Source organism: Passer domesticus, chromosome 1 (assembly GCF_036417665.1).
Source record: "Passer domesticus isolate bPasDom1 chromosome 1, bPasDom1.hap1, whole genome shotgun sequence".
Lineage (NCBI taxonomy): Eukaryota > Metazoa > Chordata > Aves > Passeriformes > Passeridae > Passer > Passer domesticus.
The window spans coordinates 44,040,398-44,617,113 of record NC_087474.1 but is presented as its reverse complement, the minus strand read 5'-3'; the positions used below and the strand labels follow the sequence as shown (position 1 = coordinate 44,617,113).

At 39.7% G+C, this 576,716-nt stretch overlaps 4 protein-coding genes and 4 long non-coding RNA genes across 51 annotated transcripts; 6 read left to right on the top strand and 2 right to left on the bottom strand.

Moving 5' to 3' along the window:
* Window positions 1–18,805: 18,805 nt before the first annotated feature.
* Window positions 18,806–37,768, top strand: LOC135299026 (uncharacterized). 5 transcript variants are annotated; one of them, XR_010361062.1, is made up of 5 exons: window positions 18,806–19,390; window positions 26,040–26,199; window positions 30,570–30,808; window positions 35,692–35,840; window positions 37,423–37,768. It is a non-coding gene; the product is annotated as an uncharacterized LOC135299026 (long non-coding RNA). The 5 variants fall into 5 exon arrangements; XR_010361061.1 differs by lacking the exon at window positions 37,423–37,768 and adding an exon at window positions 36,725–37,389; XR_010361056.1 differs by lacking the exon at window positions 37,423–37,768 and having other exon boundaries at window positions 18,808–19,390; window positions 35,692–37,389.
* Window positions 37,769–136,666: 98,898 nt separating this feature from the next.
* On the top strand, window positions 136,667–146,283 carry LOC135287901 (uncharacterized). The gene is made up of 3 exons (XR_010351348.1): window positions 136,667–136,739; window positions 143,663–143,767; window positions 146,191–146,283. It is a non-coding gene; the product is annotated as an uncharacterized LOC135287901 (long non-coding RNA).
* A 41,832-nt stretch (window positions 146,284–188,115) lies between these two features.
* Window positions 188,116–189,482, top strand: LOC135287897 (uncharacterized). Its single transcript, XR_010351347.1, has 3 exons — window positions 188,116–188,199; window positions 188,853–188,955; window positions 189,353–189,482. It is a non-coding gene; the product is annotated as an uncharacterized LOC135287897 (long non-coding RNA).
* A 15,236-nt stretch (window positions 189,483–204,718) lies between these two features.
* CTNNB1 (catenin beta 1) lies at window positions 204,719–226,442 on the top strand. Of its 2 annotated transcripts, none has more exons than XM_064417258.1 (16): window positions 204,719–205,022; window positions 218,154–218,214; window positions 218,483–218,710; window positions 218,850–219,103; window positions 219,194–219,432; window positions 219,517–219,718; window positions 220,056–220,200; window positions 220,675–220,778; window positions 220,864–221,202; window positions 221,462–221,620; window positions 222,537–222,656; window positions 222,790–222,940; window positions 223,030–223,151; window positions 224,341–224,401; window positions 225,157–225,377; window positions 225,669–226,442. In XM_064417258.1, the coding sequence occupies exons 2-15, from the start codon at window positions 218,202–218,204 to the stop codon at window positions 225,363–225,365; spliced, it is 2,346 nt and encodes a 781-aa protein (XP_064273328.1). In that variant the 5' UTR covers window positions 204,719–205,022; window positions 218,154–218,201; the 3' UTR covers window positions 225,366–225,377; window positions 225,669–226,442. The 2 variants fall into 2 exon arrangements, with proteins under 2 accessions (XP_064273328.1, XP_064273337.1); XM_064417267.1 differs by lacking the exon at window positions 204,719–205,022 and adding an exon at window positions 213,675–213,693.
* On the bottom strand, window positions 225,833–438,546 carry ULK4 (unc-51 like kinase 4). 23 transcript variants are annotated; one of them, XR_010360958.1, is made up of 38 exons: window positions 437,305–437,468; window positions 436,484–436,684; window positions 434,173–434,272; window positions 432,406–432,545; window positions 430,911–431,070; window positions 429,300–429,401; window positions 428,394–428,477; window positions 427,663–427,738; window positions 426,941–427,036; window positions 425,072–425,196; window positions 424,883–424,952; window positions 422,457–422,556; window positions 421,903–422,007; window positions 419,787–419,847; window positions 417,751–417,932; window positions 416,225–416,271; window positions 415,318–415,396; window positions 403,373–403,480; window positions 399,052–399,135; window positions 393,306–393,467; window positions 386,369–386,551; window positions 381,269–381,396; window positions 374,090–374,223; window positions 371,171–371,292; window positions 370,801–370,857; window positions 367,762–367,813; window positions 367,577–367,671; window positions 359,230–359,281; window positions 358,986–359,130; window positions 353,542–353,634; window positions 343,718–343,766; window positions 315,820–315,925; window positions 292,919–293,085; window positions 289,582–289,680; window positions 281,434–281,619; window positions 231,261–231,349; window positions 227,749–228,333; window positions 225,833–227,326 (listed from the first exon to the last, which is right to left on the bottom strand). XR_010360958.1 is itself a non-coding variant. In XM_064417051.1 (37 exons), exons 2-37 carry the CDS (start codon window positions 436,619–436,621, stop codon window positions 228,249–228,251), a joined length of 3,861 nt encoding a protein of 1,286 aa, XP_064273121.1. In that variant the 5' UTR covers window positions 436,622–436,684; window positions 438,416–438,546; the 3' UTR covers window positions 225,833–228,248. The 23 variants fall into 23 exon arrangements, 18 of the variants coding, with proteins under 18 accessions (XP_064273121.1, XP_064273136.1, XP_064273127.1 ...); XM_064417051.1 differs by lacking the exon at window positions 437,305–437,468 and adding an exon at window positions 438,416–438,546 and having other exon boundaries at window positions 225,833–228,333; XM_064417066.1 differs by lacking the exon at window positions 437,305–437,468 and adding an exon at window positions 438,364–438,494 and having other exon boundaries at window positions 225,833–228,333.
* LOC135298998 (collagen alpha-1(III) chain-like) lies at window positions 437,821–443,395 on the top strand. Of its 11 annotated transcripts, XM_064417306.1 has the most exons (4): window positions 438,070–439,154; window positions 439,719–440,225; window positions 441,738–441,842; window positions 443,192–443,395. In XM_064417306.1, the coding sequence occupies exon 1, from the start codon at window positions 438,129–438,131 to the stop codon at window positions 439,035–439,037; it is 909 nt and encodes a 302-aa protein (XP_064273376.1). In that variant the 5' UTR covers window positions 438,070–438,128; the 3' UTR covers window positions 439,038–439,154; window positions 439,719–440,225; window positions 441,738–441,842; window positions 443,192–443,395. The 11 variants fall into 11 exon arrangements, 5 of the variants coding, with proteins under 5 accessions (XP_064273376.1, XP_064273387.1, XP_064273362.1 ...); XM_064417317.1 differs by lacking the exon at window positions 441,738–441,842; XM_064417292.1 differs by having other exon boundaries at window positions 439,719–441,842.
* Window positions 443,396–447,766: 4,371 nt separating this feature from the next.
* TRAK1 (trafficking kinesin protein 1) lies at window positions 447,767–575,087 on the top strand. Of its 7 annotated transcripts, XM_064417213.1 has the most exons (17): window positions 447,767–447,969; window positions 493,614–493,906; window positions 509,267–509,461; window positions 535,290–535,366; window positions 538,589–538,705; window positions 544,302–544,402; window positions 545,199–545,307; window positions 547,075–547,153; window positions 547,542–547,672; window positions 548,181–548,255; window positions 549,458–549,595; window positions 551,204–551,280; window positions 553,340–553,576; window positions 554,505–554,821; window positions 559,041–559,370; window positions 567,979–568,081; window positions 572,107–575,087. In XM_064417213.1, the coding sequence occupies exons 4-17, from the start codon at window positions 535,316–535,318 to the stop codon at window positions 572,903–572,905; spliced, it is 2,664 nt and encodes an 887-aa protein (XP_064273283.1). In that variant the 5' UTR covers window positions 447,767–447,969; window positions 493,614–493,906; window positions 509,267–509,461; window positions 535,290–535,315; the 3' UTR covers window positions 572,906–575,087. The 7 variants fall into 7 exon arrangements, with proteins under 7 accessions (XP_064273283.1, XP_064273264.1, XP_064273287.1 ...); XM_064417194.1 differs by lacking the exon at window positions 447,767–447,969 and having other exon boundaries at window positions 559,041–559,256; XM_064417217.1 differs by lacking the exons at window positions 447,767–447,969; window positions 493,614–493,906; window positions 509,267–509,461 and adding an exon at window positions 518,942–519,266.
* Window positions 454,476–460,013, bottom strand: LOC135299021 (uncharacterized). Its single transcript, XR_010361053.1, has 3 exons — window positions 459,868–460,013; window positions 459,594–459,769; window positions 454,476–455,939 (listed from the first exon to the last, which is right to left on the bottom strand). It is a non-coding gene; the product is annotated as an uncharacterized LOC135299021 (long non-coding RNA).
* Window positions 575,088–576,716: the final 1,629 nt, after the last annotated feature.

Here is a 576,716-nt window from a genome sequence, read left to right as displayed (position 1 = left end):
AGATGGATTTGCTGAGGAATGTAACTGCTGGAAAATGCTAGGATTTTTTTATTTAATATCAAAAAGGAGAAAGCTGCAAAATTGGGATCTGAACTTCCCTGAAGTTTAGTAGAGGAGCAGGAGGAACTTTGTATCAGAAGTTTTGGTCTATCTCCTTTTTTGATATTTAACTGTTGTCAAAAAGCATCAGTGAAAGAAAGAAAATAAATCATCTGGACACTTTATTATTAGCTACGCTTGATCTTTTCCTATCTGCTCTTCTTCTAACCCTTCTCGCCTCTATTTCCAGCCTTCATTTCACTGAGATTATTCTACATGCTAGAGCTGTTTCTCTATTAAAAAAAAAAAATCAACTACAAAATCTTTAGACATTTGCCCCTGGAAAAGAAGCACACTGTAAATAATATACAGGAGTAAGAGCCTCATGAGGATCTGAGTCCAAGCAGATGTCACTAACTTGGAATTGAGTAAAACAGCCCTACTACCTCTGAAAGCAAACCAGTCCTGCGGTCCCAGCCTCTGTCACCTCTTCAGTAATACCTGATCACTGGAGTAGGCTTGGCAATTCAAGGAAAGCTGTCCTTTGCCTCTTGTGAAACTGGCACACAGGCACACACTGCAGGCTCAGTGTCGAATTGTTACGACACCGGAGTCACTAAACATTTTACACACATTTGGAAGCAGCTTTTACATGACTTCCATCTCCTCAGGCTTTTTTCAACCTCTTTTTTCAACCTCTTTTTTCAGCCTCTCCCTTTAGCCAATGGAATGAAAATGTCAAGAGTGTTCTCAGACCCACTCTCCTGGGCACAATCACCTGAGTGAAAACGAGTTTGTGGCTGTGAGTGCAATATACATTTATTGAGCTATCTCCCGAGATACCTGTGGTCACTTTTTCAATTCAGCCCTAACTAACTCCATGTCACGGTGGAAATGAAGCAGCCGGTGTAAATAAATAGATGTTTTGTGCCTGTGGTTTAGATCACTTAAACTGTCTTTTGCAGTTGAGGTAGAGAGTTAAGAACCGACTGTGGACGAAAAATGTTAGCAGCTACTCACAACGCAGTACACCCCAACAAGGATATCCACAGAGGACAGTGCCTGAGTGCTTGCAAGTGTTTAGATTCACACTTAGATTTACAGCACTGTAGTTTTCCTGTGGAGCCAAGCTTTTAAACGTTAAATTGAATTGATTCGCAGATTTATATTGGTATTTGATATGCACACATGCACATATTTATACCCTCGTATACCCATGTACTTGATCTAACTTTTCACCTTTGATCACCTCAGTCCTTAGCCCTGGTTGCTTGGGAAGACTTTTCTTCCAGAACAACTTTTTGGTTGTGAAGTCCCCTGGGATTACATAGCTGGAAATCTCAACTCTAATTAGAACAAATTTATCTACTTGTAAATGTGAACATGTAGCTGAGATTTCATACCTCAGACAATTTCCTTTAAGCTTCTGCACATGCTCTGGCCAAGAGCAAAAATTTCTTTTTCAAATACAAAATCCTGCTTCCACTCAAAAATCAACCATCCAATCAATCAACTAGTTTGTTTGCTGGTTTTGCTGTATGCACAATATTAAATCCCCTGAAAAGTGACATTTTTAGCAAACAATTATCAATATATATCATTATGAGTGCTTGAAAAGAAGTCTTCCTGCTACTGCATGGCTGAGGATTTCCAGAGAAACACAGCAAGGGTTTCCAATTGTAGCAGGTTGGAAAAAGGAGAATTTAAAAAGTCAAAGTGACTGACAGAACTACTGTTTTAGAAAGTTACTTAGACGTTTTAAAATGCACCATTTATATTTATTTTCCCTCCCAGGTCTCTGCTAAGACAAATTAGCAGTATAGATCAAGGCATTAGAAAAGAAGACTTTAATAAAGTCTCAGATTTAGGGCTTGTGCCTGTAAATTCCTTGGCATAAACAAGAGGCAGTGGTACGACACAGTAAAAATCCAAGTGTCAGTCATGCCAGGGTGACTAATATAACTCACTTGTGGCCTCATTAATCATGAGTTGAGCAGGCATCCGAAATTCACGTCAATAACAGCTTTACGCCACCCTAGCAAATAAGAAATCCTCTGTAGATATCCTCAGATAGAGTTAGAAACCTTGGTCCTTTCTGGTGTAAACCACCTGAGCTCTGCAAAGGGCTGAAAAGCAATGATCATTTTTCTTAGCTGAGCATCTGACCTACATTTGCTATTCATTATTCCTGTATTATTTTTTGGGAGTCAGCAGAGTTCTTCTTCTGGTTCTGAACAAAGTGTTTGTCTTGTAATCTAACCAGACCAGGGATGTCTCCAAATACTCTTTGGGAATTTTATAAAAAATGCAGCCTCTGCCTTAGCTGTAGAAAATAAATTGAAGGTTTGTTTCCCCTCAGGTGAAACTGATACCATGTTAGGACACTTGATTGCTAGATAAGGGGATCACACAAGCAATCCTAAGAAACATTTACCACTTGAGTTGTTAGATTGAGAAAGGGTGGTAACTAAAAAAGGAAATATTTGGATAAGTACAGATAGATTTCTTTAAATCTCTTTGTTTCCTCCTCTTCCAAGTTGTGCATGTGGAAGATTTTTCTTGCCTCTCCCTGTCTCTATGTCTCTAGAGCAAGATTCATTTGGGATGAGGAAGATGTTGCTGTCAGGACTGACTCAGTTGAAAAGCCATCACTACTTTTTGGTAGGAGTAGTGTCCAGGCGGGTTGGGTCCTTGCTCCGTGTGAGCTCACTGCCACACACTAGCAAGAGGGAGGCAAGGGCAGGATGCTCCACCTTTTTTGGGGGCTCTCTGCATGTGGGTCAGTTTAGTCTAAGAGCCAAAAAACTTTATGAGGAGAGGGGAAGAAGATCCATTTCTCTCCTGCATCCCTCTAAGTATATCTCTATATATTTGCTTTAAAATTCAAACTTTCATCAAAAAAGCTCATCATAGAGTGGTGCTGATCAGGAGCCCTCCTGACTGCTATCCAAGACCTCCATGAGGCCCTTAAAGGCAAGACAGTCTGCCTTTCCAGCTCATCTGTGCCCAGCCCAGATGGCCCCTGGCCCCAGAGGGTGAGCTGCAGTTGGGGTCTGCCAGCCTGGAGCCTGCAGGACACCTGTGGGGCTGTGCCAGCCTCCTGGGGCTGCATCTGCCTCAGCAGCAGCAGCGGAGCATCTGGAGGAAACATGAGGTTCAGATTTCATGGAGCGCTCTCAGCCCAAAGGAAATGGCACAGCTGACTGTTCCTTTCAACACGAGCTGCCATGCAGGGTGACAAAAGTGCGCTGATGGGCCACATGCAGCTCCTGAGTGCATCTGCAGCTGCTGCTTGTGGTGCTTGGTGAAAACCCCCAGCGGGGTTGAAGCGTGGCAGCCAGATGTGTCCTCACCTCCTTGCTCCTCTCCATGTGGCATCATGGCGCAGGAGGAAGAGCCAAAAGCAGCGGAGGACACATCACCAAGCACCCTGATTTCCTCCCCACTGGAAAAACAGAGCTCCCTATGGGCAATAAATTGGTGCTGCAGTATTCCTCCCAAATCCCAGCATGTTGAATGTGCTCTCAAGATAATTGAATACCCAGTTGATGATATGCAAATGCTTGTCATCGAGAAGGTCAGATAGTTTCAGCTGAAGTTGATAGGCTGGTCATATGGATGAATGGGGACTGAAAAAGAAAGACCTGGACCAAAATAGTTTTCTAGATGTTTAGTGAGAAGGTAAAAGTCATTCCTTCTCTCTAGGGCAGAGCAGCTCACATACTGCTTATGTAACTTGCAGGGCTAAGGCTTCATTTATAATAAACTGACCACATGAAAAGCAGCATGTGGATGTGGTGGTTGTTGGTTGTTCTTTTGGCTCCAATGGTGATGATTGCTTTCCTACCAGGGAAATTTGTGGGCAGCTGCTCACACTCTTGCACACCCTGAGCTGACTCAGAGCAGACCCACTTCACACCTCTGAAGCTACAGCAGGTGCTTCTTGCCCTGGAGTTCACTCATGTGCTGAAAAAAGGCCATGCCCAGTCTCTTGACAATAGATTTTGGTGCAACTGCTGCAATCCCAGAGTATAACTCCATCTTGGTGGTTGGTGTGGTTCTCCCCCATGCCTCATTTGTGGGGAGAAATGAGATATTTAGGGTCATACCATGAACTGACATCGAGGCAGGTTCCTGGTGTTGGACCCAAAGTGGAGGGGCACTCAGGGGTTGAACTAAATGACTGCCCCTCTGCTGAACATCCTCGATTAAGGTCAGTGTGTGGTTACAAGCACTTCCAAGGCTGAGCACTGATCTGGTGGTAATTGGATCTCACTGGGCTGGTCAAAAAGGAGTTCTACTTCCCAGCAATTATTGCCTGGGGGAGGGAAGGGGAATGGAATTAAAAAACCCCAAACCTGGAGGCAGGGAATTAGGGTAAGTGCTGATGAGTTGGCAGATGATGCGGGATCAATGGCCGTATCATGGCAGGGAAAACAGTGTCAGCCCTCTCAGAGCCATCAGTCGCTGTTGTTTTGGGTAAATGCCAGCAGAGTGAGAGGAGAGAGAGGAAAGATGGGGGAGGGAGGCACCAGCCTGCTGGGCCACTTTTAATTACTTTGGGTCACATCAGACAGAGAACTGCCCACTGTGACAGATCAGTCCTGCTCAGAAGGCTCGCACGCAACCCAGGGTAGCAACCAGGACTTATGTTTGCAGATCTCCTTTTATCCAGAAAAAAACCCCTGCACAACTCAAAGCACCACCACAGCCAAGTGACAGGCAGAAGCATATTGTGCACATCCACGCATCCCCATGCCATGCAGGGCTTCCCTGGGCTGGAGCAGCAAGGGGTGTCTGTCTGACAGCGCGTGCAGCAGCACTACACAACTTTCCAGGCAAGAGGTAGGGCAGGGGAGGCTTGGTGGTACCATCCCTTCCCTGGATGGGAGCCAGAACATTAGCACATCTAAGGTAGGGCTTGTGTCTCCACATGGCTCAAGTTGTTGCCACAGCCTCCAGAAAGGGATCTTGCCATTTTTCATTCCTTTTCTCCTTCAAAGCCTTCAGTGGATCTTGTGGCAGCAGAGGTGCAAAGTCTTATTTATGAGTGTTTTTTGCACCAGCAGCAAGGTGCTGTCAATAGGAATGGTCACTGACTTTCTGTACTTGATTGCCATCACAAATTCCTCAGAAGCTTTTAAAAAAAGAAAGAAATATCACCATTCTATAAATATTTTTACGGCAGAATCCATCACTGCCACATATGAAGCTCATATATAATCCTTGTTTTCTTCACACACAACAATTTCCTGTTGACTTCACTGGGATCTGCATTTGCATTCAGGTTGCATGGTCAGGTTGTTAATTATGCAAACTCACCTGGTCCTCCTGAGCTCAGCACAAATTCAAATGGACATGCCCTCATGAAAATAAGTCCTTCATTGCCCTGCTGCAGATTTTAAAATACTAGTTTCCCCGGTGGAAACAGTATTTGGTGTTTCTAGAACACTTTGATGATGCGTGGCTCCTCCTACTTTCTTCTCAGTCCCTGTTTTAGTGATGTTTAGTTTCAGGCCTTCTGTCCCTGCATCTGTGATTCTGCTTCAACTTGATAGTTTGTGGTGCTGGGCTTTTGGCTATGCTAATGACCTAATCCAAGTTTAAATAATAAAAAAGGGCAGGTTGGTTTTACAGTGCAAACAGTTTTACCCGTAGACAACGCAGGGATGGAAAATAGCAAAAGAGAGGTAAAAATGACAAACTGAAATTTGCTGCCACAGTATTAAATTACAATACGAGCCAAAATTAAACTGTTTGTCAGCCACACCAGTGCAGATAGGAGAATTAGGCATTGTTTCTGTTTCAAATCAAATGGGTGTATGGTCCAGGGGTGCCAGTTTAGCTCATATAAAGGAGAAACCTTCATTATAAGTCTGAGAGGCCATTTTAATGAGCTGTTTTAATCTGACGTAGTTCAGCTGATTGTGGTGGCTTTGGACAGGCTCTGCTGAGCTGTGTGGGGGATGAGATCTGCTGTGTGCCCCCAGCAGAACCCATGTGCCCTGGTGCTGCGGCCATGTGTGGTTGTGTGCCCCACGGGTGTTAGCAGCACACCTGCCTGGTGGGCTCTCACTTGCCCCATTTCACTTGGTATTTTTGTCTTCTCAGTTCACTCCCCACATTTTCTTCAGCTGGCTAACAGCTTTGGCTAGGGGATCTCAGGAGCAGGCAGCTTTTGTTTTCTAAAACGTAGCAGCTCTAAATTACTGCCAGACTGGATTTTTTGTCGTGGGTTTTCCCTCCTATGGTGTTCATGGTAGTGTCTTCTTGTGCTACTCTGTCATTTAGGGGGACAGTCTTTCTGCTATAAGCACACTGCTTCCTTCTTTCCCCAAACAGCTTTAACTTCAATAAGGTTAAAGCCTGGCATTCATATTCTTAGTCTGTCAGGCTTCTGCAAGCAGAGCAATAGAAGAAGAAATTTTAGTGCCATCCTCGACTTTCTGTGTGACTTCAGAATGGTTATTGTAATGGCAGAGTTGATCAAATACAGTAGAAATGTTGTTTTTAAATATTTATTGCTATTCCAACTGATGACTACTCAACAACAACTCATACTTTATTTACTTATTTGTTTGCTATTTGAACATCTACCTAAAGAGACTTTTCTTGCACAAATACTAGGGGAATGGCTGTTCTTTGTACCAATGCCCTTGTTTAGCTTCAAGCAAAAGTATTTGAGAAAAGACAAGAAATGCATGTTTCTCATTGCTTTCCAGCTGCTCTTCTTCATCAATTATTGCTATTACTTCTATTGCTACAGAGCCAGAAGGTCTTGGATTGGGTACAATTACTGTGTGACCTGGGTGAGAGCTGTTCTGGCTTGCTGAGTTAGGTGATCTAATTCTGTAGGTCAGCAGCAGGATCTACAAGGCCTTATCCAACCCTGTGGGAACAAGGATCTGCTGTGAAGGTCTCCCAGGTGGAAACTCTCCTGCTTTTATAGTTTCCAGCACCAGACCAGGGAAAAGACTAGATATCATTTGGTGACAGGAATACTCGGTGCAGAAAGAAGAACATGTAGAAGCAATCACAGATTCAAAGGTTAAAATCAAGTTGATAAGTCTCAATGAGGAAAACAAACCAGCAATTAATGTAAGCAATGCTGGGGTAAAAGAGGCTTGGAGGAGGAGGGGAGTTGACATATGGAGACAGAAAGTTAGTGGATGGAAGTACACTTAGAAAGTGATAGGAAACTTTACAGCGGGATATAAATATTTTTCACTTGGGGGTTGAAGATTCAGATAGCTACTGAAATCTGCAGGGTGTTCACTGGTTGTTGTCCCACTTTCCGGTGGTAAATTTATGCCACAAAAAAACCCCCAAAATATTTGTCCTTCCTTTTTCTCATGGTCTCTGCCACATTCAGAGGGAGAGGGAGAATGGACTTCATAATTTTCTCCTCTGTCACCTCTCCTTTTCACTACAAATGCCTGTCCAGGTCAAAGCATCCTAAGATGCACATCTCTCTTCCTGCTGGATATGGGACAGGCATTTTGATCTTTGTGCTCTGGGCTGACAGAGAAGTAATATTTTTTCCAGGAGTGCTAAATTCTTGCCAGAACTATTTAAAACAAATAAACAAACAATTTCTTTTTGCCAAGCTTTTATTCTATTACACAGGCCCAGTGACAACTTTTTTATGACAAATATTTCCTGAGGTTTCTGTTCATGCTTGGACACAGCAATTGCTTACAGAAGCCATATTATGTACACATTGGACTGAGCATAACAGCACCTGCTGCTGCCCCTGCTGCTACTGAAGAGAGAGCAACTAATCTCTTTAATTATTGGAAAAGAATTAAGGCTTTGATTTTTCTTATTGAAGAAACACAGACATTTTTCCCCCCTGCAGGCTGGGAAGAAGATGTTCTTTGCCTTCCTGTTCTGCTGCCTGAGTGAGGGGCTTAAACCATTGGGTGGGTGCCTTCCACTGGCAGCACCCAAAGGAAGGGTAGGATTGTATGGACACCCACCACCCATTATCTATGTAAGGACTGGCACCCATGGGTTTTATCCCACCATGTGCCCTACATGCAAGACAGAAGGGCCAGTTTGCTCCCTGGAACTGTGGTAGAGGGATTCCTTTGGGTCCCATGGGCAGCGAAGGAGACAGGCTGAGGGCAGGGTTAGGCTCTCTCTAGGAGCAAGGCGAATGCAAATGGCAGCAGGATTGTCTGGGCACCGCTGGAGCCCGCTTGTCTGCAGGCGTGCTGCGTGTTCTGGACGTGCCAGGGAGCCACAGGACCACCGGCACATCAGCTGTCTCCAGCAGAGAGATGGGCTTGTCATGCCGGTAGCACACCTGGGAGGGAGAGGTGGGGAATCCAAAGCAGAAAATAATCACGGGGAAACTGTTTTCTTGATAAGAATTTTGTAGCTCATTTTAGGAAGACCTTCCTGCCTACATGCTGCAAAGTCACACTCTAAGGGGCACTAGGAGTTAGAGGAGCTCTTGAAGGACTAATGAGGGTCTGTTATCAGTCGTTCCCCACACTCAAAGCGGGACCAGAGTAGTCTGTAGTGGTCTTCTCTCAAACACTACCAACATTTTGTTAGTCTCCTTGTCTCACCTCCCCTCCCAGTCCATTTTTCTCTGCTTCCAAACCCTTATCTCCTTGTCAAAGTTAAAGGAAGAGGAGTGGAAAAGAGCATGGAAAAGAGCAAAAAAGATCCTTTCCATCTTTTCGGCTCCCTGCTGCCCTCCCTCCCCCCCACCCCTTCCCACAAAGGAGCTGCAAGTATTCCTCTGCACCACAAAAAGGACCTGCCAATGGGTCTAGGACAGAAAGAGTTAAACTCAGACGAGCACTAGCTCCAACACAGTTAATCCATATAAAGCTCATGGATTTCTCTGCAGTGATCTTTGTGGTTGTCATTTGCATTTTTTTCCTTTTGTGAAATCTTTTCTTCTTTCCTTTTACACTCGTATGCATGCAGAAATTAGCATATTGTACCGAGAGTGGGAGATGTAAGAAGCCGACCCCCTGCTGTTCAGCGGATTGTGCAATCTGCAGGCGGCATCAATTTTTCAGCAGTTTTCTCATTTCTCATTACAGTCAGGGCACCGCACAGCTCCCGATTCAACACAATCCCTAGTGGTCCTACAGACAAGCATATGGGCTGTCGAATAGCCGTACTGCTACTTTCATAGCATTAATATCCTTGTTTATGCTTCCACCGTAATTAATCCTGGTATTAATATAGTTTGGGCTTAGCTTTACTAATTATGTATGGGCTAGCAGGATAATTATGTCAGCAGACTCCGGCGCTGATACTTGACAGCAGTTTGCTAACCTTAGGAGCTGCACATAAACACTTTGGCTGATCCTGCCTGGGAAACAAGGAAGGCAAAGAGATGAGGAGGAGGCTGTACATGGCGACTCGATGTCTGATACCTATAAATACTGTTTTTAAAATAAGGAAATTTCGCAAGCACAATAAAGTTGTCCTCAGGTATCAAACTCTGTGGTTGTCATAGTGATGTGTGCATTATTAAGAGGGTGTTGTTCACTCTGGCATCTAAGCTTATAATGAGGACAGCTCATTATCAGCCCAACGAGAGTTCCTTTCCCCACTGACCACATTGCAGCTTGACAGTGCATGGGGCTGAGGGGGAACTTTTTTCCCTGTGTTCCTTCCCTGCCCTCCATCCCACTCCACCCTGAATAATCTCAGCAAGCTATTGGTACAGCATACTGCTGTGCGGAGCTAATGAATGGCTAGTGCTAGGAAAGCCATTTCCCAGTTTCCCTCTGGTTTGGAGCATGCCTGTGTTTTTAATGGGTATGAAAAATCACGCTTTGGCCACTTTAGACTCTTTGGATGTCCCTGGCCTGCGCGTTCATTAACATTGCAGATTGGGAAGTTTAAAACAAGCCATTAGTTTGCTTTTATTTCTGCACCTGTTTCTGCTGCCTGACTGTTCCCAGCAAATATCCTTTGCGGGGTCAATGATGCCCCTTTGCGCCAGGCACATGGCTTAATGGAACTTCCTTTGCTTATCATTAGCCACTTTGCATTTTTATAGAGCACTATTAACTGGGATGCAGACTTGCTTTTAATTCCCTTCTGAGGTTTGTACACAGCGGTCACATCCCTCCCCCGCTCCTCAAACAATCCAATTATCACAGTTTGTCACACAGACGTGGATGACCCACACACCACCTGCTCCGCTGGCGAGCCCGATCCTCCGGGATGGCAGCCCAGCATAGCAGTTCGAGTTTTGCCTCAGAAGGGCCCTTTAAATGGCTTTAAATATCATATATCTGCTTTTGTTGGCAAAACCAAACCCAGATCCCAAAATCAGCTGTGAAATTACATTATTTGAAGGTATGAAAGGGATGTGAAAATTACTCTAAAAATTTCATTTTTCCCTCTCTTCCCCTCTTTTTCCCCCCTCTTTTTTTTCTCTTTCCCCATGGAATAGATTTATGTCTAGACAGGCAACCTGTGTATTCTTCAGCCCCGTTAGGCAATCCTGGCGATGTAAGGATCTGATCATCTGGAAAGTTTGAAAAGTGAAAGTTAGTGAGAATGCTGCTGTTGGCCTCCTATACAAGTATGTCTGTAAGCATGAGGTCAGAATTAAGGATGTGATTAAATGTCATCAACATCTATTGGATTATGTACTGATGCATTTTTCTGAAATGTCTCCCAAATCTTAACCCAAAAACATGGGTGGAAATGTTCCCCATGTCTTCAGTTCATTTTGGAGCAGACCCTTTCAACTTTGCCATTAAATTCCCCAGGTCAGACTTTCCTCTGCCCAGCCCTCCCTGTGTGATTTCAGTGCCTTTCTAGCAGCATCTGGCTTTTGGCCTGTGACAGCCCAGGGACATCTGTCTCTTGTTCAAAAATGGCTGTACCATTGTAGAGCACAGTACTTTGGGTGCTGCTTCAGTACCTATTCTTTTAAATTAAAGGGCCACTTGCTAAAACACAGAATCAGTTCCAACACCATAAACTTTATCTCATCAAATGCAGAGATTGTAACTGGAGAGGCCAGAGGTGTGTGCTCTCTTTGGCCCTGAACTCTGAAATTTTCTTTGCCCAGCAGCAGTTTCAGAACCTGGTCTGAGTGGCCAGTGTGTGACTTCATGAGCAGAGGTCCTGAATCCATGGCCTGGGAGGTCCTCCTATAGCTAGCCAAGGGTTAGCTGTGAGTTTCCCAAAGAAGAGGCAATCCCTCTAAATTCTCCATAAAGCATTTCAGAGATCTCTTCTAACAGAGACTTTTGCATGTTTACCATTGCACTAGGGATTTTCCACAGCTTCCTTCCAGTTTTTATTTTATTTTTTTCTTTTGGCCATTGTATTTCAATGGTCAAAAGTAATGAGGTCTCTCCAGTAAGGGTTTCATGCTGCATGTTCTCTTTGTCACACAAAAATCAAAGGGAATTTCACATGTGAATAAAATAAGAGGCCCTCAAGCTATAGCTAGAAGGTCCTGGATTACTCCATCAGTCTACAGGAGAAATCCTCCTGCCCTGAAGCAGTCATCTCCAAGGAAAAACTCTCTGTTTGTGCTTTTAGACTCTGGAGGGAATTTGGATACACTGTGGAACTGCATTTGTAAGTGTTTACTTTTCCACCAAATCCCAGATTTCCCGATCTTGAGATGCAGATCATCTGAAAGTTATGTATTGTTTGAATGCTGGACATTCCTCTTAGTTCTGTATCATTTGAAGGCTGTGAGTCGGTAGCAGGGAGCAAAATAAGCCAAATGTTTCAAGTATGTGTGACTAGTAAATGGATTGGCATTTTGTCTTGCATTTCAAAAGGCTTTTTCTACTGGGAAATTAGTCTCTACTCATAGCGTTGGGATAATCTGCTTATAGTCCAGTTCATCAATATCTTAAGTACCCACATGCTTTTCCTGTACAACAAAGTAACTGATATTTAGATGCTGGTTGTTAACCATCTCAAGTAAATTTCCTAGCAGAATATGGGTGAGTTTTAGACAGCTCTGTGCACACTTTATTAACACACACTAAAGATGCCCATCAGTAGTTAACATTTTCCAGATATCAGAAGCTTGTTAGGCTCTCGGACTATGGCTACATTTCTCTCTATGCTCAGGACCTTGCAGGCTGACACGAGATGCTGTAGGGGAAGAGAAAGGCCTGGAGGAACACGGACATCAGCATGAGACTGTGGGTGCTCAGCAAAGGTCCACTGGCAGAATGGAGAGGTAACAAATTGGCAGGATAAGTAGCAAGTACCTTTTGTTTGGCTCATTCTTGATCAGCTACTTCAGCCTGTAAACTTGGTCTTTTTGGATTCCCTGAAATGGTGGAACATAATCCTCAGTTCACCTTCCAGTACTCAGTAACAACAGAAATGGCACATGGAGCTACAGTCAGCGATTGCTGTGGCAGCAATGGTGTATATAACCATAGTTTTAGCAAAATTCAGCATAGAAGTGGGGATGAGGGATCTACTGGTGCCTAAAATATAACCTGAGACCCACAGAGTGCCTAAACTTTTTACAAGCAGAAACTGTGAGGGCAAGATCCTTGTACACAAAACGTGCTTCAGTTCTTTCTAAATATCCACTTGACCACTGTCAGAGAAAGGCTACTGGGCTAAACAAACTCTTTTTTTTCATGCAATATGGCCTCTCAATCTTTTTGAGGGTGTACTGTTGCATACCCAGAGCTTCTCGCTCAGTGGCATTCCCTCTATTGCAGGTAACACTGCAGACACCTGGGCAGAGATCAAGGCCCTTGCTCTCCATCTCCATGAGTCAAAACAATGAAAAGTCACTTTCATCCCGCATGGGGACAGAAATACTAATGCAGAAGGCAGCCAAGAAGTGCCCTGTTGCTCTGGGGTCTTGAAAAGGCAATCTTAGCAGACTGGGGCAGGTATTAGTTTGTTTGTCATCTCTGCCCTGAGTTACTGCAAGGGAGATATATTGGACCAGAAACATAAATGAAGCACAGGATTTTTTATTAGTGCGTGAACCCTGCAACTGCTACTCATGGCGTAGAGTTTGCAGTTTTAGGTTATTTGCTGCATGCATATTCACCAGAACATAAATAGCTGACAGCAATTGTACTCAGTGATACTGTTGGAAATCAGAGTCATATCTCCTTCATGAGTTCATGAAAGGACCCTTTCAACTTTAAGATGCCAAGGTAGCAAGCCAGTTATACAGATGTGTTATTTTAAGCATGTGCTTTCATCCAGGGCCAGTCCTAGGTGTATTTTCCAATCACTCTTAGAATTAAAAAAATTTTCTTAATATTTCTTTGTTAGGAAGCCATACTCTGATAAGGCATTTGTTCATTTAAGCCAGTTGGAGAGGAAAATGACAGTTTTGGAGCAGCTTCTGTGTTTTGCCATTTGTTTTTATTCTTCCCATCCAACATGGTGATGGTGGTGGATGAGGATGGGGCCAAGTAAAGTACAAAAGGACAGCTGGGTTATTGGGTTATTGTCTTCTGTCCAGAACTATGTGGGTAACCCTGGCTTTTCCTTCCCAAGGGCATAGCTGAAGGTAAGCAGTGCTGTTCCAAACATGATTTAGACAATATTGAATGTGCTCTCTTTTGAGAGACACTGAACAGGTGAGCTCACCCACTTGTTTTTATTCACCACTACATGCAATCTTTGGTGCACACAAGAAGTTAATCTAGTCTGTGATTCCTCTAAAGTATTTTCTCTCTCATTTAACTATTCTCATTTGTCTTAAAGCATGTGGGCTTCCCCAAAGGAGAGAAATCAACAAAAATGTCCCGATGGCAGTTTCTTCTCTTAGGATCTGCCCCCTTTCCTGGTGGTGTCTGTAAGGGCAGCAAGGTCCAGGTATGACTTTATTCTTTGGTCCATATAACACTGAAGGCTCTTGGTGATGGTGTCCTGCTCATGCACAAGCCCCAGGTATGCCAGTGGTGAGCTGAGAGATCTGTTCTTTGCTGTAAGTAAAAGAGGTCAGGACAGAAGGAGCAAGTCTCTGATGAGTTGCATGCTAAAGCACCTCCACGTTCTGCCAGTTGCGTGATTATACACTGGGACATGATTTTTTAATGGAGATGGAAAACAGACATTTTGACAAGACTGAATTTTGCTCAGGGCTATCTGTGTGCTACTCACAGAGAAGAGCCTTGGCCGAATTTGTTCCTGGACAGAGAAGACACAATTCTGCTGAGGCATGATAGAGCTGAGTTTGACACTGAAGTGCAGCTGTAGACAAATATTCCATGCTGTCTCCTGTCAGGGCAGAGAGAGGAGCCCTGTGAGATGCTAGTTATGAAGTCCTACTGGTGCCCTGTGCCTGTTTGTCTAGAAAGCATGCAGATTTAAAGAAAAATGTTTTGGTTATCTAATTGATCTTTAATTTCAACTCTTTTAAGCTTCTCTTATTGAATATGCTCCCGGTGAATAAACTGTTGTTGGGGCTTAACCTGTTCTGAGATTTCAGAAAATCTTGAAGAATTTCAAAGTTTCATGGGCGTAGAATTGGATTGAAATATAAATAAATGAACAGAGAGAGAAAGAAAAAAATTGCTGAAAGGAGTAATCCGTAGTCCCATTTAAACTCCTGCAACACAAGAGGAGGAAAACTTTTATAAGTCCTTGGATGTGCATCTTTCCAGAAGGGATCATGTCAGAGCAAAGTGACATTTTTTTCCCTTTGGTGATGCCCTAGCAGGGTTTTGAAAAGCACTGGTGCTGTAAGTATGGCAACATTATCATGATATAGTTATGGATGTAATTTCTTTCCCCTTTTAAAATGGTACTTTTTTTGAGATGCCTACACTGGTACTGAGCCACCTGTCTGGAAGATTTCGGGGCAAGTCTGAGACTGTGTTGGAAGGGGAGCTGTAGTCAGATAGAGGTAAGCTTGGCTGAACTGCAGAAGGGTAAATGTACCAAGTGTATTATTCCTTGGGCCGTATCAGACAGGAAGTTAAATTAGGTGATTTGATAATCAAGCCTAAACCAGCCACTGCTGAACTAATAGGAGACAGCAAACATCTAAGTTAATGAGAAGATATCAACAATGATGGGTCCTTGAATTTCCAGTATTCAAGAAATACTGGAAAGGGGTTTTAGTCCAGCAAACTAGATTTCCCATACTCTGTGCATGTTTGGCAATCCCACTGAAGGTGTAGCGTTTATTCTTCTCTCCTGCCTGAGACATGTTTATCTGTCCTGGTGGACTATCAGCTTAACATTATCCTGCAAGCAAGAAAATAGGCCAAGTCCCTTGTGGCCTCAGGGATGGAAAAGGGAATGGTTTGGCAGTATGATTTGGCACTTCCCCATACAAGGAGTGCTGTATAATGGTGCTAGAGATGGATCTCACCACCTCCTGTTGGCAGTCCTGGTACAGATAGTCCCATCTAACTGACCTGATGTAAAAGATCCTGCCAATAATGGTACTGGAGAACAGCACCCTTCATTTATCCATTGAACCCACTGGAAGCTGCTTGCTTCACCTTGCCCAGCATAGCTATGGTACCCTGTAGAACTGTGTGGGAAACTTGTATTTCCTTGATTTCCTTTGTATTTCCTTGATTTCCTATGTATTTCCTATGATAGCTCATAGGAGCTCCTATGTAGTCCGTTTGAGTTACTTCCTGAGAGGTTCAAAAGGTCACTTCTGAGTGGTGGCCAATGGTTGTCTGCTAGCTGTGATAGCTGGACCTAGCTGACTCTACCTCTTGCACCAAAAGTGACTTTACCACCTAATCCCCTCCATCGCTGAGCAGCCAACCACTGAAAATTAATTTAAGTCTTTTCTGTCTCTGCAGGGCCCAAAATGAATGTGCTGAAGGCAAAGGTCTCTCCTGCTACTATTGTATGTAGCAGCCTGTTTATTCCTTATTTGTGAAAGAATGTTCCTTTGGAGACTTTTTAGGAAAAGTCAAATATGATGAAAGGGTGTGGAAAAAAAAGGATGGAATCAAGGTGCTTGCAAAGAAAGAGGAAATAATTCTGAGAAACACAGCAGTTTAGACATTAAGGTCTTCTTTCTCCATGACAAAAGACCCCATCCATTAAAACAGTCATAAAACCCTTTAAATCAGGCTGCGGTACCTTTTAGGAAGATGATTGCCAGTTCAGGATCTGTTCAATGTGGAGAAGTACAAATGTACCAGTTTTAATCATGATAAATAACTTGTCTTTTATCAAATCATCTCTGCTGGAAATAGTTTCGCTCTGTGCAGTAATGATAATTTGCGCACTTATCGCTCGGTACCTTCCCAAGACAAGCAGCCAGCCATGGGATGTAATTTAACGACTTATCAACCACAGTTTCATCCAGCCCTTTCCAGCCAGAAGGGCATTTCACACTATTTAAGTGACTTCACCATATATTGCCATCAATTTAAGATTTTACCAGCCCCTAGTCATTAAAATTTTCCACTCAGCACTTTACTTTATAACCTGGGGACGTAGCTGCTGAACGGCACCAGCAGGTCCACGGAATTATCTGCACTGTGCAGGTGATGGGATAATTACCAAAAGAATGCAAATCACTGATTGGCTCTCAAAGGATGCAATCATGATTAGCTGTATGTGTCATGTACAGAGGCACGGGGGGAAAGAAAAAAGGAATATCTGTGTCATGTGTCTACCCTTCCTTGTGTGTTTTCCAATGGAGGTGTCTCTCCAGGGTTGTGTCTGTTAAGCTCGCAGAGAGTGGGATCTGGCACCAAACTCGATGGGTTGCACATCATCTCCAGTGCAGCAGAGAGGCAAGGAATGTGAGAGAGGTCCCACAGTTCACTGCCCTGCAATCCTTTGTGGTAGGTCCAGGTCTGGAATACATCCTGTGTATTGGTGCAGAGGCATTATTGAAGTCTTGTTAAAGTCAGGCATGCAGGAGTTGTGTTCAGCAGTGGTTACTCATTTTGGTCCTAATGAGGAACTGGCTGGTGGTGGACACAGGAGAGCACTTCTCTGTGTTTAAGGTGCCGTGCTTTGAGAGAGTTTGGGATCCCACCCCTCTCTACTGAAAACACCTGCTTGGGTGTTTCCAACACCCAAATTTCTACAGCAGTGACCCTAGTCTTCCATTATAGTCCGGATACACAAAACTAACATAGTCTTGGGTCTTCCCTGCCTTGTCCTAAACCCTAAAATGTGTTGTTCTTCCCCTTTTTATAAATAGAGATGGGAAGAGCAGTTTAGCAACAGACTTTTGCATTGCCATGTGAATAGTGAGAGAATCCTATTTGCTCCCATTGGGATAGATTTTATGAGTGGGGGCCATCCCTGGCCTTTGTAGCAGCCTTCCTCTGACTGTCCTACCAGCACTTACTGGTGCTGCTATTCCTATCTGAAAAAGAAGAACAAGTACAGTGCTTTCTGGCCTCCTGACAGACAGAATTGGACCCTGTGCTCTCCAACTGGATATTGGAGCTGTAGCAAATTTCCCCAAAGCCTGCTAAAGCCTCACTACAGAATCTTTAAATTCCTAACTGCACTCCTTACTCCTCCTGGGAACCACACTGCTCATGGCTGCTTCTTTGCTCTTCCTTCCCACTCACGTCTCTGTTTGGATGAGGAGACTGGAGAAATACTGACAGCCTTCATAATTATCAGCACAGTGGATGACCTAACATGAGCCTTTTCTCCTCTTATGGCTGCCTCAAAGCTTGCAAGAATAAGAGGTGTCTGCCCATTTGGCAAACCTGGCTGAGCCTGACCAGCCAATCCAGAAGTTGTTTGGGGAATTGGTCTGCAAATCAGAAAATTTTGTTTCCTCAGGAAACCATCCTTTATTTAAAACTTTGCTTCATTTGAACAGAAATTGTTCCTCTCCTTTGGCTACTTCTTGCTTTTAAAAGGTCCCTAAAACCTTGGAAGAAAAATCATATAATACCATCCATAAGGGGCTCAACATCTGTTTAAAACCCCCACAAAACTTGAAAAAGTAATCTGCTGCTATCCCTCTTGCTGCTCTCACCTGGGGATGTCAACATAAGACACACACCACAAGAACCAGAAGTCAAATACTCAGATGAGCCTTTTACAGTCTGTGTTGGCATAAAAGGAGAGAGAAGGGATGGAAATAGGTGAAGGGGATAGAATAGGATGGAGAGTAAAAATACTCACATTAAGATGAATTCTAGATGTATTTTTCCAGTTGTTTTTCATGCTGAGGTGGCTTCTGAACAGATTGTTGTGCATGGTAAGTCAGCCAGACCTGTTACAGCAAAAGTTCACTGTGCAGCACGATTTAATTACAGGAAAACATTGTAGGATTCCCAAGTCTCCTACCACCTCTGCAGTGTGGGAAGTTGTGCAAAACTGGGGGCTGAACTGCACCCACATCCCTGGAGTCCACAGTGTCTCTTTTAGTCATCACGTAATTTTTCTCCACTGGACACCTCACCTCTCTGAAGGCTTTGTTGCCTCATGCATAGGCAGTGCCTGGTGTTTTTATGGCTGGGTACAAGCTGTAGGAATAAGGGAGGGGATGAATGAGAGGTCTGGGCACGCTCCAGCTGTTTCCCCCTGGAACCACACTAATGTGCTGACCATCTGGCCTTGTGCCGCTGTTTCCTTCTGCAGTGGCATTTAGTGCTGGAAGATGTGTGGGCCAAAGCACAATCTCACATTGTTCTGAGAGAACTTTTTCTTTTTTTGCCAGCTATCAAAGTGACCCTGCCATCAAGTTGGTAAAATGCCACACCACTGTTTGAGAAAGGAGGAAAATTCCCATTACCAACTGTGATAAATTTATTCCTGGGTTTACACCTGTGTAAACATGAGGACAGAGAGGCTGGTGAGAGGAGAAGATTTATAGCTGAGAGACTTTAAAAAGATGGTGGCAGGAATAGTAGTCTGCCTCTGCCACCAGGATCATTATCTCTTATTGCCATAATTTTGGGGTAGGCTGCTTGTGTCTGTGTAGCTCTTTACCTTCCAGATGGCCTACAGGTGCTATACAGAATCAGCATTAAAGTCTGCTTGCATAAGGTTTTAGGGAGGGAACATTCGCTTGAAAAAAACTCAGCTTCTCAAAATGCATAAATATTCTGTCAGTGGATTTTTTGACCCAGAATCCAGATTTTCAAATGTTTTTTTTTTGCTTAAGAAGGGGGATAGGCTTTAAGAAGATGCCCCTTCTTGCCTCGTTGGTAACATCAGGGCAGGGTCTACACCAACACCAGGTGTTTGGCATCATTCAGGGATCTGCTCAAGGCTAGAGTTTCTGTTTTGCAGAAGCCAGTGGAGGTTTTTGAAGTCTGATGCCTTCTGAAAACACATCTGGGTTGTTCTTCAGTTAGGTACAAATGCCTGGGGGAAGGCCCTTTCCTCAGCCCAGCTTCCCCTCTCTGGGCTGCAATTTTGGAGGCTCTCCCCATGCTTTTTCTCCACCCAGGTAAGTGAGGATATTTTTGTCATACTCTCAGTCCTGGGCTGTATTTTGGATTTCTGGAGTGGATTTCTGCTGATGACACTGCAGTATTTATCTTCATTGTTTAAGACCTTGCTGGGGGTGCATACTTTTTTCCAGAAGTCCTGGTGAAACCATTTTCTTGTATCTGTTTTTACCTCTTGGGAGTGTGGTTAGGATGCATGTACCTGCTCTGTTTCTGAGTGAACACAGAACAGAATGTGTCCTTCCACCTCCTCTGGCTTTGGTGTCCACAGAGCACCTTTGAACACACAAGGGATGAGAGACCCTGCCCTGGCCGCCAGCAGCACTCATCCACACAGGCTGGGATAACACAGAAGAGCATTTCACTTCCAGACAAAGCCACTTGGCTTCACCTTGTTTCTTCAAAGGGGGCTCTGATTGTTGTTGCAGCACCATAAATCATCATGGCCAGGAAATATCCTTTTGAATCCCACAGGATCATTTTAAAGCTCTGGACTGTATGTGGTCTTTTGGCAAATACTAAATGTACACTTAAAAATTGAAGGGCAGTTTTCCCCCTGGAAGTGGTCTGGAAAGGAGCAGATTGTCCTTTGACTGTTTGCAAGAGCTGGAGTTCATTTGTTTGGCTTCTCCCAGCCTCCAGGACTGATGATATCCTGGAAGGCAGGAGGGGCATGTGGTTTGGAGGGGCTGGGGCAGGTAGAACAAGGTTTTGAAATTGCTAGCAGTTTAATACTTTCACATCCAAAAGATATCTTGTCTCTTGAATGTATTGTGCTCAGTTATTATTTTCTTTGACCAGAGGCCAACAAATAGCAAGCACACATATATATTTTGTAGAACAAAATTAAGAAGTGGTTTCTGGTAATAAGCCTTGAAGAATTATTAAGGTGTCTGTGTTCACTCTGCATGATAGAAGGGGAGGAATCAATGCTGAAATTGATACTCATAAACAACACAAAAAAACCAGAAAACTTCCATCCTTTATAAAGAATGGTGAGAAGGATTCTGAGCAATTTTAAGTTTAGTAAACATTTCTGAAGCTTTGAAACAAATTACTTCAGGGAGCTCAGAATGGAGCACACTGTGGTTCACTATCCAGAGATTTTTGTAAAAGACTGAAATTCAATGAACTTTGTGCTCCTGAATGTGTTAAAAGATTAAGAACCCTTATCATATGCTACTTGAAGACAACTGAGCTTTTGCCTTGGTCAAACAAAGGTCAGACCTAAATGAAGGACTGAGGTTTTCAGCAAAGCAGATGTAATGTCCTGCGAGTTGTAGGTAGAACACCTCTGTCTAATCAAGCAGATCCTGTTGTCCTGGCAAAAAGCCAAAGCTCATGTCTTCAGGGAATGCCTTTTTCTTGCCTTGGGAGAGCAGTCTCCAACTGCAGCTGCCCAGGATAATATCTGATTGCAGAAGGCATAAAAGTCAGTATCTACTGCAACCATCCCACCACAGTGAATCCACGTTTTATTTCTACCTAATTCATCTGCTGCACACCCTTTTAAACCAATGAAGGGGGCTACAAAATTTGCCCTTGCACAGATAGAGTACAGCACCATGAGAAGCTCAGAGAAGCTGGGCAGGGAATACACTAGCTGCCTGCCTTTTCCAAAAAGGAGCAAATTCCTTTTCTCTGATATTCCATGCTGGGCCCTGATGGCAGTGGGCTATTAATAGTAGCAGGTTACTCTAGAAGAATGCATGAGGAGGGTGATAGGTGTAGCCCACAGGTTTTCATCCCTGTTGAGGGATGCAGCAGTTAGTTCACTTCATCTGGGTCACTCTGCTCTCAGAAGATTTGTCCTCATGAATCTATAGACTTGGAACAGGCTGTACCAGTCACTTTGGGGCTTCAGCCTCAAGTTGTGCAAAACTGCAGACTGAACAGTGCAAAACTGTCATTAGCTATTTGTTAAACTAGGAAAAGAAAAAGCACAGTATTTCACCATCCTGACACCTCGTCTACTACATGAGTTTGTCCAGAAGGCAGCCATATATATGTTTGTCTCTGTATCAGAGAATCTGAGTTAATTTAGTTGTTGGGGTATTTTTATGCCAAGGATAATAAGCCGAAGGGCTCCACACCCAGCAGTGATTTTGTAGAGGGGTGTCATGAATGTGGATCAAGTTTACAAAAACATATTTTTATTGTGCTTATCCCTTTTCTGAAAATATCTAGATTAATGGTAGAGGTGACAGGCCATATAATCCATAAAAGGCAAATTCTACATCACCAAATAGTCTCACCAAAATTAAACTCCCCTGTATAATGGTAGAGTAGTGTATGTATTAAAAGTGAATATATCTTTCTGACAGCTAAAAAACAAAGCCCTCCCTCACCTCTCTTTTAATAGCAGTGGTTCTGAAAAAGGCATTAGTTTTACTGCTGTCCTTAAGGCTAAAAGGAGAGCACATGTGACTCTTTGGTCTTTCAAATAAAATGAACTTTATTGCAAAATGTTTGTTCTTTCGTTGTTTTGCCAGTTGGGTGGCTTCAAGAGTTTGCGTAATACGTGGACAACATTGTACAGTAATTGTTCCCCATCCTCAAAAATTCACAGATTATGAATTCATAGCATTTTTAATGCAGTTGACTGTGGCTGTGAGCTTCTCTGTAGCTAGAAAAGACAGTACAGACTGCACGTATACAGCTTCATCAAATCCATATTTATCCTTAGCCTAAATTAGTGAAAAATACATCAACCTCAAGTCTAGTGCAAGGGGTACCCTCAGGGTGGCAGGGTGTGAAGCCCAGATTTATTTTGGGTACCCTTAAATAATGGGAAGTCTAATTGAGGTGCCTGGTTCAGGAATATCACCAGAGCCACAATACCTACAGCCAGTGTAAGTAAGACCACTCCAGAGGGCAATGAGATTGGGATGCATCACCCTACAGTACCTCTTTATCTATCTAGGCAGAAGTAAAATAGAGCTCTTAGGTGACCAGTCAGTAAAACAGGGTACAGGTAATGTGTGGAGTTGACATGTACCGAGGCCTGTGTGTCTGAAAGGTTCAGGTCCTGCCAGAGAGGACTGTGGAGGTAGTGAAGTGTCAGAATAGCTGCTGTTGTATTCCTAGCACTGCTGAGACCTAGGCAGAAGAATGACCTCACAGCTGGAGGTGGGAAGGAAAAAGGGAAAACAGTGAGATAAAGACAGAGGAGCAATTAGGAATAAGGCATGTGAGTAAAGGAAGGAGAAAATGCAAGGAAAGCTAGAACAAAGAAGCTGAAAAGGACTCAACGCTGTAGTAGGTGCGCTTTATAGTGGTGTATATATCTACAAACCTGCTCTGAGCAGTGTGTTTGTTCCTCTCTCAGCAGAATGCACGGGTGCTTCAGTTCCTCACCACTGAGCATCTCTAATGAATGCTCTTTTGTAGCCTCCTGAACACCTCCCATGGCTAATGCAGGGTACGCTAACATATTTGTGAAGGTTTGCTTAGCAATGAATAGATCTGCTCTAACTTCAAAATACATCAGTGGCATGTAGCCTCAGGACCCGCCGTATCTTAAACACATCCCTGGTGGCAAGGCAGATTTAACTGCACACAAAGCCATGCTGCTTTCCTTCTTTAGGGCACCGCCTCCACATTCAGCTAGAGGAGCTGCAGCCATGCAGAGCACATCACCCTGATGTGAGCCACAGGGAACAGAGGTGTTCTCCCCACAGGTGAATTTGTCCCTGCCCATCGTATCATGGGCCCAAGCATCAGCTTCAGCACTGGAAAGATTTATATCTGATTGCTGTTCTTTTAAAAGAATGCCATTCTCTGAGAGAATTTCAGCGCCTGGGGGCAAAAGGAAAGGATTGTTTTGGTTGTTTTGAATTGAGTGTTGGCTCTTTGCATGTCAGGGTACTCTGCTTAGGTTTCCCACTTGTGGGTTCTCTGCGTGCGTGCTGGAGTCTTCCAGCAGACCTCCCTGGTAGCACTGCAATAGTGAAGTGGGTTAGACACAACTTTGAGAGGGCTTGAAACTTGACAGAGTTTTTCTGTCTCTGAAACAATGAAGTTATGCCCACAGGGAGGTCCTGAAGACCTGGCAGGTATTCTTGGTACAAAAATTGGACAGAAGTCTCAATCCTACATCTCATCCCACCATATGAACACAAGTGCTCCATGGAGGATTCCTTTAGGACGGATGTAGTGCATGAAGAACTAATTTTGCAGGGTGAGATTGATCTCTGCTGCCTCTGAGCACTGTGCATAAGTGAAGTGGGAGGGGGAATGGTACTGGGGAAGCTGCAGCCTGTCTGTTCTGTGCTTGACAAACATCAAGGGTCACTGCCTGTGGAGTATAGTTTGGAGCAACCCTATGTAACATCTTGAGCAAGAGGATATGGGAATCTTCTCTTCAGTTCCTTCATTTCTCTGGTGCTGAGATCTGAATCCCAGAGGTCTGAGCATTTGAAGAAATCATCGCCCATTCCCAGCTTCATAAATCCACAAGGTTATTGAACTTAGAAAAACTGTTGATGAGTTTCTGTAAAAGGAGGTGGTGGCTTCAGAGTGAAGATTTGCTTATCCAGAGTGACTGAGAAAAACTTACTCTGAATTAACAAAATATGTGAATTGAAAGTGGATTATCAATGCCATATAAATGGATGAATTCCTTAAATTCTTCTCTTCAGAATTAAAATTATCCTAATTTGTTTCAGTATAATTATGAAAGGGAATGTTATACAGGTCTTTAATGAGATATAGCTTACTGACCGTAAAACTTAGCCTGTGTTAATTTTTTTGTCTCTCCCAGTAGGGGTGAGATTGGGATACAGTTTTGGATTTTTTTGTTAGTAGGAAGCTTGTATTGTCTTCACTGGGGATTTCAGTAACTGATTCTGGTAATGTAGGAATCGGTTTTTATTATGATTGTACTATTTATAACATTAGGAAATGAAATCTCTGAATAAGTGATTAATTAATCCTCACCATGTCCCTGTGAGTATTTGTAGCAACTTCTCTGTTCATTGCTGTGCTATGTCTGCTTTTAGCATGGAATACAGCAACCAGTTATGGCAGAGAAGATGAGAATCAAATCTTATTGGACACATGGGACGAATTAAGCAAGTAAAAAATGTTACTGCCCAGCTTAGAATTTGGTCAAGGCACTGTGAGAAAATGTCTGGGGAGTTTTAGCAATCAGGGTGCCTGCTTTATGTCTAACCAAATCCACACATGAGGGTGCAACACACAGAGTGCACTGTGGTGAGGACCAGCTTAATAGCAGGATGTAAATTTTGTACAAATAATTGTAAAGATGTAAAAATAATTTATCTAATTTCCTTCAGTTCAAAAGGAGAATTTATCTGTTTAAATTAAATTCCTTAAAAAATATTAAAGAGGGGAGAAAACCCTCTGAAAAGATGATTGCCTTCGGAGGAAAGTTTATACACCTTCAGAGGAAGGCTTATTCTCCATTGTCATAGCTTGCTCCATCAGTGTTGCAGTGCAAAGTGGTACTCCTCACAGTCCCTTGTCTGCACAGGCAGCTTCTTCTTTTCCTCAGAATACAGTTTATTTTCTACCCAGTGCTAAATCTTATGTTTGTCTTACTACTTTGAATGAGCACAAGCACTGTGCTTTTGTTCTTCTCATTTTCCAGTGTCTTTTTGCTGATCTTCTCTGCATGTATCTGAAAGGTCAGGAAAACACATCAATATGGAAAAGGACCTCCTGCCCCTTTTAACCTAACCTGTGGGAGGGAGAGAAGGGAGATTGCCACTTATGAAAGGGAGATTTAAATATACTTGAAAAAGCACTGTGGGAGTGAGGGTTTGGAAGGACAGGTGTTGACAAGACCATTCTCTGCAGTTCACAGGATGCCTTTGTGAACTCGCAGTCTCCTCCTCCACAGCAGTGTGTACAGACAGATCCATAGAGCTGAAGCATGTCCCAAGAAAGAGGCACTCTAACAGGGAATGGCCCTCTCATTTCAGCATCACTGACCATGAAGGTCAGGCACAGGGAGTTTGACTGAGACTCACCGTGTAGTTTGAGGGCTACCAAATGTTGATCTCTGTCTTCTGCTGCCTGGGTTTTCATCAGTACTTTCTGGTTATTGCTGTCTTATTTCCCTTCCTCAAGGCGACTGGCTCCTTCTTCTGCACATAACTCCCCATGCACATTCCAGAGCATCAGAGAGAGCCTCCACATCTGCAGAGCAGCTAGGTTCCTGCTGTACCATCACTGTTGCTGTGAGGCCTATAATTGAGTTCTTGTCTAATCTCTAGCCTGAATACAACAGACAAGTTTACTAATCATGTCCTCTGTAGCCAACTTGCAGCCTCAAATATTCTGCTCAGAGTGCTCCATTAACAGAGCACTCCTGGAATCTCCTTGGCAGTCAGTGGAGAAGAGGGAGCTCTCCCTTTATTTTCCAATGATGAACACTTCTTGATTGCTCACATATGATCTTCATACAAATGTCTTATAATAAGTGCTAACAATTCAGGCCTTAATTTCCGAAATTACTTTAGTCTTTAAATACCTGTCTTTGAATTTAGCCTTAATTGATCCATCAGATGCAAGACTCTTGAACACCCTGCTAAGGTACCTTCTTTTCTCCCCAGCCCAATCCCGGGTGCTTTTTTAAAGAACAGATGTTCACTTGCTGCTTATTTGGCTTGCATATTTTGGCAGGTACTGGTGTGGAAAAGTGGCTAATTGCTCTGCCCTCCTTCCAGCATCAAGGTCAGAAAACAGAAATGCAGAGAGCAAAGTGAGCCCCCCTTTTAAAGCATGGAATTTGAGTTTCAAAGTGCAGCCATCCATCCTGGATTAACAGCAGCATTTTGCACAGGTATCAGTGGAGTTCTGCAACCCACACTACCTGTCTGCTTTGTTTGTGGTTTCTCTGTTGTGTTGCATTTGTCTTACCAAATCAGCAGTAGCAAACAAACCTTTCCTTTTTGCATATATCCACAGATATAACCCTTTTTCTGGGGAAAACAACAGTGCCCATGTGTCTCAGAAAGCTCAGCATTTGTGCTGCTGAGTGCAGGATGGTGCTGCTCTTTCTGCACACTGGTTGTGTCAGTCACCAGAGCAGAGACAGACGCAGAGGACAGAAACAGTGATGTAAATGTGTTTTACCTCTTCCTGGTGTCATCTGTTGGACTACTGAAACTGCTTCGTTAAAAGCTTTTAAAGAGTACCTTTGGAGCAAAAGCCTTTTGCAAAAAAACCAGCTGTTAGAACATACTTTTGCAGATGATAAAAGCAGAAGCCCACGTGGTAGATATTTTTCAGTCTTCCCTTTCCTTCCTTGTTTGTGTCCTGCACCAAGCCAAGCCACTTTGGGCCCATTCTGGCTCTCAACTGACTGCACAATTCCAAAGACAGATGAGGAAGAGTCAGGCTGAAGACAGATGAAGAAGAGTCAGGCTGAAGACAGATGAGGTGTGTGGCACATTCCATTTTGAATTGTCTCATGTGGGTAAGCTGCTGACATCTGCTCTAAGTTAGCTGTGCCTCTTGAGACACTGCTTTCACACTAAAATCAAAGTCTACGACTCCAAAAGGAGAGACAAAGCGAGGAAACCTTTCAGGGTCTTGAGCTTGTTGGGTGAAATTTCTTACACTGAAATGCCCAGTGTTGTCAGGAAAGGGAGCCTAAGATTTATGCACTCAGAAATGAAAACTGAAATTGGTCCATTAGACTGGGCAGAGAGCAATTTACCTGCAGATGCCTTTACTCTAAAGGAGAATGCAGACACTTCACTAGGCAGAAGCAATAGACATTGAGATAAGATGGGACCGTGAATTTGGCTTCCTTTGCAGCTCCAGGCATCTCTGGTCTTCTTTCAGGTCTCTGGAATGCTTCAAAAAGCTGATACTGAAGAATTATTAACAGAAGAAGGCCCCTTACATTGTAATTGTCATCACAGATGCCTTAATGAGCCCTCCCTGTGGAGGGGGGCCAGATTTTGATCCCAGTGGTGTAAATGTGGAGTAGTGGATTTTAGTGAATTTCAGCGAGATTCCTCTAGAAAAATCCATGTGTAATGAAACTGAAACACTTTTGAAGGAATACATTTTTATACTTAGCTGCCCAATCCTTCAGCCTTAAAAAGTTTTTTGAGATTCTCATGTTGGTTTGATGTGGCAGGGCAAGAAGATATCTAATTAATAATTATTCACACTCTTACAGGAATTTCCTTCTTGCAGTCTAACATACCTCAGAAAAGGACTCTGAACAGCTCAGAACCTCTCTGAGGTGATGGCATGGTCACCCATCTGTATCTTGCCTGGAAGTGTTTTGCACACCTTTTGAGGCTTAGTTGCTCAAAAGATCATAAAATGATATTTTGCCTGAACTTCTGTTCATCTCTATCTCTCAGTGGAGAGAGCACTAGCAAAGCAGTAATCTCCCCTGGGACTCCTTACCTAATGCACGCTCTAAGTGATCAAGACATGCTGCTTACTTTCTCATCCACAAAAAGAGAAGTGTGTGGCTTACTAAGACTTGAGCGATGAAAGAGCAAAAAAGCTGTAATGAAGTGGATTGATGACAGTAAAACCAGGTAATGAACATGTAAAAGTTAATTGCTGAAGGCATTGCACGTGGACAGAGCTGTTTTATGCAGACACAAGCTTGGCTGTTTGCTGGGATATAGCAGGGTACACTGAGCACCCGTGGCCTTACACAGGGTCTTCACACCAGGGCTACGCGTTTATTCTGACAATCAGATAACTCTGCTGGCAGCTGCTGCCGTCACTCCACAAAGTTTAACTTGTACCATGGGCTGAAGTGCTTGTGCTACAGCAGAACCCCGAGGCCAACACCTCAAATATGGTGTTCAATTTTGGACCCCTCACTACGAGAAAGACACTGAAGTTCTGGAGCATGTCCAGAGATGGGCAATGAAGCTGGGGGAGGGTCTGGAGCACAAGTCTGATGAGAAGTGGCTGAGGGAACTGGGATTGTTTAGCCTGGAGAAAAGGAAGCTCAGGGGAGGGCTTGTCACTCTCAACAACTTCCTGGAAGGAGGCCGTAGTCAAGAGGCAGTTGGCCTCTTCTCCCAGGTACCAAGCAATAGGAAAAGAGGAAATAGCATCAGGTAGCACCAGGCGAGGTTTTAATTGGATATCTGGAAAAATTTATTCATTGAAAGGGTTGTAAAGCATTGGAACAGGCTGCCCAGGGAAGTGGATGAGTCATCATCCCAGCAGGTATTTAAAAGATGCATAGATAGGGACATGATGGACCTGATAGTGTTAGGTTAATGGCTGGACTCAATCCTAGAGGTCTCTTCCAAATAAAATGATTCTATGATTCATCTTTCCTCTCCTGCTATTTTAACTCTGATTCTGCTGAAAATTTGGCACCATGTTCCAGAAGTTAATCAAACCCTTGTCTACTCTACTTTGCTCAAAATTTTCATTTAGAAAAATTATATTAAGAGCAACCCATCAGGGAAAATGTCGTAAAATTATGCTGAAATCCTATGCAATGTGAGTCTGCAGGATTGAGATCTTAATATCTCTGATGGTTTTGATTTAAGGCTTTAGATTAAACCACCAACAGTATAATCTGTGTCTGTGTGTATGCATAACACAATAATGTTTTTACTGCACACAGATTCATACATACAATGAGACAGAGCAAGCTGTCTGTAAATTTGGATTCAGGAAACAGATGTGCCTGTGTCTTGCAATGTCCTCAGGTCTCTAAAGGAGACAAACTGCAAAGATCAAGAATATAAATTACTTTAAAAGTGGATCTCCATTATTCCTGAAGAAGGCAGGAACAAATAGCAGACATTTACTCTGAAATTCAACATGGTGGTTTCCAATCTGCAATGTAATTGCACTTGCTCATGTCATGACAGAGAACCCTGAAAATTTTACAGGTGGCCAATAGACCTAATAAGTGAGCCTCAGCCATCTTCTGTGAAATCCTTGAAATGGTGAGACCCAAGCAGCACCACCATGCCTTGGGGTCAGACTCCTCCTTCATGGAACAGAGCTGACAAAGCTCTGGGTAGCTTCTTGGAGGGCATGGAAAAGCCTTTCATGATTGACCAAACTTTTAAGTTCTTAAAACCTCCAAAGGTTTCTGAAAGAAATCTAGTCATTGTTGATACACTTGTCCATATATTTTCTTAAATTGAAGAGGTAAACTAGGACCTTTTTGAGAAGTAAACTAAAACCTCTTTTTGGAGTCTTCTTTCCCTGGCAGACTGTTGGGATACAGATATGATCAGATCTGGATGTGAGTTATCCATGGTTTGTGGTTTAATTTTGCAAAACATGAATCTCCCACTCGAACTTTCCCAAGAGCATCTTCCAACGTTATCACATGTCTGATTGCCTCTTGTGCTGGCCAGGGCTGTGAGGATCCACTGTGAGCAAACTGAACATCTATAACTGTGTGACTTCTATCATGCTGGGTGGTCTTGTGGTTCAGTCCTTCATCCAGAAGTAGGGATAGATAGCAGGGGAAGGGTGCAGACTAGACCAACCATAGATCCATTGACTCTGATGCTGAATTTTCATTTTGGCTAAGCTAGTGCCCTTGGAAAACACTAAAATCTCAAAAAGAAATGCAGAACAGCACTCAGCTTCTTTAATATGTGAGCAATGTTGGATACCACCTTCATTCTTACTCTTCATTAATAGTAGCAGTAGTAGTAGTAGTAATAAGAACAACAACAACAGTAACAACAACAACAATAACAACAATAGTAATAACAATAATATTGCCTTGAAAACCTAGTTGGTGTCCTTCTTTGTGAGTTAGATCTACAATAAGTGACACCTGGTTTTTGTGTTTTTCCTGTTCTGAGTTTCCAAAAGCTGTTTGTAAGTCTTACTAGGGCAATAGCCTGAATCTTTGAGAGGAGAAATTGTCTTTCCTTGTTCTGAAGCAACCTCTCTGACTAATCCAAGGTCTCACATAAAGTAGCCCTTGTCATGTCTTCTGGATAGTTGAGAGTTGGTAAAAGGTAGCGAGAAATGGAGGAACCTCTGAAAAAGTAACATGCTTCAGATCCAACACTGTGAGTCACTTCATGTGGTCTAGGGGTTTATCCCTTAGTAAGGTGCAGAGCCTGACAGTGCTGTGTCAGTACAAATTACACCATGGATGCCTCTGCTATCATTACTGCCTGTTATTTGTGTCACAGCACAGCCTTATTGCTAATTTTTCCTCCTCCTTTTCTTATATAGGCCCCTTTCTGTCTGCAGGCAAGTCAGGCAGTGAGCTTTTCAGTGATGACAGCAGGCCACAGTATTTACTGAAGGCAGCAGAGTTGTTGGTTTGGGGACACATGGGAAGACTGAAGGAAAAAGGAGGCCAGTCCCAGTCTCTGCCTCAGCTTCACTCAGGCTGGAGTCTTGGAGGTTGAAGTGAATCCCAAGGACTCTGAAGAAAGCAGGCATGAAGAAATCTGGAAGGGATTAAAAAAGTAAGTCTGTGTATGGTCACTCAGCAGTATTAGGGTCTGTCTCACTCCAGACACTGAGGCCAAATTCATGGGAATGAAGTGCTAGTGTGATTGAGTTTGGGCTGGCAAAAGCTAGCCAGCCTTGACGGGAGCAGCCACAGAAACAACCAGCAGGGTCCTGCTGCACAGGATGCCCGTGGCAGGGCAGCCTGGCACTCCTGCCAGCAAGAGGTGAAGGAGCCAGAGTGTGTCACCTCCAGAGCTGTTGACCCAGCACAGCCTGGTCCCTAGGGGCGAGTCCACTCCCACTGACCCAGGAGTGCTCAGTCACTGTCTGTCAGGAGCTGGGAAGGATCGGGAGCTGGATACACGTGGAGTGATTTGAAGCATCTGGAATGCTGCTCTGGGTTCTTCAGAAGAGAAAACATCACTGCTAAAGTCAGTGTTGGGTCCATACATAACCTAGCTTTGGAAGAAATCCCAGCAGTTTTGCTGGTCAATCATTTCTTCAGGGCTTAGAGCTTTCATTTTCTTACTATAACTTTGATTTGCTCTGACTTCATATGGACAACAAAATCTGTTAAGTGTCACATCTTGCAACCTATTTACTTGGTGGAGAGTCAGAAAAACACTGCCATACAAACTTTGAGGATAGAATAGGTTGATTTTTAAATGAAACTGCTTTGATGGCCTGATTATTATAAACATTATTTGATTTTGGTGTTACCCTCCTTGAAACCTGAACACATGCTTTGAAATAATGGTGGAGATTCAGTCTCTTAAAATACCTGCTCTGAACTTTATTGACAACACAAATTCTCCATTCTCAGTTGAGTTCCAACTTTTGCAGTTGCTTTTCAATCACACTGGCAACTGCAGGAGCAGAATGGCATCCTGAAAATTAAAATCTCTGTTAGGCATCCCTTATCCTCCATAACTTAAGAGAAAAGGCTATAAACACTGCATCCTAAACTCGTTGTTGTGCTGGCTCAGAAAGTGTGAGCTGTGAAACCATTAATTTTCTTCTGTGGCACCGAGGACTAAATTTTACTCTGACACTGGAAAAATGGTGCAACTCTGGATTTACATGAGTGAGGTTATGTTCTGTCTGAAACCTTTGTAGTTGAATGAATTTGGGGAAGTTGTGGGAAGAATTACTTTTGAGTGGAAGGGGATCAGCTTACCTTAATTCTGAAATGTGGGCAGAGACTAAAAGGTACACTGACCAATTCCTAATACTGCAGAATAATCTAAGAAGAGATGTCCTCCTCATTTCTTTACTACAGAGAAAAGAAACAAATAAAGGCAGCTTCCAAGAACACTACTTTTCGCCTGAACTTTACCAATTGCTTAAAAAAAGAACAAAACAAAAGAGTATGGTGAGTTGATAAATACAAAGCAAAATTCTTTGGGAAAGAGGAAAGAACCGGAGTTATTGACACTGTTTTCTAGCTTCTGGATGTACTCAGATTGAGGTTCCTGGAATGCTTATATTATGGTATTTCAGCAATTGAGTAATATCATCATAGTGATGTGGCATGGCAGGCCTCTTATCACACACAAGCTATGTGTGTTGTCTGCAGAACATGCTTATCATGTATCTCACAATAGGTGCTGGCAGAGGGGTGCCAGGTTCTCTGTCCTTAGGAGTAAAGCAATATTAATCCCACAGAAGGCCTTACATGAACCCTCCGAGTCAGTCAAGACTGGTTTTGCATGGAGTAGCTGCTGCTTGTTTTGACTTGCTTGGATTTTGTTTTTATTTTATATTCCTGTTCCAACGTGACTTGCAGAAGTTGCCTAGAAACCATCTCGCGTCAGCTCACTCATCCAGGACACACAGCTGCCCATATGCAGGCAAAGAGATAAGCTTAACTTCCTTAATTTTTAAAGAAATGCAATTAACTCCTCTCTTCCTCCTGCCATGGATGTGATATCTGAGAAGTTGCTTAAAAAACCCCCCAACCTCACTGAGGTAGAAAAGTCTGGCACATGTTACATGGGGAAGTGTGAATGGAGGAGGTTGTCTTCAGGTGGTGGCAGAGTCAGGGCCACGTCTGTCCCCACTAGAAGGTGCAGCAGGCTTGTAGGGGACCCTTTGCTGCTTCTGGTGCCACAAAACAGCCACAGACTTTGACACTTTTGCCTCCTGGCATGTAAAAATGCCATTTATTCCCACTGCTCTATATTCTGTCCAAAACATCCTCTTGGCTCTCCCTACATCCTATAGTACTTGTGACCCACTGCTCTTGTGAAGCCAGTATGTGTTAGGAGGCCTGCAGTTTGATGGAGTTTCTTGTGTTCTTCCAGGATAAAATACTTTACATGTGATAAATCCAGAGGGGCTGATAGCACTAAGCACAAATCTGGTGGTGAAAACATCCTGTGCAAATAGAGCTTGGAAAATAAAGGGCTTGTCTGGGCACCAGCTGGCCTAAAAGAATTTGGATCTTGAATCAGATTCCAAAGGTTTTATTAAGCTCTCTGGGAAAATACAAAACCAGAAAAATAATTTTGGGTTGACCTGTAGCACTTTATTTGGAAAATATTTATTTTGGGGTGCCTAGCCTTTTCGCTTGTAAGTTGGGATGCTTTTCAAATGAAAAAATGCCACCTCAGAAAGATGTGTTGAAAGGAATTAAATACTTCTTAAGATGAAAATTAACGTTTCAACACTGGGAAAAAAAAGAAAAAAAAGCAGCTCCCTTTGTGGGACTTGAAACAATTACATTTGGATTGAATTTCCCAGTGCTTCTTGTCTTCTCAAAACTGCACTTTCTGGCAACATTTTCTGTGACTTGGCTGTGTTTAATGTGTATGCAGGTAGAAGTAGAGGTTTCAAGGACAAGTGTGAACACCTGCAAAATAGGAGGACCTGTATTGCAACTTCCAAATGCAATTCACTGCCAATTTTAACCTGTACCCCCTCACTCCTTCCTCTCTCTCTTACTATCTCTCTCCTGCTGCTCTTGCTTTTTTGATGGCATATTTTAACCTGTTCCCCATGCAATGAGCTTTCCCACCAGCACCTCCTGGGGCTGAGAGGTGTGCCTTGTGCTCCCACACCATCCAGCTCCAGGGGCCACACCAGGATGTGGTTTGTATACAGGAGGCTAGTACAGAAAAACCTAAAATTGTGCTGCACTTGTGGTGCAGTGGAGATGAGCAGGGATGGAGGCTTGAACTCCCCAGGGTCAGAGCTTGCCAAACCTGGGGAAAAGAAGGGGAGAGCCTCTCACTCACCACTTGGGCAGTGGAGGCAGAACGCTCCAAGCTGACAGAGGCTGAACAGCATGTTCAAAATATCAAGTGGTTAAAAAAATGTAAATGGCTATTGACCAGCTGACTGGCCTTCAGGTTTTAAGCCAGCTTCTGTGCTTGCCAGGCTGTAGTCTGGATCTATGAGCACCAGGATGGCATGCAAAGCTTTCATTTAGAAATGCTGGCTGCGATGGCATGGCTGAGGATTTCTGAAAGCCTTGGCAGCCTGAGTGGTCTGGAGCAGTAAGGGTGAGTAGAAAGGGCAAGAGCTTGGTTGTGCTGCAGATTGTTTATCTGAGTTCTGATCCTATTTCCCAGAGCATTTTCTTAGGTGTCAGGGTCAGGAGGAATGGGGACTAAGATAGCTTTAATTGTTAGATCTTAATTTTTATCTGTGACTCAGAAACCGTGGGTAGATTTTGATCACTGCAGGGTAATAGTGTTCACTTGGTTCTCCAGGTGCACCCAAAATGCAAAAGACTGGCTCTCACCAGTTCCAGTGCTCGTGGGCAGCCCTTCGTGAGGATGGCAGAGAAAGTCTTTCTCCATGAATGCTTTAGGGAACACGTTGTACTGGACTCTGAAATGTAAGGGGTCATTTGTTCATACCTTCCTCTCCTCTGAGATTGATAATGAGATATATGAGTACATGACAGAGGCCCTTGAGTTTTCATTTGTGGCTACTGACTGTTCCCACCTTTCAGAAGGTAACGTGAGCTCTGGAGAGACACATGGAATTTGCAAGCATGGTAGAGGTCAGGCAGCAAGACATTGCTGTTTGGAAGGGGGATGCTATATCTCCTTACAGATTTAAATGCACATTGCTCCTGGAAAGCCATTCTGTAAGTCTTGAATACTGAAATAAGGAAATAATTACAATAAAGCAAATAATTTCCTGGAAATAAGGGTGCATTGTGGACGTTTATCTGAAATTGTGCAGAATATCATTGTTCTGGCGATCTAACAGACTAAGGACAGCTTCTAATTGCAGTGCCAATGGCACTGCTACCACTGAATAAAATGTCAGCTCTTCTGAGCTCAAGGAATCCAGAGTTCTCTAAGATGGAGTGTTTATTTCAGCAATTCAAGGATGAAAAACATTCTAGGGAACATTTGAAAGAAATCTTTGTGTGTTGCTACAAAAATGATACAGACTAAACCTATTGAAAAAATCCTAACTTTGCCCTGCAAAAGAAATTTAAATTTTTGAGTAAAAAAACTGATCAGGAGCAGTAGGTGATCAAGTCCCCGCTTGTATGGAGTTGTGTGGCTCCAACATAAACACATGGTGTCATGTTCTCCCTCTATTGCTGCTGGAGAAAACTTTGGAAGCTCATTTAGACTAGATGCAAGTGGAGCTATAATCCACGAGGGAGTCAGAGTGCTCTTGGGTTGTCACAGTGCTCTGGTCGCAGGCCATGGCACGTTACCATCCAGTGTTGCCAAGGCAGCATTGCTGCTGGTAGCTGGGCACAAACTCTCAGGCAGCTGTGGAAATGACTGCTCAGATGGGTGGGCCCTGCCAGTAATCTATAACCTTGTATAGATTTATATACACCTTTATAAATCTTTACCAGCTTATCTTAGTTACAAGCTGATGCCTTCAGTCTGGGAACACAAGGGTTTCCTTTTTAACTGTACAGGAATGTTGAGCAGAAGACTGGCAGAAGGTTAAGCATCACAGAGACCACGACTTTATTTTTAACACAAAGCGTTGTTGTAAATCTCCTAGAAATTCACTTGACACTCAACGTGCCACAGGTTTTCAGAAGTGTGAATGCATTAATCACAGGTAAGGAGATGGAGTTGCAGCTTACAGCAGAAGGAGGGAACTGGTATCTGAAGATCAAAGCATGGCTCGTGCTTCCTCAGTACAAGCAGCAGTCCCTGATGGCTGTTTTCTCTGTGGCTTCAGTTCCCTCCCAGTTATGTCCCCCTATCTGTCCTTGGTTATACAGGCTATATGAAGAGTCTCTTGTAGAAATTAATCAAGTTTACGAGGCAGAGCTGAATTGTGGTTGAACAAGTTTTCCTTGACAAGAGCAAATAAATGGAAGAGCCACAAAACTAAGATGGGAAGCTAATTGCAGACCCTGGAATGTGTTGCTCTGCTTTTTTAGAAGGAAAATGCATTATATTTCAGAAATGTAACAAAACAAGTGCTGTTTTGGTTTTATAGTGATGTGGTATATTTGTATATCCAAACCAGGCCTTTGCTACTGAATCTCTGAATGCTGGGGCTATTAGGTCATCCTGTTATAGTTTCTAAATAAGCAATCAGCTAATTAAGTTATTTGGTAAAAATTCACATGTCTTTGCTGTGTCTCACAGCTTCCCCTACAGCAGTAGTTAAAAGCTGTTGTTGCTTTATTCTCCTGTTTTGTTTGCATGGAGCACTCTAGTTACTATCAAAGGAGCAAAGTTCAGAGAGATCACAGTGCAAAACTCAAGAGCTAAAAATAAAGAACAGGTTAAATTCTCAACACAAAATTGGGCACAATAACCACTGAAGTCAAATGCAGCTCAGCTCCAGTTCTTGCCCGTGTCTGCCTGCAGGAACTCTTGTATCAGGCTTAGTGGCCATAAATTGTACAGTCAAATTTGAATTTAATAAATCTTCAGGAACATGTTTCTCAAAACTCTGACTAAACACATCCTCCCATGCTGTTTCGGCAGCTGTTTCCTGTGTCTCCCAACCCTACAAAAGCAACCTGAGTAAGGTGTCTGGCTGCTTGGACTCAGCAACTTAGCCATAAATCCCTAGCTGTCATTCCTGTGCTGAAAGCTGTCATGGGGCTGCTGGAGGAAAAATTATCCCCAGCTTCAGCCTTGCCTTCAGTCTAGACATATTCTCCTTACCTGGCATGCCGTGGAAGTGAGAAGGTGTTCTGGAGCGTTCACTGATGCTCCGTCTGGGAATCATGATAAACAGAAAATATTTGACAACTGAAACTCAGCTTACAGCCCCTAAGTGCACCAGAGCAGCTCAGCACCTGCAGCCTCAGAAGCTGGGCTGGAAGAGAAGTCAATTTTTTCATACACTATGTAAGGTTGTTAGCAGCCTCCTCATTACGGGAGATAGTTTAGGTAGTGAAATAAAATGCAGGAATCCAGGCTCTAACGAACAGTGTGACAGATCCGTGGATGGGATAAACTGGGGTGGATAAATTGTAGCTACAGCGTGTGGGAGCAGAGGAGGAAATAACAAATGTACAGCCGTGGACTGAAGTGAGGTCTGTACTTAGATGAAACATATTCCTTAGCAATATCAGGGCTGCTGTTGTGGACTCTAAATGGGTTCCTGTGATGAGCCCGATCTTTGATGGTATTGGATTAATATCACTGCTCATTCCAGCTTATTATGTGTCCTGCAGTACCTGTCATGTCTCTCTGCCATCTACTGCAAGTAATGACTCCAGCAATTATGAAGGCTTTGTACGCCTGCAGATCAGAAATACTATCTCACAAAGGGCAGACTTTCCTCGTCTCAGCACTGCAGATTCTTCCTCCACATAGTGATTTGGCCCTTTTCGTCTCCCTTTTCCTCTGCACCCGCTAGTTTGCGAAACAGCAGAAGCTTTACAGAAAAAGAAAAAAAAAAGAGACAGCTTCATCTCCTATACTTCCCATTTTTCTACCCAACCCTCCTCTTTCTCTCTGGAGACAGAAGAGTTTGGTATCAAACATGCAAGTTCTGCTTCACCCAGGGTCTGATCAAAAATGCACTAAAATCAATGGAAAAATTCCTGTGGATTTTGCTGCTCTCTAGATTATTTCCAGCCCCCCTCTGGCTACGGCCCTTTGACTGTACGGGCATGCAGGGTGGCTGTGGGAGCTCAGAGGGGAGGATTTTCAGCAAAGCAGCCCACAAAAGGGAGTCTTGTATCCCTTTGCAAAGCATGAGGCTCTTGAGGTTTCCACTTGGTCCAAATCTGCAATTCATCTGCTTTCCCATGCTCTACTCGCACTGTAACCCACCACCAGCCAGGCACTGTGCTGAGTGCAAGGCAGTGGAGAAGAAGCTTTTCCTTGCTGCTGCTTTTTTCTCTCATCTTTGGTTGTTGCTCCCTGGTCCCCCTCAACTCTCCTTGCCTCGAGCCTGCCCATCCCAGAGCACCAGTGATCCACTGCCTCACTTCCAGCACATTCTTCGTCTCTGCTGACACCTGAGATGGCTGTTTGGTTACTGCTCCCTAATGTGATTGTGAAATCCAAATCACAGCCTGCTTTGCCATCCTGCCCAGCTGCACCTCCCATTGTCCCTGAAGAAGTGCCCCTTTGTTGACTGCATCTTCACAAAATGATGTTGAAACCAGACATGGAAAAAGCACAACCAGGGCACATGGGAATGGTCTGCTCAGAAAGAAAGTATTGGAGGTAATGCTTTGCATTTGACACAGATGGCTTCAGCATGGGAGCTTTGGTTTGGCAAAAATATGGAAATAATAATAGCATTTTTGATCTTCAAAGGGCTCTTCATTCACTAACTAAGGAGTGTAATGTTCAGCTTTACAAATTGGTCATACTCTGAAAATACATTTGGTAGCAAAGACAAAGGGTCAAGCTTTCTGCTACTGTAATGCCTTTGAAATGTCGGTGCCAATTTTGTGGTGTGAAAATTAAGGACCAAAGTCCATTGTAAGGGTACAACGTCCTGTTTAGTCAATGAGAATTTCATGCCTGTTAATGAGAGCAGAATCAGATCCTAATTAATTTCAGGCTTGATGCATATATTCTTCCATTTTAATACACGATTACTGGCAACATCTGCCCTTACATGTGAACAGACTTGAGCTTTGAAATGTATGAATTGGATATTGGTCCTAATATGAGACTTAATATTTCTCACGGTTTCTGTGGGATCCTTTGCCTAGAGAGAGAGAATGAGCCAGAAGTAACCAGCTAGTGTCAGCTGTACAATGCACAAGTGTGTGTTTATGTGCACACCCCCCAAACCACACAGGCTCAGCTGTAGCTTTGCAGATGCCCTAGGATACCCAGGAATTAACCTGGGATGTCAAGTCCTTGGTTTGTCCATGGAGTCAGGAGTCTAAAAAGCAAGCTGCACCAGCTCTGCTGCTGATGTGTAGATGATGTGGCCATGTCTCCACTCATCCCAGCCAGGATTACAAGTGTCCCACCCCAAACACAGTGGGGAAAGGGCAGGGGCTTTCTCCAGGAGCAAGACCTGAGTCCCAGCCTTGCAATGTAAATATGAATCAAAGTAGTTTTAAAGTAAAAAAAAAAAATACTCAGGATTGAATAATTCATCTCTGCAAAGCACAGGGTCCCTGCTTGGAATCATCAGAGCAAGGTAAAGGCTGGATTGTGGCAAGCAGGTCCTAGATCAGCTGCATTTAAAAGCTGCAGACACTGATTCCCAGTTCTCTTGGGTGAGAGACAGATCAACTTTGTGTTTGTGTTTTCAAGATTAAGTATCTCAAATCATAAATGTCAATACAATTATGAAGTACATTGAAAGCTTCCAAGTTCTTTAAAATTAAATAACAAACCTGTAATGCAGCCAAGCCGAGTATTGCTCAGATCCATTCGACCCTTACAGGAGGCAAAGGAGGCTTTCAATTTCTTTGTTCAATCACTTCATTAAATTCCAATTCCTCTTAAAAGCTTGGCAGTCCTAATTTTCTCCTCCTTACTTCTGATACAAGTCCTCTTTTTCTGTGCTCAGATTTCTTATGCTTTCTATGCTTATTCACCTTCCTATATGCCCAAGCCTCACCAAGCCTCAAGGCAGTGCTCTAGTAAGGACAGTTAAAGGCATTTTTGCTAGAAATTTACTTGTCCTCTGTAGCCACTGTGTTAGGCTGTGATGTGTCTGAGTGCAAGCAAGAGAAATGCTGCTCCAGCTTTTTGTGGGGTTTGTGATGGGAAGTGTGCTGCATGCTGTTAGCCAGCAATGCCTTTGGGGGAAATGAAAGTGTATTGGCCAGCCCTCGTCCTCAGCCATATCCCCCCCTTAATGTGGAAACATCCCGGACTGAGAGTCAGGGCAGTCATGTCAGTGGAGTTACATGATAAAGACAAAAGTTCTGACCTCAAGAACATCATTATTGCACAAGAGACAGAGCAGGGCTGAGCCAAGAAATGGGCTGTAAAATCCCAGCACTGCCACCTGGCAAATGTTCCTGACACCCTGGTCAGGTACCTGTAATGTGGTTTTAGCCTGTGAGAAACACCACTGCGAGGGTCTGTGGGCTCTCCAGTACCTGGATGTAGCTCTAGCCCATGGCAGGTACATTTTTTCCTATATGTTTCCCTCTGAGGACAGGATTCGTACCACCATAATCAGTAGTATCAGGGAAATACAACCAACAGGATGCAGCTCAGTCTGAGCTTGCACTTTCATGCTTGGGGTTCATTAGCTTTGCTCTCTCAGGTACTCAGGGACAGGCAACAGCAGAAGATGCTGTAGGAGCCACAAGAAATACACCAATAAGTCCCAAAGGATGCCATTTTTCTCTTTCTAAAAAGAAGTTCTATTCACTGCTGAAGTTGCTTTATACTTTGACTTGCACTTACAGCAGCCTACAGAAGAAGTAGTAGGCTTTACAACCTCTGATGTTTTCTCATTTCTGCTGGGCCATCCCACCATCACAACTGTGGTGCCTGGGCTTATTTTCTTTTATAATCTCTTTCTCGGCTTTTGCTCAGATTTCCTGTCTTGGGGGATCTTGCTTAGGCTGGATGGATTACTCAAATGTTCTTGGTCCAGCTCCAATTCTGGCTTTAATTTATCTCTAGCTGTTAGGGTTTCTGACTGGAAAAGGCTACCCTCTAGATTAGTGAATTCTTAGTGAATGAGGCCCAGGAGCTGACATGCAGCAAACGAGTTGGGATCCCTGAGGGTAAGGCTCGCCATTAATACTGTTGCAGAAGGAGCTTGCCCACAGCACCTGCCTGAAGGACTCCTGCCACCAGCAGGGATGGTCCTCTCAGGAGCAGGGACCCATTCAGCCCATTCCCTGGATCAAGCAAGAAGGTCTAAGTTGTACAGCCCTGTCCCCATGGGCTTCCACACCACTATACCCCATCTCCTTGGGGGAGAAAGGGTCAGTGCTGCACCTTGCTTTGGGCACAGTTATTGAAGGAAAATCAGATGTGGAGAAAGGAAGTTTTCAAATCCTCAGCATGCAAGGTAAGGGAAGATCTCATGTCTGCAGCACAAGGGAGTTTTCGGGCCTGGTGCTGGGTGCACACATCCTTTGCTATGCCAACCCTTGTTGATTCAGCTCTGGGTACAATTCTTAGGCAAAGACACACATGGTCTGTAGAAATTGACATGGGGGGATATGTACTACTCTCCTAGAGAAATCACAACAGAAATTGTCATTTTGTGATTTGTGCTGAGCTTACAGGTCTCTCAGTTAAGACAGACATTACTAATGGCTTAGGACAGCAGTTTTGCAATGGCCAGTGAACTCAGATACCTTGGAAAGGCTGGACATGAGGCTGACTTGGCAAACTGCTGCCAGGACCAGTGCTTGAGGCATGGGCTTTGTTCTGTTTATGTCTTGGCATGGTACCTGGCTTTCAGTAGCTCAGTGCAAAACGCAGACCACTCAAAGTTTGTCTGTGCAAATCCCAAATGTTTTTCAAAAACGAAGCTCCATGACTTGGACACATCCCGAGATGAACCTGTGGTTCCCACCAAACCTTTCACCTCTCCTCATCTGCCCTCACATCTGTGATAATTTAATTGTTTGCCAGTGCCACACAGAAATGAAATAGGACATCAAGGGCTCAACATACTCCTGAAACTCTTAAAACTCTATTCCACCATGCCACAGGAAAACAGATTTTGCTTATTACGTGTGGCCAACAACATACATTCCAGTAGCCTAAATTTACCCAGCAGAGGCCAATAGTATGTAAATCTACCTGAGTCATCGCAGGATTTCTGAGAGGTGATGCTTTAGTTCTCTTAGCACGTCTAGAAAAAGACCTTGTGATTCCCCTACAGGGAGATTGTGTACAAGCCGTGCTAACTGCTGAAAGAAGTGGTCCCAGGACTGTTCCAACTGGCTGATCTAGTGACATGAAAGTGTTGTCGTTTACACACTCTGGAGAGCTTCAGGATGCAGGGAAGATGGATGGTTATTCTTCTTGTGCCTGCCTAAACAGTATATTTGATCCTGTCACTTGCCCTGTGTGAACTGCCTTCTTTAGAAGTCAGTATTAATGATGCAGATCAAATCTAGATGCTGTCACTTATCCCACTTGCTCCAACAGCCTTTGTTAAAAGAAAAAACTAGTCTTTTTGACCTTAAAAAGTGGAGGCGATGTTACTTTTGTAAAACTGTTAGGAGAGGTTCTAAGGACTAGAAAAGTGCTTCTTTGGAAGCATGTATTAGCAAATGCTACTTGATCACAGGGACACTTGTATCCTTGGAAGGAGATGTAGAAAACAGACTTGTCACCAGCTTATATTCCTCACATATTGGCATTGCTTGTTCTCACAGTAAACCTGGCTCTATGGTCTTTAAAGACCCTTTAAAAAAGCACTGCTTGACTATGCAATGAGTGTATATGTAACAGGTAGTGCTCAAGGTCCATTACCACCTTCCCCTTCCTCATCCCACAGTCTAGCCCTACATCATTGCTACCCCCATGAATCGTCTCTTCATCAGACTCTCTCAGCTGGAGCTGACACAGAGATTTGAATTAAGCATCCAGCTCCTCAGGTGTGTAGGCTGCCCACCACATCTGTTTAGCCAGGTGTCAAGTATCTCTCTAGTGCCAGACCAAGCATCTGCTTAGTGCTGCGTCCTGCTTCCAGCAGTGGCCAGATGTGGCTGCCTGAGGAAGCCTTTGAGCATGTCAAACATGCATTTCCTGAGAGTGCTCCTTGCCTTCAACTATCTTCAGGGATTTCCTCAATCAAACGTGCTTTCTATGTATTAGTAACACCCAGGGTATTTATCTTCCATGAAATTGCCTGCTCTCTTCTTAAATCCCGGTTTCAGCTGTTGGTCCAAACTCCTCCTCTCCTCTCCTCTCCTCTCCTCTCCTCTCCTCTCCTCTCCTCTCCTCTCCTCTCCTCTCCTCTCCTCTCCTCTCCTCTCCTCTCCTCTCCTCTCCTCTCCTCTCCTCTCCTCTCCTCTCCTCTCCTCTCCTCTCCTCTCCTCTCCTCTCCTCTCCTCTCCTCTCCTCTCCTCTCCTCTCCTCTCCTCTCCTCTCCTCTCCTCTCCTCTCCTCTCCTCTCCTCTCCTCTCCTCTCCTCTCCTCTCCTCTCCTCTCCTCTCCTTTTCCCCCACATCCTTGCCATCAGTTGTTATTGCTGTGTAACTTTACAATAGCTGTGTAACTTTGAATTGTGCAGTGATTAAAGATCCAGCAAATTTTTAAGAAATCTTTTTAATAGTAGTATATTCCCAGTTTTTTTTAAAAATTATTAAGTTGGAGAGTTTACAGGTTTCAGTTTGGAAGTAATCAAACACTCTGTTTAAAGTGGATAAAAAAGGTCAATGTGATAACTTCCCTTAGGGTGGGGAAATGCTGGGACAGTGAATTGTGCTTGGGAGTGTTAACCTTTTCATCTCAGCAGCAACTGGAACAGTTTGCTCTCAGTCTTCTTGGCTTGCTAAATGTCCAAATACTCCATGAAGAGTGGAGTTGCCTAAATTTACAAACAACTTTGGCTACCCTGAAACAGCAGTTTTTATTTATTTATTTTTAGTTTCCAGCACATAAATTATTCATCTGACAAAAGTACCATAAGCATCTATCACAACACAACCAGTGTCTCCTGGGTGTCTTGGAGTTTACAGCAGACCTGGTAGTCTTACATTGGAGGACTTGGTGGATAAATACATTTGTCCAGGCGTGGTGTGCTTCCTACCAGGACATTGCTGATTGAGGCTGGGCTGCCTCCTTCTGCTTAGACCACAGGGAATTAACTCTTCCTTTTCATGCAGGAACCTGGAGTCCACCTCTCTCCATAGAGCTAATAATAGCAAGTGGACACAGTGTGCAAACAACTGAGAGGCTGAAATTTGTTTGCCTGGAGTACTTGCAGGGAGAGGTTAGCTATGAATAGAGGTCTGTGTAAAAACGAGCCTTGCTTGCAAACAAACTGTCAATGCTGAAGGCTGAAATCTCTAAAATGATTTGTAACAAATAGCTTTGTCAGTTCTATGAGCTTCTGTCTAACTCTTGCACAGAGGGGAGTCACTCCTTTCCAGAGTAAACAGAGCAGCCCAGTGCACTCAGGGGTTACCAGGCTGGAAGAATGCAGTATATTTTCTGTGAGTATTTGCTCTGACTTAAAAGCATGCTTGTCTTATCTGTGTTGACACCTCTCCTGCGTTCATGAGCTGTGAAGACTCAAAACAGTCAAGATCTACTCCTCCGAGTATCTATCAAAAGCAAAATTAAACCTCATTATTTGCAAATGGAATAATAGGTTTTAACATGGGATCCTGTTTTTAGGAAGCCCTACCAGGTCTCTGGAACAAAGGCTATGAAGTGAGCCAGACATGGGCGTGCCAGTCTTTTGTAAATAAAAACATGCATGTACATAAGTGCGTCTAACAAGTACTCAGACAGAATTAACTGTAAGATCCATATCTTGCCAACAAATCTGTCAGGCAGATTAAGTTTGGCGCTTTTTTTTTTTTTTTTTAAGTAGCAATGCCTCAGGCAAAAGTCTGCGTGGCTTGTAGTCAGGCTTATCTGCCCCTTGTTCCTAAGCACCGAAAGCCACCAAAGGGTCTTTTGCAAAACCTTCTCCTGATTGTTAAATTTTTGCTCATCCAGACAGGAAACTAACTCTGCCAGGGCACTTGGGTGGCCAGATGCTACTACAGAGGACATTTGCAAAAGAAACTGTTGGCAGTCCTTCCCTAAAAGCAGAAAAAATACCTGTATCTTCATACAAATCTGTGAGGGTGCAATCTGCCAGAGGCTGAGGCATGATGAGTGCCTAGTCTGGTCAGGTAACATGTTTCTGGGCAATGTTACCCTCTCTTTAAGCATGCAGAGCTGGGGGGAAGCTCATTCCTTCATTGCCTGCTAACCCAGTAAATTGATTTGAGAGGACATGTCTAATGGTTGGTCCATTTGGAAAGGTTTAGGAAGACAACAGCAGTAACTGCTGCTGTGTATTTTTGTCTAGTGTAACTCTGCTGCCTCTTCCCAAACCTCCCAGAAGCCTCACCAGAGCAAAACCATTGATATGATTGCTTGGGTACCCTACCTCCATGACTCAGATGATGGGTGTAGTGCTGTTCTGCCTGGGAGATGTCTTATCTCTCTGCTCTGTAGTTTGCTGTCTGGCTTGCACAACCTTCGTGGCTTCCCTGCTCCCAGCAGTGCTCTACATGCTGGTGGTGGCTGAAAACCTACCTTGTGTGTGTCCATGTACATGTGTGAATCAACATCCTGACACATACAAACTGGAAAAGAGGGCTCTGCAGTTATGGAGTCCATGGATCAGAAGTTAGGAAATGCTGTTAAGTGGCTGTTCACATGCAGGTTCTGCTCCCATTTGCCTCCATCATGGGCTAAAAATCAGGGAGGGCTTCTGCAGAAAAATACAGCATTTCATTCCATGTATGTATGTGGAAGAAAAAGTGTTGTGGAAAAGTTTATGTTTGTCAAGTCCCAAGCGTTCATAACCTTCTTGACATTCCCGCAGGGGAAGTTTTTTTGTGTGCAGTTTCCCAATGGCAAACAACATCCCTCAAGCCTAGCCCAAGAATAGCTGCCATGACAAATTCCTTGTTTCTCAGCTTCTGTCCTTTGTTTTTGTGTTCCTCCCCCTTGCTTTCCCCTCCCCTCAGTCCCCAGCATCTGCAGTACAGTATGTGGCACTGGTGTTCAAGCAGTGTGGGATGCCAGCATCTCTAAAAGAGAGCACTGATTTGCTGTGGGGTGTTTTGGCTCAGTGCTAGAAGGTTTCTGTGGCAAACTCAAGTGAGCAGGGGGAAAAGAAGTAAGGAAAGGAATGAGGGGGAGCAAAAGTTATTCATTTTTAGTGCTTAATCTACAGACAAAATTGGGATATCAGTTCGTAAGTCTAAGAAAAGGCATGGCTTTAGCCTGAGGGCTCTTACCTGCTGCACTTGAGATCTGCTGCAAATAATAGTCATCTCCAAGCATTTCAGGAAACCTTCAGCATTTGTTTAGCATGCAAAATGTTAGGCAGGCAAAACACAGAGTAACAGCCTGAATGATCATGCCTCAAACTGCTTTTTATGCCTGTTTCTGAACCAGTGTTTATGTGCTCCAAGCAAGTGCTGTCCTCCCCCCCGTTACTTTGGCTGGCTTATCAGCTTCTGGGGATCCTACCTGCTACTTGCAGGCCATAGATTTCTAATTTGGTGGTCCCAATGATATGTGTCCATATTTCCTGTTCCATGGAATGGCACGGTAAGATTGCTATCAGGGCAGGAAGTTTTTTTGGAAGTCAGTGCTGATTTGGCATGATTTAGCACCAGGGTAGTAATGGAAACCTGCTGACTAAAAAGGGCCTCAGGTCACTGCCTGTCTCCAGCTGGGGTAAGGTGCGTAGGAAAGGTCAGCACTGGTGGTGACTGGTGAACCACCTCAAGGAGATGGGAGGATGCATAAAATAGGGTGGTGGGCCTGATGCAGGAGGGAAGCTGTTCTGGAGGAGCTTGGGAGCAGGACAAATTTGGTTTTGTTCAGTGGCAGATGGTATCAGGAAAAGGCTTTTGCAGAACCTAAAATGGAGCCTGGGGACACAGAGAGATGAAGTAAACAAAGCACATGGGTGGCTGTTGTTCTGAGCCAGAACAGCATCTGGACCTCCTCCTTTCCTCACTCTCATCTCACAGCTTCCACAGCTCCTTGTCCGTAAATTGTTTCTTTTTCCACCGGGTGGTCCACAGCAGGCTCCATTAGCACCCAAATGCATCCTTTTGATTGCAGTTCTTCTTTTAAAGGCTGTATCCAGGAAAGCCTGTGAAAATGCCTTATCACAAGGATGCAGGTAGCACATATCTGTGCAGAAAGGGGATATGGGTGAGAAGAAACTCCACCGTGAGACATCAGAAGATCAAGGCTGTCAGAAAAAATAGTAGCATGGAAATTACTGTATTAGGGAAGTCTGGTGTCCTCTCCAGTCCAGTGTTTTATCTGATGTGAAATGCTCATGGAAACAAGTGAAAAGCCATTGCAAAAGGTAAATAGAGATGCTTTTACATGTCCATTATTTACATCAGTCTAATCATGGGACATGGGGCTTTTATTGCACCTGAAACGCTCTTGGTCTTTAGTTGTGCATATGAAGATTTTGTGATATGAGCCATGGGAGATATTTCCCCCCTAGAGTTTCTTTAGAAAAAAAGCCCCAAGCACATTCAGCATTTCCCAGTATTTCATAGAATCAAGGATTTTCAGAATCATTTAGGTAGGAAAAACCTCCAAGATCATTGAGTCTGTCCCTTTCTGAGGGGTTTTGTATAGATGGCACAGGCAGGTAGATTGCCACTCTGTCCTAATGCCCTGTGCCATCCTTTTCATGATCCCTAGGAGGAGTTGGCCCTCAAAACTAAGCACTCTGTAAGGTGAACACACTGGATCCCTTCACCTGAATACTTTCCATCTACACTGCTGACTCTTAGCTAAACCATGGATTGGACTCAAAGTTTCCAACTTCCAAAAGCTGGATTTGGGATTACTACAGGCAAATGAGTCTGTAGCACAATCGCACCAGCTCCTCCAGATCCTAGGAGCAAGAATGTGGGCCTGGGCAAGGGCAGTGAGTGCTTAAACATGGCTCAGAGCTTGACCTGTGTGCATATGGGGCTGCAGGCATCAAGTGGAAATAGTGAGCCTAGAGCTGAAAATATGTACAGGGTGGGTCCAGGTGTATGCTGTGCACAGAGGCATGCAACACACAGGACCTGAGGCAGAGCAACAAACCTTTATTTCCACACTGATTCTGTCTGTCAAGACCCCCTAGAAGCACACCTTAACTCTTGTCTTACTGCCCCATAGCCTATGAACCACAGTAAACCCCTCCTTGCTCTTCTCAGGACATAGTTCATGTCCATTTTGAGCCATGTGGGATTCCAGCTTCTTTCTAGACACACGATCTCATCCTATTATATCAATTTTTCCCCATCCTTTCACTGACAGACAGTCCCCACTTTTACATCTTGAATTCCAGCTGCCTGGAAAACAATCAGCAAATAAACCTTGGAGGAAACATTAAGGAAAAAAACCCCAACCTGTGTCTAACAATTGGGCTTGCTGCCTACAGACAGGTGCAGGCTGCATGTGAACAGCAACAATTCACTCAGCAGTGCTTTTGAAAGCAAGGAGCTGATGGCACTGGGAAGGCTGAGTGATGTGATGGGTCTGGGGCCAGGGAAGCATTGTGTGTGTATGCCAAGTAGATGGCTGAATTTTAGATGCTGCTGCTAATTTTAGTTCAGTGTGATTTGCTTCACTGAGCTCTCCTGGCATTTTGAATGCTGTCATTCAGGCTAATCATAATTCTTCAAAAGGCTCAGAACTCCTTAGAATACCCAAAAATTTGATCTGAGCTTTTCTTTTTCCTTAAGATGCTGTTTTCCTGTGTGTTTTGAGTTTATCGGGAATGCGTGTTAGACCAATACCAGTAATCATGAACATGCTGTTCCATATTCTCTCCTCCTCGTGATATTCCTTAACCTATTTTACATGTAAAACAGTTCATAGTATGCAGCCAAGTGTTTAAGCATTCAGTTCCCTTCCTTCACCAGCCCCTCCTGTTCCTGCAGTGGGTTGCAGATCACTGCCTGGAAGTGAGCAGAGAGAGCAGGCAGCAAGGTGAGTTTTGTTCCTGTGAGAATAACCTCTTTCAAGTAATTTTTTTTCCAAGGTGACCAGCGTGCACTGATACCGTATTTCAGCAGAAAGTATGGCAATTTCTTACAGTGCAGTCATCTGACCCTACCCTCAAACAAAGCTGGGCTCTGGTCCCCAGGCAGGATTTCTGCAGAGAGAGAGGGACAGGCACAAATCCTCTTTAAATCTTGTAACTTTCTCCTGTGTTAGTTTGCTGGGCTCAGCTTCCCATGTGTTTGCAGAAGGGAGATGGTCTGCATGAAAATTGCTCAGGTGTAAAAATGAGAAGGTGGTTAAAATGCGATTCAAAAATAGACCCAGGCTAATAGAGTTTCATTTAATCACCCAGTTGCCATTCAAGATCAAGTTTGTGTAGGTTATGATGAAATGTGGTTTCCAACAGACAAGTTTTCAGTGCTTTGCATAATGAAAATTGGCACTTTGCAGCAATTTCTGAACAGGTGCAACTGCAGCTGCCATGGGAAGGCTGAGACCATCTGTTCCTCCCAGAAGATGCTGGCCTCTTCCCATGGCCCTCCTCATCCCCAGCCCCACTGTGTGCATCTGGAAGCATCCGTGGGCATGGGGCAGGCACTGAGGATCACACCACGGTGGTCAGAGGCAGAAATGGTGCCAGGAACCTGGGGCTGTGGTTGCATGATTCCCATGTATTCCTGGGATCTCTTACTTTAAAATCATGTGTTTTAAGTAGGAGTCCATGTACAACAGTGGCAGGAAATCTGTGCTGGCAGTCTTCTCTGCTTGCCCTGAATGAACACAGGTTCATTCAAAGCTGACTACTTTGTTTTGTGTTTCTGGATTAAGACTATCAGGCTCCACAAGCTTTCCTCAATTCAGATTTACATCAGAGCCATACCTAGAGAAGGCCATGCCATAGTAATTTTTTTGCTTTCTTCTAGCAATACCTGCTCAGCATAGTGTAACCAGGGGGTCAGCAGTGCTGGACTCCTCAGGACAGGAAAGACTTGGACCTGTTGGAACGAATCCAGAAGAGGGACACGGGAATGATCAGAGGGCTGGAGCACATCTCCTATAAGGACAGGCTGACAGAGTTGGGATTGCTCTGTCTGCACAAGAGAAGGACCTGGGGAGACCTTATAGCAGCCCTCCAGTACCTGAGGGGATGATTTCTGATAAGAAAGATGGGGATAAACTTTTTCACTTGGACCAGCAGCAATAGAACAAGGTGTAATGGTTTTAATCTAAAGGAAGGTAGATTCAGACTAGATATAAGGAAGAGTTTTTTACAATGAGGGTGGTAAAACTGTGGCACAGATTCCCCAGAAAAGTGGTGGATGCCCTACCCCTGGAAACATCCAAGGTCAGGTTGAACAGGATTTGCTTTTCCTCATAGATGTATTCCTAGCTTGTATTAACATCCAAGTTTTAAGTAAAATTGACTGAAGATCAGGTGCACAAAGCTGGTACAATTTTCATGCAAATATGAGCCCTAGCCATCAAACTTTAACAACCACAAATTTCAAGACTGGCTCATTTATCAAAAAATAGCCCTGTGGTAGAGCTCTCCCTTTACTTGTGAGTCTCCACATGATGCAAATTTGTCTTTCAACCTGGACAGAATCACTGCTGGTGTCAGCTGGGCTCCTGCCCATGTGGGCGTAGAGGGAGAGGAAGGTGAGGAACCAGCATGCAGCGCAGCAGGTGGAGGTTTTGTGCAATTCCTTTGTTATTGGTGTTTCTGGGAGCTGGTCCAGGGCTGTTTCATAGCATCAGTATAATTTAAGTGTTTTTTTCTTAGGTTGAATTTTGATCCATGGGGCTTTATCTTTAGAAACAACAATTTCCCAGAGCAGTGTCCCCATCCTCATGATGAAAGGCTCTGCAGCACATCCTTTGGTTCTCTAAAACATGGCACTCTTCACACCTAAAGCATTTCCTAGCTGATTGATGGCAACTCATTTAATGCAGTGTGTAGGTGTAAAACGATGAATATATCAAGCTGTGGAACAATATCTTTTTTCTCCTCGGGTGTGCTTATTGTGCGTCGTTTTTACCTAAAATGGAGGTTGCAAACTCGTTTTATCGCCAGTTTGCAAAAACTCATTACTACAGGCTAAAAAATTTACAGGCAGAACACCCTAAATCTGATGTCTTGACACACAGTATTTTTATTGTTTGTTTTACAGCCCTGACAGAGGCACAGGGAAAGCAGAGTCCTCTCTGGCCAGGCACAGGCACACTGTCAAGGTATGGATAGAAAATAAATCAGTGTGAGCTGCGGGTAGGTTGGCAGCTCCAGAGGACCTGCCTGCCTGCATCCTGCCACTAATGCTGCATGGGAGGCTGATGATCATTTTTAAATCAAAAGCTGGTAGAAGAAGATGGTCAGAGACAGGCTGCATGATCCAAAGATGACTGTGGCAGACAGCAGAAGGGAAAAGATACCAGAGGAGATGCAGGCGTGGTATGGCTTTAGTGCTGACCATGGCTCTGTCCAAGGATAGATTGTCTTGCAAGCTAAGAATATAACTTCTTATTTGCTTTTCAGCAGTTTATGGGCCAAATCTGGTATAATCAGCTTTGGCTTCTTGGGCATAAATTTGAAAGAGGTTTCAAGCAGTTTTTCTCTTCTGTCATACTGCTTGTAAGAACAACCACAGATTTGGATCCTTATGATTGTGGAGTCTGAAGGAATGAAGTTAGTGTTGTCTGGCTAATCCAGGGCTCCTTTTAAACACCGTACATCTCAGAGATTGAATTTGATTTATGTTTGCATGGCCTGGGCTGGGCTCAGCTTACAACCTTCTGGGGTAAGTGTCAGTATTTTTGATAGAAACTTGACGGAGTAGCTGAGAGCTTTCTAATTTGTCAGGGTTTGCAACAAATAGATTACTAACACACCCATATGTAACAGGGGATGAATCCTTCAAATTGCAATGTGCACACATAGCTAACAGCTTAATTTATATTAAACATGTATTGCATTGTTAGCAAATAGCAATGATCTACATAGTCACTGATGGGTTCTGTGCATCTGAGGACGCTGCACATTCTTACCAGGGTTTAGGAAATTGAAATAAGCAAACAGAACAATGTGTAGTTTTTAAGCAGCCATCCCCAGAAATTCCTCTCCCAACAGATTAGGCTTCAACGCTGTGCTGGGATTATATTTTGAAGGAGATCCCTGAGCCTATGGCTGCCTGTGTTAAACACACCCCACTCTTAAGCACAGAGGCTCAGTTCCAGCTCCTGTGGCCACTTTGCTGAACGTCTGCATTTCCTCTGCTCTCTGTGACCGTAACCATAGAACTACTACAACACTTGGAAAAATATAATCTTTGGCATTTTGTACAATTTCTCCACCCATATACATGTGCACTTTTGAAGAAGCAAACAGAAAATCCACGTAACTCTGGTGTCCATGGCCAGGAAAAGTTATGACTGGGAAAAAAATTTTTAAAAAATCAATATTTATTGAGGGGAAAGGCATTCATTTGGGGAACTACAGCCCCGCCTCCAGTGCTGTGCTCTGCCAAGTTGTGTTGTGCCATTCTGGCAGCACAGAAAGGCTGCTAAGGCAGAAATGGTTTAGGGGGTTGTGCCCAGCATCAAGGTGCTCAAAACAGCAGCCAGGTGGGGTTTTGACACTGCACAGGGCTTGTACTGGCCATTATGGAAGAGATGAGTTTTAATGGAAAGGAACACAAATAGCTACTATGAATGGCCCCAGGCTAAATGGCTCACCCAGGTTATTTTGGCAAATACTTAGGAATGAAAAATATATTCGCCCATCAGGGCTGGCTCAGCAAATAGGCTGGATTAATGATAATGATTTCAGTGAATAATTCAGCTAGATCTACTGGACTAAGAATGAATTCCAGGAACAGAGAAAATAAGGAAAATCAGATGGATTTCTTGGGTGCTGCATGGCAGGGAAAGAAAAAGAAGGAGGCAAGAAACGCAGAAAAAGTATTGAAGAGCTGAGGCACTCAGCTGGGATGCAAGACACAGATCTACCACATTCCTGCTTGGAGCTGGGCAGAGCAGTGTTCAAACTGTGAAGCTGCTCTGATGTCTTTCCTGGCAAAACAATGCAGAGGAGAACAAGAAAGACAAGTCAGTCAAGACCAGGTCCAGATAAGGAGCTCAGGGAATTTTTCTAGACATGGATGCATTTCCAAGGAGATTCCCAGTTTCTTTGAGTCAGTTTTCAAAAGTGAGGCCATTTTGTCCAAAGACACTTGCACAGCAGTTCAACTCCATCACTTCTGCATTTCATTAAGTCCCTGTATCTGGTGCAGTTATGCCATCTGAATGGGCACGGTCTCAGCTGTACTTTGCCCAAATGTTTCCACACCTATTTCCCTTTCCTTTCCCTTCCCAGCCTCTCTATCTCTTCTGACCATGACCTGTCCCCTGACCAGCCCCAGGAGGGCCACTGAGATCAAATGTTTTGCCTGGGAGTGGTGATCTGCTCACACAGAGAATGTTGAAGGATTTAGGGCTGAACTTGTTAACACAGTCCCGGGAGTGAGAATAAGGGGTCAAAGCTGCCACTGTGTTCCTAAAACTGTTCCTTGCAACAGATTTAGCATTGGCAGTAGATCCCTTTTCACTCCATCCCTCTCTCCAGGCTGTAGAGCTAATTCATGCACTAGTCTGGAAAAAGTCCTCTTTTCAGCCTCATCTTTTACTGTGGCACAAGGAGCTTTTATATTCATTTTGGTTAATCAGGCCCTGGTGCTGCTGCTTCTAGAGGACTAAAATGTAAAGATCTCACAAAAAGACATGTAGGTCATCACCCATGGTTTCTGCTCTTTCTTCTGGCATCACATTTTGGGGATCCCCACGTTGTGTGGCTGTGTAGGGCCTCTTTTAAATGTTTTCTGCCTGGAAAGGAATGGCTCTCTTTTGCTTACGGACACCTTCCTGGTGGGAGCTGCCAGCTAATTGGGACAGATAATGAGGCTGGCACAATGGGGTTATAAATGGCCAGGTTACTGGTAAGGTTACTTTAACCACAGATCCTAGCCTTGTGTGGAGGATGGGAGCTTGGCTCTTCCATATGGGCTGCTGCAGGCTCTAAAGATGAAGAGGGCAAGCCTTTGTCATTCCCACAAGAGAAACAGGAATAGGAATGGGTTGGGGCAGCAAGCTGCTCTTCTCCATGCACTGCTGCAGGTCCTGTATCTTCTGATGCTCTCCACCAGGATGCTGGTTCTGGATGAGAGTTTGGGGCGCTCTGACTCTTTCCCTGAAACATGAGGGAAGGAATCAATGCTGCTCCGACCAGCTTTTGAAGGATCATGCCCCAAACTCCTGGACCAGGACGTTGCCCAGGATGCTTCAATTTTTCTCCAGTGGCACCCAGAGAGGCAGTTCAGAGATCCTTGAGAGCCTATGGGTCCCAGTTTCTCTCTATCCCTTCTTGCTGGGGATGCAGCTTGGTGGGGACAGGGACAGGGTGAGATGGAGTCCAGCTCTAGGACGTGGTGTGAGTGCTGGAAGGGCAGAGCAGTCCTGGCACAGGGACAGCCAGTGCACAGAGCAATGCCTGTGTGCAGCTTAGGGGAACTGCGAATGAACTCTTGCACTAATAATAATAATAAAAATAAAAATAAAATAGCTGGGCCTGTATTTCACATTTCTCTCTGCCCTTCCAGCAACCCTTCCTTGAAAAGTTTATGTCTATATTACAAGAAGCAGTTGCACTTTGAGGCAGCCAAGTCCTCTCCCCGATGTTTTCCATAGCTGAGCTGGCCTTTGCACAGCCTCAGCAGTCGGGTGCCTCTCATGGACAGAGCTGTGCTTGTCTCGGAGGCATGTTGAACTTGGCAGGTGCTGTAAGTCTAACTCCAATTTAAACTACCGAGTCTAACTCCAATTTAAACTACTGTCTTTCTGAAGAAAAAGGCTCTGCAGTATGTGATGGCAGCCGCCACAAGGAAAATCGGCTGGCCCGGCTGGAAAACCCAAGCAGGGTCATAAACAGCAGTTTCTCTATCTTTTCAAATTTACTCCACAATCTCATAGACACTGAGCTGGCTGACTTTTGCTTCCAGGTGAAAGAGGCTAAACCAGGGCAGCCTGATTGCCATCGACATAAATAGACTAATATTTGCTAAACCAGGCAAAATTACAACCCTCAAAAACACAGACCAGGCTGGCCCCTCTCCTCCCCCTGGAAAAGTCTGTGGTGCATGCAGGTCTAAGATCAAGCCTGCTGTGCTCCTTAGCTGCCTAATCCATTCCTGTGGCTTCATCACTTCCCCTGAGGCACAGCAGAGTCAATGGTGTGCCTCTTTGGAGCCTGGCCTAGGTGATTGCCCCCTCTTCCTCTAGGAGAAATCACAACCTTGTTGCAGGCTGGAAAAAGGATGACGGTGGGTTTCCAGAGGTGGCAGGTCCTGTCCCAGTTAGCTGGCTGGAGGAAAAGGGGAAAGCTGGTCATCCTGCACAGGAAAGAAACATTTCTCCTTGGAGGAGCAGCTTTCAGGAGGAGCAGCCCTGCTCAGAAATCTCCGTGGGACACACACCATGTCTGGGGCAGAGAGGAAGATGACTGAGTCTGAGCGCTGAAGGCTGCGTGTGCCCCTCTGAGGAGTGTGATTGTTTTCCATCGCTGTTCCCGCCCCTCATTAAGCTTGCCATCAATAATACAGCAGTTCTTATGCAGCTGGAGTGGAAAGGGCGGTCTCAGGGGAGCTGACTCGCTCTGACTCACATCTCCTGGGAGCACGGGGTCATTTGGGTTAATCTCAGCCTGCTGCACGCCTGGGAGAGCGAGGGCATCCCCTCTCTGCTCCCTGCCTGGCTGCCTTAATGTGACCTGCAAAGCCAGCGCCTCCTGGAGAAAGAGAAACTCCCTTCTGAGGATGAAGAAATGGACGAGGGAGCCTGGTCTGTGACACCAGTTCTCCCAGTCCTCCTCCATTAGGAGTGCCAGGAGCAGCACTGAGATGGGAGTGCCGTGGATACTCTGGGTCAGGCAGCCTGCTCTGGGGAGTCAGGTCTCCCTGGGTACTCTGGGGCAGAATCTAGACCAGAGAAATGCAGCTGAGCTCACTGCGCTGTTTTTTCTACTTTTTTGAACTTGCCCTTTTGGGAACAGCAGAGAGACAGGGCAGAACAAGCTCCCAGGGAACAAAGTTTAATTTCCTACACTTTATCATTTAATGGTGTGAATCCCGAGGTTGATCTTTGCTCAGGCAGAGCAGGAATTTATTATACTCAGTGTCTTAGGAAAGGAGGGTTTGGGGGAAGGGAGAGCACAGTGTGTGCTGCAGTGCTGCTGTGCGCCCAGGCTCTGGGCTCCAGGCACAGCTGGGCTGAGGGCAGCAGTCACAGAAAATCAGTGTTGATCTTCCTGTGACTCCTGAGACAGCACTTGAGGTTGCAGAGATCTTCATGATCACTTTTCTCTTTACTCTCCCAGAACCAAAGGGCGGATGGAGCAGAAATGTAACCTAACCTGGGTTACCATCTTTGTGGCAGGTGCCATGATGTACAGCCCATCAAGAAGGCAGAGGTGGGGTTCAGGAAGGATTGGAGAGAAAAAAGGAGTGCTTTCTGAAATGTTTGCTCCAGGCAGTCTAGACCAAAATCCAAATTTTATAGATAAAAAAACCCCTGTCAGTCTGCCTAAACTTTTTTTTTTTTTTTTCCGGAACTGCTAAGTTTTGGAACAGGACAGCAACTGTGATGGAGCAATAAAAAAAAAAAAGTTAAAGTAAATGAGAATGATTGAGATTGTGGTTGTACACTGGTGATGCTTTCCAGCTCCAGTTATATTTTTCTGTTAGTGGCATGATCCTCCATCACCCTCTCCCTCTCCCTTTTTTTGCCTGACCACTTCCTATTTTCTATTTGCCCTCTTTCCAGTCTATTCCTTCTGCCACTGCTTTGAACCTTCATCCATCCCAACTTTTCATGAAGCCCAAAGTTCAAACCAGTGCAAATGCTGCTTTTCTAAGCCTCTGAGAGATTTTCATGCCCTTTTCTGAGGCTGTGGGGTTTTTCCCCTCAGTTCACTCTGCAGATAGGAGACCGCCATGATCCCAAAGCACGACCAGATCCAGTAAACTAGGTCCAGTCTAGATTTAGCAGTGCCCAGGTGGCATCACTGGCAGTGTAGTCATTGTAAGTCAGAGCTCAAGGAGGGCTGCAGCCTGTTAGCAATGTGAGCTAACTCTTTGACAGGTAAGGTGATTGCAGCCTACCAGAACCCTGATGCTGTGCCTTGAATGCTGCCCAAAAAATTACCAGGCGGCACCTCTGTGTTGCTAGGGATAGATTTACCTGCTCGTTGCCTCTTTAATTAGTGAATCTTTGGTTATTACTCCCCATTGTCCCACCCCACTAAATTCAAGCAGCAATGCTGAGCCTAGGGCAAGGAGGGGCAACAAACCCACATGGCAGAGCAGAAGCTCAGCAGTGGTAACAGCTCCCCAGCAAGCGGAGTGAAGCCTCTGTCACCCTCAGCTCATCAGGAAGCCTTGCATGGCACCCAGGAGAAATATTGCTCACACCAGCCTCTGTGTGCTGTTGCCTTGATTGTGTAGCAAGACCCTGTTACAAAGGTCTCCTCTTCTAGATGGTAACGAGGGCTCTGATGCACAAAATTAAAAATCCGGTGGCTGTTGACTTCTCATTAGGGGAAAAAACTACAAAACCAACACATCCTTTGAATTAGCCTGTTGTGTTAATAATAATACGTGGCTTGTCCTCTCTCTCATCCCAGTCTCAGTCTCTCTTTGTGCTGTTTCCCTGCACTTTTGATTTCATGTGCTACAGCTGAAAATCATGTGCTACTTTTTTCCTCTCGTGCAGCCCGTGCCCAAGTGCTGTGGCAAAGCTCTGCAGGGAGGGAGGCAGGATGTGCCAGAAGCCAGGCTCTTCTGACTGCAGAGATGAGGGGGCAGCTCTGAGCTGGGCAGTGTGAGCAGTCCAGTTCTCCTGAAGTGATGAGCCTGCCATATGTAAGAGTGTTGAAAGTCATAGGGTCACACACAGCTTTGAGGATTAACACTGAGGGGTCTACCTACTATATGCCTTCAGAACCGAGGTGATTAATCATGTTTTCATTTTTTGTAGTTCTTTCAGAAAACACTCCTTTTTTTTCTTTCTAGTTCTTGAGCTTTTTGTCTCAGCACTTTTAAACCTTTCTCTGAAACTGAGAGGAAAAAACATAATTTTCTCTATAGAGAGCTGAGCTTGTTCTGTAAAGATGTGTGGAGTCAGGACTTTGAGAGAATCACAAGTGTTGTCATACTTGCAGTGTAGTTGTGGCATCTCACAACATTTGTCTCCTGGCTTTCTCAGCAGCCTCTTCCAAACTCAGGGAGACAGATGAGAGTTAGTTCAGCTTTTCAAAATATGCAGTATTTCTTTCAGCTAGAAACTGCAAAACTTAAGCTTCCAAACGACTTAGTTAATTTTCACAGCAGAAGCTGGAGTCAGTATCTCCTTAAAAGTCATGCATCTGCCATAGCATATATGTATGTTTCTGCTATCAGAGAGTAAATATTGCTCCATAGTGCTGCATTCTGTGCTCCTGGGGAGGTGGGCACTAACACAAATACACTGTGAAGCTCTGTGCTTCCTGCTCACTCTGAGCACCAAATTATTCCCACCTTGAAAAAGCTGGGTTTGCTGTTATTTACAGAGCTGGTCTGTAATCAGCAATGTGCTTCCCTGGAAACAAAGTTTCTTCCAAGAGTTAAAAATACGCAGAATCCCATAAAGGGGTTTAAATATATCCTAGTGCCATTCAGTGAAAGTGCTAATTGGTACTCCCACACAGTGCTTTGCAATTAATCGTGATGTTGCTGTTTGGAAAAAATAGGGGAGAGTCTCAAAGTCAGAATACAAAAGACAATAACATCCTGTCTGAAAAGATGGCACACAGCTACAGACACCATCAGATGTCTTTCACCACCGTGTCTCCTGATCATGACAAGGCCCACTCTTCCCCAGCATATTTTGTGGGGGGGGAGGGGGTGCCCTGTTCTACAGGGGGGTCTGGGGGCTGTACAGATGAACTGCAGCATGTGCTCCTCTTCCCTGCTCTCTTCCAGGTCTTCCTTGCTGTACCATTTCAATCCTGAATTCGCTGGGCACCTGCTCAAAGGCTCCTGAAACTGAAGATGCTGCTTTGGGCAGAGTGGGGGAGAGGACTGGCTGATGCAGAATCCCTGAGTCATGTCCCAAATTCCCCTCTGCAGCAAGGCTGCAGGCTAACCTTGAGCTGTGCTCCTCTCAGCACTGAAGGCACTGAAGCAGGATGCAGCCCTGAACTTCTGCATGGGAACACCTGCATGAGGACCTCCTCCAATGCTCCCCAGCTCAGGGCTAGTGAAAAGCCAACTTTGTAATGCATTGACAAAGAGCATCTTTCATTAAATCACAGAGGAACACTGCTGCACAGAAGGACCCATCCTGTAGGCAATGAGGGCTTCCTCCCTCCCTAGTTCTCTAGATTTCCCTGGTGTTCAGGCCTGCTTCTCCTCACTGACCTTTGTGAAGTTTGTTTGGGATACAGATGTTGAGAGTCAGTGCAAGTGAGGGGCAATAGCACCTTTATTTGTCTTCTTCACGCATAACTTGTTGATGAATGGCATGAAAAAACAAAGATCGTAGTCATGTGAAGTTATTAAAGATTATGAAGGGAGGGGACATTTGACACCAGTCATGCTATCCAGCAACTGTGTGATCTTAGGCTCTAGTGCTGCTATTTTGCAGGGCGTATGGGAGGAGAAAGCCTGGGCTTTGCCTTGTTTGCCCCAAACCTTCCCCTAGATCAGAAAAACAAAGGATCCCCAAACCCAAGGACAGAAATGTCCTTGTTGTCTAGATCAGACTGGCTGAGCACTGCCCAGGGGCTTTCAGGAGGCTAACCACAGATTTACTGTGAAGCCTTGCCTTCTGAGAGCAGCACGGGTAGAAGCTGCTCCCCTTTGATGCTGGACCTCGAATCCATTTCGTTTTCAGTTTATCCTTCCTCGTTGCCATGGTTGTGGCAGCTTGCAAAGGTGAAGTGGTGAGTTTGTGCCAAGAGAGACTGGAAGCATCCCTATTTCTTCCTCCTGCCTCCCACAGCTGCCTGTCCACACTGAGGTCTGGTGGGGAGATGCTTTTAGTTTGCACCAAAACCTCCCCACCACATGCAGCTGTGCATGGCCCCCATGGCCAGGGGACAGGGACCGCCTGTGCCCCCACCACCTGTCCCTGCAAGCCTGGTTAGAGCGTCACAAGCCAGCCAAGATCTTTGTGCAGCTGCGGCAGCTCTCAGGAAGGCACTGTGTGCAGGACTGGCGAGGATCAAAGGCTGGCTGTGAGTCATTTCAGATCCAGTGAGTGATCATTGGTTGGGGGAAGAGGCAATTAGGCTGGCTTCACTGTCTTGCTATTATGCTCAGGACAGTATCGGGGTGCTGTTGCTGCCATTGAAAAAACTTTATTTGTTAGGATGACTCATTGCATATGAGTCACAGATTATACATGGGGAAAAGTACCTGTGCTCCCTGCTGGGAGTTGAAAGTCCAGTGCAATGTGCCCGTATGATTCTGGCAGCTGGCTGATAATGATAGCATCACCTGGTGAATATTCCTTTCCTTTCATCTCACCCAGCGAGAATCTATCAAAGTCAGGTCTGCTCATGCTACCAGTAACTGCATGGGCTATGTACCTGCCCCACTGCAGAAGCTGGAGGGGAAATTGCTTTTGACAAAAACAGCAGAGAACCCGAAGAATTAGATGCAGACCCCTGGTATCCCAGGCTGCCAAGATCCCTCAAGGACTTTGCAGCCCTTGAAAAGGAATTTAACCTGCTGATCCAGGGCAAAACTTCGTGACCACTATGTTTTTGGTAATAAGATACAGTGAATTTTGACTGCAAAGCTAACACATTTACAGTATCCAAAATCTGTCCTCAGATCTGAATTTTGCAGTAGCATTGAACCATCTTTTGTTTTAAAAAAAAAACTGGGTCAATTTTTATTCTGATTTTACTGAATCTTATTGCAGGGACTTGCAATCTTCAGTTGGATTGTGTCTTCTTCATAAACTCAATAAGCTTTTTAAAGATATATTTCCTATTATTTCTGCTTCCAGAACAACCTGAGGTTTGGAAAGACAGAGGCAATCAACAATAAATGAGACAAAATAATTGCTTGGATTTTTTTTTTCACTTTAAAACCCAATTTTAGATCTCAGCTGAGGCTTAAGGTTTGTTAATTTGCCCAAACTGTTTTTCTTTCTTCCAGTAGAACAAACCTAGTCAAATTGTGTTTGCCCTTCAAAACTTAGGTCTGAGAAGTGCCCAGTGCAGAGTTACTCAGTGTAATGAATGTAAACACTGGGAAGATTACTTATTTCCTTTGTACATGTGCTTTTGAGCTGGAATTTGACTGCACCAATGAAGAATATAAAAACACAATTATGGAGATCTGATCCTCAGCCTTCCTTCAATGGATGAGCGCTGCAAAGGTGTGTAGCTGTAAAGCAAGCATGTCATGTCCTCTACGAGGATGCTGTGCTCTTTTGGGATCACCCTGTGGTGACTGCTTTGAGATGGTGAACCCTGTTCCAGATATTTCTGCTTTTTCATGAAAACAGCCCTTGCATAATCTCAGACACTCTGAGTGGCTGTTGAAGGGCTTGGCCCTGAAAAGATGTAGCTGCAGCACAGCCAGAAGGGGGATGAACGTCTCTGTGGCCCACCCTGGTGACCCCAAAGCAGAACCCCTTTTTCTGTGAAGGCGCTCATCACCTGCAGCTCTGTCTTTGTGCCCTGCCTAACCTGCAGCCACTGCTTTCCTGTGTGGGGACACCCGGAGGGGACCTGCAGGTGTCTGCACAGGCACTGAGGCAGTATCCAGCCCAGCAATGCCCAGCTGATCCCCCGCAGATGTGTTGCTGCAAGCCATTCACATCCACTGCAGCTGTCGGGAGCGCCTGGCAATTGCAGCCTCTGCCATGATTGATATGGAAATAGGAGAATTAAAGCTATCTGTTTGCTGAACACATGCAAACACGTCTCTCTCTCAGACACACTCACACACGAAAAGCTGGATAAAGAAGGGCCAGAACTCCAGAGTGTCATGTCCTGAAAATCCACTGGGGAAAGCTCAGTGTCTGATCTGCCAAAATTCTTCCATTCTCATCTCAGCATTCAAGAAAGAGACTGGTGAAACCATGTGGTCATTTGTCCAGGAAGCTTGGGTAGAAGAGAGATGATGTCTTGGTTGTAGGCTGGTAGGACACTTGGGAAAAACATGGCATGCCCTTCAGGATACATGCTATATTTTGGTAAACCCTGTTATCCAGCCTTGAAGTTTCTCTGGCTTTAAATGGAGTCTTACTGAAGCACAGACCCCACTCCCAGCTACTACAGAAGCTGCAGCCCATGCAGTGTGCCTGGCAGAGGCTGCCTTATCCAGGCTGGAATAGCTGTTTGTAAGCTCTCCAGGGCACTGACAGCCTTGCACCAGGGACTGGGCACTGCAGACACACCATGACTCTGATCTCTTCTGGTCAGAACCTCTGGGCATTTTCATAACCCAGCAGGGAATCCTGTTCTGTTTTCTATCTATCTGCAGAGTAATGGCTCGTTTTGCTTGCCCTGCCCCCAGCAGTATGGGTGGCTTTGTTTAGAAGAAATTATACAACTGAATAAGAGCCAGTATGAAAGGCCAGATCTTGAATGGATCCCTGGGCACGACTGCACTGTGATGTGAGGACAGGCATATCTCTGTGAGACTGATCTCCTGAGCATGGAAAACAATAGGAGGGCAGATGTAGCCGTGGGGCTGCAGAGTGAGCTGTCAGAGGGACACCCAGAACCAGGGATACACGCTGTGTTTTCCAGCTGGTGGGAAGCTCAGGCTGTGCTGCTGCTATCTCTGCTGATGAAACCACGTCTCGGCCAGATGTCCCTGATTTTGCTGTGAAGCTTTGTCTCTTGTGGGAGAAACTCTCTTCTCCCCTCCCGTTTCTTTCACTGCTTTCATTCCCAGTTCACTAAATTACCCCTGTATCATCTGTTGGTCACGTCGCTCCTTTCTGAATTCACACCAACAGCAAATCAGGATGGATGGAAGCTAATTCTAAGCATTCACATCAAGGCAGAGGCGTGCAGGCACATACCCAGAGCTTGCACTGATCAAGGCTCCTATGGGGCCACAGCTGCCAAGAGCAGGATGGATTGGCCTGGTCACTGTCCTGCACAGGATACAGAGCAAAGGCAGCCTCTTGGGTGGAAGGGGAGGAAAGAAGACATCAGATGCTGCTGTAAGATTTTTTGTTAACATCTTGCTGAAAGCTGCAGCAGATGTTGGAGTTTAAATTGCTTCTTCACACCCTTTCATTTTTGTGGTCAGTTTTGTAGAATTTTTGTGAAGTCACAAAAGGCAATTAAGAAAGGCAGAACCAGATCCTGAGCTGGGTATGGCTGTTACACCAGATTGCCCTCACTGATGTTCTGGCACGCAGTTTTCAGTCGTGCTAAAAGTACAGCAGACACAAAGTCTGAGTATGCAGAGGGGGACACTGTAGATTCCCACCAAAATCAGTATAAATCTTCCTGTCAGAATCAGAGACTGGATCTCACTGAACTTACTCAAAAGATGATAGGGAGAAGAGAAATTGTGTTAACCTAAATCTTCTTGCATTTTTAAGATTAAAAATTTAGTCTTCCTCTAATGCTTTCTGAAGATTTTTGATTTAGTGTTACTTTTGCCCTGTCACTAAGCTGCTGCTGCTGCTGCTGGGACTGTCAGTCTGTCCAACACATTAGCCAGGCCTTACACAGTTTCTCTGTCAGGGAGAAAGGAATGGTGTTGGAGAGCAGCCTGATAACAAGTCATCCATGATCCCTTCCTGTGGGCTGTCCAAAGCCTACTCACTGGCAGACACATACTTTGTCTTTGGGATCTCCTGAAGCCTCAGTGAGCCAGGGTTAATCATCCCCTCTCCCGCTTCTTTATTCTCCCCAGAACGGAGAAGCAAGAATGGACTGAGTCTATCCATGAGAGTCCATGAGTCCATCCATGGAGTCCCAGAATGGATAGGACTGGGGTCCAGTCTGCCTTGAAATCTTAAAAAGTTTCAGGTGGACTTTAGGAAGAGAGGGGGTCCACAGCAGAGTTTGGTCTCACAGAAATACAGGATATTTATTGTCGTCCAGTTTTCTTTTCTTGCCAACTGCAGACTTTTGCACTGATACAAAAGGGAAACAATTTTAAAAAGCCTAGTAAATTTTACACTGCTTATTATACCATTATCATGATGCTAAGTGATTCTAAAGTACATAAAGGATCTAGAAAATCAGGTTTTATTTTTTATCAACTTGGTTGTTTAAATAGAGTTTATTTGAGCCTAACGAGGCACTGCCTGACATACCACATTATTTTTAATAAGCCAAAAATCTTCTCTAGGATTGTTGTGGCTGAAGAATTAATAAGATAATGTTTCCATTTTAGGAAATCCCCTGAAAACAAAATACAAAAAAGCATAAAAGCCACTAGTCTGATTTTCAGGGATCCTTATTGCCCAGGGCTCCCATCAGTCACTGGGACTGGAGGCAGCACAGCTTCTCCCAGATGTCAAGTCTACCATGCTGAGGGGTTTTACTGGTGTGAATTGAATAAGAGACTGGCTCATAAATGAGGCAGAGTTTACCCCAAAAATTCCCATTTCTGTATTAGTTTTGGCCCAGTGAGACGTCTCTCAGGCTGCCTGGCTCCCTGGCTATGGAATGCCCATGGGGCACATAAATGAGCCTTTCCAGTTGTTTTGCCTAGCCCTGATGCCAGAAAAGCCATTTATTTGCTTCTCTGAAGAGGCAGCAGTGGAGACCTAAACCTTCAGCGAATGGGAGGGGAATTTATTAAAAACAAAGGAAGGCTGCAGGTGTAAAATATTTGTCATACTAACACCTGAACAAACATACCGCTGCGCCCTTGCTTATCTCCTTCCCACTCCCTGCCTTTATTGGGTCCTGTGTCCTGCTAACTGCAGACATATTAATCAGGTGGCTAGATTAGAGCAAAGTCACTGCCTCTGGATTGTCTTATCTGGACCATATAAATGTGTCATTATATAGATCAGGGCCAGGCCAAAGTGGTTTTTTATACCTTTGTGATGACGGAGCTGCTCACTGTTTCCTGTTTACATCAATTCCCTGTGCCTCAGAGGAAAGCCAGCCTTCTCAGGGACTGCAGCAAAGTCCTCTGTTGTCCCATCTCTACAAAAGTATATACAAATACATGGTATTTTTCTCCTATTTAACTTTTATAAAATGTCCATTTTCTTCTCCAAAAGCCAGTTTAATGAAGCAATGTCTGGTTTTGACACCATACATTTTGCAGCCCACAGTTTCATCGGTGTATTTGCAAACATCTCTCAGTGATTTCTGCTGTCCTGCACTTGCTAGACCTTGATTTGTTACTGGCTGTCCCTTTCTTTCCCACTTCCCAGCTGTGCTATGAAGAGGTTCCTGTACTGGAATGCAGCTGCCCAGGGAGTGGTTGCCCAAGGTGGCATCAGGGCAGGGTGGAGGAGAAAGGAAGGGAAGGCAGCTGGTGCAGGCAGCACCACATTGCCCTCACCATGGGACTGCATGGTGTGAATGCCTCCTTTCTGCTTGTCTTCCCTCCTCTGCCACTGCAGGCACAAGCCTGGTGGCTGTGACCTCAGTTTTGTTCTTTCTCTCAGGTCCTGGACTTACGCTCTAGGGCAAGGTTGGACGAGATGGTCTTGGAAGTCTCTTCCAATCTTAATGTTTCTATGATTCTATCCATTGGATTTTGTCTACCTAGTTCGCAGCCCTGGAAGTTGTGTCAGTTTCTCCCTTCATGAACAAAGCATAAAACTGATTTTGCACATACTGAAATCCCCAAATCTCTTCCTGTTCCTGTCCCCTTTTACATTTTTGATGACAGTAGATAAAAACGGTACACATACAAGCACTTTGAGAGTGTCACTGTCTGCCTTGTGTGCTGAAGGCACATCCAAAGTGGGTTTTTGAAACACAAGATGCTTCTGTGCTAAAATGAGTTTTCTGTGCTAAAATGAGTTGCAGGCACCATGGCAGCTGCATAACTGCTATGCTCTAGCTGGGTTTCCTAGTCCCCAGCCATCAGAGAACCTCTGGAGAAGCTGATCCGGTTTTCAATCACCCTTTGCTGTTTCTGGTTCATTAAAATTAGAGGTGGATTAAAGGTATATCCTGGGAACTGAGAGTCCTCATGCTTTGGAAATCTCTGAGTCACAGCTGAATGCAGGAGATGAGTAAAGGGGTCATGGCTGAGTGAAGGGGATGAGGTCACAAATCGATGAAGCAATTTTCTTATTTCTTGTAAACAGTCAAGAAAAACACAGTAAAATCCTCACAGCTTAATGCGTGGATTAGTACTCGTGTATAACATATGTGGTTATGATATTCATAATCAAAATAAATATGTTTACCAGTTCTGTAAATCTCCATAAATTCTTCTTCCTCTTCTGCACGTAATATAATTCTCCAAAGACTTGAAAATGTGCATGGTGAGTCTCTAATGCACATTTTATTTGCTGATTTCCCGTGGCTCCGTACAGACATTTTAACTTCAACAGAACATCTCAGCAGGAACTTTCTTATCAGGATTTCTGAGACTCACAACTGTATTCAGAACATCCAGTAAAAAGATTCCTATGTCTCTGGAGACATCCCCGCTTAAAACCATATTTGCTTTCCTGGCAGTTTCCTCTGAGAGCCTTTGAATACGGGGAACAGTGCCATGAGTGTTAAGCTTTTCTCTCCCCATTGCTACAACTCCAGCAGGCGTCGAGTCTCATGTGCTTGTACTCACCACGCTGCCGGGGAATCTGGTGTGTTGCAAAAATGACTGAGATTATCATGACAAAAGGTTCCCTCCACCTTTTGTACCAGGAACCTCTTTTGCCCTAGGAAACGTCTGTATTTCTGAAAAAGGCTTAGCAGTAATCTCGCTGCAAATTGTTCTCTTAAAGGAGCCTCTCCTGTTCACAGCACCCTGCGCTGTCAGAGGCCGTGCACAGAAACAGATGCATCATTTCTGGTGAATTTTGTGGCCCTGATTTCTACCACAACAATGGTGTTCTTTAAGGGCTTTTCTGGGATAAAATAGGATGTGAATATCCGACACAAGCTGCTAAATATAAAGGGAAGATCTGTCCTTTGTGCAAATATGATGTGATCTCCTTTCTGTCACTTCGCTCTCCATTTGTGGAAGTCTGATGGCCCCTCACTGTTGTGAGTGTCATTACAGGCAGTCCATGAAGGCTACAGGTGTACACAGCACCTTGCACTGTAGGTATTTCATAAAGCTCCCAAGTGAGTGAAGAGTCAGAATGTGCTTGGGAGCTCCTAATGGCTCCATAAACTTTGAGGACATAACTTTGAGTGGCTGTTAAGTGACAGGGAGGTCCCCAGAGTGATTTTGCTCCTGTATTCATTCCAATGCAATGTGTACATTAGCTATTTTTGGCTTGTTTGCATAATAAGTCTCTCACAGATTTTTGCCTTTTAAGTTCCCCCCTGAGTGGCATTTATGAAGAGTGAGATTGTCCCTGAGAAGCCTGCAAAAAGGTGATGCTGTCACTACTTCAATAATGGTTGAGCACTGAAAGCAGGTTTTAATGCCTTCAGAGAGTTCTTTTTGTAAGCAGGACACCACGTAGCCTCCACCACACCAAGGCAGGCAAGTCTTAGTTTTCCCTGCAGTGGAGTTGGGGGGATAGAGGGAAACCCTGCATCAGTTTCAGGAGAGAGTCAAGCACCAACACCCAGCCCTTGCAAGTATCTGTGAAGCAGAACTCGGGTTTCTGAACCCAAAACCTCCATCTCTCAGGTAGAAAAACATTCCCTTTAGATAGGTGTCACCCCGAGCTTTCAACTCTACTATTTGCATGAAAAGATCTCATCCTGCTGTCAAAACAGCCAAGTCTTCACAATTTGTACTCCATCACAAACTAGTAAATAGGAAATGTATTCAAATGCAGAAGGCATTCTGTTACTGCCTTGCAGAAACTGATCAATATCTTTTCTCTGAGCTAGTGCTGCTTCAGTTAGCAGCAGACAAGCTGTTGGATTTAGCCTTCCTGGGCTGACTTTATTTTTAGCTGGGAGTGGCATTTTTCCTCTGGAAGCTTTCCCTGCCTCACATCACGCAGTGAAAGCTGCTCGCTGGCATGACACTTTCCCCTCCTTGCTACTACATTCCCTCTGCTGACGTTGTAGCCTTCAAAACATCAGTTTCCTTATTAGATTACCATGCTGCCTGCAGTGAGGGAGAAAAAAGCCCTAATGCACAGCTTGGGCTGAGCATCGTGCTGGGCACCTGCCTGCAAAGGGGCTGACTGGCACTGAGGACATGGCAGGATGCAGCAGGCACTGGGGACAGGCAGGACAGCAGCTGCAAGGGGCTGGCATGGCACCCTGGCAATGCTCTTGACCCCACCAGAACCTGGGACCTTGCTCTATGCTGGGTCAGAAATCTTCCAGTTCAGATCTGCTATGCATGGGTGCAGACAAATTATTTTTATTGTAAATCACAGAGGGAAAATGTTTTGCTAATCATCTGAGGATTTTGAAGTGCAACACAGCCAGCTCTGATGAGAACTCAGTTGGTCCTGACAAAAGCAGCGTGAGGATGTGCTGTGAGAGACCCCCCACAGCAGCTACCCCGTGTCTGGGATTTTGGCCAAACTCCTGAGTGGGAGGAGCAGACCCCACAGCCTGAGCTGATGGAGACAGGAGAGAATAATGGCATTGTCTCGTGTGGTTTGCTCTCCATGTTGAGACCACGTGCATTCCTCAGCAGAGCTCATGCTGGTTTCTTTTACTCCTCTGACAGTTTCCACCAGCTCCACCTCTTGTGATGAGTCACAGTTCAAAAAGCACACTTCTATTAAAGAAAAAAACAAAAAACAATGGGGGAAAACAAGAAGTCATCACAGCTATAAAGAAACATTTAACTGCATTTCAACATCAAATAAATCTTTAGATAGTGCTGAAGTCACCTCCATCTCTTAAACCTAATGACAGTTTATGGTGAAAGGATTTGTGCACCGACCTCTCTGTTCCAAAATTTCTGTCCTCCAATCTCAAAACTCCTCCCTTCCCTTAAGAGCTGTGTCTCCAAATATTCCCTGCACAGCTGCTGGCATGTCCAGTGTCCACTGCTGTGATACAATTATGCACAGTAAATATTAGCACTAAGGAGTACTGAATACCCAGGTGCTGGGCAGAATTAATGCAGCCCATGCCTCCTCTGTAGTCCAGGCATGCTTCCTAGGAGAGCAATGATAACAACCTGAGCACGTGGGTAATAGCAGGCTTGGTACTGAAAAGATGCACAGATGATCCTTTGTCCCCACCTCTAAACCCCACCAAGTCAGATGCACAAAACTGGCTGCTGCTGCCTTCTGGAGGAGCATGCTGCAAGAGCGAGAGTCTTGGCAAGCAGAGTATAAATCATCTGTGATATTCGAGCCTGTTTGAACTTTGCACTTTCTTTTCCTCACTAGATAACATTGTTGAAATCCTAGTGTTAAAGACCCACAAGGTCATAATGCAAAACTGAAAGGAAATAATTCTGCACATCGCTGACAGTCTCTTCTGCCAGGAGGACCTCCAGCCTGGGTCCGTGAACACATGAGCCTGTGTGTTTTATAATCTCTGTGTTGTTGTGGCCAGAAATGCCTCTAGGTCCATATTGTTTCCTGCTCCTTTGGTGCATGCACGAAAACTGAGAGTTTTCTTTATTATTTCCTTGCATGAAATAAGCTCTCTTGAGCCTAAGCTCTCTTTCCAGCTCAGCTCTTCTGAGAGGAGTATTTACTCCTGTTATTTCACCTTAAGACTCATGCTCCTTTACTATGTGGAGGAGTGAGAACTGCCTTCTCTATCACATGGGATGAACTGATGTAATGGTTCTTCATCTCTGTGTAGGGGGGCAGGTACCCACCCACGGTGGTCAAAGGCAGCCACCACACATGTGAGACGTGATGCGTTTGGCTACGGTTGTATTTCAGCATCTGTGAAAACAAACGCTGCAGGTCAACAAACTATGTGGCTTAGACATTTGACTCAGGAAGGACCATTGGAGTGGAAAATGTATTTCTTTTTGTGGTTTTCACCAGCTCACAGTTAATTTCTCTTTGTCCCAGTGTCACTGATACTCTTGTCACTTCCCATGTCACTGATATTCCCAGAGTATTCTGAGAAACACATGATATTGTGCAAGCACATGCTCCTGCTTACTTAGAGCCAGCCATGCTGATTAGCCAGATTGTGGGCAGCACAAAATATCCAGCCTGCTGATGTTTGCTGTATTGCTCCTGAGGGGAGAAAAAAAGCCCTGCTAGACATCATCCTCCCCCCCAAAAAAACCCAACCCAAAAATTAAAGTTATAATAATTAATTCAACAGCACACTCCATTAGCAATAAATTTTTGTTCTTAGAGGGCTCCATGATGGAGTATAAATGCCTCATTAATATTGGATATATCAACCTGGGAGCAGAAGCAAAGTCAGAGAGAATAGTGACTGGCAACACAATGAGTCCACCAGACCCCACGCAGGGACGCTTCCTTTCGTTGCTCAGCTTGCATTCAGATACAGCCTGCTCTCCAAATACACCATCTGTGCGGGTTTCCAGCGCCTGGGTTGTACCTCTCAAGCACAGCCTGGCTGGATTCCTAGGGCTTTTCAGGGCTTTTTGAGTAGGGAAAGAAGCTGTGGGCAGGCTGAGTACAAGCCAGACCCCAGCTGACCTTGACGCTCTGTCCCACAAACTATAAATACTGCTTTCTTCTCGGTATGCTGTGGGAAGAGTTGTTCTGTAAGAAACAGCAATCCCTTGGTCTTCTCAGCTCTCCAGCCCTTCTGATCTCCAGAAGTAACTGCTGGGAAATCTGTAATACCATGCTCTGAGCCAAGCCTGGCAAGTGGACTGTGATGCTTCAGGTTCTTTCATCCCAGCACAGAGCTGAGGTAATTCACCCATCTTGGTGCTGCTGTTTAATGGTACATTTTCCAAAGAAAAGTAGGAGTTTCTGGAGAGACAGAGGTGAAGATCACAAACTAGGGGTGGCTCCAGTGAGCACTGAGAGGGGACAAACTCACAGAGGAAGCAGAGGGGGATAGATGTTACAAGAACCATCCTTGCTCCCTTCTGGCTCTTCCTGGATAGTAGGGAGCAGAGCATTTCTCTGCCTTCTCCAGAGGTTGTCTATTGGAGGTGACTTCACCTGGTATTTCTTTTGGAAGGACTCAGATGGTGGAAGTGGAGGAAATACCCAGATATTTGCTGCTGTTTTCAAAAGCTCTTTCCTTCCAACACCTGGAGAAAGACTTCACACAAGTAATATTTCTTTCTTGGGCTTAATCCAAACTTGTGCACTTCAGCTTCCTCTGCTCTGGGATCTCTGGGTTCCTTAGAGTGCTCTGTGCTGAATGAAGTATCTGGGACCACTTAATTCTGCTTCTCTCTACACACCTGGATCCTTCAGGAAGAAGAATTAGTAGGAATCTCCTTCAGTATGGGTAAATGATGATGCATCTTCACTGAGTTGTTCCTGCTCTCAAACAGCATAGGAGCATGGCTTGCTCAAGGGCAGCCATGTTAAGTTTGGGACATCTTGCCCACACCTGTGATGAACTCCCATAAAATATTTATATGGGTGTTCACAGAACCTGGGCATTAATGTCAGAAGGGGTTTCCCAGTGGTGTGGGTGGACCTGTTTTCTGACACAGGTGAACTCTTCCTGGGCACTTGGCCATGGATCTTCCCTGTATAAAGCCCTTGTAGCAAGGCCTCTGAGGAGGAATCTCTATTCCTTGCAAGATTAGCCCCTTATGAATATGTAACATGTTACATTACCTTCTTGAATCTGATATGCCTAGCATAACTAAACTTCTGTTGTAGATAATGGGAAAATTTCAGTGGAAAATAGCATTGCTGATGTCTAACATCCTTCTCTAATTAACAAAAATAACTTTCTGCAATGTATGTGCACCTAATTGCCATTCAGCGTGATCATTAAGATGTACATGCAGTTAGGAGGAGCCTTGCTGCTCACTCACTTGGAGAAACCTTATACCCCAGAGAGGGAAAGCACGGCACAGGAAAGTGCCTGGAAGTCCAGTACTGTGCTCTGAACATGCTCCCATCCACAAATGAGATACAGGATGATGCTTTGCCCTCCCAGGGGGAATACAGCCATGAGTGATCTTGGGGCTCACCTGATAAACTGAGATACACATCACCAAGTCAGTGATGACTGCAAGCACTCTCAGTGTTTTTTGCTGCTCTTTGTTTTCTCTGGGGTTTAGCATGATGTCCATCCTCTCCTACATTCCTCGTGAAGCTGGAAACTTCTATTATCAGGCACACAACTACTCAGGCACAGTTTGTTCCTTCCTCTGCTGAGCTGACTGCTATCTGACTGTCTTACAATCTCCCCTCTGATTAATTCAGCTCTGGCAGGCAACTGAGTGCTTCTTGCTCTGGCTGAGGTGCTAAGTCTGGGAAAGGGAATGCATGGTATTAATCATTGCCATATCTGACCCGTGTCTGGTTTCAATAAGGTGACGGGGTGCATGAGAAGGTGACTGCTATGCTCAGAAACGTGGGAAGCATTTGTGGTGAGCGGTGAAACAGTGCCAAGATAATAACTGGGAATGGCTTTATTTCCAGAAGCTTGTAGCGGGTCACAGCACAAATCTATAAGGTTAGGTTTTTCCAGGTACACTGCGTTGGAGTGTGACAGCACCTTGTAAATGCTGACTGACGTACACCACAGCCTCAGTGGGAGGAGAGGTTTTAAGGTGCCAGCCAGCACCGTGTCTGAGTGTGACTCTGAGACCACACATGGCACCTCAATCCCTGGCCCACAGGGCTGCTGGCAGCTCACTCCTGCCCCATTCACCACTTTTTAACTAGATCTCTGCCATGAGTTTGGAATGGTGAGTTGTGTGAATTAAAGTTGAAGAATACATTTATTCAGATTCCCACAAAGCAAAATTTTTCACTTTTGCAGAGGACTTACTCAAGCAACTTTTTTGCTGGGGGGAGAGAGTGAGCTAAGTCAAGGAAGGAGATGCTTGTGCCATGCTTTTTAGTTCAGAAAGTCTGGAGGACTGAGAGTAACTTCAAGAGCACATGGGAAAAGCAGATTTGCTGACAAGTAAAGATCAGATGCCATTAGTTATTTTCCAAAGCAAAAGAGACAAATGAACATTCAAGGCTTGTTCCAAATCATGGTGAAGTCCAAAAGAGTGTTTTCTCTAGCATCAGTGGGTACTGGAGCAGGTTGCCTGTAGAGTCCAAGAATGAGCTGAAATCTCAGTTCCTCTTTGTTAGCTTATTTATTTATTTATTTATTTATTTATTTATTTATTTTTGCTCAGGAGGTGCAGAAGGCTTTCTGCTGATAACGAGTGCACAGTTAACTCGTCTCACAGTGTGCTTGAGAGACACAGTGAGTGACTTGAGAGGGTTTGCAGCCACCTCCACCCTCACGAACGCGGCTGCAAAACCCCTCGGGGAGCTGCTGGAAGAGGCGCTTGTTTCACCGCTGTCTCTCCCTCCTCCTCTTCAGCAACACACAGACTGAAAATCCCACCCTCGGCGATTCAGATCAACAGACGGCCCTGTTATTTCTCAGACTGAGAACTCCTAACATTTCCTGCTGACAGCTATTTTGGGAATATTAAGCCTGAATGTTTTGGTGGAAAAGAGAATTCAAAGGGCCACAAGAGCAGGGGAATGAGTGAATGAACCCAAGAAACTCAACAACACTAAAAATTTTGTAACGCTTTTTTTTAAACACAGAGGGAGCTTTGATAGCTCACATGGCAACAAAGACTTTTGTCATGCAGGCTTCTTGGAGTTACTATGAAAGCATCTACATTGTGCCAGCATTCTGTTGCAGGAAGCAAAGCTTGTAGTGGAGTGTGAGATAAAAATATTTGTAAGGCTCATCACTTTTTGACATCTCCACTCCAACACTTCCTCCCCAAAGCGGTGTTTGCAGACAGCTCCGCTGTGCCTGCTACTTCTGATCTTCAGCCTCACCCAGCAAACATGCTTGGAGCACATGTGCTGATGCAAACCCTACGAGGAGGTGGAGGAACTTACAGTGACAGCCTGAAGCCAATGGGGATAGCTCATCTGTTCAAGGTGTGTGAGATCTGGCCTCCAGCGAGCAGTCATTATTCCTCATGCTGAAGCACAAAGGGGGTGAATCTATCTATGAAATTACATTATGCTACAGCAGTGGAAAAAAAATGGTGTCCTGTGATCACAATTACACAGGTGCTGGGCCATGCTCGAGACCACTACATGGTTTTGTTTTGATTTTTAAAAAGCAGCTGCGCTTTCAAGTAATTCAATAAAACAAATTCTCTGACTTTCAGCAGAGGTAGTACAGGCACTGGACTAGGAACTGTGTGACTAATTTCAAAAGTGTAGCTGTTTTGGAAAAAAAGTACTACGTTTTATATTTCTCTCTTTTTGCTACCTTCCGCCTCAAGAGCTCAAGGCAGAGGAACATTTGTACAATTTACAGCTAACCAAGAACATACAATATTTATCCACAATAAGAGCTTTTACTTCAAGAGTTCTTTGGAGCAAAATGGTGCATATAAATTTGCATTTTAGAAGAAGATTCAGCCTTTCTAGGTCTGTGCAGTGAAGATTCTGCCCTGCTAAATATTTCCTTGTAGATAAAAAAGCCTTAGTATTGCCCTGGTGCCCAATTGTCGTGAGCTTGGGTGGATGACATTGTTCATATGGGAATATTTGAAATGCAGTGTGCAGTACAGTTACAGGGAATATAAAGGAAGGTATCAGGACACATGGGGCTTGTGCCCCACTGTCTGAGAGTGCAGAGTACAAGTCATAACCATCCGGAAAGCCACAGGTTTCCCAAGCTCACTTTCAGCCTCCAGGCATGTTTTTGCACATACCACATGGTAGGACACATCCATCCTCACGGCAGATAGTGTGGCTTGTGTAGGTAAGCCAGTGGACAGACCACAGTTTGTTGACATGCCTGGAGAGTCTGGAATCTGGAAAAAAAAATCATTCTGAACTTGAAGTTGCTGTGTGTAGTATTTTCTTGCTACTCAGCAGAGTGGACTGAGTAGGAAAATGGAAAAAAGAAAAGTATGTAATAATTTGAATTTGAAAGTGAATTTTGATTTGATTGAGTTCAGCAGTCCTTCTGTGTTTGACTTCTGCATTTATTTGTATATTCAAGCTCTACAAGAATGGAGGTTTGCCAAGTGAATTTTAAACAGAGATGTTAATGTACTGACCGTCGGTGAATTCCGAATAGTTTATATTCTTGTAAAATTTACACTGCTCTGTTTTGTTACCTAACTCCCCTTACCAGGGAATAGAAAGGGAAATAGTTGGATATAGCAAATATTGCATATAATAATTTATAATGGACTGCTCTACAGGGAAGATACTGTTTGCTGATGTTACTATTGAACCTAAATAATGAATAAATTAGAGAATGATGCAAATTTATAGAGAGTTGTCAGACAAAGGTGAAACTCATCATAAAAAAATATTAGTTGCAAATGGCTTGCTGAGCTTTAGTTCTTACTCCTGTGTCTCTGAGGCACCTTGATACTCACAGGCCAATAACCTTCAGTTCCAGTATGGCAGACTATAAACTCCTCTACCTGACTCATAGAATCAGAAGAATTTTAATTAAAATATTTGTGAATATTCATGCCCTCCCTCAGCTCCAAAGTGACCTTAAAGCAGAAGGGGGCTCTCGTTGTGAAGGTATTTTGGTCATTCTCCTTTCACCTCTCTTGCCGCTGAATATCGCGTGAAGCTTAATTTTGCATTGTGTCAGAGTAACAGCAAGGGGCTTAGACCATTAAAGGTCCTACATTTTGGACAGTGAAGCTCTTTTGTGCCTCTTGACACTCAGTACAGCATGGGTGGGGTGAAAATAATGTGGAAATGTCATGTGTAATGTGGAGTAGAGGTCGTTGCCACCTGGAAAAGGGAGGCTTAGATCAGTGATCACTCGGCCAGGGTAGAAGGCTGCAATCTCATGTCAGTGCTGATGGGCTTGCTCGTGGTAACAGGTTGCTGTTAGCATAACATCTTTTGGGAAAGGTCTTTTGGATGTGGGACATCTGTGTCAAAGACTTACAGAAAAAAAAGCCATTTTGCCCAGACACTTTGAGTTTTAAAGCACTGATGTAGGTCCTTAATTTCCTGTCATTTTTCCTCATTATGTCTGTGACATCTAATTATCACATGGATATGAATGCTGAAGCAGCCCATGTCCTCTCCGTGCCTATTCGTATTTCAATAAAATAAAGATTATAATGTCTGCTGATCTCACAGGGGTGCTGTGAGGGACCATTTAATGGCCTTTTGTCTTAGAAGAGAAGCTATAAAAGTTCATAATGTCTTATTAGTGATGAAGATCAGTTTGGAGTGTCCATAAATGCTTTTCCAGATATTTTGTATGAAGTGTTTTGAACCAGTGAGGGCCCCCCATACTCTGTAGTGCTGCTGGTCAAGGGGGTTCAGCCTACCTCAAGCATCCTGGGATAGGATATATGTGTCTTCACAGACACACGTAGAGAAATGAGGGAAACAATCTATTGGAGGACACAAATCAGGCCACTCATTCTTCCCACTCAGTTGCTCTAAACCTGCTTGTCTCCCTGTTCTTATCAAGGCTTGGATTTGATTTGATTTGATTTTTTATTTTTAATATCCCCATCTGTGAACAGTCTCTAAGGGAGGCATTGGATTATTGTGTTTTTGGCTTTCCCATTTGCGATTGAGCTGAGATTAGCCAGGGCACAACTCCTGCCTCGGTTGCAGTGCCTTTGCTTTGATGCAATATTTCAGTTCTAAAGTCATCATCTCTCCACAGCAGCTGCCAACCACACGCCCACCCTCACAGGGTGTTGTGTCCTGAGATTCACATGGGCAGAATAAATAGACATTTGCTCAATTTTCTCACATACACGTTTGGCAAGACCCACCCCACCCTTCCATAACCTCTTTGGTCTGGTTCGCTTCCCCTCTCTGCCTGTTCTCCTGTTGTGATTTCCCCAAGTGAATCCTTTTGGGAGAGTCATTGGAGGACAGTGCCATAGCTGAAACAGCATATCAGAGCTGAGTGAACATTATAACAAGCTCATCTGTAGCCTGTGTCCTAAAAGAGACACAAAAACAAAATCTGAGGAAGAGTTGCTGTTATTATGTGATAGAGACTGTGATTTCCCCTGCTATGTTTTGCCATTTTCTTGTTTTTCGCTTTCCACCTCTGCTCTGTATGAGATTACAAGACTTCAAAAGCATTTAGCTATTATCCAGAATATAAAATCTCAGCATGACCTGCTGGTTAAATCATAATCCACTATGATACAATATGTGCCATCTCTTCTCTAGATTGAATCTAACCAGGCAAGAGGAGCCCGTAGCATTTCCTCATCCATCCTGCGAACACCAGCCTGGTGGGAACAACCAGGACCACTGCTGTGAGCATCCTACTGCCCATCTCTGAACAGGATGTGTGGGAGAGGTGGGATCGAGTACAAGCAGCTGAAGTTCTGGCGTGAAGGAGAAAGCAGTTTTCTGCAGTTCCTGCTGTTTGCTGCCTTTTTCTTGCCCTACTGCTTTGAATAACCCCATGGAAGGCTGCTGTCTAGTGGCCCATTGCAACCACTGGAAATAGAGCTGTGTGTTCTTTGTGAGAATCATCAGGGAGGTGGGGAGCAAACCTTTGTTCTCACCACAATGTAACACTGGGTTGCCTGGATCTAGCTCCTGGCCCTGCTTAACCAAGATAATACCTACCTTCTTTGAGGAGTTTTTTCCTTTCCCCAAAAGCCAGTTCTGAAAAGGAAAATTGTTCCATCTTTAGTTCTAGAAGGTGTGAAAGCTTGTTTATAAATCAGCAACCCACAGAGCATTATGAGGGATCAAACCTTATTCTTTCAAGGTCACTGAAATTGGCTTATCATAGTGCTGGGTCTTGTGGTGTGCAGTCACAGTCAATTTTTAAATATTTGGATGCTGTCTCTCAGAGCAAGTTTATGCTGGCTGTGTGAAATGCTCTGCATGAGCTTTCGGGGAGCATCCCACTGGCAGCATCTGCTACGTGTTCTCACATACAGGCCAACCACATGAGCAACCCTCCCTACCACAAACAGAAGGCTGAAATCAGGCCTTGGTTGGGTCTGCACAAAAGCTTCTGCTCCTCTCCCAGGGTTTGCCAGGGCACAGTGACAGCAAGGGTCTCACCCTTTGCAGGAGCAGCTTTACAGGTGGAGATGGAGTCGGCCCTGAGGATGTAAGTGCAGATCCTGAGGGGAGGCAGGTGAGGAAGAATTTACCTTCTGCAGTCAGCAAAGGGGCTTTTGCTTTAGAAAGGTTTACTGCTTTGGAGAGTACAGGTACTGAGAGCTGGCAAGGAGCATGGAGGTGGATTCAGTCAGCCCTAAGTAAAATACGGACTCTTGGGTCCATAGTACATATGGTTCAGCACCACTAGTCATATAACAGGTCTGTATTCTTCCCTGTCACACTTCCACATTCTAGTGCATCTAAATACCACTGAAGAAATGACATGACACAGTATCAGAACATTTTTCCCTCCTTGTAGCAAGAATATATAATAATCTCTCTGGAAAGCACATCTCAGACTATTTCCAAGAACAATAGATGCTTGTAAGGCATTCAGTGAGGTCAGAATAGCTGGAGGCTGCAAGTCACATAATAACTTTTTGTGCTTGCATAGTGTTTCATTTTCAGTGATCTGAGTAGGAGACAGGAAATAAACAGATTTTTTTTTTTTTTAAATGGCTACTTCTCAAGTCAGTGGGATCTTTTTTTTGAAAACCAGGACTTGCCATCTTAATTATCACACTGATAAAAACAGGATCATGCCACAGAAGCAGGGCTCCTCCTCTTCAGAGCAGACCTTGGGAACAGAAGGAGAGTACTGGGAGTTTGGAAGTGGTCTGAGTCGTACCCAGCTCGTGCAGGCGTGGGCTGTAAAGGTGCTTTGGTCTCTCTACTTAAATGGTGCATGATCATTTCTGGTGCTAGGGAAAAAGAAAAAAAGATAACCACAGAAAATCATGAGACCTGATTATTCTTTATCGTGACATGATTCATTGAAAGGGAAGCCCTAATATTTAAGATCCATTTTGCTACCCATGTATGACAGAAAATCCAGGTTTCACTCAGCCTGGCTTGGGAAGTGAGACGGTGTTACTAGACATCCTTCAGGCTGGGATTAGGTCCCTGGTGTACTGTGTTCTTTTCAATGGTGTAGACTAAATCACAACAGACTCTCAATCAGTGCTATTATATATTGCTGCAAATTAAGGTTGCACAGACTTGGATTTGAGGAGGATTTTGAAGAGCTTATTTGTGTTTGCTTTTCTGCTGAAAACCATTTAAAAAATTTCATTAAGCTATATAAAACCAGATCATAATGTACAAAATCATATTTGCTGGAGAGGGTTTTCAGCACTCCCTAGGAAGAAGCCATTTATGATCATCTGAATTACCACAATTTGGCAGGAGGAGAAAGAAATGGAGGAATTTGTACAATTCCAGGCCCTGTTTTCTGATGTGCCACTGTCACCCGTACTCTGGGCAGCTGCCTTGTACTATCAGGCAGAGAGAAGTGGGTGCAACAACACACTGCTTTGAACAGAGTCCAGGTAGCCAGTTATGCCACTTAAATAAAAGTTGGGGTTGTGCTTTTTTCCTCTCCATGATTTTCTGCAGAGGCTGGGTATCTATGTATGTGCTTTGGCACAGGGGCATGGTGCTGTATTCTACGTGGCTCATGCTGAATAATATTTAGTTGAAATATATAGTGCTTCTAGTCTTAGAAAATACTTCTGTCAGAAAGTCATTCATGTCAGTGTCAGGTCAGGGAAAACAATTCAGCAAATACTTTCAGGAAATACGTAAACATAAAAAGCAGACACATTTAATGGACCTCATAGCACCATTTTCAGCCCAGAGATTTTTATTTTGCAGTTTCTGTGATTTGATAGAATCTTTGACAATGGGAGTATTTATTGGTAAAGAAATCCACTTTTACCTCCTTCTTCCCTCTCTCCTCCAATACATCCTTATATATATCTTTACATTCATACTTGCCATCCAAGTATGAGGACATATATTAGGGATAGGGGAATGCTGAGCTCCAGGGCCTTCTCTGTCTGATTTATAGTTCTAAAAGGAAAATTCACTATTGAGCTTTAGGATATTTTTGGATACTGACTGTCTTTTCTGTTGAAATTCTTTCACTCAAGTTAAAAAGACTTGAATATGCAGAGCAAAATATGCTTGAATATTTGGACCAAAACCTAACACTCAGCTACCCTTGCTGGAAAAGCACCCAGTTCTTCTCACCTTGTCTGAGCTGATGAGTATTTACCATTTCAGTCTCACTCCACTTTCCCATGCTTGAAATTTCCCCTTTCCCTGTCCCTCCACCACAATCAATTTATAGCCCACTGCCAAAAACTGGGCATCTCTGCCCACTCTGTCTTGAGTGTTTCAGATAACCTTGCATCCACCCCATCCCACAGAGTAACCCCACTTTTCCCATCTACCTCTCTGGGGCCTGACCTTGTGCCAAGGTTCTTCCTCAACCCAGACCTGAACCCCTTCCCCAGGCTTTTCTTCACATGACTTTTATCCACATCCTGGACCAAAAATCAGGATGCCTGCCCTCTGGATCACTTATCCGTGGTGGTAATGACCTTGTTCCCCTGTGCATCTCCACAGAACTTACAGCTCCTGGCAGGAAGAGTGGATGGGGCCTTTCATGCATCTCCAGCTCGTGTTCCTTGCTGTGGGGTGGTTCGGTGTGCTCCATCCCTACTGCAGGGAGGACCTGAAGCACAGACCTTTGGAGGTGAAAAGGAGCAGCCTTCTGACCACCTGCATCCTCCTCAGTATGGGGAATAACCTGGAGCCCAGAGAGGAAACCGGCCCTACACTGACTTTTTATTTTTTTCTTTCCAAAAAGAGGGGGAAAGAGGTTTTGGACAGCTCAAATGGACTTTTTTGTTTTTGTTTTGTTCTGGCCATCTAACTGAAAATATCAATTATTTCTACAGTCCCAGGCACTCTTCCAAACTCCCACTCTTCATGACTAGTGCTCCAGTGGAAATTTATTGATTTATTATAGCAGAAGATTCAGCCTCAGCTCTTTGAACAACATTTTGCTCTTCTTTATGGCTACTTTCACCTTTTCAGAACTCAGTGCTAACAGCACTGCTCCATGCAGATCTGCACATGTGCTACCTGAGGTTAAAAGCTCTTGACCCAGCCGTGACCCAGCCACTCCTCTTTCTGTTGGAGCTGTGCCATTCTTGGCCTTTGTTCTTGTTCTTTGTGTAGTCCGAGGTGTAATTCAGATGTTGCCACTATTCCCCAAACACCTAAATTGCTTTTATTTCTTATAGCTGACACAAAGTACAAAATACTTCATGCTACTAACCATCTCTGTGTTCAGCCTAGTACGTTGTAGGACTACCTTGCCATTGAGGCTGCCTTTCTAGGACAGGGTACAGCTGAAGAGTACTTGGCCCTACCTCCCTGTGCATAAAACTGGGGTGGAGTAGCTGGGATTAAGTGTGGCACACCTTGTGGTAAATTCCAATGTTTTGGCAAACCCTCCTGTCCAGTTCGCTGCCAGTAGGAAAGGCACGACCAGCTTCCAAGGGAGCGGAACACAACATGGATGTGGGACACCATCCTCAAAGGCTCAAACAACAGGTGGATCTTTCAAGGCTTAAAAGATGACCTCTTTCCTTGGGAGATGAAGGTATGTATTTTAACAACGTTCCTCTAAAGTGCTATAAAGGGAAGACCAAAGCCATCAGGGAGGTCCCAGAATTTGGAGGCTCCCCAGAGCATGTGAATTTTGTGCTTACATCTGGATGAATGCAGAATTCTTTCCTTCCAGAGCAAGGGTGGCCTGACATCTTTAAACCTGGACTTGATATTTTGGTCAGTTTATGCCATTTTGATCTCTGTGTCTTCAGTTTGGACTCCAATATAAACCACCCAGGATTTGGGAGTGGCATTCCTCAAACACAACCAAGGATCTGGAGCATCATATCCTGATGAAAAAAAAATTATGTGTTCCCTGATTAGCACATGCTTATTCATGGAATTAGTTTCTTCTGTGGTTTAGAAGTCTAGTTGAAGTTTGACTGCAAACTCAGTAGTATGGTTGGTGACACATCATCCGTGCTGCAGAAGTCCATAAAAGTACCATTTCTGCCACAAAAATTCACCATGAAGTAATGCAAGTTTTTCCAGCGCTTTTGTTCATACTACACTTTAATGCATAACACAGGTTTTTTTATTCATTAGATAATAGATACTTCACGTAATGAAAATTCATTCTGTGTAGCAGAAATACCAAGAAGAAGTGGATTCTTATAGCTGTTCAAGGGCTCAAAAGTGGATACTTGTATGCTTTCATGTTTGATTCTTGTTCCACATCACTTCAGAAGCATAATTTTTGTTGACAGAAAATTGGCCAGGCTTAATAAAACAAGGTATTTCTATATCAGCTTCTGAGTTCTTTCTAATGTGTTGTCATTTTAGGAGCTAATTGACTTCATAGGCAAGTTACATTGGGACCAAATTTTCAAAGGCTTATGGCTCTGCGGAAAGATAATCCATAGGGAAAAAAATTAAATAATACTAGCAAAGATGAATCTGTTTTCTTTCCCAGGTCTGCAGGATGCAGAGCACCACTGAATGATATTTTAGGGAAAGAAAACACATAGTAAAACTCCCAGCTCGTGTGGTTCTCCCGGCTGTCACACATGGGTGGCACAGGGGCCATTTTGCCATGTCAGGAGAAGTGGAGCCTCTCAAAGCACCTTCTGGTTGGTGCAACAAGAAGCTGCAGAGCTGACCCACTAGACGTAATTCCAGATCCCTTTAGAGGTTTACTGCCTCCATCTCCCATCAGCAGCTGCGCAGTTTCTGAACCCTCTACCTCCAGAGGAACCTGAGCTCCAGGGGCTGAAGTTGCTCAGTTCAAGGGAAATAGATACACTCGTTCCCTCGGATGCTACTGTCTCCCATTTTGTTTTCCAAAGAGAAACAAATCACCCAAGAAGACTTCAGAGTCAGGTTGTCAGAAGACATTATGCAAATTACCAAATCACGGGCTCATATTTAGAGCAGGCAAGTGAAAAGAGAGAAGTGTTTAGCTGTAACATAGTCTGAATTAACTGCCTTTGAGGCATAAGATTGCCAAGTGACTTGCTCACTCAGATGACACGCAAGGTTGGAGGAAACCAATCATGTATCAGAACTGAACTTTTCAGTATAAGCAATTCTATGCTCTATACACATATGTATGTATAAAGAAATTAGAACATACACACACACACACATGTATACTATTCAATTGTGCCCTCTTGTAAAGTCATCCTCATTGAAATGATCATATATTTCACAAAGTGTCAGGGATTGTTACCATTTTAAAAACTCTCATGCAGTCCTTCCTGTCTCATGACATTCAAACCTGTGGTACTCAAGAGCAATCCAGCAAAGCTTTGGAATGGGAATTGGCTACATGTACCATTGTTTCTACTCTCGACAGGAGACCCATTAGGCCCCCTGTTTTACATATTTGGGCAGCTCATGTTTTGGATTATATTTCTTGCTAAATGTCAGAGGCAGCACGAGGATGATCATTGAAAGGGCAGTCACTGCTCACAGACCAACCCTTCCTCCTTCAAACAAGAAGATCACTGCAAACTCTCAAGGTTTGCAAGTAAAAGCAGAGGTGTGAAGTGCATAGGCTCCAATTTGAGATCCTCCATGGCTCCTCCCTAACTTGCTCAGCAGCTCTGGAAACATGTTTGGACAGAATGGGAAGTCATTTCTGCTCAAGCCCTGCTCAGCTTTGGCTACCCAGAGAGGCACATTTCCCTCTTTATCAAAAACAGAAGTCCCATCTCCCAAAAACTGCAGTGCCTGTGTGAAGTGGGGATGAACAGGACTGAAGAGAAGCAGCCTGAGCTCCAGAGAGACCAGGTGAGGCACAGGATTAAAAGTCACAGTATCAGTTGCCAGTATGGTGCAGCAGTTTGGGGTCCTGCTGAACTACTGATCAAAACCACCCCGTAAGCAGGGGCAGCATCTTCTTCTTGCAGCATAACCCTGCCCTGTGAGTATGAGAAAGCTGTCTGTTTCAGGAGGTCACCTGGGCAGCAGCTCAGGCTGGGCAGGGGTTTCTGAGCATGGTGGCCACTCATCCACAGGGCTCTCCCCTCCTGGACAGTCACACAATTACTGGCTGGTGTGGCCACAGAGCTGGGTCCTGCTTGTGGTCCTGTGTGCTTGGTCACATCTTCACATCTTGAGGTGTTGTCTTCTAATGGCTGATTCAGAAACAGAATCAAGTCCAAAAGGGAAGGTAGGTGGGCATGTTTCATTGAAGTCAAAGTTCCACAGGTTCACAGAATAGTAATGTTAATAATATTACTAATAAAAGTGTGCTGGAATTACTGACTTTTGCATAGCAGATTTTCCCAAAGATTTCCATATGTATGTTACAGTGAATAACAGCTTATTTATATATTCTGTAAGTACTAGAGTTCACGGGCAGGCTCTGACTTCCTGTGAATAATATAAAGCTGCCCACACCCCCAGTGAGACCTCTGAAACAGTTTGTCAATGTCTTTAAATGAAAATGTGGCAAATACTCCCCAAAATTTCCATCAGGGGCTGTATTCTCCCTCCTGTGCTGCAGTCAGATAGCAAAGACTCCTCAAATGGTGGAGGAAAATCTCCTTACACAAGCATTGCACATTCTGGTTTTGGTCTGTCACTTCCTCACACCATCACAACCCCACCTCCCACCCCCCACTGCTCTCTGTAACCTGGAGTTAAGAAAGCAGTTCATCTGATAACTCCAGAAAAGGTCACAGCATTTGGTTTAGCATTTTACCTGAAAGAATAAGAAGTCTGGTTCTCTGGAGTGCCAGGGACAATGATCTAGTGGCCTGTGCACAGGAACAGAAGTTATAAATTCCTAAATCTTAATCCCAGCACTGACAATTACTTCTCTGGCAACCTTGAGCAAATTACTTAACCTTTCTGCTTCTGCCTCTCTCCACAGCAAAATTGTGAATTCTGCCTCACCAGGTTTTGTTGAGAGTTAATTTTTTAATGTGTGGGTTTAATTGTCCATCTGCTGGTATTGGTTGTGTTCTGTATGTTTGTCTGTGTCTAACACAGTTGATATCTGTTCATGTGGATGTTCAGAGCCTGATGGAGAAACCTCAGCAGTTTCACCTCATAAAGAGGTCTTCCAGTAGGCTTGGGACAGGAAGAACAATGATTAGAGGAGGCTAAAGGAGATCATTGACCTGTCAGATTGCCTTTCCTTAGGAAACTTTCCTGGTTGTTTGAGAGTGGGGGGAGAGGGGCATGGGCATCCCTGTTGATGTTTCAGACGATAAGGATCTCTGCCTAATCACCTGCTGGAGAAAGTGGGGCTGTGGCTTGGAAGAGGAATGATGCTGTAGATGAGCAACATGGTGTGCGTGCTGCAGATCTGCTGTCAAATGATAACTCAAAATGTTTAACTTTGAAGATGTATAGAATCAGGCCCTTCGTGACAGTTGCACTCTGAAAAGAGGATGAGTGAGGCAGCAGTATATGCTCCAACACTTTCACTTCTCTCCACACTCACCTATCAATGTTACTTCATGTGCCATTAATTAGACTTAATAGTCTATACTTTATCTCCCTTGTCATAACAAATTAAGTGTGAAAGATTCAAAAAAAGAAAAACAACCCACTCAAGTGATCTCAACATTAACAAGCTCAGTTTTCCTGACAACCTAAATTCAGCAAAGTGCTTCAGCATCTGCTTAAAGTTCAGCATGTGTTATAGGTGTTCTGTAGCTCTGAGGTGTTCTGGGACAGTACCAAGTGAAGGGCAAACCTCCAAGGTTGAGTTGCTCAACCTTCCAAATTGATGTTAGTAGTTCTGCCCTGGGCAAGTTACTGTCTCCACTCCAGTGGCATTGTTTGCCTAAACAAATAGATGGTGGGTGCCTTTCATTTGTCTCTGATCTTCAGCTTAAGGGCAAGTCACTCATTTGGAACCCGAATTTTCCAGCTCAGTGGCTACGTTTTTGCTTCCAATCTGGCTGCTTATATATGAATTTTTAGTTAGGCAGGAGATCAGCCCTGAAAACTTTGGCTCCAGGCAGCAACTGCATTTCAAATAAGCTAGCCTGAGCATACATCACAGAAATGTGCTACACTCAGAGCTGGGGATGGGGAGAGCTCTCAGAGATGCTACCCAACTATTTTTGGTTCCAACTTGGGTCATTATATACTCGCTCTCACATTCTAAAACTTGAAGGACATGAGCCATGAAAGTTGAAAACCTAAAAGACAGAAGTGTCACCTCCATTAAAGCCAACAGTTCCCTGGATCTCACTGAAAGTTCTTAACACCTTGAGGGGTCAAAACTGTATGCTATAGAAATATTATCTGGAGCTTTTAAATATTTTGGCTTCCAAACTTGGCCCAAATATGGAAGAACAAATTAGTTCAAAACAGGAAGGAAAAAAGAAAAATATCCTAAACCAAAGTGCTCCCATTTTCACTGGATCTTGAGGGGTTTGACTTGAATTTTGTTGGATGGAGATTGTTCAGCTGTGCTTCTGTTTTTATTCCAAGTGTCTTCGTGCACTCCAAAATGAGCACTAATACAAGAAGTAGCATGGCACAAAATAATCTAAATTTATACCTTCAGAACAAAGCCCAGAAATATGTGCTGCCATAAAGATTCCTGCTGTGCTGGGGTCTGAGGTCTGCCTATATCTTTACTGGCAAACTCCTGCAGGAACAAAGAGCAGGCAAAGGCATGACTTGAACCAAGTTGCTTCTCACTTCTGCAATGAGAAATCAGTCCCTGCTGCTGCCAATTAGAGGGCTAATTGAGAAGTGGATCCTGAACCCTTGGAGAGTTGCTATCTGAAGGAAATTTCCTGCTGCTGTCAATGGTGCTGTGATACAGAGCCAGGCAAAGGCTGAGCTAACAGTTGCTGGGATAAGCATTGTGAGGGAAAGTGGTTTTTGGGAAGAAAAGTATGGTGCTTCAATATTTATGCAAAGTTTAAAGAGTATTTGAGATTTGGAAGAAGACAAGAATGCAGGCTTGCTTTCTTGAGATTTGGGGGCTTGTGTCCCAAAGACCAGCAGCAGTTTATGTCTAAAACTGCTGGGTATTAGCCATTAAAAATTTCCTGAAATGTGGCATACAGGACTTTTCCCATGGCCAGGGCTTTTCAGGCTCTTTGCTGATGAGGTCCAAGATAATGTTATTTATTTCTAAATTCTTTCAGAGTGTCTATTTTGTATTAACCAGTGACCTTGGTCACCTTCCCTCTCTATCTATGGTCTCACCCAAAAAGTCAGCTGAGCTGATTAATTGTTAAGACCTAACTCAAATTCAGGACTCTCACATGAAATCAAAAGATTAAATCTAGATTAAATCTGATTGCCCACTGATGCAACTTCATAGAAATTGTTTAAGCTTAAACTAGGGATGAATTTTTCTGAGAATCATTAATTACTTTCATTATTTGCATTTCTTTGTCTGAAAGACATTTAATACTCATTTATTTACTGCAAAACTGTTTTATATCACAGCCAGTGTCTGCCATAGAAGGAAAGGCAAGAAAACTATCCCAAATTGCCAGGAAGCTATAATCCTCAGGGAATTTTGTCCTATCTAAATTGAAACTACCTCAGTAGCAGAAGGTTACTGAGGGATACTTTAATAGGAAGGAGTGAAAGAGATCTTCCATTGTGATCAGCCACAAAAGTTCTCTCTGTTCTTGGTAGAAGTAGGGCTGAACCTCAACACAGGAATATATCTGGATCACCACCCAACCCTGTACCATAGGAATATATCTGGATCACCACCCAACCCTGTACCATCATTTTGCCTTTCAGAAGGGTTCACTTTTTCCCCAGATGCTTTTCCAAGTTCCTTTGCCAGACTCTGCACTTTTAAGCTATGACTGGCAACAGATTCACAGCAAACCAGTACGAAGAAAGAGGATTTTCTCCTAGGATTCCTGACCTGAGCAGAAATAGGCAGTACTGGAAATAGTGCAAAGCCCATCTTCCTTGAAAACTTTCCAGCCCATTTTTGCAGACTGTAGACATTTGGGCAGTGCAGATGAACTCTGGATAACCACCCAAATTTTTGGGTTTACCCATTGCTTAAAATATCACAGACTGGAGGGCACTGTCCTGAACTGAGTCTCCAGGCATTTTGAAATACACCCAGCCCTGGCTGAAGTGATCATTATAATCTGGCAAGGAAAGCAATCTGGATTCCAAACTGTAGTTATTTTTAAAATCATCTTGCCAAAGCCCTGTTGGAGATAGAAAACAAGACCATTGCAGCCTGAAAAGGATGATCAGTAATTTCTTACTCTTGATGTAACATTTGTTTGTAAGAAGCACACAAATGTAGGTAAATTGCATGCATCTTAGCAACTGTTAAGATATGTAATCTTGCTGTAGAGTCCAAAATAATGGAAATAATGTTCTAAAAAACCTTCAAACTCTGTTACAAATTTTAGTTACCACCTACTCATGGCCTCCCACACACTCTGGGAACCCAGCTAGATTTCCCAGCTGCTCTGCAGCAAGCTCTTTACAAGCAAGAGTACAATTATACTCTAAAGAAGGCTGGAGGTTCCCCTTACAGATGACTTCACTATCTTTTCTCACAATACAATAGGCCAGAGTTGTCAAGCCATATGGTGGGCACACACACCAGTGTGGTCAGGTGAAACAATGGTAAGGAAGTCTGGTTGTATTTAATGCCTGTGGGGATTCCCTTCCCAAAGAAGCTTGTTATTCCTGAAAAAAGACAAAATAAAATGTTCAAGGCCAGGTTGGATGGGGCTTTGAGAAACCTGGTCTAGTGGAAGGTGGGCCCATGGGGGGTGGGGTTGAAGCTAAATAATCTTTAAGGTCCCTCCCAACCCAAATAAATCTATGATTCTGTGAACAGCAACATTAGAGAGCAGCTTGCAAACGTGGTAGTGGGTAGGCTGCTGTCATCAACACCCATCCTGGGAAAGCCATATGTGTAAAGAGCGGGAGAAAGCAAGGGCGACAGGAGAGCATGGTCAGTGCAAAGAGGGGCCTAAACAGAAATAAGTGAGCAGGGTGTGAAATCCAGATAAAGAACAATGTGAGCCACAGTACAGTGATTGACAGTAGAAGTTGACAGCAGTATCACCTGTTTTCAAGTGTGTGAAAGGAGGGACTCAGGGGCAGTGGTGGCTTGCTAGCAAATATTTCACTGTTTTTACCTTCTATCTGCATAGGACAACAATGGATTATCTACATTTAATAGGAATTTATGACCCAATGAGTGATGTTTAAAAGACTCAATGATGCATTTAATAATCAAACATTCTTTCTGATTAGTGCTCATTTGATCTCTCGAGGACAGTGCTCCCTCTGAGATGTTTTAAAAAATGGCTTTGTGTCCCTATAGTTCATGCCAGAGTCCAGGGAAGCTACAGACCTCACAAATATCTGGGGAATTAATTTTCCTGAGAATGTATGAATTATATACCTTATACTCCTTTGATTGCTCTCTCTCTCATAGCATCCTTGTAGAAGGATGCAGAAGTTGGAAAGAAGAAATCCTGCTGATTCTTCATTAAAGTTGTTTTTTTCCTTTCTTTGTCAGTTTCATGAAGACTCTTTGAGAATTAATGCAAATTCTTAGCCATTTGCAAAGGTGAACAAAATTGATCTCCCGTAATCTGCATGAGTTTAGTAATTTAAATAAAACTGAAAAGGAATGAACTTGTGCCACTTGGCAGAGGCTGTGTTTCTCCTCTTCTCTGAGTCACATTTTTGAAAATATGTTAGCTTGGATTCTCAGCTCTCCATCTGACAGGCAGAGAATAAACAGGTGTAGAGAATGGGAAAAGAAGCACTATTTTTGACATCGAAAATTCAGTTCTAGAGAGACTACTCCTTGTCTACTACTTCTATTCCTGAAGATAATCAGGAATGTGCAGTATCCTAGGAGAATAAGATTGCTGTGTGTCTCTGGTCACATCTCTTCTTTGGTATTCCTTATGTTTTTTGGGATTCCTGCTAAGGAGGAGAAATCAGCCTTCCCCTTAATTTTGCAAAGGTTTCTCTTTTCCATTCTAAACCCCTCAAACCCATTTAAATTGTTTTCAGGGAAAGGGGAAGGAGTACACTCCAGTCATCTATCCCACTGCTGGCCTGAAATTATGGGCAAACACAAAATGTCTGCTGCAGTTCAGGCAGAGCAGCATTTTTAACCTTCTGCTGTAGGAACTCTGAAAGCAGGATTTGTATCCAGAGGCCACCAGCTGATGAATGGTGGCTGTTTCCTTCTCGTTTACTCTGTGACTACCTTCCGAAGTTAGTCACCCTCCGACAGACATGGGCAAACAAATCTTTTCCCATCTCAACAGCCTTGTGTTCCCCTTTAGCATAGGTTACTGTGACTCAGCAGGTGAGGGAAAACACTGAAGTGCTTCTTTAGGTGTTCCTACAAATCACCCCATCACAGAGAGGGGTTTGACCACCCACAGCAGAGTAGGAGCTGGTGCCCTTTGCAGAAGTCCCTTGTCTGCATGCTGGCTTTGATGCCTTTAGCTGAACTCCTCAAAGAAGAGTTTTATAGGCAAGTGCATCAGTATTGACCAGATCAGCCTTGATTTAATAACCATTCCTCCACAGCAAGGAGAAAATGCTACCTCCCTGAATTCCCCATGCCTGCTCCTGCCATCTCAGGGACCCCCTGCATCTCCAGTGAGAACCTGGTGGCTGGAGCAGCGCAGGAGCTTTCACCCATTTTATTTCGCACAGACCAACCTCCACCACCCGCCTTTGCTTTATTTCCTCATAAGAGTCACAAAACTTTTGATGACCTTCCCTTTTGCTCCTGAAGAAAGGTTAACAGCCCTTGGGGCTTTTTGTTTTTCCTTCCCCTTCAAAAGTCAGCTTAGTTTTAATGATAAAAATAAACAAGACCATTGAAATGTCCCCGTGGATCCAAGCCTGGTTTAACTCAGCAGAAGGGCACTTCCCCTCCTTTCTTTTGTCCATTAGGCCTGCCACTGAAACCTGTACTTGAATTACAATGTTATTTTTATGTGGGCATGATTTATCTCCAACTTTATCCTGCTAAGTTTCCTTCTCAAGCTCATTCTTTACTGCATCACAATAAAAGCATTATACAACTCATGGCTCCCTACAAAAAAAGTTTCTCAGGGCAGTTAACACAAGAAGTCATTAATGAATGTTGCAGAAAATACTTGTCTATTCTGTGTATATGCAGTTTGTATGCTGTGTTATTCTAATGACCTGTAAAGAAAAAGCTGTATATTTCTCCATAGCTCAATCGAGACCTATACATTATAATGCCTTTTCACAGAACCAGCCCTGTCTAGTGTGTGACAGATTGACACACAGACAAATTCATCCTTATTTGAAATACCAAAATAAAAGTGCCTTCTGTACTTTCTGCAGAATATTCTACCTTGAAATGGGTCCAGATAGTTTCACTGTAGATGCAGATGAATTTTCTGCCATTTGTATCACTGCTTAAATGTATTATTCATTCAGAATGATTGATTTGGTGTTCTGTCCACATTGCTAAAATGCTACTGTCTGTTTGTCTGTCTGTTAATCTGTTTTGGCATCTTACAAAGATAGACCTATAGAAAACACTTTTTGTTTCTGTTGAGCTAGTGACAAAAAAAAGAAATCATAAAAAGTAACTGTTTGATCTTTGAATTCATATGCATAAAAAAATCTATACCACTGAGATGACTGAATAGCCAAAAGGACAGGTTTTTATATTCTGCCAGTGGTGTGCTGGAAGCACGGTGCATTTGTTTCTGCCTGATTAGTGGGATGCTGGGGCTGGGGAGCCAGGAGGAGACATCGCAGCAGAGGAAGGAGATGCTCTCTGTAAGATCATGACCTCCATTCCAGTGTCATTTCACACCTCAGGCACTGATCTTGTTACATCTCATAAGCTAAGCAAGGTCAGCCCTGGTCAGGCTAAGCGCTTGAATAGGAAACTTCTAAGGAAAAACTCAGGCACTGTGGAAAGCAGGGCTGGTGGCTGGGTAGGTGACATTATTCCCTTGGAGTTGGTACAAAAGACGTGCTCTTTTAAGAAGCCTCTGTGCATCCGCTGTGGCTCTGCTCCAGCAGCTAAAGGCACTGCCTCTCAGGTGAGCCAGACCCAGAGGCTGCAGCAGCTGAAGTTATTAACAGCATTTCTTCCCGTTTCCCCCCAGAGCAGAGGTGCTAACCCCACTGGCTGCCCAAGCTCCACACTGGGTGATTACAAGCGTCCCCAGAGCTCCCTGCTGCAGTTCCCACACTGGAGGTGACACTTTGCTCTACTGCTTTGGCAAGCTGGCCCAGGCAGCATTGCTGGCAGACTCTATCCCCAAGCAATCTGCAGCTCAGGAGGAGGCAAACTGAACATATGTGCTGGGAAAGAAAACTTTGCTGTTTTGGAAGGGTGCTTACTCATGAAGGGGAAATAATGAAAAGCCAAGAAATGCTCACGTGAAAATCAGCTTGGTGCCACCAGCTCTCCTGATCTCTTCCCTTGTGTTCCCAGTCACAGTCTGTCTTCTCTTCTGAGGGGTCTTGACTTGTCTGAGACACAAGCCCCTGTGATCCCCACTGTCTGCTGCAAGAAAGTGTTACACCCCTCTTGTCCTGGCAGAAAGCTCCTTCTGCTGTTACAGGGTGAATGTATCCTGGTGCTGTAGTTTTTGACAGCAACACCAGGATTCTGGAAAGAGAAGAGGGCAATTGTGTTGTGCTTTGTTCATTGAATGAGATGCAGGACACACTGCTAAGGAAACCAGATGAGAAAAAAACTCACCCCAAACCCACAACTCCAATGCCAACTACACTCGGAAGTGTGCAGCTATATGGTACCATGTTTGAGAGATGACTAATTCGGGTATTTAATTAAAATATTAAATCCTCTTAGCCTTATTAGAGTAGTCTACATTTTAATGCTGCATCTCGTGCCTGAAAGTGCTCTGCTTAACATTTCAGTTGTGAATTTTCTGAAGTGGAAGCTGTTCCCTGACCCCACTTTCCATCTCTCAGTTACAAAACAAGTGGTGAGATGAACACTCCATCAAAGTCCTAAAAATAAAGAAATTCAGGCCAGCAAAACTAGAACCAGTCAAAATACTTTGCCTGGTCTTCGGATTAAAGGCTTGTTACCTGGGTTCAGTGTAAAGAAGACCTTTAGAAGACAAGGGCCCATTGCTGTCTCTCCCCTGCTGGTGTGGGCACCCTCTGCCAGTCTGCCCTGGAACTGAATGTGCTCACGTCCGAGCAGTCGGGCACAGCCGTGGGTGCCTCCGGCTGCAGGCACGGCACGATGGCAACATTGCTATTATGGACCTAAATTCTGAAATCTTTGACTTCATGAGCATTTCACACCTAGCACAGGCTCCCTGGCTAGCATCTGGAGTGGTTCTTCACAGCCCCACCGCTGTCACAACAAACAAACAGTCAAAAACAAAATTCCACTTGAGGGTCTTTAGAAATACTCTTTGTATTTGACGTCTGCTTTCCAGGTTGTCTATAACATGCCATGCCCCAAAATGGCATTGGGTGAACAATAGTCATTTTCTGTGATACTCTCTCAAATCCCCTACATTTGTGTTTGTTGCTGTTGTGATTCTTCACCTGCTGCCCTTTATCTAGCAAAGAGAGGTGAGTTCAAAGACTGCTCTAGAGGTCTGTTATCGTTTTAATGATGAGGTGAAGTTGGAAGGTCTGGTGTATTATGAACTTAATAGGGCATTCTTCTCATTTACACTGACATCCTTTACATGGAGTTGTGAAAAGGACAAGGCATGGACAACTGATCACAAGCAATTGATTTATTAAGAAATAAATGCCCCTTAGCTGTAAGTGAAGGTCCAATAAGGGAAACAAATATTTAATAAGCCCATATAATCCCACTGGAGTCACAATGGCCTTAAGTCCCCATTGTCTTCTCCCACTTGTTTTACTTCGCTACATGAAGTCATCAGACAAAAAATGATAACAACAATAAATAACAGAGCTGTGTGAATAACTGAGATTTTTATTTTTCCTGGCTATGCTGAGAAATCAGGAGAGAAATTAATTTGCAGCTGTCCTGCAATGAAATTTTTCCAACATTTTTTGGCAATCAATTTAAGTTAACTGCAGCATTTTCTTCAGTCTCAGATTAATTTTTTTTTCTCTGACTTAAGCATCTACAAGATTTTTTAATTACAAAATAAATTGAAAGAAGTATCAGAAGTGGCAGAAGTTAGTGGAACAGAAGTGGCACTAATTTTTTCTCAATACCAGAATGAAAGCTTTAGATTGTTTTTACTGAATTTTGGTTTGCAGCAGCACAAAGCCACTGAAATTTGCAAACTATTTTATTTTCACCAAATCACTTGTTTTCTCTGAGGGAAAGGTATTGTTATGAAGGGATTTGCCACTCAGTACTTGTATTCCTAGTGTTAAAGCCTGTTAATGCAGGCACTCCATGCTCCTGTAGAAAATCCAGAGTGATATGCATGAGACTGATATATACACACAGCAAGGAATTTTATTATGGAAAATTTTGGAGAGGTATGGCTCTGCCTTTTGGGGTTTTGGAGTAAATCTGTAGAGATGAAACTGATACCTGAAGGACCAAAACCACCCAATTTTTCTTTTGATGAACTTTACATGGTTTTGGGATTAAAGAACCACACAACTTCCATCACAGATATTTTCTGCAACAATGCCAAAGAACTAAACATTTTGAGACAGGGGTATAAATCCATCTGTGCCTGCTTTCACAGAGACCAGGACAGACTATTTTAAGACTGTGCTAGAAGACAGACAATGCATTGGGGTTGGTCAGGAAACAGAGTCAAACCTAGAGCTCCAGTTAGCAATGCCAGACAAAAATAAGTAGCTGAGTAGCTACAAGTTATAGAGGAAACAGTGTGTAATGCATTCATTTTGTTCCAGGAAATGATGTCCAGTTATTGTAAATGGGAAGTGGTGAAACCCAATGCGGAGTGCAACAGAGGGAAGTCTGTAAGGGTTTTTACAATTCCCCCAGTGCCTTCTCGATGATCTTGGGTGCTGCCCTCCCCTCTGCTTCCATCCTCCCCTATTTATTCCCACAATACCCTGTCGTGTGTGGACCTGAGACATTGAGAAACTAAACAACTTTTTAAAGTTGTGAAAGTCACACTGAAAATCAGGAATACAGCTGTCCCTTGGGCTTTCTCATTGTAGGCTGGCATGCAACCAGGAGACCTGTTCTTTTCAGCAAGATTTTGGGTCTGCCACACTGAATAATCAGGTTTATTTTGGACTGCCTTCTTATTTGTCCTCTTACAAACCAGTAGGGAAGGAAAAAATAAAAGCACGGCAGTTTGTCTTTTTATTTTCAGAGGTCTTTCCTGCAATAAGAGCCACCAGGTCTTTGTCTTCCCTTACATATTCCTACTTGTAGTAGGTGGGCTGCCCCACTATTTTGGGAAAGTAAATGTCAAGTTGAGGAAAGGCAGGCAGACAGGCAAGTAAATTGAAGGGTTAGTGCCTAAACAGTGGTTTGATAACATTAATGCATTATGACTGCAATAGAGTAACCTTTGAAGAGGGTCATCAGGAGCTGAGCCATGTAGGAAAAACAGCTGGACTTGGTATACTGCACCAACTAAGCTGGACATGTCTGAAACAGCAGGTACCAAATGAGAAGAGGGAGGCAGTGGGAGAATGGAGCTGCTTCTATAGTGACGATTCCAGCAGCTCTCCTGGAGTAAGAGCTGAACCAATCCAGGGCTAAGCAGCCATCCATGCAAGGAAAATGGCCATGATAAAATTATTAATTGGTGTCACAAAATAGGCAAATTTGCAAAAACCGTGTCCATTTCCTCATGGTCACCAGACTCTGAGAGAAGGGGATGTTTCTGAGCCTGAGGAAGAAGCAGAGCCTGAGACAAAGTGATGCAGAGCCATGAAGAGAGTGTTCTCTTTCCCTATGGACATTTTTTTAGATGCATTACTGTGCAAGGAATCCTGGCAGCCAGGCAGGCACTGAAATTCGCCGTAACTTTGTTCACAGTGGGACACACGCTCGCGCTGACCAGCAGCCGCTGGATCCACCTCTTGGTGTGCCTGAAACAGAGCTTTTCATGTTCAAAGGGGACACAGAAGGTTTGAAGGTTTGGAAGCTGGCGCAGGGTATGAAGGTGCCTCCCTCTGATCTTCATATGCCTCAGTTCTTCCAGGAAAACCCAAGCCAATTGCTGTTTTAAAAGGCTATTTAATTTTAAAACCTCCCCCATACCCATTATTAAACTGGCATGATTTTCAACAAAGAAAAGGTTTGTGCCATGTGAAGAGAAAGTAAAGAAACATGAGGTGAGCCTTTGCATGCACTAAAAATAGCATGGGGGGGCACCACCAAGGAAGTCACTTCACAGGAGATAGGAATTGAGTGGCTTCCACTCTGCGAGGATTTGCTGAGCCCAACTAATTAATGTTTGTAAAGCACTTTGAAGATGAAAAGCACCAATTTATCTCTAAGTTTAATTATTTGGATCAAGTTACTTTAGACTTTCTCTAGCTACCTTCAAACACCGCCGAACTCTTCCCTGTAAATTGTGAGCAAGCTCAAGGAAGAGTTTCAGAAGTCAAAACCACAGTAACATCTTGAGATGATGGCTCTTGTGGATGGAGGGTGGGCTCAACATATACACCTTGACTTTGACTTTACTGGACCTGGGGCTCTCAGACACACTTAAAGAAGGGTTCCTGTTGAGTTCCTAATGAATTCAGTTGCCTTTAAATTCACAGTGAATAATTAGGGCTTTTTAAGGCTGGCAATTAGGAGGAAACCAATTTTGGATGGAATTGCATTTACACTGCACAATCACGTTTCTAATACATGTGATTAGCACCAGTGATAGAACATGAGCTCTTGATAATAGTGTGCATGCTAGTTGGTAACAGATATTAAACACGTGAATACAAACACAGATGTAGATGTACCAACTGGAGGAAATGTAAGGAAAATAATCACTCTAACAGCATATTCCACTCTCGGGAAGAGAAAGGCTTTAAACAGACAGGAATAAAATCTTTGGTAGCTCATCAGGTGAGATAAATCAACATCATGCCTTAGACTGTAAAATTTATTTTGAAATGGACCGATATTGCTCACACTCATATGGCTAATATTCTCTCTTTCCTTTTCCAGATGAAGTAGTTAAAAGATTCCTCATCACATTACTACACCTGTCTTTGCAAGTGAGGCATTTTTCTTCTTCAAATAGCATCCCCAGGGGACATTTAATTCTGAATGATTTTCTCATTAAAAGTATGGTTCTACTCATAAGAAACAGAATGTCCTGGTAAAATAGGGCATGTCAGGGCCAGAGATTTATGGTTTCAACACCACGATTGAAATCTTGATTACTGAATAGAAGTATCTACAGCATTAATGATAATTTTGGGATCTCCACTCATCTCAGTAGGATGCTGCTCATCATTTTCTGGTGATTAAATAGGAAAGTGTTACTCATCACTTGTAAACTCTAATCACAAGCACAATATTAGCTCTAAGGATGAAAAAATATCATCAGGCATAGATAACTTAGGGGTTTGCCCAAATTGAACATGGAAATAGTGCAGGAAACACTGTTTGCTGCATCCCCTCTGTACATCCTGATTTAGCTGTAAGCTAGAAAACTGAAACATGGAGGTCTTCAAATCTACCATTTTCTCAGGAATATCCTGGGAGACTCTGCTTGGGAGATTTCTGAGCTAGCATTTAGCTCAGCAAGGTTTGCATACACACAGTACAGAAGCTGTGGAAATTTAGGGCCCCTTCTCCTGCCATTTGCAAGAGAGAGCACCCAGGGGTGTTTTCCATGAAAGGTGCTTTTAGGGTAAAAGCTGTTTGCGCCCACAGCACTCACTCACCTGGGAGCAGCTGCTCACTGGCAACTGACAGTCAGATCTGACCTGCTTTTGGGAGGAGATTCAAAGGGTCTGACAGAGAAGCCTCCCTGAAACAAAGAAGGAAATTTGGGCACAGGAGCCAGTATTAATTCTTTTCCTTCTTTAAGGAAGACCCTCTTCTGCAACACCATGGAGAGGGTTCCAGTTAGGGAACTGAGACTGGATCTTTTTTTTTTAATGCATACAGATTGTGGCTGGGGTCTGCTCCAGCAGCGATGCACTTCTGCCATGGGCAGTGGATCCACACATGTGCATTTTTTTACCTCCTTTTTATCTGCAGTGCAGGTTTCCATTACACATTCTGCACTTGTTTCATACACACACAATTCCTGTAGAAATCAATGGAAGTCCTATGTGCAGAAAAGCCATAGAAAGTGCAACAGAGATTTGCACCATGGATTAAGAGATTTTCAGCCCTGATCAAAGAAGAATTTTGTCCGAGGTTTGTAAAGCACTTTTGAATCCTTCTTGATGAAAGGCACTATAAAAATGTAAAGCTGCTGTTGTTGTTAATGTTCCCTTGGCACACAACAGGAGGAAAGATGCTGAAATTAAAGTCACATATATTAATACTGATTAAGAAATAAGCAAATTCTTCAAGAAATTTGATCTGCCTTTCATTATGTGCACTTGATCTTCCATTTTCAAACAGGGCATAGTTATGTCCTGGAAAATCACAGCCTTGAACTCCCCCAAACCAGAACTACAGATTATATATTATTATATATAATTTTGGAAATCTGTCTGGAATACACCATAAAGCAGGAATAAAAGAAAAACTGTAAGGACATTTGTATTTGTCAGTGTCTCCCCAGACAGAGCCCTGAGGATATGATATTCTTAGAATAAAGCTTTCATTTCACAGTGCATCAGTGGGAAAATTAACAAGCTCTCCTCGTGCTGTTCCATAATTCATTTTCTTTGTTTTAGATATTGAGCTGAGCTGGTACAGTAACTTAAATAGATTGGGGAGATTTTAAGCACAGATTTGGATTCTGGCTGGTTTGGGTTGCTTAGTTTTGTTTTGCTTTTTTACTCCTTTATCCTGCAACTTCCTGGTATCTAAATAAGAAGTTGCCTCAATTTATTTTAGCACTTGCCTTTTAAATGGAAAGTGCCAAATGCTGCTATAATAATTTAAAATACATCAGAGCAGGCTCCCTTCAGTTAGTGTAAGGGGTGGAAACTGCATCTCCTGCAGCACCAGAAGCAGAGTTTAATCCTCGGAGTCTGCTTGTCTCCACCAGTGGCAACAGGAGCCCAAGATACCACAAAGCTCAGAAAGAAAGTTCCTTGGGGTGAGATCAACCACCACTTTTGTTCCATGTGAATCTCAATTAACAACAGGCAATTACCTTGAAAGACAGCAATTTTTGTTGTTGTTTTCTGGAAATGCATAGTTACATTTTTGCAGAAAATCACACGAATCCTTCTGAAGAAAAAGTGACATTCCTGACTCTGTTTTCTAACAAGAAAATCCTTCTGTCCTTAGAAGTCCTGTGACTCCAGAAACCAAAAGGGGAGGCCATTGCAAAGCTAACTTTTCTCACTGAGAAAACTGCTTGAACAGCAAAAACATCAAAAAATTTGAGAAAAAGCTTATTTCTTCCTCCAGCTCTACTCATCCAGGTGTTGAGGAAAAAGAAGCTCCAGCAGAAAACTCCAGTCTGAACATTTAAATATGTGTTAATAACAACAGGAAGGGTGGAGAAGGTGCTGTGGTCCCCAAAGCTCCAACACTGCTTCAGTAACATCACTCCTTGTAGCCCCTCTGCCTGCACAGGAGCAGAGGTCAGCATGTGGCTTCTCTCAAACATCCACAGCCAAGTGCTTGCCCACTTGCCAATGAAAGCTCTTCTTTTCATTTTAGGAAAAGAGTACCTATATCCTTGTCCCTCAACAACAACAAAAAAACAAAGTAAATTCTGGGGGAAAGTGTGGTATGCCTGGTACACAGTAGCCTACTGGGGACTCACACAGCTTTGGCTTGGTTTTGACCTTGCTCCCTGGCTATGCCTGTACAGCCTTTCAGAAAATTAAATCGTCTAAAAGAACTGTTCTGTCCTGCTCAGCCACGAACAGCAACTGGAAGGACGTAGTCTGAGGTGCTATCTGTTATAAAATAGAGTCCAAAACAGAATTATTACTTCATACTTTTAAATGGTCTGGTAGCTGAAGGGAGGCATTAATCTCAATGCCTTACCACCCTTATGCAAAATTTTGTTAGTACTCAGTGAAAACTAACATTAGTGGCCAAATGCATAGAAAATATCCTTGCTATGAACAAAATGTTGAGTTGTAGTTGAGACAGCTGACAAAACTAAATGCATTCTTAAGGCATCCGTAGTAGGAAAGCCATCCCTGTTCCCCACAGATAACCTCAAAGTCTTCCTTGCTGCATCCCCTTGTCCATCTGCTTGGGGATGGTAGCACATCCCAGTGTCAGGCTGCTGGGTTTATAAGATGGCAATCTGAAACTGGATGAAGCCCATGTCACTCTGAAGTGAGAAAATTCATTCAGCTGGTAGTTTTCAATAAGAAGTGATGCTATCTGGTCCAGAGAGATCTCTTTGCCTATGCCCATCTATACAGTGGCATTATTGCAACACAAATAATAGTGGAGGCAGCGTGTGGTGAAAATGTATCTTCCCTAGAATAAGCTTCCTCCTTATCACAGCCAGTAATACAACTATATTATTCTGGCTTTTGGAAGTGATAAGCCTGTTCTTGCAAAAGAGCAACTGCCCTCAGTTTCCAATGGCTTCTGGCATCAGCTGGCATTTTTCACTGCTCCATAAGAGTGAAGCTCTGTGGGAGCTCTCCCAAGGGAGGATGAGGATGCTCTGATGATGGTAACCCCCCTGGGTATCTGGCTGCAATGCTGCTCATCCAAAGGGTCATGAGCACAGCTGTGACCCCAGTCCATGGTGCGGTTTGCTGTGTGCTGGATCTGTTTCTTCCCCATCCTGCCTACAATCAGTAAGGAGTCCTGTCTCAGTCTACAGTGCACATTTCTTACTCTGCAGCCATGTAGATGACAGACAATACCCTCCACTGTCTGATACCTGTGCTTATATAGCTGTGCATACTTTGAGTGTTTGCATAAATGTTTCAGAACCCCATTAAATTACTAAAAACAAGCAGGCTCCAAAAGTTAGAGAAGGATGAAGAAAAAATACTGTACTAAAATCTTCAAGTTCAATGAATCTCCTTTGTGCAACAATCACAACTAGCCAATCACAACCCCAGTATTCCCTTTGATGCGTATAAAATGTATTTTTAATTTCACCAGGCTGCTGTTCACTCTTATTTGAAAGGATATTTGAAAGACTCTCTGGGAATTACTAGATTCTCCAGTTTTACTACCTCTTAATTTTCTCTTGTGTAAAATGCAGTCTGAGCCTCCTGAATCCTTCCTTATAGTGACCTTTCCTTGTCTCTGAACATTATCATCACCTTCTAGGTGTCTCTCTGACAGTCTGATTCTTTTACAGTGCAGGAATAAATGTAGCCAGACCTGAACAATAGTACTGAAGCTAGCATGTCCCTACATTTACAAATAACATTAGAGTGTTTCTGATTACAAAATATTTACTGCAACCTCTACTACAAAGCCATGCCTGTACTGGCAAAGCTTCATGCCCTACCAGCAGCCTTATTTAAACAGGGGCTATTGGGACTGCCAGTTGTTTTTGAGCAGAAGAGATGACAGCACCACAAAGCATCCATGACCTGATTGCTGGAATATCTCCTGTTAGTGAACGGATCTTGTCCGGTGCTGGCTTCTCACTCAGAGCTTTGTGTTTCCCTCACCAGATGGATGTTGGCAGATGGCAACACTGTTTTGCTGTTTAATTATTTAAAATGCTGCATACAAATCTACCTTTGGCATTCAACAATAGAACAGGGTGTTTGTTGTCCATAGCCTATCTTTGATAGGCTGTTTTGTATTTCCCTCTTTATAAGACTGTGGACACGATTCTGGTTTGGGTACTTACACACAGACCCTGCCCCGTGGTGGGTCTCCCATGCAAGGGGTTTCACACTTGCTGTTCTGGACTGGGGCTACCTGAGAGACAGTACCTGGCTGTAAACCAAAAGGACAGTCCATCATCTTCATTTAGACAGCCACAGAATCCTGCAGGTTGGAAAAGACCTCTGAGATCATCGAGTCTGACCTTTGACCAAACACTGTCTTGTGAACCAGACCATGGCACTGAGTGACACGTCCAGTCTTTCCTTGAACACCTCCAGGGATGGTGACTCCACCACCTCCCTGGGCAGCCCATGCCAAAGTCTAGTCACCCTTTCTCTGAAGAAATTCTTTCTGGTGTCCAACCCGAGTCTCTCCTAGCACAGCTTGAGGATTCATCCTCTTGTTGCTGGTTGCCTGGGAGAAGATGCCGTCTCCCACCTGGCTACAATCTCCTGTCAGGCAGTTGTAGAGAGTGATAAAGTCACCCCTGACCATCCTTTTCTACAGGCTAAACACCTCCAGCTCCCTCAGCTGCTCCTCATGTAACTCTCCAGACCCTTCACCACCTTTGTTGCCCTCCCCTTAACTTGCTCCAGCACCTCAGTGTCTTTCTTGAAGTGGGGGTCCCAGAACTGGGTGACATACTGGGGGTGTGGTCTCACCAGTGCTGAGTACAGAGGGAAAATGTGTTTGTGTGTTTATCTGAAAGGTCCCTTTCTCTTCAATCACCAAGGGACAGAAATCTGTCTTTTCAAGAAAGGCAGAAAACAATTTTTACTAGTAGAGGTTATTAAAAATGGTTGATATTTGAAGCTGTTGGAAAAGTTGGAAATTATTTGTTACCAACTTGTTACAGACCTTGGAATGGGGATTGTCCATCCTGGTTCTCAGGATCACCTTCAGTAGAACTGAACAAGTCTGGACTGTAATCTCTAACAGGAGGGAAGGAGCTTGTCATCAGCTCTGGGAGTGACGTGCTCTGATTTTCTCTGAATCAAGTTACTATTTTTACAAATTTTTGAGCTTCTGTCATCTCCATCTAGTCACCAGCCACTAGCATTAAGTTTTTGCTAGTTCAAAAATTGCTAAAAGCCTCTTGTTTTCTTGTCTTGAGGGTTCTGTGAGACTGTAGAATGTCAACAGAGCCCGTAAAATTTCAGGTCCCAAATAATTCTCCCACTTACAACAGTCCCCAGCATCACCACCCATTCTGAATCCCACCTTGATTTCACATAGCCCCTAACCTGCCAGCTGCATGATCTGGATCAGGTGTGTCCCAGTGCTTTGTGCTGTTGGCTGCGTGATGAGCCACTCCCAGGATTCAGGTCTTGGCACACTGGTCTGCGCAGAGGCAGCTCTGCAGGAAAGGGCTCAGATCCTCGGGGTGAAGGACCTGTTGTACTCAGGGTGTTTTGTTTCAGGGAAGGAAGAATCACTGGGAAAATGGGAGGGGAGGAGCATTTCAAAGCACCACATCCTGCTTGGCCAATGGTCCAGTGAGGAATAAGATGGGAGGAGATTATTATGTGCCACTGTGAGGCATTAGTGCTGGGGAAAGAACCCCTTGGAACAGCTTTTATGGCAAAACCCCACAGGTTAAACAGCAGAAATCCAGTTATCCTATAGATATTTTAAAAGGAAAAGCAGCAACAACAAACACATTAATACAACTTAGTGAGATAATAGCTACCCCAAGCTGCATTTATTGGAAACAATTGGCAGAGCCTGGAATATAAGGAATCACTTCCTGCAGCAATTTCCTTTTATTAAAAAAGCATTTAGAGCATTTACAGGCTTTTCATTTCTCAAGGATCTATTTTTAACTCTGTGTTCTCCTTAAAGACACAGCACAGTCCAGCTGAATGCATGGCTGGACTTTGCCATGGAAAAGTGGAAAATTGCTCAGAACACACACATTTGCCATCCCAGCATCTTTCACCCAGAAGAGGCTACTGAAATCTTCTCAAAGCAAGAAAATTCAGGCAAGCCACCCTGCCTTCCACCCTAGCCACAGAAGCACAGAATTACAGAATGAGTAAAGGTGGAAGGAATCACAGTGGATCATTTAGTCCAAACTCTCTGCTCAAGCAGGGTCATCCTAGAGCAGTTCAGGTGGAACTCATGTGGTACAATTTCTGCCCATATCTGCACGGAAAGGTAAATTCAAACACATAGATATGAAAGTGCAGTCTTTCAAAAAGGAAGCTACTTAAATGCTGCCTCTTCATTTTCAACACAATTGGAAATAGTTAAATCTTCAAAATCCATGCAACTTGACGCATCACTGAAATAAAAATCATAACCACCTCAGCTGAAGGCCTGGTATTCATTCCCTGTTGGGGCTATCAACAGTGATGTGAGTTTGCTTATTTGTTTATTTGATAGTACCTTGGTCCAACGCAGGGATTTAAAAAAAAGTTTGTTTCTGAAATACTTGAAATGAATTTTCATTTCTGTTTTGTTTTCTCATGTGAGAAAAATTTAAAAAAATAAAGTGATTTGGGTCAAAATTTGGGTCAACTAAAAATAAAACAATTTCATTGTAGAAACAGCAGGATACATATATTTTGATTTAAGTAGCCTTCCAGCCTAAGAATGAGTTTGAAACAAAAATAAATTGAACATCCCCTTTAATACAGAGACAAGAGTATTTGTTCTGGTGTTCCCCCTTTTGTTTTGAGGAGGGACAAACTGAAACACTCTTGATATGTGACACAGTTGCACAAATGTTTCTATCCAAGCTTTGATTTTTTGTTATAAAGAGAAACATTTGCCCATCTCCAGCTCAAGACTTTAAAGAACAGAAGTCCATTCTCTGTCTTTCCTGCATTGATCATCTCCTGTGGGTTTTCTCTCTAAAAAAGCAAGCCTTTGGTTATCAACAGCAGGATGGGATGAGGTGTGCATTTCTCTGCAAAGGGACTCCTTTCTGCACCACCACCCGTGCCCAGAAGCATCCCCATGCCAGCTGGGCAGAGAAAGGGCTGCCAGGACAAGGTGGTAGTGCTCAGAGGGGACAGAGGAGTGTCCTGTGGGGCGCCTGTGTCACTCAGTGTTCCATGACCCTGCTATGGCAGCACTGCACCCTCTGCCTTGTCTGTGGTGGGGCTAAGGGGGTTCCATCAACACTGCACTGGTGAGGAGCCAGGGCCGTCAGCCAGTAGGACCTTCCCTGCCACAGCTGGGGCTCTTCTCCACCTGCATCCTGTCTTGCTCCATGGAGGTCCCAAACGTTCTCTCTTGCTCTCTCCCAGGAGGGAACAGAGGCCACAGTACAGTTTGGGCAGGAGAGGCCCAGCAACACACACTGAGTCATTTCCCAGCCATGCTATGGACTACCATAGGAGCCAGCCCTGCTGTGAGGATGGAAAGAGGAATCAGAGACCACAAGGCACACAAACACAGCACTTGGATAGTGCTGGAACAGCATTTCCAGGTCACTCTTTTAGGGTGTGTGCTACTCCAAAGAAAAGTTGGTTTGTTTTTTTTTTTTTTTTGTTTTTTTTTTTTTTTTTTTTTTTTTTCTGCTCAAAGATTACCTTTCCTTTGAGTAAACTTTTGTTGTAACTTTAAAATTGTCGATTTGGTATATTGAAAATAGTTGATCTGATATCTATTAGGACAGACAATTTTTAGCTACCCTACTTTAGCTCAGGCTGCCTCTCTTACTTCTCAAATCAGTGTCATTTAGAGAGGGAGATTATCCAAGTGGTGAAGAAGGGAATGAGAAGTCTAGTAACACGTTCATTTTATTGGCAACAGCACAACACTGTTCCCATCTTTGCAGTTATAACTGGTCAGCTTTCCAGTGTGTGTGCCCAATTATAACTTGCAAGAAGCCATGTATCTCATGAAGAATTCAGTTAATTTTCAATATTTTTGGAAGCCCTGTTAATGAACAATGCACTTTTTACAGGTCTTTCATCAAGGAGTTAATAACCAGATGAAGGTTCTCTTTTCATCAGTTTCTAAGTGATGCTCCATTCGATTGAAGAAGATCAAAAATGATGATCAGAAAATAAAAAGGAAGTTTTAAAGGCAGCCTTTGTACAACACTTTAACTGTCTCATTCCTGTTATTTCAGAAGTATTTCACTGGGTTTCTTTCAGGCTTAAAAAAATATAAAATTCTTGTGAAGTGCCAGTACTTGCCTTCTTCTTACTTTAATTTTAGAAACACTTGTGTTAATGGTGGGCAACATACCTCTGCCAGATGGTAGCCCAGGCCTAAGTGAAAGCAACAGCAAGGATAACAAAACTATTCAGATTCTGCCATTGCCTACTACACTACCTGTGGTCCTCATCTTACATCCTACCCCGTGCCAGCCTGCAGGGTCCCGTCCCACAGAGACCCTGACCCATCTCAGTGCCACTCCATCAGCTGCTGTGTCGCTGGGGACTGGGGCAGGTACCTTCTGGGGCTCTGCATGCCAGAGAGGAGGGGAGAGAGGACAGCCCTCATGCAGAAGTTGCTTTATCTTTAGTGTATGAGAAGAATATCATCCTTCTGCATTTTACCTGAAAATTTCCTCTTTTTTTCAATGGTCTCTTGAAAGTCCTCTGTATAAATTTTCTATCCCTGGCTCATTTTGCCTTTTTCCATTTGCTAAGCCCTGATTGACTGCTTTTAATTAGAAACAGGCAAATTTCCTGTGAAGATGTGAGACGCTGCTTCCCTAAATCCAGCTCAAATGTGCACCTGCTTTGCTGAGCTCTTCACAGCACAGCTTTACCCTTTTGTCCCCTCTGCCACTGTCCCCTGTCTGTCAGGGGAGCCAGGCACCTCTCCCATCCTTCCATCTCACCAGGGTTCACTCCCTTTCTGCATCCCACTCTCACTTCAGCATCCATAGCAAAACCCAGTATAATCCTCCTGTTGCCACCAGAAGAAGCTCCCTCTCTGAAATTTCCTGCAGTAGTTAAATGTTGGCCCCTTGCCCCCTGGCAGGGATTTGCTTCATAGTGGGTCATTAATGTGTGGCAGCTAATAATGAGTGTTTGATGCAAGCTGGCATAACTAATTGAGACACTGGATGTTGTCATCCAAATATCCAAATTATAATTTCTGTACAGCCAGAGATGTAGCCCTGCCTCTCCCTTGCAGAGAGGGAAAATGAGGCAGAACAGGACCAAAGACATATTGCCATCTTGAGCTATTCTGTCCCGTGGTTTCAATTGTTCCCCTGAAGTGAGTGCTGGCATTTAAGGGAGGTTTCAATCCAGGAGTAATTTGGGTTTTCAGAAGTCAGTATTTCATAGCTTGTAATCATCCTACGTGGTGAAGTCTGCAGAGAATCAGAAAATGATGCATTTAATTTAGACCACGTTTATCAAAACACTGGTCTTTAAGAGAAGCACTGTACTTTTGGGCAAACTCAGAACACTCAAAAAAGGGACATTTTATTGCAGGTGCTTTGCACACTACCTTTGTCAGGATCAAATATGATGAAAAAGGGGATAGCTAAACAGGGATTGACACTACCACACATTTTACAAGATGATTGATCCCACTGTTCTAAGGATCTATCTTAAGATCTGATTCTTAAAATCGGTTCTTTTCAGCAGGATGTATAAATAGATCAGCAGAAGAACCAGCTAATGACTCACTGTTGTGAATTAAATGGAATTTGTTATGAATATGGTTCATTGAATCTTTCCTAACAAATCAATTTGTTTCAATCACACTGTAATTCAATAATAATATTTAGCATTTGTGTGGTGCTTTCAACCGCTCATGAACTTTCCAAGCATTAATTGTCTGTGTTTCACAATGATATTGTGAGCTGCTGAGTTGGGTTGTCTCTCCTTTATAGGTGAGAACACAGACACCTAAAGAGCATAAGGAAATGTTTTAGCCTCTTCAAAGTGTTGAAATTGAAATTGCTGTTTTTCCTTTTTTGGTATCTGTCCTCAGACATGGTGCACAGTGGTGGCTCGGAGTCCTGAGCATCCATGGTGGCTTTGTTCTGTCATGGCAGAGCTGGCATTTAAAAATCACCCCCTTCTGTTGCAGAGCTTGACATCCCCTCTTTAGAAGCTTTGCTCACCACCGTGATGCTTATCTAATATGATCTTTCTTTCTGCCTTCCTCCATTTAAAGGCTGAGCTCTGGAAACCCAGCGTCACCGTGTCTGCACTCGGGGACAGTCCCCCTTGCTGCACCCCATGGACAGATCCTGCTCTGGCCCTAACCTGCCCCCTTTGTCCCCTCTTCAATGACAAGTTCACACATTCCTGTGGCAGCCCACATCTGTCCAACTGCTGTGAACTTCAGCTTGAGCTGCTCATCAAATGAATCCTACAGAAAAATGAAGCATTGCATACCACATACAAGCAGGCCAGAATAAGGGCTGAGCTTTCAGGTAGTCTCTGCCTACAAAATGGACATGGATGTCATATAGGGATTTTTAAAAGCACAGAAACAGAAAAGCTACCTGATGGTTATTCATTTCTAGTTCAGAAATCTGAAAATACCACAAGGGCTTCTCTAGGACCTATGAAACTTTGCTTTAAGCAAGATGACATAAGGTGAACTACTTCTGGATGTAAAGGCAGAATTAAGACAAACTTTGTCTCATTCCCATCTCCCGTGTTCACCTATGAGATGATGTATGAGAGATGGGTACTAGAGTGCTGGTTGGGGACCCCTGTGTCTGACAGCACCTTATGAAGAGGGAACACATGAAGCTGCTTATATACACAACTGTAGGAATCTGTCATCTAGGGTTCCATCTACTACTGTGCAACACTGTAGGCCTAGAAGGCATGCAGTGCTCCAACTACCATATCACAAATGAGCCCAATCTCATATCTTCTTTGAAATCAGGATGTGGTCTTTCACAGAGCACACTATTAAATTATGGAACTCACTATGCTGCAGAGGCCAAAAGCAAAATCAACTCCATGATCTGTTAAAAAAAAATGGAAGAAATTGTCACCAAGGGCCACAATGATGTGGATAGGTTCTGTAGCTCAGGGACTCACTAAATGACAGAGTTCCAGAAGCTGGATCTTGCTAGTGGGAAAAGGTCTTTTGTATATGCCCATATGCTTATTACACCCTTCAGGTGCTTGCTAGAGGTTGCTGTCACAGACAGAGAGCTGAGCCACACACACCTCAGGTCTGGCCCTGAACAGTTATTCTTGTGTATGTTTTCCATAAGGATTTGGGTGGGATCCTGGCTAAAATGGGGCTATGATTCTAAGAAACTGATGGTCATGATGTATGTGGAGGAGAGAAAGAAAAGCTGTCAGTGTGCAAATAGTAATTTATGAATCATCATTCACTGTGTCACATGAGAGGAAGAAAAATGGAGGTTTGTTGCCCGGTTTATTTTTTAAGAAATCCCTAGTCCCAGATCCCTAGTTTTCTGCCAATGCATACGGTCATCTTCAGTCAATAAAGGCTGGTGTTTCCATACACAAGTACCTGGAAGCACCAAAGGACTAAAACTCACATAGGAATCTTGATTACTGCATTTACCCAGTATCTACCATTTTAAATTGCAGATGCATTGCTGGCTGCCCTTGGTTTCTTGTCTTCTTGCTTGCATCCTCTGTGCTGAACACAGAATTACTTAGAGTAGAAAAACATGTTTGGCTCCCTGCTTATGGCAAAACACTGAACTGATGTCTGGTGCTTCCCACTGAGACCTTTTCACTATAAACTTCACAGTCAAATAAGTCACCTTGATGCCAATATTTGTCCCGGTTCCCTGATGCAATGCATAAATCATATTGCTGTTCCTTATCAGCTTGTAGTGCTTGCTTAATGGGTAGCTCTGCTGCTTCAGCAGGGAATTAGCTAGAACAACATTACAGTGATAAAGTAGGGAGAGCAAGCATCCATCAGTGGGTCAATTAGTAATGTTAAAAAGGAAGGTCTAAAATAACTCAAACAGTAAAACGTTGGTTCTTGTGCACAAGTTCAAAACTGTTGGTCGGTGAGTATGAAACGAGGCAAAGAACAAATAATCAGGGATATGTTCTTTTTTAGATACATGCCAAAAACCTCCCTTTAATAACAGTATCTCTCATGGCCTTAGCAGCTTTTATCTCTAAACTCTTTAGATGATATCTGCAGTCACTTTCAGTGAAGCTGGATTTGAAGCCTACTCTCAGTTCTTATCAACCGTGGACAAAGCTCGACGTGCCGACACCAAATAGGCAGACCTTTGAGTTCAAACCCCCACCTGTAAGTCACTCCTCACACACTCACCAAAGAGAAGTCAGACTCCATTGGCACTCCTTGAAGCAGCAAGAGGCTTCCCAGGCAGTGGGACTTAGCAGGGCCACGGCAGGGCAGCCAGGGACAGCTCTTTGCAGGGCTCCTGAGAGCCCATCAGGCCCTGGTGTGCTGCAAACTGGCTGGAGTTCAAAGCCCACAAATAAAAGCCAGCTCCTACTTCACACAAATCCAGCTAGAGAGCTCTAAATATACCTAAAATGGTGTTTTATAGGCACTGATGGGGATTTCTCTAATATGGAACGTTCATAATTTTGATTCAGAGTGGCAATTTTATTCCAAGGGTGCAGGTGACAGCACGCTCCGTCACTCAGCATCGTGGTGCTGGAAGGCAAGGGAATGGCCAGCCAAGAACAGCAACATCCCCTGGAAATGCCCTGCAAAAAGCCATGGGCATCGCTGGCATCAGTGAGGAGTTCAGCCCGTGTGTGTCAGCAGCTATGGGGAGGAGCAGGTCGGTGACATCGTTTTGGTTGCAATGACCTCCTGGGAAAAAAGAGGTGACTTACATAAATTTAAAACAAAGAAAATCAGCTGTTACATTGTCACCACAGAGGTACAGATAAGCAGGGGGCTCCCTAAACTTTCTCCAGCACTGAAACCATTGGAATTGCCCCCTTGCTGAACAGTTATTTTTCACAACACAGTTCATTAATGTTTTAATTCAGAAGTCTCCACACTCCCAGACCCTATAAGTATATAAATGACCTGAAATTTAATTGCTAATTTAGTAGACTATAAGAATAAAAACAGAAATTTAATTTCCAAGTTACTCCATGGTTATTAGTCATTGCCCAAAAGCATCATTAACACAGCATCAAGATGGACACAGCAATGCCATGTACATTCCCAAAACTTCAAATGCACTTATATTTAAATGGCTAGAAACCAGAAAAGAGTGAGTTATGGCAAAATCAATGCATATTCTGGAAACAAGCTAGATCCACAGCTACTGTAAATTAGCATGGCTCCAGTGACCATAACAGTTACCCCAGTGTATGCCAGCTGAGGGCCTGGTGTCTGTTTTTCCATTTCTGGGCATCTGTATAAGATGAAAAATACCTGAAACACTATAGTCTCTGAATGTCTCACAACTTTAAAATCAAATGAATCAAATTGTTGGTTATGTCATAGTGGCAATTACACTGAGTGGTTTGGGATCAGCTCTTTGTCAGCAATAGTGAAAATGAGCAAACAAAACCATTGAGTGCTCCTATAAAGAGCTTCAGAAAAAAGAATGCAGTATCCTTGTTGAAACATCAACCTTAAATACTTAAGAATTGTCAATATTGCTTCTAAAGATGCCAGATATGCTAGAGATGGAGTCAAGCATCCTAAGTTTACTAGAAAAAAGTCGAATTGGAAACTAACCTGAGAAAATGTGGACAGCGTCTCTGCAAATACAACCTGCAATATATATCACTGGTTGCTGCAGCAGAAAAATTTAAAAAGCAATTATTACTAAGAGATTCAAGTAAAAATATATTTAACCAGACATTCTGGACACAGAGGAAACAATTTTAGTCATGTCTACCCAGTGAATTCCTTGAGCAGGACTGTCAAGTTCCAGGTTATCCTCACGGACCGCCCCATGGCAGCCGGTCTATCGTGGCCACCAACCTTGCAGATACAACAGCATACCACCAGCACCAACTACCACTCCATGAGGAGATGAAAACTAGTCCTCTCAGAAGTCCAGAGAGTTCATAAAAAACCTGCAATTCCTGCGTGTTCAAAAATGCCTTAGCATTATCTGATATTTTTAATTAATTTTCTTAATAAAATGGCAGGTGGTTTGCTGCAGCACAGCACTTGAGGAATGTTCCCTAACAAAGCCATGAGGAAATGATAGGGAAACAATACTTTCTCCCTTGTTTTGAATACATGCATTCATTTTATTGCAAAACTTCCTGCTATGGTTTAAGAGCTGCCCTTTGAGCGGCAGTTTTTGGTCCTATCAGCATTTTCCTCTCTCTGTTTTACTTTTGTCTCTGCTGAGACCAGCACTTTAAAGTCAAGGACCAGGTTTGGGCAGGGGCTGTGAGGATGGACAAGAGGATGGGAGAGCCCTGGAAACCCTGAGGACCCAGGTTCATGGGCCTTTGCAAGGGCTCTTTTCACTCCTAACTTGCTCTGGGACAAGCTAGGCAGCTCCTAGTTATCAAAGATATGATGAAGAAATTGGCCTTTTTCATTCTACAGCTTCTCTTATTTTCTTTTTTCCCCCCTTTCATTTAAATTGCTGTTTTCTACAGTTTCCTTTTGGTGTGTCTTTAATCTTAATTTTAAATGCCAGCTTTTTTTTTTTTTTTCTCCTCTAACTCCTCACTTTATAGCCTTCCCAAGTCAGTAGCAGCCTAAATTTAATGAATTCCTGAAGGTCAGATGGGTGTTTGGAGACCCATAGTTTGTGATGTAAAGTGAGGACTGGGGAATAGCTTCCATGCTACCCCTGCCACTGCAGTTGGCAGTAATCAGCAAACATCTAATCAATGGGAACAGTAGCACATTCATGGGCAAAAGATATTATCTTGGCATATAAATAATGAAAGCCTCTAAAGTACTCCCAGATGTTGGAAACAAGATTCCTTCTGGGCATGTGAAGAATTTGCTTAGAGGAAAACAGAGCAGCCACACAGAAGGAGAGGGCTGTTTCAGTCTGATGAAGTTCTGTTTATGAGAAAGTACTGCTAAAAATTAAAGAAAAGAAAAGAAATACCTATATGGCTTGTATCAGCCAAAGCTGACCTCTCATCTGCCAGATACCTGTAAAGCAGACAATTGGTTTTATCTGGGGTAGATCTGCTAAATTGTCTTCCAAACAAAAGAGGCCTTGCTTTCTTACTATTGCCAAATATTCAGTTTACAATCAGGTTTTCAATATGTCCTGGAATCCAGGCTTCCCTGAGAAAAATGAGCTTTTTGATCTCTTATAATGACAACTTATTCTGCGAGATAAGGCTACAAGAAAAGGAGAAAGAACAATTAAAACTAATTATTTCTCATGAGGAAAAGCTTTAATTCACAGTTGAAGCAAGTTAAATTTTTTAAACTCTAATAACCAATGTTTTGACTTATTAAAGAAAGTCAAAATTCACAGAATATTTGCAGAGTTGTGGCAAGTTTTCCTAGCCTTTTGGCTATGAAGGTATAGCTCATTTACACAGCTCTCTTTCTTCCCTGTTAGGGACACTAGCCTTGCTGATCCAGTACAGCTGCTCACTGGAGTATATTACTCATGGCAGAATGCACCAACAGCCTCTGAATGGTCTGACCACAAGGGATCCTTGCAAACACAACCCTCATGTTGCCAACCCAGTAGTTTTAACAGATCCTATTTAATCTGCAAATGTATAAATTGTTATCAGGGCAAACTCAGCTTAAGGTATCAGTGAGAAAAAATGAACTATTGTTTAACCTCGTTGTACAACATAAAAATAAAAACCAGCCAGGGATGTCTCTCCAGGCCCTAATGGACAGAGCTTGCCTCAAAGACCTTACCAAGGCAATGATCATTTTACCAAGACCTTCTCAATATGATGTGCCAGGATGGGCACAATCCTCAAGCAATATGATTTAGCTTTAAAAGCCTCTTCATGTTTATCTCTCAACCAAACCACCATAATCTTCAGAAATACAGTGGCAGGGGTTTGTTAAAGCACAACCTCTGTTTCTCTGAACTAAAACATTGCTATGCAGCACTGAATATCTAAAGTTCTTGATTTTTGTCAGTCTCTTTCCATGCTGGAGGACAATGGAACAATGGGAGCTGCCTCTTTTTCTCCCAAAACCATAGAGGAAGGGTTCATCTGTCAGATGAAATACAGAACTGCAACTAAAACAAGATCACGGAGCAATGAGTGTGGGAAGGGGCAGACTCAAGCTGGCAAAGTGCAGTGCCTAACATGGTAGGGACAAGACCCCTGATGGATACCAGATCTCTAGGCACTGTTAACACAATGAACATGATCCTAATGCCACATTTGAGAGAGCTGACTGGAGTCTTTGCAGTTTTTGGAGGTCACTGTGGTTCTTGCACTCCCAGTAGCTGGGGCGTTACAAGGCACACCCTCGCACAGAGACTGTGATCAGACATGCAGGGATGCATGTACATCCTTTATCTCTTCTGGAAACTTCAGTGGCTCCAGCAAGGCAAACTCTGAATTTTGAAAGACTTTTCTGGATTGGGGTTTGATTTGGAATGGCAACTCCATTTTGTCACCTCCTAGTGTCAGCCTCTCATACACTTCATTGTAGCTAAGGAATCATTAGTAACTACCAAATCTTTACTTTCTGACACCTAAAGCAACAGGAAAAACACAATTCTGTAAAATATAAATAAATCCCAAAAATTCAGGCAATTGTGAACAGATGGTTCTATTCACAGGGCTAATTTCTATGGTAACCTCTGGTAGTGCCTTCCTATAGGGCTCTGGGCAAGTTACTTAAACCTCTTTGTCCTTGTTTTTTTGACTTCCACAGTCACAATACTTGTCTCATAAAAGAGGCATGTGCTCTAAACAGTATTTAGAAAGTGCCAGGAGGCTCTCTGAGGGAATGTAATTGTGAATTAATGAGTGTATTGTCAGCACCTCCTTCAAAATTCTCTGGATCTAAGTCAAGCTTTATATACCCCATCACAGGAGCCTCAATGCATGTTGCCCCGTGGAAGAAATGACTGTCATCAGTACACTGCCAATTATTTGACATGCAGAAGAATAAATACTAGGTAATGGTGTAATGCTTGGGAATGTGTCACAGGCATATTTCCTTTGCTGGAATAATCTGTAGGTGGCAAGAGGGCCTCAAAAATAGTTCAAAGGCACTCAGGAACAAGACTTGAGTTGTGGTTTGTATTTTTCCCAGCCTGAACTCCCATGACCTGGAGTGCAGAGGACAACCTCTGACAGCAACATGTGGAGTGCCCTGGCCGTGAGGTCACTCACAGCAGACGTGAGGGGATTAGATACTGCCTCTGTTTGTGCTTCAGCCTCCATTGGCACACCTGGGGCTCCTCTCTGGCTTTGGGGTGCACAGCCAAGCCCTACCCTTACCATATTTCAGTCTGAGTTTGGGGCTTGCCTTAACCGTCCTTGTTGCAGCGGAAAAGGAGGGGTGGGATTTGCGCTTCCTTTCCAAGGGGCTTTAATCCTGGCAACAGGACCCCCTGGCCAGCCTGGCAAGCTGATGAAATATTCCCCAATTCCTTGTCTAATGCTGAAACAACAGCACTTCACTGCCACACAGAAAAACAACAGAAAAACAAAACAAAACAAAACAACAACAAAACGAAGCCCAAAAAACAACCAAACAACAACAAAAAAAACCCCAAAACAACAACAACAAAAAACCCCCACCAAATTAAAAAAACTCGGAAAATTAATTTAACTGTATCAGCCAGTAATTTATTAATTAGAGAAACTGCTATAAGCTATACTGCAAATGAACTTTTGGCTTAGGTAGGAGAATTTAATTGTTCAGCTGTACTGGAAGTCCTTTTCCCACACCTGTGAATACACAGACATTTTGTGCAGCTGGGGACATGTTATGGATCTGAACTGAAAGGACACCAGAGCTGTGGTTCTGAATGTAGTTTTGACATAAAAATTGGTCATTTTGAAGGAATTTTCTCTGAAGAGTCTGTTCAGTCTATCTCTGCCCCCCACCCAGCACATTGTGCTTGTAAGGAGAAGATACAGGTGAAGCCATTTCAGAAAAAAAGCCTCGACTTTTGTGTACTTCCATTTCTTTTATATTGCTGGATAATTTGATGTGACACATGGAAAAAAAAATATAGTGTTTTATCAGCTCTGTGTTCAAGCAGGTGGTGCTGTATTTTGTATAAAGGACAGTGCTTAATTTAAGATTTCTACCATAGCAGCAATTCTAAATGACAGCATTTGTATTAAAAGAGCTGCTCTTCCCAGCAGCACTGTAATAAAAATACTGAAACAGTAGTGATATTATTATAGATCTGCTCCAGTAACAAAAGTTCTACTGTAAGAAAATCTCTGATTTAGAAAAATTCTTGCCGCCTTTTGTCAGTGATAAATGTTCCCTTGGTTTCCATACCGGCGCAATTTAATCCTCATGATTTGAAGAGCTCGCAGGAAAGCAGCTGTGTACAGTAAAAGCCCAACACGTTGTAAAAGCTTCAGTGAGAGCAAAGGTGACAAATGGGTCCAGGAGCAGTATTCAGGGTGACAGTGCAGGGAAACCAGCTGGGAGCCAGGATGTGCTTTCCAAAAGCCCTTTGTGTGGGCACACCTCTGTGTGTGTGTGTGTGTGTGTGTGTCCAGTGGCAGGAGGGACATCCTCCCACCTCTCCCCGAGCCCCCAGGCAGAGGATGCAGTGCCCCTCTGCAGGGCAGGTCCCTTTTGCCTGGGGGAAGAGTTTAATTCACTGCTTGCATGAATCAGAGGAGCACAAACATTCTATTAGTCTGCCCCTGGAGCCAGCAGCTTTCCCATCACCGGTGATTCAGCAGCAAGGACTGGTGTGGCTTCATCCCTTCTCCCCCCATCCACTCCACCCTGCCGGTGGCAGGGTCAAGGACAGGGCTGATATTGACCTCTCTCCAGTAAGATGGCTTGAGAGGTGCTCTGCCCACAGGCTGCGTGGGAATGTGTTTCAGAAAACCATCCAAGATGAGAGATGACTGACCTCTGTCCTGTTCCATCAATGGCAACATACTCAGTGCAATCACAGGCCACAGCAAAGTCATTTGTGCTCTGCTGTGTGTTGCAAGGACTTAGAGTGGTCCAACCAAAGCAGCTCTGTGAGTCCAAGCACGTTTCTGGTGGGCTGGACAAGAGGCTGGGAAAGGCATTTTGTGCCAAAGTTCATTCATCCTTTCTCCTTGTAGTGCATCTAAGTGATTTTTTAATTACACTAATGTTTTTCTCTCATGACATTGTCTCACAGGTCACCTTGCTCTCCAATTACTGCTCATGTAAGGAAGAGCTTCTTGACACTGCCCTCAATTTTTTTTTCACTTTATTTCCACTTGTACTTAGCTGTGATGGAATGAAAGTATGATCTACCGCTGAAATTAATTTAGAATTCTTTTAAGAAAACCCATTTCTCTCTATTTTTAATTTTTTTTTCATTTGGATCCCTATATTACCCTCACAAGCTTCATGTCTCAGTTTTCAAATTACCATTCCCAATTATTTCTTGAATCTGTCTGGTGCCACAGTATTTTCCCTATAATATGGTGACCGGGAATTGATGAGTAAATTGTTTCATCTTCCTCTGACGATATTTTGAGCACCAGTCTGTACAGGAAACAGTCTTTCTTTTGAATTAAATGCTGCTGGTGGCCTACCTGAGATCTTCTGTGGCTGAGAGCTAAGTTTAGACACACACTGCAGGGTTGTGAGGAGAAAATTTAAACAAAGGCTGCATGACCAGATTCAGAAGACTCAGAAGTGGGTGCAGGACACCACAGGTCACTCAGCTCTTCTCATCTGTCACCTCTCTCAGTGTTTGCCTGGTGCTTGAGAGGGACTTCATGGGGGTAAGAATCAAAATGAATTATGCAGAATTTATCCCTATGGATATTTCACACTTGGCCTATCCCAGAAATTTTGTTCTGTATTCCTTGGTCACCCTAGAGTTCATGTGGGAAGGCAGCTCTGAAGGATATGAGGGTCAGGGCAGGCTGCAGAAGTGGTTGCCATACACAGGTATGATTTTGACCCTTCCTTTCCACACCTCAGGGACAAGAGGATAGGGAGGAAGGAGCAGGACTCTCCATCTCATCTCAGGCCACCTGGGGTTCTTCTCAGAAGGGCAGTCTGGTGGTCAATTGTCATCAAATGACATCCCAAGGAGTTCTCTTATCCTCTTGCTGACTCCTGAGCTGCAGAGCAGGTTAGACTTGCTTCAGCATGGAGGAAAATTGGCCAGCACTAATTAAAAGTGAGTGTCAGCTCACACAGAAGCTCCACATTATTAGTTGAAATGAAAATACTTTCCATGGACAGCCTTGCATACCGTAGTACAAACTACTGCATGCAATTATCTTGCAGAAAAACCCGTGACATGCCAAAGGAAATATCAGGCAGGAAAACAGCAGCGTCCGTGCCCTTCCTCAGTGGGAAGAGGTGCGTCCCTTGAACCAGGCTGCCTTTCTGCTGACACAGGAATTGCATGCACAAGCTGAAAGGCTACGAGCCCAGGTCAGCCTAGATATACACAATGGATGTATGCAATGCTGGCTCACCACTCAGGATCTCTCTTCTTACTGAAAACCTGAAATCACAGCCTTCTTGTTATAAATGGCCCAGCTCCTTCCCAGCTGAATAGCCAAGTTCACTTCTAGTCAATCAGGTGTCTTCAATGTCAGGTTAGCTATGTCCGTGTCATTTCTGATGCATGTTTTTCTGAGCTGCTTGTGAGCATCTTCCACACTACAGACTGCATCCCATGCCCAGACAATCCACTCCCACACCTACAGCACCCCTGCTATAACAAACTGCTTTCTAATACCTAGATTAAGCTGTCCTTGCTGCAATTGAAAACCATTTCTTCTTGTTCTACCTGCCATAGCAGTGGAGCACAGTGGTTTTTTTCTCCACCTTTTCAGCACAAGTCATGTTTTCAAGACCATTGATTATTAAGACTGTCCTCTTTCTCCATTTTTTCACCTCTTTCTTGAAGTGCCATGCTCAAACCTAGACATAGTATTTCTTTAGTACTGAGGAGAAATTAACTTTGCATTTATTACATCTGTAATAAATAACCTAATTTATTGCCCATGTTTTGATTTTGGGGAAATGTCTCATTTGTGATTTTTTAAACCTTAGGCTGGATAACACTGGTAACACTGATAAAAAGAGTACAGGAGTCTGTGAAGAAGAGGCAAGACCTGGGAAGAACAAAACCATATCCCATCCACCCATTAACCATGCATCTTCTGCAAAGATCAGCTTCCACCCCCAGCCTACTGAGCACAAAGGTTGCTCCTTCCTGCAGGGACAACTAGTCATGCCAAGGCAATAGGAAGCAAGCCACAGTTTGAGAGAATTTATCTAAAGCAAATAGATGCTGTGAGGCCTAAATAAGTAGTATTTGACCCACACTGCTGTCTGTGCTGTACAGGGATGTACAGTGTAGCTGTTGTGGCTGTAGCCTCCCCACATGATATGTAACTACACAGAAATGGTAGCAAAAGGGAATGTAAGAACCCATGGACCTCTCATTCAGCTAAAGCCTGCCTCCAAGATCATCTCTAGGTGGAGAGAGTCCTCAAAGAGAAGGCAAATGTCAATTCCTGTTCTGTGCTAGGCTCTTATATGCATGTTCTCATCCCAACATACTGTATCCTAAATATCTTGATATCAGAAGATATTTCTCCTCCAGCTCACAGACTGTTGACTACCAGTTTATGTGTGTCTGAACAGGGATGTATCTGACTCAGTTTGTCTCCAGAAAACTTCCCTACTTTAATATCAAACTATTGCCCAGTCTCACTGTACATACAACAACACGAGTGTTAACCTCCTTAGGTGGGAACATTACAGGTGACACATACCAAATATCTAGCCAATCTTGTATCATGAAGCAGACACCCAGGATTTTCTCTTAAGTGAAACTGCATACAAATACAAATAAACCCACGACATTTTAAAAAACAAAACAAAACAAAACATTGCCCCCCCCCAAAAAAAAACCAAACAAACCAAAACAACAACAACAACAACAACAACAACAACAAAGCCAACTGAAAAACCAAAGCATCAAAAGCCAACAAGACAAAACAGTGAAGACAATAATATTCGGATCTTTATGTCCTTTTTCTCTGTTTTACATGCCAGTACAATCTGGGGACATAGTCTACAGCAATTACTAAGGGCATTAGAACAGCTGCTTTATGGCAGTGGATGGTTTATGAGTACTTGTGCAGAGCACTGCAGATAAAATGAGTATGCCACCTGACTCACAGATGATCCCCATACCTGGTTAGAGCAAGGTGACCCATGCAGGTTACCATGATCAGTATAGAAGTCTTATGGCAAAGTTATGTATGTACAGCAGCTCCCACATAAAACAAATTCTTCCCATGCTGCCCATGTAATTCAGCTGCCTTTAATTCTAAATTGCTGCTTTCGTGAACAAAATGGAGCAGCATTTCTGTGGGTAGTGAATGTTTTTTGCTTTTCATCACAAATAAAACAACAGGCCACCATTTTTGCTGAGTGAGCTGTTTCCTTGCATAGCCAAGTCTCCGTGTTTTCATTGGCAGGGCTACATTGCAGATTTTAGGAGCCACAAGGAGCAAATCATGCTTTAGACTCTGTAACATAAGCGTTAAATAGTTCTGTGCTGAAACACACTGGGTGCAATTAGATGCCTTTGCCATGCCCTAAAAAAGTAAACACAGATCTTGGCTGTTCACCTAAGCCCATGAGCAAGCCTGCACAGATTGGGGTTATTTATGTGGGGGCAGCCCTGGAGCACAAGCCAAGCCAGGAACAATTCGGGGTCTCGCACAAATTTGGCAGGGTAGAAGATGGGTCAGCCCTGCTCCACACCCTCTCAACAACGGGATCAGGAATGACTTGTGGCCTCATTTCCCAGCCTGAGGAAGGGCTCTTTTTGGCTGGACTGGTGCAAACCCTCATCCCGGTGCAGAACACAGCTCCTGGAGTAGCACGGATGACACGGAAAGTTTGCAGTGATGTGTAGCAGTGGCACCTGCAAAATCAAATATATGACACACTGTGGAAGTCCTTGCTATCACTTTAGTCAACCTGCTGTGTTTACTTGCAGGCACCTCACATGGTTTGATGAATTTGTTTCATAGCCTATTTCACAGGCAGCTCAGATGGGAATTATAAAAATTTCCTGAAATGTGCTTGTTCAGAGACAATATTTAATGAACTTTAAATTACTGCCACTGACATCAGAGTTGCTTGCAATCTCAAAATGTAAATTTATGTTTTGAGGATCCTCAGGTTCTTATGTTCCTGCAAGAGGCCTGTTTTCCAGAGGTTTGCTTCCTCCTACCCAAAAGTAGCCCTGCTGCTGCTTGGCAATCCAAAGTTTTCAGGCATCTTAAACTATTTTAGCTCCAATATTGATTTTTCTGGGAAGGCATCTATAAGGATTTCCCCTCAGCTCCCCTCCCCCATTCAGGCACTGCCTTCTCTTTTTTTGTATGCTTCGTTTTAGAAAGAAGCATTCAACAAATGTTTTAGGTGTGTTGTCATAGTTATTCTTATCTCCTTCCTCAGCAGAGGGAAATCACATATAAACATTTCCAGCCTCACTCCCCTTTGCTTAGATTAACGAAGTGACCAGTACGTCACTGCTCTCGGTGATAAGCTTTGCTGCAGTTCGGGGCACAGTAAGACCCTCCCTCCATGAGAGCATTATCAGAGCGAGACCCTGGTGGTGTATTACACAGTTTCTTTGTCTGACTGTAATGCTGTTTCGACATGAGTCAGTTTCTGGCACTGAGTCACCTATAAGCAGTGGAGACTCCTACCAAAAAACCACACATATGTTGCTTAACACTGAAGCTATGCCCTTGGCACTTGTGATTTTGTCCCCAGCCTTGCATGGCCTTGGTTAGTTTCAGATTTTTTTGAAAGAGACAGTTATCCCCATTTCTTTTCTTTGGAGCTTGTTCACCAGTTCAAATAGGCTGCCACATTCCATTGCTTCTAAGGAGGTGGAAAAGACCTTCTGCTGGAGGGCCTGCCTGCTGTGCTACTGCAGGCTGTGTACAAACAATACTGACCATGGTAGAGAAGCTGGGCATCCCCCTCCATCCCATGGACACCATGTCTCTTGCTTCCCTATCATCATCATTAGAGAGGTCTGCTTCACTTTCCTCTTCCTCTTCTCTCTTTCCTTTAATTTTGTGCCACAAATGCAGACTTTGGACTGTGAGACAAACTGTGCATTCAGAAGTGTTGGTTATTATTGTCCACAGAAGAATGTTCTGCCCAAGGAAAGTTCAGATTGAAACAGAAATGGGAACAGAAATCTCTCACCCAGGATTATCACACAGGACTCTTCTTCTGTCATTGGTGTTCAGCTCTTCAGCCCGTTATCCACCATCACCAGCCTAGAGCAACCTTCAGCTTATGTTCAGGACTTCTTTGGATGTTTCCTCCTTCATGTCATCCCCATATTTACATACTTATCTCACTGCACATTCCATGGCCATCATCTCACTGGGCCAGGCCACAGTTTGGCCCTTGGGAATACCTAGCAGTTGCTGGGCAGCCATAAGGGAAGTGGGACACGTGTGATTCTCATCGAAGCTGCTGGCTATACTCCTGGTCAGCCTGTAGAGTCAGTCATTATCCTTTTCCTCATGTTTCTAAAAAAGACATTTGAATAATGTCAGGTATTCCTCATGACTGTTCAATTTCCTGAGCATGGGTGCCCAGGTGTGTTTCCACAGGACCCACTTCCTCAAGTGGGGAGATCTCCCCATGCATTCAGTATCCCAGCCTCATTCTCACAAGACCTCTTTGAACAACTAACCTTCTCCCCACCCTCACCTGAGACTTCCAGTGCGAACCATGGGTGCTGAGCCCAGGCCTGGTCAGCCTTATCTCACAGAGCAGGGACAAAGCCCATGGCTTCCACCGTGTCCAAGTGTGAGCCACAGCCTGCAGAAGACCAGGGATCAGCATCAACATGGTGAAGATGATGTGAAAAGGTTGTCTTGCATCTTATGGCACTGCCATCTGGCATGGATGCACACGTAGGAGATTAAACATGTAAAACCTAGCAGCAGCAGCAACAACAACCATTTCCATAATAGTTCAATAGTTCTCTTTTTTTTTTTTTTTGGAAGGAAAATACATTGGCCGTCTAATTTGGATTCATAAAGGAAACCTATTAATGAAAGGCTTCAAAGAACTGTCTCAGAACTTTTAATCAGTAGTTGCGTTTTAGCATGGAAAGAAAAAGCAGAGGGGGCTGGGTGGTGGGCTGTTTTGTTGTTGTTGGTTTTGTAGTTTTTTGTTTAAAGCATCAGACTATTTGAAAGCAGGCTGGGTGAGGGAGCCCAGCGGGGAGCCTCTTCTCGCCCACCTGGAGAAGAGGCCCCCTGAATGCTTGTTTTCATTAGCATGGGCCTCTCTGGCTCTTCAAAACCCTTTCCACCCGTTGCCAAGGCAACCCGGAGCCGTATTGCGGCACATGGGTGTTGTGCATCAACTGGTGTGTTGCACTTAACTGAAATAAATAACCAAATAAACATGGAAAATGGCCACAGGCCAAATAAGGGCACTGTCTTTTATCATGGACATCTAACATTTATAGGGATTTCAAACACTCTACTAGGCGTATTGGCAGTATAAGGTAGTTGATCAAAAAAGGAAAATGCATGTGCACGCACAGACGGTTCGTTTCATCGTTTCATTTTAATGGGTCCTCTTTCTTGAATAAGGTGAAAGAAATTGGGTCTAGAGTGTGCAATCCCACTTGTGAGCTCTCAGTTACATTTTCATGCCATTTGATGGGCCTGGCCTTTCCACAGAGCTTGGTTCCTACTTCAGCATCAGCATCACCAGCAGCAGCTGCTTTCCCATCAGGCCTGGATGCACGCAGGCTACAGGAGCAGCTTCTGAGCACTGCAAAGACAACCTCCACAGCAAGGGTTGTAAGTGTGGCTTTCAGGATCCAGCTGCTCCTGAACCACCACCTGAGTCATTTATACCACAGTGTTACCCACCACAGCTGTGGGTATGTGAGTAAAAACCACGGGCTTTGCTTTCCAACCAACCTTGTGGAGAAGGAGGGTGCCTGGGGACATACCAGAGACTGCATTTGTGATTGAGAATCAGCCCCCAAAGTTGTGCTTTATGGGGCGTGAGGGGAATGGTTTCCACCACTACCTGCAAGAGGTCCCTGGCCCTGAGGGATAACAGCTGCAACGTCCCTTCAGAATATCCCAGAAGGGCCAAGGAAAAACCACATCCCAGGGAATATCTGTAGCTAGTCCTGCTGCGTATGGCTGCAAAAATAGTTTTCATTTAGACTCAGGAAGGGAGGTGCTGGCTGCAACTTCTCTCAGGGGAACAGGGAAGGGAGCGGGGTGGGAAGCTTGGCAAGGAACAGCATCCATTGCCCAGTACCATGCCATACCGTGCCATACTGTGCTGTGTCATGCTCTGCTAGCAGTTGTCACAGCAGGAACTGGCAGCAGGAGCTTTGCAGAGGCAAGACAGTGAGCTATGTGCAGATCCTACGTGCTGGCAGGTGCAAGTGTGAGTCAGGGGAAGCCAGCAGGGAGGAGGTGTGAAGCCTGCCATTCCTCAGAAGAGGCCAGAGTGGACTCCAGTAGTCTCCCACTGGAAGGAGATGGAAGCTTGTGCTTCCATCAAGATGTCTGAGAGGTGAAGAATTGCAACCTCTGTGGGCACTAATTGAATGATTTCTGAATATGATCCTGGTGACTGAATGTAGACCCAGAGCCAGATGCACATCCAGAGTCAGTGCTCAATCAAGCCCTTCTTTAGCTAACATCTTCTGCCTCACAATTTTGAAACAGAATAGAGAACATGGTGTGGTGTCACACCAGCCATTTTCCTTCTTCTTGCTTCACCTCGGAAGCCCTGCTTGCAGCTTTTCCAGGGTAAGCCCCTCTTTGCCAGCACACAGCCCCTTCAACAGGACCCAAATACCTGTGGTTGCCGTTTTTCCTGAGCACCCTCTGTCCTTTTGCTCCCTTGGAAGACTTACGGTGCCAAATGCATGTGAAAGCTGTTTGTCCCACCTGGGATCTGCATTTTAAGCACAGGCCATACTATCTAACTGAGGAAATTTTGACTCCGAGTGTGTGTGTCTGGTGTTTGCCCAACAGCTACAGTGTGTCCCAGGGTGTCAGCCCTCAGCACTTCCCGTGCATCCTGTGGTGAATGGCAATGTACATCAAAAGGCTTCCTCCAGCCCCTCGTCCCTCAGCACAGCCCATGGTTTTCCCTGCTGCTCTTGCAGCACCCCTGGCCTGCAGCAGCATGGCAGCTCTGTTATTTTAGGCTCCCAAGTATTGTTACAAACAGACCTTCCAGATGCAAGGATATGAAAGTGTTATGGTACGGAGTGTAGGGACATGGATGTACTTGGATGTCTGTGCTTGCACATGTATGTAGAGACAGGTGTGTATGCACTTTATATGTTGCACTTAATATTTTTCTGTTCAATAGATACAGATGTATTTATATCTACTTTACATACTTATGCTCAGTACACAAAATACCTTTAAAATGTATATGTACCTATCATACATATAAAACATGCCAGGTATTTGTTAAGGGCTAAGTCTTCAGATTATTTTATTCTAGTTTATATTTTCATTTAATTTTACTGCTTAAGTGAGCTGTATCCTGTTTATTTAGGACTTTCAAATATGTAACTATATATAAATATGATTGCTGAAATAAATGTAAACATCATTAAAAAATGCATCACAATGCATCACAATGCAAGCTGTGTAACTGTCACAGTCAAAAATACACAAATGGAAATGATGATCAATCATGGGTATATTGCAAGAAAAAATTTACTTATACAGCTCTGAGAAACTGTCTTGGGGTTCAGATGCACCTGAATCTGACCCAGACGAACGCATCTCATGTAAACCAAAGACTGAAAAATGCTTTTCCAATGAGGACTCTGACATTTTTACCAAACTCCCATCACATTTAAAACCTAAGCCTTCAGAAACAGAAGGAGTGCAAGGAATGTGCTGTGGGAGGAGCTACAGCATGCACCCTGTTTGGTGTCCATTTTGGGTTTGGTTTTGGTATTGGTGTTTCACCCACATCACCTGAATTAGTTCAAAATTGTGTTAGGAAAAAATAGGGAAAATCTCCCTCTGACATGTATGATAAGACCTATTTGGGATTGACAGCACAGCCTCACGTTTGTGGTACACTTCTGGTGTAGTGCCCATTGATGAGCGCAAAAGTTGGATCATAGTCTCTCGTATAGCCTGATTTTCAGGATTTGGCACTGATTTGCTGAGGGTTTCCCAGTTCATGCCTGAGGACAGGCAGCAGCCTGCAGCCAAGGTCTGCATCCTGAAAGGTAGGAATGTAGACCTGACCCCACACAGGAAGTGAAGTTTGGGTCACAGGGGTGACTCTGCAGTCCCACAGGCAGAGCAGAGAATTAAACCCTACAGATGTTGTTAAAAACAAAAGACTAAAACTTCTGAGCTGCCACAAGAAGCAGGATTGCCCAGCTCCTCAAATGGTGAAAACTGACACAAAACCCATTAACTGCACCAGAGCTTCACTGATCTGCACCAGCTGGGGACATGGTACAGTGGAAGAGAATAGACTTATTATATATGTAATGGGGTACATCTCATCCTCTTCCCCAGCTAACATCTATCAGGTTCAGTAAGGCTGTGGTGATACATATTAGAGTATGTCCAGCATGATCTATGGAGTAGCTTAAATTGCATCAGACTTAAGGTGGCCTCTCACATTGCTCTCAATGGGGAAACTCAATAATTCCGAGCTGCTGTGGCTCTGAAAAATTGTGCCCATAAATCTCTTTCTCATATGGCTCATCGTGTATCCAAGGATGATCCTGGCACAGCTGCATTGAATATGCATCCTACAAAGTGTGTGTGGTTCAAAGAAGCAGACTTTGTCTTTTACACACGGTACAGAAGCGTTTCAGTTCACCTTTAAGGAACAAGCTCCATCTCACCAATCTGTTTTTCTGGTAGTGCACCTGTTAGGAAGGAAAAGGCATATGGGTCTGCTCTGAGGAAAAGCAATCTCCTCTTGGTGAGCTCAGGTCCTGGAGCCTGAGAGCACCAATTCTTTCCCAGGTGAGACAAAGCCCAGTTCAGCAGCCAGGAAGAGCAGAAGTCCTATGTGCCACTTCAGCCCTATCTAAACTCGAGTGCAGGTACAGGCAGGGGGAAGAGGAGGAAACCATATGTCAGCTGTCTGTGAAAGTATGAAATTAAGCTGATAAGTAATCTTTGCTCCATGAGGAGTGTGCTGTTGGTCTAATTAAGCCTCATTTTGAGATTAGGCACGAGTGAAGAATTGCAGGGCTTGGCAGTTTATTTGCTGATCGCTCCCTGGTTGTGTTTTCCAGGCATTTTATAGCATAGGATGAGTATTCTCCATTTCTCATGGCTGAGGTAGTATTTCCCTGGAATGGGAAAATTAACCTCAAAATCCAGTTAATCTCAATTAGAAGGGAAAACAAATCTGTGAAAAACCCAAACCCACCAAAACAAATCCAAACCACAGGCTTTGTGGCTCTGAGGAGGGTCCAAGGGGTAAAAAATAGCTTCCTGTGATTTCAGCAAGCCATGGTTGCAGCCCTGCTTTCCTCACCCCCTGGACATCACCCTGTGATGAAATCAATGACAAGTTTAAGGATTAGGACACTCTGAGCAGCAATGTACTTAAATACTCAAACATCCAAACAATCCCTTTGAATTCAATGGCAGCACTCATGGAGTTAAAAATAAGCATGCCATCAAGTGCCTTCATCAGATCAAGGTCTAATTATTTACTCCATGTGAGTAGTTCCAGAGGAACTCCTCTCTTTGCTGTTGGGGTTACAAAACTTAAGAAAAATAATCTGCAATTCCAATTAATGTAGTGGCAAAATGAAGTTCTCTTAAAACCTTTTTGTGCAATAAAACCTATGTCAAACAGATTAAAATAAAATGGCAAAGACAAATTTCCTAAAAGAAAATAAATGTTTTATAGACAAAGAAATTTTGACAGAGAAATTATGGATGATTTCAAGTGATATTTTTAGGCAAGTCTTGTCTTTTGGGGACTTTAATTTGCAGTATATTTTTGAAAGTCTGTTGCTGCTTCTGGATGGATTTGATACGGTGTGTCAATAAGGGGGAAGCAAAAATGGACACAAAATGAAATGCGGCATCTCCACATTAGTTTCTGAATGTTGCTTCTGTCATTTCAGGACAATTTGTCCCCATGAATCAAGTTCTCCAAAGCCTTCTGCTGCATATTATGTCCTTAAATGTTTAAAGCAAGCTTTAAGGAAAATGATGCTTTTGTACCCCCTGTTGCATCTGGTCACCTCTGGCCCAAACTGGCAATCACAGTAGTAAAAAATCTCAGCTGAACAAGTGTGTTAAAGTGATTCTTTGAGTGCTGAGATCAAGATTCCTGAGTTTGGTTCTGATTGAATGTTTTCCAATATCTTTTGTAGCCTGTGAAATCTGGGGTGAAAACCTCAGAAGGAGGTTCAGAGGAACCTTCAGTGGAACCTCAGAGGAAGGATCAAGCTCCTCCAAGAACCCCAGTACTGCTTGCTTCTGGTTGGAAATGATGTAAGGACACGGTCTTACCTAAGGAACAACAACAGTAATGGCCCCAAGCATGAAAGGGAAGGGTGGAGGCAAGAGTGAAATATCCTTAAGAGTTAATGAAATCTTTTAAGTAACTGAGATGAGCATTTGACTTATGTTTGGTTCTTTCTTGGCTGGAGGCTTCCAACCAAAGCCAGTTTGTCCTATCCTCACATGTCAGGGCCAGGATTCATCTCACAGCACTGTCAGGCACTTGCTTTGCAACAGCTGGGGTGAAACCCAGGCTCCCCTGAGGGTGATTCACATCACAGGTGGGCTGAGGTGCCCTCGGGATGTGCCTAGCTTGTCTATAATGCGAGCCAAGGGCTGTCAGCACTCCAAACTTAGCCACCTCAGCTACATGCTTGCAGCACAATAGGATGAATCTGGGTTTATACATATATTTTCCTCCCTTCAGGTAAAATTTCACTTTGCATTGACCTTCTGCACTGTTCCTCTCTCAAAAGCAGTCTCCAGGGCAGCATCAGGGCTCACAGAGCAAACAGACACTGCATTGACCCTGCAGACTTTTGCCATTCATGCCCCTCCCTTGGGGGTTTCAGAGGTGTTTCAGGGTTTGCATCCTTTCCTTGAGACGCTGGCACTATTAATATTCCTGATCATAAACTCCAGAGAAACACAAACAAAGCTCCCACACTCTCAGAATAGCTCCAGTGCTAAATATAGGGGATTTTTATGAATCTATTTGCCACTTCCATTAGTCAGGGCAGAAATACATCACTGTAAGATGTCTAAGCATTTTGTCATTGCTCACTGGCTGTATCAAAACCTAGTCTAAGCAGCTATCACTGTATTTCTGATTAATATTATAACAACCACTAGCTAATCACAGAGTCAGCAGTGAAAACTGCTGTAATCGTTATCTTTCTGGCTAAGTAACTTCCCCATTATTTGTTGTATACTGCAGATTTTGGCACGTGGGGGGTTCTTTTTTCTTCTAATGTTAAATGTGAGATTTTATCCTCAAAGGAGTGATTATCTCAGAGCAAAATTGGCAAGGTTAAACACTATCTATAAAAAACATTCAGCAGTGTGCCATGAAATGAATTACACAATATATCACTCATCTACCTGGCTTTTGAAAAAGTGTGAATATTGTGTTTGTTCAGTCTGGGTGAGTATTTTATATTAGGCTTCTTTTCCATGAAGGTAAAAATGACCTTGGTCATTAGAAAGCGAAGATATATTGAACCGGATAGAATCAACACAGTTCCATTTCATTTAGTCCCCTCTAAAATTGAAAGAAGAGAAATACAGATTGAATTTATTTTACTGTATATTGCCTCATTTGAACCTTAGCAAAGCACTAGCCACTAAGGAAAGCCCTTTCCCCACCTCCCTTCCATAATCTCTTACAGATGGCATGTTAAGGAAATTGCCTTGACTTTATTGATTTTTTGCTATAAGGTTCAACTAACAGCTGGTGTGTTACTGGGGAAATATATGCTGTACTATAGTTAAAGGAAGGTAGCTCTTTGACCTGGCAGCTCTGTGTACCTTGACATTTTAAAATTCCAAATTGGTGTCTTTTTTTCCCTCTTAGATATTAGTAGATCTTATCTTTAGGCCCCTATTTTAAAAAGCAGTATTATATCAATCTGAGTATTTTACAGAACGGAGGAAAACAGTATCCTCCCAAGACAGAAGGGCACAGGCAGAAAACTAGCTGCTATATTCTGCCAGGTCACCATAATTTTCCATTTGTTTCTTTCCAGAAATATTTATTTTGCAGATATTATAAAAAGGCCAGTGTGTGGTGCTGCATGCTACTGGCCTCTCACAGCTCAATAATTCATCAGCTGAAGCTTCAGACATCTCCAAATTTAAATTTCCTGTTCAAGTGAAATGATCAATGTGCACTCTTTCTTCTCTCTATTTTGATTTTAAGATTAATTGGTGTCTTAAAAATTCTGTGGAGTAGTTTCATCTGGCATGAACCACTCTAGTTCTAGTGGAGCTCAGAGTCCACCCATTTCTACCAGCTTAGCAGCTGGCCCTCTGAATGTGAAAATCTACATTATCACCTGTTTTATAGGTGATAATTGCTGCCTAAGTACTGCAAGAGCAGGATATTAGCACTAGTTCTGAGAAACTTCACAGCAGGTCAAATTCATCCCTCCACTGAGGAGCTGGTGGCACATCTTCCAACACATATCATCTCCTCAACCCCATAACTCCCATTCTTTGTCTCCTCACCATAATGATCCTTTTCCTGCTTCCTGAGCAGGTTGCATTGCAGAAATGAAAACCTGGCTGGGAAGCTATTGATGAAGCAGAATTAAAGCATGAAGCACCCAACTTGCAACTCCCACAAGACTTCTGAAAGTCAGTGTAAATTGTGTGTCTCTTTTGGCCCAAATATTCCAGAGAAAATGTGTTTTTATTTGTTTGTTTGCTTTTTTAAGTTGTGAGAAGTGTAGAGTTGCCTACAATGTAACGTAACCTTAAAATATTTCTTGTTCTCATGATCCCACATTGTCCCCCACAATATTTGCTGGTGTTCCCCTGGAATCACTCATATCTCCACTCTCATTTTAAAAAAATACATTATTATATTTTACCACTGGAGGGTTCAAAGGTTGAAGTCTCTAAACTTTTATGCTTTTTCTGCCTGTCTGTAACACATTACAATTTAAATTAAGTTCATCTTCCTGTGGATGCTTGTTTTAGCTCATTGTTTTTTGACACTTTGGCTAAATTTTCAGAAGAGTGCTTAACAGGGATTGATGCAATGCATGGAGCTTGTAGTGAGATGGGCTGTAGGGCTGGGAAGGAACAGATAATGTGAGCCACGCTCCTGTGTGTCAGTAGCTTGGTATTTGTCACATGTTACTTTGGGGTCTGAACCCACTCCCTGGGAGGATTTCAGTGGGATGGATTACAGTTCAACATTGCATAGGTATACTGCTATTGGACAGGTCTCCACAAAAAAACCAAAAAACACAAAACCAAAAAAAAAAAAAACCAACCAAAAAAAAAAAAAAAAAAACCAAAAAAAAAAAACCACAAAAACCCCATCATATCATCATATATTAGTGGTGTAAAATCTCCTAAGGGCCTGATATGGAATTCTTCCATTCATCAGTCAAATTGTGCCGCTAGTACGGAGTGTGGCTGACCTGGCCCTCTGTCAGGGCCAGATTCAAAGGCAGTATAGACAGCAGTGTAATTCAGATGTCTTGGCCTCCTTCCTCACCTCTGCAGCAGAGCTCAGCACTGCAGAGCTCACTAGCACCAGCAGGGAGAGGCTTCCTATTTTGGATATAAAGCCTTTTTCACCCCCATTAATTCCCTCTACCATGCATTAAGGAAAAGTTTTGCAACCATTTGATCAGGTGCTCCCTTGCTGCTCCAAGGCAAATCTTGGGTAGTTCCCAAGAACAGTCTGTACTCTGTGACCTTCAGCCATACCTGAAGTTTAACTTGAGAACTTTTGTTGGCTCTGCTGATTTCTCTAGCAAAATCCAAGATGAGAAAGAAAACCTTCAAGGTCAGCATGTGTCTCTCCTCACTCAACAACTTCCTTTCCTTCTACCCAGCTTCCATCTTTGTCCTCCTCAATTGCTCTAGAGCTTGAGTGCCTCACACTGCTACAGGTTTCTTTTCATCCCTTCCCACTGAGCAAAATTTTATTGCCTTAATTCTGCTGGTTGACTAACTGATCTACAGTGAGATTAAATAACTCCTGCAAGCCCTATAATAAGTCAGTAGCAGAGCAGCTCCCAGGCTCAGCTCCCATGCTGTCCCTTCCTCCCAGCCTCCTCTACAGACCAGCTGCATACAGCCCTACCAGGCTCCACCAGCTTCATCTCACTCAAATCTGTGCATATGATTAGTTTCCAATTAGTTTCCCTTTTCTTCTGCCAGCACCAGTGGAAGTCTCTCCATACCATTATAAAAGGAAGGATTCTTTTGAAACACTTTTTAAAGCTGCCTCAGACAATATGATGCTGCCTGGATATAGGAGAAGGATTCACAATTTTGTCACCCAGGAGCCCAGACACAGAGGCCACTGTGGCACCCTCATGTCACCTTGTTGCAAGACCTCTGTGATCCCTCTCCAAGAAGAGCAAATGCCAAATAGTAGGAGCCTGGCTGGTTAAGGTTATATTACATTGTAGGCAACTCTACGTTTCTCTCAACTTTAATAAAAAAAAAACATTTTGCCTTCCACATTTACTTTATCTCTGCCTATTTGTGATGTTTAAATGACATATGACATTGCACCAAAATTCTGCCAGTATGGCTTTGTTCCCCTCCTTCCACAAACCCTGGCAGACTTTGAAGAACAAGGAACCCAACTCCAAGAGCTGGAGCTGCTGCAGGCTGTGAGATTCATGTGGCATTAGATCATGTTAACGTTAGGTATAATCCAGTACAAATCCTCTTAGTGTCACTGGCACTGTAAGGGCTGTTATAATTGCTCATAGCTTAAAACAATTTTGCAGCTTTTCTTCACCTCCGCGAGTCGGTTCCAATTAGAGGAAGGGAACTTTCTGAACCTGCGGAGTTTCTATTTAGGACACAGCCCTGTCCTGACAACACGCTGTCAGGCCTGCCGAGCAGACAGGAAAACGTCCACTGTATTACAGAGACGTGACAAAAACAGAGGGAGAAGAGGAACATGTGTGCTCCAGTTTCTTTCAGAGTCTCTCGGAAGCACCTCCTCGGGAGTTTTTATATTGCCTGACACGGCGCTGGCGGGGCTGCATGGCCTCCTTCTGCACCTCCTGTTTTTCAAATAATGTTCCTTTTTCAGAAAGTTGGAGGAAAGAGAGAGGAGAGAAAGGAGAGCAAATCAAGTGGCAGCAAGGCTGTAAAAGTGCCTTTGACTGGAGGGGAGGCAGGATTTTGAGCAGCGTGAGCAAGCCCCATGGCCCAGAAGCAAAAGGAGTGTGGCATGGAGGAGACAGTGCCACAATGGACTTCTGCTCCCCCACACAGTGGGGTGATGTGGGGTCACCCTAAGGGGAGCCCAGCACCAGGCCACAAAGGTGGTTGTGTGTGAGATGCACTCACTGGTCAGCAAACCCACTGCTACAAGGACAAACACTTGGCCCCTCTGCCCTGTAGGCAGCAACATCCCTCCCATCCACCTCTCCTGTCCCTGGTGCTCACAGCTGCATGTGTCCCATATCCACAGGTGAGCAATGGCAGGAGCAGGATGGCTCACCTGCTCCAGGCTTGCCAGGAACTGGCTGCCTGAGCATTGTAAGCAAAACAATGCTTCCTACCAGGCTGTTTAGCTGCCAGGGTCCCTGATGCCATCAGTGTTTTCCCAGGAGTGAGAAGAAGCAAGCACTGGCTTTATGTGAGGGATCAGACAGCTAAAGAGAGCACCTGCCATATCTGGGTGTGCCTCCAGGGTAAAAAGGGAAACCTTCTGTTGCCACATCCTTGTTTTCCAAGGAGCTCATCATAACAGCCTCCCATGCTCTTAAAAGAGTTGGCAGAAGGAATGACCATAAACATGACCCCATCACTGGCCAAATACACTATTTCAGAGAGCTCAATCTGAGGCCAGCTTTGCAGTAGAAGGCTTGAAGTACATGGGAGCTGAAGCTTTGTTCCAGACTGAAGGTGTGGTGTTTGAAATTGATGTGCCTCCTGAGAGCCTGGAAAACAACAATGTGCCAAGATATCAGCTGGTTAAGTTATGCACAAGAGTGGGAACCAATACAGCAAAATCAAACAGGAAAACTTTGTCCTCCAATGGTTTCTGCCACTTTTTTGCTGAGAGCATCTGCTCTCTCTCTCTCTCTCTCTCTCTCTCTCTGCTTTGTCTGAAATAGCTGAAATAGCTCTGCACCAATTTGGTTAACCCAGAGCAGGAATGCTTCTGTCAAGGTGTGCTGATTCAGTTTGGTGAAAGGTCCAGTAACAGGGGTGACAGAGGAGCTCATGCACCTGGCACCAGGGATAGACAGAGTGAGGAAGTGGAGTGGGACACAGTGGGGCAAAACTCCCCATCGAGTAGAAACAAGGGCCTAGAGTGGCTCAGCCACAACACATGCACAGGACAAGAACTGCACAAGTGAGCAGGTACAAAGTAAATAAATAAAGACTCAGGGTGTGAGATCCAAGAATAAACCAAAGATTTTTGCTTTCTTTTCTTCCTTCCTCCCTCCCTCCCTATCCACCCACCCATAGTAACAGAAACACATAAGAGGAAATGAATTTCAGGAACCAGGTCTGGAGAGGAAGACTCACTCCTTGCTGCCTCCTGTTATGCTTGGCTCGAGTTGGACGGACACACCTGGCCTTCCAAACAGGCACTATTTATACACCTCCTTCCCCACAGGGCTGTGCTCCTCTCCCCCCACCTTGTCTGCTGGCAGCCTGCCAGGGCAGGGTGGAGAAGAGACCCGGGTGCTGTGTGGAGCAGCCTTTCTGCTGCTAGCACGTGAAGCAGCCAATCCATCACCTCCCAGCACTGGCTGAGCCTTTCCTTCTCCAGTGCTCCTGATGCACAGATGTGGCTGCCGTAGCTAAGCTGCACCTTCTTTCCCTCTCTCAGCTGCCCTAGGAGCATCAGAAGGGGACCTGATCTGTAGGTGCTTCCCACTTGCAGCAGCTCTCCCAAAGCTCTGATTCCCTCATTTCCCTGGTGCTGGAGCTTGTCCCCAGCCCATGGTACCTTTCACTCTCAGGTGACTTATAGCAAAAGTAAACCTCTCTAGAGGAGACTTTGGGATTTGGATACCCCAAATTGAGGGTATCATGATGGTTTCAATGCTGTGCAGCAAAAATGGAGCAGGTAACTCAATGCAAGAAAAAAGAGAGGGATTCAGACCTGGAAATACTAAGACAAGCTAGGAAATACTAAATGTGGCCTGTGGGACAGGAGCAGAAGAGAAGCAAGTCAATAGACACAGTCAGCTTCATTTCTCCTTGCAAAAGAAACTGGCCGAGTGGAAGTACAATCTAATTTACCTGTACCACTAAATCTACTTTCCTGATGGTAACAGAAGCCAGGTTTAGAGGTTTTTCATGACCAGCAACAACTGCAGTGGAGACATTCATCAAGAAATGGAGCCACTCCTCCACACTGAGTTTGTGCCCCATGCTCAGCTTCCCTAAGACTTCAGAACAAAGTTGGCTGAAGCTGTTTCAGCCTCTGCATTGCAGCTGGTCCAGCATCAGGACCTTGCTGGTGGATCTGCAAATCCTGCTTGATACAGCAACCAGGAAAATTACCATGGGGAAAATTAGAGTGTAAACCTGCCAAGCCAGCAGCTAGTCAGCAATATGTGCCCATTCCTACCTTATAGTACCTGCAAGGTGACATCTCCATCAGTGGAGGAGAGCAGTTCAGTTTAATAAACCAAACTGGATGTTTCAATCACCTTGCCTTCCTTAGCAGTCATATCTAGCACTAAAATGAGAGCATAAAGAAATAGCAAGTAAATTAAAATGACCCAGCTCTATGACGTTGAGAAAATCTGCAGTGGAGCTCTGACTTGCTGACATGCAGAGCATCCTCAGCTCCCAGTAGCCTCTCTGGGTGTCTGAAAGCATGCCATGATAGACAACAAATTACTGGCTTCTTTCTGCACATCTCTGGAGATTTTCCAAGAATTCCTGCAAGACTTTGTTGACTTTGCAACAGAAAAGTTCACTGTTCAGGAAACCAGTGATTCGTTCCGGGAAGAGTTTCCTTCCATAAGATTTGTTAGTAAGGGGGAAGAGAGGCTGAAGATGGCCATGTAGGGAGACAGTTACTTGTATTTGAAACATGTCTGTTTACATGAGCAGGCAGAGTGCCAATCAAGGATGTCCTCATATTCTTCTGCAATTGAATCTTTTTCTTCTGAAATGCATCCTTCCCTCCCGGCTCCCAGCACATCCTCAGCCATTGGGTATGAGATGACATTAGCCCAGAGGATGCTCCCTCCCCTGGTTTCTCACAATCTCAGCTCCATCCTCAGCCCCTTTCAGCATATTTTACACAAGCGAAAGTCACACATGAAAAACAATTTTTTAAGCAGCTCTGTCATTTATACCAACACAGACATGCTGATAAATTTGGAATGATCCTTTCCCTGTGATGTTACAGCAACATGCATTCAAATTCACTTGATAGAAACAAACGTGCTCAGACTTCTGCAAATGGGAGAAAGCTGCCTCTGAAATTATTTCCATTTTCAAGGTCAGTAAGCAAAGAGTCAGTCCATGTTCCTTGGAGACAGCCTCCAATCAGAGAAAACGGTTCCCCTGTCAGCCAGCTGTTATCTGCATAGTCCTTCTCTGCTATTTGATGTGCCACGGGCTTCTTGTCACTTGACTGTGAGATATTTTCATCATTCCTCTAGATGACACCCTTCGCATTCCCTCTTCCCTGGTGCAGAAATCCCAACTTCTAATAGCAGCAGGGGATTAGGATGCACCCAAACCAGCTCAGAATCTTCCTTGTACTGTAACCACAATGCTATTTTTCCAGAACACATTTCCTGTATATCTTACAGCCTCTTCAGCACTTTTTGCTGCAAATAAATACATTGATTGTAATAGCCACTTGAATTTGACCCAGAGGGGACTGATTAGGTTTTTAATGAGCTATGCAGGGCACATTCTCTATTGGCTAAATCTTGAGGTGCTTACTCAGGCAAATCGCCACAGAGGCTGAGGCTGTGTAAAACACTTCCAGATGTGGCCCCCTCAAATTAACTAGAAGACCAAGTATCATTTCAGCACCAAGAAAGGAAAACCATCCTAGCTCACTGGCTGATTTGCAGCCTCTGATCTCTCTTTCCTGATACCTCCTGCCCTAATTGTGAAAGGAAAGTTAAGGAAGCACAGGCAGAGATTCTAACATGATGCCCCCCAGCTGCCAATGTCTCCCACAGCTTGACTCTATGCAGGCTTGAAGGTGATGTGAAGTAGTTTCAAGAATGGAAACTCCTCCCCATGCATCCTTTGGAAAATCCCAGAGTGAGCAGTGTGCCCTCACCAGCCTGTCCTGGGAAGGGTGGCAGAACACCTATTTGGCTGGGAACAAAAAGCTGCTTGAGCACCCTGGCTCTGCTGTGGAGAAGTGTGTGTACATGTGTGTGTGTAGGTTGGCATGTGGATCCCATGGGAATGAGACTGTAAATTCCTGGGTTGCCAAGCACTGGAACAGGCTGTCCAGGGAAGCAGGTGAGTCAACATCCCTGGAGAGCTTGGGTCTGTTTTCTCCACGTAAAGAGAAGGCTGGATTACAGGGTGGCTCTTATGCTTTCCAGGTTATGATTACACCACAAATTTTCAGTGCATTAGAGGCAACTCCCTGATGTGCTTGTTTGGCCCTGGGTCCCCTGCCAGTTTCCATGCAGTGAGAATCATCTCCAAACCCCCTACCACCATGAAGTGACTCACCAAAGGCATCTATCCTCCTTCAGATCAGGGAAACTGTGATATTGCAAGGGACTGTCTCCCCTGTGTATCTGACTCAAGAACCAATGGGAAAGGCAGCTTCTTATATTTACAGGCCTGGAAACATATGTAAATATGGAAACAGACTGAAATATCTCACTTCTCTTACAGAACTGTTTTAATATTGATAGATACCAGGGAGAAAATATTTCTCTTAAGTTAGATCATACAGTATTTCTATTAATATCATGACATATTTCTATATTATCCACGGCTGGATAACTATAGCTGAATAGCTTGCACATAGAGCAGAAGTAACTTCTCTATATGTCATAATTCTACACGTGATATAAACATGACAGAGGTACCATAATACAGTATAAATCTGTTTAACACCTTGTATAGCCTGTGTCTGATTGCCATATATAGCAAAGTGTCATCTTCACAGCTAACACAAGTAGAAGTGTCACGGAAAAGAGCAGTGTGAATAAAGAGGACAAATGTAATATAAGAAATATGGAATATATTAATATGGCCATGAGACACTCAATACAATTGCTGTGCTGGGTGCTCCTCACTGTGATAGCCACTGTTCATCGAGCCTCAGCATTCCTTGAAGCCAATGAAGCTGCTTAAAACAACTTTAACATTGGGACTGCCTCAGAAATGCACAGGAAACTAGAAGAGATATGAATATAGTGTAATGCAACTAGAGACGTAAGCATTACTGTAGTATCAGTGATCTTACTAATGCTAATACTGTCCTGAAGAGAAAAGGGAGAGAGAAAGCTCTCTCCTGTCTTTTTTTTTTGGTGAACAGAAAGCAACAGCTAGTCTGGAAAGTGATGATGAGACTGGTTTCTCTTACTTTTTCTTGCATGTTGCAATTTCCAAAGAGTGGCTGCTAAGTTAGCCCGTGCTTTGCAATTTGTTGTATGAAAACAGCAACTGTTTCCTCATGTACTTACTTTCCTCTGTTATTTGGCCAGTTCAACCAAATCCTGCATTACTGAAAATTCAGATGAGTTCTGGTCAAATAACAAAAACAAATAAATGGGTGTATAAATACTATTGTGAGTAAAAGAGCTAAATTTATCTTTCTTGGATTTCTAGGAAGTCACATTTATTACTGGTTTTTCATACTTAGAAACCTGTTAGCATCGATGGGAATGCTCACAAATCCTGATCATCCTGTTGATTCATGCAGGATTGCCTGTTGTGTTTGGTGAATAAACACATTCTGAAAATGCTCTGCCAACCATCCAGAAAGAGGACTCTGTGAGTGTGTGCTCACTTATGGGCTAAGAGGACCATACTTTAGCTCAGCTGTTTGGTGCAAGTTTGGTGCAGCTTGTTTGGTGCAAGTGCTCTGCTGAACAGCTTGATGCATATCCTTATGTGCAGTAATAATCTTGTTTTTCCTTGTTTTGGTACCACAATGACAATTCAAACAAGTGGAGGAATTAATACAGAATCTCCCATGACTGAAATCATGAGTGGGTCACGAATTATTTGTGTCAAAATGGAAAAATCCACTCTCAGCCTTAACTAAAAAAAACCAGCATTGCTAGAATTCAAAATGAGTTCCTTCTCTTCAGACCCCAGCAATAAATAAGCCCTCTTCTTCCACCTCAGAAAGACATATCTTTCTCCATCATTCTTGGTTTTAAAGAGTTTGACTCATGAGCTAATGTGACTTCAGCATAGATATGGAGGATATTTAGCTATTCTTGTTTTTCTCTAGAAAAATTTTCTGTGGGTCACTGCGGCTTTAATTCAGAATTGTATTGACTGATTTCTTTCTGCATCCTAAGGAGTTGCTAAGCAACATGGATTCTCTCTCGCCATGCATTTGTCAAGACAGTGAAAAGTGGGAAGAAATAGGAAAAGATACACCTCTTCTAATATATCTATCAAACCAGAGAGTATCACTTATTTCAGTATCACACAGACTTAAAATATTGATATATTATTGAATTCCTGAGTGCTGTAGTTGGTTCTAGAGCCTCAGTTCAAAACCAATGAAGGTCTGATTTTTTGTTCTCATTGATGACACACTGTTGAATGATGACTTTCACCCATTAGAGCATCTTTAGCCTATGGCTCATAAATCTGCTCATAAATTAGAAATAGGCAGTGGTCTGTCATGCCAAAATCTTAGTCTGTGCTTCTCATGGGGAGCAAAGGGTTGGGAAATGAAGGCTTGGCTGTACTCAGCCTGAAGCTCTCTGAGATCTTCAAAAAAAGCAAGTCATTACAGGCAGTCAGAACAGCCTGAATGCTACACTTTGGCCCTTACAGACTCTGATCTTATGGCTGGTGAGCCAGTGTAATAACATGATCAGTCAGAGAGGGTACAGCAATGCTGTGATGGTCACCATACACTATACCCTATAAATTCAATGTAGGCACACTGTGATTCCATACTGCTTGAAAGGCCAGTCAGAAGCCTTCATGTGGTCACCAAATATACTTGAAAAAAAACCCATATATTCAATTTTGATGTCTCCAAGACAGTGGTCACCAAATTTTATGGATTTTCTTATTTTCCTTGCTCTTTGGCAAAATGATTCTTTGTTGGGTGGATCTTCACTACACTGCATGTTTCATGTCTACCTCACCTCAGAAAGGAGACCCACTATTTGCCACCTAGTTCTCTTGCTCTTTCAGAGTTGTACTGCAAATAGATCTGTACAAGCAATAAAGATATATTTTTGTTGTGGTTGCTGAAATATTCAGACATCACTTGGAATACAGAGAAGTGAAGCCAAATTTTGCAATGAATTGCATTAAGGAAAACTAGGAAAAATATATTGACCTTTATGTCTTGATATTATGTATAGTCAATGGAACCATTCCTTATTCACTGAGAACAGAATTTGGGCCTCTTTGCTGCACTTGAAAGCCATATTTTTTTCCTCAGAAACATCTATTTGTAACTTCAGTAGACAACCCAAATCTGAGGGCTCTGAAAGCAGGCAGCAGATAAGTGTTATTGATTGACTTTACCTCTGTTGTTTGTTATATAGTAAGCTCTGCTTCTCCTAAATAGCCTTTGGAGGGGCAAGACCAGCAACTCCATTTGCTTATTCTGAAATTAAGATCACAGTAATGTTTGGAATACTTTAACCAAAAGTTGTAAAAACCTGCTTGCATTTCAGAAACTTTGTCAAATGTATGTGGCTCACTCTGTTTTGTGGGACACTATAACTGCAATATTTGGAGTATGGCTTCAGAAATGCATTTATATTATTAAATTGGTTTGTCTTGAATGTATTTATAGCTCTTAATGTCTGTCTCCTGTTGCCAGTCTCACATTTATTGTCAGACACAGGGGTAAAAAAATTTAGTTATATACTGTGGGTTTTAATTATATACTGGGAGACAATGGTGTATATAGATGTATAATTACAAATGTGTACACTGAGTCCCTAACTATAGAGATTAACCTAAAGCAAGTCAGGAAAAGGAAGAATTACATATGACCCCATGTGCAGATCCAAAAGAACTTGAAATGCATCCACTAGCCTACCCCACAGCATGATGGATGAGACAGAGATCCATGCTTCTTTGGTCAATTCAGTGAGGATTTCCAAATTGTCTGGAATTCTTCAAGGTGCAGAAAACCCCACCAAATTTGTCAATCTCAGCTGAAGGACTGTAGACATGTTGAATGGGTCTGTAGTACAAAGGCAATCACTGCACACTGGGAAATTCCCTTCAAGCAATAAATAACAAAAGTTTTCAGGTCTGAAAATATGAATACAATTTCTACAATCTCAGTTCCTATTCTTATCTTGAAAAATCAATATGATATGCAACTCCAAACCCTGCTGAATATACAATTCAATTTACAGGTCTGGTGCAAATTTCTGTGCTTACGAGCCACTCTATTCTCAGAAGGCTTGAATACTCATACAAACAAGCCCTGCAAAAGTGATTTTGGGATCAGGCTGTATTTATTAAATCTCTAAATCTCTTTTTTTCCTTATTTTTTTCAATTGTACTGTCTTGGGCTGTAGTATGCTGGTAATGTGTCTGAGTCACAGTCTCTGTGTATGTATATGTATTTATATATAGCTCACTGTATTTATAGCTGTGAATCCTGAGTCTGGTACAGCAACGCAGTGAACAAAGCAAATTGGAAAAGCACTTTTCTTAAGCAATAAGAAGACATGCTATCAGTGCCTTTCTGCACAATTACTGCCTGCCCCAGGCACTGCTCTAAGGCACAGAGTCAAAGGTTGGCTTTCTCAACCACTCAATAAATACTTTAAGTCTCATTCTTATTGCTACTTTGACATGACAAAGGGAGGAGAGGGGGTAGAATTAATAGGTATGCATTCATTAGAAGTTGTCACTGGAATTCTTTACCTGCTCAGATCATCCTGTATTTGAGAACCTCAGAGATATTTACAAATGCTACTGAATCATGTCTCACCACACCCATGAGACTTACAAGCCTGATCTTTAAGCCAACAGTTGTCTTTCCATGAATGTGCCTGGACTTCGGCTCAGTCACTCATTTTTAAAAGCATGTGCAATTTTACAGAAAAAAAAATTAGTGGGGGAACTTAATTGACTTTACCAGATTCACACAGCAAGTTGTGCCAGCTAGGAAGAGTTGTATCCTGACTTCTGGTCTGAACTTCATGGCTGGGTTGATATTTGCCACCTCTCCTAGGAAAACAGACTAGGAAAATAATCTGGTTCAAAAATCATACTAAAGTCCCTCTTCCCCAAGGTAATTCTTTAAGATCCCCTATCTGCTGATGTATTTGAAGAGAACCAATTTTCTGTACTTCAGTTTAAACACATTAGTGGAGATATCTGTCAGCCGTCCCTATTTCCTGAGAAACAAGTTATGAGGAGCTGTTGCCAGTCAGTAAGAACAATGGTCTGTTCAGTCATCCTATGTCAAATGTGAAAGCTGAAGTAATTTTACCAATATTTAAAAAGCAACAAAAGCTGCCAAACTTGGTAGACACAGGATGGAAGATTTCAACTTCAAATGATGCGAAAGAAATGGATGATACTGTTTCCTTTGACAACAAAACAGGGAAAGAGAAACTGCTTTGCAACAGTGTTGGTAATATCTTGTAGCACTTGCACACTGGGAACTGCACACCGCAATGAAAAAGAAAATTCATTAAAACATTTAATATGCCCTGTTCTTTGCACATCATGTTTACTGTCTTCTTTTTCTCTCTATTCATAAATCCCAGAATATACAATAATGCAAAGACCATATCTCATTGGCTATGGATGCAGACCTAAACCCCAACCTCATATTTCCCCCCAAGCAGAACTCTGCATAAAGCTTCCTGGAGCATGGCTGTATCCCAGCCAAGTGCTTTGAGTATGCCATGGTGTTGCATCAGCGTGAGAAAGAGTGGCTGGTATTAAATATTTGTTTCTTTTTCTGCTTCTCAGTGACAAAAAGTTGCCCTCTGATAGTTCCTTGAAAATTCAAAGAGAAGTTTCTATCCTGAAAATAAACGGATTGGTAGATTTAAAAAAGAAATATATTTCATTTTGGAGCTTCAGAATGTTAAGCCAGATTTCTCAGTATAAAACCTGCTATGGAGCTACTGCCATAATAGACTCAGAATGAACATATTTCCCAGTTCAGTTCATTATAATTCTTCCCTTCTAAACCTTTCAAAATCACAGATGTGTGTGTAGCTGATGAATGTGTACTTTTTGCTTTTTTTGCAGAGGGGCTTGCAGAATTTTTAGGATGCAATGCCCTTCGTTGTCACAGAGTAAGGAGCTTCCTGCATAGAATATAGCCTCTAAACTGAGTTAAAGCCAAATCCAGAGGTAAGAGCCTCAAAGCAGCCTCTCTGCTAGACAACAGTCTCCACCAGCAGTGTGTCCATGGCCTTCTGTGCTGCTGGCACAGGGGCAGGGGCTGCCTTTGAGTCACCAACTTGCTGTGATGTTCCTCACTGTCTCTGCACCACGTAGTCATTCCACAGCTTCTCTGAGCAATGCCACTATGAAAATGTTATTATGAAGATCCTTCACAAGGTACAACAGCTGCCTTAGACCCGCACTTTGGTAACATAAATCTCATTATTTACATAATAGACTGTTCTCAATGCACCAAGACATATATGTGTGTATATTTCTACACGCATGTGCATCTGGAGGTACAACATCTGCACCCGCGAGGGTAAGTATTTTGGGGTGCAGTCTGAGTTGAACTGCATTAGCCATGTGTGTCTACTCTCTTTTATGTGTGCCTGCAGCTGCAGCTGTGTGCAGGAGTTGCTTTGGTTGCTCCATTATGTCTAGGGTTTGACCACTGTGCGAGGCTGGGCCCAAAGTCCTTTGAAGTCAGTGGGAATATTTTCATGGAAGCTGCTGGTCTTCTGGTTTGCTTGATGTGGCTTTGCAATCAGAACTGACATGGAGAAGGGGAGGCCACTGCACAGCCACCAGGGTGGATGTCACCCCAAACCACAGCCAACAGCACAACGAGACTGAAGGAATGATTGCCGTGGAAATTTCCCAAGAGGCAGAGCGGGTTTTTTCCAAAGTTTTGGTCTCAGGGATTTACTGTAACAATAACCATGAAAAAAAAAAAAAAAAAAGACAAAATAGTTCCTGCATTTGTGAAGAAGGAAAAAGCTGCATAAAGAAATGCTGGCTCCTCTTCATATCTCTCAGTGGTGGAAATAACCTACGATTTTGCTCTGTGACCTTCCCATGAACTTCCTTTGAAATCATAATTCACCTGATATCTACAGCGACTGCTGCCTTCCACCTCTGGCCTCTCAGGAGGGGAGAGATGTCAAATTTTTCCTCTCTCTTGGTCTATAGAGATGCATCAATCTTTTTAGGGACTGTGGGTGCTCCTCACCCAACATTTCTGTGCAGCTGGAGCACGGGGTGAAAAGGGTGGGAGAAGACATCTGGTGCAAAGTCCCCCTGCAAGCTGAGCCACCTCCCCAGAGCTCCTCCTCTGTGGGGAGCACCAGGAAATTACTGGCAAAAATCAGTGCAGGTGGTCTTTGGTTCTGCCAATATACAATCTACAGCTCTTCTGTCAGCACTGGAGAACAGAGTCTGCACACTGAGAAAGTGCATCATTATTGCACATATTTTTTGTTTAAATCACTGCCTTTCTGTCTGGCCAGAGAGCTGCCAGTGCCCACTGGCATTGGAAGAGATAGAGAAGAAAACATTTCCCCTCTGACTATGGGAATTTCCCTTTGTTTTTATCCAAAAGCACTGTAATAAATTGGAATGTGGAGGGAGGTGGATTCTCATCTCATGCAAAACCCCCTCATCCTTTGGCTTCGTTGAAGTGGCAAAAGTTCACATCCACTGAGGACGCTGTTTGAGCCTGGCTGATCTCACAGCCAGAGCAGATCCCCTGGCACAGGGGATGAAAGAGCCTCCTTCAGTGGATGCTGTGGGTGAGCTGCCATGCCCTGCCTGCCATCTGGGCGCAAGCTACTGATGGGAATGTCCGTGCCCTTCCCCTCTGACATCAGGAAGCCAGACGAGGATTATGTGCAGCAAAACTTTGCTCTACAAATGCGTGTCTCTTGGCTTGTTACACTGATGAGTTACGCTTGTGATTTGGTGCAAGCCTACCCTGTTTGCTCTCGGATTGCCTTTAAATGCTTCAGGCTTCTAATTAACAGCAGCAGCAACACAATGTTGTCAATATTGGCGCCACTCAGCTGCCATTCTGATGCCAGCTGCTGTGTGTGGATCTCAGTGAGGACATGGAATTCTGGGCACCTCAGCTTCCCTGAGAAAGTGGTTGATATATCAGGATAGATGATATGTCACGATAATGTGATGGGTGACAATAGCAGCCATACTGCTCACTGTCAGTGTCAGTGCAATGGACAGCAATGATGAGGATCCTTAGCAGAAGTCTGGGCATAAGGAATGTAACCTGGGAAAGTCCTTAATTAGGTGCATAAGTTAAGGTCATAGTAGAAGTGTGGAATATTTCAGAAAATAAGAAAATAAAGCTGATGGGAAACTTCTGTCAGCTGCCTCCTTGCCAGCTTTAGGAGCTGGAGAATTTCCATCTGCCCCTGTCTTCCCTCACAGGATGCAACGGGGTCTTACAATAGAAACAAGTACAGATTGATCAACATAGTCCTCTGCATTTTCACTCTGTATAGCCTTGTTATCTTTTAACCCTGCTGTATTTCTGATTTAACAATGGATTCAGAATTACTGTCATAACTCACAGCACCTCTTGCCCTGGCTTTCAGTTTGCCCCAACAGCTCTGCCAAGCATTCTGGAGAAAAGGGGTACCTGTGCAGCCGTGAGGGTGCCAGGAGGGCACATTCCCCCTGGATCTGCAGCACCTGCTCCTGTGGTCAGCCCTCTCTGACGCTGGGAGTCTCACCAGCCCTGGTATGCTCACTCACTCACTCCCATGACTAATTGTAGTTCACTCCACAAGGATTTAGCCTTGTCACCAAATTTACTCCAATTCTGGAGGGCCGATGGCTGAGACAATTGTTTTGCTTTGTGGGTGGCTTCAATAATGCCTCATACTGGCTGCAGAGACTCAGGCTATTAGGAGCTGGCCCTACCAGGTTTGTAATAGTTGGGTGGAAGAGACAGTATGAACTAACTCACTCCCAGAGTGCATTCAGTGCATCACACCACATTATCTCCCATTTTCAGCCATTTGCTGCTGAAACCTTTTCTCAGGTAGTTCATTAAATATTAATATGAAAGGTCCCAAACATCTCTCTTATTCTCCTTTGCTGAAAGAAATAAATAAAAGAAAATTATTAAAGTGCTTCTCTTCAACCAGTGTTTTCTTTTGGAAGAGAAATATTTTATCTAGCCACTGAGACAATAATTTCTATTTTCAAAAACAGGAAGAAAAGTATAAACATTGTGCAGCCAGAACAAATAATAGAGGGGTTTTGCCAACTACATTCCAAAATGCACATACACAGTATCTGTGAACAAAACTGCTACAGCTTCTGATTCCTGACATTCAGGACTGTCACACCATTTATTTTAGGCTTGAGATTTATGGAACATTAGTGATGATAAAGACCTACTGCTAGTTCCAAGCAGACTCGGGATCTCCTGCAATTTGGAAACTGTCCCCAGTGTTTATTGCAGAACAGAAGCCGGAGTGGTGGATGCAGTACATGGGGAAGCAAAACTCTCCTTTCTATCCTTGCAGATCTTTGTCACACTTCCCACTGTTAGGAGCATAACTTTTGCACGTGCAGAGTCTGCAGTGGAAAAAGACAGGATTTTCCTGAAGAAAAGCACTTCAGGACTCTGGTGCACAGACTTTAGCATATCCTGACACAGGGGTGTGGGATGTCTCAGCCCTCGGCTGTCCCCAGCCCTCTGCAAAGAGGTCCCAGCCCCACAACAGCATCTGCACATTGCCCCTGTGCCTGCATTGCAGCTACCTGGGTTCAGCCCTAGCATGTGAGAGCAAACTCCTGGGGAGGGTGAGTTTGTGAAGCTGAGACAGTGAGCTCAGCACTGGGACTGAGGTTAACTGTGTCAGGGCAGTGACACTGGCAGAAGGGCAGGCACAAGGGCCAGGGTTGCAGACACTGCTGTCCAAACAGTCTCATCACTGCATGCCAGTCCAGACCCTCACGCACTCTTCCTTCTGCTGAATTTGGCTGTAGCACAAGTTTTTTGTTCAGATAGAGCTGCTTACATTTTCTGGGGCATGGCTCACTCTTAGATTTATAGAAAGGGCCAAATGCAGGAGCACAGGCTGATGGGAAAAGCCAGTGATGTATAAATCAGGTGCTTGCTGCCCAGTCTCACCAGTGGTGCATGTTGTAGGCTGTAAGAACCCCCCTCTCTGTTTACATCAAACTGTTTTAAGTGATGTGCCCTCTCTGTCCCATCCTTGTGCCCTATACATGAGGCACATTGTATCACATTTGTGGTTACACTGGCTTTAAGCCTACTAACCTGTAATGGGGCTTGGCATCATAAGGGCATCCCAGTAGGGCTGGCACTGGTTAGACCCAGCCATGAAAGAAAATCACAACTCCACACAAAATGGGCAAGTGCAAAACAGTGGGATGATTCGGGATAAGAACATGTTCTCATCTCTTCAGTGGATAATTTTCCTCTTTGCTTCTGTTTACCTGTCCCAGGTATGCATAGGCTGTCCCAGCAAACCCTGGTCCCACTGGGAGGGAGCAGTGTCAGTGCCCTGCAGAGCACTTCATTGCCTGCTGCCACCACACAACATGCAGCCTGTCACCCAGAGGGTATCTGCCCTGCCACTGAGTGGGGACATTGGTGCTGGTTTAGGGACATCTCTTATGGAATTTCCAGTCAGGCAGTACTCAAGGTGGCACTGTCATTAGCTCCTGGGAAGGAGATGGAAGGGTGACCATCAGAGGCACACAAGGCTATTCAGTGGTCACAGCTCAGGGGGAAAATGGAGGCAACTAATTTGAGATGAAGAGGTTTTAGTTTGTTGTAAATTACAGAGAAGGAAAGAGGATATTTGGAAGGAACTAAGAATTAAAAAAATAAAAGTGAGGAAAAAGCCCTCATCAGATTATTGTTTAAAGCTGAAGTGATCCTGGAGGCATGAAGACTATGAAAAGGTGAGCGAGCACTCCTCCCATGCTCACTGGAAAATTGATCCTTGTTCTCAGCTATCAATTATGTATCCATAAGAAGTATTGACTCACCCCCTACCACAAGACTTACATAAGTGCTCCAAACACATCTGTTTGCAGACATTATGATCTGTGTCTTTGACTCTCTGTACCAGTCTCATTATAAATGATGAGCCAATAAATACTCTCGGAAAAGTTTTTATGATGTTTCAGTTGACATTTGGGAGCTTCAAAGAATCACATAGGGCTGCCATCAATCTATATGCACTGTTCTTCATTGATTAGGTGAGCTCATTGATTTTGAGCAAGATCAAAGGTAGAAGACAACTACAGGAGAGGTTAAATATGGAGAAGACCTACTAAACCCATTTGCTGGTTACTTGCTACAGAAGTTGCTTTTCCAGTAAAGCAGACAAAAAAAAAAAAAAATAATTTCCACTTTTACGGGATTCCAGAAATGGTCTGAACATGTAATGACAGGGTATCTTCCTCCAGCCCTAGCTGCTCCTACAGCTAAAAATTTTCTTTTGCAGTTTGTTCTGTTACTGGCCACAGATTACTTCATTTATGTGATGCCACCATCTCTGGTCCTGCTTCTTTCTTGGTTTGGGCTGCCCATCTGAGCATCACATTACATCTAATCCCCTACTGAAGAGGAATCCTCAGCTTGCAGGAAACAGGGATGTTCACAGAGAAATAAAAGCAGTCCTATTGGACTAAACCAGAAGGGTCTTATGTTCCTAACAACGGCCAGCACCAGCTGAATTGAAGAATGAAGAAGCACATAGCAAGGGTAAATAAAAAATAACAGCCTTTCCTGATGGCATCTGGCAGTCTGCAGACACCTCCTGACCTCCTGACCTCCTGGTGCCCATGTCAGGAACTTTGAATATGAAAGCCTTTGATGGACCTTTATCTGTGAGTCTGTCTGCTTTTTGAAATAATTTGTAGTAATTGTACAGCCCAAACAGGTGAGATGCATTTTGCCTTTACATTGCACTCCAGGCTCCTTTCCAGTCTGTGGCCACTCAGTATCCAATATTTTTTGAGCACCATTGCTGAGTGGGTTTTTTTTAGCTAACATCTGCATTTGGGGCTATTTTCTTCAGCTCTATTAGCTAGCATTTTTTGAAATGAACATCCTTAATTGGATCAATTTGAAAGGGTATTAATCTGCTGTCCATTTATTCAATCTCCCATTCTCCCCACTGGGGTTCACAACCCCTCTGAATCTGAGTGCTGTCAATGAATACAAATAATATAGAGTACGCATATGATCTCAGATCATTAGTGAGAATGTTAAATAAGTTCAGGTCTAAAACTGATCTCTGGAGCACCTAACTTTTCAGCTATTCCCCATCTAACCATGCTGATGACTAACGATGCTTTCTACAGCTAGGCAAATGAGGATTTGGCTTACTGCCAATCCCCAAAAATCAGGAGAAGCGGGAGAGGAGTTGGTTTAAGTCATGCTGAAAAGGAAAAAAAAATAACACTTTCTGGTGAGTTAAAAAAACACCTATATTCAGCTTGGATCAGATGGGTTTTTCCTTACTTGATTGACATTGTGGTTTTACTTTTGTTTAAAACATTATCAAGTGTTTTGAAACTTGCTTAGCTGCACCTTAAGGGGAAGATTCTAAACAAAAAATAGTTTTGAATGAGAAAATAAAAAGTAGACAGATGCTGGATTTTTAAAATGTGGTTACTTTTGCAAGACCAAACAGTTTAGGACATCTCAGTCAGTAAATACAAGCTGTAACTTTGTAACTGAGAAATCAAAATTTTTCATCCTGTCTAATCATGGCCTGCTAGAAAAAGAAATTTTTTGTTTAAAAACATCATCCATTTCTGATCATCTTACTCAGGATTTTAATTTATTTTTGGTTTTAATGTTTGTGGCATGTAAATGGGACAGCTAGCTACAGTGATTTTTCTGAGTTGAGAAGCATTATTGCTTGCTGTTATAATTAATAGTACTTACTGCAGAAACATCTGAGGCCACTTATCTGTGGGCCCAGGACGCTGTGGCTCTGGGCTCAGAAGAAGCACAGGAGAGTGGGCAGATGCTTCCACCAAGAGAATGAAGCTGGACACGGGCTACAGCAGGCTGCAACACACAAAAAGCTGAGCACTGGGATGACAGCAGTTTGGTACTTTTTACTACCTTATAGTTTGTTTCCATTGGATATAGTTAGCAGGGACAAAGTAGTTGGGAAAAAGTAAAGAATGAAGGATAGTTAGAGTGCCTGTGTCAAGGCAGAGGCTGCTGAGAGATGCAGGTATAATCTGAAGATGAGCTCAAAATCCTTGAGGTACTCTGAGCCTCTGCTTATTTTTGTCTTCATGTCTAGTGATATAAAAGCATGCTATATTACTACTGGTTTTGTATGAGTATGTACTACATATTTTGTATTAATCATATAATTAAAACTTAAAAAAATATAAAGCCATTGATATTGACTCACTTTCTGCCCAATCTGTGAATTGATTTTGACTGAATCTTTAGGCTAATGTCCTCTTCTGGCCTGGTGTTAGACAGCTTTATTTTAGCTCTGAGCTTTGGCCCTTTGGTCCCTGTTCTTAGTGAGAGCCTGAGGATCAGAGCTAAATGAGCTTTCCTCAGCGTGGGAGTTGGCTGTGGGATAGAGAAATCAGCGGTGGCTGTACAGCAGCACTCTGCTCCTCATTATGCAGCACTGCCAGGCTGCTCCAGGCTGCTCTCTCCCCTCTGGGGCACAACGTGGCCCTGAGCCCCTTCAAGATGAGATGTGGCCTGAGCTGCTATCTCCTCTCACCCTCCTCGTCCTGCTGCAGTCCCCCTTTGTGCCAGCAGTGCAGGACAGCCCCCCTGCACAGGTAAGGCAGCTTACAGACTTGCAGTGTCAGAGCAAACAAAATCTAGGACACCTGTGTCTTTGTGTAAACTCATTCCTCCCCCAGCGGATGTGAGTGAACCCAGTCTTCCCAATTACTCATCCCTCCGCATTATCCCTGCCCTCTCTGTAAAGTTTCCTCCTTGTTTTTTCTCTGATGCCCCAGTTAAGAGGTAATGGGGTATAAAGCTTCAGGCAGAAAAAAAGGAGAAAGGATGCTGGAGCGCTGTCCCAAATGGCAGACCAGAGCCTGCTGATTATACCCAGCCTGAGAGTCCTCAGTGCGTGCGTGTGGAGGAAGGGGAGAGGGGGATGCTTATTAGACCGAATGGGAGTTCTGCGCGCGGAAGAGGAGCGCTCTGCGGCCCTGAGGATGTAAGGGAGATTTGCTAACTTTGCTTTATAGTATTCATGCAGATAAGGAAGACTCTCAGTCTCCAATCATAAATCGGTATTATACAGTATACTCCCAAAGGCCATAATTACTTCCAGAAGCAGAAATTTGAATGACCCAGATAATTAGTTCAGTGCAGCTGGTCCAAAAATTATTTACATAAAAGCCAGTTTTACTTGAGGGGGAAGAAAAACAACCTTGCTACCAAAAGCAAATGACCCAGTTAGCTTCATGTTATGAGTATGAGGAGACAGAGCACGAGTGGCAATTCAGTGGCCTGTGCCATCACTTCTTCCCTCTTGTTTTCAGAGGACAAACACTGACACAATGAGCCTCTCTATAGACAAACATGCAGGAAAACAGTGAAGATACAGGAAAACTGCATGAATTTGACCTTATGCTCTCTGTGAGAGTCAGTCTTGGGGAGATGTGAAAGTCCATGGCATCCAGAGGAAAACATTTCACTTGCAAGATGCAGGCACCAAGGGACAAGGAGCAGCACAGCTCTGCTCCAGGCACTGGGGCAGCTGGCATCAGTTCTTCCATGCAGGGTATTGATGCAACTGGAAACTAATCACTGTGATTATCTGGGTTAATTTTTAACCTAAACCAGTTCCTCTCTCCAGCTTAGCACGTACTTGGGCAGCAGCAGGAGTGTCTGGGAAGGGAATGCCCAGCAGCAATGTGGTTGACTTCTCCAGGGGGCCAGTACTGATATTTCAGAGGTTTCCCTCCAAACTGCTAGGTTAAAAAGCAAAGAAAGGGTATGCTTTTAGAAAGGGTTTTATTTTAAAAGCATTTGAGTGATTCAACCCTTTGCTGGTGACCGTGAGCACTTTCAGCATGCGCTAATGGGCACATAAAGCACTGCCGGGTTAACCACCGCGTTTATTTACACTTGTGTCCCTGTGGAGGATCCTGAGTCTCAGCTCTGCAGTGCCCTGACCCCATTCACAGGGCCAGATCCTCTGTCCCTGCCAGCACTTTTCCCCTGCACCAATGAGGATGGTGGCTAACCCCTCCCTTCGCAGCTGTCCTGTTGCCACACTCTGGGGGTCACCCCCAGAAGCACTTTGGACATGAGCTGGTTCTGCTCCCGTTGGCTGGGACATCCTCTCCCCTGCCCACCACTGAATCAACATGTGCTGCCCCAACCATAGCAGGACACAGAGGGGCAGGTGAGTGTGAAGAAGAAGGAAAGCTGAGCTGTAAAGCCCCATTTCTTGTGTCCTTGCATCTTTGCCATCTTTTCAATCAGGCTGTGGCCGCCACAGAATCCAAATGTTGCTCCGCAAAAAAAAATATGCCAGGAAAGGTATCTGTTGTCCTCAGTTCAACACAGGCAACAAACTGGCATCACCACTTAGCACTCTCTCAGGACCTAAGTGGTTTTGTGCTTGTGGTAAAGTTTGCTCACCCTCAGAACAGAGCCCTTGTCCCCCAAAAGGAACTAGAAGACGAGCAAAATCTGTGAGAAACAGAATGGGATGACAATGATCTTTTGTGTTCAAGAGAGAGCACAAAATGGTAACTTTAAAAAAAAGAGGCTAAATTGTTCTTCTAAAATGTAGACTGTACAAATAATAACTGTAAATTGCTGTGCATCTCACCAGCACCCCATTGCTGTTTGGTATTGCCATGGATAGCACTTGTTACTTAACAGCATAGTAAATAATCAGATAACATCCTCATAACACCACTGGAACCAATTCACCTTCCACTTACACAGCTTTTATGCTTGTATGTGCCCATTGCCTTAATGGGGTTAATCTTGATTTACAGTGTAAATTGAAAGGTGAATTAGAGACCAGAGAAGGCAAGTTGGAGAGGATATGATTTGCTGCAGGCTGCATCCTGATTGCAGTAACACTCACCTGGGGTGGCAGGATATCTCTACCAAGCTTAAGAGCTTCACCATGCCTGGGTAGAGGCAATAGAAATTCAGGCCATGCCATTCTTTGTTTACAATGAATATGCACATCTTGCACAGCACAATGTGCCAGCAGGTTCCTTCCCCCTTCCCTCATCCCACCCTGTCCCCATTTGTCTCAGGGACAGCAAGAGCATTCCTCCTATACAGCCTGGGGGTCTTTCATCCTGCCCCTTGCTTAAACGCAGGGCACACAAAGTTCTGGAGTAACACATTGCAGCACAGAATCCTATGAGGTGGACATGAGCTGACCTTTTGAAGTGGACACTCAGGAAAGAGTTTACTTGAAGGTTGATGTAAACCCTGGTGCATTCCTTTTTGCCTGTGCTGCAAAGTCTAACAGAAGTCAGCCTCACCCATCAAACTGAGGCTTGCTCTGGTTCATGGCTCCCATGCTCCTGACCCCAAAAGGCTGAGCTCAGGCCACCAGTATGGGCACCTTGCACCTTATATAAAAGCTTAGGATCAGCAGATGGCAGATTCTGGAGGAAAAAATATTCGTGAACAGAAGGTAGGGTAGCTTCTGCAGTATCAGGGAATGGATAAGGAAGGGGTCTTCAGGAGCATTTGGGTGAGCAAGCAGTGTCATTCTCCCCAAGCCATCCTGATTGGCCCCCCAAACTTGCTGTTTGGGGGTCTGTTTGTGGAGATCTGCTGGGGTGTGTGTATTTGCATCTGTTTGTCTCTTTCAACACCTGAGAACCAACCAGCTCTTCAGATGCTATCAGGCAACAGCGACTGAGCTCAGCAGAAGCACAGCAACCCCCACCAGCAGCAGAGCTGGTCCTCCAGGACATCTCTCCTGGAGAAATAGCACAGCTTGGTCTTTTGGAAGCAGCACTGTTGGTAAATATACCCTTTTTACATTTCAGACACATAAGGGGAATGTTTTCTCTGCTGGCTCCTCCTTGCCCCATGCAGCAGGGCACGCTCGCAGCAGAAGAGGGCACAGGGACAGGATGCAGGATGCGCTCCTGTACCACGGTCCCAGCCCTCCCACCACACCCTCAGCCAGTCCAGGGCTGCCGGTGGAAAACACTTCTCTCAGTGGGCTAAGCAGGTTCCCAGTCAGGGCAGCAATTCCACTGCTGTTAACAGGTATTCCCAAAATGAATTGGTCAATCTGGATCGCACGCTAACAGGTCCTGAAAGCTAGGGCAGGTTTGGAGACTGCTGTGTGCCAGGACGCACGCTGTGGTCTGGTGAGTGCAAGGAGCACCCAGATGGATGTGAGGAACGGATCTGGACCCTGCATTCATTCTGATTGTAGATGTAGAGAGCAGTGGGTGCTTCAGGGCAGCTGCTTCCCTGATAAAACTCCTCCTCTCATGCAGCAGAAATAAATTTGCCCCTCTGGGCCAGCTGCTCCCCAGCGTGGGAAGTTCAGGAACCTCCCTGAGGTACAAACAGACATTTCCAGCCGCAACAAAATATACATAAACATTTTAAAAGATCACTTTAAAATTCCAGCTCTTCCCCTCAGCTGCTTGCCACCATCCAATTTCTAAATGAGCAGGATTCCCCCTGTGTTCAGCTTCATACATATATATATATACACACATAAGCATGCCCACCTCGTACACAAAGTGCTCCTCATCTTCAAGTTAGTCTCACCTGAGTACAGAATTAGATCCTGTCTCCACTTCATAAACTTGCCCTCTCTGTTAGTTTATATAAATCCATTCAATCCTGAAGGAGCTGGCATCTCACATTCCTGCCTTCTGAACGTACAGAGCAGAGGAGTAAGGAACAAAACAGTGGGGGTGAGAGGGGATGTTCTGATTCTGCTCAGTAACATGAAACATCATGGAGTTAAATAGCAACAAAATATTCAGTGTTAATGTTTAATATTACTGGGAACTTGTCACCTCCACTTACCATCTTGGAGCTGCCATTCTCTCGCAGACTCCCACGTCTGAGCTCTTGGGCCTAACATGCTTTCACATTATGTACTAGAAGGGGAAAAAATAAAGAAAAGCCAAGAGGTAGGGAGAGTCAGCTACTCTGTTTCAGCTACAAAGCCAGGAAAGGACTTTTTCCCTTTTCTGTTTGCAAGAATAAAATGACTCCCATGGCCGAGCTCCTGAACTGCTCCTTTTCAGGGGTTACCTCTTTTATTCACCCCTTCTATAATGTCTTTGAGATCCTCTTGGATATATGCAATTTTGTTTTGCTGTGCTGGGTAACCAGTTTCATCCCCACTCTTATCCACCATTACCAGCCAGAACCTGCACAGCTGTTCTGCAGACTCAGGAGCACAAAAATTGGGTGATCTGGGGACAGAACTGTTCCTAAAATAACATGAATTAAGACTTTGCCTGCCACACTTTAAAAACGACTTGAGGCTGATTTGCCTCATGAGGGTCCTCTTGAAAAATGCATGGATGCTGTTTCACAAAGCCTGTTTCCAACTCGGGGATTATTTCTTGGTGCAGCTTGGTGCCATCCCAAATGTCTCTCTTTCACCACTGGAAACTCAGGCACCACAAAAACAAGAAGTCAAACCTCTTCATGATCAGTGGAAACACTCTGCATCGCAGTGCAAACAGAATCAGGCCATCCTGCCTGTCTCTCTGGTTTCTGTAAAATGACTTATTATCCCTCTAGGCTGAGTGGTTAATGAAAATTCAAACTCTTCTAGCTTATTCCAGTTAGGAGGAAAGATGGGTGATGCAATCAGGTATCTCTGGTGCAGTTGTGTTTATTTGGAAGGCTGTACTAAACTCTGCTTCTTTAAGCACAGGAGGAGCCAAAATAACAGCAAAAAATTGTTATTTTCTCAAGCTCTTTTTGTCACAACCTCCACCCAAAACTGATGCCAATACTCTGCGAAACCATCAGACTCTGTTCAAACTTTCTTCTGATTTTTTTTTTTTTTTTTAGCTCTGTTATTCCCTCTACACCTTTAGTTGTTTTTTTTTCCCTACAGCAACAAGCATGTTCACCACACCCCTGAAACAACACTCAACCGAGGCACTGCTGTGCAGAGCAGACAAATCCCCAAAAAACACCCGGGCTGCCTTTTGCAGGGAGCTGGGGAGGGGGAGGTGACACAGGCTTAATGCCTCTTACAGCTGTGTTAAATGAAAGATGCCTCTAGACTGTCTTTCTCACAAATGCTTAACCCAGCTGTAACATCCCCCACCTTCGTGTAATTCTTGCAGCCAAAACTTTTGGTTAAAGAGCAAACAAGCAAACAAAACCAGGTAAACTTAGATTGTTGTGGTGTTTAGTGACCAGGTCCATTAGGTTTGTACCACTCACTCGGGGATGTGCTGTCATGGCTCTGAGCCCGCAAACAAGCCGTGGCTGCGGGAGGATTGCAAACTACCTCTGCTGTTTCCATGCCTTTCGGCATCACTTTTGTTTTGAGCACAATCCAAGTGCCATTTCTCTACTGATCATTTGGATACAAACCTGCAAAACATCCAGAGGGGTCAGACCAAATCACCCAGAAAACTGTTTCTGGCAGCCAGTGAGAGCAGATGCTTCAGGAAATGTGCAAGAAAAGGGCAAATTCAGATTCATCCTTCCTCTGCCATAGGCTTCCAGCCTCTGACAAGCTGAACTGAAGGATGTCTTTGTATTGTTGTATTTAACATCCCTCAAGAGTCTTTTCTGATCTCAATCTGTCCAAGCAGTTTTTGATTGCATTTTGATTTTGGCCTTCATGGCATCCTCTAGCAATCAGCTTCATGGTTTAATTATGTGTGTTTGTTAGAAATTTGCTGCCTGGTCACCCAAAACCAAACCCACTCTGAGCTATTGGACACAGAATAAAATACTGGAAAATAGTAAATACCCATTCTTTGTTCATCTTCTCTCTGACATAAATGGTTGCATTTCTGTTTATCATGTTTAATCAATCTTACTCTCTCCAATTTATGCAATAAACTTTCACATCTGTTTAGAGCTTTGCCGTCTAAATATCCTGTGGCAATGAGCTCCCAGTGTAAGGCTCTGCTGGTGATTTCTTTCAATTTGTTTAAAATCCACTCCTTAATTCACTGGGTATCCCATTTGCACTGCCAAGAATAGTAAATAATCCTTCTGTTTATACCTTCTCCAGCCATTTGTGCCTTCATAGCAGCACGCTGCTGTAGTCCACCTTGGCCCCAGACATCTCTCTCTAGACTGAAATGTCCTGGTCTCTTTAATAATAGATTGCTGCTAAACTTAACCATTGCTGCTGGAAGAAGTGGTGAGTGTAAAGGCAGCTTCTGTGGCTGTTCTCAGGGTTTCATTTTCCTGCCTAGCTGACCTTAGACATAATGTCTTTCTGGAGAGTATTTAGGTCATGGGAATGTAAGATAGAGGGAAAAATGGGAAAGCCTGTATATTCTAAAGAAAGTATATTCTAAAACATTTTGGGAAGGGGAGGAAGTGAACTTTATTTGCAACTTTAAGAAACAAGATGTGAGAAATGTATTGTTAAATTACATTCAATAGTAGCATATACAAGGTTTTGTCAGGCACTCATCTGAAATAATCACCAATCATTTTTTTATTAATAAACTTGGATCAGAGATGGAGCTATACTAAAGGGGGCTGCTGATTGCTCTTCTGCTTGCATATCTTTAATGCAAGGGAAAAGAAAGAGTGGAAAGTATCAATATCACTGACTTGCAAAAAAAGAAATAAGGTCAAAATGAAGAAGTTTGCACAGAAACGCACAGAGAGTATACAGTATACATGCAGAAGCTGTTCATGTTTCCAGGTAGACAGAGAGACTACATATTGAACATTACACAGTGACTCAAAATATTTTTATATTTATCTGAACTAATTTGGAAGAAAAATTGCACAGGACTATGAGTTTTGATATAAAAGTACTTCCATGGAAGTGTTTATGGAAAACTACTTCTGAAAGGAGAAGCAGCACCAAGAGCATTTTGAACCGAATTCCAAAATTATTTCACTCTTTATTGCTACAAAGAGTATTTTACTGCAATTTCTTTTCAAATTTTGCCAAAATTTATGGACCTTGATATAAAATGTAGAGAAATCTTATTCTGACAATTTTTAGGAGTCATCTAGGCTAATGCATCCTAATTTATGCTAACACACTAGGGAAACTGATGGTGTTTATGGCTGTTTCTGAGTCAGTTGTGATAAAAGCATTAAGGTTTTACATAGGAGTTTGAATGAGCAAGGAAATTTCTGCCATGCTGTAGCCCTATAACTCAGTTGCAACTGATCTATGATTGACACAAGATTGCCTTGAATTCTTTGGTTTGCAGTTGCCAATTTCACAGTTTTGATGAATATCCGTGAATTCATGTTTTCTTCATGAGCTGCTCAGAGTCATATTCTCTCGAGTATTTGATCATTCAATATTTAGGGCCTGAATTCCTGTGCAGCACTGGGTATGGCTTCCTGGCTGTGTGATGCAATTTTTAGCCAAAGAAACAGAGGCTTGAAGAAGCCACCTAAGCTCCCTCAACAAAGAGAGAGAGACCTCCAGCAGCCACTTTATCCCAATTTAAACCACATACCAGTGGGAGGTGGTTTAAAGTGCTGTGAGGCTTTGCTTCTCTCAGCTCACTGCAGCTGGACACTATTTAGCTCAGGCAAAACTACCCCATCATTTCACACATGGGATGTGAAGGAGATTTCTCACTTAGATAGTCCCCAAGGGTGTGGGGTTAGGCAGATTTATTTAAAACAGTCCAAAGGGCTGAATGCTTCCCATTTACTTAGGCTTGTTAACTTAGGATGGCTGGAACTTGGCTTACAGTCATGATTCTCCTACTTCAGTTCAAGGGCAGAGAGGCATAGCTGATGGTCTCAAAACAAAGCATATTCATGGGAGAGGTTTAAGCAAGCAGATGGTTTTTGTCTGGCATTTGTATGGCCCACATTGGTTACTACAACTGGGCTGGCACAGAAAAACTTGAGCCTGATGGTTGGGTGGGTTGGGCTAAATGAAAATACACCAATCTTTAATCTGAGCAGCAGAGTTTGTCCACAGATATGTCAGCACTGATGTGAGAACAGAGGCACAGATCAGACCTTTAAACCCTAAGACCCTTAAGACCTTTAAGTTATTTATACTATGCATATATTCTTAGTTCAAACTGGGAGGCACTCACTTCATCTTGCTCTGGCCCTTACATTTTCTTTCCCCCTTGAGAAATGTTGAATATTGCTTATAAGAGGCAAACATTTTGGGGTTTTGAGACCTGCATGTACTTGATAGCCCATTTTCTGGGAAAAAAAAAAAGGGGTGGTGTTTGAACACCTCTAATTGGAAGTCTGAAGAGAAAGCTAAAAGAGATGAAAAGAAGGTCTTACTGAACATTAATGCTGTGCAGGAGGAGAGCTCTGGCACACTCATGTTGGTGGGCAGTGACTGGCCCCGTCTTTCAATGCTAATATGCCACGAGGAGAGAAATGTGTCCCTTTACAAATCCTAGTGCGTCAGTGATGCATTTCAAACATACTCATCACCAGAGGACACAAGTATGAGAAGCATTTTGTTTTGCAGCCACAAATAAGATAAAACATAGCAGAAGGTTGCCAACGAAGCAAGCTCTGTGGTGAACAATTGCTGCTTCATGGAAGATCTGGGAAAAATATGGGAACCCTTAAAATAGGAATTAAAGGGAGAAAACCTCTGCCAGAAGGAATTACCATTAATTTGGGAATTAATGGCAGCACTCTGGAGGGGAGCACCTGGAGGAGAATGAGGAAGGGTTTATTGAGGCCATTGAATGATCAGAGGGGACAGTGTAATGAGGAGAAGATGGGCTGGAGATCTATGATTTTGCCTCTACTATAGGTCACAGGATGTCCTTGGGGAGGCCAGAGGCACCTTCCCACACACCAGGAAATGTGCTGCTGCACTGTGGGAGTGGGATGGGGTAAGTGCATGCCGTGGCAGCCCTCTTCTTCCTTCTCCTCTAGGGTGTTCTACCGTTGCTCTTGCACACAGGGTTCAAGGATTATGGATCCAATTTTAGGGTGCTTTCCTTTGCACATTAGGCTCATGTAGCCTTCCTGAGTGCCCATCTGTGAGCCTTCTCTGGTAACTCTTGAAGCCTTTTGTTTTCGGGCACATTGACAGAGAGGTGAGTTTTCAGAAATATCTCATCCCTACAGGTTTTGTGAAAATAAAGGACTAAGTAGAGAAGAGAGCCCCTCTTCGCTTATCCTCTGCAGAACTGACTACAAGAGCTTGGCTGCTATTAGGCATCAGAAACCTACACGGATGAGTCCCTTCCTGGGCTTCATTGCTTCTGCTCCACAGGAACTCACTTACGTATTAAGTGAATTTTCTCGCCCTTCCCTTTATAAAGCTAGTGCTCCACTGCAACAGGGATAATGACATATTTCGCCTGAAATGCGACGCTTATGAGAGCCTAGTTTGAAATAAAGATTATAAAAATGTAATGCCTAGCAATTGTAATATCATCCGTGGAGTGGAAGAGAAAGAGACAAACAGATATATTTCTTAATTGAACTCTCTGCCTGGCTGTATTTCCTTTAGGCAAGAACCACAGGTGACTAACAATAAAGGACCATAAGGAAGAAGATGTAGGTTTTTTAACAAATTTAACTTACCACAGACAGGCTTTTACCCTTGCATCAGCCTATACTGAAAATCCCTAAATAATTCAAAGCATTCAAACGGTCTAACATTAGCAAAATAGTATTCTCCCCACAGGTGCTTGAAAGTAGAAAACAAGGTGGCAATATTTTCCTCTCTTAAAATACTAAGAATATTTCATTCCTCTGCTCCAGAGCACTTAATATCCTATATAAATCAATACCTATCTCACTATCTATCAATAAATGAATAATTACATTTCTGCCTATTCCCATATGCTCTGAAACCATTTATTCTAGTCATTTAATCACAAAGCTGTTATTGCAGGGGAAATTCATGCAGACATGAATACATAAAGCCAAAAATAGAGAGCTAAGCTGAGAACTTCACCATAATAGCAGCCTCTTCCAAGACAAGCTGCTGCTCATTTTCCCAGGAGATGTAGTAGGTATCTCTTCACTTTTCAAAACAATAACTGGCACTGTAAAGCTCAGTCAAGCAAAACAAAACTTCACTCACTTTGCTTTTCCACAGCCAACATTTGAATGCAACAGGGAGTCCCTGCTGGTCTGATCAGGAGCTCTCTCTTTCCCTGTCAAAGGACCTGGGGTCCCAAAATGTCCTCACACTGGAGCCTCCATTTGAAAGGGAATTGTGTAACAAGACCCATCTGTCCCTATAGAAAAGCCACACTCATCTCAAATCAGTGCTCTTCTTTTGTGCTTTTTTGAATGACTGTACATCTGGGAAAACTGAAAATATTCATCTTCACCTCATGGAAGTTTTGGTTTACCCACAACAACAGCATCACTCGTCCCAGTTTGTTCACTGCCCTTTTGATGCCATGTGCCTGCTGTTAGGAGACCAGAGATATGCACATTAGAGGCAGGGGGTGAGGGGGGAAGTGTACATGTACAGGCAGCACGTAAGATTCAGAGGAAGAGTCTAGATTTGACATGCCAGTGGTGGTTTCTCATTCACTGACATTAGCACGGTTTTCCTCCAATACCTTGGTGAAAGCCTTGGAGATGACTAAATTAGGCTATGTCCAAGTAAAAACACTTAACAAGTATTGGCTATATAAACCTCCCTCCCACCTCAATTAAATACGTGCCTTCTGTCTGTGAGAAGCATCAGACGACTTGCCAGAGTTCAGAAAGCACCGTATGTTCTCCCAGCTCCCCATCCTATGCAAACCTGTTCTTCCTTCCAGACAGGCTGGGTATGTTTACCGTGTCTCTACCTTTGTTTTTGCTCACCTTCCATCCCTACAGGGAGCCCTCGAGCATGTATTTATTTGCACTTTGAACCTGTGCTTGCTTGCACGGCTGTGCTTTAGCCCAAGCTGGGACCTGATTGCTTTAGGGGAGCCAGGGACGAGATTGCCTGAGCGTCAGTAAAGCTTCAGCGCCTTTGCCCACAATTCCCCCACTCACCCCAGCACACCAGGTTCTCCTGCAGTTGATAGCAGCGAGAGGAAAAGAACCCTCCAGCAGTTCAGAGCAAAGGGTGTGCAGCACAGACGCCCACGGGCAAGTGCAAAACAGTGTGATCAGACTAATGTGGATTGAACATAGCTTTCCACAGCAGAAATAGCAAATGCCTTGATTCTAATGTGTACCATGAATGTTTCTGAATGGATAGATGGTTAGTATGCTGAATTTAGCTTTGGGAGGTGTCTTGCATCCTATAAATGCCGGGTTACAAAAAACATTGACAGATGTATGTATGTATTTGTATAAATACAGATGTCTGGGTCTTTGTGAAAAATAACAGCCTAGGATGGCTGGATGGATAGCTGACTAACTAGCTAGCTATACACATGCTTGAACTGTAAAGAAAGAAAAAAAAAAAGCCTTTAAGCTACACTCATCTTTTAACACCAGCTTGACTGGTGTTAAACCAGTCAAACCCCTAAGTACGCTGGGAGGGCTGCAGCCATCTCAGGTTCCATCAGGTTTCCTCTTCACGGAGCGCATGGCCCCAGATCCTGCTCTGCAGGTCTCAACTCTCCCAGCAGAGCAGGGGGATGTGGTGGGTCAATCGGGTAGCTTGGTCCTCTGTTATTTGGCTTTAACCTGAGCAGCAACAGCGAAGATTTGGTGGGTATGCTTTGAATGGTAGCCAGGTAAAGAAGAACTAATGTTAATGCAAGAGCCAGAAATGGCTTGGCAATGTTTTTTCTAGTCTTTGTGGTATCCACATTAACACATATTTTTCAAGGGTGCACCTGAACATGTTCTATTCCTGTCAGTCAGTATCCAGTCTGTGCCCTCCACAGCTCATAGGCCAGTCAGCACCAGCCCTTGCATCCCAACAAGGTCTGTTCAGACATGATCTCACTCTGAAAATAGAACTGGACAAGAATGTCCTTTCTGACCTAATCTATTCACCAGTGCTAAGTTCAAATACATAGATATTTGTGGCACCTCTCAATCCCAACATGGAGTGTGCCCTGCTAATTTTGAGTCATGGTGGGATACCCGTGACTCAGCAGAGAATTAACATCCAATTTGCAAGGAAGGAATACTCCTGATATGAGGAGACTCCTGAACAGCTCAGGCCAGCTCTCTTTCCTGCCATCAGTGTGCACATGGATGGAAAAAGGATAAAGAAAATTTCGGGCACAAATGAAGCTTCACTATTCCTCCTTGGGAGCATGTGGCAGCTCCCATCTGTGCTGAATCCAGGCTATGAGACCAGGAGAGCCACCATGGCTTTGTGAGGCCATGGTGCTGCTCCAGCTGCAGAGGGTGGCTTGGCAGGGGAGACACACCTGGCCTGATGTCAGGAGCTGGGAGTTGATCCCAGTCCAAATCCACTGTTGAGATAGCAGATTAAGACTAACCCTACTCAGAAATCACCACACTGCACAGATCTGTCTGCTTGTGGGATTTGTGCTAGCTTGATGAAAGGGTTGGCTCCTATCCTCAGCTGAACTCTCATGGTTCAAAGTTGTGCTGGCTTTTTTCTGTATCCTTTGGGGTGAAAAATGTCTTGCAGCTGCTGCTTATAATTCTTTCCCCTATGTTTCAACATTCTCCAGATGAATGCCACCCGAAGCAGTGCTCCAAGAGACTGCAATCATGATTGCCAATAGCCAACATCCAAACTAAAAATAAAAAGCCACAGCATGGGACTGAGACACAGCAATACATCCTCTGGCAAAAATCACCAGTCGCTGGAAAGAAAAGGACTCACCCCTCCAGTCCTATCTTCTGTATGCTTAAAGAAGCTTCTACCTGTAACCATCTTCTTCTGATATTATCAAGAAATTAAGATGGCTGGTAGAAAGCATTAAGTGAGCTGACCTTTCCTCTTGCCAAGTGTTCATGTTTAAGATCCATGAAATTTTTGGCTGGTCAGTAAGTGCAGTGGAGGGAAAGACAAGATTTTCAGTGAAACACATATTTGCCCCTTAGAGGTACCTAAGCATCTATTACAAAATACTTATTTTAGAGCTTAATAATAGAGCTTTGAATACTTAGAGTTACCATACCATCCTTTTTTTTTCTCCCCCATGCTTTCAACAGCCAATTTTTCTGGTGGTTCATTACACTGAAAAGATCCCACTACAGAAAGGAAGGAAACCTAAGGAAAATATTTTCTGGGAGAGAGCCAGAGTTCCTGCCTTGCTTCCTCCCCATGGCTGCAGCCCAGAAGGGAGGAAGAACTGGATGACAATGTCTGCAGGAGCACTGGTGTGTGCATGAGGAAGGGGGCAGGAACAGAGCCCCGGGGCTGCCTTTTCCCTTTGGAGGTGCTCTGTGCAGTGGGTGCTTTGGGGGCAGAGCAGAGCCGTGCTGCAGGGGAGGGACCACAGGCTGTGCACCTCGGTACCAGGGAGCATCAGCTCCAAGCCTTCGGGTTTCTCTGCCTCATACCTCGTGTGCCACATTGCCAGCCTGGCAGAAGGAAAGTGTGACAAGCTTGCAGGGCTTTCCAATTAGCTCTCCACTGCAGCTCAGCAATTGATACCTCAGGGTTTTGCCTAGTGTATTAAATTTTGCGTATCGTGCCTGAGAGGGGCTGTAATATTTATTTCCCTTCTTTCTGATTAGTATTTAACACAAAAGGAGAATCTGTTCATTTGTCAGGCTGACCTTGCTCAGAATGGAGTCTAGAGACCAATCCTTTACATGCTGCCAGTAGCACATATTCTTTGGCTACGTGAAAGAGTTTTGTGGCAGCTAATCCACCAGTCCACTGCAGTGTTAGGGCTGATCTTAGCCCTGAATTTTGCACACAGTAACCTCAAAAGAAAAAGACACTCTAAAAAATAACGTGACACTCTTACCCTTGTGAAAATAGATAAAAGGCTACATCTTTGAACAGCAGTGGTGAGATGTTTTGTTTGCACTCATTTACCCCATGCCTGGGAGACATGAATTCTCAATCACTATTGCTACACAGTCTTAAATGTGAAATAAAGTGCTCCATGTGAATAATAGTAATAATTGTTTCAAACCAGAGACTAAACCCCCAGTCGAGAAAGGATAGAAAACTGCCTTTGAAATGAAAAAATGGCTCAAGAGGGAAGGAGAAAGACTCTAGCTTTTGTTTTCCATCTTCACAAGTCTCCTGAGCTCTCCATCCCAGTCTGGGCAGTCCTGAGCAGATCATTATCCTGACATCTTGCTCCTTGGGGGAACCACAAATCCTGGCACATTCTCATTCAATTGAAAGGATCCCCGGTTAAAACCATAACACCTGGGCTTGTTCGATGACTTGTGGCCCACTGTTTTTTAAGAGGTTGCAGAGCTAGAAATATGATGTTTCAGGGGAAGGCTTTTCTGCCAAGAGCAAGTAGCTGATACAATATTATTTGATTCAAAACTAGAAAGAATAGAGTATTATTAAAGACATTCCCTTATTAAGAAATCAGAATTTTTACTTAGCATTTCCTCTCTGAGCTGTGAAGTGATAAGTACAAGAAATAATATCTAATAGAGTCTAATATCTAATATAGTCTAATATCTCAAGACTCAGTACCACCTTCAACCTTCTGTTCCCTCAGAGGTTTATAAAGATCCTTGTATTTGAAGACATGGCTCCTGGGAAAAACTCAAGATAATATTTACAAAGTCTATAACTGCTTTACAAGGGGCTCCCTTTTCACTTGTGGTAAGACAAGGGGATTTCAGGCAGAAGCAAGAGAAGAAAAAAGTTTCAGATGTGAGTTAGGGAAGGAGCAGAAAAACTTTTATTTAGCTGATGTAGTGAAAACACCTCTTCTTGATCATTGACACACAGTACCCACAAAGAGCTTTCCTACATATACTGCTGGTGAGAAGCACTGAGACTACAAGATTTTAGGTTGGTGGGGACTATGTGAACCATAGGAAACCACAGACTCAACTTTTGGTTAAAAAAAATCATGGTCATTTTTTTGAAGGTGTGGAAATTTCCATTAACTTTGCTGACCAGATCAATACTGTTGCAAGGAGGTAAAAGGGAAATGTTGAGTCCTTTCCCACTGTTCCCATTGGAGGCAGCATCTGAAAAACCCTTCCCTCCCAAGCACAGCACACACAAGATTTGAAAAGATCCCATTTCCAAAGAAATCCTAGGAGAAAAAAATGAAAACCAATAAAAAGCAAAAGAAACAATATCCAAGATGCACATCTGACAGGTGTTGCATGCTCAGACCCAACAGAGCATTTAGACTTTTTTCTCTTATTTGTGCTCATAGGCTGATACAAGCAGAGAGAAATAGAAGCCTCTCTGAACCAAAACCACACAGAACAAACTCCCAAGAAGCAAAATGTTTTTCATTGTCTCTAGGCCTGCTTATCTAGTGACGCTGTAGGCACACACATCATTAGTTCAACCCCCATGAGCACAGCACCTGTGCCCATGGCCCTGCTAAGCCTGCCCCTACCCTCACAAAACAGCATCACACTGGTGTTCCACTGACCCAATCCATCCCTCCTGAAATTTCAGGCAAAAACCTTTGGATGAACCGTCCTGTGAGGCAGGGAAGCATGTCACACAGCTAATGTGAGTTCTGGCAGACTGCTCAGCTTGGGCTATTCTGATGGGAATCACAGGATAACACATTCCAAAAATCAGATTTGGGTGTATGCTTTTCACAACCAAGATTATGTTGCTCGACAAAAATAGCTTCCTATGAATAAATACTCCAAAATAAGGGTCTGCTCAAAATACAATTGCTGCTAATATTTTAGGCAGATTGGCTACATCCAAATTCACCCTTGCCAGACTATGTGATTATCAAATCTTAAAACAACCAGTGTTTCTAGTCACATTTTATCCTAGAACATGGTTATCAGCTCATATCTATGCCTCATTTACCCTAGAATTTGAAATCATATATGCAAACTGCCCGGCTAAAAACCAGGCGTCGGCATGCATTACAACACCTTCGTCCTGTCCGGAACATTCCGCAGCACGTCACCTGGATGACAGTGCCAGGGCAGCCTCTGACCTGAGAGAGCCGAGTGCTGAAGCAGCACAGGTGACACGTGCCTCTCACAGAGCTGCAGCAGTTTTCCTGGAGGTCACTGCAGCACCTTCCAGGCTTCCTTCTCCCATAAAGGCACAGTGGAGGGGACAGGCTGTGCTTGTGCCTGCTTTCAGCAGGCCAGCTGAACTTCTCAGAGGCATGAGGAGGAGCTGCCAGAGTAGCAGGAAATTCCACTTTTCCAAGTGACTCCTAATTAGCACCATTTCTGGAGGCACAGAACCTAATCCCAGGGTGCAGGAGTGAGCTGATTATTCAAGGGAGACATTGTCTAATCCTGGCTGGCCACTCTTTTCCCTGCTCTGGAACATACGTATCACACGCTGGCATAGCCAGGCTCCATATTTGTCATTTAGAAACAAACCAGCTGGGGCTCAGAGAAGCACTCCTGCCCAGTTTTGTTGTTTGATGGAGAGTCTGTGCACAAATATCAATGGTTTCATATAAATACAAGCACAGGTGCCACAGGGGAGCACTGCTCTGCTTAGGAAACACATCTTTAGGAGTGCCCCAAACGCCTGCTCGTGATGTGTCTGCAGCCAGCGGTTCAGCCAGGCTGAATACATCTTAATGCTGGTCAGATGGCACGATTATCACATCTCAGAGACCACGTTTTCCGCCCTAGGCCAGGGATGATCAGCCCAGTGAGCCCATCACCCCCACACTTTTAGGGGGCTATTCCCTTTTCTCAAAGCTCTCTCCCTGTCTCAGAGATCCCGTGAAGTCTGCGCCTGCAGGCGGGGCAGCGGGAGGGGTTTCCCATGCCCTACCCCGCCGCTTGGAAACACCCTTGCCTTGCCACCCCTGGGAGCTGTGAAGTGCTCCCTTACAGAGCCCTGGTCCCTCCTGTCACTGCTGCCCCGGACGCTCAGAGCCCACCGAGCATCTCCCGGCACGGCGCTTCCAGCGGCTCCAGTGCCTAAGGAAAAGCGCGGAGAGCCCTCCTGTCAGGCGGAGAAAGGCTCGGGAGGCTGCAAACGAAACCAAAGGAGGCTGTGTACATCTTATCTGGGATGCCAGAATGCCGCCTTTATGAGCGGAGCCCTGCATTATCAGGAAAGAGGCTATTTTCGGCTTCTTAGCTCAGCCTCTGGAGCACTGGGTGACCGCTGCTGCAGGAGCTCATTTAGGAGTCAGGAGAGATAGAGAGGCAGAGCAGAGCAGCCGGGGATTTCTGGGAACGCGGGGTCAGCCCGCATCCACAGCTGCCTTTCTGCACGCTTCCAGCAGCACAGCAGTGCAGGCGCCCTGGAATAAGGCAGGTGCCATTAAATCACGATCATTTAAAGCATTTTTTGCCTAACCTGCTAAGTTAGTATTTTTCTTTTCCTCCCTGCACCAGAGAAGAGAGTGAATGCAATGGGGATAAATAGACATAGAAGATATTAATACCAGGATTATTTTAACAAATTAAATTCTGATCAAAAAGTTAAATAATTTCTATTTTTTCTATGCATAGTGCATTAATAAATACACTTTTATAGAATAATTTATTTTTTGACAACAGGAAACAGCTGATAAAAGAAAACCTCTTTTGTTTTGGGTTTACAGACCATTTCCCATGTGTTATGTTTGCTTTGGCTGTCTCTCTGGCATCCGCTGGTAGAGATGAGAATGAGAGGAAAGCAAGGGTGTTGCTCAAAACACAGGACCCCCAAACTTTTTTGCTCCTATTTTTGCTGGTGTTGTCCCCTTCATAAGTGCATCAAAAATCTTTCTAAACACTTTTCCTCCTCCACAAAGTTTTTTAAGGTAACTGTGTGCCAGCTGTCCCAGCAGAGCTCCAGAAACTCTCTGGAAAATCATCACAAACTTCCCAGAAACACACAGGCTAGGAAGCCCATAGTCTGGAGACAGAGGGGCAAAAAATAGAGAATAGCCTAAATAAACCAATACGCAATTGCTCCCATGTGATACTATGCAATCCTTTTGTGCTCAGCTGGTGACTTTATTTCCTAAAGGAAGCACTCCTCCACGACTGTCACACTCGTCTCACTGCCTGTCTAACCTCCCTTTCCCCACCTGCAGAGTGAGCTCCCATGTATTGTGGGTTGTGCACGTCCCTGCTGTGCTGCATGGCTGGAGGGGCCTTGCAGATGTCCCTTCAGCACCTGCTGTGTGCTGAGCTTGTACCTCTGCCCTCTGCCCAGCACCGGGCAAACAAGGCAGCCCAGCGCCTGGGGCCTGGAGTCCACCAGACAGGGCTCAGGAAGGCAAGGCACAAGGATTTCTTGTGTTTCCTTCATTATGGGCAAAGAGGCTTTGAGAGTATTCCCCGTTTCCTACTTACCTGAGGAACAGCAGGACTGTGGTGTCGCTTTTGTTTTTCTTTTCCCTTAGAGGACCTTCCAGAGGTCTCAGAGATGGGAAAAAGCAGGATATTGAATCTTCTTTGCCCAATAATCCTTAGAGCCTGAAAGAAGGGCTCATGTACCCTAAGCTTTTTTGTGCTTCCTGGCTCTCAAACAGGTCCTGCAAAAGCTTTGACCTTCCCATGAAGGCAGGAACCACCAAAAGGTGCTGTCAAAACACTTTTGTTTTCCAGGCTTTAGAGATTTTAAATATTGTGATGCAGTGATAAAGTAACTGCACCATGTATTTAAAATTGTCTGAGATTTCCACTGTAGACCTTAAACACGGTGCTAAATAGGGCAAGCAAAAATAGCTGTTACTTTGACAAGTGCTTATTTAAAGCTTGTTTTGTCAGCATTGCTGCCCTGGTTATGACAGGGAAGTTGTCTAGAAATTGCATAATTACCAATATTAAAGGAAAAGCAAAACAGCACCACACAATTCAATAATAGAGCAGGTCACGTTTGCCATGGCTGTTGCAGTGTCTATTAAGCTGCAACAGCTCCATCTCAATCCGTGGCCTCAGGAAAATGCTCTGCCGCTGCTGCTCCTTGCCTGCTCTCAGCCCAGGAGATTGCTCTGCTCTGGGCACTCAGATGGCTGCAATGGAGAGTCAATAAGGACCTTCTTTTCTTGCTCATCCTCATGCTGCTGAGAGAGAGCAGCGTTACTGCCTTTGCTGCTCATCCTCCAGGTGTCCAGGACCTGTCACCAGAATCTCACTGGACTCCAATATAATAGGATTGGGGAGTGGAGACTGAGGGGAGAAACAGCCCGAAAACACTAGGTGCTTCTTTTTGCACATAAGAAAATTTGCAACAAGTTCAGCACCCGAGCTTCTGTGGAACAAAGAAAATATTCAGTGTTCTTTCCCTCTGTCCCCTTCCTCTTGCTTTGCCTTTCCTCATAGTGGAAAAGAGGTGAGAGAAGATGAGCAGCTCAGAGATGCTTTTTTAGAGGCTTGATTTTCAATTTTGTGTTGCTTACATAGCACTCATAGTCCTTCTGACCTCCAGAGGCATTTTCAGAGGGCTTTTCCTTTTATTTTCCATGACCTCAGCAGGTCACTCAAAGGACCTATCTGTGTGATAGGTGTATCGGTGCAACAGTCCAAGGAATCTCTGCAGCAAGCTCCACGCCACCTTTTCCCCACCTCCTTTCCTCCCAAGGTTTATTGCATGCACCAGAGCACGTTTATCCCCACCAAAGCATGTTAGACCTGTCCCACTTATCTGAACGTGAGCTTGGTATCAATGTGCTCTGCACTTTGGTCCAGCTCATTTGCTTTCAGGAAAAAACACAGGGAAACTGAGCACTGAGTTCGGGCCTGCTGGCGAGATCCTCTCTCTCAGTGCTGCTTGCCCAGTGTCTTGCCTGGGAATAGCAAAAGTAGGCACCCTGGAAGTGACATCCACCAAAAAACCTGCTTTAAGTGACTTAGTCAGTGCCACATCCAGATGCAGCAGCGAGAGCAAATGTGCCATCCCACAGCCAGACTCCTAAGACACCATGTAATTCTCTCCCTTCTTGTAACCTGCTGCCTCATGGGCGGCACGTTTTTGTTTTCCAGCTGCAGGAGCACTTGGGGTGAGGACCCTACAGCCAAGGACTTTCTTTACAATACAGTCTTCATTAATTTTAACAGCACAGACACCCTCTGCACTACATGAGCATGGGGACTTAGGGAAAAAAATTAGCATCATCATTTAATTAAAGATGGATCATAATAATAAAATCTTCTCAAAGGGACTGGTGTGGGATTTTGAAGAAAACCTTAATTGTGAAGTGCTTCCTACTTGACTTTGTGTCTCTGATTTTTCAATCTCAACAAAATAGTTTTAACAGATATGGCATGTCATTTTCTGTTTAAAAAAATTTAGGGAAGATTGAAGTGTTATCTTCAGCTTCACTGACACCTATATGTGCCATCAGAAGCTGGAATCTCTTCCATTCAAGACTGTTCTCACTTGACCGAAAGGATTAACTGGCTGCAATGACAGGTCACATTCTAGACTGCTCATTGCAGGCCAAATATCAGGGGAGTTTGGCTAAAATACTCTCCTCTGTGGTGAGCATGTGCAAACTGGCAAATGCTAGAAATAAAATTTTAGTAAATTTGTAGTAAATTTTCTTTCACGGACAATATAATGGTCAGACTTTCAGTTCCTGCTTCAAATGAGGGGAACTGCCAATGTTTTCTAAAGATAAAGTTGCTAGCTTCTTCTTTTCCCATGGGTGAAAATACTTTTCTTTCATTATGTTTGGGAGAGCTGAAATGTTTCAGCTGAAACTACCAATACAATAAAAACCCAAACAAACAAAACAAACCCCAACAGCAACAACAAAACAAATAAAAAACTAGAACCAAGCCAACCAAACAAACAAAACAGCCACATTTCAGAAGACATGCTGAACACTCAAAACTTAACTAAAGTTACACAACACTGAAAACAGGACCTTCCAATCCAAAACACTGTATGCCTTTAATAATCCATAGTGATCCCTGGTTGCTGATGGTGTACCTTGGCAGGCAGAGGACCATCATCCTCACTTCTTTCAGCAAAGCCTTTTAGACCTACTGGTGAAAATGAACAAACTGTCATCATCACCAGTACCACTGACAGTGATTATTAATACCACCTGGAAGACAAGCAGGGCTTTGTTCGCACACAGGATTTCCTAACAATGAACCTGTGTACAACATCCCGTACGTAAGAGCAGAGCTTCCCCTTTCTCCTGGGCCGGCAGCCACGCTGCAGCCCAGGCTCTGCCCCATGGGCAGCGTTTGCTGGGCAGCTGCAGGTGCTGTAAAAGGTGCTTCAGCTCTGCCGTGCCAGGCACGTAGGCAGAGCTCAGCCCTCCTGCTGCCCGGTGCCCTGAGCACCCCTTCGGTGCTGGGTGCAGGCAGGAGGAAGCCAGCTCCCTCTGCCTCTGCTGGCATCCTACAAATGGATACCAGTGAAGATGTAAAATGCTGCCACTTGCTCTTGTCTAGTAAAGAAGCATAAAAGCAGGTGCAAATAATGCTCTATTTTTCTGGCACAAAGCACCTGGGGAGCAAAGAGTCATTTGTCTGTAAATTATTAACAAACATGTTTCCAACTAAGGCGATCCAAGTATTTTTATTTTTGTGGCTACACAGATCCTTAGTTTTCTTTCTACAGTGCTTTTAAATTCAACAAAACAGAGGAAAACTGCTCAAGTTCAAAGTTATTGATGTTATTGTCCATTTATTTCCATGAAGCTGAACACTGAATATTATGAAACAGCTCAGGAATGCTGGACATAAAGGGAGATTTCCTTTTTCCCCCCTTCAGCTGAAATATCTTTTGGCAATAAATCCCCGCCGGAAATGTGCTTTCCCTGATTCCCCGGCTTAATTAGCTCAAACAATGTAAGATATGTAACACTGACCACCATGGGAAACCTGATAACAAAGAGCAGTGATACAATACAAGCCTTTCAAACAGATGCAGCCAGTACCCTGCTAAGACAAAAGTGGATTCAGTGTGGTGTCAAACCTTTTCTTCCTTCTCTGCTGCAGGAGACACCAGCACTACGGTGAGACCAGTTAATCTTTGCCATGTTTTTTCCCCAGTAATGTTCTAAAATTGCCAATTCCTCCATAATATGCAGGTCACACATTAGTATTTTCATCAAGAAACAGCAACTAATGCTGCAGTTCCTTGGCACTCAGGATGCATTTGCTGCTATTGCCATAGGGAAAACTATGAGAAAACTGACCCCAAAACTGGCTGCTCATGTGGAAACGAGCAGTGCACCTGGTTGGCGTGACTGTGTGCCCTTACATGCTCCTCTCTGAGAGAGCTGAGGCTGCAGCTTCCTCTGGATTTCTTTGCTGGGCTGTATCCTCAGCAGCCCTACCCCCCTGTCCTTGCTGAGCACTCAGTCCTACTCCCGCATCACCCTTCAGCAATGGTTTGTGCAATGGGCAGTGAGCAAGAAGGATGTGCTGACTCAGGCTGTGAAAATCCTTCTTCCTTGTGCTTTTCCTCACTGCTTTACTGTTAATGGAGTGAGTTCTCCAGGACCAACCCCTGCCCAGGGCTGAGGTACTGCAGTAGTTGCAAAGCTGAAGGAAAAGTGGAAGATCAGGAGCATGAGCAGTGGGTGAGCAAGGATGATGGAACTGCAAAGAGAAATACAGCCTCTCCTGCAGACAGGCAGAACTGGCACCCCACCTAGGCCAGAACAAAACTGATGTGCAGCTGGGGTCTGCATTGGTGCCCACAGCGTGGATGGTCCAGCACGTGGTACAGCTGTTCTCACCTGGTATTGTTAAACATGCCAGAGGAGAAAAATTGCAATAGGCTTCTGCCTATTTTTCCATTTATAGTTTATAATTTTTGTGTTCAGACATATTTATAGATTTCTTTTCTCTTACACTTGCATTAGAAGCTTACCACAGTCTTACCACTTCTGCTCCCCAAAATACTCAGTGGACACCAGAGCACTGGCAGTATTATAATGTCACAGAGTCAAATGTAGGCAGGTGCAGCAAACATAGGAACAGGGTTTTCTTAATCAGAGTGTTTATATTTGCTGCTTTTTTTGGTTTTGTCATTAGCTGTGTAACTCAAATGCCTTCCAGGAGAACGGCAAAATGATTTTGGCCAGGTCCACCCAGCAATGCTCCATTGACTCAGCCATGTCCACTGGGGACATGAAACCAGACAGAGCTGTCCTTTACTGGCCCAACTTGTTTCACTCGTGCACAGGTCCAGAACTGCACTGCTTCTGAGTGCATGTGCCCTTCCTAAACACACCTAGCTCTTCTGAGCAGCTGAGAAACTCTAAATCCACAATGATTCCTTCAGGAGGGCTTCTAGACAAAACAGATAAACAGCAAATCCAACCAGTGCAGGGCCTAATGGCTTGCACGTTCCTAGTATAATATCAAATGGAGTTAAGAAAGCCCAACAGCCACCTCTTGATCTTCTTTGTTTGTTGTGAAGAACCAAAGGTCACAGGCTCACTTTTCTTCTGTGGGCTGCCTTTGAAGTGCGGGTGTCATCAGTGCTCTGCAGGGCCCCATGCAGAAGGTCCCATTTGATCCGAGTCCGTAGGTGGCTGGTTCTTTTTGGCCTCTCTGGTTATCACCTTTGTTTCACAAGGCCAGTTGCAATCTGACTGATCTGTTAAACAAATTAGATTCATCCCTCTGGCTCTGCTAAAACTCAAGTGTAGCCCTCAGCTGGGTAAAGCACAGACACTCCAGCTTTATTTATATTAATGTAATTATAGATAGACCTATATTGTAATGGCCAACTTGCACCGTAGGCAGAAAAAACAAATGCCTCTTTGGTGATCTGTGCATCATGGAGTTTTTTAATTATAACCTGCATGCTCACTCTAGACCATACGTAGAAAATGTGGCACTCTTAATTGTCAGAGACGGTAAATGTTGCTCATTTTCCAATATATCAAAGCAAGAGAGTCCACAGAGTATGAAATTATTTTATACACCAGGCATGAAAATATTTCATGCAGCTATTATTAAATCTCAGTCCCACAAAAGTCATTGGCAAAATTGCCAGTAACCAGGAGAGACAGCACTTTGGTCTACAAGGCTATGTTTGCATATGTAGTGAGCAAATGGGAGAAGCCTAAGGCAAGGAAAAGAAATATCAGGAATGTACAGGAGATCACAAAATCTACCATGTCAATAGTGAGTGCTGGGCAGCCAGACATGGCCTGCAACTTGTACTCCAAATAAGTCGCATACATGACTGCAGCATCACTTATAAAAAGATTCCACTTCATGGAGTCTTATTAAATACTGTTTACTAGGCACAGCTGCGCTTAATTTCTGCCTACATGGCCCTTGGTTTCAGCAGAGATTTTGAAGACATTCCCATTATCACCACAACTCTGGAAACAAAACTTACATGAGAAAGCAAAGATGCAGAGCTCCTTCTTCATCAACTTTTCCAGGCAAGCAACTGACTACACTGGCAGGAGAATAACACCAAAACCCTGTTTTTATGTAGAAGAGCTGGTGTGAACATTTTCTTTGGTTTGCTTCCAGAGGGGATAACAGTCTTCCTGGGATTTGGGCCTGATTGTTCAGTGTTTTCTCAAAAAGAGCCCCCCCAGGGCTCTGGCAGAGTTTGGTTTGTAACTTCTGAGACTCTGCCCCTGGAGATCTGCCAAGCCTCTGCGTTTGAGTGATACACACTCCCATTTAATGGGAATGTACTGCCCCTGTCCCAAACACACACTCAGTTTCAGGCAGGGTGTACTACTCTTTCTTGGAAGATTTCTGCTTCACAGGCACACAGCTGTTGCCTCTGAGCACTCACAGGGCTGTGGGATGCTCTGCCGGGCATGTGGCAGATGCCTGGATGCCTCTCGCACAGCAGAACATCTGCATCCTATTGCTTGTATACGGGGTGGCTCCAAACCTCAGGGTCAGTGAGATCATCTGGGCCCAGCCTGTCTGGAGCTGGTGAAGCAGCCAAGCCTCCAAAACCCTGCACAGCACTCTGTCAGTGTCACCAGGCTTCCCCTGCGCTTGGCATGACGACTCAATTAAACCAAGATTTTCAGTCTGCTGCCTGGTGTTTCGTTGGCTCAGGTTCACTTAAACAGACATCTCCATAAGGTCAGCTCAGGAAGGGAAGGAAACACAAGCCAGAAAAAAAAAAAAAAAGTGGTTGCTTAGGGCACTTTTGCCAACCTAATAGAAACGTGCACAGGGCAACTTCACCCCCTCTTGATTCAGCTGGCTGCACAAAGTGGAGAAATGTCAAGGAAGATTTTGGATACCTATAGATATTGTGGAGAAAAAAACCCCAAACAAACAAGAAATGGGTTCCTGATCTAATAAACACATATCAGTGTTTAGCCACTAAATTACATTATGTGATTTTGTATCCAGAGGAATATCAATTGTTTTCTTCTTGAAGCTTGCAGCTGGTTAAGGGAAGACAAACACATTGACTCATTTTAACTGACTTGTGTTACTGGGGAAAATATAATATTTTAGTACTTCAGCACTTATGCACTTAAATTTACAGAGGCTAGTCAAGATGAAGATCCGTTGCAGGCTTACAAATAATCTTTCTGTAAATACACACATTTTTGCCTGGTATACTTCTGATCTTTATTTACCATGCAGCCAGGAAAAACACTTTGCTTGCTGGAAAAGTGCAGGCAGCACTCAACTTGCACAAAAACTTCACTGGTGGCACTACCATGGCACTGGTGCTGGAGGAGGCAGTGGCTGGTGTAGTTAGGAAAGAAAACCTAAAATCAAGTTGCCAATCTGAATTTTTTCTTTCTCTCATTCCTCCCAAAGGGATTCTTAAGTTTTCATGAGATATAAAATAGCTTGGCTTCTTCTCTGTGAGCAGAAAGCCTCATCCTGTCCCTGTAAGTTTATGGTACATCCCTAAGTATTCACTGGGCCTAAACTCAAGAGATGGCCAAACATGACTGACACAACATCAAGGAATATGCTCCACTAATATGCCAAGGAGTCAGTCCAAAGTCTCTGGGCTGAACATCCCAATCTTTCCAAGCATCAGGCTACAAATCATGTGGCTCATGGCTGTGCTATATATACATATAAGCATGTAAAGCTATTTTCTGTTTCTGCCGGATTCCATGTCTTTTAATAACAAAGTCTTCTACTCTGAAGGGCAATCAATTGTCACAGAAATTATTGTCAATGCTTTCAATTTGTTTGCATCTGTCTCTGGGTAACCCCAGGACTCTGTTCATACTGCTACCACTGTATTTTCAAAATTAAGTCTTTTCTCATGAATGTGGCAGAAGGACAAAATCAATCTGCCTCCCGTCACACTGTGTGAATAAAGCTGAGGCTGTAGAATGATGCCAGACTGTGTATTTACAGCAACAGTTAAACATTTTCTTAGCTCCCTTGAAATTCAAGCATGTACTTAAAACCCTTTGCACTATTGCATTTTTCAAGGTCAAAGTATTGACAGGGAAAATGGCCAGAGAGCTGTACCCATGTAACAGGTCTTATACATAACTCTAAAAATTTTGATAGACCAAAAAGCCTTTCACTAATTGGTTTAAACTGATGAACTAAATCATCATATACCTTTTTGTCAGCTGACATTTTGAGTAACTTATGACCCCAGGATAGATGGGATGATGAGAAAAATGAAGAATGCAGTTGATGAGATTCAGGGACCTCGACATGTAAGTTGCCCCATGCAAGCAAAATGTGAAACCCCAACTCCAAACCACAGTATGGACTGTGCTAGGTCCTCTTCCCCAGATCAGGTCTGAAACCATGGCAGGATTTACTGCCTTATGGCATTGTATTGATGCCAGCAGAGAGTAACCTTAAATAAAATAGGGTTCTCATTCTCATTCATTAAGTAAATGTTATTATTACCTTCCAGCTGTGTGTTACCACCCATCTGCCAGGCTGCCATCTCCTGACAACAAAGTTGACAGGAGGGAGCTGGTGTCTGAGCCTCAGCCTTTATAATTTAGCCACCGCACAGTCTGGCACCTTGGTGTGAACCCTCCCTGCTTGGTGGCTTCAGCTGAATAGACAATGAGGCACAGCCCGGTGTGGCTGAGGGGTGGGTACAGCTATCCACTATTACTTCTGTCCCAGAGGGGTAATTAATGCCTAAGTCCCCTCCTTATGTAGGGGAACAAATATGTGTAAAAGGCAAACGGAGGAGTTCAGTGCTGCCATTCCCAGCTGCTGCCACTCAGATAAATAAATGCAAGTGTGATTGTGGGCCCTACCACAGCTCCCAGTGAGTAACCTCCCACTCCTCCCACTCCTCCCTGCTGGGTACCCAGCCCAGCCACACCAGTGGAACAAGCACCTGTGGGCTCCCAGCAGAGCTCTGCTACCAGCCCCAGCACCAGCTGCTGAAGGCACAGCCAAACTTGCGCCAGCAGTGGAGTCTGCACCCAGAGGCTGCTCTCCCTGTTCTGCAAGGTCCCACCCACTGCTGCTGTTTTACCCCAAATCCCCCCATTCCAGATGTGTCTGTTCCCATCATTCCTTTCTCCCATGCTCACCCACCCACGACATCCATGGTAGCACTCAGCCATGTTCCCTGGCCCAAGGTTTGCCCTTCAAGGAGACTTCTGCCAGTTGCTTAAAAAAATACAAACTCAGACAAAGCTCTACAGAGTTTTGGATGCTGCCATACTTTCTGGAGCCATTACTAAAGAGTGGCTTAGAGGATTCTTATTACGGAACCCACATTTGGATTTTAAATGTTCTTTCCATTTTCCCAGCTCAAGTTTGGAGTTTTATTTTATTATTATAGTTTTATTATTGTAATATATTTTTAAATTATTCTTGTTCACTATTACTTAGCTGTATTGGCTACTAGGTTAATCACTGCTTGGAAACTTCTGTGTTAGATCTAGTCTAGATAAATATCAAAAGGTTTTTGGATACTTTTCCAGAAGTTTTGAATATGCAAAATTGTCTAAATTCCTGGAAAGGAATGGAAGTTAACATATGAAAGAGGAAGAATCAGACAAAGCAGGGCAAATTAAAGGACAGACTCTAGTACCTCCCGTCTCTGGGAGAATTTCCTTAAAACTGAGACACAGCATCCTAGTGATTCTGTTCCTGCATAGCTTGTGTTAATTTACAGTGTTTGTGTTGTACCATTACCCTTCATTATCAGGCTTTCTGTAATGGTCAGTGTTACATATCTCAAGCCATGTGAGCTAATTAAGTCAGGAACTGCAATTTTTGGAGCAATATAATCATCTCGGAGTGGGCTTACAGAAAAGGAAAACAAAATTCACTTTTGAAAGTGAGTCTGATTTAAGTCTTCACCCAGACATCTGTGCAAGGCCTCCTCAACAGAAAGATCTGGGCAAGGAGGAAGACCTTTGATGGGAATCTTAGAAAAAAATACCTGTTGATGGTCAATGCTTTTCAGCACATCTCAAGTAACTCCCCTGGAAGAAAGCTAAATGGCAGTGTCAAAAGTAGACAACAGCCACATGTGAGTCCTTCCATGGCCAGCGAGGTGCCTCCATCCCTACCGTGGTGGTCCCCAATGCAGTCAGGGACACCTGCCCAGGTAGCTGGGGCAAAGGAACAACTCTCCCCACTGCCACCCCACTTGGGCCTGGAATAGATTTGAGTTTGGATTTGAAAGGATTGAATTGTATTTGGTTGTGCCAAGGGCACACCAGGTCCTTTCAAACACAATATTGTCATGGTAGAGTGGACCCCAGCAGAGCACTTGGCTGAGAATACAGAGATAGCCCATGAAATGCTGAAGACTCTTAAAACAAAGAAAACCAAGTCTGAAAAAATCTTACATGTTTTGTCTTGAGCTTTTGTAAAGATGGAGGTGTAAGGTGTACTAGATGAACCCAGAAAGTAGATTTATCTGGAACAGTGAAAACTCTTACAGCCAAATCTCTCTGTCTGTCTGGGGAATACCAACTTTAGCAACAGCTGAAGAAGAAAGGGATGGGTCTTCATGTTGTGGAGAGAGAGTCACTCTCTGGAGATCTCCTGTTACAGCTGATGAAGTTACACAGAACTGTTCTGAGAAAATTTATGCCCAATTCTGTCCATTCACTATGGCTATAGAAGAACATTTGGACTTGAATCAACTTTTTGAAGAGTCATTTTTGGAATCGTTCAGATTTTGTACCAGTGTTGCCTTCTGAAGAAGAAAAAGACTCATGAAGACTGGCTGTTTAAAATAATTTCGCACAAACCCACACTTTTTGGCAAAAAAGTTTACACCACAAATTTACCAAGGTCTAGCATGATCTAAGTGCAATTGTGCAACTTCTTTGTAAATTCTGGATTATTTTAGTTATTTCTGCAGAGGAATCTCAAGCAATTAACAGCACCATCCACTAAAGTATAAATGTTTATTTCACAAAATGCTCAAGTAGAACTGACATCAATTAACCATTTAAAATATTCCATGGATTACCTAGCTTTTCTTTTTTCCTGCCACACACACATTTGATTTTTAATGCAGGGAAATGCTCCATACCAAGCTATGTGCATGCAGAGATTATAAACAGTCACGGTGTGATTTGCCTGCTGATACACAGTTAATTCTGTAGCCTCTTTCAAGTGAATTTACACCCTTCCATCTTCATGTAATGCCTTTGCATAAGAACTTGGGACAAGTATCAGTTTGATTACATTAGAAAATGCAATCCAATCTGATGAATTAATCTGAAGCAGAGGAAATTTTGATGCCAGGGACTCCTCTGCCTTCTAAACAGCTGAAATGTGGATTATTTGTGTTTCGATATATCCAGGCACAGCAACAAACTGTGTTCAACTTCATAAGGACAACTTTAATGAATTTTCCCTCTAGGTACAACTGAGTGGAGTATTTTTCCATGTGTAACAGACACTTTCTTTTTCTGCAGCACTTTTGCAACCGACAGCATCTTTGTATGTTATTTTAACTTTTTCAAGAACAGGACAGAATTGCTTCACCCATTTGAGAATGTATAGTTCAATTGGATAAATTTTTTCATTTACATCAGTGGCAAATTTACTTTAAAATAATTTACATATAGCCAAATAGAGCATTCTGAGTTGAGCATGAATTGTAATTACTGAATTAAAGTTTTCTCTCAGTCAATCTTACACCCATCTTACAGAGTACTCCCATACTTGTTTTCCTTGAGACTTAATTATTGTACACCCTAAATATGTCATCTTCTCACTCTCATTTGGCTATGAATAAAAGTTTAAAGTATTTACTTTCTGGATTACCAAGGAGAAGATTTTCAATTTCTCTGCTGTATATTTGTGAAAATATTTGATCTTAAATAACATATTATACATTAAGCTGTAATGAATAAAATTGCCATTATTTCTGCTGATGATGAGAGAGGTGGAATTTAAATTCAGACATGTTGATAATTTTAAATTCCTTCCTCCCCCTTGAAAATCAATGAAAATGAAATCCATAACTTATAGTCCACATTTAGAATTGTACTTAATAGCTGATGACATATGATATGACCTATGGGAAGAAAATAACAGAAGGACTCTCAACTTGAAGAAATTTGAGCGTAGACATCTAGGGAAAATAATCCAAAACTCAGTTATTCCTCAGAAGGGAAAATGAGGAAAGTAATGCTGAAAGAAGCCTGAGGGTGATAGTAGAGAGTGTATTAAATGTGACTGAGCAAAAAAAGAGAAAGGGAAATTTTTGGCTGCAAATTCAAAGACATCACCTCCTAGAAAAGGGAAGAAAAGATTCCACTCCATATGGCTTTGGTGTGACCACACTAGGAATACTAAATTCACTCCTGGGTACCTTATTAGCATCTAAAAGGGCAGGTTCAGTGGAGAGCAACAATAGTGTCTAAGGGATTGTCTGGGCAGACTTTATGGAAAGATTAAAATAGTTTAGGGGTGGATTGGGGCACCTTTTATTCCCATGGAGTAGCACTTTAATTTTTATTCCATCCTTTTCCCCTACATTTTAACAGGCCTACTTACAAAGCAAAATATTATGGACAAATGTGTAAAAGTCTGGCCCTAAAAGTGTAAGTATTGGCTAAGCAATGAATGGGAAGTTCCAATAAGCATCTGTGTATGTCAGAAGGGTTAGTAACACCAGTGGGCATAACTTGCAACAGGATGATATTTGTAATGACAAAAATGAAAAAAAGAATGAAAAATTATTGACAGGTCTTTTAGCATATTGATTACTGTCATAAATTAAATTATGCATCTCTTGATACATTTAAAACTATGCTTGCAGAGCAGAAGTGATTGCACTCAAGAGAGCAGTCTTGGTCTGGACAGAAGATGGACTGGATGGCTTAGTGGGTCTGTCTCTTTCTACTTGCACTGACTTAGAAATCTTAACAAGAGATAGGGTGTTACAAGACACTTAGTAATAAATATGCCCCACTGTCTAATGCAGTATTTGGCCAAAGCCCAGATAATTGCTGAAGTACACCTCAGGGCCTCATAATGACTCTAGTGCTAAATATCTTACAGTCTCACCTCTGCCTGGCTGGAGCAGTGAAACATTACACAGTGTAAACAAGAAATCAGTCAGTATTCCTAAGCTGCAGTCTCTCTGCTAGAAATGGTGCTTAGATCAGCTTTGTGCAGGGTTTAAGTCTACTCCCTGGAACTGCTGCTTTCAGAGTTTCCCTGCCATGCCCTCTTCATGGAGCATCTTCCCCGTCCCCCTTATGCAGGCCCAGGACTTCCATCAGGAGGTGGATCATCACCACTTCAACCAGGAAAAGAAGTTCAGATGCTCTGGCAGACAGAGGTGGCACCCTCTGACACTCAGACACTCAGCAGTGACTGCAGGTGTGGTCAAAGGGGGCTCCTGCACAATTCCCCGAGGTGCAGCCCCAGTGCACTCACTGCAGGACGCTCATCACCTCCCCCAGGAAGCCCTCTCTCCTCCAGCACTCAGAAGGCTTTGTTAGCACCTTCTGCTTTTTGTCAGAATGGTTTGTTTTACCTTCATAGATCATTAAATCTCTATCGATTTCAGGCAATTGGCTCTCCACGCTGTGCAGACTTTGTTATAAATTACTGATCGGGGATGCGAGTTGCTTTGGCTCCCCATCTGGTGCATTGAGCAGCGATTTTCAGTGCACACTTCTCACATTACTCTAGTCCAGCCCCCACACAACAGCAGAGCTAACTTAAGCACAAGGCAGAGGTGAGCTTCCCCTCTGCTGCGTTGGCTGGGGAAGGAGGTGCAGTTGCCGTGTTGCAGGTGGAAACAGATCTCTTGTTATCTTGGATATTAGATTCTCACAGAGGTGCTCGCCCAGTGCAATGGGCTGATCTTGAAATAGAAAGAGCATTTCCCTGGAGCTCCTCGGGCAGTTAACACCCTTTCAGAGAGGCCCACTGGGATTTTTCATCACTATTTAGAAACTAAAATTATGCAGACTGGACCTTAGTTTAATATTGTAAGTGCATTGTCATCTTCCTGTGACAAACATTACATCATCTCTTTAACTAGTAATATTTTTAATGTATATATTTTGCTAGGCAACAGACTGATAAAATTTTTGGCCTTTAAAGTCACACAAAATATTTACCAGCTTTGCTCTCTGAGCACTACAAAGGCAGTCAGCCCCATGAACATGAAATGGTTCACAATCACTTCAAGTGGCATTCTGTGTGCCCATTACACACACATACATATATATATGAGTATATACAGAAAATTACATACAAAGGCCTACTATAGAGTCGGATTGTATATGTATAAAATCATTATAACTACTTGTCTCTCACACAGTCCTCAGTGTGTGTGAGTGTCTGAAACTAGACATGACATTCCCGACTGGAATGATGCAAGGAAGAAATATATTGCATTTATGGAAATCATTCATTTTCCTTGTCTGGGAACCTCTTGAATATAAATAATATTTTCATTTATAAATTTCAAAGTGCTGTCCTAAGAATGGGTAAGAATCATTATCTTCATTTGACAGCTGGAGAAACAAAGAGCAGACTGTTTTAAGCAGCAGTCTAAGGTCACATGGAGCAAATGAAGTCAAACCTCATCTCCCGAGCCTGACTTTCCCTTGAGAGAGCACACCAGAGAGCACACCACTCACAACTTTATCAGCTGAAACTCTTCAGTGGGTATGCTAATAGTATTGGCAACCCTGAGCCTTCACAGATCATGACTGAGTTTTCAAAGGATCAGGAAATTTGCTTTAAATGCATAAGATTAAAACCCCCAAATAAAAAAAAAAAAAGTGTGTTTCTTGTACTTATCTTCTGTTATCTTGAGCCTTTGGAGTATGCTAAGGAAATAGTTTCCAGGTATTTCTACCACCAGAAGATCCAGATTTCTTTCCTTAAAAAAAGAGGTGGGGGTGGGGAGGCCGGGAGAGGGAAGGGCAGTAGTAAGCAAACAGCTCTTAACTCTGTAGATAAAATCTGGCGAGTTCTCAAAACAATGCAGAGATTATACCTATTTCTGGCACACACTGAAGGCTGCTCTCTTTATTAAGTGCTCTCCCCACCCTACTCTAACCTAAAAGCAGATCTTGCTTTCAGATCCTAGTGATGACTCCAGAGAATGATAAACGTCCATCACCACCTCAGTCTGGATCCTCCAAACCTTTCTGAAAGTACAGCAGCTTGGGGTAGAGCTCAAACTATGCCACAGGAGCTGTGGGTCTTTCTGAGTTGTTTTAACCCAAGAGCTGATGTGGCCAGAGCACAGCAACTCAGAGCAGGGCACACCCCAGCTTTCTTTTGCAATCAGAACCATTCTTCTCCCAGTATAAGACAATTCATTATGTTCAGATTGGTAATGTAGGACCAAAGCTGCCACACAGAAAGTTGGTCCAGCCTGAGCTCATTCCTCCTGCTGAAGTTTGCTGGTGGGTGAATTCCATGCTGTGAAGCTTTACATCAGATACCGTTTATCAGCATCCTTCTTAATTCATGCCAGATGAAATTCACAACTCTGAAGCAGTGATGTTCAGTTTAAGGGGTTTTTTCCCTCTTAAGACCTGTCTTTTTCAAATGTCTCCAAATTAGACAATCACTAGGGGCACTGATGGTTGTTTTCCTTTTAAGTCAGAGGCACTATTTGCTTTTTCAGTTCCTCAGTTGTTTTATCTCTTATTATGTTGAATCATTTTGAAAGCTATATCTTCCATTTAAAAGTCATATCCCATTATCTGGGAGGGAATTTGAAAAGGTCGGTGTTAAAAGAAAACACAAGCTAAAACAACCCCAACACTCAAGCCTTCAACACTAACTAACCCATATGATATTGAAGGTTAATTAGACTTTAAGAAAATGTGCAAGCAATACATGTGGCGTGCTGCTGATAAAATGACATTGCTTATAATGAATTAAATTATTGTAGAATCTCAGTGAGGCACTAGTCGTGGGCAATCCACTGGAAAAAAATGTAATGTTTCTTCAGGCTGGGATCTCTTTTAGCTAATAAACAAAACAATACAAGTATTCTTGTGTGTGGTCTTCAACAATTTCATTTTGGTTTTACTCAGTCTTAATGCACTTGCATATATGTTGAACAAAATAACAGCTGTAGTACATGACAGCCCTGGAGATACTGGGTGGTCTCTGAAGAGTGTGAATTAGCAGTGGGTTTGAATTAGTTGTGGGGTTTTTTATGGGGAGCACAGGATAAACCAATTGTTTCTCCATGTCTACCAGCATTAAGGTATTGAAACAGACACAGTAAGAACTGGGTAGAAGCACATATGGACATTTGAAAAACGGAAATCAAGTTAAACGTTATTCAGCTTTCATTTCTCTCTCAAAGTGTTAAAATTGCATGCTGGTGCACACTTGCTGGAGCATGAAAAATAAAGTATATGTTGTGACTGGATCTTGTTTTCAGCAGAAAAGATCTAAGTGTGTGCCCTGTGTATAATATGGCCATATAATGTGCTCTACTAATAAATAAATAGATCTGATCTGAGAACTCAGTTCTTGTTTTTCAGATAACTTGTTGACAGACTCTGGTAAATGCAATCGCTCAGATTTCTTCATGCTGTAACACTTGAAAATGTTACAAACGCCTTTAAACAGTAAGCCTGAACACACAGCAGCACACAGAATCCATATTGCTAACACATGATTGGCCTTTAGCATCTGCAGAGCCTTCAATCAACTCCATTATATTTCTCTCAAAGACAGACATGAAATGCATTTGACATTATCACCGTTTTGTTAGCTAAAAATTCACTATGTGATCTCTCAGACAGCCCTCATCTTCAGAGGAAAAATGCAGATCTCATCTATTTGACTTCTGTTTCTGACAATTCAGAAATACAGACAAATGAAAATCTTATATTTGAAAGAAGTGCAGGACAAGGACTCACACAAATAAAGAATAATTAGTTCTACAAACTTTGGTTTGATAGCACTTGGATACACTAAGACATATGCTTCTTGAGAACCTGCTGGGGAGCAAAAGTCACAGATACTCGCAGATGTGTAATCACAACATGAATGCAGTTCTGCAAAATGCTCAATCAAAAGGAGCAGGAAACATGGAGTCCTCACAACCTTAATTCAATGTCTTGAAGATAAGGCATTAAAATGCCTTAAACCAGATTATGTTGCCTCCCATTTCAGCTGATCATTAAACTTATTCCATCTGTTTGGGGTTGCAGCCCTGACTGACTCCCTCTGAATAGAAATTGATGCATGAAAGCATCACAGAGTCAGTTCTGTCTGTACCATGATTAAAACACACAGAGAGATATCTGTTCAGAGTGTTACACAAAATAAAAACACCTTTTCTTCCTTTTGCATACCTTCGAAACACATCCCTCTTTTAACCCAAGCCCTTAAAAGGGTGTCCTTGTCACTGCACAACTGAAGGAAACATTGGAAGTTGGAGCACATCTTTTAACAGTTTCCAGGCAGTGTGTTTCAGCCCGGAGCAAAGAAGGGTCTGGTAAGCTGCCTTCCAGCTTCTCAACCATTCTTATCTCTAGTTCTGTTTCTAAGGTCAGTAAAAAACATACAGAAGTGATTATGCAGGAACTAGCTCTGAGGGATTACACTATTTGTCAAAGTAGTAACAGTGAATTCAATATGTGTAAATCTCTTCTCCCTGTGCAGTAGAGCTGTGCTCTGGAATACCAGTGGGATACTGATAGGAGTCATTTCCTAGGCAGTTTACCTTTGGGGGAAGTTTGTGGTTGATATAATAAGAAACCCATTTTTTAAGAACCCACAAGTTGCAAGGGACAGTCCCATGGGCCCTTTCTACCAACAAAAACAGCTGATTTACTTTGCATTTTTGTCAGTGACCCGGAAAAAAAAATAAAATCCTTGCTAAGAAATTTGGCAGATGACACAAAAGACTGGGGTTAAGAAAGAAGAGAGGTCACTGATGCGGGCCGAGCTATTAGCAAGCAAAGAGCACATTTTCTAATCCACCCCAATATAAAGATGCAAAGCAGCTGTGACTGTAGTAGGTCATTATAGAATATGACTCTCTCCTGGAAAGCAAGGACAGACTGCTCGTGGAAAATACCCAATCCCTGAGGAGCTGTATTGGTCAAAAGACCAAGTCATTAACTCATGGGTGAGAGAACTTTGGGATATGGAGGTTGTCTCCTGGGATGTCCAAGGGCACTTAAGGGCTGCCAGAATGTGGGCTCCCAGTGAGGAACACCAGCCTTCCATGCTGTGGTATCTCAGAGGCTGTCATGTGGATGTGTGAGTCTGGTTAACAAGCCAAGCAGCTCTAGCCTACCACATCACCTTGTAAATGTTTCAGGCACAGTCTAGATGCAGCCAGTCTCCCCCATCCTGGTGTCTGTGGGCTAGAAGGGTGTTAATAAGCTGTAAAGCAGAGTAGGTGCAGGAAATTTTCCTCATGTAGTAGAAGACCGACACTTTATCATGGGGAAAATAAAGGATTGGATTTGATCAGCCTGTAAGAAGAGAACTCCACACTGGGCTGTGTGGTACAGAAGATGGAGGCTGACACCACCCAGAAGCTGCAATTTGAAACTGGGCAAGTTCAGACTAGACTTTGGAAGTGCTGATGTTTGACTACTAGAAGAACCTCCCAAATGTTTTGCTGGGTTCCCTGGCCCTAGCAATTTTTAAGTTTGATATTAGATTCCCTTTAGAAGAGCATCAGATATGCTAAGTACAGCAATATCTTTAGATTCCTAACTCACAACTTGATGAAGCCTTCTCTGATTTTTCCTTTCTCTTCTTCCTTTCCAGAAAATTTGTTTTAGAGGGGGCACCCCCGTAGGAGCATCAGAGATGATTTTGTTGACTTTCTTTCCAAGTGGATGCTTCAGAACACAGTCACAGGCTATGCTAGGTGAGGTGACAAAGAAATTAAACTCCCATGTGATACTATATAACTGGGCATGATAAGGATTTCAGTCAGGCCTGAATGGAGAAATCAAACCAGCTTTCTTCCTTCATACAGACCAGGATTATATCTAGTACTTCCCACTTGAACAAAGATATGTATTTTGCAAATATTTTTTGGATGAGAGCAAGAGTGCAAACATGCAACTATCTGAGGGCCCTTCTAGAATGGGAAGCATCATTTGGGGCTGGGGATCCAAAAGAGGTTCACCTAATAAAATCAGCTGGGGATGTTAGTGTATATAGGAATTTAGTTGTCTGTATATGACTATATGAGGCTATAAATAGGCTTTTGGAAAGCTTGGAAGCTTACACAGTTATTGCTTGTTATTTTAAAATGTTAGTGTGGGTTTCAAGCTCATGAAAGAAATGCAATTGCTGGTGAAGACCTGTCTAGCCGCACAAAGGAGGAGCAAGAAATTCAGGTTCTTCCATCCCACTCAGCCTTGCCATGGAGGAAAGACCAGCTCTTGGTAAGTTTTGGTTTTTATGAACAATTTAGCCCTCAGGGGCCTCTGATGGTTTGAGCCAACTTGGATGCCTCATTTATGATACAGATATATGTTACCAGCCACTCTTTTTTTTTCCCCTTATTTTCCTTCTTATTCTTAAAACAAACAAACAAACAAACAACAACAACAACAACAAATAAAAAAAAAAAAAAAACAAAAACAAAAACAACAAAAAACTGCTGTAGCACAGAATTTGTCTGAGATTGTCTAATGTTCCCAGGGACATTTACAGGACCTTCCACCACACCTGTAGTTACTGTATCTCACTGGAAAGACTTAAGGGAGATACTTTGGCAAAATACGTCTCTTCAAATGTACCTCTATGCATTGGATGGTGAGATCATCACTTTAGGGCTGGTGGTTTCTAAAGAATTTGGCTTGACTCCTAGCAGGTTCACTCACCATTCCCGTGCCCCCTCCCAGCAGCACACAACTAGAGCCCAAATGGTTCCAGCCTGGCTCCTTGCAGATTCTGTCTTATTGTGAAATGTATTCACATTAATTCCTGCTAGGAGGGAAAAATCAAGCTGTTCAGGAAAATATGCTTTATCTTTTACTTTAGCTTTTGTCATTAGAAAAGGGCATATGTTTGTTTCTGAGCTGGATGAGTCAGATGGAGCCGATGACCATTAGCACTCCATTAAAACACTGAAGTAGAAAAAAAACCCCAACTGCTTGTAAACATCTGATTTTAAAAAAGTCACACACCAGTGGTTAGAAGCTGACAGAAATTATTAGCAATAAGTTCTTTTGCATAGAAATAGGTTTATTGCCATCTTTTCCAACCTAAACAATTCTATGATTCTATGCACTTACAGCAGCTGGCGTGAGCCTGGCACAGTGTCAGCAAAGACCACCTCTCCACCTGATCCTAGGAAAAATACCAACTAGCCAGGGTGTATTCTCTTCTCAATCCCTGCATAACATACTCTCATTGACCCCTGCAGGAGTTTTGTGCTTGTGCATGTGTGAAAAGTATGGTCCAAAAAATGAAAACCAGTCAATTTTGCCTTTTCAGTTGGCAGACCTGTGAGCAAGGATGGACCTGCCTTTAAAAGACTGGGGTAGAAGGGTTGTATTTTGCTACATCCCTGGGAGCTAATAGAGGCTACCCAACAAAGAAAGAATAAATTAATCACAAGTCACATCCATATGAAGTTCTTGGGTAAAATCAGATTTGTTAGAGGGTGTAGTGGTTTCTTTGGTTTTTTTACAATCAACAGAAACTTGCTGTCTGCATGATGCACTGCCTGCTCCTGGGTCTGCCCACACTCAGATTTCAAAGCACATTTGTGGCTTGTTGAGCCCTTGTGTTGTTTGGTTGCTTTTTTTGGTCGAGGACTTTTCCGTATGATTACACTCTAAAAGTGTGCCATAGATTACATGGTCCATAACCAGGTTACAAGGAGAGAACACAGGTCTGCATTTAGGAAAACATCTTTAATCCCAATAGGAGCAGCTGCAAACATTCAGCCTACACACTTTCGCATTATTGACTCGGTTAAATGTAGGGACAATTCCTGCAAATGTCAGGGGTGTTCACAGGGGAACAAAATTGCTCATAATTAAATTTAAAAGTGAAGCAAAAGAACCTGAAACAGAACCTAAAAGTTTGCAGGATTGAACTTCAGGTATGAAAAACATAATGTTGAAAACTTAGTGCAACAAAAAAATCCAGTAATTTTTGCATTTATTCTAAAAGACCAGATTTCATCAACTATTTAGTTAAAAGAGGGTGAAAAATACTGACTATAAAGGAGGTGAATGAAATGGCCTGTGAGGCTTTATAGGTGATACAAAAATCACTATTGAAACAATGATCCCCTCACAGTTGAAAATATTGACCTTTGCTGAAGAAATTCACAAGTCCTGAACACAGTGCTTGCTGCTTAGTCCAATTTCAAGTCAATTGAAGGAAGCAAAATACAAAGGTCATATTGACTTAGTGTAACAATCTTAATGAATCTTGGCCCTCTGTTTTGCACTTCCAGTGGAAATACGAACTCAGTGGCTCATTCCCTTCCTCTCTGTGCTGATTCCAAAAACACAGGTAGAAGAATAAGCTTTTGCTCAGCTTGATCCCCCAACAGCACCATGTCTCTGTTTAAACAGAGCCTAAAAATCAGCCTCCTTATTTTTAGAAGAAACATTTACTAAAAGGAGCCGTTGTTGACAAGGAAAGTTACTCATATTTGAATATTAAACATTTCCAGCACTGTAAGTATGAGGGGAAAGGTAAGTAATTCAAGAGTCACAATCAATAACGAAGAGACTGTGAAGGATTGCTGTACCAGGAATATTCCTCTGCCTCCCAATAGCATTTGTTCTGTGCTAAACCAGAGTATTTTGGGGCCCTTCTGTTGCTTATAGGTGTACCAGTCATGGACCAGCACTCAGCTGAGTAAGGTACTGTATAAATGCAGAACAGAAAGATAAATCTAAGCCAAGAGCTCAGAGATGGATGCAGACAGACAGCTGGGGGAATAGAAGGAAACAGTGACATTATAATATTCAAGTCCTTATTTCAGATAAACAGTGACAGGAACAATGACAAAATTTTTTTGCATTTTTTGAAAGCTGCTGCTTCCTCTGTCAGCTCCAACCCTGCCATCCCCCAAGCCTAAACAAAATAAATCAGTCTGTTAGTAATGACTGAGCTGCACTCTCAGCCAAGGTCGGAAGTCTAGTGAAAGACAAATGGTTAAAGTTTACTAAGCAGTTACAAACCACCAAAAACAGGTCTTAAAATGGGAAGTGTCAGGCAAGCCCTTAATAACAGGTAATACTAGCAGCCCCACCCATAATTATGGTACTTGTCTCCCCACCCTCTGAATGTCACTCGTTTCCATCAATTGCAGGCTTCTCAGAGCACAGACAGTGCCTTGGCAATGTCTGCACACTGCCTTGCAAAAATGGGGTGATGTTTTTTTATCTGAGCTTCTCAAAAGCTGCCGCGGTACATGTATTAAACAATAACAGCACAAATAATAGCAATAATAACAAAACAGGAGTATCAGCTCTGTGCGCATCCAGCTATGCTGATGCTATCATATCCCCTGCAACCTTGAAAGACTGCGTGTGGATGTATTGAAAGGAATACATTTACGGAACATCACATAGTCCCCATTAGGAGATTTTTATGATCACATTACTCTGTGCTTTGTCTTCAAACGGAGACTTTGCTGGCTTTTCCACCCATAAGCAAGAAAAAATACTTGCCACACTCATTATCAGTCTCTTGGTTCAGATTTTCTCTCTGATGTACAGCTGCTTCATTTTGTTTCTCAGCTCCAACAAGACGTATTATTGTCACCTTTTCTGTAACAATTTCCTTATATTTCTGAAACTAGGCGACAGTCAAGGATCGTACTATGAGCCCGAACTGCTACATACTAAGAAATGCTTTAGATGTAAAGAGATGGTTAAATATTTTGTTTAGTTGTTATTTTACACATTTACTACCATTTGGGAGGGATTTTTAAATTTTTATCAGATAATTATATTATCTTACTCACGAGCCTTGTAATTTGTTTGCTCTGTTTAGGGGGACTTTGAGTGAATGCAAATCACATTGAAACTTCTATACTTGCTAATTTGATACAGGGTGTTTTTAAACATCTGACTCAATGTTCAAGAATGAAAAAAAATATATATGGGAAGAAATTTCAAATACATAGGGGTTTGTGAAGCAAATTAAGGAAGATTTTGAGAGACTTAGTGCCTCAGTGAACAAGCTCCTGTGTATTTGTAGTAATATAATTCACAAGTCACAGTAAATCAAATGTGGTGCTTTGATTTGTGAAAATATGCAAGAATATCCTTTTAACTATCTGATCAGCTCCATACTGAGCCCTCACACTTCCAAAAGGTCAGAATCCAAAAGGGTTAAGTATTGACTGACAAGAGGATGAAAGGGAAAGCAACAGAATGTAGGTGTATAAAGGTCTGGAGGGACATTCCTAAAAGTCAGTATCAGTTTTTACACTTCTTGCACAGGACCAGATATGAATTTCAAATAATGAATAGATTCAGATCATCTGTACTTTCCAAAAACGTGAAACTCATATTTATCTGTGCCCATGCAAAAAACTTCTCTTCTTTTTTCTTGCTCAAGCCCCTATTATTTTGAAAATTCATGCAAAAAAAATCATTATTTTTAGTCTTTTTCACAAGTTTTCACCTGTTTAGAACAATATACCCTTTCCTGTTTTTGACCATATAATTTCTACAGTCACTTACTGAATTATGCAACCCAAGAGTTTACAAAATAACACATGGGTGAAATTTGCTAGTCACCCGGTGTGTCAATTTGTTAGAAAGAAATGGGTTTGAAAGCAAAAAAATCCTCGGGTGTTGGCTATTTGCAGCACCACCAAAAAACACTTTGGATCCCAAATGCAACAAGCAGGTCAGTGAGTTACATAAATGGGGAACATGCCCCTGCCCCTCAGTTCAGCTACAGCAGAGCCTTAAAAGGGACTATTGCCCTGTTAAAGGACTTTCCATGGTGGCAGTGGCAGGATGAGAGGACCACAGGGTGAGGGGCTGACTACAAAAGGCCCTTGGCGACTTGTGTTCCACTTTCCTTTTCCTAGGGGCAGGATGTTTTGATAAGAGACAGTTTGCTGGCAACCTGACCCTCCCTGGAGTTATGGAGATGCTCAAAGGAGACGTGCCAGCAGACGGTGTCCCCCCCTCCCCTTGATGGGCTTTTCCAGTTCGCTGTGGATCTCTCCCACAACAGACCTCCTGATCAGCTCCTTCTTCTCTCCACAGCACAAGCTCAGCCATATTTGAGTCTCTCAGCAGCACACACCACATCAGGAAGCTTCACCATGTTTTTTATATGGCAGAATGGCTCCACTGTGCAGTGGTATCAACCAGCTTAAAAAAAATAATAATTTCAGAAGTTGTGTGGCTTCTAAACGGGAGCAAGAATCTGATGGTTGAGAAAGGCAATGGCAAATAGAGCAAGACTGGGAAGACAAAGGAAGCAGCTTATGAGGTGGAAATAACTACTAACACAGCCTTTTTACTTAGGGCTTCCCAGAAACCATAGAACCTTTGTTTCCTGTCCCACAGGATTACACATGCACCAGGGAAAAATAAAACTGTTGGCAAAGTTGGAAGAGCCCTTTCCACACTCCTGCTCTAGAGGTTTTGGTGCCCAAAGCTAAAAGCTTCATCCAAAGATACCTTCCAAGCCATCCCTCTGCATTACAGGAAATCTGATGCAAAGAAAGAGATCCTGATTTGTCCAGCTCTGCAGAATTGTGAAAGAAGAGCTCAGAAATTGTAAAGCCATGTCCCAGGTGAAAACCCTCCAGCCATAGAGCACCTGTGGCCTGAGATGTGGCACAGCCCTCTCTGGACTGGCAAGCGAGCTGGCTCAGGATGGGTTGCAGGGACCCCCGGGCACATAAAGCAGTACCTCCACATACTGCCTCCCCTCCAGCCCTCTGGATGTCGCCTGACAAATTATAGCCAGTGATGCTGCAGTAAATGGCAATATCTCTGGGAATGGCTTCATTCAAATCACACTTCTCTGGCAGTGCACAGGGAGAAAGGTGGGTGGAAGAAAAAAGGCAGAGCCGGCTCAGTAGCAAATATTGACTCAAAACAATAACAAAACATTATTGTACAAACCTAAACAGTGAACAGGTGAATCTGTGCATGAGTATAACCCAGGAAAGAGCTTCAGACTCACACATTCTTGTTCATATTTTTAGTGCTAAAGAATACGCTTGCAGAAATGGAACCTGCATAAGCACAGGTTGCAGAAACTCAGAGGAGGTAAATTTAAAAAAAGTCATTTATAATTATGCAGGAGGGCAGATATTACCAGATATAATAAAGCAGTAATGCAATTGCTTAGTTTGGGGCTTGTTTGTTTGTTAGTTTTTAATGAGGATACTCCTGCTGGCATTCCTTAACTCTCAACAAATGCTCTCTTGATTGGGTGCTCACCATCAGCAAGGATTAGGCTCACACTCAACATTCACAGTAAAGCTTAATCTTGAGTCACATTAGCTCATGAACCAAAAAATAATCTCTACTTTGTTACAGTCATATATACAGCAATACAAAGGTGACAGTCATACTACCTGCATTGTACAGGTTATCCTACAATTAACTACCTGCATTTCTCCTCTTCTTCATTTTTGTTCTTTGCTGAGGGAGGAGTGGTTTATGATGGAAAATAAACAGCTTGTTGTACCTTCTCTCCCCATCCATTTAATTAATCGGGTTGCGTGTACCTTCTTAATGAAGCCAGCCATGATTTCCACTTTGTAGTGTTTTGTTGTGTGAAGCTGCTGTTCTCCAACAGCTGCATTTCTGCTGGGTTGGCCTAGGTAAACCATAGGTTCTGAGTTTCCCTGCTGAATGCCAAGCAAGCCGTTTTACTTGGCAGACATCAAAGCTGCAAAAGCTGGATCAAGGGAGGGTACTCCACTAAATAACCCAAAAACCTGTCCCTCAGTCCTGCTTCAGATCTCCAGTTTTGATTTGTATTTTCTTACCCTGTGTTATGTGGTCCTGATAACCTCAGCCAGGCAGTGCTTGGGTACTTCCAGCAGCATGAAGCAGTTAGATGGATGCACAAGTTATGAAATATTGATCCAATTCCCCCACTGAAATCACCTACCAGCAAAATATGGATATCCTTTGAGAACATGAACAGCACTGTGACTCTTAAAAGCAAAATACCAGGAATCAGAGGGAGAGAGCCTAAAGAACCACTCATTTGTGGCACCAGCTTTACTTAGGAGAAAGGAGACGCTGACTGGGCTGTGGAAATACCTGTAAGGAAGTTTGCGAAAGCACATTTTCACCCTGTGCTTCATATGCAGAAATGCTACACTATTTACTTACTTGGATGATGACTGGGAGACACATTAGCATGAACTATTATGGAGATGAATGCCTCAATTTTAGGAATTCATATCCCAGTTGTTACTCTGAGAAAATTGCTACGGACACAGATGGAAGCAAAGCCCAACTAATAACTTAAAAATCAGATCTCTGGAGTAGACATGAAGAAGCTGCAGAAAATGAAACAGGAGTTTGATACAAAAGCACCCTTAAAACCAGAACCATTTTCACTAGCGTGGCACATACATCTTTGCTTAACTGATTATACGTTTTCTTCATTGGGCAAAAGGGATTTGAGACATGCAAATTCTAGCTTAGGGATGAGTTGTGCGACGTCACATTTGCTCATGAGTAATCCCATTGACCTCCCCGGGCCGCCTCATGCGAGCAGGCGCTCCTGGCCAGCGCTGCGGGGTTTCGGTGCATTTCTGCACCCGCAGCACCTCCCGGGCAGCACCGAGCCCGCCCGGCCCCGGCCCCGCGGTGCCCCCGCTGCCCGAGCACCGCCCGAGCGCGGGGCAGAGGCGTCCCGGGCCAGTTCTCCTAGGGTACGCACGATACTGTTTTCTCTCACGATCGTAGAAAGAACGTTTCAAGGTTACTCTGTGAGAACAATCAATCTTTTAAAACACAGAAGTTCTCTAATTACATTTGCAAAGGAAACAGGGGAAAAAGTGGCGCGTGTGCTGTGGCAATGAAAAAAGCTAGTAAAGCCAGCACAGCTGAGCCACTAATTTTGTCTTTTCACCCAGTTTCAGACAATTAGGTCTGTGAACAGTAAAAAAAAAAAAAAAAAAAAGGAAAAAATATAAAGAAGCACGTGGTTAATTTTTACAAGACGGTGCCCAAACGAAAAGAGACCACTTGGCTTCATCTAACTTCCCATCTTCGTAGTCTGAAGAATGCTGCAACACGCTACTGGTAGATGCCTGCGAGGTAACTAGTAACTGGCTTCCATAAACACTACATTTACCAGAAGAAAAAAAAAAAAAAAAACATTAAAAATCCCTGCTTAGTTCACTGCTCATTATACAAGCCAAATTGCAAAGAGATTTTTTTTTTCTCTGCAATGAAGTAAATGGAAGAGCCAACACACACAAATATGCATCTGTTACTAATGAGATGTTTACAGCCCCTGCCTTGCCAATTGCACGTATGTAATACCTCGCTGCGTCCTTACCTATAGAGCTCTGGTTAAGAGACAATAGGTGCAAATTAATGTCTAAACAGACATTATCTCTTCAAGCCTGGACATGACTTGAAGCCTTGTTAAATATTTTTAAATGCCACAGCTTTCTACTAAGGTGTTAAAACCCTTTCTTCCACTCTTTGCTGATGGTAAAAATGTTCGGGGGACAGGACAAGATATTTATAATAACAGGACATTTTGCTCCGCACTTTGTTTTAGCATGCGGGGGGAATAATAATTGTATTCAGACTTGAAATGGCTTGGGTTACGCAGTTCAGAGCACAAGCACCTGCAGCAAATTAATTTGTTGTAGCACATTTATTATCTCATAGCTTCTATTTAGGCTGCAGCTGTTGCTATTATGTTAATAATGTTTTTTTATCACCACTGTATACAACAGGTTATGGTAATAGAGAAATTTTGGGGCGTGGGGTGTTGGTTTGGTCTTTTTTAAAATTTTATTTCTCAGAAAGAAAAAAGATGGGGAGCATATAACACATAAGCATTGATCAGGCATTTAGCCTTCTGTTTATTAGCTGATTTGAAAGAGAATGGGCAAGAGAAATTAGAAAAGAGTAACAATAGACAAAGATGGCGCGTGCAGAATTTGTGAAAGCAAAAAAGAAGAAGAGATGGAAAAAAAGAAAGAAAGAAAGAAAGACCGAACACCGCAGTGCTGGGGTGGTGAGTGTTCGGGTGGGGGCGGGGAAAATGCTGCAGTTTTCGTGAAATAATAAGGTGGAAAAAAAGGCATACAAAGAGTAGGTTTTTCATTGTCTGTAAAATATAAACACAGATGAATTCTGTCTTTGGTTTGTTCATGCTTTTCACTCTGCACAGCAGGGATGTTCTTAAGAAGTTGCCCTCTGCGAAATTTCACTAAATGGAAACCGTGGACCCTGCATGATGCGATTATAATCACACCAGCCATTCTTTTTACATAATTTTTTGTTTAAAATCCAGTAATGCTTCTTGTTTTTAAAACATATATCTATATCTATACATGCATCTAAAACAGCGGTGGTTTACGTCCCCCCAGCAAAGTGCAAGCTGAAGCTATAACTGGCTGTATCCCATCCGCAAATCTCCATGGACTCAAAAACAATATGAAAATTTTTAGCTGACAAGAACATGTCTGCTGCCTGCAGTCACTGCAATAGCTCACCATGTTGCCTACTAACCAAAAGATCAAAAATTATCGATTTCATGGCGCTGCGTGCTTGGGATAGAAAAGCTACTTTAAAATTTGCATTATTTAAGAAATGAATTAAGAGAAAAGACTCATGTTTTAGAGCACTTTGGAATGCAAAAATGGCTTTATGTTTTAATCTTATCAATGATTTACTATAATTCTATTATTTTTAGCAGCTGGGGTCTGGAAATGATTTTTTTTTTGCCGATGAATTTAGGATTTTGCCGCAGTATACATCTGCAGTCCCAGAATCCTCTGGTAAGATAATCCCTCCTGCGATGGGGAAACGCCTTTAACCTTTTCGTGAATGAAAAATATGCAACCATTTTGAAATAAAAAGGGGGAAAGAATGATGATTTCTAAGAGCTGGAATGAAATTTACTGCGAATTGAAAGAGCAAGGAAAGGAAAACATACTGTAATCGCGTTGTGGCGTTGGAGTTTCTAGCTGTTGTCTCCATCGCTCCTACCCTTTCTCCAACGGTGTCCGTAAATAAGCCTGGAGTATGGTGTCACCCATATCTCACGCGGGTGAGAAATCGAGAACCAAGGTGCTCAGAAACGCAGAGCTTCCTTGCCAAAACTGCACAAGTGTTACGGCCACGACCTCCACGCTGCAGGCTTTAAGGACAATTTTGATTACCGGTCATTGAAATTCGTTTGACCAGTGGATTCGTAAGATGACCAGGCTGCGCTAGGGGAGCCAAGCCTCTAGAAAGCATGAGGTGTTTACAGCTGCTCGGGGTTTTCAGCTGGGAAGGGAGAGGGAATTTTTCTGCGGCATAAGGAAATTCTGAAGCCCTAATCCATGCACAGCCTTGTTGAAATGAAACTACTACTCTGATCATCTCATATTTTCAGACTGCATGGTAATTAAGAAAGAGTGGTCTGAAGAGAAAAATCGTGTCTTAATGATTTACTATCTTATGTTTTAAGATTATATATTAGAGCAAATTACTCGAAATGAGGAAATCTGGCCTAAAGCTATTGAAAGAAAAAGGCAAAATTATAGATCAGCTACCTTCTTAAAGACAGCTTCCTATATAAGTACAGCTATGTATTTAGAGTATTGACAATTAAAGGGTTACAACTCTCGGAAACCAGGGGTTTCATGTGGACAGAGTTTGATTAGGGAAGCAGGAGGTCGGTGTCACACCTCTGCAACTGGTATTGCTTTTTCCTGTGATTTTGGATGTCTTTTCTGCCAGGGTACCTCAACAAAACCACTGCAATTGTTTTAAATGAGGAGTGTAAGACCCATTACCACTAAGAGATGGGCAAACAGAAATTTTAAAGGAAAGCTTAGGTGCTGCCATAGATGCGATGATGACAACATTTTGATCAGTATTGTGGATTTTTTGCTCACATGATCATGCATTACATTTTGAATATAAAGCCATCTTGATATTTGTTTGTCTAGTAGTAATTAAAATATACGTACTGGGAGATGCAATGCTTCATGTTTAGTCAGTTCCATTGCTTAATATGCCAGTAATCAGATATTCTGATGAGTAATGCCTCAGCTACTAAATCAGCTGGAGACTTTAATCTTAGTTTCTGAACATACCTGATAAATAAACTGTTGTAGGAATTAATGTGTACTGAATTAAAGAAGGAAGTTTTAAGGCATATTGCATTTATCCAAAATGAACAGGAAGGGAAAGAACAACTTTTAAAAATCAATTTGGTGGCCAATGACAATTCTATTTCTGATGCTTGCAGCAATGTATACAGACTACTCCAATTTATGTCATTTGAACGAGTTAACAAGATTTTTTTATTAATATTTTCTGTACTAATTTATTACTAATTTGTACGGTCTTTCTTTCCTTCAAAATCACCGAGATACACATGCACTTTTTTTTTTGGCATAATTTTTGAGAAAAGTAAAATCTCACCATTATTTTTATTTTGAAAAATTATATTTTTCTTTGTCGATAAAGAACAATTTTTTTCCACTGAAACTGAGCGTGAATGACATAGCTATTTACTTTAGCAGAGTAAAGACCTTGATGTGCATTAATAAAACGTAGGTCTCAAGTATGAGGCAGAAGTTACACTGATTAGTCTTGTGTCTCAAAGAGTGCTTAAATATCACAAGAATCCCCCTTTCTTTTCCGCTTCGCTCCTGTATGAAAGTGAGACTATGTGACTTTTTTAATACACTACAACCTCACTTTGCTGGAAGAAGACTACTTTTATTTTTTTTCTTTCTGGTTAAGAGCATCAGAATGATGTATCTTTTTGCTGACAAGTGAATATATATCTAGTCAGTGTCTGGAAAAAAATATCTGTAGTTGATTCTTGAATATGTTCCTAGAGCATGCACAGTTAGAAGCCAATTATGCATACATTTTTTAAGATCCATATGGGAAATCAAAGATTCAGGCCCAGAGCCCTAGATATTTCTGTAATTGGTAATTTTGCTTTGTCCTCATATTAGTACCATGGCTACTCATTTGTTACCATGTTCCTTACAAACATAGTTAAACACCGGGATTTCAGAAGGAAAGGTGACCATCTAAGTTTACATTTAACTGTTTCTTATTTTTAATTAAGGAGCTTTCTACTTTTTACCGTACTAAAAGTTGACTCTCCAAAAGCAGGGCTAAGGATGAAAAAAAAAAGAGTTAACAAAAAGATTTAAATAATTATCTTTCAAAATTCAACCATGAAGCTCTCCTTTGCACTGAGGATTTCTTACTGCAAGGATACACAATGGACATGTTAGGGGACCGCTTGACCTTTTAAAAAAAAAAATATGTCTGCAGCATATTCTCCTAGTAAACTGCCACCAAAACAAACCTATTAAAGTATAAAAGAGCTCAGAGGAAACTTCTGAAGCTGCACAGACACACTCAGTGCTTCTTGGGGAGGAAAGGAAAAAAAAGTAGAAGAGGAAGAATAACTGGACTGTTCGTGAATTTACTGATGAAGCCCCACGCTGTAATAATTCCATATAACATTTACTCTTCTTGTTTTGATAGAGGAACTTGGCACACTGTATTTTAGAAAAATTAGGAATATTAAATGTATTTTAGAAACATTTTTATAATTGAGAGAACACCGACAAGTAAATCGTAATTTCAATTCGGCTATTAAGACACTTGTTTTTCTGAAGTAGGGGTTTGGGATTTTTTTTTTAAGGTACAATTTTAGAAAATGTTTAGCTACCTAATAGCTAAAAATTGCAAAGATGATAGGAACTAAATTTCTATAAGCAATGTGTCCAGATGCAAAAAGTATCCTAACCACTTTGCAGTGAAACAAATAGAGATTAAAATTACAACAACTCATGCAAAAGTAAAGCATCCAAAAATCAAGAAGAGTTAATCATTAGGTACTAAAGGCCTTACAAAATTTATATATAGATATATATATAAGTTGTATGTTTTAAACCTGTTTTTAAAAGGTCTAGTTCCAGTTGTCCTCGTCAGGTCAAAAAGAAAAGCGATCCACAGTTCAGGGGCCAGAAGCAGAGACATGGACTGTACCCCTCCTGCTCCTGCAAAATCCAGGCTCCAAAAGCCCCATCCCTGCAGACCTCGGGGGGTGGGATGGCACACAAAGAGGCTCTGAAAGGTATCTGGGACCATGCAATGCATCAAGGGCGTTTGACTGATTCTACTGTTGTTATCAAGTACCCAATGGAATTGCTTATAGTGAATTTGGCAATAATGCCCTATAGAAACAGCACTTTGAACTTATATAGTACCTTTGATCCAGGGATCTAAAAGGAGGGGTTTGTCAGTGTTACTATTCCTATTTTACAGAGGGTGAAACCGAGGCAGAGCAGATTTTCTCAAGGTTGTAGAAGGCAGCTGAGAAAGGAAGGTGGACAAAGAAATTAACTCTTCCCCCCACACCCTTTTCTCTTTTTTTATTGCTCAAGACAATCTTCAGGAATACTTTCTCTGGCTCTTATCTTAAATTGGAATCAAATTTCTGTGTCAAGAACAAGGTGCTTCTGCTCATAGCTGCACCAAATAACTCCCCAGGAAGGTGATGAACACTCACAGTCTACTGGCCTGATCTGGCAGAATTTTCTTTGCCACCTCTTGCAAGCAGCTGCCCTCATTCTTGCCCCTCTTTTGACCAGTATTGTCAAAACGGGCAACTCCTAAGAGAAAACAGGAAAGCTGCATTTCTTGACTCTCCAACTTCAGGGTTGTCCAGCTAGCATTTCTTTTCCTTACTAGTGGGCACCAGAGGCTGCCCACAGCAGAGGGAGGCTGGTGGGTGAATGACTGCTATGCCCTGCAGTGGCAGGGGTAGTGGGGAGGAAAATAGGATTTTTTATTTTTTTTTATCACCACTGCCTTTCCAATGTCATACGAGTAGTGACAGCTAACCCACCCTTGGAACCCCTCTCCTGCACTTGCCCCACTGGATTGTGGCCCCCTTGTCACCCAAACCAGTTCCACCTTGTCTGTCGTATGCAGCAAGCCTTACATTACCCTCCCAACAAACCCCCAGCCCAGGAGAAATCCCCTGTTTTAAAAAGCTCCAAATTCAAAATAAAGCAGCTTACGTGAAAACCAAGCAGCACTGTGAAAGAAGTTCCTTTAGTCTAACACTTCATCAATGGGGGAAAAACTCAAATCTTTAATTGCAACTTTCTAAGTAGAAAACTAAACTTAGAACCTGTTTGAAACAGGATTATCAGTGGAAAAAAACAGGCATGAAGGTAGCCCCTCTGTGAACCACGCATCTCCCTGCTGCAAGAGCTGCACAAACTAGAGGCTGGTGGGGGACAAGAGGCTGCAAGAAGCAAAACAAGAATTCAATCTCCCACATTAGCCCGTGCCAAAGCAAATTTATACTGCGGGGGGGGGGGGGGGGGGAGCAAAATAATATCCATCTTTCGCTCTGGCAACGGATGTTTTCCATAACCACGTTGTGTATACGGGTCCTTGTTTCATGTGGAGGGAGGTGTGAATGTATTTTTCCCTCCTGGTATGTTAAACACAGACTTTGCCATCGCAAGACGGTGCACGCAGAAAGTCTGTAAAACACTCTGCTGTTCAAGCCCGAGCACGCCGAGAAGAGGCCGCCGCGGACGTGCCTTCACACGCCGCGAAAAAACCTTGTGCAATTCCTATTTTCCTGTTTTTTACGAATCGCTAAAGAAGCGAAGGGAAGGCGGGGACGAGGAGGTGTTGGAGCCGGGCGGGGGGGGCGAGGGAAGTTCGCTTCTCCCATTTAAAAAAAAAAAATAAAAAAAATTGCATAACGAGATACTTTCTTTGGCAACTGCTTCCTGACAAATATTTACAAGGGCAGAGCGGGAGCGCGTTTCCGCCGACGTGAGCGGGGCCCGCCGCCACCTTCCCGGGCTGCCGCGGGCCGGGCTCGGCGGCGGCCCCGTCTCAGCGCCGGGCCCGCGCTCCGCGGCAGCCCGAGCGCCTGCCGGGCTTGGCGACGCGGCCGTCCGGGAAGACGGAGTTTCGCTACACTTGGTGCCGTGCATTTAAAAAAATAAAAAAATTTAAAAAAAATAATAAATAAAAGCCCCAGACAACGAAACTCCAAATTAAACGGGGAGGTGGAAGGGAGAAGGAGAGAGAGAGAGCCACACTCGCCTCTTGCCCCCCACCCCCCCGCTTCCCTTCCCCAAGCGGGACCCCGGGCTGATCCCCTCAGTCGCATCCCCTCCCCCGCCGCCTCTACACCCCTCAGGGCAGCAGCAACTTCGTTCCCAAGCCGGGAGCTCTGATCCTTCCTTTCCCACCTCCGGAACAAGGTGTCTCCGCCGCGCTCCCCCTGCCCCAGCCAGCCCAGCCCAGCCCTGCCCAGCGCCGCCTGGCCCGGCCTTCCCCCTCGCGTGCCGCTTCCCCGCTCCCTGTCTCCCTCCGCCCTGGGAGCCGGGCACTATTTCTCCTCCTCCCTCTGCCTGCCCTGAGCGCCGGGCGCCTATGGAATGCCGCGCGCGGGGCCCGGCCGCGGCGGCAGGATACACAGCCGGGCCCGGCGCTCGCTATAAGAACCTCCTTGTGAGCGACGCCATTTTAAGCCTCTCGCTCGGTTCGGCGCTGGGAGCAGCGGCGGCGGCGGCGCTCGGGGCACAGAAACACCGCCGCCCCGTACGGTCGCCACCCGGGAGCCAGCGGCGGGGGCACCGCCGTGAGCAACGAGGCGGAGGCGGGGGGACGAGGAAGGAAAGACGGACTGGACCGGGATCGCCCGGGCAGCAGCAGCAGCAGCCGCCGCCGGAGCCCGGGGGGACCCTGCGCTCTCCCTTCCTCCAACGTTAGTGCCGCTTTCTCCGGCGGGAACTTGGGGCAAACCCGGGCCGGGCACCCCCGCGGCCGTGAGGGGCTCCAGGGTGTGCCCGGCGGGAAGGACGGGGCTGGGGGAGGGGGGGAGCGGGGGTGGGAGAGAGGTGGGGGGGCAGGAAAGGAAGAGAGAGGGCTCTTGTTTTCGGGAGGTCCGGACAGCTGCGGGGCCGCGGGAGCGGCAGCTGCGGCTCCCGAGGTGTCTCTTGGGAAGCTCGTCCTGGGGCGAGGGGGTGGCTGCTCCGGGCTGCGGGAAAAGGCGAGTCCGTGCGCCCGGCTCCGCTCTCGTTTGCGGCACAGCCCGGAGTACTTTAATGACCCTTTTTTATTATTATTTTCGAGATTCTTTCCCCTCCCTTTTTAAGGGAATACTAACTCGCCGGTGGGCTGCAGATCCCCTTTGGCGATAGGAGGGGGAAGAGAGCAGGGTACGGGTTTATTTGTACGGAATATAATTAATCACGGTCACTGCAGTCAGCGGGAGATAACTAATCTGTTGCCTTGTGGGGTTTCGCTTTTAGTGGCATTGCATATTTGCTGGAGAGGCTGTGCTGCTTCTGGGTGTCATCGAAACGAAGCTTCCCCGGAGCCGGGAGCGATCAAATTTTTTTTTTAATTTAAGCAAGGTGTTGTGGGGAACGACTCGGGCTGCGGGCGGCGTGGGGAAGCGCCCGCTGCTTCCCGTGGCCGGCTGGGGGGAGCGCGGCGGCTCCCGAGGTGTGGGCATCAACTCGCGCTTCCTGCCAGAACTGTCCAGGGCGCTTACTTCTCTAGGAACAGGGTCTGCCGGTGTGGTGTTTTGTGGTTTGTTGTTTGGCTTTGGTTTAGTTTGTTTTTTGTTTATTTGGGGTTTTTTAAACAAAGCTTAGTTCGTCTCTGTTGTGCGTGATTGGTGCTCCTAGAGCAGCAAGTTTTCTTAAATTTAGCACAGCCTTGCATTTTTCCCTAGTTAAAAACTCGATGTAGGACGTTGGGCCGTTTCTTTTTGTGTTTCTTTCCAAAAACCTTCTCTGAAAATTATCCGAACTGGAAGGGAAGGACAGACTGTATGAAGGTACCAGGGGTAACTCACTTGTGACTTTAGGAATAGCAGTGTTGATCTTTGTAATCAGCTACTTCTTGATCTCTTTCTCATGGAGCAGCCATTGTTCTGACACTCTGTATATTCCAGACATCTGTGGTCCTCCCATCCCCCAAAGTATGCAAGTGGTGAATGGAAAGAGGCTGGGCTGGTATGCTGAGGTCGACGGACGGAAATCAAGGAGGGGTTTTAGTAAAACAGGATCTTTATGTGGTGAGGCTACAGTGAAGGCGAAGACCAGACGAGAAAACTAGCTCAAAGAGTGTCGGGGTTTTCTTGATCTAAGTTCATAGTAACTTCCTAGTTAGGATTTTGCTTCTGAATGACAAAATGGTACTACTGCGAGGCTCAAAAAAAAAAAAAAAGCCGAAGAGGCAAAACTTACTGGTGTGTATTGGCCCAAGTTATAATGTGAGTTTCAGTACCTAACAGTCCAGGAACCGAATGTTGATCGGGCACTTTTGATAAAAAGGTGCTGACAGCTGCAGGTATGTGACTGCTGTGTCGTTTGTCTAATGGCTGGTACTTTTGCAAATGAGGCTGCTTAGGTATTGAGGCAGGAGTTTGAGGCTCTCTAAATTCAGCTGTTCAGTTCAAAATTAACACTGAGTGTCTCATTGTTCTGGGATTGTTCTAAAGAAATGTTATGTTTGTTCATTTGTTAGTTCAGATATTTTTACTTTAGGTGTAAACTGATATTCAGGGGAATGTTCACTTTGGTGTGTATGGCTGATGATTTTACAAGGTCTAGGAGAGAAGTAAATAAACACATCATATTGGAAAGGACAGTGCCATGCATGATAGCTTCTAGGAGCAAGGATTTAATACAAAGTAAAGCTTGATTGGAAAAATCAGTTCTTCAAATGCTGTGTTACAGCCTTATCAACCCAAGCTCCCTTTTTCTTGCCTAAGCTATAAATAGAGTGGGCTCTTTGTGTGGTGTATGTCTACCCTGGACACCAGCATTTTGCTCTGACTGTGGTGTGTCAGTAAGTGGCTTACCAAACCTTGGCTGTGAAACCTTGCCCTTCAGACATAATGATTTTTTTCTGAAACATCTGTCCATTTATAGTAGCTACATCTGAATTAGCATCTTGAAATACCGTGTTCTGAAGAGTTAAACTTGAGCTTTTGGGGATGTTAAGGTGAGAGGTTAGTACTAGTGGTGTTCTGATTTTGCAGTGTTTTCAGGGGTGGGAAGTGGAAAGAATTGAGCTGGAAATATGGCTGCTGGTGGCTTCTGTCTCAGAAGCTGAAGCCTGAATGTGCTGTCTGAAACTCCTGGATAAGGATGTTTCTGCAGAGTATTGTCTCATAGGCAGACTAGTGTGCAAATACAGCAGTAATCAAAATCACTTACCTTAATTCATAGTTGAACTGGTAATGCTGGGGTTGTGGTTATCATGCAGTTGCCTGCAGCAAAACTTGTTCTGTGACTGTGGTAGCCTGCATACCATGGCAGGAAAATCAGGACTGACCTTATCTTGAACATCATACTTCACAAAGCATGATAAAACCTGTGAGAAACTCTGCAGGCAGCTGTGACTTGCTCCTGTGTCCTCAGAGTGTGCACTTGCAAACTCTGAGCCAGTGCCTTGCTGGCTGACTGGGTGGGAACCCAGAAATGGTAAACTTGGCAGTAAGTATTGTGTGTGATTCTTCTTGTCTCTTGAGATAAAATTATTTTCCTGGAAGGGCAATAATTCTGATTTTCCAGTTAAGCACCAATTGAATTGGCTAGACTTGCCAATATAAGGCAGCCTGACAGTGGTTAACTCTTACTGTCCATTTCTGGCACTTGATTCCCTGGTAAAACTTGCTGGAGTCTGTGATCAGGCTTTAGCTGGGGAGGGTACTGTGTTAAACTGTGCTGGTACTGTGTAGCCTGTGCTGCCCCTTATGAGAAGAAAGCCAGAAAAGTTGTTTCAGTTTTTGGTGTTTTGTGCTTTTCTTTTTTCACTGACGGGTAACTTCAAGTGCAAGGGAGAGAACTAATGGAAGTCTAATTCTGGCATTTCTGTCTATGTGGAACACCAGGTAGATGAGGGGAGCAGGTGAAAGATACCTGACCTCCTGAGTCTGTTTACTCTGATGTGAAAGCAAATTCATCCTGTGCTTTCGTTGCCTTGGGAAGTTTGGGTGCACACATTACTTTGTAGCAGAACTTTTTGTTCATGTTCCAGGGTGACTCTAGGAAACAGTGTACATTGGCTGGATTGGTATTGCAGAAGTGAAGTGCTTGCTCTGTTACTTAATGCTAAATTAACTCTGGAGCCTTGTTTGAGGACTGACGTAGAAGGGTGAAAGAGTTAATCTCATACTCTATGTTGCTGCATTTAAAAACCAGTATGAGGTAGCTGGATTTTGCTGGAGTTGGCAAATGCACAGTGTGCACTGTACATGTATTTGCTGGAACCAGCATTTCTGGGCTGACTTAGTGCGTTAAATAGACTTGTATAAATTGGAGAAGTTTGCCAACTCTGCAGCAACTGTAGCAAGTAGTTCTGTATTGTCCTGGCAACAATTCAGGTGCCCTCCAGTGGCCAGAAATCTTAACATCCTAAAGGTGCTGCTAAATGCAGCTCCCTTATCAGTTTGCCTTAATTAAGAGTGAGTTGAAGAGACATCTTTTAGTGTCAGATTTCATTAGCATGTTTGTTTAAACAGTCCTTTTTGGAGTGTTGGTGTGCCTTATTGTAAATATAGAGTTATTCTGACAGATGAGCAAAGACAGCTACTTTCAGATTCATAAGTACTTTGTCAGTGTGATTATGACTAATCACTCTGGTTTTTTAAACTGTAGAGATTAATGTTTAACATCCAAGTTCAGGGCTGACTGTGTGGTTGCAGTCTAAGAGGAAACTGGATTTTGGGTAGATACTTCCTCATCTGGAAGAGAGATGGTTTGGTGAGTTGTTCCCGTGTTGGTGTGGAAGTGAGTGTTTCAAGTTATGCACAAACAGGCTGGAAGGGTATTTCTGTAACAGTGTGTTGTGAGTGATGCACATGATTGCGTTAAATGCCTGCAGAACCATTGTCTTTTTGATACACACAACCATGTGGGCGGGGAAACTTGAGGGCTGGCAGTGGTTTTGTCCCTGAACTTTGAGTGTTAAATGAATGTGGTATAATACTTGTCTGAATTATCATATGTTGTCTCTAAATGATCACAATGGCAACTTTTTTTTTTGTATGTGACTAGGTAAGATTAAAGAATTAATTTTCATCCTGTCAGCTTTCTGCTAGTCACCTTACTCAGTGATAAGTACAGGTACATGGACCAAAAGCTGTAAACCACTGCATGTCTATTACTTGAGTCCTACTGGCAGACTAAACCTTGGATAGAAACACTGGCTCATCCCTAACCAAGGAAGATGGGAGTATGCATAATGTACATACCCATGTCTTGCAAATAAAAGATGGGAGCTCTCTAGGCTGTGATAATAGAACTCCTCTCAATGTTTTGACCAGCCATGATGATGCTCAAACTTAGTGAATGCTGCACAAAATCCTAGTGGGAAATGTTTGCCAGTGACCCAGAGATCTCAAATCCATTGCTGAACAGAAGTGATTAGTAACTGTTTTGAGTTATTTGTTTGTGGTGCTGGTACTTAGTTGGTCAAAATAATTAAGACATGAGAGCATTTGGGTTGATAATCTTGTTATGACTTAATGCAAGTTCATAAACTTGAAACTGTCATACCAGTCCCTAATACTGAGCTACAAACTGCTGTCAGGGGATTGATATGTACATTATGCGAGGAAGTTCATTACTTTCATTCTCAAGTTGGATGTGTAACACCAGAGTTGTATTTGAAGCAGTTTTCACATCATAACATTTAAGATTATGATCAGCTCCCATCTTGGACAGTCAGGAAGATACTTAGGTGCTTGAGGCCTATTTTGCCAACTAATAAAGTGAAAGTTTTTGCTTTCACTTTATTTTTTTTTTGCAAGTGCTCTGGTATACTTGCTGATGAAAAGCTCTCTTAAATCATTACTTTCAAACATGACCTGATGATTTGTCAGCTTGAATGCAGCTGCTGCTTATAGCTCTTAGAAGCAACTAGAAGTTTCTAGAAAGAGTGTTTTGTTTGTAGAAGCTGCTGGTATAGTTGCCCGTGATTTTGAATGTAAAAGATTGGGTTGTCAGACCTCTTGTAACTCCTGAATGTTTTCTAGGTAAAGGGCAAAATAACTGCTGTGGATCCAAACACTTAATTTCTGAAGTGACAAGATCCAGTGTTCAAATTTCCAGTTGAAATTTCAACTCCTGCAGTATGACTTTAATTAAGAGTATGTGACTATGTGAAGAGGTGCTTTCTTTACATTGCATAGAATGCCCAGCTGTGTGCCTCTGGCCACATCAGGCAAAATTATGTAGGGGAGTACTGATCAGAAATTATGGTGGTAGGTAGGTAACTTCTACCAAGTCCATTTAGACATATCCGTGTGTCCCATTAGTCTGTAATTCTACCAGAGTTTCTCTAGAATGTTTGTCCTAAAGAGGGAAGTACTGTGCATCTCCTTTCTTTCAAAAGGAAAACGCTTATATGATATTGCCAGCTTCATGTTTGGAGAGGCTTCCTAGCAGGTTCTACAGTTTCAGAGTTCATCTTCTGGAATGGTAGTGCAGATCGGTGCCAGGATGAACTTTTATTTCTTTTTTAGTAACTTTTCTGATGTGCTTGTTCTGAATTCCCTTCCAAGTTCTCATCATTTTGTACTCTAGTTATCTGAGGTATTTGTTGGCTGACAGTGGCTCTCAGACCACTGTTAGCTCTTGCTTTATTGAGAATTCTAATGGGTTGTTTTTAAAAGGGTACTTAAACCTTAGTGCCTGTGAAGACCCTGGTGAATTGCACAAGCTGTTAGTGCCTTCATGCTGTGTTAGTTGCTCAGAGCACAGCACAGACAGGGCTGCAGCTGGAAGAGACCCGTCTGCCCAGAGTGAAATCTCCGACCTCCACTTCTGGTACCTTTTGTTAACCTGAACTGTTCAGTCCGTGCCAAGTTGCTCTCCAGCTATTGATTAAAAATACCCACATTCTGGGTGGCTTTCTGTACTTCAGGTGAGCAAAACAAAATGCGGCTCTTGCTACACTTACATTATAGTCTCAAGTGCACTTGAAACTTAGGAGTTGTTGAACGCTGCAAGCTAGGTAGGAGGTATGCTTTTCCTTTTAGGAGGAAGGGAAAGGTAAAACAGGTGAGTGTCCTGTCATAGCAGAACACTCTGTAGTGCTCCAGAGGTGAAGTCTGGAGACTGGAACTTTACAGCTGTTGTAAAGCTCTTGTGACCCCTTTCCCTCCTCTATCACATTTGCTTAAGACTGTATTGGCTCCAAAACAAGCCTTGAGTTTTTTGGAACTTGTAACCTAAGTCTTTCCCTCACTAGACGTTTTTTGAGGACCATGTTCTCTTTTTAAATACAGCTAACCCAGTGTTTAAGTCTAGTCAAGGCTACCAGACTGCCTGCATTTCAGTTCCATCAAGTGGTTGTAATCAACTTGGAGAAGTCTAGCAAGAAAGTTGTTTGCTTTAGCCAGTGGGCATGTAAATAGAAACTCTGTACTCTTGGTCTTAGATTGCCGACTTAATGTGTTGCCTCTCTATTTTCAGTTATTTTGTGCATGGCATGAAGTGAATTCTTATTAAAAAACCAACCCTTACAAAAGCTAGTGTAGAGAGGTTTTTCTGCCTTTGTTAGAGAAAGGAATTTTTAGATAATTTCTAAGGCCGAAGACAAAGGCTGAGAAGCCAGGACAATTGATATAATAGCAATCTGGGATGCCTGAAGGAAAAAGGAAATAATGAATTGGAAATGAAGCAGCAAAGAAGAGTGGCTGAAATAGAGGTGACTTGCAGTGAGCATTGGCAGATCTGCACCCCTCTCCTACTTTAAATCTGTGAATTATCTGAGCTAGTTTCTTGCCTCTTCCAGCATGTCTTAAGGATGCTGAAGGCTGAGAAATTGGAACCATTTAACCATTGAGGTCACTGAAGCAGATATTCAGATTTCTTAATTTCCTGAAGTTTGTTGGGAACAACAAACCCTTAGACTTTCAGTTTTAATAATAAGAGAATTTAAATACCATTTTAACACTATTGCATGTTCTGGGTTCAGAGTCTAATTTATGACATGATCAGCTAAATCTAAGATAGAATGTGTTTCTGTTTGCAAGGTATCTTCTAACTTTCTGCAGGCATCAGTAGAATGTGTTGCCTGAAGTATTCCTGCTTGGATAAATTTGAGCTGGATGGATTACACAGGATACAGAGTTTATCACTGCAAAGAGGAGAAATACTTCACTAAGCAACAATAGCTTAGTGGTTGGAGGGAATGATGCTAACTACAAGTGTTGCTTGGAGGAACAGCCAGAGCAGTTTGCCACGAGATATAGTTAATTCAGTTTGTTCAGCTGCAGTCTGGGATCAGTAAGATGGATTTCAGTGTGGGCACATGCCATGGCATTCAGGTCAAGATTACTGGTAGCTCTTTGTTTTCAGTGGAACTTCTGATATAGTTCAAGTTGCTACATCTTGGCACAACACTTAAATGTAGTAATACTGCTTCATCTCTTGCCATGGCATTTCTTCTGAAGTAGTAGTGAAGGCTATAGATGAATGTTTCTACCGTGTAACCCAACCAAAAAAAAAAGTACAAAAGTTTTAAAGCTGTGAAAGCCTATAGTTTTTTCCCCTATTAGAGGAAAAAGACTGCATGGTTTGACTTGTTTCCTTTTGATATTACATACTGTCTAAGTTTCTTCTGCTAGAAGAAATGTCATAAGCCACCTGAAGACATTTTTACATAGTACTAAAAATCACCCTATTAAAAGCAGAAGGGATAACTTGACATTAATATAAAATACATGAAGTTTTATATTCCTGTTCCTAGTACTGATAAAAAGGTAAAACTTAATTTTTCTGTCTCTAAAAATATCCAAGTGGTGCATTGCTTTGTTTAATTTTAATGTTTAATAATTTACAGTCCATAACCATTATTCAAGAGCCACTTTGCAGTGAGTTTCACGGTAGCTTTTGTCCATCCAAACCCTTAAAGCACTGGTGTGCAAAAGTCAGTGTTGATGGGTGACCAATTTCCCAAAAGTCAAGGCCTTCTAATACTTGCATATAACCAACTTCAAAATAATCTACACTCACTGTATGTGGCTGTTTCTTTTAGAGGGGACAAAAGGTGGCTGAGGACTGCAGATGCTGCTGTTGGAGAGAATGTGGGAATGCTCTTCAGCATTTGTTTACTAGATATGGAAATACATTCCAGGAAAACTGTTGTTTGTAATCCTCTGCGGTATCTTTATACAAGAAAAATAAATCTCTTAAAAATGCAATCTTCAGAGTGAAATTTGAGCACATTCTGTACCTGTTTTCAAATAAAGTGTCTTCTGTTCTTTTTCTCTTTTTTTTATTTTTTGCAAAAAATTGTAAACCCCAGCTGTCATTCCTACCAACACAACACCAAAACAGTCCTTCCAGGAACTCTCACCAATCTTACTGAAGCATCTGGTACATGAAGGACCTCCATAATTACCTACAAAGGTACTTTTACTGGAGCTCAATACAGCCAGATAAAAATTCTCAGTTTTCTTTAGAACCTGTGGGTGGATATGGGAGGAGAGAACTTTTTCCACCTTTGGATAAGGAATAGACATTTACAACAGTTTGAATAATGTCTTCATAGGAGAAAGATCAGGAGAAGTAGGTCTGTCAGTTGCAAGAGTGTTTGTATCTGCGGTTTAGTTTAGACCAAAAATTGCTTAGAGACAGTTCAACCACTCCTGCCTAAAGTGCCTTTATACCATGAAAGCTTTTTTCCTGGTATTTCCACTGTCAGTATTGTCTTACTTGAATAATTCCTCCTCCCCCGTATTTTGTTTTCTAGAAAACAGGCTAACAGCTTCCAGGGGAAGATTAAAAAGGGTTGTTTTGTTTTGATTTGTTTTTTAATTCCTTAATTAGATGTATTTTTCAAATTCCCAACTTGAAAACTAAGGTTAATTAGGAAGCCTCTGCTACATTAAGAACTGAAATACAAGGACTTGGGTCATGGAAATGAGTGCTCTCCGGTGTTACCAGCTGTGGAACTGCTGTTCCCTGTATATTTTGGCTATGGATTTTTGTAAAGCTGATACACAGGTAACATGATTGGCAGGCAGGTGAGACCAGTTATAAAATCAGACCCAAAGGATGCCTTGGGAATGGTTGCAAGGACTTCAGAGCATTTGGAGAAAAACTGTTTTTCAGCACAGGTGCTTCTCTCCCTTTGTGTGTAGATGATACACATTTTTAACTGCTGTGGCTTCAGAAGATGATCAGCTTGTTCTGTGGAAGCAAATGTGTCATTCAGAACTGGTGGGTGGTTTAGAGGTGCTTGGCCTGGCCCAGGTGAGACAGAGACAAAGAACAGGGTAACGTGGTCAGGAGGGGTGTTTGTGTGCAACAGTTCTTGGTGTTTGGATGGATCAGTCTGGGTTTCTTGTGCAACTTTTAGTACCATACTGCTCTCAAACAAAGGGTTTATGGTAGACTTGCAGACTTTGACTCGCTTTAAAAAGAGGCAGGGGTGAGGATGGAACTGCTTATCAGATCAGTCAGGGGTAATTGGAGTCAATCTTGAAGAAGAGAATTGGTCAGATTTCAGAACTACTGTAGGCTTGTTGGCTTTCCTGGCATATGCCTAACTATTCTCCAGAATCAGGAATTAATATCTAATAAAAACACATGGTCAGAAATAATATCTAATACTTCTTTAATTCCTTTTAAAAATCAAGGAAATTGAATTGTCTTCTGTAGTAGTTTGAAATTATTAGCTCGTGTGCCTTCTGTGCTTGCAGATGCCATGTAATACAGCCTAGTGCAAGGTCTTGAATTGATCTTCACATGAGTTGTTAAATACATAGTCTGAAAAACCCCAACCTTCATTTAAACTCCAAGTTGATGATGCTTGCTATGCAAGTGGATGGTCTCATGGGGCAGGAGGACCTTTTGAGAAGAGTCCCATAAGTCCTAGCAGTACATTCATGTGAACTGTATAACATAATATTTATCAGAATTCCCACTTCTGAGTGCCTGCTAGCCTTCAAAAATGGGGAAGCTTGCAGCTGTGCTGAAGTTTGTTTCTAAAGTATACTGAGGCCTTCTGTCTCTTCCTGATGGTTGAGATGTGTTTGGCTGACCTTGTACTGATCCATTTTGTCAAGAAAATGAGCAGCACAAATGTTTGTAGGGCAAGCCTGGTGGTGTCGCTCCCTTTGCAAATGTGTTGGTTAACCTTGAGAGTGACAAACAGGAAAACAAAGTCAGCAGTTTGCCTGGACTCAGTTTACCCCTTTTTGAATCTTCAAAAGAATGTGAAGGAAAAGATGAGAGAATGTTTAAGTGCAGAAAACCTAAAACCAGACCCTGTCTACTTTTTTTTTGGCATTTAGTTTGAACTTTTAGGATTAAACCCAATTCCCTATCAAAATAATAAAAAAATCTACCAGAAATTGCTGGGGGGCTACAGGTGTGTGAAATGCAGATCAGGATGTTGGAACTTGCAGATGCAGCTGGCAGGCTGATCAAGGGTCAGCATTCCAAAGACTGGATGTCACTGGTGATGCATTTCTGAACGCTTAGTATTCTTCATTGCTATTTTGTAGATGTTCTTCAGTGTTGTTTTGGAAGAATGCTGCTGTTCAGTGGCTACTCTGGTTTGTTTGATTTTACCTAATGGTAGACCTGCTCTTCTGATCTCTTCAGGCTGCTGAAATTGAAACAGCAATTTCAGAGCGCAGGTGCTATAGGCCAGTTGCCTTCATTGATGCAGAATTCAGCAGTGGAGAAAATTATAAATATTCTTCCCTAGCCCCTTATTGTGTATGGAAATCTCAGGTGGTAGTAAATGTCTCAAAGCATAGTCACTGCTCTTAACATAGTGGTAGATGAAACAGTCAACTTCAAAACCAGTTTGGTGATCCTTTTTTTAGCATAGTCCTGATGGGAGGAGATGGGAAAGTTTATGGTAAAAATAAATCTTTTTTGTGCTATGCATATTGAAAATTTCATATAGCAGCTAGAACATGCCAAATCTTTTATTGGAAGTGTCGCATCTGACTTAGAGTGAAGACTACAGGGAGCAAAGATACAAATTGTACTGTTACTGCTACTCCCTTTCTGTTTGCAAAGTGTTAATGGAACTCACAAAGTAATGCAGAAGACCTGCAAAGAGCTATCAAGCTTTTGTATAGGCACTTGCTCAACTTAGCTACTCATTAGAATTTTTTAATCAATGGTGAACGGAACAGCGAGACTTAAGTTTTTCTTTCCCCTTGCCACTACTACTCTCAAACTCCTAACAGCATGTTGGAAGAATCCATGGGTAAGGGTCTGGAAGAAGTGTCTGTATTTTCAGCACATCCTGCATGCCCATTGTCAGGAGCAGACTCTGAGTTGGCCAGTCTCTTCCAGGCTGTGGGGAAGGACCACTTTAGAGTTTCCAGCTGCACAGCAGGATGCTTATTGTATGTTGTGTAATGTGTTATATCAGCTTAATGCTGTTTTCTGCTGCAGATGCAGATCTGCTGCCCATTTTAAAAGAGCCAGGGAAGGGTTGCTGCCAAAAGTTGTGGGAGAGCAGTCAGGACAAACAGCACTGGCATTCGTACAGCCAAGCAACAAGATTGCTCAGGAGCTGTTGGAGTATCTTGCAGCTGGCTCAGAGTCAGTGAAATAGAAGTTTGTCCCACCTATCCAGTGAGACTTTTAAAACTGCAGGCCTGCCCTCGGTTTAATTATGATTTTCAAAAAGGTGCTCCTGAAGGAAATTCTCAAACTGGGGGATCTGTCTTTACACAAATCCAGCAAACTCAGGTGGACTTTGTTCTCCTGACGCAGCACTGCAGACCTGTCCTTTCAGGGATCAGTGTACTGCCTTTACTTCATTGTGCAGGAATGTTTGGATCAGCACAGCTCTAACACCTAACAGCACAGTGAAAGCTGATTGCTGCAAGAGATGGTTTTGCTCCCTGCACAAGCTCCCACTGCAAATGTCTCTGCTTGGATGGCTCCCAGAATAGGCTGCCACCAGCTCTGTGTCTGTGCTGGAAAGAGCGTGGGACTGGGGGGGGGGAAGGGGAGCAAATTAATTAAAAGTGACCTGTTGTGGAGCTGTAGCCTCGAATTTCTCTTTCTAGGTTAGTGAAGACACAGGTACAGATTTATGGTACAAATACTTCCAGACTGCTTGGTGATATTAAATGGAGGTTCATAGTGAAAATTCATATAGGGCATTTGATAATATTTCAGCCTCCTTGCCCCCGTTTACCTTGGTTTTCTGTGCAAGCAATAAAAGTGAGTTTGGGGACTCAATGTGTGTTCAACTGAAGGACATGTTTGTTTGTTTGTTTTTTAATAACACTGGTTCAACTTAGTTAACTCCAAGGAAGAGTTTTTTTGTAGGAAGAAGCCTTTATTCTTATGGCACAGGGAGGGAATAAAGGAGGAGGTGCAGTTATAACTCTTTAGGTAGTCTTTGTGCAACTTGTCTTACATGGTCATTTAAGCTTTCCCCATGAAAATTCATGTTGTAGCCCTGTATCAGACAGTTTTTCTAGTATCTTCTAAGTAGTTCATCTTTGAGGAAAATGAGGAAGTGTGACATTTAGGCATTGTCTTTGTGGCATTTCCAACCTCTGGAATTTAATATCTGGACTTCATCTTATGCAGAGGTAGAGGAGTGAAAAATAGCTCTATCATGGTCAGTCTTCAATTCTTGTTCTCTTGCAGCTCTGAGAGAATGTCTTACACATAACCTGACAGAAGAAGTCTGGGTGGTACATTGTGTTCTTTTGCATGTCTGTCCATGGGGGTTTGCTAATTAGCATTTGAGTATACTCACTGTAGTAATGAAATGGCAAGATGTGCCAAGTCTTACTTTGCAATTCCAGTGTTCTAATGTGAAATCCTGTCTTACTAGTTCTGATTAGTGTATAATAAGTTCTAACCTTGCTCTTTTTTAGGATCTCTGAAAGAGTGAAAGAAAGAGTTCTGGGAGCATAGCAAGGAACATGGCAACTCAAGGTACATAATGCATTACTGTTTCTGTTACAGGAATCTAGAAGACTCCTTACCCCTCTGTTTTTAACTTTTCAAAATCACTTAGCTTTGCATGTCTGCATTGGTTCAACATAAAGCTTCAGTTTAAAGTTGCTGCTTACTTGCAGTGCTGGGTTGAGGAAGTTATTTATAACAGCTTATTTTAATTTAAAATCTCTGTCATCTGTTGTAAGATTAATATATGCTGGCATAATTGAACTAAACTTAATTGTTCACCAATGATTTCTTACAGCTGACTTGATGGAGCTGGATATGGCAATGGAGCCAGACAGAAAAGCAGCAGTCAGTCATTGGCAGCAGCAGTCATATCTGGACTCTGGTATCCATTCTGGTGCCACAACAACTGCTCCCTCCTTGAGTGGCAAGGGAAATCCTGAAGAAGAAGATGTGGACACAACACAAGTGCTGTATGAGTGGGAACAGGGATTCTCTCAGTCCTTCACCCAGGAGCAAGTTGCAGGTAAGGCCTTTTCTATTACACCACTTTGCTTGGACAAGCAGTTTAATAATACAGAAGCCTAACTACTCAATTACTGCCAGTCTGGATGATGAGCTTTTTATCTCTAGTTTGAGATTATTATGACTTTCCTTCTTTTCAGATATTGATGGCCAGTATGCAATGACTAGAGCTCAGAGGGTGCGTGCAGCTATGTTCCCTGAAACCCTGGATGAAGGAATGCAGATTCCATCCACACAGTTTGATGCAGCTCATCCAACTAACGTGCAGCGCCTGGCTGAGCCATCCCAGATGTTAAAACATGCTGTTGTTAATTTGATAAACTACCAAGATGATGCTGAACTTGCAACTCGTGCCATCCCAGAACTGACCAAACTGTTGAATGATGAGGACCAGGTACGTATTTTCTTTGCCTGGGTAGAGCTTGCTTTTGGGACACCTTCAATGACGTTAAAACTAACAACTTTATTCAAACACTTGTGTTAGGTGGTGGTGAACAAGGCTGCAGTTATGGTTCATCAGCTGTCCAAAAAGGAAGCGTCTCGCCACGCCATTATGAGATCTCCTCAGATGGTGTCTGCCATCGTACGTACCATGCAAAACACAAACGACGTGGAGACAGCCCGCTGCACTGCAGGGACACTACACAACCTCTCACATCACCGTGAAGGCTTGTTGGCAATCTTCAAATCAGGAGGCATCCCTGCTTTGGTTAAAATGCTGGGGTATGTGTGCCACTGAGGCAGTACTTGTGTTTTGCAGTTGGGTCTGCTAGGAGCAGGTACTCATGAGGATTTTCCCTTCTTTAGGTCCCCAGTGGACTCTGTGCTGTTCTATGCCATTACAACTCTTCACAATCTCCTGTTGCATCAGGAAGGAGCCAAGATGGCTGTCCGTCTCGCTGGTGGGCTGCAGAAAATGGTGGCCTTGCTCAACAAGACAAACGTCAAATTCTTGGCCATCACAACAGACTGCCTTCAGATTTTAGCATATGGCAATCAAGAAAGTAAGGTAGGTGCCTCTGGTGCTGAAGTAGTTAAAATGAGCAAGCTTGTGATGAATGGGCTGACAGTTCTGGTGTACTGACCTCCTGACTCTGAATCTTCAGCCACGTGCCACTGGCTTTTGCCAGTTATTCCTGACCTTGCAAGAGGGGAGGCATACGGGAACTGTCTTGCGGAATTGCTGCTGTGCTTATAGTGAGGCTGTAAAACTTACAGTCCACATAAGCAGATGGGAATGTTTTTTTTAGGGAACTGTAACCATGAAGGGTGTAAGCTAGCAACGTTTACTACCTGCTGACATGTGTAGGAAGTGGCAGACAAATATTATTTTTGCTGTCTTTCAGCTGATTATTCTGGCAAGTGGCGGACCCCAGGCTTTAGTAAACATAATGAGGACCTATACTTACGAGAAACTATTGTGGACCACAAGTAGGGTGCTGAAGGTGTTGTCAGTCTGCTCCAGCAACAAACCCGCCATTGTTGAGGCTGGTAAGTACATTGTACTCATTCTAACTTAAAAATCTACACAGTGCTTTAGGATCAGTTCATTCCATCAAGGACAGAAACTGCCAGCATCAAAAAATGAACTTGGGTTGGTCCTTAAGGCTATAACCCGTTTTGGAGGCCTTTAGTATACAGAAGTATAAAGGGGTGGCTGTTTTTAGTAACTCCACTGTGCTGTTAACTCTTAGCGGCTGAGTGTTGTCAGGATGCGTGCCTGAGAGTATGCACACATTTAAAAGGCCCAGTGTCACACAGGGAATTTCAGGGGGTTGTTATTTTTGTATGTGAAGAAGGGCTGGGACCCCAGCCATACTGTGATACTGACAAGAAGGATTCAAAAGCTTACGAGATTTTGCACTTAGATGTCAAGGAAGAGAAGGACCTGACTGCTCACAAGGTGAGCATTCAGCATATGGTGTCAAATCTGAGTAATGGTGTCAAATCTGTACCATCTTCCAGGTGGGATGCAAGCTTTGGGGCTCCACCTCACAGATCCAAGCCAGCGTCTTGTCCAGAACTGTCTCTGGACTCTGAGAAATCTGTCAGATGCTGCAACAAAGCAGGTAAAGGGCTCGTCTGAGAGATCAAGAGCAGAAGTCAATGTAGTGAAAAAGAAGACTTAACTTTTTCTTCCCTCTTTTCCTACAGGAGGGCATGGAAGGCCTTCTAGGAACTCTAGTTCAGCTTTTAGGATCAGATGACATTAATGTTGTGACTTGTGCCGCTGGCATCCTTTCTAACCTTACCTGCAACAATTACAAGAACAAGATGATGGTGTGCCAGGTTGGTGGCATCGAGGCTCTGGTGCGCACAGTCCTCCGGGCTGGAGACAGGGAAGACATCACGGAACCTGCGATTTGTGCGCTCCGTCACCTCACCAGCAGACACCAAGAGGCTGAGATGGCTCAAAATGCAGTTCGTCTCCATTACGGGCTCCCAGTGGTGGTAAAGCTGTTGCACCCGCCCTCACACTGGCCTTTGATCAAGGTAAATAATGGTTAAAAGCTGGCTGAGCTGAAACTGAAAACTGTTGCTCTTTAACATGTAACTTTAAAAGTGAAAAATTCTTTGTTTCCGTGGTGTTGGGGATACAATTTGTCTGCTGGAGAAGTTGCTCCAGTTGAGCAATTTAGTGTTTTCTCTTAAGAGATTTAAACATTTGAGATGAACTGATTAAAAAAAGAAGTCACTAAGAACAAGCACACCTCTACTGCTCTTTTATTCTTTACCTGTTCCTTACCTGCAGGCTACTGTTGGCTTGATCCGCAACCTGGCCCTGTGTCCTGCAAACCACGCCCCGCTGCGTGAACAAGGTGCTATTCCCAGGCTAGTGCAGCTGCTGGTTAGAGCACACCAGGATACCCAGCGACGCACTTCCATGGGCGGGACACAGCAGCAGTTTGTGGTGAGTGCCCTCCCTGACACTGCATCTCTCAAAGTTCTCTCCAGCTCCTCGTTTGTCAGTGCACCTCAGCCCTGCAGTGCTTGGGCTAAAGAACTGTTGCCTCATTTGCTCTAGTTCACATTATTGTCTGTGTGCTGGTAGATCTGTCTCGGCAGATCTCAGATTTTTCTTAAATCAGGATTATAAAACAAACCTTGGTTCTTATTTTAGTAACCTCTTGAGCATTTAATTCTGAATGTTAGAGCTCACAGAAATTCTAGTACTGCCTACTCTGGCAAGGCAAGTAGTTGTCTACCAAGAAACCAGAAGTCCCTCCTCCTTCTCAGAACAATGGTTTTAGGAATGCTGTCACAGCTTATTGCATATTTGCAAGGGTGCTTAGACCTGTCAAAGTACTGAGAAGTTGTGCAGGCTCCATAATTATCTCATTGGCTCCCAGGTCGGTGTGACAAGATCAGTCTCAATTGGATTTTTGTATCCTGTTAAATACATTAACAAAGGAGGGGTTTGCTTAGCACAGCGAATGGAAGCAGCATCTGCTAGTACAAGAGTGTAGTTAACTCATGCAGAGGCAAGAAGGGACCTCTTTGCTGCTGGTAACTGCTGTTCCCAGCTTAGTAACTGCCAGGCTAATCCAGGCTGTAGAAAAAGATATGGTGTTATCAGAGGGAAAGTTCATAATAAAAGCTACCGAGGCATTCCCCTGGGATGCTTCGCTGCTGAATTTGGGTGGGTACACTGGGCTGACTTGTAGCAAGGATGTTAAGTTTGAATGCCACCATTTAGGGGAAGGGGGAAAATGCAGGGCATGAGTTTAAATGATTAGCTGGAACTGCTGGTTGGCTTTTTGATAGTCACTCAAGAAGAGAGTATGCAATATCTCAAATTCAAAAATGTCTTTTCTCTCCCTAACCAGGAGGGTGTGCGCATGGAAGAAATTGTTGAGGGCTGCACTGGAGCCCTGCACATTCTTGCACGTGATGTTCATAATCGAATTGTAATCAGGGGTCTAAATACCATTCCACTATTTGTGCAGGTAAGTGAGAGCTCAAGACAGCACTATAATACATATTAGGAAAAGAAATAAAACAGCTCTTGCACTTCCTGGATAGAGCTGCTAAGTCAGAGTGTGCTGAAGAGCTGAAAGTGCCTTTGTGTTTTGGTTGCAGTTGTTGTACTCTCCCATCGAGAATATCCAGAGAGTCGCTGCTGGTGTACTTTGTGAACTGGCTCAAGACAAGGAGGCAGCTGAAGCGATTGAAGCTGAAGGTGCAACTGCTCCTTTAACAGAGCTGCTTCATTCTAGGAATGAGGGTGTTGGTAAGTGAACTTAAGGCTGGTTTCATACTTGTGTTAGAAGAGTTGATAGAAGTCTTGACCTCTGCTAAAATTGCTCTTCCTTTCGGCAGCAACCTACGCAGCTGCAGTGCTGTTCAGAATGTCTGAGGACAAACCACAGGACTACAAGAAGAGACTTTCTGTTGAGTTGACAAGCTCCCTGTTCCGGACCGAGCCAATGGCTTGGAACGAGGTGAGTTCTGTCACCTGTGTTAGCAATTCCCCAGGGAGAGCTCACTTCTGTGTTCTCCCTCCTTCCACCAGTGAAGTGTAGATGCCATCAGTGAGACTGCCCCAGCTTTGCCCAGCTGTGTGGTGGGCTGTACCTTCTTTACTCTCTGTGTTCAGGTGCAGTGAACCTGTGGTAAGCAGCCTTCAAGCTGCTTTTTCCCTGGCAGACAGGAAGAGTCTGTTCTCTACTGCTGCTGAAGTGTGTAATGCTCATTATGCTTGCTAGTTTGCAAAGCTGGCTGTATACAAGAACTTTGTACTTTTCTGTGTTGCTTGTCAAAACCTGATGAACTCTGGATGCAAAAATAGAAACATGAGTGATATGAGTGAAGCATAAATACAAAACATATCCTGTGAGGCTTCTATCAAGCCAGCAATGCAGGATTAGTAATCTTGGGCTGGGAATTCAACGTGTGCTGAGAACTGAGATTTCAGACTTGAATATGTTTGCAGGCTCATGGCATTTTTTCATTTTTAATGGACTACACAGTAAATTGGGACTGAAGTCAGTCTGTGTGCATGGGATACAGGGAAAGCTTCACTCATTCTATGTCTTCCCACAAATTCTTAAGATTCAGGAGCCTAGCTTGTCTTGTCTTGTATGTATCTACTACACAAGGGGCAGTAGCCTTTAATTCGTACTATTTCAGTGCTTATTTTTCTGTTTTCCTAAAATCTTTATCTACCACAAGAATGGATGGAGGGAAGCTAAAATGGAATATCTCTTTGAGACTGAATTAGACAATTGCTATGCATGCAGGCACTTACTTCTGTAATTGAACAAATGGGAGAGGCTCCTTCAGAACTCTTTAAAAGCTCTGTTGCTGGCTTGGAAATATCTGACTTTCAGGATCTGGACAGGTGTAGCTGAGGAGTGTTCCTAGACCTCCCCCATCTTTTTCACTCCAGACAGAACCCTCCTTCCAGTGATCTGTGGATTCCTAAATCTGGCTATTACATGTTGGATGCAGCTACTTAAGCTAAAAAGGCATCTCGTGTTGACAGCAGTGCTGCAGTGCTCACTGCAGAGGAGTTGTTCAAAGGGATTTGGGGCAAGCTTTACAGCTTTTTAAACTCAGAATAACTGGTGCTGGCCAAAAGACCCGATGTTAAAACTGTTTTGTAATTCCTTGTTCTGTAATTCCACATAGACAGCGGATCTCGGACTGGATATCGCTGCCCAGGGAGAGCCTCTTGGATACCGCCCAGATGGTACGTGTCTTCTGTTCCCCTTGACTAAACTTTCAATTGGATGAAGTCAAGTCATAGGTTTTAAAGGAGAACTGCAAATGAGTGAAGAGTGAATTTACTCTTCAGCAAGGTATTGCAAACTGACAGGCAGATGGGGAACTGCCAGTTCAAATAACCCATTTCTGCAACACCACTGGCAGCACTGAAATGGGAGCCGTACGGACATGCAAAACCAGTGTCTCTTGTCTGAGTCCTGTGGGAACACCTCCTGCTGAGCTGTTGTTTCCAGAAATCTTTTCCATTCCTTACAAATGGACTTGACAATTCCAATAGTGCAGTTTTTCTTTAAAACAACAAAGCTGGTATTGAATGCATTAGTCTGTGAGTGTCTGTAGATTTGAACACAAGCCTCTCCCTAAGGATTCTGAGCTATTTTTGACTAGTCTTTCAGAAGCGAGTCTACAGTCTCGGAGCCTGGTTTTGCTGCAGTATTCTTGAATTTTAGTACTGTTGATTGTGCAGACTAATGGCTTGGCTGGAATCTGCTCGTGCTTCTGACTGCAGTGTGCTTTGTCTGCAGAATCCTACTGGAAGGCTTTTCCGAACAATGGAATAGCTGTTAAGGGCAGGCACCAGATTGTGTTGAACGTGGCTGAACTAGAAAACAATTAGATGGCTACACGATCTCCTCACACACTGATACTTGCAGCTTCTGATGCATCTAACATCTGTTAACATTATGCTTTTTTTCCCTCTGCCACCTTTAACTTTCTTAGATCCTAGCTACCGTTCTTTCCACTCTGGCGGATACGGTCAGGATGCCTTGGGTATGGACCCTATGATGGAACATGAAATGGGTGGCCACCACCCTGGTGCTGACTACCCAGTTGATGGTCTGCCAGATCTTGGCCATGCCCAGGACCTTATGGATGGGCTGCCTCCAGGTGACAGTAATCAGTTGGCCTGGTTCGATACTGACCTGTAAATCATCCTTTAGGTAAGAAGCTCCAACCTTGAATTTAAAAACAAAACAAAAAGAGAAAAACAGCTGACTGAACTGAGGACTTGGTTGGCAGGGAGGGATTGGCTCGCCTGGGTCCTAGTGTGCCACAGTAACGAATAAATGCTCTGGAAACACACAGAGAGCACACTCCAAACTGACTTCTGCCGTGAAGTGTGGAAGTAATTAACTGTAACATCTTGTGCACCGGCTTCATGCAGTCTGGATGTGTTACAGCAGCCCTTTACAGCTCAGGAGCACTGACACCTGTGTTTTTTCTCTTTGCAGCTGTATCATCTGAGTGAACTTGCATTGATTGGCCTGTAGAGTTGCTGAGAGGGCTCGAGGGGTGGGCTAGTATCTCAGAAAGTGCCTGACACACTAACCAAGCTGAGTTTCCTATGGGAACAATTGAAGTAAACTTTTTGTTCTGGTCCTTTTTGGTCGAGGAGTAATAATACAAATGGATTTTGGGAGTGATTCAAGAAACGAAGAATGCACAAGAAGGAATTGCAAGATGGAATTTATCAAACCCTAGCCTTGCTTGTTAAAAATTTATTATTTTTTTTAAATCTCTGTAATGGTACTGACCTTGCTTGCTTTGGAAGTAGCCTTTCTTTTTGCAGTAATTGTTGTTAGTTTTTTTTAAAGTCTCTCGTAGTATTAAGTTATAGTGAATATGCTACAGCAGTTTCTAATTTTTAAGGATTGAGTAAAGGTGTAGAACACTAATTCATAATCGCTCTAACTGTATTCTGAATAAAGTGTAACATTGTGTAGCCTTTTTGTATAAAAAACTAGACAAATAGAAATGGTCCAATTAGTTTCCTTTTTAATATGCTTAAAATAAGCAGGTGGATCTATTTCATGTTTTTGATCAAAAACTTTATCTGGGATATGTCTGGGTAGGGGCCAGTAAAAACTGTTTATTTGGAACCTTGTATTGGACAGTTTACCAGTTGCCTTTTATCCCAAAGTTATTGTAGCCTGCTGTGATACAGATGCTTCATGAGAAAAATGCAGTTATAAAATGGTTCAAAATTAAAGTAAACTTTTAATTCATTCTGTGTCAAATTATTTCAGATCACAAAATATATTTGTGTCTTAAGAAATAGTCCTGGACTTGCACAACTGCTTTAGTGGAGGGAGCCAAGAATAATTTACCTCTTTGATCCCACTCTGGTGTAGTTACCCTTTATAGCCTGGAGGTTTCCTGCTGCAGTCCTCTAAGGCACCAGTCTGCCCCTGCTTTGCTTTGGCAGGGTCCTTAGCTTGGGGCAGGTCCAGAGAGATGTGAGGCAGCTCCACTTGGTGCCAGGCCTGCCAGCCCCACATCTCTCTGGGCTTCACAAAGGGTGAGCAGCCTCAGCTCCCCTCAGAGGTGCCCTCAGCACTCCAGTGACAGTGACAGCACTGTTCAGGGACAGTGAAAGATCCTTTGCCCACAAGCTCTCAGCTGGTTCCAAGCCCTTTTCAGGTGTCCTCAGTGTTCAGCTGCTGTGCAAGACGAGACCTGTGTGTGAGTGGCTTCCCTTGAGGCAGCACCTGTGTGACTGTGAGAGGACAGTGTGGCTCTGAGGCTGCCGCTCAGCCGCAGACCGCGCGTGTGCTCCGTGCAGCTGTCACCAGCTCTGGGAGCAGCACTCCAGGCACATCCACTGCAGGCAGCAGTTTGCCAGCAGGAGATCAGAGCAGGCTTTGCTGCAGAGACTCCTGGCTCAAGATGCTGAGAGCTGAAGGGAGCCACAGCAGCCTGCTTCCCCTTCTGCTGCAGAGGGAGAGGACTCGCACAAGGAACTCAGCTTTGTTCCTCTCAGCCACACTTGGTTATTCGACTTCTACTGTAAAACACTACAACAAATAATAGCCAGCACTTCACTTGTCCCTCTTTCTAGTAACTCCAGCTGAAAGATAGCGGTATTTGAAGTAATGTAAGAAAACAATTCCTGTAAGACACAAGGTGAAATCTGTTTACCTGGGCCTGTTTGCTTGCGTCCACATACTCTGGGTAACGGGGCTGTCCAAGAGCAGGGGTGTAGCAGCAGCTGCCACAGGCACCTGTGCTTGGTGGGTGCACTGACAGACTGACAGACATCAACCACAGCACATGTGGAGAAGAATTTAACTACACACACTGTGAGATCTGCAAGCTCTAGAGGACCTTTTCTAGGGTACCAGCTTTTACTGGGGGTTTGACAAACTGCCAGGGTTATCATCACACCTGTTCTCAAAGAACTGCAGCCAGGAGCCTTGGCAGCTGAGAACAACACTCCACCCATGTAGCTTAAGCTGTGCAGTGCTAGGCAAAGGAGGGGCACACAAAAGGCTGCGAGTAGAAACTCGGGTAACATCTATCATCCTTACATACCACACACAGTCTGTGTGATCACAGTGGTTGGTAGTGGTTGCTTGAGGTGAACAATATTGTCTGTCTTGATAAAAAGGTATTTTCTAGTGCCAGTCACAAGCATGAGGTCACCCCCGTAAGATGAACAGCCAAGGCAGTCACCTGGTCCCAAAGATAAATGAGCATTTCTAACTACCTTGAAATAGTGAAACACTTTATATTGTGAAGTAACTCTACTATATTTCATTTACACTTTCAAACTATCAAATACTTGAGCTACATCATGTAATGCCAGCATAGCAAAGTAGTAACCAAGAATTCATCCTTACCGGGTTTAAAAAACAAATCACCCCCTCCCCAACCCTGAACCAGCTTCCCTCCCTTCCTGAGCCAGCCCAAATTCTGCATGTGCTGCAGCTCAGATTGCTAAATGCTCAGCTCATCTGAAGATGTTCCTGCAGGACCGAGGTGCTGAGCAGGGTACACAACCTGCACATTTCAGAAGGCTGGTCAAAAATTGTTCACTTGGGAGTCTTGATATTTTCATGTCCCACTGCTCTCAGAATTTCAAATGCCAAGGAGGCAACAGCAATGTCAACGTGAGAGCTAGAAATTAAAAACAGTAACATTTATTAGATGTCCTCAGGAGAAAAAAATGTTTTCTTCAAATTCCACATTTTCCTTTATCTATGCTAGAAAATTCTGAGTATCCATTAACTGCACTGTCTACCTGCTTTTCTGTTAAGCAGTAACATTTAACCAGTGGTTCTGCCCTGTAGCAAATGTTGAGTAGAAATGAATCTCAGCTCAGATTCCCAGTAACTGCTACCTCACTGAACCTCCTGTGTAAAAAAAGGCAGATAGAATTTATCATACACCCTGTGACACCTCACATGCACACTTGCAGCTTGGCAGAAAGGTGTATTTTCACACACACAGAGCCCTCTGCCTGCAGCACTGCTCTGCACAGGCAGGCACTTCCACTCCAGGTGTTGCCCACCTCCTGCACCTCCCACTGCCCTTCCAACCACAGCGCTGCACTGGAGCCCTTTGCTTCCTCACCTAAGGTCTTATTATATAGATTTTGCCTCATTTTTTCTTCTGGAAACACATTTTTTTTCCTAGCATTGGAACAGAGGCTCTAACATATTATTCCTAGTCTACAGAACCAAGTCTTTTTAGTTTTTTATGGACTCCCATCCCTCATCTATAGCTTAGAAAGGACATCAGCAGACGAATCTGCAACTTCCTTTACTGCTGCTCATGACAATATCTACCAGTACTCCACACTTTGGGAATACAGAGCTAACCAGAAAATCCAAATGATCAGTTCACATTACATAAGCCAATGTTGTAATAAGCAGCAGTTTAAATCAGTTATCTGAAACAAATTAATCTTAGCAACTGCCTTTACTGAAAAATAAATGTACATGATCTCACATTTTAAAGCATGGATTTGATTCCAGGTTGTTACTAAGCAAAATGGGTTGGTCATGTCATTCTTAAAACTGCCTGTTCCAATGAGCTCAGGAAGCATCACTGAGAGAGAGTCTGACAATCCAAGGCTGCTACAGGGCAGCAGGGGAGCACTGAAAGCAGCTTTCAATCCAACCAGTGCCCGTCTCTTAGCACTCGACTGCTTGGCTGGACACACTTCCCTTTTGACACACAGGAAGAGGGAGAGATTAGAAACCTGTCTGTGAGAAATGAGCAAAGCAAAAACACTCCTCAAGCAATTCAAACCAGTGTATGGAAGGGCCTGGGAGTTTAGAGTACCCCGAGGATGGCTTAGATCCAGGATCTTGGCTGTAGCTGCCTCTAAAATATTTCCAGTTCTGCAGCAGATACAGAGAGGCTCCTTAACCATGTCCAAAGCACAGGTGAGGAGACAAAGATTATCAGGTCACAATGAATATTTTGGGAAAAATGCCACATAAAGAAATGTGAGGAGAAGGCAGAATATCTACATTGTCCATAAATAAATGTCCATTCAGCTAAGTCTGATAAAGGTTCCTAACTCCAGACTTCCTCTGCCTATCTGTTGCCAATTTACGCATGTCTGAGTCCATTACTGCCCCAAGAACCAGGCTCAGTCCCTCTCAGCCTCCTCTAGAGGCAAATGGATAGGGACATGTGTTCCCTAAAGAAGGGAAGGAGGGGAAATGAAAATCCATGAGCTCTCAGGGGCTCTCTTGTTGCTGTTACAGTGCAGAAGCTTGGCACAGCAGAGGGACCTGGCTCACCTTACTGCATCATAACAGTCCTCAATGGCATCAGCTGGAATTTGCTCTACTGAGCATCTTGTGTTAAATTAGGGTGAATGCTCTTGATTTGGGCTCTGTAGCATGTGTTTTTCTGCATACAGAAACATACAGACTGTAGCAGGCTACTGAGGAAGCCAGAAAAGCAGAACTCAAAGACAATGACTGGCCTGTCTGGTGCATCTAATGCTGAAATGCTACAAACAGAGTGAACAGAGTGAAAGTTCTTTCTAACAGAGGAAAACCCTGTGCTCCCCCACTCTCATTTTCAGTGGTGGTGCCTGTGTCTCCCTTGGGGAGAGCTGACATTTTATTTTAGTGAGATAATTTAATGTGTCATACAAAACCCTGTGAGTCAGCAGCTGAGTGTGCAAGCAGGATGCTGACTGCTCTCTACAGGTTTGGCTGGTCCTTGGTGTGCCTCTCTTGCACTTGCCACATCCCAGCATTTCCTCTCCATGTCTGCCCACATCCCCACTTCCTTCCAACACACAGTACACACTGCCATAATGTTGAGGAGCCAGTTTTCCCAAAAGACTGCATTTGAGAGGCAAAGAGCACAGCAAAGATTATCTTAGTGTTTCAAAAACTGACCTTGGAACTACAATTTCTCTACGAATTTCAGTTCAACCAGGAGTGAAATGAAGCCAAACACCCCACAGCAGAAACATAGAATTTTCTTTGAGAGGCAGAGAACAGCCATTCATTCATTCATATATCCAAGGGGGATTAGATAAGGAAAAGTATATGGGAGATGAGCTAAACTTTGGCCCATTTGTTGGGACTAGCACCTCTGTTCTTGCAGAGAAGGCCATGGCATTCCCCTAAGTCTCATGCCTTCTGCAGAAGCTACAGGTACTCTTAAACAAAAGCAGTTCTGTTCTTCAGCTGAACATTTGAAAGGAATCAGATTTCAAGTGCATCAACCACAGCTCCCTTAACATGGGGCACAAATGTTGCATTGTGCATGCAGCCCACTCTGCCAGGAACCCCTGACAGAGGGACCAAGGTTTGGAATAAAATAATAAATTAAGAAAAAAAAAATCCATAGAATCGACACACGCACAGAGCCGGACTGTGCAGCAGCTGGGGATCAAAGCGTGCCGCAGGCTCTGACAGAGAGGACTTTGGAGGAGAGCAGTGCAGGGAGGGGGGCCAGGGACAGAAACCTGAGAAGCTCTTACTGCACAGAATTACAGAAGACCGATGCAGACAAAAGAAGAGGCAAGTGCTATCAGCCCTGGAAATTCCTAAAAGCCTGAGGGAACTCACCTGGCAGTTTGGACCAGGCTCTCTAGAGCCTGGATAAGAGCATCGCCATCATTCTTCAGGCTCTCCAAGTGCTTCTTGTTTGAAGTTATCTGGAACAAAAAGAAAGGACCTTTACCAAAGGCTTAGCAAAACACTCTTCTCTGTCATTTTTGTGGGATAAGAGAGAAGGAAACAGGTTACAGCATTTATTACAATTGTAAATGGAATGTGACATTGAAGACACCGATGAGAAAGTCCCTTTTACTGAATTTTAGGTAGAGACCATCTAAAATATCTTGGCTTTGTTAACAATATTCACCCACACTCTGAGTCCTTGTATGTGTGCAAATTCACATATCACAGTCTGACCATCCTGATTTCATCCTTAGTATCAATGCAAATACAAGCCCCATTCAGTCTGAATCCCAGGGATATCTTGGGGAGAAAGTTATTTTCATTTCTCACTTCAGGGAAAAAGTAACCAAGCTTCTACCAGCCTCAGATCAGAACATGTGGGGTTTCCTTGAGAGAAACCAGGTTAAAATCACCGCAAAGCTGGCAACTGCATATGGAAATTTTTCTCACCCCTCATCACTCCTTAGGAGTGTTACCTGCGCAGAACTGTCACCTACAGAGCAGGGGGCGGAGTGACCAAAGCTGTTTGCCCTTTTGTGTCAAATGAATCCTGATTATAGCTGATTTTGCTGCTGGTGTGGTTTATTACATGAGTCTACAAAGACTGGTTTGTTGTTTCTCCATCCTTAAGTAGTACAACTACACAGCTCCAGAGAGACACATGTTTCCTGGTGGTTAAGCAGGTGAGCAGGAAGGTCATAAGGAACACGACATGAAGCCTCATGCACTGTAGCTTGAACAGACACTGAATACTTGGCAACTTGCTGAAAAGCTCTTGTATCTCAATAAATTACTAAAAAAAACCTGGTTTGCGTGTCAGTTCCTGCTTGCAAAGGTAAATAAATCTTGGCTGAAGAGAAAGGAAAGGGGGATGACCAGACCAGCTGATTATTTTGACACTGGAGGAGTTAACGCTAGAAACGATAACTTCTAATCCCAAAATCTGGCAAGGACTTGTAAGCTTTAGCATGCTGTGGCTGGCTCTATTTACCATTGATCCAGCATCTGGGCAACACGCCTTCACATCTCCCTCTTAAATCACAACAGAAGCTATATTTACACCTGCCATCCCACCATAATTTATCAGCAGTGATTCTGCAACAGCAGTGTCACTACATCTATAATCGTAACATCCTGTAGTTTAGCACTTACAGGGAACAGGGACCTGCCTGAAATAAACCAAAACATATCCTGTGTGCTGGAAAAAAAAAACAGTGATGCCATTACCTAAGTACAAATCACGGGTAAATCCTGATTACAGATGGTTAAACCTTTTTACTCTCTTGAGGTTTATATCTGATTCTCTCAGTTTGTATTTCAGAAATCCAGTCCTCTCTATATGTTACCTGCTAGATACAGAAAATGTTTTGTAATCTGGGTTCTGTATGTGAGAACACCACCACGTATAATAGGAGCAACACAGGGAGAAAAGTAGTTTCACCACAAAATATTGCTTTGTGTTCCTAAAGAATGGTTATGCCTCAACCAAACATTTCCCTACACCTCACCAGCTACTGCCACATTCCTTGTGCCTTCCACATTCATGCCCTTGTTTATCCTGCACACTTTAAAAAGCCAAGAGGTCACAGGGAGGGAAGGTCACTAGGACTGAATCTTGCTCCATAAAACTATCAGGTCAAATAAAGGTTACAGATATCTCTCATTCTACTACATCCTAACTTTTGGGTGCTGGCATTTGTACAACCTTCAAGGTCTCTTCAAAAAACAGCCAATGACATCATACAGAGAACATTCAAAATGTGCTCAACTATAAAAGAAGAAAGAGGTTTAATTCTAAAATTATCTATTTCAAGCAAGAACTTAGTCCAACTGAGTCACAGGGTCTGACTATAAGCCTGCCCATGCTGCAGCATGCCTTGTTGTCACTATTAAGAACACATTTCTGTGCATAGAACACATTTGAATAGAAAGGATTAAAATGGCTTTATATGCACAGAAATTGTAAAAGACTCAAACAGAAACACCCATGAGATCATCTCATCACCTCCCTGTTAGACTTCACTGTGCAGAGCAACTTTCAGCCACGAGCAATGGACTCCTGTGGTGTCCCTCCACAGGGGCTACTCCCCGAGCTAACAAAATGCTTCAGTAAGATCCTTTCAGCAGTAAAAGTGGAAGCACAAGAAGGGAAAGGATCAGCATGAGCTGCCTCCCGTCCATTTAAATTAAGCATAACTCAAATTTAGAACACATTTTCTTGAGAGTGTCAACTACCAGCTTCATCCAAGCCAAAGGGTGTTGATGAAGAACCAACCCGCCCAGTTGGCAGTGCCACCCATGCCCACAGAGAACTTGCCCAGACCAAACAGGCTGCACAGATTTACATGGGTGGCTGGGGCTTCCCCACCAGCTCTTCCTCACCAGTGCTCACAAAAATGTTTCCTATCCACCACCAGGCACCCACTCCATGGGCCTGGGAGGAGACCAACTCTGTGCTAGCAGGCAAACTGCAGGTTGAATACAGGGTGAGCTGCCAGCACTCAGGAGCCAGCTCAGCCACAGCTGCCTATGCGTTTTGTCAGCACCCCCATGCTCTGATCACTGGCTCTTATTTGCTCTTTATCTCAGTCTGAGTAGATCTGATTGCTCCCTAAGTAATTTGAAGGTCTCTTGCACAGATTACATCCTGCTTCAAACGAGCTTGTGAGAAATCACTGTTCACTTTCAAGATGAAACTTTACTCAAGTTTCTTACTTAAAAACTGTTTCAGTTTCATCTTCCTTTTGTTCCATAGGTTATAATAAATTATGATAGGACATAAAACCACCATTCACCAAAATTTGATAAATTAATGTATTTTTCCCTTGGTTATCTTTTTCTTCTACCCACCATTGCTGCACCTTTTATCCACACCAGTTCTAGTTCTCATTCATTTGGAATTTTAACAACTAGTTTAATGAACTCTTGTAATATTGCTATTTGTTAGGGCTGGCTGCAACACAGATTCAATGACATGATCAATAGCTATTCCTTTAATTAAGAATGTAATTAAATCTCAGTTTAGTTGTACACTCACTGCAATTTAACAAGAATTTCAAAATTACTTTTCTTTATTATGCCCACAGCCATTCAGCAGCTCTCCTCTCCTCAATCCTGTTAAACAAGGGTGAGCCATAAGGAATATCATGGTTGATACGTAACAATCGATATTTCAAAAATTCCACAAAACTATCCAGATATTATGGTGCTGCTAAAGATGAGTGCAGGAAAAGTTATAATATAAAGCATTTCCACTGGAATGTCTACTTCACTAATAAACGGAGGAGTTTTTCATTTTTACTCTAAGAAGGCATTTTTGCAATTCAAATTTCAAGAAAGCGTAGAAACTTAAGGGCAAATTACTTCTGTAAAGGTTGGTTTGACAATGCTGAACTGGTTTCTCTGATTAGTCATAAGTCACATTTTGTGATTTACAACAGAAAGAAATTTCCTCAGCAGTAAACTACTCTCTCACCATTTTAAAGAGAAAGAAACTCTTCTCTGTTGAGGTTTCAAGTGAACCATAAACTTGACGTCTGTGAAGTAAACTAGAAAATAATACAAAAATAAGGAGCTTTATATTGGAAACTTTTTCTTGGTTGAAGAAGGGTCTTAGAAGCATATTCAGCTTCAAGTATCATCTTCTTAAAGAAACAACTGCTGGGGATGTTCACCATTTGCTCAACAAGCTACTACCTTGCCTGTATACACAGATACAAGCAAGACACCTCAAAACATACCCCTTTCTCCCAAATTCTTTCTTTCTCTTTCCCAAACACACATATTTTAACCTTATAAAGCAATGCTTTCCTACATTTTCATCAAAATTTAATATAATTAAGCTAATTACAGGTACTCAGTTCTTGCTCAACTTTACTGGCACAGGCTGAGAGCAGCCACATGGGTAATGCAGAAGCTGCTGTGGGCTGGTTTATCAGAACTACCAGATACTCCCAGGTCCAATGTCAGCATCACCTGGATATTGACACGTGCTGTAATAAAGTATAATTTATCTCTTGATGGAAGCTTTTCTATGAATGAAACTTGTGCCTTCAGCTAATACTGCAGTAAAAACAATCAGTAATATTTTTTCTATGGACTAACTAGGACCCTATGTAGGACATGAAATATAATACTAAAAATTAAGTTTCCAGACTAAAAACATTAAAGAATCGAGAATACTCCTATTGCCCTCTAGACACTCTTTCAAATAATGTCTTCATAGTAAGTGCTGTTCCTGCAATTTTAAATATGCATCTCAGACTTCTCATTCCTACTTCCATCTCTGACTGGCTGAAGGCACTGTCAGGAGGACACAGAGCCTTTCATCCCCAACCAAAGCTACTGTTTCAAATGTCATCCAAGCTGGTGGTGACTGAAAGTTGATGGTTATTCACAGCTGCTTAGTGTGACCTTATTCCCATTTTTTAAGGAACAAATGTCAAGAAATATAGTGGTGTTAAAAACATTGCTATAGCTGATGTGACAGCTCAGCAAATAAGGCAATGGGATAGTAACTTCATAAATAAGGCACAATGCCTGGGCTTCAGGGGAGAACCTTCTAGTGTTGTGACCCATCTTCTGCCTATCCCAGGGCATTCAACAGTACTTTTCCTCCCAGGCTGTCAATGCTGAACTATTCACAAGCATGGCAGTAATTGAATAAATCGTGTCGCTTGGTTTATTATTCACAACTCATGATGATGTGGCCAGAAATATGGAGCCATTCCTTCTCAACAGAGGAGCACAATAACGCAGAAAATACTGCAACTAGGGACTCATACAGGTGAACTAAAACTAACAGATCCATTGGCTGTGGACTTATTAAATATAAGAATTTATTTCATTATAAATTGCTCTCCAAACATACACACTAAGCTGGCAGTGTTTATTTCCCATGACAGATCAGGCGGATCTCTCACTTCTGGAGGCCTGCACACTCTTACAAAGAGTTACAAAGTAACATAGCCTTACCTTTTTGTACTGAAGTGCCAGACCCGATAAAGCATTTGGAGCCTATCAAGCGGAGGCTGTGATAATGACATTTAATTATGATGCCCCAAAGAGGAATCCCAGGCAGAGATCCAGATACCTGCACAGTGCATGGGCAGTGCTGCTTCTGAAGGGCATGGAAACATGGTGTTGAGAATGAAGTTACCCAAATTCACTCTTCTCTGGAGCTCAGACTGCTAACAGAGCCAGTGAAAGCTCCCAGCCCAGACAGCACAGACTACAATACCTTTTCTCAGTGCCCCCACAGCAGGCTACGGGGTCCTGGACTCCTGCAGTCCTCTCCCCTTTTCAAAGCAAGTGTTTGCATTGTGTTGCTGCAGCAGGGTTTCCACTGGGTGGGGAGAGGCAGGGAGGCTTGGATGGCTCCCACATAGGGAGCGAATAACAAGGGACAGGGTGGCAATTGGCAACATGGCTCTCCAGGCAGAAGTTAAACACCAACTCTCATTTACAGGGAAGCACTCTAGCTATCAGGGCAATTTTACATCTGTGGCAGCAACTTTCTAAAACACAAAAGCAAAACAACTAAAACTAGCAACGAAAATCCCAGATATACATAGTGGTGTTTTGTGAGGTGTTTAATCTGGCATTAGTTACATGTGCTCCCAGCAAGTCTGTGGGATAGGACCCTCTAAAGCACTAAGGTGCAGCCAATTTACAGGTTTTTTAATGAAAATTAATGGTTACTCTAGCCAGGATGTGCTGGTGTAGCATAGGAACATCCAAAGGCAGTGTGCTTATAAGGATATCATACACTCACTAGAATGGCCACAAGTTATTTTTGGTCTCCATATTGTAGGAGAGCTCATTCTAAAAGGATAAAAACTTTCATAGCATTGCTTCCTTGCTACTCTTCTCTCTACACGTGGTTCCAGCTGGAGAGAGACACAGAATGTGTGTGTGGGAAGAACAAATCAAGTCGGACAAGTTATATTTATGTTACTAATTGCCAAGTCACTTGAACAGGCCTGAGCAATGCTGCTGGACCATAAAAACAAGAAATGAAACTTACAAAAGCATGAGTGTTCCAGGTGTGCTTTGGCAAGCATATCACAGTCAGGGATTGCAGACACACAATTACAAAGACTTTGTGGCCTTCAGATCCTGCAAATACATGTGAAAACAAGCAGGTATCTGTGACCAAAAAAAAAAAAAATCAACCCCACGCTACATCAGACAGCTAAGCTCTGATTTTAGAGCTCAAGAATGTTTTTTTTTCTCTTTATGGATAAAATTCTTGTTCCACTGAAGTCAACAAACACCTTTTGATTTTGATAAGGCCATGATTTCATTGGAGGTGTTTTGTTTTCTTCTAATTTGTATATGTGTGTGGAGGTTTATTCTAAGTTCAAAGCCATTCCTGCGGGTAACTTGGAACCGTCCCAGTTTCCCGGCAGTCTGAGTGCCACACTGGCTCGAGGACTATTCACAGACAGACAAGGAATGTCTCCCACACGATAGATGGTTGTTAATTGATTTTGGATGTTTCTTGACACCTATTCACTTTGAGGCTATTCTCTGCCCTTCAGCACATGTATTTTGCACACAGAGGCACGCTCTGTGATTGTTGTAAAATTACCAACTCTAAGGGGCATTGTTTAAACATAAGAGAAGATTCATAAAACTGCAGGGTAATTATTGAACAGAAGGCACTCTGTCTTGATTGATTTTTAAAGTTTGATTTTATTGCAAGTGCTGTTCTCAGCTCACTTTCAGAAATGTCTCTATAATCCAGAAAATACCCATTATTGCAGTTTCCACCCTCTTTAATGAGTGAGTTTAAAATATTTGACTTAACAGAACTGGATAGGCAACCTCTTTACATCCATTATACAACCAGCTGACCACAACAGCTTTATTAGCAAAAGTAAACTGCAGTTCTGTCTGGCAAACCATGGCTCAAAGGTGCCGCAGGAGACTTCCACACAGGGCTGCAGTGCTGATAAGTTATGCATGCTCAGAAGCCAGCCCAACATCTATATGGCATTAGAAATAAGCACTTGCCATTCTGTTGCTGGTGATCTCATCATCTGCAAGCACAGGTTCATCTGTCACCTGCATGTCAACAACTCCCTGAGGTCCTACTTCAGACCAGTTTCGCTCTGTCCAAACAATGATCCCAGCTGCCCCCAAATACCAGCTTTAGCCAAATTGGGCCACATACTAAGCTTACACAAAACTTGCAAGCCCTCGATCCCTTGTCCTGCAGCTTCCCAGCAGCTCCCTGTCCTCACCTTGCTGGATCAGGTGAGACCACCACCTCCCAGGTACACCTCACCCTGGTAGTCTCTTGTAACTTCCTCCTTATAAAAAAACCAGGGAAATCCACTGGAAGCATTTTTTATTACCATAGTTCAGATCCTACGTTTATGTTCTTTTAGGAGCTGTTATAGAGGCTCCTGGTTGTCATGGAGCAAAGCAAACTAAAAATAATTATGAACAAACACTAAAACAACACACAGATTGATTGCACATCTATATTTCCTCTCAAGTTAATCATTCTCTGAATCTCTCATTTTCAAATATCCTTCACAGTATTTCTCTAATCAGATTATCAGATTTTCTCCTAAAATAGCTTCTAACAAGAAATTCCAAATACTTCTTAAATGTTGATTTCCATAATTCTTTTTCCAGCAATAGTGTCTTTTATGGCCTAATGATTCAATCTGTGAATAAGATCCTTAAATTTCAACATTATTCAACCCTTATGTCTCCTTGTAAAATCATGAAATAGTCTAGCTGCAAAGGTTTTTTTGGAGTTTATCAAACTCTCATTGATGCACTCCATGGGTTAGAGGGATGACCTTCTTTACTTTCACATACGTGTTCTTTTCATGTCCATCTAGTACAGCTAAATCAAGACCTTTCACTTACACACCCATGTGCATGCAAACCTTCATTTTTGCTTCAGTGAACTGCCTTATCTCAAACTATGATTGATTTTCCATCTTATTTTCTCTCCCCTGTCCAGCTGGGAAGTGATAAAGCAGCATGGTGGGCACCTGGCATCCAATCAAGGTCAGTCCACCACACATGCTTTGATAATTCAAATAATTTCAAGCATTTACACTCTTGCAAGGATAAGAATCTTTACCACAGATAACTCATCTTCTCACTATTAGGAGAACCAGGGACATATTGGAAAGTGCTGACCTTTAAATGGAAATTACCATAGAGGAGAAGTATGCAAGCAACCAAGCAATTACCAATTTAATAAATGCTGTTATGTCTAACAGCCATGCAGCAATGCTCAGGTGAACTGGGCAAACCCCTAGGAACAGCCAAGAAGTCTCAGTTAGGAATTTGAAGTTTAATGCATACAGCCTCCAAAAAATGACACCTACATCCTGACATTGTTCCTTGTCCTGCTTTAAAATGCTCCTCATAAAGATAAAAGCCTACTATGCCTTGATGAAGGTAGAGTGATGTGAACAGAGCTGTCCAAGTTGTCTGTGCAATTCAAGTCTGATCTAGTATGTGAAATCCCTAACCACGCCTGAGCAGAGCCTCTATATAGCATTGATCAACTTCCATGAAGGATGAAACTAAATTAGATGGCTCATGATCACATTTGCCATAATCTGGACTTGAACACAAGACTCCAACAATTACACATCTCTACAACTTGGCTTGATAAATTAGATTCACTATTCCAAGAAAAGCAAGAATAGGATGAGTTAAATTAAGAATTAACATAGATTATGAAAAACTCATTTGTAAAGAATAAAAAGAGTAGCAAAATCATGTTAGAAAAATCATTCTGAAATATGATTTTGAGCTAAATATTAAAGCATCAAATATTAGTTCCTTTGTAGCCCCTACAGATTTGATTTCCAGGGACACATAAAACTCAGACACCTTGAGGCTTTCCTTAAGTACCAAACATGGACAGTCTTGTATATACAGGAGAAAAACAAAACCACCCCTCCTCCTGCCAAAATCCAAAAAAATGTTCTGAAGATTTTTATTATTGGGGGAAAAAAGGATCAGTGTATTTATGCTTCATGTAAAATGCAACTAGGAATGTAAATGACTGAACAGGGATGTAAGTCTATAAAACACCAATTTCTGAGAAAAATTATGCATTATACAATGGTTCAATTTCCATAAAATTGTAAAAACTGTCACAAAAACAAATGGACTTCTGAAATTGATAGTTGCTTATTGTCATGTGACAAATGGCTCTGGCTGCCTGGCAGAGAGCAAACAGCTACCTTGTTGGCTTGCACTGGACTCAGAGAGCACAATTTCAGTCTGTTTTTCATTTAACAAGTCCAGTTGCATTTATGTATCTTTACAGCAGCAAGGCAGTCATCCATGTGTAATTACACAGAGGAGGTCAAAAGGAAGTAATAGTGATGAGCCCAACAGATGACACAGCTTGGCAATCTCAACAGTATTGCACTATGTAAAATTACAGTGCGCCGAAACACCAAATGAGTCCAGCAATACTTTTGTGCCCACAGAAACAATGAATTAGGACTCCATAATGAAACAACAGTGATAGTCATTGGGAATTACAATGACCTCGAATTTTGAATTGAATAAACAGGTTGCAGGTTTCAGAACTGCTGGTTTCACTACACAACCCAAGGCCAAACAGCTGTCTGTGTGAAAAGATCCTATTTCTCATTGCTGACCATGGTAATATTGCTTTTCAGACAGCTCCTGTACCTATTCATAACCATACTGGGTTCCCAGTACCCAAATAAGCACAGTGATAATTGCTGTGGGGGTACCTCAGAAAGTGAACATGTTCTGAACAAATGGGTGAGTAGCTTCCTCCAGGGACTTGAGTCTGCAGTATACCAGCCACTGAAATAGAGACTTCTCATTCTTGGTGCTCTCCAAAATTAAGAACAGATCCCATTTTTGATTTTCCCATCCCGATTAGTGTCATTAAAGAGCACCTGTTGCAGATTGACTGAAAAATGTCATTTGTGAAACAACCATCAATCAAAATGTCAGTCCAAATGTGCACTTAACGCAGACACACATATACTTACAGACTTACACTACTTATTCCAAATAAACATAGTAATACTTAACACAGAATGAATGGTTCAGTAGGCCAAGTTGTGAGTAAGCATTCACAGCTACTTCAGAGGTCATCCTCCCTCACTGTGTCTCACACTGCAGATAACCACAAGTCGTCAGTACATTTGGGTTTTGGGTTTTGTCAACACTTGCCTGTTCATTAAGTTGTGTTTGGACTCCATACACTTCATCGTTTATGAGCCCTGCTGTTTTAGCAACATCAAGAAACAACTGATTTAATGAGTTCACATAAATTTTCTTTTCTGCCTCAACTCACTCTTGGCTGTCTGGACTGGCAGGAGATGGTTCCTGGGGGAGCTTTCTTAAGCTTTTCTCAATTTGTTGAGATTTAGCTCCTGTGCATAAGAGAAATTCTTGAAGATATCTCCAACAAAAAACCATCCTATTGTCCTTTATAATTATATTTCAAAACAGAGATGAATGTAAACACAGTGGAGTTTCTTTGCTGTGACTGCAAAAAACAAATGGGCTTTAAGACAAGGTTAAATGATTTCCAGCAGAAACTTGCAAAGAGAAGATAAATCACCCTTTTCTTTCAGCACAGTGCTGTGCAGTCACCTTCATCTTTTCTTATCAACTGCCATTTCCACACATACATGAAGTGCTCTCATTGTGTTAGGATCACAGTCTTTAACCTGGCAGTCTTCTATCAACAATAGAAGAAAAAGATCCAAAGGCCATGAGTCCAAAGTGATGTCTCTAACTACTGGCATGAATGGCAACATAATGCTTTACTGTTAATTGTAGAAGTCAGGGAAGACCAACACTCATTTCATTTAAGGATAAAACTCAAGTAGGTGGCAACTCATCCCTAGCAGTATAAGAAGAAGGGTGATGCTTGACAATTCTGCATAATACTTGACAGAAGATGGAATGAGGGGAATAAGACCGGCTGTCTGTGCAGGCCATGGCCATGGCAAGAACAATTTTGTTCCAATGTAAATGCCCAGCTGCGATTGCCAAAGTGGGACAAGGGAAGGAGGAACATACCACAGTGTCAAGAAATGAGTGTAGAAGTTATAAAATATCTGTTGTTTATCCTCTCCACATAGAAAGCTCTATCTGGCACTGTTACCACAGATACTCCAGCTTATCTCCTCCATTGTGTAGCTAAACAAATTTAAACTAAATTAAAATAATGCAATTAAGTAAAGAGTCAAGCAATCACAAGCACTTCAGCTAAAGCAGTTCCAGAGATTACCAACTACTTAGCTAGAATGTGAAACCTGTGTATATACGTACTCACTACATGGCAGTGTTAAGTGGGCTGGTTTGAACCACCTCTGTTGGTGATTTACAGTGATCTATTTTAGTCTGCACTGTAAAATACTCATACAGCTCTCTCTGTATGGGAGAGCCCATAGAGGTGGCTGTCTTATCTCAGCAAAGGTAGCATTAATTTCCAACTGAGCAAGCAACAGCTTCTTCAACTCCTTTGCTCTGATGGCATCATGATGGATTGTTTTTTAATGCATCCTTATTTTATAAAACATATTTTAATTGAGATTAGATATGTCAGCAGTTATGTTGTCCAAAGGAACTTTGTTTGGTTTAGTTGCTACAGTAAAAATTTTTTTAAAAAATTCTGTGTTCCAACTGTCTGCTCCATTTTTTTTTTTTTTTTGTTAGTGGTTCCTGTCCCCAAAGCAGGAAGGGGAGAATAAGATCCCAGTTTTCATCTCACTTGCTCTGGTTCTCAATTTAGCTGGAACAGCCAATGAAGGTGTGACTGCACAAATGCTGGCTTCAGACAGGTTTCCAGGTCTGTGGAGTAGGGACAGCAGAGTAGCAGGACAGTGAAACAGAGGCAGTGGTGGACCATGCAGGGCAAACTCCACTGCTGCCACCATCTCAGAGCCTTAAGCATGAGCTCACAGACGTTGTCATTAAAATGTGGAGATAAAGAGGCAGAAAGATGAAAAGAAAGCTTTCAGCAAAGTACACAGTAAAGGCAGAGTCAGTCCTATAAACACAAAATCTGCTGAATTTCCAAAGAAAACCCTTATCCTATACAAGTAATTTAATTTGGATTGGAAAGCATTCTCTGGAAGACAAACTGACGGTTTCTCTTTGTAACTCTCTAATACAGCAGAGACTGACCTTTGCATTCTCATTTGATGCTTATCTTGAACAAACAGCCTAGAAGTCAATGTCTACTGAGAAAAAATTAGGGAAGTGCCTTTTCTCTAAAAGAGCAGAGCAAGTCCTAGGGAAATAAATTAATAAATATGAGGCCAGCAGCTGTGGCTGAATGTTAACCAGCTTTGTGATGCTGTGTTTATTTTGCCATGAAATGCTTGCTGAGACAAGTTAAACTTCAATCATGAATTACATATGGATTAAGTCTTTCAGGGAGAAAACTTTTGTTATCTCAAAATATGTTCCATTTCAGTATGAGCAGAGGAACAAACATTTTGTTGTTTTAAACATTTTTGCTTTTATCTCATAGGTGAACGTAGTGTTCAAGGAATGCATAGCACTGACCAAAGGCAACCCTGTTGCATGCAAAGGTTCTGACAAACTGCCCACACAGATCGGGCTGTGAAACTCACACCTGACTTACAGCACTGTCACTTCAGCAGTCTTGGCTTCAGCTGAAAAGACAGTCCTATCAAACTGTAAAAAACGAGCTACCCACAATCCAGCTTTCAGCTATGATCTAATCAGGCTGTGAACTGGGTATTTTTCCCTCTCATTTTCACTTTGACTATGAAAAAAAAAATCAAAAAGCACTATTATCACATTAACGTATTCATAATAAATATGCACAAGTTACAAATAAAGCATTTCTAACTTAATAAAGCAATTTGGTTTTTTTTAGAGGTTTCAAGTGAAAATTCCTGACATTTTTGCTGATGTGCAGCTAATTACACCAGTGTTTTCCATTTGCCCTTGCACAATTACCACTAACAAGGTGTGCCTTAAAATTAGATGTTGCAGCCCTTACACTTAACCTGATTAGGTCAATAATTTAAATATTAACAGTTACAGAAATGCAGGCAGAGAGATTCTCGTTAAACAAGAAGTCATTACATACTCTTACACTGTATTCTTTTAAAAACACAGTGGTTCCACATGCAGAATGAGCACCTGGATGCCTGCCACAAGATCCTGCCTTTTGCTCCTATGCCCACCAATCTTACAACTTTGTCCTCCAGGACAAGGTAAATGAGTCACAGTGCAAACTTAATCACGTCACAGCACAAAGCTGATGTGATGATCTCATTACTGTTCCAGGAAAAGGAATAAACTCAATTCCTGTTGACACCAGCAAATCCAGCTTTCAGCCAAGACCCACATAACAGAGAGAACAAGTAACATGAGCGGCACTCTATTAAGGAAACTATTATCTTAAGCCAGATAGTGACAATGAGACTTTTAAAGAAAGTCTCAGTGCTTTGTCAGAGAATTTTGTCAGAATTTTAAAGAATATTTTGGAGGATAGTTGATTGAACCAAGTTTGTGATCCTTTTTTGGTAAATTTAAGGTACCTGGGGATTACCCTTATGTCAGGATAAAAATAATTTTGTACGTTAAAGAAAATATTTATTGCACTTTTCAAGCACTCAAGCCAATCTAAAGTGTCTAAGAGGTTCATTTTGAAGCTCTGTAACCCTTTTTAATACTATATTTGGATGACTGCCTACCATAGTATAAGACATGTAGAAACAAAATCTAAAATTACTAAATCTGACTTAAAAAGAATACCTGTCTGATCAAAGCCCCTAGCTCACCTGTGTTGCTTTTTTTGGTTTGGGATGTTCTGGGGGTTTTTTTTAGTAAAACTAACTAGCAGGAAGTCTTATCTTCTGAGAGTTGTACTTAAAACAGATTGCTTGTAAAGATTTGAAGAATGATTGGGATTATCATTCTAAAACAGCACCCAGGGGAACTGGGTGGATCAAGGGACTGCTAATGAGATATTGAGTCTTTCACATCTAAACTTCTAATTTAAATTCAACCCAACACAAAGTTCCCCCAACTGGTGGACATCTGATGATCTGTAAAAAATGAGGTGATGTTCTCACTCTATTCTTAGAAAATACATGTTGAACTGCCAGGAAAATCATCACTTTTGCAGTGAAACCAAGAAGGGAATTGACAATGAAACACTTTTAAAATAATTTTTATTCCTCAATATAGTAATATAAGACAAGGCTTTGGCTTTCTGGATCAGGTTTACTTTCCCCAACCTGCTCAAAATAAGTTTCAGCCTCTAAGACTACTATAGTAAAATCAAATAAAACATTTTAGTAAAGTAAAAATTATTATTTAAGTTCCAGAGTAGCTATATTGGGCTTTAATGACTTATAATTTACAGAAAGGGCAGTGGTGGATGTTAATGAGTGACTCAGATGACTTTCATTATGCTTTTCTGCAGGAGCAGTCATTATCACATGTCAGTTGCTCAGAACATAGCACTCTGTAGTCCTCCCTCTCATTTAATAAAAGCCAATTAATCATTTCCAATCATTTACGTACTCAGTGAATTTAGAATCTGGTTTCATTCACTCATAAATTACAGTAAATCTATCATTTTAATTAACTAACTAGTCATAGCTGTTCTACAGACATTTTGTTTGTGTGAACATTCTTTAGCCTATGAACTATTTGCAACTCTTATTACTGTGATTCTTGGTTTACTAATTGGATTTGTGACAGATCAGCTGTATGACATATTACCTTTTCTCTGTGCTGACTGCTGGGTCAGATTGAGTCTCTACCTCCTTGGCCTCAAGGTCTTTGCTCTTGGTACATGACAGGACTATCAATCTCAAATGGCTACCGTGCAAACCAAGCCCATAGCCTGCACATGGACTGCAGATGGACTGATCTTACCTGCATATGAATCAGTGGGTTGGGCACACATTAATTGACACAGCATGACCACAACCTCTTCCACTCATACAGCCTTCTTCTTTCTTTTCTTCCTCCCCAAAAGTGCTTTTTTCCCCCATAATCCAAGCCTCTTCTCCCTGCAAGAACTTCCCTCACCACCCACATGCACAAGGGGAACCAACCAGCTATCAGAGCAAGACCCAGCCATGTGCTGGTGGTACTACATGGAATGGGGAAGACTAGGTAAGCTCTTTGTTGTGTTTTTCAAATGATCCCTCTATAAAGTTCATGTCTTACCAGGGAAAACAGCTTTCTCCTGTGCTAAGTCCCAGGACAAATGTACAGAGATTGTCCCTCGGACCAGGAAGAAGGAATGTGGTCCTTCTAAATAATGGAAGTTGCTGATTATCCAAAGAACTTTTCCTTCACAGTACTATCAAAAAGCTCCAGTAGGTTCGAAGATGCTGCTTACAGCAGGTATGCTTACAGCTGACCAAAGCCACCAAACACAAAAAATGTTCCTTAGCAGGGATAAAGAGGGACATCTTGAGAGAAGATACCATTTCTTCTCCAGCTAATCCTTTCCTACTTTCTTCCCCTTGTGCCTTATGTATCCTGATCATTCCACACTCAGTTTTCCCAGCCATCCTTCCCACAGAAATCTATGACCTGGTGCTGGAAATTTGTTCTAGGGAACAAAATCAGCAAACATGAAGTGGCAGGTTCCTTCACATCATTACAGGAGGTCACTGATGCATTCATTGCCTATGTGTGGAGAGTCAGTGATATAAGAAGGTAACAACCACTAACATCAGTACTCTTGAGTCCTTGAGAAAGCCCTGGATATGGTCCTCTGGAATGCAGTTGGTGAGAAGGAAAAGACCATCTTAGAAGATGCCAGAAAAAAATCCATACAAGTACTAGGCTGCCACCTTTCAATAAAATCAAGGTCTTGGGTCTGATTTCTGTCATCTGAGGAAGCAAAGACAACCTGCCTTCCAACTAGGTCTTCACCTAGACTCTGAAATGACACCAGCACTCAGTGTTATCTTCCCTGCCTAAACCTCCTCTTACAGCTCCAGCTGTTCCCAGTCTCCATTTGTGGTCAATCCCACAAGGCTTGGCAAGAACCAGAATGAACTGGATCCATAGAGAAAAGGTGTACATAGACACCATAAGAAAGAACCCTTTCTTCTTGCATTGCCTGTGGAACTGTTGGAGGTGTGTAATTCTCTGCCAGGAGGCTGCTAAGAGGCTTCCTAGTACCCTTTGACTTTTTCAAGGAGTAGATGTGTGCACATGCTCCAATCTCCTCCCAAAGAAGTTGGATGTGTCATCAATGTGCCTCGGCCCAGTGGTCTTTCTGGACCAAGACTTTACACTCTTCTATCACTCAAGGATGGATAAGGCAAGTACCTTTAGGCTCCTGGACAACAATTTTAGGCACTAGATGACAACTTGCCAGAGCCCTCCACCAACTGGCCCTTTTCCTCCTGCTGCAGCACAAGGACTGACATATACCTTCTCTACATACCAGCACTTGCACTATGAAGAAAAGATATTTCCTTCCTATCAAGCCCAAACTTCCAACAAGCCGATACAAAGCGTATCTCATCTGACTGGCTATTGTAACAATGATTGAAGGCTGACCTTAGCCAAAATTAGGAGCTTGTGCCCATTACACCAGGTAGCAGTCCACAAAAGGGCCTGACCAGCCACAGGGAAGCACCTTAATAATTTCTGGCTTCATGGACATTTTTCTTAAATCAAACTTCAGCAAGCCTCAAGGCCTGTATAAGAGTTAGGAGGATTTTTCTCTAGATACATTATGCAATATATTCATTATTGAATGCTACCGCAATTCTGTCACGCATTCAATCAATATTTTGATTTGTCTGCAACTCTTCACCATCAGCCTTAGTTTTGAATAATTATGTATCATCAAAAAATCTTTGTCACATCATTCCACATCTCTTTTTCCAGCTAATTTATGAATACATTGCAAAGCAAAGATCCTGGTGAGCTTACAAAAATAGCCTACATTTATGGCACAATACTGGCCATTTATTATTTTCTGCCATTTAAGCTACTATTAATCTGTGAGAAGAGCTTCTCAGTCTCATGGCTTCTCACAGCTGCTTTTGAAAGTTCTCCTGAGAAGCCCTAAGAAATGCCTTTTCAAACTCCCAGTCCACTATAACAGGTTACAATTCTTCATACACTATTAACTCATTTGGAGGAATTGGAATTACTTCCCTCCACAGACATCATATTGACTCTTACGTAATCCACTGTATTTATCTTTCTGTTTACCCATCCTTTCCCTATTATCATGCCTAATAGTTCAGCCTTACAGAAGTCAGAGTTAATTGCCAGAATGATCCCTGGAGCCCTTTAAAAATGTTAGTCTAGATAATGGTTTACCTGATAGGCTGCATATCAGAACTACAGGCTCAACAATTTCTTGGACAATTACCATTGGGACCAGCTGACCTGTTATTACTCAATTAGTCAAATTGTTCTAAAATATCTTTTTGTAACACCTTAATTCTTTTCAGACAATTCTATATACTGAAAAACCAGATTGAGATGATCAAACTGTGTGACAGGCAAAAATCAGAAGTCTGAAAAGTGGTCTTTGTGGTATAAGCCCAAGATTTTTCCTCTTCTTCAGAAGTATACTTCTTGTGTCAGTCTAGAAAGTGAATTCATATGCAAAGTTACAGTAATTTCTCATTGTTTTTGTAAATAGTGATAAATCACTACCTCCATTGCAGATGATGTATGTTCATTTGGTGAACATTTGAGCTATTAATGAGAACTACCCCTAAACATGAAGAGTGGCATCTTTGTCTCTTATGAGACAAGTTTTTGAGAAGTACACACCTCAGAGTATAACCTGGATGACTGACTTTGCTAAATAACACATACTAATTAACTTGGTACCACAACACAGTAAATTACCACCACACATTTCCAACAAGCTTTTTTTAGCACCTCAGTATTTACGGACATAAACATTCTAAGACAAATAGAAGATTGCAGAAAATACGAAGTCCTCTGATAGACACCCCATATGAAGGAAGGCTATTTCATCAGCTTGAAATTATTTCTCATAATTTCCCTTGAAATGTTTCCTGGATAAAGCTCCTGGAGATGAAACACCTTCTAATTGTGTCCATCCTTTGGCACATTTCAAATTTCATACACCAGAGGGACTCTCCTCAGAACTGACACTCAGAGTGACATTTCTTGTATGGTGTCATGTCTGAATTTGCTCAGGTAAACAGAAATGATAAAAGTTTTTGAAGAGCATGTTCCCATGTATTTGTAGCATATCTATGACAAGGACACAAATATATCATAACAGCACATCTAGCTTTTGACTCTGAGAACAAGTTATGGGTGTACTTGCTCTTGTTTAATGTGAGCACCACTGGGAAGCACTTTTTGAAAGGATAATAAGGCAGTGGAAAGGACTAAGATACACAAAACTATGAGGAGAGGATAATTTTGTAATATACTGTATATACTGTAGGAGTCCTCTGAATTGATGCTCAGAGCCAAGAAAAGCAGAACCTTTCCTCATTTTGTAAATTAAATAAAAGCTTCTAATAAAGACAACAGATTAAAGAATATTATTGCCATAGGACATGCCAGTGCAGCAAAAGTAGAATATGATAGCTTTTCAATGAGAAACAGAAATCACAGGTTTAGAGTTGAGAGAATAATAAAATACAGGAAGTTAAAATTAGAAAATGTTGCAAACACATCTGAGAACATAACCAAAATAGTCTTGAGTACAGTGTGCTTACCAGATTAATGGAGAAAAATTTGCATAATTAAAAGGCATTGACAATTAACGTAATGCAAGTGAAGGAGCAAGAACCTCATTTCGTTATAATTAGGAGAACTATTTGCCAGTCTCACTTTAAATGTGACTCAGAAGTTTCAGACACATCAGTGGCATTTATATGAGTAAAAGTTACTGGAATGACCATCTTTAAAACACATTAGGGCCAGTAACTTGTAGTTTATCAGTTAACCAAAGACTTGTTGAGTACATCACCAACCAACATTGGGGGAAAAATGAGGGTAAGTTCTCTAGACAGGCTTAAAGGCTGTGGTACAGAAAACATTAAATTAGGGGAAATGTCAAAGAGTGGTTAGGGTATGGAAATAGATATCTGATGGGTACATAACAAAAAGTGCAAATATCAGATTGCTAACAAGGAAGTCTCCTGGGTGAGATTGCCATAAGAACAAGCTGGAAGCTGGCAACTGGGGAGGGCACAGAGAGATAAGCAAATGGAGGTTATGGCCTTTCTCTTCCTAGATCACAGGAGAGGATTTAATTAGTGGTTAGGGTTATCCACAGAGCAGCTTCTCCCATGGAGAGCAGGGGGATTTGAAAATAGGACAATGGCATTTTAGTAGGGCACAACAGCTGAGAAAGGATTCTCCAGTGAATAGGGAGCACTGGTTCACAGCTTCTCCTCTCCCTCCTTATTTTGAATGAACTCAGATCTTGGAAACTGAGCCGCTGTGTTCAAGTTGTTTACATGGCTGAGTGACAGGAGATAATATTTCTTTACATCTCTCTTTACAGAAGCCTGCAGCAACAGATGGATTTTGCAGCATAATCTAAAGGTCAACAACTTCTGACCAGCAAAGTAATGGAGAACAGACCAGACTGCAGAAAGTTCAGCACAGAGAAAACCTAATTAAAAATTATGTTCATATTTAACAGTGTTTAAGAATTGCAAAATCACAGAGGGACTACCTGAGGCACCTAGTATGTGCTCAAATCAATAAATGTTTTTCCTAGAAAGGAAAGCTATGCATAAACATAAATCACATGCCAAATTCACTAGTGGATTTTATAGTGGTGTGTCTGAAATGGCTGAAAATTATTTTCATGAGTTATAGATTTGGAAGAAAACCCCCAAACTAAATCAAAAACCCCCTCAAAAACCCCTAAACAAAGAAAACACCGTTAACATGACATTCAGAAGGCCTTACGATTAAGACTTTTATGCCATAAACTTGAAACATTCTACTACTCTTCCAATGAGAAAACTGGTTCAACCCTGCTGTACTGCTCAGCTGCCCTCATTTTCACCGAAATTTGTTCAACTACCCCAAGGTTTTACCCCTCAGCTCCTGAATATCTGTCAGACTCGGGCACTAAACAAATATGAGCTATGCTTAACAGTAATGCATACAACCACAGCATCCCATCTAGAATAACTGAAAGATCTGTCAGCTATCATTTTTATAGCTTTTCAGTAATAAATCAGTTTTTAAAACTGATTAAAACATTAAGAAAAATTTTCAGCTACAGACTTTTAAACCAAGCACAGAAAATAGACATATAAGAAATGAAATGCACATTTTAAAGAGGTGGCTAAAACACAGACTTTGCTCCAGTTGTTGCTTTGATTCCATGAGACCATGAAGAAGACCAACCAGTGGGAATTCAAACATTAGATCACAATAAATCAACAGGCATGAAAACATTAGCTCAGGCATTAAATTTACATTTTCCAGACCATTGGCTCTTGTGACCCAGAATATACTGGGAAAGCTGAAGTTCTACTGTCAGTTCTGTAGCTCTGTTTCACTTTAGCCCAAAGCAAGAATCATGAAGTGCAGGCTCTTGCTTCACTCCCTTGCCCTATACTGGAACATATTTATTTTTAGGTATGGCATACTTACAATCTTACTACACTGAGGAGTGGTGAAGATAAGGTGCAGGCTCAGGCTCAGACTGGGATGATGCACACAGCATTTAAATGGAAGTAGCAGCTGTTGGGGGACCATACAACCAGCTGCTTACTGCAATAAGCTTTAACATACTCAGGGAGAACAGAACTTCCAGATACTTGTTTCTAATATGGACGAAATCTTTAACGAGCACTTAAGAAGCTGCCACCTTTTTTTGAGGGTTTGAAGCTTTTAAAACATTTCAAATAGGAAAAGATTTCAATGGATGGCAAAGCCACAGTGTCAAAACAGAAGTCAAATTCTTGCCACAGGCAGCAAGCTCTCAGAAAAGCAGAGTTAAACAAAAGCCACTAGAATTTTTAAAACTACAATCAGATAAAATAACAACTTAATACCTCTTTGTAATCTTCCAGAAAACTGAAAATTTAATCAAGAATAGCTTATGAAAGTTTCATAAGGACAACACCTTTTATGAAAAATCACAGATGAAACATCCTGAAGTTACGGGCAACTGTTATACAATAGAAAAAGTCAGAAAATCCCAATAATAAGCAACCACCCATGCCATATTAATCCCTAAGTCACAAGACAAAAGAAAAAAATTACTATTTTGCTGTCTTTGTGGCTAACATGCTTTTAAGCACGCTCTGTCTCAATAGCATCCCCACAATGTTTCTCCTAAGCATTCTGCTGCTGTAAAGACTTCCCAGCACAGCTGTTTGTCTTCCCTGTCCCTCTATTATTTTAGAAATCAAACTAGAATAAGACTGATGACAGATGTTTAAATATGTCTCTTGCTACCACAGTTTCAATAGCAGGACACAAAGGCTATAAAGCACCTCCTGCCCACTACCATTCAGCTGCACTGAGCAGACCCAAAGGACACACCCAGAAATGTTCCCCTTTTTCTATTGCAGTTGAACAATGGTTCTCCTGGTCTTACAACTTTACTCCTCTTGTAGGAAATTCAGATAAATAAAAATCAACATAATTTGCAAGGTTGTGGTGGGAGTGTTGCCCAAGTACACTGTTTCATACTCTCAAGCAATCAGTTATGGAATACCAAGAGCAATAAATCAACACAATAAATATGCAGATTGTAAGTTTTCTCATAATAAATTCCTAACTATATGTGATATAACATCTCTAATGCAAAAAATATTTTACAGATACAGTCTCAAACCCACTTACACCTCTTCATTTCAACTTTCCGTGATGAGTCTGTGCTGAATTGTTTTGCTGATATAATGTTACTGAGAGTTAAGAGTTTCTCTATTGTAGCCTCACCTTAGCTGGGACTGAGGAGCAGAAGAGCCTGTCACTGATGGACACCATGAGGGGCTATCCCTTACCTATCTGTCCAAGCAAAACTCAGACATGTGAGGTTTAGTCTTCACAAATTTCTCAAATAAAATTATTTTCCCTTGGATCAAGTTACTCATGTTGTTGATAGCTGCCTCATCAAAGTAATTGTAAAAAAAAAGTAGTTACTACAGTTACTGGGATATTAGATAATTTCCAAGGTTGTAGAATAAACTGGAATTAATACAGAAACTTTCTGCAGGAGATTTACTTATTTTTAGAGATAAAATTAAATCAACAGGGATCTCATCAAGTCAATATAATTTTTTTTTGTGAAATCATATCTATTAATACTACTATCACATACAGGAGAACTGATTACAACATGTAATAACTTTGGTTGAGGATTCACACCTACACTGGGCAGGAAAAATATACCCATGTCAGTGGCTTGTTCTAAACTATGTAAATTACCCTAATGATAGCAAGCAATTTTTTAGTCATTCATTCATTCATTCTCCTAAACACCAACTTTCCAATTTATCAAGATAAATGAAGGAGCTGAACTACAATTCTGGGGGAAAAATTTAATAGCCTCTTTTAAGTAAATTTTGATTTTGAACCATAGTGCCATGCCACACAGATAATGGCATTCTGTACCATGTTTAAATGAGCTCCAATTAACATAGGCTGTAATTTATCTTCCACTTCTAAAGCTGCAGAGGTAGATGCTAACTACTCCTCTTCTATATCTGCTTACAATAATTTTGCCATGACTGTAGATAAATAATTAAGATAACTTTCCACCTTCTGTCACTGAAATACAGTTTTTGTGACTTTACCAAAAATGGATTGCTTCTAACACTGCTATCAAATTGCTTAGGGAAATTATTCATTCATTGGAGTTAAGTTTTTATTTTTTGGCCTGTTAAGGATTCTTAACTAAGGATGACAGATCATAAAAGACAAGATTCTGAAAGATACAATTTTCTTTAACTGTGGTTTCCAGGAAGACTTCTAAAACAACCAAACACCTTCACACACTACATCATCCTGCTGTAAGTAGTAAAGGTGGTGTTTTCTGAAGCACCACGTTCACAGTAGGAAAACAGCTTACCCATTACCATAGTTTAGGTAACTGGGAAAGAAAAAAAATTATTGTGCAACCAAACCAGCTAAATACTGCGTTAGTAGAAGCAGAAACTGGGCAGATGGTTGGGGTCATGGTTTATGGTGGACTTGGTGGTCTTGGGCTCATGGTTGGACTTGGTTATCTCAATGTTTTTTCCCAGCCTAAATGATGCTATGATTCACAGATATATATAACAGCCACTTATATTATTTATTTGAACTCTGAACAGTGGACAAAGGTCAGGCCTACAAGAACTAAGAACTAGGCCAAGGCATGCAAGGCCATGTATAAGTCTGGCAAGTTCTGTAGAACCTAGACAAGGCCTAAGGTACAGGGTGGGGGGGAAAAAAAACCTGAACCAACCAACTATGGAGAGGAGAAGCAAAATGTTGGGTTAACTATATCAAAATAGCACAGTAATTAGGCTAAGAACGTATTTGAATTGTCAGCTGCACAGGTAAACTAAAGGCAATTAAACATTGTGCTTTACCCGGTGGTGAAACTTCTTTTGTCTTTGTGCACAGGCATATCGTTACCACACAAGATACAATACCTGACTGCACCTGGGCACTTTTACTGGAAAAGTATATTCCTGACTATCCTGACATCAGCTTTGACATCAGCAGAACAATTCTGAATTTTCTGTAGTCAAACGAGGGACAAAGCCTATATAATAATATGTTTTAAAGTTTCATCAGCAATTTGTTTTAATAAAATGGTAAATAAAGTTTTGGGAGAATTCTTAGGATGATTTTAGGGGAATGGAAGGCTATTGTTTGGGTTGTTTAATTTCTAAGACAATATTAATAGTCAAATTAATATAACCAGGCATCCTTGATACATTGAGAAGTGGGTGGCTAACAGACAGCAATCATTTTAGCATCAGGTCAACAGTGGATGTCCAATAGGTGTTCTTTGAGCCAAAGAAAATTCCCCAGTTATGGAGTTGAAGGAAAGTAGGTGTTGGTATAAGATCATCAACATTAGCTTTAAGAATTAAAATCCTTAAACTGCAAAAGGACCGAAAACCCAACAAACCCAGTACTTTTAAAAATAGCCAATAACATGTTAATTCTTGCTCAGAGAAGGAAACATTGCAGAGATGGAAACTGAATTCTGTCTATAGGCATGCTGAAAAATACAGTGCAGAAACATCTGAGATAAAAGTGCAGACTCGCAAAAAGCTGAGAACACTAACCGCAACTGAATTGTGTCACTTTCTGTGTCACTCAGAGCTTATATCTCTCCTTCAATGAACTGAAAATAGCACATTATTAAGACCTCATCTAGCAAAATCTGGCAAAACCTACACATGATGCAGGTAACTACTAATTCAATTTCAAATTAATTGATCATTCTGAAATTTTAATATCCAAATATGAAGGCAAAAATTTCTTTCCTAAGATACATGGAAAAAACCTCAGAAATATGGATATCAGAATATACAGAACATTAGTTTCCATGAACCTTTTCCCCTTATATATAGGTTGCAGTTTTAAAGCTGAGACTTGGACCAGGACAACTTCACCAAGATTAATGGCAGCATCTGAGGGAGTAATGGCTCAGGAAACATGCACCAGCTGTTTCCACAGCCAAATCAACCACTACCCCTGGCTGCTACCTGTGAGGAAGACAAACAAAAAGCAAAGTTTCAAAGGGAGAAGTAGCCCTGCAGTTTCGGCTACTTCTTTGAGATGTTTTTGCTAACTTCATTTAAGCAGTGGGTTGATTCTTCATAATTCAGATACTAATTTACTTTTAAAATTTCCCCTTCAATATATTTAATAAGCACAGTAAACACTACAAAATGTGGATTAGTCAGCTAATACACCCACACCCTGGGTGTGTTATAGCCCTCAGCAACACTGCTGCCCCAGTACATCCAAGATGTATGCACACTGGCTGACTAAAACACACCTTGTTGTGTGTTAATGCTTACATAAGACAGGACTTAGCATATGTAACTGTATATTAATGACACGCCTTGATACATTGTTAAACTGGAAACTATGGCTGCGCTCCATCAGAGGCTTAGGTGTGTGCTGTATTACGCGGAGCAAAGTTAATTAAGAAACCCTGCGTTCCTGCTGGCAGTAGCTGTAGCGATATGCTGGGAACAGGAGACCGCACTCCTCGCTGACCTACATGGAGCCAGAGCCCAGCCAGCCTCCTAAGCACCGAACGCCTCCCAGGCAGAATCTCTATCCTGAAATGCGCTACAATGATATGACTCATTTAGAATAATAACAATGAAACAAATCCCCACCCCCTGCCTCAGACTGTGCGCTCTCCATCGCTGTCAAACAGCCCGAGCCAGAGCTGCAGCTGAAGGGCCTCTCTCTCCTCCGCCCCCCAGCCAACCTCCCCAGTGCCAGCGCTGGCATTTGTGCAATCAGATGGTGAGAAATCAGGGATGCGATCTGGCCAACCCCTCCCATGCTTTTTTCCCTAGGTTAGTTTTACAGTTTACCACTCACGCTCACACTGGCACCAGAGAGGCGGCAGAAACACATGGCTGGGACCTCCCTTTTTGACGCCAGCCCACACACAGGCTGGCTTAAAGCAATCGTGAAACTGTATCATTAACAATGTTGGCAAGAACTTTCCCACAGGCACAGTTGTCCCTACAAAAAGTTGCCTTGCCCCAGTGACTATGTCCTTTTGAATATGGAGTTAAGGCGGCTCTCTGCCGGGGAGCTGAGGAGGAGGCTCCCCCGAGGAGCTCTGCTGGCAAACCTCCTTCCCGCCTGCAGTGCGGCAGGACTGCCTCCAACAAACACACGCCAAGTGATAGCAGCAGTGATCCAGCCGCTGCTATTTTAATATTGATTTTTATTCATTGCCCTATTTCAATTTCTTACACTTTCTCTTTTCAGGACATTAACCAAGCTCTTTCCTTATGATTTTCCCCCTCCCCGCTTTCATGCTGCAAGCTTACTCGCCAAGAAAGTTTTGCCTCCAGCTGCTACAGCTCCATCAACTCTCCTACCAACTCATTTGAAAGAAGAGTAAGGTGTTAACTAGGGTGTTAATGGCTACAGAAACACCTTTTTTTTTTTTTTTCCTCCCATTTCAAGGAAAAAACACAGGGACGCTCAGCATTCCTTGCAAAAGTGTTAGACTGCATAAAAAATTTAACAAACAGAAATTCCTTTACTCGGCACACAGCGTAGATGGTCTGTGGCCCCCAACACCTCCAAACCCCAATTCTATTTATCTTCTTTCACCTTTGATTTGGGACCATCTAATTGTGGGGGGGAAATGCATATATTTTCTTAGTATCTTAGAATGACAGAAGATTTTTTTTTTTACTCTTCAAAATGAATTCCATACCAGAATGCATGTTCACAATGAGAAAACGGTTGTGTTACTGTGTGAAGTTACATGGTTTCACAAGCCAGCTGAGCCAACCCTGCATTCCTCTGCTGCTGAAAGAGGTTTCCCTCCTCTCCTCTTCCCCGCTGAGTCTACCCAGTGCCAGTCCACAGCCATGCTGGCTCTGGCACTTGTCTGATACCTCCCAGTTCAGCTCACTGAACTGATATAAAGCTGTTCACACTTTTGCTGGGTTCATTTTCTGCCAGTTGAGTGAGCTGAGCCAGCTGAAAAAGGGGGCAGCACCAAACACAGGGAAAGCAGTAAGAAATGTGTACCTGGGGGATTCTTCTTTTTGACAGCAGCAAGCTGCAAAAACAGCTCAGGCATCCTGTGAAACCTCACCCTAAGGGCCCAGCTTTACTAAATCACTTTATATAAATTATGACGTTGCTATTACAAAAAGAGATGGGTTCTAGCAGTCACCCAATTCCACATTAAAGCTTGCTAAAGTGGCAGGAAACTACCTGGGGTGGCAGCTGTTCTTTGCCAGGTCAGCAAGTGGAACTGGCACATCTTCTGGTCCAACAGAAGCTGTTGCAAAGCAAAGACAGAACTGCATGGCAGAGGCAGGAAGAGAAGAGCCAGAGAGAAGAGTCAGCCCACTCCCTTTCAGCTGTTGTGATAGCTGAAATCTTGTGAAATCACACTCTGGTTTATGAAAACTCCTAGCATTAAAAAACCTCTTATTTCTCCACTCCTGTTAACAGATAACTGTGAAGCAACTGCTCCCTCAATGTCTTTATATAAACTTGTTGATTTGTGTAGAAGCTAAAACTGTGTTTCTTTTGAAATAAAAATTTTAATTTCATGTCATATTCAGTCTAACAGTCACTGCAAAAATAGATTCAGTGGTTTGAGATACTGCTGTACACCAGACTGTGTGTTACCATTTTTCTAGCCTGATGATTTAATCATGACTGTTCTTCATTCACTGCAATACAAAATTGGCACAGCAAGTTCAAATTAGCCTCAAAAGCAGGTTATATTAAGCAGAGGAGGAAATTCTGGTTGTAACCTGAAAATAATTTTTGGAGATATCAGATGGAAAGGAAACCTTTACTTCCAACTGTGCAGATAGGTCCCCTCAAAGTCATGGCAGCACACCAGTATTCTGCTAGGTATACAGCACCATTTGTCTTTTTAAGCCAGCATCTTTCTAAATGCTGATTTAACTTCCAGTAGCTGCTGTTTCAAAACATTTGTCTCCCTTGGGTGGGACTTCCGGGATTTGGTTGTTTGCTTGTTTTTCAATTGAGCAGGTTATTTGGATCCTTATGCTTTATGTTACAGCTAGACTGAGATAAGAGCGCATTTGTCAGGTGGCTTATGTCACTCAGAGATTTGAGGCAGCTGCTACCTTTGCCAACAAAACCAGGTTTTTCTCTCAGCATATGCTACATCAGTACTTGGGGGGTTTGCACCACAACTCTGCCAACCCAGTTACAGTGGAACATTTGTAAGTGTGGCATGACAAGACCTCAGAGTAGTGATTTTTATACACTGCTCTGACATGAATTATGCTTGTGGGATAGAGGGATATTTTTCAATACTTCTCTTCAAACATACTCATATCTTTGGCTCTTGGTTACTCATAACTACTTTCTGATCTGTTCTGATAAAAACCTATTAGAAAAGACATTACACAGAAACTTCAGATCCAATTTGTAGAAATATCTGCAGTGATAAATAAACAATGGAGTTAAATGAAATCTGATCTGTTACAAATACAAACTTGTAACCTGTTTCTGGTTCTGGCAGATGACTTCTCCTAAAAAAAAGCTGTTGAAATTCTGAGTATTTACATCTGAATGCCACTCCAAACTTAACTTAAACTTGAGCTTTAATAAATCTGGATCATTACCTCCTCATTCCTTTTAACTACTAATAACAAGTAACTTTATGGATTGCTACACCTGACAAATTGTTAAATATTTTAGCTATTTCCCAAGTGAAATGAAACCTACAGATGTTTCTTTAGTCCCCATGTCCTTTCAGAGAAATAAATACATTTCCTTGTACTAGTCTTACTTTTGTTAAATAACCTGATAGCTCATCCTATCTTATCTCCTCAGGATACAAAATAAATCAGTATGGTCTCTAAGTCTACTGTTTCCTACGGAATACAGTTCTCATAGATGGAATTGTTTTGAATAACTAAAATCCTTGGGTCTGAATCAATCCTGGTTTTATAATGCCTCTCTATAGTAAGGTGTAGTAAAATGCAGAAAAGCCTGCAGTACTGTATTTGGACTAGGTTGTTCATAGGCATGCAAGTATTTCCCTTCTGAAGTTACAGTTTTGTCGTCTTGCATAAAAAAACATTGTTCACTGAAGCACTAAGTTATGAAAAAATACTGAAGGGAAAGGAATGAAAACAAATTATTTCTCCAAAGCAGGTAATTACATAGCTAAGTATTATCTATGGAGAGAAAGAAAATCCTAAGTACCAACAGGCCTTGTCAAAGTTACTTCCATGTGCCGGACTTCTTACAAACACTAACCTACAATTTCCTGACATCTTTAATTACATGTTTCTGAGAAGAGTACAGTTTGGCTACAGTGTGTCATACATACAAAATCCTTGCTGACTGAACAAAAGGACGTAGCGATGCTATTATGACAGGCTGGAAAAAATCCTTACAAACTAAGTCCTCTAAAAAAATACCCCAAAGTTAACTTTCTGATCTAACAAAGTACTTGGCACAATCTCAGATTCAAACTTAGTTCCCAGTCTCCATTATTAACTCCACCAGAAAGACCTAAATAATCAGTTAAAAAAAAGACAAGAGCAGGCTAAAATCAGATGCCAGATGCCGGCAAAAGACCCGACTGCAATCCTAGAAGATGGAATATAACCAAACCAAATATTTTGACCAGAATTAAAAAAAAAAAACAAACCAGAATTAAGAACAAATGCTTTGGCAGCTTACTGAAAGAACTATGACTAAATGGAGTTAAAAAACCAAATACTAAAGAAGGAAAATAGTTTTCAAGTTATTATGCAAACCAGACATTTTCTATGCAAATTCAGGCACTGAACTTGTATAATCTGAATTTTAAAACACAGGTCGATGTCTTGATTGTAAATGGTGTTTGTTTCTTCTTTCTGAATGTCATGTTAAATTACTGTGCGCATATGCAGGGTGTGTGGGTGGAAGGGACTGACACAAGGAGGAATTAATTATTGTAATAAAAAAGGTTTTGTTTTTCTAAGAACATGGTTGAGAAGAAGAATATTTCACATTCAATAAAAATGGAACTAACTACTGTTTGTAAACACATCACTGTGCAAATGAAGAAACATTGCTTCTTAAGTCTGACAATATTTGATTCAGCCCATGCATATCCCAGCCAGCTGGTCTCCCTGGCCTCAGTCCCAACCCTCTCACCTCTCCAAGTGGTTATATTCTCCCCATGGGAATAGCAGGGGGCCTCACAAGTCAATATGGGCAATCTTCAGATTGGCCTTCTGAACACATCTCTGCTAATGTAATCCATTATCAGAGTACAACATAGATATATTGACCAAAATGTTTGGCTTCTGTAATTCCCATTTGCTTTATCAACCACAATAGTGCAATGGCTGTTAAAAGCCTTTCATATTTAAAACACTGTTGTAGACCTACTGCATATTTTCAATTTACAAATCCATGATAAAGAAAAATGAGAAGTAGATGGAAAGTCACAACACACTTCTAAACACAGCCAACTCTACTGGCACCTCTATATTTCAGCCAGAGCTTTCTCTCATTATCACAAAGTAGCAGTTGTTCTGTATATCTGAAAACAGGAACACTGAACTTGTGGGCCTCATCAGGCAAGGCAAGTAAGCATGCTCAAAGACCGCTAACTTCAGCAGGATGTAGAAGTTCCCTGCTGCTGGAATTTTTTGACTAATATAGCAGAACCCTTTAGCTTGTACAGGCTGGGGCAGCTCTGCTGTGTCACTAATTGTTTATACAGGTTCAGCCTTAATCTAGTGAACATGAAAAGTAGTTAAATAAATAAGAAAGCCTATTTCATGCAGCATCTGTGCCTTGGAAGATTAAGTGGTTAATTGTAAACAAACCAAACAGAGCTGCACTAGCAAAAAAAAAGATGAACAGGTTTCTCATATTTGTGAAACAACCTCTCAAAATACAAATTAATCTCTAGTTTGCATCTCAATTGTCAGACTAAGATGAAGGTATCTCAGCATGAAATCTATTTGTAAGAGATACAATATTATTGTTCTGTAGTGCACATAATTTGATGGATGCCTTCTCTGAAATAGTTTTTAAGTCTTCATCCCACCAGAATATGCATTAAAATCTCTTCCCTATAACACTCATATCATTCTTCAAAAAGATACCAAAATGGTATAAACATAAGAGAATACGGAGGACTGTGTTAACATTTGCTGATCTTTCCAGGTTCATTGAAATCACATTATTTCAATTTTGCTTGAGATAATAGCACTTTGGATCAGTATGTATGTTTGATCTCAATGATTATTTGTAATTTCCTATTGAAAGTAAACAAAAACTTAGTTCTGCTAAGTTTCATCTTCTTGCATGCCAATTCTTCCAATAATTGAATAGACAACACTTACTGTCCAACAGCATCTGTAAAGATTAGTACTCTATATCCAAAAGTTTAACACCAATTTTATATGCCTTTCCCCCCTGACCCTTATTCTAAATTGCTCTAAATTTCTTTTTAACATAGCATTATTTTCTGTGGTCACATTACAGGACTGGGAATCAGGAATTTTATTTCTGATTCTATCAATAGTCACTTTGGCTAACGCAACCAAAAATGAAAGAGTAAAACACTTTGACACTATCAAAACAATTTACAGAAGCTTCAGTGTGAAATATTAGTTTAAATAATTTTGTTGCTTGAAATTGGTGGCGTCTTTTGAAAAACAAAAGCTCCAAAAGTAGAGATAAAGGAAAAAAAAGCTTGGAAGTGAGATAAACAGAAACCAAATTAGTTTCACTTTTCTGAATGTAAAATTGAGCAAGTTAGAGTAATCAAGAACAAAAATAACCTTTCAGATTAGTATGTTTTCACTAGACAAGACCAACTGCTTCCAGCAAAGAAGAATGGGTCCTTAGATGGGTTAGAAGTCAATGATGGTTTGGGACTTAGTCTGAAATATTACAAATTAAAATCTGAGATCTTGAATAAGACTCCAACTGTCACCCAAAAGTCATACAGGGTGAATCACAGGCAACCACTATTTTCTGTCCTCTCCATACACTAATCATGCTGCCTCATTCTGTGCCAGTGACAACCCAACACTATGGCATTGGGAACCTAAGCATCTGGATTGGAGTATTTTCTTAGGATTGTGGTCAGATTCAGAATTGTACTAGTAGTCTCTGTATTGAAAATAGGAAGCCTAAGGAAAAGCTGCACAACTAAAGGCGAGTTTTCTTGTGCGTGCATGTTGAATGAGCAATGAGATACTGATACACACAATTCAATCCCTCTGTTCTCAAAGATGTGCTGTTCTCACAGCCTGTGTTTGCAGGCAGAGGCTAAAAGTGGCTCACATAATTCTTGTTACAATTGCCTTGACCAAGTCTAGAAAAGTTCATTTTTCTTTCCTCAAGGGGGACACAATGTAGTATTTGCTATAAAGTGCAGTTTCTGCTTAGAGTGAACACAGTAGTACTCTGGCCAACTTAACTCCTCCAGAATTTTATGCAGCAAATACCCAAGTTGCAGCAGTCTGAAAAAAAAGATTTGTCGCAACTGCAGCCCAGTTTGAATGCATCACTTCACCAAAAACATCATGTGGAAGCTGATGGCCCTAGAGAGCTGAGTCCCATTCCCTGCACAATGAAAGGTGGATCGCCCTCTGTTGTTCAAATTAGTCACCTCTTATGCAGGAGCTGGAAGAGGCTTAAGGCTACAATAAATACTTCAGTACCTTATGTTAAAAGGCAAGAAGCAACCTCCTTTACTGATGTACAAAAGGGTGAAACATCTAAATGAACAGACAGGTAGTTTGAAATGGTTACCTCAGTAAAAACCAGATGTTTTATAGAGATGGTTCTCTGGTATTTTTTCAGATGAATGGTTTTCATGGGTAAACCACTGTTTGGTTCATCTTATTAGAAACCCAATGACTTCTCCAGTTTCTACTTGCAGTAATATCCACACATATACAATAATACATTTGGCTTAGAATTCACTAGTTGAAGGCCAAAAATGGTCATACAGAAACAAGTAGCCTTCATTTGACTAATGATAGAAATAGGAGTTTGAAAGTTATTGAAGATCCATCCAATTATTAACACAGATCCATAGAATTGTTAGCACAGATTAATTGCTAAAATGTGCTACCTTCTTGATATAAGAACCATAATGATAATAATGGAACAAAATCAAGCTTTGAAAGTCTCAAGATTGTTTGCACTGCAATCTTTTTTTATGAGGTGCTTAGTATACCATTTATAAAACAAATTTTTGTTTAAAGTTTGACTGAATTCCTTAAAGGACCAGTGTTTAAAATATATATAAAAATGAAGCAAAACTTTCATTTAGGATTAAGACTTTATCTTTTCTGCTAAAACTTTTTCCCTCTAATGATATTTCAATTGGCTTGATCCCCTTCCTGAGTCCTTTTCTTCAATCTACCAATACTGGTTAAACATACATAAAAATGAGGATCAGAAAGGCAGACTTACAAAATTCAAATATGTACACTAAATATTTCCTTCCCAAAAAGTTGTGTTCAGCTTTAGAGGTACATCAAGCCTAAAAACTTTAGAGGAGAAGGTATGTAAAGGAAATGTACTTTGTCTTAAATATTTTTGAAGTACCACAACTGCTATTCTGCCATTCAAAATCAAAAAGAAAATTAATTGTTAAAAACGTAAACTGTGACAAACACATTAACTTATTTTCTTGAAACTTTTCTTACTTGCATGAAAATATTCTGCCTAACAGACACCAGCTTCAGTAAAGAGAAACACTGTTTTATTAATGGCCACCACAAAAGATTAATTTGACTCACATTGTATCCTATCAATATTCACTACTGTTTTCACAAACACTGCAAGAAAATTAACATTGGCTTTGAGTTTTGTTGCCAGTTCCCAAGTTTGAACCAAATCTATTTATCTGCATCTTCAACAAGCCAAAACATCTTACTTTGATATGATTGTTCATCCAGATTGAAAAAAGTAAGAAATCAAAAGGATTAAACCTATGAGACTCCCTCCTCAGTGACACTGCAAACATGCACATAAGTGGAGGATGCATTTCTTGAGAGACATACATGAAACCTCTCATAACACCATCTCATGTTGCTCTCTTATCTGCATTTCTGGGCCATTTGAGTGGAAGCACACCAATCAATACCAGATACATTTATGAGGAGAAGTGGATTTTGAGGAGTTAAAAAAAAAATCCCTGTGATAGAATAAAAACATGAAAGAAAAAATACAAATTCAACGGAGAATTAAAAGATATTAGGTCACATTTTAATTAACACTATTTAAAATTCAGGCTTCCAAGAACTATGTCTAATTCTTCCAGGGTTCAATGACACTATAAAATTAATTTTCTATTTTGAAAACTGCAGGATATGACTGCACTTTTTGAGTATCATACCTATCTCATTTCTGTATGCAGAAGGGATAGTACAAATCCCTGCCAAGAAATTCTGCTATTCAAGGTTAAGCTCAGATGCTCTTTTACAGGGATACTTCTACCTGTCTTCTATCTTGCACCTCCTCTTCCTTCCCTCTTTGCTTTAGATCACAGTCAGTTTTAAATCTATGACTAAACTTTCACAAGTGGTGATTTCTACAATGTTAAAACTATGAGTTTTATAAACCTCAGTTTTCAAACATAAGAACATTAAAAAAAATGTGGATTTTTATTCTGGGACTTCACAGGAGTGTGCAATGATCATTATGAGCTGCTCCACATTTTAAAATTAATAATCAGATTTGAGTTAATGCCGCAATGGTAAAAATACCATCAGAGGACAAACCACTAAAGTGTCATGCAGAAGAGTCTGCCCACATATTCAGCTCAATGGCTTTGAGATAAGAATTAGGAAGTACTGTAAGGAGATTGTTATGTGGTAAGTGGTATAATTCTAGAAAATTATTGACACTTTAATTAGTTAACTACAAGCACCATAATTTTTGCATTAGAATATCAAGATATTCTTCATAAATTATTTTATGTAAGTGAAATAATAATTTATGAGAACATAATCCATTTAAACCAATGACAATGATTTTACATTTAGATAAAAAGAAATAGCAGAAATATGACATTAAAATCAGAAGTGAACCTAGACCACAGTTGTAAGTGCTGCTTGGCACTTAAACTAAATTTAAAAGTTCATACAGGGCAGTAAGACTTCATGGGACTTGGGAAAATTTTCTCCAAACAAAATCACAACAGAAATAACAGAAAGGAAAGATAAATCCCTTTCCTCAGAAACTCCCCACAAAAAATACTAGTAATTGAAGCAGTGCATCCTGAAGAAGCAGGAAACATTCAATTGCAGAACATGCTAGGCTGCCTACTATCATAACTCCAGCAGTATCTGAGTATACTTCCCAGACAAGTAAGCATTTGCTACTTTTCCACCTGAAGCAAAAGTAACAAATGAGGTGGTAGGGATGCAAAGAAACTTTTAAATGATACTATCAAGCTGAAGAGAGGAAATTTGCTTCCCATAAAAGTCAGAAGAAAATACTTAAGCACAGTTTTTTTCTGTTCACATTAATGACATTAATAACTTGAAGTATATGCTTAAAGTCTTAATTTTGTTAGCAACCAAAGTGCTTGTTCATTTATTCATCCTCCTTCTGCTCCAGAAGATTCTGGTCTAAGCCATGGACTATGACTTTGTGTCTATACACACTTCTAAGTATGAGGAATAAAACCCTCTGAACAGAAATAACATTGACAGCTATAAGAGACATGGAGCAAGCATGAAAGATGATCAAGTTGATACCTATCTTCTCAGAAAGTTCATAGAGTAGCTAGACTTGCACATAGTGACAGAAAACAAAATTGTGAAATTAACAGGAGCAATAATTTTTCTGACTGGAGAACAGTCTGAACCATTCAGCCCAAGTTAACAGTGCTGGTATGTCAGCCCCTAGATACACTGAAGATATGACAATCCCATTTTGCTCCCAAAAGCACAAAACTTTTCAGCGTAGAAAGGTTCCTAGAACTTGCTTTTAAAACTTCTTATTGGGACTTGCTACCAGCTCCTCTATACTTGATCACATTTCCTCCCAGCCGGAAAGAAAGAAGTCTTTTGCTTTGCTTTCCTTCAGCATGGTGTGTATCAACAGAGTGCTAATGGCAGACAAAACTTTTGCTTTTTATTTTGTAGACTCTGAAATACCACCCATCCAGTTACAGGAGCTGGAAAAGTGTCTTTTGCTATGACCTCCCACCATGGCTTATCTATGCCAAGGAATATAATGTTGAAATTCCTAATAATGGAACTACGAGTCCCAAAGATCCTAAAATACATAAACTCATACCAACTCTTATGCAGCAGAAATCACTTTGTATAATGACAGAATTAGGGAAAAAAAAGTCTGCTTTTTTTCTGACAGGTTTCAAGTTGTTTATTTGCAGATGCACTGAAGTTGTCCAAATAAAGCAGCAAAATAATCTACATAAATCACCCTAGGTGCTATGCATAAACAACACTTACTGCAAGGAATCAATTAAAAAAAACCAAACCCAAACAAAGACAAAACAATAAAGAGATGAAACAAGAAAGTACTTTTTTCCTGTTGGTATATAATCTTACTTCCAGATCTAATTCTTTAACAAAGATTATATCAGATATATTTTTGCTTTGTATATTGTGGAATCAAACTGGTTTAGACATCTCTAGTAATGAACATGTTGCTATTACTATAAAGTCATATAAAAGTAGGTGAGCAGCTGTAGCCTAATAAACACACAGCTGAACAAAGGAAACTGCTGACAAGCTGCAATCTTGTTTTAATGTAAATTCTCATGTGTTCACATCATATTTTAATTGTACACAACAATAAATAAGTTTCTGTCACTAGCAGTTTCTCATAAATGGGCTAATGCTAATTATCCCTCTATTTTCAACCACATTAGTTTTAGTGAAAAGATTAATGTCAGGAAAATAACACAAAAATAATGAGCTTTGCAAGCCATTTGAGTGGCAGTAAATATTATACTTTTCTTGATTTGATTTTTTCTATTTTTATATGAAAGCTGTGACAACTCTCTCATAAAGCACCTCAATATTTCAAACATTATATCTAGCAATATATTAATTATGGAAGAAACCCATAACCCATTTCCCTGGATTTTTCTTCAGGTTTGTTGCAGTGGTGAACTGAAAACAAACATGTGCAGCTCCAGCACCATTGCTGAATTTAAGGGCTGGTCTTTCTTACATCTGGACATATATAATTAAGTATGAACAAGTTTCCCTTCTCTCCTGGCCTTTTTTTCTGCACTTAGTATTAAGAAATTTTTGGTTTGGTCTGAAATAACTGCACTAGTCTGACAAATTATTTTAGTTCTGACTAATGGTAAGATACAGCATCAAAAAGGGATAGTTGTCCAGGGAACAATTAAAAATAAAGAGCACTTTGAGCCAACCAAGTGATGCAAACTTCTGTTTTTTATCAGATTAGTTAACATGTCTTAAGTTTCAGGTCTCCTAGTTACATGTCTTATGTTTCCAGATAAAACCAAGACCACAGCTTGAGCCACAAATGTGATGCTTGAATTCTGCCCTGGTCCCTTGACCAGACACACAGACTTTCTGTACTGCAAGTGTGGTCTCAGGTCTGGCTGGAGCTCAGCCCCTCCTGCACGGAGGAACCTGGATGCTGGAGCACATGGCACAGGTGAGCGCACCTGCACTGGCAGCCTTGCAGAGCAGTTGGGCTCAGGGAAGGCTGCGAGGTGCAGAGGCATCCACACCTACAGCTGCTTTATTAGTGCAGGACCAACAGTTGTCCTATAATGTACATTGGTTGGTTTTCTGTTTGAAAGAGAAACACTCCTTTTGCTTTCCTTAAAGCAAATCGATGGGCTATAGCATTTGTGTCCCACGTGACATTAGCACGATACCACTAAATATTGTATTATTGAGTCTTTGGGATCAGGGTTCAAGCAACTTGCTATTCTCACTATTAATGTGATTGTGGCTAGAAAACATCCCTAGAACACCTCATCCAGTGACGATACTATAATTCATGGTGGTTTTGATGCCCCTTCTCATTTCTTACAGTGTTTCTGAATACACACTGCTTCAGTGAAGTACATTCCCCGCTTTGGACATCATAACATAAAAGTCCAGCTCTGATCCATTTTCTTTGCAGCGGAGTGGGAGATACATCCCCATTCATCAGAGGGGGAAAAAAAAGCTACATGAGAAGTACCACAACCTCCAACCTCTTTTCTTCCTTTCTTTTAGAACAGAAAGGCTGCAAGCTAAACCCCAGTAGGTTGGGTGGGGAGCTGGATCAAAGCAGCAGGGGATGGGCTATACAGAGCAGGACATGAGATTCTTACGACACTAAAATCAATATATGCAGTACACTCAAAATCTAATGTATTCCATATTGTTTGGGAATTACATTCAGAACTGCAGTGCTGCCAAGATATTAAGAGAGTGTTCATCACTCCTTTATATTTCTCACCTCTACCCATTGCAAGACATCATTATTTTTCTTTCTCACTTACAGGTGTTAAGCACTAGACAGTGCTGCTCCTTTCACATTCCAATCCACCTCCTGCCACTGTTCTCAGCACCTGGCTTTACTCCCAGATGTTCCAGGGTCACTAAATCACTGTCAGAGTGATTACATTTGTATTCCACCATCTCATCCAAGTACCATAATTTTTTAAGTTCTTGAAGTACTCTACAAGTATTAGGCAAAAGTTGAATAAAACAATCTTGGCAGATTGATGTTCGGATACTTTCATTTTCTAGTAGGGATAGACAAATCTGGTTCACCTAATTTCAAAGCCATCTGAACTTACTGGGACAAAAGCTTGATTACATTGTTACTGGGTTCATCTGCCATTTAAAACAATTTGTTAAAAGGGAGATGAGGAAAAAGATAAAAGCTTCACAACCCAAAAGCTGACTGACTCTAGTTTTGTTTTTCCCAAGACTATCAGGCTTCCCACATAACTTAGTCTCATATCACAGCATCCTACTTCATTATATTTTGTCTTCTTGAAATGTACAACTGAAGGAACTTCAATATAATTAAAACTGTTAAACAAAATGCTTCATATCCCATAGTATTTCTGGTTCCTCATGAGTTCTTTGGTCTCTTCTTTCAATCCTAAGAGAAAATAAAGGACTAGGACTTAGAATACCTAATGATTTTGGCAGCCAAATCAGAGAAACTTTTGTAGGTCTGACATTCATAAGTAAGTAATAAGTACTTCCAGGAAATTAAATTTCCTTAGGAATCTCTGTTAATAAATTTGGAAAATTAAACTATTTTAAATCCTTGCAATTTTAAAACTTTTAGCCATTATGTAGATGGAAATATAAAAAACAGGATAAATTATAATTTAATGAGAAAATTTAAAAGGATTACAGAAAGGTATCTAAGCCTAATAGGTGCACACACACAAGCCCATAACAGTATGCTAATGCAATTATGTGCTCTTGAGATCCTAAATAGCTATGCAAAACTGAAGTATGAAGCTGCAAGAGGGAAAATGAGATTTTGCTGAAATCTGCAAAATTGGTGGTCAAAATATAAGACAAGAGAAGGCATTTTAATAATTTTGGTCCTCCAATCTCCAACATCCATTGCTTTCAGCTTCATTTAAAAAAAAAAAAAAGTTTCAAGAAAAAAACCCAGGAGCATCTGGAGCCGAGGAATGGAGTGAAAAATCAAAACCATATAACTAGAGATGGAAATGTAGAATAAGACATGTCAAGAAAAAATCCTATAAAATATAATGGTGATATAGAGACTAGAAGATTCTAAAATCAATTATGATTAAATAACATTACTTCCAAAATGTAATATATATTTCATCTTGGAACTACAATTACATTAATAAATTGTATGAGCATCTCTCTGATGCCATCAGAGCTCCTCAGTGGAGCAACAGTCCACTCCAGCAATTCTGAGGGCAGATTATTTAGGTCTTTCAATGACACCTGTAATTTCTTTTTCAGCAATAAGAATTTTCCTCACCAAAGGAAAAGAAATATTGCTACATCAGCAGAGTCAAGGTCTCACATAACTGACTGATATGTGTTGCACAAACTACTCCTAGCTATGTTAGAGTTATGGACTTTGAAAATAAATATTGTGTGCCATTTCGTGAATACGCCCCCATTTATATAGCAAATACTTAAACGTACTAATGGCTTAAAATTACAAGAGTCCTGATCTTTATAAACCACAATTCCTTTTATGCTTTATGCACACCTGCTGTTTTATCACATATGCTAAAAATTACCTTTTATAGTATATAAGTACTTGTAGTACCTTGCAGAAAAGTAGCAGTATGAGGCTGTGTTAATATACTCATTTCCATGGGAATTATTTGATTGTAAAAGATTATTATTACATTGATTTTAATTCTAACCTGCTTTGTGCAGACTGTTGCTCTAATGAAAATAAGAGACACACAGCTACTCAACAAGGACTCAAAATTTTACAGCTGACAAAATGCCGCTTTTACTAGTAAGCTCTGCAGAGCTTTTCTGCTCTAGCACTCAGGACAAGCAGCACTGTGCCCAAACTCCCTTGGGAAATTCTGCCTTTCTATCTCCCCAAGCCCACTGCAGGGAAACCTCTGCCCAGAGCACACATCGAGAGCCCTGTGCTGGCACTTCCCTGGAAGCACTAGCTCCTTGCATGAAAAGCCCTAAAAGAAGCACTCAGAGTGAGCAAAGGGTATTCTACCTTGACTCTTTTTACTATTTTTAAATGGGACAATAGTAAATTTCAGTTACAAATAATGGTTTTTTTTGTTTAAATTATTAGTCTGGTAGATTCCACTGTTCAGTATACCCCCCCCACGTTACATATATATGCATCATGTCCAGTATACATGGCAGATTTTTATATGTGCATTTTGTTTAGCACAAGCAGGGCAGGTTTTGCTTTAAATTATCTTTTTCTGAAGTGATTCTAACATGCAGTAACTATATACATTACAGTTTCCAAGGATTTACAGCACAAAAATCAGATTTTCATCCATGAGGTAAAATATGCACTACGGAACGTACCATTTTGACTTCTCAAAGTATACGGGGGTTATGCTCCACAGCAGTTCTCTTGCAATTAAGTACACCAATACAATTCACTAAAAATTATTTTAGATCATTGGAACTATTGGACGATATTAAATTACATGCACCTGTTGACTCATTACTAATGAACATTCCATTTTTCTGGAAGAAGTACTCTTTTATTGAATTAAAGAATTTAGGCAATCATAAGCTTTTGACAAGACTGGGAATTGTGTGTCAACTTCAACACTCTCAAAATGCCCCCTGAGTGGTCTAAAAAAGCAAGCTGTATAAGCACAGTACAGCTGAAATGCAAATAGTGAGATATTCTTATGCAGCATCATATGAACTTATCAAGTAGGCACTGCATCCCAGAGAAAGCATCTGCTGTGTGAAATTTAGGACAGTAATTCGCAGCCCATAGAACACTGCATCACCACAAATTACATTTGTTATAAATTTATAATGATGTTCATATAAAAACATTACATTTTAATAGATTAAAGAATGACAGCATTGGGCACTTTATAAATGTTTAACTACTAGAGTCTTCATAATTTAAAATGTTGATGTTACATCACTGAAGATGCTAGATTGAAACACTTTGAACTTGGAGAGGAGGGTCAGTTACTGTAGAAATCTACTGAAAATCTCATCTCACTGCACACATGTTATTTTTAAACACAACCTTGTTTCACTTACATGGACCACAGTCATCTGAAATTGTGCAGCACCATGTTCATAAAGTGCAGATACAATTATCATTGCCAGGAATTAGCCTATGAGCATTGCATCTCTGCTGGGGAACCTTAGAAGTAGGTACTTGCTGTTAACAAATGCCTTAACCAGACATTAGATGCATGAGATATCCAGGGAAAAAAAAAAAAAAAAGTATTTTGCTTTCTTCCATTGTACTTATGTTTTGACTGATGCTTCCAAAGTAATTTTCATCTTTGATCTTTCCAACAATCTCTAACTTCCAAAACAGTGCCTTCATTTTGCTCTAAATGGTCATATTTCCTGGTCTCATTGCCACAACCAGCATACCTTTGTTCTACTTCTATATTTTTAGTCACAATTCCATCAGACAGATAGCCTACATCTGAAATTCCCTGTCAGGCCTTTTGTCTCCTTTGTCCAATTTATGTGCCTCAGAGTCCCCTATCTTCACAGCCTGATGGCCAAAGAATGTCTCCCTCTCCAATAAAAACACTCCAACTATAATCCCTGTTTATCTGCATCCACACACTGCTTTTAAAAAATCAAGATCTGTATGAGCTGCAAATTTGGTCGTGGCAAGATTTTGGAAAGCACCAGCTTTTCAGCAATGCTCCAGCCTTAGAGGATGAGGAGAGCAAGGGTACAGACAAGTGAAACACAGGTCATGTTTGTTGGATGCCTTGTAAAAGTGCATAAGTTGAAATATATTTAAAAAATCAACAGATTTTTTCAACAGTTTTATTATTTTAATATTTTTTTCAATAGAAAGCAAGGAAAATAAGGGAGCAATGAGGATTAACAAAGAGGTTATGTCAATACCTTTTACTCTGATTGTCCAGTACTGGTGGTTTAGAAGCCAAAGGAAGGAGCACTACTTTTCAGTAGGGAATCTAATTCCAACATTAGATTTCATGCTGGTACATCATAGTCAAAATTTTCCTGACACAATGTAACAGACTATTTCACCTTCAGTAAACTTGTCAGCAAGAAAATTGAGCAAGAGACTGGATGTAATGAAAAAGGGAGGTCTTGTTGAAGGGTTTGCAATATAAGTTTTCAAAAAATAGCAGTAAACCATTTTACATGTAACTGTATCTCATCTTCAACACTGGCAACCAAAATCTTCCAAAGCTGTTTTAGTTTCTGGTAACAACACCACATGAAGACTAAGGACTTTAAAATATTCCTGTGACCATAAGAATTTAAATTTTTAATAAAATCAAGAATCTTTTATGTTAGTAATGAACTAGTCAAACAGTCATACTTACTTGCACAGAACTGATCATTGCTCAATGATCAGTTTTACCCAGAATGGTGATTTTGAGTCAAAGTATTTCCTATTAGGAAGAGTCACTTTCAGGCCATTTCTTGATCCTATTTTGAATACTGGAAACAAGCTGGATTGTTCTCTGCAGCAAGAAATTATTTTTTACTATGCTTGGATAGAGATAATCACAATGAGGTCCCAGTCTACCCACTAATGAAATTCAGTTATAATAATAATGAAAGCAGCACCTACAGTTCATATGCTCCCATTAATGCTACAGAACATGGAAATATGTGCAACTTGGTATTAAAATTCAAGCTGAGAGAAGATTTTTAATAATTCAGTCCTATTTGATTGGTGTTAATAGATTCTCTTCAGCAAAATGTTATGCGAGGACCATGATTTTAGCACAGGTTCCATGAAGCCTGGTATTTTTGATACAACAGGCTTTGGGGCTCCAATAATCAGCAGTTTAAAAAAATATCTCTCATCTCAGATACAATTAAAATAAAATTTTGATTTTCACAGTTGCTAAAAATTTCTTGACACGTAGAGTTAAGAGTATCTGAAGACACACAAAAAAGAAGATACACTGTGTTTGTAGTTAGAGATATATAGGGATATAAACCATATCACATAAAGTGAATTAGTAGCCCTACCATTCACCATCATAGCCTTCTCAGCCACAGAACTGATATTATTCTACATCTCATTTGATGCAGCAGTTGTAGTCAGAGACATACTAAATTCACTCAGCAGAACAGGATTCTGATGTAGGCAGAAATAAATGATCCCATAACCCTGGAAAATCTGATCAAGATTTAAATATTTATTTTTAGAATGAGAAGGGAAAAAAAACAGGGGGAAAAAAAAAAAAGCAGAGCTTTGGGTCAAAAAACAGCAAAGTTTTCTCCAATCTGGTAAGAGCTACAGAGGTTTTGAACAGGATCCAAAGTGACAAGACGGAAGAAGAATTCTTAACTTCTCAGGAACTGCATTCTTAACTTCTCAGGGATTGCATCATTTACTGAGACTTATGGATACTCATTCTGTTTCATTTAATAAGACAGAAAGAGAGACACTGGAATAAACCACATCAGTATTTAATTTTGCTGTGCTTAAGAATTCTGGTAAACTGAAAGAATGTTATTGTAAAAATCAAAAAGGTAAATTAAAAGGAAGGCCATTAAAAAAGGAAAAGGCCTATTAAAATTATATCAGTGCTCTAACCAAATGTGTACATCTAAATATCAAACTATTCTTCCCTCTCCTCCAGTAGAAAGCATAGAAAGCAAATGTCAAAAAAAGAGTAAGCCAAGGGCACTGCTAATATATTGTCCTAATACTCAGCATCATGAAAACACTGCATGAGTTTCTCCAAGTATAACTGAGCCTGAATTTAGCCCATCACAAACTCCATAAGCCAGGCACACAGATGAAACATGCACATGCCCCTAAGGTGAAACGGTAGCTAATAATTTCAGATTAAAAATGAAAATTCTTATGAGACCTATAGTGAAAAACTGTGTCTGGGCCTTCAGTACTCAGAATCTAGTTAGGCCAGGTAAAATTAACCACATATAGTACAATAAAGAAGACCAGGGGATCTTAAATGCAAATCAACTTCAGGATCATTTTCACATCTGGATATCCTAAGTATTATTACACACACAAATACCACTTTCATGAAGAACTTTAAAAAGTGTTTTTTGAAAAGCTGGGTTATCCTTAATACCAAGTATATAATTATAGATGAAATAATACATATCTTAGTACCTGGTATTGCTTGTAGAATGCATGACAACAAACTGGAATATTATTAAGTTTTGATTATACAAAAATCACACTGATTAATTGTTTTCCTTCCCAGCTACTGAAAATGCTTCACTAAGCTTAAAAAAAAATAAACAAACCAACCTTCTATCAAGTTTTAATGGTGGAACTACAATATTTCATTTCCATGAACATTTGGTAGAGCCCATGAGACATTAGAAACTGAACAAGAAGTTCAAAGCTTTGGTAAGATATACACAACAAAAAAATTCAAATTACTCAGATAAATTAATCAGTATTGGTTCAATTTTCATTCTGGTAAACAATGAAGTGCTACATAGGGGCTGTGCCACAAGAGAACTATGCCCATCAAACAATGATTTTTTAAAAATTACACCAGTTATAATAATTCTCTTTAAATAATTGGTTTTTTGTTGTTTAAATTGTATTACAGTAGTTGCAATTAGCTGCAATCATCTTCTGCGTAATTTAAACCAATTTTTTAAAAATCTTTGCTGTAAAATTGAATGTACTGCTTCCTGAACAATGGCAATGGCCTGGCAATTGCCAGCAATCTAACCCACAAATACCTCTGCAGACTATTCATATTCATCAGGAACACTGTAGCATTTTTTATTTAAAAAGTGTTATTAGATTGTATTTTGGTCAAACCATAGGCAAAGCTCAAAAAGCCATACTTAGAAGCTTACTTTGCAACCAGATGAAAATCCAGTGGAGGAGGAGGGGAGAACAGTCTCACTTGCCCCTGGAGACAGGGCGATTACGGAGCTTTGCCACTCAGCGGGAAGGGTGAAGGTGCATTTTCCTTCCCATGTATTTATTTCAAAGGATTTTGAGCAACACATCCTCTTATGATCTTCATAATGTACCCTAATGCCGATTAGCTTCTTCCTATCTGGGAGAATCTAAGTTGCTTGTATCTAATTAAATTCTCCCTTTTAACATATATGCAAAGGTAATGTCTTATAAACTTTACTCTTGCAGACTGAAGCCAACAAAAGATGGTCTGTAAAGAAGGGATGCAGGCTTGGTAAAAACTTGAAAATAAGACATTAACATTAATGAAGAATAGGAATTGTTTCTGTAAAAGTAATCCAAATTTAAAAAATATGCATAATTTTAGAAAAACTTGTTTGTTTATAGTGAGTATACCTATACATGTCAGCAACCCACAAGTGAGTATTGTGTTCACAGTCTAACAACCACAGCTGTCATAAAATTATTCCTTAGAGCAATGGAATATTATGGATTATCTTAGCAACTAATGAAATTAATCATGGGCCACTTAAAAGATTCAGATCAGGAGTAAGATGCATAAAAAGTTTTCTCCAGCTAATTTGAGATTATTTGAGTGCTGCATTTCCTCAGCAGGAGATATGCCAACAGGTTTCTGGAGCCTTTTAAGACCTCTGGGAATTTCTGCACAAGCACCTCCTTCTGGCACTGAGTCCTTGGAGCTGAAGCTGCAAAAGGGAAGCTGTCTGAGAAACTCTTGGGATTTTACTTCACCTTCTGAGGGAAGTTCCCTATAGATGTACTAGTGGCAATCTACTGAGGAGCAAACCTAAGTTCAACTTACTGAGGGATTGCAGAACTGCTAGGGTAAATCAAACATTTGTGTGCTTTGACTGTGTATCTCTCCAAGCTCTAAATGCCTTCATAATGCATGATCAGGGATTAATGTAACAAGGATCTGATCTGGGACCTATTGCAGTAAAAATATACACATATATTTTAATTTACAAGCACTGAGCTGTCTATTCTAGAGAAGCAAATGCAGCAGATCTTTCTATAAAACTGAGAATGATACAATCGCTAATCTACATGACAGAAACACTTAAGGACTGCATGATTTGAATGACACCTTAGACATAGTGATCAGTGGTTCCCCAGGCTTTGGTACATTTGAAACAGGGTAGTAAATTTGCCTGCAGGTAGATAGTGATGCTCTTGCTGTGACTTAAATTGGCAGGGAAATGAAATTAGAGTTCAATAGTCCTACAATGAAGTTAATGAATGTTATGGAATTTCACCATAGTTCATATATTCTCATTCTAGCCTTAATGTCTTTACTACATAGCCTAAATGATTCGACAAATCCTTATACATATCCCCATGGGGTATAGGACATGCAGATGACATCCTAAATGTCTTAGCTGCTCACAAAAAAAAAAAAAGAAGAAAAACTTCTTGACACTTATGAAACACAAATTAGTGAAAATGAGATTCTAGAAAGACAATTAGGAGAAAAAGATGTGACTGAAAAGGTAGAACTCAATATCCTTTCTGACAAGTATATAAGGGAAAAGTCAAGGAACAAAAGTTCCCTCTTCACTGTAAAAACTGAAAGCCTAATATTTACTAATTTTTCTCAGAGGAATTTTTCCTTATTACTACATGGAAGTAAAAAAGAGTGTTCTCTTGTTCTGAAGCTGAAATAATTTATTTGTGAGTACTGAGCTCTAATCCCACAGTGATTACAGGTCCAGTAGAAAGATATTGGCTAGTTCTATAAAAACTGCCTTTACATTACATACTAGATGATAAATTGGGATGGCAGGGAAATATTTTCCCTCTGGGGGAAAAAAGAAATTAAAAACTTCTCAGTAAAGCAGGCAAACTCCAACTAATTGCTTCACAAATAAAAATTTCTTCTGCTTCACACACACACAAAAAAAGTTTTTATCTAGGTAATTTACTGGACTCAAGATGCACTATCTCTTCACAGAAGAGATGGAATGATGAGATAGCGATTTCCATGACAAGTGGCAGGAGAGGTTTCCAGAATTAAAAAAGCAAGAGATCATTCTTCTGATGTCATCAATCAGTTACAAAAATGCTTCTAAAAAAGATTAAGTATATCTGAATAGCAGTATTGTCTAGCCCAAGATGAAGCAATCAGAACAAGAGAGTTAATGCAAAGGCTGAAGGGAAAAAACCTCCAAATCCTTTTCCTTGATTCAATAATTTTATGCAGCTTCTGTTCATTTTATCAGTGGCAGTGAGAGAACATTCTTGTGAAAAAATGGGTTAACCTGTGCTTGACAGAGCCCAAAGCTTTGAAAGCTAAGGGTTAATTACAAAGAAAACAGAAACAAGACAGTCAGTGCTGCCTCTTTAAAGATTTTAGATGATCTTTACTTACACAGTTACAGAAGTTAGCTCAAAGCATATTTTCTCTCCTAATGATTCCTTTTTACAGCAAAAGAAAGCTTATAAAAGGGTGTGTTCATAGCAATTTCAGTATGAAGTCTGTACAAACTCTGGCTTATATCTTTATTTCTGTTTAAGAAATGCATGCAACAAAATTGTAGGAAAACAATTAGTGAAGAAAGTGCTGCAAGAAATTTGTATTGCCCCGCAGTCAATTTGCTGGTCAAATTTGACAACGGTCATTAAAAAACCTGAACAAAACAATATAACAAAGTAAAATATCCAAAAAAAACCCCTTCCACCCACTGGAGATAAAACACAGTGGTTTAATCATTAAACTATAAAAATATATAGATATGAGATTCCATTTCATTAAGGGTAAGATGTCATCCTGTATAGCAACAAATCCTCTGATATGCCTTAAACTGAAGGATTTGAAATTCTTATATCTGCCTCCACTGGATCACTGCAGTCATGTAAAACACTTGAGTCAAGGTTAGTAGTCACACTGATATGCCCTTCCATATTTCCAGCAATACATGCTATAAAGGCATCTGTAGCATAACCACATGGAGCCCTTTTTGTGGTATAAGCAACACCTGTTCCTGTACCAGCAAAATCAATGTAACCACAAACTGAAAAGTTGCTCTGTATAAGCACTGATTTTCAACAATGAAAATTGGTGTGCATACTGATCTCTCTATTAAAATATTGCTCAGATATATAAAAAGAAAAACACTGCTCTAGGCTTCAAAATTCAGCTGATGTGGGCTGAATACTTCTTAAGTAGATATGATTATATTTCAATGTCTTTTGTGATTACGACAATTTTGACAAGATAATAATCTCCTCTGAACAGGACTTTTTAAGGTTTAGAGAAATAACATATGATTTATTAAATAATCTGTCAAATTATCTATGAACCCTGCTTTCAAAAGAAATCGCATGATCTCATTACAATAATTACTGAAAATCTATGCCTGATGTTATAAATAACAAGTACCAGGTATACAAAGGAGAGAACTGGAACCTAAAGTACAGGAACTTGCAAGGTTCAAAAGGTGACTGCAGAGCTTTGTTCTCTTAAAATAGTCAATAGAAGTTTCCGTGTTAAGTATCCTGCACACTAGGTTAACTTTTGAACTCTAGGCTTCAAAATGGAGAGAAATAAACAAGTCTGTAGCTATTCTAAAATGAAATTATCTAGACATGTATATTGCTGCCTCATTTCTCTTCCCTTCTCTAACACCTTGTTGCCTTTTTACTCATATTGCTTTTGGAGAAAAGCAAAAGCCAGTTCTACGCATCATAACAATTATTCCGAAAGAGTAGCAGAGGTACAAGCTAAAAAACAATAGAAACTAACTTTAGAATTTTAAACATCATATCAACTTCAATTTTATGTATTCATGCTTCTTTGAGGGCAAGATAGGGCTGGGCAAAACAGGGAAGAAGGGTATGGTGCTTACTTTCCTGTGATGTAAGTACAGCAGGCAGGAGAAAGAGGACAAGAGCTCTGAAATCTCTACAAGGGAGTTGCTCCCTTTTAATTCCTGCTACCATGGATTACAGTCTTACTCTAGTAGTCAGCACTGCACTTGCAAAACTGAAGGATCTCCTGCCTCTTACACTGGGGCAGTTATCCTCTTTTAACTGAAAGCTCCTGCTTTTGGAGAGTAAAGGATGAAGTACTCAAACAATGCAAGGTTGTTGACAGTGCAGGCAAAGCTTCTTATTAAGACACTTCAAGATAAAAGCCTATTGTATTATCTGAGAGAATGCTATAGATACCAAAAGATTTCCTTCCTAAGCTACCTGAAAGACATCAGCTGTTGTCATTCCATTGTGTTGGAGCAGGACAGAAGTGAACCTTCTACATGTCAACATCAGCACCAGAAGCAGCCCCTGCATGATTGCCACTGCCTGGCTCTCTACATCACAGCCACTCCAGCACAAGTGGTCCCTATAGCTCCGTGAGAATGAGGACTCAACAGCCCATGCACAAACCTATTCCAAGTATAAAATAGCCTTTTATTCACTGTGAAATAAACCACTGTGTGTCTGAACAGATATTTAATGCTACAAGGTTAGTTCTTTCAGAAGGCATTCAGAAAATGGTTTCAATAGCGTACAGAGCTGAATTACTAAACAAGTGTAAAAATAGCATGAGTTATTTAAACTGCTGAATGGCTAACTGAAATAGGAGAATTCCTGCATCATTTTCATAGGAGGTTTTAAGTGTAGAAAGCTATCTTCTCCAGAAAAGTGGAATTTAAAGACATGATATTTGACTTAGCATATTTTGGTTTAAAATTATTTTAAAATATTTTTTCCCTTGAGAGGGAAAAAAAAACCCAGCCCATAAAATGATCAAATTAAATAAAAGAAACACACAGAATTTGGAAAAGGTTAGATATTAACTCACCAGTCTCTTAACAATTTTCAACAAAAGCTTAAGTTCTCGTGGATCTTCTTTGGACTTCAGTACTTCAGCAAAGCTGTCCATGTTTTCTGGAGACATACTCTCCTGATTGCTCCCTCCATACAGCTGAACCAGCAATAATAAGCTCTGTGAGGCACTCAAAAATATTTCAGTGTCGTCACTGGGAAGCTAAAAATGAATGAAAAATGAATAAACAAAAATCAAATTCCGATTTCAGAAAAGTTGCGTTTCACTGGGGATTTGGAAGAGTATTAATATTTGCATTGTGACAGGAAAGAATATTTTCTAGTTGATTGACTCAGAATTCCACTAAAACAAGCTTAATGAAGTGATGAAAACATAATTAAAACATATCTACTCTTAAGCAGCAGTATAACAATATCTGCACTCTGATTCTGTCAAGTGGTCTATCTAGACCTACATTATAACAGCACCAGAAATGTTGCTCCCAGCTAGGTTATTTTTTCTACTTTAAATAGAAGTAGCAATTGGAAAAAGTATCATTACAGCCATGATGTCTAATCTTCTATATCATGCACACCATAAAATTTCATTTAATTATTACTAAATCCTGAGGTAGAGCACTGGCTATCTAGTTATTTAATGGATTTTAAGTAGTCACATTAGGAGATACTTTTTGAAGATTTGAAATATTTTCCTGAATTCTAAGTTTTCTACACCCCTTTGAAGATCAGATACTGCGGCAGGCTCTAGCAATAAGTTCGAAAATTATTTCCTGGGAAGCAAAATTACAAAAAAGATTCAGGGACATGACTAGAGATCATCTTTAAATGAGCTTCTGATAATATAACACCATAATCAAAATTATTTACATATTTTCTGAAAGTACAATCTGGAAATAACAAGTAGAGATATTACATTAGGCCTGTATTTGGCACTGACATTGACATTATGGAATGACAACAGGAATGCAATGCCTAGTGTCAGCACAGAGTTCACAAACACTAGTGAAAAAAAATCATAGAGGTTTCTTGGGAACAGGCAAGAGGATGACAGATTGGAAAACATAATAGCCAAGAACTGAAGGAATTTAGTGTCTATAGCATACCAGAGAGAGGGTTAAAGTGGATTTGATCATATCCTCTCAATCATATGTGGGAAAATACAGGCTGAGGATAGGTTAATTCCTTTACCTGAAAAAGGACTGATAAGAGATGATAGCTCAAAACTTTAGACAAAGCAATTCAGATTAGAAGAAAGATAATACTTTGATTTCCTTTTTTCTCTTTCTCTCTTTAATAAGAACAATTAACTGCTGAAACAACTTCCTTAGAACTGAGACAGATTCTCCATCAAAGACAATTCAAATATCACAAGAATAATTTTTTCTAAAAAAAATACCAAAACTGTTTACTCTAATGAGGAATTAATTTAGGAAAGTCCTGTCTATATATATATATCCCTCAACAAAATCATTGTAATAGTTTTTTCTCACCTTATAATCTATGACCTGAATAAAATGTCAGTGATAGTCTTAACCAAACACCTCATCATGCCCATTCATTTTTTTCATTCCAAAAGTATTATTTACACCAAATAAACCAGATAAAAGTACAGTAAAACAGACTATCTTTACAGAAAGTAAAAGGGGGAAAAAAAACCCAATTTGTCCAAACACTTATGTAATATGCCAAATAATTTCAATAATGATTACTTATTTAATCTGCAGTATGAAATTCCTAAATTTTTTCATGTTGAGGAAAACCCACACAGTTACTTTAAAGCAATCTGAACACATCATCAGACATATATCTCTCAAATATTCAAGCAGCAATTCCCAAGGGATCTCCATGCAAATACAATCCTGTTTTCTACTAACTTCATAGAATTGCTGTTTAAAACAGACTGAACTGAGATGAAATCTCTGAATATATAGCCCCAAGACATATCACATTCTATTTGACCTAATACTATGCAAGTGACAGGACCACAACAGCTTCCTCAGTTTTGCTATATGTTTTTTTTTTCATTCCAATCTAAATGCCACTTATTTGATTATTTCCTTTCCATGATCCAGACTTCTCTAATAACATCATCAGCACAATTAGCAAACCCAAAGAGCAGGAAAAGCTATAAATAGTAACAAGGTTTATAATTCCATTTATATCTTTAATCCTTAACCAACTGAAAAGAAAATCTGTTGATTTTGCATGGGGATTCAAGAAAACTTTTATTTCCTTCATTGAAATAAAATGCCATTAGACAAAGGAAGGACAACTACTGTTTTTTTAATGTATCTCTCACACCTTCTAAAAGCAGCATTACAAGTTAATTTGTTTCTAGATTAGTGTAGGCAGCTACATCAATGACCCCCCGAAGAAAATCACAGTACAAGGATTATATTCAATTTTCAAATGTTTGTTGGCTAAACAAAGGTAAAAAATGAAAAAACAGTGAAAATTTTGGTCATTGATACATCCTTGTCTGGGTACTTCAGTAGAGGCTAATTCCCTGGGCTCCACGGGCACAAAAATCCCATGTTTAGTCAGTATCACAACAGCTATACCTGGAAGTGAGACTGATTCCAAGGGTTTTTTCCAAGATATTCATTAAATATCAGAGGAGTGGAAAGCTGTCAGTCTCCATAGGGGACTGCTCCTACAACAAACATATGTGAAGAAATCCATAAAGCACTACAAACCTCAGTGGTTCTTGCCAACACCATGACTGTCAAGGAAGCAAACAAGCAAGTCCAGCTGGTTAGTGTTATTCCCAAAGGAGGCTTACTGCAGCAGGAACACCCAGTTAGTGAGGCAGTGGAACACTTTGCCCTAGGAGGAAGAGCTGTGCTTGGACCAATGGCCTTGCTTGGGCCTTGATTCTCTCCTCCTGGCATGCCCAGTCTTTCATCCTTGCTGTTATTCTTTGTCTCCCAACAAGAGAAAGGAAAACCCTTTCAACCCAATGAAAGGAAACTTTCCATCCAATCTGTCTTGGCATCATATAGTCTTGCTCTTCAGAGCTTTTCAGTGACCATGTTCCAAGTATCGCTCCACAGTTCCCAACACCTGCCAGCTATGACATCACATTACTCAATCACCAAAACAAGTCTTACACCCCCTGTTGTACTTCAGGCTCTTCTGCTCCTCTGCTTTCCCAGAGTCCCTTTGAGCTTTGGTGTTAACTAGACTTTGAGGAGCAAGTTGCTGTTACCCTGGGAAAACTCAGAGCAAAACAATAACAAGACTGGTCTTGTATGAAGAGAAAAACAACCTTGGGATAGGAAAGGCCATATTTACTCTGGAGGGAGTGAGAATCATTGGCCTACAGTCTAAGTCATCAATAATTAAGGTAGAAGAGGAGCTCTCAGCAATGTCCCTATTTAAGTATGCCCACATCAGCATTTTTCTCTGTAACTCTCACCATTTCACCATTTCACTTCTGACAAGTAGTGATTTAGATGTCAAAAGTTGTAAGCTGGTAACCTGAAATTTAGCACTGGCTGCCAGTCAGTGTTAGTACTGGTTATAAAGAGTAAGGGATCTGAAGAATATTATAAAACAAAACCAATGGCTGAAAATATAATAAATATCTATAAATACAGAAAATCAAGAATGAAAATTCAGCTTTCAAGTAAATACCTCATGTTGAATAATAACAGGAAAACCAATCATGTTGTTCAACAATGAATATAGATGGATGGTTCATCTCCTAATTAAATGGAACAGCATTCTGATTATTTTTCTAATCAGAACAATTCAATTTGGTATGAAGCACATTTGCTTGAAATTCATTAATAATTTTTGTTCTCTCAGGAGAATAGAAGCCCATGAAAAAACTAATACTTTGAAAGATATCTGCCCCTTAATATTTCATAATTACATGAAGTTTCCTTTTCCTTTCTCAGTCTTAGAGGGGATTATGGATTCAGCCCTTCAGCAAGGTAGAAAAGTTAGCAGTACTTCTCTTGCAGCTGTTAATATTCTTGGCTAGTTCATAGCTTGAAGACAATCCAGCACCTTAAAATAAATTACTGAAGAGCTAAGGTCATAAATTCTGCCATTCTCTAACTGAAAATTGTAGATCTATTTTTCACTTTTTAAAAAATAATACCTCATGACAAGACTTCTGTGCAATGAAAGCAGTGTATTACTCTTTGCTTAATTTTTATGGCCATGTTATAACTTCCTGTAAACAAGCTTATAACACAAAATTCTATTTTCTTTTCCTTTCTAGATGGAACCTGATCTGTGTATTTTAGGGTTAATGTAGTAAAGAGCAGGAAGTTTCCTCTTGTTTCACGTCTATATTTCTGCAGTCTGTTCTCAAAAAATGCATAATTTTAAACTGAGTTGCAGTGTGTTCATGAATTGCAAACCACTGCAAGAAACGTGTGATCATTTGAGCTGAAGTGGCAGTTTTCACACCGCTGGAATTGTTAGAGCATCTAATTTTAGAGCTACAATGAAATTGCCTGGATTACCCGGAGGGGACACTATTTTGGTGCATTAATGAGGTTATACACATAGAGAGTTTATTACAATAAGAGATAGATATTCATTAGATCACTAATGTGATTACAGAACATGCTGTAAAGGAGGCACTGTGGGGATCTATAGGGAAGATGATTTTGCAAACATTTTACAAAATGTAAAAGCAAAACATTATTAATCTGCTAGCTTTACTATGCTATTCTCATTAGTAAAGATGCACAGTTTTAAATTTAAAAAAATTATATTTTTATTTAGTAGCATTCTCCTGCCTAAGGGAAATATATATGTATATTCACTTCATTTTAACCTAGGCTAATTGTTGAGAAACTAAATCCCCATTCTGAAAGTCTGTGCATGTAATAAAATTTTCTTCTTTCTTCTGGTGTGTTTATTAGGAGATTTTTGGTTTTTAGGATAGCTCTGTATAAGAGAATACTTCAAATATAGGATACAAACATATGCCTCTCCACTCTGACCACAGAACAGTCTGTATTCTTAGAGAAAGACATGTGAAATAAAATTCTACAGTAATCATTATTCTGCAGTTATTTTCATTAGTCATTAGCAAATAACTCCATGCACTCTGAAAATGAAGTCTGGGCACAGCCTTCGTGTCAGCGTAATATAGAGACAAAAAATGCACAGAAAAGACCATCTCATTCATCCATGTGCACTGATGCTTCACATTTATCCTCTTCACATTTGGACATGACTAACTGGATGTTCAATGGTAACATAAGGAGCATGATAATCAAGTGCAAATTTTCCTGGTAATATTATAATGAGGAAGCCTCACACCAGAAGTCAAGAAAAGTTCTCTCCCAGCAATCTAGTAGGCTTCAGAAATGACTGGAAGATCTACACCTAGGAACTGAATCTAGGACCTACAGAAAACAAAATTCATTTTTATAGGTACTGGCATGGTTTCAGAAACTTTGTGAAAATCCACACTGAAGTGATTTCAAAAGTATTTTTTTTTCAGTATAATGGGTGCATAAAAAAATTAGAAGGTGCTTTGTATGTTCTTCAATTGCTGCAGGTTTCAGAATAATATTCAAATTAAATTTACATCAAGCAAAGAAACATTACCCAACAAAGCTAAGTGTAATTAACTTTTAAACCCAAAACTGTCAAGAAGAAGACTAAATGCTCAATTTTTCTTCCTCTTATTGATCAATTATGGTCATAATGATCTTGGGATTAAATACTGAATTAAATACTGAATTCTCCATATCTTCAGTGTTTCCTGCATGACAGAGTTTGTAATAATTTATCCTTTTGCATTGTTAAATCATTGAAGTTGCATTTAAATGCAATCTAGGTTTCCAAAACTTGCTTTGCTATGCCTTTAATGACAGACTAAATAACAAACACAGAAGGGAAAAATTGATTCAAAGATTTTGACATTTTGAAGTTTAACTCACATTGATTTTTTTGAGGGATTATTGAGAGAGAAAAACATGTAGAACTTGAGCAAAATAAAAAGACAAGTAAATGAGACATGAAATAATCTACTTGAGGGGTACACATTTTAATGAGGGAAAACAATTATTCAATGTGTGTAGGAAACTAGGAAACAATGTGACTAGGAAACTATGTAAGTGACTATAAGAAACTATAAATATGCTAAGATAGGCAGAAATAGCAAAGCAAAAAAAACCCCAAAACTCTATATTTTAAAGCAATTGTTATTTCAAAATATAAGTCCTCCATTATCTCCAGAAAATCAAGTTCACAAAGAACTGAATGCCTCAAAACAGCAATAAGGGGTTATGTACCCACACAGCTCAATGAATACAGAGAACAACCACTGGCAGCTTCACAGAATTTCAGTTTAGGTAGGCCTGAGGCATTTTGAGGAGTAGGGAGCACACACATCTTGAGACATGCTCAAGACTTCACAAATAATCTATTTCTATTTAAAGAGATTAGAGCATAAACCATTTTAAACAAGCGATTCCTAAATGCTAAAATGATTATTCCATTGCTCAAACTCTTCCAAGCTTAACAGGAAATGTTTAATAGAGCAGTGGGAAAGAAAATGTGAAAAATCAAATTTAACAAACGTAGCTGAAATACTTTCACATATCCAAACAAGAGAAAAAGCCCTCACTCACAGAATCTTCACAAAACTGAAACCAAACCAAAACAAGACAATATGTATGTATGAATGCGTGTGTGTGTGTGTCTGTCTATCTATCTAAAGAAGTGGCAGTGGTGGTGATTATCTATTACCTGTATATTAAAATCAGAAGATTTAGAACAAGCATTTGAAACAGAATCTGCAGAAGTACAGAACAAAGCAAAACCTACTGGTAATTTACAGCCACGCTTCTGAAATACAAGGACAAGTCACAATCTAATCAGTACATGCTAACTATACAATTATCCTAGCCTTTAATTAAAAAACTTATAAAAGACTTCCAGGTGGTATAGGTTGAGTTAAAGCTTGGCCTCTAATCCTCTGTTCTTTAAAAATTTAAACTTATGACTAGTTTCATTTTAAATGAACATTTGCATATCTTCATGTCATACTATTTATTATATATAGCAGTTTAAAAAAATCAATAAAAATAAATTAAAATAATTTATAAAGATGAAATATTAAATAGTTGAAATTCAGTCACTTTGTTTTAGGTCATTCAGAGAACATTTCCAAAAAGCCTTTGTCAATAGCTGGTTTAAATAAATCCAAAGGAGGATTTAACACCAAGTATAATGCCAAAAATTAATAAAAAAGGAATCACACACTTCCCTAAAATAGATGACAGTGCTAAAGATAGTAGAAGGATTGCAGTACTGATATCACAAAAAACTTGAAATCATCTATTTTAATGAAAAAAAAAAAAGGGTCTGGAAGAGAACTCAGTGAATCTGAAACACCTCAAAGTGAAATATCCTGGAAAGGATACTGTGATACACCAAAATTCTCACATACCATTTTAATGGCTTTATGTTGACTTACAGGCTGATGCAGCCTCTAAAAGCACTGTCCATCTCAAAAAGCATTCCTCTGCTACAAACCATTACACACAGAGTAAATATAGATCTCTGTATGACAGAGATTGAGCTGATGGGATACATTAGGGCCACAATGCAGCCCTCTGTGATTTTAATGCAGTGCTGTACATCTAGTAAACTGTGGAAAGGACTGCCTTTAAACAGACACACTTCAAAGATGTTTACAGAGCACAGGGACCACTCCCACTCATAAACCTTTCAGGATTATGTTGAAATAAAACCCTTGAGAAAACTCAGAAGGCTCAAATCCTAGAAAATAATATTAAAATGCATCACTCGCTACAAACCAATTTTGCATTTACTGACTTCTCTAAAGGAAGCAGTACTATTAGACTCAAATTTTGAATGCCATCCTTTCCCTATGCAGTGGTGACTAGTCATTTTGAAAGACAAATGTTGGCTATATATATGTATCCAAACTGAGAACCTGCAGTCTGCCCCTCATCCCACTTCTATGCTCTGGACAAACAGACTTTGACATCACTGCTAACCTGCAAGTCACTGTGACCTGTAACATCTTACAAAGTGCTAGAGTACTAGGTGGGACCTTGTAAACAATTAAAAACTAGTAAAGAGAGCTCTAATACGTTCAATTCAATTGCATAATTCCAACTTCAGCAACATTCCGTAAGCTTACAAACAAGCAAACTCTCACCAGTTGAATAAGCTGGCTAGTCAGGTCCGTCAGAGGTTTGTTGATAAGCAGAAGGTCTTCGGCAGCCTGTGTGTCCCCTCCTGCCCCAGATTTCTGTGCCTTAACAAGAGAGAAAAGAAATCAAAAGCAACCCTGGTGATTGTTCTGTTATGAAGAACAAATTAGGTCTATTAAGTGGTGGAAGTGTGAATGGAAATTCGAAGGAAACTTGTGCATCTTTTCTAGTTAAGTATTCCTGGGTTCCCAATGAGCAGTGATGCTCCCTCTGTGACAATAAGCACAAAGCAAAGGGACCCACGCTGTTGTGCCACTCTGTACAGGCTGAATATACTGACCTGCATGACATTTCTTCAGCAAAATGCTATAAAATGTACGTGCAAAGACACCTCAAACCAAGATAATCAAGGTGACTGAAAATTTAGGATTCTCAGCAATATTGTCCAATTTTGCCTGTCTGCTTTACTCCATATCCTGAAATATTCATAATACATTAGAATTTAAATTATTTCTGAAATTGGAATAATAAACTTTTCAAGTAAGAAGATCAGTTACTACTTGTAATTCTGACCACTGTCATCCCCACATCATCAAGATATACTACTATCCTAGGCAGTGCTATTTATGACCCTTGGGTTCCTGAAAGGTTGGCTTGCAGGACTTTTCATTTAACATCATTACCTTACACCAGCTTTGGACCATGACCCTATACAGTCAATTTGCTAGAGGAAAAATAAACATTTTGTCTAAAGAGCACATTTTAAAATAATTTGTATTGTGTTTAATTTATAGCTCAATCCTAAAAATCACTGTCCAGCTGTAATACTTGGAGATTTCCATTTGGTTAAGTGAACAGAGGAGCAAGTTCCCTGAGACAGATGCTACTACTGTTCAAACTGTTGATACTTATGAGTTGAAAGGATAATACCTTTCTTCTGGAAAGGGTTTCTAAATAAAAGAGAACTGAAAAGCTGTTTCTCCAGGCAATAAGTCACATTGGTATGTCTGTCTCTGAGACTTACCACAATGACCTGGCAAGAAGGAGAAGAAGTGCAGAGAAGACAAAAAATGGAATGTTTATATTAATGAAGAAAGGAAAGTAAGCCACCTTCATTCAGCAGAATTTTAAACATTTTTTTTCTCCTTAGTACAGGGATGAGAAGATAGACACCTTCCATCAGAAATCTTTGACTACTTTTTTAAACTTTTATATATTAGTGTCTTTGGAAAGAGAATGAACAACAGCACTAAAGAAATTACATATTTATATGAAGGATACACACTACACAATTGTTAAACCTACTTTAAGTTGTAGTATCCTATAATCACAGAATGTTAAAGGGTTCGAACAGACCTTAATGATCATCTAGTCACACCCAGACCCATTCCCAGAAAGGGACACATCCCACTAGACCAGGTTGCTCCTGGTCTTATCTAACCCAGCTTCGAACACTACCAGAGCTGGGGCATCCACAGCCTCTCTGGGCAACCTGTGCCTGAGTCACAAAACAGAGTCCATATACCAAATTAAAATTTCAAATTCTTTTCAGCTAATGTGGATCACCTCTGGGACGTATGACAAAACTTCTCCAAAACAGACGTGCAAATTAATATGAAAGTACTTGGACGACAAGGAGCGAACTCTTCTCCTGAACCTGGATACAGTTATCAGCACCATCCATCATGAAGTACTTCAGTGCAATGGAAAAGTGGTGATATGTATTGCCTGTGCAGCTGGATAAGGTTATTGCTTTACACATGAAATAGTAAAATAAAAAGGATTCAAGTGAAGGTACTATCATCTGTAAAAGACAACTTAAGTCTCAGAATGGATAATACAAGAAGATTTGATTCTGTTTTACAAGTTCTGATTTAAATGGTATCTTACTCAAAACATCTCTACAAAAACAGTCCAAGAATAATATTTGTGATGCATTTAGTGACACGTGAATAGTGGAACACTGTGTAGTCAATAACTAATGGCCACCATTCAATACGGTATGTGTACTGATGTAGATCTCTCAAGGATCTTGTGATGAGTATTGTCAAGACACATAAGCCAAGACAAGTAACACCACTGTAAAATTAATATATGGGTACAGAATAGACCCATGCTTCAAAATTCAGTTTTCCAGCTGCTCCTTGTTACTCATTAGACTTTAAGAGTAAAGCAGACTTCTGTGATGAGAGATAAAATGAGCTGGAGTTTCAGTGCATCAATCAACTGTTCTATTCAAGTAAAGCCAGAACAGAATTTGGCTTTGAATGAATAGATTTAATTTTAAATCTAAATAAAACCCATCAATTCAATACTACCAATCCACGTGCAAGATCCTCTCTCCTCATGTGTCCTCCAGAATAATTTGCCTCACCACTGCTGTATGGAGTATAAGTACTGAATTCAGCTCTCTATGATTACATGGAGCGATACCAAAAATATGACAACAAGCAACTGGCCTACAAAATTTGATTGATGAAGTGATCCTTAGATGAAAATATCATTACAGAACCTGCTAATAGAGGAATTAAAAAAGACAAGGTATTATATCATCACATATAATAAACCAAACCAAAAACCTCGCAGTGAAATGTGGTTGATAACATAGCTGCTTGTGTAAATCTATGTAGAAAAAAGAAAAAAAGCTCAATTTTCAACACCTTCTTACATTAAGCCTACTTAATAAGCCACCCCCCAAAAAACCAACTCCCTAACCACAAAACCATGCAAACCAAAAAACACAGAACCAAAACAAAACAAAAAAAAACCCAAAAAACCCAACAAAACCAAAAAAACAAGCAACCTGCAGAGAAGGGACTGGGGAAAGAAGCCATATCCCACAAGGAATTACAACCTGTCAGCAATCCTTTGAATTTCTTTCCGTTAGATATATTTCACCTGACAAATATCTGTTCTTCAGTGAATAATACCAAGAACATAAAAAGCCTAACATGAAGAGTATGTGTTGTTGTTTGCAGTGTAAATACAGAAGTCACTTCCACTTGACTAACTTAAAAATTTGGCAGATCATCTAAAAAGAAAAGCAATATTTGCTAGATTTACATAATGTCTAAAAAATTACAAATGCTTTTCATTCAGGTGTTACTAAAAGGGTTATGTGAAATTTCTTTGAATTGTATTTTGTGCTCCATTTTTAAGGAAGAGGAAGTCCCACCAATGCTATGACTTGTAGTGGTTCAAACAGTAACTTGACAAATTGACTTTTCACTACACTAAAAGTTTCATAACATCAGAATAGTGAGAGTCTCGTTATTAAGGATAATAGGAGGTTATATAAAAAATTGTTTAAGATAGTCAAGACCCCATGAGTAAATCCCATACCTGCAAAGTCTGGCGCACAATGTTTGCTGTATATGTCAGCATGTATTGCAAAATGTCAAGTAAGGACAGAAGCAGCACATTTGCTGTCTTGGTGCTCCTTTTATCATCTGCCTCCAAGTACAGGGCCACAGCTTCTGTTAGGAGATTACAGACGTGATGAGTCAGTCCTATGTAGAAAGAGCGACAAAAAAAAAAAGAGAAAAAAATAAATAGGCTATCAGGACAAGAACAGTGTGGAAGGTGAGTTAGATAAAATAGATTATGATAAAAACAAATTTTACATACTTTATGTATATTTATTACATTTCCTCTTTTTCTCAATTACTATAATTACCTCCTCTCCCATTTTGTTTGGACCAGCTCATAAAGAGAGTAAAATAGATACAATCAAATTGTTAACTGCATGGATTCATTAAATTAAAACCTACTTTGAATCCTAAACTTTTCTGTAGAATGATCACAAGTCTCTTTCACAACACCCCTAGTCACAAGAATGTAGTAATTTCTCTAGGCTGTTACAAAGTGACACTTCAAGATGGAAATTAGAGCTTCTTAACTGAGTCTAAAGTTTCTTCACTGGTCCATAAATTAGAACTGTACCCATATACTTTAATTATAGAATCAAATAGTGCTGTGCTTAACAAAGAATATATTCAGAAGAGCATTATAAATGAAATATTGCATACTACATTAAATTTTTATTAAGATTTGTTTTACTGATGGTAGTAAAAAATATCCTGAAAATATCTCCTTGTTTTGGAGGAGTTTTTTTAAGCTCCTTTAGAATTCAATAGCATCAGCCCCTCTAGCTTGCCTAACTATAAATCAATTGACATAGCAGAAAAATATAATTCAATTCAAGGCAATATCGATTCAATTCAGAATCTTTCTTACTTTCAAATACAAAGTGACTGAGTTCATTAGATGTGATCTTAGTCTATTTCTTTCAGATTTTCATAAGGGATGAAACATACTTTCTTAACAAAACCATAATATCTTTGCAAACCATCTTTTAAACTTGCAATTCACTTGGCTGCACATATGTAGTAACACTGCAGTGTATCAGTATATTAGCTTCTGGTCTCCATGGCATCAAAAAAACACTTAAGTATTTCACTGATTTCAATGAAGTAAAAAGTGTTCTTATACAAGTTCTCTTTTTAAAAGTCATTGTATATATTTCTACAAACACCAACCTATGATTTATATGAGACACTGTAGAACACATTATGTGCTTACACCATTCAGTTTTTGAGAACAGTCAAATTTTTAGGGATTTGAACTATTTTATCTTTGAAAGATACTCTGTCAATTAACTAAACTTCCTACAAAATATTTTCTTCTCCTATTCCTCACTGTTAATACTTTCCTCAGGAAAATAAATACATTTCATTTAGAATACAGTTATGGTTCTAGATCATTAAGACTCTTACTCTGCTTCTATCTCACATCTTCTGTAGTTTTATGATTACTAGCATTATTCATTCACAATAGTTTATTGATGGATGACAGCTCAGGACAAGCTTTGAATTTCCTGGAGTTTTGTCTAAATAAACCAAGATCTCAAAACAAAATAATTCTAATCTCACACATTTAATTTCCTTCTCCTTTTTTAGAGTGAAATTTCTGCTGCAGCTCTGTACACCTCATACAAAAATCAGATAGCACACATCTGACAGTGACACATTTAAGTGATGTCACCAATACCCACAAAGAAGAAAAAAGACATAACTGCATGTTTACCCAACACAAAACTAGTGGTTAGTCTACGACTATTTTCAACAGACTAAATCAGAATAAACCTAAGGAAACAGTCCAGTAAGACTGGGTCCCTATCAAAGCGAAGTCTGAAAAATTGCCTGCAGGGATATGACCAAGTACACATTGTTTCTCTCTGTCTATGGCCACAAAACCCATAGCCACATCAAAATGAATGAGTCATCCCATGCTTTCCAGATGGCTTACAAATGACCCGTAGAACAGTGACTTGGAGATGGTTGCTGAGAAGGGCACTTTCACAAGCAGGCATCGCATCGCATGGATCATCACTAAGAATTTTTTAGGCAGTAATAACTCACAACACTAATAGGGTTGACTAGGGAGTGAACAATGGGGTTGACTACTAGTGAACAAAACACCAGGATCCATGACTGCAATCCTTTTGCTTTCATCTTTTAACAGAACCACTTGCTTACTCCCTTGGCTGTACCAGCTCAAGGCTCAGAGCTGACTCATTTGTGTTGTTTGGTGAATAAGGGGGTGAAGCCAACACTCAACCTTCTCCCCATCCATTGAGCCATGAATAACATAATCACCTAGATTTCATTTTCTTGAAGTGCTTATATCCTAAGGGTATATATGTATTAGCATTCCTGCCTCCAAACACCTGATATTCATGTTTACCTAGTTAACTAAAACATCAGAACTAATGAGTTTCATTTAGGTAGATACATGCTCACACAGAACTATATGTACAAAGATATGCAAACCAAATTTGAAAATTTTGTGGGGAAAAAATTCTTGGACTTAAAATACTTTTGGAAAATTTAGCACATCCAAACTTTATTATAAAGGTGTCTAGAATTAAACACTGGTGTGCCTAATGTGCTGTGTGATTCATACAGAAACCTGATAAACACTTGGTTCCACAGACAAAAGCAACAGACTGACCTCTTGGCCAAGTAAATAAAGTTCCAGGCATACTCTTTAAAATACTTCATCATGTCACAAAATGAAAATTAGAGGCCACAGCTGTAGACATATAAATATACTCATTGCTTACAGCACAAAACAAAATACACACACTTTGTGCTTAGAAGAGAAATTTGAGATGCTGGTGTAATTCACAGTGACCATGACAAAACTCCATGGAAGTCTAATGGCCTTGACCACTGGCACTGTAACCAGTTTGCTCAAAAGACAGCTATAAAGTTCAAGACTGACATGTTTCAGCATTCAAAAAATTGAATTGCAAAACAGATAGTTTGGAAAAAATATGCAATTTTATAAAAAGGAAATTGAATTAATAATTCAGTAAATTATAATACAAAAATAACATACATATCTCAAAGTTTCAGAAGATATCTTGAAGGTTTTCCCCCAAATTTTACAACAGATTAAAGAACAACAATTTAATTTCCTTAATAAAACCTAAACCAGTATGTATCTTTAAAGATTTCAGACACTATATTTCAGAGACATATATAATAGACATAGGTTTCTTATGCATAAATTCTCAGCTCTTGATTGGAAAGTGAAATAGGCTCTGGTTGAAAAGGCACACATTCATGCACTCCTGAACTTTGCAAGTGATGGATCTGAATACAAAATCCGTATCATCGAGGAGATTTAAACCAAATCCAATTGAGGAAGGTTGTTCTACCTGGACAAGCAACCTGCAATCAAGTATTCTGGTGCTTCCAAGCATGCTGGCAATAGCTCACCCTCTCAAGAGAAAGCTGCCAGTGACAGTTTACATGGGTGAAAATAATGCACTATAATTTTTCAGCTAGCTATTTCCTAGTAAGAGAATTAAATAAAACCTTAAAACTTAACCTGTTACAGAGTCTTTTTGGTTACTCTATTCATTTGTATATTTCTGCTAACAAAATATATCATACCATACTGTTTGTAGCTTTAGTTATAATCTGAATTTAGTACAAGACTTTATAGGGCATAAGTCATGCCTTGTATTTATCTGTAAAAGGGGGACATTCAAACTATCAAGCCTCACTGCAGTTCTCTGCTATTCAAATTTTGCTAAAAAATAAGGCAAAACTTGCATTTTGTATATAGAATTATTGTGTTTATAAACTAACATAACTAGAATTAAACAAAGAACATTTTCTAACTGTGGTCCAAGATTTACCATACATATTAAAAGGATTGTATCCAAAATTTCTAGCCATGGATTTACAACACTTGACAAACCTAATGTTCACAGCAGAGTAGTTCTCCTGCCCAGAGACCCTTGCAATGAACTGAACATGTAGCTAATAGTGCTTTATGAATGTGGACTGTGATGACTATGCTTGTGTTTTACACACCTTTCAAAAGATAAAAGGAGTCTTTTGGCCCATGATACAGCTAATCACACTGAATGTGCCATGATACCTTCTTGAATGAAAGCTGAAAGGAGATTTTTTTATTCTCACCTATTAGTAAGATGGATAAAGGAAAAGAAATCTTCACTTCCAAATCATATGAAACATCAAAGGACAGCCTAGGAAGCAATCTTCTAGGCAATCCTTTCATGCCTACCAGCAATTAGAGCATTCAACAAACCTGTCTGCTTCCAGCTGAAGAAAATGTTAGAGCAGGTGCACTTCCTCGGAACAATGCTACCGTGCAGCCAAGCAGCCAGCAGCAAAACCCTCAGTCCAGCAAAAAGCTTTCTCTTTGTTCCTCCCTGCACATTGCTCTCTGGAGAGCCTCTTTTCCCATTAGTACCACACCTACACAATGGACTCCCCAGGGATATTACCAAATGTACATGCATTAGACCTTTCTTCCTTCTTTTACTTACAGAGGGGACCAACAATATTGACAGATTAAATAGAAACCGTATTTTCGAATATTTTAAATTTTAATGCTGAAACTCAAAAATATTGCTAAGTAGAAACACAGGACAGAATCTTTCACACAGGAGTGAGTAAACATAACTAAGCAGTTAAGATACTCCATAATGACATCAAGATTCTTCATAAAACCTTACTTACCTACATAAATCTGGGACTCAGTTTGCATTCTTTACATCACAGCCTTAACTAATTAAGTTTTCCTGTTTTGAAGAACTGAAAATAGCTGACATAAAGCAAATGGTATTTTTAGGGTAATGGCATTTTTAAAAAAGGTTCATTGTTTTTAATGTTATTATTTGTTACTGTTTATGTTTTAGGAACTATTTGTGTTAATACTATAATAATATTGAGGTAAGAATAAGCTAGGATAGAAAATTAGATCACCACTGTTTTCAAAATTTGGTCAGTTATGAATACTACATCAAGTGGAAAATCAATTATTTGGCTGTTGAGCAGATCACTTGCATGACTTCTGCCCTGAAAATTATTTTATATTCTGATCTTAAAAATGAATAGTATCTAAAGAAGAAAATTTTGCAAATAGACTATTTGCAAAATATTCTTAGCCCTGGTAGAATGACTGGACATTTTATGAGTGAAGAAAGAATCACTAGGTTTAAGGGACAAAAATCTCATTTGAATTTATCATATTGAAGTGGTCAAGGCTCTCCAGAGCTTCCCTTTGTGGGAAGAGTGGCTCAGCTTTTTCTACACACATGGAATATAGAGCACTCACCAGTGGTGCCCAAGCAGGCAGTCCTTCCCTCGTACACAAGAAAATAGATGTGGAAAGGATTATGACAACCAGGGAAGAAAAGACAGTTATCACCTTCACTACAGCTAGGTTGAAAGCAGATTGGGGGGTTCTATGTCATCTTGAGTGTGACTGCCTGAGAGGAATAAAGACCTGGCATTCTCAGAAGCAATATGGTTCTGCTTCAAGTCAAAGCACAACATAACTCTACTTTACTTCTTCCTGGACTGGCAGTGTTTAGCTGTTATTGTTAGAAGGCAGTTTAGAGGTTGCAACTTTCTCTTGTGAAAGAAGACTGCACAATTGGAGACTCCGCAAGGAGTAAAGCTCTTCTGAACCTAAGAGAATCCCACCAATACAGAAATCTGCTTTTTTTCTATAATTGAATCCATGGATCAAACACAGAGTTGATTAAGACCAGCAGGTGTATAGATTAGCCAACTAAAAGATAGAAAACCAGGGGGTTTCTTTCATAAGTATCTGAGTGTAATAAAGAATAGTGAAAATGCAACTTGGACAATTTAGAAATAATAAAATCACATACTGTTGAATATGCTTGACTGTTCAATATAAAAATAATAGAAGATAACAAATTAGTTAAACCAGGCTAGATTGTGGTTGTTCTCTGTGAAAAGACATGGTAAGAATGACATACACAGAGGAAGAGTATTTCTGAAAGTATAATCACTGATATCTTGAGAGTTCCTGATGAGTTGCTGCTTTTGAAAATGAAAAAAAAAAGGAAAAAGAAAAAAAGGAGTTTCCTATCTGCGACAAAATTTAAACTGAATTCAGGTTTTTGTGTCAGATTGACTCAACCATTATATAATTCATTCAGAAAAGATATCCAAGATGTTTGAAACTCAGTTCACAGCACATATAGGTATATAGAATCAAAGTTCTGAAAGTAGGGGATTTTGTTCTAGTCAAGACTTACCAAGATATTCTCAATTCCCAGGAGTACAATTCATCAAACATGAACTTGTTCAACAGGGATGGAATGAGAGATCAGAAAGTAACTTCCCTTGGAAAATAGTTATAAGAACATTCAAATGCTTTCTAGTTATATCAGACCTAATATAAATATTTTCTACATTTTTTGTGAGTGAATACTACATAACTACGGACTTTAACACTATTCAGAGGATCTATTCACAGAGTTGATAACACATTAAGAGTGTCTTATGTGAACAGCCAATTTTGATTCGTTTGGATACAATGCTGCTGGCACCCTGGTTTACCTAAAGCAGATTTACACACTCAAATGACCCTTTTAGTTGGAAAGCCTAGGGAGGAATAGAGGTGGAGGCAATACAGTGGCTTCCCAGGGTATACATTTAGAATACTTCTGTCACCAACTGTGCATGTATTAAACACCTAACTTGCATTCTTTTCATGTGGATTTAAGCATTTTTGTTTCTACAGTTTTTTCATCTGTCAGTTGTGCAGTATCTGCAAGCACAACCTTGCATCATAAAATACAAAAATTAAAGAAACCAAGACTTCAGTAAGAGAAAATCATGTTGTTTGGATTGACTATCATTGCTGTTATTAAGCAAACGTCATAGCAACTTTTCAGTTATGTATCTCCCCACATGTCAGAGATACATAAGAGATTGTAGTTCATTTTACAAATCACAATAATTCTACAGCATGATATACTTCAAGTCAAAACTCAATACACCCTATTTCATTCCTACGAAGTGTCAACTAAAATAAAGGCCCTTGGTTTTTGTCACACAGAAAGTAGATGATACCTAGAAGATTTTCCAAACAGGAGGTTTTAATGATCTGCATGAGGAGCAGGAATATCTAACAGGACAATTTACTCTTTGAGAGACAACAGCCTTTAAAACCTCTTTCAAAGCCAGTCTGAGATATTAGCAGTTGCTACTTCACACCTACATGGAAGAATTTCTGCTTGCACATTGTGAGTTTATATATAGTGTATATTTTTTAGAAAAAACAAAGCCTGCATGAGGTCCTCAAATTAATGGCAAAAGCTAAGCAAAGTTCTTCACTAAATTAAATGTGTTATTTGTGTAAAATTAGGAATGCTGTGCATTAAGCAAGATTTGAAGTCCGTAAAGATTTAGTAAAGACTTTTGACTTATTGCTCTGAAAGACCATGTCTGCAACAATTACCACATGATAAAATACAGAGGAATTTATATCCTGGGCTTAATTTAGAGCTAGAAACTCTTCTGAAGATATTTCTATTTTAATAATAGACTTCCTGTCACACAAGACTAAACCCTGTTTATCTCTTTCAAATATCTTAACACACTTCTGCTTTGGCATCAACTTTCTCTTCTACCAAAATCCTTGAGAGACCAAATTCAAATTTAGAGAGCTGCTTTTTAACAAAACCCATAGATGTGGTTTTGTTAAAAAGACCAGATGTGAAGAGCCTCAGAACACAGATACAGCTGTAAACTGTTGTCACAAACTGACAGCACTCAACAGCTTTAATTACTCTAGCTTGGCCTTCATGAGGCCCTGGGCTGGGAGTGATAAGGACCAATGAACTTTGGCTTCAGAAAATTCTCTGAAGTATTCAGTTCTAAGTAGCAGAAATAACCCATGGTTGAATACTGTTCCTAAATATACTCAGCAAAGGATTAAGGGAAAAGCTCTACACATTTCTCTATTGAAAAGTCATGTTCTGTAAGAAAAGATATTAAATATTTATTTATATTCCTATTGGTCTATTTACATCAGTCTGCCATAAGATGAAAACATAGAGTAGAAGTACTTGGATTTTTAAGTCTCTTACTGTTGTTACAACTGCACCAAAGAACAAGAGCAAAGGCTAGAGTATCCCCTAAGTGGAATTTGCTGCTGGTTATTACAACAGGATTGACTATATGCCACAGTTTCCTGTAACATCCTGTGTTATTCATCAATTACGTTTCCAACAGAAGTGAAAACGGATAACTAGTAATTGCAACTGTCCAAGGTAGCCTTTGTGTATTTGCACTTAAATGATCAAAGGGCTTAAACAGAGGTCAGGAGGTTACATGATAGCAAATCTGGTTTAGCCCTTATGACCAGACTATATTTTGTAGCCCCAAATTACATTTGCCTTAAGCCTACTTTTTTACATCAACTGTTTTCCAAATAAGTGTTGGGATAACTTTGACAAGCAGACCCCCTTATTTGCTATCATATGACCATACCAATATTGACACACCTGATTAAATCTCTAAAATCCAACCACTGACTATTCACTTTAGATTATGCTACTCTTCTCGTTAACTGGCTCAGACATATATCTTGTATTGTTTGATTGGTATGCTTTTTCTACTCTGACCTATTCATGATTTTCAGCCTTACCGCTAGGATCTTTGAGCTGGAACCCATCATACTGAGATCATGCTGTCACTGGCTACATGCTAGCTATACTAGAAGTGCCCTAGCTAATATTTGATATTGGTACAACCTAGTTCAACAGATCCTCCATTTTCTGTCAGCACAGCTACCTGATCCCAACTATCCTGACTACAAAACATTACATTGAGTTCAGTCAGTTGGTACCAGAGCTCAGTTTACTTAATCAAGAAGCTCTGAAAGAACTGTAGGAGGCAGTCTTGGCTCTGAAAGCACTGCAAGCCTACATGTGCTTGATTCCTGTGCTCTATATCTCTCTCCCCTATTTTAAGAGGATCCACACAACAGGAACATGGCTGTAATGACATTGTGTTGTGAATGACCCATGCCTTTTTTATGCAGGTAGCTGTTTCTGGGAGCAGTGAAGCCTGTGTCTGTGTGTTAACGGACTGGCTCAGGCTCCCAGCAAAACTTCCGTATAAACTCTGGAAGGAGATCACACAGAATGGTTTGGCCTATTAGGCTGTCTTGGTCCAAACCACCCAGCTGTAAAACAAAAGCAATGAACTACACTGCCCTCCCCAGCAACAAACTGAAATGAATCCTGCTGCTAATCCAATGCTTTAACTGAGAATCTGGACATGGGTTTGTTTGAGGGCAACCAATTTCTTCACAAGTGAAAAAGAGGCTAAAAGCTTTGATAAAACTACAGTGAGAGAGATGGCCACAGAAAAAGGTGATATAGACAGCCAGGATCTAAGTGTGCGCCTTGTGAAGATGTGCAACAGAGTAGCAGGAGAAACTTCGCAGGGAAGTACTGGTTTAGTACCTGCACTGGTTTTGACTTGGATAGAGTTAAATTTCTTCATATTAGCCTATGGGCTATGCTATTTCTTCATATTAGCCCCTGTGGGACTCTGGTTTGGTTTTGCGCTGAATAATGTTGATAACAAAGCAATGTTTTGGTTATCCTTGAGCAGCACGTATACAGAGTGGAAGGCTTTTCTACTCCTCACCCCACCCATTAAGAAACCAGTTGGAGGTGCACAGAAGCTGGGAGGGGACACAGCTGACCAGAGGGATATTCCACACCATATGGCACCATGCTCAGCGATAGAACTGAGGAGGAGAGATTGGCAGGGTAGATGCTGCTCCTGGATTGTCTGGGCATTGTTTAATTGGTGTTGAGCATTTGTTTTCATTTGTATCACTTGTCCTTCTTGCATTTATTTTTCTCTCTCCCTGGTTTGTTTGGTTTTTTCTCCCTTTTACTTAAAATATTAAAAATTCTTCTTAAGATATATTTTTAATTATTAAATTACTTTAATGTCAATCCACAAGTTTTTTTCTCACTTTTTTATGCCTACAATTCTCTCCCCTCACTGGGGAGAGCTGATTGAATGCCTGTGTGGTGCTCAGACACCAGCCATGGCTAAACCATGACAGAACCTTTTTCATTTTCTCTACAATGCCTGCTCTGCTGGGCACAGGTGGTTTTTAGGCATTAACATACTTACAGGATCACAGTAGGTTTACCAACTCGCTTCAACACAAGGAGCCTTCACCACCCTGCCCCGGGTTGTGCTTCATATTTCACTTCTTATGTGTCCTGGGCAGTACCACTATGCACCTACATCGCACTACACACCTATATTTCTCTTTCAGCCTGCTTATGCCCAGACCACTGATCCTAGAAAGCAAGTTCAGACAAAGAAATTCAGCTTGACAAGATAATGGAGGTGGGGAGAAAAGGGGAGCTTGCAATGAAGGACTCATGCTCCTTTGTTTCTCCCCCCCATGTTATCCCAAGTGAAGAGACAAACATTAAGCATGATAAAATTTAACTGTAGAAGTAATATCCACAGCATTTTCTAAGGCAATATACTCTGCAACAAATTCAACACAGGTCACTGCTCCCATCCAGGATTCAGGATTGTAACAGATACCCTATAGAATAGTGGTATCATGGCACATTTAGTACACTTTATATGAAGAAAGACTTCCGTTTCAGCAAGACAGTTAGCATGTCAAACAGATATAGGGATGCCCAATGTGTTTCATTACAGGAATGCACACTTTTCCAGATGGAACCAATATGCAGCTCCAACCAGTAAATAGATGAGACATGCTCAAAATTTTCACTCTCCTCTGTTCAAACTAGCTTGTCCTTTGCCTTTGTTCATCAACATTTTTAGAAATAGAGAATTGACTAGCCTTAATGCACATGCCCTCTGCTTTTAGAGAGAGGGACTTAAGTAGGCTAGAAAAAGTAAAGCCTGGACCTAGTGAATCTGGATCTGTGTCAAGTAAATGCTGCTCTGCTGGGAAAACTGGAGGACTCTCAGGAACTGGATTGTCAATAAATTATGCAAGAACTGGAGAGAAGCTGCAGCAAGTAAACACAAGAAATGAGAGGCATATGTAGTTAAATTTTCAGGACAAGCAATTTCAGAGCACATAGAGGTCAAGCATTTTGCACAATTTGGCTTGCTTGAATAGTGCACCAAACTGGGAGAGTGACTACAATTCAGCCTGGGATCCTGGATGCCTGGGATCCTGGGAGCACCCACACTGGCCAGGTCCATGGAACCAAATGAGGAAGTTACTGCCAGGAGTTGTCATTTTAGGCATTCTGGATGTGTTGCTGTGCACTGTATGCTGTGCAGGACTGCATGCACACCTTTCATGAACACAGGTTTTCTTTCAGAGTGCACAACAGCAGTGTGCAGTCAGTTCTTGCACGCAGCCAAGGCTGGGTATCTCTGCATCCAGACTGGTCCCATAATGCACAGACTTGGTCTCAGGGACTGCCTGACCCATAGCCTAGGCAAGCAAAATCCTGTAAGCAATGCTGTTCTTCCTATGTCTTCTGTCAAAACCTGTAAACCTGCCTTGAAATTCTATTCCTTTGGGTATTCTGTCTGCCTTTTAAAACATCATCTTGCTTGTGACTTTTGCTCACAGTACAGACAAAATGCTACCTCTAAATTAATCTTCTAGTGTTGCTGTTTAAACCACATGTTCTCTTAACAACATTCAAAGTAATTTCAGAAGAAAATGCATAGTAAGTAAGAGTTTGAGCTTTTTTCTTCTAGTATAATAAATAATGTCATAAAACCACAATTCATGTAGTTCTGGGTTGAATGATAGGATCAAAATACATGATATCTGTCTGTGCTCATTCACCAAAAATATGTATTGGAAAGCCTGTTCAGCCATCATGGAAAATTTTATTATTCTTTCACTCTTTACATATACATATAGTAAAATACATATAGTAGCATTAGTTCTGTTGTCATCCAGGGAAAAAAGTTGTATCTCATGGATACATCATCGGCTAAAAACTTTATGTCACAATATGGACATGTTAGCTAGGAAATATGATCTTTTAAAAGTGTGAATAAATCCATTAACAACAGTTTACTGGATTTTTTTTTTCCACTACTCAGTGGAATAGGGATTAGAGGTTTTTGACTAACCAATCTGAAATATGATAAATAAGGAAAGAATGGCCCTCAGGAAAGACAAGTTGAAACTGGATCAGTGCAGGTGAACAAGAAGTTTCTTATTTTTCAAAGGTGGGTGGTAAAGGGGAAAAAATCTTCCAGTTTTTCCATTCTCTTGAAAGACAGAAAACAGCTTCAGACTTTATATAACTATCCTATTTCTTCTCCCATTAATCTGAAAAATTTAAAGGGAAACAGTGTTTTCCTCAACCAAAACAAAGGAACAACTAGCTGATGCAGTATCTTCTAACAACACGTAGACATCTGTGGAAACATTTAAACCCTATTTATAAAACAAAACTCCTCAATGTTTATCAAGTTAGGGCCACTTTATGAGAAAAGTAAAACTGATTTGCTTAAAGCTAAGATCAGAAACCCATGACATGTCCTCAAGCCTATGCCTTTGCTGACAGATTTGTCTTCATAAACCCATCTTACATAAATACCATCTTGGTTCATTTAGGAAAAAGCTTAAGCCAACTTGAAATAATTTTTTTTAAAGCATGGATAGACAAGTTTGGATTACATTTATGCAATGTATTTTATTAAAAAAATAAATAGGATCATCAGGTAAACATCTATATTTTTGTCACCACAGTTTAAATAACCATTGCCCCTCAGCCAGAAGTTTCAACCGCACCTCAAACAGGTTCCCCCATCAGCTGACTTACAAAAACTGGCTACATGCAGATACATTGCTATAAAATGTAAATGATCATGTGTAACTACACACAAAATTAGTTAACCTATCAGATCTACAAGGCACTGATCAAATGCCACAGGAAAACCTACCAGTTGGAGAGTGGTAACTTGTCTAAATAACTTTATGAGAACACAAACACTCACCAGGATATATACTGCCTTAAGATGGTGTAAAATCCACATGTAAAGACTTAAAAAGAAATTTAACTATAGAAATGAGTTATTGAATATAAAATGCACATTAAAATGTAACTTAAAATGTTTGGAAAAACTAAGCTAAACAATATAATAAAATAAGACCCTGAAGAGCAAAAGAAAACAACATCTTAAAAAGACTGCATCTAAACGTTATTTTAGGCAAAAAAATGAAAAATATAAAAATGTTTCAGTGGAAGAGGAAGAACATCACAGGAAAAGTCTCAAGTAGTATAGGCTACTGCTTTATATTTGTGTAAAAATTGGGAACTTCAAAAGGCTTTAAAAAATATAAATAACTTCAGTTTATCCATTATGATACAACTCCCTTTCTGATTTAAAGAGGAAATTATTGTCAAGTTAATTGTCCAAAAAATGGTTTAAACATCTCTATTCAGTGAACAGTTTTCCTGAAAATAACTTAGAAGACAAAAACATCTGGCTGCATGGGAGCTATGACAACTGTTGAAGACATTTAAAACAAAACAAATAAAAACCCCAAACCATTCTTCAAAGCAGTGAAAAACCTCAGATTTCATTTATCTGTCCAATAGATAGACCTGGTTCTGTCAAAAAGAACTTCTTTCAGTAGGATCATGCAAGTGCATCTGAAGGAGCCTTTTCCCTATGACAGAATGATTGATGTAGTTTAATTTTGTGTATAGTACTTTGTAGTTTTGTGACTTTATACTTACCTCAAATTGGCAGTGGTACATTGCTTTCATACTGAGACTGTTGTAACTCCTAGAATAAAACACATGTGATAGCTCTACAACCTATGGCTGTAGTAATACAGTAACTGTATTTAAAATGTCTCTTTTCAAATATACAATTACATTTTTAATTTCATCTCCTAAAATGACCTTTCAGCTTACTAATTATATCTGACAAGATACACAGGGATATCATCATAATTAGATTTAATTTATTTTCTGTAACAAATTGTTTGTATTATCAATATTTAACCTGTAGCTAATATGATAGGTACATGCTTACCTAGCTGTTCATTTTTCCTCAAACTGACCCAATCCACTAGTGCTAATACATATTATTTGAACTACAGTTCATGGAAATACTAGCATGATGTCAAATGACAATGCTTGACTCAAACTGCAGGAAAAGCAGTACCTAGAGTAAATTCAAAGACCACAGTCTCTAGAAAGGAGGAAAAAACAAGCCATTTTCATGGCTAAGTGGGTGAGAAGGAGCATAAGGCTTTGAAGACTTTCCTGGTTTATAGCCCTATGTTTGTTATCAGGAAACCTTTGGATACCTACAACCTCAACCTGATGGGAAATCTATGCCTTTCATTTTAACAAAAAATGTTACTTCCTCCATTTAGGTTTCTGCCTCCAAGTAGTATCAATCAGAGTATTCACTCAGTCAAAACCTTAAATTTGTCTAAGTACCAGACAGGTACAGAAAATGTCTATTATGGTTGGCATCTTAGAAATTTAAAGGCAGTCTAGGCTTTGACATTTCTATATTTATTGAACTGACCTCCCATCATTAAACTAAGCTGATCAGTTGTACAATCAGACTGCATAAAGCCTCTCAGATGAGAATATAATGGAATTCCAGGACTTTGAATACTTTTTGTTATTATTCTTCTCTTTTCCATCAATTACGTGTTGAAATGAGACATCTTAGGTTGCTCAAGCAGCCAGCTATGCTGCAAAATGATCTGCATGGCTGGCCACAGGTATAGAAAGCATCAGGACACCTATCCCAGCCACAAAAATGCCAGTTCTCTTTTACAGTACAGCACTAGAGAGACAAGATGTAACAACTTGTTGAGCCCTTACTCACTTATTTTATCCTCTAAAGTTCTAGCAAGCATGCTGTGACATTTTGTGCCTTATGGGTATGACTTTCAACAACAACAGGCTTGGTTCTACTTGAATGGCATAACTGTTCCTTGCAGCAATTACCATTTCTATTTTCATCCTTTTCAGATGGCTGCATTGATGAATATCACAGGATGACACAGGCTTTTTTTCCTCAAAGATATCACTACTACCATGCTATTTTGACATGATTCCCACGTATCTTTTATGATACTAGGCTTCTTAGTTTACCCATGTGATGTTACACACTTCCATCTGAGTGATTGGCATTTTGGGTCAGAAAAATATGTCTTAATACTACTAAAAAGCATTCTGAGCTTCATAACATCACAGAATAAACTTCTTCAGGCTCAACCCCCATTGAATTCTCATATAAACTGTAACTCAAGTGAACACAAGAGACACAACACAGGACTACTATTTTTAGATATTCACAGAGACACTTCTGTGCTCAAGAGCTGAACTAACTAATACAGTACTGGCAAGGAGCTGTGAAAGGCTTATGTCCTGCATGGCAGAGGCTGCAAGGTACACTACCGGAACTACTCAGACAAGATAATATTTTTTTTTTCTATTTTAAAATTATTTCTTATTTTATATTGATTTAATTAAGAGCATTTTGTTTCTAAACATTTACTAAATACAAAACAAATGCTTTTAGGTTTTCACTCTTACTGATTTCCCTGATCTTCCCTCCGTGTCAATCTTTCTATTCCAAATCACAATAAATTGCATATGAACTGTTTTCTAGCAAGCAGATATAAAGCACTGCCACGAAACACCTTTTCTATCTTCAGTTACTAAACAAATACTTTGTTGCAGCATATGTCACAGTTGAGACACCCACAATGCAGAGCACCACCATACAATTTCGGAAAGCTTTAAGCATTTAGCCAAACAGAGTAACACCCCACCACATCAAAAGGCTGCATCCAGAAGCATCTGCTCTTCCTTGTCCTTCAGCAGAGCCTTTATACCCCTCATGCTGATGCACGGCACCTGTGTGCCCTCTGTTCCCTGTGGTTGCTCAGTGCCCCTGGGCACTCCATGGCTCGTTGCTGTCAGTGCTGCTCACCTGACCTGCACAGCTGTGCCCACGGGGGATGAGGCTCAGCCACAGCCCCACTCACAACTGCCACAAACTGTGTACCTACAGTAGTTCTATATTGTATCCTGTAAAACTTCTGCAGGAGACTCCTAAGAAAAAATAGAAGCTAGTAAGGAATGAGTAAATTACTTCAGAACCAGTCTAAATGTGTATCTGATTTCTTCACAGGCTAAGTCTGTGGGTTTTATTTGCTCTTGCTTTTTTTTTTTTTAAGGGTATATTAGTTTAAGCAATATATTCTATAACATTTTTAAGTGCTGCTATTTCCTTGCAAGCAGACTTCTTCTGTATGACTAATCCATGTTCCTCTTCTTGATCACCATCTTAAGAGATAGTCAAATTCTCCCACCTTGGAAGAAAATGCTGCAACTTTGAAAAGCTACTCCAAAAACTTTTTTTTTTTTTTACAAATTTTACCCTAAAATCCAAGTCACATGTAATGACACACCAATGCCTTCTCAGTGTTGCACTGTAGTTAAGATTACTGCATAGGTGGATATAGCAGGGAGGAAGATCTGGGTTATCAACTTACTGCAGTCTATGGTCTAATTTCATGAACACTGGTAATGTGATGAGAGCTGTCTAAGAAGCTACTAACTGTTCTTTAAAAGTGTGCTATGGGTACCATGATCAAATGTCTTTTGGAGACTGAAGCTGAAATCAAATTATCCCTGAGGAAATGAAAGGAACCTCCCTAAGGTTTAGGTAAGTTGCACAAGTTTGGGGTCTATCTAGAGAGCTCAGAATTCACAGCCATCATTATGGTAGTAATAACTATTACTTTGTAAAGATCTGTGTATTTAAAAGACATTTTTTCCTTTATTTTTCAAGAAAAAGGTTGAAATTGGATGTTAGTCTCATGAGTGTCATTTTTTTGGATATGCAGGTTTTTAACAGACTTTAACAATACAACACACAGAGATATTTGAAATCTAATTAATCCCTTGACATTTGACTAAAAGTCAAAGCAGCAGATCACAAGATGAATAAGGATACTTCAGCATGAAAGCTGATCTTTCTCTCATGAGGTGCAAATGAGTTATGATCATCTGACTACAAACTTTATTGCAGATCTGTTCTTTTTAATAACTGTCCCTGCTTTAAGCACCTAGCATGCTTTCTAAGCATGATATTGAATATTATGACTGCTGTAGCTGACATTCTACACTTCCACCAAAGGTCCTTAGGAACTTCAGGTTTTACACAAACTGCTTAAAGTACCATGTACTACTAATAGCGGTCACATTTTCACACAACTCAAAGGCTATTTTTTATTTGTCCTAAACTCCATAATATCCCTTTTACTTTAGTTTTTGAGATTCAACATCATTAAGACATATAGTTTAGGAAACTTGTTTTTAACATTCAGATAAACATCTCTGCTTATGCTCTGCTAGTGGTAGTTACTTCAGTAGGGTAGCCAAACACAGGATCACAGCAGTATAGTCTGGGAAAGGTAATTCAATTCAATATAACTGTATTGAACTTTATATATAAATCATCTCCTTACACAACCATCATTAAAAAAATGGTGACTGATTTATGGAGTATAATGGGATTCAGAAAAGTTAAAAATGTAAACTCACTCATAAGTAATACTGGGCTGAAAACAGTTTACTAAACCAGCCTTTAATAATAGTGGAAACTTGGATTTACTTTTGAAACGTGCTGAAAATAGCTTTTTAGATAAAGATAATAAATGTGATGCATTATCAGGAATAAATAGCTGCAGACAGACTATCAGAAGTTATCCACTGCAGCCTCTAAGATCTATTTTCTAACAAGATGTTTTGTTCATTTCTTCAAAATGAAGATCCCTGCAAAGCAATTAAAGCCTTTGAAAGACATTTCTCTACAATATAACATGATATACCCAAACTCTTCCAATAAACAAAATGATGCAACAGTTAGAATGAAGGCATTTCTTGCCTTTGAATACTACCCATGGACAAACCATACTCAGAGCTGGAAAGCACTGCTAACTAGACAATGGTTCAACCTTTTCTGGGTTTTCACATAGTTGTACAAACTGTGTGAAAAATAAACCAAACCCCCCCACCCCAAAAATCACAAGTAAAAAAGAAAAGCAAAGAGATGGAACTGAAAGCAAAATAAAAAGTTTATATATCTGTTAATTGTACTTGAGTACAAGAATTTCACTACATTAGGTGCTGTGGTGCACTTGGCTATTTATTAATCATCACATCCACATAACGAAGCAGCTTGCACACTCACACCACTCACTCATCAAGCAGCCAACCCTGACTTCGTGGTTTGTGTCATGTATAAATTTGTCAGTATGTCAGTGCTTGTCACTAGACACACATCTTTGAGACCATATGTCTTTTCAGTAGACTGCTCTAGTGCCTGTCTATAGACACAGATGATCAACCACTGTACTCCTACAACATCCGCTTAGGAACTCGATCTTAGCATCTAGAACAGGGTTTTCATTTTATTGTCAACAAATGTCAACCCTTTAATATGACAGACACAAAGTAATGTATGGCTGTTTTTTTCATGACCAGTAGAACTAAAAATACCTGTCTTCATACAGATCTGTACCCTGTATCCCTGCCTACCTCTATGCCAGTCACCATCTTCCTCACTGATGACTCCCTGCCCTTATTTCTGAAAGCTTGGTGCTGCTTTGTCCTATGTCACCCAACTATAAGCACACCCTCCAGTGTGAGTTGCTCCTATGCACTGACTGAGCCTATGGGATCATTTCATAGGTACCCTCCTCAGGCATTGACCAACACACCATTAAACTCAGTGGTTACAAACCCAAAACAGAGACTGCAGGCATCCTAGAAAGAAAATGGGAAGTGAATACCGAAAAGGCCACAGAGACATATTAATTAATAGATCTTTACAGTATATAATGTACAAGTACATATCTATATTTTGTACATGTCATGTATAGCACGATTCTATTTGCTGTATGCTAGTGAAGAATATTTAATTGATGAGGCCTTTGTCTTTCTCTAAATTATATCATTAAGTTGGGTCTCTGTCATCAGATACTGATTATTATATATTGAATACATATTTGGACCTCTGTGCTCTCTCAAAAGTGAAATTAAAATTGACCACTATCAAAATATGGGGAAAGGGAAGAAAGAAAGATTGGCAGCCAAAAGCCAAGACAGAGGAAGAGAGGATAAGCGTCACTCTCTCAGAAGACCTTCCTGAAAATGACCACAATTGTCTTGGCTTTTTAATATCTTTCCTTAACTATTCACAAGGGACCCTATATTAATCCTACTCTCCTTATTGAATTCCAGTCCCAGTAATTAAACTGAATCATGTTATTCCTCTCTGATTATTAAATAGAAACTGTCATTAATGTTAACAGAACAAATGTTTAATAGCTGATAAGTACAGGCCATTTTGAATTCCCTCTGTGACTTCAGTTGCATACGTTATTCTCCATTTCACCTTTAAAATTTTAAGTGGTTATCAGTACATGACTGATGTATTTTAACACAAAAGGACACAGTTCAGGGAAGAGAGAAATTAATACCAGGCAATCCACCTTCTATGAAAGTTGCTGAAATACACAACCATATAATTTTCAATAACAGGAAATCACAGAAGTAGAAATGCAGAAAGTGCTATCATGCAAGATTTTCTTGTGAAAGTGGAAAGTTCAACATGTAAATACAGCCCTTTAAAAAAAAAAATCTATCACCTCATACAACTCACTTTGAGCAAGTGAGAGTTCTGAAGGCTAACAGGCACAAAAAGAAACAGTGACGTGGATCTCTAAATGATCTGTCTGCAAAAATACAGCTTCTTGGCAGCGGAAGAAAGGCATGCACAAAATCAGAAAAATCTTCATTGCTAATGTCTTGACTTGCAGATACAAAAATCTTGACAGGACTGACCACTTAACCTGAGTTCTTTCTGATGTTCAGCAGCTATCTATGTTTTTTAATTTCTGAAGCTCCATATATACATGAATTAATTATCACACTGTAAAGGGGAAATAAGGGAAATTGATGAAATTATGAAATTGACTATAATAGCCTTCAGCCTTTTTTTAACACAGAAGAATAGCTCATGAATGTTGAATACCTTCATTAACAGCACAGACACAGTGTTAATAGGATGTATTAACATGTATGTTCAGCAAGTTTACAGGTGACATTGAAGTGAAGAAAGCAGCTGATGTGATGAAGGATTGATGGATTCAGAAAGAACTCAAGAAGCTGATGAGCTCAAAAAAAAGGCTGTCAGAAACTTTTTATAGTTTAACAAAGGCAAATACAAAGCTCTGCACTTGGGAAGGAATACATTCATATAATACTACAGGCAGAGTCTGGAAACGCACACATCATGTGGTCTTCTCTCCTAAACATGTTGGTTGCCCTTCTCTGGATTTGCTCCTGCTTGTCAATGTCTTTCTTATAGTCTGGAGCTCAAAACTAGACACTACAATGAATGGAGGAGAATAATCAATGTCCTCAACTTTTGAGGGGATTTTTCTCATCTCAGACCTCTTTCGCCTTGATGGCTGCAAATGCGCACTACTGACTCAGTTTCAACTTTTCTACTTAGACTCCAGGATATTTTTCTGCAAGAGGAAGCTCAGTTTTCATTTCACTAGATTGCATTCCTCTCCATCACACAAAAGTAATTCAAAAATGAGAAGTTAAATGCCAAATATATGGCAGCAGAAGTTTGAGGTATTTTCTTGATGTGAACACTATATATTTACAGATGGTAAAGCAAAGGATATAAAGCCCTCCAGTTTGCACAGAATAACTTCTCTCCCCTTTTAACTCAAAGAAAATCTAACAGGCTGCAATTACAAGATCAATACTCTCATAACATCCTTGGCAAACCAAATTTTAGAAGTTCTTTACTTGACAATTAGGCCCTAAATCAATAAAGCACTGGCCAAAATCCAGATTTTCAGTACTCTGAAGATTAGCCAGTGGGGAAAAGGGATGAGAGAAGATGGGGACATTTGACTTAGATAAATTATTTTTGGCTGCTGTGCTGCTTTCTCTAGTGTGGTTGCTGAAGTTCAGTGAGGCCAAGTTAGTGTTATCTAATCAGTATTAGTCTGAAATATTACTGGAGTCATTAGGACATAGAACAAGAAAAAGACTTAAACAATATTTCTATCCTGCTTCCTTAATTTGGAAACTAGCATGACTGAAGAAATGTGTTTTATTTTTGGAGTAGATGAGAAGCGAAAGAGCACAGACATAATATCAGTAGCATAAAAAGCACACAGGAGTTTGCTCTGTAGGACAATAAAGAAGAGATATTTAGGGAATGGAGGCATTTCTGCCACGCTCTTAAACAGTTTTGCACCTAATTTGCCACACAGAAAGGCAGAGTGTATTACTTTAAGTAAGGCATGCCAATTATGTGGTTACAATGCTTGTGGGACTTGAACAAACTTCTTCGCATTATGCAGTTTTAACAAGTTACCCTGCTGCAACTCAGGTCAATGCCAGCTGAGGATTTTGCCTGACAGAGAGCACATGTGCCTAAAGATAGTAAAAGTAGCACATACATCTAAAACCCTAGAAACCCCAAGCACTTCTAAGTGTGATAGGCAGTTTGGTGAGAAATAACCAAAGAATCAGAACCCTATGAACCAGCCCTTTCTAAATTAGTCATACTATTCCATTTTTCTTTTTTTTTCCTGGCCCTGTTCTCCACTAATACACCACTAACTTCAGAGTAGATCTAGTAGATCTATTTGCAACAGAGGGCAGGAACATATTATTTAGCAATGATGTCAAGCTCCAGTTTGTCTCCTCAATAATGGCATTGCCCATTCAATGCCTTAAGACTAGAAAGGTTCAGGAATTCAGCTCTCTTGTTTTCGGGGTCAGTGTTTTAACTATGCTAATTACAGAAATGAGGACGTGGTTCCTACTACCTACCTTGATGGATTCATAGGCTGGTATGTGTACCAACAAATAGTACAAATGGTAGCAGCAAAGACCTGTATTGCTAGATGTCAGTCACCCATTCATGATAAACACAAGAAATGCTATCAAAATGTATGTCTCTAAACAAGTTTGTAATTTATATAGAATTCCAATAGCAGATTCAATTAGCAAGGTTTATAAAGAATAGCAATTCTTTTCTTCAGAACCAATTTCTAAAAAAAGGAGGTTGGATATAAGCACAGTGAAACGAATCATGGAATCATAGAACAAGTATGGGTTGGAAAGGACTTTCAAATGTCATTTAGTCCAAACCTCTTGTAATGAGCAGGGACATCTTCAGCTCTATTAGGTTGCTCTGTGCTCTGTCCAACTTGACCTTAAAAACTCTCAAGGACAGGGCATCCAACCACTCTCAGGCAACTTGTGCCAGTGTTTTATTGCCCAACTTAGATGGTAAACATTTCATGAAGACATGCAATTGTTTGTAGACTAAGACTTTATAATCAGCTTGGGTTCCACCCCATTAGTCTACACCATTGGACTGGAACAGAAGCTATTTCTTAAAAGTGTGCACAAATATTGTACAACTTATCCTTTGACAAGTTTAACCAGTGAGAAAAGAAAGAATTTGCAGAAGCCTCTCTACACTCTGCACTGTTATGGTCAGTACTCTAGTCCATGACTTCCTTCCCAAGTCAATCTTCACAAGCATAATGTAATTTTCAATTAGTAATTCTTTTGTAAGCCCATTTCCTTAGAAGAACAACTTTCTAAAAGTTAAATTTGTAATCAAATTGGTAAGAAAGGAAGAGGAAGTGATGAGGAGGACATCCGCTACAATGTGATTATCTAACAACCACTACAAAATCTAAATAGATGGGAGATAGTTTCACACAGTGCCAGATGCTACACACTGGGAAACATCTGAGAAAAAAGGAGAATAAAGATAAAGATGACATACCTTCTTGAAAGAGTATCATCATGTTCATACTTTTGTTAGCAACAATATTATTCAGTAAGGCAATTACAGTTTGCATTGTATTCCCAAGTATACTGTCCTGGTATCTCTGCAAAAACAAAACAAAACAGTAAAAAAAAAAATAAATCTAGTATTCCTTTTGCAAGGTTAGAAGACTATTAGCTTTAAAAATGTGATAATACAAAAGCAATACTTTCTCAATCCCTTAAAATTCAACATTTAAAATATCATAAAACCAGCCAAATATCTTAGTAGATAACATCAGTTTCAGGGACCCTGTTCTACAAAATTAGACCAAAACTTCTCTTATGTTCTTTTAAACTAAACCAATTCTTATCTAGGTCTAAAATGTTAGGACTTTTTAAAATGGCATAGAACTTTATCAACCTCATCTCTATATATTGAGAACCAGAAATATTTCCCTTTGCATATTTTTTTATTAATGGCATTATTATTACTCTTTTCAGTCTCAGGTTGATAACCCAACCATTAGTCTATTTGTTTTCTGTGTATACATTCATAATTTCACAGACACATTAAAGACCTATGACTGTATTGAATTGCATCACTTTTTAAATATCTTTCTTATGTTTGAAGATTGCTTAAGTGATTTTTCACAACTGTTGAGACTACACTGAGAAGAGAAAGGCACCAAGGTTTATAAAGAAATTGATTTTCTTCTGTTATATTCACTACACTTGCACACCCAGGCTGAAAAGGGTGGATAAGGCAATGCAACCAATATGCATTTACATGCACATGAGGGACAGTAATAACTCAGATAACTTCCAAGAATCCAAAATAGGAAAAGCCTTGACAAATCTGAGTTTAGATGTAAATACAAGCCTGAGTACTTTTCAAATCTCCCTAGAAGGTTCAGGAAATATTTTGCCCAATTTTCAGACTCAAAGCCAAATAGATACATACATCCGAAGTGAAAATATCAACTAAGAAAAAAATTGGCATGTTTCATGCATCATAGGTTTCTCACATGCACTTAGGTAACTTCCATGCATCCCTTTCCCACCAAATCTCTCAGTATGTTGCTATTGGTCAACTACTTCACTGTCACAGGATACACCATTTATTAGGGTCCACCTCCTGTCTGACAACTGAAAAAAATTTAAAGTTGAACATGATGAAACATGTCTGAAGTTAAGCATTTCAGATGGCAAAAATCACTTCAGCTCTTCAATACAGTCAAAGGAATACTTTCTGTCTCTGTACTGAAAAAACAAATGCATTATTTCCTACAAATACCATTAAATATATGTATTAAGGTATAATACATTAACAGGAAATTAAATATATAAACATACACAGCATCCTATTCAACTTCATGTTACATGAATTTTCTATTCACAATAGTGTTCTAAAATAGATCATAAAAAGAGACAAGGAAGAGTGCCTCACAGGCTTTTGAAGGATTGTAGTTTCTTACCCAAGCCTTAAAAATATATCCAAGAGCTCTTAAATTGTATTTACTTTACATAGCATTTTGAGATGTTATTTATGATTTTTCCATAAAGAACACAAAAAATATCTGTTCCTCTGAAGGTTTGAAATACAGCCTGATAAATTCAAAAGCAAAGTTGGAAAGTATAAACACCAGATTCCTCAAAGGAAAGGTAACCAATACAGGAAACAGACAGCATAAAGCCACAGTACTAAAAGTAAATTTGAATTTATTTTCCTACAGATATCTGAAACATAAGAAAAACATTATTTTCAAAAGATAATATGTTTATCTGGTAGTCTATCATCACAATATCTTAGTCATTCTCCTAAAGAACACCTAGAAAACAATACATTAAATAGCAAGAATTACTATTTCCACACTGAAGATAGTGATACATACACTAAAAACAAAATTAACAAAAGCAAAAAAATCCCCAGATGTCAAAATGAGATCTGACTCTAATATTTTATTTGCAGATACAATATTTCCATTACTTCTTCACATATTTGAAGTAAACACCTTCTAGTAAAATTCCCCTTTCAGATATGCAGTTAGAAGAGAAGCTGTTAGTTATTTATGATAACAATCTTTCACATTGACCAGGTTAGTAACATTTCAATGAAGCCATTTTTGCTTTTAATGGACATCAATTGCACTTTGCAACCCTCTGCTAAACGACCAGCACTGATGTTTTCTACTTAGATCAAAGCATAAATAACAAAACTTATCTTACCCTAAATACATACAAATTAGAATTCAAGATGCAATATAGATATCTTGAGGAAGGAAAATGGTATCTTAACAGATTAAATAATCATACACATGGTATACTCAGCTGTACTACTAGTGATTTAAGGTATGTTCCATGATGGGTTTTGACAAGATATTAGGTTCCAAGAAGCTACAGGTATGTTTTACTTATCTAAGCCATCACTGATTGCTGTTAGACTCAATTTTAGAGTTTTATATAAAAATATTTAACTTCATAATCTATCAAGGAGTAAAGCTGATCTAATTTGTGTGCACAGCACCACCGACTGTGGACATTTAATGAACAGTGCACTTGACAGCTTTAATAAAACATAGCATTTGCCAGCAGAGATAATTAGAATTGAAGCAGTAAAATTCTAGTGTTTGGCAACATAGATGAAACAACTTCATTAAAATGTACAGCTTCAGCGAATGAAAAGCAGGAAAGCACTGGACCCTGAAGAATCAGCCTTCTCAAAAATAATTGCTTCAGTGCTTAAAAAGGACAGCTATGAAATACCAAGGGCATAACAAGGAAATACTAGCATTAAAAAAAAAGAAACCACAGAAGATAAATCAAGCTTTTCTAATAGGACTGAACTGTATTTAGGCCATTAAACTTTTCATTCTAATTTTGAAGGGTTGTACTTTCACAAAAGAAATCAGTTGAAGTATTTATTTAAACCAGTTAGGTAAACGGGTGTGAATTAGCAAAGAGGGAGTAGGAATCTTGGCAAGATACTAAAGCTGCCTTTTCTCTTCCTTTAAGGGGATTAGAACTTAGAACAGTACTAGGCAAACTACAGTATTTTAATTACATTATAGATAACAAAAGAGATTGCACTTGTGATAAGAGGTTTGCAATTTGGGAGACTCCACATACGTGTTTGCTAATTATGTATCCAAGAATCCAGAAGAGAAAGCCCTAAATGCTATGTTTACAGATGTGCTGTAATTAAATCTTACACTACATACCACAGTACTCCTGCTCATTCAATATAATCAGAGTGATTAAAGTTTACACTCTCCTTCTCAAGCTTATATATGATCTACGAACACAAGTTAGGTAAGTAAGGGGACATAAGAATATAGAGGCTTGATTTTTCTTACACTAAATTCATTGAAAGAAGAAAATTATAGAAATTAACCATATTCAAATTATAGTTATTAAAATATGCCATTCTTATCTGGTGATTCTTTGTCACAGTATAGATGAGAATAAATAAACCAAAACATTGATGCTAACAAGGAGATATTTACAGAAAGATAGTTTAAGATTGCATTCAAGCTAACTTATTTTGCTTTGCTATTACTTTATGAAACAGGGAGTCAAACTTTGGTTAATTTCATCTCTAACATTTTGTGGCTTTTGATTCATAAGACCAGTTATGCACAAACTGAAAGCATATAAATATGGATCTCTAACATTAAGGTAGTACTGTTTTCCTTATTAATTATCTAAATCAGAAGTAAGAACAGTCATATCTCTTGCTACTTTGCTTTTCAAAAATCAGACTTTTTCAAAAGTACCGTTCAACCAGAACTAATATTTGCAAATATTTCCCTCTGGGTATGGTCACACAAAAAGGAGTAACTAATCCGACAACCAGTTTCTAGAATGACCATACTTTTCAGATGTATCACAACAGTGACATAATCAGTTCACACACAAAGATTTTAAGTCTTGTAACTTTCACAGAAATTCCTGCTGGAATATTGAAAAATAAAGAGCATTTGCATTTTTAGTCAATATGTACTTAGGCAAAGTCAATTGAGCATAGGGGAAAAGTAGTGATTTTGAAGGATTAACTAAGGAGAAAGGAAACCATTAATAAAAACCTAGAATGTCAAGCATCAACCAACAGAAAGCAGTAAAATTAGTCATAGAGTTTGTTTTAATACCCACTGCAGCAGGCAATGAAAAATTTCACAATCTTACATTCATGGCTACAGATGAATTGCAAAGGAATTCAGCAGCAGCTCTTAAAATAGAGCAACAGTTCCTCTTGCTACAAAACTGCACCTAAATTTCTAGCAGCAATGAAACCTCAAAGCTTATCCTTTTGCATTTAAAAACCTTAATGAAAGAACTCCACTCCCGTGGAAAATTTTCTTTACTATCAACAGAGGGATTCGGAGTAGGTTCCTCTCCCAAACAGATTCAGGCTTCTTCACAGAGAGGACACTCAGAAGCAATTTCATATAAAAACAAACTTCCCCATTACCTAGAAAAAAGTAGCCAAGCAAATTAGCTTCCTGAGGATTAGAACTATTCATTGTGAATAACACTGAGGTTTCCTAAAAAGAAAAGTTTGCATACAGCTGAACAGACAGTATGGAAAAAATCTATACAGATATCTCATTCTGGAGAATTCCGGTATTCTGGAAGAATTCATGCTGGTATGCTCTGAAGAAATGAAACTCTACAAGTAATAGCTACCACCACAGCAGTAACTTCATATTTAGAATTATAAATCTGGAGATGCAATGGAGAGTCTCAAGTAGCAGGGAATCATTTGAACTGCAAACTCACTTGGGAGCTGCAATCAAACATTATGCCAAAAATTACCATACCAAAATATTCACTTATCAGACTTGAATTTCCAGCATTCATTAAAGCTACTTCATCAGCAACTCAGAATGACAGATAACAATGAGTGGACATCTTTTTCTACATGGATTTTGCTTTGATGCAAAAGACACTTTGCCACCACAAGGAAAGAAGTCTCCTATACTCTGTTCATTAATCCATCATCAGCTGTTATGAAATGGGTCTCTGTCTCTTCTCCTTCAGAACCTGCTTCCATATCCATAGCTAACTAGCTGCTAAAGCAGTATTTAAAAGCAAAAACTGATCCTGACTCAGTTTCTGCTGCCTTTAGAGGAGTGCAAGATCAGGAGTGAAAAGCCTTTCCTGACATTTTCCATAACTGAAAAAAAATCCTGACCAAAAAAAAAACCAAGACAGGAAAAGCTATGCTTTTAAAAGGAAGAAAAAGGGATAGAAAGAAAAAATCCATTGTCCCTCTTAATCTCAAAGTGAATGTTTTATTCTTTGTACTCACAGACTTAGTTAAAATCCAGCAGTGTTGGTGAAAAAGATGTTGAATGAAGAGCCACAGGCTGACAAAGAAGTACAGGGAAATTGAACCTATCTGAATGAGGAAAGAATGCTTTTCTCTATCACAATTTAGTTGGGTTGAGAGATATATTTAAGCTGTCAAAAGGGGCAGGAAAAGCACACTTGCATGTTTAATATTTTTGACTTTATGCCTTGCTTTATGCCTTCTACCCTCAAAATACTAATTACTTTGAAAAGCGTTATTTTTTTCCCCACACATTCACATTTACTCAATCTGTAATCGCAACAAAGAAAGTTGATAACTAGTTTATCAAGTTACATTAAACTTGAAAACAATGAAGGGCTGTTAAATCAAAAGGAAATGTCTGCTGAATCTTCTGTTGCTAGAATCATGGTATAGTCTGATTACATTTGGCACCTTCAAAACACATCATTCCTCACTTTCTATTATTACTTATTTTAGGGATTACTTAAGTAGATGATTACTAGTCTGAAAGACATTAGGAAATTCTCTTTATATTTTATATATTTTTATTTTTTACAGCGAGTCTGTACATCTCATTTGTAGACACCTGGTCATAGAGATTTTGCATATTCCCAAGAGACATGTATTTGAAAAACAAGCATACTCAACAACCAGGCTCTATCAGCTATCGATCTACTGAGCTCAAAGTACACATCCTACTGTGCATGGAGGTCCTAGGAAACTCATCTTCCAGCCTTTCCCCACTCAAGGTACTCCTAGAGTTGCTGTATCTGTTGGTTGATACCAAGGCACCAAACCACATGGCAGGAAACAGGGGAGCACTAACAATATTCCTCAGTGAACAGACTGGCAGAAATGCTAGAAAGTAACACAGACAGTATTATTATCCCATGAGAGATAGGGCATTTCTTTCATGTTTCTGTCCAATTATGCTCTAAGCAAACTATATTCCTACTAGGACACTACGCAGTCAAGGCAAGAGAAATTATGAACTGATTGCTGCAAACGAAAACATCTGCAAACATTGCAAAACACTGTGTTTATTAGGTGTAAAAAAAAATATTAAGTCTATTAATGACTACAGTGGGTTTTTTTGTGGTGCTATAAATACTATCTCTTAAACAGTAAGTTTGTTTGCTTGGAAATGAAAGTCATGTGTACTCTAAGGAAATATTATATGGAGATTTTAATTGGCATGACTTTTCTGTGATTAATATGCATGGTCAGGATGAGACAATTCATGACTGATTCAATACTTAAATTTCAGCAACTTCAAAATCACTAGTCTTGTCCTTTCCTTCTGACACTGCAGAAGATTATAGAATTGGGTATCTCCTCCATTTCAGCATTTTTGTTTCCAGATGACTAAACACTGAAAAAATTAGAATGCATAGTACACTAATGTACTGCGCTGGGTTTGTTGGATTGGAATTTTCTTGATCAGTTAATTAAGGACCATGGACATTAACAAATCTTTATCATAATGTGTTACCATAATCACATTATTAAATACTAATAACCCAGAAAAAAACCCCAGTTTTAGTATGTTACAGTATCTTTGTGAACTACAGGAATGGAGTTTACGGGCAAACTATCTCTATAAAGTCTCTTCTTCCATAAATTATTGGTATATAATTTTTATTCCCAATTCTATCTCAAGTTAATGCTCCTGATAAACAGTATGTGTATTACACAAACACACTATCATCTGAGTGTTATCTTGGTACTTATTCAAGAACTTGATGTATTTTCTTCTTATCCAGGCTGTGGAAATATAAAAGGAGCTGAGGTGGATTCAGTAGAATAAGAACACAACAGAACTGAACTATGATAGTGGAGCAAGGTTAGAATTCAGAGTAATCCTAACTGTGTGTGCACCACAGTGATTAAAACTCTTCTGAGTGGATTTGATACACATATTTAAGCTAAGTAAGACTTGAAGTATTTGCTACCTCTCAAAGTCAGTTTACAAACATCGGTATTTTTACAATCCAGGCCTTAAAAATACAGTGTTTATATGGCCATCAAAAGCTTCATCACTTTCAGAGGAAAAAGGAAATAAATCTGGTATTAAGAGCCATGTTTGGGTACATCTGGAAGGAGCAGTTTGTATTCACAGCCAGAGAACTTCTCAACTGGAACAAACAATAATAATAAAAAAGATAGCAAAAGGAAGTATTTACTATGTAAATACTAGAAATACTGTCTCTCTTGTATACACAACAGGAAGGAAATTTACTGTTATCCCAAAACCTCCCACAGACATACAAACCACTGATCAGCTTAACTTGGTGTCCAACAAATGAGCCACTAACCCTATTCTCTAATTAAATTCTGTGCAAGAGTAACATAATTTTGCTTTGTTACTGTTTACCAGAAGGAGCAGGATGTAGTGAAGATGAAAAATTTAAAAGAACAAGTAAATTCATGTAGAGACTAGAAAGAGAGAATTGCAAGGTTAAATGACAATACCTTCTCCTTGCTTAAATTTTTCCAGGATATTGCTGCAGTTTCCAGAATCTCCAGAGTCTGCTTTTATATTAGCTATGCCTGTGGCACCGGAACCAAAGAGAGAGTATGTATCTTGGTTAGGTTGGTCTGGGACAGAAATAGCATTTTTTAATTACATTGTAGTTTTTATTCTTTAATTTGTCTTCTTCCTGCTTTGCATTTAATTCTTATTTTATCTCTATCTGTGACCCTAGAAAAAGTGAACACAAAGTTCACTTTAGTAGGTTGTATTTCAGGTACATACATTTCAGAAACACACTTATGAAGTGACAGCTTCATTTTAGCTGTATAAAATACTAACAGCATAATTGCAATGTCAGTCACAGGAATTCACTGATACTGAAAGACAGCTGTTCCCTTAGCCAGCAACAGTCTGATGATGCTAGGCCACAGAACAGCATCTGAAAGAGAACTGATGAGAAAGAAGTAAAATGGAGAAAGAAATGACAGCTAACAAGAATAGCATTTATAGCAATTATTATTACTCAAAATATGCTTACAATATGAGTTCTATAATAAATTTTCATGTGCTAATAGATCATTATTCTTGTGAATTTAAGATGGGATCTGAGTAAAAGAGAATAGATATAGATTGCATATAAGGAAGAAATTATTTGCAATAAGGGTGTTGAGACAATGGCACAGGTTTCCTAGAAAAGTTATAGATGCCCTATCCCTCTAACTGTTTCAGGCCTGGCTGGATAGGACTTTGAGCAAACTGGTCCAGTGAGTGACATCCCTGCTCAGGGCAAGGGGGGTGGAACTAGAGGATAGTTAAAGATTCCTTCCAACCCAAACTATTCTATGGTTCTTTGATTTAGTTCTTACCACTCAGAATATTAAACTGAGAAGAAAAGACAAAAAATAGTAATTGCTCCACTGAGTATATAAACAAGAATATAGCAATTTTGGATTAATTTTGGACTAGCCTGAGCCTTGCTCCCATGATGGCAGTCTCAATAGCACCAGGCAGTAGACAGCTTGAAAAATTTACAGTCACTCAGCACTACAGGGTCACCTGATACCCCACTGATACTCCCTGAAGCACTCTGTGCACTTGCTTGGCACAAACCAAGCACCACTTCTGAAAACTCTTACTCTCACCTGTTCTAAAGTCAATTCTTATGTTGCAAAGAAGAGAAATGGCACAACTTACAATTAAAAAACTTAACTCGCATCTAGAAGAGCACAAGGAAAGGAAACCAATTCTGCTTCTCATAAGTACTTGTGAAACAGTATCAGATGCTATGACTTGAAAAAAGTATATCTCTTGCTGCTAAATATGATATCACATTTAATTTATTCCATTTTAGTCAGAAATTTACAGATGGTTCAAAGACAGAATCAGAAATGGCTAAGTTCAGCAAAATAGGGGGCTCTTCTAAGCAAGTCCCACATTCTCAAAGACAGAGGAAGTTATACTGCATTTTGTTACTACAATTGGTAAGAATGTATTGAACAGCATTTTTCTCTTTTCACATCTTTCCAGGGTAATCTTCAAGTAATTTATTATAGTTTTCTTCATGGTTTCACCCCATCTCTTTCCCCAAGTAATTTCTATTTAAATACCTACTTACAGATTCAAGAAATCAACTTTAAGAATACAGGTCTGAAAATTGTTATAGCTTATGAAAATAGATTCCACTTAATGACAGAGATATATTTCAGTCATATATATGTAGGACATAGAAAGATTTGAATTGAACCTGATTTTCCTCACTGTTAAGGCAATTATTGCCTGTAAAGATAGGAGATACCATTGCCTTCAGAGTGTAACTAAGTGCCTTCAACCCCCCTAAAGTGTGAGGGCTTTTTGTCCTTCATATACCTTCATTTCAGTGGTAAACAGGCACTAAATGATTATATGAGAACTCATATTTATTACTTTATAAGGAAGACAGGATCCATTAAATATGTATATACAGACACATGAACATACACACATTTTCTTATAACGTATCTCAACCATGACATACGAAATACAACTGAAACTTATTTAGCAGTGCTGAAAAATCAATGACTTGAGACTCTGTGCTGTTTCAAAATGGAGCTAGACTTTCAGTTTCCTTAAATATTTAAGGCTTCACACAAACATTCCCAGCATGCATGACACACTTGCTAGGTTATCACACCGCCTGTATCCCACAGTAGTTTGCTATCTTACAAGAAATGTAGAGGATTTCAGTTCTTTCATTTCTCCTCATTTTTAGTGAAAGTCCATCAGAAAGATCATCAGTAGGCTCTGTGACAAGGAAAATTTAATATATACAAACTGAAGAAACTTCAGTAGGAGATGGTGAAAGATGTTAGTAAAGCATCTTGCTTAGTAGTCAAAATATTTATTTTGAGCTTCAGAAACCCATAGTCAGCCGTTTCCTCTAGGATGATTTTGAACTTGGATCCGCACATGGGCCCTTCCCCTAAAGCATTCCTGATTGACATGCCACTGGCTACCCTGAGATCTGCCTTTCTCCTTTACCTCCCATGCAAGTATGGGCAGAAAATTCATCCTGAACAAAAGAAGCCTTTCCCAGTGAAATATGCATCCAACTTGGAATAACATAATGAAACCCTGAAATAACCCCTGTATTTCCTCCCCCAAAAAACAGACTGGAATCCTGAAAAGAAATGGAGCCATGATCACAGAATCACAGAATATTCTGAGGTGGAAAGGACCCGCAAGGATCACTGAGTCCAACTCTGAAGGGAATGGCCCATATAGGGTTCAGCCCCACAACCTTGGTGCTCTTTCCCACTGAGCTGATCAGCAAGGTTCTGCTGCTCTACCCAAGCTGTCTACCAGCAAAGAGCAGCTTTACTCTCATATGAATTGATAGCCTGAAAAGGAGTTGGATATTTTTAGATCAAAGTAGCATTTTGATACTAAGAGAGAGTCATAAAATACCATCAAGAACTAAATTTAATAACACTAGAGGCCAGACAGAAATTTTAGCCCATATGTGGTGGCACACAATGCGTCATTGCAGTGTAAAAGGAAAGAATAAAGCAAAATAATAAAAAATAAACCAAAATCCAAGTAAAAATCTCCCCAAAAAACAAACCAAAAAAGTCCACAAAAACCCCAAGAATTGTACCACTGGATTAAGACAGCATAGAAACATATTTTAGATGGAGAAATTAAAATTTTAACTTTGTTAGAACACAAAATCTTAGTAATAACTAAATTAACAATTTTTAATTACTCATAATAAGCCACCTCACAATTATTAGGTAGCTATATTAGTCTTTGACTTCATTCCATTCAATCTATACTCCCTGAACAGTTATTCATACTGAAAAATGTGTACAATAGATGTGAGAGAATAAAAGGATCAAAGAGGAAAACAGCTAAAATATAGCTGAAAACCTGGTAACAGAAATTTTACAAAAGCCAGGGAGAGGAGACTAGAGTATCATTAGCCATTTTCATATCCTAATGGAACATGCAAGTTTCAGTCTGTTACTAAGAGTGGGTCCATGGCAAAGAGCCCAAATGAGGTCTGAGAAAGCATAATGTACCTTTAATGATTGAAATAGCAAGAAAATTAAATCTAATCATGTTTCATTAAGCATACTTTAGCTCCCATTTTTACTAAATTATTCTATTATGATTTCCCAACTGTCTGTTGAAATAACCTTTTACAGCAATCTAATTCACCATCATAAACAAGTCTCATTTCTCACAATGAAGCCCCCTGGGATTAGTGAGAGGAGATGGAAAATCTAAACCTTGCCAATCCTGCAGCCACTAAGGTAACCACTCAGGGAGACAAAGATTTTTGTTTTCCTATTTGTGGCTGAGATCATTAAGATATAATTAGAAACGTATTCATGAGTATCAGAGTGTCTGTTATGGAGATACCATTCGCCCAACAAGCATCCTCTATACTAGTCTTTAAAAAGCACAGGAGCAGGCATAATCCCCACTTGATTCTCTGGAGAGTTCTGCATTAAATGGACTGCATTAGACATCCCTCTCACTCTCTGCTTTTTAATGGAACCTTATACATGCATGCAGTATTTTCTCAGTCTCCATTGTTACCATCAGAACTGCTGGTCTGTTTGCTTTCAGCAATATGCTCCTGCAGTGCCATCCAGATGTGAGCCCTAAAGATAGCTACGTGCAGGGAATTTAAATCCTGCTCCAGAACTTGACACAGGGCAAGCAAATGTAGAATTTGAGAATATACAATCAGAAATGGATTGTTTACAGAATAATCCCCAGCTCTCTGCAGCAGTGAAAGGAGCTATCAGCCCTCATCCTTTCTGCTTTAGTCAAACAAATTAAATATACACCAAGGAGAAATATCTCACTTTACTCCAATAGGTAACTGAAAGAAATCTGTTTTTCCTTTGTAAAGACCTTAGTTATTGCCAAACTTCATATCAAATAACTTGACAGCCACAGAAAATTAAAAGCAATGTCACCCACTAAGCAGTGCTTAAGTATCTGCCACAGGGATCAATTTGGGACCCCCAGTTAAACTGCAGTCACCATATTTAGCATTATAAGGTTTGAGCAGGTTATTATCTTATTTGGTAGTCAGGAGTTCAAAAGGAACCCAGTATATGAAACAGAAAGAAGGAGTTGTAGGGCACAACTTTGCTTCCTGTATCCATAGGATTAGTAAAGAAATATTTGATCAAAAGATCCAATGGGCAGAAATTGAACATTGTAATATAAACAGGGGACTCAAAAGAGAAATCTGAGAGGAAAGGAAAAAAAATTACCAAAATTTCAGCTGAGTCTTTGAGATTATGCTCTATTATAATTGTAATTAGAAAGTTACAGTGGGTAAACTAAGATTGTGTCATGGTAGATGTAATCTTTTTGCATACATATGGCTAATGAATCTACCTTAGCAAAGCAATGATTTTTAAGCTTGCCTATAAAATCATTATACCAAACAAAATATATTTAGAACCTAAACATCTACTACAATGAGTAAATGACTAAAAAACAAAGTAAAAAGTAGAATATTAAGATTTAAATTGTTTTGCTTTGTGGAAGATAGACATTCTAAAATCTAATTATCACCCTGCAATACAAACTCTTCAGGAAGGCATTAACCCAAGGAATGCATAAAGAATACATGGCTGAGGCCAAACCAGACAAATTTCTAGATAAACTATCAGAGTTCAGATGCATAATGTGGAAACCCCTGCCAGCCAGAAACCTTTCACGGACATTCAATATTCTTTTACAAACTCCATTGTGAAGCACACAATAGTTCAGTACCTTACTCATCAGAATCCAGCTGGTCAATAAAGGTACAGTCAGCAACTGCCACATTCCTATGCCAATATTTATTTAGATGGGATTAGGAGATGTACCTCAGCTGTTTGACAGAACAGCGATCATGTCACAGCAAAATTCTCGTCACAAAATCATTAAATCTTACCCCGAAAAACATGTATCTCAGATTTACTTCAATATACATTTTTCCTTAAATGCTTTCTCTTTGTCTTGACATTTACATTAGCAGGAACAATAAATCAGCAATTTGCTTTTAATCAGCCTGACAAACATGAAGTGTGGAAGAAGTGAGAGTTTGCATTGATATTGCTTCTACAGCAAAAATAAATTAATTTTTAAATGTAGACATTAATCACCTTGCATGAACTTTGATGGTGATTCCTTTCTGTATCATCCATTTAAAATTTTTCATAAAATTCAAAGAAACTATGGTAAGGTCATGATTTCTTCCTATAACTTGATAGTTAAAGGTCATAGAGGACACACTTTGGTACTAGACTTGTGAAGTCTCATGTTAGAAATAATCTTTGACAGCACCTGACTTTCACACGTTTGCATTGCACCACATTGTGGTGCTACAGCCTCTCCTCTTCCATAGGTCTCCACGCGCCCTTCAGCTGTGACCCACGAGTGGGGTGGGAGTGAGGGAATGCTGCAGGGCTGTGCCCCAGCCAGCAGTTACAGACAGAAGTAGCCCTGCTGGCTTCTCCAGGCTGCTCTCCCACTCCCTCCTCTGCTGCTCGCAATCAACTGCCACAGAGCTCTTGGGACCAGGAACATTTCTTCTTTCCATCGCACAATACAGTATAAAGAACACTTACAAGGTCACAAAGACTTCAAGATTTCTAACAGAAATTATTTGTTACACACACACATATATATATGGGTTTATTTATCACACCCATGCATACATATATATATATGAATATTACAAAATTACAATCTGACTATGGGAAAAGAACTAAATAAACAAAATGAAATGTGTCCAAGATGTGAGTACTGCAAGACTGAGAATAGGAAAAAAGCTTAAAGAATGGGAGGTAAGATTTATCAGTTACTGATAAAAGTAGGGTAGGATGAACAACAAAAGATAAAGAATTTAATTTGTTTAATCTTATTCACAGCAGAACCAGTCACCAATCTAGAAGATTAACCACTTTAGTTGCATTGCTTAAATTAAAATGTAGGAGAAAGGCAGTAAATGCTATGAACTTTTGGAGGAAAGGGGTGTGACAGAAGTAAGATGGATTCTGAAGATGATGATGCCATCATTAAATCTCTAATTAAAAAAGAGCACAATTATCCCTTTACCCATCCCAAACCACCTCCTAAATATTTTTTCCCTAAGTGGGAAAATAGTCTAATTATAATGACTGAGTGATGTTTTGATGTAATAAAAATTCTGCAAAAATGTGCTACATTAAACACTGACAACTCTGATCATAAACAATGGCTAAATACTAATTCTTAAAGAAAATCCAAACTTCTTTGTGAAGTCTCCAAATTAGTGTGAATTTTTAACTCCACAGCCAGCCAAATAAACAGCACAGGCCAAAAATTAACCTCATAACTCAAAGCTGTGTATTTTTAACTAGCTAATTTTTCTAAGAAACAACTTGTTTCAGAAAACAAGTCAATCTATTTAAGTCATAAAAAATTAAACTGGTTTCTCAAATAAAAATGGGAATTTTAAGACAAATTTCTGCAGCTAGTAACTAAAATCTCACAATACAGAAATGTTCCCATGCATTTATTTTTAGTATATAAAGCAGAATCTGACTCAGTTCAAATAGAAGGTCTACCTACCCTAACAACATATCTAAAACACTCAACAACAGAAGAAGCCCGACATGACAGGTATACTGAACACTTTCCTTAGCCTCCAGGAATTCACAGCCCAAGGACTTTGAGCCAGATGCAGAGTTTATACACATAACAGCTCTCAATGGATTTTTGGTCCATTAATTTGTCCGTTCTATTTTTTAATTAATGTAAACTGAGGATGCCATCCAGCAGAGCTGAAAGCTGAACATAACTCTACAGGAAAAAGAAATTAACCTTTTGTCAATTTTTCAGATCCCAACTGCAAGTTTTCTTTAGTTTTTATAATACAGATCTTGTGTGAGTGGAGACAGTGAGCAGCAATACTGTTCCCTATTCACCTGACTATGGTACATACATGTCAACCACCACCTTTCAGATTAAAGCATACAGAAGGATCATCTCTTCCACAATGGCCTTTCCAGACCTTGAAGCATCTCTAGTTTTTTTCTTTACACTATTTGCAGTTCTACTGTGAACATTTTGAGATGGGGAACCCAAAATCCACACATGGAGTAACATATACTGTGTTTCTCTGCCTACCATTGCAATACTTCATCTTACAATGAGTAACACTCAGTTTTCCAGACGAGGACAAAGGATTAAACAGATGTTTTTATTAGACTGTTTTTATCTAACCACAATATTTCATTCCTGAGTGATAATGGCGACACATCTTGCATGACTGCACATGTAGAGCTGTGACCCTAGATAGCAGTCTCACATCGTGCAATACTTCAGAACACATACAGCTTTCATATCTGCTTTGAAAAGGGGTGCAAATGAAACTGAAAGTGAGTAGTATTAGGTGTCAAAAAAACTTGAGAGGATTTTAATTACATGAATAATCACAAGATCCTGGAGGTTAGCCACAAAACTTCTATCAAAAAAGGCACAAACCAAGTGTGATGAAACAATATGTGAATGCTGAACAGGTTTATGACTACACAAAAACCTAAACCAATACCAACCAAACCAAATACTGTTTAAGAGGGAGAAAACCCTGCTTTAAAACCTCTGCACTGTGAACTCTAAGTCCTTAAAAGACTGTGTTTGCTGAAAAAGTGAGAGGGAGAGGACATAAGCACCAATTGTGTTTCTATCTAAGCCTTAGGGCTGTCCACAGTGATGGTCAGTCCAGACCTCTCGCTCATGGTGCTGTCAGTGAAATCCATCACTAAGGAACATAAGCTCAATACCCTTCTGCCTTAAGTTCCCAAGGCTGACAGACTGATCTGTCATCTAAAATGAAATTCCTGATAAAATGTTCAGTGAGCATGGAAAAACGTTATAAACTCTTCCTTCAGGCTGGACTGGGGGAACAATAACAGAATCATTCCTGATAGAAGGGCTAGATAGAACAAAGTACTATAAAATGAAGGACTGAAGAATTTTTATTAAAGTTTTCTATCAATATAAAGTGACAAAAGAAAAATTATTTCTCTATCAGTGCAAAAAGTCATGTATTTTCCATACTTTTAGAAGTTTGGGGAGTTTTTCCACACGTAATTCTTCACCTAAATACTATAAAAGTCTTCTTACTACACAGTTCAAATATTCTACAAATTTTAATTGTCCTAAAGCTCATAGAGGTAAAAAAAGGGAAAAAAAGGTCTTAGTTAACATTTAAGTAAACTTGTTTTCCAAGAAATAAAATCCCGTATCATCAGCTTTATCTGTCATGCGGAAAGCTGAAGTTAGCATGTTCCCTTAAAGGTCAGAGCAGCACTGTTTAAAAGTAAAAATAAAATCATTAGGAAAATTTCTCCACAATAACAGTCAAACTAATCAATGCCAAAATTTAAAAATCCTGTTTAAAACACTGTTAAAAAAACCCACACAACTCATTTCAGATAACCTTGCATAAATGTCCGTGTGTACTGAGAGACAAAACAAGTTGAGAGAAACACTCAGTGACTTTATACACCCATCCATTCAACCCTGACCTACAGTCTGCCTTGGATTTGGTTCATAAAACACCACCCTCATGCAGCATAAAATGTAGATGGCTCAGATAAAGAAGAAATGGGAGGACAGCCAAGCTAGCTGAATAAGCATTACCACTTCAGTTCATCCACTTTTCTTACTTAAAGGTTAAACCATACAAATTATTAGGAAGCAGGAAAAAGATGAAGAGCTCAGAAACCCAAACTCACCTGAAAGACTACTGACTTTGATCCTAGTCTAGAGAAGTTAATGTTTCTAAGTTCAATAAAGCTCACTGTATGGCAGCTACAATGCTAGGAGATAACCTGTGGTGTAATTTTTGTCCAGTTGGCTGATTTTTAGGAAGATGGACTGGGACAATCAAATCACAGAATAACATATGGTTGAAGGTGCCCCTGGAGCTCTCCAGTCTAGCTGGCTGTTTGGCTCAGGCTGCATAGATTCTCCAAGCACAGAGATGTTACAATCTCTCTCACCTCTCATTCCAGTGTTTGATCACCCTCCCCCACAGCAAAAACTTTCTATATCAAGCTTGTATTTCCTATCTTCCAGCTTGTATTCATCCTGTTGTCCCTCCCTTGTGCACTGCTGAATCAAGTCTGGCTGCATCTTCTCTGTACTGTCCCATGAGGCTGCTACAGGCAGGAAAAAGATACCCTCAAGATTTCTTTGCAAAGGTTGTATGAATCTTATTGTCTCATCCTCTCCATGGGTGCCATGTGCTCCAAACCTCCTGGTTATCAGGGTGGGCTTGCTCCAAGATGTCAAAGCTTCAGGGTAAGCACTAGTACATATTTTACAATATATTTTAATATTTTCTCTGAACAGAGTGTTTGAAAACTAGGTATTCCAAACAAGTACAGCCTTCCAAAAAACCCTAACTTTTAAAAGTTGCTCAGAATAACCACTATTACCACATTTGTAGTGGGAGGGGTTTAAGGGAAGTGCCAACTACCAGAACTCAGCATGGTCCAAAGGACAACAGGCAATCCTCTAAATACAGGACAAACCCTGTGGATTCTAAGCAACAGCCAAGGGCCAGCACACAGTAACAAGCAGAAGCTCTACCCTTCGTAGGTGCAGAGACCTCCAAAACAAAAAATTTTGCTGGATCTTAAGTCATCCCTGAAGGGATCATTCCATACCTCATACCATAACTCTGGATAAATGTTACAGTTACTCATTAATTGCTTTGAAAAGAGCTTTAACTGCATCATCACCATGCATCCCTGCAGCACCCCGTTTGTCCTAATCAAGAGAAGATGCAAAAAGACCAGAGACCCCAGCTGAGCTCCAGGTTACCTTAGAGCAACACTGTGAACTGTTCTTGGTCAGGGTAACCATGTGATAAATACATAGATCTGCCATGCAAGGAACAACAGTGATCATTACTTTGTAACAGCATTTTCTTTGAAATTGTGAATATATTTTCTTTCAAAAGACAACTTGTAAGATATTATACCATAATACACAAAATAACTATCTACTCTGGACTACTGCAGAAACATTTACGAAAAAACCCACCTTTACATGTTTGTCTGCTTATTGAAGACCAGTAATATATAACATGAAGAGAGAGATCAAAGAAATGGAAAGCAGTCACAACATCATAAAACTCAGAAATGTGTTCTAGTATCAGCAGTAATCATGGTCACTATTTTTGCAAGGTACAGATACCTATGAACTTCACTCCCTGTTTGTGATTTTCTTACCCAGTATGTTACAGCTAGCTTTAAGATCTTGCTACAGCCTTTTAGATTCCTATTTATTATCTGTAAAATTTTCAACTTTTAGGACAGGATAAATAAATAACTACTAACAAACACATAAGAATATTGTTTATACATGAGTTTTCTTATGTCCCTTAGCACTGCATATAAAATGAAAAAAAAAAAAAAAAACAACCCAGCAGGGTAGCATACACACTAAAATATTAGTGTCTAGCATTAGAAAGCAATTCCTTTAAGATGTAAGTGGCTGAATTTTCTTCCTATACAGGAACATAATGCTGTCACAAATGCTGTGGACTCAATTTTTCTCTCAGAAGTGGCACTCCAGGTGATTTAGTAAATAATTTTATTCCCTCCCCTAACAGGAGCACTGGTTCAAAGTAATTTTGCAGATAAGAAAGAGAATGATAGAAGAATATGCTTTATCAATAGTTCTCCCTTTTTTAAATTCCATTTTATTATGCAGAATACTAATTTATACTATTAAAATTATTTAAAGGATGGCTCTGCTTCCTCTCACTTTTCTCCATCAGCAACTCTACTGGGGATAGATCTACTCAGACATACAGCCATAAAATAGGCTGCCCATATTTACTTAATGCTTCTCATAAAAAAACCTGAATACTTTCTAAGTATTAATGAATTCATCTTCCCTATGTTCTTGTGATATACATTTATAGTTTAGACATCACCTTACTGTAAGAAAAAAATCATTAAAGAATTTTGTTTGAATAAGGTCCAGCTGGGATCTTAAACAAGCTTAGTTTCAGAACGCTGAGAACCAATTGCTGAGTTTTCTCAGAGTAAAGGTGTTCATTGGACACTCAAAGGACAGAAGCATAACAAGCATATGCTGAAAAAGAGGGGTTATACAATTTTCCCAGAGTCAAGGATAAATGTGGATCAGCAGCAGGAATAGGAAGCAGTTGTCTCAATTCTCTCACTATTCTATCAACAAGCCCATTTTTCATCCCAAAAATCACATACTTCAAGTTTTCAGTTTTTTCATGAACTTGTTCTAAAAATATTTGTAAAAAATACACATTTAACTACTTCAAAAAGAAGGCTGAATAAAAGACAGCCAAAATTATTTAACTCAAGCAACTCTACAAGAAAGGCTGAAAAACAGCTACTAATACTATTCAAACCCAGTATCGAGCCCCAATAACAATAATTTTCTCAATGTCATAGATGGAAAGTAAATAATTCCTGCTCTGTTTAATGCTGGCAGTTGTTAGCTCAGAGTTAGGTGGAGACATTTTCACGAATTGCTGCCACACACTGATTGCAGCACAGACAACTCTTAAGCTCTGTGGTTGTAGCAAACGCTTAAAGTCTAGCATACAATCACAATGATATTGAAAATGCAAAATGCTTCTTCCATTGTTGACAGTAAAATGCCTCTGCAAAAAGGAACTTTTGTTGACCTTATCACTGGAGAACAAAGGGCTGGAGACCAGTGCTATGGAAAGGGAGCTGGGATCCTGGCTGATGACAAGTTGACCATGAGTCAGCAGCACCTTGGCAGCCAGGAGGGCCAAGCATGTCCTGGGGGGCATCAGGGACAGCATCTCCAGCCAGGCAAGGGAGGGGATTGTCCTTCACTGCTCTGTGCTGGGGTGGCTTCACTTTGAGTGCTGGGGGCAGGTTTGGGCACTACAATGTAAGAGGACATCAAACTAATAGAGCGTGTCCAGAGAAGGGTGGATAAAACGGTGCAAGGTCTCAAGAGAAGACCTACAAGGAGCATATGAGGTCACTTAGCTTGTTAGCTTGGAGGAGAAAAGGCTGAGGGGAGACCTCATCACAGTCTATGACCTCCTCAAGTGAGGCAGCAGAGGCAAGATGCTGATCTCTCTCTGGTCACCATCAATAAGACAGGAGGAAATGGAATGGAGCTGCATTAAGGAAAAGTTCAGATTCAACATTAGGAAAAGAGTCTTCACTGAGAGGGTGGCTAGGCACTGGAAGAGGCTCCCCAAGGAAGTGGTTACAGCACAAAACCTGACATAGTACAAGGAGCATCTGGACAACACTCTTAGTTGTATGATTACTAAGGTAGTTCTGAATGTAGCAGGAGTTGGACACTATGATCCTTACTAGTCCCTTCCAACTGCAGACAATCTATGGTTCTGTGATTGCTCTATGCATAAGCAAAACCACCACACATCACATGACAACATCTGGGGAAAGAAATCAAGTGTAATGGATTCTTGTTATTAATCACAATCAGAAATTGTGTTTATACCAAGCATTTTGGCTTCTAATAATTTTGTTGTCATCTGTTAGGAACACAATAGTTACACATGAATAACTGTTAAGAATTCATTCCATGTACAGTGTTAATAATTGGAGGGATCAGTTGACCATAACAGATTAACAACCAATTCAGCACTAATCATTTATATGTATAAACACTTCCTCAGAAACTCCTGACTTCAAGATCACTAAAACAAAAGGAAAAAAAAAAATCTGTTTCTGAAAATAAAACTTTCTATCAGCAGAATTCCTCTTTCTGCTAAAAAATTCTCAGGAGAGCACCACTTAGAAATGTTTATTTCCAGGAGGACAAATTCAGATGTGCAGGCTTATCCCTTTTAAGTATACACTATTTTCAAGTCAGCAATTTAAAAGAGATATGTAGTGTCAGGAATCTCATTCTAAAACTGAAAGTGCTTAAGCAACTAAATAGGGTAATGAAAAATCCTAACATTCCTACCAGAGGAGCCATATTTTATTCCTGGAAATTTTGAAATTAACATATGGTACTTTTACAGTGCCTTTTACAGTGTATAGAAGCACTCCTATTAATTTGATTTTACATTAAAAAGAGAATAAACATAATACCTTACTGAATGTTGACACAAGACTTCAATGCATTGGTAAGAAATTTGTCAGTTTGGAAAGGATTTAAACCATTCTCATAGTAAATTTTACACTTGCATTACATTTATCTTTTTTAAATAATATCTTGTATTTTTTTCCTCATTCCAAATACATAAATTTTAAGACAGTTCAACACTTTTTCACTAGTTTCTCCTAAACCCATCTTTGGATATTAAATGCCTTTCAAAATGAACAATTATTTTGCTTTATAAACTACCCATTAAAATAGGGTTTTGGCATTTTCACTTTCAGAAATCCTCACAGATTACACACCTAATCTGTCATAGTAGTTTTAAATACACTGCCACAGCATACAATTTTACTATTAAATATAGCAGATTTGAGAAAATGTGCATACTTCAGAGAAAGAAAAAATAGAGATATCCATTATGGATACATTTAAGGTTTTTAACTAATGTCCATCCTGTAGAAGCCAGAAAAATCACTTCTAGAATCTAATTTCACCTACCTTCTAAATGCAGGTTTTCCCTAACAGCAGTAATGAACTGGTGAAATACACCAAAAAGAGCCATTGCATTGAACATGGTTGTAACAGTATCAAATATACAGACAGGAAGAGGAATACCCCACACTAAGGTATTAAAATAAATAGTATTTCCTGTTCTTTAAAACACATGTAGACTAAGCATTCCCAGATACCTTTGTGTTGATTTTTCTACTAGAGAGTTGATTCTAAATTAAGGATTGAGTATGACTACAGCCTGGAGCAAGATGTCCAGAGCCATCAATCAGCATCAATCCCCTCATGCAAGCACTGAGCTGACTTTAGGTCAAAGCTCATTTACAGCATAGAAGACCAAGGGCCCATTCACACTACATGCTAGAGCTTTTATTATTTGCCAAATTTACTATGCTAATTTTCTCCAGCAGATGAGTTCCACAGCATAAACTTGTACTCTTTACAGAATATAAGAGAAAGAGTCTCCTAGTCTTTTTTTTCAAGTACTCATCCTGGATGGCTTAGGAGTACTTGCAAGAGTTAGAAACATTCTTCCCGTTCTTTCAGACAACCAACAAGATGTGCACTACACTGGACTAGGAGGTGCTTTCCTTAACAGACACAAGTAAACGAATGCTTTAAATGCTGCAATAACCTCTGATCCATGTTCTTCTATACTTATCATCCATGTGGCTGCTAGACAGCAAAATACCTCTACCTCTTCCCTCAAATGATATATGACTGTAATCCCTCACCAGAAAGTAGAAACTAAACAAAAGAGGAATGATGAGGCTCCTCTTTTTCCTCTCCAGTGTCATTTTTCTTCATTTTTATAGTATTGTCACAGGTAAGACTTCCATAAAACAATTATTGTTTTTACAACATTTTAAGTGGATGGCTTTGTTACTTTAACTGAATCACAGGGAGTGCCATCTCTGACCATAAGTATTTCCTGTGGCCTTTTTCTCTTATTAAAATTCAAAATGAAATACAGAATCCAACCATTGCTTTCACTTGGATGCTATACAACTTATTTTTCATAACCTTTTTTTTTTTTTACTTGAAATACCTTGATTAGAATTATTTTAAATTAAAAAAAAGGTAACCTAACTATACCAAAGGAATCCAGTTATACATGGCTATGTATCCTCTACTCAGACAAAATTTCCACAGTATTGTTAGCTTTCTTGGAAAGAAGTTGCTACACAAGAAAGCTGGCATGGCTTGTTTCTTCTTTTAAAGTACATGTTTATCTATTTTTAATGTAACTATTACATTTTTTATTTTAATTATGCTTAGCTCATACTCTCTCTTACTGATAACATTGAACTCTATTTTCAACTGCAATTACAACAAGGTAAGCAAAGCACACCTTCTAAAAGGACGGGTGACTGCCACCATAACAATGATTTTGAAGCATTTTTTGAGTGCCCAAGCATAGGTTGACTGCAATCAATGAAACATGAATAGTATATGGTCCTCTAATTTAAGATGTCCAATACAACCATCCCAAGATACACGGGGACAGCATAAAACTTTCAAACCTATACACAACTAAGAAAAATAAACAAAAATACACGAAGAGGACTGCAAAGGAAAAATATATTTTGTATTTTCATACAAAGAACACTCCACTGTATTTGAAGGAAAATAATTTAAAATATGTAATTTTCAAATTAATTTTAATTATTTCACTAATGCAAATAGAAGAGGGGGACTAGCTTGTGTTAAGAATAGAATGAAAATATAAATAAAACAACCACTGTATTTGAATAGCCTGTGCAGTTTAGACATTAACACACTATCTACTATAGATCATATTTAATAATAAGATATTTTTAAATGGTAAACTTTAATCTTACTATAAAGTAATTTTTATCTAAATAATATGCCTTAAACTTTAACTGCTGCTAAGATACAGAAATTTGGAAAAAAAAATTACAGCAAAAACTGATGGCTGTGATAATATGCTGGTGTGACTAAAAGCTACATCAGAAATTTTATTAGGATAAGCATAGAATTGACTACTGGGATTTAAAAACAAAGTAGCACTGAGTTCCTAATCACAAGCATCATTAACTTTAGTTTTAAAACTTGGCAGCAGAAAAATAGAATTTCACCAACTACATGGAATTTCTTTTCTGTGCAACAGCTAACATTCAGATAACACTAAATGAAGACCAGGTAATATTTATGATGTTACCCTTTTAAAAGTAACATAACACAGAAAATAACATTTATGTCAACTTCATTGCTTGCTACTCAGCAAAATCTTGGTAGCAATCTAAAATACAAATAGCCATAATTTACAAAAAAAAGGTACTTTTTGTAAACACTTCCAAATCCTTTATCAATCTCATTCCAGCATTATAACATAATAATCAAAATCAATACTTTGTAAATTATAAACTGATATGCAGATGGCATAGGTTTGACATTGCAAAATAATTAGAAACAAAATACTAAGGATGTAGCAGTAAAAAGCAGTAAGAAAGCACAACATTAAATATATCCCACAGCAGCTTTTCCTGCTACAACCACTTCTTAATTCAACAAGAACATTTCATATTTATACCTTATATCAACCCAAGTTTTGGCATTATTTACATAACATGGAATTTAGTTTACTATATTTAATCTTGCTACCAAGGGGAGTTTGCACCTTTTAATTTTTTCACATTATGATGTCAGCTTTCTTCTGCTGTTCAATCCCTTACTGTCCTGAAAATACTCATAAATTATCAATATGTCTCCATTTTTTCCACAGATACACATCACTACATTTTCACAGACCACATTAGACATTATTGCAAGATTGATGTCTACTCATATTGCAGTCACACCTTCATATTGCTTTGTAGGACTACTTACAATCTACGTAACCTCTAGCATCAGAATCTGGGATCATGGCACTATGAAATTAATTTGCATTCAGGTAAACCATGAAATTCACCCTGAACTTCTGTAATGAAGAACTGTATTCAGGTTTTTCACATACTCACAAATCACATCATTAATGTGCATTTCCTAAATGCAACTGAGTGTTGAGAGATGAACGAGTGCAGAGGGTTTCCAGGGGAACTGGAACTCTATTTAAAGCCTCTTACTAATTAACTCAGTGACTAAACCCTAGTTCAGGTGAAGATAAATTAAGGCTATTCTCTTAGAACAACTTTTTAGGTAGACAGTAATAGATTTTTTTTTTCACTGATCCAGGTCTTTTTGCTTGGCAACTATAACATTTACAAAATTGTAGTCATAAGTGACATGAAAGGATACTTTTCCTATGCTTTGAATTCAGAGATCTAACTGGTCCAGAGAGATGACAGAGGATAAGAAAACTTGCCAAATCTCAGTGTTACTGCTTAGACCACAACATCAGGTAGTGTGCAGTATAAGAGGTAATATAACTCTACACTGATGAGCAGTGTAAAGCAGTCATATTAAAACTTATTTCTTGTGAATTGCTCAGTATCTGCAAGCCATCCTGTCCTTGCTACTGTGCCAGGTAGATTAAAGCTAGTACATTCAATCCCACTTGGATTGCAGCACAGCCTAGAAACAAAGACTGCTCCTGGAAATGCTTTTCAATTTTAAGCCCACAGTATTTCCAGGAGCAGTCTAACAGAGTCAACGTACTGTCAGTTGCATTGCAGAAAAAAACCATGAACTATATTTAATGATACACAGAAAATACATATTGGCTATTAAGTCTTGGCATAGAAATCACTAGGTACTAGTAATAAACCATGGACTAGATAGTAATAGCTCTACATTAAATTACTGTCAGAATAAAATGGAGTATTGACTCTGACACATAATTCAATAGTTTAGGGTCTGATAAGGAAGTATGTATAATAACACAGATCTCAACATTACTATTTGTCCTGATCCTTCAAACCGATAAAAGTAAAATCCTAGACAAAGACTAGTTTATGGAGAATAATGGGAATCAAACTATATGCAACTCCCTTCATCCATATGACTGAAAATTGTTTCAGAAACCTGTAATGAAGAAGTTTGTTAATCTGTCCTGTTCAATCTATTCTGTTCAAAAGAAAAGCAGCCAAATGATTAATCCTTCCAGTCTGATTTAGTCCTGGCTCCTGAGTTTTCCCAACTGCCTACCACTCTTTTCCTGAATTCAGTTTTCTGTAGGAAGAACAGAGGAAGGGGTTGCCACCCTCCTTTTCTGTTTCTGTTGTTAACATCTCTCATCCCTTGATCCAAACAAGACCACAGCTCACAGCCAGTGTACTGTTAAAGCTCAAATGCTGTATATTGCAACTGAAGCAGTTACAGGTGCCCTCTCTGAACAAAGCATGTTGAAAGGGGAATTTTTTTTCCCTAAAATCTAAATGATTTTTCCCCAACTCCAACCATAGGCTCAAAGACAGCCATAGGGGTTCAAGAGAGCTGTGAAACCTTGAGAGACAACTGCAGACAGTTGAGACCTAAACTGCTTTACTCCCTAAAAAAACACAGAACTATTTTTAGAACTTGAGAGGTCGAACTGTATGTGGGGAGGTAAGGAGGAAGCATTTATGACTGACAACAGCTTGTCATACTTACACTATATGACACACACATTTTTAATTCCATGACTACAGATATATTATACAAAAATTTTCAATACCTGGGAACATTTTGAAAGATCATAACCATGTTCAAATACTCATAGCTTAAGACTCACATATTGTCTTGGTTCAGGACATTTTTATATATATATATATTTAAATTTCAAGATTCTAGCACCTGAAGATATTTCAAACATTAACTAAATATTTAGGGATATTAATATGAAACATTTTACTTCCATATTTTACTGAGTTCTTTTATTAATACTTAAAATTAGTACTCATCCTAGGTCAAAATTATCTGTGAAGCACAGTGAAAGGTATGGTTTTATTCTCAATACTTATCACAAAAAGTGATTTGTAGATATATGTACAAAAAATATCATAAAGCCTGTGTTCTGTATGCTGCTGGAAAAAAAATCTATCATCACTAACAAGGTTACTTTAATAAAAAATGGCTTATCTAGGTATGCAGTATTAAAGAGATTCAAAATGATAGGCAGTAAAATAAATCACTGTAAAGGAAGAGTGAAGATTAAAATACTAAAATTTAAGAAAGGAATATCAAAGTTGATTCAGAATCCCATTTATGAATCTCATTTACCCTGAATAAGACAATTTCAAGAATGATACAAAAGCAAGTATGCAATCTGTCTGCATAACATAAATGTGTATTTACTCATAATGCTTATTTGGTATTCATCAGGAGTATGCTTACAAGACAGGACACTTACCTGATACAACTCCATGTGCTTAGAAATTAAAAACATTAGCAAGAGACTGGAATTTAACAATAAGAAGGCTAATGGATAGCATAGTACCCAGCTTCCAAACTAGCCTAAAGATCTCTCTTCCTCATTAACATATTTGTTTTGCAACATTTCAGAGAAACAAAACCAAAAGTTTTCATGACCTTTATAAGTGGCAGAGTCTATTTAGGGATGGAAGTTCCACATGTGACTCTTCCAAAATCACATCCTTGATACTTTATGTTGAAAACAATTCTAAAAGCAAATAGTGGGATTTGAGACTATCATGCCAACTGTATCAAATTTGTATTTGATGCACTTAAATGAAATGCAACTTCCTCAGCATTTCTTGTATGGACTCAGCAAATATATAGCTCTAATTAAGAATCAAGCTCATTAATTCTATTTTTAGGGGATTTTTTGATTCAAGAAAGAAAAAAGTACTTATCTTGAAGAAACATCTTATACAGCTGGACTAGTTGGTGAGAACCTCCCCAATGTCTGCTTAGTCAAGATTCTTTTCTTTTGTTAGACTGTTCCATTTGATTTTACAAACATCTTATTATTTTATCAACATTGCTAATGAAACTTACTTGTTAGATATGATTTGGGAGATAGGACATTTATCTATTAGAGTATATATCTATATTAAATTTTTTTCTTACCAAGATGACTTGGAAAAGAACTGGAAAAAGATGGATTTCTTCCAGGAGGCTGTAAAAACATATTTTGAGATTTATTTAATAACAGAGGAAATGAATTCTTGTTTAACACACTAAACTCACAAGAGGAACAGAACAGTAGAATAGCTGTTGCCAAGATCCATGACCCAGAACCTTAGCCTTTGACTACCTCTCAACAAAAATGACCTCTATTTCAGATATTAAATAGAAACAGCAATGTTGTACTGCTTTGGAAATTACTTCTAGGTCTGCTTCAAGTGGGTAGAACAGCAATTCATTTGGCATTTTTAAATGGCTGTAATTAATAAAAAAACACAGCTATAGTACTACACATACTATGAAACAGAGTGCAGCATTAACTGTTTGAATTAGACTCAGCACACAATGAAATTACAAATATGCTGTGTTTTTTTAAAGAATGCCATGTTAACTAACTTCTTGGGTTTAACATATTTATACATGATACTTTTGTTGGATACTTGACAATGCTGAGTAATAGTGGCTCAAAAGCAGTCACTTATATTCTTCTGCATTTCAAAATCAGACAAGACCCAGCATATATATGCTGAAAGAAAGAATAATCTCAAAAATCAGTAATACTTTACGTTAATTCAGTGTTTTCTATTGTTGGAGCACAAAACACTGCATTCGTAAAGTATGTTTGTCTCATACACTATGATGACATGAGTCACATGATTACACACTTTTTACTGTATTATATTGTCTAATTGGAAGAATGATTGTCACCTTTTCTTACACACTATACTAAATGCCTGTTCACTAAACACCACAGAGAACATCCAATTGTGTGCTTCAAAAATTTTTTGTGTCACCACAATGTCATTGAAGTGCTTCTTAAACAATTGGTAGGTTTAGCTTTGTGACACAGCAAAGATAAGACTACATTAAGAAGCCCACATGACAAATGTAGAACTCAAACACCAAGAGCATGTCTGGGATCTCAGTGTACAACTCTACAAAGTTGTCTTGCCAGTAGTATGTCAGTCAAAAATACCAAGTTATATTACACAGTTCACTGTGAATAAACAGCAGTTATATTTTACTAAAATAAGTATTTAATTTCATGTTTGAAGCTTTACTGCATAAAACTCTATATTGGCTTCTTGTAAAACAATAATCAGATTAATTCTGTTTGGTAAGCTATTTATTAAAAAGAACTCATATACACCTAGAATCACATAGTTCCATTTGAGAGCTTTTATTTGTTTCCAACAAGATAAGAGAAGGCATTATTTTTATGGATAGTATAAGCTAAAATACTAGACAGTGAACTGAAGCAGCTAAAAGGAATTTCACATTCTCCTCTACAAACTTAATGAAAAGAAATTAGAGGGGGCTAGAACAGACATCCAAAGGCTATAAAATAAATGCTTCATTTAGATTAATATTACTTGTAAGAGCCCTGGTTGTTCATATTTGCTGAAATCATGTCTTGTAAAGGAAATATAATAAGGAATGAAAGCCATGCTTAGAGAACAACAATATCTATGAATAACTCAGGATTACTTCTAAGTAACACAGATATATGCATTATGTATGAATAATGGTTTACTTTTTCATACTGTTTTTCTATTTCTCTGATCCTTCCCTTCAGCTAAACGTAATAATGATTTTATGATACAGAATCTATATGAGTTAAGGGTGGGAATAAGAAGATCTGTTGCATTGTACAGTACTGGCATGCAGACCTGGAGACAAGGTCTACAACACATCACTAAACTGTTCAAAATATAACAAAATACAAAATATAACAAAACATAAAATCCTTTTATGCACCCACATATACACCCACATTTAACAAAACTAAGTAATAGCCTTGTTCAAAGTAATGTGTTCATTTTTTATTGCATACAGAAATGTTACACTCAACAGAGGGAAAAAGAGTTTAGGTAAGGAAAGAAACTCATTATTTCTAAGTTTAGAAGCTTAAATTTAAGGACAATTTCTCTTTTTATTAAATTGAGGGAATTTTTTTTTCTATATGCAATGGAAACAAATTAGTTTAATAGGTCAGGAGAACATGAAAGCTAATCTCCTGTGGGCCATCTAATAACCCTTAAATAGACAGTTATGGCAGCTTGGACACAGCCAGGTCATAAGAGAGTCCCGGGATTATAGATAGGAGAATTTATTATATTTGAGGTTAATTTCCAGAGCCAAATCTACTAGTTAAATTAAAAGCCTAGTCTATGCCTGCAAAACAGAATTTTTGCTGATGTAGATATAACAATACTGAATGTAAAGGAAGTCATTTAAACACCACAGACTCCCAAAAAGAGCAGCTACTGTAACAGCAATCACACTGACAAAGTAAGTTTTGCCAGAACAAGCCTACTTGCTCTTAGGGCTTACTGGAATTACTTACCCCAGCAAAAGCTGCTCACATTGCTACATAAGCAGAATTTAAACTGTGGACACATTAGCAGTAAAATACAATCAAATACCAAGAATAGCTAAGCAATCCTGGTTTAGGCACCTAGAACTAGTTTAGTTTAGAACCAAGTTTGGAACCTAGAAAAATGCTTGTGTGGTAGAAGGTAAATTATGAAACAATTGTTTTCAAACAGTGGAAGTGGTCCCGGTTGTTACAGCATTACAAAGTCAGCTATACTTTCTGCTGAGATAAGCTGAAACAAAACTAGAGCCAATAGGTCTGTTCTTAAAGGTCACCTGCCAACCCTTATGACTCGAACAATAAAAAGCTGCAGGCTTGAAAGAAAATGATACACATAACTTAGTTAAAGCATAAAGTCACATCAAGCACTGCATTAAGACAAAGCTTAAAACTGATTTATCCCAACTTTGCATATATGTGCTCAAGCGAGAGAGTGACTTTATCACACTCTTCATTGCTGTATTATATAGTTTTACAAAGGAACTGTTTTAAACCTGGTGAAAGAGGAGTTTAGCTATGGGATTTATTTCATAGAATGTTATTCTAAAGCAGAATTATTTTGGTTCTTCATAGACTGTTACATAATTTATATTAAATTAGGTCCTACCCTATTTGGAAAACATACAGAATCATCATGATATACTTACGTAAATGATAATACCAGATAACCACACTATTTCAGTTTCATTTAAAACTATATACAAATAAGCAGTGCTGGCTCAAAATAACTGGTGATCTGATTTTAAGAGACTTGCTATCAGTATAATCTGAATTTTTAATATACTAACAAATTTCCGAATGAGATTGTGCCACCAATTTTGCTTTCCAACAATATGCGAGATCTGTTTTTCTAAGAAATCCTAAATTGCTTTCTTGCAAAACAAAAGCCTACTCCAGGGCACTAAACACAAAAGGAGTTTTGTTACAGGTTTGATACCTTAAAAAGACAGAAAATGTGTTATCAGAGAGAATCTTTAGAGAAAAGTTGGATGGGAGGGTGTGAAAATCTGGGTATTACAGACATTCTAAACTGAACAAATGAGTAGACATTATTCTGCAGAACAGAAGTGGTGGACACATACAAAGCAAGAAGCAAGACATTAAGGGATGAAATGTCAAATCCATGACAGATTTTTGAACCCTACTCAGGCTCTTTAAAAATAGGCGTGACTGTTCACATTACAAAGGCTGAGGGAGACAGATAAAGGAGAAAATATTCCAGAAATTTAAGAAGTAGCGTGCTTCTTCTTAACTGTAAGATGATGGCACAAAATTAAATGGCAAGTGATCAGATCACACAAAGAAATACAAAGAAAATACCTGAAGATGATAAATCTTTATATACACACAGCTATGTTATAGAATAACTATTTATGCTGAAAGTGACTTGTGAAATATCTCTTTCAGTCCACATAAATGAAATGAAGATTACTCCTCAATAGCTACCATCTACAGAACACTTCATCATCTTACATGGGTTCCAAAAAAAACCTCAGCGGTGGCTAAGAAAGCCTCCACTGTATTCTCATACACTTGACTCCTTCCTGTAGTCTTCTCTGGGCATCTACTATTGAACACAAGAGAATGGACTAGACAGTGGTTTAGATTTGTTTCACGCTGAACAGACAATTCATGGCAGAACTGAATTCACTCAAGTCTGCAGCTCCAGCTGTAGCAACCCAAACAGCTCGCTCTTCCTCATTTGGTACTCATATTTATAAAGGAAAAAAAATCACTATTGAAAGTAAAAAAACCCCAAGAATGAATGGTATGTGCTCCTTTTTAATGCTTTACATCATTTGAACCTTCCAACATGACTTTTCAAAAATTCACTTAACAGTAACATCAAATATTTCTCTCACATTTTTACAAGTTAGATGCAGTAATTGATCAGCAACACGAAAGAGGAAACAAAATTACAGGTTTAAGGTTAATAGCTTATTTCTTTACTAAAGGGGAGCTTTTATAAAATGTAACACTAAGGAGTTGTGTTTTACATTAAAAATGGTGATTAGTATTACAGTCTGTACATGACTAGACTATGAGAACTCCCTTGCAATGATGAACTCTGACCACAGCCTTTGATATGAATTACAATGATGTGCAACTTGACAACAGTGTTATTAGCTGACACAAAACTTAACATTTCAAGAGTCTGTTTCTGGGCAAGTCTTTCTGCCTAATGTTTTTCGATAAAGCAGCATATATGCAAACATTACACTAAACAATAGGAACAGCAAGATCATAAAAATTCTGTGCTGTTTTATATTAGCACTACTTCTCTAAAAGGAAAATCTGGGTTTTTACAACTCAATTTCCACAGATGCAAAACTAGCATAATCAAAATCGGGTTCTAAATCTACATAAACATTCCCTAAAGTTCTAATAAAACAGTTTAATCCTCTGGCAATCTCTCCCCATCCATCTGGATTGTGATTTTCTCACTAATGTTGTACACTTTTAACATATAGTTCTACTGCTCAGTTGAGGTGGACTAGGCCCTAAGGCTTACCTGTTATCAGAACAACTCCATTTTATTTTATTCACATTCATTATAGAAAGTAAAACATGACATAAAACCAGAGAAGTAATATAGAAGGAAACAGACCTACTTTTTAAAGTAAGCATTTCAACCCTAAACTAGGTAATTAAAATGACGAATGAGAAGAACAAAATATTTTAAAGCAATTAACATAAGCCCATATTAATCAAGGAAAGCACTAAAGCACTAGACCTCCAGTATAATGGCAAAGAAACTACATCAGGTTCAAAGACAATCTACCCACAACACCAGCAAATGGTTAAAAACATGACATTGAACTTCAAAGAGTTTGGTTTTGATTTGGGCTTTGTTTGGAGTTTTTTACTGTTTGTTTTTTGAAATCAAAGGTAAAGAATTTAGCCCATTTCAGAATATAGTGAAATGTAACTAAATACTGATATAGATCATAACAGTGTATGAAAAGGTGATCAACTTACTCCTAACACTGACCCTAAAAAGTGCCTTTAATGGTCTTTAATAGATAATGCATAGGTACAAAAAGTAGCATAAAGAAAGTTTGAAAATTGGACAATTCTTGGATGATTCCAAAGACACTATGACAGTTACTTTGAATTAGTCAGCACAATATGCTGCAACATATGAGGTTGATCCATCTATCATCTTCACAGGTACTAGATCTGGGGCATTTAGAAGGAGCAGATTTTTCTGTTGTTGCTCTTCATCACCTTCCTGTTTTTGTTTCGGATGCTTTTTCATCTTTTTTAGTGCAGCCTAATGTTTGTCTGGAAGATTTATTTTTAAGGACAGGAGGTGACAAAGGTTACTTAATTTGGTCCCCTGGTATGATTTCATCACACATCTAAGAAGGGTGCCTTACTATTAGTTTTTAGTTAGGTGTTTCTCCCTCAGGAAATGCCCTTAATAGAATACTGGAATGTGTCCCACTTCCATGATCATTATCTGATACAATATCTGACATTGCCTCCACTTCTATTCTATTACCTTTACTGTCTCTCTTCCTTGAAACCAAAATTGTCTATTTTAGCAACCCATAAAATTCAGACTCCATAGTTCAGAAGGTTTAGCTTTCAGATACATTAATGTCACCAAATGCTATGACTTTCTGACTAAAGGTAGACAAGTGGCTGCCTAAGAGAGCACACAGCTACATTTCACAATTGCCCTGTAAAGCAAAAAGGCAGCTTAAGAATCATGATCCAGTAAAAGTTTCCTGAAGTAGCACAGTATAGATTCTATTACAACATCAGTATATTGGTATATATATAATTGATATATTATATAGGTATATCATAGTTTAAAGAGTAACAAAGAAATTCACTCAAAGACTCAAAGCAGGAATGAAAAAAACCCTTACCCTTTACAGATTATGTTTGACTTCCTATCCATACATATAACCCATACATTAAATTGGTAAACATACAAAAGGACAAACTACTTATGATACTGTTCTTTCTGAATGCAGACTTTGCATAGTTAAATCACACCTCAGCCTGCTGCAGACATTTAATCCCACTGTGAGAAGTTTCACTCCCCCAAAAACTCTTTAAACAGCTACAATTCACCAAGAGAAATTAAGGCAAAGGAAAAAAAACTAATGCAAATTTGCAGTAGCCCAGAAATTAATCATTAACTGAAGCTTAACTTAATATCAGTGATTTCTTTAGAAATCAACACTCTCAATATAGCTAAATATGAACTCCGCTATTAATTCTCACACTGGTTTTAATGGTCACGATTTTTCTTGCCACAAACCACTAAAAATTCTTGAAGCAGACAAGGCAATAGGAATTTAGAAGAGCCACAACAGAATATTACTAGAAGGTTTAAAGCCGGACTGTTTGCTTTGAGCCAAGTATAAAACAGGCAACCAATGGACAAATTTGGTTCAAAGGTCACTCTTCCAATATCCACTATTTTCTTAGAAACAAACTCTAAGTGACGTTGTATCAGACAGCAATTGTTGCGTGATGCAAAAGCAGGTGAAAAAAGGTACCTGACTCAATTATACTCTAACCCATTCAGGTCAAAACAGACAGGAAAACACTCATCCTTTTCTGAAATTGGATTTTCTTCCTGTGGATGCTCACATGATCAGATGTCCAAATAATTTAAAGCGTCCACAGAAACAGATTAAAGTTGGGGTTTTTTAAAGCTACCATCTTCCACAAGAGAGAACTTATGTTGGTGAGAGATCTAATTCAGCAACACACTAATGGTATATCACTAGAGTTTTTCACTGCTAAATTGAAAAGCAATGGAGTGGAAGAGCTCCCACAACAGAGAATATTAAAAATTACCTCAACTGTGCAGCAATGGCAAAGAGTACAAAGTATTTTCTTGTATTCTTATAAAATGCTAATTAAAGGAATTCAAAACATGTATTGTAACTACAGTATTTTATCATAAGCTTAAAAAACATCAAAAATATAACTATTTGAGTATCTGTGTCTATGCCATATATAACAAACAACCTGTAATAGAAAACAGAAATGCCCAAAAATAGTAGAAGGAAGATGAAATCTCTTTCCTCTGATATCACAATTTAGCTAATTTACAGTATCAACTATGAAAAAGAGGAAACAAACAAAAAATTTGAGTGCATCTGTCTCTTTTCAAGTGCTAAAATAAGAACTGCTCAAACACAGATGCCTCTATCAGGGAGCACACAGGTAAATCCTGAGATGATGGTAAGAAGAATGAGATGCAAGAAAATTGGTAGAATTAATAAAGAGAGAGCAAGAAAGTGAGAATCTGTTAGGTGAACATGTCTGAGAACAAGCTATCATATGGAACAAACTAAACAGAAGCACACTAGCCCCTGTCCTACTCCTAATTCACTCTTTACATCAAAATAATATTATTATTAACTATTTTCAAAAGACATTGCAACAGCATGGTAAATACTAATTTAACATTTCATCATTTTTAAATCTTTTTTGTTACTTCCACTTTCATTCATTTAAAATTGCAGGAGAAAGAATCCATCCTTAAAAACCAGGCATTATGCATAAAATGAAAGCTTGAAGAAGCCACACAGACTCAATGCAGCGACTTACATCACTCTCATCAGTACTAAAATGCAGTACAATTTTTCCACCAAGAACAAATTAAATCCCACAGGATTTGTGTCCAGTCTTATTTATTTACTCCCCATCACAATTTTTGCAGATACTTTCCATCTGTCTAATGAAAGGAGCAAAAAAGAGCATATGCCTTGAGTAATTTTGAGCTTCATGAATACTGATTGAACCAAAACAGAACCAACTGTGGTATAGCGTTCACCACAGCATGTCCCTGGTTTCCATTTTGTTCACCAGCAATTTGTATGACGATGAATATATTATTCACCTCTCTCGTGCTTTGAAGCATTGGCTACTTCCTGTAAAATTTATTGGGAAGCCAAAGAATAAGGAAAAAGATAGACCAAGGGAATTGCCTAAACTGTGCTCCTTTAGAAACCTAGCCAAACACATGATTTAGTGAAAGTAAAAGAGGACCTGTAAAGTATTTGAGAAACACAACAATTACAGATGGGTTAGAATCTCGAATCCAATAGCCAGTCCTTAAGTAAGAGTGCTGGACATACTGGTATTTCAAATTATAGTATTTCATTGCATATCCACAGCTGCTCTTGAATAATATTAAGAAAAAAAATCCTGTGCAATGCCAGATGACCATGAGGATGAGTGTGCATCCACAATCTACCTACATTGGTAGATTGTGCCATACATAATGGCAAATACGTATGATTTCTCAAATAAAGTAAATTCAGTAGGAAGAGGAAATGTGCTGCTAATATAACCAGCATTCTGGTTACGCAAGTATTCTTCATAACTCTTAAAGTACTAGAATATCTGTGGGTTAAATCTAAAAATGAAAAGCTGTCCTACTTGTTTCTAGAATACATAAAATTCTACAGTAGCATAAACAGTTTCTTTACAATTAAAACTGTTTTATACAATTCAAAACATTTAAAAATCTCAAGTCTTCCTATTTCCTAGTTAATTTGTAGTCTACTAGCATATTAAAGCACCATTCCCTGTAGCATCATAAAAGATTAAAAGAGGTTGTTTCATCTTTTATAATAAAAAGTGGGAAAACAAATTAAATGTCCTTGTTTTTTTTCCTTGTGCTCATTTCAATCAATCAAAGCAAGACAGTACAATGCTTAGCAACCTCTGAGCCATAACAGTATCAGACATCACAAATAGACAATGGTCAATGACAAGAATAACCACATTTTTCGAGTATATCCAGGAAGATAGAGAGATCCTTCTTATTACTATAAACTCACACAGTTTAAGTTGTATGACACAGTTTGGGGTTTTTTTTCTGTCCATCACAGTCTAAATTTTGGAACAAGAAGGAAGAGATATTAAGATACTTCTAAACATAGTGAGTCTACCTATACCTAAAATTAAAATTAGTATTTTGGAATTTTAAGGGTAGATATATTTGTGGGTGAACTGACCAGTTTTCAAGTGCATTGACTAGTGTAAACATTTAACAAACACACCACCTTTGTCCTAGTCACAAATATGTTTAGTTGAACAACAATTTGAATAATGTTTTATGTTTGTTTTGGGGTTTTTTTACATTTTTAAAGATAATTTTAATGTTAAAATTCTTCAGATTTTGTTTCTAGTGGTTCATTGGCTAAATCCAGATGAAAAAACAGAATCATATAAAATTGACACAAAAGACACAAGATGTGTCCTATAAAAAATACTCTCCAATCATTTTTCTAAATCATAGTGCTAGTCAAAGAAGAACAACAGGGAGAGCTGTTATTGCTGATCCCTAATACGAAAGGAGAAATTGAAACAGAAGGAACTGAGAGCAACAGAGAATGTGCAGTTGTATCACCTCACAGAAGCAGGGCTGCGCTCAGTCAGGGCCACCAGCAGTTTCAGAGCATACATTGGCAATGGGTCTGGAGCCAGCAGAATGTGCTCATACCTGAAAGGCAAGGTGGGAAACAGGCAAAAAAAGTGGGGGAAAATGTCAAGAGATACACATCAAAAATTGATACAAAAAATGTATCATTTCCCATTTCCAAACTTTATAACTACAATTGAAATACAAGGCTGTTTCAAATTGTACAAAGCAAGAAACAAGACTCACTCAGAAACAGTAGTTTAAAACCAGAATCAGATTAAATTTAAAAGCAGCATTAATAAGAGAACACATTTTAAGAGAGAGAATTATAAAACATGTATACACATGCTTCTATGTATATACACGGACGTATATAGATTTGCAGGTTATATAACTATATAACCTGTAAATAACTATAAATGTATTTAGCTATATGTTTTATAACTATAAACTATGGTAAAATATATTTATAGAATATTGACCTTGTCTAGAGGTGCAAGACTTCTTTATTGATCTATATTATTTTATACATAAAAATTCTACTCTTCAAGAGACAAGTAGTAAATGACCTTCAAGATATCAGGTAGAAGATTTATGGGGTGCTTAGGAATATGATCAACCAAATTATATATTATTAAGCTCTATATTTTGTATACATAGGTGTTTTCTTTTAATTTAAACACACATTGATGTTTATATTTTATCTCAGATTCCAAACAATATTGCTTTCACTGCAGCATACTTTCATTCTCCAAGTCATATAGATCAGAAGAACATAAAATATTTCAAAACAATGTTTATTGAGTGTTGTGACAGAAAATAAACCAAGAAAAACCTCTTCAAAACATTTCTGAGTATCACCTCATGGAAATCTTTGGTAAGGGAAAACAGGCTGCTGTAAATCAAAATGGACTTTGCTGTTGCTACTAACCTTCTAGTGATGCCCACCCAACACACGAGGCTAATTTTACTGTATTACAGCACAAATGTATGTGGATGGCAGTAGGATACAATGATGGAAATGAGGAATATACAAGCATAGAAAATCACAGACTAAACTATGTCAAAACACAGTCTGATTTCAACTACTCCAAACACGTGGATGTAATAGAACAGGAAGTGTAAATCTTTTAATTTGCAAAAAAAACCCATGAAGAATTAATCAAGAACAAATGAAAGTATGAATTGTAGGAAAACATGGCAGGTTACCATGTTATGAGCAACAAAATGCTTCCACAAAAATAAACTGTACAGTTCTGGTAGAGGAAGGGGAAATCATGCAAATCACTGAAAATTTTACTCCACATCTTGAGATCCCTAGTGCTGTCTGAACTGAGCAATCTGGATCACTTCCCACCACCTTCACACTAGCATGTACCTACCATGTGTTAGCTCTTTCCCTCTGTGTAGGCACTGCACCTCAGGACTCTGACATGTGCAGGAAGGAAATCTAGAGGGAGATGCTTTGCTTGCCTATGATGAGGAGGGACAAGCACACCAGCCATGCAGTCTTGATGTAGCCAGTGGGAATTCCCTCACAAGGGCTAACAATGACACACAAGCACACAGCCTATGGGCATGCATCATGGCTATTAAATACTTCAATGTGTTACTGTAGGATTGCAAACCACATTAGAGGATATACAAAATTATCAGTTAGAAGTCAGTGTTGGCTTCAGGTCTTTAGTTATTAAACCCCCTCTTTTACAAAGAACAGATTCCAGCTCCCCAAAGAAAACCATTTCTCACTGGTCAATAAAAAGTCTCTTAATAAAAGAGGACAATACTGTAATACTCTAGTAGACACTGATTCCAAGAGCCCTACATATGAGCAATACATACTCCTACCAAACATAATGGGACTTGCAATTTTTTTTTTTTCCAGAGTCCATAACTAAATCTTCTGAGGCAAAGATGCTATCAGGTGACTCAGATGCCAGAAGTCATCTTTCACTAGATAAGACATGAATTTAAGTCTCCAAAACTAATTCCTAACAGTAGTAACAAATGAATCAGCCATACACACTTAAAAATCTGACACTTGGCAATATACTTGTTCATATACATACATCAACATAATCCCTAAACAGTCTCCACCTTCACAGTTTTAAGCTTTCTATGTATTACACTTGAGAGACACTATTATTACTTACCATTCTAGTTTCTTGAGGTTAAATAAAGTCTCACTTCACTTCCTTTTCCTTGAAACTCTCTTCTCCCCTCCCCCAAGACAATACTAGGAGAGGATATTTCTGAGGGAAGGTGCAGTGATCCATCAAACCAAATGCCATGTGAGAAAACATGGGTAACTAGAGTCAATGTCTTAGCAATTAATATAAACACATTGACTAAATAAAGTCCATTAGGAGCTATGAATATATGAATCTTCTCAGAAGGGAAAATATGCCATGCTCGAGATAATTTGATGACTCATTCATTTAAGTATTTCACTGCCACTTAACACAGAACAGTTTAGTGACGGTAGCTGTTGTTATCTTATTGCAAAAGTCCCATACTTTCTCAGCGATTTCTCATAGGCAGCCCTTCACCATACTAACTCCTTCCTCTGCACAGCAAACAAACTCCAACCCACTTCTCAGCTCGCTAACCCACTCTTTTATAGCACTGATCCTTACTGGACACAGATGTGGCCTATTAAGGGCAGGCTTAATCTTTGATAATTAGTACAGCTGTAACTCCTCAGGGGTGAGATTGCCTTCTACACTGTCTTTATTCTCCTACATTCTATTCCCCCGCAAGTAGCTGTAGAGGGCATTTTATAAGGGTTTTGTGAACTTCAGGTACTACATTGTAAGGAGTTATTTTGTCAATCTTTTCTAAACAACCTTGACAAAAGGAACTAAAGATTTAGGGATGTAGACTCTCTTAAGCTCTTAAAAAAAGAATATTATGTCAAGTATCCTGCATTTCATAATTTCAGAACTGGCTTGGTAGTCTACTGAGAACAAGCTATACAAACCTTCAAATGAAATATAACTTTATTTATACATTTTTCTCTTTCTGCTGATTCTGGCTCAATTTTTAATGCTAGATAACTAGGAATGTTGGAAATTAAAATGAAATAGAGCTGATGTTTCAATTTTTGATTAAAAAATCTAGACATAAAGCATTTGCCATCTATTCACTGTCTATAGCTGCAGGTTTCATTTTGGTTATGAAATGTTCAGGAAAATAATCTTTCAATGAACTGAAATTTAATGACACAGTTTCATTCAATTTAATCAAAATCCTATGAGGAAGCTAACTTCGTGATCTATAAATGCACAAATATTTAATGGAATTACCACTTTACTGATGATGCAGAAGATGAGAAAAAATAGTAATCACTGCACTCCTGCATTTATCTCAAAATGAAGTCTACTTATATTTTATGCATAGTGACCCACAATCTATTTCAAGGGTCAGTTTTACATTTAAACAAATTAATTTGACAAGTATATCCACAGGAATAAAATATACACACAAATGTGTTAAGATTACCATCTTCCCTAAAAAGAACATCCCATATTAAAACTGGATGTCACTCCCTTCCATATTCAACAGCTCTCAGTAGATTGAAAAAGAGTGGAAATATCTACTTCCCTCCACAGACTGCCCATGAACAAACGACCATCACATCCCCCCCCTCTTTTGACTGTCCTCCAGCTGAGTCAGATTCTTTCCCATCCCTTACCCAGCAACAGAAAGACTAAACAGTATCAGCAAAAAGCTCTTCAGCCTCCAATGTTCTATCTCAGTTTCAAGAGATTTCAAGTTTTCTCAGAAACCACAGAAATTCTGAGATTTCTTGGGATAGAGCTTTACATTATCTTCACAAGTAGATTACACTGACTCTCAGAACTCCTTCCTTCTCATCTCTACTAATGAGATGGGGAAACTGATTCAGGAATTATTTAAACCCTGCATTCAAGATCCTGAGCTGCTGTAAGACCATTTTTTATACATCTGCCACATAGCACATGCTAAGATGGTACAACTGAAGTCCCCAACATGGGATCATATTTAGTCTCAGGCCAAAAAGCCCTTCCACTCCATTGAGCTAGTAAGCTTGGAGACAAAAGTCAATGGCTGTTTTCCTTCTAGTTTGTAATTAGCATGACATATCCCTCCAAACACATCTCCCTGTTCAATGAGAAACATTGTATAAGATGGACATGTCTACAAAGGGGAAGCTTCAGAGCAAGCATAGAACTCTGTCTCCTTTGACTACAGGTCTCTTCTCCTGTCTGAAGAAAATTATCTGACAGCTTTTAATAACAAAATATACTTTATTTTAAAAATAATATTTCCAGTTGCCATTTTAATTTGTACTGATGCATCCTACATTTCCCAGAGGAAAAAATTTTGAAGGAAGGTATTGAAGTAAGTTTCTCTACAGAACTGCAAGATTTCCATCCAATTCTCTGTTAGAGAGAAAAGCCTACACACCTTCCATGGATAAAACTTTGGTCCTCAAACTGTAAGAACATTACTCAATTAGCAGAGAAAGTCTCATATTTGGAAAAGACACTGGGTTTCTGATCATAATCCAACATTCATTCCTCCAGCCTTTTTCCACTTACATAATGTAGGGGTGGTGAACAATTTTCTCACTTAGGGCAGCTAAGTATTGACCATTACTAACTTTTGAGGACCACATAGGAAAATACACTGCAGCGTTATTAGAATAATGTAAAATACAACTGATGACTCATCACTACTGTACTTGTCTCATGTTCCTTCCCTCTACTCACAGATGTTACCAGCTCACAGTCAATCTGTGCATAACACAGAGAGCTCTCTTTATGCACAACTGCAAGTTAGTATGAAAAGACAGGATTCATTTCACCCAAAACCATGTAAATGAAGTTCCAGACCGTATCTGGCCTACAGGCTGTAGTTTCATCTACTCTGCTGTACGTTTTTTCTGCTGCTTGGGGCAGCAGGAAAGGACAGCAATTTAGAGGCAATAGCCTCTGGGTGGACCATGCAGGATTAATCCATGATGTACTGTTCCTTTAAAAAAAGTTTCTATGTCATTCCATACACTTTCAGAACATCTTAAATAAAGGTACAATATCCAAAATAGACAAAAAAGATGTAGTTAGAATGTTCTGACTTTATTAGAAGAACAAAGAGAAGTATTTAAATCACAGCCCAAAAGCTAGAAGGAATCTTGTTTTGCTCCAAAAGTAGCCAGAGGCACAGTATCATAAATGAGTGTCACACAGAAGTTGTGTTTGTGTTGCATATGAACAAATCCAAAATGAACCTAGGAGGAGAGGTTGGGCAAAGAACTCTGGCAGCAGTTAATTGCTATTCCCCTTTTGACTTAGTCATTTAAACATAGAAAGGATGGCTAAAACAAATATACTGTCAAAATGGCTTGCATATTGAGTTATTCCCCATTACAGGAGCAATATTATACTTACTGAGGAAGCAGTAAATCCCTAATGAGAGACAGAAGCTTGCTGTTTGAGTTGAGGCTCTCCCCTTTCTCCTCACCCATGACTTCGTGGCTTAAAAGCACTGATGTGGTTTCTGAGAGCAACCGCAAGCTGAAGAGTCTCCATTCCACTTGAAAATAAAGGTGCCAAGAATGTAACCACACTGAAATGTAATTAAAACAAACTGTGGAATTCATGGAAACTGTAGCTTATATGTCTTTATACTTACCATTCTGACTGTGGACCAAAGAAATAAGTGGTGGGACAATAGAGTCTTCAACCTAAAACAGAGAGTTAGAAAGATGTGGCTTAGATCATTCACAGAGGGAAAAGATAGAACAGAGATAGACTATCATCTATGTTTATTTTGCTGCTAGAGCCCTTAAACAAAGAGTTGAATAATCATGGAAATTCAGCCATAATCACTCTTATAAAGCCACCAAGTTAATCGTTCTCTGGTAAACTGCCATAAAATTACAGACATTAATGTACTTTTATATAGAAAAAACAATAACTTTAATATAATTCATTGACTTTTAATTTAAAGTACAGAATTCAGTGCAGATGTAAGATATTAAGAAAAAAGAGTATTAGAGTATCTTAATCCTGATGCTTTAATCTATAAACCAATCATTGAATAGAGTTCAGATCAAAACCAGAAAGGCATAGAATTAAAATACATCAGAAAAGATGTATTACCTCTAAGGAAATGTCCCTAAGCTTAATATAGAGTATTGAAAATATTTTGACTTCTTTTCAGTAATACACAGTTCTCCACTAAAATGTAAATTTACATTACCAAAGACTTGCATGATAAAAAATACAATCCAGTCAACTTTTTATAGTCCATGAGGGTATTATTACAAATCTATCATCTGTCACAGCACTAGTCAGCTTAGCTCCATTTGAAATCAACTGATGATAAACTAGGCTACGGCTCAGTTACAAAAATAGTGTATTATTAGTCTTCTCTATAAGAGAGTTTTTAATTCTTAAATCACTGTTAAAATATAATTTATGTAGACAGGTTTGGGTTTTGGGAAGAGGATGGATGGACAGCCTTGCAATTTTTAGGCATGTATCATGGATGCACACCTTGTCCTAGGATTTACTTACACAAAGAAAATTGCTGTGTAGATTCTCACTGCACTGTGGACAGGATTTGGCGTAACAAGACTGCGCTATAATTTCCCATGTGTTTTGTTTAAGTAATTAATATGAGAAGATAAAATTTCTGTAGATACATGCAGCTACTAATACGAAACATCTATAGAAGTTGAAAGTACGTATGAAAAGGGTCAATAACTGATGTTAGCCTCTAGCCAGCAATAACTGCAGTTAGCAACTATTTCACTGCTGGTTGGTGGATTGTTAAACCAATCTCTCACATTAAGGGACTCATTTACCTTAGCTTTTTTAATTTCTGAAAAAAACTACTACAAAATGCATTTGTTACAGACTTTCAATAAAAAAAGTAAAAGGATTCTGCTTGAGGTAGGGAAGCCAAACTATTCTTGCAAGTACAAATAGCCTTTATACCTATATAGGTAATGCTATAACAGATGCAGTGACTTTTGTAACATTTCATAATTTTTAAATATTTCATTGTCTTTTTGGTTAAATAATAAAACTGCACTGCATTCCAACAACTCAATTAGTGCAGGCTTCTAAGCTGTTCTAAAAATGATAATGCATCAGCTATAACATACCAGTGAGGTAGGAAAAAAACCTGTGTATACTTGAGACCTTTCAGTCCAAGAAACCAGTTCAACTACTGCAAAGCTTCTCAAATGAAGAAGCACATGTAAGTGGCAAATTAAAGGTGTGAAACAGAAGAGAGGAAAAGAAGTAGCTCTCGATTATCTGAACCAACCTAGAGTCCCTGGATATTATGAAACACTCAGCAGCAGGAGCATTGATTCAGACTTATACAAATTAAGATGACAGTATACAACAGTATACGATGCAATTTCAATTTCTAAAACTTAAAATCTTTTATCACTTTAATCTAGCATTAACAGTAGTCTTTCCACATTAGTGAATGTAGTTAATCCAGTCATAAGTCTTTCCTAAGATAAATATATTTTCAACTGTCATTGTAAAGAAGATTCTTTAGAGAATCTTTAAAGAAGATTCTTAAATGACTGTAGCAGCTTATTCTGAGCTTTTTCTAACACAAACCTCAGTTTTAGTAAACAAACTGTTTAGAAAGGAATTCTCCATAGAAGATGTTTGCCTCATGTCGGTTCAGTGTGGTGGGGAGATCAACTAAATGAAGAACTAATCCTATGGAAAATTATTTTATTATGTAAGAGCACATCAGAAAGCACATGCTGAAGGGGGAAGCATATATTAAACATTAAATGAACCTTAAATTAGATACTTTCTAACTCCACAACCCTAATCTTCTCTGCATGCCATTTGGGTCACTGTTTTTCACTAATGTGTATATAAACTTGTAAACAATGTATGAACTTTGTACATGAGTACTGAGGTGAAATAATCTGAGGCGCAACAGTGCATAAAATATTTTTAACAAATTCACCAGTAAATTGCAAATGTGTCTGTCATTTATGTATAGAGAAAGATGGTACCAGTATTTTGGCACTGAAATAAATAGAAGAATATTCAAACAAGGACTTATTTCTTCATCTTTTGAATGGCTGCTGATATCAGAGTGGAATGAAATCTCCATATATGCATGAAGATAAATCAGATACAGGGTTTTTTGTCTCAGTCTTTATCACTAAGATTGCTTAAGAAAAAAAGGAAATTAATTTTAAGCCTAAACAGACTAAATAGGTTGAATGTGATTATAGCTCTAGATGAGTTCCCACCACCTTTTAAATAGCCTGACATTCAGTTCATTATACATCCCTAGCTGCACAAAACCACCACTGCATAATTTTGTAATGATGGCTGGCATTCCAAGGCAATGCTGCCTTCTACCATGGTGTCATCTACACAAAACAGCAATGAAATTCTAGAAACTTCCAAACACACTACATTCACATGTCCCAGCTACAATATATATGTACAGGACCAAAAAAACATAGTTCAAACCTGGTAATCCTGTTTCTGACAGCTGGAATGGAGTAGAAGAAGAGTATGAGAAATAAACCAAGCATAAAACACACATCTAGTTTCTAGAAAAGTACCTATTGAATTAAGAAACTTCCTAAGCTGATGTTGCATCTGTATTTTTGTGTTTACCCTTTTCTCCCATATCTTTGTCCCATCCTATCTTAAAGTTATTTATACTTTTATACTGTATTTATACTGTTAGCATGTGCAATACTAATAGCATTGCATTTTACACTTCAATTATGCCTTATGAAGGAATATCCTTGCTTATTTTTAGAGTAGCTAACTTGATACCCACATATTATTACTTTAAAAAAGCATGAATGATTATTTCCAATTCGTCTTTCCCATGCCATTCATGCCATATACTACAGAGTATTTTGTTTCCAATATGAAGTTCTTTTGTATTCAGACCCTTCCTGCATGATCAAGCTGTACTTTTTCTTGATATACTTCATTCCCTTTGAGAGTGAATGACCACAACTGCATTCAGTATTTGAGACCTGAGTGCACCATGGCACAACATTTTCTGGTTTTTTGTCTCATCTTTCACTAGTCATTTCTAATAATCTAGTTGTCTTCCTGTCCACTGCTTAGTATAAAGCTATCATTTCCATAGAAAAATAATGCCAAAAAGACTTCCAGAAGTTACAAGTAGTTTAGAGTTTGACAGTGCATATGTACAGTAGAAATTACTTTCCCCATGTCCATTGCTTGTCATTTATCAGTATTGAATTGCATGTCATTATTTTCCTTTCAGTCAAATCTAAAACCCTTCTGCAACTTCTCTGTCAGTTTTAATTTTCACTACTGTGAATAATTTAGTGTCATCAGTCAGTTCTGTCGCCTTCCTATTCATTTCCTTTTCGGAATTAGCAGCACATTTTCCAACAAACCTTTCTAAGACTCCACTCTTAAAATACCTAAATTTTCAAAAACGGATCTCTATTCTCCACTCAGCAAATTTTAACTAGTTAGAAGTTGATTAGCCTGTGGGTAAGAGTGTAGGGCCACTAATGAATTTTAAGTCTTTGGTGCATGACTTTTTCAAAACCTTTTTGGAAATACAAGTATTCTATCCAGAACCAGAACATCTGCCTCCATAATGTTGAGTAATTTCTGCAAAGAAAACTTGACTAGTGAGGTATGGGTATCACTGACAAGAGTCTGGCTCCATCTGCTTGACACCCCCCCCTCCCCCCTTTATATATTTTTACTCATTAATGAGGTCTCATCTCAATTGTCTTCTCCAGGCTGAACAGGTCCAACTCCCTCAGCTGTTCCTCATGAGAGATATGCTCCAACCCCAAATCATCTCTCTTCCTGCCTTCAAACTTCTCAAAGCATTTGCTCGAAGCACAGCACACTCCTCAGCGTTTTAATATCATCAGTAATCTCTCAAAATGTAACAGAAAAAATAACCTAATGCATGTTAGAATGGGTTGGGAAGAAAGATGACACTTCTGTAATTTTTATTTAAAAGTCTTCAGAATCTTCATTGAGGATTTGGTTTTTTTCTTCTGGGAAGAGACAGAACTGATTGACTGACTCAATATGTCAATTAGTAGGGAATTGGTTTCATGAAGAAGTCTCATGTCATCTGGATTAGCTTAATAGACAGAAAGCCACATGCAGTATAGTATTTTAATCTACTTAAAAAGGAATGTGATTGAAAAACTTCTGTACAATATGTCCATATAGTCACATCCTACACTGACAAAATTAAGATGTCAGTGGTTAGATTAGAATAGCCTGTGGATGAAGAACACTGATGCTGAATCAAGAAAAAAGCACTTCCAGAAGTTTCTAACCCTTGTGTTGTCATCTTTATTGAAACTAATAACTCCCATATTGTCAAACAGTAGGTTTCCCTGCCATATGACTTTTCCCTTGACTTCCCATCAAGCAACTCATCATGTTCTAGGTGCTTTCATTTTGGTCTGATTTTTAAAAGTAAGTTTTAAAACCTTGAGGAAGAGAATCACTGCTGACAACTCTAGCCTTAACCAGAGAAGAACTTTAATGTTTTGGGTAGATTATATGTGTAGTACACAGATTACTTCTGGGAGCTACTTGGAGTATAGAAAGGACTCCCACAGGAATCATCTGCCATCATGAGCTTCTTCACTCTTTTAAGTGCTCTGAATTTGCACATGTCCTTTTTTTCAGGCAAATAAATGTACTTTAAACAAAATATAAAAATGCAAATTATAGAGTCTGCACAAATCCTTCCAGTTAATTATATCTAAATCTTAACTGAAATTGGAAAATCAATATTATTATAACACTTAGTATCTGAATTTAGTAAGTATTTTCACATTTTAGGTAGGTGGAAGAAACAAGGAGTTGGACTTGTACCAGTTTGAGAAACTGAGGTTAATATTTCAGTCCAGTCTATACAGACTCTTCTTAATGATCTTCAACATCATATTTGCACACCTGAAAATCTGGTTTTGTAAAAATTTACCAAGTCACACTTACTGTTATTCTTTACTTTATATTTTGTAGAAATGCACACATCTGCATGCAAAATGAAATTACTGCTCACTGCTGGCTTTCATTTAAGCACTGTCAATTAATTTCCATTGACTTTATCACACTTTGCAATATGTAATACAGTCAGTCTCCACAGAAATTAATCTCCTCAATAATTGACTTCAGGTTGATGGTAATCAGAAATTTAACCACAAAAACCCACAATTTATTTTATTTTCTTTGTTAAAAGTATGAATACAAAAGTAAATCAAACATGAACTAAAACCCAGAACAAGTAATTCTTCTCAAAGTGGGGATGAAACTGAGGTGTTGCTCTTAAATTCCTATTAGTTTAAACAATTTTCACTTTAGTTAAACTAAAAACAGAACTCAAATGAAAAACTTTCTGGTTCTGCTTGCTCATTACAGCCCCACTTTTTATTGCATTAATTAAATTTTATTAGAAATGCATTTAATTTCTGATTAGAGACTTTAAAGCAATGTCACAGTAAGAGTAGAAAAAAATTGCATCCTCTCAAGAAAGTTTTGGCCTTCACCTAGCTTCACTCCTTAAAATCCTGCTTGTAAACAACTTGGACTAAATGGGCAATCCAGGCTCATCCTTCCTAGCTCAGCCTAGGATTTCAAATTCACTCCAGTAAAAGAGTGTCCTATTAACCACTGTAATACTTAAATATTGATCTGGAAGATTGAACATGTCTTGCTTCAACATTTTAAAAAAGCATAACATTCTGCTGTGTGCTGGAATTTATATTCATAGATTCCAGTCATGCTCAGCCAGCAGCAATTAGAAGATATCCCTCGAGCAACAGCAATTCCAAAAATAGTCTGTATGCATCATAGAAGATGAAGTACCATTTTCCTCTAAAGTAATGTATGCTGTACATTCAAGTATAATTAGCACACTAGACTTCGTAAATAGTATTAAACTAATTACTGTTTGCACCACTAGTGGCAGATGTGGTTAGAGATTATTAATTACAATGGACAATTTCTTGAATTTAACATACAAAATGCAAGGCAATTTCTCCACTTTATTTTATGTCTGAATGACTATTTGCTGAGTGTCAAGAGGGCTCTTTTAAATTAGCAAGAACTGTTATTTATGAAAGTCAATGAGTGAAGTAACAGATTTTCTTAAGAAAACAAAAACGAAGAAAAAAAAAAAGCTGTGCATTGACAAGGATACAATATTATACCTAAACCAGGGAAACTACAAAAGTGGTATGTGTCAGAATTACTGGACAATCACTGGTCAGGAAGAAAGTTGTATCTTTAACTACATAACTGATATGTTGAGGTGGATTTTAAATAAACATCTAAAGCTTCCTATACATGAACTGAAGTAAACTGCTCCTCAGAAATCTAGATACTTTAAAACTCCCCTACTGTGACCCATGGGTTACCTAACAGAGACTAGGATAGTCTCTGGCTTCAGGAAAAAGTTCTGCTAAATGTGGAAATGGGCACAGGGGAAGAAGAGTTGTAAAGAGGAATTGTCTCTTCCAGAAAAAATCCCCAGACCATTAAAGTTGAAACAGGTAGAGGAATTTCATTTCATGCGCTGACATAAGGTATCACAATTTCAGTCAGTGCTGATGGACCCTCATAAAAAATGGTACATATATCTGTCAATATAAGACACACTGGTAACTCACAAAAGTAAAGCAATTATTTTTTAAAACGGAGGTGATTCTAGAAGGATACAGATATAGTAAGAAGCAGGGTGACAGGCACGTAGGGAGATATCAGTAGGCATTCATACTTCACCTACACCTAACATTTCATTTCTAGGACATTGTTGCCATATTAAAGTAAATTGAACAGTACTATTTCCCCTCTGACTAGATTTTTTTGCATAAGGATCATTTTCTTGAATACCACTCTTGTGAGCATTCATGAAAAAAATCCTATTAAACTTTTTAAAATTCCAATTCATATTTGGGATTCATTTTACTGTTTTCACTTATTAAGACTTTATTATCTAAATCCTCAAATAACACACACACCAATTAGGATTCAACTTCTAAAACCATTTGATTTCTAAGATCACCCATTCTTACCTTACCTAGCACAATGCCTAACATCCTTCGTTCTTATTTATTTGCTGATGTCTTTCTTGAAGCAAGTGCTATATTGAGTGTGTGCCCTTAACTTAATTCCAATACAAACACATAAGATTCAATTTGAATCAAATGGTCATCTCAGCAAATATTGTGGATTGTAATTTGGTGAAAGTTCGAACACAAAAATGCATTGGAACAGGTTATGATGATTTGTCAAACCCTGATTTAACCATTCAGACCTCCTGATTTGCTGACAACCATTTTACAACTTAATTGTTCTGCTTTCAAATAGCTTAGCTCACAGTATAATGTTTTAGCCAAGAACTTCAAAGAAAACAAAACTCAGTGATGTAAGAAGCTTACAGTATGTTTGATAATTCTAATGACATTTTTAAGTAAGAAATCTGTTAGACTTAAAAAAGAAAGTAAACAAACAACAACAGAAAAACCCCAACACCATAACTGCTACTGACGACCTCATCAGTTGATATGATATAATATGATATGATATGACATGACATGATATGACATGATATGATATCTACTGGTATCTAGATAGAATAGGATCAATCCTCAGAGGTGTTGTTGTTAAAAGCATGTTTATGTAGAAAGCATAAATAGTGGTGGTAGTTTCACTAATATATAGCAACATATTTTCATTGAAGTTGAAGAAACTCAGAATCAAGAACCACTATTTCTAAACTCTTAAGTTTTTCACATTCTCCCTCTAATTTCTCAACTAAATACAGTAAATTGAATGTCTTGCTGCTTCTTTGAAAATTCTCTATAAACATTAAGCATTTTTCCTGTCAAATAGAACCACAATATATTTAAACCATATTTTAAACTGTTTCTAAATCTTCAAAATTTTTTATTTAAAATTGAATTAGGCTATCAGCCTGCAACTATTTAAATTGCTGTCAGACTTACAGTCATGCGATGGGTCATCAGCAAGCTGGGATGCTCTGTTACTGCTTCAAAGGTCAATAAAGTAGTCTTAATCAATTCTTCTGATGCAGCTTGCCCTGTTGGTAAAAGTAATCACATTCCTTCATAAAATTCAATAGTTAGAATATCTGTGTCTAAAAGTACTGCAATAACATAGGTTACCACACCTATTGCTCTATCCAGGATTGTTTCTCCTGAATCTATTGATCTGATGAACTCCTGCAAAAGAAGCAGCATTTATGTTAAAACACTTTGGGAAAAAATATTAAAAAGCATAATTACTGAATAATTACAACAAGAAATTATTTGAAAAACTGTGTAAATACAAAATATAATTGTACCTACATTTGGATAAACATTCATAATAATTAACTAAAACTGAAAGTACCAATGATCTAGATGCTATAATTTTGCAAGTCTCTAATGCTCTTGGAATCTTCAATGTGGAGTACAGTAAGGATTATTACCCTGACTAGTATCAGAAATCATAACATTTCTAGCCTAAATAGACAGTAATTAAATGTTTTCACTGTTAACACAAAACTGTAATTTCTTAGAAGACTTTGAACTACTTTGGCTGTGGCTATGTCAAAATAACTCACTAAAATGACCAAAGACCCTTCAGAAAATGCAATTTTCTGTTATTGTACCATCTTTTTGATCTTCATGCATACAATGCATGCTATGGATGCAGTTACACTCAGGAGAACATGCAAAAATGCATATATAACTTTCTATTAAAAATTACCTAAATTAGTCATCATATTAAGGAACAGGATTAAAAAATATTAATAATCTGGATTAAGTAAATATTGTACAATTAGACCCACTGTTCTTCTCTTTTCATTTTTATGCATAGCTGTTTATTTCATTGGATGCAAAAGATGTTATTAAGACTTGCTAAGGAAGGAAAATTCTAAGAATGTGTAGTATGCTCTTTTTTATTAATGTAGAATTAAGGAAAATGGCATTATTTTATATTTCACTACCAATTACATTTTCCTTATTATATATTAAAATGGAAGAAGTTTCTACATGTGTTATCTTTTTCACAATATGTAAGAAACATCTGAAGGATTCTTCTCTAAAAAAAGAGAAACCAATTATATATTTTATTATTTAAAAGCACCTCAGAAAGAGTTATAAAAAACAAGTGCTTCTATAAAAAAAGTTATCTTCTTGATCATTTGAAGAAAATTACTAGGTATTGTCTAACTAACTTGATTTGGAAGGGAGCAAATAATTTTGTTTGCTCATTTTTAGACAGTTTTATACAACCATAGTCTCAAGACTGATTTGAAAACATCAAAATAGTTGGTGCAAATATTGTTCTGGCTACTAATGCTTATTGATTGTATATTAGAAACACAGGACAAACATGTGTGATTTAAAGAAATGCAACTATCCGGGGTTTTTCAAGCAATGGAGAGAAATGGTGTATGTGCATATCGCTAGAGGTGAGTCTATGCCCTGCACACACCATCAGGAGCCTGCTATTAGCTGTGCCTTGTGGGCATGGTGTGTCCTCCGTGTACTTCTGTTCACAGCAGAAAACATGAAAGGACTGTCCTGACTCCCTCTCAATTTCTTTGCTCAACACTACTGAAAATTACAGTGATGATGGAAGTAACTTCAAAGCAGCATGAAAAAAAATTCTCAATGAACAACCACTACAGGAAAATAACTCTTCTTTTCTGTCCAGATCCCAAGCACACATCTTTCCACTCCACATAATTTCTTACTGTTAAGAACAAGACTATTGAATAAATCAGGAAAAAAAGAACAAAATAAACAAAAATACTGCCTTGCTAAAGTCTTAGGGGCCTCAGTTTTAGCACAGTATTTTGAAAAAGTACAGGGTAATGACTGAATGTCCCTTTATAGGTGTCAGTGGGAATGTTGCTAAACTCAAATTTCCAGAGTAGGTTGTTACCTGATAGAATGGATAGTTACCCTTCCAGATGTAATTATATTAGTTATATAATAACACAGTTACATACAATGGATTAAAATTTTATATTAATTTTTCAGATATACTACTTTCCCTCCATTTTTCATGTACAAATTTAAACAGTGTATGTAAGTTCCTGAATTGCCTTTTTCAATGGAGACAGGACAAGACATAGGATACATTGAGTAATGTGCTCCTCCTTGATTTCAGAGGAAAGCTGTGCTATTATAACTAGCCTGACTTCCTCAGTCAGTAGTTCAAACAACCTGGAGTAACATCAAAAGAAAACTTTCATTGTACCTATACTGTTGACAGAAGAATTTCACCTTCTAGAAGGTTGATTGAAAACTACTAATAAATCTACTGCCTAGTTAGAAATGCTTCAAAGGGAGAAAGGGCTTTGTAATTCAACATCTACAGTTTCAAATTTTTTTTCATCATTCTAATGCTAATTTTTACACAAATATTTTAGTAGAGCTAAATTAAACCCCATTTTCTTGGAATAAAGAGTCAAAGGAGAAAGAGAACTTGAATCTAATTGTTTGTAGCAAACCATTTCTTCATGCTATTTGGAGATAAATACCTAGCTGTCATTTATGAACTCATGCACTTAAAAGTATTGGCTTAACTCTGATATGCAATTTAGAATATCCCTTTTTTCTCATTTAGCATAAACAATTGTTTTTATATGAGGAAATTATGTCAGAACTGTACTACTTAATTTCTCCTGTACTATCCAATGGCACAGCTAAAAAGTTTGTTTTCTATGGGTAATGTCAGAAACAGGTTGTAAATGTCAACATAAGTTCAGTATCTTAGCTCCATAGATTTCCATAAACTAAACACAGTTTAGAAGTACTGACAAGAAATAAAAGGTGACAAGAAGAAACAATACCTTAAATACAGATTAATTACAATTTCTCTTTCATTTCTGCTCATAAAATACTAGTAGGAAATTCCAGAGAGAATATTCTACGTAATTTAGAAATAAACTTTGTGATTCAGAAATAAAGCACACAGGAAATTCTCAGTTTATCAAATATGTACAGAGTTTCCCTTTGAATAAATAGATTACTACAGAAAATATTTTCTGATTATATAGAAAGTTTTGAATACAACCAAAGCTTAAAATATACATTCAGAATAAACTTCTCTCTCCAATTTAGAAATTTAATTTTATTTCATTAAAGTAACTTTCAAAATTTTATGCATAAGTATATCTTGTAAAAATATTTATCATGTATTTTATACTCACAAGTAAGATGCCATAGTTGAAAAGAAACTCCTTTGTGACTATCTGGGGACGAAATACCTATTTGAAATTAGCCAAAGAAAAAAAATTACATTAAATACACATCTAATGACCAGAAAAAGTAAAAAGTTGTTTCACATGTTAAGAAAAACAAAAAAAGAGGACAAAATATGCATTTGTTTCTGTCATTACCATTGTTACAGAATGCACATTTATCAAATGCTGCTTCATAGCTGGAATACTCATCAACATATCTATGCATTAACAAAACCTCTATTTTACTCATTCTGATCATGACTGACAGAAATCAGATTTTGGGAAACTGTAAGAGTTTGTCCTCTGTGTAACAAATCTTGGGGGAACAAGAATCTACCTGGGATGTCACAAGATGAAGCACTACAGGCATCATAGGAAGGCACATCTTCAGCTGTTTGGCCTGAACTGTTGATGGGTGCTTACGTCCAGAGACATTAGTTAGGGCACTGAGAATATCACCTACAGAAAACAGCATTTCAGGCTGATCCAACATAAAAACATCAATAAATAGCAAATGACATATAAAAAATCTCTGTTCCAGTAGCCTCTGTTCACTCCTGTCTTCTCTGTCTGCCAGAAGTAGTGTTCGTGATGAATCCAGCACTTCTTTCCTAGCTCTGTCTTCAACCAGAACAATTCCCTACTCTGGCTACAGGGACAGGCAGAGGTCATCTCTGGCAAAACAGTGAGGATAGAAGTATCAGGTAACTGTTGAAGTAAAGATAGAACTACCCCTTCTTGGCAGAGAGGACTTATACTGGCTAAATTATGTGGATGAAGTTCTATTTTCAGTGAAGTAAAAAGTGAAATTCTCATGGCTTTCAGTTAACCAAGAACTGAACAAACTAAGATTAGTGGGTGACATAATGCTGAAGCAGCATGTTTCCCCTGCAGCACAGTTCAGCAGGAAAAAAAAAAACCCAAACATCCTTCTCCACCAAGAAAAGAGATCCTTCTACCAGCTGTGCACACACACATCCTTATGCACTGATTTAACTGTGACACAAGTGACCTAAATCTACAGGAATTCTCATAAAAGAGATAACAACAGATCAATGAGAGAACTTAGGGGCCTCCATTACAAACCTCAGACAAAATTTTAGCTAACATAAGGTAACAAAATTTTAATGGCAATAGTGAAAATTATGCTTCAGACTCAGAAGAGACATATAAAAATCAAGGAACATTATGCTAACTTTGTGGAATGCTTCCTATTGTTTACAAAAAGCAAGACCTCTTCTGCGTGGAATAAAGAACAGAAGCAGCATGAGAAAAAATAGCTCATATAAAAAGAAGGAAAATTTTGTCCCTATAACCTGAAAATACCAATGCTGTCTTGAAAGACCACCTGTTATATTTTTTTCCCCTAAAAAGATGGCTGCTCAAAACTGTAAAAGGGTATTCACATATATGTTAAACAAATAAAGAATGGTACTCCATATTTTATATGATTTTTCAGGCCAGAAAAGGCCTTTCCTTTCACAGTAACTCAGAATTTAATCATGTTGAATAATATCAATGCTTTTATTCTGTTCCCATGGAGTTCAGTTTTCAATATAAGCAGAAATGATAGAGCCTAGCACTAAAGCAGGCCTTAAAGATTTGACTCATTCACTGGTAAAGAAAAGAAAGTGTTGCTTAAAACTCTTCAAATACATAAAACACAACACTTTTTTCATTAATACCTTTTGTTTTGAATTACACACAATCTTTTTTTAGTAACTGATTTAGTGAACAATTTCTCTTTCTATATTTTAAAGAATACATAACCATCACATTTGGCAATTTTGCATTTCATAAATAGATATGGCTATCTTTAATTTTAGCATGATCTAAACAATTTATATCTACTTCCTAAAAACAGGTAAAATATTATAAATGCAGAAATAGAATTACTTTCTTACTTACGACAACCAAAAACTTTTTAAATTAACCATAAGATTAAAGATTTATTTCTTTTGTTCAAATGTATCTTTAAGGTCAGTTTCTACAACTGGTTAATCTATTTGGTTTATAGCTACATCTGGTGGAAGAAGATGGGATCAGTAAGGAGCTTACATGAATACATATTAAAAAAGCCAGGTAGGATTAATTCTAAATTAACAGCTAAACTGCTTTTCACTATCCCAATTTTCAAATCTGTTTATTAGTCTTAGGTGCCCATAGGTTTCACTACCTCGAGCAGCACATGCTCCTTCATCATACAGCAATGAAAAGAAAAAGACTACTGACAAATATGGACAAATATAGAGATAGAACTTCAGGTTACAGAAAACAATCAATACACAGATCCAGCTTGGAAAAGAAAACAAAGTGCAGAAATTATGCTTGATATCAGTTCTCAAAAATGTATTCTAACTGTAAATCAGTAGTAATTACATGTCTAAGCAATTGATGTATCATAATAGTAACTATGTATTTGAAACTTTCAGATTCTGAGGAAATATCAGTCTACTACATCAGTTGCATATAGTATATATAAACAATAAGAGGTGAATTTGTGCTTCAAACATTTATAGTCTGAGACTTCCATCCTGAAATATAGTCAATATGCAAACCTGATATTTAGTTAGAAAAAAAGGGATCAGGTGTTTGCAGCAAGGCAAAAATTTGCATTAGCAAAGGAAGTAAAGTTTCTTTTAAAATAGCAGCATGACATTTAGGTCTACTAACCTTTGCAGTGCTACCATTACATTTTCAATATGCTAGTGATAATGTAGAAAAGATGAAAAATACATCAGGTATCATCTCATCAGAAAATAATTTTATGAAAATAAACCTTGTGTGCATGAGCAAATCGGTTTCAGGCATCTAAAACAACTGAAGTACCTAAGCTGAAATTTTCCAGAAATATTGCCTGTAGCAAATACTCAATATATAAATTTCAGTGTAAGCAATTAACATATACTCAGAGATACGCCCTGTTGCATCTCTCCCACGCCTCTGCTTTATGGGTCAAATTTGCTCTTAGATTGCAAAACGTTTATAGATTTTACAATATCTTTAGAACATTGATAAGATTTCTTGTACTTCTGGGCTTCATTCCTGACTGAGCTGGTGAGGCTTACCATTCCACAAACACAAAACATTCATACAGGAAATCACGCATTCCTACAAAGTATCTGATCATGACATATCTAAAATATTTCAAGAAGCTGATATCATGCCATCTTTATGCATTCAGAAAATACAGTCTTTCTACCTCTTGACAGAGTAAGCAAAGGTAAGATCTGTTTGGTTAACCAACTGAATTTACCTAGAATTCCTGGCAGCTCCCGCACAATGTGATAGATGAGAAGATCCAGGCATTTTGACAGGTATTCACTGCCACCTTGCTGCTCTTTTCCTGGCATGGTCTTTCTGCTGTCTCTTTCAATATACATCATGAGTCTACATTTAAACAAGTGCAAAACATTAACTCTCATACTAAAGAAAATAACACTATATCTCAAAAAAACTATTGAACCAGATATTTCTGGTATCTGTGATTACAATGACGATGATACATTAGTTTTGGCTCTGCAATTTTGTTGAAATTTTAGACTTTTCTGTTAATCAACTCTAAAACCAACACAAATTACTGAGTCAAGGAAAGAAATACTTAAGCTAGTTTAAGGAAGCACAACTCAACTAGTTTAAATGACTATGTGACATTAACATAAGGAGTGAATCTTTCTGCAAACTTAGAGAGAGACTAATTTTACAATCCACTTTATTTTGAAATACGTAGTCAATATGTGCAATATAAGTGAAAGACTACAGACACTAATTTTCAACTCATAAGACTTCCAAAAGAAAGCATAATTAAAGTCAATGTAACAAGAGATCAATCTTTCAGTCCAGAAAAATCATACTACATAGATCACACTGCAGCCTATTAAAATGTAAGCACTAGTTGGAATAGCCATATTGAAAGAGATAAAGCCCAAACTAGTCTTATATCCTGTCTCTAGAAGTCTGGTGCTCATGATTTCTAAATACAAACTCAGTGCATGCATTCCAACTGGTAAGTACTCTGTGGTTGTGCCATTCTGAAGAATGACATTTCTTGCAGTGAAATGGTAACTGATTTATTAGCCACTGGCTAACTTACAAGACATTGCTTTAATAATACACCTGTAACAGAATGCTTCAGGCAAAATTTTAAAATGCTTATTTGAATAGACAGAAGGGCCAGACTTCCCTTTAGGGCCATACTATTGACATCTTTGTTTCACATTCGAACTCCCTCCGGGTCCTGTGCAAAGCACCATCAATCACTGGTGAGGGAAATCCATGATCTGGATTTTAAGTATGCACTTCAGTACTATCTTTTTAAATACCCTTCTGATAACCAATGCTCTTTTACAGAACTACAAAAATTACTTATTTACCTCAAGTATTCATAACAAGGCTACTAGGAAATACATCTTTCTATCAAAAGGATTATATAGTCAACAAAGTAAAAACTACCTAAGAATATATTTTACAGGATTATGTCTCTAAATAACACGATTATGATTGAATACTGCACTCTTATCCTTCCTAACCTATTCTACAGAGACAAAAAGAGAACTCAAAAGACCCAGTGAGTAACTACTTTTCACTTGTGCAACAGCCCAGATGCAACACATTCAGCTGCTCTTCTCAGAGACCATGAGGACATCTTTAATTCTTGTAATGTCTGGAAATTGCATTATTTTACAGGAATTTTGATTTGTCTATTAGAAAAGAACTACTTAAAAATCTGACACTGTGCTACAAATAGAATTTTACTTTTATAAGCTTTACACTTTTTAATATAAAAATTTGAATGCTTTAAATAGAATGGACTTCTAGCCTTTCCAGACAACCAAGTAATTTTTATTCTAAAAATATTTAACTTTAAAAAATGACAAAATATCAAAGCTTGAATTAATTTTTTTTAAAGAAAACACTTCCATGATTTAACAATCATCTGACTATATATGGAAATACACTTAGATCTGTTTGAGTTTTACTTAAAATGGGCCCAATAAACTTCAACATGAGTGGTTTTATTTCTTTGGGTGAAGGAGGTTCTTTTATTTTATAAAAGCATGTTCTATTACTTAATCACATTTGAGAAGGATACAAAGTAGGTTTATTTATTCTGAGAAAGATAAATGAGTTCTCTCCCTTATGTTGTTCTTCCTTTCACAAAATTGTCTTTCACATAGATTTTCTAAAAATATGCACAGCTATTTTTTCCCTGATATTTCGGTTCAACTAAACATTGTCTCAAGAAAGCCATACAGATATAAATTCTGTAGGCAGTAAAGCATTAGCATCTCTATTTTCCTTTGACAAATTCCTCAGTCATACGTAGAACAATTCATCAGTTACTTTTATTCCCTGATAAATCTCAGTGTTCTCTCTAGTGGGCAAAACCAGGCCTATAGAAATACATTTATTCAATTCATTTAGTGGCACGTTTGTCTTGCACTCAACAGTACATGATAAAATACGAAGATGTCAGTATAAATAAGCTAAATATGATGAGACCACTGTCTATGAAGCAAAGGTTTGGCTTAAAAAAAATTAAGTTCAAGTGTCTGTGTTGTAAGATATGGCCGTAAGTGAACTTTTACACTAAAAAAGCAAAACAACCCAAGTTTTCTGAAAAAAAAAAAAAAAAAAAAAAAAAGTGAAAGACTGGAGCTGAAAAGGGAAAATTCCAGAGTTAATGGTCTGGAGTAACAGGAAGGGGAATGAGGTCTATTACTTAAAAGAATAAGATCTGTTCTCTTAACAGGATTATCAATATGAAGAAAAGACACTAAGTTCACAGAGAATGACAGACCTTCATGAAACTAAAGAAGGTCATGCATACTCTGAGGACATATACAGTCCATTTACCCCAAGAAATCAAAGACTATTCGTTAGTTTTATTTTTATTTATTATTGTTATTAGTGAATCTCTGCTAACAGAAAATGAGGAAGATTTTAAAAGGATATTTAATATAGATACACTGTTTATTTTACACAGATGTAATATCAGATGGCGTATCATGCTAATAGATGGGTCAATCTCTACTTCTTGCCTTCCATCACTTTTTTCTGTTTTTTAATTTGATACCAGCTTGCCGGGGTTTTTTTTTCTTTGAAATCACTGACTTACATCATTGTTTCCCCCTGCCCTCCATTTCCATGTTTCCCCATCTGACTGAGCACCAAGCTTTTCAGTTCTTTTTGTCACTACTTTTCTAGATCAATCTTAAGACATATAAAGCAAACACGCTATGCTAGATGTGAGACTGTAGTAAGTTTCCAGGCAAAGCTTTTCCTTTCAGGGCACATATAAGATTTGAAAAGTTAATAAATATGGGATGTGGCCTCAGGAAACAGAGAAAGATTTTGCTCAGAGGTTATGCCATTATGCATGGTTATATTTCTGCAGAGTGAAATGTGTCAGGAATACTACCCTGTGGATGATGGACACTTCCACAAGGGTCCATCTCTGCACACAGTAGCAAACAAGAGGTTTGAATAAATTCTTTTGGGAGGAGAAGTTCAATCTCCAAGTCAGTCTCTGTTTACCTAAGAAATTCTCTGAAACCATCTAGATACAAAAAGAACAATTCAATTAGACTAATCAGAAATTACTGCTAGCTCTGAAAAGGGTGAAATGAACAGCCTCAATAAAACTTCAGGATACCCCTTCCCTGAAGAACAGGTAGCATGCCTCTGCAAATCAAGGAGAAATGAAGGAGACTAGAAAACTCAGTGTGATTAGCAAAATAAATTAATTTGCACAGTGTAAGTAAACAAGTGCTACTTCAGTCTAAAGGGTCTCTAGCTGTATCACATGTGGAAGAACTGTAATCGCCTACCATGGAACAGGTAGGAAAAAAAAGGTGAATTGTCTCAATGTTGTGGAACAATGAATTCACTTCAAAATTACAAAATTACATTTCTTATATCTATATATATATATAGATATATATCAATACTTTTCATCCACAGAACTAAAAACTTTTAGTTTAGAACTTTTACACAAGCAAAGCAAAACAAGGAATTCATTCACCACTTCCCATAGGCAGACAGGTATTCAGCCATCTCCAGGAACAAAGGGCTCCGTCACACATAATGGTTACTTGGGAAGACAAGTGCCATCACTTCTAACGTCTTCCCTGCCATTCCTTTCTTCTTTCCCCCATGAGGCCACGTGGTATGGATATCCCTTTGATCAGTTGGGATCAGTTGTTTCTCCACTCTTATTTGGAATTATAAAGATGCTTCCTTACTCTTTGAGTAAGTAGAGACTTTTGAAAAGAAGTAGAAAAAGAAACTTGCAACCAGATTGTGTAAACTCAGCTAATCAATAGGCATTACAGGGACATGTATGGAGGACTGTGTGTACAAATACTCCAAAAGTGAATAGCAACTGCTGGTATCATGGCCAAAGCCAATAGACTCTGTAAACAGTAAAAACAAATAGGCAGGTAGTCTTAAGATTGTATTCCAGGAATTAAGACTTGTAACACTGGATACTTCTCAAGTTCCCAGCCCTGAGGCATCATTATTGCTTGCAATAATAAGGGGTTTCAGCAAGTGCCTACTTCTACTGCCTTTTATTTCCTGGTACCTGTGCACACACTGGAAGAAAAACACAGGGAAATCTGTTTTGGTAACACCAGCTGAGCAAAATAAGCTTTCCATTACCCCTCCTTTCCACTTCCTCTTTCCCTACTCCTCCTTCCATTTTTCTTTCTCTCCCCTCTTTTCCCTGTCCCATGCCCTTTCCTCCTAATAAGATGAATGAAAACAGATTAAACTATTATTTTCCTCACATGGCACAGCATTTTCAGCTCCAAAACCACTTCCAAGGACAGATATCACAAAGGTTACCGGTGGGAACAGAATTTTATTGTCTGAATTATCAGTGAAAAAAATTTTCCTGATATCAAATCTAAATCTCCAATGGCACAACTTAAGACCATTTCCTCTTATCCTATAATTCATTACTTGGGAAAAAAAAAGACCAACCCCTGCCTAGCTACAGCCTCCTTTCAGGTGGTTACAAAGAGTGATAAGGTCACCCCTGAGCCTTCTTTCCTCCGGGCTAAACAACCTCAGTTCTCTCAGCTCCTCCTCATAAGACTTGCACTCCAAACCCTGCCCCAACTTTGCTGCCAAATAAAGGAAGAACTGCTCTCCAGAGCAAGGCCTTTGGGATGCTGGCCCTGAGGCAGTCCCCATGCTCATGAGGCCCAGGGGGCTGTTTTCAGCTGTTTTCAGCTGTTTTCAGCTGTTTTCAGCTGTTTTCACATAGCAGTTGCCATGAAGAAAATTAACACTAACTCAGCCAAAACCAGTGTAATTACCAAAGTAAACAAAAGCATTTTTCAATGCAGTGTTGCCATGAAACAGTTATTATTGTTTTATCATCTGCATCATCCTTTAAGTGATGCACTCTGAAAAATTGCCTTATATTGATTATAATTATCATAAACAGATTTTATCATCTAAAGCAATATAAATCCTATTACAGGCTTTAGCTGCAGCTGCTGAAGACAAACTCTTAACCAGGAATTATGTACATTTTACTACAGGCTCTTTATATTTCTCAAATCAAACATCTCCAGAAGGAGAAGTCATGTATATCAAATATTTTCAATAGATTTCAATAGATTTCTGCTTCCTGTGCTAGCAATATAGAATTTTTGAGTCTTAATTTTGAAGAAACTCCTCTGTCAGATAACTGATGACATCTAAATAAAATCCATACTATATGTCAATGAGTATCCAGTATCTCTGCTGTGTTCAAGATTATTCCAGAGTTATACAGTGATGTTATGAATGCAACTATCCCCAGATTTAATGGGTCACTTCTCCTCTCTGTAGCTATCTTACCTTCTGGATGTAAGAGAAAGGTTTTAAATGATCTATACTGACATGAGAAATGCTGTTCACTAAAGAAAAATAATAAAGAAAACTCAGCAAATGAAGAAAAACACTTCATCAGCTCAATAAAGCTGCTATAAGGCTTGCCTATTGTTTTACCTAATGTATTACATGTGTTGGTGTCTAATCAGCCCTGTCTGGAGTGTGACAATAAAACAGCAGGATAAAGCCAAAAGTCATAATACAAAATCATATTCCAAATTCACAACACATTCTCTTCAAAAAGATAGCTGGTTGGAAAGCATTATAAATCATGAAAATCATGCATAAAGCTATTATTATTATTCTCCTTCACATAGTATCTTAGGTATATATATAAACAAGCAGTAACTGTCTGTGCAGGATATCTGTCAGACTCCTATGTGGTATATCAGGCACATGAATAGCAGGAGTTACTAAAAATGTAGCCATTCAAAAAGTCACTTACAAATCATTAGGGGCATTTTTCACTAACCAGAACACATAATCTGATAGAACGTTTCTGGAAGTGTAAAAAGGTACACATGGAAAAGCCCTTGGATTCTGTACTTATTCTCCATGATTCTACAAATACTGGGATACCTACAGCTTTGCAAGTGGTGGAACAGATGTATAATGCTATCACCCCACAAGGTGTTCTCTCACAGAGGCTTCATGGTGTAACTCATCTGCCCCTTCCTTTAATCCTAATGTATACATCCTAATTCTTCTTAAACATGAATATAAGATATGTTATATTTGCTATAGATATAGTTAGATTTACAGCTACCCACAAGCTTCATTCTTTTTTACTTTCAGTTCCAAACCTGCTTTATTTCGATATTGTAAAAACTACATTTACACTTCATTTTACTCTTCTTCTTTACAGAACAGTAGAAGATATAAATCCCAACTAAAATTTCTTTAATCCTACTTCTCCGATCACCTTGAAACATGGTGACAATTCATATTTTAATTTGCTCCTCTTTGATACAGGAATGCTTCAGTCCCAACAGAAGACAAAAAATTTCAAATAACAGTTCCCTGGTGAGTCAGTAATTTATGGCAAAGTGTTCTAAAACATGGCAGAATTAAATACTTCATGTAAAAGTCACAGGAACTTATTGGTCATTATAAATCACTTATTGGTGGTTATAAATCACTCCCACAACACATATAGATAAAAAATATTATTTTACCTTGAAAGTCACTATCTGGAAGAAATTATGAACTATACCAAACCCCAAGATGAGGAAGGTACATCACAGAACTTTTGATTTTGCTTTCCCACCATACCAGCAACTCACTGTTGCAGTATATCTTTTGCCCCACACAAAAATGCAAAAGCGTACTGGGACCACTAGTTAGTTTAAAAGACATTCTCCTTGCAAGACAATGATTTCCCCTTGTGAATAACTGTCACCTGATGATCCCAGACAAAATAATCTCATGAATAAAAGGATTACTATTACACACAAAACAATTAAATTCTAAAACACTGGCTCAAAAATACCACACATTTTCAAGTAACTTTAAAGACTATATCTTTGATTATCTTCCATTATCACCTTACCTTGTTTGACAACTGAGGAGCAACATCTCCCTGTTATTAATTAAAACTTGTAGCAAGACCAGAAAGGCTTTTGCTCGAATAAAAGTTGAAGGACTTTCAAGTAGACGAGTAATTGTAGTCACAAAATCCTTGGTGGAAATAAACACAAAGACATTAAGGTTACTTGCACTGTATCGTAAGACTGTATACACTTAGAAGTTTGCTCATTTTCATGTCACTCATAGGAAAAAAAATCCATAAAACACTAACAAATAAATTCAAGACTGTTCAAGACTGGCCAAGTGTTAAGCTGTTTTGAACATCTTCATAAGTGATAAAGTAAAATTAAACACTATTTAATGTATTACATCCAAAATAGTGTGAAATCAATTACAAAAGATTATAAAATTTATATTTTTAAAGGGCTTACCATAAGCATAAACACAGGATATTTTAATACATTTATTTTAAAACAAAGCTGAATTATTTTCAGAATACATATGTATTTAAGCACAAATATTATTTAGATTTTCTAGCTATTCATTCCCTTACATGCAGGAATATTAAAAACTACACCTTAGTTAGATAAAATCTTATCTACATCAGATACCAAATTTTATACCAGATGCTCCAAATAGATGGTAAAATTGTTTCCACCTTCTCTGATTGTTCTTATCTAATCTAGTATTATTTTGAGTTCAGAAAGTGAACAACAACTTTTGAAGGAAGAAATAAAATTAGGACTTGAAAAGAAAGAAGGATAAACAAAATCAGAACTAAAAACTAAATTGGAATTTACAAACTGTGTCAACTGGTTCTATGCAAAAATTAGACTGAGCACAAATGGCCTCATCAATAGAACCTGCCTTCAAAGAGTTGAGCTGGATTCTCAAGGCAGTGACACTATAGGATACAGGACTACTGTATGCATGCTATATACAAAGTAAAAATCCTGCTGTGTGATGCGCGTTTAACATAGATATTACTGTCCAAATTCCTCATTTGCTGACTGAATAATTGCAAATCAACACTGACTGTAATTTATTAGAGACATCCTTGGCAACAACTAACTATACATCTTTACCAAGAATGGAAAAAGAGCAGCAGTATAAGAGTTGTCCAAGAAACCATCAGATTTTATTCTGACACAACTTTAACCCTGTCTTCAAAAGCAGTGGTCATTCAGGAACTACAGAAATCCCAGAAAAAACAAACTGCTATTAATTATTCTAGAACTGTCCTGCTGTACTTCAATAATTTATTTCATAAATAGAAGAATTTCTCAGTCTTGGAATTTAAAAGTTTACTGCTTTAAACACTTCAACAGCTCACAGACCATGCCTTGTAGCTCCTCCAGTAGGAACGTGCAGCAGTCAAGTTCTTAAATTACAATCTAATAAATGAAAAGGCTGAATTTTAATTATGGTTTGGTTTTTCAAGGTTTTTTTTAGATAGAAAAACAAAGCAACAGCAACAACAAAATTTTTATATTCAGAAATCCCATAAAACCTCAGACATAGTCAAAGAGTTTATATAATGCAACACTGACTGTGGCGAGCATAAACGGACTTGATAGACCATGCACAAGGACACCACGACAAAGACATATGCAATTACAAGCCAAAGCACATCTATTTTCAGTCCTCATACTCTGGAAAGCAAGACTATCTCAATGCTACCTGGGTTAACCCATGTTAACTGTTAACCTGTTAACTGTTGACCCATGTTACTACTGTTCTTGAAGACTGAAGAAAACAAGGGCAGTCCTAATTTTTAGAACCTAAGGGTGTTTCCAGATAACATACACGAAGCTAAATTATGGGTTAACCCATGTTAACATGGGTTAAGACAATTAAAATTAGTTACATCAGACTTATCTGGGAATGTTCTAATAATCTGGTTTAAGAAATAAATGTGACCTGTTGGAATTTTCTTTTCTGGCTGGTTTGAGGACTGAAAAACTGCAGAAGTTTATCCAAAGAAAACTTTAAGCACATCTTTGCTGACCTGCAGGACTTAGTGTATCAGAAAAGCCAAAAAACACTCAAATACTGCCAAATACATTATTTATCATTTCTCTGTTCTATATTTCCTCCTTCCCCTACAAATGTTTGATGTATCCATGGAGACTCTGCAGGATAGGACAATCTTTTCATTTCAAGTGAACACACTGCAACAAGATTATGGCTTTATATTGGATAGAGAGTAATACTGCAAAGCAAGTTTAAAACAAAAGCAATGATGTTTTTGAATTGGCTACACAACAGCAAAACAGCTAGACCACTATCTCACTATACAAGAACAGAAATTACAATAGCAAACATTTGTTAGATTGTTATGCATTTTCGAATTTCCCTTCAATGATTTGCAAATATCTGCATATTATAAGTTTAGAGTTACAATGATTTTGTTAAAGATATCTTTTCATTCATTCTTAGTGATAATTGACAAAACTATCTACAGTGGTAATTACTTGTCCACATTCAGGTAAAAGACAAAGAATTGAAAACTGTTACTGAAACGTGAGGACAATGCTTATAATGTATTTACAATGCAGTTGTGACAATATATTGCTGCAAGTATTTGAGTTATTTTATTTATGACTAGTTGAGGAAGAAAGAAACCAAACAAAAAACACCCTGCCACATTATCTGACCTTTGGAAGACCTAATTGCATTCAAAAAGCTATGACTGATTTTCACTAATCCAAAGGTGAATCTTGACAGTCAGATGAAAGTAATTGGCAGTGGGGTTTTTTTAATCTACTGCTATAATGTGTTCAATTCTTGCTTTTGAGTTCTTTTTCCATGTTTTATTTTAAAAACAAAATTTCAACTATTTTGTTTCCAAAACAGGAAACTAAAAGTCTCGGTATCAGAGAGGTACAAAACCCAGACCCTTCTGGCTATTGTAGTTCTCTGAAGTTTTGTATTAGTGTAGATGATCACAGAACTGCAATTCTGGCTTTTGTTTCGTACCTACTGTTTTTTACTAGTTTCTACTACTGTTCTTGAAGACTGAAGAAAACAAGGGCAGTCCTAATTCTTAGAACCTAAGGGTGTTTCCAGATAACATACACAAAGCTAAATTATCTCTATCTTGAATTTATATCTTTAAGTATCTTTTAATATGTTGCTTGTGCCTATATTAAACAGAGTCACTTCTTTGTCACTACCTTCTGTGTGACACTGAGGTCCTTCTGCCTCTTAAGCTGAGCTACACAAGAATTTTACAGAATGCAAAATAATCTGTAGGCCAACAGTACTCACTCTTCCCTTCTCTCATTAAGAGGGACTTGGGCACCATGAGCATGAAATATTGAAAAATGCATAGACTATTAAATTTGTTTTTTCAGAGCTAAAATAATATCACTCCATGTGATGTGATAGCACCTGGAAATTCAATACAGGAGCATGTTTGCATTTTTAGATTCTATTCAAGAAAAACAGAAATTTAGTTTCAGCTTCCAAAATCCTACAATCTAATTTCCAGATCACAGAACATTCTGAGTTGGAAGCGATCATCAAGTCCAACTCCTAAGTGAATGGCTCACACAGGGATCAAACCAACAACCTGGGTGTTATTACCACCAGGCTCTAACGAACTGAGCTAATCTCAATTAAAAAAAAAAACAACAAAAAACATTCTATGAGGTTTTAGTTTTTCTCAGCTATAATGCAGGTACAGTTACCAAATCTGGGCACATGCGATAGAACCAGACCTACTTTACAGTACAGTGGTTTTTACTTACAGCTTTGGGCACTATTCCCACTTCTATCATTAGTTTGATATATGCTATTGAAAGAGTGATTACATTTGTCTGAATTTCAATTTTCTTATCCGTAAAACTTGATTAGAATTGCCCATTAGAACTGCAGTATCAGAAAGGGAATTCTAGCCACTGTCCGTAAGAAATTCGGTATCAGTATGGGATTTCTTTTAGCTATGTAAGTCCTACATAAACAAGAAATTTTTCACAGAAAACATCATGCTGTAGCCATAGGCTAGCTGCACATTGCATTCTTTTGCTGAATGTTCAAGTGAATGATTTTTGACCATGCTCCTCTGACTATACCATCAACTCACAGTAATGTGCACTGTCAGTGCAGCATTACAGGACAATTTGCCACCTATTAGCGCTGTTGTTGTGGGATCTGGAAAGTTTAAGGCCAGCTGACATGCACTCACAAAAACACACTGGCAATTCTGACATGGTACAGAAATTAATTTTAGGAAAAGAATGAGTGATTTCAGTCCACATGGGCAGGATTATATTTTAATTTAAATATAATTGTTAAAACAATATGTAGGGAAATAAAACTATATCAACTAATGTCCAACAGATTATTATCGTCAAGATGATTGTCAGATTACAACATACATTACAACAGAGTATCTGAGGAAAACAGAACTACAGTTCCTTCTTTCTTTGTGGTTTTTATCCTTTCCAAATAGAGGGAGATTATTACTTTCATTTATGAACTATGCAGATACACTTCCAAAAAAGAAACACTCTTTCTCTAAATACAAAATAATTTGGGAATCAAAATAGAAAATTTTAACCACTTCTACCAAAAATTATATTACACATAAACCAAAACCAGTTGTTTTATTCAGTGACACTAATAAGAAAAATCTAAGGTATTAAAATGCTAATTTCTGCAAGATATTTCACTTACAAATTGACTTAAGGACCTTTAAGGAGAGCACAAAGTACAGTTTCAGATTTAATCAGGACACTCCTTATTTTCTCTTTTAAATGTCTAAGAGATCTATGTCAAATAGTTGTCTTTACTGATTCGTTACTGATTTTCCTTAGGGCCCATTATCAGTTATGGTCAGAGTAGGGTATTCTGAATTGAATCCTAGCTGCAGAAACAATTTATACACCTATTAGTATAATTTCTTGAAGATTCATGAAAGAAAGAAAAACTATACACCTTATAATTTAGAGTTTAAACAAACAGAAATATAAGAGAAACACATTCCTCATTTCCTGCTATTTAGATATGCAAATGTCACCGAGACATATTTTGAAAACCCAAAACCACTCGCAGTGTCAATTTTAACTTTTCCTTTCATTAAATTCCATGCCAATTAAATATTAATCTGAAGTCAAACCTTTTCTTGAATTAGCCTCTGCAGATGAATCCCACATGACAACATTGCTGAAAACATCGTAAGCATGTACTGCTGAATTTTACATATTCCATTTGCCAAGGAATTTAGTACAGCTGTTAATCCCACTTTTTCAATGACACTCTGGAAGGCATTAGGTGAGGAACGAGTAATTCTGCACAAAGCCTACAAAAGTGAAAAAAAAATTAATGATACTATTATTTCAAGAAAAATACTGGAAAACAAAAGCATGTGGTAAGTTTTCCAATAGTTTAGGAATATATGGAATGCATACAGATTCTTTTTTAAGACAAATATTAGGGGAAAAGATCTCTTATTTTTAGAGACCTGGAATTCTTCTAAATGCATTGATATACACTCTGTGCATCTGAAATTCAAATATTTTATACAGCAACATCCACATCAAAAAGTCACATAACTCTTTTCCTCTATAGAACAGTAATGATGGAGCACCACAGCCCATGCTTGAGTCTTTTGTCAAGCACGAAATACAAACAGCATCAGATAACATTGTACTAGAAAGGAGTGCAGGGAGAGAAAATACAGACACAGCACATGGCACAGTATTTATGGGAGCCTATAAAGGTGGGCATCTTCTCTCTCCCTCTCATAGACAATAATGAGGTTTGTAGTATTTCAGTGTCTAAAGTCTGTCTTAGCTCTAGATACTACTTCACATTTAGGTACTTATTAGGAAACAGTGATTAATATAACCAACTTGCAAACTATTCTCCAAATGGTTGATTTTCAAGTATCAGTGATTAAAATAATTTTAATAGAAAATGTAGATACTGACAGTGCTCCAGTAAAGCATAAACTGTTCAGTGTCTACTAACTTAGCTATTTCCTAGCAAACATTACCAAACAATCTTCAGGATGGCTTCATCTCCAAATCAATCTCCTTTTGATACCTGTAAAAATGCAACCTTGAAGATACTGTAACTGCATTTGTTCTCACCAGATAATGAAAATAAGACTCCTTACTTAAATATTAAAAATTTCTTTTTGTTTGGCCTGAATATAATTGTTATATTATTGTTGTAATATATAACAATGTTATATATTACATTGTTATGTAATATATAATTACATAATTATATATTATGTATATATAATTCTATATATAATTATATAGAAGAACAGCTTATGTCAAATATTGGATTCAGATAAAAATCTGAATTGGTATTCAGGAAAAACTTTGAAGGTAACTCCCTTTTGTGAAATGTAAGTAATATTTATGATATCTTTGTTCTCTTTAGACCAGCTACACTAAGAAATTGCTGTTTACTTAGTGTGCACTCAATAGTAAGGTCTCATTTAAGAGAAACTATAGTCAATTACACAGAATACAACCAGAGAAAAGCTTTCCATATAAGAACATCAGAAACTGTCCAGTTCACCAGTGCCCTTAGAAACATTACTCAAAACAAACTAAAATAGAAGGAAAAAGAAGAAAAGAGGCATAAAAGAGAGTAAATCACAAACTTGACAGACATTTTATTGTTGCTGTTCATCTACTCTGCTCCTGTTCTTTCTTGTCCTTTCTGGTCCAGGAACCACATCGATTGCAGCCTTTTTTTTTTTTTTTTTTTGCTCTCTTTTTAAACACAGACACTCCATCTCAGTTCCTTAGTACAGCATGCTCTGTTTCCCCCAGGATACAATCCAGCTCTTCACCTCTATTCAGAGTTTTCAAAATGAGTGGGCAGGAGGTATGTGTATCCACCAAAAGCATCCTTGAGGGTCATACTACCAATGAACTGCTGGGACCAAGGGACGGGCTGTGCCAAAGCAACATGGAGCTAGCTTGGTGTGTGCTGATTTTCCACTGCCTTAGATCTCTGCTACAAACCTTGCCAAACAAAGGTGGCCATCAGATTACTTCCAGGCAAACCTCATAGGAAAGACATCATAGGCTGTCTTCTAGTATAATAATGCAGCTTTGGAGGTAGCAGAAAAGCCACCAATAGCCAAGGGGAGAAGCTTTAAATGCCCATTAGTTTGTACATCACAGAATTCTCTGCTAAATGGACCTAACACTTCAGCAGAAAAGCAGAAGAATTTGAACGTGGAATAGAGTACAAAGCACTCTAAATTATTTCAGTAGATCCAATACTGGGAGAAAACAGATGGAGATAGGTCAAAAGGTGGTGGAGCAGGAAGGGGAGACAGATGATGATAGATGCAATACTAGAGCTCACACCACCATCTCCAGGCAGCAGTCTTGGAACATGAAATGTTCTTAGTGAGAGTAAGGCTTCAGCAGAACTTCTCCTGGAACTGGCTTCTCCACCCCTGCTCTCTGCTGGAGCCTTAACCAGCACCTCTTCTCTCAGCAGCTCCTACCTTTGCCTCACAATTCTTATTGGTCACTTCCAACTTGAGATACTCCAGGGTTCTATGATCATCTCTGCCATATCCTTCTAGTCTTACATGCTACATGTGACTCAGTAACATTCACCCTTTCATGATATCTTCCATGACTCTCAAGTTTGAAAATGAATGCACTAAAGTATCTGCAATACACAAGTCTCTGAAAGAAATTATTCAATAGAAATTACTTAAGAAAATAACAAAGGAACCCAATCCCCAAAAAAGACTGCATGAGCTTTCCCAAATTAGTTTCCATTTAAGTAGCTTATGTTTTGTTACTTCTCTTCCAGCAGAAAAAATTATCTCCTAGAAACAAAATTTTAAGTTATTTTTTTAAAAATTAGAAAACTTTCAGCATACTGGAAAGAAATATTCTTCCTGCTGCTGAGCTTGTCAGAATATTGCTGTGACATCTTACAGATTTTTTTTTCTGAGTCTAGCAAAATGATAAAAAGACACAGCTTTCCTACAGGCAAAATCTGTGATATTTACCTGAGGCATGTTAGACTCCAAAGTGAGAAAAAAATACTGAGACACAATCCAAATTTGCCACCTCTGATAGGCAGGACAAAGTGAAGGGTCATTTCTTGACTCCAGAGACTAAAGACAGAGAATCTCCTTGATATATTTTTATTATTGATTGAAATAATCATAAGTAGAATTCCATAGTCCTTTACTGCTGATACACTTTGCAGACAGACTGCTAACTCCAAGTAAAGATATGACAGACATATTTCTTAACAGAAATGTATTTTTACATTCTAATATAGATGTCAGTTAAGAATAAGTTCTTCAGGATACATTCAAATAAGGCAGGAATGACTGCATAATAAAATGAAATAGGACACTGATGATGTCAATTTTTGTGGTCATGCAGGATAAAAATGCCTACAAATCTGTAGCAACAATTTAATGAATGTAGAAATTATACAGTACATTATAACTGGAGAATACATTAGTATTTTATTTTTTAAGTCAGCAAAGCACTAAAACCTCCACAACTTTAGCTGGGAAAAGATCTTCCTGCACTAGATTTCAATATCAATTGATTGTTAGCAAATGAAGTTATATATCTAAATGCCACAGCAGCATTAATACACAACCATGATTTATATCAGGCATTGACTAATAAGTTTATCTACTTCTTAGTTTAGTGTTTCACTACAAAGCAGCAAAAGGATTAAAGTATCACCTTAGAGCATCCTACTTTAGAAGGTTCCTTGTTTAATTCACTTCATAAAAGTATTAAACTTCAGTCTTCTGATAAAGGAAACAATCCCCAAAACTGTGGAGGGGAAAATCCAGAAGCCCATTCAGACCCAATAACACTTGTGTAAAACGATCTGACTGAAAAAGAAGATGGCTTCAGCTACATGGACTTCAGCAATAATTTCCATGAAGACCAGAAAAACTAGAAGAAAGCAGTTTCATCAAGGGTATAAAACAATAAACGTGTCTTACTCTTGCAACTCTCCTCATAGCTGCTGTCATTCAAAGCTCTCCAATTTGTGAATTTGGAACAAGCCCTACCTCCAGCATGACTGAAATTTCAGTAAGTACACAAGGGAAAAGTATGATCTCCAGTAAGCCTATTGCCTTCACAGGAAACAAACATTAGTTGGGAACAGTTAGGGTTTTGTTTCTATTGTCCATATGTACATTTATACCACAGATATACATAAAATATTGAAGAAATTTTTACCTTAGCAGATCTCCATGTGCACACTCATTTGTCTTTTTAAAATGCTGGTATCAACACCCAAGCACACATTGCTAAGCAACTTTGAGAAAGAAAAGGTAACAGAATGATAAAAAACATCTTTCTTACTTAGATTGTCAATTGCTATTGAAAGGATGTCCCAAAAATCAGCTGAGTTTTTCTAGGAAATTTTGGTAACTGCATCTCTCATGACCTCCTAAAACAAACCGCTTCATCCTAACAGATGTCATCTGCAAGATGGCTTCTAGAGTAGCTTCTGAAGACTAATCTATTTTATAATACAAAGTTTTCAAACACAAGAAAAATAATCGGGAAGTAAGAGCTTGGCAAAACCAATTCATTCTACGTCCCAGTGTCAACCCATGACTGCCAGATGATTCAACTTTGGAGTATAAATATTGCAGTAAAACTCACTGCACTTAACAGGCCTAGCTGAACAAGAAGCCCATAAAAATCAGGCTGCTGTATCACACCTACAGGAACCAGAGGTGAAGGAACTGAGGAACTCACAATCTGTGATACTTTCAGTCTACTCATTTGGAAGAGATCATACAAACACCAGCACTGTCCAACTGCACTGAGCAAGTCATAAAGCCTCACTGGACTAGTACATAGTAGCTATCAATAGACACAAAAAGAAAAAAAAAAAAAAAGGGGGGGGAAAAAGGGGGAGCAAACTAGGCTACAAGAAGCTCTTCAGGTTTTACCTTCCTCTTACACATTTTTTGCAACTTTCCAGTTTTTCCAGCAGGAAAATTCTCTTCTCATCAGTAGTGCTTAAAAGAGGCTAGATACCCATAGCATAAACACTATGATGAAGAAAAGGCTTCTTAGTGGTTCACCTGAACCTGGGTTTTCAAAAGAAGCAAAGGATACAGAGGGACAAACAACAACCCACTCCTCTCATAGTCTCTTGATAATCATCCAAGGGCAAGGTGAGCGAACCAAGTGGTATTGATGACAGTAACCTCTGAGCCCACAGCTACAGAAAGCCATAGCGAATCTCCACTGATGACAAGTTTATTCTTGACAATCCAATATGTAACTTCTGCATATTACTGAGCAGGGAAAAAAGCTCTGCCCACCTCAAGCATACTGTATTGTCCAAGAAGAAACTGAGTTTTCAGGAGGGGAAAAGGAAAAAAAATAATAAAAAAGCCCACTGATAGTTCCTCCTGTGATTTCTTTTAGCTCAGTGTCTGAATGCCATTGAGACAGACGGGTTCTCCAGAATATGCTGTTTGCTGTGCTACACAAGCAGCCATAACTGGCCAATTGGCCCCTACAAATGGAGCAGGCCCTGGGAGGCTGCTGGGAGTCTGCTGTAGGAATCAAGGGAATGGTAAATGACAAAGCGAAGTTCTCCAAGCAGATAGCAGAGAAACAAGAGGGAATTTTCATCATGAGTTGAAAGAAATAAAAAAAAAAATAAAATGCTATGACCTAGTAGCAAACAAATAACTACCCAGTCTAATGATTGGCAAGAGTAGAAAGTACATTATACAAAACAACTCTTATAGCAAAAGTAGTGATAGGAGAGAGGATCGAGCAGGCTACTTTAAAAACTCAGTAAGTAAAGGAAGTCATAACTGTTATCTCCAGCCTTTTCCCATACAGGCAGTCGTGATCTAAGCATAAAACTCACAGATCAAATGGGTGAAGTCTCAAAAAGACACTTTCTAAAAAAGCAGCCTAATAGCCAGACTCACACATACACTTTACATATTCAGAGACAGACTATTTTGTATCTATGAAAGTTCTAAGAGTGTTTTTGCCAAGAATTTCAGATGCTACAGAGCAAAGGTTTTTATCTTACTAAAGAGGTTTCCTGTTCTAAAAAGTCAAGACATTTTCCAAATATTTGAGCAGTTTATATTGCAGGCAAGACTCTGCCACATATATACACTAAGACAAAAAATCAATAAATAAATATATTTTTTTAAATTATAAATTTATTATACCACTTACCTCTTCAGCCACGCATCAAATGAATTTTTATTTCTCTCTCTTTTATTGCCTTTATGCTAGATGTGTCTATGTGCATACTGCTGCAGGTGTGACTCTACCATTTTCCATCTGGAAAGCAAGAGCTCCATCCAACCTGGCTGTGAACAGTGCCCGGGAATGGGGCAGCCACAACTCTTCTGGAGAACACTGGCACTGTGCCAATGCCTTACTACCCTCATAATAAAGAATTTTTTCCCAATATTTAATCTAAACCTATTACTTTTAGTTTGAATCCATCCCCCATGTCCTGTCACTACATGCTCTTGGGTTAAATTCACAGTCCTGCTAAGTATTTTCTACCTTATAAATCTTTTTGTTCCAAACCTTCTCCTTGCATATCATCACTTTATTTGTCTTGCTATCATTCTATATTGCCTTAAAAATTCAGGGCAAAGACTAGGCCCTGACAATTTTATTAAAAGAAATTTGATTAATTCAACTAATACTTCTAAACTAGTCTTTGATAAAAAGAATAAACAATTCTCGTTTGAAGCATCATCGAAAAAGAGAAATTTCAATTTTGCAAGAATTTAATAGATTCTTTGAAAGGTTAAAATTTTTAAACATAACTCATTATTATCAGCATAAGGAAATATATGTTCTGGAAAATGATGAATCACCAGAACTATTCCTAAGCATTGAACTGTAATAAATGCATTTTTCAATTTCAGAAATTTTTCAAATATGTTTTAATGTAGTCTGAAATATAAAAAACACAAACCTACTGCAAACATGCTCAAATACATTTCAGTTCCAGTTCAGAAGGTTTTTCAGACTAAAGGCCAAAGCATTACACTACCAGAAAAGGAAATTCCTTACCGAAATAGGAGTTATCTTCAAAGAATCTCCTGTAGAATGTGTGAAAAGGTACCACAAGACAGGTCCAATTTCTCCTGTAATAAATCCTTGTGCATGGCATGAACGAGTAGTACAAACATTTTCAATTATCTTTGCTGCTATATGGTTCACTACCCGCTCTTCCTATAGGAAGGAGAAGGAGGATAATGCATTTGCAAATGTTTCTAATTTCTTTGTAAATTACTGCCTGTGTTCACATTTTATTCAATTATATTGTCTTGGTGTGGTTTCTTATGTCTTCCAGATACTTGCAAAAGTTTTCAAGAAACCTCACCTCATCACAAAGTTATGTTCACGGGTCATACTTCCCCCCACTTTCTCTTCTACTGCAAAAACAATTTAATACGAGCATAATTTAATACAAAACCTTTAATCTCCAAATAATCACCCCAAATTAAATGTAGTCTTTACAAATTAAAAGCTTTTGTTATATTAAAGGTGCTCCATGATCAGTGCTTTATAAATGAACAAATTTGTGTCAACACTCATTACTAGAACATGCTCTAAATAGTACAATTATGAGATATTCAGTTACATTGGAAAAAAAAATTACACTAAACCCTCTTTTTCTTTATCCCAGGATTTGTTGACTCTTTTGAATAAAGACTTCTTGTAAATTAAGTTGTTCCATAACTCCCTTCTAAGCAGACAATCCTGACCACTGCTTAAGACAAATTATTAGGTCCCATTTACTACAAGAAGTCCTAAATTTCCATATGAGATTCAGAATCCTTTATATTTTTAGTACTAACCCAAAAATTTTCACTTAAAATCAGAGCCTTTAACTGGAAGATAAATCACTGGTGTTATTTTGGCTGTGCATTGCCTCACCTCATCTCAGTCTTGAACTACGAAAAAAGTGAAGTCTCTCAACAATGTCTTTAATAGCATCTTGAATTTAGCAAGAATGAATTTTAATATAATTTTTATAATTCAATTTGTCCTTATAGTATGGCTTCTCAAATAATTCATCATAATATCTAATTGATTTCTTTCTTAAATTGATCTCTACTTTAGCCTACTAAGCTTTGGATTTCTGAGAGTTATCTTTACAATCAGAGCCACCAACAACTGTGAGCAAGATAATTAAACCTTTCAGAAAGTAGTACAAAAGGGTAGAACTTGCAGAAGGGGAGAACTTATGCTTCATTAAAATACATTCAATATCCATTTTTCCTTCCACTGACTTAGTAGCTCTAAAATATAGATTTTAGATGTAGAAATATTTGAAAACTTAGTATAATGCTGTCAAAAAAAGAGTAAGGCTGTATTCATCATTTTCATTATAATCCTTCCTGTTCTTCCAAAGAACTGCAGCTCTACTCAAAATATTTAACAGAAATACCAAAGTCAATTTCCATCTAAAGTGGTTACACTCTTATATTAAAAAATCCACTGAATTCTGTGGTCTTCCTGCTTATTTGCAGCCATAAAACCAAAGAGACTTTAGGCTTATCTCTTTTTACAGTTTTGATTACTACAAAATATTGCATTATTTTGACCTACTAAAGACCTAAATACACAGATACTCATACATGTTTACTAAAATTGAAGTTCTTAAAACATTTTATAAATAATGTCCAATTTCAATCTTTTTTTTTCTGTGAATTATGCTTCTGCATTTCAGTCCTTTTTTTTTTGGGGGGGGGGGTACAGTTAGGGGAAAAATACATGCATTTATCAAATTGACTAAATTGATGCATTTAACAATCAAATCCGTAACTGAAACATAATTGCCAAGTTACGTCTGTCTTACATATGAAGTGGTTATTAAGACTGTCAGTTGGAACTCCACTCCTAATTTAAGCGGGCATAAACACTTAATAAATGAACTATAATCCCATTAATTAATCATAATCAAAGGAATATATAGTGGATTATTAATGTTAACAAATTTCCAGATACAATTACAGCTTTTTTTTTTTTTGCAAAATTTGGTCCTGAACATGTGCTTTATTTCCTTTCAAGCCACTGATGAGATGAGTTATACCCTGTTCCAGACTGTCCTGCTACTTTGACTAGAAAATGGTCATGCATCATCACTGCGCTCTACAAACTCAATGATGCTGCCAAATTAATTCTATTTTCTGCCATCTGAGACCTTCCATTTCAGCTCCTCTGGTATCTGTTCCTGAGCACTATCTAAGCAACAAGACTTGCACCATGTTCTGCTTAATTAGCTGTCTGCAAGGGAGGCCTGATCTAAACTAATATTTGTCCTCTTAACTAAAGGAAAGGGGTCATCCAGTGATATTGCCAGCACATAAGCTATTGTAATGAACAGAAATGGATCTTCAAGATATGAGTAAAGCAGTTCCATATATCAGTAACTCTCTGTCCACATTATGAACTGCATGAAATCCAAAAGTATGAAGAGAACTGCATAAAAGAAGAAACACATACTTTATTTTCAATAGGTTTAGGTTTCAACTAGTTTTATAAAGTGCACTTAAAGCTCCTAATTTTCAGTCATGTTGAACACTTGCAGATATATCTGTTTTCAATGAAGTCAGGGATGCTTAATGGAAAAGAGCCCTGAGTGAAAATGCAAATACCAGAAGGATAAAAAGTTGCAAACTACTGAAAAGAAACTCTTTTTAATCAAGTCTTTACATTTTAATTGGGAAGCAGGGAGGGGGACTGGCTGGAAATCAACATCACAAAAAAATCTACTTCCATGTTTTTGAAATAACTGAATCTACTGGATATTTTTTCTGACTGTTATAAATTTAATAGTGCAGCAAAAATTTTGGAAGCACTGAAGTTACAGTCACTATGATAACAAACATACTACCAAAAAATAGCATAACTTCATTTTACTAGAAGTTAGGATAAAATATTTTATGATCCTTTTAAAGTAGGTTTACTGATGAAACTAAGTTGTGAGGAGCTGTTGACCCTATTGAAGACAGAGAGGCCCTGCAGAGAGACCTTGACAAATTAAGAGGTCTGGGTAATCACCAACCATATGAAGTTTGAGAAGGGCAAGTCCCAGATTCTGCACCTGGGTTGGGACAACCCTGGATGTACGGACAGGGTTTTGAATAAATGAAGCAAAATGCATAAAAGGAAAATGGTTTTCACATAGGTACCTATTAAACAGGAATATCCTTTCTGAAATAGAAAGTATCTTCCATGACTGGATAACATAGGAACTCTAACAGTTATACAATTTAGCAGAAGAAATCAGGACCTTCCTATCTTAAAGATTGCACACAAACATTTAGAAGTTGAACTTAAACAAATACAGATGCCTGGAACAGGCATTTTGTTCCACCGTTGGAAACAGCTGTTGGAAAAGATTAGCAAATAAATATTGGAACATTTACTACATCCATTCTGACAGACCACAACATCATACCAAGACTAAACATGTCAAATCAAGCTTATCATTTACTTATTTATAAGTGTACCAATTCCCTTATTTTGACACATAATTGAAATCAACCGTTCTTTGCCTGAGCTGAAAATCAGCTTCTATGTCAAGTTAACAACTCTGAAATGCAGGAAATCTGAACTTGTGCTCCCCTACACATAAAAGACTTTCCCAATCTTCTGCTTCCATCACCCTAAAACTCCTTTCACTGACCCATACACTTTTTTATCACTGTTAGATTTTCAGGCACAGAAGGTATGTGGAAATGACACTACCTGCATTTTCTGAACATTTTGTTCCTTTATACGCAAATAAAAGGGACATACACCTATTTCAAACTTCTTCCTGTTCTATTGTTCTGTTTCAGAGGGCAATTCTGCTTTGATAATGACAAATCTTATAAAACTTCAGAAGTTCAAGAACACTTCAGAGTAGTTCATAATAAAACTCAGGAACAGTGAACTTAGCTTACAAAGATCAAAACTATATAAACCATAATACTTAATGACATGAGCTGGTTTTATTTTCTTGAATTTTTATTAAATACATCAAATAAAGCTTCTTAACTGGAAATTAAAACTAGAAGTGAGTATTTGTAATGCATATGCAATGCACTGTGGTACTTCAGACCTTATTACAAAAAGTTAGTTTGCCATTTTCATAAATACTGAGACAATACGTCCATAACCACTTCAGCAAACGTCCTGATGTAAAATTTTCTTAACTAACAACTGGACTTAGAACAATTACAATTAATTCATTATGTAATTATATATAATTTTGTAAAAATTATTAATATAAGAATGAAAAACTTATGTACTTTTAATAGCAAAAAACCTTTTCAGAGCTGCATAGCCACAGGACAAGAGGCAATGGCCAGGAGTGAAAACTCCAAGCACAAACAAGTAAAAACTTTTTCCTATGAAGGATGTGCAGGCATTGCTGACGGAGATTGTGGGACCATAGTCATTAGAGACATTCAAGACATAAACAGACAAGTTCCTGAGCAACCTGATCTATTTAGACCTACTGTGAAGAGGAGGTTGGATTACACGACCTCCAGAGGTCCATTCCATCCTCAAGTCTTGCAGAGTTTTACAGCTTCAAACATGTTTTAAATATATATACATACATTAAAAATTAGCATACTCACAAACAGAAAATACAGAAGTGCACAGAAGTAGTTGGCTAGCCTAGACATAATTTTAAATTTATGCTTAATTAAATTTAATTTGAACTATTGCGTGGCAAATGTACTTCTATTTTGTGTCATTTTTTCAAGAAAAAATATATCAAGATAAATTAATAAGAAAAATTTGACATGTTTCAGGACTAAGAAGTGATTTTATTTTATAGGAATAAATTAGTGTCTTATGGATGTCTTGATTTAGTTTCTGCACAGTGTATATTCAGAAACAGCAAGTCTTCCATTACTAAATTTATAATTAAATAGCATCTCACTACTGTGCCTTAGAGTGACATCTTACTCTAATTATGAGCTGGAAATTGTACACAATACAAACCTAGTTTTGTGTTCTTGGTCACATGAAGGTTTGAAGATATTAAAATGCATCTAGGCTCTTCCTTTATTAATCACAATCTGTAGGCAATAAAGAGCTCAAAAAGGAAGGAAAAAAGGTATTTCCTCTTGCTTTCCACCTTCTAGCAACCTCTGACATGTTTTCTGCCTTGAGCTTTGCCTTGGGCAAAAATAATGTGGTCTCATACAAACAGTGAATGTAAACCCTCCACTCAGTTCTTTTTCATTTTCAAAATGGAACTACATGCATATTTTTGTTCCCTTCTTCTAGCACAGCTAAGCCATCGCCAAAACCAATGAAGAACATAGTAAAGCACACATATGAGAATAAACCTGATTACTACTTTTTTGCCTCAAAAGATTGCTGACAAGTCAGTAGGATAACAATGCAGTTTTAAAAAACTGTATATCATCCACTTCAAGAAAGAAACTTAAATCCTGCTCAAAAATTTACAAAGATGTATGAAAATCAGATTGCAAAAGGACAGCACAAACTGTCAGAACATTTCTCAAAAGATGCCTACATCATTAATAAATTTCACATTTATTAACAGTAATTTATATTTACTATCCCATTTCCCCCAACACAAGCAGCAATACATAAATGTTGAATGTACAGAGAACAACACTGCATTAATCTCCTGCTTAGGTCATGGTCTTATGATTATTTAAATTCAAGAGCAATGCTTGGTTGACAAGGTACTGCAATGCTGCAGGCTACAATCCTCACACAATGCCTAAAGGGTTATTACTGTGGAGAAATTCTACTGAGGACCATGAAAGAGCCTTACCCCTTCCCGAAGACACCTCATTAGCACAGTGTAAGCAGCTGAGGGAACAGCCCAGCATTCCCTGGGGTGCTCCCCTTTTTCCTCCTGAAATGAAGCCAACGGCACAACTGATTAAATCAAAAAATCACAACAATCTCAGTCACATAAAAAATGGGTAGGATGTTCTTAATAAGGTTCATATTATACACATTTCAAATTAACATATGCAATCAAGTATATTAAATTTCAGGACATTATTACTATTTCATGTTATTTCATGCACAGCACAGAGATTGATGTATCATTAGCTTATTTAAGTGGTCTCCAAAATCCATAACAGAGTTTGTCCTAATATTTCTGCATTTCATCAATTCATTCTAATTCATACAGACACAAAAAAGTGTCTGTTCTTTCATTCCTCTCAACCATTTTGAGTACTTCAGAGAGATAAATGACTATTAAGAGCAGAAATCTTTGCCTTTAAAACAAAATTAATTTTTTTGGTAGGTAAAAAGAAAAAAGTCAACTTTCTCTTGAAAAAAATGCTCAAAGCCATACAAAGAGATACCAAGTGTTTAAGAAAATTTACTGTAGGCTATAGCCTTCAGTACATATGAACACTGTTTCATGATCTTACTGTATATTTCCTTGAAATCACCCTGTTAGGCTAATTACTAGCTGAATTAGGGCTTAATTCTTCCATTACAAGTGAACTTCACGCCCCTCTGTCCCTGCAATAGCCTATTGCAAAATTTTAAATTTAAAAGGGGACACTTGGATATCACTGAGATTTAACTGCAATAACTTCCATATCCAGGCTAATAACAGAGCTATTAGAAAGAGGAAAAAATATAGCCTCTTTTGGGAAAGTGAGAAATAATAGGCATTAGACGATGTGAAGATGACAGGCCATGAAATCATGAGAAACTTGTTTTAGTAAGTAGACAAAGGATGACAAACAGTAATTTTCTTCAGAAATTACACAATTCTTGAACTCTATTAGTTATATTCTCAAATTATTTTTAGCATTCTAATAAACTGGTTTTAATAAAAGGGATAGGATAGGCAAAGTGGGGGCTAATGATGCAGAAATAAATTATACTTTCTAAATTTGCTGATTTCTGTGTGGCTTACAGTAATTCAACATATATACAATATGAACATCAGGCCTTTAATTAAAGCATGGCACATTAGCATGGAAGACTATTACTGAATTGTCTAGTAAAATTAATTTTTCTTCTTTATTAAAAACAAAACTTTATTTGCCACATATAGCTAGAGAGAAAATTAGTCTGTTAAATATCCCATTTGTAAGTTTTTTTTCTGCTAATTTGTATTAGGATGTATGGGACAATATAAACCGTAATAACAAGAGTGGCTTGACATCCAACAGACACATCAAATCCACTTCATTCTATCTCCTCCATCTTATGTAAGAATGTGCTGACAAGTAATCACCATTTGCCTTCCAAGGCATTGTAAGTTTAAGAAAACACAGTCCAAGTTCCAAGAAAGTAAAGGTAGATTACTTTCAAACAGTCTTGTCCTGGAAGAGGCAGGACAAGACTAAGAGTCAAAACAGAGTTCAAATGACAATCTATGGTGGAACTGGCATGGATCTACTTCTCATTGCATTCACCTAATTTAGCCAGAAATTCTTTCAAGGTCATTTGTAACCATACATATTGAATGTGATGTAAAATAAAAAGGCTTAAGAAATTGTGCAATCCTAAAACATTAATAGTTCTTCCATTCCTCAAACTGATTAAAGAGACTTTCTGCAAGGTTTAATCTCTATTTAGAAATTTAAAAATGCAAAGGGAGTATGAACCTTAGTACTGTTCTTAATTACGTAAACATAACATACAGCATTTGACACTTAATAAACTTAAATAGATCATCAAACACTGGGGAATCTTCCTACTTTTTGCTCACAGCCCATGTTGATTTTGATTAAACTTTAGGTTCTGCACCCTAATAACATAAACAACACAAAATTAATAAAAATATTGCATAGAACTTGAAAGTTTTCCCCCAAGGCAATCCACTCAAGAGTATGAGAACATGCTCCCTGGAGTCTGCTCATGCTACTTGTGAATTGCTCTTGGCTTCTGTTTGGAATAAAAATGCAGAGATGGAGTGTAAGATCTTACTTATGAGATCTCATAAGCAAGTACACATACAATATCAGACTTTAGGAATGCACAGGACTGTTAAGATTATCTGGACATTTCCCAGAATTTTCTGAGCCATAGAAATGCAAACAGTAATCTTATATTTTACCTCATTAATCATCCTGCATCTAAACAGCTGAATTTGATTTGAAATATTTGATAATTTATTATTTACCAAATGTTAACATGAAAAAGAAATAATCTTTACCATTATTTCATATAAAAATTGTGGCTGGACCTAGAAACACTTCACAAAACCCCAGAGGGAATAAATTAATAAATAAAATCAGACATGCCCTCAAAAATTTACAGCTTAAATGAAAATACTTAGCACTTTGATAAAACAATCAAACACGCCAGAGAAAGCACAAAATGCATGGAAACTAAAACAAAAAAGCATATAGTCCTTAATTAATTAGAGGCAATTATGATTTATTTTTCTTTATTAGTTAAGTCATAAGGCTTTGCTGTTTAAAGATATAAGTTTGCTGTATAAAGATATAAGCAATAAACTTTTTGTTTCCACTTATTATACTACCCCTGACTTGCTATATGATCTTGGCAAGGTCATTCAGCACTACTGTTTAACAGTTCAATGAGCTACAAAATGCCTACAATGCTACAGTATTCTGAAGTTAAATATGTATAGAAAAGTGCTTTTCTTAAAACCAATTGTATGGTTAGTATTTCCAAGCATACAAATCACACTGATATTTTTGAAATTTTACCAAGACATGGTGTCTTGAGCTCATATGTGTCCAAATATTTGTTCCTATACTCTTATTAATTTCTTAGCTATAACATAATGCAACCCATTAATATTTGTGTGTTTGTGTGTATGTATGACCAACCTTGAAACATGACAGACTTGTCACTCATATGCAAGTTGTAATGCTTCAAACATAAAATTCATACACAGACTGAAAAATTTGTCAGGTCACATTTTCAGATGGAAAAAACCTGTGCAAATCATTCTGGTGTTATACAACCAGTGTTAACAGAATTGTTCAAGCTATCAGAGTTTAATTTCAAAATAAAATCAAGCCATGCAAAACATTCCTGCCAAATGCAATTTTCAAGTTGGAATTTTAAGTTCATTTGTTTGATGATAGCAAGTAGAAATCTTTCCTCCTGAGGAAACCGAGCAAGTATTAAAACATATAAACTGTGACTGTGGATGCCTTTTTCAGAACATAATTTCACATTATAAGTTCTGTGAGAATGTATTTGACAAATACTTTGGCAATTGTCCAACAAAAATAGCACAATGCTTGTTATTCTACAAAAACCAAGGCAACTACTACATCTTGTGGAACATGCAAATGAGCTAGAGGATAAAGAAAATAAAACCTGGAAATTCAGTAGAAAGCCATAACTAAAGCCAAAGTAACAATTCATTTGCCACTTTTGCTCCATTACCAACTGCCTTGTTAAACAAACATGTCAGCATTCAGAGCTATTAGATGATGCAGATAATACAAAGGCTTCAGAGAAGCCAAGGTTATACTTTTTCTTGAAGACATTTTGTTTCTGTGAAGTAAAAGAGTATTTTATTCTTAGAATAAGGAAACACATATGCGATGGTTTAAAGGATCTGTCAACTCCCATTCTTAACATTGACAGTATTTCTTTTCTGCAAACAACCTCTGATTACATTTAATGCAAATCTACTACTTCTAGACTGAAGATTTAAATCAGTTTTAACCAGGAATAAACACAAGCCCATTTGAAATTAGTCAGGATAATTTCATTTCCTTTTCCACTGTGCTGTGAATCCAACCATGCTACAATAAGATTTATTATGAACTAGGCATATACATACAATAATATATTAATTTATTGATATTATAGACTGTCCTCATACATCCTATTTAATCATCATCTCTAGCGTAGATGTTTGAACCCTTAGATCTGCCACTTGGAGGCCAGCAATGTTTATTGCGGCTGATTAAATCCTTTTATGAAATTAAAATTCTACATTTGAAAAATGCTGATTAATTAATCTCCGAAGATTAGCATGTTTCTTACAGTAGAATAAGTGTTAGAGAAGACACGATAAGAAATTGTTGACTGTACAAATGACTAAGTAATTTGATTTTTTTGGTCTAGTTTTCCATGGGAATTTTTTTCACATTTGCCAAATTTGTAAGGATCACTTGCAGTCTTACCTTGCTGGCTATGAGGTAAAGCAGCTCCCCAAGTGCTGGTAGAAAGCATTGCTTCAATTTGCTGTTTCTGAAGTTCTCTCTGATTAGCTCGGTTAAAAGTGTAATTGCCTAAAATAAAAAAAAAAAATCAATCAATAGATCAACTCATGTATTTTGTCAAGCAAAATGTACTGCTAAAGGTAAAAAGCTTTATCTCAAATGCCATCTTACTGATGCACTCCTCACTTATGCTGAAGAGACATTTGCAAGGGATTTAGTAAGCATTGAAGGAAAGAAAAAATAATTATTCCAAAACATTATATATGCAATATGGAGAAAAATGCAATAAGGAATTAGTCAAGGTGACAAATTATCAGCTATCTCTTCTTTCATTTCCCTCAGGACTACAGAAATAGATCTGCCAGGAAAAGAAAAACCTACTTGCAGTTCCTGTGTTTCTGTCAGAAGTTCTGGGAGTTCTCACCACCAGGTTACAAAAAGAACAACAAGAAACCTGTAATGACGTCTTCTTTTGTGTAGATATCATATCAAAGGATAAGAATTATTTAAGATTTGTCTTCTGATCTCTAAGTTTACAGGTGACTTACTGTGTTAGAACTGGACATATAATTGTAGTTTTTTGTATTTCATGCACTTCTGTATGCAAAGCATTTATACATATACACATGTGTATGCATAGATAGATATGTTATTTATAAAAATGAGATGGAAGGAAATTAGAAAATTTGATTCATCTTGTGCAGGTGACCTAGTAAGAAATCACTTTTCCATGCAAAAGTATTTGGCAGCAAAGCACTTTTTCTTCTTTGGAGCACCAAGGAGTTTTTATGGAGTTTTTATCCTTAACTTCCCTTGTTTTACTTCACCTTCTGACCTTAGCAGCTTGATAACTCCAATCTCTGTACAGAAAAATCATATCAAAACTGGATATGCAGTCCTCAAATCAAAGCAAAAAATCTACTAAACAAACTTTGACCTTCTCCCCATTTTTTAAAAGTAGTGCTCTGCTCATTAACTGTTTTTTTTAAACTGTTTTCAGAGCATTTCTACAAATTTTATTCAGGAACTTTAATTAGCCTGCCATTCCAGAGAGAGATTTACTTTCATATTTAAGAAACAAATGTATCAGTAGGTTTCAAAGATGCTAATATGTCATCATGAGAAAGTAGTAGTCAAGTTGATTCAAGTGCAACTCTGCACTAAATGATGAACACATAATGACAGCATTTTCACCTTTATTATATTTTCTTTCTACAGCTATACAGAATGATTCTTGCTCTTGTGATGAAATATATTTCGAGAACTTCTTTGACTGTGGAATCAATACCATTAAAAGTACTTTGTCACTGTGGCATTAAAAGAGATTACACATACCCGTTAACATCCCTCAACTTTGCCTCTTTTGACTGAGGGTGAACCCACCATGAGATAGTATTTAACTACACAAAATTGATGAACTATATGATAACACAAGCTGCTGACAATATTTCCAGCTAGGGACTAGCTAGGCACATCAAATCATCATGACATCTAACTTACACTTGTTTGTTTGCAGTCAGAACTTGAAGAAAGTACAAATCAATTTGTACATCTGCTCTACAGGATCAGGGCAGTCTGCACAAAATTACCAGTTTTAATGACAAATCTCAACCAGCAGACAACCCTGTATCAATACTAATATTGGTTTGCACCTACAATATTTGTTTTCTCAAAGCCTGGATAATATATTGAGAAATTTTGATGACACATTATCTAAATACATTTATGTGTGCAGTCCTGCAATTCTCTAAATCCTACATTCTATTACATAGAACTATGAATTAACCTTTGTGTGTAGTAAATGATATATTTACTATATTCACTGGTACTAAGTTCTGTTTGGCTGCCTTACCGCTCAATTGAAGTTTAACAAAACAGTTATTAACATTAAATATACTGGGTAGATTATCCATCTTCTGTTTTGGGGTTTTTTTGTTTGTTTGTAATTAAAATTAAGAATTTAAGATTTAAAATGAATGAAGATTAAATCCAAGAACAATATTTCATATTGGTGAACAGATATTATTGTTTCTAACTCTCCTCCAAGATTCTACGACAAGTTATTTTTATTCTGAAGATATTCTAGTTATTATTTTTATTCTAAAGTGATAAGAAAAGGAAGTAATCATAATCCAATTCCTTCTCTTTCCTCAAAAATGAATGAAAAAAGAGGTAAAACTGAGTTAACAAAATTCAAATTAAAAAGTAATTTTCCTTGTTGTGCACCAAAAAAAAAACTTGCCAAAAATCTAGTCAACACTGCAATAAATTCAAGTTTTTATTTGAAAAAAAAAAACTTTTATTAAACAAGAGTGAAGATATGTCTGAAGAAATCTGAGCTGTTAGTCACCTACTTGTGCTAAAATTGTTACATCTTTGTAAAAGAGAAACGGAAGTAGCATGAAATTCTACAGTTCTTATCTTCATATATTACAATAAATTTCTCCATTAAGGGTTAATTTTGGTAACTGTAATAAGATCCATAAGAAGAACTAAGTACTATGGCAGAAGGCACTGAACATGAAATAGTCACCACACATTAAAGATGACACTCATAATCTCTTATATACGAGACTTTATTTACCACACTCAGATAATGGCCTCATTTTCTCTAGAGAGCACAGAGAGCACAGAGAGTACAGAATTGCCCTGTGATTTCCCTCCCTTCACTGAACACAATTAAATAATCAAATATTTTACAAGTGCAGGAAATGGGGTTCACTGACTATGTCACATACTGAACTAGCAGAGTGTCTGTGCCAATAACCTATTTAAGATCTTCTTGTGTCCTCTGCAATGGAAACTATGGAACAGGAACCTGTGATGTATGGTCTGTATTATAAGCACATTTATATGGAAATAAAAATATTTTTATAAAATAAATTTAATGTTATATAATATAAAGTGTTCATAATTTCACAAACACATTTTAAATGACCTAAAACAAGGAAGACAAAACTGTTTCCTGCTCTTGACAAGACACTTCTAATCTTGACAAGACTGATTTGCACAAGATTTAAATTATTCTTTCATCCTTTCATAATGAAAAATATAAGACTTGGAAAAAAAATCTGCTTGGACACTTGGATTCAATATTAAAGGGTGGTATAAATTTTAGGTAAAGAAAGCACCAAAGTTTATGTGGGAAAATGCACAACAGAAAAATCAGATTTAACTATGGATTGACAAAGTCTCCTTCTTACCTAGAGTACATTCTTTTTCTTTTCAACCTGCCTATATTTTCTCTTTCATAGAAATAAATAGTAATGAACTGCAAGTCCTACACTGTCTATTAAAAGCATCTTAAATTTAATAAATTACCTACACCTTTCACCCTAGCTGTCAAACTGAGCAGATATAGTATAGTCATAAAAAGAAAAGAAAGAAGAAAATGTCATATCTGGACAGTCGTTGACTTAATTTACAACAATAGTGTGCAGAATTAATCTATTACCTGTGGCAGATTCTCAATCTATTTCAAGCTGTATCCAGAAGTTTCCCTGCTGTTTCAAGCATCCAGAAGTGAAAATTACAGCATATTCAAAAAAGGTGTTTTATACCTTAAGTAGTAGAATGGCAATGCACATATTTCCAACATTACTACATCTTTGATCTATTAATATGATTGTCTGCAAGTATTAGTGGAAGTTAAAATATCTTTGTAATTCTGCAAACCCTTACAGTGATAAAAGCTATCTATGTCTCAAGCATAATGGAAATTATATTTTAGTTCATTTTCTTGTGAGTACGCATCATGTAATGTGGTCAAATAATGGCAAAGCAATCTGACTTTCCTCTGAGAAAAGCACTCTCACTAGGTTGAGAAAGCATGCCATGGTTTTAGTGCCACTAACCAGAAAAGAATCTAGGGTAATATTCAAGTACTCATCTTTAAAAGGATATATGACAAAAAAAAAACTACCAGCTTTCTCTGAACTCAAACTGGGTCATGAAGTAAGGAGGACTGAAGAGAAATCTGACTATCAGACTATGGATGTGGTATTAATGCTGTCCAGAATGTAGGGAGAAAAACAACAACAACAACAACATATTGCAACTCCTCTAGAACTCCTCTAGGAAAAAATATAACATGGAGGTGTAATGTTTTTCCAGGTGGATACAATGCAAAATTGACTCATTATGAAAACTCATAACTTTTCAATTTTTCTGCAACTGGTGGAGGAAGAGGTCTTAGTAGATGAATAGTCAAACCAGACATCATGAATTCAAAACGAGATTCAAGATGCTTTGGAACCAATTCAAGGTCCCAAAGGAATAAAATCAGAAACAAATATAAGCAATAAAATTATAACTCAGGTATGTTTACCAACAAATCAAAAGCTGATGTAAAAGTACTTTTAACAACTTTTGGAGTTTTGCTTGTGTGCTGTGGTTTATTTTTAAGGACAAAAAATGTTATTAGTTCTCCCAATCTGTCATGACAGTCATATGATCACATGAGTTCAGTAGCAGATGTTCATGAATACATCTGATTTCTACCCCAGCTCTTATGTTTGAAGCATTTTAATCACAAGAAGGACCAGGTAAAAATGCTTGCCTCTAACAGCAAAGAGACTCTGTTCTCAGTTTTGTCAAAGTCAAGCAAAGAAAAAGATTGCTTAGGAGCCTAAAAAGCAAAGATTTCTCCCTTCAAAACTCAAGTCAGTGGCAACCAGCTGAAGCTGGTTTACATCTAAAAATGCAAACTCAAACTGGAAATCAGTTGCCACAGAATAAGGGTTGGCAGGACCATCCAAGGAACTGGTATTTTCCGGGGTTTTTTTTTCCCTCCTCTTGCTCGCTTTTACTCTATTCATAAATTGATTTGAAGTTACTCTAAATCGTCTTCTTCCAAGCAGCAGGCCTTTTATCCACTTTTTAGAAACCCTGCTGATAACATTCAAAGACTAATGCCCACTAATAAAATATACACGTAGAATATTTTAGATTTATTATTTCTACATATATCTCATATGTATAATTGATTATTTCTACAATATCTCATATTTAAGAAAAAATTATAGGGGATTTTCCACAAATTTTCTTTGAAATTAGCTCCCTTTGAGTACTGCAAGTTATTTCATTCAGCTCAGTGAAGATGCAAACTGGACAAAACAACAATTCTTCCCTAAAGAACTCTTTTTAAAATGTGTTTCATACTAAAATAACTTTTTCCCCCCAGATGATAGCTAAAAGGTCTGGTACATAGAAGAAAAGCTAGGACTACAACTAATATACAAGTGATCTTGCCTACCACTGAGCCTGGTTTGAGTGTCTTTTAGTGCAGTAATCAGAAGGCAGCATGAAATTAGGCTTTTCATCTACCACCATTGTGCAATCTCTATCACAAAAACATGCTGTAGCCTAAAAGTGTCAATCAAGCAAGTGCTTTAGAGGAAAAGGCTGGATTATTTTCTTCAGTTCCTAGCCTATGATATGATCAATTCACAAGTGCAAGACAAATGGAGGTGGAAGAAGTGCTCTCTTTCAGGTTAGCTCTTTAAGGTATGCACATTGTTTTAAGAACTAAACAGTTCAGTGTGCAAATTGTACAACAACTTCCATAGACACAAAGTTGCTTGGTGTAAAAGAAAATTAAAGTACCAAAAATATACTAAAACCAAATTCTCAGCTATGTCAAAATCTAATTAAAAAAAAAGAACTTACAGCATGCCACAAAGAATTGCAATATTATATGATGTGACTTTGCAAACATAAACAATATCAGAGTAATGTCAGGAAATATTTAAGGCCTTACACAGATATGTGTCTTCTGAAGCTAATAGAAAAAATAATTTGTTTTATGTCAAGAAGCTTAGGCACAAAATTTTTTCCATGTGGTCTCTCTTGCTCATGAACAGAATGACAACTGCACATTTCTTCTTCTGTTTGTATTTGGTGCTTCTGCTGACACTGTAGCAATGTAAGGAAAGCAAATATTTCACATCTTCCACAGGAAAAAAAAAAGTTCCTGCTAAGTTATTTTAACTACAGAAACTCGATTCCATCTAGTTCACCCAGCCTTTCACACCCCAAACGCATCTCCAGTGTGTATGACAAATATGACATATATACATATCACTTCCAGACACATAAATATTTATCTGCTGAAGGAAAGGGTCCTTGAGGCACAGATCATCATCCCAAAAATAACAGAATTGTAGAAAAAATTAAAAACAACACAGCAGTTTTACTATCATAAGAACTAAATTGAAAATAACTATAAACATATCTACTGGTAAGAGCACTGATATAATTTTAATGGAAAAATATACAATTTCACCCATCAAAGAAAAGAGTGTAAATTTAATGGACTATGAAAACAGTGTCAATTAAATATCTTTAGAATGGTAGAGTCCTTGCTTCAGTCAGGCAATTAGTTTAAGAAAATTGCAAAACGGGATTTAATCCTGCAATCAGCAACGTATGTTTTCTCCTTCCTAGGAGAAAATTTCCATGTTTTCTACTACCAGCCTGCTTTGGACTTCAAACATAAAGCAAGCCAAATTAATTGGATTGATAAAAATAATTTTTTGAGAGAGGGAAAAGAAGGATCTCCAGTTATGATAAAAGGTCTTAATATTTTCTCCAATAATCCAGAATTGCCCTGCTGATATATTCTCTGTTAATTTAATTATATTCCAATTTTCTGTTTGTTAATTCAGAAGGACTTTTCTCAAACACACCATGAGGTTCTGTTAATTTACCTGAGAAATGTCAATTTTTCATTTGTTTTCCTGCCACATGCCCCAGGTAAGTATGCAAGTTATAATTCAATGAACCAGGTTGTTGAAAATAAATTGAATAAATTTATTATATAGGTTGAAACTTTACTAGAAGTCACTCAAAAAACTTAAACGGACACCCTCTCACTGTTACCAAAGTATTAAGTGACAATCCTGATTACATCAGAAAGATAACTGTAAGGTTTTAAGCGAGTTACAAAATATGTGTGTACATGAACATGTGTAAATACTCACACACACACACTCTCCTACAGATTCTATCTCCTGACTACAGATTTTTTAAATTCGGGAGGGTTTTGTTCAATGTTGTTTTTTTTTTCCATGTAAGACATATCAGATCAAAGCAAGGAAAGGGCCCTTGGAGAAAACAAGGATACAGTAAAATTATAATAATTCCTACAAAGTCATTTTACAATAAAACAACATTAAAACTAAATAGGTGTGGAATAAATGGCCAAATCAAACCATTTTTATTTGAAATCACTACAATATGAGCAGACATGACAGGCCTAGAAACAGGAGTTATCAGAGTTAGGTAAGCTAGGAAATTGACTTAAAATTGGCTTTCTGTAAGAATTTGACAACAAACTGTAGACCTTGAGCAACGTAGACACAATGACCAGGCTAGAGTATGTAAAAGAGTTACAGGTCATAAAACTACACCTGTAATACAGCTGCTTTCCAGCTATGGAAAAAAACCCACTAAATTGCACTTTAATAAAAAGGCAGAAATTAAAAGGCTCAAATTACATGGAGTTTCAGTTTGGATGAAAACAGAAATCTGGATATTTCACCACTTTGACAAAGGAATCAAAGCTCAGTATTATGGAGATATTCTGATATGCTGTCATCCTTCATGGGCTATCTAATTTATTAATTTGGCCATGGAATACATTAAGCCAAAGGCTTTGCAAAGAAGCTCGCAGTGTGAAGGCTGCACAAGGTTCTCTGAACCCTTTAAATACTCAGTAGAGCAGTGACTCGAGATCTGTTAAAAAACAGGCACAACTGCCCAGGCCATAGGGTGAGATTGATATTCCCATTTAGCAAATTTGAGAAAGGTAAGGAAAAGATTTTGCCACCAAAAAGGCCAGACAGAGAACAACTCCAGGGTGGTGTCCTTCCAGACAGGGAAGGACACTGCTCCCTGACATGGAGGCAAACTGTTAAGTTGCTGTATCATCTCTTAGTAAAATAATAGACTGAGTCCAAAATGTCACATCAGAGTGGCTGCATCCTACGTGGCAGAGAGCCCACTATATTCACAGAAAGGGAAGGACAATAGCTTCTGTTAATAAATACACCAAATTAGATACACATCAAAATAAGACTTCCTAACTGTGGAAGAATTTTTTTCCTGTAAGATGAAGAAAAGAATCCTGGAAAGAACGGGGTTTTTTTTCACTGAATTTTAATAACCAGTTTTAAAATCGAAATACAAAAATAAAACTTTAAAATTCAGGTGTTTTCCTAAGATAACTAGCAATAAATAAGAGGAAATTATGTTTCAGATTTATAAAGGGCAATTCCATGGAGGAAAAAATTGTATTAAGTCAGGGAAAAATATATGACCTATTAAAATAATTTATTGCACTTGCACAATAGAAGAAATTGCACATAAAATGTCTTCATCTGCAGTTATACAAGAGATCAATTCCCTTATTGTGTTCTAAGATCAGCGTCATTTTTTCTAATCAATGCAATATACTTCTTAAAAATACTTAACTGGAAATAGATCAATAGATATAAATATTCATTTATTCTAATTCTTTCTAGTATGACCTAGATACTCGAATACATCAGCAGAATAAAGATAGTACATAGTTCCATGCTTCCCTAGTCTGTAAAACAGTCATTTACTTGCATTTTATTTTGTGTTTTAGTGACCTCTGGTGGTTATATTCAAAGGAAACTGTTGTTGCCTATTTGGTTGAAGAAAAAGAACTTAAAAATCCCAAAACATTAATTTTTCAAACACAAATAAATTAAAGGCTTTTGGCATGCATTATGTGAAAATTTACTTTGGCCTGTAGAATGAGGTTGAGGCTTCTTTCTTTCCTAAAGTGTTTTCTGCCTCTTTAGGGATTAATGCTACTACTATTTATAAAACCATTTTAACAACAACAACAAAAATGTAATGGTACAGATTCAACCTCAAGGATAGAGGAACTATCCTTAAATAAATGTCTAAGTGGGTAGAAGGCAGTAGGGGGTATAAATAAAGAGTTATCTTTTTAATATGCAAGGGCCAGCAGTGCCAACCTGCACGAGTCTCTACCAGGTCCTGTGCTGCTTTGAAAGTACAAAAGAAATCACAAGTAAGTGATGACTGTATAATGAGGTAACAAAAAAACTGCAAAGGGGCCATGACTGTGGGATAACAACTGGAAAGAAAGCTTGATATAAACAGCATGGTACACATATGGAGCAAAAATAATTCCAGAATCGCATATTCACAAGCTCTCAATTGCCTTTTCACACCTGGGAACAAATTTAGGAGCTAAAGGAGATAATTTCTATTTAACAGGTCAAAAAATCAAGCAGTTATCAAATCAAATTAGAAGGTACTAGGAATGGAAGAGGAAAGAAAACACAAAAAGCCATACCAAGAGACAGATCTCCTATATCTTCAGACTGTAAGACCTGGATCACAGAGTGTCATTTTAGATTGTGTTGTTCAGCTCAAGACACTTGATTCTAACATTTCCCAAATCACAACAGCCACCAATAAACTTTACCTGGAGCATCAGGTGGCTCATATGAGAGGATAAATTACAGCATTGTACTTAATTCTGTATATGATGGTGATAGAAAGGTTTGCTTTGTGGTGGGGTTTTTTTAAGGATCATACCATATAAAATAGCTGACAGTTAACAGGAATGTTCAACCAACCCACAGATTCCTCTGAAGGGAGCAGAGGAGAATACATCTCTAGATGAGAAATTCCTAAATTACTCCTTCCTATTTTTCCTAGAAATGAACTATTGAATTTTGTGTACTGCCTACAGTTATTTGATTTTACATTATATATGCAAAAATAAATTTGAACACATGAAAATATTAGAATTTAATGGGGTTTTGTCCTCATTCTAATTTTGTGGAAACAATAAAACGTTTTTTTGTTCAGAGATATTACTTTGAGAGAAAAAAATTTGGAATGAATGTCATTAAATAAAGCACAGTAGATGCATTTTTAACTCAGACCTGTAAATTTTTTAAAAATTTATTATTTTCTCAATGAATGTATATAAAAACTAATTTTAATTAACATAAGAATGGAGCCAGAAAGTTAAAATGAAAGCTAATTTTCCATTCTAGTCCTTCAGTTTAAATGTCACTGGTCTTGGACTTGGTTCCTGATGTATATGTATACATCTAAAAATGCTAAATCCCATTTGTGAATACTTGTACGTTCAAATAAAAAAGCACTGGAAACATTTTGAACAAAATAATATTACAGGTCAATGTATAACTGTGAGAGCAATTCTCAGGCCACAGAGAGGAGCAGGCACAACTTTCCCAGGCATTGTCCTGGGGAAGGCTATGAGAAGATCAGAAAAAAAAATGATAAAAGAATGATTCTTATCTTCACTTGCTGCACCTGCTGTTGTGAACATGTGTAATGTGTTATGGAGATTTACCAAAGGGTGGTTTCTTAATTGGCCAATGGTGACGGTGTTTAGATGGAAGGACCAACTGGGTCCACCTGTATCACGACTGTCTGTAAGGGCGATGGGTTTCTTAATGAGTATAGAATAATAAAGTGATTGGTCACCCTTCTGAGAATCATGGAGTCAATGCTAATTACTACCCAGATGGGGGCCTGTGGGGACATATAACTACTTCAATCTATTGCTTTTAAGTACAAAAGCTGACTCAGATATGTGTTTCTGATGGAAACTGGGAAGCTATGGAAATATGTTTAGCTATTGCTATGTTTACTTATTGCTAAACATATTACTGCTAACCACCTGAATAAACACCTGAAGCTAAAAGCCATATGGACATCTCAAAATTACTTTTGAGTATTTTAACTTTAAAATGTTAAATATCACAAGAAATCTGCTACATAAAAGAGCATACTTAAATTGTGACCTGGAATTCAATTGCTGTGAAACTGTCACTATTGAAAGACTTTTACCAAACTTCAGTGACTGTAATATAGGGATTTTTGCCCCACTTTGGAACTTCACAAAACAAACAGCAAACACTAGCTAACAATAATAATATTTTGAGTTCAGCTTTCACTACAGAATGGCAACATTAATGGCAACACAGCAAGATAATCACAATCATTTGTAATATTCATCAAGAAGAATATTAATGAATTAAACCAGCGAAAACTTCCTTAGCGGCATTTCCAAAAGAGTCAGGTATTAACCACTAATTGTATTTTTCTACACCAAATCTGCACAGCATGCAGGCATATTTACAGCTTGTGTTTAGCAGTTTGGGTCTTACATTCAAACACCCACTAAACTGAAGTTGTGGCTTCCCCTCATGAAGAAATGATGTCACAGTCACACTTGAAACAGACATTAAATAGCACATTCTGTCAAGATTTTGCAATCTGTGTGCATGTGTCACATGCAAGAAAAGGACAGTAAGACATTTAATCTCACCAGTCTCCTGTTTAAGTCAACTACTGACCATGTAATATCAAACAAGAAATAAAAATGCTTTTCTTCTCCAAACAAAATTACTTCCCCTTAATTACACACATTCTTCAAGAACTGTGAGAAACCTCAAATTAGTCCCATCTCAATAAATTCTTTTTAGAAAAAAAATCTCTAAGAATCAGTTGTACTATTTTATACTAATTACAATAATTACATTTCAGGATAACCAAATGTGTCAACAGTTTCTTCTTCCACATGCACAAAAGTATGACTGTGACTACTTGATTTTATGAAAAGGAGAGAAAAATGCTAGTTTTATCACTGGGTAGTGAAGTTTTATCACAGGTTAGTAAAGATTAGAACCACAACTGCATAGAATAAGCTTGTAAATTTATACATTTAATTAATTGATTATATTACACTTTACACATATGAGTTAAAAATAAAGCAGGGGTCAACACAAAAAACACTGTGAAAGCTTCTGATGTGAATAGTAAAAGCATTAAAAAGCTCCCTGCTGGGAAAAAAAAAGGAAAGTTACCTCAGAAACAGGTACATTTTCTTCAAGTTCAGATGTGTGTAACGCCAGTAAACCAATCACTCGAGCAATGTTTGCACGTCTGTGTATCAAATAAATATTTTGTAGGTTCAGGAAATATATTTATAAAATACTACAAAAACAATCATATCTTGTTTAAAATCTACACAGGTTGCTAAGGGCAGAAAATTTTGACATCCTATTTACAGCTCAGATTTTCTTCTTATTTCTGTTTTCTTTGTATCAACAAGTTATTTCAGTGTTTCAGCCCATTTTAGCAGTAAATACATGCATAAAGACATTTCTTTCCCTGGTTCTGAAATGTGAAGGTTCTTTAGTTTGTTAGGATTACTAATAGTCATGCTCATGTTCAGTATTTATATAATACAGAAAACCTCTATATTAGAGGTAGATAATTAGACTTCTCAGGATGGCTGACAAAACAGAAATTAAACCTCTATCAGCAAATCAGTTTTCAATGTTTCATGAACATGGAAAAAATTGGAATAATAAAATCAATGTTTATGAAATAAACAGCAGAGGGCACTATCACATTGAACTATTCCTGACAGGTATGGGGGGGAAAAATAGTTACTATTATAATTCTTTTACTCTGTTGTGGTATGGAGTTATTCTATCCAGTGATTTTAAGTAACTGTATTTGATACACTAAGTTCTATGTTATCTACATAAAATTTTAGAGATTTTCTATAATCTTTGGTGCTGTAGAATTAATATACTAATTAAATGCTGAAAAGGTTCCATTTTATATCATCATACACCCAGTCAGATACCACAGCAGTCTGACAGGCTAAAAAACTCCTCAAATAACCTTTTAACAAATATCTTTAGTAAAATTCAGTGACAAGTCTGTATTTGAACATATTAATTTAAAATAGTTGTTACTTACATATCCCAGTTGGCAGCTGTACGCAACTGCTGTATCAACATAGGAAACTATAGTTTAAAGAAGACAAATAAACATCTGTGAATTTCAATGATCTGAGAGTTCCAAATGATAAACAAGAAATCAAAATATCAGTAAAAATGTATTTGGATAACATTTGCTAAGAGAATTATCACAAACAAATACTGCAGATATGGTGCAAACACTGATTAAAGAAATAAAAATAAAAAAGCCTGAATGGAAAAATATGAATATTTTTCTATATTTTTGCCTTAAACTAAACTATTAAACATATACCTGAATGTCAGATTTTTTTTTTTTAAATTCTGAATAATACTGTTTGGAGGAAAAAAGGTCTGATTCTTTCACTTACAAGCACAGAGATCATCATATAGTTATTTTAAAATAAATTATTTATTGTTATTATTTATTTTATTTTTATAATTATTTATTTTTAAACAAATTATTAATTATAAAACAAATATTAAATGATTTTGTGAGTCTGTACCAAAGTAGTTGGCAAATACCAGAATAATGAATGTTAACATATATAATCAGACATTTAAGAACCAAACTGCATAATTACTAACTAATTTCTAAAATGTTCTGTTAATTGACTATTCAGTTACTGGACAATTGCTCCCCTTGCTCCAAATGCTCCAGTGATAACAGAATACACCTTCCATGCTATAGCATAAGACCTACCACTGCTTCCAACCTAAATGCTCTTCATCCAGATTTCTGGTAGTGCAATTTTGCCTTTAGTATCTTATAACCAACAATAACACGTCTCAGTTTTTAACTTAGGTACCTTATTACAAATATAAGAGAGCAAAGTAGTTTACTTCCTATTAAAAAAAATGAAAAGTGCTCATCTTAGGGTAGCTTCTGTAATATCTTTATATAAGGATAAGGGGGAAATAAGTATGTTTCTCTTCTGCACATGCAAGACTGGAAGAAATATGTTAAATCACTATGGAGCATATTAGTAAAATTGTTTGTCTGGTAGAAAATGGTTTTTTAAACGTGAAACCCCAAAACAGATCCTTCAGAGAGCATGGTCACTCTATGATGGCCAGTTTACTTAAAATTTTACTGCCAGTTCTTTAGAAAGCTTTCTTGCTATTCTTTACAGACATATGACAAAATAAATTAATTTAATAATTCATACATGAACTCTTTACAGTATCCTCTGCCACTTAATGATTTACAAAGACTAACTTGTCATTATAAATTTTTTTACACTCTTTATAAAGGTTACTTTTTACTCCAACATTTTCTGTAATACAACAAAACTATATGTAAAAGTATGTGAAATCTAAGACAAAGAATTAGTTTTTCTCAGCTCTTTTGAAAAACCTAACATGTAATTTTTTGGGTTTTTTTAGGTTTTTTTTTACTTTAATCAACATCATATTTTTGTCAGTACACCACTGATTTTTTTTTCAAATATAACTAAAAGCAGCTAATTTTTGATACAACGGCAAATATGTAAACCATGTTGATTACTTCAAAGCTTTATTACTTACAAGCTGAGAGCTAATTAGCCTGTTTGCAATCTCCTTGTGGACAACCAAAGTGCACAGATAGTACAGTAAATTCAGTTTAGAACGTGCTGCTCCTGTATTCTTCTCGATGGATTCAAGCAGGGAACACACTCTTTTCACAAAGTTATTCCAGTCCACATCTTTCATAGAGGACAACTTCTCAACTAACCATGAGAGGAAAACAAATAGTTAAAGACAGTGGATGTTTAATAGGGCTTTAGCACACTGCTAAGTAAAATCACCATGAATAAGTAAGTTCCAAAGTTTGAATCTAATTATGATATTAGGACTTAAAATACTAAATGTTAGAATTCATGTCTGAAGATAGCAGAAATCAAAAAGGAAGCAAGAAGAGAAATAAAGGATGAAAATTCAGCAACTAAAGCCTCAAAACAGTTTTGAAAGAGTAAACCTGCTAAGTCCTTCATTTAAGGAAACATTTATTGGCATTATATTTAGGAAAGGTAGCAGTTGTCCTTCATCATTACTAATTCTTAATAAGTAAGTGCAGTCTCCTGTAAGTAAATTTGAGGCAAAACCTAGCGAAAATCAGTGAAATCTGCTCACAATAAATAAACTGAAAACACATATAATCACTCCTTCAGGTAGGTATCCACCAAGCTAAGCCTTAGCAAATGAGGACATGGATGACTTCTGAAAGAGCACAAAGAAACCAAGTCACATGAACAATGAAGATATACCCTATGGTTCAATTAATTGACCACTGCACAAGAATTGAGATTTTTTTCAGACTTCCTTATCAGTCTCAACAGTTAATTTCAATCTAGCAGTCACACATTCCCTCTGTTTTGGTAGTTATTTATTAATAACTTATCTGATATGCTCCAGTTTAGACTGTTTAAAAGCATGTTTTCCAACTTTTAGCACAATTTACACCTCAGTAACACCTTCTAATGCAGGTAAATATACATTAGCAGAGGTGAAAACAGGTTTGGTTTTCAGGTATTAATTTAAATTTTTTCATATTGTCTTTAATCCTTACTGACAAGCAGTCAAATTCAGTATCTTCAAAAACAATCAGAAAGTTGTCCAGAAGAAAGCTACAATTCTGAAAGCATTACAACCATAAAAAATGACGAGTTAAACATCAGAACATCGTGTGATAAGTACTTAAAGGTAATATGAAACATAATATTCCCCTTACACAGTGGAATCTGATCATTTTTCAATAACCAAATTAAAAGTATTTTTGGTTACAGTCTTGACTGGGAGATTGAGGGATGTTGTGTTCCTTTCCAAATATAAATTTTTTTCTACAAATTAACTCTTCAAAATACATACGCTATAGAAAGAAAAGATTAACTCTTATGCCTAGGAAGAGGTGCTATGTGAATTCTAGAAGGACTACATATCTGACTGATGTAACTCTTCAAGCACAGTTCAGTATTTTTCTTAAAAAGATTAGAGCAAATATTCCAAGAGAACAGTTGTTACAGTCATGACAATGAGCTGATTTTAGTTTTCAGAAATATTTCTAGACATTGAAAATTAACAACAGAAAGACAAACCCCAAACAACTTCACATTATCCTTTTGGACATAAGTGCCACAATATTTCATGATTAAAGGTGGGACTGGCAAGGCTGCCTAGAATTGTGGTTGATAAACACTGCACATTTTAAGACCTTGTTGTCACTTGCTCGCCTGCATTTGTCAAACTGTAATATATTTGGTTGAATATTTCAGTTTAAATCTCTCAGTTGAAGAAAAATACGCTGGTTTTCCTACATTAAACACTGATGACTGCCTCATGGCAAAAGTTTTGAGCATGGGCTTGTAACTCAAGAAAGCAGAAGAGAAAGGAATACCATTTAAGAGTTTGTACTTGCAAAGACTACTCAAAATTGGTCTAGCTAAAAACATTGTATACACAACAATACTTTCAGAATAATTAAGAGTTCTGAAACTGTGACCATGTATAATTTACATGGGCAGGCTACAGGTCTTGCAATACAGCAGCACATGCAGAGCTTGTTAGAACCTTCAGCAGATCCATACCTGAATATGCTGGTATATGTAAAGTTTTCGGGTCAAATCTAACTGGTACTTGCTTCATTATCTGGAAAAAAACCCAAACATATTACAGCTAGTTTTAATCCATTCCTAGAAAATCTCTAAGTAGTTGAACGTGAGAATACAAACATGCAAAATTTGTACAGGATGGGTGTACATGCTACTGCTCATTACTGAGGAATTTTCCATTGTTTTCTGGTATGTATTTTCTTCCAAGCAAATATCTGAGATTTAACTCTATGTTTTTTTATATAATTATATTGCTAGTATTTCCATTTAAGTGATTTTTAAATGGGATTACAAAATTATGGGATTTTTTCAGTTTACATTTTTATCTTACTTGTACGCAAGAAAAATAATTGCATTTGGGTTTCAAACGCTACCAAAAGGAACTATGCAGGTGACAGCTCATAAAATGTTTTAGCAATTCATTTCCGTACAGTAAATACATGTATACACTAAACCACTTGTGAATATAAAAAGTCCTTTATCAACAGCTAATCATTAATAAGGTATAGGGATTTTTTTGCCTGCAAAACCATAATTTTCTTGTAGATCATTAAATTGGATGACTGCTCAGTAACTGAACATTTGAGTGTGATTTTCATAAATAAAGAACTTTTAAAAAGGCAACTGTGTAATGGAATTCAACCTTTGACAGAAGAAGTCTAAGCTTAAGTAGAGAGCTATTTTCTTAAAAAGGTCTTCAATTCCACAGATCTGCAGAACACAGGGAAATTTTACAATTTAAGCTGACATTTCAGCTTTTGAAATTCTGCCAGCATCTAGCAAATCCCTTTCCAGGAGATTAAATTGCAAGCTCTTCAGATTTACCAGGTGTCAGTATCATCTTTAAGTCTGAAAAGCAGACTACAGAGTCATCACCAAGCAGGCATATCCTTGGAACTCAGTGGGCTATTTTGCATTAATTCTGAGTCTGGCATTGCATGCTAAGGAGATTAGTCTACATGTGCACATCAGTATGTGCACCTACCCCTAATCTCATCTCTTATACCAGTAGTAAGAAGAGAAGCAGTGGACCGGGGCTTTGTGTCAAAGTCCTGAGACAGACTGAGAAATTAACAGTGGTAGCATTCAAACATATAGCTACCTTTAAAAGTCTCTATTAGAAACAATGTCTCTCACCCCAAATATATTAAAAGAATATTATTTGCTAGTTACTTATGTAAGATTTTTAGTTTTTTGAAAGTGTTAAGAAATCCATTAAAACAAACCAAAAGAACTGTTAATACTAAAGCAATACAGCAACTAAAATGTGTAAGACATTCCTATGAGTTTAGATGCTCACTTCCAAAGAAAAATCTTGCATTCCCCACAACAGCAATTTACTGAGTCAAGTTGTTAAGACTGCTTCATTTTTTCTGGCACAGAAACAAAAGGAGAAAGCAACTCTTGCCTATCATTCTTTCTATTAATACATCTACCTATAAATACACATTACATTGTCATTGCAGTGCAGAGCACTGATTCTTTTTTTATTTGCTCTTTACAGTCAAACCTAAGTGTGGATTAGGTTTGACTGTAAAAAGGAGACTTGTTACAAACTGTTAGCACATTAGAATCCATACAACAGAAATAGGATGGACATTTCTTACAACCTCAGGTGTTCTTTAAGAGGGAAAATAAATTTATGTTGAATAGAAACATTATCACGCTAAAGAGTAACAAATGTTATTCTGTAATTGTCTAACTCCTAATCTAGAAGGATTCATAGATGGCTTTGTTTTAGAGTATAACAAACCAAAGTTATGTGTTCATTTAAGTAACAGATATCAAAGAGGGTTATCAGAAAACAAATATACCAAAGCACTGAACACAGCATTTAGCAGCTCCTATTTCTTGCAAGATATTATTTAATACTATTATTCAGCCCAAAATAACTCATTCTTCCAAATAAGCAACACAATAGGATTATAAAGACTGCCAAAAAATTGCATGAGATCTTGCCAGATAACTGGGTGGAACTGCTTTAAAATGAGAACTATAAAATACAGGAAAGGAGTTTCACCCTGATTAAAAATTTATCTGCAAAAAAGTCTCAACCACAAATTCCTGAATTGGATATTTTATTCTGATATACCTTTGCATTGTCAATGATTGGTGTCACGACAAGATCAGATTCAGTGTAAATGAGCTCTTTCAATTTTGACTCCATATCCTGCTGACTTGAGCACACATTTTCAGCCTAGAAAAAGAATAAAGTTTTTTAAAAAAACTGTTTTGTACCAAAAAAGAGTTAATCATGTTTATTCGCAAAATATTTAATTTCAACATTATACCAAGCCATCTGGCCATGGAAACATATTCTAACTTGCTTTTTATTTACATAATATCAAATAGGACCAACTACAAATTATGGTAAGAGAAACATATTGGAAGAAAAAGCATTAGGTCAAAATGTAGATTGAGAAGAAAGAAGACAACTTGTCTTTTATGCACTAGGGTAAAAAAAAAAAAAGGACACTAAGAATCTTTCTTAAATCCTACGTCTGAAATTCTGGAAGCATTTTTTTCAAACAACTTGCACACTTAATTATGGAAGGATGCAAAAGAAAGTTAACTTTGCCACAGACTTCAGGTTAATATTCTAACTGTAGAGATACCATCATACCTCAGTGTAAACTTTTTACTCACTTTTTTCAACCACGAATCTCCTTGTGAAGAATTTTTGACTGAGACAGTAGTAGCATCACATACTTCTACTGCAGAGTTAGTTCTAGGTGTGGGACGAGAACTTCACCAAAAGAAAGAAAAAAACTAATCAAAAACTAATAAAGACTACAGATTAAGCTTCAGTGCAAACTACTTTTTTGTTGCTCTTTTGAAACTTTCATGCCATATAGCAAATTTTCAAAGCTGACTAACACAAATTATACTATGTTCTGCCTGATCCTTTAATTAAACACCAATTTTCTGTCTTAAAATGTGTTCTGACAAGGTTAGGATTTCTTTGCTGGTTAGAAAAGGAAACATGGTATTTTGTTGTAATTATTAATGAATGTAATTTGATTATTTTCTCAGCCATAATGACTGTACAAACTGGAGCTAAACCATTATAGTCTTAACTCCTAATAAAAGAAACATACAAAGCAAATTACCTTGACAAAAATTTGCCATTTATTTTATGTTGTTCTCTTCTGACAGCCAAATTTTGGCTAAGTAATGAGAATTAAAAACTTCCTAATTTTTCCATATCATTGTGAACTGGGTTTACCTTTTGCTTTTCCTTTTTAAAATTTTGTCTGCTAATTAGAAAATTAAGAAAGGAAAGACCAGAATACTGCAAATATGCAATTGTCATAATGCTGCTAGTGAAATATGGGGTTTATAGTACACAATAATTTAAATTAAAACATTTAAAATCAACTTTAGAATTATCGTGATTGGCAAGCCAGGAAACTAGTTAAACCCACAACTTCAAAGGAACATGTTTTCTTGATTAGCAGAAAGTAATAGACACATTTAGTTGTAAATCAGATTTCTTTATTAGAAAAAACAACTGAACTAAAAATACAAATACCAAACAAAATTAAAGACCCTCAGAAAATCAGTCAAATGGTTAACATAACTGTTCTCATTTTCCATCTATTCTCAACAGAAATTTAAATTTAAAGGGCACAATGAAGGAATGCTAAAATATTACCTACATAAAAAACATATGAAATATTGGTAAACACATGAAATTTATGGTAAAAAATGTATCAGGATGTGCTTGGAATTTTAGTTCAGAAACAAAAACAATCCCATGATTTCTAGCGAGGAGGCTGGAAAAATGATTCTAAGTTGACACATGCTTCCAAACATATAGATTTGTTAAATATATTTTTTTTCAAATCAATTCAACTAATTTGCTTTCATATATGTTTAAGATACAGATAATAGTACCTATTTTTTCAGTTCACAGATGGTTTTTCAGTTTAAAACTGAAAAGAGATTGCTGAATCAAACTACTTAAAATGAATGAGATCTATTCCATTTGCACAAATAGAAAAAGCCATTGCTGTTAAAAGCTGATTAACCACTCCAGGAGCTAATTAAATTCTGATACCAAGAGCCAGGTAAGCAAGTTTCTTTCACTTCAATGTTTTAATACTTTACTAGAAATTACACCAGAAGTTCAGCTTTCAGAAGTTGTATCATTGAAGAAAAGAATTTCAGAACAAATATTTTTTAATTTGTTTGCATTACATTTCAAATTTTATATTTAATGTACTTATAAATAAATTAAATTGCTAAAAATATTATTTGGATTACATTTTAATACCATTGTAGCCTGTCTTCTGAGCAGCTTGCTAAATTAAATGCTACTTGAAATTACTAATGATATATGTTTAGCTGTGATGATAAAAGTTGTGAGATGATAATTAATACTTTATTAAAACCAACTAAAATAACTTTTGTACACAGAATGATGTACAAAAGCCCTATTTCAGGTTATGCAAGAAGCTTAAAAGAGTATTTTCAAACTGGAATATTTCTGCTTGATGTTGACAAGAAAAGTATTTCACTAGACAATCTTCTTGGCTTGAAAGCTAGTACAAAGTTTCAGAATCAGGGCTTAACTGGAACAAACCACTGTTAAATCAATCACTATTTTTTTACTTAATACACATGTGGTACTCAATAGACTCTTACCAATACCTTGCAATGAAAAGCTGCAGGAAGAATTTATTAACAGATCATACATTGAATGCTTATTCTTATGTATTTTAAGCAATTGTACTCGGAGAGAGAGAGAAAGAGAGAGAGAGGGAGAGAGAGAGAGGGAGAGAGAGAGAGGGAGAGAGAGAGATCTAACCAAATTTTAGATCAGAGCTTTCTGTTTAGACAGAGAGTTAAGTAATAAAAGTTTACTTTCAAAAATTAGGGTAATAAAGTCATATCAACTTTAAGTACGCACACTGCTTTTCACAGCTCTTCAAATGTATTTTAGTATTTATTAACTGGTAATAGAAAATTTAAAAGGCAACACAGACACTGTGTTATAGCAATAATAATAAAATATTTGAAGGGACAAAAACCAACACCAAACATACAGGATTACAAGGAGGTTTTCATACCTGAGAAGAAATATGGATTCATTTGATTCACCATCAACTACACTTTTGGGCCGCAATTCCGTCTGAGTTTCTACCGTAAAGAGAACATGAACTTGCATTCAGAGGTGAAAATCAAATAAAACATAGGGAGTAAATATATTGGTAGGATTGATAAAATAGCTTAAAAAATAACAAAATGAGCAATATTACCTATTTTGAAAGAATTGCATGGTGGTTTAAGACCTGCCCTTGAGGATGACGGGTTATCTATATTTTCATGATCATCCACTGACTCTTTGGCACTACAAAAAACTGATGACTCTGTGTCTTCTCTGCTGTTCAATAAATGATATTAATTACAGATTTTTTTAAAAGAGGATTGATTATTAAAAAAAATTATTATATCCATTATCTGTTGCAGTTGTTCACATACAGTTTAGCTGTCATTTCCTAGAACTATATACTCTTTAAATATGTGTTGCACACACTTTTTATATTGGTAATGGCAATGATGAAAAAGAAGTTTACAGCAAATAACTTGACAAATATTATTAGAACTTAAATGAAAGACATTTAAAAAGTTAAATTGTTATCCCATAATACATGAGATACTAAAGAAATACTAAAAGCATTACAGACATTTTAACCTTCACAGGAGAAAGTCACAAGATACCTATCTCCTATAATGAAGTCCGTAGCCAAGATTAAAACCACGTTTTTGTGTGAGGAATGATTTACTGTCACACTTGAATGCAATTTTATTGGTTTTGGTTGTTTGGGCATTTTTTAACATGTCCTTGTATTATTCACATGGAACTGGGTCATAAAACCTTAATGAAGTCTCTCCAGGATATCAAATATTAATCCAACCCACACTGTGAAGAGAACAGATACATAGGCCTCACAGCTGGAAGAGAGAGTATTGAGCTTCCTTGCATGTCAAGCCAATGTTTTAGATTTGTCATATTTGTCAGTGAGTGCATACATCACCAGATATTTCAGAGGCCTTAGAAAAACCTCAAGAGTATGGTCAAATAGCCCAATATTTTGTAGGAGATTAAGGTTCCTCCGGTTCTTTGAAAATTCCCCAAAATTAGCACTATCAGGATGTTGACGTAAATCTTGCTAAAATTTGAAAAAAATCTTAGTTCACAGTATAAACTTTAAATATAAAATTTTTTTGCAGGTAAAAGCAGTACTACAACTAGAAGACAAAGAGCTGTATCTCAAATTATAAGAAACATTAATAACAAAAATACTGCAGCACTGGTACCAGAAATGGGTATTAAACAACATGAGAGAAAATTGAAGTAGATATAACAAAAACCACTCAGAATTCTAAAACTATTTTGATATTAGTTCCCCAGATTGAAACCTGAAGTATTTTTCAAACATTTATAACAAAGTTAAATAAAAAACAATGCTAAATGTCCTAATTCAAAACTAAAAACACAAAAACCAGCAAGGCAACAGGAGTCTAGAAGAAAACTAACTTTTTAATACATAAAAACCACAACAGGTTTGGGCGTTTCTGCATATGTAGCAGTGTAGAGTATTAAATATATAGAAAAAAATCTCCACTATTAGCTAAATGCATCATGTCATAAGCAAAGAATATGGGTCAGCTGCATTTGCAAGATTATAAGGCTGAACCATAGCTCTAAGATGTTGCACCGATAGGCTTTGTGAGGCTCTAAGCATAATGCATAAAAGCAAACAAAAAAAATTTACTGACCCATATTTATAAGATTCTACAAAACCATTAAAAAAATTCTAAGTCAGGTTCATACAACAATATTATGTAATATATAAATAAAAATGAGAGCATTTAGCTTAGAAGTGAATTTCAACACATTCTAAGGCCAGCAGGAAAGAGTCAGTTGAAAATGGATGGACTGTGCAATAAACTAATAGGATAATACAATTCCTAAACATCCAAAACCACCTAGTGAATGGTGTAAAACTCCATTCATTATCTCATGAAAATTCTAAGAAAAGTTCAAAAATTATAAAATATACAGACAATAAAATATTTTTGCTTATATTTACTAAGAGAAATCTTCCTCAAACTTTCAGTACCTCAAGCTTGCGCCCTGTCTATCTGCAGAACCACCATCACAATGGCTAAGGGATCCTTTCCAGAATGGATGCTGCAATAGGTCTGTCCAATTCAGCCTTTGGAAAAGCAACAAACAAATTGTAAAAGCAGTGGCTAAGTACAACTCCACAGAGACATGCCAGACTAGGTTTTGAACACCGTGACACTACAGAGCAGTTAATCCCATTGTTTGCTTTTTCTTGGACAACAAGTAAGCTTTCTTACAGGACAAGTTTTTTTGCCTTCAATCCTAATAGGAAATTCACACAAGAGAGGTATGAGAATAAGAATGAAGGAAACTGCAGAGTCAATCCCACATGTAAATTATCTAACATACCCTAAGACTTATAGCCCTAAATTATTTAACAATGGAACTGTATCAGGTATAAGTTAAAGCCTAATGAAATACATGTGCCCATTGCTCTGGAAAAGCAAAGCCATCCAATTCTAAACTGGCTATCATTTTGTCACAAATTTACCTATTCAGCACCAGGTAAAGAAACAAAAAAAAAAAAGATGCATTTAATGAAAACATTAATTCTATATATCTTCATCCAAGAAAAAGCAGTTTGCTGTTTTATATAAGGGATTACATTCTTTTTGCATTCTTTGTCATCTACAAAATACTATACTTACAGTATCATAGTAATTATTTTCTGCAGAGGTGACAATACAAACAGTTGTCATGAATTAGGCAGTTTACCTTTTCTGAGGATCCTTTTGAAGTAACCCATCAAGCAAACTGATGAACTCAGCAGAAGATTTGTGAAAAGCAGAACCTGTAAAGAAAAGCACTAAAGATCAGTATCGGACAGCAAAAGCAATCATCCCCCAGTGTAAACCACACTACTATCTACAGATCATGCTAAAAAACTTTTTGATAGTAATTTAATCTGAAAACAAATCTCAATGTATAAAGAATCTCAAATATACACTCTTTGCATTTCAAAGAATCCTCAAAATAAAACCAAACCCAAAACAAACTACTAATGCTCCGTCACCAAACTAATAATTTTTTAATTATTTTTTTAATTTGTAACTTTAAAAAAAAAGTGCCCTCCAATTATCAGATAGCCACCAGGAAGAAATTAAGTAGAGCTAAAATCTGCTTGAATTGAAAAAGAGCCACTAATTTGTAAGGATCTCTGTGAATAACACTGATGCCCAGAATGACCAAGATAAAAAATTCCACCCATTCCACCCCAGAAGATAGATTCAATGTTAACAATTAAAAGTAAATTATATATGTCACCATGAAAAGGGAAACAAGCATCCATCACTAACAGCGAGTTACCACAGGAAGGCATTGCTAACATTCACTTTGGACAACTAGCTGATTCCTGCAACAAGCCTCAGAAGAAAAAGGGTAAACCAAAGCTTTAACTTTCTAAGTATTACTGTGACTTGATCCATTAAAGAATAACAGAAGCCTACTCTCTGGTCCTGGTCGCAATGGATCTTCAGATAAAATCTTTTCAATTAATTCAGAACGGCTTTCTGACAGGAATGGTGGTTTTCCTACAAGCAAACAGAAGTGTATTTCACAGGTCAGACAAACTTCAAAATGGTTGCAAGGTACAATGATCTATCATGAGCTCATTTTCCTGAGAAAGCATCCAAAGAAATAAACAACCTCAGTCTGAGTACTATTTATCAAGTTTTCTTGTCAATTTAAATTCCAAACCTTTGTTTAAATTCTTTCATCATGAGCAGCAAAAGAAACTACAGACAGAAGAAGCACCAAAGATAGCTTGATGGAGATAACCATGACTGCCCTGTATGAATCAGACATGAGACAACAGGAAAAGACAGAAATCTCTGTATCTGTGTTACTGTGTTGATCCAACAGATCAGTGTTTTGCTTGAGGTTTAAGAAGGCTGCAGTGTAATTCTCTTCTGTAATGAAGCTTCCTTCTAGCTGAAGCTAATGGGTGCTTTATGGGAAGGGGAACCAAATTTCTCTAGTTTTACAATAGTGAGGCAGTTTTCTCTTTCAAAGATTAAAATAATGCACACAGAGTTTAATACCAAGGAGGTAAAAACCACTATACCATCAGAATTTGAGGGCTACCATAATTTCAAATAATAGTATTATATCCTACATGTTGGTTAGTATTGTTGTCAATAGGACCACTTAACAGTATTGTTTTACCTGATTATTGGATAAAGACACTTTTATTTTTGTCTTTTAAGCACAGTTATTATGTTCTTCAAGAAATCTTCAAAACCTGCCTCAAGTTTTTGTCCTAACTTCCCTAGAAAGTTCAGAAGAATTTACTCTGGCACGATGAACTATGTTTCCATTATCACAGATATTAAATAGATTTACAAACTTACAACCTGAGAACATTTCATAGAGTAAACATCCCAGGGACCACAGATCACTGGCTTTGCAGAAGTTGTCTCCCTTTATTGCTTCAGGAGCTGTGTATAACGGAAAGCCTAGAAAATACAGAATGTATAATTAATACACTTTGCTTCTTCATTCAGCATTCTTCTTTTTCAACACGTCAAACTTTGTCTATACATTGTCAAACTTCACCAAGCTATAGATTATCTTCACTCAACATAAAAGAAAACTGAAATAGTAAATGTAAGTGGTTTCCAAGGAACTTCTCTGCTATACTTTCACTGGATTATGTAGGATTATATATGCTACTTTGTTGTTTATTTCACTTCAATTACCAAACTGACTTGTGCTGCACTTTTCAAACATAGTGATTAATGCAAAGAATTTTTTATTTGCTTTGAGAGCCAAGCAATTTGAGCAGAATGCTAAATCATTCTCATGTGAGTAACAGAAATAATTACACTGCATTAGATTTGGGGTTTCTTTTTTTCAAAGCTATCCCAAGAAATAAACCTTCACAAACTTAGTAAATGCTGTTACAAAAAACAAGGTAGCTAGCCAATGAAATCACTGATCTAAACAGTTATGGCTCTTTTACCACTAAAACACTATTAAAACATCACATATTAAATTATAGCAGCTTATCCACAAATCTCTTTTGTTTGATACAGGAATAAAATATACAGTTCCTATTTCTACAGTAGTTCCCATCAGTTTTCAAAAATCTTTAAAGAAATTACACTAACTCAGTAAAAGTGCCAAATCCATAGCCCCTTAAAAAGTTTATTTTGGGTTCTTTTCTTCTTGGGTTTTATTTTTTTAAGTGACAAAAGGTCATTACCATACAGATCAAAACTGTTCTGAAGAGCAACAGGAAAGAGATTAGATTTGTATTTCTTCCTGAATAATGATCTGATCTTGGTCATACTATTTCCAGTGTGGAATTTCAGAAGGAGACAGCAAGGAGAGTTCTCTTTGTTCTCATAAAAAATGACAAAGAATTCTCTTGTTTCTGATAAAAGTAACTGATATATGGGACATCATTATCTTAGAAACAGAGGTCTATTAGATGTTCCAAGGTAATGACTAATAAAAGATTCAGAAGATTAAAACCAAGTTTCTGATTTAATGAAAAAAAACCCCATAGTATTTGGGTTTTTTTTAAAAAAACCCTGCATTTGCATGGATTTGCCTGTTGAAACCGAAGGACAGTAACTTTCTCAGACTTTAAACTGAAATTATCATTTTTAAGGCAGTGAAAGAGTTGACCTCAAACTAGAAATAACCTAGACCATGTGCACCAAAAAGGACAATGAAAGTACAGCAGTGCAGTGTCCAATGAAAGAAGCAGTAGTTCTGTGTAGTACTTCCAGAATTTTCTCTCTACTTTTAACTCTAACTTACAGGAATTTAGTTGAGATCTTACAGAGAGCACCTGCAGCACAAACTTTTCAAAAGTCCATAAATAATTCCATAGTTCAATTTTTTTAGAGACAAAACAGGACTAATTATAAATAATTTCTCTTTATCATAATCACTGATACTCCAACTTTCATTCTGTCTCTGGTGTAAGTTAATTCTGGCTAGTAAAAATCTCATACCTTGATCCATATTTTTAAAGTATCTTTGCAGACTGTTTTCATTAATATCTTCACCTTCCTCAGCTCCAGCTAAAGCAAAAACTTTTTCCAAGTCTTCACCATCTGCTCTAGCCCGGCAAAAACTACTGAATTTCAAAGTGCCAGACCCTTCCAGTAGAATCTATTAAAACAAACAAAATCCAATATGCAAGTATCATATACTAAAACTGACATTTACAACATAAAATAAATTATTACAAAAATAATCAGAATCTCAAACCATTTAAGTACATAGAGCGGATCACTATAACCAAAAACACTGAAGTTTTTCTTTTAAGTCAAGTTTTTCTTTTAATGCCGATACTGTTTTTCTTCTTACAACCAAAAGTACTCCAATAGAGCCCTTAAGAGGTTCAATGTGCACTTTTGTTTACTCATTATTAAGTCTAAATAAAAAATGATGATACTAGAGAAAAGACAGTTAAAGTAGAGTAAAACTGCATAGGAAAATGTAAGTCTAGTAAAACCAAGCAGGGCTTCATTTGAGAGGAAAAAAAAGGAATTTTTCTCATTTTATTAGCAGAAACTTTCACAGATTTTGTCCGATGACAGTTTTGTCTGGCCAGTCACTGCTTAGTCTCGAAACTAACAACTTCATAATCCCAAAATCCTTGTTTAGAGAAATAGCCCATTCAGCCAGAAGCAGGGGGCAGGGCACAGAAGAAGCCTTAACTTTAGCATTTTACTTTCTGTTGAAATGAGCACTTTACAGCAGCACTTTTCTTTGGAAGACTACTGAGTCATCTACACTATGCTTAACTCACATATTTTTAGTGCTTTTGGGTCCACAAATGACAGGAACTGAGCAGAATCATGGAAGATTTTACCAAAGATTTAGAAAACTGCAACTTGATCACTTACAGATCAAGGTCAAAAACAATTACTATTAAGCAAAAAATTTTATTCTAGTCAATTTTATTCTGGTGACTACATGAATTAAAAACAAACACAGACTTTAGCAAACCTCTACATAAATTACAGACATACACAAAATGAGAAACTACATAAAGACCTGCATTTTTATACAGGAAGAAGATGATAATTTCCTTGGTATGTGCAAACAATATAGAAAATTATTAACAAAGAAACTTCAGTTAAATTTACTCCAACATTAGCATTTTCTATGACTGTAAAATATTCTGCAGCATGATAGAATAATAACAAATTTATGTCTCCAAGGATAGAAAACTAAAATCTTTCATTAAATTAAACCAGTACACCAAATCAAAAGGAATATATCACTTGTATCAGATACATACCAAGTAAAGAAATCAATTCTATAATAAAATATTCAAGCTACAGACTTGTCTCTGATTGTCTTCACATATATTACAAAACTCAACTGACCTCACAAGTGAGGTAAGCTTCTTCCAAATGGTAAAATACAAATAATAAAATAAATGTTGATGACATGAAAAGTAACATCCAGTGTCCTATAGATAATACCCCTCCTCACCTTTCCAGGCTTCAATTCACAATAGATAATTCCATGCTTATGAATATGGTATAAACCAGTAACCAGGTCAATACCAAATTCTCTCACCACATGTTCTGGTAGACATTGATCCTGAGCAATGAGAGATTCTAGAGAACCACCTGAAATACACAAAGTCAGCAAGTGCATGTAAAGAAGGGGTCACACAAGTAATGCCCAATTACATAAACTTCAAAAGATGTCAATCAAAAACCAGTATCAGCCAATATTAAAAATATTTCTTGATATCTAATAGTTACAAAAGCTAAGATGTACAAAAATTATTTTCAATACTGTGACAAAATCTTAATTTTATCTGGAATAAAACTGACTGCATGACTTCAAAACTACTTCAATATTATTCTACAAAGAAAACAGAAGGGAAAAAGGAAATCCAGAAACTGTGTCACTTCACAGTGTAATAGTACCCCATGCTTTTATTAAAATTCCTTAACCAGATTCCTGCTGCTCAGGTTAAAAGAAAAAATAATACCAACACCAGGCTATCAGCTTCTAAGAACAATTGCTAAAACTAAGGGCAGACCAGTTAAACTGTTTCCATAATATGGCACAAAAAGAAAAAACACACAAAGAAAAAAAGCAGTGAAAACAGCAACACAGAAAAATTTTGCATCTGATAACAGAAACTATCTTTGAGACAAGTGAAAGAAATCTTCTATATTTCAAAAGTATTTTTCAAGTCTCAACAATATTAAGAATAAATCCACGTTATTCTAAGTAAGTTAGCTCCAAGACACTCACCTTGCAGCAAACTATAAAACTGCAAGGTAAAACATCTGATAATTGTTCAACATTAAAAGGCTGCCTGTCTATATGTACCCAAAGTTAGACTAAGCAAGTAGACCAAAGCCTCCATATGAGCCATTACAATTACTTTTAATCACTGAAAGAATGATCTGACTTTTTTTCTCAGAACTTGTAAGTTCTCTTCTTCAGTAATTTTTCAAACAGAATTCTGGATAAATAAAAAGGCTGCGTGTAACACAGACTTTTACTATTAAACAAACTCCAGAAGTTTAACATGCATCACATACATATTGGCTCACTTTTCTTTCCTTTCCATATGGAGGAAAGCATGCTGTCAGAAGTTTAAAACATGTAGTCATCACAATTAAAGAAAGCTTTACAAGACTCCTTTAATAGATTGATAAGAACTTATCAAGACTAAGTGAACAACTTAATGCAGTTCTGGGTTCTCAGAGTTTCCAAATTATAATTTTAACATCAAAATCAAAATACTTATACTGAATAGGAAAAAAAAAATTAATCATTCACTTTAGCTGCTGAATTGCCCTTTGAATAAAAATTAATTTGAATAATATTGTTATTAGAACCGATTTGTTCCTTGATGTCTTTTAAAAGAGAATGCCAAAGCTGCCAGTCCTTAGAAAATTTCTCAAGTAATTTTTACTGAGCTACCTTCTGACTATTCACAATTTGCTTTTATGTTCCCTGATTAGCCTTCTCTCTTCAGTTCCTAAAAACCAGCATTATGTAACTAGACTAACTTTTCAAAGATGAATGCAGTGAAGCAGAGAAGCATGATTTCAATTGATTTCTAAAAATGTTTCCAAGAGCAAAACCACTTTTATATGTAAACAGGATTCTCAAGTTAATAATCAGATAATTACACTTTTTTCAAAGGTCTAAGCATTTGCTGTAGAGAAGCTGCAAGAAGTCTCTTATAAATACTCATTCTATAAACATTTGCCTTTGAGCTTATCTTACCTGTGCATAATTCCACTACAAGCCAGAGATGGTTGCTTGTTTCATACCATTCATAAAATGCCATTATATTCTTATGTGTGAGTCCCTGAGTCAGACGAACCTAGAGTGACATTTTCAACATGCTTAAGTAGGGGAAAGACATAAATGTATTTATATGGACTTGAGGAATGGGAACAAGAAACAATACAATCTACTCTAGATTAGCTACCTGTTCTCTTGCCTTTCCTAGTGCACTAACATTATTCTTCAAGTATTTTAGTGTTACATGTATGTTGAGAAAAGATAACTTTCCTCACAGATTCTGCCCAATTCACCTGTTTTTAAAATACAGGAAAAAACCTAGTAAATTCCCAACTCAAAATTATAAATATTATTTAGCCTCCTTGCACCACTAAATAATAAACTAGAAATCCAAATTTATAGTCAAAGTCACACTCCTACTGGTTTTTTTTTCAATAATAATACAAATGAGAGGTAATACAGCAAGAAGTGAAAAGAAGCTTTTCCATCATTCTTAATCTTATCAGACAAAGAAAACCATTCAAGAGACCCTGAAAATCTGTACTTCTATAATACCTACATGGCCTAATATCTACAGAAGTCTGTTTCTTGCTAGAGTAGTATGTAAGGCATCCCCAAGAGATTTGTAAGGCCAGTACACTCCTAAGAACAAAAAGGTTCCCAAAAATTATTTTTGAAACAATAAGAGAGAATATGAAACTGTATCTGTCTTGCATGGCAAGGTTTTGGTATCCAGGTGGGGAGGTCTACAGGACTGGCTTCTGTGAGAAGCTGCTGGAAGCTTCTTCTGTGTCTGACAGAGCCAATATCAGCCAGCTCCAAGACAGACCCACTGATGGCCAACCCACCAGTAACGGTGGCAGCACCTCCAGGATAACACTTAAAAAGGGGGGAAACACTCCCATGTAACAGCAGCAGGGGAGAGGAGTGAGAATGTGCAACAAAACAACCCTGCAGATGGTGCAGAATGAGGGGCAGAAGGTGCTTCAGGAGCTGGAGCAGAGATTCCCCTGCAGCCCCTAGTGTGAGGCAAAGCTGTCCCTCTGCAGCCCATGGAGGTCCATGGCAGAGCACAGATCCACCTGCAGCCTGTGGTGGTTTCCTAGAGCAGGTGGAAACCTGAGGGAGGCTGCAACTCTCTCAGAAATCTGTGCTGGATCAGGCTCCTGGCAGGACCTGCAGACCCATGGAGAGAGAAGCCCATGCCAGGTCGCTGTGTAACCCTGTGGGAACTCACACTAGAACAGCCTGTTCCTGAGGGACTGCACCCCATGGAAAGGACCTACATTGGAGCAGGGCATGAAGAACTGCAGCCTGTGGGAAGGACCAACACTGAAGAAGGTTGTGGAGGATGCTCCCATGGGAGGGACCCCACACTGGAGCAGGAGAAGAGCATGAGGAGAAAGGAGCAACAGAGACAGCATCTGATGAACTGATCCCACTTCCCATCTCCCTGCATCTCTGGCAAGGGAGGGGAGAGAGAAAATTGGGAGTAAAGCTGAGCCCAGGAAGAAGGAGGGGTGGGAGAAAGGTGTTTTAAGATTTGGTTTTATTTACCATTATCCTACTCTGGCAATAAATTAAATTACTTTCCCTAAATTGAGTCTGTTTTGCCTGGGAAGGCAAGTTGTGAGTGATCTCTCCCTACGCTTATCTTGACCCATTCATTGTATTTTCTGATTCCTGTCCAGGTGAAGAAGGGAGTGATAGAGCAGATTTGGTGGGGAACCTGACATCCAGCCAAGGTTAACTCACTACAGAAACAAAATGTACCTACTGGAAAAATAAAATATTTGAACTGTATAACTGTATCAGTTTCCTTTCCAGACAGTATGATATTTAAAGCTTTTCCAAGGTTTTACAAACCAGAATTGATTCAGCTTAAATTATATTCTTTCATCAAAAATAATTTCTTCTTGCTAAGCAAGAAATTGATTGTTTACTGGAAGTTACTGTTACCCCTGTATTTGCACAACTAATAACAAAATAAAGTAAGCCACCACTTGTAACTATTTTTACAAGTTCACTAACACATCACAGAAACAATAAGACCGTAAACATGTGTTAATGCATGCAATCTAAAAACCAATAAAATCACATGAAGAAATATATACATTAAAAGGAGACTGTATTTAAAGAATAAGAACTTAAAATCTTGAGAAGCTGGTCTAAATGTGACAAACTCCATCTAAAGCAGCACATGGCACTTTTCTGTAGCTTGTGCAACCGGAATTTTGTAGGCTGTTTTTTTTTCCCCAGATTCAGCAGGAAAAGAAACCCCATTACTTACCCAGTTTGCTACTCCAGCTCTCTTGCATTTATCACTGCAGACAATGGCAACAAAATTAATTGTCCCTTTTCGTCTTCCTTTATAAACAACTGTTGTATTTCCTCTTCCAATCTCCTCATACAAAACGAAGTTCTCCATGCTTTAGGATGTTTCACAGGCAACAGACTGGAAACATGGCATTAGTCTCATAAGCAAATAAACCTAAAGAAAGGAGGAGAAAGGGGAAGCCTTCAAATTTAATGGCCATTCACGTATAGTAGTCACCCTCCCCATTACCATGAATAGGGATTCCATACTTCCAGAAAGATTGAATATAATTGATTTGCAGAAGACCTCCTCTCAGGAAATGTGATCAAAATTTTGAAAAGGTGAATTTTACACTTCCGAAGATCTTATTCAAAAAGTAATAGACTGGCTAGTAGATACAAATTCTAAATGGTACCATCTGTAAAAATGCAAGAGGCTACAGGGAAAACAGAATAGTCTCTGATTCTCAAGAGTAATGGCTATGCCTTTATTCCAGCACACAAACCAATGGAGCCTAGAATCATAAAATCAGAGAATGGCTTGGGTTGGATTGGACCTTAAAGATCATTTTGTTCCAACGCCCCTGCTGTGGGCCACTAGAACACTGTACTCAATGTCCCGTTCAACCATGCCTTGAACACTGCCAGGAATGGGACACCCACAGCTCCTCTGACACACAAAACAGACTTTAAACAGATGGATTTTGAGATAAAGAAAAAAGAGATCAAATAAACCGATACAAAAGGTGAAAAGGTGAGTAAGAAGGCCATCATGGAAGCCTCCCGAGCCACCACCTGTCACGAAGCAGGTGTGAACCTCCACAGAAGCACCCAAAGCGGCAGTCTCCAGGCACCGAGGGAACGGATTTGCTCTGGGCTGGACACAGGACCGGCACACCAAGGAGACGCGGTTCCCTCTCTTTACGAGGGGATGGCCAAACACTCCGAACGGAGCAGCCCGTGCCCGACCCGCGATCTCCTGCGCTCCCCGCTCTGCCGTGGGCTGTCCGGCCTGAGGCGCTGCCCGGCGGGCGCGGAGCACAGCCGCCTCCCGACCCACTTGCAGCGCAGGAGAGGCGGCCGTGGGGTCCCGGGGGAGCTCCAGACGAGGGTTCCAGCCCTGCCCCGGGTCCGCTCCCGCACTCGTGCCGAGGGACGGCGGCGGAGGGAACGAGAGGGCGGTGAGGGATGGGGCGGGAGAGCGGTGAGGGATGGGGGGAGCGGTGAGGGAGCGGTGAGGGAGCGGTGAGGGAGCGGTGAGGGAGCGGTGAGGGGCCGCTGGGCGCGCGCGCTCCGCCGGGTAACGGCCGCGAACGCGCGCGGGAGAGGGGGAAAGGTACGAGAGCCGTGCCTGTGCCGGGAATGAACCCGGCGGGAAAGCAGGAAAGGTACGAGAGCCGTGCCTGTGCCGGGAATGGACCCGGCAGGAAAGCAGGAAAGGTACGAGAGCCGTGCCTGTGCCGGGAATGGACCCGGCAGGAAAGCAGGAAAGGTACGAGAGCCGTGCCTGTGCCGGGAATGGACCCGGCGGGAACGCAGGAAAGGTACGAGAGCCGTGCCTGTGCCGGGGATGGACCCGGCGGGAAAGAGTGGGAACGACAGTCGCATCTGTGCCGGGAATGGACTCGGCGAGAAAGGATGGGAAAGCCGCACCTGTGTGCGGGGGATGCATCCGCTGGGAAAGGATGGGGACGGCAGTCGCACTTGTGCCGGGGATGGAGCCGACGGGAAAGGATGGGAACGACAGCCGTACCTGTGTGCGGGGATGGAACCAGCGGGAAAGAGGAGGAACGACAGCCGCCCCTGAGTGCGGGGGATGCAACCGCTGGGAAAGGAGGGCAACGACAGTCGCACCTGTGCCGGTGATGGAGCCGGCGGGAAAGCAGGAAAGGAACGACAGCCGTACCTGTGCCGGTGATGGAGCCGGCGGGAAGGGAGGGGAACGACAGCCGCAGAGCGGCTCGGGATGGATCACGGCCACGCCGCCGCCATCAACCGAAACGGCGGAGCCCCGCCCTCGGGACGGAGTCTCCCAAGCCCCGGAGGCAGTGTCCGGACGGGACACTGGTCCCTGCGTGCCACAAAATACAGGCAAGCGGGAAAAGCACCGGCTCAGCAGGCAGGGTGACTCCGGGAACCGGAGCGTTTTGCTGTCCTTTATTCCGGCTGGAACGCACCGCCGGATCCCACCGGGCTGCGTCCCTGCACCCCCCGCGCGCTACTCGGATGGTCGCCACCCCGCGCCCGTTTCCAGGAGACGGCGCCGGACGCCGGAAGTAGAGTGGAGTCCCATTGGGCCAAGGGGCGCCAACGTCAGGGCGGGACCACCGGGCGGCGAGCGGGGAGGGGGGGAGTTCCCGGATGTGGGGAGCACGGGGCTCCGCGTCCGTCGGGAACGGTCGGGTGCCGCCGGCAGCCTGTGCTGGTGGGGCTGCTCTGGGCAACCTCCGCAGTCACACAGCACATGGCGTCCTCAGCCCTGCCGTGCCCTTCTGCAAGCGCCTAGTTGGGGGATGCTTTTCTTGTGACAAAATTTAGCCCTTGAAACAAGGGTTTTCTATGTTTAACAACAGCGTGGAGTTTTCACTCGTTTTTTCATTCTTGTTTTCAAGAACTTGTTTTCATTTTTTCATTGGGGATCTGGGGTGGGTTTTTTTTTTGTTGTTTTTTGTTTTTGTTTTTTGGTGGTTTTTTTGTTTGTTGGTTTGGTTTGGTTTTGGTTTTTTGTTGGTTTTTTGTTGTTGTTTTTTGGGGGGGTTTTGTTGGTTTGTTTGTTTTCATTTTTTTTCTTGTCTGGTTTTGTTTTTGTAAGGCCCTTGAAAAATCCCTTTTCTTTTGGGCAACATCCGGAACTGTGGTTACAGGACAAGGGCCTTCAAACTGAAAGAAAGTAGATTTGGGTTAGATATTAGGCAAAAAAAAATCTTTGCTGTGAGAGTTTTGAGGCACTGTCACAGGTTGCCCAAAGAAGCTGTGGATGTCCCATCCCTGGAATTGTTCAAGGCCAGGTTGGATGGGGCTTTGAGCAACCTGGTATAGTGAAGGGTTGGGCACAGCAGGGGTTGGAACTAGATGGTCTTTGAGGTCCCTTCCAACACAAACCATTCTGTGATTCTAACAAAAGATTTAAAAGCATTTGCTCTAAAGGAAGCTGTAAAGAATTCAGTTTTTTCTAATTTTGTCTCACCTTTATTTTGACCTCCTAACAGGTTTGAACCCATTGATGCATTTCAACCAGTACTGAAAAAAGAAATAGTACACTTAGAGGAAGGAGTCAATGTTTCTTCTAGGCAGCATGATAACAGATGGTCAGTTTTATTATTCCCACTCTCGAGGGGACTTCAGCATGATTTTAAACCCCTGTAATATCAAAAAGGAAAAAAAAAAAAAACAAACTCCAAAACCCCTCTTTATTGTTGACAAAAAACTCAACATGAGCCAGCAGTGTGGGCTGGCAGCCCAGAAAGCCAGAGGTATCCTGGACTGCATCAAAAGGAGCATGGCCAGCAGGGCAAGGGAGGTGATTCTGTCCCTGTTCTCTCTGTTCTTGTCAGACCCTGCCTGGAGTGCTGCATCCAGCTCTGGTGCCTTCAAAATAAGAAGGACATGGAAGTGTTGGAGCAAGTCCAGGGGAGGCCATGAAGGGCTAAGAGGACTGGAACACCTCTCCTGTGAAGACAGGCTGAGAAAATAGGTGCTCTGTCCCATTTTACACTGTAAGTTTTCAGTAATTGCAGAGGTGACTTGTAATTTATCAATAAAGCTACAGCTTTGAAGCTGCACAAGTAAGATAATTTTTCCATTCTGTTTTTAATGTAAATGAGTAGTTGACTAGATATAAATAAACCAAATGCGTAAGTAGACATCACTTTCTATTAATAAGCACAAGAAAAGTATGCTTTGAAGAGGAATTTATTTAGATTTTTAAAAAATGTGTATTTTATCTGTGGTTGTGATAAGAATGACTGATATAAAGAAGAAAGAATAGAGTATTAGCTCAGTTGCACACAAGCCCTGGCAGCAGTTCAATGGCACATCTTAGAATAAGTCAATTTCATTGTCCGGGTCCAAGAAGATAAAACTAAGCCACAATAACTATCAAGTTACTGTCTTTTCTTCCAGATTTCTCATTTTTCATCCTACCTACACTTTATGTTAAATTAGTCCAGGTTAAGATTGTTTTTCTGCAAAGGGGGTAAATACCCCATGCTGGGAGAGTGAGGTTGCATGAACTTTAACATAAATGAAGTCTGCTGAAATCTTCATATAATAGTGGCAATAGCACTACAAAATAGAGTGAGAGAAACATACTAAAACAAACATTTTAAAAAGTTTAGTAACACTTGAATCAGAGATTTATAGCTTTTGAAATTAAATGTCTCCATGATAAAAAAATTTCAGTATAATTAAAGGCAAACATAAGGAGATATGTTGACTTATACCACCTTTTTTTCCAACTCCTCCTTGTTGGGAACTATGGGCACTTTTTTATTGTTGATACATATTTCATTACATGTCTGCATGTTTTTTACAACCTGGGTACACAGTTTCAATATACTCCAGATGGGGAATTTTCCCTTTGATTTGGTGAAAGAATGGAGGATTCTCTCTTCAAACATGTTGCTTCAGGTATGAGAGTTATCTTGCAGAAATAAAGTATTACAAATACAGATCAGAGTGGTAATTAAAAGATTCTTATCTTTGGCCTTTTAGTTATTGTTTCAGTCTCTTACTCCTTTATCCTGTTACTTAACATGATTTCAAGCATTGTACTCAACTGCAGTGAACTTTTCTATGGAAATATTTTCAGCATTCAAGAACGGAATGCAAAATATTCTCTGTCTTGTTTGCACCATTTCAATACTCTTAGCAATTTGTGCAGCAAACTCAGCCTTGCTATTTGCCTGGCTATTAGATGGGACAGTCAGATGTAATCAAATTCTTGTTCTCAAATAAATATATGATCTAATTTAAGGCAAACTGAGATCTCGTGATTGCAAGCACATAGTTCAGGCATGCTTAAACACTTCACTGCTCTACCCTCAATGGGTACTGCGTAAGCCTCTGACATTTTGCCTGGTTCTCAAAAGTCTGACCAGTAGCCTTTAATTTTAATGTGTGTTTCCCTGTTTTGTAAGACGTGTTCTTCAGTGTGCTCTAATGCCTGTTGAAAATGCTATACAGTTGTTTTATTTTGCCATATGTACTAGCTTTTCTTTCTTTTTCAGATATCATGATTACTCATGCTCTATCCCATCTTGTTAGTACACGGTGTTTATTTCTATTCCAGACTGACCCCATTCTCAAGAGAATTTCTATTCTCGGCATCTAGGGTATGATGATTCAGTTGTTCAAATAAAATATTCTTATGTTCCATTTGCTTGACAGTGCTGTCATTCCTGGGAAGTGCACAGAGCCACTTTTCTGGTGTTTGACCTTTTTTGGCAGATTGGTGGACATGGGCACATCTTTATATTGTACTTTTTATTTTCAGATTGTTTTCTAATGTCCTCTTGAAACTGGCACATATTTTTACTGTTTGAGTGAAACTTTGTTCTTTATTTTTGTATTTCTGTGGTAACATTAATATGTGATTATGATATCATTTTGATATGATACTGTGATTTTGTCGCCTTGGTTTTCTGGTACAAGTCTGTTGTACTTACTGGTCCAGCTCAAATTCATTAAATAAATTCAAATGTTACTGTTTTAGTATCATATATTTCTGATATTTGGAAATAACAATGACTTTTCAAATTCTTAGGTGCTTTCTTGGATTCTTGTTTGAAAATTTGTTTTCTCAAACAAAGCGTTGTCCTCTACACTTTTGAAACATTATTACAAACAGTTTGTGTTTTGAAATAATGTTTCAAAATTTGTCTCACCGGTGAGGCAGTAGTTCAAAGTTTTGCCTCACTGGTGAGGCAAAAAAACTACTAGTGGCTTCTTGTAAGATAAAAAGGCTCCAAACCTCACCTCACTGGATCAACTCACAAGGTCTCCAATACTACATGTATGCCATGCTTGTGCTTCCTCTTCCTCTCTTATGGTCTCAGTGCTTTGCATATGCCTAAGGTTGGAAAGAGATGTGAGATATGCTGAAAATTTTAATACTCTCTAAATTAATACCTTTAAAGGTTGGCATATTACCAGGTATTTTTACCTTCCCAAAATAATTGGGTTTCCCTGGGAAATCAACAACTGCTCTGTATATGATACTGCAGTCAGGACCAACTTCCTTTTTGTTTGTTTGTTTGTTTGTATGTATTAACTGCTATGGAGATGGGGTTAATTGCAATGGATTACACAGTTTCTGCCAGGCATTTCTCATATCACATTCCTGAGTATAATCAGCTTTGATACTGGCTTTGTGAGCCTGGCTGGCAGAGCTGATACTCTTCTGCTGAAAGGTTCACTACTAACAGCATTCTCAACACCTAAGCCTACATGCTGGCTTCCAAAATAAGATGATGACGACTGTCTTGCTGAGACAGGGAAGCACAAGAGGACTTGTTAATATTTTGGTTTTTTCAGTGACTACCATTCTGCTTATGTAATTTTGAGATTATGTAAAATTATTTATTTTTGTGTGCATTTCAATAATCAAACCATTTCTTATTCTAAAGCAATAGATAGTGTGTAAAGCATGCTATGCTGGTTGAATTATTTTCATCTGTTCTAGGTGTAACATGGCAGGAGAACATCCCATTTTCTTCAAGTACATCCAGCAGTTTGTACTCACACAAGATTCATGCTTCTTTATCACATATACAAATTCACTGTTTCAGCAGCAAGCAGTGGCTTTTATGTTGCATATTCTGACGATTCAGACTGTATACTCAGAAAATCTTTTGCTTTCTGATTAAAATTCACAATGTCAGAAGTATTATCCTCATTCCATGGTGTAATTTTCATTTGACTTTGCTTGATTACTTACATGTGTTTTTTCCTTTTCTTGCAAAACGTGTGCCTGGCACATTTATCATTATCCCACTATCTAGCATTTCATTTCCTCTTTGTTTGTGTACTTGACTTCACTTATAATGCTAATCTGAGCTTTACAAACTATTTATTCCAGCTTGCATCTCATTAATGCAAAATATGTGCAAAACCCCATCCTCTGAGTCACTGTTTGCCTCCATTTTTTTTTTCTCTCTCAAACTGTAAGATCTGGAATAATGCTTCTTTTGCTGTAATTATTATTTATGATCCACTATGAAGAAAATTTTTATGAGTTTTCTCCTTAAAATCTTTTCATCTTCATTTTATTTCTCTCCTCAGCTTGTGTTTATGCTTTAGCTGGTCCATAAAGTTACTTTTTAATTTTATTTTTATTTAGCCTCTCATTTTCCATGTGGTTTTGCTCAAATCAGTATCAGCTCTCCTTAGGTCACAGTCACAATAATGCTTTAGGCCAATTCCATAATTCTGAAGGACGCAGCCCCTATACAGGAAAGAAATTTCCAGCAGAGATGCAGCTGTAGAAGGGGAAGGCATTGGTGCTGCCTGATGCTAGCTAAAAGAAGTACAAAGCTCTGAACAAGAAAAGCTTTTCTGCTGATTTAATTCTTCCAGCATAAGTAGCATTGAATAACGTCCTGTAAAACAAAACAAATAAACAAACAAAACCCCCAAACATCCACCAAGAAAAAATCAGTCAAAAGTACTTACATTTTTAATTTTCACGTGCTCTGTGAGACAACTGGCAAGAATCTGTGTGTTTTGATACAGATTCAGGTAAAAGCAATGACAGCCTTACAAAAAAGCACCATTTAAACAAGAAACTGTGTTGTAAAGGCAGTGTTATGTGGACACTTGATAGATATTTTTAATGAATTTGCAGCATTACTTAGTTCACACTGACATAAAAGTGTGAGAAATGGGGCCAGCAACACCAGGTACCAGCAGGAAGAACAAAAAGAGAAAGCACTGCAACTCCTTTCTTCTTAACTCCATGGCAGCTATTCAGAAACCCAGGGTATGTTTTAGAGACTTTTTTTTTCTCTCCAAACACTCGTTAATGCCCACTGGAATTAGTTGTTCTCTGAGATTAAAATCGTTTGTCCCACAGTTCCAGCTGCAATTGGAGTCTTCAGCTGGCAAACTAATCAGACATGTCTTAAACTGGTTTCAAATGCTTTTAAAGCTTTTATTGTATTCTTTGATTACTCTACAGGGCCTATAAAGGAGGTTCTACAGACAGTGAATGGTGAGGATTACATGAAAAACAACAGCATTCTTGCTGAAAAGTACGTTTGAAAGGTCCTGTATTTTAGCAGGGTGGAAATAAAGTCTCTTCTAGAGACGTAATCAAGGAAGCAAAATTGAGAATGAATATGAAAATATCATGTGATGATAATATCATATATGATAAATCAAGAAGAGAGAGAAAATGGAAAAGATAATGAAAACAGAAGGAGAGCAGAGAAATCTAGGAAACTTTTTGCAAGTATTTGGTTACTGCATCAATTGCCAGCTTTGGAATTATTAGGTGGATAAACTGAGCTGGTGATAGCAATGCAGTGGAGTATGCTTATGTGCACTATAGCACCACAAGACCAAAAAATCATCAGGAGGATTTGGCACAGCACTACCAAACAATTGTTACCATGTCATATGACCAGTGTACAGATGCACACCTAGCATGCAAGGGCTTGGCAACCCCATAGTCCCAAGTTCTCTTTTCTACATACTGTGTTGGAGTGTAAATAGTGTGTGTCATTGCCATTTCTCCCACTGTGAAGGACTTCTGCTCACTTTAACAAGTCTTTTCAGTCTCAGCAGTACATCTCAAATCCTTGTTCCTTACAGACGTGACAGGTCAATTGGTTCTTCTCAATAAGAAACCTACAACCATGCACACTTGTTTCTTGCTGTGTTTGGTGCGAATATTCACTTTTCTACTTTCTGGTTTTTCCTCTGCCTTCTCTCTTTTTTTTTTTTTTACTTTTTTTTTTTTTTTTTTCCCTCAGCATTTGATTTTCTTCCTGGGCTGGATTCCAAGGTGCTTCTGTTCTGTGTCTTCCCCTGTTTTTCTGGCACTGAAAGCTTTTTTCTTTTTTTTTTTACCACTCTGCTTCTCATTTATAGTATGTAAAGCACAGAGAAAACTTTTGTTCCGCAAAATTACTTCTCCTTCACTGTACAGACCATTAGTCCTCACTGCTTTCTTGGCCTTATGTTACACATTATAATAAGTTCACAGCTGCTGCTTTGGGGCTCCATCCATCTTTTGCAACCTTGCAGTCTTGTTTCCTCTCTTGTGCAACCTCCGTCACTCATCTGACTTCAGAGTTAGCTGTTTCACTATTAATCAGAAAACAACCCTTTTTTAAAGCCTCCTGATTTAGCGTGCTCACTGCCAAGGGTCACACGTATTCAAGGTTTAACACAAAGGAAGCAATGGGAGGACTCAGCTAAGGGTGAGAAGTGGAAGGCACCAACCTTTTTGTTAGACTTCTTAGCAGTAACGTGAACTTTCTATTTTAGGGAGGATTTAGATGAGACTACTGAGATGATTTAAGAGTGCAAGTTTACCAGAGGGGTGGGTCCCTTTCCTCCCAGACTAATGGTTTCGACTCATCTTCTGTGCTCACTCCATAATTCTATGATGTTAGGGTGAATCAGTTCAGTTCAGTAACGGGGCAGAAAACCAACAAGGAAAAAATAAAGTTAGTTCTGTGTGAGGTTAGTAAACCGAGTCACTCACTAAGCAGCAGAACCAGCCCTTGGGAAAACCAGGAGTGCCTGGGTCCTCCACTGGAGAAGTGGGGAGAGCAGCCTGCTCCTTTTGGCAGCAGCAGCAAGCTTTTAGGTTGACTCACATGCCCCATTTACATCACTAGCAGGGGATTTGCTCTGTAGACACGCCTGCTCAGAAGGCGGCTGCCTGAGAATCCTGTTGCCCTTTGCAATATTTCTCCTCTCTTTTCTGCCACTCAAAAGCATACATTCCCATCAGGGATTCTCTTTGTTTGCATCTGTGAAAGGCTGGATCATTTCTTTCTATGGGTTATTCGGGGTCAAGCTCTGAATTCATTTACACTCTCTGGAGGTTATTCCATGCTTCTGGAATCCTGTCACCACCAGCATGACTGCAACTTTTTTTTTTTTTTTTTTTTTTTTTTTTTTTTTTTGTCTTACCAGCTGTAACCTTGAACGCAGTTCTATTCCTCCCTTGCCAGTGGGCAAAAACAGTCAAACCTTCCTCCAATAAATAGTTCTGTGAGCTACAAATATATGAAGTCCTGATTTGTTCTGGGTTTCTCCCCCCCACTTTTTTCCCCCATAATTATTACATTTATCACAGGATAGGTTTGGAAGGGACCTCTGTAGATCATCTTGTCCAACCCCCTGCCAAGGCAAGGTGAGCAAGAGCAGGTTACACAGGAACACATCCAGGAGGGTTTTGAATGTCTCCAGTGAGGGAGATTCCACACCCTCCCTGGGCAGCCTGTTCAGTGCTCTGCCTCCCTCAGTGTAAAAAAGTTCCTCCTCACGTTGAGTTGAAACTTCCTGTGATTTAGTTTATGGCCTTGCTCCTTGTCCTGGCGCGGGGCACCCCCAAAAAGAGTGGAAAAGGACTTGAGACATTTCTCTGAATATGGGACATTCATAGCAAATACTTCCTTTGAGGATTTTCTGCTGTTTAACACATCCCGTAATCATTCTTGCCCTCTCCGCCTCCCGAGCCAGCCCAGGTCGGCTGTGCGTGTCCCGGGAGCTGTGGGAGCAGCGGCGGGCAGCGCTGCCCGCGGCCGCGCTCGGGCTGCTCCGCACGCCGCCAAACTCTGCCGCCACCCGCGGACATCCTCGCCCCGGCTGGCCCAGCCCGTCCCGCGGCAGGGGCCGGTTGCCGGGCGACGCTCGGCCCCTCCTCCGCGGCAGGGCTGGGCCATGAGGTAATGGCCTCCGGGGGGCGGGAAAGGGAGCGCTGCGACTACCGAGCCAGCGGCCGCCGAGGTGGCCGCCGGCGGCGTTCCCTGCCTCCCGCCCCTTCCTGCTGCCCCGCCGGCGGCGGGCGGCGCCGCAGCCCCGAGGTGTCCGCGCCGCCCCGCCTCCTGAGGAGGCTGCGCGGCCGCAGGAGCCCCGCGCCCGGCAGCGGCGGCGGAGAGCGCCCGGCGGCCGCCGCACGTGCGCTGCCGCCCGGCCGGAGGGGTTCGCAGCGGTCCCCGGGCGCCGCTGGAGAGCGGGGAGCTGGAGCGGCGGCGGCGACCTGACAGCAGAGACCCGGGAGGAGGAGGGCACATGAGGCGCCGGCAGGAGGAGGGAGAAGAAGCAGCAGCCAGCCGGCCACTGCAGCCCCTGCGCTCTGCCCGCCCCGGCCTCTCAGCGGCGCGGGCCGGGGGCGAGCCGTGAGGGGGGAAGCAGCCCGGAGGTGGCCGCCGCCGGCAGCGAGGCTCCCCCGGCCCGCGGGGGCGCCGCCGCCCGCTCCCCGCCGCCCGGGGGGCCCGGAGCGGGGTGAGTGCGGCGGGGGGCGCGGGGGGACGGTGCGGGGCGGGCGGGGATGCGCGGCGGCACCGGCGCGGCCGCCTCTGCCCCCGCCCGCCCCCAGATGAGCGCGGGGGCGCGGGGGGCGGCTGCGGTGCGCGGGCGAGGCCTGCAGCGCTCGCCGAGCTGCGGAACGGGGCTGAGCAAGGTGCAGCCGCTCTTCCTTCTCCTCGGGCCCCTCGACCTTCACAGCCGGCTGGCTCGGGGGCGGGCGCTGCGCCCGGCGCTGCTGCCTGTGCTCTTTTGTCCCTTCCGCGCCCTGAAAGGAAAGAAGCACATGAGTGGAATTGCGTACCGAAGGTCAAGAATCGCTCGCAGAATTGTGCCTCTGCATTACTTACCGCTAAACTGCTGCCGTTCTCAGATGCAGGGGCCCCTGCATGCAGAAATAGCTTTCTAGCCGTCGCAGAGGGACCTGCAAATACTGACTCGGTTTCTTCGGTGTTGGGGATTATGGATCGCTTTTGGCAGTATTCCACTGCTTAAAATGACTAAAATATTCCATTATGGTTTTTAGCAAGTTTGAGATCTTGGTGCCTCTTTTGGTTTGCATCTGACGATTCTGAAACTTCATCTGTAGGGGAGGGTTTTTTCAGGTAAAATTAGGGAAGAGTTAGGAAATTTCCAAAGAAATAGAACATCTGTTAAAAGAGTGGGAGCCAGAGTTCATGTTCTCCCTCTCTCCGACTTCAGGAGAAGTCTCTGTGCGGACACTTTTTTCTGCCTTGCAATCTGTAACCTTATTTGAACCTTTCAGTCCGCTGAGATTAAGTCGTGGGTGTAATGGTTTTTGCAATCAGGAAGGCAGCAGCAAAAAAACAAAACAAAAACAACAACAAAAAAATGTTAAACCAAAACCGAACAACAGTTATGATGACCAGTTTGCCATATGTGCCTGTTTTACTGCTGTGTGTACACAGTTGCATGTACTGTTTGTAGTGCCCTGGCTTCTACCTGCCCTGGAATTACTCCGGGTTTAAACATGTTTGTCCTGGTAGAGCTCTTTTGGAGTTACCAGAAGAAGCCTGGAGGAGGGAGTGTTGTCTCCAAGCCCAGGGACTGTATTCACAAAATTGCCTTCTCAATGGCACTGTAACCTGTTTTGACTGAGTCAGAGCAACCTGTGATGACAATAAGAAAATTTATATTAAGCCATTAAGCTTACTTCAGTGTTTTTCAATGAGCATCATTGCAAGCAAGGAAAACCAGGATGGTAAAAATCCTAGTGGAAGGCCAGAGTTTTCAGCTTTTAATGTGAACTACTGAGTGAAGACTAGACGGCTGTATGAACAGATAGAATGGATAGAATGTAAATTTCTGTTGAAGTGAAACAAAAGTTTCTGTCAGTTGCATGAATGAACTCCCACTTGCCAGCGGATTGAACTGAATGATGGATGACAGTAGTGGAAAGAAGTAGGATCTCTGGCTCTAGTGCAAAAAAATTCCCATACCAGACAAAAATAATCTGTTCATCTTTTGTTCAATTATGAATAAAAAATTCATACTGAAACTTGGTGCCTGTTCTAGGTCACTGGGCAGCACGACAATGTGCCAGGGAAGCATTAATGTGATTAGGCACATACATTTATTTATGTGGTGCCCCATGTTTGATATCTGAGTGCTTAAAATCCCAGTGAAATATCCAACTGCTGCAGCAGCCTCTGAGCATCTGACTAGTTTAATCCAGAGTCCTGACTAATGAGGCAGGACCAGGATGTGGTACACAAGTTTTGCCATGGATGTTAATGGTTGTTAACTTGGCACTCTGACAGTTTGTGGAACACAGGTGAGAGCTGGTGGGGGAGTAAGGGAACTTGCACGTACCAGAGAGCAAGATCAGATTGGAAGGATTTGCCTGGAACTGGTGGGAACCTCTGTTGTTCCTCTGTGCTGCAGTTCACGCCTGTGCTCCTTGCTGCTTCACACATTCTGTCTCCTGTAACAGATTACCAGCTGCTTTTGTAGAAGTAATTTGATCCTAATCTTTCAGTGTGCTCTGAGGATTTTATTTATACTCTAGCCAATCTGCTTTGGGATAGAATAATGAGATTAGTATTGCAGAAATTAGTGCAGGTTAAATACTTTTGTTTTAAATACGTACTTGATCAATATTATTGTTTGTTACTGTTGTTGCTATAGTACTGAAAAGGAGAAATGATAAAACTTCTCACTGTGTCTGCTGTGATAGACTATAAACTGAATGCGAGATACTTTTTTTTTTAAATAGTTCTGTAGAAAGGATTCTCAGAATGAGTGCAGTTGAGGCAGCATCTGCAGTATTGAAAGGCAAGAGGTTAAAACCAAACCTGTTGCCCTTTCTAAAAGCTCTACACATTTTTCTTCAAAGCAGTTTCCTGTGTTATTAAAAATTTTCCTTGGGAGAGGAGATAATTAAGCAAGAAGGGAATGTATGAGTTACATTTGTTTGAAATACATTTCTTCCCTAAATCTTTAAATTTTGTTGATTTCCAGGGTTGGGGTTGGTTTAGTGCTCCTTCTTCCAGGACCAGAAATAACATTTGTAGAACATAATTTGTTTTGGGTTGTCTAGGTGTTTTATGTTGTATACTTGATACTCAAGTCAAGGTTGGTAGTTTCTTGTTAATTTGCAGAGAATTGTGTATTATTTGTTTATAATTTTAAACAATATAGCTTTCCCTCTGTCTCAGTAAAAATGAGTGCCTGCTCTAATAAGTCTCCAATATTAGGCTGGGTATTTAATTGGTGTATCTTTGAATAGCCCTCTTTTAACTCCTACAAAACTTCACACACTACTCATTTGACTTCACACGCTGCTTATTTACCAATACTTCCATATTAATGCAAGAACAGCCAAACCGGTAGAGCTGGTCTGTATTATTGGGAGTCATGATAACCACAGTGTGGACATCGTAGCTGTGCTTTTTCCTGTTGGTCAGAAAAATGTCATTGATAGCTAGGCTTTTACAGCTAGTTCTGTTTTCCTTTTTGAGCTATTCTTTTTCTCCAGATGTACCTGGCAGTTCTGCCTCTGTAAGAAGCTTAGTGTTGCCACCATGATCAACATTCAAAAATAAATACTCTTAAACTGCACGTAAAATGACCAAAGGCATGCTGGCATCGTCCCCTGTGATGCTTATGTTGTTCCTTGATTCTGCTGAGACTGAGATTGTCACTTGTGTTCTTCAGAAAGGCTGTGAAATGGAACAAGTTCTGGTAGTGACTGCACACCAAGTGGCTTTCAGAGTTATCACAAAAACATAGTAAGTAAGAGAACTCCTTTCTAGTCACTAAATGACAGTGATGTAGGATGCCAGTTGTAGGCAGCTCAGTTACTGTGTGAAGCTGTGAAAGGCTGGAACTGTAAAACTGATGTGTGGTCTGCAGTGCCTGTGCTGTGAAGGTATGTTTCCGTGGTCATGTATGCATCATTAAAACTCCACAGGCAATGCCACTGACACCTTGGAATGCTGCACCTGTATGGAAGCCTCAATTTTGTGTATTCAGTTGTGGGATCAGTGCTACTTGGAGAGATAAAAATCTTGAGAATGTACTTCCTGTTAACATAGGCTTTCCAAGATACCAGTTGGTGTCTGATTCAAAGTCTTCCTGCTTGCTCTGTGGTTTGACTGAGATAGCTGTGAGTTTACAAGCACTTCTATTTTACTTTGTAGTGAATAGCATGATGTTTTCTAAATAAATTTCAGGAGTTCACTGATACTATTCTTTGTCTAAAACTGTCCTCTATTTGAACTTTGAATCATCAATACTTCTGTTTTTATTGGAGCCTATTGATTAGGGTGCAAAAAGTCATGCCATATAGTCATCCTGCTTATGGTTGACCAGCTAAGAGGCTTATTGATAGTACAAACAGATTAGCTGAGAGTTAATTCTTAGATTCAATTATGTTGGCAGATTTGCTTTAGTTAAATCAGTGAGTGGCCGTACTGAAGCTGATTCTTTACTTTACCTTGCAGCTTCTCTGGACAGGATTGTACAGCTTTGCTGTCCATGAGATGCTGAAAACCCAAATGAGACTGGTGCTCTATAACTGTCATATTTTACTGTGTGCATATTTGGGTTTTTTTGGTAATAATACGGATAGATTAATATGTTAGAGCCCTGTTGGTTTTGCTTGCGTTTATAGCAAAAGTTAGAACACTATAGCAGAGTATTAGAAAGAAGGAAGGAAATGTGGGAAGAGCTTGGTTTAAAAAGCCCTTGCAGAGTTTCACTTCGGCTTGACATTAGACCATGATGCTGCCCAGCAGAGCACATTTTCCCATGGCTGTGGATTCCCTCCTCTATCCCCTTCCATATTAAGGTGCTTGGAATAGAGTCCTTGACGCAGGCAAGAGCTGTTTTTGAGGTTAATTTTCAGAGTGACCATCCTGGGCAGCTGAGCAGCTGTTAGCAGGGAGCAAAGGAAACAACAGGAGTAAGTGGATGGGACTTTGGTGTCAGGAGAGAGTGAATAGTGAATATGAGCTGGTTTTGAAACTGCTACACTCCAAGCTCTGATATAACCAAGACTAGTTGTGTATTGGTAGATGAGATGCTGAAGCTGACAATAACTTGCTGCGTATTTTTGTGCTTATGTCATGTTCTTGGCTCCAAGAATGTGGCACCTGTGTGAATAGAAGAGAGAAATACTGAGCTCTGTAGAGAGGTTGCTTCTCTGTTGGATCATGGAGTGGTTAAGATTGGAAGGGATTTCTGGAGGTCATCAGGTTCAACCTGCCTGCTCAAGCAGGGTCATTCTAGAGCACTTGGCATAGGTCTGTGTCATGACAGCATCTGGATATCTCCAAGGCTGGAGATTCCATTGCCTCCCTGAGCAACCTCAGTCGGTGCCTGGTCACTCCCAAAGGGAAAAAAATGTTCCTGGTTGTTCAGAGGGAGTTGCTTATGTTTCAGTGCCCATCACTCTGGTCCTGTCTAGGAACCACTGAAAGAGCCTGGCTCTGTCCTCCCTCCTTGCAGGTATTTATTGATGAGATGTCCCTGAACCTTCTCATATCCAGCTGTCAGTCACAGCTCTTTCAACCTCTCCTCACAGGAGAAATGCCCTGGTCTTCTTTCTTTGTCTTAGTGGCCAGTCACTGTCCTTCCTCTCTCCACTATGTCCATCTTTTTCTTGTTCTGGAGAACCCAGAATTGGACACAGTGCCCCAGATGTGGCCTCAACAGTGCCCACTAGGGGGGAGGGATCTTCTCTCATCTGGCTTCCCAGTTAAAGGAAAAAATGTGTGAACCTCCTGCTCTGCTATTTAATAATTCCATGCTTCAAACAAAACACAGAAAAACTGCTCATCATTAGTTTTCAATGAAGTTTAATGCTGAGTTGGCTTGTTCCATCTTTTAATAGAAACCAAAGGTTAGGAAAATGTTCATACAGTGGAAACTTGTATAGCCTAGAGAGGAAGAATGAAAACTATGGATACATTGAATTAGTTACATGTGCCTCTTTGAAGAGCTTAGTTGACTACTGCAAATTGGAATCAGTAGTCAGTACATTTTTGCATTGTATATTCATGTAAATTCTAAATTTCATATTTTTAAAAGCAGCTGCTGGTCATGTCATATTGGAACCTAATTTCAAGCAAATCAGGACCCTGTATGAATTATGGTCTGACAGCAGCCACAATTTGGTGTCATAGGGGGACTGAAATGCAATTTTGTTTCAAGAGAGGGGTATTTAAAAGAAAAAGTCTCATCAATGTCAGCTATGAGAAATAAAGACTTCTACTGTCCTCTTTAATGTTTATGTAAGTGGAGCTTGTGTTACTAACAACATTGCCTGTCCCAGAAGGCCTAATTTTACTATCAGTTACTGCACAGTTGCATACTTTGCAGGGGAGCAGCAGACAATCCTCTGCTGTAAGCAGAAACCTTGCAGTTCAAATCTGTGCAAACCTATTGCCACAGTGAAACCTGTAATATTAGCAGAATTGGAAGGCATTGGAACAATGTCAAAATCCTTAGACTGTCCTTTAAACCTGTTTTAAATGGAATTTCTTTCTCTGCAGCCTTCTGCTCATAATAGCTATTACTGAGGAGGTATTAAGCACTCTTGATGTAAAGTGATGAGGTGGAAATAAGTCTTTCTTTTAACATATGTTTTTGCAGTAGATCTTCTGCTGTAGTCATAAATTGCAGTGCTATCAGAAAGAAATTGTGGGCTTCTGTTGTGTTCAGGTAACACTGCAGTAATAATCACATCCAGGTATTTATGGAGGGGGTGGAGACCAGGATTAACCAAAAATATTACCTTCTTGGAGCTTTTGGTCTTGTAATAAATTCTGCAAACCTGCACATGTGAAGGCCATATTAAGATCAGTCCTTTATGCCTGTATTTCCTGAGGGTCATGTAATGTTATGAGATGGTAGATAAGCATGTTATGGCTTGACCCACTGAGTTGTGACTGACCCGAGAGCCACATATTTCCAATATGAGGCAATCTTAACTGAAAATGCTTTTTCTGATTGTCTGAAATGTTTGTAACCTTTAATTACTCTTGTATTTGCTCACGAGAATTTTACCTTCTAGTGGCTTTCTCAAAAACTGTGATTTTGCGAAACAGCAAAAGCCATTAGAATGAAGAGGCTGACAAAAGTTAAATATTGCATTTCTCTGTCTGAGTCCTTTGTCCCAAAGTCCAGAGATGTGTGTACTGTCAAATTATTGGATGTATGTTTTGCTGTCTTTTTTTTTTCTGAAGAGAATATTGATTTCTTCATGACATTCACTTGTACTGCTTTTGTCTATTAAATGAGGTTTCATTTAGGAACTGTTGTACCTCAGGCAAATGCAACTTTCCTAAATACTTTGTCCTTTAACATTGCAAAAGCTCTAGAATATTCAGTGTGAACTTCTAATGCACCAAGTTTGTTTCAGCATTCATGAATCACAAAATCAGTCTTCTCTTACTTTGCAATGGTTGAAGGGGGGCAGCAAGATCAAAATATTTGAGGTAATTCAGGAGTTCATGCCAGTACTGGAATTAAATCCAATTCTTATGAATCTCTTTTTAAAGGCTATCAATCTCTTGGGGTCAGTGGATTGGCACATTCTGTAGCTATTTAGGGCTGGACAGGGTATGTGAAACAGGCAGCAACCTCAGTAGACGTGTGCTGCACCTGCACTTTTTTTCCCCTGCATTACTAAGGTTGATAGTGTGCATTACTAATTCTCTTACAAAATAAAAATTCCAGGTAGCCCAGAAGACTTTCCCTGAGGAATGTACGACTTGCTCAAGTAATTTGAGTGAATTTTACAGAATTCAAACACATGTCTGGCAGATGGTTTATGCAGAATAAGATGGTGCTACTTTTGCAGTAGTTATTTTAGTAAGATAGGTGGACGGTTAGGCTGACAGTGGGATATTGCTATGAAAAAGATCAATGTTCAGAATGGGAACCTGGGATTCCAGAGGCTGGGAACAGAGCACTTCCAAGACACACAGTTATCTCACTTTGCTCACTGATGAATGTTCAAGGTAAGGCTGTCTCAGTTTCTTGAGCCTGACTTCCTAACATCCGCCCTCCAAAAGTAAACACTGCACCCATTTTGTACTATTTATCAGCTTTCAGAGGACATCTGCTGTATATTGACATAAAGGAAGAAAATGGGAAGGTTTTCTCATTGATGTCCTTCTGTAGTATTATATACTGAATAGCAGGAAAGAGGAGGGAAATAAGATTTTTGTCTTGGAAAAAAGGACTATTTTTTTTGTTTTATTCATGGGGGTATTACTATCTTTAAAAAATAAATACAGATAATTTTATGGAATGAGTAATGTATTGAATCTAGAAACGTTGGTATGTAAAGGTGAAGATCATAATAATTTGAAGACAATAAACATAGAATTAACAGTTCACAGTGGTTACCTAAATAACGAAGAGCTGCTGAACCCTGGTGGAAAAGGCAGCCAGATGTCACTGCATGTTGGGTGTAGATCCTGAATATGAGAATGGATTTCTTAAATACAATGTGCATGATTTTATTATGATCTTATTTTGTGTCTTATTCTTGCTCCCAAATGGTTGTTGAGTAGACCTCATGACAGGAAATTTATCATAATGATAGGACCTTAAATGATAGACACAGATAAGCTCTGGATGCCCTGTTCCTGCGAGTGATTGAGGCCCAGTTGGACAGGGCTTTGAGCAATGTGGTCTAGTGAAAGACATCCCCATCCATTGCAGGGGTTTGGACTAGCTGACCTTTAAGATCCCTTCCAACCCAAAATATAGCTATGGCTATGAAGTGTGACTATGAATGTTTTTGGGTTTTTATCAAAAAGTACTGTGAAATTCATTATCTGATCTATGTGAATATTTACAGTAAGAAGAATTGAAATATATTTATTTTATTTGTTAAAGTTGATGCTCCCTTAAAAAAATCTCACATGACTAGTCAACTGGTCATGTGAAATTAGACAGAGGTTTCAATTTGGGTGGACAAAAGTGTACTTTTAAAAGCATGATGACAGTAGTTCCATCTAATCACTATAAACACACATACCTTTGGTTAAAACAATGCTTGCTAATTTTGAATACAAATTTTATAACAGCTTTATACCTGTTTATAGGCCTTAAAACACAATGCACAAAACTCCATTATTAAGCTTAGAACTTCCTAATATATCACTAAATATACTTCTAGCCAAGTGTTAATGCACAAACATTAACAAATTGTTCTATTTGTCCTTACTTTTCTACTTCTTGCAAAATTTTTCTACCAACCTATCTTATAGCTACTGCTTAACTCTAATCACAGTTCTGCTGTCTCTAAAGCCTACCTTTTACAGCTTTCCCAAAACCCTCTAATTTTCTGAATTCCCACAATCATAGTTAATTTTTTCCTTTAAAAAATCTTGGGATTAAAGCTGACCTTTCTTCCTTTCTACCAACTAATAATGAATTATTTCTTGGATTTGTAAATCTAGCAGAGCTGCTTTTCCAGTAGGTATGATTACAAGAAGAACAAAGATGTTTCTTGGCTCTTCTGTTGCCAGTCAGCTTGTAAGCATCAGTTTCATATGGCTATGGGATTCATCTGGGTAACCAAACCTGGTCTGTCTAACTGCACTGGAGGCCTTTGCTATTGAGTCCTGGGTTGACTGATACTTGTTAAGATCTGTAAATTCTGGCTCTGGGTGCTCACCTAGTGGTGTCATGGTTAAGCACACACACACCAGTTAGTGCACTGATGGTTTGAGTCCCACCAGGGATCGCTATTTTTGTGGCAGTGAAGCTTGGAAGAATGCATTGCAACACCAGCATTTGAAAACCCACACAGCTGAAGCCAACACAGTGCCTGGGAGTGGTTTGACTCCCCCATCCCCTTGGCTTAGCCTTTCCAGCCAGGTTGCATTTCTGATCACATTGATGTGGGGTGGTAGAAGCACCAATGTTTCTGTGAGCAAAAAGGAGCAAGAGGGATATATGGCTCCAGAGTAAGTGTGCTGCTAGTAGGGTGACAGTGTGCTTTAAGGACAGCCTACACTAATATTAGCTAGAGGTGCCTGGGGAGGCACGTGCCTGAAGGCTGTGCCTCTGTAACCAGATTAGCTGGGCTCACAGTTTGCCATCTCTGCTGGGGATAGTCCTGCCTTGTCCTACCAGATGTGTGTTGTACCCCTTTGTCCACACATCTTTCGTACTGACTGTTATTCCTGGGCAATAAGCCAGGGAGGCAAACTGAAAACCTGGCTTGAAAATTTGGTTTGATTTCCTTAGTTTTAGTTTTATTGCTAGCTTGTCTTTCTTAGGGAGTTAGGTGAATGGTGGAGATGGCACAAAGGCAACACAGGAATGGCAAAGGCAAGGCCAATTAGCATTTAGTTTGCTTTAGGTGTATAATACAACACCGTGTATTCAACCTGTAGGCATTAAATTATAGAAGTCTCTTTAAAAATGAGAATTAATTAAATTATGTAGGTCTCCTGAAGAATGTGAGTTAATGCCATCAGAATGGAATGATTTGTTAGTCAGGGAGTTTTTGTTTTGTGGTTTGTTGGGGTATTTTTGTTTGGATTTTTTGTTTGTTTGTTTTCTTTTTTTTAATAAAAGAAAGATAGCAACATCATTTTAGTACTCTTGGTTAGCAGATTTGCACGGGGAGGATTGACTACCCAGTCCTGTCTCTCTTATCTGTTAAATTAGCACTAATTAGTTTGTCAAGAAGGCTGAGAGGAAATTCCTAAATGTACCTAGGAGCAAGCCTATTGTTTTGATCCTATGACCAGCAGGAATAACTTGAAGATAAAACATGATATAATGTTGCAGCGGGAGAAGTGAGTAAGAGGAAATAGGAGGGGCTGCATAGCCAGGAAAATGATCAGTTTGTAACATGACTTGTTATAGCAGATGTAATACTGTTTTGTTTTCTTTGTTCCTCAGACCTCTCCATGGAAAAGGTAAGAAAGGAGTTGTTACACTGTGGGTAATAAAATTTTTTTGTGTTTTTTATTTTTTTTAATTTAGTGAGTCCTTAAACTGAGCCGCTCTAAAATACTTAGTTTGAACTTCAGATATTGGGAAAGTAGGAACAGGGCTTCAGGCTGCTATGGCTCTGATGTGAATCCTACAACAGATAATTAATTTCTCTTCTGAGTGGGAACTAGTGGTTCCTGATTGCTCTGATTTCTAAGTGGAAAGTGTTTGCTTTGTGACAGAAGACCTATAATTCAGCAGTATGCCAGCTTAGAACTGAGTATATGTGAAACTGAAGAATAGATTTTGGTAGGAAGTGCTTTGGATATGTAGTTGTTTTACACTGTAGTCCATTACCACCAGAGAAGTGAAAGGAGTTTGGGATTTCAGAATGTTAAGGCATTGTTTTTTCTTTAAGGACACTGAAGACATTTGCAAGTATCTTTTATGAATTCTTACATTTTGGCTGATCTACTTTTTTTTTTCCTATTTGGTTTATTTATTTATTTATTTATTTTTACCCATACTTTTTCTCTGGCTTGGTTTTGTATATCAATTACCAAATTGATATACAAATATCAATTTGATATACATTTGTATATCAAATGTTATGGAGTTTTGTATATCTCCTCATTTCTCCAACAGAGAAATTGGCAATCCATTTATTTTTTCCCCTGCTTTTTCTTCAGGATATCTATTAATGGTTTGTAAAATTCTTGGAAGAAGCAGACTTTGAGTATGAGCAAACATGGTTAAATGGAATTCATAATATGCATATAAATTATTATTTATATTTAGCTCTTAAAACCCAAACCCAAATAACTATTTTATAAATTTCTTTTCTAAATACCTTTTCACAAAAGATACCAAGAAGTTGTTGTGGTAGCCAAAAGAAATTGTGCTACCTAACTGTATTGCCTGTCTAGCAAAATCTTCATGAAGTGCCTGCTAAAACTGACCTAAACAAAAGCATTTCTGAATAAGTGGATTAAGTAATATTTTGGATAATAGATTTTAATACAAGTTGGAAACTGAGATATTTACAGATGTAAATGCCTATCAATTATGAGAAGCAGAATATGGCCCTGTAACTCAGGAGTGATTCCTTGAGTCAAGTTCAGGTCATGAAAATGTGAATTATTGCTTTTAAAGGGATTGCTTATTTCCTTGCTTACTTTTTGTGTCTTGAGGTTTTCTTTGCTCTGTGAGAAATAATTGCAGGAGACAATGGAGTGTAGATGCAGCATAGTTTGCCACTTACGCTCTGTAACGCCAAACCCAGACTTGAGTCACAAGGATGAAACAGATTGTTACTTGCTTCTTTTTTGTGTGAAGATCCCTCTTATGTTGCCTGAAAAATGTGGAGAATGGGAAAGGAATATGATGATTGGGTGGGTGGATGTGTTTTGAGGGAGGGGGAGTAGAATTTTGAAGGACATATTACAGTACAGGACATGATGTTTGGTCCAAATTGGCCAATATTTTGCTTGGAAGCCTATGTTGACCTCTGAACTTCTTGCTTTTTAATTAAAAAAACCCCAAAAAAGCCCAATCCCTGCATACAGTAGGGCAACCAGGCTGAGTATAGGTAGTATATATAGTATCTCAGCTGTGGAGGTAAGAGTGGAATCCTTGACAGAGAGTCTGGAATGCTTGATGGATTCTGGAATCTTTGACACCTCAAATGTGTCTCTGAATTACAGTCTCCTAGATCTTGCATGCTGCAGTTTAGGGACCATGTCAAAATGTCAGCAGCTGCTTCCACATTTGTAGTGTTGACAATATGACCTTCAGGTTAAGAGATCTCTGCTGACGTGAGCTGCGCCCAGTGTATGTTTGTTTTACTCTATTTGGAGCTTTTGTAGTTGCATACTTCCAAATAACCACAAAGCAAATGATAGCATGAAATAACTGTCTTTTGCACTTGCAAAAGGCTTTTCTAATACTTAAGCACTGATGCTTCCACTTTTTTATTGTGCCCTGGGGTATAATACTTTTTGGTATTATAAAGCACATGCAGCTTAAACGAGAAGAAGGTAGGAAAGGAGAAAATGTATTTCTTGGCAACACTGTCTTTGTGCTAGTCAACATTTGTACCTGGAAAGATGGGTTTGCAAATGGGGGAGTTTGATGAGGGGGTATTTTAAACAGGAAGGCAGATTTAGACTCTTAATGTGTCTCAGCTCACTGCTGGTAATTGCAGCTGAGCATAGTGATGTTGCCTTGGGTCTTTTATCCAGGTTTTGCTTCCTGTATGCAGACTACGTTCAAGTCAGTACAAAGTTGCAGTAATGTGAGTGTGCTGTCCACTTCTGTTAACTCTCATTCAAAATAGGAATAGCAACTGGCACAAGATTCAGACATAGTGATATAGGTAATTATTGCATGGTGTGTTCTTCAAGGGCTTATTATTCATTGAGCTAAGTTTAGCCAAGTCACTTTCACTAGAGCCTATAATCTCTTTATATAAAATTATAGCTGGTGTGAATCGAACTGTAATTCTCAATATTAGGGCTGTTTAAAGTAGGGGTCTGTCTCATTAACCAAGCTAAGTTGTGGCCTGAGGCTCTAGTCTACTTCATAACTACACTGAAATCTGATGTTATTTGTGAGCTTTGTGGTGAGTTTATCATGTTAGAACAGCTCCACCATCCACTCCCAATTTTGGGCAGACTGTGTGCAGCATTACTGTCAGACATACTTCTAGAGAGATGGGAATCAGGCCAGGGAGGAATTATTACAGGTCGTAGTAGCTGTGTCTACCAGTGACTGCACTTTGCAGTTACACAATATTTGCATTGTTTCTGTCTTTGTCCTATGACAGACTTATTTGTCTTGCAGCCGAGCCTGTAGCTTCCTGAATAGAAAAATGCAGGTTCTGTCAGGACAGCTGCTTAATAAAGGCACATGTTGATATACTCAGGAAGAGAAAACTGTTTTCTGGGAAAATTACAAATTGCTGAGAGGAAGGACATAGCATGCAGATGGGCTAGAAAGTGTGCAGGTTATGATTCCTGTCCTTTTCCTAATCAGTAGCCTGATCTTGTGAGTAAATCAAGGCTGAGCACCTGGAAACTTTATGCAGATATAGTTGTATTGGCTGAAATAGTGCAGATAGCCTGTGTCAGTCTCTTTGAAGTGTGGAAGTACTAACCCACTTAAAAGGACTCCTTGTCTCTACCTGCTTTCTGTCACAACGGACTTGTAGCTACAGCATGCAGCACTAGAAATAAAAATTTGGCTTGTAGCAAGTGAGGAGGTAAAATCTGGAGACAGCAGTAGGTATCTGCCTGCTCCAAGCCAGCAGTTACGGGCTGGCTTACACAGAACTTTGTTCTGCAAACTGTTTGTGCCTTGGAGAGATTATGCTTTTTTTGTGAACACTGGCCCTTTCTGCCAAGTTGAAGGACATCATGTGTCTTATATGTGGCTACTGTATCTGTTACACAAGCCACAGCACAGCAACAGTAGACTTATTTAATGTGTCTGATGTCAAATTTATTTTTAAAAAGCAGTGTAATTCATTACTGGTGCCAGCCCAGATATTTGCTAGGACCGCAGTCAACACTTGTGATACAGCTGTCGCTGCCATTGCACAGTGAGCTCCCCAGTTGGAGTACAGGGTCAAATTGAATCAGGTTTTTCTTATTTGCAGTCTGAAGTCTACAGCATAACCACATACATACAGCCTTCTGTAGGTACTTGTGTTGTATAGTTGGAATTAAGAATTTATGGTCAAATGGATGTTGTTTGAGGCTATATCTTTTCTTTCTATAAATACTCTTGTGCTGCAGGTTTTTGTTTCTCCACTGATGTAGTTTTTGCTGATGTTTAGACTTTGTTTGAAAAGGTGGGACAATTCACCTAGTTTCTTAAAATACACTTTTTGTCATAGTCAAGTCAGAAATAAGAGCATATGTGTAGTTTAATGGCTCAGTTATGGTCTTGATTTAAAAATGATACCTAGAATGTGTCTTCATCTTGCAGCTCTAAGAAGAGTTACAGATTAGATAGAGGGTAGTAGAAGGAGTAAAGCATATAACTGATGCATGACTGTAACTATGTTTGTCACAGCCAAATTCTAGCTGTACTCATCTAGTGTTTGCCCTTTCCCAGACTTTGGTGCTTTTATATAAAACTAACGAGTATCTTGCTCTGTGTTTTCTCTTTTCCTTTTTTGCTCAGTGATGTGGTACAAATTAAGAATGATTATCTGCTAAATGTCTCTTCTTTTAACAGGGCAAATATTGTTACACAGTGTGGGAATTTACAAAACGTTGCCTCTCTCTGCTTTTGGGATTTTTCTCCCCTCTTTCCCTCATGAGAAACAGGAAAGAAAACATTTTCTGGTGAGGATATATAGCACCTCTTCATGTTTTGCCAGTGACTAAATGTGCCTTTCACAAGTCCACCTGCAGGCCTTATGTTAAACTGAACTCCTGCCCATTGACTGGTGGAACCTACCTACACTTTTTTTATAGATGAAAGAGTAAAGGGTGCAGAATGTGGACTTAAGGGAATGAAAATCTCAGTATTCACTCCCACAGGAATACTGCTTTCTTTGTTCCCACCTTCACAGAGTTGCATCCTTTGGGCATGGAAAATCACAGACATTTGCCTAAAACCTCTGGGTGATAAATACCTGTTAGAGCCCAATGCTGACTCTGTGTGAGATTAAACATAGCTTCATATTCTGAGTTCTGTGCTCTTCTTTCTTCTTTTATTCCTTATTTGGAACATGGGTTTTCTTGTCGATAAACCAGCACTTTTGAACACATTTAAAAGCAAGCTGGTGAAGGCATTCATTTGTAAGTATACTAAATGGACAGGAATGAAGACAGTCCATGCGTTTAGTGGAAGAAAAAAAAGGCAAAAATCACCTCTGTAGTATAGTTAGATGCTGTTGAGCATTTTAGGTTTCTAACCCTGCATCCCTGAGATTTGCAATTATTTTATTGAGGAGTTTCTTTTTATGGAATACTGCTAAACTGGAGTTAAATGAAAGGAGTGTGGGGAAATCCTGTGGAAACAGTGACTGTTGAACTGCTCAAAATGTAAGGCTTTAAACTTGCTTTCAGTGTTGGTTCTTTAGTGAAATTCAAATTGAGTTAAGAATGAATGAATGAGTCCAACCCTTGAGGGTTTCTATGCTTTGCCTGGATTGGGGGCCAGAGTCAGGAGTGGCCACGTGAGTCTGTGCTGAGACCATTAGGCTGAGGACACCAGCTGTGCTATTATTAGGGGTTTTAAAATCCATGGCAGATGTTCTTAGGCTCTGTTCCAGCCCCCACATACAGTCCAGTAGAATACATGGAAAAAGAAATTCTGACAAATTGTTTTCCCATTCAACAAACAGATTTTTAATTTTTTTTTTCTGCCTGTGTAACTGGACAAGATATTTTTTAACTTGAATGTATTAAAAACCAGTTTAAAGTATTTGAAACAAGAACAAAAAATGTGTTAATATGAGAGCAAATACAAGTGCTTTCCTTGAAAAGGAGGACTTCAGGGTCTAGCCAGAGCTCAAGTTTGGAAGTGCATTTGTTTTGCCATTTATGTATTTGTTTTCTATTTTCCTTCCCACTGCTATTTAGAAAGGATCCTTGCTGAATTACTTTTTGTGTAGGTATATAGTGCAAATCTGTACCTGCAAAGATTTTGAATGATGGTGATGAGACACAAGAGAAGATGTAATATACACAGAGCAAAGGGGTATTAATAATGAGATTAAAGTCTTTGAACAGAAGTACTGTTTATTATGTTATGGTGATATAGCACGTAACATGAAGAAAAGCATGTTTTTTCTTTCTTTTTGTTGTCATGAGAGTATGTGTGTGTCTTGTTTTGAATGTGTGATTTATTTTATCTCTGGAAGTCACTTAACCAGTTTAAATACCCTCAAAGTATAAATCACAAGCTTGTCTGTGGAGTTCTGATATGTCTGTGCTGTACAAAATGCAAAAGGGAGGTATCTGCCAGGAAGATGCAAGTCCGACTTAATGGCAGACCAAAAGTACATAAGGAGCTGAAGAATGCAAACAATTTATAATAGGTAACAAGTCTGTCTCTATATCTCATGTGTTACAGGTTTTTTAGCCATGGAAGTCTGTTGTTGCTAAGCAGAACAACAAATGTTTAAACAATCCCCTGCACATCATCCTTTCCTTTCTGTCATCAAAGTATGTAATGTTTTTTGAGTTAAAGCAGCTGAGATGGTGCATGAGTTTCCCTGTATTGAGCACAAAGGGAAGAAAATTCAGCACTTGAGAAGTTTATTATTAATGATTTTTTATGTGTCCATCTCTCAGCTCCTGAACTGTATAAGGCAGCTCTCTCATACAGAGCTTTTGAGTATGATTAAAGAGACAAGGACCCAAATTAAGCAATCTAACATGCAGTTCCTATTGAGGCTCTTTTGCATGCATTTGTCTGTGCATGTTTCTTGCTGGATGTTAGAAGAACAGACCATTGATCAGAAGATCTGGGTACTCATTCTCTGCATTGTTTTACCTGACACCAAGGAAACAGTGTGGATTACCTGAAGTTTTTTGGTTTTTTTGTTCTTAAGTTAGTAAACTGATTTTAATCAAAATGCTCTGATGCACTTGTAGGTGTATATTGCTGATAAGGGATATATCTCTAAATCTAGTCTGAATGTGATTTCTTCTTTTGATTCTTCTATCCCCAAACTGCTAATCTTACCTTCTGGTAAGGGTGCTATTTTAAACCATTGGAGATCCAGGTAGTTCTTCAGGTTGTTTCCACAACATGGTCTAAAAGAGCTAAGTGCATCTGTGTTCTGCACTGTGGGAGCAATGAGATGTGACTCTAGAAGTCTGTGATGGTTGATGTGAGTGCTGTTCTGCAGCTCATATCTGGTCATTTGAGAGTACTGCTCTGTGGCTGTACCCCAAGTAAGCAGGACTGTGTGCTGAAACTTGTGTGTTGATAACTCAGGTTGATAGCAGTGAATAATCACTTGCTATTTGAGTAAGATTGTGACAGTTCACAGAGTCACGTAGCTCCTATGAAAAGAACAGTTTCTCCTATGTTACTGAGATTACAGTGTGGGACCCAGAGAAAATTTAAGAGGATTAGTCATGGCATTAAGCCTGACTGCTTAATCAGACAGATTTTTTCCTGAAGATTATTTTGTTGGTAAAAGTGGGAAAATTGGGATCTTGATGAGCTTCAGAGGCTTGTTTTGAGGCCTGGAGCAAGCAAGTCCTAATGTGCTAACATGACTGGTTAGAACATGTTTTTCTCAGGTAAGAGGTGAACTATCATATCTGCATGATGGGAGGAGACTGAGCTAAATGTGCTTGTGGTATTAAGCTTGCCTTCATAGGTGGCAGCTCTTGTTTGGCTGGACTTGAGTATTGGCTAGAATAGCTTCTTACTGTATCAAATACTTTCTAACTGAAAAATAATTGCTTGGATTAAAGTGGTTGAGTCTTGCACAGCCTTGCACTGAGAGTATTAAGCTTGGGTCAGCTCTCCCCTCTTCCCTCAATTCTGAACTTCAGCAATCTGTTCACTTCTCTGTGCATGTGGTGGGAGGAGAAGAGAAGGAAGATTTGTTACAAATACATTGCAGAAATGCATTTTCCTCTTCCAAGGATGTGCTTAGAGGAAGCAGTTGTGCTTAAATCTTAACTTTATGGATGCCCTGCAACTCCAGTGATGCCATTAGTGGTGCTGGTTCACATACGTTTTTGGTAGAAAATGTTTCCATGCAATGGGTTTGAGCTGAACAGTTGACAATTATATTTAAATTTCTCTGGATTACTTTAGACGTATAGGTTCTCATATGGGTGCGTATCTTTGTGGGTAGATGGAGCAAAACTCATTCTCTCACTGAGCATATGTTCTAAGTCTCCTCAGTGAGAATGTACAGGAGCCTACTAGTCAGTTTTATTCCTTCTTCAGCCTTAATCAGTATATTGTAAATAGTGTGGGAACTGCCATGTTAGGGGTATGTGTGTATTTGTTTTATGAAGGTGCATTTTGCTAATTGATGGGCTGATAGATTAATGCATACTCCTTGGATGTATTGAAAATGGATTTTGGATTTGTTTGTTTACTTAGTAATTTATTTTTTAAATAGCCCTCCCTTCTGCAAGTTTGACATTTCCTTCTTATTGCTATCTTACAGTACTGAGCATATTTCTGCTTCAAGTCAGCAGTAGGAAGAGAAATTTGTGTTCTAAAATGAGTGAAGTTCTGAAGAGGCAGATCTCCCACTCTCTCTCCCTTGTCCTAGTTTAAAATTAGATCTGCTGGCCTAACAGGAAGGGGCTTGCATTTCTTGCTCATTTTCCAACTGTCAAGCAGAGCATGTAGTCATGCTGAACAAAGCAGCAGCATTCCTGGATCCTTTTAATGATGTATTCAGAACTCCAGTGCCTCCTGATTTAATGAGTACAGTGAATGTATTCACAACTAACAAGAGCGTGCTCATTAAACAGCAGTAAGTTAACTGTCCTATTCTCTTGTAGCAATCCAGTTCATAATTAAATGGTGCCATATCTGAGTACAACACTGGGCTGCCAAATGGAGAGGTTAAATGTTCTGTGGGTATGTGTGGTTAGAAGGGGTTGTTGGAGTATAAGTAATTTATCTTAGCTTGTCTCGCTGATAAGGATACTTCTCTTGGTGGAGGCTTTGTGTTTACAGCTCCCAACCAACCAAAAAGTTTACTTAAGCAGTCATAGTGTTAATTTAAGTTGTCTTTTAGCTGGTAACTTTCAGTTCTGTATTCTACTCCACTGCACTACTACTGTTGTGTAAATCCGAAGTATCACAGCTATACTAACTGGATTTACTAGACTGTAACTGAAGGCAGAATTGGACTTTTGGTTGACTTTACTGTTGCATAAACTTAGTCTTAACAATCCTGGTGATTAAGTGGTGACATTTGAAAAATGAAGAGATCAGTTTAGTGGTTTGGATTGGCAGATGCAGGCTGAACAAAGGTTAGGCTGCATAGAGACATGCAGGAGTTTGTTGGAATTGTCTTCACTAATGTTAAGATGAAAGTTATCGCCTAAGTTATCTACCCCCTAAAGCACGCTTAATTTTTTTGTAGAATTGTGGGTGAAAATGTAAAGATGGAATTCTTATGTTTGCTTTTATTCTAAGGTCTGTTCTGAAATATTTTGGTTTTAATAGTTACAACAACTATTTAATAATGGATTTGGAGGCAGTGGGAATTTGGGCCTGAGGGAGGACAGCATATGCACAGTCTGCTTTTCTGCTGGGAACCTCCTGACACTGTCTTGGGGCCTTTTAGCATAATCGGGATGACACCAAGCCAGTTCTTGTTTCAAACCAGCTGACAATCTATTCAGTTTGTGCTGTCTGCCTTTCTTTAAACTGATTTCAGAAAAAAGCCACACAGTCTTTGGTACCTGTTTGCCATCTGGAGAACGAGGCTCCCACGTGGATATGGGCAGATGTACAGAATGTTTGATGCAGCCCTCTGCAGCTGCTGCCTCTTACCGCAGGCTGGCTGTACCTGGCTCTGATCTCTGCTTCTCAGCCAGTCCCTCCAGTTCCCTGGCATGGGCTCTTGTGAAAGTCTGTCAAATGGATGCTCAACTCTCTAATAATTCCTCATTTCCCCAAGAGCCATTTTCATGCAGATACCCTGTGTAAGCATCACTGCTTGTCTTCTCCTCTGCCCTTTCATACTAACACTGAATGGTAAGGTTCCTTTTAAACCTGAACTTCCTGCTTCATTCATGCTAGTATATGTTGTAAAACCCAGGCAAGAATTGTTTGATGTAATTCAAAGGAAGAAAATTTGCACACTCCAAACTAAGGAAGAACCTGTTCTTTCCATATTTAAGAATAATAACCCACAGTGGTTGATTCAAACTGGAAACCACTTGTTTACTTGACACAGCCCATGGAGACACACTTGCAGCTACAAGTGTCTTGTGTAGCATGGGTATGTGGAGTGAGCACACTGTGTATAGAGAAGGAGGACAGAGGCGGGGAAGAGACCTCAGCGTGTCTTTGGTTTGTTTTAATCCTCAGTAAAACTTTCTCTGCTGGTTGTCTGGAACAGGTAAATTCAGCTGGTTGACATTTTTGTGTAACTCACTGACGGAGGTGAGTTGGGTACTGCCATAGGAATAACACACAAACTGAGGCAGGGAAGAATCTTTTGCTGTCTACTTTTGCCCACAGGGTTTTTTTTTTTTTTTTTTTTTTTTTTCTCTATATGGTACAGATTGGTAAAAGGCCTCTGTGTTTTTCCTCAGTTGTCAGTTTGGTAGAGGGGAGTGAAGATGGTGGTTGCTTTGCTGTTTGTTTTTCCAGGTGCAAGACTGCCAGGACAGAAAAGGAGTATTTGGGGAAAATGCTGCTTTTTTTTAAGTCTTATTTATGAGGTTGAGTTACTTTTAACTTGCTTTGATACTAGACTACAGATGTGCATTAGATGAGGAAGAAAGTGGAGAGTTCCTGTGTTCCTCAAGCCTGTTTTTGCAAGGTCTTAAATCTGTCTAAATTAATTCTGAACTTCATCTGTATTTAGCTTAAATGTTTTTATATAAATTCTGAACTTTGTATTTGGTTTACAGCTTTCTTATAGCCATATAAATTATTTTATACTTTTAATATTAAGATAGTCTACAACTCTGGCCTTGTCCAGGGCAGAGCTCTTTACTGACTATATCTGGGTATCTGAAAAGCTGAGACACATTCCAAATGTTCTAGTTCTGAGTAATAATTTGTCCTGCCTACATACAGTGTTTTCAGAGAAGCTGCAGGGGGAGGATTTCACACTGACCACATAGCTGCTTGTGTGGGTATGAAAGGGCAGTGTAGGGGATATCCTTCACCAGAAAAATGGTCCACAGTTTTCTCTGTCAACTTTCTTTGTTTGTTGTTTCAATTTAGATCTTAACACTCACTGGGCCCAATACCAGTTACTACAAAAGATAAATTTTTATTACCTTGCATTAGTAAAATAACACGAGTTATTAGCACAGGCAAGTGACTCCTTCCTTCAGTCTCTCTTGATTATTTTCAAAGACAATGATCTTTTCATTCCTTACCGCGAAGCTAAGATGGTAGTAAAAGTTATATTGCAAACTAATGAAATAAAATAATTTGGAAACATTGAATTGAAATACTTTGTAGGTAAAGGAAATCAGGAATTTTTTGTGCTTTGCATGTAGGCTTATTATAAAGGTGGGGCATTTTTTGGTTGGGGTGTTTTTTCCTATAGCAAATGGACTATCAAAGAATAAATGTGCCAGACGATAAATTAAATTACTTGAAATAATTTTGCTGTACTGTCACAAAGCAGACAGTCTTGAGGATGTGCAGTGTGAGTACATGGATGGCATACGTCATGCAGTGCTGAACTGGTGCTACTATGTTGACACAATGTTTTATGGGTGGGCAGGAGACACCTGGTTAATGTCTTGGGGCTTTCAAGGTTCTATTGTGTCAGCAAGGTGACCTCATAAAAATCTGTGCGTAAATAGGCTTTATCTGTCTATATCTATACAAGATTTAGTTGCCAGTCAGCTAGAGTTAAATTCTAATTTATCTCCCTCGATATTTAACAGTGGCACAGTCTGGCAGAGGATAAATAATTTTACTGCCAGTTCATTCTTGCTTATAGTGTCAGCAAATGTTCCTGCTGCTGAAGATATGTGGGCAAGACAGATGGGAGATGGTAATTAAATGGACTCTGGGAAACCTAAAATAAAAGTGTTGGTTGAAAAATTCTTAGTTATCAGAAAAATTGTTTTGCAACTTAAAAATAATGAAAACAAAACATAGATTTTCACAAATACTTTATTACCTCCTGTGATTTTGGAGAAACATCTGTTGAAATGCCAACTTGTACAGAAAGGATATGAACAGGAAATCTCTCTTAGTTGTGCATGTTGCACAACTAAGAAAGAGTTTTCTCTGCAATTTCAGCCTTTAAAAGAGCAATTTATTCCCTCCTTGACCACTGAAAGTACTGTATTTGCATATTGCCGTAAATGTTTGTTCTGGGTTGTCTTCAACTGATTGCTGAAGGTCTACTGCTGTGTTTCTTTCTTTTTTTTATTTTTTGCATTCTTTGGGAAGAAAGGAGAAAATTTTTCTATTTGAAAAATTCTTATTTGTTTTTACTTTAAATCTTGTTGTTTCACTGTCAGGCTCAAATTTAATTTCTTTTACTGCAGGTGTTTCAGTTCATGTTTATGATGAAGTATAGAATTTCACATGGGAATAGAATTACATTTGCAAATGTAAATCACCTCATCAAATCAACCATTCACCATATGGTGAATTTCAGTCTGCTGTAATCATAGCCTGATGCTTGGAACACATCTGCACTTTAGTGTGTTAAAACTTGGAGTCAGGACTGTTGTGAAGCAGGAAAACAGTGCTGTACCTGCAGCTTCACTGATCAAGTAAATGATAGTTCATGTAGCCTAAAGACTGGATGTTATCCAGTCATACAGTTATGCTCAGTTTGGAACTGAGGAAGAATCGTAGAATGATTTAGGTTAGAAGAGACTTTAAAAGGATTTTTTTTTTACTAGAGCAGAGTTGCCAGGAGCCAAAAGCTTGATGCAATAGGAAGCACTGTAAGGAACCATTGATGTAAGTGTGAGTCTTTTGATTAATTACAATCGAACTTTTAAAAATCTATTTAGTTAGACATGATCAGAGACATGACTTCTAGTAAGCAAAATCAGATGAGAAATGCTTAAAGTTGTGTTATTTGTTCTTATGTATGAAGAAGCATCTGGTTTGGAATACTTTTTTCACAAAGGGCATTGCATTTCATATCTACAAAGATTCAAAAGTTTATCCTTGGTGCAGGCTTGCCCCTGGAAGACAATGTTTACACATCCTTTGTTTTGGCACTATGTTTTCAGTTGGATCAGTCCATGAAAAAAACTGGTACTTGGAGAAGAGTTGGCTGCAATGCCAAACTTTTCTTTAATGTGATGGAATAGGAGGCTGGCTGAGAAGAACTGTTGTGGCTTGTTTTGGAGGAGAAGTTAAGAAAGGAAATTGCTCACAGTTTTCTTGAGGAATGATAAAATATCTCCAAATTCTTAGAAGTCTGTTGAGGTGACAGGTCATACCCTACATAAATATGCCATTTTGAGAGGGGCAGAGTTTGTGACTGGCTTTACCTTGAAGGGTAATTTCAGGAAAAAGGAGTTTAATTTGTTGGAGTACATGTGTGACTGTCAGATGAGCTCGTAGCTCTGTTCTCTCATGTGTGTTTCAACACATGCACCAGAAAGCCTTAGTCTTTTGAGATGCATGCAGTTTTGAAATATGGCTTTATTTTGCTCTGTAGATAAATCCTACTACTTTTGTGAAGACTCTGGAAACACTCTGCAGTGTTTTCCTGATGTTTAGAAAGAAAAGATTTGTTACCATCTGTTCTGTCCAGAGGATTTTTGTGTATAGTTGTCTATACAGCTTTGTTCTCAAATTAAAACTTTTGGATATGGTTACAAATGCAGATATTGTAATATGCATTTAAAAGATCAAGGTTTTAATGCCACAGACTGAAAAGAGGAGTAGACTAACCCTGTTTGATTCAGTTTGGTAGTTTGTGTAACTGCTCTGCCAAGAGAGGGTGAGGAAACTTGTGCGTGAGCCAAAGTTACGATTGCATTCAAATGACCTTACGGCATCAAGAACTGTTCATGTGCGGGAAACACAGATAGAAGCAACACTTAAAGCAAGCCTGCTGGCCAAATGGTGAGATTCTGGTGGGGAAAAGAAGACACAAGAAAGGAAGAATGCTATGCAGATGATCAGGAGCAGAAGGAGTTGAAAACCAGGTACAGCAGGGGCTGGTTTGGAGCCGTAATCCCCCTATACTGGTTGTTGCTCTTAGAGCTGAGCTTTGACTGTCATGTGTATGTTGTGTGTATGCAGAGGCATCGCTGGTCATGCTTTAAATTAACTCAGACAAAAGAAAGAAATATGGCAAATGCTGCTTCAGTACTTTTCATTTTCCCTTACTCAGCAGTTTAGTTGAATGCTGTTTTTCGGCTATTGCACTGCATAACGCTGCCCGGCATCTTTCTCAAATACTGCTGTGCTGACTGCTCTTGTGTTCCCAGATTCTGCTTTAGACTGGTGGGGCAGGAGTACAGACTTATGCTTTGGTGTTCAAAAGTAGGTTAGTGACAGTGTACTCTGCTTCAGTGGGTCAAGGATCACTGTTTACTGTGCTTGCCTCCCTCCCTGCCTCCACATGTAACGTTAGTAAACCGGCATGTTATTTACCACCATGAGATTTTTTTGACAATAAACCAGAAGGAATCTAAGCTAATATTTTAAGGTTACAGATAAAACTGCTTTGGGTATCAGGTCTCTTAAGCTGTGGTATTATTGTTAAATATGTGCTATGTTGGAATCAGGCAGATCGGTGCAAGAGGAATTGCTTGCATGCTTTTGCAGGCTTTCTGTTGCAAAGAAATTGCAGTTGTTTGAGGTACTCGTATTGTTCTGTATCTGTAGGACAATTAATTTGTCACCAATTTCTGTTGGCACTCTTGGTGTTGATATTTATATACTATGCGTATTAATCTTTGTATATGCTGATAGGTAATTTGGTAGCTCTTAGCCCATTTGTTGAAACATGCCATTAGTGATACCTGTCTAATTGATATCCTGGACTTCATTCTGTTAAAATGAAAATTCTTACTGTATAAGGAGCTTAGACATGAGTGTTTCCTTTGAAATGTGAGGACCTGGACTAAGGTTGTTGTCATTTTATTAGGCCTATTTTCTGGATATGATTTGAGTTTGTTTCTCTTATCTGTATTTAAAGTCAAAACCAGAACTTTAAAGCAGAAAATAAAAGTAAACCAGTTCAAAATTATTCATGAATTACGGACAATATGAACTGTTTTCTTTGTAGAACTTTTTTTAAAGAACAGTTTTTCTTTCTAAATCCAGTGGCTCTGGAATATTAGATTGCTGTTGGAGAGTTACATTCTTGTATTCTGGTGGCTGGAAGTCAGGAAAGCTCTTTAGATTCCACCCCCCCCCAACTTGATCTTCAGTCCTATATTCAAACAAGGAGCAACTTTTTATAATTTGCTAGTTATTTTTGCTACTGCACAACTTGGCTGTGTCTGAACTCCATGAAAAGAATGAGTATGCTTGGTGGATTTGTAAAAAAAAACCTTGCAACTGCTTCTAATCAAGTTTAACTTCATTTTTTATGTGTTCTTTGTTACAAAACCCATTTCAACTTCCAAAGTAGTTTAAAGAGCCTTTTTATCGTTGGGAGCTTTTGAGCTTTGGAACAATGCCCATAATAGCTGTTTCTTGCTCTGTGATTGGCTGACTTGAAGGAAGCTGACATTTCTTAATGAAAAGCTTTGCATTTTAAAACTTTGTAAAAATACTTTGAATATGTACTACCTGCGATACCTAAAGTCCTTAACACACTCAAAAATCTCAGTGCTACAATTGTTTTCAGACTATTGTAGGAAAACAAAGGGAAGGATACAAGATGTTTTTGTAGAGCTTTTAGCATCTCTGACATGACGTTGCAAAGTACAGGAATGTAATTGTAGTTGGGCAGAGATGGAGCTCATATCAGGCAGAAAGAATACCCTTATTGTTGGTTCTTTAAAATCCCCCTTGTAAACCATCCCCAGTGGTTCAGGTAAGATTAAATAGCAACAGAATTGCACGTAAATTCTAGTAGAAGCCCATGTCCTTAGGGAGTAGACTAAAGAAAATCTGAAGTGTTCTTGAGTGAAATGCATCTGATGGGTTCTTCTTGTTCATTTCTGTGTGGCTCACTTCTTTTTCCCTCTTGTAAATTCACATTTCACTTCCTGATAAAGAACATACAGGTACAGTGAATACAAAGATTTTTTTTCTTATTATTTACTTAAATTACCCACATTTATTTTTTCTTTAAGATAAGTCTACTTCCAGTAAGGTGCTTGCATTTATCAGAGTGGCTCAGGATTTGTCCTCATTGTTTCTTGTTAATCTCTAAAATACAGAGGGACAGCTGTCTTGCACAGGTGTTGAGCAATTTTCAGTTTGTAGAGAGAAAATATTTTTTAAGAAACATGTTAAAAGAAATACTTTCAACAGACTTACTTCTTGTCAAACCCTAAACCCCTTCCCACACCCCACTTTGTGTATCCCAGCTGTTTCTGTTAATATATGAAATGTAATGTTCAATGTATGTGATATGAAATAGAGTGCAATTGAAAGAAATGTTTCTTTCTGGTTAACTGTGTACTAGGAAGGAAAGTTGAACGCGGATTAAATTTATATCAAAGGTGCTGTAAGGAACAGGAGGTCTTGTCCAGTGAGCAGTTTGGTTCTACGCGTGTGAAGGGAGCTTGGAGGAAAGCAAGCAGTAGGTCTATACTAGAACTTGCAGTCTGTATAGACTAACAAGGAAATCGAATAACTTAAATGTTTAAACAGAACTGAAAGTGTAGGGACTCATGTAAAATACATTTACTAGCCTTCCTAACTAGGACAATTCAAATATGAAGTCCAAGACTGAGGATGTATGGCCTTTTAGAGCAGTACAGTTTACCTTCAAGTTATCATGAGGCTATTACAGGAATTACTGGGAAAATCTGAGAATTAGAAGTGATAGGAGTGTATTTCACCTTTTGGGTTCCATGTTGTTAGATTTTTAAGTACTGAAACTATTTTCTCATCAACTGTGATAATTTTTTTGTCTTTTGTCCCACTTAATTCTGAAATCCTTTTTCTCTAAAAGAGATGAAATGTGCTTCCTGGTGTCATGTGGCTTCTCACATACAAGGTTTCGTCAGAGAACTGGAACTGAAGGTGAAAAAGGTAGCTGACAAAAAGACATTCAATAGAGGAGATGCACAAAGAATAGCTGCCTAGATGGGCTCTAAAAATCATGTGAACTTTAAGCCACTCAAGAGCTTAATTTAGTGGAAGACTGGCCTGAGAGGCTTAATATAGACAGCTCAGATATCATGTGGAAACTCTAATATAGACATGTATTGATATAAGAGACCTTGAGCTTATTTTTATTTGTTCCTGATCAGATAGTTTGTTTGCTTCCCTCCTTTAACCCCACTCTTTATTCTCAGGAAATGCAGTAAAATGGCAGCTGTTACTTCACAACTACACCTGACTGTACCAGGAAGAGTGAAGGAAAATTGGCCTTTTGGTACTGGCACGTCTTTTGATTTGCTCAGCTTTCAGTGGAGTCTTCAGTAAACTTTTTTGGTGCTCCTTCTGATAACTTTGACTGGGAATAACTAAAATAAGTAGTGACTCTGGTCAGGATGTCGTTCTGCTTGCTGAGAAGTGTTAGTTGACTTCTGAAAGATGCAAGGTCACTGGGATTTCTATTCTTTTTACTTTTTTTCTCTTTGTGTCTTAGAACTAGTTCATTTGTATGTCTCCCAGTATTGTAGCTTCAAATGACAGCTATTACATCAATAGTACATTGATTTTTAACTCTGTTCAGAAAACTCCTTGTTTATTGCCTGATCATTAACAAAACATCAGTAGGAAGGTCACAGTGTAACTGATGTGACTTGCCCTTTGATGGAAGTGTCATGGGAAAAGCAAATGGACGAGTGGATTCCCTCTGTGTTTACAGTAGCTATGAAAAGTTGTGCTTTGTTAAAATCTCCATCAGGCTGAGAAAAAAAAAGTGATCCATACTCTTAAATCTTTACTTAAAAAAAAAAAATACTCCCAGGTTTTCAAGTATCACTTCAGCTCTTACCAGAAATTTATTTGGAATAAAATAATACTGTTGGTTTGGAAGGAGCTGGGGATTTTAACTGTACAAGAAAAAATCTATCTGGTGTAGGTAGTGTTGATATCACTCTGAGTGTTCCTAAAATTACAGTCCGTAATGCAATCACCATTTATGACATGTAATTGTACTTACCGATCTGTAATTTCATAACTGGTGAATTTAGTTTGGGAAGTAATGTTATGAAAGCAAGAGTGCTGTCCTCCATGTGAACAGCTGGAATACCTCAACATCCTGACAAAACCAGAGTCAGTAGGACACCTTCATCTTCAAAAACTTTCTTAAACTGATGGTGAATGTTCCACTACTTAAGTTCTCAGTGAAAAAAGAACTGCTTTGAACCATGTAGAATAAGGGGATGAATAAGAGTCAGACCCAGGCTTTTAGCAGTTGGTTGCAGAGTTTTTGTTGCCACGACACAAGAACAATGTTGTTCATCCTTTTTTAATAAGCCACAGTATTCTTTGGTAGCACTGAGTGGTAGAAGTTGCACAAGTTTGTGATCTTCACAGGGAGGACAGTTTTGTGTATCAAGTTTCTAAGTCTTGCTTTTTCTGTGTCTTTCTGAGAGATGGCAAGTTTCTTTTGAATTAAAAAAATCACAAATACTGAGTTTGTAAGATGAACAAGTGAGTGGGTGTTTTTTGTGTTGGAGCACTCTTTCCATTTCATAAAGTGCCATTAAAATTATTCTTCTTTCTCAAGGCTTGATGGAAACATGCTTTGCATACCTTTTGGAGACTAACTGGCTTACTTTGATTCTGTAGCCGAGAGCTTTGGGTAATAAAGGATTTCATGTGCATTTTTCTGTGATGATCACAGCATACAGTGAAGCAGCAAAACCCATAATGCAGGTATCCATACAGATGTGACCTGGGCAAGTCTTTTAATCCCCTGACTGCTTTACTATTTTTTTGTAGCAGGAAAAATAACTTTGAATGTGAAGAGCCTTCCACTTGATTACAGAATGTTACATGTGTTATTACGTGTTTTCTGAAGACTTCCACAGAAACAGTCATGGAAGACTGCTGAATTGCAAAGCAATATCTATTTAAGTGCATTAAATTCAAATTATCAATATGATTCTAACATATATAGATTTTGCAGTAAATATTGCTTATAATGCAAAACCCTCAACTTTGAGGTTGCCTGTAAAAAAAATCTGTCAGCAGGGGAAAAAAAATATGTGTTCTGTCTGTGGTGGTCATGGATAGGCATGCAATTAGGGCTTCCCTACCTCAGCAACCATTCTTTAGTCTGCCTTTTCAGTCTCTCTTGTCATCAGACTGAGCTGTGGAGCTGTTACTAAGTTTGCAGAAATGTTTTCCGCTGATAATGTGCATGTCTTGTAGTTGAGAAGTTATTTTTAACACTCTGGTGAGACTCTTAGAGTCACTGAGGGACAGAGCCCTGGCGGAGATCTGGAAAAGGGAGCTGCTTGCCAATGGATTGGAATGGGAGAGGGGAAAATGGTACCTTTCATTCCCAAACAGCTTTTTCTGGTTTTGAGTACGTTGTTCTTTCTGGGTAACTTGCAAAGAAAAGACACATTTCCCAGGTTTGTGTTTGGCTGGGAATAATCTCTGTGTTACTGAGGCAAAATTGGTAGAATTTCATGAGTGGAAACTTCCATTTTCGCTATGATGATTTTCAAGTGCTGCCTGGATCTCAACAGACACCTTCTAACTAGAGTGAATCTGAGAGGTGCTGCTCTTCACTCTGCCATAGTGGAAAGGCTTTGACCTGAGACCTTTGTATGAAGTCAGAGTTATAGTAATCTGTTCCCTGCATTTGCTAATATACCAGACTTTTCCTGACTGTGTAATTAGTACCCAAGTAAAGTTAATGCAGACAACAGTGCCACTGAAAAAGCAAATTGTTTTAAATTGTGGAACCTTTAATTTGACCATAACACTCAGCTACAAGCAGCTTTTTAATGCTTAAAATTTAATAAAACTCCTGAGAGACTCAATTTGACCTATTTTATTCATATAACTATTATGTAAAAAGATTGCTGAGGTAGAAAAATAGCAGAAAGAACAAAAGGGTCCACCAGTTTACATGCTTATGTGCTGAAAGCTGCTGTTTTTTCCAGATGGCAGAGTAGCTAGTGGGACTCACCTAAGTAGATTGCTGTGCTTTGCCTCTCTTCCAGCTTTTTCTTACTTTTAATGTGTGTTTTGTTTTAGTGCCATAATCAAAGGTCACTCCCAGTCTTTCAGTCTCCACATGCATGGCTGAGTGAATGCGTTTTTCTTTCATGTTTATCTTTGCAAAGAAAATCTGTGGGTGGAGAATTTAACATGGGATTCAGAGTGCTTTGGGACTTCTCTAAATGACATACCTGGGAATGCTGCCACATAGCAGACACATTTCAGTGATGTGTATTTCATTACTGTAGGACACCAAAGATGAAGTAAGGTAGGCTGTGACAATTGCTACTGAAAGTGTTCATAAAGTAACACTCCATGCAAGAGAAGGTCTGCAGGCATGCTGAAGAGCATCCTTTCTTATTAATATTTTGAGGTAGGTTTTATATGTTCCACCATACTATTTCTTTATACTGGAGTGGTGTCATTTATCTGATATGAAAAAACTTCTCCTTTCTTACTGGAAAATAAATTTGAAATACAGATATTTGTGTTTCCTCAGACCAGTCAGGATGGGTTCGTGCTGAATGTCATCTCTCTTTGTTTTGACTGGTAGGCATTGGTCTTGCTTACAGTATTGTGTGGTGGCCAACTTCTGTGCTATATGTGCAGTTGTGTGGATTTTTTGTGGCTTCATCCAGTGGTGCACTATAGGCACTATAGTGTCTATATTATCTGTATAGGATGTTTGTGGAAAAGCTTTGCATATGGCACTTCAGTTGTGTTGAGTTGGATGTTTTCTGCCCACTGTCAGGTAGAACATGTGATGTACTCTGGATAATTTGCAGACTTGCTTAGCTGAAGTTCAGTTTTATTTTTACAGCTGTTTGTAATTTGTCTGAAGAGCACAGGCCAGAATGATTAAAACCTGGTGCCTGTGGTGGTGTCCCTTGTCTTGTAGCAAAGGGAATTGATGATGAATGCAAACTGTACCATGGTAGCTAAACGTGAAATAATTGGTTTTAAAGACTTTTTACCATGTGTGTCTCTGCTGAGGCTGGTGATTGTGCTGAATAACATAAAAATGATGTAGTCAGTCTCTTTCTAGTTGCCGTTAACTTTGTGCTGTCAATGTCCTTTCAGCACTGTGCAGCTGTGTTACCTGCACATATGTTTGGACCAAGGGTAGAGCATGCTCAAATTCCCTTCCTGCTTTCATTTGAAGGAATATACACTGTCACTGTGCACTAATGCACATTCTACATTATTTTGACCTGATTTGTAAATAAATGTATAAATTCAAAGAACTGAGCAGAATAGATTCATATCTCTTCAGTGACGTAGTTGTGACGTATGACTGCAAAATCAAGCTTCTTATTGAATGAGAATAAACTTGTACAAGGGGAAAGAGGAAGAAATCTGTCAGAATTGAGAAACCTGTACCTAAATACCCTCCAGTAAGTCACAAGTGCACTGCAGCAGTAAGAAAATAGTAGTCTTTGTTCTAGCTGTGTGTTTGAGGTTTGTGTGGTTTTTTAATTGCACTATAAATTGATATCTCTGTACAGGGCCCTTTGAAAATTAACAGCTTTGTTCCTCAGTGCATTCAGGTCGGAATACAACATAAACATTGAGGAAGAATTGAAATCTATGGCACTATTATGCAAAAGCTTTTTGAGAACTTGAGAAAAAGACAAAAGGCACCTAAAACCCCAAAGTGTACTGCCAGTTCTTAAGTGATCTGTTGTCTGTGTCTGGACTTGTTTTACATTGTTCTTTCCTACCTTACTGCAGAGTTAGCATGAATTATCAGAAATCAGTGGGAGCTCTAAACCACCCTTCTATTCCATATCACCATGATTGTATGAGCACTAATTTAGCAGTAGGATTCTGTGGGAGACCACATGGCTGTATGCTGTGGTGTTTGCTTGGAGTTTCACGGTCTGTTCTGGCAGAACCGGTCTCTTCTCTGACCCATCTGGCATACCATGCAAGTGATCTTAGCCTAGAAAGTTGTGGATCCAAGTCAGGCTGCTGACCTTTTTCTCCTGCTTATTAATAAACCTTCCTGTTTGTCCTGCAGTCAGTGTATAGAGCGAGGCTGGGGAAGAGCATTTCAGCAGTGTCTCGCCCTGCCGAGAAGGTGGCAGCGTGCCTTTCTCGGGTTGCACAGAGACACTTTGGGCTGCGGGCTGCAGCTGCTGTGGCTGTCTGTGCCTGTGGAGTCTGCACGGAGCAGCAGCTTTGAAGAAAGGACACAAGTGGTGGAACTGCAAACCTACCACGGAAATCTGTTAGAGAGAGGTCAAGGAAGGTTCTGGTGCAAGTTGTCTCTGCCAACACATTCACCCTGGAGAGGCTGTGCTAGACTGACTGCTCCTTGAAAGCTGGCTGCCTTTCTAAACTGCAGGACAGTGGCTTATTTTGGCCTTGACCTGTCAGTTGCTGGTGTTGGTGATGATGGAAGTTTACAAGGGAATTACTGCTAGGCTTGAGTCACGGGAAACTTATCTGTGCTTCCTGTTTTGGCCATAGAGATTCCAACCTAATGAAGAATATCAATAGAGTGTTTTTATTCAATAGTGTAAATGAGGTATATACATTCTATTTCTTCTTCCTTTTCTGTTTCCATGGTGAGGGACAGGTGTGTGAAAACTGAGTCATGGGACCTTACAGAGACATTAAAGTGCAGAAAAGAGAAATGTAATATTGTAAAGAGAAGGTTTTAAAGTGATGGCAGAATTTTCACTGAGAAGAAGAGAAGATGGTTCTTGGTGGAAATTGAGAGTCTTGTTGAGCCCTGTGTTTGGTACAGGTGAATAAACAGTGCATTTCTGAACATCTGGATACAGAACTGCAAGGGATGTAAGGGTGGTCTAGTGTAGCCACATCTCTACTATGCACTAGGAATAGCTACAGTATTTAATCCCATGTATCCTGGTAGAGGAAATACCACAATTTTCACTTTAGAATACAGTCTTGTGTTTTGCTTGAACTGCTGCATGAACTGTCTGGACTGCTATGTTCTTCTGACCAAAGGGATAATCAAGCTTTGTTAAACAAAAGCTGAGACTTATTTGCATGGGGCAAGTGATAGCTCAGAGATATTTGCCATTATTTGTCATACTTTTTAATGTTATTTCAGCATTTCTTACTTAAAAATGTGTTTGAGTCCAAGCCCCCTGGCAGATACACTATCATATTTCACCTTGATTATGCTTAAAGCATGACTAAATTTAAATCAAAAGTTTTTCTACATGAACTGTAAAACAGTTAAGTAGATTGATTTTGTTTCAAGGAAGTCAATGCTTACACAGAATATAAAAGTATTTTTCTAAAATTTCTCACTTTTAATTATGTGATATGCAGTCCTTTCTACACAAGTTCATTTTTTCTTTCTGCCACATTAAGTTGCAAGGAATTGGTCTCCAGACCTTCTTCAATAGCAAAGAGAGCTTCATTTTCTCTCTTGACAGTAAGAGATATGATAAAGCTTTGAGGTTTGCTGTAAGAACATACTGGACAGAGAACTGAAAATTAATGAAGGCTTAAATAATGAAATTGAGGGTGGGCTGTCTCCAAGCACTTTTTAATATTACTGGTTTCAGTTGTCAAATCTTGCTTCATTTTAACTTTTTTTAGCTCAAATAAGAGTTTATATATCAAATGAGCAATGTACACGGGGAATTTAAGAGTAGGTAGAGAAATCTGCTCCTTTCAGGAAATCATGCATTTATATTAAGAATTGTACTTGTAGGCCTTGCTTTCCATTTTACCTGTTGCTCTTGAAATTTGAATCTTCCACAACTCCCTTGACAGAAGCTCATTTCTTCATTCACAAACAAAAAATGTGAGTCTTTCAAGTAGACAGATTAATACTTTGGCTTTAGTGATACTTTCCTATGATCTCAAAATGTATCATCTTCAAATACAATTGTGGGTACTTAAAATCCAGACCATGTTCCAGTCTTATTACAGTTATTTTGAGAAAACTGAGTATTGGAAATGATAACTTTCCTTATGCTAGAGTATGTATGAGTCAAGGGAAATGAATTCTAATTGTGGTTCTGAGGCTGATAGGACCATTGCTCTGCCAAGTTAGGTCATGAAAAAACATTTTGAAGGAAGACATTTCTAAGCATCATAATATACTTGTTTTGAGAGAGGATTTCTTTTAAACTGCAGATGGGCAACATTAGTGATTTTTTTTTATATTTTTCAACTGTATAAAGAAGTGCCTCAAATGCTGAGCTTTTCAACCTTGTAAAGCTTCATGTTGTTCTCTGCACTTTTACATTCAGCATGTCTCTATAATATTTTACTGAATTGGTTCAATTTCTTTTTATTGCCCAAGCAAGGGCTGCTTTTGATACTGTAGTGAAAAGTTCCACTTTCAGAGAAATTTCAGTCTTGCACACAAATAATAAAATCCTTAACATATAGGAAAAAGGTTTGTCTAAGAACTGTTTTCCTCATGGAAAGCTGGCTGGGTTGCTTGCCTGAAGCTGTTGGTAGACTCTGAATGCTTTCTGACTGGGTGCTAAGATACAACTAAGTCACAAGGCATGTTGATAAGTGGGGAACTGAAGTGACTGATGGTAGAGCAGGTCAGCTTGTCTAGTGCACTTACAGTAGTTTTCAGTCTCTGCAGAGAATTCTAATTGAGCAGGAGCTGTCAGGGGGCAGTTTGGTCCAGTGCTTTCTTACTGCCTGTGCCATGAAATCTGTTAAGTGAGGTTCAGTGTCCAGGACTATCTGTTGTGTGTTTTGGAGAACATGTACACGCACACAGGAATTTATCTGAGGACAGCTTCAGAAAGTGCCTTGTCTAATGGTTATCACAACTATTTTCCAAAGTCAGTTTCCAAATGGTCTGGAACCATTTGATCCATCTGCACTGAGTGAATCCAAATTTCTGTTTTTGTGGTTCTTTGGGGAAAGCCACAATGCAGGATTTCAGCTTCAGTCTGTATCTAAGTAAGATAGTCTGTAAATGAAGCAAAAACTGAGCTTGTATTTAATTTGTATTTATACCCCCTAGCTTAAGCTCTTGTGTAGTTATCCCCTGTTAGGAGAGCTTATTCTCTTTTGTTTTGTTTGGGGTTGGTGTTTTTGTGGGTGTGTATAAAGACTGTATCACAGCTTTGTCCTTGCCATCTTCATGTTAATGCCCTTGAATTCTAAAAAACTCTGGTTTAAAATCTTTGCCTGTGTGACTTTGACTTTAATGGCACTAAGCCATGGATAATTGGCTCAGTTTCCTAAAATTCCACAGCCTGTTGTTAAGATAAACATTTCTAGGTTCCCAAGAACACAGACACATGTATATGGTAATATACTGATTATACAGAGCAACTTTTAAACAACAAATTCTTATTTTCCTATTTCATTCTTGGTGTTTTCACGCAAGCATCAGAAGGAGAAAAATTACTTGACAGAAGTAATTTTAAGATTTTTAAACTACATTCAAACTACAATGTTGCCTTTTGAGAAGGGCTGTGAAATGGCTTTTTTTTTGCTGTAGTCATTGGCCCCTAGGGGAGCTGGAGGGGAAGCAGTCCTGCATGGAATGGTGTGTTGAGATGCACCCTCATTAGTCAGGGACACATGTCTCTCAGTTGCTGGGAAGGCCATGTGACCAAGGCTTTGGTATAAGGCCCTGGATTGTTGGTTATTCACGAACTTGTGGTCTTGTGTCACTCCCCAACACTGGTACCTAAAGTGGCTTGTAAGGTTCAGATATCAAAAAGTGTTGGGGATGTGGCTTTCTCCAGGCTGAAAAGGGCTGTGATCTGCATTACCCCAGCCCAGAGGTTTAGGGAGGAGCTATAATTACAGAGCTCGTGACAGAGCTGTGTTCAGTTCACTCGTGTCCTCTCAAACATAACAGTGTACGGTTGAAAGCATTGCTCCCATACACACTTAATCAGAGATGGCAAAAGAAAATGGATGTGAGGCCCAGGGATATTAACAGCCAGTTAAGAAATTGTGGGATAGGCTTTGAGAAACTCTGTGCACGTTCAGGATTGTAAGGCAACCTTGAAGAATGATGGAGGCTCTCCCTGGATTGTGCCAGTTGCTCGAGCACGTGGGGAGGTTCACTGCCAGGGAGTGAGGGCCAGTGATGCTAGTGAGCCAAAGCAGATCGACTTAGCATCTTACTCAGAGCAGGAATTGGTGGTCTGACTGTCCTTGGAGGTAAGCTTCCCAGTAGTTGTCTCTGAAATTACTTCTAGCAGAAACAGGATATTTAAATTTCTTCATTTATGAAAAAAAAATGATGTTCCTATTCAACAGCTGGGGTTTTGATTTGTTTGTTGGTCTTATTTTTTAATCTTCTTTTAATATAGTTATTCAGCTTAGTCCAAATCAGTAAACTCAGTCTGAAAATAAATGGATAAGGTCACAGGAGTTATGGTGTGTGGGTTTTGAGTTTTTTGAGTTTTGTGCTTGTTTTGTTGGGGGTTTTTTTTGGGCAGTTTGCAAAGAATTTCATTCCTCTTATCCCTGCTCTCACTGACTGTATGCAATAAGAATCAGTAAAGTAGCAGTCTTGTGTTATATGAGATTTTGTGCAAACATTTTCAAAAGGTCAGCTATTGAAATTTTAAATAATAACACTGTTTTCCAATCCTGTAAATCAGTATTTTTTAAAATTTAAAGTGTACCAACTCCATGTAGACTCTTAGAAGTCATTGTGGAGGGTGAGAAATGAGAAATTCCTCCTGTAACAGGAGAAGAACAATAGTAATGAAAAACAAGATTAAAATTGCCCTGTCTCCCCCAGGTTTTAAACCATGATAAATATTTGTTTTGAGCCAGTCTGTTCTTTGTGTAGAGTTACTTGACTAAAACTCTTGGCCCTGACTTGCTGGCAATTAGGTGTATTGTATTTTTGATTAAACAGTGGTGTAGTGATGGTGGGAAACCAACATACTAGCATGGTCTTTTGGCTGTCTTCCCCTGCTCTTTAGCGTTGCCCTAAGGACCAGAGAGTATGGCTGGGCTGGCTCATCAGGGATTTAGCTTGGAATGGGAACAGATTTTAATTTGAATATCTTTACCTACTGCCTGCTGTCTTAGGCCTAGCCTTTTTTCAGCGAGTTCTTGGGGGGTTTTATTTTGTTTCCCCTGTACAAGTAGGCAGTTCATGTTTGTCTAGTGCATTTGTGACTCCCTCCTCTGCTTCTGGGTAAGTGCTCCCACTGCTCCTTCCTTTGGATGGGAAGTGAGCTCAGCACTCAAGAGCAGGGATAGTGGTGTTACTTCAGCTGCTGCAGTTCAGAGAGTTTGTGGTAATCAACAGCTCACCCCAACTAGCAGAAAAGCTGTACCCAAAACTCATTTGAAAGCTTTTGAGGTTTGTGGAGACGTAAAGAAGTGGGGAGTTCCATTCTCTTGTGGTGCATAAATAAAGAGAATTTTTCATTTTTCTGTTATCACTGTTCTCACCCATATTATTTGAGGACCTGGTTTGCTGTTGATGTAGTCATTTTCCCCATACCTGAACTCTGACAAATCTTTGATACCTGCCTTTTTGTAGTGGTACAAGGAGATATGCTGGCAGAGATGGTGTTTATGTACCAAAACTGATGCTCTTGTATTCTAGCTTTTGTGTTCACTGTTTTTGGGGCTGGAGTCCATAATAAATATAACAGCAATCTCATCCCAAATGATTAGGTGTTTTTTGTTTTGTTTTCTTTTGGGTTTTTTTTTTAAGTCATAAGATCTTCAACAAGTGTTGGTCCATACCTTTTTGACCCATCTCATAGTGATCTACCTCAGCAAGCACCTTGCACACGTATGGGTGTGAAAAGAAAGTACATGCTTGAGGTATTTATATTTGACATTGCCATACCTTTGAGCTTTGTTTTCTTTCTTCATGAATTCCTTGTTTGCTTGCACATGCAGTTCTCATACACTCTGCCTTAGTGGTGGAGGTGGTTGGACAGCTTTCCCTTTCCAAGGCAGGTACACAGCTGAAGATCTCCCAGCCAGGAGCACGAGGTGTTGCAGGAAAGGGAACACACCATTTACATTTTTGCAGTTTTGTTTGTTCACTGAGAGAGGGGTATGGTGGGGAGAGCATGGTTTTTGGCCTATATTCAATAAAAGGAGAGGGAGCTGTAAAAAGCTCCCAGTGTAATGTGAGCCTTACACAAGGAAGAGCTATTTATAGATCCCTGCAATATTTGCCTGAAGGAACTTGAGAGCAGAGTGGGGCAGTGTTACATAAAGCTGGGTGAGAGCACACTTGTGCCCTCACAGCTGTGAAGGTCAAACCCAGGGCTTGTCTTACAGTAGGCTTCCACTCTCCCCTGCCCTGAGGGGAGAAGAGACTGATAGGCTTCTTCTGAAGGCCAAATCCTAGTGGTGAGAAACTTTGGTTTGTGGAGAGCAGTGGTGTGGTTTTCTTTTAAGAGGCTTATTATTTGTGATGTTTTCATTTCCTTGTTTTTTGAGAAAACATGACTGACTTGATTGATGACTTAATTGTCAAATAAAGCTAAACAAGGTCACAGCAGCAGCTCTGTGGACCTTGAGAGTGAGATTTCAAGCTGTACATGGTTATATTATGGTTTAACCAGCTTTCTGGTTATTTCTGCTGCTATTCTGTCTGTTATTCTCATGTGGTGACTTTTTTATTTTAAATGACATTACCATGCCACTGGCAGTTAACCAGGTATTGTTCTGGTTTTGGATGCCTTCATCAGCTTAGTACTTGTTCATTAAGAGGCTTTATAAAAATTATTTTAGAAACCCTACAGCTCTTTAGCTTGAAAACATTTTTTATAGTTTCACAAGCAGAAAGGCCTTTCTTCGGAAGGCATATACCTTGAGAAGATCCTTCATAGCATGTGGCAGTAACACTGGGTGTTGATACTTTTCTGAAAGATTGCATTTGGCTAGGTCAAAGCATTCCTAACCCCACTATGAAGGAAAAAAAATCCAAAACTAATAAAAAGTGTGGAATATGATCTGAATGTACTATAAAGCTAGGAAACTTCAGCAAGAAGTTTGATTAAAAGGACCTTGACTGGCTTTAAAATTTTGGATAAGGGTGTAGTCTGGACTTGTCCAAGATGTTTGTCCCTTTAGTTTTTACTGTAAAATTACTGGAAGTCTTGTAACATGAGAAATTCAGAATTATGTAAAGTGTTTGAAGGTAAATAAGGTGCTTCTCACATTCTGTCACTCCTCTATGATGCCTGGACTCTTTATGCCCCTTGAGTTAGAGGCTTTAACTAAGCAGTCAGCATTCTGCATGTTCAAAAGTCAGCTTCCAAGCAGAAGCTAACCCCCGTGTTTTATAAGAGGGTATATACTACAGCATATAATTAAAACAACTCAGTAAATTTTTCGGTATCATATTCAGCCTTTATCTAAAAGTTAAACAGTGAATGTTTATGTGTGTGTGTTTGTATGTAAAAGCCAGACCTTCTGCAAATGGTTATTTCTTCAAGGTCTGACAACATGTATTTAAATAGAAGAAGACATTTTGACTGGCTTTTGAACCCACCCATTTAGTGAAGAAATTGTTTTTAAATTAAAAAAACCCAAAATTTACAGATTCAAAATCTGCATTATGAAAGAAATAAGAATTTGGATATTTAAAGCAATTCTAAGTTGTTTCAGTCGATTATTTTCCCAAACAACAAGGGTAGGTGAGCATATTAATCTTGTTACATATGAGACAGACATATAAAGACATACATAGCTTTGATTTGCTTCAGTGTCTATATGGAGCATTTTGCATCTGAAGAATTTTTTTTTTTTTGATGGGGGGTAGATAAGAACCTTGAGGATTCTTTTTAAGAAGTTTAGTAAAATTTACCAGACTTAGTTTAAAACAGAGGTGCTTAGTAGATTTATAACGTGATGCACAAAACAAGGAAGGATATTTCTGGTGGGACTCTTTCAAGTACATAAAAAGGTGGAATTTGCACATTCTAAAACCCTCTGATGTGTTTAAGCAGCAGTTAGTAAATGAGAATACCAGGATCAGGACTCTGAAGCTCCAGGTGGATGTTAAGAGTAGAAAGCTCTCTCAATCCCTTGATATCTTGTGATTCTGTCTAAATTAGTAAATACTTTGGTCAGTAGGGGTGGGTAACTAGATCAAAACACTGAAGCTTCATAAATCTTCATTACTGATTTGAAGGAGTTACTTTAGATTAGATTTAGCCTGTCACCTTGGGCTGAATGTCCCCTCTTACCCCTGCAGTTTGAAGCTTCTTGAAGGATAACATTTAATAAGTACATGCCAGATGACTTGTCAGTGATGTAGCCCATGGGGCTACCTGAAGTTTCATGTCTCAGTGAGACTGCAAGTAGCATTTGAAGTGCATCTTGCAGCAGAGTTTTCAGATTCTTACTCAAAAGGGAATTGATTGTTCATATGTACCAGAGCTCTTATACCAAACCAGCCAGCTCACAGTAAATGGTTTTGCTTCTTCTCTAAACCAAACAGCATAGTTGAATTACATATGACAGTATGCATAGCAAAAGGATGACCTGGAAGATTTTAGTCAGATGTTCTGGAAAGATATTTTTTCCCTCTGTTAAGGAAGTATTTCTTTAAATTGGCAGACATTCAGAGTGTCCCAGTTGCCATTTTGAGCTATTGAATAAAAATAGTATTTGAATTGCAAAATCTGAGCTGGATAATTAAACATGGTTCAAAGCTTAATAATCACCAAAGGGTGCAGCATGTGGCTCTTGGGTAGCACATTAGGAGTTCCAGATGTTTTGTGACTACAGTAAATTACTGTTGCTACAATCCAAGATGGTGGTAAGAATAATGTTGCAAAGTTATGGATAACTAACTCAGCTTTGCTGAGCTCTAGATAAGCACATGGCTGAATATCTCTGTATCTTTTTCTCCTTTTGATGGAGGAGGAAGGATTACTTAAAGTCATTTGAGTATTTAGATTCAGAGCTAAATTGCGTTTAGTGCTGAATGAAGAAAAGCTTCATCTCAAATGGCAGTGAAAAAGCAAGTGGTTTATTTTATTTGCTTGTATACGAAATTTGTAATGTATGAAACTCAACCCTTTCCCCACAAAACAAATTGCAAAGAAAAAATGAACAAATTTCTTTTCATGTCCAGAACCCAGAAATGGCTGACTGTTCTGGAGATTTTTTTTTTCCCTCTGCCTCAAAACCATAAAATGTTGGCTGTTGTCTAATGTAAATGTGTCTTTTAGCTTTGAACTGCTTTGCCTAGATAAGTGGCAAAGCTGGATTTTTTTTTTTTGGTGTATATGTAACACAGTGCTGACTAATCATAGCTCAATTCCTGACTTGCCTTTTGTAATCTGGGCTGCCACAGGTACACTGCAGTCAGTACCCAATGTACTTCTTCATCACGTCTTGGTTACGTTGCAGTCATAGTACAATCTATTGTGTGGATGTACTGTTAGATTGCAGAGGTGTTGGCTGTATGTAGAATTTAAGGTCTTCATACAGTAATCATGCTAGTACTCTGTTTTAGGCATTTATTGGGTCAGACCAAAATCTGGGCATTCTACAGAGGTGGTGTTCAGGAGCAAGTCTTTGTGCCTATTGGTAACTAACAAGGTGCAAGGTTGGAATGATTGCTTTTCAACAAACAACTGACATATCAGGTTTTTTCAGAGTAGAATGGCCTTTGTTAAAAAGATGATAACTTTAGGGAATTTTGCTCTTTCAGCAAACAGTTTTACACTGAAGGATTTTATTCAAACATTCCAAATTAAATATTTCTTTAGTTCCACGTCTGTCTATTGCCCTCAAACTTTCATTGTATTTAGAGTGGGAGAAATGGCACAATACAGCCAATGGTCCAATACAGATTTTACCATACTGAGGCAAAAGCTGGATTATGTCATATTAGGTAGGAGAGGAGTTACTTAAATCCTATATCCAGGCTGCTGTTGACATACACAGTAGAAAGAATGAAATGTGTTGAATTTTCATTAAGAAAAGTTATAATCTGATTTACAAACTCTGCGCTTGTTTGGATGTCAGATTAGGTACAAAACAATGATAATTATTTATATCCTCATTTGTATGTCCAAAAGAGTGAATACCAAGGAGTTCAATAACAATTTGCACCATCTTGTTTACAAATATTGTATGTGCAGGTGACACTGACTAAAGAATAATATTAATATTGTATTTTCTGGGGACAGTAACTACCATGTCCATTTCTCTTTATAGCTGTTTTGACAATCTGGTAAATAGTGTTCAGTTGCAGTTTGTTTTTGTTTTCTGCAATAGGAAGACTTCTATAGAAGTTTAAAGGACAAGTGTGCACTGCCTGAATTAGGTGGTAATATTTGCCTTGCAAGGGATACCATGCAAACAGTGCCTCTGTAGGTTTTAGATGAATGAACAACATTTGTCCCCTGTGTTTATGGAAACTGAGGATATTTAGTAAGTCTGAAAGGAAGCAGACACACACACATTTATGCTGGCTTTCTTTCCTCCATGATACAAGGTTTTAAGATGGAGGCAAATTATCTTGCTTAAGTGTGAACTTGACTTTCTCAAGTAGATGCTCCATGTGTTTCTGTAGTAGACCAGACTGTTGTGAATTTTGGTAGGTTTAGCTTTTGTTCCTTCTTTATACTTTCCAGCTTATTTTCCTCTAGTTTCCATAAGTGCCAACAGTGAAACAGTTTGTGTGAAGGAAGATCATTGATGACTTTTGTTTCTGAATGCGTATCTCTATTTGCTCTTAACAAAGCCAAGGGTTGGGATGAAACTTACAGGAGGGGGAGAACTGGTTCCATGGTACCTCAGTGGAGTGAATGTTAAGAGGTGAAACTCGTTCAACACAAAGTTCTGATGTAAATTGGAATGTTATGTTCTGGCCAAAAGTATTTTTGGTGGGGATTGTGTGGGTGAGAGTCAGAAATGGTGGTCAGGTATGTCAGATATTGGATGTCATTTGTTCAGAAAAGTTACAAGATCTTAAATTCCCAGAATTCACTTGAAGGCTGCAGACAAATCACACCTTGGTTATCAGTGTTATTTAATTCAGGAGTGCTGTTTTCTTACTGGCTTCCTGAGGTTGCTAAGGCAGGGCCTGGGAAGGAGGGGAGAGGAGGGCAAGAAAAGCTGAAAAGTGCTGTTGGAACTTTTAGTTATTTAATCCTAGTCAAGGCCTTGTTCATAACAACAGACTTATCTAACAGTTTCCCAAAACAAATGTAATTCACAGATGTATGGCAGCAGTTAGGACAAAACTGAGCACATCTAATCAGTGAGTCTGTGCATTTCCAGTACTTTCTCTTGTTTATAGCTTAAACTGTTTCTATCTTCAGTGCAGAGGGGAAAATTAAGATTTGCATTTTGATTCCAACTTCACTTGAGCAACTAATTTTTAATATCAGTAATCTCCCTCTAGTTATTCCTAAGGAGCCACTTGAAAGGGGACCATTTTAAAAGTAATCAGTACCAGTAACCCCATTGTTCTTTTCAGTATGTACTGTGATAGTGCAGGAATAATGGATGCTCTGCAGGGGAACCATAACACTTTCTGTTAAAGCACTCGAGTGAAACTTTCTCTTCCTGCAGCTGCCACAGGAGAGTATAATTTTTATTAGGATGTGATATAAATTTATCATTAAATTTAGTGTGCTCATTTAGCTGTTACTGTCCTTACAAAATACAGTTTTTGAGTCTGAGTGTGAGAAGTATTTCCAGGTTAAATGATACCATGCAGGAATATAAATGTATGTAATAAAGGAAAACTTAATGAAATGTTATTTTGTGTAGAAGGCTGTTTTTCCCAAGAGTTAATATTGCCCATCTGTTTTCTAGTTATGGTGTTCTGATTTCAGTGCAAATGTGTCCTTGTTTAGACCCTCTGAAAGGGGGAGAGAATTTTGCTTTTTTGTTCTTACAACTGTGCTGAAGAGGAAAATAGCTAGAGAAAAATGGTGCCAGTGCAGTGTATCAGCTTTGTTGCAAGACTTTTCTGGGGCTTACTCCCAGAAGGTCTAAAATCCTGATCTTTGTCTTGACAGTATAGAGACTGATATTTGAGTCTTGCAGTGAGTTTCTAGAAATACTGTCATGTTTTGTTGGAGCAATAATGTTGCTGGGTAGAAATGCCAGAAAACAAGATGCCAAAATACTGAGTGTAATTTTAACAGCAAAATAAGATTATCTGGACATGTTCCAGAGATTAGAGAGAGCCTTTTTCACATAGAATTCTCAAGAAAACTGCTGTTCTGGTTCTCAGTGAAGCACTGAACATAGCATGTTGCATATGGACTTGCATTCACACCTGCTGCTTGCAAAGCAGTGCAATTGTGTTTTCTTGCTGTCTTCCTGTTTTTCCCATGTTGTCTGGGTGTTCCAGTGTGGCTTGTTCTTCAGCTGCTGTTTATGCACTGTAGCTATTATATATATAAAGTCTTTCAAGTCCTTTCCCAAGTCTATCTTTCTGCAGTCCCGTGATATTTTCCCTTCCTAGCAGTAGGGAGCATTTGCATCTTTGCTTACACTGCTGATAACCAAAAGCAGTACCATACCATCATTTTTTGCAGTGCCTTTAGCTCCTTACACAAAATATTTGTTTAAGATTTGGGAGAAATGTGCTCCTCTTCATTCCTTCTCTGGCCAATTCCATCTTACTGGGGACATCAGTATGCAGCCTCGAGGGACTTCATTCCTGGCTTGAGGCTGAGGCACTGGGGAGCAGCAGTGTGGCCAGTCCTTTAACCCAGGGCACCTTGAGTTTTGTTTTCTGTGTTGTTCCCTGTAAAGGGAGCTAGAGGTGCCAGGTGCCAGTCTGTCAATGAGGGGCTGGGCTCTAGAGTGGAGAGAAAAGTCTCGTACAGTTATAGTACAAACTTCTAATTATTGCTGTTTTGTTTGCTATCAGTCGATTTCAAATTATGGTGTTACTAAAATTCCAGTACATTAACCAGGGATGTGCAGCCTGTCTGTGTGAACTGGCTGATACCAATGCTGGGTTACACAGAACTTTGACCTGGCTGACATGAGAGAAAGTTGGTGAATGAGCCAAGGTGCTCATTCATGACTGTGCTTACTGCAAGTTGGGATAGGCAAAAATAGGGATGTTTAATCAACTGTTAGTAAAAAACAGTACAAGGACTGACACTTTGCTACTGTGCAAGGTGCAGAGTGCACGCTACTGGGCAAAGTGCAGAGATAGGCAGCTGCCCTGTGAAGAGTGTAGGGGTTTCAGTATTTGCTGAATTTGTCAGGTTAAACTAATATTTAAGGAAAAGAAAACCATCTGTCCTGGTATACACTGTTTGGAATGGCTTGAATTGAACATTTGTTCCTTTTGTGTTCTGCAGACTTCTTGAAGCCAACTCCAGTGAAGACAAGGAGTTCCATCTGTGCCAGCCAGCCCCGGTCTCCAGTGCTGGTCCCCCTGATGGCACATTGTACAAGCCTGTGAAACCTGCCAAGCTGGACGCCACAGCTTTGCACGACTGCACTTTGGCCGCCACTGTGCCTCCCTCGGAGCTGTCGAACCATGCAGTCCTAGCCCGCGACACAGGCATTCACGAGGAGCACTATGTAAGCGAAGGCGTGGAAGATGATGTGCCAGACTGCAGAGAGTACAGAGATGCCTGCACCATTACTGGTAAGCAGTCAAATCCTTTACCTTGCTGAGCATGTGGTGCTGGAGAGTTAAGCTTCTGTTCTTAAGCTCCTGGTGGGGTATCTGCTTCATGGACGGTGCTACCGCTGTTCTGCACATTTTTTCTTCTTTAAGAAGTGATTTCCCAGGCACCAGGGTTTTCAATGAAAGCATTTTGTAATGTTTAAGGTCCTTGCAAATAGGCCAGATCAATGACAACTGTGAAACCAGGTTACTGTATTTATGTACTAGGGAAATTGAACCATTTGAAAGTTTGTTTGGAAAATAACCAAAGTCAGGGATGAGGAGAAGGGAACACTGCACCTTAAAGTTTATGCAACACTTGTCCTAATGTTCAGCATAATTTAGATTTCTGTCTTCATATTGGTATGAGAAACGAGAATTGCTTTCTCATATGAAGAATGTAAGAAATAGGGATGTGAAAAATAGGATCTAACATTTTTACTGTACATACTTTTGCTTTTAAAGCCATTTCTTTTTTTCATATTCATTCTGGAACAGTAAAAGTTAATGTATATAGAATAGCTTTTCTGTATGCTTTTATGAAAGGTTGAATACCCTGTTATAGATTCATGCAAATAAATGGAATATGTGTAGAAGTATGGTATTTTAAATAAAATTTGATTCTTAGTGCTGTGGTCAGCTGACACATTTTTTATGTGTTTGAATAATCACTGTAACTCCGTTTAGTCATGGTTATGGCCATGAAATGACAGGCAGCTTCCATTCCAAGTCCATGGTTTGTTGGCTGAGCTGCGAGGCTTCCTTTAGCCTAACATGACCTTGTGAGTTCTAAGTCCTTTTGGGAATGTTTGAAGAGTCAGCTGAATTTTTGGAAGGGAGAAATGGGATGTCTGAGAAAAAACAGCAATAAGACTAAGGCCATTCTAATTGGCAGCAAGATACTTTTATCCTGAGTTACTGTCAGCTCTTTCTAGAATTGTCTTTAAATCAGAGAACAAGCTAATGGTGACTGTCAGCAGCTGCTTTAGTAGCATGCCTTAGCTTAGATCAGCCCAACAGCTGTGTAGTTACTGAGGGTTGATATTCTGAAACAAAGAAAATAGAAAGCAGGGCAGAGGTGCTCTCAAGTCCACCCTGGTTTCTTTGGGAAGGCAAGCAGCAGGATTAACACTGGAGTCACTTTGTCAGGTATGCATCTATATAAAATAAATATTTTGTGTAAATAAACAAACTTACTTGCCACCCTTCCTTCCTTGTTTTCATGGATTTAGAGTTCCTTAACTGGTCAATTCAAAAATTATCATCCTTTTGACTTCCATGTAGTTAGGTAGACTAGAAACTACTCATCACATAAATGCATTCTAGGTGTGTATAATTATATATCATTTATAATATATAATTATATTATTTATTATATATAATATAATATATATAATATAAATATAATATAAATATAATATAATATAAATATAATATAAATATAATATAATATATAATATAAATCTGTTTTCTAGGCCCCTTGTAGAAGGATTTTGCAATCTATTCTGCTGGCTGTGGCCTGTCTCCCCTTCAGCCCCTCTCCTCCCTCCCCTGTTAACAGGAATTTAACTTTGTTTTTCTGTTTCTGACAACAAGCCAGGACAGCCAACTTCTTTCATGAGTCAAGATGCCTTCTTGATTATGGTTTCTTGAAAGGCAAGACAAACTCACTTTTTAACACTTAAAAAGTTTTATTAAATGGAGGCCAGCACATGTTCTTGCTACTTCACATTCTTTCAAGCCTGATGTAGTTTCTGAATCTCTTTCTTCTTGCTTAGCTGTCAGCCAAGTGTTGTTTACAGATTGATCCTAAATTGCTTTTTAAAATGGATTTGCTATTCTGCGGTGTCAGATTTGTACTGTTTGTGACCTGAGGACAACATGATGTGATTTGCAGTAGAAATAGCAGTGGTTTTGTTGATTGTTTGTTGATTGTTTGGTTATTTGGGGGCTTTTTTTGGTGTTTATGGGTTTTTGAGTTTTAGCGTTTTGTTGCGCATTTTAAAGGTGTCAGAGGGCTTAGGCTGGAAGTAAGGAACTGGTCTCATATTCCCTCTCTAAAATCTATCAGTTTTGTGTGCAGATATGTCGTGTATACCCTTGAAACAATCTGAAAGATAAATACTTCACTTAATTGTCAGGATTGTCAGAGACTTTAACATGAAGACTTTGTTTAGTTCTGATTGACAGGTTATCACTAGTTACATTTTAAAATTGTTTAGTGGGAAAAAAAATTCTCATATCAAGTCTGCATATACTATACTTTTTCTTCTGATACCAAGCCTTGACTAATCCTAGAGTTCAAATTCAGCAATCAGGGTAATCTATTTTTTTTTTTTAGTCTTAAATTAACACCTAAAGCCTATTGTACAAATTATCTGCAAAAATACTTGCGAATAAATGCTTGGGCACATTTAAGAAAAGAATGGGAAACTGAGGCACAGTGTGGTGTGGTGATGCTTTCTAGAATAGAGCAAGCTAATGGTAATTAGAGCTATCTCTGCTATAACTAATAGTAAATTGTATGATGTGCACATTTTGCTATTTAACTTTTCTAGACGACTGATGCTCAAAGAATTTTTAATGCTGCTTCCTGTTCTTTTTGTTACTGTTTTTGTTTCCTGTGGTGTTTGCTGGCAGTACAGAGGTACTTTGGGATTCTCTGTCAGCAGCAACATCTTTTCTGCCTGGGACCCAAGAGCAGTTTCAATGTAGTTGAGAGCATTGCACATTCTGATTGTGCTAAGTGTGTATTCTTGCATATAGGGTCGGTTTAAATGTTTCTTGTCTCCAAACCATCTCAGAATTGGGCTTGAACAGATTTCTGTGGGAGTGCAACTAGAGGTATTTTAGGCAACTGGTCTGGGTAGAATCCTTGCTGTGCTTTTGTGTCGGAGGGGAGATGAGAGTTACTTTTTAGTTAGGTCACACCTCTTTAATTGTCCTATTGTGTGTCCTAAGAGCAATTCGGTTGGCATAACAGAGGCAATAAGCACTGTAGGGCTGGGTCCAGGTGACAAAAGCAGTGTGCTGAAAAATTTCCTTGAGCCAATGTCTGAGAGAGGGACAGCACCCTAAAAGCACCTTTCCCACTGAATTTGGTACTAAAGCGCTATCCAAACTTCATAGATGCTGCAGGTAGCACCTATGAAGCTTTAAGCAGGTAAATGCATTTGAATCTGTGCTGACTTCAGCACAGAAGGGCAGATGAAATAGGATAATTAATCCTTGAAAAAAAAAGTGAATATTTTAAGAGTTATTATGAAAAGTAATAACACATACTTTGTGTATGTGCACATACTCTCTAAACACTAAACCTGAAAATTGACTCAATAGAGGTTTTAATAGATTTTTTTGTTTTGTAATATTTCATTCTAGGTTTTGTTAGCAAGATTTAGGAGAAAAGATCAGTGTAGTCTGACTTCAAGTTTTCTATTGATATTGATTGTGGAGCTCCTGCAGGTAAATTGACAGGAGAGTCAAGGCCTGAGGTTGGTGGACAGTGGGGCAGCACTGTATGGAAGTGGCATGGTGCTGTTACGTGTGGGAGGCACCAGTCGTGTCCTGGGTTGTTTTTTTTTTTTTCTTTGTAACTTTTCTTTTTCTTGCTGCTCTCATCTTCTGAGAGTGTAGAGATGGGAATATGGATGTAGCACCATCTAGTGTTCTTTTTGCTAGAAAGGGAGTGGAAATGCTTTTCAAGGTCTGTCTGTCTTTTCTGTAATTGCAGTGCAGATCTGAATACTTTCAGTCAGATGTTGATGAAAACAGCAACTGCAGCTGGGGGCTTTCTTTAACACCACCACCACAAGCACCACCATCCCCATACCATTTTTTGTAGAGCAGGAAGGGCTGTCATCTTGACATGAAAAAGCAGAGTATCACTAAATTGGTCAGTAGTCCCAATTTTATGAGTTACAAAAGCCTCTTAGTCTGATTGCCTTTTTCTTTTCTGTTGCCTGCTGTCTGACAAATCCTGTCCCTCTGGAAATGGGGAGTACAGTGGGGGAGGAAGTCAGATATCACTGGATATTACTCTTGTGATAGCTGTCTGACTGCCAGAATATTTTTGTGAGGCTTTTTGGTTTTTTTTCTTTTTTTTCCTCTTAAAATACGCTTAACACAGTATCCTTAGACATCTTCAGTAAGTTAAGTTTGCTTTTGCATGTCTGAATACTCACTATTTGCATTGATTTTGGTATGGTGTACTTTGTAATTCAATAGCTAACTGCTTAATATGCCGTGTAGGTTTCCTTCATCCTTCTCTGGAAAGGGAGAGAATGAATGGACTGTAATTTAAATTGCCCAGCTCCTTCATTAGTTTGCATAATTCATTTGTTCATTGTACTAATTACTCTTACTAAACACATGTAGGAATGTGTTTTCTGGCTGTTCAGGACAATTTCCTGAGGGCTGTTGAATTATTGGGAAATGCTCTGTGGTAATAACCTGTTCTGTGTCTTACTTTGTTTGCAATTAACACATGTAGGTTTTTGTGGGTTTTTTAAAATTTATTTTTAAATTTCTAAAAACAAATTTCCATTACTGGAGGGGTGAAACAAAATGTCTTTTTTTCTCAGCAGGAAGGTGTCAGTGAGAAGAGTTGGTATTGTTTGACCTTCCTTGTGGGTTGTGTAACTTGGACGTTACTGCAGTGACTGCAGTGGAAGGAGTCATAACATCCAGAGAAACCAACTTTCTCTTGCTGCCAAGTCTCATTCACACAATCTCCTAGCAATGTTTGGGTGCAGAAAGTTTTCTCTGGGTTTTTATCCTGTCTCTATCCTTATTCAGACTTTAAATATGTTCCCATATGAAAGAGATTCTGTTCTCTTACGCCGGATTACCATCTTCACGGCAACATCAGCCAATTTTGTTAACTGGCTGATCCTACAGATAACTGGTGTTGTTCTGACCATTTCTTTATGTAATCACTTTATTTTAAAAGACGTGCTTAGAGCCCACAGAATTTCCATTCCATAGTATGTGTGTCCCCCCCAAGATATGTGTTTTTGTGTTGAAAGGCTGAATTTATATTCCTTCTGTTTCAAGTGTGATAAAGCATGCTTATTCCAAATGAATCCATAGGGATTTTGGTATTACAGGTTGTTGAGAGATTGCTTTACTATTGTTATGCAGGTGATGGGGAGAATGCTGTACCTGTGGCTGTCCTGTTCTAGGTGTGTGAGCTACCACCAGACACCATGTGCTTTCTATTCTGAGACAGTTCAACAGGGTGCTCTGGTTAGTTTTGGTACCTGTTACAGGCCTGCTGGTTGACTTCTAATCTTTAAATGGTTAAAAAAGTATTGATAAAATATTAACAATTTTAAATTGCTTCCTGTTATTTGAATCTCTCTGAGTTCTGTTGGGGTTACCTTTCTATTTTACTGTTGTGGTTACATTTCTCTTTTAGTGGAGCAGAACTTGCTCTAGCATTTGCTTCTTTTTCTGCTCCTGGTTTGGGATGGGACTTCCACGTTTTTCTCAGTTTTGGCAATATGAGAGATGTTAAATACTGCTTGGTGGAGCTGGAACTCAAGCAAAGAGCATAAGAAATGCTCTCCTGTGTTGGACCAGCCAGCTCAGGACTCTGTTTCTGACTCCAGAATCTGCAGGTACTGGTATGGAGATCATGTACTCAGCCACTCTTAGTAGTTTACTCTCAGCATAAGTATCCCATCATGCAGAACTATTTAGTGGAACCTGTCCATAGCTTTTTATTATCTGGATCTGCTAGTTGTTTTACTCTGGAAATTCATGGTTGCTACTCCTGTGTGCAGTGACACCGATCTTGCAGTTTCTGTCAGTATTTGTCCTAGTTATGCAGGATTTTGGTGAATATCAGTTCTTCTTTCCCCTTATGAAGTTATTTTCATGATCTTGAAAAACCGTCATTGTTTTTACAGCCCTGTCTACTCCTCTCCCAGCTGTCTCAGTCTCTCCTTTAAATAAAGCTATGAGAATGTTGGTCCTTTCCTCAGCCCATTTACTTTATTGTAAGTTATTGTCACCATTCTCATCCTGTAAGCTTGATCTAATTTTGGTGTCTTCTCCCTCTTTCCTGACACTTCTGTAAGCAGCGATTGCTAAATTCTGAACAATCTTCCTTTCTCTAAAGCATTCCGAAAATGCCAGTCCTGTTAACATGAGATAACTCCTTCAGCATTACTAGAACAATTTTATGAGTCTGACTATTTCTGTCTAGCATACTCTGACAAAATGATCTTATTCTCTGTGCCTGCTACATCATTGCCTCTATTTTGAATTTTCTGTCTGGCTTTTGGTAGGTTCTCAGTCAACTTCATGCAGATTCTCTGTCCCCCCCCCCATATGTTCCCACAGTTGCTTTCCAGCTCTTATCCTTTTCAAGTTACCTGGTGTTTTTTTTCTGATTCCTCTCCTGTGTCAGGTTGTCACACTATCTCTTAATCTGTATCTTGGTCATATATTTTTATTTTATCAAGGATTGTAATGTTTTGGTTTGATGACATTTGGCTGGTATTCCCTTAAGCAGAATTCTGCTGTGCACCCTATATAGCTCTCTTACTTACTTATGCTTTCTAATATGATCCATGTCTTTTAGTGTCAACTGTAATTCTGAAGTCACTATGAAAGCAACTGTTGGAATTACAAATCCAGTGTGACATTTTTAAAGGCATTCTTACATTTCCCATGTTTTGAGAAGCACTTATCATTCCTAAATACGTACTTTATTCAAGGTAGGGTGTATGAAAGCAGTAAAGTGTTGATCAGTGTTCTGGGTTTGTTCTTTGGAGAAAGTACTGAAGGTATGTGCCTACTAGATTTTTTGGGGATTTTTTTGGTTTGCATTTTATGTTTTCCTGCAGCGGTGCAATGAATAGTGAGGAAGATTAAATAGCTACATTTGATTATTGGTGCATTTAAATATGTGAAAATAGATTTCATTCCATAATTTAGTTCCATAACACATGAAGTTCAGCTTTACCTTTCTCCCTCAATGTATGCGTGCATGTCCATAATGAAACAACACATTTTTCACTTAAAGTAAGCATCTGTAAAGAGCAAGCTACATAAGATTTAATCCTCATGTTTTGCTTGTGATTCTGTGAAAGCTTTGTTGACAGCCATTGTTTAGTGGCTGGCACATTTTGTAGCTGGGCTGAACAACAAGGAAAAGCAGGACAATTGCTTTTCAGGGTTTTCATACTCAGTGATTTATCAATGGGTTTTTGAGACATTTGCAGTCTCTCTTGGCAGCTGGAAGATCCTAATGGTTAATGAATGTGTTTATTCTTACTGCTGCTGAACAGTGCGTTGCCAGCATGCCTTTGGTACATGAATAGCTTTTGTTCTTAGTCTAAAAGAATAGCCATGGTGGCAAAATTTCCTTTTATTTTCTGTTTAATGTAAAAAATCATGCCTATGGGTGCATTTATCTACATGGAGAAACATTTCCATGCTTTCATTTAAAGCAAACTTCATTTAAATTTATGATATAGTGTACTGTAGAGTCCTAATAGTTTAATGGACCAAATCACCAAATCTCTCTCAGGTTTTATTCGTAGCAGGAATCTGTATGTAGGATGGAACCAAAGCAGGGAGACTTCAGCCTGGTAAACAATGGCATTCCTTACACTGGAATTGTGGGGTTTCATCTTTGTTAGCTTTGACATTCTCAGCTTTATCCTAGTCTTTAGCAGGTGTGTTTGGCCAAGCTGAAAAGAGGTTGGCATGGAATCTTTTGTTTTCCCATGGAAGCCAGGATTTTGTGCAGTTTTTTTCCACGTTCAGAGGCAGAAGAACCATTGCTTAAACAACTTTGGTTAAAGGTGTGGCAGAACTTGCAATTTCAAATCATGTCATGCCATACCAGTCAAATTACAGAAGCTGCCATGGCTATTTGAGGAGTCTGAGTTTTAGAGGTATGAGACAGCTTTCATGTTGAAGGGCTTTTCTTCCAAAAGTTTGGCTTTGCAGCCAATAGTGAGACTTCAGATGTGTAAGGATGCTAAGGCTATCTTTCCCTTTGGACAAATCAGTGAATTGGATTTTTTTTTTCCTTTGTCTGAGAAGCTAACTACTTGCTTTACATTGAAGCACATGTCCTAAGTTCAGCTGTATTATTTGAAAGACTTTGGTACAGTTTCAATACAGTTAGCCACATTCTGAGCAACCTGGAACTGACATTGAAAAGGAATATGGTAAGTTCTGGGGTTTTGTCTACTGCTCTGTATATATACATGCAATTGTTAAATAATGCTCAAGGAACACTTGTAATTAGAGACTTCAGTCAATACTTAATGACTGTGTCTATGTGGGCCTATAGAACTCAAATAATGGATGACTACAGGCCATGTTTTCCTCTTCAGTAGCTTAGGTAGCAACCTAATTGTGTGGTAGAACTTTCTTCCCTCTGCTTTTCATTTTTATGTGGATCTGTTTGTAGTGATGATGACAAGTTCATTCCATCACTGTCTAAATGGACAGAAAGCATGGGGAAGATGAGGCTATTGGGCTGTTCCAAGCAGCCAGGAAATATCTTCTGGAAACACATTTAGAGAAAGACCATCCTTCTTGCTTCCATCATTGGAATACAGTTAGGCTTGTGGGTCTTCTGAAAAAGGAGAATGCTAATGTCATGGCCTCCTGACTGCTTGTTGATCTAGATTAGGTGGCTAATCTCAGCGTCACAGGGAGCAAAATTAGCAGTCAAAATCTTCTGGTATTTGGTATGGAATAGCCTCAACTTGATGAACTTCGATTTCTTGTGTTACATGTGGCTGGACTTTAGCCTCCATGCTGTAGCCCTTGTCTGCAAAGAACCTTGCTTTTACTTAACTAGTATGGAGCCAGCACTGGAAGTGACCCTGTGCAGGTATTGTGGGCTTTTTGGCTTTTGGAATTGTTTTTTATTGACTGTCCATTCTCAAAAATTTAAAGCAGGAGAACTTAAAAATTCAGAGAGAGCTAAGTGTCAAGGGTGAGTGTAATCTGCGTGTGGGAAATAGGACAGGACTGAAAACCAAAGAGAGGAGTATGTGGTCACACGAAGTAACATAGTAGATTTCTTTATTTTCCAGCATTCTTCAGTTTCCTTGTTTCTCTTGTACTCTTTTTGTTACTGTGCTTGTATCTAGTTCTGTTTTTTCAGCTGCCTCAAAAGGTAGTGACAAGTTATGATGTTTCAGTTCTTTTGCAAGAAGTGAAAAATTTGCCTGAGAGTGCTACTGAGGCATATTTTGTTTTTTTCTTTTGTTTGTTTGCTTTGCTTGTGTTTAAGAATGAGAGGATATTTAGGCTGCCTCTTTCTAGCTGTGGGCTGAGCACCCGCTGCTGGGGTTTGGTGTGGTGGAGTTTCCTGGAAGATACTCAGGGTAGGCATGTGATACAACCTGATGACCAAAGCTTGTGTTTTGAAGGTTGCCAAGCAGCCCAGCACTTCCCTAAGGTCACACCCAGAGTGGAGTTGTTTTGCTGCCCACACTACTTTTGTTAAGGAGTTTCCTTTTGCTCAGATGAGGCATTTCTGGGTAGCACAGCCACTTTGTGTTGTTTGCAAGGTGTTGGGTTCCATCAGGACTGCAACTCAGGGGCACTGTGCTCTGGGAATGATACTGTCTCTGGGTGGTTTTCTTATGGTCTCTTCTGTCGTGACTTGTGTGTTCTGGCACACCCCTTCTTGATCAGAGCCCTGACCCTTGCATGGTTCCTGGCAGTTTGTGAGTGATTGTTTTTTCCACTTACAGGAGTGGGCTGAAAGCAGGAAACTGGCTGGCAAAATGTCCTGTGGGATTTGGGTGTTCGGGTACTAAGGCAGTTCTGCCGGCAGGTGGCAGTTTGTACTGCCGGCAGGTTCTGTGGGGACCTGGGAGTCCTTTTAACCTTGGGAGGGGAGCTCTGCTCACAAGCAAAACAGTAAAACCATGAAGATCAGGGATGGTTTGAACCAGAATGCAGACAGGCAGAAACTATATATTTTGTGTTCTTTGTGAGAACTGTACTGATAAACTGTTTGCATTGTGTTTGTAAAGGCTCCTGCAGATACCAGGCTCTGAGGTTTGTATAGTTCCTTTTCTCTGTGTGTTTTCTGTATGTTTTGGGTGTTCTTTATTGGCCACCACATTCCCCATGCCCTTGTCCCTTCTCATTGTTCTGCGTTCATTCTCTGAATTTATCATTAGTTCTAATGTGAAGTTTATTCTGAAATTGAGCAAGTGCTGCTTCTTTATCAGTCAAGCTAGGTTTTTCTTTCTACAGTAAGATACATCTATAGCCATAAACAGATGAAACCCAAAAGCCTAGTAGGGAATAGAGTTTGACAGATAAGATGCTTTTAGGTGATCATGTTAATAGGAATGAGATTTTCAAAGCTGCCTACCTGTGGTTCATGTTGAATTTAGCTGGGATTGAAGTTAGTTTGACTGAGGCTGAATTGCTTGTTTGTGAGATGCTGGCATAGTTCCACTCATCCAAGTAACACTGACAGCTAAGTATGTAACTCTTTATAGGAAGTGACCTAAAGTATGAGTGCAGGATGCAAAGGACAGTGGGTGACCACCCTACACAATGCCTTGTGATCTCTGTGTTGTTAGGTGCAGAAGGGGAAGGCATTCCTTGAGGAGTTGTGCTGTCTCCATACAGCCAACTCCCATTGTTTTAGACTTTTCGGTCCATTTTCTCTATGATCAACTCCTTGCTCACTTGTCAGCAGAGGAAAGATGGGAGTGTGCATCTGAAAATAACCAAGTGTACTCATATCCTCACATGAACATGGTTGTTCTGCTAATTCTTTCTTTCTCTGCATGTGAAAAATTAAAAAAAAAAAGTGGGGGAAGGAAGAAGCCATCCTCCCACCCTCACTTCAGTCCCCACAGTGAAGAGTTAGTTTACTATATTTAGAGCATTTTGTATGGATAGAGATGTGCTTAGAAGAAAGAGAACGGATGAAATAGTCAAAGGTACTTAGATCAGGAATCATAATAAACTTTCCTTTAAGGAAATATAGGCAAGCTGAAGTAACCAGTGAAACTTGAGTGGCTGTCTTGAGAGGCATGGGTTAAAGAGGTTTAGTATGTCCAGAATGGGAGAGACACACCAGCCCGTCAAATGTCAATTGTATGAAAAGATACGAAACATGCTAGTAGGTAATCCATTAATAACTACCCAAGGGATACTGAAGTGGGAAGAAATATGCAGAAGAGAGCTCAGCTGGAGTGTTCTGCCTGTTTTGCAACTTCTTTATGGAAAGAGAAGATTAGAAACTGTAAAAAGAAATTAACCAGGACAAAAGTATTTGAAAACATTTGTTTTAATCTCATTTAGAAAACAGAGACCATGCGGAGGAATGTTGCCAAAAATTACTGCAAAGCAGACTGAGCACCTTCTTCATTTCCTGAGGAGCAGGGCATAGAGAAATACATATTTGCAAGAAAACAAGTGAGGTGGGGTGTTCATACATTTAAGCTAAGAAACTAAAGCAGTAGAGCATGTTGCTTTCAAAACTAGTATGAAAAGAGTGAAATTTATTAATTTTTAAAATATTTAATTATTTCTATGAAGTGCTGAAAGCTATAGAGTTGCAAGACCATAAGCAGAACCTGGAATGATCGGTGCTTTACTAAGAATCATGAGTTCATAAATTATTAACTATTTGAGTTGGTTTTGATCTGCTTGTAGAAATTTGTTTGCCGAATGTGTTTTCCAGAAAACTGAAAGTTGAAAATTGCTTAGATTGCAAACCTCAGAATCCATAACAGCAACTCAAAAGGTTATATGGTTCAGCTGTATTTTGTTGTATTATTTTAAAATTAATTATCAGTTAATTGTTTACATGTAAGGTGTTACTTTTTTCTTAATAAAATGGAGGTACCACCTAGGAGAAGAGGAGGTGCTTTTAGGTCTGTTGGATATCAGTTAATTTAATCATAAATCACAGTCACAGATGACATCTTGGGTGTTCTTAGTAGAGAAGTTACTTAATTGTTTATCTTCGCAGTTCTAATCAGAAATAATTAAACAACCTCTGTGGAAACACAATCAGGGACTTATTAAAAATATACCTGGTGTTTGCGGATGGGGGATGGTGTTAATCTGCACATCTTCATAACAATTGTGTACATCTCAGAAAAGGGAGGGGAGGAAAAGTGAACAGGGAGAGATTATGTAACTGTAGCACTGAGAATATTGCTGTGATTTAAGTGGTGAACTAATGGCAAACTCATCATGAACAAGTGTAATTATGCTGTCCTGTTTTTCTAAATAGGCAGTTGCACCGGAGCCTGTTCATATTTCCTGCTGGTACACAGATTTTAAACTTGCAGTAGAAGTTAATGACAAAAGCATCAAAACAGCGTCATAAAAAGTTTCCTTGCCAATTACTCACTAACATATTTTCTGGTTATTAGGCCTTTTGAATTGCTTAGAAATGCTCAGGATTTATTATATGGTAGAGTAGAAGAATTTTCTTGGTTGACTTGTTTTCCACGATAATTCTTATTTCTTTACTGCCTGGCCTTCACATTCTAGTGGATTTCTTTTCCATAATAAAACTGTATGGGGTTTTTTTTTCTGTGTGTGCATGAATGAGGTTTTTTTTTTTTCTCCTCACATTTTATTGGTCACTTCCTTTACATTCAGTTTTCACTAGTTTTCAGGATAAAACAAGCCAGTTTACTTATCTGTACAACAGAAACTTTTCATCTCATCTATAAAGTCTGTTTCTTTTGGAATCCTAATAAAAAACAGAAAGACACTAATGGTTTGAATTTTTACAAGTTTTTATTTCTTTGTTTCCAAGACCATCATCTTGGGCTGTGTAGATTCTTGCATTTTTCTGAAGACAAAAACTAACATTTTGGGCAGAAAAGCTCCTCCAAAATTACCCCAATGGAAAAATCCACCTCTATTTTCTTGATATTGAGAGCAATTAGGTAATCCAAAGACAGATGTATAAAAGAAAATTCTTTTATGTGTACATGTACACAGAAAGGTGTTTGATTGTCCAGTGGATGTCAGCAGGTGTTTTTTAGAAGATCAGCTGTCTTCTCTGCGCTCACATGGTTGCAGGCACTGAGATGATGCTGTGAGCCATTAAAAAGATAGCCAGGGAAAAGGAAAGTTTGTGGTTGCAGGCTGGCTGTCATCTTTCAAAGCATGGAGAGCAGCTCTTGTTTCTCTGTGTAAGCCAGTAATCCCTCTGAGAAGGTTTAAGGACCTTTTAAAATGAGTGTGCAGGCTGATTCTCGCATTGCACAGAGCTCTATAAAAACAGATGCACATGTGGGCATCTGACTGCAGGGAGGATTGGAAGACACTCATATATGTACAGCTAGCAAAACAGTGTGGATGAAGGCAGAGGAGAATAGCTCCTGATAGGTAATAGCAGACTCCTTGAACCATAAAGTACAATGCAACTTTCCCAAGTGGATTTTAGTTCTAGTTATCAGGGTTTTGTAAAGTATGTAGGCAGGAGATTGACAGTATGAGCTCATCTTGGTATTCTCTGCCCTGTTGTCTGATAGAATAGTAATGTTCTTGCAATTTTTAGTGCTTGGGATGCTTTTGACATTGTAATTTCTGGCTTAGAAAGGTAAAAAACAGGTAACTAATGATGTATAGAGAAGTATGTGTAACTTCCCCATTCTCTCCTTCCTCCCCTTCTTTGACAGAGGTGAGATCCACTAAGTTACAGTGGAATTGCATGTCTACCTCAATCCAGCAAGAATAAGTTTCTGTTACAAAAATTGGTGCCCTTGTTAGGAAGCAGCAAGAGCAGGGCTGCTTTAGAGGCAGCTGACAGGATGGGAAGGGCACAATCCTTGTTGGCACGGTCCAGTCCCTTTGTTCCCAAGCAGAACAAAGGTGCTGGCAGCAATGGTTCAAACTGACTCTCCGGGGGTCGATCATCAGACAAATGCCAGCAATGCAGGAAGCCTGGACAATGAATGAGTGTCAGCAGGGAGCAGAGCTGGGCACAGGCCTGCTCACAGCACAGGGCAGGACCAGGGGCTGGGGTGTACACGGGGCTCCTGGCAGAATGTGCTGGCTGGGGACCATGATGAGCCTGGTCATGGCAGTGTAAAGGTGCATGGGAGCACTCAGGGTCTCGACAGTCTTCGCTGGTTACTCTGGAGTAAGTCTCAGCAAGAGTTGCAAGAGCTATGACACTGGTTAAAGTGGGAGCTCTGGTGTATTGCTCTTCCAAAAAAGGCTTAGATAGCTCTTCCTTCCTTTGGGTGTGGGGGTAGGGGTTGTGCTGAACGGTGGTGTTTTCTCTTCATACTGGTGTGGAAATGGAAAATGTGCAGATTGATGCACGAAGTATTTACTAAAAACATACCATGGGTTGGTCAGTTTCTTTATAAATATTTAGCATTGTATTTAATGGTCTATGATAATTAAACTTATATATTTAGAACTATTGTGACTGTTTTGGGTATTGACACACTCTCAAAATTCTTCATTATAATATAGGTTAGAAGGTGCCTCAGGAGGTAATCTATTCTGACTGCTACTAAAGGCAGGCCTTTTAGAGTAAATGCTCATGACATTGTTTGCTTGACTTCTAGTCTCCCTGTGCTCCTGTTTGACCCTCCTCAAGGAAAAAACTTTTTACAGTGAATTGGGTTTTTTTTGTGTTAAAACTTCTTAGCTACATCTTGGCCTAAATTTAAAGCTCTAATTTAATTTGTAACATTTTTGCAGTTGTTGTTGGCTGTTGATATCCATTTTTAGAACTGTGTGCAAACTTGATGTGTTTGTGAGCATGAGGGGCCGCAGCACAGAATGCAAGTCAAGATAGTGTCAAAATATGCCCTGAAAGTTCCTTTAATCATCTTTACCAGTGTATCTTAGGTGTGAACTGTGACACTGCTTGCTATTGCAGTCCTGGATTTCTGTTTCTTGAGAAAAATCTGCCAGCAGCAAAGGCAAAAAAATAAAGTGGTACTAAATTGTAATCCAAGATCAAGTGAAGGAAATATGTAAGGCTTGCCAGCTAAAAATGGTCTGTGAAGTAGAACATCAAAAATGTACATTCCTCTGTGCACTAATGCTTTCCTCATACTGCAGTTGTAACCAGCTCACTATTTCCCACCCTAGCCCACTTAGTCTTCAATAAATGTCCCTGCTTCTAGAGGTGAGGCTTTTTCTTACTAAGAGAGCATGCCCTTGTATTACTAGTAAATACAATATTTTGGGATAATTTGTGCCAGGCATATCTTCTAAACTTATTTGTATTCAGCTGTTCTTTACATGCAGCAAAATCTTGTTGCTATCAAAACAAGCTGAAGTTTTTGAAAGCTTGTATGTATAGTACTCAAGGAACTAATAGAGATTGTTCCCTTTCCCTTACAGATGTGTGCAATAGTACCAATCTTCCTGAAGTTGAAATCATCAGTCTCCTGGAAGAGCAGCTGCCTCATTATAAGTTAAGAGCAGATACAATCTACGGTTATGACCACGACGACTGGCTTCACACACCTCTCATTTCCCCTGATGCGAATATTGACTTAACAACTGAGCAAATAGAAGAGACCTTGAAATACTTCTGTAAGTCAAAAACTCAGAAATTGTACTGAGAAACAAATAAAATAGTGCTATTTTTGTTATCTTCTTTGAAGTATCGAAAACTGTGGAGAGCAAGAGAACTGTGTGTGATTTACTGCTTTGGTCTCCAAGATTGTGGTAGGCGGAAAATGAAGGGAACATTTAATCACAGCCATTGCATTTGTGATTTGTGCATACACCTTTCCACATTATCAAATACTGGAGAAACTGAAATACTTCTTTTTGCTTGTGATCTCTCTCAGAGAGACTGAAGTTTCTGTATCTACGCAGCTTAGAAAGCTTAGACCTCTTTCCATATCCACTTTCTTTGAATGTTGCACTGTTGTCTGGTGGCACTATGTGCCAGTATCACAGAATGATGTGAAATCATTTTGCTGCAGCTTAAGCTTCTAGAAAGGCGTTGTGATGAACCAAACTCTGAGCATTTGGTTGAGATGGTTTGTCCCTTCATTCTTTCTTTTGTTCATATTCATACTATCAGACAAAAAATATTTGTGCCTAGAGGGAACATGAGTACAGTTGTGACCTTTGTCATTATTCATTTCTTTGTTTGAGCCTGTAGATACTTTATCATGCTAAATGGATTCATGTCTCTGGTTTCTTCCACTGTGGATATTGACTTAGATGTGCAATTAGAGAAGACTTCTGTGATTCATCTCCATGGCTGCTATGGTAAAACAGTAGCAGTGGATTTACATGGGTTATAGTAGTAGGTAGATTTAGGTAGACTTACTGAGGAACTTTAGCGCTTCAGGAGAGATGAGTTACAGCACAAACCTGGACTTCAGTGCATTTTAAAGCAGCTGAAGAATCTCTTTATAAGGAGGACAGCTGGTAAGGAAAAGCATGAATAATATGAAGAGCTGAGTTTCTGATGTTCATGCTTCAATAAAGGGCATGAAGTATTTTAGTAAAAAACTTACATATGCTTTTCACCTACTCCCAGTCACACAAAAACAGTGGGAAGGGTGGGGAGACAAGCTGAAGCTGATCTGTGGAATCAAGTGTACTCTACTGCTGGTTTTGTAGCAGCCTATTAGTGCTGTTACAGTGATGGCAGAAGCGGGCTTAAATAAATATTTTGAAATGTAAGGTTTCCAAGGTCTTTAGTAACCTGATTAGGCCTGTCTCACAAGTTAAATTGTCTGTGTGGGTGGACTGTTGCAATAACCATGGGAAAAATGTTTTGCTAGTGGGACAAGGAACTCAAAAATCCCCCTGGCAGTGTCCTTCTAGCAACTGGGATGATGGTGGTTGTGTGACTGCTGGGGATGGATACAAAATACAACCTGTGCAGAGGATGAATTGAGAGCAGCCTGAGGAAAGGACTTGGGAACATTGGTTGACAGCTCAACCTGATCCAGAAATGTACAATTGTAGCCAAGAAAGCCAAATGTATCCTGGGCTGCATCAAAAGAAACGTAATCAGCAGGTCTAGGGAGGTCAAGGGAGGTGATTGTCCCCACCTACTCTGTCCTTGTGAGACTCCCACCTGGAGTATGTGTCCAGCTCTGGGGCCTCCAACGTAAGAAGGACATGGACCTGTTGGAGCAAGTTCAGAGAGGCACGAAGATGATCAGAGGGCTGGAGCACCTCTGCTGTGAAGACAGGCCAACAAGGTTGGAACTGTTCAGCCTGGAGAAGAGAAGGCTTTGGGGAGACTTCAGAGCACCTTTCAGTACCTGAAGAGGGATACAGGAAAGCAAGAGAGGGACTTTTAAGCAGGCCTTGTAGTGATATGACAAGGGATGATGATTTTAAACTGATAGAGTGTCAGTTTACATTAGTTATACAGAAGAAATTCTTTACTGTGAGGGTGGTGAGGCACTAGAACAGCTTGCTCAAAGAAATTGTGGATGTCCCATCCCTAGAAATTGTCAAGGTGAGGTTGAATGAGGCTTTGAGCAACCCAGTCTAGTTGAAGATTCCCTGCCTGTGGCAGGGTGTTTGGAAGTAGGTGACTTCTAAAGGTCCCTTCCAACCCAAACCCTTCTATTACTCTCTGAAAAGGAAGCTGTGAAAAACAGAGAAATTGGATAGCATAGCTGCCTGAAACTGGAAATACTTAACAATTTTATATAGCTTTTAGCTTGCAAGCATAATGACTGCAACTTCACCATGTTGCTGTGGTTGTAGATTTCTTCCAATCAACTGGCTTGAATAAAAAAAAGCCCAACTGAGTATGATTCCTGCCACAGTGTATATTTTCTGCTTTTATTAGGCAATAACTGCTTAAAAAGAGGAAGGAAGCAAAGAGATTTTCAATAAAGAAATATTTATTTCTTACTGCTTACAGACAGACACTTGTGTATAGATAGTAGTTCAGGAAGTTTAAGCAAATTTGGGTCTAGCCCTAGACTTGTACCATGGCAACTGGCATCTGACTTTACCCTTGTTCAGTTACTGTGAACAAGTCACAGGCTCCATCTATATATGAGAGTGCAAGAACATAATAAATTTGCATGTTTCAGAATTATTGCATTGATTGCAAACATTGGTTTATGGCACAATAAACTATGAAAGTAAAAAAAAAAAAAAAACTATATTAAGTAAGTTGGCAGGTTCTGTGAATTATGCCACCATCACTTTGGAGAGTTTTCCAGGGTGTGACTGCTTGCACAATTTTCAGTGCTGCAATTAAGCTACTCCTCTTTTACCTGTTTAGGTTGTTTCAAAAACCTTGATGAGGATGGGAGCAAATACTGTAGCTTGTCTCTTTGAAAGTTTGATTTTTCAATGACTTATGAAAATTTCCTTGCAGTTGTTTGTGTGTTGAGATTGATGGTGGTTTATAACCTGCTGGTGGAAATGTGATGAGTTTCACACTGTGTTGATCCATATAGCAGAAGAATCAGCAACGACCCTTAGGCATACTGTTGTGGCTTGTTAGAGAAGATTTTTCTGCCTTCCTGTGGCTATTTTGAATTCCTTGGTCCAATTTACAACCACAAAGTCTCAGAATCAGTAAGAATCTTCCGGGCCATGTAACACAAGAGGGTGGACATAAGGCTACTTAGCTCTCATTTTAAATTAATTTTTGAAGATATTGGTAGAAAAATGAACAGTCAAATATCCAAGCATTTTAATTTATTCAGTGCTTGTTGTGGGGATATAAGCTATAACATAGGATAGGTGATATAGAGAATTAGTTCTTAAAATTTAGTTTTCCATTGGGTAAGAAGGTGATTGGGAGGAACTGATCGCATTAGGCCTGGAACTGTTCTTTTATATTCTGGAACTCCAAAGCACATCTTTATTACTATTTCTTTCAGATGGAAGGCTGAGCCAGTTTTTGCCAGATGAATAAAATAAAATTGATCTTATCCTAAAGCATAATCACATTAATTCAATGTCATCTGACCAGTCTCGTTGAGGCAGAGTGTCTTTTAAGTAAACCTAAATAAAAGTATGATACAGCAAAATGCCATTCCATCTCCCTGCCCCCAGACTACAGGTAGTCAAGCTCAGTTTTAGCTGGGGGCTGTGGGGAGGTCTGTGTGAGAGCCAGGCCTAGAGCACAGCTCTCTGTGAGCACAGCTACCAGAGGCAGTGAGCAGGCACAGCAGTCTGAGTTTTTCTTTGGCAGCTTAGGGAGACTCAGGGCCCATCTGGGAACTCTGAGAAACAGGGTGCCCGCTGCTATGTGTAAGGTGAGGGTAAGGTGAGCCACAGGGATGTGAGCCTCAGGAAGTCCTAGTGGCTTCTGAGAAGCTGGCAGCTGCTCTTGACCCAAGGGTATCCCTAGTCTTCTTTGGAGCTGCTGCTCATTAGGGATGGTCAGATACAGCCAACAGATGTATGTCACTCTAGGACACGAAACAGAAAGATGCGGATACTGGATTTTCCAAGGCAAAAAGAGGGCTGTTTAATTCTGACTCCAACATTTATAGATTTCTAAAAGTGACAGTGGATTGGAGGGTGAAAGTACCACCTCTCCAATGACACTGGACAAACCAACAGTCCATTATATTTCTTTTCCTCCATAAAAGAATGCAAAGCAATAAGTTATTTACATAAAGTGTGTGAGAAAGTTCATTACAAGAACGTAAATATCAGAAAGCTTAGAAGAACTGAAAACACCAAGTCAACAGATGTAGTAGTTTCTCTGGAATGGTGCAAAGAAGGGATGTTCATCTGATTTCAGAATAACCTAAGTCTTCAGATGTGGTGGCAGTGTGCCACAGGGTGCATTCTCCAGGTTTTGGGGTACCTGTCTCTCAGAGCAGAGACTTTAGCCCAGACAGAGCTTCAGATTGGGAAGGGCAATTGGGACTGCAACAGTCAGGTTGCTGGAAGTATCCAGAGCTCCCTGGCCTGAGGTAGAGAGAGATGGCCTCCTTTCATGCAGGAGGTGTGCTGCTGTGGAAAAGCTGTCACCAGGTGGAGAAGTTGAGAGGAAATCAGCAGGCTGTGCAACATCAGGGAGGGTGAGACATAGGCAGGATCTAGGTGTGGCTGAGACACCAGTGGATTGTGCTCCCATTCAGAGGGACCTTCACAGGCTGGAGCCACGAGTCAAGAGCATGCCAAGAGCATGCTGCCAAGGACAGCCTTGTGCTGTTCAGCAGAGGGAAGTGCAAAGTCCTGCAGCTGGGAGGAACAACCCCATACGCCAGTAGATGCTGGGGTCCAGCTATTGGAATGCAGCCTTGCAGAAAAGGACCTGGGGTGTCCTGGTGGACACCAAGGTGGACATGACCCAGAAATAGGCCTCTGCTGAAAAGCTGACTGATGGCATCCTGAGCTGTATTAGGAAGAGTGGTGGTGGCAGTTTGAGGGAGTTGTACTCGATGTTGATCAGGCCATGCCTTGGGTGTTTGTTCCCGTTCTGGGCTCCCTTAGTCTATATTCCTCCAGTGTAATGCATTCCTTTCCTCTCCCAGGAAGCTGTAATCGTGTCTCTCAGTGGGTTTTTTGCCTTGTTAGAAAAATAGGTCATAACCATGCAGCTGTAATATTTTTGTCTAGCCAATTGAGCATGGTATTAAGCTCAACTTCATTTTACAAATGTTTTTGCTGTCTCCATGAAAAATATAACAAAAAAAAAAAAAGAGGAGATTGTAATGTACATTATTTCCAGCTGGCAAACAGTTTGCAAATTTTTTTTTCTTTAAAGCTTTATTCTCGATTTTCTAAATTGTTGATAGGGGTGTATTCTCTTAAATGTCTGGCTCTTGCTATTATGCTCTTATTTACAATGCTTAAGTGTGCTCAGTGATACGTTAATTGAACTACGCAGCTGGTTTTGCAGGAAGGTTGCTGAAGACATCAGTTTTGATTTTATACAAATGCAAAAATAGTGCTCTTCAGTAATTATCTGGGGGAAGGGAGAAATAATCCTTTCATGTGGAAAATAGCTTTTTGTCATTAAGTACTTTAATTTCATCTGACTGCCCCTGTCTCATGTTAAATAATTTTGTTTCAGTGGGAGAGCGGTTTGACCCTCTGCTGCTTTAGAACAGTCTTTTCCTTGTATCAGGTGAGGTCAGTGTACCCTTTGGGTGAGAAGCCACAAGCTCTGTCCCATCTGGAGGAAACACTTGCACTAATTTGAAGCCCTGCATAGTCATCCCAGTTTGATGAAAAAGAGTCAATCAAATCTGAAGTACCCATTTTTCTAAATACCAATTCTGAAAGCTGCTGGTAATAATATCCTCAGTGGACTAGATTTTACTCTGGGTTCTACTTTTTCCAGGAAAGTAGGATTTCTTGCTAAGTAAAAGACTACACTGGAAGAGATCAATATCCTAAGTTCCAGAGTTGTTTGTCCTTAAAAGATGTGTAGTCACAGGATGACTATTTGGTGTTCTTTTAGAAGGTGAAAACACCAGTGAATCTTCACTTCAGTAGATGATTCCAGTATAGAAATAAGTGTGACAGCCCCTCCTTGAAAATCAGTTGGGCTTTTAAATATGCCTGCTTTGTCAGTTTGCAAAGTATGTGTTGTGGCAAAGCTTGACTGTGATTAATATGCATTACATAGTGGTGGCCTGTACAGCTACTGCGCTGATAAAAAAGGACTCCAGACGATGTTAATGGGATGGGCAACTTTATCCTGAGTGGTGGTGACTGTACTGGTGACTGTAGAAGATGATGATGTGATAATGTGTTTAATTATCTGAACCATCCTGAGCCTGTAGACAAGAGAAGAAATGTGACCCAGAGGTAATCAAATGGGAGGTAATCCATTGCAGCTGCCTTGGAAATACTCCATCCAACTCCAGTGTTCAGTTTCAAAAAGCATCCTTCCAGAATTGTAAAAGGTTTGGAGAAAAAAGCTGAGAATGACTAAGCATGAAAACACAGGATTTATAGTGACATGCTATGTAATGACATTCTTTTAAGACTTTATTTGCCAGCAGAGATGACTTGCTGCTGCTTGGCACCCTAGCAGCGCAGGGCACTACCGTCTTGAGTGTGCTGCTGGGGTAGATGAAAGTACCTTTGTCGAAAATTCTCTTCAAAGGGAAGGGTTTGTGTGGTTTTTATTACCTGGGTAATTTAGGCACATCAGTTTAATGTTGACCTACAGCATGGATTTATTTTAGCAAAAAGGAAGGAGAGGGCTCTTGAGCTTTTCAAGCCATCTTTTCTTGCTAATGAAACCCCTTTGTAACCACAAACTTCAGGAATGCTTAGTCTAGCTGTTTGCAGTTGGCTATCAGAATTCTTTATCAATCTGTATGCTTTGCCCGTGGAGAACAAAGATAAAGGGAGGGGTTTGTTAGAAGTAAACGGTAAAAAATAGAACACAATTTAGCAGCTGAAAGGGAATATTTAACAAATAAGAATAACTGTATTTAGGTTTGGAACAGGAAAATGGAGCTTCCTGATGGTCGCAGACTTGTTAACCTAAATCTTTTTTATTCCCATTGTATATTAACTTTTAGGTAAGTAACACAGTAATACCCCAACCAAATGTAGTGTTGCAATATGGAGATTGGAATACACAGAAGTTCAAAGTTTGTAGAATCAATCCACCTGAAAAATGTACTGTTCTGATAAGTTTACTATAAAATGAATCTGATACACCCCTGTAGGGAGGAAGAGTAGGGCTGCAAAGGTTGAAAGCAGGTTCTGCAAGTGTGCTTTGTCAGCTTGGTCACAAATTCCCATTCAACTTGACAACCCTTTCAGCTTTATAGAGTACAATTCCTCGTGTAATTGAAGGGATGCTTGGGAGTGGGTATCTGGATATATAGTATTCTGTCTGCCAAGGGTTTCTGTCTTCATGCTGGGAAGATAATACACTTATTCCATATTTTGAAGTCTCTTGAGGAGTTCTAAAATCGTTTGGCCACACAAATTATTTTCTCCACAGAAAAGTAATGCCTTTCTGAATTATACCAGTATGCTTCCAATCAGATCTGTAAAAAAATGTCAATAAAACAAACAAACAAAAAAGCCCTAAGCCCCTACCTTGAACTATTTTTATCCTGTCTCATTGAAAGGGAGTGTGTGTTCTGTGTTAAGGACAGAGAAAAGAAAATTCTAGCGTGTTGAAGATTTCCTTTGTTTAAAATGTCAGCAAATAAAAAAAGGAGATTGTCCCTGCAGCAATTTAAGGCGGTAGCCAGTGTTAATTCTTTCTATTTTAAATGCTTATTTAATAACATTAACCAGACTGAAATTACCTTTTGGACAAAAATAATACAAGTGGAACAAATAGATTATATGCAGAGCAATTGAGTTGATGTTGCCATAGGAACCTTTCTTTTTCTCTGGCAGTATTTTAACAGTGTAGCCTTAATTGCATTTAATAGCATGTATAGCTTTTTCCTTGCGTGTATGCATAACTGAAACTCTGCAAGACTCAAAGCTACTGCAGTGATAATTTCTTATACCAGGAAGGTTCAATAATGATATGGTCAAGAAACCAAAGCATTTTCCTCTGCATAGTCTGACTAGGCCTTTCCTATTTCTATTACAGTAAAGCAAAGTGCTACCAGTTGGGGAGTAGAATAAGTGATAACAACCTGGAAGAGACATGAGTGAAGGTGAACTTAATAGATACTTGCAAAATCATGAGTGATTGAAAAGGAGAGCTGGATTAAGCGTTCAGATTTCCACAGCTAGAAGCATCAAATTAGGTCAGTAAATGTGAGTTACCAAGCGAAAGGTGAGGGGTTTTTATATAATGGGCACTAGATGTGTGGAACTCTTTGCAAGAGAATGTTGGAAGGTGCTAAATATGTACGTGGGCTCAAGAACAGAGAGGGTAAGTCTTTCAAGAATTGCTAAAAGTAACAGTAGCTGTATCTGTCTCAGGTTGTCTGTGAAGATGAAGAAATTAGAGGTTGGGAGAGCAGTTGTGGGAAATGTTGGACCGTTCTCTATTGCCTGCTCATGGCTATTCTTGTGGATGGAGTCCTTGGCTAGACTGATACCACAGACTTCCCTGGTCAGACCCAGTATGGCCTCCTACCTTAATCTACTGGGATGTATTAAGTTCACAATCTATCCCAGTGCTTCTACTGATGTTTGCAAAGAATTAGCATTTCCTAAAAGAAGGAGAGAAATGAGTGAAGACTATGTGCCAGTTATGAACAAAATGGATGTTCAGTCCACTTTGTGTCTGTACCTGCACATATTCAGACATGCTTTTTGAATTGCTCTGTTTGATGATTTAATGCCATCTGTTCTTCAGAGAGGTTCTCTCCTAATAGCTTAAACACAGTTTTATTGGGGGCTGCAAAAGTATTTTCTTCCATTTCCAAAACACTGAAAAACATGAAGTTATTCTAGATGATGACCTTCAGCATTTTTAGGAATTGAGTAGTGAAAATTTGGCCTAACCTCCTGTCTTCAGCTATGAAACCGAGATGCTTAGGAAAAAAAAAGGGGGGGGAAGTGGTTCATGGAGAGGGCAAAAAGTAGGGACAGATTAGCTTTTTTTTTTTTTTTGCAAGGAGAAATTTATTGCTGTCCTGATGTTTCTGATTCTTTCTTTTTTTTCGTTTGGCATTTCTCAACATCAGGATGCAGAAAGGGTTCTATTATATCAGACCAGAATACTGTAACAAAGCAGTAACATAGTTTAGTTTTCCATGGCGAAGTCAGGCTTTTATGAAACTGTGTGGAGGACAGTAGTAATGGACTAGATTTCATTATTAATGTACCACATGTCCCCAGTGAATTGCAGCAGTGTGATGCTGTTGTTCTGTGAGCAGTAGCAATGGGTTGTATCATCTTTCTTAGCAACGATTTTTGTTTCCAGTATGGAGGACTCCTTCTAGCCTGTAAAGCCAGAAGCAGCAAAATGCATTTTCTTCATCTCTGCATCGCTTTTGGAGCCAGCTCGTCTCCATGGCAACACATTAGCCTGAAAGAGATGTGGAGACTGGGGAGGAAAGGAATGAGTTGGAAGCAGCCGGGCGGTGGAGTGTGTCCCCAACGTCAGCGCATCAGCCTTTTGATAGGAGGATTTTGTTAACACCCATCCAAGGCTCCTGTGCAGAGCTTCTTTATTAGAGGAGCCACCAGGGCATCTGCTTCCTTTCTGCATCCTTTTTCTATTTTTTTTTTTCCCCTTCCAAATACAACCTCCACACCCCCCCTCTTTTATTTTAGTTGTGGCCTCAGTGAAGATGTGCAGCTCATTTTCAGCTTCCCGTGAGCTGCCTTGTGCTCTGGCATTTTGCAAAGGCAGGAAGGCATGGCTGCATTTCACTTGACCTTAGCAGCGAAGTGAAATCTTCTGTATGTCACTGAAGGATACTGACTATGCAGAAATTTATTGAAGCAGATTATTATGAACTGGACTGGTATTATGAAGAATGCACGGATGGTAAATATTTCTTTCTAGTCTCTTGCAGAATTCGGAGCTTGTAAGACCGGAGCATCATTATTTAATTATTTTAAAAAGGAAATACCCAGAAAAAGGCAACACCCAGGTGTAGCAGAGATGCCTGCATGTCTTTTGCACCTCGGCATCTCTTGTGAGTGCTGCAAGAGACTGCTGTATAGCTTTTTCCTCTCTGAAGGGAGTGGCAGAGCAGCATATGTTCTGTATGAGCTGTCTTTGGGCAGGGGAAAGAATATTCGAAAAGCTAACTGCATCTATAATAATTGGGGTAAATTTAAATATACTGATGGTAATATTGATTATTGGTTCAAGTTTGAAGTCTGTGTTTTTTCTGCGTTACCAATATCCTGTAATATGTATATATTTTATGTGTTATTAGGCAGTACATGTTTTCTCTCTGGTTATTTGTCAGTGAAAACCATTAAAAACGTAGATTTTTAAAAGTGAGCAGGTTGACTATTTGAATTGGAAGAATTACAAACTCTGGCAAGCATTATATTTTGTGCTGTTTACAATTTTTATGTAATGTTTGTTAGGGTGGTTATTTCTGTATCAGGACACCGAATGTTTTCACCAGGCTTCTGATAGAAGGCACACAAGAAAGGGTAAGGAATGGCTAAAACTGTATTCTCTGCAGCAAGAAAAAAATCAAGATCCCTTACTGATGGCACTCTGAAGCAAGATGCAGCCTTTAGGAATGCAAAGTTTTACATGAATTTTATTGTGGCTAGGGAGCTTAGCTTAAACAAGGCAAGTCCAAGATCACAGTGAAGCAAAGCACAGAAAGCAGGAAGGAGCATAGGCCCAGGGGATAATGTACATATGTAATACACAAAGATATTTCTATGGTAGTGCTCTACAATACCAGTGGGAATGTGAAGCATAAAGATAAGGGTGACAAAATTTGAATGTTTTTTTAATGGTTATTTTGAGTATCATGTGCCTCCATTTCAGAATGCAATTTCAGAAGCTTGTTACACTTGAACTTCTATTATGTTTAATTGATTACTTCTGTCCAGGTGTTCAAAGAAAGAGGTGCCTATTTATTTGAGAGATCTGACCACTTAAAGTTGGATTGAATCCATTATGTAACCTTTATCCTCTCAGTTTAACCCTAGTAAATAGTGTAGCATCTGATTAATCTGCATGATGTAACAGCCTGAGTTGGCCTGCTTTTAGAAGCTTAAGAAACAGACCAGTCTTATGGTCCATAGAAGCTGTAGCTTTCCCCAGGTTAAAACTCCCACAGGTAGCCTCTTCCCCCCCCCCCCCCCCCCCCACCCAGTTCATTTTTATGATCTTTTGTCTGTCTGGTCAAAGTGTCATATGGAAGGGTGGTGTGCCTGAATGTCTGAGCTAAGAGCTGATCTGCTTATCCATTTTGTCTTAAGCTCTGTGCTGCACTGGAGAAACTGTGGGAGTTCCATGGTAATGGAATAAGCAACAGGTGTTGGGCAAACATTTAAATACCTTGTGGGACGAGAGCCTCAGGTGCTCAGTAGTGGTTGGTCGGATTCTGGGCTTACAGGTTTTCCTGTCAGTGCTGAGCCCCTGCCCAGGATATTTCTTCCATGAGCTGAGATCTGCAGAGTCAGCTGGAGTATGTGCTGGCAGTCTGATTGAAGTATTTGGGAAGTTCCCCCCTAAGAGAAAGAAAGGTTTAATGTCTGATAGGGAAATAATCTCTCCAGCAGGTAAGGCATAGTGCTTTTTTGCATTTTTTGGGTTGCTTTTTTTTTTTTAATTAAAGTATTCGTTTCTACTTGCTGAAGGGCAGTGCTGTCAGTCCTGTCTTGGCCTCTCAGGTGGACAGTAGTCTCAGGTTCACAGAATTTTATGGGGTTTAGCTTTCTTTTGCTTCTTGGAGTTCAGGTGTGTGAGAGAGGAAGATTTGAGGGATGGAGTGGAAGACACAGTGTTTGGCCTTAGATACTGGAATGTTCATTTGGGTTTAAGACAGTGTTGGCATTTACCCTTGACAGAGATAGGTATTCTAATTGTGGTAGAAGACAAAAGGCATCATTATAGTAGAAAACAGAGCTTTTCTGAAAACCTGAAGCAGATGACATATTAAAAGAGATGCCTGTCTCTTGATTGGCTTTTTATTTTTCTGCCATGTGTTTTTTTGGTGCCAGTGTCATTTTCCTGAGATTCTTTTTACATTCAGTATAGTTTGATAGGCAGTTGCAGCTCAGCTGACCTGTTTTGAATATCTATTTTAAGACAAATTGAAGCACAGTTAGAGAACTGATTTCTCTGCTGCACATGGACTCTCCAGAGCTCAGATGTATGTGTGCATTCACTTATGAATCCCACCCAGTTAACTCTTTGTTATAAATATAACATTGGAAAATAGTGGGTGGTACATTAAAACTAATAGGAAACTTCACAGGGTAATATCCTACAGAATTATTTTTCTGATGAAATTATTCATACAGTCTTTGTCAGAGTCTCTGGGACTCTGATTTCCATGACTTTATTTGGTTTCCTTTATTTAATAATTTTTAACAGCATATGGTTTCTTGTTCTTCAAAGAAAAAAGAAGCCTAAAATTATATCAGGATGTAAAGTTTTAATGCTATTATTTAACTTAATAGGTAAAGCAGCAACTCACTGTTGCCTCAGATGTAATGAATTTCTGTACTGACTGACAGTAATGATGTCTTCAACTTGCATTTGGTAGTGGTATTTTTTTAATGTCTTGCAAAAGAAAAAATGCTCAAAATTTACAATTTATAAGTCTTGACAAAGACTTTCTAGGGTTGGAATAATCAATTAAATCTTTTATATAAGGTCCTTTACAGAGTTTATTTTTGGTGGGAGTAGGTGGAAATAGACACTAAAATGTCACACTCTCTTTGAATTACCGGTGTTAACTAACATTACGATAAATTGAAACTTCTATAAATAACTACTACACTATGCTTTTTACATACATTTTCAAGTGTAATATTTTATAATATGAGTGACACTTGTCACCTTACTTGGTGTTAACAAAGTATATTGTGTAGGTGGATTGGAGAAAGAGCTGGGCCTGTACTTGAGTGGGAAAGTAGCTATTTTCGTAGCAGACTTGGACAGAACCAGTGGTAAAGAGGAAAAGCTGAAATTTTTCTACTCTTATTACGACGAAAGATAACAGTATAAAAGTTTAGGTTAATTTAAGTGTTTTTAATAGAAAAAATACATTCTTAAAAATCTTGCATGAAACTTGGGTGAAAAAAACTTTCTACTAAACCCCCACAAGCTACCAAACAAGTAAATAAAAAGATAAGTATATATCCATAGAATTTTTTTCTGAATATGCTTGTTTCCTGCCTCTCTCTTAGTGCAATATTTTTCTAATGAACAAGGCTTTCTACAGAAATCCAGACTGACTTGAGTAAATTACTTTTCTTGCCGTTGCTTCCATTACTTGTTTATTTCTAGCTCAACAGTTTTTAACAATGCATGAGTTCAGCTGCCTACAATTCCAGATGACTTTGTAAATGTGCAATTGGATCTTTCCTCCTCCTTTCGTTGGCCCTGGGTTTTTGCAATTTCTTGTGAAGGAAATGGTGTCTTTCCCTTTTTTCCACTGGCAGACCCATGGTGTGCCTGGTTTGTTACAGATGCTGAACCTCCTAACCACTTTTATGTTTGCCTGAGCCACTCCATCTTGTTCCAGCATCCCTTCCTGTATTTTCTTCCCACTCACACTGAAATGCTTTTACCACCTGTTATGTTTGCAGTTATTGTTTAGAGCTTCTCTCCTCTATTCTGTTTTCCACTCCACTGATATAATTATCAGCAAGCTCACTAACTTTCTTTTTAACAATAGTAGGCAATGTTATCTTGTTCTGCTTGATCTCTTACGAGTGATTACTTACTGTTGCCTTGCTTATGTTAGTGTGGTGACCCATTATCTCCCTCATACACTGGCCCTTTTTATGTCATCCCTGTGGACAGAGTAACCCTGGTGTTACTCTGAATCTCAGTGGATGCTGGCATTGGGTGATGCTGCTGAAGTCTGGCAGAATCTTATTAATGCCTTTAGCATGCAGTTTCTGAAACAGCCCTTGCTCTGTAGGCATGCAGCTAAAATGCTCATTTAGGTTGATCTCATTGTGCTCCCATGTCTCTATACATGATAAATATAGTTGGACTTTGCTTATATTCATGGAATTGTTGATACCATTTTCCTGGTTTTCTGCTTTTTGCCATGCCACTTCTTTCTCTTTACTCCTTCATTGACTCCCTGTTCTTCATGAGGTCACAGAAGCCACATAAGGCAACACACATTGCAGCATAGAGATATTTTTTGGTTTTATTCTGTTCAACTGCTAAGTACCTAGATAAGTATTTTGCCATTCATTCCATTTCTTTCCCTTTTTGCAAGAGTAACATGCTGTCCTTTTGCTTGAGTCACTGAAGATATTTTGTGTGGGATTTTGAAAGAGTGGGAAACATGAAACCTGTAAAAATTTGAACAAACTAACTTTGCTTGACTGTACATATTAACAGAAAGCACACGTTCAATAACCAATTGTATCTCCCTCCCTGAAGAGCCCACCCCAAAATACCCACATTTCTTCATCAGCATATTTAAATCTAAGTGCTGCCATTTCATCTTGTGTTTTTAGATTTGTTGGCTTACTGAGAATCTCTTTGTTCTTGATACAGCATTGTTACTAAGAGTTAATTGTGCAGAAGTTAGATATTTTTATTGATAAAGGAAAGTTAAAATGATTTGAATGCATTGGAGTTCCTTGGAAATAATGAGTCAGGATATGAGTTTTTGTTTGTATTGTGTCCAACCTCGCCCTTCTTCAAAGTGGCCCCTGGTTTGTGTGTTTCCTGTTTCATGGCAGAGCTGCTGAATATACTCTGTACCTCAGTGCAGCCATTGTGCTGGGAGTGTGCTTGGAACACTGCAGCTCCCTTAACCAGCCTCCTGACAGGAGGTAAAGCCTCCTAATTCTGAGTGGGGATAGCAGCAAATACCCCAAATTTATTTCCCAGTGACGACCTGTTAAAAAGAATCTTCATTCTAGTATACTCTTAAAGTCTCTGAGTGTGTGTTTACAGGAAATATTAAAAATCTCTTTTCTCTTTTGAATCTTTCCAGTTTAGATTGTGTGTTTTCAGAATGAAATACAACATAGCTGCTTTTTTTTTTTAATCCATAGTTGCTTATTGTTTAGTGTTGGTTGGAAACCTGGCTCGTAATCTTTAGCAAGTAAATGTTCCTGCACTGCTTAAGGAGATGTAATGCAGAATACATGAAAAATGTGTTGATAGTGTGAGGGTGGGGCATACATTCCTTCTCCACCCATTATAAATTTGCTCCAGCATTTATCGTGTGCTGATATCAAAATAGGAATTACAACACTTTCTCTCAGGTTTTGAACGTCAGAGTCCTCCTGTGTGGTACGAGTTGATATTAGTCACAGTTCAGAAGCCAACTTGTGGGAATGTTCAGTTACTCTCCTGATATTGTCATGTCTTTTGAACAATGACATGCCTCCTTTCAGTGTGTCCTTCATAAACTGGATAGTTAGCTGTAGTTGACCACTTGTCAGGATTATTAAAACCACAGCATGTTTGGCAGGGGTGGACTTTTCTGTCCCTAGGCTTTAAAAGGTGCTTCCTGCATTCTTTGATATGACTTATTGTTTTGCTTACTCTCTCAATTTCAATTTTCTAGCTATTACTGAAATGTGATAAATGGTCACTGAATGGCAAGTAGGTATTTAAGACCCTTACTGTCTGATTTTAAGTATTTTTAAAGACTTGATTCACTGTTACAGGGAAGAACTGAAGACACAAAAGCTCTAAGCTTCAGAAACTAGAAGTAATCCCCATTATTACTAAAATTACATATTTTAATATAATGATGTGGGGAGAAAGAGACAATCCTGTTTTTCCCCCTGAGTTCTTGAGGTTACTGCTGCTCCTGAATATTGCAGTAAATTTTGGCAGTCAAATATCAAGTTGCTTTGAGTGGCAAAACCTTTATTCAGAAATCTGTGTTTCTTCCCTCAGCAACCACTTACATGTATTTCATATCCTTTGGCTGTTATTTATATAATCATTATTGCATTGTTTGCATGCAAATATCAAGAGTTTAAAACGTAGAATGGAATAATTCATCATTATTGTGTAAAAGTAGTTGCTTCCCATCTCATACTACCCCATTCTTCCTCACCACTAGAGAAATGGTAATAGCAAAATTGTTCCTACATGACCCAAACTCTTACATTCTGCTGGCTTGTTGTGTAATGTTTGTCTGTCTGTTCCTAGCAGTTATGTCCCCTCAGAGGATGATGAGGTGCCTTTGCTTTGCAGTGCCCCCACATTGCCTGCAAATGCTTTGCTCTGTGATGTGGATAGGAATGCTTTAGCAGCAAAGGGCGCCTGCTTGCCACTGCAACTAAGGGAGGCAACTTAGCAAACATTGAGTATCTATGGCTACAAAAAGTTAAATAAGAAAGTTAGCCTGCCCTATGTGTGTAGTCAAGATTAGCAAACACAGCTTGTTGCAAACAAAGAGATCTGAGCACAGGAGATTTGTTTCTTGTTGAACAAGGAAGGGATGCATGCACCCTGAAAATTCACTTGGGTACCATGTGTGGACTTGTGAGGTATTTCTTTTCCCACAGCAGACTGAAGAGAAAAATGAATGTGGAAAACACAGTATTTGACAGCTAATGGGATATGTCATTTAAGTTCTTTGTACCGGTGTAATCTCTCCTTTGTTGAAGCAACATAAAGCTGTTTTCCCCAGCCCAGTTATTCACTTAATGGTTGTAGTGTGTGGTGGATGCTGCAGTCAGACTGTACTGCACAATAGCCCTGGGTATGAAGATCTCTCTGCTGGTGTGCACAGGCTCAGGCTGTTCACAACTCCAGTGAGGTCTTGCTGCATTGGGCAAGGCGAGAGGTGATTTATGACTCTGTGCAGTGCACACCCTTCCCCAGGTGTGACAGACAGAGGCTGGGTCAGACTTCCGTGTTGAGACACTTGTGGGAAGCTACCACTTCACTCCTAAGAGCAGGGGCAGAGGAGAGGGAGCCTTGTTGATGTGAGCAGTATCAGGGAGGGTCTCTCAGCCCACTGACTTTGTCTGAAATATGTTAGTGGGGCTTTTGAGCAAAAACTGGCTACTGTCATAGCTGGTTTGAGGAGCAACATAAACCTTCTAGTAATTATTAGACAGATGGTCTCTTCCCTCCTCCACCCCATCTGTAGAACTCAAAGCTGTTGCGCTAAGGACAAGTACTCAGTCTCTCCGGAGTTCCCTGGCTGAGCATGTGAGTGAGGAAAGATGGTATCCTGCTTTGTGGAGACCCTGCTCTGCTCTCCCCAAAGATACAGCCTCCGAGGGAATGACTTCCCATCGCCTGTGAGACTAAGGCATCATTTCGTGTCTGTCTGGGATAACTGCAGCAATGTCAGTAAACGAAGAGGAAAGTTATGAATATGACTATGAAAAGGAAAATGAGAGGAAATGCACTTTTAACAGGCAGAGCCTTGATATCTTGGAAGAAGGTACTTTTCACCTTTTGTTTTTAATCTTTCATGGTGGTAGCACGTGGCAACCTACAAGTGATTTGAGTGATATTTGTGGATTAAATGGACAAAAATTTGTGTTTTACATGTGTAGTCAGTATGTTTGGATGTTTGTCTAATATCTATATAAGATAAATCTTAATCTATGTATACTTCTTTAAATAAGAAAGGCATGATCAATAGATGAAGGCTGTGCAATACCTATTTTATAATGAAACAGAAATTGGGAAATCTTTTCTCTCTGGAATTGTAGTGCATTTTTTATATGCACAAAATGTGTGTGTCTTATGAAACTGTATATTTTAGGTTGTCATTCCCAGCAGGTGCTTCTAGAACAGAGCTGCAATTTTGTGCTTATCCATGAATTTGAAAGCACATAGACAGAAATAATCCAAGTGTCTTATGACTTAAATTTTTAATATAAAAACTAACCCAAAAATGTTGTCATACTTCCTGGAAATAATGGGCAACTGGCCCATTTGGATGGAAATGGGAATGTACATACATTGAAAATCCTCCTGTGCACCTGCTGTATAGAGAGGGTATCTACCCTAGGGCTGCTTCCAGCCAATCTGGTAACCTTCTTCAGGGTTTCAGGTGGCAAAAGCTGAATGCCTCATTCCTGTTACTTCATGTGCTGTAAATTGTTCTCTGAAGCAGTAGTTTTATGGTAGAGAATTGTTACTTCCAAGTAAACTATTGTAAAGCTCATGCAGGGATGGTTTGAAGGAGTGTTAGGACAGAGAATGTGACGTGCTGTGAATTTACATCCTTGTTCACCTCATGGTTAACAGTTCCTGTGTCCAGAGTTCTTGGTGAATGAACCGTGCTCTTTGAATGCCATTGTATAGGATTTTCCTGTAAAAATGCCCTCACAATCAAATATCCCACCTAGTTTTCAAATTTGTGTGTCTGTAACACAAGAAAGGCGCTGAAGAAAATACTGATAAAAAGAAAATTTAAAACTGGGGATTGGGATGGAGAGGAAGCTTATCAAGAGAGGCCAGCTGACATTTTTTTATATTTTATTCCTGTAATTTTAGCAATTAAATTGTAACTGAAGCACACATGATGCTGTTCTTGTTCTTTCTGCTGACTTTACCTTTCATCGAGATCTAACAGTCTGAAGCTGCTCTTGTTGATTTTGAGGGGGGAAAAGAAAAATTTGAGTTGTATCTGGGATAAATTTAGCCCTTTCTGCAGTGCTTTCCTCTCAAAAGCTCAGTGTGTGTTTGAAATGTCTTCTAGAGATGCCTTTTCTTCTCTACCTATGCATTCATATTGCCTACACACTCAGTGTAGCAGAGATACAGATACACAAAACCTATATATGGTATTTCTATGTATCTTTGCACGGGGGAGTGCTTGCAAAGGGTAGTATTTCTCTAGGAGAATGGGTGAGTCAATCCATTCTGTAAGTAAAGCAGATGGAAACACCAGCATGTAGCCTTTTCATCCTGAACAAATGAAACACTTTAGCTGTATCTGGCTTTAAATCTGGTACCAGAAACAGGAAATCAGAGGATATGCTTCACTTCAACCATTTATAGTTATTGAAAAGAAGAGGAGAAAAACTGTGCAGTTAAGACTCCTTAACTGTTTGGCCTATTCCATATGCAGGATGTGTACTCACTTCTTGACTGTTATTTCCATAGTCATTTTGCTGTAGTGAGGTTTTTCTCTGTGCCAATGTTTAGATGCTGTAACCCCCCCTAAGTCCTGTTTCTGGAGCGTGTCACAGAACTAACCTTATGCCTGGCAGCGTTGCAGTCGGCTCTCTTGATGAGAGTGGAAGGCACCTTTGGAATTGGCATTGCTTTGGAATTGTAAAGTTGCCTGACAGTAATATGTTTACTTTTTCATTTGATAAGTTGGCCTTGGGGTGACTGCAGTGAAACTTTGCTCAGGGATATCTGTTGGTAGTGTCTTCTCAGATTTTCTTCATGAAAGAACCTGAGCTTTGAAAGGACAACCTGTCAGCTTCCTTTGGTTAGTGGTTTGTTGAGTCAGCTGTTTCTGAAAGGGAGCTATGTTTTCATTGTTGCTTTTGCAGCTGGGACAGGAAAAGACTCTTACCTACACAGGGCCTATGATGGCAGCCATTTCCATTTACTAATGTAGTAGTTTAAAAGTCCTATTTATCTAAAGTACTTAGTAAGTGCAGGCAAAGAATCTGTCTCCAGTTGAATTAAGAAGCACAAAAAAGTCTTGGGATAACTATTAAAATCTTAAATCAGACACTCCAGGGATCTGACTCCAGGGATCTGCCTTCTGGATCTGACTGAAAATGTAGAATACAATGCAATGGAGACCATTCAGAGCTCTGGAATCTGTGAATACTAAAGCAGAAAAGATAGAGAGGAGCCGTTCTTGAAAGCTTTGGCACAACCATTCCCTCCCAGATAGTTGGAATGGGAAAAGACCACATATTTCATAAAGGAGACAGCTGACAATGTGTAACTTACAGGCTTGTAACTTCATTTTAGGATTTTTAAAGATGTACAGTCCAGATCCTGATTTAAATCTTTCACACATTTATTAATTACGTTGACTGCAGTCTAGACATTTATTGACAAAAAATGAATGGAAGAGAATGTCAAGACAGTAACTCAGTGGCTAGTAGTAAAAAATCCTGCAAAAAACGTTTTAACTTTGAGGAGAAGAGCTATCCTGAGCTGTGTCTGTAAATGATATATACATTAAGGCAATTAAGAGAATTAAGGTGTTCTCTTCAGGGACTTTTTCTTATTTTCTTAGTTTCACTTTGTGTCTGTATTTTCCAAGTTACCACATTTGATCTGTTTATGCTAAATAGAAGGATAAAAAAAGTGTCTGATGCTCTTTTTGAAATTTCTTTTAACTTGATTTTTCGTTCATCACTAGAAAATCTAATGTTGTTCATGTCCTACTTAGGGCGTACTTTGAAATTATTCCCTGCCTGAAGTTTCAGGCAGAGGCTTTAGAAAAGAAGTAAAACCTGTGGTTTGTTGTTTTTTGGGTTTTTTTTTTGCAAACCTGTGTTTAAGTAAAAACAAAGGTTTGTATGTAGGGCTTTAATATTGGATTTGCTAAGCTATTTGAGTACCATATGAGAGAAATGACAGTAAACAAAAACTCCTTGAACCATAGCCTTAAACAGCAATATAAAATCTCTCTCTTCCAGAAGAATCAGTAACTGCAGCTTAATATTAAAATATCCTTTTGCAAACGGTGCCATGGAAATTACAGTAAGGCCATGCTGCAGCATTTGAAGAAGACAAAACCAGAATCTATTGGATTGTCTGTTGAACTTGCTAACAGAGTTTGCATCTCTCACAACATCATGTTCTTGGAGACTCCTGCAGAGAGCTTGCCCACAGTGTGACCAGCCAGTTGTGAAGCAGTTGGGGTGCTGTGACCGCTCCTTATCCCTCTAACAGGGTCATGCCACCGCTGACCTCCCCATCTGCCTTCTGGAGCAGCTGGCCTGCTCCCTGCTTGGGGAGTGCTGGGGGTGGCTGGGGGAACTGCTGGGCTCTTCTGTTAGGATTTGGATTTCTAGTAAGTTGTGACTCAGAAACACATTCTTCAAGCTCTGGTGACAGTAGTATATGAAAATTTTTAAGGTCTTTAGATGGGTTTGTTCTCTTAGGGCTGTCTCAGATGTGGCAGGCAACAGCAGATCTGAAGCCTCTGCCCCAGCTTAGCCAGGGCTGTCAGAAACATCTCTGCATTGGAGGAGAAGCTACAATATTTATCTTTTACTGTGTAAAATCAGTAACAGCTGACAGCATACTTCAGGTATAATTTTCCTGAGTTTATTTGAAAGCTGATATACCTAATGTGGCACAGTTTCAGAATTCCACATGTGCTTGGCTCAAGCTGATGTAGTGCTCACAGTAACCTGCGCCAGAGCATAACTATCAGTGGCTCTGGAACCGAAACTGTAATTTTTAGTGGGTGCTTTATCATTTGAGTGTAAAAATAGCCTTTGAGGAATGAATCCATCGAGAGCCGAGGAGTCGGAGGCTGCCAGGGTCTTTGGTGGCTGACGTTTGCCAAGTGGCAGCAGGGAGCGCGGCTGCTCAGTCAGATTTGCCATGTGTGTTCTGTGTGCCTCCATGTGCAACCTTCAGGATGCAATGCCCTTGCCATTGAATCTTTGATGGTTGGACTGAGCTGTGAGCAGAGAGGAGCAAGACAGAAGCTGTTTTTGAGGCAGGGCTTGTCATGACTGGGCAAGAATATAGCAGGCCTTGCCATAGTTAAAGGCTTTGGATCCAGAACTATTATGGGAAAAAAAGCACTGTCCCCTCCCACCACCTTGCCAATAAGAAGCATGGATGTTTAAATGGCAAGAGATCTCCTCTGTGAACAGTATGCATTTCCCCTGATGGAGTTTCTGATTAAGTAAATTTTGGTAGTATGGAAATCTTCATGCATTAAGGCCTTCCCTGTTAGACTCTATAAATATACAGGTCAATATTATCTGCCCCAAAAGTGAAACTTTACAGTGGCATGTTAGCCCTTTTATGTTTCCCAGTAGTTAGAAATAGATGTGAAGAGGAGTAGTGAGAGCTGGGCTTTCCTCTTCAGCAGCTGCAGCTCTCTTTTATTTCATTAGTTTATCCTTGGTTGATAGGTCTCAAAAATGAAGAGGGAGTATGTGTCGAGGGATGCAGGGAGCAGGAGCTGAGGATACCTGTGACTGCTGGCACTGGTGGTACATGTGTTTTCCTCCTTCTATTTGAATCCTTTGTTTGGCAGGTGGTGGCTCATTGCAGAAGCTGCCAATAGTGGTATTCGTGTTCCCCTTTCCTTCTATGGCTGTCTCCTGTTCCTGCAAACATCCTTTACTCTAAGTAGCATACTTGTTGAACAGGTTACTTTCAGGGAGCAATCCAGAAAAGTGCATGTGTTCCTTCATGTCCTGGTGCATCTTCATCTTGGGAATCAGTGCTTCATTAACTAGATGATAAGAAATAAATGCAAGGTACAGCCTTTCAGCTGTACTTACTTTGGGAAATATAGGAATGTAGTTACCAGTAAATTTGCAGGCTTTAGGATGGTATAAAGATGGTGCTAGGTACTTTAAGGCAAAGGAAATGTTTGATCTCTATAGTGTTTGTCCATTTGCAGGTTTGGCTTTAAAAAAACCCCAAATACTTTGAACTGCAAATGTGTCCCCAGTGCCATGTATTTAGTGCTGCCATGAAAATGATGTGAAGGGAGCTCTCTCTTTTCTTTGTTTCCTATTTTGGATCTGTGACATTAGCTTTAAAGCATTTATCAAAATTCAGTAAGTTTTTAAAAATTGTTCTTTCTTTCTTTGTTGTCTGTCAGCCTTCTCCATAAGCTGAGAAGTGCAAAGTATATTTGACTTGGCTGTTTGCATGCATCCATGCACTTAGACACAATGCTATCACCCTCAAGCAAAAAACTACTGATGTGTGAGTGAGCAAAAAGAGGTCAGTAATTTGGCACTGTAGGTTTTGCATTACAAGGCACTGTCCTTCATTTGCTCTTGTTTTATCTTTACAGCAGCATTACCAGGCTCTCATACTCATCAGAAACTCCAGCAGGCTAGAAACCTACTATGCAGGATCCATTACATATGTGACGTGGGGCGGGTATTTTTCCACTGCATACTTCACTGATAACACCTCTGAATAGTTTTTCAAAATAGTCTGGTTTTTTCACTGATAGACTTTTTTGATCACTAAAGAAATAAAAACTGCTGTAGTAGGAATTGGCCAAATGTTATCTCATAGTCTGTGGAGGCTGAATAACTGGATATTTAGACACTTTTTAAGATTATTTTTTTTTTAAATTATGCTTCTGGATTCCACTCTCCCCTTACTTTTCACCTGCTCTTTCCCACAAGCTTTGATTTCTGAGTAATTGAAAGCAACACCTTTTTACAAGTTTGCCCTCCATCCAAAAGGAAATCCTTCCTTTTAGTGAGTAGATCTGTGTTTCCACAGTATAGTATGCAGTAGTAGTAGTAGTATGGACAGTAGTTGACTGACAGATTTTATTATATGTGGTCTACTGAAATTTAGTTCTACTTGGATGTAGAGGATGCATAAAAGAACACTTCTGCTTTGAAACCCTTTTACACTGGCACAGTAGTGTACAAAGATCTCTGTTTTGACAATCACCAACAGAACTTTGATGGAAATTTCTAGATATAAAAGCTGTTGGTGACCAGATTCTACTTTGCTACTGGTAATGTCTGTTGTTATAATGCTGTGGTATTGCCTTGCCAGGTTAAAGTTTAAATGGCAAGTTCTGTAGGAATAACCAAGGGAGTATCCACACAATCAACCTTTATCACTCTCCCAGCTGAGTGACTTTATTCTGTCTGTGGGAACACCATCCTTTATCAGCCTGGCTGTTAGGAAGGTTATACATTTACTTGAATCAGGATGGTGTGAGGTTGCCACAGTCCTGCTCATTGGTAATTGTTAGTGCTAGGTACAGGATTTAAATGAGCTTGCTAATGACAATGTCAAATATTATTTTATAGTAGTGATGGAATGTTGTAACCAGGGGAACTATTTAGTGTGTGGTTGTATTGGAAACCTGCTGGCGTCTGGGTTTCTGATAGATGTTTTATGGCATGACTTATGAACTTAATATATTTAAAACAAAATTGAGTTTATGGTGATGTCAGTTTGTGTGTGTGTATGAGTAGTCTTCTGGACATTGCACCTTCTGTTTTTATGTGAAGTTTTTATGGAAAACTTCTGTTGAACCCCTTTCTGCAAGTTACTGCATTTTTTTCCTGTGGAATCCTTATTAGTGTGCTTTTGGGTAATACAGTTTATAGTTGGCAGATATACTATGTTTTTACTTCTAGTTTACTTCTGTGGTAGAGTTATTCTTTCTATTGATATGTCATGTTTGTCAGGTTATTACTTCAACACATAAACTTTTTACTGTTACCACTTTCAGACTTACTATTTGGATAAATGCAATTATATTTTGAATACTTTTGTATAGCATTCTTTGGAGTTCACTGGCATTACTCATGTCAATAAATATTGTAAATGTTTTTAGGATGTGATCTGCAAAAGTAGAATTAGAGAAATGGGAAAATAAATTAAGAAATTGAATTTCTTGCCATAATTTAAGCAATTTTCTAGGTTTAGGTATCCTCCAACATTTCAAGAGATATCTAAGTAATATTGCATTTAATGTATTATCAATGTGCCTTAGTGGTGATCGGCTGTATATTTATATATACGCAGATTGTGTATTTATTAATTAGGTAGTGTTGTTTCCTTAGTGTGACAAACTGCTAATTTTACTGTACAGTTCTGCTTTTTTTTTCTCCTCAGTATATAAATCCCATTAGGCCTGATCTGTCTCTTCCCCCGCCTTAGTGTGCACTAGGACAACATTAGCTTATCTGCCAGACGGAGCCTTAAGTGACATTGCCAAGGGTAAATCCCCTGAAGAGCAGCTCAGGCTACAGCAGCCTGATAACTCATAGTCCGTGTGATCCACTGAATTTCATTAACAGTCCTTTCTTTCCAGAATTACAGGCTTTGAGGAAAAAGTGTAGTTGGGAAAAAAAAAATAGAAGGGTAGAGCAGAAGGTGCTGCTGTTTGCTGTGACTGTTGGTGAATTTTTTTGAAAACTTGTTGACTTCTAGATAAGTCAGTGTAGCTTCTTGAAGGATCACCTATGGTGGTAGACTGAACTTGTGCACACTTTCTTCAGTCTGACAAAACTGCTGGTTCCACCTTAATGATCAACAATCTCAACCAGTCTAAGTAAATATTTGTTATGGGTGATACTATGGTCACTGTGGTGTGGCTGGGTATTACAAAAACCATTTCTTATTTTGTGTGCATACTTTGCTGTCTTGTACCATAAAACCCAGTCCTTATCAACTTAAGATGACATAGTTGCTTTCGGATGAACAGTGCCCCTTAGAGTATCAGAGTTGCTTATTCATGGAGTAATGCTACTGCATGTCATACAATGAGTAGGTGACATGATGGAATCCTAATTATGTATCTAAGAACATCTGTTTTGACTTCCAGATTATTTTTTAATAAACTCAAGATATTGTTCTTCAGAGAAAAAAGTTTTAACATTTTAAATTTGTTCTGCTGCTGACAAAAGCAAGTGCTTATTACAAGACAAGCATTTGTATTACCAGTATCACATGAATCTTGGATTTTTTTGAGGGCAGGTTTGGGGGGGCGAGCTGTTGAGTTTTATTTATTTGTTGTTTTGTTTATTTTCAATTTTTAGCTCTTGATGTGCTCATCCAAAAGTTGACATAAGCAGTGTTTTAGATGAAAACTTACGCACATCTAAACTTTAAAAGATATTTCTTGCTATGGATGGCAGTTGAACTTCAGTGATCCTTGTTTGTGTCTTCCAGCTCAGAACATTCTGTGATCCTCCCCCAATAGTACTCCCTATCTGATTAATATTTTGCTTTATTTCTTTGCAGTTTTATGTGCTGAAAGAGTGGGCCAGATGACTAAAACATACAATGACATAGATGCTGTAACACGTCTTCTTGAAGAGGCAAGTACTACATCTGTTTAAGGACCTGTACACAGTGTGACAAAGTAGTACTGAAATTATGTGGTACCACTAATTGTGCTAGATTATCCTTCAGTGTGGAAGAATAAGGGCTATAAAGTGTATGTACACTTTATCTCACTGGTAAGCTAAATATTATTTCTAAATAAAGATAATTTGTTTACCTCAGTCAAATGGATTCATTACTTCTGGTTGTTTTTCAGTTGAGGCCATGTGACTTGTTCTTGGCCAAATGTTTGCCCTAATGAAGGAGAAGGAGGAGGAGGAATCATCTTAACATGACACATATTTTACAGTACATGTAAAACTGAGAATATCATTATTTATGGAAAGATTCTCTTCAGAAAATAATAAAAAAAGCTCACAGACTTGTTTTCATAATAATTTGTTCAGATAATTTCTTTCCAAAGAAGTACATAGACACAAAATTAGAAAATACCTAGTACTCCGTTTGCCTTCTTTCCCTTATGCTTGGTTGATTTGGTTGCTGTTTGTGGGGTTTTTATACCATTATTATGAAAATTGTTCTTCTTGTAATCCTTAGCACTCAAGAAATGTCAAAAAGCAACTGTCATTGTACTATGCTTATGTTCAGTAAAAATAATGATAAATTGTTGGACTAAAATCAGCTATTTTTCTGCAGTAAACTTGAGCAGTGATTTTCTGAAGAATGCTTATGAGTAATCCTTTAGGTGAAAACTGTTACAATTGTATTGGCTCATGGCTGACTGCAATTTAGTCCTTTATACTCAATTGCTTGCTTATTTTAATAGCAATGCCAAAAATTGTGTATTTCTAGCAAATTGAATGGTCTGTTATTCCTCTAATTCTGCAAGAAAACAAGCATTGGAATGAATGCTCACGTCTCCCACCTATTCTGGATACCCCTCAATGCAGTACAGTCTTACATTTTCTGCTTTGAGCCAAACCCATTCAAACACCTCTGTACAAATTACCTGTTAAAACTGATGTGCTACCCAAAAGACGAATTCTGGAATAATTCATCCCCTTGTAGTAACAGTCTGTTAACTTGTTTGTGCTCTGTTCCCTTTGCCTTGTTTGGCTGAGATTTACTGCATTTGGTCTCCTTCTAGTAATGATGTTGTCCTCCTAGTAATAATTTTGCCAAACTGTTTCCTCCCCTGAGTCCTGTAGCCAAATGTCTATAGATCCAGGCATCACACTCACAGGAGCAATGCTTGAAGGACTTGCTAAGCCAGTGTTTTAAAGCTTCTTGTGTACTTTCCTATCTGGATGTTTGGAAAGGAAAAATAAGGGACAGTACAACATGTCAAACTTTATTAAAACAAATACTTCCAGTGAGCCTTTTTGTTTTGTTTGATCATCATTTCCAATTAAATTACTCTGTTCATGGCAATAGGTGCAGTTACAGCACCTTTCTTTGTTCTCCATATGGTGGTGATCATAAGAGATTATGGCCATTTGCAGAATTTAACTCCTCCTTTTGCTTTCACACATACAAGTGAGAGAAAAAACAAAAGATACCCCTTGGCTGTCCTTCATGTTTGCAAGCTTTAGGTGCTTGCATTGCAACATTGAAAGGTGCTTAATTTGGGAAGATAGGAAAGAGAAGATCTTGAAACAACATGTGTGCAGATATTTCAGAAATCTGTGCCTGTAGCCCTGAAACTAAGGCATGGAAGTAGCACAAGGCCTGCCTGGGTATGTGGTAAAAATTGGAGCAGATTTCTTAATGAATCTGCTTTTTCATCTTTTTCTAATAATAGTGTAAATGTGTCTTGCTTCTCAGTATTTTTTTTTTACATACTGCTGTAATAAATTGGTTCCTTGTCATTGTGTTAGTAAGAGACCTGTCCCCAAACTGAAATTTAGAGCTGAATTGCTAAAAATTGGGTAGGAAGGCTGGGAAAATTATTTGAAGAGCCTGGACATGGACTTACATTCCTCAAATTGGAAGTTAAAAAACATTGCTGCTAGATAGCTCCTCCTCTGTAGAATCAAAACTGCAGCAATATATTTTTTCCACTCAGTATTTATGAAGTGAGCCAAATTAGGGAACAGTAAGTTGGCTTAAATTATATCCAAACATATTTTGGATAACTTCATGGCATCTATTGTTCTGAAAGATTGTACAAAAGATTACATAAAGATTTTATGGCTTGATAATGGCAGTAACTTTCAATGCAAATATAAGTCTGACCTTCAGAAACCATTTGGAAAATGCTATTTGCAGATACAGCATTGATCAGTCACCTCTCTTTTTATTTACTGGTTATTATATAACTTTTTTTTTTCCATTATGAAAGCCACTTCATTCAAATTCATTGACTTCAAATCCATGTGAACAGTAGCTGTACGTTTTGTAGGCTTTGTCGTGAACGTACGCATGACATAAGGTAACATTTAGTCATAAAATCTGGGTGGTTGTCAGGGGCAGTAAGTAAGCTCCAAACAGTGTTTTCAGTGACAGGGAGAAAATTCTTCCTCAAATGGTGTTGAACTAAGGGTACATTAGGGAGTTAACCACAGCACCATTTTACCATTATTTTAAAAATCTAGTCGTTAAATAAGAAAATGATAAATAGAAATGCTTAATTAACAGCACAAAATTTTATGCAGTTTATCATCCTCTCCCAAGCAGATTACAGTCCCATGTACCAGCTTCTGCAAAGCTGAGATATCCTTATGTACATGTCATCATCAGGATAAGCTTCTAGTTTTTATTGGTACCTGTGGTGAATTGTCAAGATAGGTGATTTCCAGTACTGTGCTCATAGAGGAGGGGGAGGAAGAGGCCAAACATGACACGAGAGTAACCACTTAATGTAGTTCGGGGCATCTGCAAAAAGGAAAGAGTTAGGATTTATTTTTGTACAAAAGCAATGATGGTTGGCATGCACAAAAATAGGAGCTGAGTGTTCATTGCGGTGGAACTGGCTTCTACTCCTGCGTAGCTCATTGCCTGTTATTTGTAGGTGGAGCAAGTGGAAACTGAAGAATGCTTTGAGAGAGGGTCAGTCATTTCTGAATAATGCTGTTATAAGATATGCAAGAGTAGAAAAGGAAAATCAGCAAAAACCCCTGAACAAATAAACCCTCATGGAAGGAAAAAGTCCTTTTATTGTTATTCATCCCTTTCAAGGCAGTTTTACCCTCCCTCTGATCCTTTGGTGATTAAAAAATATAAATTGAAGTTGGCTTTCTGTTCTTAATGCTTCACAGAAAGAACGGGACTTAGAATTAGCTGCTCGGATTGGCCAGTCGCTGCTAAAGAAGAACAAATCACTGACAGAAAGAAATGATTTCCTGGAGGAGCAAGTAGAACACATCAGAGAAGAGGTAAAATTTTTATGCCTGAATGCTGTAAATGCAGATGTGCTTCACCTTGTCCATACATTTGGTTGTGGGCAACCTGTTCCCATGCCTGACCACACTCTCTGCTAAAAATGTCTTCCTTATATCTAGTCTAAATCTGCTCTCCTCTGGTTTAAAACCACTACCCTTTATCCTATCACAACAGACCCTGCTAAAAAGTCTGTTCCCATCTTCCTTATAAACCCTCTTTAAAGTACTGAAAGGCAGCAATACAGTCTCCCTAGAGCATTACCTTCTCCATGCTGAGCAATCCCAACTCAGCCTTCCCTTATAGGAGAAGGAGTATTTTTGTGATCCTCCTCTGGACCTGCTTGAACAGGTCCATGTCTGTCTTGTCCTGAGGACTCCAGAGCTGGGTGCTCTCCAGAGAACAGTTGAGGAGGAGAATCGCCTCCCTCAACTTGTTGGTCACGCTTGTTTTGATGCAGCCCAGGGTATGGTTGGCTTTCTGGGCTGGGAGTGCACACATTGGTGTGATCAACAAAACACACCAGAAAGCTTATATCATTTCAAGTAGCACCTGTGCTTTAAAAGAGGTCTTTAGCTGTAAGCACAACTGTCCCTAAACTCCAGCTTAATAAATGAGCTAGGAACCAATGTTGTTTCTCCTATTCTGAGGCAGTGGCCTTGCTTTTTGAATCTCACCCATACGTGGTTTTGAGCAAGACAGAGAGCAAGAGAACAAGGAACGACAGTGGAGTAAAAACTTTTAAAATGGTACATAAATAACTCTGCTCAGGGGTGTGAGATGTGGTATTATGAACATCTCACATAAAGGATAAAGTGCAGATGGAGTGATCGGTGATGTGTGATAAATCATGGTGGAGCACACACAGTGAAATAATATCCTTTGATGTGGCCCACACTTTTTGGCATGGAAAAATAGTTCTGTTCTCTCCCAAAGGAGTGCTGCTGCTTGCTGCCCAGGTCCCATCATGAGGCAGACCAATTTATTTGTGTATTGGTCAGTATGACATGTACTGGATATGTGCAAGGTGATTGAGCAGGACTGTGCATTCATATCATCCATCCAGAGTGGAAAATTTGGTTAAGGAGGGTGGAGGACAGGGACAGGCTGCCTCTGTCCACGTCTGTTTTTATTTAGTGGGATTGAGGAGCAGCATTAGGAAACGTGCCACCAAAAATAAGCCTCTTACCAGGTGGCTTGATATGTTGGGCCATATGTTCTGTCAACACCCCTCTTTCACACTGTTATTTTGATTCCTTCAGAAACTGATGCTTTTGAGGCAGAGCTCATCAGACTTTAAAGTCATGACACTTTTGTGTGTTGAAAATCTGCCTTTAATAGGTTGCAGATTTTCTATTAAAACTGAATTTTGAATGTTTGAACAGAACAGTAACTAAGACAACTGTCTTTAAGGGCAAAAGGTAAGAGAAACAAAATTAATTGATACTTCTAAAATTCTGTAAAAATTGCCTAAAAATGGTTTGTCTGGGAGATATATGTTTTCTGTAATACAGGGACAAATTATTTCTGATGTGTGGTGTAAAATTAAGGTTTTATTGGTATATGTATAATGGCATGAATAATTTAGCTTTATATCTCTTTGACCTTTGTCATGACAAAACCTTCTGTCTATCCCATTGAGCAGACTGAGTTTTGTGCTGGTAACATGCCACGTTGATAGATACACGTTGAAGTTATAAAGACCTGTGCAAAGTGCATCAGATTCTTGGGTTTGTCTTTTGAGTTTCTGTTGTTAGGCACTGCTAAGTTTAAGAAGGGGCTGTGATCATGTTCAGTAAAAACTATTGTAACTGAGATTTTTTGCTGTACTAGAGAACAAAAGGCTGAGTGGACTGAAGCAAGCCCTTTAGTGTGTGCACAGACACTTCAGTCTCAGCTTGCTGTTTCACTATTATGTTCTAGAGGCATAAACATTATGCTGAGGAAACATTCTTAATTGTGAAATATTTTGCTTTACAGAAATGGGTGTCTGCTTTTTCAGTAGCAGAGTGTAGTTCCCAGGTACAGTGTGTCTATCTGCTGTTCAGTAAGAATGCTGCAGCTCCATGTTCCTTTTCTCTGGGGTAGTGCTGCCTATACTTTGGTATTGTCTCCTTTGACATTAGAGCTCAATATCAAAGAAATGTTGATCTGTAATGTATCAAAGAAATGTTGAACTGTAAATCTGCACAATGTGAATTACATTCAGAATGGAATAGCTCACTAATCTTTCTAAATTTCCCAGTTTCTGCTTCTTTTTCCTCTCCATATTTTGTCCTATGTTTCTGAAGCTAAAATGGCAGAATTTCCAGTGCAGTGTCAGTCCTCAAATAAGACCACTTCTAACCTGTGTTAACTTCTGGGTAATACAGCCCTCTAGACCTGTTATTCGAGTTCCAGGTCACCTGTCATAGTTTGTGTTTTGATGATAGCAGGTTTCAAAGTCCAGGTTTGATTTTGTTCTGTGTAAAGTGAGAGGAAAGGAAAAAGTTGAATTATGATCTGTAATGGTGGCTTAAAAAAGGGAACATTGCTCTTGGTCTATTAAGAGTAGAAAGTCATGTTGGAAAGACAGAAATGCTCTTTGACTTGGTACTTGTATGCAAGCTGTTTACATATAGTGTAACAGGATGTCTTCCTTTTGAGTAATTCTAACCTGTTAAGCACTTAGCTGCTGTCAGGAAAAGCAAATCAGTTCTACTCTTCAAACATTTGTTCATGATTCAGTAAAGACTGATCCCGTGAATTAGGTCCCAAGTCTTTAAACTGTTGTCCTCTGTGTGAGGATGCTTTTATTTTCTACTGAAATTATTTTAAGATAGGTACATCTATTTCATCAGTTAGTTCTGAAGCTGAGTAAAGCTGTCAGGCCAGCAGAGGCAATTAAAAGCCCGAAGAGATGAGTTATCACCATGCTTGGTTCGTGGGATGTCAGGGGCCTTGTTCCATGCACAGTCCCTATTGCTTGGTAACAATACCAAGATTGTGCAATAGTAATGGGGCAGAATTAGCTCTGGAGGGCACATGTGGCAGTGGCTTGTGAAAATGTAGAAGAGGCTATTTCTGTTCATAAAAGAAGTCCAGTGTTTTGCAGTATGAAAATGTGTACTGGGTCTGTCTGGGATGCCAATAATATTTGTCACCAGACTGCCTGTTCCTGTGGTTTGGATTTGGGATAAATCAGTGTTGATAATTATGTTTTGGCTATTGCGGAGCAATGCTTGCACAGCACCCACCAGGCTCTTTTCTTTTTCCTTCATGCCCCTCTCAGCCTCCCCAGCCTTTTTTTTTTCTTCCCCTAATCACTCTGTCCACCATCTGCACAAGATGCTGGGAAGCTGACCCAAACTGACCAAAGGGATTGTTCTATACCATATGTTGTTATGTTCAACAATAGAAGGTCAGGGAAAGGAGAAGAATCTGGGACATTCATGGTTATGGTGTTTGTCTTCACAAGTGACAGTTCTGTGTGCCAAGGTCCCACTTTCCAGTAAGTCACTGAACATGCACCTGTTGATAGAAAACAGTGAATAAATTCCTTCTTTTACTTTGCTTGCATGGGAAGTTTTGCTTCACTTATTAAACTCTCTCAGCAAGAAGTTTTTCTTGCTCTTGAGCTTCTGAGTCTCTTCTTCATCCTATGGCGATTGTGGGGCAGACCGTGCCCAGCAGGTGGGTGCTTAGCTGCTCACCAAGTTAACACACCACAAAATGCTGCATCAAAGGGAGGTGTTGCTGGAAGTTACTGTAGTGAGTGTTTCACAGTTTCACAACCTGCTCGAGATTGGAAGTGAGCTCTGGAGCTCATCTTGTCCAAATCCGCTTCTCAAGCAGGACCCCCTACAGTCCATTGCTGAGGACCATGTCCAGATGGTGTTTGACTATCTCCAAGGATGGAGACCCCACAAGCGCTCTGGGCAACCTGTGCCAGTGCTCAGTCACCCTCACAATTAAAAAGTTGCACCTGCTGTTTAAGAGGAACCGCCCATGTTTCAGTTTAAGCCCATTGTTTCAGGTCCTGTTCCATTAAAAGATCAACCTTTCTGACTTTTCACGCTCTTTTGGAGGTTTGGAATGCTCAGAAATGGCAGTAAAAATAGTATCCTCAGTCTTTTTAATTCACAGGAAAAAAAAAAAACAGTAGCAAGAGCTGGAAATGATCTAGTGTCCACCCACAGACAGCATCTGAATTCTTGCTTCTTAAAGAGGCTGAGTTATAATGTGCTGAAGGGAAGTAAATCATTATTTTTGGTTCAGCATTTTTGCTCTTCCTGAAATGGAGAAAGCGAGCCTCCAAAAATTAATGCATAAATTTTGTTTAATAGTTTTCTAAAATATGGTTGGATGGGGATGGTTTTTTTCCTCCTTGCTATTTAGAACCCGTGTCTCAGGAGGACTTGGTGCCTTAGCACTTCTCATTATGCAGAACCGTCTTAGTTAAGTAAATGACCTTGTTTGCTTCAAATTCTGAACAATTCAAGTGCCTTTTTGGATTGCATCTGCTCTTTTGTTCGATGAAAATGGAGTTCAAATCTATGTAATTGATATTCTCTGGCTTTTTTCCTAATAATAACTACAAAGAAAAGTATGCTTACAATATGAAAAGCAGAAGTTTATTAGAAACATGCTGTGCATTTTTTACATGGTAAAGTGCAAACTTAGGGCCAAGTCTTGCAGTGCAAGTGGAAGGGAATGGATGTGTCTGATCAGTTATGCTGTCTGTAGTTGTGTAAGGCAAATAAAAGTAATCTCCTGCTGCTGGCATCTTAAACCACAGCTGTGAAGTGGTGTACATGCTACTGTCTAATTGGGCTTTTAACTCTTTTCTTGGAGAATAGCAATATAAAGTAACAAAGATTACATTTGTAGAGCTCACAATTACAAGGATTCTTAATCACCCACTTTTGATGTTTCATTAATTTTTGATGTATGCTTATACTAAGTATGGGAATCCCACAAACTACTTTACTGTATCCAAAAAAACCCGGAAACTGACTGCAACCTTCACTGTTGGAACAGCCTCAGAACAGCAGCCACCCACTGTGTGGTGGTGTTCTGCAGCTCTTGAGTCACAATTGTAACCTCGCTACACAAGCATTTCAGTAATTTTATGTAAAGCCTCTTGGAGAAGAGGAAATGTCAGCATCTGAGGCCTGCAAGGTCAGCATCCAAGGCAGAAGGAGACAGTCATCACACAAAATGGATAAATCCAATGTTTGGCTTGATTGTGCCACATTAATTTCTTGCTGTATCATTGCAATATATCCATTACCGTGCATGTGAATCTAGACTAATGCAACAGTAAGTCAGGATTACTCATCTTAAAGAAAGTAAAAAAGAAACATGTCCAATAGCAGTGAATAATTGCATATTTGGACCAGTAAAAAATAATTTAGTGGCTACTTTAAAAGGTACATTTCCCCTTCTTTCTAAGAAATAAAAGAAATTGTTATGGTCTGTTTCAGTCTTGGACTCTTGATTTAGTTCAAGATGATGTCTGGATGGTGAATAACAGGCTGATTTGTGGTGAGTTTGCTTAAAAATGTGTCTGGAAAATCAGCTTGCTGATCTGTGAGCTCTTTCTTTGTGTAGGTTTCTCAGCTGCGGCATGAGCTGTCCATGAAAGATGAACTGCTCCAGTTCTATACCAGTGCTGCTGAAGAAAGCGAACCAGAGTCCGTCTGTTCCACCCCGTAAGTCAATCGATCTGCAGCGTTGAACCATCATCTGTTGGATGATTTCATCACTTTGAAAAGTGGTAAAATTGCCCCTGTATTGGCTGGAACTATTAACGGGACTCAGAACTTGGTGCAAGGTCCAGCTGGAAGGACTTGCACTGAGCCAGCTGGCTATCCAGGTGCCTGCAGGAGCCAGGAGGGGAGAGTACATGGGGAAGCTGCTGGCACGATGCTGCAACTTTCAGAGGAACTGGGTCACTCTTGTGGTGGGGCAGCCGTGGGTGGCACTGACAGCAGCCCAGTACACCACACACATTTGCATGTGCTAGGACACGCTACATGAGTGACCTTTGTGCTTGAAGGACCTCTGAAAGCACTATGGAAAAATTCCAAGCCAAGGGAAAGAAATAAAGCATGGCTTACAGCATGGGTTCCAGGCAGCTAGCTGGCTGAACAGCATTGCAGGCTCTGAGGGGCTGTCTGCCCTTGCAGAGTTATTGCTGCATTCTGTGGATGTGCAGCATTAATCAGGAGCTATTGGATTGCTTGCTCCCTATAGTAACATGGTTTATTTTCTCATAGCCTTGGCTGAACAACTTTTCCATAGGAAATGTGCAGAATAATAAATAAAATTTTTAAATGTTCTTTTGAAATTCACTGCAAATTTATTGCTGCCCAAAAGTACTGGCATGAATAAGCTGCATTTCATGTGGCTCCATTTGCTTTTGAGACCTCTGTTCAGTCTGTGCTTCTGTAAGATTGGCCATAATATATGTAAGATTTATTTAAAATTGTTGCTGTTTCTTACAAGGCTGAAGAGGAATGAATCTTCTTCCTCCGTCCAGAACTACTTTCATTTGGACTCTCTTCAAAAGAAACTCAAGGACCTGGAAGAGGAAAATGTTGTGCTTAGATCTGAGGTGAAATTGCTCCCTTTCTTTTGCTTAATATAGTTGTTCATCTAAATGCAGGACACAGGTATTGAAAAGCTTGTATTTAAAGCTGAGAGTCTAACTAAGAGTAGAATTCCTCATATAACAGATCTCTCTGTGATTGTTTAATCACAATCCTTTATCCTTTTAAATGAAGGAAAGGCTGAAATGTGGAAGCTACATAGAATCACAGAATTGTTTAGTTTAGAAAAGAGCTCTAAGGTCATTGAGGCCAGCCTTTGACCTTATCAACTAGACCAGAGCCCTGAGTGCCATGTCCGGTCCTTTCTTGAACACCTCCTAGGGCAGTGACTCCAGCCCATTCCAATGTCCTATCACCTTTTCTGTGAAGAAATTCTTTCCAAATGAAGCTACATGCAAAGCAGTGTTTGTGCAGTAAGAATGCGCAGGAGCATGGGCAGATTTTGGAGTCCAGTATTGCCCTTTGAAACAGGTTGTAAAGTGCTGACCTGGCAGATAAGTGTGACTTGAGCTGCAGATCTCAAGTTTGTAGGCTGGCATGGTCTCTGATACCAATTCAGTGTTTGTCAGAATGCAAATTTCTAGCCTAAATTTGCATTACATTTCTTCATTTTGTGTTTCAAGTCAAGGCAGTTAAATTGAATGTGCTTTTCTTCTCTTTATTTCTTATGATATTCTGTTTGTTTCACAGATGACACAGTTTTTTAAAGTTTAATAATTGAATATGAAGTGAATAGTTTTATATTTTCAATCCAACTTGTAAACCCTGGGAGCATGTTACCACTTTGCAAACATGTAGTAGGAGAGATGCTTTTGGTCTAAGAGTGAATACATGAAAACAGAATTTTACTACTATTTTCCATTGCAAATGTAGGGTCCATTGTAAATAGGTAGTGTCTCATCTTTGCATGAGACACCACGTAATGGAGACTGCTGTGCTCTTAACTGAGAAGGTACATAAAGAAGATGAGCAATAGATGGTCTGAGAATAATGAACATTAGAACTGAGAGAGCTGGTAGAACTGCATCAGGAGCTGGTAGGAAACCCCATGCAGCACTGCCTTCCCATCCAGGGAGATGTAGTCTGTGCCAGCAAGGCACAGGATGAAGCCAAATCTGAAACCTGTGAGCTGTGCAGTTCTCTGTAGATGCAGTCTGTGGGTGTCTGTGCATGCCCCCCAGCTTTGGGAATAGAATTAGACCCACCGAGGTGGTGCCAGACAGAACCAGCTGGCTGCAGCCATGCTGCTCTTGGCACTCCCAGAGTCAGAGTGCAAAAGACAAACCAGGGAAGGAGGTTGCACTAAGGTTTTTTGTGAGTTGCAGTGCCAGAACTTTTCAAATAGGATCAAATAGCATGTTTCTTAAAATACTTGAATGTTTAATTCAGTTATTTAAACCACGCTATTTATTTAGTTTTTGGTGATACCTAGCTTTGCTCAGTGAGCAGATCAAGTTCTGCATGCTAGTGTTTTGTGTGTCCAAGCCTTTCTTTTTCTTTTTACTTTTAGTGCAAAATACACAAGTGACATCTAGTGGGGATATGGTGATAATGATGCAAGTTTCTCCATACAATAATGTCTCTGCTAAATGTTCACCTGGCCTCTTTTTCCAGAACATGTGGGAGGACAGGCAAAAAGTGTAGTTTCTCACTGTCTTCCTGAAGGAGTGATTAGAATAGCTTGTCTTTCTGAAGCAGATGGAAGTGCAACAGCAGACTGGCAAAGAACAAATGTGCTAATGTAGCATATTTGATGTGGATTTCTTGAACAGGCCTGTCAGCTGAAGACTGAGACAATTACTTATGAAGAGAAAGAACAACAACTTGTCAATGACTGTGTAAAAGAGCTAAGTATGTGCCTATTTCTTTATACTTTTTTGAGATAGGTCAGTAAAAATCCAAAACAGATCAGTCATGTTTATCTGTGGTAATTATTTTCATTTTATAAATGCTTATGAGGAGAAAACTTCTGGGCTGAAATTTCACGCCAGAAAATGTTGGCTGAAAGCTAAATCTTTCTCATTTTAAAATAGTTTTGCATTGAAAGTGTTCAGTTTCCTTTGCAGCATGAGCACTTGATGCCTTTCTGGTTTTGTGTCCTACTGTGATTTTCAAAAATACCTTACTGTGAACTGGGGGTAGGATTCTGCTGAAGCAAGTGATGTTCCAAAAGAACATCTTTATGCTTACTTTTCTGATTTTGGGTTTGTGATGTTAATTGCAATTACTTATCTTAAAGGGGATGCAAACATCCAGATTGCCAATATCTCTGAAGAGCTAGCAAAGAAAACTGAAGATGCTGCCCGGCAGCAAGAAGAAATCACTCATCTTCTCTCTCAGATAGTCGACCTGCAGAAAAAGGCAAAAGCTGTAAGCAATCCATTTGAGAGACTACTGTTGTTATTTGCTACTAATGTAACTGGAGGACAGATTAAAATCCTTTCTATTCTAGAGCCTAAAGGAAATATTCCACCTTCCTTATGTGGATGACCTTGTTTGGTGTTTAATATCTGGCATACTTGACTAGACAGCATCAATTTATTAAGAGATGCATATATGATTTCTCAAATGCAATAGTTAAAATTATTTTAAATATTAGATACAGAACTCTCCTCTGAGTTAAATCAGTGAGACAAGAATGTCAGTGCAAGTATTTCAGTGGGCACATACTTGTTTGGAGATTCATTAAGCAAGGTGCATTCTAATGCTGTGCGTTCCTGTGTAAACATTATAAAAGTTTTTTAACTAATTTGTAAATTAATACTGCTGTGGAGGAGAGGTGAGAAAAGTTACAGTGTTCCTACTTACCTGTAGTATATGGTAAAAATATCACAGGACAAAACATCACAGTAATTCTAACATTTTTGGGATATTTTAGTGTGCAGTTGAAAATGAGGAACTTGTCCAGCATCTGGGAGCAGCTAAAGATGCCCAGAGACAGCTCACAGCAGAGGTGAGTACATTACTTAGTAATACAATAATTTAGTAGCCCAGCAATGACTGTTCACTTTGCCATGAGAGTTTATCTGAGTTGGATCAGAAATATTAAATAGTTTTGCCTGTATATATGCAATGAAGGGACATTTATGTTCCTAGTAGAGTTCAAAACCTTTTCTTACCTATTCTCTGCTCCTTGAAATGACACGCATTTTGAAACACAGAGACTTATGGGCTGTACAGGAGCACCTTTAGAGGCTGACTTCTCTAGGCTGGTAGTTTCATCCTATTTTGACTAGTAAGATAACATGGAAGAGCTCACTGATGCTCTCTTTGTTCAGTGTACAAGCATAAGGCAGTCCAGCATTTTTGGTTGTCTTATGGGTGCTACATTCACATGAAAAAAAAAATGGACAAGATGGAATGAATAGAGCTTGATCCCTTTAGGATGTGTCTTGCACTTGCATTACTTGGTAATGAAGGTGGGAATGGCCAGAGGAGCTTTTCCAGCGGGTGGACCTTTTGTGTCTGTGGTGCTCAACAAAGATTGGGTCATGCCTCACCATTGCTTTCTTAGGAAAGAAAATGAACCCAATCTCTTTTTCTAAACCAAATAGCTTATTTTTATGAAAGTTGTAGGAATGTGGTGTTTCAGATTTCTGCCAAACTTAGTTGAAGTGGCTGATGAACCCAAAAGCTGTGAGGACACACAGACATCTGTAGACAGAGTGATTACATAAGATGTGTTTCCTGGAAAAGCTAAAAATAAGGCATAGTCTCAGGCTGTTGAAAGCTATACGTGTATATGTATGTAGGCATGAAAGTCCTGGTTTTAAAATTCCTAAGTCCTTTGGACCACTGTGGAATGTCTTCTCCTCAGACCATGGTGTTTGCCGCTGTGGTCATCATGACAGTGATTAAGCACTAAACCTGATCAAACTAAAGATACTTTTTTAGCTCTGTATCTTCTCCTTGACAATGGCTTCACATGGAAGGAAAGGAAGGAAATCCTTCCACATTGTTACCTTCCCTGCCTGCCTTCCCGTCACTAATCCATGTTATTAATGATCTTCCAGTGATACTCAATTGGAGATCAATTCCTTTAAAGTGGGTTATTCTTCCCTACACCATTATTGCTTACCAGTATTAAAAAATTGCAGGATTTTTATGGTAATAGTGCACTCCATAAAGTCTTGGACTGTTTTCTCTATGTTGCAGTTGCGAGAGCTGGAAGACAAGTATGCAGAGTGCATGGAAATGCTTCATGAGGCTCAAGAAGAGCTGAAAAACCTTAGGAACAAGACAATGCCAAATGCTATATCACGTCGGTACCACTCCCTTGGTCTCTTCCCTATGGTAAGCAAATTTAAGGAAAAACCTGCACACACCAAGCAAAGGAAGTGTGTTTGCATCTGACTTGCAGTTTCAGGGATAGAATCCTAGATTTGACATAAGCATGGGTGAAATGTGGATTTGCATAGCCTTAAAGGATACCTGAGTGATCAGTTTTGCAAACCTGGTTCTGAACCAGTGGTGCTGTGCAGCTCTGCTGCAGTGTTATATACAGCCTGCAGTGTCTGTGCTTATGCTATGAAACCTGGTTAACAGGTTCTTACACAATTCTATACATCTTTGTTAGGCATCTCCTGTACTGTGGGCGCTGATGTTCATTAGGAGCTTCCTGTTTATCTTCAATATCCTTGGAGATATAACTTCCTAATAACATAACTATGGTTTCCAGACATGGCATCTTTCTAGTCATTTATGATATACATTTTAGTTCTTCAGTCTAAACGTTTGAACAGGGTTAAAAGCATAACTTCTTGTTTTATAGTGACTGAGAATTCAGTGGTTCATTAAAAGAATGTTAGTTGTTAATCTGTATTATGGCAGCAAGTTACGGTGGTTTCACTGGTGTTATCAACTTTCTTTACCTGATTTCTTGTGATTATGGCATTTAAAACTCAGAAAATATGTGGTGCCCTCAATGAAATGAAAAAAAAAAGAGTGCATAACAATGTGTGTAGTGACTTGCTCTGCTTGCTTGTGTATTTCTAAGAGTAGTTAGATTACTTCTGAAGGCAATGGTATCAGCAGCTTCTTTTGAAATACATCAATGTATTCAAGCAGAAAAATCTGGCCTCCCTTGTCTTACGGCTGAAGAAAAACACATTTTATTTGTGTTCACAAGAAGTAAATTGCCAACAAAGGCTTAGCTTGCCTTTTTGTGCTCCCCTCTGAAACTGAATGCAGGCCAAATTAAAGTGCAGACATTTAATAATACAAGTTGTGCTTACAAAAATAATACAAATTGTCCTTGCACAAATACAGCTGAAAGCTATGAAAAGTATGCTTGTGCTGAGATAGTCTTATATGTTTTGTGTGAAAATGATTTTCAAATGTTGAATCATGGGACAAAAGATCATTTAGGTTTGTTAATGTTTGATACTTAGACCCTGCACCCAGCAGTAAATCTTAGTGACCAGCTACAGAAAATTGAAGGCCTGCTACCTGTAACCTTATGGAGAAAGTATGTAGTGCTTTATGCCAAGAATCATGTCATTTTTGTGGATGGGTGGATAATGCTGTGGGTTTTATGTTTATTCTAAATGACAACATAAAGAGCAAAACTTTATATGTGAAAGGTGAGTGTTCCTGAGTATGGAATTCAGTCTGGATAGCTGGATCATGTTGTTGCCTACAATGATTTTTTAAGGTTCTTTGCAAGTTATTATGTATCATCAGACAGTACATACTGGAGGAAAATGAAGCTAAGCCATATTTTGTCGGTGCTTTAAATACCTACATTAGTTTTCCAGTCATTTTTCGTATTTAAACCTTCCTTTTTTTCTTCTAGAAATACTCTTCATTATTTATTATTTTGTGTAAGTAATTTATTATTTTCTGTCATGCCAATCTATTAATGCTATGATATTTTTTCTCTTTTGTGCTTACTTTTAACAGGATTCTTTGGCAGCAGAGATAGAAGGGTCAATGAGGAAAGAACTGCATTTGGATGAACCCGACTCTCCTGACTTGGCGTACGACTGAAAAGAATTGGTTCCTAATTGATTGGCTATATCTGAATTTAATTATTTGATGAGAAAAGAAAAAACAGGAAATAGTTGAGCTAGATATTTCGAAAGACTTATTTCTAGCTGAATGTGAATTATAAGAGAGAAAGGAAAACAAATTGCCTAGTTTTTGGGGTGTTTTTATTTTCTCCTAAAGCTGCTAAAAGAAAACACCTATATACTGGCTTTGCCTTGTCTTGTAAACTTGTTTCCTCATTGGTGAGTGCTAAGAATGAGAAAAGGTTTATTTTCTTGTGTGTTACCATGCTGGATTTCTTTAGTTACCAGTAAGAGGAGGAGTTCAAGTTCTTGGTGAGTTTTATAACATAATTTACCACGATGATCTAATCCAGTTTTTACAGGAAGAACATCAGGGCAGTAAGGGATTTGCAGTGGTTGGGTACTTAGTGTGATGCCCGTTACACCTGTGCTGAAGTTCTGTTTAATTAAACAGGAGAGTAGTTTGAAACAAGTTAAGTGCTTGCGACAGCCCCAAAGCTATAGATAGATACAGCTTGGCAGAAATGGCCTCGCTGATGCCAGTTGCACGTGTACTCCAATAGGTTTATCTCACAGATTTGTACAAAGCATGGATTGTTTAATTTGAAATAAGTTAATCCAGTTTACAGGGTCTGTTACAGAAACAGAGTTTACAAAACAGGACAGTCAAGGAAGGTACAGTAGGCACTTCCCAGAAACCTTCTAATTGCATTTACAAAATGCCTGACGCATACACTGACCTTTTCTGAGCCTGAGCCAAGGACTGCAAATGAGGCTTTGACAGAGTGAAATGTTGGTTAGAAAAATGTAAGATCAGAAAGTTGTGAGCATGCTCAAACCCATAGGATCCTTTCATCCTTCCAGTATAATCTAACTTGAAGCTAGTTTAACTTCTTTAGAATGTCTTCTTTACTTTGCTTGTACCAGAGGAGGATACCTTTTTTTCTGGTTGCGTGACTTGTTTTGGTTTTATTTATTTGTGCAGTGGTAGTAACTGCAAGAGCCATGGGACTGTTTACTGATAAATACTCTTACATTCAGCCTCATAAAGATATACTGCTATAGACCTGGAGCCTCCACACACAGGGTGCAACGGTTGAGCACCCATGGACAGAAGGAAAGAAATTTAAATGACATTAAATAGCCTAAGGCATGCAGTCACTGTTACAACCTGGCAGTGTTACCTTTCAGATAGAAGGAATTTACTATCCTTGTGTTCAGCCATTGCTGAACTGTAAAATAAAGCAGTAGTGGCACTGCTGCAGCATGGTGTAGGGTAATTTTATTTTATCAAGAAATTTCTGCTGAAGTGTCATCTGATGTCAGTCTTGAACCAGGTGAACAATGTTTGTTATGGTACAAAGACAATAGTGATAAAGAATGAACTGTACAAGTAGGTCAAATATTAGGTTTCCAGTTTTAACAACCTCTCTCTCTCAAGTCCTGGTCCATTATATTTCTGGGATGTTTTTCCTTTTATTTTAAGTACTATTTAAGGGGATTAGAAATTGGTTTGGGAGAGAAAAGATACAGGACTTTCTTGCATGGAGATACTCAGGACAGTAAATTCAAACTGTCTTTTAAAATTGATTAGTCAGTTTATAGGTAAGAGTTGAATGGAGGTCAATTCTGGTTTTTAAAATCTCATTTTTACATAATGGCTTTATGGCAGTTTTAGCTGATGTACTGAAATGCTCTTTCACTTATTAATATTTGAAAGGATCCATGCACATGGTTGTCAAATGTTCTGTTAAAAATATTCTGAGGTGATGGAAGAATTATGTTGATGGATTGAATGTAATGGCCAGACTGTAGCTAATATTGTACTCTATGCATACTACTTTGCAGAACTATTTATAAAACCAAAGTGTTTGATAGACCTGTGAATTGGAAGAGCTGTTAATAAGCTCTTTCCTGTTTCTCTGTTCCTTCTCATGGTAATAAGTTATTGAGTGATTATTAACTATTAACTGAGTGATTATTAACTATTAACTAATTAGTTATTGAGTCTGTGTGTGTTTTACAGCCATCAGAAGCGGGTGTTCGAGACAGTGAGAAATGTCAATCAAGTTGTCAAGCAGAGATCCATGACTCCGTCTCCAATGAATATCCCAGGCTCTAACCAGTCCTCTGCTATGAACTCAGTCATTTCGAGCTGTGTCAGCACTCCACGTTCCAGTTTCTATGGGGGAGACATCTCGAACATTATGATAGACAACAAGACCAATAGCATCATCTTAGAGACAGAGTCCTCGGACAATGGGTCAGTAGCAGAGCACTGGAATTTGCTTTTGCTTTGTTTCTGACATAAAGGCAGTGTTCCTGTTTTTCTCCTTTTGTCTTGTGTAGTGCAGTTATCACAGTGGCACACATCTTCAAAAACTATTTTGTGCTTATAGTTTTTGGGCACTCAAGTTTAAAAAAGAAAGCTTTTAGAAAGTACTGTGTATCAATCAGTATCTGCAGCTGAGACCTGTTCTGAGATGCAACATCACCAGATGATGTAAAACCACCCTTTGTTTTTATATGTCAACACTTAAAAATAATTACATTTTCACCATGTTAAATAAATGCCAGGGAGTTCTGATTCCAGATGCAGCTACAGTTAACTGTTTTGATCCTAAAAATGAATAAAGTGTGCATCTGTAGGTTACCTAGTATGAATACTCATGAATGAAACCAATCAGAACCTTGCTTTCTTTAGCTACTTGTCTCTTCCCCCAGTGCAGCTCCACACTATAGTCTGCATATACTTTTCATTAAAATGGCTTAATACTTCAAAACAATATATGTTTGTCAGTATAATATACTCTTGTGACTCACTGTGGTGTTCTTACAGCATTGGCCCTTTAACATGGGGCCTGCTTACCTGAGTTTACATAACTGTGAGAGACACTCAATAAGTAGACAACGATCACCTCTTTGTAGGAGGAAACTCTTAAGTAAAGTGCAGGTTTCCAACCAGGAGTTTCCAGGCAGGAACTAGGACTCAAAATTTTTACTATGAAAGAGAAACAAAAGACTGGTGTTTGCCTTTGAGCTCTTCACATGAGAAGCAAGTTGTTCCCAGATACAGTAATGTGAATGCCTCAAAACTGTCATGTGGAAGCCGTAAACATTTCTAAAAATGTGGGTTTTTTCCCCCTCCCGTCTTTTTTTTTTATTTTTCTGTGTTCCCCTTTATGTTTTAGAAATGAAGACAGGATGAAGAAGCCGGGAACTCCAGGGACTCCAGGCTCCAGTGACCTAGAGACTGCCCTGCGTAGGCTCTCCCTCAGGCGGGAGAATTACCTCTCGGAGCGCAAGTTCTTTGAGGAAGAGCAGGAAAGGAAGTTGCGGGAACTGGCAGAAAAGGGAGAACTCCACAGTGGTTCCGTTACCCCCACAGAGAGCATCATGTCACTGGGAACTCACTCGAGATTTTCAGAATTCACTGGATATTCAGGAATGTCTATCAGCAGTCGCTCCTACCTGCCAGAAAAGCTTCAGATTGTGAAACCACTAGAAGGTGATAACAAAGGGCCTCGGCCTTTATCTGTTGTTATTAGTGACTCTTTGTGGTCCCTAATCCATTACCAGAAAGCAGGAAATCTTTGCAATGCATATTCTTTTTACTTTAGAGACAGTACTCCACGTTGTTGGTTTGAGATCTTCTAACTAATATATTTTTCCACAAGCCTTAAAAGTGTTAGGAAACAATCCCAGTCACAGCAGTAAAATCAATATTACAGGCCACACATGCACATCGTTAGTGCAGCTTTGCATCCAACCTAAATGTTACCATTTCATAATTGGAAAAGGAAGGTGGATAAGTCTATGAAATCTAAACAGCAAGAGTTCTGTAAATTACTATCTGGAAAGGCCATTACCTACTTCAGTAAGTCCAGTTGGTCTAATAAGACTGTTACAGTGATTAAAAACTATCTCTGGACTTAACAGGTTGTTTGAGTGGTCACACTATTCACTCTATGGCTTTGTGTTTCATGTGTGAAATAGGTGGGGTTTTTATAAGTCAAATTTGCTTCATACGTTGTCTCAGAAAAAGGCAAGAGATAGATGGTAGTCAGGGCTAGAGGTGTATTTCAAAGTTCATTTCAATAGACTGTTTAAAAAAAGCTGTCAAAGCAAATGTAGTATAGTCTGCCTGGCTTTCTTCAGTTGTTTCAGATTATAGCTGGAAGTTAGTTGAGTCAAGTCCTTCAGGTTTTAAACCAAACGAAGTTTCCCTGTAGTACTTCACAGATACACTAGGTAACATAATTTAGCTTTGACTTCTCTCTCTCTCTCGATCTCTCTCTCTCTCTTTCTTTTCCTTTAACAGAACTCTTGTATTACATTGCATTGTGTGTGTTTTAATTGCAGAAGTTCCTTTTTTCATCTGTTTAGAACAAATTTATTTCATTTATAAGGAGCATATAGCATGATGCATACTCAGAAGCAAACATAAGCGTTCTTATGTCCTGAAAAAAGTGATATACTGTATCAACCTATTCAAATGAAACTATAGCCATAGCACACAAACCCATACTGTCAAGCAGATTTTAATAGTTTGTTTTCATGGCTGCTTTTAAATGGTCATAAAATTTCTTGTACCACATGAGGGAAAGGATGATCCCACTTTGTTTCAGTTTCTGGTTGCTACCACTGTAATAGATTTCTGTCACCATCCCATTATATCTGCTTTTGTCTTCCAATAAACTCTTAAAGTCTTTATCATCTTTCTATCTGTCTGGGTTTTTTTTCCCCCCTGGTTTTGTTCAATGTTTTCACTGAGTCATTTCTCTCTTGAAATTATTGCACCTTTTAAAGTATTTCCCATGTTTGGTTTTAGATCTTATTTGTAGCATGTTTGTGCTTGCCTGTTTCATAAGTTTTGTGTTTCTTAACTTTTATTAACTAAATATCTTCATGATTTTGTTTTTCATTTCAGCTTAGTTTATTTTCTGAATATTTTTCATGAGCCTTAGTTTTTGTTTCAACTTCATGGACGCCTTCAGACTACTGGGGAAAAACAGTCTGCTGTACCTGTAGACTCTTATAAGTAGTTGTGTCTTTGGTTTTATTGCTGGTTTGGGTGCTCATGTCATAAAACAGAAAAAAAAATTAGTTCTGTAATAAATTTACTATAGGTTAATGACTTCTGCTTCTTTAAAGCAATCTTTAAATCCCCCAGGATAAAAAGTGGCAGAAGCACTAAGAAATTAATTTTTGCACCTTTAAAAATCAACACATGCTATCTTTTAGTCAAACAGGAGGATTGCTTGATGTGACTTGTTTTAATTATAGTCCAGTGGGATTTGTTTTGTTTGTTGGTTTTGTTTTTTGGTTTTTTTTTAATGATTCACCTGTGACTTCTTGTGTCATAATCAAAAAATAGCACTATCTGTAGGAAAACTAAAAACTGGGACTGGCTATGTCTTCACCCATTTCACTGCAATTGTAGAAGCAACACTGTGAATTTCTAAGCTTTCTGTGATCCTCAAAGCCTATGTGCAATCATGCAGAAATACCAGCAATAGAGGAAAAAAAGTTTACTTTGTTCATGTACTTATTTTGTTATATTCTTTCTTAACTTCAGTGGTGTGTCCCACTGTTACACAGTAATTCCCTCATGCCAGCTGTTTCTGATAATTTACAAAACCATCTGCTAGGAACCTGGGACTGAATGTAAGCCAAAGAAGCGCTGTATTTCCCTCTTCTTTTGACTTCTGCAGCTTTCTCTTTTTTCTTTTTATTGGGGATTTACAATTGTTGGATTCTCTTGTACATTTTTGTTCATCTTCTCTTGCACACATTTTATGAGATCAAGATTAGGCTCAGGTATACTCTTGTTTCTGATGGAGCTAAGGCCATTTTGATTTCTGTAGTTTCAATAGAAATGGTAAAGCTCAAAATGCAGATATTTTGGTAAATATATTTCCTGTGGAAAAATATGAGATATGTATTGGAAATGAAGTGCTTGTATTCTGCTGAGTTTATTTTAAGTATAAGTTTTGGTGTGCTTTATGGTGAAAAAGATTACATCTGCAGAAGCTAGCATGTAGAAGTTAATTAGCTTTTTTATACTTGCATGCAGTGCAAAAAGAAATTTTTATTTCCTTTGTTCTTTAATTCCTGGAGTAGACTGAAAGAAAACCTCTGCTCCTAGGTTAAGGCTTGACAATATCTGCCACTTCTTCACATTCTGGGGTATTTCTTTTATATAAAAAGAAAAAACTTGGCCTTTGTGACAATTCAGAAGTAAATACAAGTCATAAGGATGTCTCTTCTCTCATTTTGGGGTTGTAATAGTTTCTACTTGAGCCTCGAGGGTGCAAATTTTCTCTAGTCCCTCTAGACTTCTTTAAATAAAAGCAAAAAAAATAGACAGGGTCATTAGCCAAAGTAATCTAGCAGGTCCATTTATTCTGAGCTAAAAAAGTACAGATCTTAAAAAGTGAGATAGGCTTAATTAAAATGCCACCCATTGTTCCTAGTCATTCTAGAGAAAGAGTTTTTTCCTGTTCACTTCCTGTTTACTCCAAGCTTCCTCAAGTGCAATATGTGAAATGGCAATTTTTCTCATTCCATAGGATTTTTCTCACATTAAAAATGTATATGAGAGCCACCCCTTCTCTAGTCATTACAGTTGTTTAAGCTTTTACAAAAACCATGTAACAAACTGAATATTTTTGGACTTTGCATATGGGTGAGACATTTGTGTGCCAGCTTGTTGAACGAGTGGGTATTCTGCTTTGCAGAGAGGAAACAGGAATAAGACTGCAAAAACTGCTCTGATTTGCAGGCAGAGGTGAAAAAAAGGATGTTTTGTTTGTGTCATAGGACATATGTAATTTTAAGTCACATTTTTCAACACAGTGATGGTGGGCACACAGGAAAATGCAGGCCCCAGTGTTTAGTTGCTACTTGAGGAATCAAATAAATTCTCCCTTGATTTCACTGGGTCCATCTCGATGTATATATGAATTTTTCCTGATCCATTAATATTTCTGACTGTCTCCTATTAAACCCTGAATATTGAATGCTCGTCTCTGTAAAATGCACCTCCTTTTTCAAAACATTTCTCTGCCAAGGATGAAGCTGCAGGTATAGTAGCACTTAGTTATGTAGTAGTTGAATTCCTGTAGCATAGGGCCCACACAGGTATTTAGCCTTGATGTGTAGTTCAGATCCGCTTACACGTGCCTGAAGTTGATGGGGTTTTCTAACATGTGGTACAAAGCTAAAATTGCTGTGCAGTCTGTGTGACTACTGTCCTCCCGTTAGCCACTGGCAGAAAATTCTGGCATGTTTTCAGCACTTGTCTTAGTTTGAGCTTAATGTGGGAATATGTGGTATATGTTCCTCTTAGAGCTTTCTGTGATGGTGCTCGGATCAACTGTTACAATGTAAATTCTTTCTACTCCTGCTTAATCCTGTGAATTGAAGTGGATGAGGATATTTACAGGGAGGGGATGCGCATGTGCACAAGTGTGCTGCTTCTCACCACCAGGCTTTGCATAAGTGCTGATGTGATCAGTTCATTACACATTGGTGTGGAAATGCTGAAGCGTAGGTGAAGCAGTTTAGTGCTGTAGCATGCCTCCCTAGACACATTAAACCCAGAAACATTAAAGGTTTGGGGCTCCCAAACCTTTGGTCTTCTAGATAAATTAAGTGGGGCTTTGTGTTTTAGGTCCTGCATTGCTTACTAATTGATTTTGGTTGTCTTTCTGTTCCCTTTCAAGGTTCTGCCACTTTGCACCACTGGCAGCAGCTGGCTCAGCCTCACTTGGGTGGGATCCTGGACCCGAGGCCCGGGGTTGTCACTAAGGGCTTCAGGACCCTAGACCTGGACCTGGATGAAGTGTACTGCCTTAATGACTATGAGGAAGATGAGACAGGTGACATTTCTTACAAGGGCCTAACTACCTCGACGCCAGTTCAGCACACAGAGACCTCAGGTGAGAGGTCACAAGCACAAGTGACTGTTTCAGAGAACAAGAATAACCCCCGCCAATCTCAGGCTTTCACAGAGGAGATGCAGGAGTCCGCGACTGACGATGATGAGGGGTCTGGTGAGGGAAACTCATTAAGTCCAGTAAAAATGACATCTTTACAGGATTTTGATTACTGGGCCATTCTCACGTCTCTTCAGAACAGCATCCATAATATGGCTTTGTGTGTAGCATCTGCACGATAGTGCGTGCAGTGGTTAGAACATAACCATTCTAACATTGGCTCAAATATCTTTTCTTTGATAATCTTTTAATTTGTTTTTCAGTAACAGCATCTGTGGTCAATATTTTACTCTATTTTGATAAGAGAAGGCTGCTAAAAGGAAGTGGTTCATTCACAAACGTTTGTGTGGCATGTATTCAACTTGTGTGTGTATTTAGTGCGCACTGTTAAGTGTGTGTAATGTACAGATTACATATATTTTGTATTGCTGTAGTGCAGATACTCTTCTGACAGTTCATAAGAGGTGATGCCATGTTTTAGATGTTTGTATTTTGGGAAAAAAAACAAAGACTAAATGATTTGTGCACTAAAGGTGCCTCCATCTTGCCTTTGCTGAAACAAATGGAGTGCCTTGAAAACCACCAAAGAAATCCTGAAAGTCTAATTCACGTACCTCAGATACAGTTACCTGTTTTTAAAGTCCTTCTGAGATAAAGAATTAAGGGAATGTTTTTATTGCAGTGACTAATAACATTTGCCTTTATTCTTTCTCCATCACACTATTAAACCCTGTTCTTCGTATTTATACCGTATTAAGACGTAAACATTTTGACACAGTACTGCATGAGTTATTAGATACTCTGAACTTACTCTAGCAGGCTGTTATTGCACAAGATTACAGATTCTCAAGACTATAGGTGTGTTTTGAGTTTGTGTGGTTTCTCTCTTGTTCTTGGGATTTGGGTTTCTTTGTTTTAATAAGCTATACAGTCTTCATTAAGATATGCATCTGGTAAAGAATTATATTTAGTCCAGAATCAGAAAATTGCCAGAACTCCTTTTTTTTCCAGACTTCTTGTGTTTGTATAACTACTTTAAATGAAGACGCTTCCTTCCCTCTCCTTTTTCTGGGGTAAATCATAATTTAATATTTGGCTGATCTTTGGAAGATTAGATTGTCTCAGGGCTAGACAATAATATTTCTGTTTTTATCATGACGTGCAGAGTATCTTCAGCTCTCACTGCAATGGCAGTTCAGTGCTTTCAGCTATTGAGTATAAGCTACTTTCTACAGTCAGTTGTATTAAGGTTAAACTTCAAATCATGGAATCATTAATGCTGGAAAAGACCTCTAAGATCATTGAGTCCAGGCATTAGCCCAGCACTGCCAAGTCCACCACTAAACCATGTCCCCAAGTGCCATATCCACAGATCTTTTAAATACCTCCCAGGGTAGCGACCAAACCACTTCCCTGGGCAGCCTGTTCCAGTGCTTCAACATCCAAACACTTCAACTTCCCTTTCCATTGGCAAAAGTTGTTCTTGTTCTATGAGATCCCAGAAAGAAAGTTTATATTATTTTTTATATTAATATGAAAATAAATAATACCTCTTCGGGCAGTTGTGTACCATTTTGGATATTATCCAGGTTTTTATAATTTTGAAGAGTCTGAGTAACAACAGCAAGAAAAGCTGGAGATATAAGAAACATGGACTGAAATAATCAAAGATTAAATAACTGGTGGTTTTAGGATCCAGGGAATAAAAGATTCAACAAAATATATGATTACTTTTAAAATGTCTTGCTATAGAGAGGAAGGGAATTAGCAGTTCTTCATGAACTCAGAGCAGAGTAAATGTGAAAAAAAATGTTGCTTGGGTTACATTTTTAAGAATTTTCTAATTTTAAGTGTTCAATACAGGAACATGTCAAAAAAGTAAAAGATTCATTGTCATGGGCTAAACATAGATAAGGATATAGTTTAGTTCCTTGTTGTTTTTGTTTTTTTGGTTTTTTTTTAAGAACAAATTATTCTAACATTTCTGGGTAATAATTTGAAAGAGTTCTTTCTTTCAAGTAGAGCAATAGAAGTAGGCCTGCTTCATGTTTACAAACTGGTTAGAAAGCCTAGTATTTCCTTCCATTTTCTATCTCCATTATGATTTGAATAAAGGTCACTGTTTATGAACAGGTTATTTACTGGTTACTGCAAACTTTTCCTGGGAAAAGTTTATTTAGACAGGTGTTTTAAGCAAATTCCCCACCTTATAAATTGACAAAATAGATAAAATCAATGAAATTGCTCTAGCAATCTTATTTTACCTTTTATTGTTTGCTGAGTCATTTTAATACATTACAGAAATAAATGGGTCAAAATTAATAACTTTGCATAGAATGAACAAGTGCACTGAAAACTTTAATTTCTCATTCTTTTGCCTTCTTTCAAATTGTCCTGTTTCATAGGATTTAGGAGTATCCATGAGCTACCATATCATTATTGATCGTGTTGCTCAAATGGAGTAAAGACACTGTGTCTGCTTTTTGTTGAAGCAATTTGTTAGGCATTGTACAAGGAGGAGATGATTGTGGATTTTTTCGTAATAGGCACTTACTAATGGAGCAGTACTTTTTAGGATCCACAATCTGTCCACTGAAGAATGTACTTTGGGAGAGGGAGGTGCATGCTTAGCTTATGAATTTATTTTGTATTTAAATATTGTGTAGCCATTGCTTCTCCTCAGCAGTCTTTCTTCTAGATTTCTGTGTAGGAAATTCAAGGCAGGTAGGGGTGTGTATGGACATGTGGCACCTCATCATGAGTACAAGGTTACAACATCATTGCTTGCCTGATTCCAGTTGGGAATTGGTTCCAGTTGGCAGCATACAGAACAAACTCTTTCTAGAGAATGTGGAAGTAAAATAAAAAGGGAATGAATAAAAAATCTTGCACACCGTCTCTAGCGATAGTGCCTTTGCTTGTAATCCAGGATAGCTCCATTGTGGAAAATCTCATTCAAGAGTCTGTAAAAGCCAGAAGGTATCTTCTTACACTTGCTGTTGGCAGGACATAAAGTGTGCCAGTCTAGAGCTATAGCCTCAGACCAAAAAGTCTTTAGTAATACAGTGCCTACAAGGACCTTCCCAGCAGATGTAGATCATCTTAGTCTGTTGGGCAGGTTTCTGCTTCAGTTGATTGTATGCTCTGAGGTTTGTATCTTGCCTTTTTTGCAATGGATATGTTCTCTGTCACAAATACTATTCATATTGCCATTCTGTGTGTGCAGAGTGCTGCTCAAAATGAGCCCCAGCACTTACTTTAACTTCCCATCTCAGGAGAGCAAACACTGCTGGTGCCAAAAATATCTTGTAGCCAAAACAAGTGTATTCAGAACAATTGTGATAGATATTCTGTTCTTGGGATAGAGTCAGAAATCATTCTGACTAAAAAAGGAAAATTTATGTTCCTTGTGTTTTCTTGTCCATATGTTGAAACCTGTAGTACCCATTGATCTATAAAACAGCTTCTTCACCATAAATGCATATTCTATCCCAATTATGGCACTGAACATTTCAGGAGAAGTTAGCACACATGTGACATATGGTCTGCAGTTAGTCTATTGGAGCCATGCAGTGTGTGTGAGCAAACTTTATGGAGGATTGTGAATTCCAAAGTTGCAGTTCTAGCTTAATGGGTTGAGTTTTGTGTATCACTTGTGTAGACTCTCTAGCTTAAGTGGAATTGTAGAGAAATTACAGGACACCGTGTTCTTAAAATCATCTGGGACAAGTAATTTTTGCGGCACAATTTTTTTGTAACCTCAATTTTTATTTTTTTTTTTTGTTCTGTGAAAGAAACTAGTATATTATAAAACTGTACAGAATCTGTTTTGGAGGGAGGGTTTGTTTGGGTTGGCTTTTTGTTTGGTTTGTTGTGGTTTTTTAATTTGCTGGCTGTCATGTTTCCCTTAAAGAAACAAATGGAACCCCAGCCACTCAAAGCACTTAATAATGTTATAAATGTTCTAATTTTGAAGTTGGAAGGGCTACACTTGATGCAGTATGCTTGATTGCTTGCTACTATTGGGTGCATAAAATGGTTTTTCAGTACTTGCATTTGTTAATTCCATTGATTGATTGCTTTGAATAGACATGTGCACAGAATTATGGGATCAGCACTCTTGTACTTCATGCTTAGACCTTAACCATGATATAGAGGGCTTTCCAAATAGAGGCCCAAAATCACAAGAACACATAATGAATGTATTATGTTTGAGTTGTTTTCAGCAGCATTACTACACATGCTTCTAAAAAGTTATCATTGTACAGAAAAGCAATAAATTTTGTAACTCCTCTCAGAACTAAGGTATTGATGCATATTTAAATATATTTTATTTTCAAATGGCATGAATATTTTCACAGTAATTATTTTTTAAGAAAAGCTGTCAGCAGTTGCTTTCTATGCTATGCTGTTAAAATGCTTGAATTTTAATTTCAGGGTCCTAGCCTGCATAAAGTTATGTTGAAGCCACATTAAATACTTTGAAGTCTTTTTACATCTATGCTGTATGGTTATAAACATAAGAGAAAGTGATCTCAGCCAGAAGAACACCCTGTCCAAGGAATACCTGCCTTTGTTCAGTTTTTCCCCTCTTCCTGTTTCCAAGGGCAAAATAAATGAAAATTTTGGAAAATCAGGTATTCAGAAAATAATTTTGTTGTTTAAGAAACATAACAAAAGCCATGCTCTTGATGCAGATGTATGAATTCCTGGAGGTTTTGAGTATTCATGGTGGCATCTTTAGGAGAGCACCATTTCACATTTTACAGCTGTTGTTTTTATACTTATCTCTTTCTTGTTGTAGTGGTTCACCCAGGCATCAGATCCAGCTTAATCTATATTCCCCCTATGCTGTCAGCCAGGCATTTTCAGTACAGGTAGCACTGGATATCAGAGCTCTCACCTTTAGCCCCCTGAAGGGGATGGACTCTGCTAAATCTAGACACTGCATGAAGCCACTGTCTTGTCTCGTGGATCCTAGTGGGGTTTTGTGACCTACTTTCCAGTAATTTCACCTCACTCAAGAATGGAATTAGTGGCACAAACTGGCAAAAGTGAAGTCCATAGCCTGTGTTCTAGATGATCACACAGTAGGAAAAAAAAAAAGTCTCCTAATGGTCCTTCGTTATCCTCTTTTAAAGCAGGCAGACTTTTCTATTCATCAATAAACTTCTAATGCTTAAAACACCATCTGTTGCTCTAATGATGCCTAAGTCTGATTGTCATTCCATTCCTGTTTCTACAGCCTGTGCTAAAGGAATGCCCTAATTCCAGTGTGCTCCCTGCTCAAATAGCAGGCAACCAGGTTCCCTCCTTTTCTTGAAACATGTCAAAGTAATGATGGAGTAGAGTGGGTTGCTTCACTGTTGTACAAAAGCGTTAACTTTGTGCCAGTCTGGATCCAACCATACTCTAAAGATTTCCCAACTTTTTTGAAGTTATTTTCCTAATAAATCTGTATGTGCCAGGATAGGTGTTTGTATAAAATGCATGGATTTATTGGTCCCCTTCAGCTCTCTGCCTCCTCACTGTTATTTCAGCACAACAACAAATTTGGATTTTGATCCAATGATACAAAAGTTAGTGGCATCTTAGTATAGCTACCTCTTAAAAATCTTCCTCAAACTTAATTTGTCTTGACATCTTCTTGTGAGTGGGGCAGGCCACTTGTTGGCCTTCTGTAACTTTGTACCTTCCTCTACACAAGCTGGTTGAAAATCCAGTAAAAATGGCCATTTGAGAGTTCCCTGGGCAGAAGGTCATGTCCTGAATATTTTACTGTTTAGACCTAGCAGAATGGCCCACAGGCTCTGAGTCCTGCAGCTGGATCTGAGACAGCTCTGAGACATAAAATCAGTTTTGTGTTTTGTGAGGAACGTCCTGTTTGTTCTACCAGAAGATGGAGCTCTCTGCACTCAGTTTGACTGGAACCCACCTTTTTTTTTTCTCAGTTTTTTAAAAGGTGTTTTTACAATAGTGTTTGTACTTACAGAAGAGTCCCTTTCAGCTATGATGGTTTGCATTTTTCCATAATGCCTGTGAATTTTTTGAGAAAACTTAATAAGGTGAAGAATCATTAATTCCTGAGTGCTGAAACATGAAACAGCAGAAATCTTAGGTTTAGATTTAATTTTAATTTACAGAGAAAATGCACTAACAATTTGCACCTGTTGGGTTCTTGATGGATGAAAGTACATGATGTTTCTGTAAATTTTGTTAAGTACTGAATTATGCACAGATTCTTTTTCATACAGATGTGAAGCCTTGTTGTTAAACTGTGACTACTTTGGAAAAGAGGGTATAAGTAAAACATTTGGTTTCAGACAGTTACATGCAGCAGATGTTTATATTCAAGAGAATAATTTGACATATGTAAATGTGAAGATAGTCTTTCTTGTTAGAAAAATGTATTACTTCCTCATGAACTTAGACCATCTCAGGAGATGACCATTCCTTTGTAAAATTATTAAGTTAGAAATTAATAATTTTGTTTCTATTTGATAAACTTTGTTCATTTACAGCAACAGGTTCTCACTCTTTTTACTGTGTCCAAAGGATGGAAAATGCTACAGCAATATGATACAACCCATTGTTGACTGATGAAGGATGAAGCTGGTACAGGACTTTCTTAGTGGTATTTGAAGGGTGAAATACATCTTTGGAAATTGATAGATTTTTTTCATCACTTCAGTTTGTCTCCTCTGATTAGAGCTAGTGATTTCTCTACTTTTAGCAGCCTTCTCCTATCTTTGACTCATTAATAGCAATGAGTCTTGCTTTTGCTAATGCAGCTATGTTTCTTCAATGTGCCTGTCTCCAATCTGAGGGGATGCCCAGTGGATATTACAAATGGGGAAAATGCACTGATTGTATTACAGCTATGTGCTTTGGGTTGAGCTTGCAATCCTAAACCAGCATTGCTTTATTCTGTTCTCTATTCATCATCCAGGGATAATTGCTTTGTTTCTAATTGATTTATGTTAAAGTCCTGTGTTTCTCTAAATAACCAAGTTTTTCATGTCCAGTTATTTGAGTTCTTTCTCCAGATTTTCTTATAACTCTCTACAATATGGAGAGAATCATGATTGCTAGGCTGTGCTCCCTTGTAATAGCTTTTGTAGTGCTCACACTAATCTCTAAAGCAACTGGATTCCTGAAGCATCATAATTACCATCTCTGGAGGTGAAGTAGAGCTTGTTGTTATGTTATGCTGTGCTAACATTTGAGTGTGTTAACATGACACTCCAGTGGGTCCTCAGAAATATCCTTCTCTAATGTACAGCCGTACATTCCAGCGCTGACTAGAAGTCACCTCACACTGTATGCTCAGCCACTTCTGCTTCCACTGTTCACACTGCCCATGCTCTACCCTTCCCACACTGCTTATCTGTGTTCTTGAAGGGCTACCTAACCACACATACTGTTTTGGAGCTGCGATACTTTATATGTGGAAAAGGGAACACAGCCACAATTAAGATTTGCCTTGCTTCTGCTGAGCTGCTCTGGGAGTTCAGAATGGTGTCTGGTCCAGCTGGTCGATTTGTCTGTCTTTTGCAATGTGTTGAATAGTTGTGTACTGTGGTATTAAAATGTGGCTTAATCAGGGAATGGCTCAGAGGGTTGGGTAGGACTGGTGGGGAGGGACCTACACATGGTTTTTATTGTGCATGTCTTCTGACCACTGCTAAATTTGGTTACTAAATAAGAGAACCTATGCAATCATGATATCTTTGATGTAATATTTAACTCTGGGTGTTTTTCAACCAGCTTTTCAGATGCATGGCTCTTAAATTCTGTAGTTTTTTTGCAGTGACCACAGCTGCATTATATAGCAGGTTAACACAGCCACAGAAGTATTTCTACTAAGAAGAAAGAAGTTTGCCTAAGTCCTTAATTTTTAAAACTAAGCTGTATTGCTTCTTTCCCAAATCACTGATCTATCACCAGAGTGGCAGTTTTACAGCCACATTTGTTAGGAAATTTGCTTACTGCACCGTCTACAAATATTTGAAAACTGCTATACTATGCAGCTGAGGACATACATTTTTAAAGAACCTAATCACATGCACAAGAGAAATGTCACAGATGTACAGTAGTGGATCCAAAAAAACTATCACTTTCCATATTGTGGATATGAAAAGTCAGAGAAACAGCAATTAATGTGTGTCCCTCCCCTCCCCACCCCAACAATCTGTATTCCTGTAGCATTAGCCAGATGGATCCATTACTGAGAAGTAATGGGGATACCTTTTTGTGGATCAATCTAAAAGCTGAAAGGCACAAACATTTAGAAAATCCTGGTGCTCCTGAGCTGGTACTAGAAAATTTTGCTTGTAATTTCCCTGATGCAAGCTGCTAGTTTAGATAAGGACTAGATTTCAAGCACTGCCTGGCCTAAATTTGGTTGGAACAAGACTTAATTTGCAGTGTTTGTGATCATGGGCAAGTTTCAGCAGACCTTTTTAGCACTGGCCTTGGAGTCCTAGAGGTGTTTATTTTGGAGAACAAGTGTCTGTTTAACACTAGTACTTGGCCATTTCACTTTTCTTGCACTGATCCCATCAAGGTGCCTCATCACTTTTTGCATCTGTCTTATCAGCACACAGAAGTTTGGTTTTCCCCTTTTCTGTGTAAAATGCAAAGAATTTGCTTTTTTTTAATTTAGTACCTCATCCTGGGAAGTGCATGTCACAAACCAACTCCACCTTCACCTTCACCACCTGCCGCATTCTGCACCCCTCCGATGAGCTCACACGAGTCACGCCAAGGTAAGGGATTCTCATGGTGGCAAAGCCTTCAGCTCTATCAGAGTTTCCCCTCTAAGCAAATGCAAAATAATAGCATAAGCATAGGCATTGACTGCAGTGGTGAATTACAACACCCCCACCAATTATTCCGCCCGTTTTGAGTTACCAGAGCCTGAATTTGGGAGGCTTGTGTGATGTTTTAAAAAGCCAATCAAAGTTTCTTAAATTTTGTTGTCTCTAGTGAAGATATTGCAGGATCAGACATAACTATATTGGCTTCTGATATCCAAAGTGGGCTACTCCTCATCTTAGACTAGTTGTCATATGTGAATGCCCAGGATGTAATCTCTTACCAAAAAAGATGACAGGGTTTTCCAGGGAGGAAGTCTAAATATTTCCTCTCAGAAAAGAAAAGAAAAAAAAAAAAAAAAAAAAAAGGGATGTGCAGGTTAAGGAATCCAGGAACTATGTGAGGAATGGAGGAGGACATATGCCTTAATTGGAAACAGGGAGATATCTACTTTGTTTCTTGGTGTAGTTATTGGAAATTAATTCATAGTTGCCAGACTGAAAGTAACAAGCTGGTGATGCAATAGCAATTGGCAGTGTAGACACTGCATGCCCACAGAAGGCGGTTCTGTGGCCTTATGGAAGGTGAAGATCTGAGAACCAGAGGTGGGTGGTGTGAATTTCGTACCTAAAGAGGGAGCTTTCCTCCCATAGCAAATCAGGATTTACAGAATGTTCTTTTCTGTTTATAAGGACAATGTCTCATTGCTTTCTGTGCCCCTTCCAGCTCCTCTGTGGGAGTGTACCACTGTGTAGGTCCCCATGCAGAGGTGTTGTGCCTACACTTGTTTAGACATGAGATAGGCACTGATTGCCTATAAAGGGCATGAAAAATAAGGGTATTGAACATGAAAACCTATCAGGTGGAAAGGAAATATATGGCGTTTAAATGTAATTATTTTGCTTCACTTTCTGAACTAAGTTAGTTATTAGTGGCCTGGCTGGCTTTTTTTTTTCTCTATTCTGTCTTTCCCTTCAGCACAATTACTGAAGAGATCCTCTTATATGGCTGTGGTTCTATTTTAATTTTCTTGTTATTGTTGAATTGCTGTCAGTTGTGATCATGATAAACTCTTTGGCTACTACATATAACAAATCAGTCAAAAAAGACAGCTAAATTCAGTGCATTTTCAGCTGCCTTAGTTAAGTGGAAGTTCATAATTCGTTCAGGAGAACAAAGGGCAAAACAAACAAAATCATGTTTTCAGCAGATGTTTAAGGAGCTCCTCCTTACCAACTATAAATGATTCTTCACAGGTCATGTGAGGAGGACGAGAAACTGCGTTATGTCTCGTTGTGATGAGAGGAGGTGTAGGGCAGACACTGTGACCCAGCGTGGTCGGGGGTGAGCAGCACTGCCAGCAGCATCTGCGTTGGCAGGGTCACGTACAAGGAATGCTAGTGTGTGTGGCACCAGCTAACCCCCAGAGGTCTGGCATTTACCTGCCTGGTTACATTTTAACCTGTGCTACCCCAGGTGTTGCTCTAACCTGACTAAATTTCATCCAGCTAAATGAAATGCTCCCTTATTTGTTTCTCTTCTCAATCTAACTCTGAGACCATCACTGGGCTGAGCTGCTGAGGCCACTTTGAGTCTGTTTCTGCAGTGGTGTCCAGGGCACCCTGCAGTGTTGGTCAGTTTGATGGGGAAAATATTTCCCAGTTAAAGCAATGCCAAAATGATCAAATGGGAAAAAAAGGCAACATCTGCAACTGCTTTCTTGCAGGCATGGCTTGTTTTTTTAATTGCACTGTAGTGTATAACTGTGCTGAAAAATCAGTAGAAATACTAATCTACATGCCTGTGCAACCCAAATCTGTACCTGGAAAGAGTGAAGCTCTAAACTGTTGTAGTGCTATAATTTTCATCTTGTGACTAGGATATCTTGGAAGCCTGGTAATTAACACCATATGCCTGGATTTCTGAAATGTATATGGTCATACCTTGTAGAAAGTCAGTTCATGCAGTAACTTCTCTTTCTTTTCTCTCCCTCATGCTTTTCAAGACTTCTGTATTCTGTATTTAGCTGTATGGGAGATGTACCACTGGGGTGATGTTGGATGCACAGTGGATTTAGTTCCACTGGAATCAGGATTATGAGGGTCCAGCTTTAATCAGCGCTTAAAAGAAGAATTGTGAACCAACTTCTTTCCATTCAGCCTTGCCTTCAGAGTGGGTGTGCTGCTGCAGTGGGTGTGCGTGGCCTCCATAGCTTTGGAGAGATCCACGTGCTGGGAGAGATCCTTCTGCCCTGCTGCTGCCTCAGCCCAGTCAGAAAGGACAGGACCTCAGGATGTGCCTTAGCACATCTGCCACCTGCACTGACAGCCGCAGCACACACGGGGGTGCAAGGAGACTGAGTCCAGAGCCACTTAGCAGGGCTGCATTTCAAATTACATTTTCTGGTTTTCTCAAATAAGTGTTTCACTGCAGTATACCAGGAGGAATATATGGGATTCCTCTTGCTGAATTACAACTGCAATTCAACTTCCTCAATTTCACTTGCTTATGGTAAAGGTTGGTACAGTTCCAAGCCATTGTTAGAGATCATGTTGGTCAGATCCTATTTAGCCTTGGAAAGAAGACATTACTTGACATTTCATATCATCAGGCTAATGTTTTCTTAATTAAGGAGTGCCTTAAAGATAGTGCTGATTTTAGTCCATGGGACTAGATTTTCTAGTGTTATGTGGATTCACATCACCTGCTCACTGTAAACTATGGATCTTGATGATGTTCTAAGCTCGCCAGAAGCTGCAGCTCAAAGCATTCCAGGGTGTCTAACCTGATATGCACAGTAGTGTTGGCTACACAGAGCTCATTAATGTAAGGTGAAATGAGACTGAAAATTCCAGTCAAGATACCATCTCAGCCCCTTTTGTTCATATGGGCAAAAAAAACATGTAATTTAGTCATTAGCTAGAGTCTTCTCTTGGAAATCCAACCAGATTGTCTCAAAGTGGCTCTTTGAAATGCTTTTCTTGGTGCAGAGAACCTTGGTGCAGAGAACTTTAACTTAAAGTCGCACATTATGGCTGAGCCAATCCAACAGCATGGCTCTGCTGAAAAGGGAAGATCCCACACTCTCCCCTCTTCCTTCCCCTCTTCCTTCCCCTCCCAGCTGCTTAGTTTTCCCACTTTCTTGAACTGGCTTTACTTTCTGTCTGACTTTTGCTGAGTGTCTTCTACTTGCTAACCTGGCAAGGTAAAGGAGTAGATTTCCTTCTTTAAACAGTGGTGAGCTCACGTCGGTAAATCCTTTGTTAGCATCAAGTGTTGCACTGCTCAAAACTCTTTAAATGCCATTAGAGGGGGTGAACCTATGCTTAGGAGATATTACTGTGGGATCTAAAAAAAAAATTCTTTTTATTTGTGTGTATGTACTTGTGGCAAAGACCATAATTTGCTTGTGGTTAGAAAAAGTTGGATTTTTTTTTTTCTGAAGGTGCATGGAACTCTTGGGATTCTCTCAAACAGACATGAGTTTGGAGTGTCATAGATATCCCACATGCCTTGTTTCTGGAATAACTAAATACACCATGCCTTAGTGAATGAGTGCTCAGTTCTATGTGCTCAGAAGCGACACTAAAAAGTGCATGTTTTGCTTATACCATTAGTCCAGTCTCCTGCATTTCCTTGTCTCTTAGAAGCAACTGGGAGTTGTGACAGTCAGGAAGAAAAAGTGAAGGTGTTGATCACAAACCTGTAAATAGTTTATCAGGAGAAATGTGGTGCTGGGTGTTGGCAGTGGCATTAATCCTGTGAGACTGGGCTCTGAAGTGTGCAAGGTGGAGATGTGTTTTGTGAGATCTGATGGTTTTGCACTTGTAATCACATTTTTGGGAGGCTGGGAACTGTCAGTGTCCTCTTCACTCTCCAAATGGATAAAAGGCCCTGCTCAGAGTTAAAAATCTTGCCTGTAGTAAATTTCAATTTTCTAGTGGAGAGAATAATTGGAGTGCTCCTTTGCTTTCAGCCTTAACGCAGCACCTACTCCAGCTTGTGGCAGCATTAGCAATCTGAAGGGCACCCCGGTGGCTACTCCCTGCACTCCTCGGCGTCTGAGTTTGGCCGAATCCTTCACCAACCTCCGGGAATCCACGACAACGATGAGCACGTCCCTGGGGCTGGTGTGGCTGCTGAAGGAAAGGGGCATCTCAGCAGCAGTGTACAATCCACAGAGCTGGGACAGAGCCAGCAGGAGCACCCTGCTGAACACGTACTCCCCGAAAATGGCAATCATTCCTTCCACTCCACCAAACTCACCCATGCAGACACCTTCTTCTTCCCCTCCATCTTTTGAGTTCAAGTGCACCAGCCCACCTTATGACAACTTCTTGGCTTCGAAGCCTGCTAGTTCCATCTTGAAGGAGGTGAGGAATAAAAAGAACATCAGGAACAGTGAGAGCCAAACTGACGTGTCTGTTTCCAACCTTAATCTCGTGGACAAAGTCAGGAGGTTTGGTATTGCCAAAGTTGTGAGTTCAGGGCAAACGTCAGCTGCTCCTTTAACTAATGACCAGGGACCTCTTCTCTGTGGGGCACAGGGACCAGTGAGGGCCCTTGTCCCTGGAGGCCTGGCACCTGACGGCCTCCCCTTGGGCTGCCCTGCCGTGACCAGTGCCATCGGGGGCATCCAGCTGAACACTGGCATCCGAAGGAATCGGAGCTTCCCCACCATGGTGGGTTCCAGCATGCAGATGAAAGGCCCAACGTCCCTCACTTCGGGGATCCTCATGGGAACCAAGCTCCCGAAGCAAACTAGCTTACGATGAAGGACTTTATTTTTACAGCTAGTCTTTTTAAATGAAAATACTCGGATTCTTTCTCCAATCTCCTTTTCCTTTCCCCACCACCCCTTCATTGCCTCTTGAGTTTGACAAATCAACTTTGTGCCTAATGGGAGAAATGTGTAAACTTTGTATAAAATGTGTAAATATGTACCAGATCTATTGTAACTAATTGGATTATTTTACTGTTCAATCGAGTGCAAAAGGCTCTATGTTATGATTGCTGTATTAAGGTTAACTTGCTAACCTTTTGAAAAGGTTTTTTTTTTTAAGATGCACTGAAAAAAAGCGAAAGAGCAAAACCAACAAAAAATAACTTGACTAGAAAAAGGTGAATTCTGTAGCTAGCCTAACTTGAGTCAAAGGTGCATGGGAAGCTATTGAATGTGTTATGTGAGACCTCTCATTACATCACTTGAAGCATGGGAGCATTTGTGCTTCATTAAATACTGAAAAAAGCACTCAGTTTAACATATGGTAGTTTTAATTTTGCCTCTGTAGATGAGTTGAGCTGAGTTATTGGAGTGCCTGGCTATTATGCCTGAATGGATGAAACCTTTTTTTTTTTTTTTCCTGTTCTGTATTTGCCTCCTGCCCAGGATTTATAAACTTGAACTAATACTGTGTTGAGGTCAGCAGGCTTACTGGGTACCTGGGATATTGACATATTCCTACCACGGCTGTTTCCTTTGGCACACTTACACTTTGTGCAACTTCTTTCTTTGTTGTTCTTTTGTTCTGTTTTGTTTTGTTCTTCAATGCTGCACTGGATTGTGGAAGGGAAAACGCTTTACTATGTGTTGCTGCCACTGAAACGTGCTTTGTCAGTGCACCCAAAGAGAACAGTTTTCACAACTCGCGAGGTAAACATGGCAGTGACTTCCTAGAAGTCCCAGTTGCGGAACAGATCGACAGATAAGAATGTTATAAAAGAACATGTAGCAAAACCAGTATTAGGAAAAGGTGAGTCCTTGAACCTCAGCAGAGAACCACAGAAAACATTTAGTAACGGAATGGTACAGGCAGGAAGGAGCAGCTTGCAGCCCTCGTGCTGATCTTCGTGTTTCATGCATGTCAGAGACCGTGGCCTTGTAAGCAGGGTGAGAATATTCTCCACCCATTTTTTGTTTCATTTCTTCAGAGAAACCTTCTTCATCCAAAGTTGGGCCCTAGCATAGGTAAAAGTAGGGGAAATGCTTTATTTTCGCAGTGTTTTCAAAATGAGGACGATTCCCGCCATACAAACGTATAACCCCCTACTTTTTCAGAAAGGAAACTAAAGACCTCACACAACCTTTAGTTGCCAGGCAATCCTAATTATATTGCAATTTTTTCTCTGTTTCTCCCAACCTTCTGCTGGGTGCTTGTAGAAAGAGTTGAAATGCCTTGGAACTGGAACAGACTGGAGGGAGCTTGTTTCTAGAGTGGAGCTCAGATACAAATATTTTTTGGAAGAGGGGATGAAGAGGAGCAAAGCAGGGAGAGTTTAGCATCTACTTTCTTTTCCTTGCACTTCTTGTGGCATCTAAAATCAAGCTCCCCGTTTGTTACCATTGTCACACTACACGTAATTGCCGTGAATTGCCATTTGTACCAGACTGTTACTAAATTATTAGCACTGATAATTTCTTGTATAAATGAAACTGTCTTTTAGTCTTTGTGACGAGAGATAGGTGGGTGGTTTGTTTTTTTCTGAATGAAGTAGTTATTGCAGTAGTGCTATGGACACTAAGGATATTTTTTGAGAAAGAAAAAAAACACATCGGTCAGTTACAGCATGTGTTTGAAGACTTCTATTTATTCTATGAACTTACAATGTTTTAGTAAAATGCCATCAGCTCTGTTTGCTGTTGTATGTGTGCACTTATTGCAAGTAAATTTAAGTATCTTTTTATTTGAATGTATCTTAAACCAGTAGATAGAATAACAGTTGATTCTGAAAAAAAGTCATGGACTTAATGGACCATTTTATATACCCAGAGAAAGAAAGCAATACCATAAGAGAACTTAAAGTGTAGAAGGTAATCATGCAATTGGGAAGTATTATTTAGCCTTTAAATAAGCTGTAGGAGCTGTCCACCCACCAGAGAAAGCAATTGTAACACATCAAAATGATGAAATTTAATTTTTTCTTCACTAATATCAATAAAATAACTGAAAAGTTGCATTGTTGTGTGTTCTTCAACTTTTTCCTGTTCTTTTAAGGTGATAAAAGATGTTCCACTTTGATCCCTTGCTCTTATCTCTTAGTTAAAGCAAAATAAGAGGTCATCCTTTGTTTTTTGAAAATTCTTAGACACAGAACTGGTTGGAAAGTTTTCAGGTTTTAAGTTTGCTGAAATCAGTGAATCTTGAGTCAAAAGACAAAAGAGAAGTACCTTTTGATTTTTTAATTTGAGTTGTGAGAATGCAGAATTGGATGTTGTATGGTTTCTGTATTTCGAGGAGGAGAGGAGTTGCACTCTCCTGCGTAATACAGTGCAAAACGTGAAAGTACACAATAAGGAGGAAATATCCTGTGTTTTTCAAAAGAGACAGGACTGAAGTCTGCTGTTAGCCAATATCTTCGTTACTGAGGAAGGGAACATTACAGTGATGAAACATCAGGCAGTGAGGAGCTCAAAACACCTGCACACGTGGTGAAAGCTAAGTAATGGAAAAAGCTCCCTGGAGGAGGGAATAACCAGGCAGTAACTCATAGAAAGATTAGACAGCCTCATTGAGGAGAAGGATGTGTGTGTGTGTGTGTGTGTGTGTGTGTGTGTGTGTGTGTGTGTGTGTGTGTGTGTGTATGAGGTGGAGAGGGAAATCATAGCATTTATATCACATACTTGCTACAGAGAGAGAATGGGACAGCAGTAATGCCAAAATAAACTCACGGAGGGCTTGCATTAGTGTGACGCAGTGCCCTACGCCAGCTGCGAGAGAAGCTGATGCCAGGGCCACAGCCAGGGACTGCCAGTGAGTACAGACACTCATCCTTCCTCTCTGCACAGCTCTGAGCCTGAGGGAAGCTCGTGGTCGGAAAGTTAATGGTTAACAGGAGGGATCCAGGGAGGAGAATCACTGTGCATCCAGCCCTCCTGGCCTGGCAACAGGATCAGTTAAGCAAGTGCCAAAGCAGAGAAGGTGAGAGCTGGCTCTGAGATGCACAGAGGAGCGAGTGTTGAAACTGTCCTCCACCCTGGCAATATTTAAGTATCTCAGAAAATTTTCTGGATGCATCTTCGCTTTCCTCCTGTGAAAGCTGGGTTGGAGGGGAGAGGAGGATGAGGTGCTGAGGATCGTGTCTAAGACTGGGCTGTAGGTGGATCCTGAAACACAGGATGTTCTTTGGAGAGCCAAGACTGGCTAAAAACACCTTTTGAGGCTTCTTCTCTTCCTTTTACATGTATCCTAAGCATTGGATGGCCCCACAACATACTGCTATTGTGCACAGAGTTTAAGAGTTGTTCCCAACTCCCTGAACCCATTTCCTGGCAGCTCTCTGCATTGAATTGAAAAGTCCAGCAATGCTGGTGAGATGTGTCCTGCCTTGCTTTGATACAGACAGCAGCTGCTGCCTGTGGCTTGTATTCACAAGTGAAGAATTAGCCTCGTTCAGCTGTGCTACCACATCTCACTGGGTGCTGCTCAGACCTGCTTTAATTCACTTAACAAGCCAATTGAACCACAGAATGCTAAGGAAAATAAAAGGCCTGAAAGTTACTGGTGCTAAGCAATGTCCTTGGCTATAATGTAGGCAGTGGGCTTTCATGTGAGAGCTGCGTACACTTGAGGAGCCAGTAATGTTTGT

What these genes read in the sequence shown, in the direction of transcription:
- ULK4 (XM_064417051.1), bottom strand. Translation starts at nt 436,621, where the DNA reads ATGGAGAACTTCGTTTTGTATGAGGAGATTGGAAGAGGAAATACAACA. An exon ending in CTTTAAAAATATGGATCAAG is followed by an intron (nt 429,402 to 430,910) that starts GTATGAGATTTT and finishes TGTATTTTCTAG; the next exon opens with GCTTTCCGTTATACACAGCT. An exon ending in GGCTAATTAGCTCTCAGCTT is followed by an intron (nt 416,272 to 417,750) that starts GTAAGTAATAAA and finishes TTTAAACTATAG; the next exon opens with TTTCCTATGTTGATACAGCA.
- TRAK1 (XM_064417203.1), top strand. Translation starts at nt 526,716, where the DNA reads ATGTCAGTAAACGAAGAGGAAAGTTATGAATATGACTATGAAAAGGAA. An exon ending in ATGTTGTGCTTAGATCTGAG is followed by an intron (nt 545,308 to 547,074) that starts GTGAAATTGCTC and finishes TTTCTTGAACAG; the next exon opens with GCCTGTCAGCTGAAGACTGA. An exon ending in CTCACACGAGTCACGCCAAG is followed by an intron (nt 568,082 to 572,106) that starts GTAAGGGATTCT and finishes CTTTGCTTTCAG; the next exon opens with CCTTAACGCAGCACCTACTC.
- LOC135298998 (XM_064417317.1), top strand. Translation starts at nt 438,129, where the DNA reads ATGGACTCGGCGAGAAAGGATGGGAAAGCCGCACCTGTGTGCGGGGGA.
- CTNNB1 (XM_064417258.1), top strand. An exon ending in ATGGCAATCAAGAAAGTAAG is followed by an intron (nt 219,719 to 220,055) that starts GTAGGTGCCTCT and finishes GCTGTCTTTCAG; the next exon opens with CTGATTATTCTGGCAAGTGG. An exon ending in CAGATGCTGCAACAAAGCAG is followed by an intron (nt 220,779 to 220,863) that starts GTAAAGGGCTCG and finishes CTTTTCCTACAG; the next exon opens with GAGGGCATGGAAGGCCTTCT.